General features: G+C 44.6%; 2 protein-coding genes across 3 annotated transcripts; both read left to right on the forward strand.

Moving 5' to 3' along the window:
- The first annotated feature begins 31231 nt into the window (after positions 1 to 31231).
- On the forward strand, positions 31232 to 391977 carry KIF17 (kinesin family member 17). 2 transcript variants are annotated; one of them, XM_069240033.1, is made up of 14 exons: positions 31232 to 33061; positions 79198 to 79344; positions 94504 to 94605; positions 110187 to 110376; positions 207304 to 207756; positions 232607 to 232704; positions 245473 to 245626; positions 274330 to 274427; positions 285575 to 285732; positions 294822 to 295053; positions 300997 to 301255; positions 305200 to 305270; positions 333172 to 333289; positions 390657 to 391977. In XM_069240033.1, exons 1-14 carry the CDS (start codon positions 32837 to 32839, stop codon positions 390860 to 390862), a joined length of 2511 nt encoding a protein of 836 aa, XP_069096134.1. In that variant the 5' UTR covers positions 31232 to 32836; the 3' UTR covers positions 390863 to 391977. The 2 variants fall into 2 exon arrangements, with proteins under 2 accessions (XP_069096134.1, XP_069096135.1); XM_069240034.1 differs by lacking the exon at positions 390657 to 391977 and adding an exon at positions 389658 to 389808 and having other exon boundaries at positions 32720 to 33061.
- A 90321-nt stretch (positions 391978 to 482298) lies between these two features.
- On the forward strand, positions 482299 to 507259 carry DDOST (dolichyl-diphosphooligosaccharide--protein glycosyltransferase non-catalytic subunit). Its single transcript, XM_069240035.1, has 11 exons — positions 482299 to 482507; positions 484804 to 484914; positions 488878 to 488964; positions 490613 to 490716; positions 493636 to 493730; positions 494121 to 494214; positions 496941 to 497089; positions 499073 to 499220; positions 503826 to 503946; positions 504979 to 505085; positions 505767 to 507259. The coding sequence occupies exons 1-11, from the start codon at positions 482372 to 482374 to the stop codon at positions 505914 to 505916; spliced, it is 1302 nt and encodes a 433-aa protein (XP_069096136.1). The 5' UTR covers positions 482299 to 482371; the 3' UTR covers positions 505917 to 507259.
- The last annotated feature ends 69457 nt before the right edge of the window (positions 507260 to 576716 follow it).

The following is a 576716-nucleotide window of genomic DNA, read 5'->3' on the forward strand; positions in this document are numbered from 1 at the left end:
AAATGTTGTTCATATGTTCCACTTCTGGTTCAGAATTTTCATCCAGTTCTAATGCAGCAGACAAAAGAGCACAGCATTTTGCAACTTCATCTGCAAAATTGTTTGCCGTTAAAACCATATTAACAGCACTCTTATGAGTATCTAATTTACAACAGCAGTTTTCTTTTGCATTTTTAAGGCGGTAAGCTGATCTAGAATTTGTGGTTCATTTCTATAGGGAGTTCCAGATAGGGTCATGAAACCCCTTTCTTGACACAACTGCACAAAGTCATAAACCACTTCAAAACTTTATTGGCTATTCCTGTAGATTGTAACATTCAATTCATTGACCACACAGCACCCTCTTGTAATCACAATTGATTCTGCTACTTGTGCTGAGGTCATCTTACACAAGTACAATGCCTCCACAATATGTGTCACTATGAAAACTGTGCATGCTGCTTGACGAGTTTCATGATGTTCTCTTAGACAAGAACCACCCACAAAAATAAATCAAACCAGCCAACTCAAGTGTTACATCTTAAATGTCTGGTATTGGTTTGGTGCAAGGCTCAATCACAATACAACCATGATCACCATTATCTGTTTCAACTTCCCATCCACCTTTGGTAAAGGCAAGAGTAGGGTGACTCATGGTATTCGAGTGTCAGATTGAAATAAAATATCTGCTGCCAGGATTATCCACCCATATTTGGTCAAGCAACTAGTTATGAGATTCTGAGAAGGTTGTGAGTAGCAATGTCTTTAGTGAATGTGGAACAAACACAATGAGTGTGTACACCATCACAATTGTCTCACTCACTCTTGACAACTGCCAAACAAGTCACTGCTATGTTTTTCATACAACCAAGTACAGCAGTGGCTACTGGATCCAGTGTTGCAGAAAAGTATACAAAGGGATGTTTTGCTGTCCCATGCTGCTGGGTCAAAACAGAAACTGTGCACCCTTCTCTATCATGACAGAACAAATATCTTTCTCATAATGAGGCATTACTAGAGCATTGCGTTACGCAAACTGTGTCTGAGCTCTTGGAAGGCTTGCATGCATTCATTGTCACAGGCCACTGGGTTCCTCACATCATTGTGGGTCAATCTGAAAAGTATTAGCATCCAGGGAAACATCCCTGTGTCTCTCTTGTAACTGGTGGGTTCATTCTCAAATGGTAAAAGTGCATTTTCTGGACACGTTTCTCACTCCCTTTTCAATATGGTGTCCCAAATAAATTACTTCTTTTGACAGTATTGCATATTGGCAGAGGATACTTTGTCCATTTTCAGCCAACTGATTTTATAAAACAATTGTATCAAGTCTACAGCCTTCTCTTGTTCTGGCTGCTGCCATTAGATCATCAGTGTATTATGCCAGCACTGAATCACAGGGAAAATGTAAACTTTCCGAATCATTTTTGAGAAAATCGAAGGACTCGCAGTACATCCTTAAGGGATCCTGAACGTAACAAGAACTCTATTTTGAATCTGAACACAAAAAATACTATCTGTGTGAAGAAGAATTGAGAAAATTGTTTGACACAAATTTATGATAGTAAACTACTCATCTTCTGTGACAATCTGAAATAAAATGACTGCCGGATTTGGTACCAAAGGACACACGGGATCACTGTACCACTAATGTTGCACAGGTCTTGCAAAATGCATAATTTTCTACTTGTTTTCTTTATTCCCATGATTGGAGAGTCACATGGACTGTGTAGCACTTTTTTTTAAATGCCCCTTTTAACCATTTTGCGTATGAAAAGTGAAATCTCCTCCTCTGCCTCATTAATAAGCCTGCATTGAGGAGAATTGGGATAAACTGTATTTAGCTTTACAATGATCATCATTGGCACTGGACTTTTATTCAACCCAATATATTTGTATGTAAATTCCCAAAACTCTTTACTCCCAGTAAGTCTAGCTATTTTGCATGCCAACATATCACACTTTGTCAAATATGAGCACTAATCTCTGGATGTAATCCCAACACAAATGTAGATACAAACCGTAAACTACTCCTTTTGCAGGGTCATCAACTCCACTCTTCTGTCTCTAAATCTGCCCTAATCTCTCATAATATACATGTATTCACTCATCTGGATATATAACGTTGCACTTGTGATTTGTTTGACTAATTGACTTGTTTCTCAAGGACCCTCTGTTTTCAAATGCTTGATAACCCAATTAAATTTCAGCATAACAAGTGGGTAAACATGAACCAAACGTGGAGGGTGTCCACATGATTAGCATGTGGTTGAGGGTTCTATAGGGACACATGTAGTGTGCCAGGTGAGCACTAAGGAGCAGGGCATAGTGACTGCTTGTTTTGAGAGATACCCCCCACTTTTGGTTTATGTATGTCAATTTGGGGAACCCGAGGTCCTTTCTCATAAAACTGTTCCCCTCCCCTCTCAGTGGTAACAAGTGGGTAAGGCTTATTGATAGGTATTTCCCTTTGTGGTTCTTCCTCTGGCCGTTGTACAATAGTCTTGTACTCAGTCCACAAATCTTGAGGCACAACAACTGAAAACAAAGCATTCACATCTGCCCAAACCACTTTTGAAATAGTTACAATTATTTCCACCTCTGTATACCACTTTTCAGGCTGCTCTATGGGTTTTGGGAAGTCCTTTGTAAATGTGAAAAGATCACTCATTGACCAAGGTAAATGCACAAATGCTCCTCCCTGCACTTCTCTCAATGGAAACTATTTTTCATCAACCACTTCATATTCAGAATCACTCAAACTCGTATTTTTTTAGTTTTACTCTTTTGATGTTCCACCCTTATCTGGAGCTTCTTTCCTTTATCCTCTTGTACCTTGTCACATTTTTTCATTCTTTGATCTTATCCAATAACTCACTAAGGGCCATATTTATACTTTTTGACGCACAACTGCGCCAACGCAGTTGTGCGTCAAAAATGTTAACGCCATTCCAAAGCGCCATGCGGGCGCCTTATTTATGGAATGACGTTAGCCGGCGGAGCTGACTGGTGTGCGTAAAAAAAAAAGACCCACACCAGGCAGCGCCGGCGTAGGGGAAAATGGAGCTTGGGCGTCAAAAAATGGGGCAAGTCGGTCTGAGGCAAAAAATCTGCCTCAACCCGATTAGCGCCATTTTTTTTTACTCCCACCCTCCATTGACATGACTCCTGTCTTAGCAAAGACAGGAATCATGCCCCCTTGCCCAATGGCCATGCCCAGGGGACTTCTGTCCCCTGGGCATGGTCATAGTGGCATGTAGGGGGGCACAAATCAGGCCCCCCTATGCCACATAAAAATTAAAAATAATTACTTACCTGAACTTACCTTAAGTTCCCTGGGATGGGTCCCTCCATCCTTGGGTGTCCTCCTGGGGTGGGCAAGGGTGGCAGGGGGTGTCCCTGGGGGCATGGGAGGGCGCCTCAGGGCTCCTTCCGAGCCCACAGGTCCCTTAACGCCTGCCCTGACCAGGCACTAAAAAATTACGCAAAAGCGGCTGTACGTCTTTTTTTTTTACCCGCCCACTCCCGTGCGCCATTTTTGCATGGGAGTTTAAATAAGGCGCACATGCCTTGGAGTCATTTTTTAGACAGGAACGCCTACCTTGCATATCATTAACGCAAGGTAGGTGTCCACGCTAAAAAATGACGCAAACTCCAAGATCTTTGGCGCTAGACGGGTCTAACGCCAAAGTATAAATATGGAGTTAGCTTTGCGTCGGATTTGTGCAAAAAAAAAACGACGCAATTCCGGCGCAAACAGAGTATAAATATGCCCCTAAGACTTTCCTGTAAGGTTTTAAGATCTTGTATTTGTATGTTTCTTTCTGTTGATTACATTCTAAATGTTTCACAAATTCTCCTTTTGTTCAAATTCACACTTGATTCTTTAGCCAATTGTTCAAACTTCTCAAATGCATCATATTCATACATCCATGCTTCTGCACCCAAAATGCCAAATCATATATGTTAAACATCAAAAAGGTGTCACTGTAAATTCCAGATTCTGCCATTGTTTCTAAATCACCATTAGGTTTAAAAGTATTAAACATCACCAAGTTCACCTCACTTTGTGAAGATGAACCTGCTCTTATCTCTCCCACCTACACCTGTACATGAACCTCGTTATACCTTGTTATATGGAGGTGGTCTTACTTCAGTCAACAATCTGTCCATCTGTCTATAAACCCATCCTCTTCTTTACAGTCAGTATCAATCTTATCCAATTATTTATTTTTCGATCATCAAATTGGATCCTCGAAATGGGAATGTAGATTTAATCCAAAAGTACCCACTGTTTGTAGAACTTCCTGATGTTGCACTGACATCATATCAAGATAATTGTTGGAAGCTTTTCTAAATTGTCCTTAAAGCATTCTCTTATGTGCTTTCTTGTTTGCCACATAATCCCATTCATTTAAAGCTTGAAACTGTACAGATATGGGCTACCATTTCATCTCAAACATGACATGCCTCAAATTCTTGATCTTTTCCACTTCAAATGCACCATTCACAGAAACTTACCTTTTTGTATTGCCAGAAGTTATTCTCTTCTATTCTTTAAGCCACAGGCACACGTGCAATCTTGAGGTAAGGAGCATCTCGTGGGCTGGGGGCAGAGTATCTACCCCACAGATAGGAAACTCTTACTTATTCAAAAGTGCACTGGTTGTAATCTCAACCTAGCTTCACAATGCAGGTAATACTAGTACGGCCTATCACAATGCAATTTCAAATACTGAAACGCAACATGTAATGCTAATAACCAAAACAAATAAACCTCTGTCTGCCTTCCAGGGTATGATGAGAAAATCAAAACTCACTGCAGAAAGGAATGGCACATTTCTAAGGGTTCTATCAATTATACAATGGTAGGTCTTCACCCAGTGGCAACCCATCCTTATAATCAGTTATGTAAGTTAATTTATTATTATACTAATTGTTTGGCACAAATGTCTCTGTTACTCCACCAAATCTATCAACGTTTTTAATTATTAAATGAAAAGGGTTGAGACAAAGGACCGGATCTGAGTGAGTCTCATTGTTTGCAGGCTTTGTCGCTGCCTGGAGTTCTGAAGTATTCAGCTCACTGTCTAGCTGCCAATGTTGCTCTTAAACACACCGTGAATCCAGTTCTATAAGGCCAGACTGAGGGTGTAGGAGAACATTCAGCCCACCCTCTTTTTAAATAAACAAATGCACAGCTGCTGTCTGTTAAGAAGCCTTGAAATAAATAAATGCTCAGCACTTATTGTTTGCAAACTCTTTGAAAATCACCGTAAAAAGAGATGCTTCAAAGACTGCATACAGAGGCATTATTGAGAGTATCCCTACATTTATTTTTTTCTCTCTTCTCTCTTTCTTTACTTTTCTCTTTTTCTCTTCTCCGCTACTTTCTATCTTTCTTCTTTCTCCTTTTCAGTCTTTCCCACCTGTTCTTCATTGTTTTCTTTCTCTCCTTTGTTTCTTGGTTTCTCATGTTCTTTTCTTTCTATTTTGCGGTTTTTCTTTTCTCTACTTCGTGTTTCCTGTCCTCACGTCTTTCTGTCATTCATGCCTTTTTCCTTCTCTCCTTATTTCATTCCTTTGTTAGCTCATCTTCTTTCCTCCTTCTCATCTTTGATGTTTTTTTCATTATGGGCATTCCTTCTTTTCTTTCTTTCTCTTCTCTCCTTCATTTCTTTATTTGTCCCCTCTGCCTCCGTGCTTCTCTTTTCTTCTTTTCTTTTATTAGATTGTCTCTTTATTTTCCTTTTGTACATCCTTTCCTTCTTTCTTGTTCAGTACTCTGACCACTATTTCTTTCTCTCCTTCCTTTTTATTCCTTTTCTCCTTGCTTCCTGTGTTCCCACTTTCATTTTTTCATTCCACTGTCCCCTTCTTACTCTCCTTGTTTGGTTACTTTCTCTTCTTCTTTTTCTCCTTCCCTCCTCTCCTTTTTCGTTTGCTTCTACTCTTTCTTGTTTCCTCCGTTCGTTTCTTCTTATCTTCGTTTATATACCTCTACTTAATCTACATAACAGGCAGTAGCTCAAGATGGTTTTCACTTATCAGAAGTAGGTCTCACGATTGAAATTGTTGGAGACGCATGGCCTAATGCATTTCGGAGAATTACAATCTTTTTTTACATCCACTGAATCAAAGCAAAGCCATATTTACAGGTAGGCTGGATAATTCTACCAAAGGCACAAACATGGACCAGAATTATAAATTGTACAGAGTTTACTGCATCTGCTAATTACTTGGTGTGATAAACTATGTACCCTTCGATTTTCCAGACGTACAATTCGGCAGGTCAACCCTGCCAATATTTATACCAGGAGCTTGAAAAATACGGGAAAATACAGATTTTGGTGGCGAAAACGCTGAAATCTGCATGATGTACCCATTGGGTAAAACGTTTAATGAGAATTACTGCACTAGATGACACAGCTCTCAAGTTCTGAAAATTCCTGGAAGTGAGAATCATTTAGGGCCATATTTATACTTTTTGACGCAAAACTGCATTAACGCAGTTTTGCGTCAAAAAAATTTGCGCCGGCTAACGCCATTCTGAAGCGCCATGCGGGCGCCGTATTTAATCAATGATGTTAGCCGGCGTTAGCCGCCGGCGCTGCCTGGTGTGCGTGGAAAAAAACGACGTACACCAGGCAGCGCTGGCGTAGGGGGATATGGAGCTTGGGCGTCAAAAAATGGGCCAAGTCAGGCTGAGGCAAATTTTTCGCCTCAACCTGATTTGCGCCATTTTTTTCGACTCCCAAACCCCATAGAAATGACTCCTGTCTTAGCAAAGACAGGAGTCATGCCCCCTTGCCCAATGGCCATGCCCAGGGGACTTCTGTCCCCTGGGCATGGTCTTTGGGCATAGTGGCATGTAGGGGGGCACAAATCAGGCCCCCCTATGCCACAAAAAAAAAAAAAAAATACTTACCTGAACTTACCTTAATGTCCCTGGGATGGGTCCCTCCAGCCTTGGGTGTCCTCCTGGGGTGGGCAAGGGTGACAGGGGGTGTCCCTGGGGGCATGGGAGGGCACCTCTGGGCTCCTTCCGAGCCCACAGGTCCCTTAACGCCTGCCTTTTCCAGGCGCTAAAAAACGGCGCAAAAGCGGCCGTACGTCATTTTTTTTGACCCGCCCACTCCCGGGCGTGAATTTTGTCCGGGAGTGTAAATACGGCGCACATGCCTCGGAGTCAATTTTTTAGACGGGAACGCCTACCTTGCATATCATTAACGCAAAGTAGGTGTCCACGCTAAAAAATGACGCAAACTCCATAGACTTTGGCGCTAGACGCGTCTAACGCCAAAGTATAAATATGGAGTTAGTTTTGCGTCGGAATTGCGTCAAAAAAAACGACGCAATTCCGGCGCAAACAGAGTATAAATATGCCCCTTTGTATATTGATGACATTCAAGGATGTGGTGTCACCCAAACCTTTGACACCAATAATTAAACATGAAGGGACATTATTAAAGAAACAAAATAGATGTCAAATGAAAGGAACAATGCCAAACTCTTGTTAAGTTGGGCAAATAGCTGACAAATGTAATGTGGCAGCACCATAATGTGTCCATAGCATCTCCTCTTGTCAAATAACTGGATCTCTAAGAGACTTCCCCTAAGCTAAGGTGATATTGCATACATGCCAATAGACTCGTTTTCAGGCGGGAGACTACCTATTTGTGATGGCAAAGTTAGCTTTACTTGAGCTGTCGCCCACCCTAAATTGCCTCTGCTTTAATATAAATCAATGAAGAAAATCCATTCCTGCTTTTATTTTCAGAATCTTCCACTTTCTTGTTCTTAAATGTTGCTTACATGCCAACAGACCTGATTCAAGTGGAAGACTTGATTTTTTAAGCCAAAAATTGCTTTTTTTTTTTTAGCAGTCTCCCGCCTAAAATTGCCTCTGCTTCAATAAACGCCAACAGGCAAAATAAATTCCCCCACTTTTTTATTTTAAAACTCACACTGTCCTGTTTTAAAATGTTGGCATGTATGAACGCTAGCATGTACAGTATTAATTCCAGAAGCCATTTCCTTCCAAGAGCTCCTCCGCACACAGAAGAGCTCTGAAAGAAGGCACAATTTGACTTCAGGTTCTAGACTAGTCAACCAGATGACATCTGACCTGCGGTGAAAGCTGGACCAGACATCCAAATGCGTAAATCTTACATGAAACCAGTAAAACGTAAGGTCTCTGGGATGAATTATGAACCCAGGGTATCACATTTCAGCAGGTGCAGTAATGATCTCATTCTTCTGTGCCACTCCTCACTAGGGCCCAAAATAGAGTTTGCTACCTTTCCAAACAAAAAATACCAGCCATTTCTTCAAGTTTTAAGAGTCAGCAAAGCCTTAGACGGCATTCTTAAATAGAACTTCATATAAAATGATCTATATACTTTTGTAACATGACTTTTCTGTGTCTGTTCACTACTTATAAATCAGGGATCATTAATGCAGCTCTAGAGAAAGTTTTAAGTATTTTATTCTTATATTTGCTGTTTGAAGTATGTAGCAATAAAGGGGCGAGTTAAAGTACTTTCTTATTTATGCTGTTTGAAGCATTTGGTGATAACGAGGAAAAATATCAGCTTTAGGTAATTTTCCTAATTTTAGGACAGTCTCATGTTGGTAGAAAACCAGCAAGGTGGCAACCCTAAGGGCAAAACCATTTAATACCTATCATTTGTAATGCAAAAACCCCCCAAACTGGAAAAACATGTTTATCAATGAGATGAAGGACTTAAACGCACAAATAAACTCACTTAATAATATCAAAGGAAGATTTACCTTAATTACTTTCTCCAATTGGAACGTTTATTTCATTGACTTAATCTTCATTGCAAAGTATAATAAAAAAAATATTGTTGCTTGTTTGCAGTGATTTATATGGAAATGTCAAAGTGCATGTACTCACTGGTCTGAGTACCTTTTTGCTCCTGGGAAGTTTCGATACTCTCCCATTAAGTTTATTACAGTAGTGCTGAGAATTGCAGGTACTCTCTATTCCAAGTAATAGAACTGCAGGTACTCAGTCCCGAACAGTACCTGCCCATTTAAAGCACTGCTTATTTGGCTTTACAAGTTAATGACTAGTAGCAATCTCAAGAACAAATTAAACATTTTCTAGCTATCGCGTCAAGAATTTTAGATTCTATCAAGGACACAGACGCGAGGATTATGCTTTCTCTTCACTTTACTGACAAAACAGCAGCCAATAAAATACAACAGAACTTTAAACTATAACTCCCATGAGCCCAAGTCCACCAATCATGGCTCTACACTGCCAACATAAATAGCCTGAACGTTACAGTCCGTCCTCTTTCTTTGCGAAATCCAAACGTTTAAGATGCATAAGAACTTGCAGAACCTTAGTCTATAGAAGTCTCTCCTGCAACTTGGAGCCATCTCAACCATTTCATCCGGTTACTTCGACCTGAAGAATTTCCACTTGATCCAAACGGAAAATGAAGAACTCACAAAACAGTGTCAGTCGCCCCTGTGGAAGACAAATACAGAACTAATATCTATGTATAACATTGGGTGGGTCTTATTACCTATCATCACTATGCATTTTCGAAAATACGAAACTTATTATGCAAAGCATTTATAACAAATATTTATAAAGATGTATGACGTGTGGGATAATCCTCGCCTCCGTGTCCTTAACAGAATCTAAAATTCTTGACGTGATAGCTAGAATTTTTTTTATTCTATGTTAAGACCGGAGGCTTCGGATTATGCTAGTTTAAAGTCTATTCACCACATCAGATACAACATCAACAAAAGGTTTATGATAAAATACTTTGAAAGTAGAATAATTTGACCCCTCCGCTGCTGCCATAATATCCTCTAGTCTAGCCCCAGTTGAAAAAGCTTTAGAAGCCATGGCTCCTGTAACCGAGTAAGCTCCAAATATGCTTATATCTATACCCGCCTCTGCCAATAACCATTTGACCCAACGAGCCAAAGTTGCCGCAGTGACCGTCCGAAACGGCTTCTGCAAGCAAATTAACAATTGACCAAAAACACCTTGTCTAAGTTCATGTGTACAATCTTCATAAGCCTTTATACATTGAACAACACAAAGTTTTTTATTATGCGGAAAATATGGGTAAGAAATACATTTTGAAGAAGTCTTAGTATGTCTGGTAATGGAAAAAGATACTTCTTCAGGAGTAAATACTCTACCTGATAAATCCAAGGCTTTAACATCTGAGACTCGTCTACAAGATAATAAACATAACAGGATCATCAGCTTTGCTGATAATTGCTTACGAGATAGTCCGTCATTATAAGGACAGTTACTGAGAAAACACAGAACAATATTAACATCCCATAAAGATGTATATTTTGGTTGAGGAGGTTCAACCATACGGATACCCCTAAGAATTATACAAATCTAAGGATGCTCACCAACCGGCTTACCCTGACTATGAGGATGACCAGCCGACAGAGCAGAACGACAATTATTATTTGTCCTATACGCCAAACCTTGGGAAGCCAAATCAGATAGAAAATTAGCTATGACATGAAGCTCTGACCCCACGGGATCCAAACTCCTTGCACTGCACCAACATAACCACTTTCTCTAGGCTTATTCATATCTTTTATGAGTGGAGGGAGCCCCAAACTGGGATAAGAAAAACAGTGCAGATTCCGAAACTCCTGGCACTTGCCATCGTCGCCTGAAAGTCTCCAAGCCATCAGGGACAACAATCCCTGTAGAATCAGAGGATGGAAGCTGCCTATCGGATCCGTGAGAAGATCCACGCACACTGGTAACATTAGTGGAAAGTCGCATGAAAGAATCATTGCAGGTGGGAACCAAGGTTGTGCTCTCCAGAACGGAGTCACCAATATAACCTCTGTTCGTTGGCGCTAAACTTGTGCCAGGAGGCGTGGAATCATTGCGAAAGGAGGAAATACGTAAAGTAGTTCCCCCAGCCCAGTTGAGGAAGGCATCAATCCCTATCGACTGAGGATCCGGTTTCCATCTGAAATAACACAGAACTTGATTGTTCAACCGGGAGGCAAACAAATCTATCTGACAAATACCCCACCGAAGTTGAGGAACATGGAAAATCTGCAGTTTGAGCTTCCTGTCGCTGCCATCCCAAAGGGAGCGTGAATTCCAGTCCGCCGTCGTATTGGCACGACCCGGAATGTATTCCGCTATTACCAAAATCTGCTGTTGGAGACAAAAATGGCCAAAATCCTTCGCAATCTCCGCTAATAGTCGCGATCTGGTCCCCCCTAGATGACTGATGTACCTGACCGCTGAGACATTGTCCATCCGAACAAGGATGCAACAATGGGCTTTGCGAGGGGAAAGGGATTTGATTGCGAAAGCTCCCGCTAAGAGTTCCAGACAATTGATGTGATAACTCAGTTCCCCGGGGAACCAACTACCCCCCGTTTCCACTGAGCCGCAACGAACTCCCCAGCCCCACTGGCTGGCCTCCGAATCTATTATCACATCTGGACTGGATGTGAAAATCGCTCTGCCATTCCAGGCATCCATGTGGGAGAGCCACCAAGATATCTCCATCTTGGCATCCTCCGATAGGGGAATCAACTCTGTATACTGAAGACCCTTTCGGGGATTAAGGATTTTCAACCTCTGGAGGGACCTGTATTGCAATGGCCCCGGAAAAATCACCTGAATTGACAATGCAAGAAGACCAACTAGGCGAGCTAGTGTCCTCAATGATATAGTCGGAGAGACAAAGGCTCTCCTCAACTCCTTCTTGATTGAATTCCGTTTGCTTAAAGGAAGGATAACAAAGCTTTTACCGAGTCTATCTGAAAACCTAAGAATTCAATAGTCTGAGTTGGCATTAAGCTGGATTTCTCAGAATTGATGACAAATCCGAGATCTTGTAACAATTGGATTGTCCAATTGAGATGAACTAGAATTGTATCTTTGTCCTGAGCCATAAGAAGAATGTCGTCGAGATATATAATCAGTCTCAAACCTCGTTCCCTTAAGTATTGGACTACCGGACGAAGTAGTTTGGTGAAACACCAAGGAGCTGAACACAGTCTGAAGGGAAGGGCATTGAACTCGAACCAATGGCATCCCAATTGTAATTGAGAAGATGCCTGTGGGGAGCGAAGATCGGAAATGAAAGGTACACATCTTTGAAACCCAGTCGTACCCTCCAATCTGCGTCTCTTAATATATCTCAGAGAAGATGTATCCCTTCCATCTTGAAATGGCGATATACCATCCAAGAATTGAAATGTTTGAGATTTAGAACTAAACAAGAACCGCCCCCTTTCTTTTGCACTAAGAAAATTGTGCTGACAAACCCGTGAGGGTATAGTGTGGTCTGCACCACTGCCCCTTTCTGAATGAGAGCAAAAATCTCCTCTTCGATGATAGAGCAATCTGCGAGGGAAAAAAGAAGTGGGGTAGAAAGGGCCCCTTGAACCAGGGAGGTGTAAAACTCTAACTGGAAACCCTGGACTGTTTGAAGAACCCAAGGGTCTTGAGTGATATTTTGCCATGCCGGGAGAAAATGTTGCACCATGCCCCCCAAAATTACTTCCAATAAAGGGATAATCCTAACCTGGATTGGTGTTTTTTTTATTGGAACCACCTCCATGATAGCATCTGGAGGAACGACCACGTTCTCTGGAACGAGTGGGGTAGAAAGTCTAATACTCTGTGGAACCACCTTGGTTTCTTTGAGAGGCGAATCTGAAGCCTGGAATCTACGGCCTGGTGCTTGGTCTCTGAAGCGCCCAGCCTGGGCAAAAAGAGCATTATTGAATACCTTTTTTATGTTGGATTGAGCTTTATCCAAAGCTGTGAAGGTTGCGACAAATTTGCCCAAATCCTTAACAAATTTATCACCAAAAAGCATACCATTGGCTAGAGAACCAGCCTCATTAGTTGCCAAATCAGCCAATTTGGGATCCAGCCGAATCAGAAAAGAACGCCTGCGTTCTGTCGACATGGCGCAATTGGCGTTGCCCAAAAGACATACAGCTCGCTGTACCCATTCCAGCACGACTTCTGGATCCAAAGGGGTATTGGTTTCTTTAGAATGAATATCAAGATCTAAGAGTTTTGTCAATGGGCTTGACAAGTCCAATACCTTATCTTGGCAACCACTCCAAGCATGATCTAGACCTTTTTTGGGATCTTTATTTAATTTATGCAAAAAGGTCGCCAAACTGGGATCCAACTCGGGAGTCTCCGCTACTTTGCCGAGTAAGGAAGGTCGTGGACATTCAGACCTAAGAGTATTGCGCACTTTCTTCTCAAAGCTTTTACGCAGTCTATCCTGCACGTAATGAGCTACCTCAGCTGTGGGAACCCACTCTGTGGAAGGTGGATGTATTATATCCTTAGGAGAGAATAAAAGATTCTTACCAGCCGGGGTTGTAGCTTCTGGCATGACATGACGTGCTTTACGTTGCTTTTTGCGTGGAACCAAATCTGTCTGCGAGTCATCTGACTCAGACGATGATGGTTCATGTAAACTTGCTTGAGAAAAAGAGGGCTTTGAAAAAATGCTAGATGCCTCTTGAGGGGGAAAACCCCTGTGTTCATGATCACGCAGCACCATAGCTGCCATCTGTGCCAAAATTTCCACCGAGGATGAACCCCCAGAACATTGCAGAGAGAGGCAAGACACGTCTCTAGATTCTCCAGATTGCAAGCGTGGCTGTTGACTGCCCTCGCCCAAAAACTCAGGGCCTGAATCAGAGCCCAGTTCACAGAGCCTTGCACATGATGCCCAAGTGCCTCCACAAGTCGCTCCTCCATTTGGTGCTCAATAGGCACTTCTTGCAGTTCTTGATACTGCTCTTCCTCATCGGCGTAGTACGCCATATTAAATGTTGGGAGGGATGGAGGAGTTGGCGGGGGGACCCTGAAGCAGGTGAAGTAATGGGAGATAAACAGCTATAAGCAGCTTACTCAGTAATAAATATAGTGGAGGGAGCCACCTGCTTTTTTAAAACATACAGTCTTGAAAATAAATTCAAATAAGTAAGTCTAAATAAGGAGATGCGTGTGAAGTGGGGAGGACAGGTCATAGGCACATCATACTCAGCTTTTGCAAGAGGAGTATTGATATGGAAAGCAGGAGGCGTCCCATATGTCCAAACGTCGCACAGAATAGACCAAGGGGGTAGATTTGTGGTGGTGGAAGGCCAGCTGGATGGCAGACAGCTATCGTTAATTGGCATATATGCCCCTAACAGCGGGATAACAGGGTTTTTGGCCACGCTTACGCCGGCATTACTGACAAACCCAGTGGCCCCGGCCATTTGGGGGGGGTGACTTTAATAGCACTCCGAACGCAATATTAGACAGGTCAAACACTCAATTGAAAACGATAGCAAATAGAAATGCCAAATGCCCACTGCAGACATGGGCAGGTGACATGAGACTCCATGACGTATGGCGCATGAGGCACCCACAACAGAGGGAATATTCATTCTATTCAATACCACACAAAACACACACCAGAACTGACATAATATGGGGAATCCAGGATATAGGCGCATTGGTTAATAGGACAGAATATTTAGCTAAGACACTATCGGATCACTCACTGCTGAGAATAACACTGAATTGGGGCAGGAAACGCCTAGGGATCCCCACGTGGAGATTACAGGTGGAAGCACTTCAAGATCAGGCATTTACAGAAGCACTGAGCACAACACTGAGACAGTACTGGGAAACAAATGATTTATCCACAAACTCAAGAGCTGTAGAATGGGATGCACATAAGGAAATGACCAGAGGACAATGCATCTCAGCCACATGGGGAGTAAGACGCACCCTACATGTAGGGATCAGTAAACTAGAAAAGGAACTCAGAGCAGTAGAAATTGCAGTGGCACGCAAAGAAACACCCTATACAGCGCTAAAAGAAGCGCGCACAAAATATAACGAGGCAGATATCAGACTCCGCCGACACGACCATAACTATCACTTAATGCGACTACAAACAGAGGGAGATAGGTCGGGAAGGTTGTTGGCGTGGCTCCTACGCGAGGACCGGCAGCAATCCCCCATTGGGGCTATACGGGTAGGTGCAAGCACAATGGTCACCACGCAAGACGAGATAAATGAGACGTTCAGAGAATATTACGCAAACTTATATACCAAACGCACATCATGTACAATCCAACAACTTGAGTCCTTTCTGGCAGGCTCATCCCTGTCGCAGCTCTTACAGGCAGACAAGGAGACACTTGAGGCTCCTCTGACTTTGGGAGAAATATCCTTAGCTTTAGCGCAGATGACTAGGAACAAAGCGCCAGGCACAGATGGCCTCCCGATAGAATACTACACCACTTACTCGACACGCTTAAAGCCCTATCTGCTGAAAGTATTTGAAGAGGCATGGGCCAACGAAATACTGCCTCCAACACAGAAAGAGGCAATGATAGTGGTCCTCCCTAAGCAAGGACGCGATCCTACACACGTCAAATCTTACAGACCACTTTCGCTCCTAAATTTAGATTGTAAAATACTGGGCAAAATATTGGCTAACAGGATAGCCCCCATCATGCACACCCTGATACACGATGACCAAAACGGATTCATCCCAAAACGTAGCACCTTCTTAAATATCCGTAGACTACTGAGCGTAATGGGAGAAACTTCTCCGGATGCACAAGATGATGGTACTCTCACTAGACATCGAGAAGGTATTTGACACACTAGAGTGGGACTTCCTACTCGCTACCATGCAGCGAATGGGAATTGGCCCTAATTACATACGCTGGGTACAGACATTATACACCAGGCCACAAGCCAGAGTAAAAACGGGTGGAGTTATATCTGATAGCTTCTGGATCACTAGGGGCACAAGGCAGGGCTGCCCCCTCTCCCCCCTGCTGTTCGCCATAGCAATGGAGCCATTAGCGACACGAATACGAGCCATGGAAGACAGATGGGGAATAATTAGGAACGGGCTACACCACGCTATATCACTGTATGCTGACGACGCCTTAATATATACACGGAAAGGAAGCGAGGTGATACCCTCTATAATATCACTACTGTCCGATTATGGAGGGATATCTGGCCTGGTGGTAAATTGGGAAAAATCGTGCGTGTACCCATTAACTAGATGGCCACCGTCAAGACAAGAAAATGCCACAGCACGGCGCCTGAAATGGTGTTTCGAAACATTCAAATATCTAGGGGTATAAATATATCATAAAACTGAGGACCTCAGAGATGGTAACCTGGGAAGAGCGCTGGCTTCAATGAAGGGGTCGCTGCGCTTCTGGAATAAACTACCACTATCACCACTGGGCAGGGTGGCGGTGGCGAACATGTTGATACTGCCCAGGCGGTTATATTACTTTGTGGCACTGCCACTTAATGTCCCCAAGAGTTTCTTCTGAAACCTGAATGCAATGTTGCTGCAGCTCATATGGGGAGGGGGCAGGACGCGTGTAGCACTCTCTACGCTGCAGCGCCCAATAGGCGCTGGCGGATTGGAAGCCCCCAATTTTGAACTCTATTATGCTGCTGCACAGCTACAGTGGATACTGAACTGGCTCCACAGGCCTGTGTCAGCTGAGTCCGCATGGCTGACGGCCCGGTTGCAGGGGACTCCCCTGATTACATGGCTAACAAACAAAAATCCCAAAAGTGTGTCTGATAACCCATTGATGGCAGTGGCGCATGCATGCTGGAGGAGGTATGTACAAAAGGGACGCAAGGTGCTCCCATACTCTCTGCTTATCCCCCTGGATCGTCTCGCAGGGTGGACTGAGGCTGCGACGCACACACTTATGGTGTGGATGGAAGCGGGCATACAAGTAGTGGGCGACTGCTTTGAAGATGGTAAACTAATGACATTTGAAGCTATACAGACCCTCACAGCAGTGAACCTGGGTCAATTTTTAGCTTATCATGCTATATGCCATTCAATCAAAAAAACATGGGGGGCAGGAGATTAAGAACCAGAGACTTCCCCTATAATACATCACATGCTACAATATGATGCCCAAGTAAAAGTAGTGTCGAGCCTATATAAACTCCTTAGTAAGCCCCCTGAATTTGATTTGGAGAGGGCTAGGGACAGGTGGAACACTGTTCTACCCGATCCGATTCCCCAAGAAGACTGGTTGAAAGTTCTATACCACGCCCTTGGGGTGTCAAGAAACCCTAGATTTCGCTATACACAGTTTAACTACACACATCAAACATACTTATCTCCAGCCAGGATTAAGCGAATGTTCCCTGAGACGGAATCGGCATGCCCTAGATGTAACGCTCCATTGGCACACTTTTACCACATGGTCTGGGAGTGTCCTCAGGTACAAAAGGAATGGAACGGAGTGGCAAAAGAAATCACGGACCTGACGGGGCTCGAATTAGCAGCAGATCCCAAGTCCTGTCTACTAGGGCTGAGGACAAGAGTAAAAAAACATAGACACCTACATAAGTTCGCAGATCTAGCCTATGTGACGTACAAAGATTGATAGCTATGCACTGGAAAGCACCCAATGCACCCGATCTGAAAACTTGGCACACCCTCATATTGCGCTGGTCCCGCACAGAACACCAAGTACTAAGGAAATTAGCAAGAGACGGTCAACAAAACACAGGATGTGAAGCCTGGGAAACGCTAGTAGCCAGACTAGAGGCCAAAAACGATGAGAAGCCACCATGAACAAGGGACTGTAGTAATTACAACACACTCAGACAGTATTTGCCTATTCATAACACAACTACGCAACTCTCTGTGGCGCAACACTCTAACTAGTAACAAGTATCCCTACCCTCCTGCACCGGACCACGTTTTCGCTAGCCCACGAGTGCAGGGCAAATACGCAGAGCACACACTCAATGCATTCCCAACACATTCCACTAATAAACTTACAAAACGGCGCTCCTAGCCATTATAATAAGCAGAGTTCAGCAGGGAATAGAGTACTCAAGTAACTACAGGAGGGGCTCCTCAACGTTAAAATATAAGCTCTGTCAGCCAGTTACAGCAGAAAAATATATTGGATGTTATAACCGGACCTAACATGTGTACATTTTGTGTTGTTTAGTTGTTTGAATGTAAAAGCTTTACCAGATCAACCAATTCCTGTTGATGTAATTATAAAAGTATGACATATGGATCTGTAATGAAAACTTAATAAAAATATCTTTAAAAAAATAAATAAAAAAAAGTAAGTCTAAATAAATAAAGAAACACTCCCCCAGAGCAAAGCCCAATTCGTATTTTTGCAGCCCCGTTGGGCGAATGAGGCCGATAAACTTTTCACTAACGAGCTGTGTCATGTCCGAAACGCGCGCATTAAGCAGATCGGAAGACAAACTCCGGCACGCGAAACAGATAGAGGACTACGTCCTCTTCTTGTGAGAGAGTCTCTCACTTCCCAAGTCAAAAAGGAAGATCATCCTGGTGTCATTCTGAAGTCATCTGATGTCTTCAGCTGAGCTATTCCTGCAATTGTCTGGGGAAGTCATCCGAAACCATCCTGAAGTATGTGTATAGGGCGAAATATTTAAATGAGATGACTCTAGAGTCATCCTGGAAACTACTCCAGGATTGCTTCCCGATTACTTCAGTGGAAAACATGTGATGATCTTTTACTGCTACAGGATGATCCCATGATGATTTCAGGATTAGGCTGGATTACTCCAGGATGGGTTCCTGATAACTTTACTGGAAAACATGTGATGATAATTTACTACTGTGGGATGATCCCAGGATGATTTCAAGATTAAGTTGTATTACTCCAGGATGATCCTATGAGTATTTCATGATGGGTCTGTATTATTACAGAATGATCTTCTGATGACTTCAGAATGAGGCCTTATTACTCCAGTATGATCCCAAAATATCTTCAGAATGGGACTGTACTAGTCGATGATGACTTAGTGATGGGGATGTATTACCCTTAGATGGCTTCTAGCTGTATCACTGCATGGCAGTTTCAATATGCAAATGTATAATTCTAGGATGATCTTGAGTAGCAGTGTGTAAACCTTTGACATACACAGGAAGTTAAGAAATTCACACTTTTATTAGTTTGCTGGCACAGCAGGTTACTTCAACAACAAAAAATAATTGTTTCAAGGGCGGTTTATCAGAAAAAGCGAATTCCTTGTTTGACAACAAGTAAACATCTCACTATATTACGTGAGCACAGAAAACAGAAGAGGGAACAAGAAAAGGAATACCTGTCTTGGAATTTACTTCAGCTTGCCACTGAACATGTACCCAGCCCTACCTGCAGGGGCTTCAGAAATGTTCATCTTAATCCAAGATAATTCCACTATTACTTCTTTATAGTTTTTCTACGATTGTCACTTACTACTGCAACTTAATACTGGCATATTAAACTACTGCACTAAGCAGAGAGCTGCTAATCATATTATTGTTGTTCTTTTAATTATGCCTCACCCATAGTCTTTCATTTTGATGATTGTTGTTAAAATCAAGTAATTTTGTTGACAGCAGATGTAAAACAATGACTATACATATAGAGGTTCGTATCATCGGTGCCGAACTGGTCTTGAGTGAGTCATTGTGCATGTATGAGATTGCTCAAGAACTATGTTGTGGTTGAGTGTCTGTAAGTAAGCCTTTAAGTGGTAAAATGGATGCTGGAGTTCAGTGGGGATGTGAATGAGGGTGCTATCACAGACTATGGTGAATGGCAGTGGTGGGTGGTGACTGGTCTTGTAGTTGTGAGCTGTTTAATTAGCTGATGGAGTGTGGTTTGATCACAGGAGTGGCCATGAATCTTGTGAGTGAAGAAATAAGTGTCTTGTGTGGCTCAGAGTTTCTGTGCTGGGGATAAATTATGAGTCGTGTTGTGACGTACTTTGGTAAGTAATGAGTTGTATGGATTGTAAATGATGTGAAGTGGTGAACGAGTGTTACAAGTGGTTGACTTTTGAGTGATGACAGGTTTAGATCTGAGATGTGAAAGAAAAGTTTTAGCGGCTGGGTCACGCTGTGAGGCAGAATAGGGTTACACATACCTGTGAGTGAGACGTGACTGAATGGCTCATGGGACTGATTGCATGGAGGAGTGATGTTTAAAAAGGCTGAGGTAAGTGAATGGTGCGAGTAAGCTGGACAGTGAGTGCCTGCAGCTTATTGCTGGTGTGAGTAAAAGTATGTGATCGTACCTATGGTTGAGGTGGGTGGGTGGTATGGATGCCTGGTAAAGCGAATAGTGGAGAATGAATGCTGCATGTAGCTGAAGAAGAGTGGTTAGATTAAAAGGAGTTATAAGTTTTGAGATAGTAAGCAAGTGATGAGAGTTCTTGAGGAGTGGTGTGATGACTTAGTAGTAAAGCAGCAGAGGTGAATGGCTACTGAACATGCGTGGAGTGAAAGTGGTTTTATGAATGGTCAAGGGATACACATGCCAAAGTAAGGTAGTGACTGGTGAAGTTAGAGGTTGAGATGACAGGTAGTTGTGTGGACAAGTTATTATGTTTATGGTTCGTGCTGAAAGTAGTGTTGCAACTGACTGAAGGCTAGAGAGTTGAGTGGGTGACTCATGCAGTAGATGGTGCTGTGTGTCTCATGGTGGTGTTCTGAAGGGATGACTGGTATTGCATGCAACTGAATGTGTGTTGTGAAGTGTCAGTGAATGGGTGATGAAGGCCATGGATATTGCATCTCATGTGTTTAGTGCCTCAACAGATATCATTGGATGATGGGAGTCAATGACGTAAATAATTAGTTCTGCGAGTGTTATCAGTTTTTGCTGATGCTGCTGTGTAGTACTGCAAGTGGCTGAATGGTGCTGATTTAGGGCCTGAGTAGGAGCTTGGTGGACTGGTTACTCCATTAAAAACAGGAAGGTTTACTGCCCATCTTGTTTCAAGCAGTATAGGATTTAAACACACTTGTAAAAAAGCGGACTGGAAATCCCTCATGTTTGTGATTGAGTACCGCTTATGCCAAACTCTTAATCTTACCCCTAGTTTCCAATCAACAGTTAAATTAGCCTGTTCAGCTAGAGCACAGTTGGCATCTATCACCGCCTTCTCCTAAGCCCTGTGACCAGGTAAGACAGCCATAGCATCTGGCTACTGGCACTGGTGAGTGAACACATGGAGTAGGTAACTTGCAGGAGAGCTTATTGACGTAGTCAGCAGTGGCCAAGCTACACAGCTTCTTTTTTCTAAGCTTCTGTCATGCTACACAGAATGGTCGAAAGAGATTGGTAAAATCAATAACACTTACATAGGCAAGACCTATTGGCAGGGAAGGACAAAGCAAGCAACAACTTGGAAGGGTAGCGGGAGGAACAGGGCCAGCAACAACGTGAGGATGGTGGAGGCAATAGGTGGGAAGGATGGGGCAAGCAATGACAGGTCATGCAATGACTAAGTGTAAAAAACAAGACAGCATGCATTTTACATCTATGCATCAGGATCTCTACCAACATCCCCATATCCAGCAAAACCACCCAAGTCCTGCTCTACTTCAGGAAATAACTAAAGGCTCAGCTCTTTAAGGACCTCTACCTCACATGCTCCTACCATCCACAACCCTCTAATGCAGTAATACTCACAGTACAGCTCGAAGGTCGCATGCGGGCCCCCTAGTTAACAGCTGCACTGGGCTGCTGTTTAGTCGACCCAGCACTAACATTAAAAAAAAGTTAAAAGGAAGTGACTGGGGTGTCCTGCACTGCTAAACTTTAAAAACACCTCAATTTTTAAAGATACCTTGCAGTAAAAGTATGATAAAGTCTCTTCAAAATTCACAAAGTGTATTTCATTAACATGCAAAACCGTTTCATCTTAGTACATCAGATTATATCAGTGCACTGAAAAGTTTTTTTTTTTTGAGTGACAGCATTCTTCCCTTTCACAAGAAAAGTGTCCACATATAAAGGATTTCCCTCAAAAGCCAATGACTTGTATAGAGATGTTTGCTTTTAGAAAATTATTGTTTTAGATTTATGTGGGCCTGGCTAGTTCCCTAACAAACATTTTGCAAAAAACATGAGAAAACTCAGTGACAAAGCCAAAAGGCCGGTGATCAATGCCAGACCTTTTGGCTTTGCCACTGCTTGCTTAATATTTTAAAACATTCCAACAGAGTCCTGTCACTTTGTGGCCTAGGGACTTCAAGGGAATAGCATCTTCATAAGAGTGATTCCAAGGTTTGTGACTATGCTAGCAGAGGTCTGCATTTTAGTGATCGAGTGGCCGCGGGGAAGAGGTCTGGGGTAGTGGGCCAATTTGGGGTAGCTTTCAGTTGCTATGTGAACTATGTGGAGAAGACTGCATGATGATGTTTGTCAGGAGTCTGACTGAGAATTGGGCTGGGCAATTGAGTCCCAAAAAAACTGTTTTGGTGATATCAGTACTTCACAAAATTTAGAAGTTACCCTTAAAGTGCATGAGCTATTGCTGTACTAATTAATGTACCAGGCCTAGATTACAATGTGCCAACACTTTCGAACGTGAAGGAGTAGGGAAAAAGAATGGCGAAGAGGGAAGGAAACAGACAGGTGGAAGCAATGAAAGATATTGCAAGAAAGAAAAACAAACTGGAGAGTGAAGAAGGAAGAGAGCTATGAAGGCAAAGATAGATACGTTAGAAAAGGAATTTGAAGAGAACTGGGGAAAGCAGAGACTAGGAGTGCAAGAATGGAGTGGAAGACGATGAGAATGAAAAGTGGAAAGAGGAGCGAGGCAGGAGAAGAAGAGCAGACAGAGGGGGGAACGCGTGGAAGGAGTGGAAGGGAAAGCAGGGAAGGTGAAAATGAAAAGCAGTTAGTGAGGGGAAAGCAGAGCAAAGGAGAAACGCAGACATAGGGCAGAGAGCAAAGGAAGAATGGTGAGAAGGAGAGTGACTAGGAAGCTCAATATTGAGACCGATGGAACACTTGCAGAGTGCTTAAACAAGAAGAAAAGGTAGAACCAAAAAGGCGAGCAGTGTAAGGACACAGTAATGCTTCCATGCTCCAAAGGAGGGGCATATACAAGAAGGAGAGAAAATCCATACACACAAATGAAAAAGAAGTAAGCAAATCAGAGTGACAAAGAAGCCAACCAGTGGAAAGCAATGTGTGGGCTCTAAGGCAACAGTAAGCTCACAATACGCCTCTTATGCGCTGCCTAGTAGACAAGACCTAAAAATGGAGCAAATGTGATACCCGCCATTCTGAGCTGCATGTGTAGTAGGTAATGGAACAATGGGGGATTACTCCTGCCCCCACTTGCATCAGGTCAATGAAAAGGAGGCAGATTACAAAACAATTTAAAAATTGTCTAATGCATAGAAAAATAATTTTTCTCATCTAGTATGGTTTTCATCAAGGAAAAACGCTGATATCTTTTGATTTTTTTCTGGACCAGTGAAATGTTTCACATTTTAAAAGTGGAGAATAAGTACTTACTGGTTTTCTCATGATATAAACAAGACACACAGCACTTTTTCTGTTTGGTTCATTTTTGTCCCGTGTGTGCTAGTGCAGAAACATGTTTACAATATGGACTTGAGCAAACCCCTTTTGCACAACTGCCTATTATCACATAAAAGTGAGCTAAAACATATATAAAATATAAACATTTATACACATATAAATCTGAGCAAAAACAATCCGATCCATGTTTTGCAGTAGCACAAACCAGCTCCCTAATTTCTGTAATCTATACTCAGTCAAACTCCCTACCTAGCATGCTGGTCAATGGACAGCACCTCCTGCAGCAATAAAACGTCCTCCATAAAAGTTTTCCTTGGAGCTACCTAGGCGCTATTCAAATGCCCTAAAAACTATAAAAAGGGACGAATGAGGTCACCAAAATGAAGGTGTGATTTGCTAAACCCTAGCTGCTATCCTTTCAGTGCTAGTTTAGAATCACAGAGTCCCACAGATTCATTGTGTGAGTCACAATAAGTGACAGCCACAGAAGTACAGGGTCAACAACCTAAGGATCATTAAGCAGGATCACTCCGTGGTAGTCATGAATGTGCCTCTTAATCCATCATCTGCTGCGCAATCTGCAGAGTTTAAGAAAAAAAAAATCTTGCTCAAGCTTTACTAAACATGGCAACATGTGTTCTTGTATAGTAGAAATGTTTTGCCAAAGGGTGAATGGTCATCTTTCTGTTGCTTATCGCTTTATTTAATATTTAACTGGTACTAAAGAGGTGAAATATTTGCCAAGTAAGTATTAGCATGTATAAAAACCTATAAAATAATGAAGTAATATTATCATTAAATGTGCAGCATTCCGCTGCACAATTAACTTTTTCTTGCTGCATAATTTAGTTAACCCTGTTACATAATTTGCTTCTACCCTACCCGCTAATGGCACTGGCCCTGTAGGTTGTCAAGCCCACCATGGAGGGTAGAAATGAAATCAAGAGGTAGCGATGGTATACTAACAACATGATGCAGGAGCTTCCAACATAAGCGTTGGTGCATTTATGAAACTCTCTCTTCAAACAGCATATTGCCGTGGCACTGATGGCAGATCCTGTATATGTATGTGACATATACAGAGCCACTCTAATTATGATTCTATATCTGCATTGTTTTCCACATAATCCATCATATGCTGCATAAGCTACATATTTTAACAAAAAATGTTGATTCTAACTCAAACAAATCAACAGTTACTAAAAAGGGGTTAACACGTACTGCTGCACAATGGAAAGCCTATTACAATTACTGACAGGTCACTTTTACATTGCTTACTGCTGCATTTGGGTGTTAAGTAATGAGGCAAAACATTTGCATAGGCAGTGTTAGCATGTACAGATGTCAAAATAAATAAGTAATACTATGAAAAGGATGAGCTGCATTATGCTACATAATTCTCATTTTGTGACCACATAATTTATTCAAGCGTGCCACATAATTTAAACCTTCCGTGCCGCTTCATTCCACTGGGTCTGCTTTTTTAGCATACACCACTAGAGCACCGTGGGGGCGGTTTTAGAGTAGATACAGAAGACGAGAAATAAAAGCAAATAAAAAGTACAGGCTAATGGGAACGAGCACAAAATGTGGAGAATATCCAGTTTCTTGACAGGATTAAGCCTATAAAATTGACACCGACGTGGTGTTTTTCATCTGCCTCAGTGGCAAGAATGGAAGAGAAAATGTGGGCACTGCTTCAGCGAGAAGCTGTGGAGCGAATGGAGGTGGGGTGGTATTAGAATAAGCAAAAGGCGAGTGTGTGGGGGGATACTGGGAAAAGGAGACCTTTTATGAGGCAAAAATGTGGAAACAGCGAAGTTTCAGACACTAAGAGTGGCCCATATCTCGGTGACCAATGTGAAATACACTGCACACGGCATTACCCGAATTACAACGATACTCTCTGCCTGCCGCATTATGCAGCCTTTCTTTTATTCAAATTTACGGTGATTTGCTGAACCCCAGGAAAAAGTTTCCATTTTCAAAACGTTTTATTTCTTTCACGTGAATAATCTTGCAAGGCAGCATTTTCTGTAAGAGTCTGCCAGGTGTTTAAAGTATGATGCTTTCTCTTTGGCTCCGGATGTGAACTCGTGCATTAAAGCAGCGATAAAGGAAAGGTAAATGTCTCCACACGGAAGGTCCTTTCATTGTGTTTTCACTCACGAACGACTCACAAGCACTGCAGTGGCACCATTGTTACATTGCACTAGCAGCATTTCACTAACACGTTGTGCGAACTGGCACCTTCCCTGGGCCTTGTACAGTTTCAATGGTGGGAGAGGTTTGATCTCCCGTGTACCCTCCATTCACAGCGCACACTTTACCTTACCTGAGATCTTGGCTTCTCTCACAAGCGCCGCAGTGACACAGAGAGCGTGCAAAATAAAGTCAGGAAAGCAGTACATTTCGCCAATACTACCCTAATGTATGGATTTTGGCCGTAATGTATAATTGCCCACTCTCCGTCTCACTGAAGCGCAGTGATGTTGAATGAGGGTCAGTCTCTTACATCACCTTTCTTAAATAAAGCTCCTCATTCATCGACCGACATTACCGGAGAGGCTACCCGCGTTTCAAAGAGCAGATGAGGCAGCCCAGAAGTGTGAAGAGGGAAGCCATAACACCCGATTCCATTAAAAAAATATATTGACGAGGTTCAATGCATCTCCCTTCCACTCTCCTGCAAACAGAAGACATGTCGCTTGCACGGTAGCTCGTATTCTTTGTTTCTCCTCGCTGGTCTGGCTATACAGGCCCGCTTCCGGTACTAGAGGGAAACTTCTGGTAAAACGTGAGATAGAAAAAGGACAAACGTAAGCCACATGTTAATCCGTAGCTCCAGCTTTTCTTAACGTGGTACCGCCAAATAGTGCCGTTTTCGTTGCACAAGTGGGCGATGCCACAAACATACCATTTACATTTGTGTTCAGAATTAAATGTTCTCTTTTTTGCTTGTAAACATGTTTTTAACTCTCAACTTTATACACATTTTGTATTACATATACTCAATAGTGTCAGAGACATTAACATTATGCAGGAAGGCACTCTAATTGCGTGACAGGATTGAATAAACGGTGCTGCAACGAAATAATCATCATGGCATTCTCATTCATGCCAATAAACCTGGTTGAGGCAGGAGACTCCTGATTTTTTAAACCAAAACCTGCCTTATTTTGGACGTCTCCCGCCTGAAATTGTCTCTCCTTCAACAGAAGTCTATGGGTGAACTACGTGGTCACAATTCTTTTTTTTTTTTAAATCACTGTAGGAGGCTGGCCTGGCTTGTAGTGGGTACCAGAGGTACTTACACCTTGTGCTAGGTCCAGTTATCCGTTATTAGTGTGGAAGAGGTGTTTCTAGCAGCTTAGGCTGATAGAAAAGGTAGCTATAGCAGAGCAGCTTAGGCTGAACTAGGAGACATGTAAAGCTCCTACTATACCACTGGTGTCATATGCACAATATCATAAGAAAACACAATACACAGGATTATTAAAAATAAAGGTACTTTATTTTTATGACAATATGCCAAAAGTATCTCAGTGAGTACCCTCAGTATGAGGAATAGAAATATACACAAGATATATGTACACAATACCAAAAATATGCAGTAATAGCAAAAGGAAGTAATGCAAGCAATGTAAAGTTACAGTAGATTGCAATAGGAGCACATAGGTATAGGGGCAACACAAACCATATACTCCAAAAGTGGAATGCGAACCACGAATTGACCCCATACCTATGTGAGCTTGTAGAGGGTCGCTGGGACTGTAAGAAAACAGTGAGGGTTAGAAAAATAGCCCACCCAAAGACCCTGTAAGGTAGGTGTAAAGTGCACATACAACCCCCAGAGAGCACATAAGTCGTGATAGGGGGATTCTGCAAGGAAAACCAACATCAGCAATGCAACAACAGTGGATTTCCGGACCTGAGTACCTGTAAAACAAGGGGACCAAGTCCAAGAGTCACGACAGTGTCGAGAGTGGGCAGGAGCCCAGGAAATGCCAGCTGAGGGTGCAAAGAAGCTGCCACCGGATGGAAGAAGCTTGGTGTTTTGCAAGAACAAAGAGGACTAGGAACTTCCCCTTTGGAGGATGGATGTCCCACGTCGTGAAGAAGCTTACAGAGGTGTTCCCAAGCAGAAAGGCCGCAAACAAGCCTTGCTAGCTGCAAGGGTCGCGGTTAGGGTTTTTGGATGCTGCTGTGGCCCAGGAGGGACCATGATGTCGCCACTTGGATGAGGAGAGGGGGAAGATTCCGTCGACCCACGGGAGATTTCTTCAGAGCTCCTGGTGCAGAAAGGAAGCAGGCTACCCCCAGAGCATGCACCACCAGGAAACAGTCGAGAAAGCCGGCAGGATGAAGCGATACAAGGTTGCAGTAGTCGTCTTTTCTACTTTGCTGCGGTTTTGCAGGCGTCCTGAGCAGTCAGCGGTCGATCCTTTGGCAGAAGGTGAAGAGGGAGATGCAGAGGAACTCTGGTGAGCTCTTGCATTCGGTATCTGAAGAATTCCCCAAAGCAGAGACCCTAAATAGCCAGAAAAGGAGGTTTGGCTACCTAGGAAGGAGGATTGGCTACTAAGAGAGGTAAGAGCCTATCAGAAGGAGTCTCTGACATCACCTGCTGGCACTGGCCACTCAGAGCAGTCCAATGTGCCAGCAACACCTCTGTTTCCAAGATGGCAGAGGTCTGGGGCACACTGGAGGAGCTCTGGGCACCTCCCCTGGGAGGTGCAGGTCAGGGGAATGGTCACTCCCCTTTCCTTTGTCCAGTTTCACGCCAGAGCAGGGCTGGGGGATCCCTGAACCGGTTTAGACTGGTTTATGCAGATATGGGCAGCATCTGTGCCCTTCAAATCATTTCCAGAGGCTGGGGGAGGCTACTCCTCCCCAGCCATCACACCTATTTCTAAAGGGAGAGGGTGTTACACCCTCTCTCAGAGGAAATCCTTTGTTCTGCCTTCCTGTGCCAGGGCTGCCTGGACCCCAGGGGGGCAGAAACCTGTCTGAGGGGTTGGCAGCAGCAGCAGCTGCAGTGGAGACCCCGGAAAGGCAGTTTGGCAGTACCCGGGTTCTGTGCTAGAGACCCGGGGGATCATGGAATTGTCTCCCCAATGCCAGAATGGCATTGGGGTGACAACTCCATGATCTTAGACATGTTACATGGCCATGTTCGGAGTTACCATTGTGACGCTATACATAGGTAGTGACCTGTGTATAGTGCACGCTTGTAATGGTGTCCCCGCACTCACAAAGTCCGGGGAATTTGCCCTGAACAATGTGGGGGACCTTGGCTAGTGCCAGGGTGCCCACACACTAAGTAACTTTGCACCCAACCTTCACCAGATGAAAGTTAGACATATAGGTGACTTATAAGTTACTTAAGTGCAGTGGTAAATGGCTGTGAAATAACATGGACGTTATTTCACTCAGGCTGCACTGGCAGGCCTGTGTAAGAATTGTCAGATCTCCCTATGGGTGGCAAAAGAAATGCTGCAGCCCATAGGGATCTCCTCGAACCCCAATACCCTGGGTACCTCAGTACCATATACTAGGGAATTATAAGGGTGTTCCAGTATGCCAATGTGAATTGGTGAAATTTGTCACTAGCCTGTTAGTGACAATTTGGAAAGCAGAGAGAGCATAACCACTGAGGTTCTGGTTAGCAGAGCCTCAGTGAGACAGTTAGTCATCACACAGGGAACAAATACAGGGCACATACTTATGAGCACTGGGGCCCTGCCTGGCAGGGTCCCAGTGACACATAGACTAAAACAACATATATATACAGTGAAATATGGGAGTAACACGCCAGGCAAGATGGTACTTTCCTACAATCACCGTCTTTTAAAATGTTGGCATGCATGCATTCTGTGGAATTCTTGTATAACTATTTTGACATTGTAATGGCAAATGAAACAGACAGGACCCTAATGCTTTCGAAAATACAACGTTTAAGAACAAAACACATTTAGCTGTTCTAAATAAAATGTTCTTTACCAACACATAATCCTTTGCCAGTCATAAAAGCACAGGAGCAACATTTTCCTAACAATGTATTTTACAACTTCCAAAGTAAAATAGTTGGCATAAAACAGACAATATTGTACCAATCAGAAAACAAAACTACCTACCTGTATACACTTCTTGTAATACATAATAAAAGGGATTCCTCTTTTAGTCTGTGCATTCCAAATATGAAACTACCACACCAAACCAGAAGTTGAGGTCATAATCCTATCTACAAACATTTCACTTATTTATTACCTGTTTAATGTCTGCATACACCAATAAACATTTGAAAGTTGACTAGCTAGCTTTTCCAATTTTCTTGCCATGGTATCGCATGCACCAAGACTGCAGTCTGTTTTAAGGCCCCATTGTGTAGGAAACATTGTTTTTGTTGGAATCATAATTTATGCAGCAGTTGGAGGATGGTGTGGCTAGGTATTTTCTGCTTGAACTAGTCCATAGCAGATGAAAATTACTTAAAAATGTAATAAAAATAAACATTTCAAGAAATTTGCATATCCCAATAATCAAGATTTACTAACTTGTATTACTGTTAAATGCACCTGCACAATTTATTTTTTGCCCCGGTGTACTTCAATGTAATAAAAACAGTAAAATTATTACCCTGCAAATTACGTTTGACACATTTTTCTAAAGCACACTGTTTGCTTATTTGTATGTTACCGGCAGCTCTAGTAGCTTAATAGTTTTCACTGTTCAGTGCTCAGCCAAACGGTACAGCATTCCTGATGAAAATACAACCAAAATAGTGGACAGAAACAATTTCATCTTGTTAATGCCTCTGAAGTAATCAGATAGTCATTTTTAAATCATCCCCAAATCATCAGGAACAATCTCAGTTTAAGAAGTAATCCTAAACCAATTTTCAAGTCATCCTCAGTCATCAGGAATATTCTTATCTTGTGAGGTACTCAAATGGTCATTTTCAAGTCATCCTGAAATCATCAGGCTCAAGTGTCTAAACTTTGCTGATGACTTCAAGAGCTTGATGATGTCTGATGACGTGAAAATGACTTCTGCAGTAGTTGGATGATCATCTAATGATTCTGGGATGGCTTCTAAAGTAATCCTGTTTGACCAGGGTTGTGGCCTGCTCCCGCTCCACGACGGCAAGAAGTAGAAGTAAATAAGGGATCATAGATCCCTGTACAAAAAATATAAAAACGCGACAGCGCAAGGAATAAGCATGCACGCTTGTGCACAAATGAAATACAGACAAATGCTTAACTTCCAATTACAACACAAACATAATACAAGCGCTTCACTTATCTGGCTGCTGCAGCAGCAAAGAAAGAGGAGGGACTGTAATGTTCAGGCTATTTATGTTGGCAGTGTAGAGCCATGATTGGTGGACTTGGGCTCATGGGAGTTGTAGTTTAAAGTTCTTTTGTATTTCAGTGGCTGCTGTTTTGTCAGTAAAGTGAAGAGAAAGCATAATCCGAAGCCTCCGGTCCTGACATAGACTCGATGTTTTCATCAGTCTTATCTATTCCCCCTTCCAAAATGGATGCCATCCTGACTAATTGTCCGTTCTCTGTGTCCTTGGCGGGGCATGACTCTCCCGCCTAATTCCGAAGCTCTGATTGGGCACCTTCTTTATAACCAAGTAGGCGGGTAAGGAAAAAGAACGTGCGCACTGGTGTCCCACGCGACTGACACCAAAGCAAAGTGACAAGTTTGGAGACGCCTCCTAGCGTGGCTTTGACGTCAATACGGGGGACGGCATAGCGCGGTTGCTAGGAGACCCTCAACGCTGGGGGAGGGGTGTGTGGGGGGAGATTGATACTGCGGAAAAGCCGGGTCTGAGAGAGAGAGAGAAAGAAAGAGTAGGGAAAAGGTTGAGAGAGGGGTCTGGTACGATGGTGAGAGGCTGACACAAGATACTACACAGCGTTGAAAAGAAGCGCAGGAGATCGCGATCTGTCCCGTGTTGGGAGCGGTAGATTACAGCGACCGGAGAACAGAGGCTGACAGCGTAAAGAGCACAGAAATAGTGAGGTGGGAGATAATAGAGGTGGAGCAACGGCGAATAGAAGAAGCAGGAGAGGTGAGGTGGAAGACAAGTCGTTGGAGGGGACATACCTGAGGATAGGATAATAGTGCAACTGGGAACGGAGGCCGGTAGAGGAATAAAAAGACTGCAGAGGAAGGAAGTCGTTAGAATAAAAGGGGGAGTGATAGCAAATGAAATAGTATGCAAAAAGGAAAATTAGGTGCAGATGAGGAGAAGTGGCACTAGGAGAGAGAAAGAGAGGAAGAAAAGAGAGCCGACTGAAGAGCGAAGAGACAGGAGACCTCGTGGTAAGGTTGAAACAGAAAGAAGACTGCAGACAAAACAGACAGGTCAACGGAGACGAGTCATTACAAAGGGAATACACAACGGGGAAAGCAAATAAGGACACAGTACTGATGGTGAAGAGGATACGGGGAAGTGACACTGCACGGGATAGTGTTCAGTGTAGGTGGTTGGTAGAAAGGTGCTGGGCAAATGCAGGAAAGCATATAAAGTAAAACCTGCATACGAGAGAGAGTGAAAGCAACTTGGAGAAAGGAAAACTGATACAGTGCACCTAGAAACAACTAGTTACATAGTAAAGCAAGATATTGGCTGCTGGTAAAGATGTTTGGAAAGTGACGAGACTAGACATTCAGCTGGTAAAGATAAGGCAAAAATAATGGAAGCAATAGCGAGGTAAGAGAAGCGTGGGCATAAGAGACAGTGGAGCAGAATAAGAGAAGCGAGATGAGTGAACCTCTACTATCGTTGAAGCATCTAGGACTGAACAGATAAGAAATCTGAAACGAGGCATCTTCCAGAGAAGGCACACCTATATATATTTAAAGCGACACAGTGTCCATTTGGATAGTGACAGTCTGATGGAGTGAGAGTACCACCCCTTTGTTGGAAGAGTGGCTGAGCAGACTTAACAGTATATCCACAAGAGGTGAATACTGCAAGGGGAGCAGCATATTGCCTGGAGTTATCTAAACCTTGAGAGGGCCACGCTGCCCTCTCAACTAAGCCTAGAATGGGTGGCGATTCCCCGACCCCAGTTGCCGTTACGTAAATTGGGATTCTATCAGGGTTGATTTTAGAAGTTTGTAAACTTAAGCAGGCTAGCTCACATTTTTCTTTCACATTAACGAGGAAAGAGGTCGGCTTCTATTTTCAGTACAGCTGGCACCTTAACAACAATAATCTCAGAATATAGACAGCAATTCCCTACAAACAAGAGAAGACATACATTGAACTCTTGCATAGCCCAAAAACTATCTTCTACCCTTGATGTCTAGTGGGAAGATTTGTCCTTACAGAGCACGATTGGCTTGAAAATATCACTCCATAAAAAAACTGGTTTTATATCGTTCCCTCAAAGAATGGATCTACAAAGCTGTGTTTAAAGTAATCATGGAATCAGTAAAAGTGATTGTCCGCTGCCGGCCTATGAATGACCGGGAGAAGGACCTAAAATGCAAAGAGGTGGTGAAAATTGATAGTAGCAGGGGCCAGTGCTTTCTCCAGAAGCCAGATGGAGCAGACGAGCCCCCGAAGCAGTTCACATTTGATGGTGCATACTACATGAATCAGTGTACAGAGCAGATCTATAATGAGATTGCATACCCGCTGGTGGAGGTGAGTCCAACCCACCATCTTTGTCTCCTGCCTCCACATTCACCTGAGATGCCAAAACCAAGAGATCTTTCTATTGCTTTTCTTTTAAAAAAAACAATGTAAAATTCAACACAACTGTTCAGTTTGTTATTCACCTTGTATGTGCAGAGGTGTGGGTCTTATGAGATATGATTTAACTCTTATTGCATTGTTGGTAAAGGAAGGAGTCAGCGTTGTGGCTTTTTACCTAATATCTTGACGCCGAAACAGTGTGCCATGGTACCATTTGCTTGGCTATGATTCCCATGTCTGACCTGGTTTAGGCCCCTGCAGTATATATGGCAAGTGCTCAAGGGCAGTAGTAAGGTTTGAATAGTGATTGCCTTGACAACCTTTGTAGTCTCCGAAAACGAACGGCTTTGTTTTGGATTTTATTAACTTATACACTTCTTTGGTGTCTAAGGTCCATTTTTCTGTAGAGGGTTTAGATGATAAACCACAGTTTGTGCACATCGCCTTGTGAAAGAAAGCACCTTACTCAGAGTTTCAGGAAGCATATAAATATTGGTATTGAGTAGTTTTGCCTATCCTTATGTGGATACCCTTGCCGGCCAGATTGTTAAGTCGCCATGATTCAAGGTCTGCCGTCATTGTCCTCTTTCTAGGAGGAAGTACTCCAAGATTTTTAAACATAATGCCTGAAGCTGACTGAGCTTCTACATCCAAGGCGCTAATAAGTCCTTGGTAGTAGAATGTGGTTGACATGCCAGTTGAAGGAAAGGAGAGAATGCTATCTGTAAACTTACAATGTTTTGGCCCGAGTCCAGCTAGCCAGTTACTGATCTTAAATCGTCTTTCTTTTTATTTCCTAGTGGAAAGGGTTGTTTGCTAAGTTGTTACTATGCTGGTCCAAAAAATAGTTCCACTAGCGCATCTTGCAGTTGGCTCATAAGGTAGCACAAATATGGCAGTATACTGTAATGTTTGGAACAACGGATGCCACTTCTACAGATGGATTGATAGTTATGACTAAAAAGCTAAGCCTAAGTTAATTAATTATACCCTCACCAGTGTAGTATTTTGCGGTGCTGTATTCACGTGGAAAAGGCAAAGGAAACTACTGCAAAAACAGTTGATTGATTCTAACCATCATAAGCTGTTAGCCCTGACGCACAAAGAGAAGCTGAGACATGTGAATGGTTAACGAGCATGGGCAAAATTAATCGTTTTATAGTATATCTAGAAATGCATCCCACACGGGTGCAGGGAGCATGGATACTACAAGTGCATGAAATGTAAAGAAGTCAGTGCAGAAACCTGGGTCACTAGGTGAGTAAAATATAATGGTTTCAGAAAAAGATTTCTGCTGTGATGGGAAGGCATCCATATGATTATCAGATATTAATTGTGTGTACATGAGATAGCCTTTTCCACTTTATATGAGCGCAAATACAACGTTTTCATAATTTTGCTTAAAGATGCTCTGTAACTTACTTAGTGCTGCTTTGCTTTTTTTCTTTCTGTGGGTCTCTCTTATACAGTCACTCTTGTAGGTGGTGTCTCTTTAGCCCTTTATTTTTTCTACTTTTTCTGTGTGTCTCACTTATGTCCTCTCTTTCAGTGATCCCTATCCTTCTCCGTGACTTTATTTGATGTTCATTCCTTCTGTCAGAACCTCTTTCACCCCTTTCTGTTTCAGTTGGTTATTTGATCTTTTTCGGGTCTTTTTGCCTCTTGCATCCTTTCTCTGACTCTTTAGTTCTTTCTACTGATATGGGTATTTTCCTTATCTTTCCGGAACTCTTTAATCCTTCTTGCGATGTATCGGTTTCAGTTCAAAACTTTATTCGACAAGTTTAAAAACAGCCTTAAAGTACATGCAATATAAACAACATAAAAGCAAATAGGAAATACAGTACTTAAATTTACTTAAAATATCCAATAACCGAAATTCACCCATTTAAATCATCTATCACATAATAAATTCCTTAGGTGCAGGGCCTTCATTATAAAAAGGGCAACATTAAAACACAAAAGGAAGTCACCAATTGCAAACAGATACTCCATTGCTTTATTATGATCTCTAATGTTAAAGGCAAGGAAAAAATGTTTGAGACAAAAACACCCAATGTTCTTATAAAAAAAATCACAAAAAAGCATAAAATGCAAAGTGCTTTCTTTTGACAAACCATCACATGGGCATGGCATTGTATCTGGAGGGCAGCTCTTCATTTTTAGGAAAAGCAACCAAATGGTGCACCGTGCGTGATCTGAATCTGGTCAGAACATAACATTACTGGATGTTATTGACACAAGTTAAATAATACTGACAGCCGTCCCTAGCGATAAGAGGCAAATAAAAGACAACTATCGATTTGTTTGACTCTTCTCTCATTCTACAGTCATACCTGTCTTTAGGAAAGTCACTCTTTTTGGCATGCTTACCCCCACTTTTTGCCTGCTATCAGTGTGCTTAGACTGTTTTCACTGGGATCCTGCTAACCAGGACCCAGTGATTGTTCTCTCTCCCTCTAAATTTGGTTGCGTAGGACCTTTATGCACTCCACAGTTGCCATGCTGGTGACCCCTTATAAGTCCCTAGTATATGGTACGTAGGTATCCAGAGCTTTCGGGCACCAGGGGTTCCCCATGGGTTGCAGCATGTATAGTGTGCCATGGGAGGCCATACAAAATGTGTCTGCAAGCCTGCCATTGCAGTCTGCGGAAAAAGGTGCATCCACCCTTTCACCACAGGTCACTGCCCTAGGTAGCTGTAAGTCACCCCTATGGTATGCCCTCCTAGCCCAGAGGGCAGGGTGCAGGCTCCTGTGTGTGTGAGGGCACCCACACATGAGCAGAGGGGCTTCTGTGAACTGCAGTTCCATTGCACTGGACTTTGTAAGAGCGGGGAAGCCATTTTACCTGTGTACTGGACACAGGTCCTGTACCTGTGTCCAGCTACATAATGGTAACTCCGAACCTGGGCATGTTTGGTATCAAGCATGTCAGAATCATACCCCAGTACTGATTGCCCGTATTGCCTATATGATTCCATGCACTCTGGGGACTCCTTAGCGGACCCCCCAGTGTTGCTCCTACCAGTTTTCTGGGGTTTTCCGGGCAGCCCGCGCTGCTGCCACCCCTCAGACAGTTTTTTTGCTCTCCTGCTGCTTGACTATCTCAAGCAGGGGAAGGCAGAACAAAGGATTCCCTGTGGGAGAGGGAGGCAACACCCTCTCCCTTGGAAATAGGTGTTACAAGGCTTGGGAGGGGTAGCCTCCCCAAGCCACCGTTATGCTTTGAAGGGCACATTTGGGGCCCTCCTTGCATAAACATGTTTGTTCCAGCTCAGGGCCCCGACCCCTGCTCTTGCACAAAACTGGACACAGGAAAGGGGAGTGACCACTCCCCTGTCCATCACCACTTGAGGGGTGGAGCCCAGAGCTCCTCCAGGTGGCCCCTTGATTCTGCCATCTTGAAACCAAGATGTGCAGATCCCCCTGGGAGCATCTGAGAGGCCAGGTCAGGCAGGTGAGGTTATAGACCCCTCCTGATAGGTAGTCATCTGGCTAGGTGACCATTCCCCTTTTGAGGGCTACTTAGGGACTCCTTGCAGGTGGGTCCCCAGATTTGATGTACAAGATTCCACCAGGACTCCTCTGCATCATTTACTTCGACTTCTGGCCACTGGAACAGTTACAGTCTTGTCGGTTCCTCTTCAGGAACCAACAAGACTGTAACTTCGGCGACGAATTAGCTTTGCAACATTGTTTCTCTGGCTCCTTCCAGCAACTGCAATATTTTGATGGCTGTGCATCCTCTGGAGTTAGCGAGACTTCAGCCTGCACCATCAGCAAGAAGGAATCTCCCTTTGAGTGAAGGAGTCACCCGCCTGCATCTGCAGGCACCTACAGCAACAACATCTGGCTGCGTGGATTTCCTGTCCTCTGGAACTGCATGGATCCTCTATCACAGGCAGTGGTCTGGAGTGGTCCCCTTGGTCTGCCAGCTGTCCAAATTGGTAAACGGTTAACTGTTGCCTGTCCCTTCAGGGCAGTAACCCTGTGCACTGCGACTCTTGCAGCTACCAAGTCTTGTTGTCTCCTGCTCCAAGGGATCTTAAGACTCCTAGTAGTCCTGGCCCCCAGCACTTCTTCCTCCCAAGCACAGTCTCCTCTCTGCTGCACCAGCGACAAGGGACTCCTCTTCAGGTGTGCTGAGTGGGCCTCACTGCGCCTTACTGTGCCTGCTGCCAGTGGGTTTCCTGTGGGGGCTGAGACTACTTCTGTTGGCTCTCTCAACTGCTTAGGGTCACCCTGGACTCCCCTCGAAGGGTTGAATCCCCTAGGCCTTGCTTGTCCTCTTCAGCCTTGCAACTCTTCATTTGCTCCTCTTGCATTTGATAAGGCTCATTGGTGGTTTTCCAGTACCACTGACCAACTACAACCCAACAACCGACGTAGGACGCCATGTGCACCGCTCCAAGGACTCCTCTTCAGCTCCTGGGCTCCACAGTTGGACTTCTTCTTTCCCCATCGACCTGGTTCTTCATCTACAGAAGGGTGGTAGTAGCTCCTGCCCCCACTGGACCCTCCATCGTGGACTGCACTCTGTCCCCTTCTTTTGCAGGTCCTCTTCTACCGGAATCCACCTTTGGTTTCTTCTAGTCTGGTCCTGTTCTTGTACAATCCTTTTTCCAAGTCCTCCTGTTAGACCTTGGGGAGACCAGGTACTTACCTGTGCACTTCTGGTTGCTGGGGGTCACTCAGGTACTCACTGCTTGAAGTTCCTAGTTCTTCCAGCTCCCCTCTAAAAACTCCATATAAAGGGGTGGGGGACTTCACTTCGCATTCCACTTTCTTAGCCATATGGTTTGGCCCTCCCGTAGGTCCCGTACTATTTTCACTAAGTATTGCCAATGCTTGTTGTTTCTATGCTGATTGCTACTGTGTATATAACTAGTGTGTACTTAACCCCAGTTAGGGGGGACTGCCTATAAGTAATCTAGTGTGTGTTACTATAATAAAGTACCTTTATTTTTGTAACACTGTTTGGTTCTACCATGTGTGACAAGTTACTGTGTGACTATAGTGGTATTGCATAAGCTTTGCATGTCTCCTAGATAAGTCTTTGCAGCTCATCTACAGCTACTTCTAGAGAGCCCTGGCTTCCAAGACACTGCCTACACTTCACTAATAAGAGTGCCTGGACCTGGTGTAAGGCGTCAACACCATAGGTGTCCCCCACACATCAGGCCAGGTTCCTACACTGTCTTAAAAAAAAAGTTTCCTTGATTTGTCTCTTTGTAAGAAATAAAACGTTAGATGGGCCTCGCCATACCGGATTGTTAAAAAGGGAACTAAAGATTTTATTCCAATATGAAAGCCTGGGGATAAGGGAAACATTGTCCAGGATCAGACAGTCTGAAATAATAATTTTTGTAAAATGTGTTGCTTCCTTCGACCATGTGGAGAGCCATAGTAAAGGGGTTTTATTTAAAGTAAGTCCCCCATGTACTGCAAACCAACCTCCTTATGAGCGATCAAGGATGACGCTGAGGTAGCTAAACACAGAAGACGTTTCTAAAAAATATTTTCCTCGAGTTGGAGGGGGTTATGTTGGGTATAACCCCATAGTACCACCCAGAAGGTAGCAGTAGACACTCCTCTGGCCTTGTATATCTCAACCATCTCCTTAACGGGCTGGGTAGTCAGTTTACTTAAGAACCTAAAAAACCCATGGCAGGACCTGCTCTTCCTAGATTTGGCGTTTACCATCTGCTGACCCCACATACTATTACTTGTGAATAAAACACCCAGATAACAAAAGGAGTTTATTCCAGAAATTGAGGACTCACCAATAAAAAAGGGTCTAGTTTAAAAAAAAACTTATTTCCACATATCATTGGAAATGTTTTTGATGTATTAATCACCATTTTACTATATACCACAAACTCTCCAAATGCATTTATCAGCTTCTGTAGTCCTATAGGTGTCCTAGATAACAGCACAGCGTTGTTAGCATACAACAACACCGGAATGGGACGGCCGGAGATGCTGGGAGCATTGGCCAACAGGTCCTGCAAAGTTTAATCTTCTCCATTAATAAAAAGTGAGAACAATAAGGGGGCTAAAATGCAGCCTTGTCTAATACCCCTCCCAAACCTAAAAGTGGGTGAACATTCAGCCTGGGGACCAAATCGCACTTGAGAAGATAAATTCACATGCAGGTGTGCAAGAAAACAAATGATCTCCCTCGGAGCACCAAGGGAGGTCGAAGTTGACCAAATAATAGAATGGTCAACCAAGTCGAATGCACTCAACAAAGCAGAGATAAAGGGATCGCAGCTTGGCCCTAGTATATTTTCCAATCAACAGGTCCAAGTTTACACATTGTTTGACCGTTCCAAGGCCCTTCCTAAATCTAAACTGTACGTCTGATAAAATAGTTATCCTGCACCCACTCCACAAGCCTCATTAGAAAAATCCTACCCATCAGTTTTACAGAGAAGTACAAGAGTAAAGTAGGTCAATAATACTTGGGGTCTCATTTATCACCCTTTTTGAAGATAGGCACAATTGTTGAGACAGCCCAGGATGTAGGGATCCCAATTACTGCTGCTGCATTAAAAACCCTAGTCAGATAGGGCCCCAAAGGTCCCTACCTGCTGTAAAGGCATCTACTGGCACCCCACAAGAGCCGGAAGCCCCACTGGCTGCACTAAGCTGCAAAGCAAAGAGGACCTCATCAAGGATAATATTTAAAGGAAGAGGATTCAGAAGTAAGATACCCACACATACAGTTAAACTACAAGCCTCCTGATTCCATTTAGAGATATCAGAGAAATGGGATACCCAATCTTCATAGGGGGCAAAAGAATTGAGATCTGAAATTGCATCATTTTTTAAAAAGGGGGCACTAATTGTATCCCAGAATAGCTTAGTATCCTTTGTTTCAGCAGCCTCTTTCAATTCAGCCCATGCCTCTTCCTGTAGCACCTTCTTCCTGACTGCATATAACTGGTTGTAAGATTTGCAAAGTGACCTATAAACTACAGGGTATGTAGGTGAACTATGTAAAGCTTCTTTCAAAAGGTGGGAAGCCTGGGTACATAAGTCGTCAACCCACCCCCGATTACTAGCTTGAGTAGATCTTGCGGCCTGTGTCAACAGAGAGCTGATACAACTTGTAATTTGACTAAAACTAGACAACACTTTTCCATGGTCCACCCCCCAAAAAAACAGTAGTTAAACTCTACCATATTTTTTATTAGTACTTCTCATAAAATACTGTTAGGCTCTATTCCTGGCCATTTAATCCTTATGCTATTAGGCTTAACTGGGATAATATTAGAAATAGTAGTAGGTACCTCACTATTGTTCCATAAAAAAAGAGGTAGCGTTATGATGTTATGATCACTTATTACAGTCGGGATGATACTAAGGGTGCCAACCAAATCATGGTCAGAGGCGGATACCAAAACATTGTCTATAACAGTATTGACATTTCTACCAACAAAAGATGGGATCTGCTCCCCGTTAGGACCCAGTTTAGAGTCCAACATAAGAAGATCATATTTGTACATTACCAAGTTCAATGCATTCCCATAGTAGTTGTGGCAAAAATGTGTGATACCATCCTCATCTGAGCTGCAGTAGCCACATATTTTATTCTCAGGAAGGGAACATTGCTGTATATTAAAATCTCCAGCTCATATCAATACAGAATTAGAACGGATAATGTGTAGGAAAGTTTCCAGGCCCAAATCCAGGGCTTGGACCACCTTACTATGGGAGGTATCAAATACATTATTTTAAAAGTTGACCACACCACATCAATTACCCCCTTTGTTACTAGCTATAGAAATAAGGTATGAGGTTCTTCAGAAGCAAGCTTTTTAGCAGTAGCAAATTCCGCTTGAGATTATACAGCCCCATAAAGTGTGAGGAGAAACCCTCCACATGAATTGGGTTCATACAACACATTTTCTGTATGCAGATAACATCAATACCCTCAATAATATGAGGCCAGTCTAGCGAGCACAGCTTATTCTGTAACTCACATACATTCCATGTGGCAAATGTTAAAACACCTTTATATTCCTGGCTGAGTAAGCTCCCAGAGGGTTCCACAAATGGTGGCTCATTGAAGCTGTGGTTATCTTTACTAGTGTTTACAGAAGCCCCAATTTTCCCTATCAGACATCCCTCAGGACCAGTTATAGATTTGGGTTTAAGGTTCAGCAGAACTACAGCAGGAACCATCAGAGTTACCCCGCTTCTCTCCTCACAGCGGTGGAAGGAATGGCCCCTTCTATGCACAAGTCAATCATTATCTTGCAACAAACTCAATACCTGGTACCTATTGGATGTGGCCACAGGCAAGATATGCATAAACTCGCACCTTGTCCTCTGTCGATTAGTTATTTTGCCATTGTATAACAGTTTGTTGCTTCGTAGATTTTGATTAAAGAAAGCCCAGTGGGAGTAACGCTATGTTCCTTGCAAGTGGGGTAATTACCATCGACCTTGCTAAGGTTTCCCCTGCAAAACTAGGTTGCTTAAAATTGATAATAATGCAATCCCCTGTAAAGTTTTTGCTTAGCGGGCCGATCCAGCCTACTCTTCTAGTCACCAGGATTTGATTGGCTATATTAGCTGGAAATATAGAATTCGCACTAAGCAAGTGAACAACTTTATTCTTTAGCTTCTCCAGAGATTCACTTACATGAGGGGTCAGAGGCGGGAAATTAACCAAAATTGCCACATAAGGGCAGCAATCTGGAGGCAAGTTAATGGTACCTGGAACACTAACAGTCCCTTTATTGTTGCTCCAGGACAAATTAATGATGGTATAGTCATCTGGTTGGCAGGCCAAGGTTGCTGGTCCGATTGTATACTGGCGGTGAGAATTTAACAATATTGAAGGCAGGGTACCATCTATGGTATTTGATTTAAGAATATGATAGATGCCTGATGTTGCATTGATGGCCGTAGTGCTGGCTGACTCATCTATAATGGGCCCAAAACCACCTTCGCGTGTAGAAAGGTATGGCTGTGCTTGGCCCAACACAGGCAACGACTGAGGTGGGTAGGTCTGTGGAATGCCAGAAATAATTGACCTAATACTATGCAAAAGCTCTGCAATATCTGCCAGTCTCTTTGTAATAGGTGAGAGCAAATCATGCGTTAACCCCTTAACATTTTCAAGAAGGTTATCATGAAAAACAGTCAACGACTCAGAGAATGACATATTACTTTGGCACAATAATTAACATCATCAGAGTCAAATAAAGCTGCAATGGAAACAGGCCTTCTTTTTACACCCTGGCGTCTTGTCCTTTAAGTAGGGGAGCCACCGTCAGGGGCTCTGTCTTGAGATGATGCTAATGGTTGGCTGGGGACCTCCCCCTGAGCACAGTCATGCTCAACTGGCCGAAGCAGTGTATCCAAAATGGTTTTGTGAGAATTAATGATGGGCACATTAGAGTGATGAACAATTAACTCTGGGTACAATAGTGTATTAGAAGCCAAAACGTCAGTGGCAGACAATCATCGTTCCGCAATATGTATTTCTTTGTTTAGTACTCCCGTTGCTTTTCTTATATAACCCTCTAACGTACAGTCACCACTTTTACAGAGGAGAGGACTTTCCTTTTACCCTAGTGCGTCAGAAGGTGGCCCAGCCACCCAGAGAGAATGAGAATAAAACACCAGATGCACAATACCTCATAGGCGCACCCACAAGATGAAGCCAAGGGACGTGGCCCAGCCCAGTCTTATTCGAACATGGACGGGCACAGACAGGCCCGCTCTTGGCCCTGTGTTCACCTGGGCATGTGCCCGGGCGTGTCCCACGCACATCCCGCACAGCAGGACCTGGAACTTTAATTTATATGCCTCCTGACATGGTATGAGCATTGGCGGCCCTTGATGCCGCAAGAGAGGGTGGTACATGTAGTCAAGGCCACCCGGCCACCGGAAAAAGTTCCCCCTTGCTGTGGGTCTTTTTTACTCATCCTGCATATCTTAGTTTGTCTCTTTGTGAGACTCACTTACACCTTTTCTATTTCTGCAGGTCTCTTTTTTACCCTCTATTTTTCTATATATCTCTGTATATGTGTACATAAAGGGTATTTCCTGGTAATGTTGACAGTGTTTTGACTAAGGCTTTCAGCTAAAACACGTCAACATGGACTCTGCAAAATGATGCCAGCTCCTTCCTGTTTGTCAATAATTGTTCTTTGGATTTAGGATCATAATTGCTTTGAGCATATGGGACGGTTTTCTTCAGGGGTCATTTTGGTTCAAAATTTTTTCAACCTGGTGAGAGACACACACGTGCACACACACAGGTGTGTGTATATGTTACCCAGTGGTCGCCAGTAGGTAATTATAGTTAGGTTAGCTTTTCCTTAGGAAAACCTTTTTGGTTTGTTAATAACTTTGGTGCCATTTGACGTATCTCCACAAAAGTTTCCAAAGAGATTCTCTTTTTAGGTCAGACCTGCAGGTAGCGTTCATGCTCTGTTGCTTGCCAATGACCTATTGTATCTAAAAAAAAAAAAGGCTTTCAATCCGCCCATTACTTACCATTCAATGTCATCCTTATCATTCTTCTTTGCTGCCTTGTAATCCGTCAGCACTTGCAATGCGTTGCTTACTGCCTGACTTCCTTGTGTTTGTTTGGAGCATTGACGAAGTACAGATTGATTTAACTTAATTAGTGTACGTCTGCTGCTCCGCTGTAAATTGAGGTATTTTTTATTTCCATTTTTACATTGTTCATACTCGACCTGACTGTAAAGTATTGGGCGTTTTGTATTGTGAGTGCCCCTGGTGGGCATCGGAACACCCACTTATAATGGATAAGGCCCCGAGGGATAGGGTCCTTGTAGCCTCTAAAAATCAGGGAAGAGCTACACCCCCGTCCCCTAATATTAGTCTTTGGACCAGGGGCATGGGGTCCCTGGGGTCTACTTGGGCTTGTGGAGGAAGGCCATGTGCTCACTCCCTTAAAATAAATGTTTTTGGCACCCGTAGATGGAGTCCCTCGGGCCTCTACATGCATAGGGAGAGGCATCAGATACCCCCTCAACTAATAATATATTTTTCTGTCCCTCTCCCCTTTTTCAAAACAAAGGGCCCTGGGTGGTAGGATCACCAGGGTCTATAGTGGCTTACGGAGGGAGGCCACATACCCGCTCCCCTTTTTGGAAATAAAATGTCCTTGGGATGCGGTCCACAGGGCCAAAAGTGGCTTGGGGACTCTTTTTTTAATAAAGAAGATTGTAGTAGTTTATACGCTAATAATGTAGAGACATCATTGTGTAAATTCAGTGAGATATTTATTCCATGTCTACACCTTAACAGCACCAGGTGTCAACTGCCTGTTACAACAGTCATACATTCCAAACTGGATCATGAATTTCCAAAAATATTTCTACGGTCCCCGAGCCCGCAAGTAGATCACCACAACATCTTCCCCCTTATACATTATACGTAACCCATAAACATTCTATGATACATTAAACTATGATACATCAAAATGATAATCACAAATTTCAGATCCATCCAAACCTGAACAATGATCATGTTCTATGAAGATTGGTAGTCACTGTCACTAATGTATCCTAGAACTCTTTGAACAGAACTGAACTTTACTAATTGCCCATATCATTGGATATAACATAAATTGAGTATTATATAGCATATCTTCTGACATTACATTACATGGGATACCCAGAAGTTTAGTCTGACTCAACGCTACATGTGGTACCTCATAGGTTTCCTTATGATCCTCTTTTCTCTAGTCAAATGTTGACTTTCTTCATGTTTCTCAACTGTTTTCTGTTATGATGACTTTATACTTTTTTGCCCCTTCTGTAACCAGTTGGTAGTGCTGTCTGGACCCAAACCATCATGCACAACTTCTACCACTCTGCTGAAATTCCACCATTTATGACCTTTCACCCTGACATCATTTCCTTTGACAATGTCTTTTTTAACAGGATCTCTAAACGTAGATACCCCTTTGGGTACATGACTTGGCTCCCTAATGTGGATCCAATGCCCCACCTCTATCCTGGACCTTGCTTTACTGGTACAATGTTTATTATCTAAATTCTCCTTCCCTTTTCATTTGTGATGGTTCCACCCTTTTACGAATTTCAAAATCTGTGGGACGCTCATGTTCTGACTTGGCCCTCCACCCTTTAAACCATGATGAAACCATAGTCCAAGAAGATAAGCGGCCCCTTATGATCTCGAAAGGAGTTTTCTCTGTTACCCCATATGGAGTGGTACAATGGGAAATCAACTTGCTATCCACAGATTTATGCACAATGAGCCCATTCTTGATGGCCCACTGAACACAGTCTACTAACTTCGGTTCATTTTCTCGACCAAACCATTAGCCTGTAGGTGATATAACGCCACTAGTTTGTGAGTCACATAACAAGCAGATAAAAATTCCCTCACTTCACTGGATACAAGTTGTACTCCATTATCTGACACTAGTTCCTTTGGGAACCCTTCTCGAATTAATATTTTATGTAGAAACAATATAACAGCTTTGGTGTTAGGCTCTGACACAAACTCTACCACCCACCATTTGCCGTAGTAGTCAACAACTACAACAGCATACTTTAAATTTTGAGGAAGAACCTGAATGGCCCAATGAAGTCTATGGCCATTTGTGACCATGGCCCTTCAAGTAACTCAACAGGAGGAGGTGGAGGAGCCCATAACTTTAAAGACTTTTCACTGTTGGCACATATTGAACATTCACTGACCGCCTGAACAATTCCACTATCCGTACAGGGCCATCAGTAAACTGATCTAAAAACTTTATTCAAGTCATTGTTTGGCCTAAGTGACCATCATGCCCAACATGTATGATTCTACTGTGTAACCGCCTTGGTGATAATAACTTGTCACCTCTCATGACCATATTTCCTTCTTTTACTGTCAACTGATCAGCCACTTTAAAGTATTGTTGTAAATTGGGATGTAAAGACCTCTCCTTTGGCCAACCCCCTGTTACATATTTCAGTATCAGTTTGATATCCTCATCCTCCTTCAAACACTCAAACCATTCATCTTCTTCAAACCCTCCTTCACAAAACACATTAATGGCAGCATTGAGACATTACTCATCATCCTCATTCTTTGTTAAACGTGTCATATCACACACCTACGGTGCTCTTGAATGATGGTATGCCCTTACATTTTGTCTATCTGGAATGTGTTGTACATCAAATTGGAATTGCAACAACTTAGAGCTTATCCTGGCTATTCTTTGTGTCTGGTCTTTGATTTCAATGCCACTGAAAATGTTCACTAATGGTTTGTGATCTGTCATCAATGTGAATTTACACCCCGTGCGTAACTCTTGAATCATTCATCCTTCCAGCAGCATACCAATAATTCCTTTTCATGGACAATAAACACATTTTCATTATCTCTAAATGCTCCTGAGACTAAACCAATAGTCTTTTTGCCTATAGTGTGCATCTGTTACAATGCTGCACCTAACTCACTGTTACTGGCATCCACTGTGATCAAACACTGACATTTTGGATCAAAAGGTGCAAACACCTTGGCTGAACTGCTTCAGCGATTCAAATTCTGCTTTACAACTCTCATTCCTTTCAAATACTTTGTTTTTCTTGAGAAGCAGAAATCTCTGTTTTTTTCCTGAAAAATCCCTGATGAATTTCTTATGGAACTCGCACACCCTTGAAACTTGTTCCTGGCATTCGGCAACAGGAGCCAGGGCGATAGCATCCACCAACCCTGGACGTGGTTCTACACCTTCTTCTGAAATTATATGCCCCAAATACTCCTTCCTAGACTTTGCACAAATGCATTTTTTATGTTAGCCACTATACCTGCCTTATCCAGTCTCTCTAACAGAGTCTGTAACACTCTATCATGCTCAGTGATGTCTTTCGTTGCATTCAGAATATCATCTTGGAATGTGACAACATCTTCCACCCCCTGTAAAACAGACTCCATTTCAATTTGAAAGATGGATGCGGCTGAGGCCAACCCAAACAGCAGTCTCCTAAACTTTAAAGAACTGATGGGTGACACAAAAGCCGTTAAATTTCTGCTTGATTGATCTAACCCTACCTGGTTATAGGCGGAAGCTAAATCAACCTTGCTGAACACATTTGATACAGATTTATTTTTACAATATCGTCTGTGCTCGGTAATGGATGGGAATCTACCCATATGACTTTGTTTTTAAACACCTCAGGTCCACACAAATGCATAGGTCCCCATTCTTCTTCTTTGTGATCACTAAAGGTGACAACCATAACAAGGACTCCACTGGTTCAATCACACCTTCTATAGTAATTTTCCTCAACGTCTCAGCTAATTCCTCAAATACTGACAGGAACACTTCTCATTTTATGTTTCAACGGTACTGACCCATCCTTTACTTGGTTCCTGCATTTAAACCCTTTGATCTTACCTAAACCAGTCTTAACACACCTTTACATTTCTGGACCCGCACACATCCTTCTTGACTCACACCCCTGGTCAGAGTGTTTTCTTCTTCATTTACCACTGACACTTGAATTTTCCTCCCAGGTCTAAGCATGATTTCAAATAATCCTTGGTGGTATCACCCCAGAATGTTCAACCCTTTTTTCGCAACATACACTTTTCCAATAATACTTCTCCCTTTAAACTGTAAAGTACACTCAAAATACCCTATCAGGTCAATTATTTTTTCCTTCAGACAATACCGGAGTCCTGTCAAGTGGCAATAACTTTAGAGACCTTCACTTGTTGGTAACCATTTCCTTCGTATTTTCACATAAGACATGCCACTCCTCTTCATTTTCATTCTGCGTTACAACGCCTACCTGATTTTTGCTACTTTGGCATTCTTTTGCAAAATATCCCATTTTGCCACAGATTTTACTTTCGCAATTAATTCTTTGGATGCTTTATGAAAAATGTCAATACTTTTCACAATGTCAATCGTCTCTGCTAATGACAGATTCTTTAGAGTGAGTAACTTCTCTTGGACTGTTTTATCCCAACATCTTTCAACTATCTGATCTCTAAGTAATTGAGACGTGAACTCCCCAAACTCATAGTCTGCAGCTAAAATACATAATGCTGCCACATATGTATCTATTGATGCCTCCTGGAGATGCTCCCTGGTGAAAAACCTGTGCCTATTTACTGTCAGACTTGGTTGTATGTCAAAATGCTTTTCCAAATTCCGCACCTCTTCATGGTACTCAACCAACTCATTCTCATCTTCTGAGCCATTATGCACTTCTGCAGGGAAATGTTCATATAGCGTTTGTCCCTCAAATCTCAAATTATATTCTAATAGGAACCCTTTTCTTTCCAGGCAATACCTATTTCCACTAATAGCCTCTAGGTACTTTGTAAAAGCCCTCAATCAGATTTTCGATCTGATAGGTGGTTCACCTGGCATCTGCAAAAATGGTGATGGTGCACTCACCCCTTGTATAGCTGCCATAATGCTTTCCCTTTATTTAATTACTTTGATCCTTATACAACCTGGAATAGAATACATTATCTGGCCAAATTTAAAAATGTACGCATAAACCAATGTGAAAAACCAATGCCTATAAATATACTAACAGTGCATGTCACAATTACGATTTTACAGTATTGTGCATCTCCTCATAAGCAACAATACCCAGGCAATATATATATATACACATATGCTAAACCACACTTTGTTTTTGTAGGAATTCCTGTGAGTTGTAATTATACTCCAGCAGTTCTGTGCCTGATGGTTTTTGCACACAACTGACAATAAACTGTCCTTAACCCAAAAGTATATGCATCACTGAAATGCACATCCAAAAATGAATTACCGCTTCTTTAAACATTTTGTGCCACTGTCATTAGCCTAAAAGTGTGTGCAAATTAACTGTCATTAAAACACCAGTGTGCGCGTCACTGAAATACACGCTGAGCTTCTTTAAACATTAAGGCCCGTATTTATACTCCGTTTGCGCCGAATTAGCGTCGTTTTTTTCGACGCAAATTCGGCGCAAAACTAACGCCATATTTATACTTTGGCGTTAGACGCGTCTAGCGCCAAAGTATGAAGAAAGAGCGTCATTTTTTTGCGTGAACGCCTTCCTTGCGTTAATGAGATGCAAGGAAGGCGTTCCCGTCTAAAAAAATGACGGCGACGCCAATGCGTCGTATTTATACTCCCGGGCAAAAATCACGCCCGGGAGGTGGCGGGTCAAAAAAAACCGCATTTGCGCCTGAATTTAACGCCTGGGTCAGGGTAGGCGTTAAGGGACCTGTGGGCTCAGAATGAGCCCACAGGTGCCCTCCCCTGCCCCCAGGGACCCCCCCTGCCACCCCTGCCCACCCCAGGAGGACACCCAAGGATGGAGGGACCCATCCCAGTGAAGTACAGGTAAGTTCAGGTAAGTATAATTTTTTTTATATTTTTATTTTTTTGGTGGCATAGGGGGGCCTTATTTGTGCCCCCCCTACATGCCACTATGCCCAATGACCATGCCCAGGGGACACAAGTCCCCTGGGCATGGCCATTGGGCAAGGGGGCATGACTCCTGTCTTTACTAAGACAGGAGTCATGAAATGGCGTCTGGGCGTCGAAAAAATGGCGCAAATCGGGTTAAGACGATTTTTTAGCGTCAACCTGACTTGCGCCATTTTAAGACGCCCTAACGTCATTTTTTCCCAACGCCGGAGCTGCCTGGTCTACGTGGTTTTTTTCCACGCACACCAGGCAGCGCCGGTCTGATTGCGCCGTCTAACGCCATTCCATAAATACGGCGCCCGCATGGCGCTTCAGAATGGCGTTAGACGGCGCAAAATTTTTTGACGCTAAACTGCGTTAGCGCAGTTTAGCGTCAAAAAGTATAAATATGGGCCTAAGGCCCGTATTTATACTCCGTTTGCGCCGAATTAGCGTCGTTTTTTTCGACGCAAATTCGGCGCAAAACTAACGCCATATTTATACTTTGGCGTTAGACGCGTCTAGCGCCAAAGTATGAAGAAAGAGCGTCATTTTTTAGCGTGAACGCCTTCCTTGCGTTAATGAGATGCAAGGAAGGCGTTCCCGTCTAAAAAAATGACGGCGACGCAAATGCGTCGTATTTATACTCCCGGGCAAAAATCACGCCCGGGAGGTGGCGGGTCAAAAAAAAACGCATTTGCGCCTGAATTTAACGCCTGGGTCAGGGTAGGCGTTAAGGGACCTGTGGGCTCAGAATGAGCCCACAGGTGCCCTCCCCTGCCCCCAGGGACCCCCCCTGCCACCCCTGCCCACCCCAGGAGGACACCCAAGGATGGAGGGACCCATCCCAGTGAAGTACAGGTAAGTTCAGGTAAGTATAATTTTTTTTATATTTTTATTTTTTTGGTGGCATAGGGGGGCCTTATTTGTGCCCCCCTACATGCCACTATGCCCAATGACCATGCCCAGGGGACACAAGTCCCCTGGGCATGGCCATTGGGCAAGGGGGCATGACTCCTGTCTTTACTAAGACAGGAGTCATGAAATGGCGTCTGGGCGTCGAAAAAATGGCGCAAATCGGGTTAAGACGATTTTTTAGCGTCAACCTGACTTGCGCCATTTTAAGACGCCCTAACGTCATTTTTTCCCAACGCCGGAGCTGCCTGGTCTACGTGGTTTTTTTCCACGCACACCAGGCAGCGCCGGTCTGATTGCGCCGTCTAACGCCATTCCATAAATACGGCGCCCGCATGGCGCTTCAGAATGGCGTTAGACGTCGCAAATTTTTTTTACGCTAAACTGCGTTAGCGCAGTTTAGCGTCAAAAAGTATAAATATGGGCCTAAATGCTGGTCATTTTCCAGCACTGTAATGATCTAGTGAGCACATCACTGAAACGCACACCAAAAGTGGCCTGTACTTTGTGCTGAACACGTCAAGTGCTGTTACTGTTCTAGTCCTGGGACAGTGTGCGTGTCACTGAAATGCGCACTGAGCCTCTTTATGAGTTCAAGTTACACATGTTCACCCACACTTCTGTAACACGCTTGTGCAGTGATGTGTGAGAGCCTCGTGGCCAGCTAGAATTAATTTGTACCGGTGGACTGTGCACGCGCACACACCTACCGTAAGTCTCCACAGTGTTTTTCTTTCCAAATAAACAATGCGCCAATTAGCGATCCACCAACTATATATCCACAGGCAAATTCCACCACCAGTTGTTTCCTAATGTTTCTGCTACCGATCCCAACAGTTAAACATTAACCTGTCTGCATTCCCTCTGTAAAACTGGCCACACTATGACATGCACATCGCTGATCGAACACATCAAGACCATACCTCGCATAAATGTTTTCTAGTCTGCTACAGCTTTTCCTCTCACCATCTTGGGCATATGCTATCTACTCACAACACTGTGTCAGATAGTTCCGATAGCAATCAGTGCTAGTGATGCTGATGCACTGAAATGTGGGCTCTTTCTTGTCATTCATCACCAAATTGTGGAAGTTTATTTGCTAACAATGTAGAGACACTTGTGTCGATTCAAAGAGATATTTATTCCATGTCTAAACCTTAACAGCACCAGACATCAACGTCCTGTTACAACAGTCATACATTCCAAAGTAGAACATTCCTACACTCCCTGAGCCCCCAAGTAGTTCACCACAGGGATGCACAGTCCCCTCCCCTTTATTAAAAAAAGAAGGCCAATGGGGATGGGGTTCATGGGGCCCTAATGGCTTGGGTAGGGGTGCTGTGCGTCTTGCGGGGGGTTGGTTGCCTGCAGGGGGTTGAATGCAGGCCCTTCTGTCAACCCCTCACCATGCACAGCCAAAGGCCATGAGCGGCAGCAGTGCACTTCATGTTTGGTAATAAACTATTACTTTGCTTTAAAAAAAAAACCTGGAAATTCACTGAAAAAAAACTAAAGTTAAAGTGACATTTTAGTTTGGTGAAAATTTTAGTGACAATGTAATGTTCTGAACTCAAAAAAACACAGAAATGCACCAGTTATTGTTATCTCTAGTAACTGTAACTCGTGCCCTAAGGTATCTATAACTCACACCCTCCCCTGCACAGCTAATTACCCCACATATTACATCACTCATAATATCTTCTATGATTACAAAACTGTCATCGCACAGGCTGCATCATGAAAGATACTGGCCTCTCCAGTGATGATGCAGAAAAACATCTGTTCTGCTGCATGATCCAAAAATTGTTACTTGTGGACTTTTCTTGCTTAAACACCAACTCGCTGTGGTAATTTCTGGGCATCTGGGTTGTCTTGATTCCTTGAGTCACACAGAAATCTACTCATCTGGGAATTTTAAGCTCCTATTCTTACAGGACAGATCAACTTTTGATCTTTCGCGTCACTCCAGCCTGTGTGCAATCCTTAGGAAAACAACAACCAACAAACCTTCTCCTCCTGACAATGCGTCTTCCAAACCCTGATGTGAAGAGTCTCCTCGATGTACTAGGTTGTAGGGACAATATTTATGAAACTTTTGAGGTACAGGTCAGAAGTCTAAGACAATTACAAAGCTTTCTTTTTCAAAATTCAAGATATTCTCTGAATATACAAGAAGTGCATCCTCCTCTTTTGTATCTTGATTTCACTGGCTTTTAAAGTTATGAGTCCAAAATCGGGCCACTTTGGTCAAATGGTAGAAGTGGGTTCTCTCCACACAAAACCCACCAAAAGGCTACTTTTGCTTGTCAACGTTCAGCAATGCAGGTAGATGAAGGGGAGCTAGTTCGCACAGTAGTAGAATCAATCTACATTGCAGATTCTGCTGTGAATACACAAACTGTCAGACAGTCATGTCGACTATGAATAAAGGACAACCTGCAGAATCATCATCCGATACATTTGTGCTTATGGGGTACAATTGGACCCTCATTCAGAGTCGGGGTTAACATTGAGTAATCCCACAGTCAACCGATCCTAGCTCTTTTGATTAACACAGTAAAGCATGGAGCAGCTTAAGTGGACTCCTAGATCTTTAACGTCTGTGATAAACAAGCATTTGGCGATGCTAATAGGTCTGGCTGTAAAGGAATGTTTTTTTGGAAATGTGAAGCACTACCAGTTATAGCATGGGAATGGATGTGTATTTATCTGTAAGCAAAGATTTTTTTTTTTTTTTTCATTTTTGAGGAATACAAATTCATTATCATCTTCCACCAAAACAGCGCAGAGGCAGCATAATTTCCAGTAAAAAAAAGCAAATAAATAGTACACATTGGCATAGAGGAACACAATAAATAACAGTGAATAAAACCGATAGGAAACAAAAGCATTTTCTAAGGGAAAAAACCAGGGCCCCTTGAGCCTATATACATAAGTTGCACCATCCCGTGGCGGCCAGATATATAAATTCTATAAGTGCACCCTTGACCAGTTCCCAAATTTTCCTTAGCTTGTGGCGATTCGGGTGGTTCTCACTAATTGCAAGCTCCAGTCAACCAAGGAGCATTAGATCCAGCCACCACGATAAAGAATCTGGAGATCCTTTGGCTGGCAGGAGCAAGCCATCTTGATTCATGCATAAGTAACTGCAAAGAAAAAGACCCCCGCCTTCTCCGCTGGAACGTTGGAGGCATGCCCAAACTCCACTTTCTTGGGTCAGGAGTGATATTAATTGTGTACAATTGATGTATTAATGCACATGCTTTGTGACTAAATTGCTAGATAGGATCACAGGTTACATAAATACGTACTGTATCTGTCTCTAAAGCCCCACACCTCAAAAAGCCAATGTGCTGTGCAGGCCCCGTTTGCACAGCTTAAGGGGAGTGTCATTTAGGATTTTAAAGGAGTGCGCCTTGAGTCGCGAGACGTTATGAGCAGTCTGCAACAGCTAAATAGTGTCGTATCTCAGGCACATTACATTGCAGGTGTCGTGACCATTTAGCAGCAAGCAACTCAGATCTATTATCCATGCCCCCGGGATGCCCGATAATAGAGTAGAAATTATGTATGTACCAAGTTTTTTTATTTGAATAAATGTTCTGCGTGCTGCTCGTGAGCTTCATTGGCCAGCTGCCTGACGCACTTTACTGCGACCTCTAGGTTCTCACTCAGATTCACGAACAAACTGAAGACCACATCAGTTGAATGTTTTCACCTTTTAAAAATTTAATTAATCATTATACTCAAATTTGAAACGTTGCTTAGTCCTTTTCACACGCTAATCATTTCAAGCACAATTCCTTTTGAACATTGTTAAATGATATTGCATCTTACCAGGGGCGTAGGAGACAATACATTTCTGGGGGGGACAGGGACAGCCTTGGGGACTTTCAATCAACCCTATACAAATCGCTCGTTGTTTACGAACTGCAGGCTCCGATAAATATACACAATTATATATATTGGAAGTGAAATAGGGAGAAAGGAAGGCATGTTTACACAGCCTGAAAGTATCTTTTATTGTTATCTATATTCACAAAGTAATTAGCTCAAATGTGAAAATAACATGTTGATTAACCTTGCATCTTCATGCACCAAGCGAATCAAGGTAGGAGGGTAAAAAGGAAGAACATACCCTTTGCGCCCCACACCCATCATGCCCTTCGCCTCATGCCAGTTGGAACTGCACTGGAGAGATCAAAAGCGATTAGGTACAATAGTTGTAAACTGTGCTCGGAAACCATAGTTCTAATAACACTTCTACTCCTGTGTGTGATCTTGGGAAGCTCAGCTCCACGTCAGTCATAACTAGAAGCATTTCAACTGAAGAAACTCTTGGAGTTACAGTCTATATAAACATGGATTCTCTAAACTCTGTATAAACTGCAGTCACTAAGGGGCATATTTATACTCTGTTTGCGCCGGAATTGCGTCGTTTTTTTTGGCGCAATTCCGACGCAAAACGAACTCCATATTTATACTTTGGCGTTAGACGCGTCTAGCGCCAAAGTCCATGGAGTTTACGTCATTTTTTAGCGTGGACACCTACTTTGCGTTAATGATATGCAAGGTAGGCGTTCCCGTCTAAAAAATTGACTCCGAGGCATGTGCGCCGTATTTACACTCCCGGGCAAAATTCACACCCGGGAGTGGGCGGGTCAAAAAAAATGACGTCCAGCCGCTTTTGCGCCGTTTTTTAGCGCCTGGACAAGGCAGGCGTTAAGGGACCTGTGGGCTCGGAAGGAGCCCAGAGGTGCCCTCCCATGCCCCCAGGGACACCCCCTGCCACCCTTGCCCACCCCAGGAGGACACCCAAGGATGGAGGGACCCATCCCAGGGACATTAAGGTAAGTTCAGGTAAGTTTTTCTTTTTTATTTTTTTGTGGCATAGGGGGGCCTGATTTGTGCCCCCCTACATGCCACTATGCCCAATGACCATGCCCAGGGGACAGAAGTCCCCTGGGCATGGCCATTGGGCAAGGGGGCATGACTCCTGTCTTTGCTAAGACAGGAGTCATTTCAATGGGGGTTGGGAGTCGAAAAAAATGGCGCAAATCGGGTTGAGGCGAAAATTTCGCCTCAGCCTGACTTGCCCCATTTTTTGGCGCCAAAGCTCCATATTCCCCTACGCCGGCGCTGCCTGGTGTACGTCATTTTTTTTCACGCACACCAGGCAGCGCCGGCGGCTAACGCCGGCTAACATCATTGATTAAATACGGCGCTAATTTTTTTGACGCAAAACTGTGTTAGCGCAGTTTTGCGTCAAAAAGTATAAATATGGCCCTAATTTCTTTAGAAACGGCTGTTTGTGATGCACCAAGTCACAGCTTGTAAAGAAAAGACATTCACTGATTATAAAGAAAAGACAACAGAAAATGACTATGATAGGGTTATTACAGTCGAGTTCTGACATTACAATGCCTTCTGCCAGAGCTAGCAGCCAAGGTAAAAGGCAGATCAGGTCAAGGAGCATAATTAATAAAGCTGTTTAAAGCAAAAAATTGAATGTTGCTTTTCTTTCTTCTGCTCTACTTTAATAGCTTGGAATGACAGAACCTATGCACTAAGGTTTTATGTGGTTTGTGGGAAAGTTGGTGGTGTGACCATGTATTATATGGGGTAAAATACCCCCTGTGTACATAAGGATATTGCAAGTCACCTTAAAGTTCATACCTTATAAACAAGCAGTGGCAAAGCCAATAGGTCCCGCCTATGTAAGTTCTATTGCCTTTGCCAATGTGTTTTAGCCATGCTGTACACTAGTGAGACTACTATTCAGCATGGCTCAAAGTTAATGGCATAAAGGAGAATGATGTGTCATTGACTGGTGTGGCATAGTATCATGGAGTAAGTAGAGTGTCCTAGAATGGAGCAGTAAACTTAACTTTGAAGGAACAGGGGTCCCTGGAAAAAAATGCAAATCCACTCCCATAAACAATGACATTAAAGTAGTATGCAAATGGAAAGTTTTATGCATTTATTCAATCAAAATATAAAAGATCAAATGTAGTGGGAAAACATCAACAGGGGAAATCGAGAAAGACTGGTATTCGGGCATTACACAAGTTATCTGGATGACCCAATGTCGCCAATTACAAGAACATTTTAAAAAGTAACCTATATAGTACAGTGGTTTGGAGGAGGCTGGCCTGGTTTGTAGTGGGTACCTATGGTACTTACACCTTATACCACATCCAGTTATCCCTTATTACTGAAATGTAGGCAGTGCCTAGACGCCAGGCTCTCTAGGGGTGGCTGTAGCCAAGGCTTATCTAGGAGACATGCAAAGCTCATGCAATACCACTGTAGTCACACAGTACTCACACACATGAAAGAAAATACTCAGTGTTACAAAAATAAAGGTACTTTATTTTAGTGACACAAATGCCAAAACTACCATAGAGACTATACTCCCTTAGGAGGTTAGTAATACACCAATTATATACACTAGTATGCAGCAATAGCAATAAAAACAGAAAACAGTGCAATTAGTGAAAATCACAATGGTTAGAAATGGGCCTAGGGGAAACACAAACTATGTACTAAGAAAGTGGAATGCGAATGTCGGTTTCCCACCTAGGCAAGTGTGGTGTGTAGAGGGGCGCCTGGAGTATTAGAAAATACCAAAGGTAAGTAATAGAACCCACCTCAGAGCCCAGGAAAGCAGGAGTAAATCACAGTAACTTTCCCAGAACACACAAGAACACGAGAAAGAAGATAATGCAAGAACCAGAAGATACTTCAAGACACAAAGGGTGGATTCTTGGACCTAAAGACCTGTGGAAGAATGGGACTAAGTCCAAGAAGCATAGAAGAGTCCAGGGAGGACAGGAGCCCCCGCTAACCCGAATCAAGGTGCAAAAGAAGAACCACTGGTGAAGAACAACAGTCAGTACTGCACCCAAGAAGATGGATGCGGGTTGGTGCAGATGATATCCCACACTGGATGGATGATTGCAGTCTGGTTTGCATCGCTGGATTCCACCAACAAGCCTTGGCACAGGCAAAGCTCATGGTTAGTGGAAAATGGCACTGCCCGGGACCAGGAGGGACCTGGTGGACTCTACCCAGGAGGAGGAGTCAGAGGGGGCTCTCAGCAACTCAGAGAGCCCACAGAATACCAGCCAGCACACACAGGAGTCCCCCAGCACGGGGACAAAGGAGTTGCAAAAGGAGGCACACGCAGCACAAAAACAAAGGATCCCACGCCGCCAGAGAACCACTCAGGAAGCTGTGCATCTCAGGAAGGAGTGCTGGGGGCCGGAGCTACATTGTGCACAAAGAATTTCATAGAAGGATGCCACACGCCTTGGCAACTGAAAAACACGTGGTGCACGGGGTACTGTCTTGCGTGAGAAGGCAAGCTCTTACCTCCACCAAAGATGGACAGTAGGACGTCAGGACCATCGGGACCACTTCAGTCTACCACCCGTGATGCAGGATCCATGCAACTCGTCAGGAGAGGGGACCCATGCAGATGGTCATCATTGCAGAGAGGTGCCTGCTGAAACAGGGGAGTGACTCCTTCACTCCAAGGGAGATTCGTTCATTCTTCTGGTACAGACTGAAGACAGGCTGTCCTCTGAGGATGCACGACCGGGAAACAACTGCAATTGCTGGCAGGAGCTGAAGTTACAATGTTGCAGAAGTCGTCTTTGCTTCGTTGTTGCAGTTTAGTTCCTGGAGGGTCCAGATGCAGTTTCTTCGGTGGGAAGGTGAAGTAAAGGATGCAGAGGATTCCTGCTGGAGTCTTGCAATCTGAATTTGAAGATCCTCCCAAAGGAGAGACCCTAAATAGCCCTGAAAGGGGGATTGGTCAGCTAAACAGGTAAGCACCTATCAGGGGACGGCTCTGACACCACCTGCTGGCACTGGCCACTCAGATGCTCCCAGAGTTCGCTGCCAACTTGGAATCCAAGATGGCAAAACCCAGGGACCCTCTGGAGGAGCTCTGAGCACCACACCTGGGGTGGTGATGGACAGGGGAGTGGTCACTCCCCTCTCCTTTGTCCAGTTTCCTGCCAGAGCAGGGTCTGGGGGTACCTGCACTGGTGTAGACTGGATTATGTAAGGAGGGCACCAAATGTGCCCTTTAAAGCATTTCCAGTGGCCTGGGGAAGGAAGCTACCCCTTCCAAACCTATTTCCAAAGGGAGAGGGTGTAACACCCCTCCCCCAAAGGAAATCCTTTGTTCTACCTTCCTGGGCTTGAGCTTCTCAAGCAACAGGAGGGCAGAAACCTGTCTGAGAGGTGGCAGCAGCTGGGGCTGCCTGGAAAACCTCAGAAGGCTGGAATGGCAATACTGGGGGTCCTCTAAGGAGCCCCCAGAGTGCATGAAATCATACAACCAATGCTTGCAAAAGCCTTGGGGTATGATTCCAACATGTTTGATACCAAACATACCTATGTTCGGAGTTACCATTATGTAGCTGGGAATAGGGAGTGACCTATTTCCAGTACACGTGTAAAATGGCATCCCCGCACTCCTGAAGTCTGGGAAAATGATCCTGGAGGTCGTGGGGGCACCTCTGCTAGTGCAGGGGTGCCCTCACACACAGGTACTCTGCACCCTGCCCTCAGGGCTGGAGGGCCTGCTATAGGGGTGACTTATAAGTGACCTGGTGCAGTGTAACTGGCAGTGAAAGGGTGCATGCACCTTTTCACGCAGGCTGCAATGGCAGTCCTGCAGAAGCCTTTGTATGGGCACCCTATGGCAAGAGAAATGCTGCAGCTCATAGGGATCTCCTGGAACCCCAATGCTCTGGGACTTATAAGGGGGCCAGTATGCCAATTCTGAGTGAAATACTGAGTTACCAGTATGCAACAACCATAATTTAAGGGAGAGAGCATAACTGTTGGTGCCCTGATTAGCAGGATCCCAGTAGACACACTCAAATACACTGGCAAACAGGCCAAATGTGGGGGTAACCAAGCTAGAAAGAGGCTACTTTCCTACAAGGTAAGCATCCACAATAATGATTTACAAGCTTTTATACACCCACTTTTACATGAATGACTCAAATAGTGAATCAAGAAGTCATTAGCTCATAGTACCTATGCTTATGCCAACTTATGTACAATATCACAAATTCAAGTCAAGGTACTTTGGCCGACGATATTTCGATCCCCTAGACAAGTATCAGGATCATTCTAAGCCTTCGTTAAGCTTGAGTTAAAAGGGTTACAGAGTGCTTGTAACCAAAACGGCCAAGATAAATCAGACTCGCGTCTCATATGAGTGACAAGGCAATCAATGGAGATCTGAATCTCTAATCAAGCGCCAATGCCATAAAGTAGTAGTAGAGTGGAGTAGTGTCACAGTGTAACAGAGTGTCATAGAGTGGAGTGGCAGAGTGTCGTAGAGTGGAAAGTCATAAATATGAGTGAACTGGAGTAGAGTGAAGTAAAGTAACGTGAACTTGCATAGAGAAAGTTGGGTAGAATGCTGTTGAGCATAGTACATTGTTGTATAGTGGAGTGGCATAGAGGGTTGTGCAGTGGCGTTGAGTAGAGTATCGTAGATTGAAGTGTCATAGAGTGGTGTGGAGTGGCATAGAGTGGAGTAAAGTGGAAAGGAGTGGCGTATAGGGAGTTGTGTAGGGAGTTACAGAGTGGAGAAAGTGTTAGAGTTTACTGGAATAGAGTGTCAGAGTCTAGTATCATGGAGTATAATGTCAGAGTGAAGTGTCATAGAGTGGAGTTGGGTGGTCTAGAGTGAAGTGGCATAGAGTACAGTGGTGCAAAGTAGATTGGTGTAGAGTGTGGTGGTATAGAGTGCGTTGGTTTTGAGTAAAGTGGTGTAGAGTGCATTGACGAAGACTGCACTGGTTTAGCGTACAGTGCAGTAGCGTAGAGTGGTGAAGAGCAGAGGGGAGCAGAGTGGAGTGGCACAGCATAGATTGCAGTGGTTCAGAGTGATGTGTCATAGAGTGATGCGGTGCATGGTAGAGTGGAGTGGTGCAAGGTAGAGTAGACTGGTGTAGAGTGCAGTGATGCAGAGTAGAGTGGCATAGAGTGTAGTGGCATATAGTACATTGGTGTAGAGTGCAGTAGAGTGGCATATAGTTGAGCGGTGCAGAGTAGAGTGCCGTGGTGCAGAGTAGAGAGGAGTATAGTTCAGTGGCAGAGTGCAGTGTTGCAGAGCAGAGTGTCATAAAGGGCAGTGCTGTTGAGTAGAGTGGCATAGAATGCATTGGTGTAGAGTGCAGTGATGTAGAGTAATGCAGAGTAGAGAAGAGTGGCTTAGAGTACAGTGGTGCAGAGTAGAATAGAGCTGCATAGAGTGCCGTGGCATAGAGTAGATTGCTGCAGAGTACAGTATAGTGGTGAAGAGTAGATTGTTGCAGAGTGGAGCATAGTGATGTAGAGTGCAGGAGCATAGAGCAGTGCAGAGCAGATTGGAGTGGCGCAGGGTACATTGGAGTGGTGCAGGGTAGATTAGACTGGCATAGCAAAGAGTGGAATTGCGTAGATTGCAGTGGCATAGAGGAGATGATTTCAAAGTAGAGTGAAGTGCCTACAGTGGAGTGGTGTAGAGTAGAGTAGATTAGAGTGCCGTGGTGCAGAAAAGAGTTCATTGGGACAGAGTACAGTGGCATTGAATGCAGTGGAATAGAGTGCTGTGGTGCAGAGTAGATTGGCATAGAGTGCACTGGCAGAGTGCAGGGGTGTAGTGTACAATGGTTAGAGTAGAATAGCATAGATTGCAGTGGCGTAGTGTAGAGTGCTGTAGAGTAGAGTGATGTAGAGTGGAGTGGTACAGCATAGACTGCAGTGGCGTAGAGTAGCACAGAGTGGAGAAAAGTGGTATAGGGTGCAGTGGCATAGGGTAGATTGTTTCAGAGTAGAGTGAAGAAAAGATAAAGAAAAGATAATATACTTCAATATGCTTAAGTATGTAACGATAACAACAACATAAATAATAACGCTAGGCATAACGGCCCAAAATGAAATATGGCTTCTCCCTGTTAGCCACGCTATAATCAAGCCCTTCATTACCTAGATAAAAAAGCATTAAGCATAAATCTTAGAAAAATATACCCTTCTAATACCTAAATTGTTGTGGGAAAGGGTAAAATCTGGGCCCAATTTCGACTTCACTGTTTCACCAACTGGTGTGATCTTAGGCAAATACAAATACTGTGTTTCACAGTCTCCTTTCTAGCCTGCAGGCACCAGGCTGAGTGGGACTCTGTTTCCTCTTTAGATCTTCCTCATTGTTCTGCAGCTCCTCTTAAAGGCCTCCTGCAGTGCTCCTCTTCAAGGCGGCAGCAGGTGATGCAGACAGTAATCATCCAAAACTCTTCTCCTCCTTGTGCCCTTTGTTCTTATGAGCACCCTTAATGCCCACAGCTGTGAACAGGACAAACAAAACGGCAGAGGGCCTCCTGACTCACCTTCATTCTGTTACCATCAGATTGGAGGATGGTCCCTACAGGGCTATTATAAGTAGCGCTTTTGTGCGCTAATGGCCCTCTGAATAATAGATGTAAAAGGGGAAATTATTTTGTCCCCTTGTCCCCCCAACTTCGTCCCCCGTGTCCCCCACCCTCCAAAATCTGGGGGGGATACGTCCCCTGCGTCCCCCACACTTCCTACGCCCATGCATCTTACGATCCATGTTTATCAGACCCAATGCATTTTGGGTTGACTGACCCTTCTTCAAGGGTATCTGAAAGTAGAAATGCTCAGCAGCACCTTATGGAACTCCACAAGCGTCACACGATGTCACCCAGGTGACAAACATGCAAATACTTTAATCTGTGAGTAAATAAGTAAATAAAGCCATTGAAAAAGCCTTCACCTTGGGGCATGTACAAAACAAAATCCATACGCTTGTATGTGCACCGTTATATGAAAAACCTATTAGAAGTTAAATGCGTGAATGTTATCAGTTAGAAATCAATGTCAATAATGATCAGAACCAAAAATCTGCTAACAATCTCCTCAATTCCCTAAGTGTTAGCACAGTTGTGCCCAGTTTAAAATAAGCCCCCATACTGTAGAGGATGTTAACTGGGCTCAAAATGTGCGCAAGCGACATTGTGAACATCCTCAACCGCAATAGCCGGCCGGATGCTGCAAGCCGACGCCGACCACCGTAGACACAAAGAGCCCACTGCACTATCAACACATTTCTCTTCTACTTTCGTGTGACATTACTTTTACCTTCCTGTGCTGGATGACAAAGTTTGCACAATCAACCAGCTTACTTGTGTAACAGGTGTCTTCAAATAGAATGGTAAAACTCTCAAACCGCTGTATCTGTTCCACTGCTTCATCTCCCCAAATGCCAACCGTGCTTGAAAAACTAGTAACCAAACAAAAGGCTCCGGCAAAACAAAGACTCCACTCCCTTATTGTCAATACCTCGCTGTTGAGCTCTAATGCCCATGAGCACGAGTGTAACCCATGCTGAATCCTCATGCTGTGCCCTGCTGTAATAGCCTTAAGCTCTTACATGGTTAGTAGTGATCCAAACAACATCGGACACTGTAACTTCCTCAAAATAATTTCCAGAGGAATCACAATCGTTTCAGAAAAATCACAAACCGTTGACCCCCAACTGTCACCCCATACTCAAAAAATAAATACAAATAAATATGGTATAAACAAATAAATACAGCATTTCTAAAGTGTCCATCAATTTCTTTTGCAAATATGATCTGAATTAAATGATATAAGTTATTGTAAACTGCCCACAATATGCGAAAATGTTCAGAGCATATGATAAGCTGAAATGAAGAACCCTCAAAAGAAACAGCCATATTACAGTCTGTCATTCATCCGTGCAGGTTGCATAGTGTCTAGTCGTTTAATCCAAAAACATTCAGATTTCAAGAGGTTCCTTTGATTGTCCAACCCCACCTTCCACGGTACCACTTCCAGTACTTGGAACCCTAACTGAGTAATGTTATGACCAGGTGCCATCCAATGCATGGCTCCACTCGATGATTTTAACTTGTTTGTATGTTGCTCTTATGCTCTGCAATGTGCATTTTAATTTTGTGTTCCGTTTTACCAACATATATTTTGCCACATGGACATTTTAATGCATACACCACATGCTTAGAGTTACAGTCTGCCGAATGTCTTAATTGAATCTCATAACCTGGTGTTGGATGCAACATCTTGTTAACAGTTATAACATTGTTGCAATGTATACAGTTATGGCACTTGCGAGTCCCCATAAAGTTTTTTTTTACTCCTTTTGTTAGAATTTTCTTTAAGTTTTTTGATCTGCTGTATGCGAAAAGTTGGTTCTCATGATATAATCCCAGGGTTACAAGTTACATTATAGGTAGAGGGGATAGCCAACCAGACATGATGATAGACTAATAATGTTTTGAATCGCGTGTAGCAGTATCAACAATCCCTTGCTTTGGTCTAATTCCTGTTTAAGGTATCCAGTACTCAGAGAATAGACCTGCCAGGTCCCATAGGTAAGGCCAATGACCGTGTAGAGCCGAAGCATTAACTCTGCCAAGAAATAATGCAACAGTAAAGGGAGCACGATCCCCCCCTCCGTCCTCCCCCGTCCCCCGCTTTTCCCACCCCCATAAAAGGGCAGTTGAAGGTAGTGGATAGTGCAACAAGGTTTTTTATACGTCCAGATACATTTTTACTGACTTCTTCCCACACTTTTGAAAACTCTTTTATACAAATACAAATACACAGGGATAGACCTAAAGACGCGATAACCATTTTAATAATATTAATCTTCTCAATTTGGCCCAGATGAAGCCTATCCCACTTCCTAAATAGAGAGAAAGATTCCGTAAACTGAGTTTCATAAATAATGCTTGCCGTATGGGATGGCATATGGATCCCAAGAGAATTACCGGAGATTACATGGCGGAGTCCGCTTTTTGAGATTGTTTACCGACAATAACCTCGTTTTGTCAATATTCCGTTTATATCCTGAGACCTGCTCAATGGCCCTGACAGCCGTGTTCAGTGCTATTGCATTGCTGGGGATGATGTGAGAATAGCAATGTAGCTGGCATAGGCCAAGATTTAACTCTCAAACTGGTGAAGTCTCAGTGAAGGGATTAACCTGGACCTCTTTAGCATACGAATACAGGGATCCAGATACAAGGCAGATAAGGGAGGGAAAGGGAACAGCCTTGCTTGGTTCCCTAACCAATCAGAATAGGCTCGGGAAGCGTACCCATATAAGATACCCGGGCAGTCAGCGAAGAGTATAATAGCTTATTCCTGGTGATTAAGCTAGCTCCCAGTCCCATTGCTGACATGACCGCCCACCGGGACCGTAAGACTAATGTAAAATGCACTCCTTTTGTAATTATGCAAACCTGTTTTCCTCTGATAACCTGATTATTCACGTTTATGCGCGCTGCACTGAAGTATGCTCCCTCAGGCGCGCAAAAATGAATTTGTGAACTGACCAAGGCACAGTTGTGACTTGAAAACAGTGCACGCTGCTAACTACAAACTGGATACAACATTAATGTACGTTTCAAGACAATAAATATTTCAAACACTCTATGTTTTGACAGAATAATGTCTGACAGGCCCGGTTGGCCTGCTTCTACACAATAAGCATACAACAACAACAAAAAATGATTTTGAAACTGACATAATGTATATCAAAGAATAATAGTTTACATTTCTTCCAAAAGAATATTCTTTAACAATCGTGACCTCCCAATGCATTTCGGGACCAAAGTGTAGCTTCCTCAGGGGAAGTTGAAAACAAAGCAAATAGGGCAAGGAGGCACTTTAAAATAAAGTTACTAAATGTTCATAGATACATGTGATAAGTGAAAGTACAAACACCAGTTTTCAGAGCTGTCAAGATTATGTCTGAACAGTGTGTTCCATAATGTGTCTGTCGTATACAGTCACAAACATGTATAAAGTGCGTCCTGTACAAAACAGGACCCGCTGGAGTGAAAAGGTGAACTAGAAATCAAAAAAGTTCTTGTGAAACACTAATGCCTTTAGTTCTGAAAATGCACTAACAGATCATCCCAGCAGACACGTTTAGCGCCCTTGACACATCTAGAATGATGATGGCGCAGTTGACATGAGAGGTAGTGTCCCGAAAGGGGACAAACCCATGTTGCATTGGCACTATCAAATCTGTGGTAAGATCAGCGAGGCGATTTGAAAGGACCCTAGTGTATTTTTCTTTTCATTTATATTTGTATTTACATTCATCATAAACAGTAACAGCAAGTCAAGATTGCACTGATAAAATCACAGGGCATCCCTCTTTCATTATATTTCAGTTCCAGCTTATCCCACCCCTCTCCTCCAACCTCACTCCACCTCACCTGTTCATGCTACAAACACAGATACAGCACCTACCACCAAGTGACTGGACCTATTCCCCTAAGTCTCACGTACCCCAGATCTTTTCAAATTTCTTCTCAGAACCCCCGTCTTTATAAACCCTATGTTCCACAATTTTGCATTGATTCATCACTTCCTCCCACTGCTGGAAAGACTGAGCCAACTCGCTTCCCCACTTCTGGGCAATATCTTGTTTGGCCACCCCAGGTTTACCAGTATTTTTGATATTTGGTGAAATCTGAGGACAGATATATAACCAGGACAGCCAGCCCCTGTATCAACTGTAAGGTACCTCCCACCGCTCCTTTCAGTGATTCTACCAGTCGTTCCCAGAAACAGGGTATACGTGGGTAGTGCGACCATGTGTTGTTGATGAATGTTCCACAATTTTGAAGGCATTGAGCATCTCCTGCTTTCCTAACCTTTTGCAGTATTACTCTAGAATATTATGTCCTGTGTAGGAGTTTTAGTTGAATGAGCCTAGAACTAGCCTTAATTGCTGCCTCAGCTGGAAAGCCCAGGGCATCCGGCCAATCCTCATCTATTTCTCCAATGTCTTTCTTTGAGGTGTGCCAAGACCCCCGAGTATTCCACATCAATGTTCTGTACATCAGAGAGAACACTTTATGTCCATCTAGCAGTCTGTTCTCTAACGGAGATTCTTCTCTGGTCTCTTCATCCTTAGCAATACTGCGTGTGAGTGTATGCCTTAACTACCTGTATTTTAGTCATTTTGTGGAAGGCATTCGATACTCCTCTTGCAGATAGGCAAATGGGACTACACAGTTGGCATCCCATACATCTGCCAGCGTGGGTATGCCTATACTGTCCCAACACTGGAAACCTTGCAGAGCAGTCACTTTTCGTATCCCTGTGACTTCCTAGAGTGGGGTTTTGGGCATAAGTCATGTGTCCCAATTCATCTCTCTAAGTAGTTTCTGCCAAACTGTTAGTACCACGCCTGTTACCAGACATGCTCTATTATTCAACCTGCCTCCGTACAAAACATGCCTGCAACTTTGATCGCCCATCCCCTATCTGTCTACCGATTGCCAGATCATCTGTTTCCGCGTGTACCCAGTAATTTACCACTCCAACTTGCACAGGGGATTTTATATTTTTACGAAAATAGAGATAACGTTTGCCCTCACGAGGATGGTGTTGACATAGAGAAAGCTGAAGAATGAATCATCTCTGTGAATAATCGAGTAAGAATACACTTAAACTGCTTATAGAATTCCATTGGATTTGCATCTGGCTCTGCTGCCTTGCCATTTGCCAATTGTATGAAAGCATTATCAATCTCTTCCCTGGTAATTGTACTTTCTAAGGCAGTTCTTTGTTCCTCCGTGAGCTGGCTCAGTCCCAGGGACTGCAGTTAAGAGTCCACCATATCTTGGGTGGCCAGACAATCTTCCCTGTATTAGTCCATGCAAAACCGTTGAAATATCGCCAGTATTTCATGGACACCGGCAACCACGTGCCCGGAGACATCCCTTACACCACAGATCAAATTGTTGTTATTCTTTTCCTTAAGTTGGAAGGCTAGTAACTGCCCTATCTCTTCACTGTTTTCAAAGAATTTTAAGTGCCTCATACAGTATTTGGAGCCTGCCTTCACCCATATCCTCTTCTTTAGCTGTGTCTGTACAAGTGTCAATTTTCGAAAGACCTATTGAGAGTTCTCAGGACATCTGGAAAGCTATTGACAGGATGAGTATTCCAGCTCAAGTTTTAAAAAGCTGTATCTGCAGCTGCACCTCCAGAACCCACTCCTTTTTGCCCTTACAAATAAGATAACTTGTAATCTGACCTTGGACGAATGCCTCCAAGGCGTTACAGACCACAGTATGGCTCTTGGCCCTCAAAGATGCATATATTGAACATATTGAGGGTCTAACAATCACTTGTGATCGAAAGTCCATCTATATGAAGGCGGGGGGCCAGTCGTGTAGCTAGATTTGATAAAGAGTGAAAGTGGGTTGTGATCCGACACAATCTGCAGGTTCAACAGCATTGTTGTCGAGAGCAAGAGGCTGTGACTAATGAAAAACATATGTGCCCCTAGGGCTGGGTGCCATGTAACTATAAGCAGGGACCTATAAGCCCTGGTGAGGTAAAAACAGCCAAATTCGTTTTTCCCTCATTGTAGTAAATGGCCTTCATAGGCTAGAATGGGGAGACTTTATTTTAATTTTTAAAGTCCCCTTAAATGATGGATACCAAGAGTTTGGTATCAAATTAATTGTTATAATAAATCCCACAACTCCCAGTTGTTGGATTTAATATAACTTGTTCAGGTAAAGAGTTTTAAACTTTACCTGAAAAGTTGCCCCTTTCAGCCCTGCATTGTTTTTGCTGCTGTGCTCTGATTGGCCAGCTTCTGGCAGCCTAGCCAGGCTGCCTTGATGAGGTGTGAAGTGGCCTGGCTTCACACAAAGGAATGTGCCTGTGGGAGGGAATCTCCCCTCAGCAGATGGTGAGGCAGGAAGGGGGAGGGCTGCCAAACTGGTCTTCAAAGGCAGAGAAGGACATTTGGAGCAACCATCAACACCCCCACATCCTGCAACCCCAGACAACTAGGTGCCCCCTTGATTAGATTAGGAGAGGGCGGGAGAGGGGTGTGTTTATGATTTTTAGCCACACCAGTGGGTGGGCTCAGCCAGATGTAACCTCCAAAAATCAGATTCAGCCATGATGGATTTTTGGAGAATGTTGCTCCTGGGATTGATTTTTGCCACACTTCCCAGGAAGTGGTCATCACAGGGGGAAGGACCCTGCACCTGATTGGAGAACCAGGACCCCCCTGCTTTTCACCCAGGAACAAGGATAAAACTGGCAGACCTGCACCCACACCTAAGATCCCCATCAGATTCCAACAAGGAAGAACCAAAGGAGAAGAAGGATTGCCCTGCTGGACCCCTGGCCTGACCTGGAACCTGCACTCAGAAGGACTGCACCAGCTGCACACTTGGGCTTCACCACAAGAAGGACTTTGCCTGGCTTCAACTGGTTCAAGGAGGGACTCCCTGTTTGCTACAGGTGAAAAATTGCTAACCAGAGTCCCCTGCACCAACTCCTGAAGAAATCAACCAGCTGACCACTGCCCAGTGGCCAAAAAGGAGTTTGCGCCAGGTGCATTCTGGGAGTTGTAGTCCGCACCCCCCAAGGATCATCTCAGAGCTTCTGGACCCTTGGGGCGAGCTGTGGACCCCAAAAGAACCTTAAAAGAACATCTGGGAGAAGCCCCAGAAGTTTGGAGAAGTTTTGAAAAAAAGCTCCATAGAGGGACCGACCCGTCGCGGTAACTCTAGCCGGCTTGCCTCAACCGCGACCCGGCCTGATTTGCAGGTTCGTCCCGGTAAAGAAAATCTCCAAAAAAGAGACTAAGTCCGAAGGTAAAAAGTTGACCGGGACCTCCCAGCCAGCGTATCCGAGGAGGGCTCCAGGGACGTCGGATCAAGATCCAGGTTTACCCCGGTCAAAGGATTTTCACTTCGAAAAAACGACTACGTCCGAAGGTAAAAATCTTCAGGATTCCCGCGACGCGTATCCGGCGCAGGGTTTCAGGAGGTCGGATTGGGCTGGCAGGTTCGTCCCGCTGAAGAAAATCTTCAGAAAAAAGACTAAGGTGGTCATTACAACCCTGGCGGACGGTGTTAAAGCTGCGGTAATACCGCAAAGAGGCTGGTGGAAAAAAAAGGGAATTGTGACCGTGGCGGAAACCGCCAACATAGACAGCCACTTTAACACTCCGACCGCCACGGCGGTACAGTCAAGCAGCGCGGCGGTCACCACCAACAGACAGGCGGGAGATGAAGTACCGCCCACAGTATCACAATCCGCCAATCCGCCACCTTTTCCGGGGCGGATTCACCGCGGATAAAAACACAGCGGAAACAGCTTTTGCCAAGGGAAAACGCTCACCTGAACACACTCCACAAGGAAGGAGGCCACCATGGAGCCCGAATTACAAATACTCCCTGCGCTTGTCTTTCTGCTCCTCTACGATCACCATCTACGTAGGCGCCGAAGACAACGGTGAGTACTGCACTTATGACATAGGGGAGGGGGGAGGCAAAAGTCAGGGGGACACACACGCAACACCCCCACCCCCAACCCCACCCTCACCCACTACAACACACACACCAATGCATGTCCAAACAGCACAGTAACAACCCCCAACCCCCCCCGGAAGAATGCAAAGACAAAAGGAAATCAGTTCAAACTTTGTAATGTATCAAAATACAGTAAGCTAATATATACAGATATATATACACATTCCAGAATTGATACATTACGATTAGTAGTGCAGGTATGCACATATCAATGTCCGTGCACCACTGGGCCCAAAATTCATGGGCGAGGCCCACACTAGATACCTGTCCACAAACGGAGAGAACACTGCAGGGGCATCAGATAGAAATACAACAGGCACCTCAGGGGGAAGGGAAGGGGGGGGCACCTCAGCCGGATTACAGCACCACGCCAGATCCACGACGGGGCTCCATGCACATTGATGTATCCTGGGGAGTGCAAAGCCACAGTCTCTCAAGTCTCTACAGTGGGTGGGTTGCCCACTGTTCCATCCTGGGGAGTGCAAAGCCACAGTCTCTCAAGTCTCTACAGTGGGTGGGTTGCCCACTGTACCATCCTGGGGAGTGCAAAGCCACAGTCTCTCAAGTCTCTCCAGTGGGTGGGTTGCCCACTGCTTTGTCCTGGGGAGTGCAAAGCCACAGTCTCTCAAGTCTCTACAGTGGGTGGGTTGCCCACTGTTCCATCCTGGGGAGTGCAAAGCCACAGTCTCTCAAGTCTCTCCAGTGGGTGGGTTGCCCACTGCTTTATCCTGGGGAATGCAAAGCCACAGTCTCTCAAGTCTCTACAGTGGGTGGGTTGCCCACTGTTCCATCCTGGGGAGTGCAAAGCCACAGTCTCTCAAGTCTCTCCAGTGGGTGGGTTGCCCACTGCTTTATCCAGGGGAGTGCAAAGCCACAGTCTCTCAAGTCTCTACAGTGGGTGGGTTGCCCACTGTTCCATCCTGGGGAGTGCAAAGCCACAGTCTCTCAAGTCTCTCCAGTGGGTGGGTTACCCACTGCTTTATCCTGGGGAATGCAAAGCCACAGTCTCTCAAGTCTCTACAGTGGGTGGGTTGCCCACTGTTCCATCCTGGGGAGTGCAAAGCCACAGTCTCTCAAGTCTCTACAGTGGGTGGGTTGCCCACTGTACCATCCTGGGAAGTGCAAAGCCACAGTCTCTCAAGTGGATAACAGTCTCCACTGGTTCTGGAGGGGGACTGGTGCCCAGACTGCACCAGGCTCCCTGTGACAGTTCCTGTTCCATCACTGTCCCAGCTGCAAATGGGCTAACGATGCTTGATTTGGGGGTCTTTTCCCTGTTCAGCGGTGCTTTGACATGTCGGTCTTTTCCCTGTTCAGCGATGCTTGACTTTGCAGTTTCTGACCTGTTCAGCGGTGCTTTGCCCTGTTCAGCGGTCTTCACCATGGCGGTCTTTTCCCTGTTCAGCGGTGCTTTGCAATGGCGGTCTGTGCCCTGTTCAGCGGTGCTTGACTTTGCAGTTTCTGACCTGTTCAGCGGTGCTTTGCCCTGTTCAGCGGTCTTCACCATGGTGGTCTTTTCCATGTTCAGCGGTGCTTTGCCATGGCGGTCTGTGCCCTGTTCAGCTGTGCTTGACTTTGCAGTTTCTGACCTGTTCAGCTGTGCTTTACTTTGCAGTTTCTGACCTGTGCATTGGTGTGTGGCATGACGGTCCCTCATTGCCCAGCGGGGCTGTGGCTGCCGGGGCCCTCCAGGACACTGACGCTGGCGGTGCTCTCCGGACCAGTGACGATTGTGCTGCCCTCCTGGGCAATGGCTCTGGCGGTGGTCTCCGGACCAGTGACGACAGTGCTGCCCTCCTGGGCACTGACTCTGGCGGTGGTCTCTGGACCAGTGACGATTGTGCTGCCCTCCTGGGCAATGACTCTGGCGGTGGTCTCCGGACCAGTGACGACAGTGCTGCCCTCCTGGGCACTGACTCTGGCGGTGGTCTCCGCACCAGTGACGACAGTGCTGGCGGTGGCGTCCCGGCCGCCGGTAGAGGATGGCGCCCTTGTCCGCCGTGCTGCTCTTCCCAGACTGTGCAGACTTCTTCTGGCCCTTCACCACCTATGGAGGAGTCATAGCTGACTCGGCACTCCCCCTGGGACCCTTGTGAGCAGTTTTGCCTCCAGGAGTCTTCACCCTGTCCCGTCGGCCACTTTCCAACTTTAGGTGCTTTACAGGGGGTGGACTGGCAGTGCTTTGGCTCCGTGTCACACTGGCTGCCCTGGTGGCCGGTGCACTCCACACACCTTGAACACGCACCACTGGTACTGGACTTTTTTTGGCTGAGGTGCTACTACGGGACCTATGAATTGGAGGGGTGGGGTTGGTGACAAAGAGGTCAACGTTGCTGAGGAAGAGTTGCTGATGAAGACTGGGATGGGTAGTTTGAGGGGGTCTGGGAGTGGAGGAAGAGGAGGTGGTTGTAGGAGGTGTAACTTTAGGTGATTTGGGTGCAGGTGCAGGTACTGGAGGCTGTCGTGAGGTGGATGGATGTTGGGTGTGTGGGTGCCCGCGTTTGTGTACTTTGGGAGGGGCGTCACAGACACACTGGGAGTGGACACAGGGGATGTGTAAATGGTAGTGGGGGTAGTGAGTGCAGGTGAGCGGGTGTGGTGCTGGGTGTTCTGGTGCGAGTCCTAGTGCCTGTAGATGTAGTGCATGCAGGTGAGAGTGTAGACGACACTAGGAGGGAGGAGGGAGACGACGAGGAGGGGGACACAGTGGAGGCAGTGGATTTTGTTGTGTCTGTATGTGGGTGATGCTTGTTTGAGTGCCTGTGGGTTGTGTGGTGCTTATGTTTGCCTGAGCTACTTTTGTGTGTTGAGGTGTATGCATGCTTGTCTGATGGTGTGCTTGGGATAGGCTGGGGTACTGGGTCTGGGTGGAGGGAGTTGGAGGGGGGAGGCTAGACACTGGGGCAATGGCTGCCATCAGTGCTGAGGCCAGAGATTGCAGGGTTCGATGAAGGGCAGCCTGACCAGAATGAATGCCCTCCAGGAATGCATTACTGTGTTGCAACTCCCTTTCTACACCCTGGATGGCATTCACAATGGTAGACTGCCCAACAGTGAGTGACCTGAGGAGGTCAATGGCCTCCTCACTGAGGGCAGCAGGGGTGACAGGGGCAGGGGCTGAGGTGCTTGGGGCGAAGGTGATGCCCACCCTCCTGGGTGAGCGGGCACGGAGCGAAGGCTGAGGGGCTGCTGGGAGGGCGGTGCTGGTAGGGGGGGTGGGCGGCTGTACCTGTAGAAGTGGGGGGCACAGATGGTGCCGCCACCACAAGGGAGCTCCCATCGGCGGACGAGTCCGTGTCGCTGTTTGGTGATCCGGTGACCGACATGAAGCTCCCCTCGCCCTCCGTCCCACTGGTGTATTCAGAGTCTGTGGTGTGGCCCTCCATGGCCATGTGGGATGCAGCTCCCTCGTGCTCCGGTGCCACTGTACCTCCGCCTGATGATGCTGATGCACACAAGAACAGGGAGAGCACAAAAAGGGGGGGGACGACAGAAGAAAAACAAGTTGAGTGCATGGCTTACTGCTACCGTTGGCGGACAATACAGACACAGCAGCCCCCTGCACTACGCCGTGCTCTTGGCCTCTACAGATGCAATTCCTGGGATCTGCCCTACATGGCTATGGTGGTCATCTGCACATATAGATGACACAGGGGCATGTATACCTGTACTTGGCACTCTACAGAGGTGGGGTGGAGTGCCACATGGCCTGCATTACGGAGGGGCCTAGCCTACGGAACTCGCTCTGGCCTAGGGAAACCCACAGCCCTCCTCCCCCACCCAGACCCCTCCACTGCGTGCAAAGTCCGCAGAATGAGTGTGTACTCACCCCCTTGTGTCTGCTGTGATGCCCTCAAGCGCCCATCCAACTCAGGGTAGGCCACCGCCAGGATCCGGAACATCAGAGGGGTCATGGTTCGACGGGCACCCCTCCCACGTTGGGAGGCCATCCCCAGCTGAGCCTCCGCCGTCTTCTTGCTCCAGCGGCGAATGTCCTCCCATCTTTTCCGGCAGTGGGTGCCCCATCTCTGGTGGACCCCCAGGGTCCGGACGTCCTTGGCGATGGCATGCCAAATGTCCTTCTTCTGGTGGGCGCTGACCTACATGACATGTACAGGGGAAGAAGAGAAGTCATTAACAACAGCAACGTCGAAGTGGGTGGCCCCCATCCCTACCCTTGCCATGTGGCACATGCATTCACAGTCCTTCATGTTCCCTGACCTCTGCCCCCTTCCTACTGACATCCAGCCCTCTCCACCCAGGCATAGCCCATCCAAGTTGCTCCCTGTGTACTTACCTGTTGGTCTGGAGGACCGTAGAGTAGCGTGTACTGGGGGAGGACCCCGTCCACGAGCTTCTCCAACTCCTGAGCAGTGAAGGCAGGGGCCCTTTCCCCAGACGCAGCAGCCATTGTCCCTTCCAGACCGAGGTCACAGCAGCACTTGCAGTGTAGGTCCTCTCCTGTCGTAGATCAGGTATCGAGTGACTTAACAGATAGAAAATGGCGGTCACGTCCGCGGCGGTGACGTCCGTGGCGGTGCGTCTCATCACCGCCGGCCCACTTCATCATTGGCTCCTGGGACCCATAGGGTCCAATGTTAACCAATGCAGCATTGCACCGCGGTCTACGACTGCCTACCGCGACGGTGTACAACGCCAGCGCAGATACCTCACATCCCATTGTCCCAGTTTAGAGGTCAGGCAGCCGCCATTTCAGGGGCCCACATGGCTTCATTTACTACTGCGTCACACATACCTAGGCCTACACCCAACACACATACAGGAAGAGTTTTGTATTTGGTGTCGTGTTCTGTGTAGCTGTGGGTACATACCTGGGAATTTGTTGACTCTGTGGTCGCTGTTGTCCTTCCTAGGCACCGTCACCTGGGACATGTGAGGAGATGGCAGAATCCTCCGGTGTACCGACCGCTGGTGGACCTGTTGACAATGGAGGAGCGACATTTAATCATCACCTACAGGTTTGACCGTGCCACTATCCAGGAACTGTGTACCCAGTTGGAGCCAGACCTGATCTCACCAATCCGCCATCCCAACGGAATCCCCCCTCAAGTGCAGCTGCTCTCAGTGATCCATTTCCTTGCAAGTGGGTCTTTTCAGACAACAGTGGCCATGGCATCAGGGATGTCCCAGCCTATGTTTTCCAACGTATTGTCCAGAGTGTTGTCTGCCCTGCTGAAACACGTAAGGAGCTACATTGTTTTCCCTCAGGTGGAGGATTTGGCTACAGTTAAAGGTGACTTCTATGCCCTGGGACATATCCCCAACATCATAGGTGCTATTGATGGGACCCATGTAACTCTGGTCCCCCCCCACAGGAGTGAACAGGTGTACAGGAACCGGAAGACTTATCATTCCATGAATGTACAGATGGTATGTTTGGCAGACCAGTACATCTCCCAGGTAAATGCTATGTTCCCTGGCTCAGTGCATGACGCCTATATCCTGCGGAATAGCAGTATCCCGTATGTGATGGATCAACTCCAGAGGCACGGGGTGTGGCTATTAGGGGACTCTGGTTAACCCCAACCTGTCATGGCTATTGACCCCAGTGAGGAATCCCAGGATGTGTGACATAGGTATGTTGGCATTACAATAGAAAATGCATTTTGACACTGTCATTGATAATACAAATTTACCAAATCACAGACTAACTCCAGATTGTTTTGTGCTTCAAGGGTGTTTATTTAAGTACTCAAAAAGGGAGGGGGGTTGTAAAATGGTGATGTGGGATGGTGGAGGAATGTCCATGGCAGAGTCCAGTCTATTTGTCTCACTGGTGCTTTGCCCATATGGGCATAGGAAGTGGAGCTGGGGCAGTTCCAATCTGGGCAGGGTAATAAAGTGGGACAGTGGGAGGACAATCAGGGTGGTCTCATTTCCTGGCGGGGGTCTTGCCATCTTGCTCTGTCCTGTTCCTGGATCTCAGGGACCGCTTGCGGGGTGGTTCTCCGTTTGCAGGGGGCGGGGTGCTGGTGTGGTGGTCCTGTGGCGGGTCGTCCTGTCCACTAGCGCTGGCGGAGGTGGTGTGCAGTTCATCGTCCATGCTAGTATCAGGGGCCCCTTGGAGTGCCACGGTGTCCCTCATGGTCTTTTGTATGTCCTTCAGCACCCCTACGATGGTGCCCAGGGTGGAGCTGATGGTTCTGAGCTCCTCCCTGAACCCCAAATACTGCTCCTCCTGCATGCGCTGGGTCTCTTGAAACTTGGCCAGGACCGTCGCCATCGTCTCCTGGGAGTGGTGGTATGCTCCCATGATGGAGGAGAGGGCCTCGTGGAGGGTGGGTTCCCTTGGCCTGTCCGCCCCCTGTCACACAGCAGCCCTCCCAGTTCCCCTGTGTTCTTGTGCCTCCGTCCCCTGGACCGTGTGCCCACTACCACTGCCCCCAGGTCCCTGTTGTTGTTGGGACGGTGGGTTATCCTGGGTTCCCTGTAGTGGTGGACACACAGCTGATTGACGTGTCCTGGGTACGGAGGGATGGGCCCGCTGGGTGGGTGCTGTGCTGGTGTTACCAGAGGGTGGAAGGTCAGTGTTGGGCTGTGCCTGTGCGAGGGGAACCGACTGTCCCGAGGCCCACGATGGTCCGGGCTGGTCATCTGGATCCAGTTGGCCAGAGCTGCTGTCGTCACTGTGGACCTCTTCTGTGGGTGGAGTGGAGATGTCTGGACCCTCCTGTGTGGTGACGTTCCGTAGTGGTCCTGCAGGGGTATAAGAGCATGATTATTGCATGTGTGTGTGTCATGGTGTGCAATGGGTGGGTGTGCGTGTACCCCAGTGCAAGCATTCCTGTGTGGGGGTTTGTGTCATGATGGTTAGGGGGTTGTTATGGGTATGTGCAGTGAGCATGCTTTAGTGATGGGTGACCATGCTTAGTTGTGTCATGCAGGGCTTGGTGTTGGGATGGGTGGTTTGTGTTATTAGTACATTAGTGAGGAGTTGGAGTGATGGGGAGGGGGTGAGGGTGGGGGTGTGTGATAGCATGCAGGTAGGGTGGGGGATATGATAGTGAAGATTTGACTTACCAGTGTCCATTCCTCCACCGACTCCTCCGAGGCCCTCTGGATGCATGATGGTCAAGACTTGCTCCTTCCATGTTGTTAGTTGTGGGGGAGGAGGTGGGGGTCCGCCGCCAGTCCGCTGTACCGCGATGTTGTGCCTGGAGACCACAGAACGCACCTTCCCCCGTAGGTCGTTCCACCTCTTCCTGATGTCCTCCCGATTTCTTGGATGCTGTCCCACAGCGTTGACCCTGTCCACGATTCTGCGCCATAGCTCCATCTTCCTGGCTATGGAGGTGTGCTGCACCTGTGAGCCAAATAGCTGTGGCTCTACCCGGATGATTTCCTCCACCATGACCCTGAGCTCCTCCTCGGAAAACCTGGGGTGTCTTTGGCGTGACATGGGGTGATGTGGGTGATGTGTGGGGTGGTGTATGTGTTGATGTGTGTGGTGCTGTGTAGTGGTGTGTGGTGTTTTGTGCGTGGACTGTTGTATGGGTGATGGTGTTGTGTGCCTCTGTGTGGTGGGGTTCTCAATTGCTGTGATCTCTGTCTCTCGGCTTCCTCAAAATTTCTGGTCGTAGGGGTTTGTGGGTGATGTGGGTGTGTGTTTTATATTGTGTTGGGTGTGTGGGAGTGGTGTTTGTATGTGTATCAGGTGTGTGTATTTAGAATTGTCCAATGTAACGGTGTTTTGGAGATGTGTGTGTATTTTGAGCGCGGCGGTGTGTACCGCCAATGGAATACCGCGGTTGAAAGACCGCCGCGTGGATTCGTGGGTCGTGATAGCATGGGCGTGTTTCTGTTGGCATGGCGGTGGAGGATTTGTTTTTGCCAGTTTATCACTGACCTTTGGTGTGGCGGACTTGTGTGGGTGTCTGTATTTCGGCGGATTATGAGATGTGTGTCATAATAGCTGTGGAGGAATTCCGCAGCGGTGTATTGGCGGTCTTCTGCACGGCGGTAAGCGGCTTTTACCGCCAATGTTGTAATGTCCCCCTAAGTGTGAAGGTAAACTTTTAACCAAGGCCTCCCGCGGCCTGTAGCCAAGCAGGGCTCCATTGCGGTCGGCCTTAAACTTTGACTTTGCGCCGGTCGAGGTGCAACCAGATGACCGATTGGCGCTTTTTGTTTCTAGGAGCTAAAAAAAAAATAATTCTTTAAAAATTCATATCTCTGGTTCCCCTTATCCGATTTTATTCGTTTTTGTGTCATTTTAAAGATAAAAATATAATCTATTTTTATAAATTGGTTTTGGATTTTTAAGCTGTTTCCTGTGTTTTGTGATATTTGAATGCTTTACACTCTGTCTCCTAAGTTAAGCCTTGTCGCTCGTTGCCAAGCTACTAAGGGTTGAGCTGGGTTTAATTTACTGAGACCTAACTGGACCTAAGTGGAGGTTAGTGGCCTATTGCTAATTGTAGGCACCTACCTGCCCTTACCAATAACCCATTTTCCAACACTAGGTTATAAAGACATTATTTGTAATCATATGTTAGTTAATATAGATAGATGAGTGTTGTTACTGGCTCTTAGTCAGGCCTATGTCCATTAAACAAGTGATTGTTTGCCAAAATATTTTCTCCGCAAAAATTAGTTCAAGCAACCAGTCTAGAGAATTACTGAAAGTCGTTAAAAATGTGTATGGTCCCGGCTATATAGAGTAGGATTGTCTCCAACTTGAGCTGCTTTTTGTTTTGTAATTTTTTTTCTAAAGAAAATATCAGTGTTTTGTGATTAATAAACATGAATATTCACCCACAAACTGGTTTGACCGTACTTTACTTGCTTTATGTAGTTTTCATCACTGACTCCATTAAACTAGGAGACAAATGCTTCTTTCTCCACACTTTACACTATTTGAGCTTTTGTCATAGAGGTGAACGAAAATGTCTTGTATCATTTTTTTATTTCTGGTGATTAAGAGTGCATTCAACTATGTTGCAGTGTATGAGACACAAACATATTGAGTGAGATTTGAGGTGTATGAATGAACTTTTTATGTGAAGCATCACTCTTGAGTTCAGCATCAGACATGATTTGTTCCTTGGTAAGAGGGACCCAGTGCATTGGCACTTCCAACCGCCTGCTGCAGTACAGGAACAGTTGATATGCTGATGGGTTCATTATTTAATGTTTTATTGGAAGCTGCTTCATGTGATGTTTGCCATGGGAGATGTGTGAACGTAAATATATTCTCTCTCTGGCTCACTGTTGTATAAAATAATTAGTAACTATGTTGTCCACCAATGACCTAGCACTTAATATTCCATATTTCATCCACAGGGTGTCACTGAGGGCTACAATGGCACCATCTTTGCCTATGGACAGACGGGGAGTGGGAAGTCGTTTAGCATGCAAGGGATCCCAAATCCACCGTCTCAAAGAGGCATCATTCCACGAGCCTTTGAGCACATCTTTGAAAGCATCCAGGTGAGGACTGATTGTTAGAACTAAATTATTCAGCTGTGTCGTCAGAAGCACTCTCTTTTCAGTTTCTGTCTTATATTGCCTTCAGTTCCCATCACATAGCATATCTCAGCTTCCTTAGTTATTTTTTATGTATATATTGTTTGCTGCAGTGCAAACTCCACCTATCTGGATTTCAGAGTGCTGTACTTTTTATCACAAACTTTATTGCATTTTGAAATAACAAACATTACAAGACAGTGACTTTCGAGTGGCAGACAAGTACAAATGGTAGGAGTCAATGGTATGTAGAAGGTGCCATGTATTTAGCATGCAAGTTCATTCTCGGTTAAGTCAACGTATGAAGGCAAGTAATGATTCAGGAATATATTCAATTCATGGTCCCCTCGGATTCCCCACCCCTCCCCCAAGATCCTCAACCATAACAAACAACCCCTTGATGTGTCACCTAGGATTCGCAGCTCAGAACAAGAAGGGGGAGGGGTGTATGCAAGTGTGGTGCAGTCCAGATATGGACCTGGTTTAACCGGTGGTGGCAAAGCCTCTATAGAACATTGACCCTCTTGGGTGCAGTTGGTGTGTGACCAATATGCACAATTGTGCTATGAGTCAGCGGCCTCTCAGGAAGCGGGGTCTTGTGCCTTAAAGACCTACAACAGTATATTGCATTCTTTGCAGATGGGCGATTTGCGAAGCCCCCTACATTCCTCCCGTCTGAGGGCCAAACTTTCTGCAAGACCCCAACAATGAACCTCCTCCTGCCAGTCTTCTAGCTTTGGGGTCAATGGAGGCTTCCATTGTTTAGTGAGAAGGCGCTTCGGTAGCAGTACAGCCAATCTCACGAATCATGCTCCTACTTTGGATCCTCTAGGTCTCATGGACAATCCTAGTATACAGTGTTCAATATGATCCCAGCAAGCCTGTCTCATGACTTCACCCAGTGCTCTGTCTATTCCTGGCCAGTAGTCTGAAAGCTGTGGACAGCCCACAGCATGTGGAGCAAATCTGCCCCCTCCACTCGGCAATAGGGACAAATCGAGGACATAGTGGGGTACCTCTGGTTGATTTAGAGAGCTGTACAATGAGCTGTGGAAACAGAAACAAAAGAAACATTGACTGGAGCAATTTAAACAATAATTAACATGGAGGAGGTAGTCATTTTTTGAGTAGAGCATACATTTAAAAAAGATGTATAGAAAGTTAGGATTATGAAAAACACTAAAATGAACTTACATAACAATTGCTAAATTAGTATAGGTTAACATCAAACCATAGCATATGCGAATACGTGCAGGTGCACACTGTAGTTGCTGTCTAAAGAATGAGCACTTCTTGTAATACAAGTTGGCGCTAATATTAACAATGACTAGGTGGGGTAGAATAGCAAATACATTTATGGAGTGAAGAGATAACATAATACTTTTTGTTGCATACACTGAAGACTTGTCAATGCACATCTGATAGAGAACCCAGAGCTTCTGAAAGACATTTATATAAAATAGATTAATGTCATCTAAAACTATGAGTGTTGGAGATTCATTGATATGGCCAGTCCTGAGTCAAGATTCAAACATGACAACAAGTTCATTATCTTGTATTTGGTTTCCAAATTGTGAGACAACACATTTCTTAATGATTTCAGAGATGAAGAGAGTCACAGTATAGGGGTGGTAATTCTCGACCGCTGACAGATCTGAGTTATTTTTCAAGCAGTGGTTTGATTAGGGCAGCCTTGATGCATTTTGGGAAAACAACGTTTTGGAGTGAAGAGTTACAGAGCCAACCAATGCTAGTTTAATGTTTGGGGTAGTTCTTTGACAAGAGCAGGAAGGATGGAATTGCTGGAGCATGCCAAATGCTCGGTGTCAGAGACAGAAGAGACATGAGAGAATGTCTTCAGAAATAAGAGAATTACCTTGATGGTGTGATCACTTTGGTGTATGCTTGAAGTGCAGAAGACTCTGCAGAGAAGTACACTGGTTCCTCCCTTACTTGCTAATTCTGTTTGGTTTAGAGAGTTCATGTCTGATTTGAATATTTTTGTCATACAAAAAGTAAGCAGGTTCATTGCATCGAGATGTAGCAGGTCAAGAGTTGTTAATTTATAATTTAATGATTTCCAAATATTTTGGGCGTGTTTTTAGCTGAATTGCTTTGGGATTCTAGATGGGATATTTTTGCCGAGGGAATAACTGATTTGTAGATTTTTCATTTGATTTTTAGCCAATGTTGGAAAAATAGAGTTTTTGTGAGCCTCCAGATTCTTTCAGCTTTACAAAAGGAACAAAAGGAAAGGCTGAATCTTGTAGATAATCATTTTACTGCCTTTACCATGTTCCTCAAAACAGGAGTGTAATCCTCACTTATGGCTTTGTGAAAGAACTTAGAGCCTGATTTATGAAAATTTAGCGCTGCATTTACGTTAAAAAAAATGACGCAAATGTGGCGCTAAAAAAGTATAAATCAGGCCCTTAATGTTCAGAAGAAGATTGGTGTAATTCTGCCTGAAGGTTGGTCAAGAGAGATCTTCAACGTGCTCAAGTCTTCTTTGTCTAACTCTTCTAGACTTTGATTTACTGTCCTTTTCTTTGGACATAAGGATTAACAGTTTGTGTGTAGACTGAGACTGGAATCAGAAAATTGTCGGATAATCTGAGTCAATGGGTTCAGTATTCTTATTCCACATTTTAGAACATTCATAGATAGTTGCAGATGTTAGAGTACTTCCCTTCTGTATACATTGTCCCTGAAAAATTCCCAACCCTGTGTAGGGGTAAGCTGGAGAACTTTATTATAGTAGAATGGGTGATTAACCCAGCATATGCAAGGCTGAGGAACATCCTCCAAAGCCTAGCAATGGCTGAATTATCATCAGTATTTTAGAGCGCTGTGAACAAGCCCTATCCCACTCAAAACTGTGCTGCAGGACCTTTGCTGCCTAACACATTTACTAAAAAGCATAAAAAATACAGACTGCTAGGATTTACCACAAAAAGCTAAAGAAGGACCCTTTTTGTTCAGAATTCTAAAGGTTTCCATCTCCCATGATGTCTCTGACTGTTTCCCCACAGAGTGAGTTCTTTTTGAAGAATAAGTTAAGCTGATGATGTGCCAAGGTCCCACTCGCAGTGAGGGACTGTTCTAACCTCTACTATGAAGCAGACGTAATACTGAAAGTAATTAACCATTTCTTAGGCATGTTTGTGGGAATTTTATTTGTTATAATCAGTGGTTCTTAACCTATGGCCCAAGGATCCCCAGGGTTCCATGAGGCCTACTGGGGGGGGTCTGTGACTGTGTTAGAAAATTAAACAATATTAAAATGAATACAATAACGTTTTTTTTGTTTTTAATATAATTATTACATTTTATTTATTGTTGGTTGAGGTGGCAAGAAAGAAAACACATGACTTAAAGTAACCTCACACTGTTGTAGAAGAAGGAAGTCATAGACATGCGACCAATCAGCTACCGGATACATGTACATTGGGAGTTTTTGTATCGTCATTTGGCAAACCCCACAGTCAGATGAGCCAAAATGCTCAAGCCAACTGAGGGTTTAAAACATGTTGTTTGTTTCCATGTGCTGTGCCTGTGTACTGTGTAACAGATGCCATATTTGCGTTCACATTCAGACTTGAGCTTTATCAGGTAACCAGAACAATGAAACAACCCCCCCACCTCCTCAACACCCGACCCGTGTTTGTGTAATCAATGCCCCATCGTATAGTACACCGGTTCCAGTAAATATATGAACAGTCAGTGCCATGCCTCGCCACAGATGCCAAAGTCTCCCTCACGATACCCCCAATGACATCCCAGAAACGGGTCCAACACCTTACCTTCCAGTTTACCAACCAAGGTAAGGGGCCCAGCGGAGGCTGCCAAGAAGTCATAAAACCTGCCCACACAGTATCTCCCAGAGTAAAGGTTAAGCGCTTAAGGGAAGAGGTTGTTCGCACTGGCCTCGAGTTGTTCCAGGTAGGTATCCCAACATTCCTGTAGGTCCCGTCCCTCTCCCCATGTGCGCAATTGTGTGTGCCCGGAGCATGTCAGTGTGCCAGTGTTTCAGTCGGCGCACCACGGTGGACTTCAAAGCCATAGTGATACATCATTTAGCTAAGATGAGTGCTAAATGCTGGAATCTTAACTAACCCTTGATCTTCCTGGTAATACTTCCTGATTCAAGTAGGTATCTGAGCCGGTCCAGTGGAAACAAATTATTCATCACTGCTGATACCCCATGTAACACCCATTCCCAAAAGGGGTGAATTAATGTGCAGAACCACACCATGTGGAGGAAGTCAGCATCAGGGGATCTGCACACCGGACATATGTTATAGGCACTAGGGAACATGTTGCTAATACAGTGTGGGGTGAGATATGCACGATGCAGGCAGTCAAATTGTATAACTGGAAAACTGTGTGTGTTGTCCCCTGTTTGACCGATTGCAAGCATTGGTTCCACTCTTTGTAGTATCAGTCCTAGTGCCAACTTCCAAATCCATAACCCCACATGTTCTGCAGTTGGTCTGCTTTGCAATACAGAGTATAAATGCGCAATGGCCTTCGAGTGTTCCCCCTGTTAAAGCTTCTTCGAGATGTGCCCTCGTGGGGGGCTGCTCCTGATCAGATCCCCAGGTCTTACGCATCACATCCCGCAGACCAGAGTATAGTAAGAACTGCTCTGCACCTAGTCCATGATCTAACGACATATCATCAAAGGCATAGATGCCCTCCTTGGACACCACATCCGCCCAGGTTGTAATTTCCACTGCTTCTTAATCCCGGACCTGATGCACAGCCTTCAAGCCTGCCCATTCTGGTACGGTGCACATCGGTAGACTAGGGGCATAGGGTGTATGGCGCTGCCCATCTCTGACATATCACTTCCAGACATATAGTGCTGTACATAGTATCACACTTTCTGTGTCTCGAGGAGGGGTAGTGTCAAGGAGCTTATGCAACAAAGGTCTCTCCCCTAACTCAGCAAGAATGCCGATGCATTCTAGCAAGGGTTCTCCCGCAATTCATCCCATTGGCCACTGCAGTTGTGCTGCAGCATAGTATGAGTCAGAATCCAGTGCTCTGAGGCTGCCTTCATCCGAGGAAACAAATAGTTTATGTAGAGCAATCTGTCTCCTACCATCGCCCCAAATCAATTCCATCAACACTCGTCTGAGATCTAGTGAGAAGGTCTTACGAATAGTCAATGGTAAGGCTGCAAAGAAATAGAGAAGTCGTGGTAGTACCAAAATTTTGGCAATGGCTACCTGACCAATTGGTGACAAGGGTAGTTTGGTCCAAACAGGGAGGGAGCGACAAATTGCTTCCCTAGGTTCCCCTCTAGCAAACCATGTGAGTAATAATACACCAGTACTCCCACATATTTCATGGAATCGAACTGCCAATTCAGTGCTGTGTGCCGCATAGTATCCCAACAGTCCACAGGAGTAGGCAGCAGCGGGAATTAACAGGTGTTATCCCAATTAACATGGAGGTCAGACACTTCTCCAAATGTGGTCAGCAGAGCCATGACTTCTACCAGTAATGTCGGGTCTGCTCTCAAATAAATCAACCTTTTGTCTGCATAGAGGGACACTATTTGGCAGTGTCCAAGCACCACAAGACCCCTCCATGGCGCCCAATCCAGAAGCATAGGCTAAGGGCCCAATCACCAGGGCAAACAGTAGCAGTGAGAGGGGGCAGCCATGTTGTGTACCTTTAGCCACTGGAAGAGAGGCAGATATTATGTATCCTGTGCGCACCCTAGCAGTCGGGTTAGTGTACAGTAACGCTAACCCGACTGCTATGGCCAAACCCCATGTGTGTCAGAACTGCCATCAAGTGAGGTCAACACAGGGTGTCAAATGCCTTTTCTAAGTCAAGCGAGGCGGCCAAACACTCTGTACCAGTGCGTCTTGCCAAGTCCGCACGTTAATGGAGGTGTTGCGTCCGAGTATAAAGCTGTATGATCACAATGCACTAAGGAGGGGACTACTGTAGTGAAATAGTTCCCAAGAACCTTGTAATCCAGATTCAGGAGAGACAGGGGTTGATAGGATTTCACATTTAGGGGATCTTGCCCTGGCTTGGGAAGTACTACAATCACTGCTTCCCTCGTATAACTCGGTAAGGTCCCACTGGCAAGTACACAGTCATACAGATGAAGGAGGTGTGGGGCTAGTCGGGTTCTGTAATGGGCATAAAATTCAATCGGGAACCCTTCGGTCGCTGGAACCTTCTTTCTGGAAGTCTTGGTTATCACTTCCTGTAACACTTCCAATGTTTGTGAACTATATAATTCCTGGAGCTGGAGGGGGCTGACAGAAGAAGTATGGACATGTGACAAATATGTAGTAAGTGTACCTGAATGTATCTCAGAGGGTTCTCTATATAGACCCTGGTAATAATTCTCAAGTTCCTCATTGATGCGTGTTGAGTAACCATCCTGACTGGTGTTGGATCGCTGTGATCAGAAGTCTGGGGGATTCCGATCGCAACAGTCACGCTAATAGGCAACTCACCTTATCTCCATGTTCGTGTTGTTGCGGTGTGTATACCTTAAAATCAAATTTGGACAGCCGATTGACCAGTTGCTGGTATTCCCTTCATAAGGCCCAGAGAGTCGGTACCCGGTCATGGTCCATCAGCCACGTGCGTTCCAACTCTCCAAAAATGACTCTCCATTGCAGTCACCTCTTCACTCAACCCCCTACCCACTCCATACCTTGTTTTCATACATAAGCCAGGTAACACAACCTTGAATGTATCCTATTGGACCAAAGCATTTAATGCCGTCCCCAGGTTGTCCTCGAAGTAAGCATCTATAGCCTCACCAATCTGAGAGCGAAAACGTGTCAGCCAAGGCATCAGTGTATAAGCAACAAGTGGGAATCCTGGGTCTGGATCTCCCCCACTTCAGTGAAATCTATAAGGTATTGTGGTCCAACAGGGTTTTACCCAAGTACTCTGCTCATGTGCACTGTGAAATCATTGTGAAAGGAGCGAAGACCATATCTAGTCTGGAGTGTAGCTTGTGTACCATCGAGTGATGGGTATATTCCCTGTCTTTGGGGTGCAGTAAACGCCAAATTTCCTCTACTTGTAAGTCATGAAGCCCACATGTTCAGATGTTGTTTTAACAGAGCAAGGGTGTGTCCCTGGAAGGGGGAGGGAGAGGATCTGTCCATTGCCAGGTCAAGCACCCCATTATAATCACTGGCCAAAGTGTATGCGCTGTTGAATCCTGGAGCAGGTCGGGTGTTAGGGTTGGGTAGAATGCTGATTGCCCTGCAGTTGATGCGTAACGCGCTACCAATGTTAAAGGGATTCCATCGAGCACCCCTCCCACCATGACATAATGGCCCTCAGGGGCAATCTTAGTGTGTGACGTCATGAAGGACACACCCGGGCCACCCACATCATTACACCACTTGCGTAACTAGAACATGTGGTGTGATGGACCCTACCCCGTCATTGTCTACCCAGTCTAGTGAGTTCCAGAGATGTAAGGTGCGTCTACTGGAGATAAGCAAAGTGAGCCATCCATCTCTTCAAGTAAGCGTATATCCTGTGGCGTTTTGCATAAGAACCCATCCCTCTCACATTCCAAGTAAGGAACCTGTATTTGGGTACCTTCATGACAAAGTGCAATCATGAATGTGCATGCACCCCAAAACACAAGCTGGTCAGATGAGTCTAACACCCAGCACCACACATACGCTCAGATGAGTCTAACACCCAGCACCACACATACGCATTCCTAATCCCCAACATTGTCTCAAACTCCCTTCTCTAGGCCATTGTGCAACAGTGCAGCAACAGGCAGGAAACCCCACAACCTGTGTGAACTGAATCATGAAAAAATCCAGTGGATCGTGGCGAGAAATACGTGGCCATCATGGATTGTTACTTGCAGGAAATCGCTTGTCATATCATGTAGCGCCAGAACAAGGGCAAGCCGCTTCCCACCCCGTCGGTCTCCTGCATGTAGGCTCCCCAATTTGAAAATCAGAATCACCATTGCAGCTGGCACATACCGAGATAAGAAAAGGATATGGGCACAGTAGAGTCAGCCAAAATAATCAGCAATCATTGGAGTAACCACAGGACCACCCTGTAGTGTATCCAGCAAGTCATCCAGCAATGCACCATTCATGGACAGAGAGTCTGCCGGCTCTATGTCCCCGGAACTGCCTCCCAGGCCAAGGGACCCTGCATGGACCAATGCGGCCACCACTTGTGCCCTCTTCTGTGCAGCCTGGTCCCGGGATGGGCGGGACTGGTATTTACGAGTGGGGCAACATCAATTCTGAGCGGGAAGCCAACCCTCCTTCACGTCCTGCCGATCCGAGGAAGGGTGCTCCCCTTAGGACTCCAACCAGTCCTATGCCTCACAGGCAGATTGAAAAAGAAGCACCTGGTCTCCATCCACAACTTGGCGTTTAGCAGGGAAAATGAACAAGTATTTGATCCCCATTCATCAGAGTTGAGCTTCACCGAGTAGTAGGTGGCTCTGCGCTTTTGGATGTCAGCTATGTAGTCCGGGAAGATCATAACTGTCTGATTATCCACCTGCCATGGGCCGTTGGTGGGAGCAAACAGAAGGAAGTTATTGCGGACCCGATAGTTGAACAAGCGGGCCACCACCAGACATGTGAGCGCCCCCGTGGTTGGGCCAGTTCTGGACGAGCTCACTTAACTGAAAAGAATGTAGATGTCCTGCCTCACAGGACTGTTTGTGTCAGCCATTGCTCCAGCTACAGGTCCATGCTTGGGCCTCCAATCTTCTAGGGTAGGCCCCAACCCGGATGTTGTTCCGTCTCGACCATCCCTCTGCATCTTCGGCCCTATGCTTCAATATGTTCACCTCTCGCTGCAGAGTGGCTAGTGAGGCCTGCATTTCCGATACAACTGGTGGCATCTCCTTTATGGTCACATCATGAGTGGTTAATCTGGTCTTCAGTTTATTATGTTCCTCACGCATGTGGCCCATGTCGATGATCAAGGTGTCTAGTTTAGGTTCCAATGTCGCTTTTAAGCTCTGCACAGCAGCTAACAGTTCTGCGAACTTGGCATTAGTGTCCTGTATCACCTGATCAGCACGGGGTGGTCATCCTCGGTTGAGGCAGGTGCTGCTGGGCATCCCCAAGTTTGGAACCTTTAGGGCGCACGATAATGACAGAAGAGGTGATAGCATGCACAATTGACCCCCCCCACACCATGGCAGTAGGATGAAACAGGCTTCTCAGTGATACTTTATAGAGTGCAGTTCAGTGATCACCAAGCGCACGTCCACACACAGTTCACCCAGAGAAGGAGGCCTCTCCTATGGCACACTTGGGCACAGACTTCCTATCACCTTGGGGGGGGGGGCTGGTACCTCCCTGGCCCTACAGGAGGAGATGGGCCTTTGGCAGTAATGGAGGGGGGCCCAAGTGCAGACCCAACACAAGGACTGGGCCACAGAGTCTTTTCGGCCCCCTAGCAAAAAAAAAGAGAAAAGGGGTGTGCTGACCGTTGCAAGGGTTCTTCCAAGTAGTGAGGTGGAGCAATAAAGCGTGATTAGGGCACTCATTCAAACCTGTCACAGAGCTGTGGGGGGCGGTCCCTGTCCTTCCTCTCCATTGTGCTGGTCTCCCAGGTCAGACCATTGTAGATAAAGGGGTTAAAAGGGTTGGGGCGTTGCTCACCGCACCAGAGCAGGGCCCGCTTTGCCCCTCCAGACATACAGTCAGGTCTCACAGTAAGGGGCCGGACAGCAGTACAGGCTGTCCGGTTCTTCCGGCGATTAAATGGTCTTCGCAGGCACTCACTTGTCCTCTGCAACTTGCCGGGACTGGACGGGCCCTACTGCCCCATTAAAGGCAGCGTGTGTCGGGTAAAGATCAAGGAGGGAGAAGGAAGCCAATCCTGCCCCCCACTACCCACCCCTCGATCACATTACCTTTTGTTGGAGGCGTTCTGGCCTCTTGGTCGTCCCGGGCCACAGCCCCGCGGGCCTCTCCACAGCTCCTGTCTGTTTGGGTTTTTGGTAACACGTCACGTGCTGTCCGGAAATTGCAGGCTGCGTCGTGCAGCTCAGGGTATCTGGTGTCACGACTGTCTCCCGTCTGCGGGCACCATCTCCCCCAAGGGCTCCATGCAATCCAGCAACCCCATGGCGGTCAGCAGCAGTGCGGCGGGGTGCAGGATGCTGGCTAATTCCCAGGAGAAAAATGGCGCAGGACGGAGCTCACGTTTATGCAGCCACTCCTGTCACCATTTTGGCCACGCCTCCTGAATGCAATAAAGTTGATACAGAGTATACAAATAATGAAGCACAATTGAAATTGTGAAAACGTTTTCTATATTTGATTGTGAATCAAACAAATGATTTCATTATTTGAGCATTTCTATGGTGTGTACTTATTTTTGTATATTAGTTTGAAGTTCAAATCATAGAATTTGCTTGAGCTGGGGGTTCCCAATGTCTAATAATGACTCAGTTGGGATCCCCAGATTCCAGCAATGATTCACTGGGGGTCCCTGGACTCCAGTAATGACCTAGTCGGGGTCCCCAGATTCCAGTTGTCCGCAGAAGTCCAAAGGTTAAAAACCAGTGTGTTATATTATTCCTCATAATATGTATCACAATTATACATCCATATGACTTTTCATATCTTAAGTGGTGTCATATTTCTTCTCTTTTCATCAAAGCTATCATGTAATGTGTTCTCTTCCGTTAAGCAGTGAAATGTTTCTTTAATTTTTAATGTTACCTTTTCATATTGTTCAACCTAATCACGTGTACTCTGTAATTATTTGTGATCCTTTACACTTCTTTCTTTCATTTCAGTATTTAGCTGTTGATGCAATTGCTCCCGCCCCAGAAAAATAAAACAATGATCGATTTAAAATGTTTCCCCATTTCTCCCTCAATTGTTTTGTCATAAAATGCAGCTCATATTGTTTTTTATACTGCTATTGTGTGACAGTCCTGTACAAATATCAAATACTTGTCAATTTTTGGGGAGCCCTGCTGCATGTTGGGTACATATAGAGGACCACGAGCATATTCCCTGTGCTCACACTCCACAAGGACTATGGCTGCTCCCTGTAATCACAATTTACGAGGACTATGGCTGTCTCTACCGCTCTCACAAGGGGCGTCTGGTCGATGATATTTGCTGGGTGGCCATTTAGTCATTTTTTTACATGATTGTACAGTGACAGATATGTTGCCAGAGCTCTGTCCTTGATTAGTCAAGGCTATTGAATGGCAACTGAGTTTCAAAGTAACAAGGGTTGTTGCTGTGGAACTCACTCATAAGGTGAAGAATCTGGGGGAAGAAGTATCCACCAGAAGAAATAGTTATTTGCCTTTGGTGATAATATTTCTGGTGGATACGTAGCTTTTCTGCAGATTACTCACCGCTGTCATGAGTTAGTGCCATGATTAATAAGATATGAAAAGGTATGCAAACATATCTTGCTGTTTTTTCATTGCTGTTGATGCTTTCCCAGTTCCTTTCTGAATGGCTCAATGAGATGTTGGAAAAGTACCAGGAACTTACACCAAAGTGCTGTTTGGTGCCTAATATTACCTCCGGTGGCCGTAATTGTGACTGAAGCTACAGGACACCACTTAGCGGCACTCGAGAGCTGTTAGAAAGCTTTTGCTGTGGAAAAACGTTTCAAACCAGTCTGGAACCTGGAGGATATTTATAAGGTGTGGAATCTGTGGGAAGACTTTGTATCTACCAGAAATGTCATCACTGCAGAGGTATGAACATCTGAAAGCAAACATCTATGACAGTGTTTTGAGATTTTTGTAAAGCGGCATGTTAGTGCTACGAAAAACTTTCTAAATAAAGCTGAACTAACTATGCATCCACAAATGGTGATCCTGTTGCAGCCTTTGCATAGTCTGAATTGTGGCTTCTTAGCAAATGGAAGTGGTACTCTCGTATAGGGACTTCCCACAAAAACTAGACTTGTGCAAACAACGTGGCAAAATAATTAAAATGAGCATAAATTGTTAGGCACCTATTTTATCTATTATTGGTTGTATTAGCACAGATAGGACCCAAAGGGTAGCAGAGCACTTCAGAGTTGAGAATTTGACAATATTAGTAAATACTTAGTTTCATAGCGTACAATCACATCATCAAAAGCTATACATGTTGTAGGGAAATGGCGCCCTGTTGCAGTTACCCCCCACTTTTTGCCTGATATTGATGCTGACTTGACTGAGAAGTGTGCTGGGACCCTGCTAACCAGGCCCCAGCACCAGTGTTCTTTCACTAAAAATGTACCATTGTTTCCACAATTGGCACACCCCTGGCACACAGATAAGTCCCTTGTAAAAGGTACCAGTGGTACCAAGGGGCCTGTGACCAGGGAAGGTCCCTAAGGGCTGCAGCATGTGTTGTGCCACCCTAAGGGACCCCTCGCCTAACACATGCACCTTGCCATTGCAGATTGTGTGTGTTGGTTGGGAGAAAAAGGCAAAGTCGACAAGGTATCCCCCTCAGGATGCCATGCACACAAAATACTGCCTGTGGCATAGGTAAGTCACCCCTCTAGCAGGCCTTACAGGCCTAAGGCAGGGTGCACTATACCACAGGTGAGGGCATAGCTGCATGAACAATATGCCCCTACAGTGTCTAAGTGTATTCTTAGACATTGTAAGTACAGTGTGGTCTGGGAGTTTGTCAAAACGAACTCCACAGCTCCATAATGGCTACACTGAATACTGGGAAGTTTGGTATCAAACTTCTCAGAATAAGAAACCCACACTGATGCCAGGGCTGGATTTATTTAAAAAAGCACACAGAGGGCATCTTAGAAGATGCCCCCTGTATTTTACCCAATCCTTCAGTGCAGGACTGACTGGTCTGTGCCAGCCTGCCACTGAGATGAGTTTCTGACCCCCTGGGGTGAGAGCCTTTGTGCTCTCTGAGGCTAGAAACAAAGCTTGCACTGGGTGGAGGTGCTTGACACCTCCCCCCTGCAGGAACTGTAACACCTAGTAGTGAGCTTCAAAGGCTCAGGCTTCGTGTTACAATGCCCTAGGGCACTCCATCTAGTGGCGATGCCTGCCCACTGGACACAGCCCCCACTTTTGGCGGCAAGTCCAGACGAGATAATGAGACAAAAAAGGAGGAGTCACCTACCAGTCAGGACAGCCCCTAAGGTGCCCTGAGCTGAGTTGACCCCTGCCTTTAGAAACCCTCCATCTTGGTTTTGGAGGATTCCCCTAATAGGAATAGGGCTGTGCCCCCCTCCCCTCAGGGAGGCGGCACTAAAAGGGTGTAGCCACCCTCCAGGACTCACAGAACCTGCACATTGTCGCATCCGACAGGGACCAGCGACCTCCGAGGACTCAGAAGACTGCCCTGAACCTGAAGGACCAAGAAACTCCTGACAACAGTGGCACAGTTCAAAAACTACAACAACTTTGCAACTTTAAAGCAACTTTCAAAGACCTCTCTCTTCCCGCCGGAAGCGTAAGACTTCACACTCTGCACCCACCACCCCCGGCTCGAGTTCAAGAGAACAAACACCACAGAGAGCACTCTCAGGCGACTATGATGACGTGGGTACCCTGAGTTGAACCCCCCTGCACCCTCACAGCAATGCCTGCAGAGAGGATCCAGAGGCTCCCCCTGACTGCGACTGTCTGGTAACAAGGAACCCGACGCCTGGTAGCAAGGAACTCGATGCCTGGACCAAGCACTGCACCCGCAGCCCCCAGGACCGAGAGGAACCACCTTCCAGTGCAGGAGTGACCAGCAGATGGCCCTCATCCTAGCCCAGTCATGGCTGGCCCGAGAAGCCCCCCTGTGCCCTGCCTGCATCGCCAGAGTGACCCCCGGGTCCCTCCATTGCTTTCTATAGCAAACCCAATGCCTACTTTGCACACTGCACCCGGCCGCCGCTGTGTCGCTGAAGGTGTGTTTTGTGTGCTTGTGTGTGTTTCCCCCCAGTGCTCTACAAAACCCCCCTGGTCTGCTTCCCGAGGACGCAGGTACTTACCTGCTAGCAGACTGGAACTGTAGCACCCCTGTTCTTCATAGGCGCCTATGTGTTTTGGGCCCTCCTTTGACCTCTGCACCTGACCGGCCCTGTGTTGCTGGTGCGGTAACTTTGGGGTTGCCTTGAACCCTCAACGGTGGGCTGCCTATGCCCAGGAGACTGACTGTGTAAGTGCTTTACTTACCTGAGAAACCTAACCAAACTTACCTCCCCCAGGAACTGTTGATTTTTGCACTGTGTCCACTTTCAAAATAGCTTTTTGCCATTTTAACCTAAACTGTGTGTACTACTGTTTTAAATCAAAGTTCTCTACTTACCTGTGTAAATTGCCTTGCATTTTATGTACTTAACTCAAATCTTGAATCTTGTGGTTCTAAAATAAATTAAGAAAATATATTTTTCTATATAAAAACTATTGGCCTGGAGTTAAGTCTTTGAGTGTGTGTTCCTCATTTATTGCCTGTGTGTGTACAACAAATGCGTAACACTACCCTCTGATAGGCCTACTGCTCGACCACACTACCACAAAATAGAGCATTAGTATTATCTAATTTTGCCACTATCAACCTCTAAGGGGAATCCTTGGACTCTGGACACACTATCTCTCACTTTGAGATAGTATATACTGAGCCAACTTCCTACACATGTTGAACTCTAAAATTAATAATAGAAGTAAATACAATCTTTACAGAACTAGCGGTGGTGATTCTGGCGAGAGAGGTGATTCAGTGCACTGAGTAACTAGAGTAAGCCTGTCACAGTTGGAAGTGGTGCTGAAATAGCTGGGTTTTCATTTATTTTTTTAATCATGTGACTGAGTTGTCCTGATAGCCAATAGGATCGGGTGCCCACCATAGGTGTGCTTCCAAGAAGGACTGCTTTTGTGTCTAAGACTTTTTAAAGGCTGGTATTACAAAGATAAAGATGGCTGTGTGTTAGCTACCTCAAATGGCCAGTTTCTTGGCAAGATGAGGGTTTCTGAAAATAGTGCTTTATGCATGATGGAAGCTAGTGCCTCAAAGTGGAGCCATGTCAAAGAAATCAGAATTGGCCAAAGTTGGTCAGACTTTCGATGAAGCATGGGGCAGTCCAAGTGACCAGATATCTGACTAATGAGGCTTGTATCCTATGTCTTGACAGTGCGCAGAGAACACAAAGTTCTTGGTCAGAGCCTCATACTTGGAAATCTACAATGAGGAAATTCGGGATCTGTTGGGCGAAGACACCAAACAAAAACTAGAGGTAAGACTTTGTTTGCTGAAGAGAGAAATTCAGTGGCATTTTGCCTATTGAGAAAGCCTATAGAGTAGTGATGACAGATGTGGGAAATGTGGGTTCCGCGTGCAAAACATGGATGCAGTTATTAGTGAAATTATCGCTTAATTTAAGCGGGTGATTGCTGGTCGGGTCCACAAGCATTACGTTTTTGGGATCAGGACTTATTTTTCATCATCTGAGCTTAAGTCCTCCACTGTTAGCCCGCCCCCCCTCTGTTCGAAGCCTTTTTTTTGGCTATTTGGGTAGTTCACTTTTAGACTCCCATAACTTTTTGTCCACATAAGGTAGCCACACCAAATTTGTGTCCTTTTTTCCCAACATCCTCAAGATTTTAAAGGAATGCAGGATTTGTGGATTCCCCTGGAGGTGACTGAGAGAATGGGCAAAATATAAACAACATTTTGAGTTTTTTGGGAAAAATGCGAAAAAAGTGCTGCAGAAGAAAGCATCTGTTTTTTCCATGTAAATGGCATCAACAAAGGGTTTGCAGTGACAAAAATCACCAGCTTTAAGGTTCAGACAGACTTGAATAAAAAAAACAAAATTTTCAACACAGTTTTGGCATTTTAGAGGGACATAGTTATTTTTCTTATTTTTACAAAATCACATATATCCTCTTGCTTGTCATTGGGGTGAAATGCTTTAGTCGCGGGGGGGCAGAAAGACTGGTTCCCCATTTTTGAGTGACTGGGGATGGGGGCATGGCCATTCGACCTGCTGGGTAGCCCCCTCCCCTAAAACAAAAGTAATCCCTGGTGTCTAGTGGGCTTTGTGCCCCACTAGGGAGGCATATGGGGTAACTGCCCCCATCAGCCCCCCCTTGGGGGGCAGAAAGACTGTTTCCCTTTTTGAGTGGGGGAATGGACATGCCCAAGTTGGGCAGCCCCCACCGATACAAATAAAAAAAAGTAATCCCTGGTGTCCAATGGGCTTTTTACCACCACCCCCCCCTCACCCCCCCCCACAACCCAGGACGGGGGAAGATTGGTGTTATTGGCTCCATCTGCCCCCGAGGTGGCAGAAAGACTGTTTCCCTATTTTAGGGGGAGCATGGCTATGCCCATTTGCTGGGCAGCCCCCACTGATAAAAATTAAAAAGAAATCCCTAGTGTCCAGCAGGTTTTCTAGTCCCCCCGAGGGGGGCAGATGTGAGTAATTGCCCCCATCTGGCCCCTGGGGGAAGCAGAAAGACTGTTCCTATTTGTGTCTAGGGTGGTCGGGGTATTGGCATGCCCATTGTGGGCAGTACTCTACCCCTCTGTTATTAAAAAAAAAAAAACTGGTGCCTAGTTGGCCTTCTGCCCCACCTGCGTGGCAGATCATGTGTAATAACCCGTATCACCCCCCCCAGGGGTGACAGCAAGGCTGTTCCTATTTGGGGGTGGGGGGGTGGGCATGCCCATTGTGGGCAGCTCCCACCTCTCATTTATTTAAAAAAAAAAATCACTGGTGTTTATTGGGCTTTTTACCCCCCATCCCACCCCCGGGGGGAAAATTGGGGGTAATAATCCCCATATGCCCACCAGGGGCGGGCAGAAAGACTGTTTGTGTCTGGGGAGGGTTGAGGGCATTGGCATGCCCATCTTGGTTAGCTCACACCCCTAGAAGTTAAAAGAAATCTGTGTCTAGTGGGCTTTCTGATACTCCCCCCCCCCCACCCCCCTTCAGGTGGCAGATCTGGGGTAATAACCCCCATCTGCCGGCCAGGAAGGGGCAGAAAGGCTGTTTCTATTTGTGTCTGGGAGGACCGAGGCATTAGCATGCTCATTGTGGGCAACCCCAACCCTCTTTTATATATAAAAAATCCCTGGTGTCTAGTGGTCTTTCTTTCCCCTGGTGGGAGCAGATCGGGGGTAATAACCCCTATCTGCCCCCACCCGAGGGGTGCAGAAAGACTGTAAAAAAATAATAATCCCTGGGTCTAGTGGGTTTTCTGCCCTCATTCCCCTCTCCTGTCCCCACCCAAGAGGGGGGCAGATATATGCCCCCATCTTCCCGCCAGAGGGAGCAGAAAAACTGATTATGGCACAAAATTAAGGGGGAGCAAAAGCCCTGTCCCAGGGGCTGCTTCCCCTCCCTGGTATTGGGTGGATCCCTGCTCGTCACACCTGTAATAGTATGCTTGGCCATGAATGGGAGAAGAGGGATGACTACCACTGTGGCTCTGAGCTGGTAGGCTAAGCAAATCCAGAGTCTCGCAGTTCTAAGAAAGCAAGAGTTAAACCGTATAAGATTGCGATTGGGGTTGGGGGGTTGAGATAAACCTTGTCAATTTTTGCCTTATCCTCCTTACTCACTCTTCTTTATGCTTCCTTCCCACGTTGCAACAAACGCCAAGTTCCGTTGTTTAAAATGATGTCAATTGTAGGGTATTACTTCAGAATTATTTACAATTAGAAATAAAGTTCATCCAACCCACATTACACACAGTTTCTTGCAACAACACTGTGGAACATTTTGTAGAATTGTGATACGCTTCGTCCACGATATTTGATGGCTTACTGTTAAAACGTGATTCTTCTGTCTGATAACACTGATTCTGTGAAACGTGAATCACATTGAGTTTGAGATTTTCCGCCTGATATACAAATGTCTGCCTCGTACACCGTGACTAGGACCCAGCACAAGAATCGGCGTATCTATCAGAAAGGATGACCGCCGCTCTTCATTGGGAAGGATGCTGCGCTCCAGCTCTTAGCTCATGCGATCTCGGTCTACAACCACGCCAGGGAAAAACGTTTTTTCCAAACCCTGACATAACTCGTCAGATTTGACAAGACCTGATTGCCCACGGGCTGTGTGGAGATCGCTGTGTGTAAAGTTGCTCGGCAACGCTGCTGTGCAATGTCGTAGAGCTGGGCATACGGCAGGCAGGTCAAAGTGCAAGATTTGTTGCTGTGGTTACATTCCTTTGTGCAAAGATGCGAAGAAGCACCATCTTAACTTCCAAGGCAGATTCGCTCAACTGCATTGCTGCCGGCATACATTGTGTCCATCTGAATCCCCTGACGACAAACAGATACACCGTGACACGTGAGGCATTGTGTGGAGTCATTACCAGCAGAAGGGACTCTCGGAAGCGCGCAACCGCGTACCCTCATGTACCACGTGCCCGAGTCAAATGACCAAGCCCCTGTCTCGACCTCGACTCCTCTACATCCAACCACCTAGGCTAATCATGAGCTCCCTAGCTCCCCCACTCCATTTTCAAACTCCCCCACTACATTTTCAACTAGGCTCACGGGTAAATAAATGCGTTTTTGAAGGAGAGGACGTGTCAGAGGTCTTCTTACTGCACACAGTAAAGACGTGGGCAGATGTCTGACTCCAATGGGCACTTGCCAACTTACAGTACTATTTACAAAAGTGTACCGTTATTGCAGACACCCTGCCTTGGTCTCACCCCCTCATTTTCACCCAATCGCTCTCCTTCGCACCTTTCTGTCTCCTCTTCATCAGACCTAGTCGTTTTCGTCTTCCTGTCAGCCACCTAAAATAAGCTGCTCAAGCCAATACGCTTCATCTTCGTTCTCCTTTGAAAGTGCATAGGCTTTCATTTCGTTTGTTGCTTGTCGTCGAAGGGATATACTCACACTTGTGCGCAGTGTCTCTTCAGTGGTAACACTGTCCAGTAAACCCCTTTGTTGCAAAAGGTAATCCCGATTTTCACATAGACGTTTATCAAGAAAAACATAAACATTGTAATTTGCGACAATCATAAGCAGAAACAGTTAACATGTCCGAAAAGTTAGCTCAGATTGTGTCGATCTAACAAAGACTAAGTTAACCCTCACCGTGGAGCAAATTTCACAGCTGCAGTTCACGTAGGGAACTTGATTTGTTTGATGGGTTTGAAAATGAACATTGTATGATCTCCCTGAAGCTGTTTCACAAGTAATCACAACAGACGCTGACCTGAGCAGAAATTAATCACCGAGTTTCAGCTGGGATATACCTGTTCCTCTAGCAACCAAACCCGATAGGGTAGAGCAGACCCCTGCCTTTACCGTGCTCACGAGAAGCTGAGGGTTCTCTTTCGTTTTAGCACTTTACGTTCTGTTCAAATTCCATTCCCTGACTGTTCAAATATTGTCACAGAAGGTGGCAGCCATCATTTTTTTTTAAAGCTAGTATCAGTTCTCCGAAAAGATGAAGCATATCCTGACGGAGGGATGCAAGGAGACCCCAGCTTGGGAGGGGGCTAACACCTCGACCAGTAGGGACAGAGCCCTCTTCAGAGCCCAAAGTCAAAATTGCTAGAGTGGGCCCCCATCACACAATTCTGGTGCAATTCACAGTCTGGGATATTATTGTTCTGCACAATAGGTAAGAAAGGGTACTTTTTTTTAGTGTTAAAACATTCCTTATTGAGCGCTAACATAGATCAACAGTTCTACATTAGCATGAGACTTTTCAGTATAGACCTGTCACTACATAGAAACACACCATGAGTCACTCCGAGGATCCAGAAAGCCTATCGCTACTTAAAAACCCATCATGAGTCATTCCGGTGCACCAGAACATCTAGAAATTGTGTCAGCGGGAAATAAAAGTATTACTATGGACCCTCCTAGCCTTCCTCCACTCCGAAACAATGCCAGACCAACTGGTCGAGGCTTGTATCACTTGTCATCCCCAAGGACTAGACCCAGGATGTAACCCCCCCTTTACCCCAAGTATGAAAGTTACTCTGTAGTCTTTGGCATATTATTCAAGAAAGCCCTGACTGAGTCAATCTGTGTAAAAACGTATTGTCGCTTGTGAAAATCAACCTTAAGTTTTACCAGGAGACCCACCGACACTGTGAGCTTCTGTCCCACTAATTGCGTGTTGATCTCACCCAGCTAGTGCTTACTAGCTAAAGAGGCAGGATTCAGGTCAGGTAAAAGCACTAGGTACTACCAACGTCACCGTTCTTCTGTATTGATGTATCATTGTTCTCCCAGTCTAAACATCCTTTGTGAAATTCATTTGGAAATAGCTGTATGTCTCTTTCACAAGTAAGAACACTGGCCTTACCTCTGTGTCTAATATTTTTTCAAGCACCTTGCCACCTCTCTAGGATGAAACTCCAGTGAACACTTCCAATAGCACTTACAGCACTATGATGACCACACCTCTTTGCTGGTTTCCACATCAAATTTCACAATTGCAGCAATGTAACAGTCCCTAAATACCACCAAAGTCCATTGGCGTGTATGACTTTCTATTGTTGGCACAATGCCAGCAGTCTCCCGTCTCCCTTTGTTTTTTTGCTCTACATTTCGTTCATTTGGTCGTAAGGCTTCTCAGTCTCATCTTCACATGCACCATAATTACTGCTGCAGCAAAGTTCCCCTTTTTCTTGATGAGGTATGCTGCAAGGGGTCAATAGATCTAAGAAGGCTCTGTTCCTCCAAAGTGAGCACCTATTAATCTGCTGTATCTTTAGGTGCCTTTCTCTAACCCTTTCCCGCCTGCCCCCTATGCAATTTGAAAAACTGCACTGTAACCCATCACTTTTCCACCGTGATGCACACCATTTTACAGCAGTAGCTCTTATCTGTTCACAGTGAGCAGCTAACCCTTACTGCTGGACTATGATGGCAATTCTGTGTGAGGAAAGGTCCCTGGTCACAGGCTTTATACTGTCTGGGGACAACATGTAGATGGGTGGCCACATACTGGTTGAGTCGGAGTGGCCTGCTGTGCCCCTTATGTAAGAGAAGGCCTTAGCATCTTCTAGGCATTAAGTATTCTTTATTCTCCAGCCAAACCTCTAGCGACTACAAGCCCACCACCCACCCACTGAAGAAGCACAAAAAGTACAACTGTGGCCCCAGATAAGCCATGATATGTGTCACCACTTCTGCTGCGCATCTTGCCTCCAGGTTCCCAGAAGGGTGGGGAGAGTAAATGATAATCACACTACCGGCACTGTTGAGTTCCACACCCTGAGCATGTAAGCTGGTGCAGTGGAGTATGGCTCCCTGATAATGCACCCGGCAGTGCTGGACCCTGAAATCGAAGCCATCAAAAGCGCCTCTGCTTCTCTCCCAATTATTAGTGTCATAATAGGTATTCTGCTCTTCAGGGCATTAGCAGAGACCTATCTCTAAATATACACCAATCAAACAAATGTATCTTGCCATACAAATAACAGACTTATAGGATCAAAAAAACAATAGTAAAGCATCTGAACAGTGGCGTAGTGACCCCCCACTTGCACAATTTAAACGGGGATGGTGTTGACACAATTATTTACAAGCTTGCTCTGTCTGCAGCTCTGTAGGCAGAAGCACTTAACAAAAAGTAGGGGAAAACTGTAAGAGAGTTCCTAGATGCAAAGCCAATCTGAGTCAAAAGAGGACCAATGATGAGGGAAAGAGAGGACACAAGTCTGCAGAGGTGTAGCTTCTGTAGGTACTGCAAGTGCGGCGGCACAAAGGCCCAGAGATCTAGGGGGCTCACTGAACTCCACTCCGATTTTTGCTGTATTCTGTTATTTAAATAGCAGATGGGGCCCCATATTCATCCTTGCACCAAGGCCCACAATACACTGGCTACGCTACTGAGACTGACAAGAATGAAGGCCAATAAAGATGCATGCAAAGGTGAAAGGACTGATGGATTGTTAGAAATGGGGTCTCTAGTTGCCAGTGGTTTGCACCCTGTCCAAGTAGGGACTACTCTAGTCAGGGAAAGGGAGCCACACAGCTAAGATAACCCATGCTCACCCCCCAGGTAGCATGACAGAATCAGTCAGGCTTATCTCAGAGACAGTGTGTTAAGTATTTGTACACACATGCAGTAACACAGTGAAAAAAACACAAAAGTACTCCACACCAGTTTTGGAAAATAGCCAATATTTATCTGTATAAAACAAGACAAAAACAACAAAACTCCAAAGATTAAATCTTAGTATAGCGCTTAGAAGCACAATAGCTCCAACAGTGCTACCACAGCATCTTGATGGAGTCATTCCCAACAGTCCAACACCACTCACAAGGCAGTGCAGGCCGGTCATGGAGTTGCACGGACTCCAGGTACAGTACCTTGAAAAACGATGAAACAAAGACATTGCATGGAGTTGGGGAGGTGAGGCACCACTGGAGCCAATGCAGCATTGGTTCCTTACTGCTCCCGAGGAGGTGAGTGTCGGGTCCTTACCATTAGACTAGGGAGGGGAGGCATCGGTTCCTTACGGTTGTAGGGGAGGTGATGCGGCTTCGGTGGGGAGGTGCTGGTTCCTTACAATCTGGTGGGATTGATTAATCCAGCAGGTCAAGAAACAAGAGGGCGACTTCCCAGTGTTGCAATCACACCACAGGGCCACAGATGCTGCGGCGGAATTGAGTTTCACGGACGGCGGTGACACGGCACTCGGGACACTGTGGTGGTACTTCGGAGGTGTTAAAGCAGCATCGGGCGTGCTGCGTCGGTCACTGCACTTAGCAGGGACCATGGCTCTGGTGCAAGCAGCAGCGCGTAGTTCGATAGCAGCACTGGTTCCAAAGTCGCTCGGGAGTCGATGCTCTTGTTTCTTGTTGGTTACACCAGAACTCACTCCCAAAGGTCCTGAAACTGGATTTGGCACCACTTGGCAAGTCAAAACTCTCAGCAAGAGAGCCCAGGTGCTGGCATGGCAGATGAAGACTTTGATGTCCCTGAGACTTCTTAGCAGAAGGCAAGCTCAGTCCAAACCCTTGGAGAACCTTTGGAACCAGGATGTAGAAAGCAAAGTCCAGTCCTTTCACTCACAGGACAGAAGAAGCAAGCAGCGGGCCAGCACAGCAAAACAGGTACAGTGGCAATCCCTCAATCAGCATCTAGCTCTTCTTCCTGGCAGAATACCCTCGTCCGAAACAATTCTAACTTTGTGGGGGTCAGAGGTCCAGTACTTATACCCATTTCTGTCTTTGAAGTAGGCAAACTTATAAGATAAGACTTTGTAGTGCACAGGATCCTGCCGTTCCTGCCCTGTCCCCAGACACAAGGGGTTGGAGACTGCTTTTGTAAGGACAGGCACAGCCCTATTCAGGTGCAAGTGTCAACCCCCCCGTACTCTAGCCCAGGAAGGTCCATCAGGATATGCAGGGCACACCTCTGCTCCTTTGTGTGACTGTCTAGAATAAATTCACAAACAGCCCACCTGTCATCCTGACCCAGACTTGTATCTCACAGACAGGCAGAGACACAGAATGGTTAAGCAAGAAAATGCCCACTTTCTAAAAGCGGCATTTTCAAACTTACTGTTTAAAAACCAGCTTCACCAAAGCATGTATTATTAAATTGTGAGTTCAGAGAGAGACCCCAAAATCCATAGCTCTATCTGCTCCCAATGGGAAATTACACTTAAAGATATTTCAAGGTAATTCCCATGTTATCCTATGCAGAGATAGTCCTTGTAATAGTGAAAATCGAATTAAGCAGTATTTTCATTATCAGTACATGTAAAACACACCAGTACATGTCCTACCTTTTAAATACACTGCACCCTGCCCCTGGGGCGGCTTTGGGCCTACCTTAGGGGTGACTTACATGAAGTAAAAGGGAAGTTTTGGGCCTGGCAAGTGGGTGCACTTGCCAGGTCGAAATGGCATTTTAAAACTGTCTAAACAGACACTGCACTGGTTGGTATGAGACATGTTTACAGGGCTTCTAATCTGGGTGGCACAATCAGTGCTGCAGCCCCGCTAGTAGCATTTGATTTACAGGCCCTGGGAACACCAGGTGCCCTATACTATGGACTTAATGGTAAATCAGATATGCCAATTGTGGATAACCCAATCACCAGTGCCATTTAGACAGAGAGCACTTGCACTTTAGAAATGGTTAGCAGTGGTAAAGTACCCAGAGTCCTAAAGCCAGCAAAAATGAAATTCAGCACAGGGTCGAAAACAGGAGGTCAGAAGCAAAAGTTTTGGGGATAACCATGTAAAAAGGGCCATTTCCAACACGGATGGAAGTGTAGAACAATATTTGCATGGGTGGGTGAAAGAAAGAATGGCAGAAATAATAAAAGGCTAGTTCAATGAGTGGATGGAAGAATGCAAGCCTGGATGGATGAATTGATAAAAGGAGGGTGAATAATGGATGGATGAAAAAGAATGGATGGATGGATGGGAGAAGGATGGATGGATGAATGACTGGAAGTTTGAGTGGAAGGATAGAACGATTGATGGAAGAGTGTAATGATGAAAGGGTGGATAGACAAAATAGCAAATGAAGGATGAGCGAAATTGTGAAAGGATGGATGGAAGCATGAAAGTGTTAAAGATTGGAGAGAATGATAGAAGATGTGATGAGGTGACCTCAACAATGTTGGGCAGGACTCACTTCCTTCACTCACTGGATGACATTCGAGGTAAGGATCTAAGTGGGGGGGTTTATTTTAATTTTCTGGCTACTCCCTTGCACCCAAACTAATTATATTACCTTAAAACAGATTTGTAAGACTTCAGCTAATGTTTGGTTTGACAAAGAAAATAAGTCTTCAGAATGTATTAGTTAAAAATAAACAAATAATGAAGACTGATTCTCAAAGCATTTTAATAGCCAGGAAAAATGAAACACATTTTGTTTAAGGTTTAGTAACCGTAAGAACAAACAACAATTGATGAAAGGAATGATTGACTGTCAGCAACTGGTGATGGCTTGGACCTTATTCCATCCATTGTTTTTTAGCCACTGTGCCACTCTAGGCAGAGACTATCCATATCAAAATCAATCTTGGTCCTCCTCCAGTAGCAACAGTTTAACCCAAACTGCTTTGCTTGGTCCCAGTGAGACAAGAACTCAGGCAACCTCAGACAGGGTTCAGCCTACTTGAACCACAGAGAGGTGCTGCTTGAGTCAGTAGATGTGGCATTATTATACATCATCTGACAGACAATACAATTCCTATTAATTATTTTTGTGCATGTGACACTTTAAATGTCTTCTATTTCACCAATGTTCATGTGGAAAATTCTACAATAAAGTACAAGTTAATGACCAGAAATTATCAATTCACACAGAGGATTTAATATCAAGTGTGGTAAATTACTCTAGTGAATCTGTAACTTATGTCAAATTTCAGATCTGCAAAAATATTCCAAAGTTGCTGAGAAGTGGCAATAGGCCTTCAAAACACAACTTGTGTTTAAATAACCAACCCCCAAGATTACAGCTTTTTTTCCCCATTGTTTCTAATGTTTTGGAATACCGTATGGTAGATGAAATTGGATAGGAGTCTGGAGGAAGAGGTCAGCGTACCGTAACTGATCCTCAGGATCATGTGACGTTTACATCATATACAAATATAAGATATGTGAGGAACATCGCATGTTTATGGCAGGGTTAATGGCAAAGGGAGGCTGATGAAATCTGTTGAATTTTGAATTATCTTGGGACTAAGTAAGAACATAACAATAGGTGTTTGAAAGTGTTTGAGGTTGGAATCTGTGTGATATATATGATATTGTCCTGACCTTTGTTTTGTTCAAATAATTCTTTTGTAGATAAACAGAACAATGTATTCTCCTGATGGAGGGAACAATAACCATAGAAAAACATATCAACACTGTCGCCATAGATTTGATGTTACATTGCCAACACTGTCAGCAGGCCCTCAATACAGCAGTTGATGGTACTAGCAGAAGTCTGTATAGCTGCTGTATACTTTTAGTGGAACACTAAAAGTTCTTCTCATCAAAACAGTTCCCCTTTCAATGGGACCGTAGTGGACAGTTCCTGTACCGCTCCTAAGAGGTACTATACTTTTAGATATCAGGACTAGTCTTTCTCAGCAAGGGAGTGATGCTACTAATGGGCAGTCCATTTCTCATCAGACCAACCATACTTTTAATTGGACATGACTTTAAAGGAAGTGTGATGTACTTCTGATGCCGCTGGACTGTCACATCTCTGCCGGTGGTCACACCTATATCAGTACCTATCCGGAGGCTCTAATATGTTTTAAAGGGGTCTCGCAAGACTGCCATATTTTACATGGGAATGTATCATTACATGTCTGCTGGAAGCAGATATAAAAAAAATGTGCCGGTCTATACGATATAGACATACCTTTCAAGTTTGTGCATTTATAGATATTCATAGAACATACACCTGAAAATCTATGGTATTCAGTGTTTCAGGCATACTACTTACCACTATGTACTGTTTAGCAGATTACCCCTTTTTCAGACAGTCTGATAGAGTATGCAAAGTAGAATGTGTGAAGCCACCCTTTTTGTCTTTTTCTTTTTTCTCCATAACAAACATTATTTTTCTCCTTGTGGAAAGTCATTATCTTACTGCCCCGTGACATAATATAATGCACCCTTTCCTTTTGCAGTCAGGAAAAACACTTGCTTATGCTATTTGAAGGGCATACTTTGTAGGACATATTGGCAAAGGTTTCTAAATACTCACAAACATAGGACATGGTAGAGGTTTATTAAGAATGTTTGCATAGTGATCCAATCTATCTCCCACAGAAACTACATCTATGTCATACCCAGTCACAGAATTACTGCTATAGGCCATCTGCTATAATGGCGAAATGCAAAATCCCTCACCCGCTGCCCCGCCCCCATTTTGTTCACGTTAGCAAACTTAACGGCAGCAACTCAAACAAGAACTATGCTGCCAATGTCATAAATGCTTCCAGACCCCAACCACTCATGGGCATTGGCTTTTACATTGTAGAATAATAGAAGGGCACTGTAATATTTTTCTGAGATGATCAACGTCAGTCAAGCAAAATGGATTTACCCTTAGTAAAGATGGTGTGTACATGCACTCCCTTGCAGTCACTGAGTGTGGGCGCAGAGTTCCTGTCTAGCTGTGATAGAGAATTAACTCTCAGGTTGGTGTTTTGTGGTAATCCAGCACAATGAAACACTGGTGTTATCAGGAAACCAGCTAGTGTAATAGGCTCTTTCTCACTAACTGAAATGAACCACTGGCATGTCAGTATCCCTTGATACTACTCAGACAGAAATGATGGATGGCCACCCTGCCATTGCTCCAAACTGTGTTTGTGATGGCTTTTGAATTTTCTTTGGCTATAAAGGTGTCATCTTTGGCGATTAAGGTCCACCCTCCTTGGTGGAGAGTTGGCTACAATTCCTGATGTTGACATTGATATAGTAAGGTTAAATCCATATTACATAGACTTGACACACAGTTCTTGTATAACACAAATACTCTTTAAACCCAGGGATCTCCCAGCTCTTTGTCCCAAAAATATGACCTTAATGTTGAAAACTTGAAGTTCTTGTTATCTAAACACTGGGTGATGATTGGAACTCTGTTGCTGGAATGCCTTGATGCTTTCCCTTGCTTCTTTTCTTTACAATTGTGTCAGAGAATGCACTGAACAGCCTGTCTATTCTATATGCTTCTCTGCTAAATTTTCAGTCAAGTGGTGATGCTTTGAGAGTTTCAGGGCTCTTCCAATCAGTCTCACCAGTTAGTCTGTGCAAGAAAAGGAAATGTAGTTTTGCATCATAAACATAGGTATTGCTCTGGTCCCCTGTGATTGCTTCCTGGCGAATCATTTAAACTATCCTTCTGTTAGCTAAGATTTTGTTGCTGGCTTCTGTCACACCTTTCTGCTCCTGTGGATACCATATCAAGAAACACAGCTCAAATGTGTCTTTGAAAACCAGGTTTTCCAGCAGAATGGAAAATGTTTCACCCATGTTGTTGTCATTGTGTATCATCCACAGTTATTATACACTTCTATTCCTGATCCTTACACTCACTCTTCCTTAATGTTCATCTTGGGACGTGGCACCTCATGAACTGAACTCAACATTGTTTTTCTTCAAGTAATTTGTAATGATGCTGTCTTGACCATTCTATCTAGCTGTATCAAGATTTAGGCATTTGCCTCCTGGTACTGAGTCATGTTATACAGTATTTTGTACTTTGGTTATATCGGTGATATGTTTTTGTACAGTGTACATTTCTTCTACATACTACAAAGATATGTTTTCAAAGATTTATTAACTATGGATATAGCTATCATTCCATTATGTTCATCTTGCTTTATCCATAACTTTATCCATAACTTTCCCAGTATGATTCAGAATTTAGGTAGTTATTTACTAAACGCTTAACCATTAACACCATTACAACTTTAAGGGTCTCATTTCGAGTTTGGCGGATGGAAAAGCCCAGGATTTTGTAGCCAATATTTAACATTGATAATGGACGATATGCAGACAGTACTGTTAAATCACATCCTGACTTTGGAAGGGAGCAATTATAAGACAAATCTATAAAAAGGATGATGGGAAAAGCCTGAAAACTATAGACTAATTAATCTACTTGACATAGGTGAAAAACGATTCTCCAAAATAATTTTTGGTATGGTGAAGGAATGTACAGAAACAAATATTATAACCCCCATAGAACAGGGGCATTTAAGAAAGGGCACTAAACAATAGACCATTGCTTTAGTCTATAGTCACTGGTGCAAACGTCTGTGTAGTAAAGGGGTAGTTTGTTCTGCTACTTTGTGGACTTTCAAGCGCATTTGACTTAGTGGATCGATAAGCCTTATGGGAACATTACCAAAATTACAGATCCCAGTGACTCTCCTCCTTGTTCTAATTGACTTACATTAGCAAAACTGTGCACAGGTCATTACTGATAAAGAAGGAATGCTGACCTGGGAAAAAACAGTCAATAATGGCTTGCAACAAGGCTGTATATTGGCCCACCTGGTTTTCTCCTTGTTTATAGCAAATTTACCAGATGTTTTAGCCACAGCTATGAGCTTAGGCCCTTAAATAAATGGCGCACATATTGCATGCCTCAAATATTCCAATGATCTCGTCATCATGGATATGATGATGGTAGGCCTCCAAAGGAAGTTAGACATATTTGAGGAGTTATGTAGGAAGGAAAAAATGGTAGTGAATATGGATAAGACCAGAGTATTAACATTTGGATTCAAATCAGCAAAGTATGAATGGCATCTCGAAACCAGTGAAATAGAGATTGTAAATAAATATGAAATTTAGGGTTATAGTTCATGGAGAAATTACAGTACAAGGAAAATATTGAATTGTTTCAAGGAAGAGTGTTCTCCTCGATGGGCAGTTAAAAAAAAAAAAAGTAAAGATTGTGGAAGACTGTCTTTAAGACTGCCTATAAAGCTAGGATTCAACCACAATTTCAATATGGAGTGGAATTGCTAAGGTCTAGCGGAGCACGTGATTGGGAGTATGAAGAGGGGAAATGCCTAAAAAGCCTTTTGTTGCTACAAAAGTCAACTATGGTCCAGTCTGTAAGAATGGAACCAAGTATTATAGCCTGGAGCAACTTGGCATAGGCAGAGTTGGAAAGATTTTGGCTACTTTTGGAAAGTGGGAAAGGACAAAACATGTCCACCCTCTGTAAAAAGGAGATTGTACAGAGTGAATTGAAATGGGCAAAGGAGGTCAGAAAGAACCTAGAATACATGTAAGAGACTGGGATTAAATATAGGAAGCCACAAACTACAAATATCCAACTGTGTGGCGGAACTCCTCACAGAACTCCACATAATCACTGAAGAAAGAGTCAGAGAACATGGCATGAGGTACTTAAGTTGTAAAGCATCAGCCCTATTTGTGCAACTCTCTTGGCAAAACAAGGAATGGTTCCCTTATATAAATGCTTTACTGAACCCCTCTCTCAGATATGAGCTGCTAAAATTTAGAATTGGCCTGCATCCATACTGGTGAGTCCTGATGTGAAAAAAGCTACAAAAAGTAGTTTGTAAAAAAGCACCATTAGGTTTAAGAATATGATACAATACTTAGCATTTGTGTGTGAGAACTTATAAAGTGCCTTATTATGAGTTACCTGGTGTTAACTCTTCCACCCATATTTTCTAAAGTTAAAGATACAGGGGATCCTATTAACCCTGTCATTGTTGGGATTAACCAGGCTCAACTGCGAGAACCCCCAAGAAATGAGGAACTACTGGCTAAATTCTTACTTGCAGGTTGGATTCCCCTGATAGTCCATAGTTTTCCCCAGAGAAATTTACTGCCTTTGAGAAACATGATAGGCCTGTGGCTTTTCCGTAATTCCTGATTCATCTAGGGCCACTGCAAAGAGGCTTTTAAAGATTTCTAAAAAGTGGGTGTGTATAGTCTTGCAAAATAGTTGACATCTAAAAGAATGGGAAACAATTGCCATTACATTTCATCAGTGATTTATAGCTGAGAGTGAGAGAAATTAGCAAGCCCTTTGTAAAGTTTTGTTATCCCCCAAATGTTCCTGATCTCCATTATTCCTACTCTTCCAAACTCAACTTGACCCTTCTAGCCCCTTCTCCTCATAAACAATCCGTAAGTGTCCCCTCATCCAGGAAACCCATATAGCTCTGCAAATTTTGTGAGTCTAGCCATTGGTTCCTCTTGCATTTCCAATGGGTGACTGCACCCCTCTTTCCAGACAGTTCACTATTTGCTTGCAGCACTTACTTCCGCTATGTGCCTAGGTTGCTTTTTTCCCAGAGAAGGTCACCAGCTTTGTAGGAAAAAAGTCCCCAATATTGAGTGTGTTGCGCTTTGTTGCAGTTGAAGGAGCACCCGGAGTCGGGGGTTTACGTGAAGTCACTGTCCAAGCACACCGTGCACAGTGTGGCAGAGTGTGAGCAAATCATGGAGACTGGATGGGGAAACCGTTCTGTGGGCTATACACTGATGAATAAAGACTCCTCGCGCTCTCATTCCATATTCACCATCCACATCGAAATCTGCTCTGTTGGTAAGTACAGAACAATGTCTTTTCACAGAACTCATTTAATTTGTTTTGACTTCAGTATTTATTGATATGTATGTGCATACAAGTAGGTAAATCCAGAAAGTGAGGTGTCAAGCCTTTTACGAGATCCTTGAATCTGTAGGCATCACCTAGTAGAATCACATCTATAGCCTGCATGGCTCCCCTAATGGGGAGGATATGTTATTTTATGTTGTGTTATGTTAAATATATTTGTGTAGTGCAGGTTTGCAAGCTTCATGGCACTGTGGATAAACCCATAACTAAGGGCACCTGCCGTGGGATCAGTGACTAAAAACGATTGCGAAAACAGAGATATTTTTTTAATTATAAAGTAATGTTTTAAGTGTTGTCCTAAACTGAAGCAAAAGTTGCTCTGCCTGCATGATTAGAGGGAGCAGAGTCCATGTTTGTTTGTGACAGCTCCAGAGAAAGCTTTATCACCTTATGAAGAAGTCATGGTTTCTGGACTAGATGAAGACACGGATAGGCTAATCTTGAAGTACAAAAGGGGTTGTGCCATGTAAACATAACCCCAAAATCGCTAAGTTAGCATTATTGGCCTTTTAGGCTGAAGTCATAGAAAGAATACTGTTTGGGATGAGAATCTAATACAGGGCTATGTGGACTGCTGTAATTTGGGTACAACGAGAGAGACAAAGCAGCTGATAATTCTGCCAGCAGCATTCTGGGCTAGTTGTATTTGGTGTAGTTGTTTTACAGGAGTGTTGCTATAATGCAGGATTGATTGATTCAAGATGTTTAAGGCCACATTATGGCACTGCATATCAATGTAAGTTAGCACTTGTTCCGGGGTATTTATCTGCAAGAAGTAGGTGTTCGCCATTCTGGATATCTGGGTCCTAAGGAACATGCTCGAGATACATGCCTGAACCAAGTACTGAGGTTCCTGCTCGGTGGATGGGTGAACCCTTCGGTTATGATGAGGCCCTTTTTAAGAGTTGGAAGAACATCCTGGAGTCAGGAACAACTGTTTGCATATTGGAATATTGGGCCTTCGAACCTTTGTTGACTCTCCAGTTTACTTTGGTCAGTCAGTCAACGCTTAGCTCACACATATTTATATGAAGGTTGAGCAAGATACAGCATCACATAATTATTGCACCCACAATAAGTATGATCATTGAGCCAAAGAAATTACTTGAAAAGATATCATACGTTAATAAATAAATGTAAATTATGGGACAGTACACAAGGAAAATCCATGACATTCCAAAGTCTCTAACTCTACGGAGTCATGAAATATGATCGTATATAACTCTTGAGCAGTGTTCTTCTTCCGTGGATTCCAGAACAATGCAAGTCGCCGGTGAACTTGGCTGTCCCCCTGTTACGGTTAGATAAACCTGAAAATTATGGATGTTTTAACTCTGGCTCAGTTGATGCTTGCATGCAGTCAACAGCCCTCAGTTTTAGAGATCTAGGGATAGTCCTTCTTGAAAATGGTGAGAATTTGTACTGATTCCATTCACAAACAACAAACTTGTAATCTCTGCCCAGTTTGACCATGGTTTACCCAGTGGCCTCTGTGGTTACAGTCAATGAGCTCTGGCTCCTGGATTGCAGCGGTCAGCTTTTTGCTAGACCTTTGCAAACCCTTGCAGGGTAAGTGGGGGGGGAGTATTGTAATCCAGCTCCAGTCCAAGGATGGTGGGGGACCCCTACTTGCCCTTTACTACATTGAGGCTAGAGGGCACTGGGTGTGGTGGCAAGGGGGGGGGCCTCCATAATTGTCACTTACTGGAGAGGCAGAGAGTTTGCACTTACCTGCACTTTGTAGTTACTGCTTCTGCTGTACACTGTTATTGTTGGGAGATCCCTGTAATGCTGCTACCATCTACCTGGATTTGCTGAGGCCTTTTGGGCGGTACCTCCAGGCTGTAGGCAACAGACAGGAAAAGGCACATGACCCGAATTTTAAGCTTTGTTCCAGTACGGGTGGGCAGCACTGGGCAGAGCTCCAATCTAGAAAGCACCAAGTCACTGCTAGTCTTGCTGAGATATGCTCTTCAAGTTACTACACATTGTATATTCTCAGTTTATGGTAGATTGTCTAAATTGTTTGACAATTTAGTTGCTATATTGACATTAATCATCATAGGCTTTGTCCTTCTGTTGAAGAGATTTGGGCTTGACTCAATGTGTAAAGGTGAAGCAAACAACTTATAAGGAAGTTTGTTTCCACTGTTGCACAGTAGATTTCATTTACTTGTGCGCTCATACAGTAAAACAAGAAGGGATGATTGAAGATCATTGTTAACCAAGAAATTGGATATACAGGGCTCAGACCATATCCTGCACTAAGCCAGCGCGAGGCCACCTCTGATAAAATTAAGCTTCATTTCTTCACTTAGTATAAGCTCAGCGTAAATTAATTTATGCTGAGGTTTCCACTTTATAGTGTAAAGCACTCCTCATGCCCTCATTCCTGTCCCTGTACACTTGCACAAGGTGTGTCCACATAATTATAGGTACACTTAAACTGCTTAGACATTCATTGCTACTCCTGTTTCCTGTCATCAGACTCTTTTTCCATGAATGGGGAGTACCTTGATGGAGACTCCTCCCTTCATGCACCCTCACGTTTTCTGTGCTCAAGCAGACATACTGGACCCTTATGATACTGAGGGCATTTTCCAAATGATAAGGTTGTCCCGTACTCAATTTGTAGAGCGAGCTCAGTTGGTGAGTAGAGAACTATATACACAAATGGTGTGGACCAGAAAATGTAGCTAAGTAAAATTATCTTAATTTGAGGCACTGCCCATTTCGAGTCAGAACTCATGTTATCATGGGTTGAACTTTTTTTTAAAAAGCCACCCCTACTGAGGAGAAGAATTCATTGGTTCTTTTTGAAATCTCTCTGTATCTGAGAAGGACAAGGGAAAGTTTCCTCTCTGTGTGAGTGGTTGTATGGGTCTGTGACTGGGTGTGGTAGTGCGGTGTGGGTCTGTGAGTGGGTGCGTGAGTGTTTGAATGGTTGTGAGACTGGGTGTGTGGGTGTGTAAGTGGGTGTGTTAGTGTGTGAATGGGTGTGTGAGTGTCTCTGTGACTGAGTGTGGGAGTGGTTTTGTCGGTCTGTGAGTGGGTGTGTGAGTGGGCATATTTATTTTTTATTGGGGTCTGGGTCTACAGATCCATCGCGGATTGACAAAATGGCAGCCGCAACTTTCCTCTCAGGCTGCGGCCAGCTAATAATATAGCATTGCTTTTGGTGCATATATCCACATCTCTTGAGGCACATAAATCTTTTTTCCTTAATAACTCCAAAACTCATGAACAGATTTACACCAAATAAAAAAAAAGAGATCTTTCTGCACCGAGGTCTAGCTTTCTGCCAAATGTGTTGTAATTCCATCCAGTAGTTCAGGCTGTAGTTGTGTTTAAAATCCTTATGGGAAAGTGCATGGGGAAAATGCATTTTGAGACTCACTTTTCTCAGCCCTCCTGATGAATCACCCTTAAAATTTCCAGACAGCAGCTGAATTGACTGGTACATTAGTTTTGGAAATTTTGCGAAGATTTGTCAAATGGCGCCAAGGTTATTAGGAGAACAAAAAAACACTTTTCCTGTAGAAACTAGGGGCCAGATGTAGCAAAGGGCTTTTCCCATTCTGTGTCAATGGGAAAATGTGTTCGTACATATGGCCCTAGGTCCTAACTATAACTAAGTATTGGCAGCTGTATATACACACACACATTCCAAGTTCCAAAGAAAGTGTTCTCAGGAATCTTGTTATGCATGGGAAGTTTTGGGGTGATCCGTCAAGTGGAGGCCAAGAAATAGGGGGTCAAAAAAGTTGCGTTTCCCATGTTAATGTCCTTAAGGGTTTTGGACATGACTACATCCTGAACTGCTGAACGGAATTTCACCAAATTTGGCAGAAAGGTAGATTTTGGTCCAAAAAGAAGCTTTTTACTTGTTTTGTGTAAATCCGTTCAGTAGTTGTTGAGATAGTAAAAGAAATATAGATATCTAGAGGCACAAAGGAATGGCGAATATTTTGCGAATGTGCACACGAATAGAAGCTCTGTAATTGGCTGGCTACAACCGGAACAGAAAGTTGCGGCTGCCATTTTAATATCCTGGGACATGGTCCACGGGGCTGAAAAACAAAATGAAAAGTAGCCTAATGTGTCAGGGTGGAGGTACCCTGACCCCAGGGATGTGATATAGGGGTGTTTGAGAGTCAATTTATGGGTTTAAATTATTCTTTTTCACCATGTCCAATATTCGCGAATTATTCAAGAATATTGGCGAATAATTTGCAAATATTGCGCATGGTGAAATAAAAAACAAAACAAAAAAACATTCACAGACTCTTTCATACCATAATTAATTCACTCATACATGCACCCAGAGACTCATTCTCCCACCCACACACCCACTCAGACCCACTCATAGACTCACACACCCACTTTCAGACCCACTCAGACACTAACATACCCACTCACAGATGCACTGACGGAGACAGGCCCTGTGGCCAACTCTCGCTGCGCACGCCCAAAGGCTGTGCGCATCGGTACTTGGATTAACGTATAGTAATTAAAATTACTTAACGTTAAGAAGCCATAGAAATTTACTGAAAAAAATGGGGGTTACGGGGACGTTTTAGTTGGGGTCTGAATTTACTTGTACAAAACCATAGAAATTCAGCTGTTGTAGTTAGTTATTTCAAGTAACTATAACTCACACCCTAAGGTAACTATAACTCGCCCCTTCGCCATGCACAGCTAATTACTCCACATAATATATCATTGATGACACCTTCTATAGCATCTTTGATACTATCCCTGCAACATTTGCAATAAAGTTATTGTTGAGGAAACTGTGCATGGCGAGGGTGTGAGCTATAGTTACTTGAAATAACTCTATAACTGCAAAATTTCTATGGTTTTGTACGAGTATATTCAGAAACTATAACATCCCTGTAACCTTTGATTTTTTTCAGTGTGTGTGCATATATATATATATGTTCGACGGCATGTGTAGCTGCAGATACACATGCTGTGCACATCCCGCCATCTGGTGTTGGGCTCGGAGTGTTACAAGTTGTTTTTCTTCGAAGAAGTCTTTTCGAGTCACGAGACCGAGGGACTCCTCCCATTTCGGCTCCATTGCGCATGGGCGTGGACTCCATCTTAGATTGTTTTTTTTCCGCCATCGGGTTCGGACGTGTTCCTTTTCGCTCCGTGTTTCGGGTCGGAAAGCTAGTTAGAATCTCGGAAAAATCGTCGGTATTGTTTGCGTTCGGTATCGGGTTAGTTATAACAGATCGACACCGACTTTTGAAGAGCTCCGGTGGCCCTTCGGGGTTTTTTCGATCCCCCGTCGGGGCCCGGTCGGCCCGGCCACGTGTCTCTTCAAGGCTGATGGAACGGACCCCATTCCACTTCTGCCCAAAATGCCATAACAAGTATCCATATACAGATCAGCATCTGGTCTGTAACTTGTGTTTGTCGCCGGAACACAAGGAAGATACTTGTGAAGCCTGTCGAGCGTTTCGGTCCAGGAAGACACTAAGAGACCGAAGAGCAAGGAGACTGCAAATGGCGTCGGCGCCGACAGGACAGGAGCGTTTCGAGGAGGAGGAAGAAACATTCTCCATCCAGGAATCGGACTCGGATGAGATAGATCCCGAAGAAATGCTGAAAACCGTGAGTAAGACGTCGAAACACAAAACTCACGAAAAAACCACTAAAGCCCAGGGGACGCCACCGCCAACAGGCCATGGCTTAACCCGAAAAATAGGTGACCGATCATCGGCACCGAAAAAGGGCACGCTGGTGGCGAAGTCATCCGACTCCGGTCGAGATACCGCCACACAGCAATCTCGGGCCCGAGATAGTGGCTCCGAGCAGGTTCGGCACAGAGATAGCGGCACCGAAATGGGTCGCACCGAGAGACCACAACGCCGAAAGTAAAGAAGGTTTAGTCGGAACCGAAAAAAGCAGCCGAAAAGGTTTCGATACCGAAACATCCGGCCTCGGAACCGAAAACAAGTTCCTACACTGAAGAACAAGGACTGTCCACACAAATGAAGACACATAGATTTGGACAGGAATTGGAAACAATAGAGCCAGACTATACACAAAGAAGGCTCCATATCCAAAAAGAAACAGGGAAGATCAGTACTCTCCCTCCGATTAAAATGAAACGCAAACTTGCCTTCCAAGAAAAAGACAAGCAGCCACAGGTAAAGGTGGCTAAACAAGTAACCCCGCCACCATCTCCACAATGCTCTCCACAACCATCACCGGTAGCCACTCCACCAATGATGCAATCCCCAACTCATACAGGAATGAGTCAAGATGACCCTGATGCATGGGACCTTTATGACGCACCAGTGTCAGATAATAGTCCTGAATGTTATCCAGCTAGACCGTCGCCACCAGAGGATAGTACAGCCTACGCACAGGTGGTGTCAAGAGCAGCGGCATTTCATAATGTCAGCCTGCATGCTGAGCCCATTGAAGACGACTGTCTTTTTAACACACTGTCGTCCACACACAGCCAGTATCAAAGTCTCCCTATGCTACCCGGAATGCTAAAACACTCCAAACAAGTGTTTGAAGAGCCTGTAAAAGGAAGGGCCATTACTCCAAGAGTGGAGAAAAAATATAAACCGCCACCAACAGACCCCGTGTACATCACACAACAGCTAACACCAGACTCAGTTGTTGTAGGGGCAGCGCGCAAGAGAGCGAACTCACATACTTCAGGAGATGCACCACCTCCAGATAAAGAAAGTCGAAAATTCGACGCAGCAGGCAAGAGGGTGGCGGCACAGGCAGCAAACCAGTGGCGTATTGCCAATTCACAGGCTTTGTTGGCCAGATACGATAGGGCCCATTGGGACGAAATGCAACACTTTATAGAACATTTGCCCAAGGAGTTCCAAAAGAGAGCGCAGCAAGTAGTAGAAGAAGGACAGAGTATCTCCAACAATCAGATACGGTCAGCAATGGATGCTGCAGACACAGCTGCTAGAACTGTCAACACAGCAGTAACAATAAGGAGACATGCATGGCTGCGTACATCAGGATTTAAACCAGAAATACAGCAAGCTGTGCTGAATATGCCATTCAACGGACAGCAGTTGTTTGGGCCGGAGGTGGACACTGCGATCGAAAAACTTAAGAAAGACACTGACACGGCCAAAGCCATGGGCGCACTCTACTCCCCACAGAGCAGATGCACATTTAGGAAAACACAGTTTAGAGGGGGGTTTCGAGGACAAAGCACAGAACCCACAACCTCACAAACAAGACCCACTTACCAGAGCCAGTATCAGCGGGGAAGTTTTCGGGGACAATATAGAGGGGGACAATTCCAAAAGAATAGAGGGAAGTTCCAAATTCCCAAAACTCCTCAAAACAAGCAGTGACTTCCAAGTCACAAATCCCCAACACATAACATCTGTGGGGGGGAGACTAACCAAGTTTTACAAACATTGGGAGGAAATAACAACAGACACTTGGGTCCTAGCAATTATCCAGCATGGTTATTGCATAGAATTTCTCAAATTCCCTCCAAACGTCCCACCGAAAACACACAATATGTCAAAACAACATATAGATCTTCTAGGACTAGAAGTTCAGGCATTGCTACAAAAAGAAGCAATAGAATTAGTACCAAGCCAACAGAAAGGGACAGGAGTTTACTCTCTGTACTTTCTCATACCCAAAAAAGACTGAGACCTATACTAGATCTCAGAACATTAAATACATACATCAAATCAGATCACTTTCACATGGTGACATTACAGGACGTAATCCCACTGCTCAAACAACAAGACTTCATGACAACACTAGACCTAAAGGATGCATATTTCCATATACCGATACATCCTTCACACAGAAAGTACCTAAGGTTTGTATTCCAAGGGGTACATTACCAGTTCAAGGTGTTGCCATTCGGAATAACAACTGTGCCAAGAGTTTTTACAAAATGCCTAGCAGTAGTAGCTGCACATATCAGAAGGCAGCAAATACATGTGTTCCCGTACCTAGACGATTGGTTAATCAAAACCAACACGCTAAAACGGTGTTCACAACACACGAAGTACGTCATAGAAATCCTCCACAATCTAGGTATCTCAATCAACTACACAAAGTCACACCTTCTGCCGTGTCAAACACAGCAATACTTAGGGGCAGCAATAAACACAGCAAAAGGGATTGCCACTCCAAGCCCACAAAGGGTTCAAGCATTTCACAATGTAATAAAGACCATGTATCCAAAACAAAAGATACATGTCAAAATGGTGATGAAGCTACTAGGCATGATGTCCTCATGCATAGCCATTGTCCCGAACGCAAGGTTGCACATGCGGCCCTTACAACAGTGCCTAGCATCACAATGGTCACAAGCACAGGGTCAACTTATAGATCTGGTGTTGACAGACCGCCAAACATACACCTCGCTTCAATGGTGGAACAGTATAAATTTAAACCAAGGGCGGCCTTTCCAAGACCCAGTGCCACAATATGTAATAACAACAGATGCCTCCATGATAGGGTGGGGAGCACACCTCAATCAACACAGCATCCAAGGACAATGGGACACTCAGCAAAAACAGTTTCACTTAAATCACTTAGAGCTATTGGCAGTATTTCTAGCGCTAAAAGCATTTCAACCCATAATAAGGCACAAACACATTCTTGTCAAAACAGACAACATGACAACAATGTATTACCTAAACAAACAAGGAGGGACACACTCAACACAGTTGTGTCTCCTGGCACAAAAAATATGGCATTGGGCGATTCACAACCACATTTGCCTAATAGCACAATTTATTCCAGGAATTCAGAACCAGTTAGCAGACAATCTCTCTCGGGATCACCAACAGATCCACGAATGGGAGATTCACCCCCAAATACTAAACAAATACTTCCAGAATTGGGGAACACCACAAATAGATCTATTTGCAACAAAGGAAAACGCAAAATGCCGAAACTTCGCATCCAGGTACCCACAAGATCAGTCTCAGGGCAATGCGTTATGGATGAGCTGGTCAGGGATATTTGCTTAAGCTTTTCCCCCTCTCCCACTCCTTCCATATCTGGTAAACAAATTGAGTCAAAACAAACTCAGACTCATACTGATAGCGCCAACATGGGCAAGACAACCTTGGTACACAACACTATTAGACCTCTCTGTAGTGGCTCATTTCAAACTACCAAACAGACCAGATCTGTTAACACAACACAAACAACAGATCAGACATCCAAATCCAGCATCACTGAATCTAGCAATTTGGCTCCTGAAGTCCTAGAATTTGGACACTTAGACCTTACACAGGAATGTATGGAGGTCATAAAACAAGCTAGAAAACCTACCACTAGACATTGCTATGCAAATAAGTGGAAAAGATTTGTTTATTACTGCCATAATAATAAAATTCAACCCTTACACGCATCTGCCAAAGACATCGTAACATACTTACTACATTTGCAAAAGTCAAAGCTAGCTTTCTCTTCCATAAAAATCCATCTTACCGCAATTTCAGCTTACCTGCAAATTACGCACTCAACCTCACTATTTAGGATACCAGTCATAAAAGCATTTATGGAAGGACTAAAGAGAATTATACCACCAAGAACACCACCAGTTCCTTCATGGAACCTCAACATTGTCTTAACATGACTCATGGGTCCACCTTTTGAGCCCATGCACTCGTGTGAAATGCAATACTTAACATGGAAAGTTGCATTTTTAATTGCCATCACATCTCTAAGAAGAGTGAGCGAAATTCAAGCATTTACCATACAAGAACCATTTATTCAAATACACAAGCATAAAGTAGTTCTACGGACAAATCCAAAATTTTTACTAAAAGTTATATCACCGTTCCACTTGAATCAAACAGTAGAATTACCAGTGTTCTTCCCACACCCAGGCTCTGTAGCTGAAAGAGCACTACATACATTAGACATCAAAAGAGCGTTAATGTACTACATTGACAGAACAAAACTAATTCGAAAAACAAAACAATTATTTATTGCTTTCCAAAAACCTCATACAGGTAATCCAATTTCTAAACAAGGCATTGCTAGATGGATAGTCAAGTGTATTCAAACCTGCTATCTTAAAGCAAAGAGAGAACTGCCTATTACACCAAAGGCACACTCAACCAGAAAGAAAGGTGCTACCATGGCCTTTCTAGGAAATATTCCAATGACCGAAATATGTAAGGCAGCTACATGGTCTACGCCTCATACATTTACCAAACACTACTGTGTAGATGTGTTAACAGCACAACAAGCCACAGTAGGTCAAGCAGTACTACGAACATTGTTTCAAACAACTTCAACTCCTACAGGCTGAACCACCGCTTTTGGGGAGATCAAATCAAATCAAATCATTAACATTTATAAAGCGCGCTACTCACCCGTGCGGGTCTCAAGGCGCTAGGGGGGAAAGGGGGGGTTATCGCTGCTCAAACAGCCAAGTCTTTAGGAGTCTCCGGAAAGCGGAGTGGTCCTGGGTGGTCCTGAGGCTGGTGGGGAGGGAGTTCCAGGTCTTGGCCGCCAGGAAGGAGAAAGATCTCCCACCCGCCGTGGAGCGGCGGGTGCGAGGGACGGCAGCAAGTGCGAGGCCAGCGGAGCGGAGGGGGCGGGTGGGGACGTAGAAGCTGAGGCGTCTGTTGAGGTATTCCGGTCCCTTGTTGTGGAGGGCTTTGTGTGCGTGGGTGAGAAGACGGAAGGTGATCCTTTTGCTGACTGGGAGCCAATGCAGGTGTTTCAGGTGTGCGGAGATGTGGCTGTTGCGGGGTACGTCGAGGATGAGGCGGGCCGAGGCGTTTTGGATGCGTTGCAGGCGGTTTTGGAGTTTGGCGGTGGTCCCGGCATAGAGGGTGTTGCCGTAGTCCAGGCGACTCGTGACAAGGGCGTGGGTCACGGTTTTTCTGGTGTCGGCGGGGATCCAGCGGAAGATCTTGCGGAGCATGCGGAGAGTGAGGAAGCAGGCGGAGGACACGGCGTTGACTTGCTTGGTCATGGTGAGAAGAGGGTCCAAGATGAAGCCGAGGTTGCGGGCGTGGTCTGCGGGGGTCGGTGCGGTGCCGAGGGCCGTGGGCCACCAGGAGTCGTCCCAGGCGGACGGGGTGTTGCCGAGGATGAGGACTTCCGTTTTTTCAGAGTTCAGCTTTAGGCGGCTGAGCCTCATCCAATCTGCGACGTCCTTCATACCCTCTTGTAGGTTGGTCTTGGCGCTGGCGGGGTCCTTGGTGAGGGAGAGTACAAGTTGGGTGTCGTCGGCGTAGGAGGTGATGATGATGTCGTGCTTGCGTACGATGTCGGCGAGGGGGCTCATGTAGACATTGAAGAGTGTCGGGCTGAGCGATGAGCCTTGAGGTACGCCGCAGATGATCTTGGTGGGTTCTGAGCGAAACGGAGGGAGGTAAACTCTTTGGGAGCGGTTAGCGAGGAAGGAGGCGATCCAGTCCAGGGCCTGGCCTTGGATCCCGGTGGAGCGTAGGCGGGTGATTAGGGTGCGGTGACAGACGGTGTCAAAGGCAGCCGAGAGGTCGAGGAGAATGAGGGCGACTGTTTCACCGTTGTCCATCAGGGTTCTGATGTCGTCTGTGACTGAGATGAGGGAGGTTTCCGTGCTGTGGTTGGTTCGGAATCCGGTTTGTGAAGGGTCGAGCAGGTTGTTGTCTTCCAGGAAGGTGGTCAGCTGTTTGTTGACGGTCTTTTCTATTACCTTGGCTGGGAAAGGTAGAAGAGAGATGGGGCGGAAGTTTTTCAGGTCGCTTGGGTCAGCCGTAGGTTTCTTTAGTAGGGCGTTGACTTCAGCGTGCTTCCAGCATTCGGGGAAGGTAGCAGAAGAAAAAGAAGAGTTGATGACGGTCTGGAGGTGCGGGGCGATGATGTCGTCGGCTTTGTTAAAGATGAAGTGCGGGCAGGGGTCCGAAGGGGCGCCGGAGTGGATAGAGTTCATGATGGATTTGGTTTCTTCCATGTTGATGTGGGTCCAGTTGTTGAGGGTGATGTCCGGAGAAGCGGGTTCAGTGGTGTATGGTTGGGTCTGGTGTCCGAAGCTGTCGTGGAGGTCGCTGATCTTGCGATGGAAGAAAGTGGCGAGGGATTCGCACAAATCCTGCGAGGGCATGACGGCGTTGGCGCTGGCGCTGGGGTTGGAGAACTCTTTGACGATGCTGAAGAGTTCTCTGCTGTTGTGGCTGTTTTTGTCTAGTCTGTCGGTGAAAAAGTTCCTTTTGGCAGTGCGGATCAGGTGGTGGTGTTCGCGTGTAGCGTTCTTGAGGGCGGTCATGTTGTCAGCGGTGTGGTCCTTGCGCCAGGCCTTCTCAAGGGCACGACAAGTTTTCTTTGATTCTTTGAGGGTGTCAGAGAACCAGAGAGGTTTTTTGGTGTTGGTCTGTCGATGCGTGCGTTTGAGGGGAGCAAGGTTGTCAGCGCAGTTGGAGATCCAGTTTGTGAGGTGATAACTGCTTACTAGTTTATGCACAGCATGTGTATCTGCAGCTACACATGCCATCGAACGGAAAATGTCACTTACCCAGTGTACATCTGTTCGTGGCATTAGTCGCTGCAGATTCACGTGCGCCCACCCGCCTCCCCGGGAGCCTGTAGCCGTTAAGAAGTTGATCTTGAAAATTTGTAAATTTGTAAATTTGAAAATATATTACTTTAAACTACATTATGTACATTACTCCATTGAATGGGCACTATTACTAGCATACTCAACTCCTACCTCACCCTCTGCGGGGAAAACAATCTAAGATGGAGTCCACGCCCATGCGCAATGGAGCCGAAATGGGAGGAGTCCCTCGGTCTCGTGACTCGAAAAGACTTCTTCGAAGAAAAACAACTTGTAACACTCCGAGCCCAACACCAGATGGCGGGATGTGCACAGCATGTGAATCTGCAGCGACTAATGCCACGAACAGATGTACACTGGGTAAGTGACATTTTCCATATATATATATATACATACAATATATATAGCTTCAACAAATCTGATGCCTTAGATGCCCTTCCAGCAGGTCACGGCTCGTCCAGCAGCCGTTACACCTGACAATACGTACTCTGTTCCACCCGTATCCCACAGTCCACAGGATGGAAAGATGAGCCACACCAGCGGAATTACTTTCACTAAGAGTTGCTAGAGGCGGTTAGAGAAATACAACACTTACAACTGGTCTCCGGCCTTGATCACGTGGCTGGTGGTTTAACGTACCAACTTTTCAAATGCTTCAGTACTAATGGACATAAACAACAGATTTTTTTCACCCTTGATTCAAAGAGTCACTATAAAATTCATGAAATTAAATTAAATTTGACTTCCAAGGTAAAAAGCTAGCATAAATTAGCAAATTATGCACAGCAATCTTTTCAATAACAATATGAGTTCTTGATGACAGGTAACATGAATATATGATGTGCTGCTTCAGATGTGAGTTGCTGATTCTGGTCATCCCAATCATAAGTTGTACACAATGAATGGATAAGTGCCAAGTCAAATCACACTATGGATAATCCAACAAATGTCTTCTCACAAATCCTGATAATTCAGGTTCGATAAGAGTTGTTAATGGCTTGCAGTAGCCCAACTCATTTCCTTCCAAGCATCAATAAAGTATCATAGTATAAATGTTGGGCAAATGGCTTCCCACAGCGGATCCTGAAAATTCAGGTACAAAAATTATTATGTTGATAATGGCTACCAGTAACCGAACATTATTTAACCGCCCAACAGAGGTATAACGTCGTAGTTGTAAGGATTCTGTTCCTACCAAGAGTTTCTTATGTAAGAAAAATCAAGACAAAATAACAATCCAAATACAAAATGTGTAATAAACAAAATAACATAAATCACTCATCCTACAGGCTTCCTGTAGCCAACAACATCCAGAGTTTATTCCCAGTAGTGGGATGATCAAACGTGACCCATCCAGAATTATAATGCTTCTTAACCAAGGATACAGTAGGAGTCTATCTAACCAAGGGAGTGAAAAAAATGGGGTAAACACAAAGAACCCTTCATAAACAAATTTACACTGTTACTAAACATACTTTAATAACCTGATTCTATAGTCTCTCACAGACATATGGCGAGGGACCTGGGCGATATATTACTTTCTATTACCATAGATGGACATATAACTCGTCATCAGCGTTCTTCCCCGTAGGGGTTTTGCTCCCTGCTTCCAGGCAATATCGAGACTCAAGCCTTCTAAGGGCTTCCAATCCTTTGCCACCCTTCAGGTGTTAAGCTATTGTGTCAAGTGCTACATTTCAACTTCTAGTCCCCTGCGTGTTCCTCATTGAAGTGTCTGGCTGTTCTGTAAGTAGCATCATTGTTGGTTGTTGCTCACCAGTGTTTAATAATATGCTTTTTTACGGGAAAAGTGGTGGACCCAATATACCACTTCCCACAGGAGCAAACAATAACATAAACCACAGTCAGTGTAACAAGAAATATGTATAGTAATTCTCCACTTTTTATGTGTGCATGCTCGCATAGTTTGTTGTATCTTACTGCTGTACTTACAGGCTTTGCAGTTACCACAGAATCTAAACCCCTTGGTATGCTGCAACCAGGAAACTTCCCTGGGCCTTAGAAAACTGAGTACCAACATGTCTTTGAGAGATGTATTTCTCTGATAAGTGATAGATGTGCACCAATCCAATATCTCAAAACGTGGTCTTGTGACAGGATATTGCACCTATTCTTTAAAATCTTTGCCAACTTATGTGATCCTTGTGTGATTCTAGTAATGAAACAGATAGGGTCCTGATCATGAGTGTCATTCTGTGTTTTAGGTCTAAATAGAATCTCATCTGGGCTGATATTACCTGCTCTATTGCTCACCAAGCTCGGAGTATGATGGGAGTACCCTCTTACTTTAAATCATGTATCTTTGCAAATCTCTTCCGAGCTGCAGTTACGCTTTGCTCAGAGAAATTTGCTATGGGGGAGGCTCCATCTGAAGTTGCTCTGCATTCCGTCCATCATCTGTTGTTTTTGCATTTGTTGCCCCAAGTGTGAAGGGTATGCCTAGACGTAGGTCCCATGCTTGCTATGCCACCAGATTCAAGCTAGCCTGGCTGATGAAGGGTGATACCCTGAAACCGGTCCTAGGATGCTTGTTTCTGGTCCAGGGAAGACCTGGCCCGGCAGTTCGGGCTGGACTGTTCCCATGGGAACAGGGTCAAGACTGATTTGCAAATGGCTGGGTCCAAACTGGAATGGCATGGCAAGCAAAAAAACTGATGGATTAAACCCAGATCTGTGACTGGGGGTGAATGCTTGATTTGCTCTGCATTCCGTCCATCATCTGTTGTTTTTGCATTTGTAGCCCCAAGTGGGAAGGGTATGCCTAGACGTGGGTCCCGTGCTTGCTATCCCACCAGATCCAAGCTAGCCTCACTGATGAAGGGTGATACCCTGAAACCGGTCCCAGGATGCTTGTTTCTGGTCCAGGGAAGACCTGGCAAGGCAGTTCGGGCTGGACTGTTTCCATGGGGAACAGGGTCAAGACTGATTTGCATATGGCTGGGTCCGAACTGGAATGGCATGGCAAGCAAAAAAACTGATGGATTAAACCCAGATCTGTGACTGGGGGTTAATGCTTGATTTGCTCTGCATTCCATCCATCATCTGTTATTTTTCCATCTGAAGTTGGGCAGATGCCTGCTCTGAGCATGTAAAATAGAATTACCTGCAGTGTTCTTTATCAATAATGTTGATTGCAGTAAATTCTCTGTTACATTCAGTCTGTGATCTAGGAAATCAATGGTGTCTTTGCTGTAATTCATGGTAAACTTAAATTTCAAAGTGTTCGAATTCAAAGCTACAGCAAAAATGTACAGATCGCTTTCCTGGCCATTCCAAGTACAGAAGACGTCATCAATCAATCAATCAACCAATCATGTATTTTTAGAACGCACTTCTCACCCATAGGATCTCAAGGTACTGAGGGATGTGTCCTCAGAGATCAGTTGAAGAGCCATGTCTTGAGGTCCTTCCTGATTTGAGGCAGCAATGGTGACTGTCTGAGTTGGGGAGGTAAGGTGTTCCAAACTTTTGCTGCCAGGTATGAGAAAGATCTTCCTCCAGCCGAGGACTTCTTTATGTGGGATACGCGACTGCTGAGATGAGCTGAGTGGTCTGGAAGGGGAGTACCATGTGATGCAGTTGTTGAGGTAGCTGGGTCCGCTGTCGTGGAGGGTTCTGTATGCATGTACGAGGAGTTTGAAGTCGATCCTTTTCTCGACAGTGATCCAGTGGAGGTTTTTCAGGTATTCTGTGATGTGTTCTCGGCGGGAGATGTCTAAGACGAGTCTGGTGGCGGCATTCTGAATTTGTTGCAGCTTGTTCAGCTTCTTCTTGGAAGCCGACATAGAGGGCGTTGCCTAAGTCAAGTCTGCTAGTGATTAGGGTGTGAGTCACAGTTTTCTGGCAGTCAAATGGTATCCATCTGAAGATCTTTCGCAGGAGTCGGAGTGTGTGGAATCAGGTGGAGGTGACTGAGTTGACCTGTCTGGTCATGGTGAGCATTGAGTTGAGGATGACGCTAAGGTTTCGTGCGTGGTCTGAGGAGTGGGGGGGCCGAGTCATCCCAGGCTGATGAGGAGGGTCCCAGGATGAGGATCTCAGTTTTATCAGAGTTCAGCTTAAGGCAGCTCTCCCTCATCCAGGTGGCGACTGCTTCCATCTGTCCCTGAAGTTCTTCTTGGTTGTTGAGGGGATTTCCGGCAGGGAGATGATCAGCTGGGTGTTATCAGCATAGGAAACTGTATTCATACTGTAGTTCCTGACGATGGGGGTGAGTGGGATCATGTAGATGTTGAACAGCATGGGGCTCAGCGATGATCCTTGAGGTACTCCACAGCTGATGTCAATGGGTTCTGACAGGTATGGTGGAAGCCTGACTTTCTCTGTTCAGCCTGTTAGCAAGGAGTGATCCATCGAAGGGCTTTGACGCATATATCTGCTGCGTTGAGTCTGGTGCATAGTGTGCATAAAGACACTGTATCAAAAGGGGCTGAAAGATCAAGTAGGATGAGGGCTGCTGTTTTTCCACGGTTGAGGGAGCGGATTTCATCTATGGCAGCGAGCAGGGCAGTTTTGGTACTATCGTTATTTCTGAATCCTGATTGGGAGACTTCCGGATGTTGTTGTACTGTAACTAAATCTGGTCGGTCCATTGTGAAATACCAGACTCCCAGAACACATACTCCTCCCAGTTGACCACCAAGTTGGCATAGCTAGGGGTGAAGCAGGTGGCCATCGCTGTGCCCTGGATTTTTTTGCATAGCACTTTGTCAAACATATAGATGTTTTCAGTAAGACAGATATTAATAATTTGTAACAGCTTGTGAGTATGTACCACATAGTTAATGCCCCAGGCTCACAAAAAATGTTTGCATGTCAGGAGGCCATCAGTGTGCTGAATACTTGTGTACAGGCTCTCCACATCGAAACACACCATGATGTAAGACTCTTCCCAATTTAAATTCTGGATCTCAATTATAAAATCCTTAGTGTCCCTAAAGTAGGATATTAAACTACGTACAAAGGGGAAGAGAAAGTGATTCACATAAGGAGGGGTGGCTGTCACATGAGGTTTGCTCTCCTAGACTTTAAGAGTTCATGAAAGATGACTTAGAATTGTTTCATTGATTGTTAAGCACTGGAAAGCCACTACACTGCCTGGGGCAACGTATTGGAGGAGTGTGACCGCTATGTCGGACACGACGGAGGCAGCTGCCCTGCACCACGAAGAAATACAAGGCTTGCATCAACCCTCCATAGCAGCCAAGTGGGATGCTTTACTCAGAGCCCTTCAGAACCCTCTGAGGATGATGGGAAGCCTGTTTGATCAGCTATGGCATAAATCTGCTCAACATTTGCATCTTTGAGATGGTGCGCACCCCCACCCCTTCTTGGTGGGTATGTCCTCTCTCCCAGAGACACCCCACCCTTCACACTTACCAGTGCTGCAGATAGGTTACATTCAGGGCTGTATACCGTTCCATCTGATTCTTTCCCAAAAGGGTTACAAGGCTCATGTTTGGTTGTCAGTTTTGTTCACTTTTTATACTAACATACAGTTTTGAGACCTGAACACTGTGTATAATGATGAACATTAACACGCTGTACACAATTTGTTGGAATATTGATACTGCAATGCCTACTGATTGTGCTAGTTTATGAGTAAAATCCGATAAAGATGGTTTAAAAAAATAGAATTGCTTTTGTGCTCTATGTTTCATGTTTTTTTGTTTGTCCTGATTAGAGAGGAGTGCTGACACATGGTTTTGATGCAGGCCGGCCTCGACTGGTACCATTAAGGCATGATCAAGACTGATTTACACATGGATGGGTCCAAGTTGAGGTGGCATGATGTGCAGAATAATGCGGACCTCAGTAATTGCCAGTGACTGAGATTAATTTAAGCATCCCATCCTTCACTCTTTTGTATACTGTTTTTGTTTGTCAGGCAGTGACGATCTATACCTTACAGAGTGAATACCACTGCTGCTGCCTCTGCCATGAACCATAAATCAAAAAAATATATATTCTTGCAATGGTTGTGTCATGCTGCTATTCTATGTCAATCTCCTCCCAAATGCACACTGTTTCTTTCCCACATATTCTCATATGGTTATGGCCCGTAATGTTATTGGCACATTGTAAGACTCTTTGGAGCAGCAGTTTGAAATGTTAAATTTGCTGTTCCCTTCTCCTCATACTTCTTCACAGGTTCACTTTCTTGCCCGGCTTCTTGCTCAGAGGTTTTGGAAACCTCAAGTTTTTTCCTTGGACATATTGGTGTATACTTTTTTGTTGTAGCAGTGTACTTGATCTAGTTCAAGTATTGTTTCTTAGTGCACATGGTGTGTGCTGTCAGTGGCACTTTTCTTCGGATTGGTTACACAATTGTGTGCGTCTTTGTGCTTTTCAGCATTTGTATATGCCTTTTTGACACCAGTTTCTTTTACGTCTGTGCATCGCTGCTTCTTCTTTTTTAGGAACATGTACGTGTGTGATCTCATTCTTCTACCATTGAGTTGTGACATCAAGGCAACTTGAGATTCCTGCCTATGGAGAGGACAAAACAACAAAAAACCCACTGTTTCTTGAATTTCATTGCAACAAGGATGAAATCCAGAAGAGCCATGGATTACATTCCTCTTCCTAATCTATTGCTCTTCTGGTACAACTACCAACCTAAATCAAAAATACAAGATACTCACCGGAGGGGGGGACAGTGGGGGAACATTTCATCTAAATAGCACCCTCACCATTGAATAGTTTTGATTTGTCGATGTGCCCATGCATTTTGTGTACCCCAAGCTGTTCCAAAATAATTTGTGATTGCAATTGCATTCTAAAATATGAGCTGCAATACCCTGTGGTAGATCATCTCAAGAACACCAAGCTGATGGCAGTTCTAGTGAAAAATATCATTCCTTTAATGACAAATACCTGGCTAACATGACCCCTCCGTTCCCGGTCGGTAGATTTGTAGAAGCATCACAATCCACAGACCCATATGAATTCATCTAGAACCTGCCCCAGTAAAGAAGAGGGCGTAGTTTACCCCACTGTTCTATTAGGTTTCTGCTCCCTAGGTAAGGAGAGATTTGAAAGAGCTCGCAGGAGTGGAGGGGCTTCAAACATTAGAAAATAAATATTTGAAGAGCTCCTGCCTTCTCATGTGTTTGCCACTTACAGTTATAGAGCTCAGAGTGTGTTTAGCATTTGTACACGTGCAGCTGCAGTGACAGCACAACCACAAGTCGATTGTTGAATGTTTTCAGACTACCAATATAATCAGGCAGACTTTTCTGTAATCTCAGTGACCTTAGAGACAGAAAAGCAAATGCCCAATTTGTTGAACACCCTAACCTATTTCAGTTTTTCTGTGAGGGAAATGCACCTTTTTATTGTTTTATTTTCCCTTACCACCACCTCTTGGAGTTTAAGGGCGTTTATCAACAACACCTTTTCTTTACAAAATGCTTAGAAGCCAAGTAAAAATTGTACACGGTCCTTTTCTGTGTTGATACAGCACACCCTATCTTCTTCAAACAAAGAGAGCTGAGTCCTTTCCCAGTTTTTTTTAACAATTCTTAATATTAAGTAACAGCAGTAATCGAGAAAGCAGAATTTAGCATTTCACAGTGCATTACCAAGATCGTATTTCATTTTCCCAATTTTGATGTTTTTATATAGGGAGAAAAATGTCAGTTTTGCATCCATATTGCTGACATAATATTAAATAGCATCCTTGCTGTGCTCCCCTTGGTGTTAAAATCTAATCTGTTAGGGCCCTACGCAGATCAAAACTCACTATCAGAGACGTATGGGTATGCATTAACCTGATAATTTCAACCGAACTAGGGTGCATGCCTACATTCTGAGTGACCTTTATCAACTTGGCCCTATCCATTTAATTAAAAGCATTTTTAGGTCCCAGATTCAACATGTAGTGTAACTATTTGTAGGTCACCATGTTTCAAAATCAAAATGCTAAAGCGAAGAGCCTGATCAATAGTGCACACCGCCCTTCAGACGGCAGTCAGTGCACTTGACAAAACACCTTAGCCATTCAGAGTGTGACTACATAATTGCCCTTACATTATCCAAATTACATCCATCGAGGGTTTAGGGTGGAAATTTCCAGGTTCGGATGGGGAACCCTTCTTATGGATCTATACTACTGTAGCCCTTTTCCAAGGCATGAGAAACGAACCAGTATGCAAAACATTTGCTCTATGCAGACTAAGTAACCCCTATATTGATGGTTTGTTTTTGTAGAGATTCATGGGGACACACTTAGGGTCTTTATTGGGTTTAACCTAGAGATAAGCCCTACTTTGTTTGATGTATATGTTCCACTGCTGGCAGAGATTGTGCGGGCTTGTGGCCTATCTATTGTGTCCTACGCAGATGCCACACAAATCATTATCTCCCTCCCCCTTATATAGAAAAATCTAACTAACTTAATGACTGTATAAAGCAGATAGTATGTCTGTCTGCGAGCAGCCTAAAATTAAACGAAGAAAAGACAGAAGTGTTAGCAGTTTGCAATAATCCTGCTTGCTGGTTGGAATTAAGCCGGCCGGACAATCTTGGTGCACAGCCTTCCCATAAATCAGAGGTCAAGAGCTTAGGTGTCTAGACTGACAGTAACCGTTCTATAGCAGTCCAGGTCAGGAAATTAGGATCAAACTGCTTCGGCCTACTTAGGGTACTGAGAACATTGTTAGGATGGTTACCGGAATCGTCATGTAGAGTGGTAATGCTGGGCTTAGTAATATCACAATTAGATTATGGTAACGCTTTATATCTTGGGAGTCCCAAATCCGCAGTGAAAATACTCCAGGTGATTTTAAATACCGCAGCCCACAGTCTGCTAATAATTCCTAAGCACCAGTCGGCCACATCGGCTCTGGCGGCCTTGCACTGGTTTCCAGTACACAACAGAATCCATCTTAAGTCACTCGTCTTGCTCATCGAGCAGTGCATAAAAAGGGACCATGGCTGATTCATGGATAATTTAAGCCCTACAGCTTTATGAGAACAATGCACTCCACCGCACAGAAGTTATTTACGGTCCCTAGGATTAAGAAAAGTAGAGGCGGTGGACGCTCATTTGCCTTCTTAGCAACCAAATTCTGGCATGCTCTTCTGGCAGAGATGAGAAAGATTGAATCAGAACTGAGATTTAGAAAATGCTTGAAACCTGTCCTCTATAATTAGTTCTGTGTATTCAGGGCTATGCGGCTGATAAGATGTCCCTAGCATTAGGAGGCCCATATGGGTAGCCATGAGCTTTAAAAATTCACAAGAATAGAATAGAATAGAATACATTAAAGCCATCCTGAGGAATGAAGGGTGGATTTTTAAAAATCTATTTTGGCTGACTTTTTTGACCAGGGCCCCCACTGGAGATGTAAATGCCGGAAAAGTGGCTGTATCCCTGTTTCTTAGAAACAGTAGCTGAGAGTTTGGGATGTTTCTGTCTTTCTCTTGGAGGGCTGATTGCAAATTGAATCAGTTGTGCTGATGGAACTCTGGGATTTCTTTCTATCAATGAGTTGTTTATAGTCTGACCTGAGTTTAACGAGTGAGGAATAGTAAAACATGGCAGATAGGAGGGATGCCTTTCAAAACCTGCATTCCTTATCACTTGAATGATGTTTGCCCCGCTTTAGCATTAATTTGCTTTGCCCTAGCATCCCATGCTGCAGTCCTTGAGAACATCAAAGATGCTTTTCGCATTGCAAAATCAATATTGCACAAAACTGATTTGTGTCCAGGTTATCAGACTGTGAAATCCTGACCAATGCGTTAAGTCTGGAACAAGAAAATATGGTATGGCAACATCTGGCTCTAATTTATTATATCTAATTGTTCCACTGTTAAGATTCAGTAATGAATGAAAGCAGTTAACTACTGTGTACAAATGCTTTCTTTCTAGGAGTTAGGAGCCACAGAACAAGGGGGTAGTGATCATTTTGTAGACTAATTAGCACTTTAAAGTCTTTTGCAAAGGCAGTCAGTGTTCATTGCTCACTATTAGTTAATCAATCATGGAGTACCTGGTCATTGTTATTAATGTATTCCCTGTAAGAGTGTATGAGAGGAAACAGACATTTATATTCTGTAGGATATGTGTCAAAACAGAGTGTAAAGTTTCTCTCCCTTTTTAATCTTCAATTCCAAAATTAGTGGGGCAAGTTCATTTGCACCACAAAATCTGGGTGTTTGATAGTTTGGTACCTGTAGAGCAAATCAAATCCCCAATTATAAGCATATGCCTCTTCTTGGTCTCGGTCTTCCCCTTTGTATCTGTCATTGCAAAGGGCAAGCTTTTTAACAAACTTCCATTACTGTTGACCTTAGGCCAGTTATAGTGGTTAAAAAGATAAAACTCTGATTTGCAATTTCTGTTTTCACCACCTAGCAATCTAATATCCCAAGAGGAAGTGTTATAGCATGACTAACTAAATCCACAGACACCTATATCACAAGCAGCTCCTCCAGGGATCCCAAAGGCATGATTTTCTATAATTCACAGTCCTTGAACAGGGGTGCTTTAAAATCTAAACAGGCCCTGTGGGTGGTGGGTTTATACCTTCATCCTCAGATGTGCTGCTTTCTAACCACGTGACTGTCAATTGAGCAAGAGCTTTGATTTGTGGGTGGGGCTCCTGTGTCTCTGCTCAGCAGGCCTCAGGGCAGGCCGACATTCAGGTCTTCCCCCCCATGTCTGACAACCCCATCCGTCTCCCTCTGTGATTTGCTCCTTGGATGCCAGCCAGCCCAGCTTCAGGGCCGACTACGCCTTGCGAATCCTGTGGCTTCTCCTCGGTCCACTTGGGAGGCCGCAACTCAGCCTCACCTGTCCAGGCACGCCCGATGCAGACGCTGTGGGTGCAGCTACACGCTCCTGGCCCTCAAACTCTATGGAGTCCTGCAGCAGAAGCACCAGCACAGCACTTCTGTCACGGATGTTAATGCATCCCACCTTTAATATTTTAACTTACATCGGGACTCGTTTTAGGCCAATGAACCTTTTGACCCTGATTGGAGACTCCTTAAGACGAGATATCTATTCAGCATTTCAATCAATAGATCAATAACCTCATCAATATTCCCAATAACAAATCGATCAAATTAGTTAATGACATTAATAAGAATCAAAATACGCCGTGACCTTTCAGCCATGAATAACCACACAACTTTAGTAAAGTTTAAGATATTTATTCCCTAATTGTTACACTCTTCTAGCAAGTTTATTAGTCTCAATACCAGCAAACACATCAACAATGTCACAATATGGCAACTTGAGTAAGACTTTATTAACGCAAAGATCATGAACATTAGAACAAAGCACAACGTCAACATGAATCAACTTTAGCAGAGTATCATTAGCACGTTATTCAACAAAGCAAGAATTCAGTTACTTGTCTATTTGCACCCGATATTAGTGAATTCCTTAACTAACCTCTAATTAGCATTAGGATGTTGGGCTTCATGCAAAACAATTTAGCAAAACCAATTTAGAAAACATCTAACTATGGACTCTATCAAAAGAGCAGTTGGTACCTAGAAAGAAAAGGCAAACAGACAATTACAATTTCATTAGCATATAGTTACCCTCCGTAATGGGTCAGCATACAGAGTCAGTCTTCGTCCTCAGGACATCAGTCAATTCGCCATCAGCCAGGATAAACAGCAAAAGTCCCAGAAAGATTGGGTAAGGAGGCTCTTCCCTAATAAGGAGGGGAAGTAAGTATCGGGCAAGGCAAGGAAGGTGAGGATGGTTTGAAGAATCAAACAGCAAAGTCTCAAGGCAGAATGTCAGAGTAACAGAAAGATTGTCCCTATAATGCTGATTTCTCTTTGTGACACGTCGTTATATCGAATCTGGCTAACAAGCCTCTAATTTCCAATTGGGCAATATTTGGTGCATCGTTATCTCTGTCCAATGATCCATCGCTCACCTTACTAGAATTTTCACCTAAAACAGTTCTCACATAGTTTATTGGCTCCTGTAATTGACGTCTTCAACGGGTAGAATGTCAGGCAGGAAAAGTTACACTTGTCGCTCCAGTCAGTAGTTCCATTGTCTTCTCTTAGTCCAGGCGACCTTGCACCTGTTGCGAATTACACTGTTGCATTCGGCAAGAATGTCTCCTTGAGCAAGTCGGGTCTCATGAGAAAGAATTTACTCCTGTTACACACACATCTCTAGCTTCTGGAAAAGTACAGCTTCACGTCCTTCAGGAAGACAGCACATTGCACGTTAGAAAAACACATTTAATATGAGACCAGGCAGCTAGGCCCAGACCCTTGCTAATTAAGGCCTAGTGATTAATTTAGCTAAACCTTAACATGTAACTCCTAATGGTAATACAAATCATACATTAGTACATTATTAATTCATCATTAGTCAATTCCATTAATCATCGTATACATTGGTGGCCACTCCCCGTGGGCACATTTCAAGCGCGTACATTAGTAACTCATTAATACATTTTCTGTGCAGTTTCATTATACATTATTTCGCAAGCATTTCATGTTAATAATGAGTATAAAAGCTACACTCCAACACGGACCACTCAGAGTGAATCTCATCTATTGCAGCTGTGCCTTCTGCCATGACTCGCGCCCACCATCTTGTAGCTGTGCCCGCTCCTCTGCTTCCGCTGTCTGATATTGCCAGCCTCTACTGCTGGGGGTAGTTGTGAGTATCAGCCACGCACTGTGGGGCAGTTTATATTTCAGCCTTTGGGAGGATTAATCATGATATATCAGGCCGGCACAGAGCAAACTGTTTACGTGACCGCCATCTTCCGCGTACTGGCCACACCCCAGTAAGTCACTGATAATGTCACTGATATTTCTTTATTATTCAGTTATTTAAAACTTAAAAATATAAAAAAACACAAAAATAAAAACCATTTTTTAAGAATAAAAATCAATCAGGCGTTGGGTAGCAACAATTTCAAAAAGTGCTAAGTGCAAAGGCGATTACTTTCACTTCATACGTATTATGCCAAGCCCGAACCAACTTTTAAAACAAAACAAAAATTAAAAAGTGCTAAATGTCATTAAATGCTGATCTCCTAATGATAATGTACTTGACTTGACATTAGATATATCCTCCTCGTAACTATATACCATGTTGTCACAAAGTAAGCAAGCTGGCCCTTACACAGTCACAGCATCTCCTCCTCTACACACTGCAATAATACTATATAAAATATAAATGAATTGGAAATATTCAGTTAGTCCCAGGCATTGGAAAATCAAGGAATCCTTTATATGTCATTCTTTGCTGGTTTGGACTCTGCAATTTGTATGAACTTAAGAAACTTCCCAGTAAGCAACACATCTTTTCTTTGTAGGCAGGCTACAACCGCCTGCCGACAAGTACATATGCTGTTATTAATGAAGTAAGGCTTTAGTACACCTTTCCATTCTGTCATAGGGGCAGGACAAGTACACGCAATATAGCTCATGTTCTCCTTGGGATATTTACAGAGCCGACATGTGATCTCCGTGGAGCATCACTTCCAAACCGGCAAATTAAGATGGGTTTGAAAGCCTGCCATCAGAAGAGTTTGCAATTACAGCTTAGGCTTTAGTCCAAACAGATTCTCTAAATATGACTGAGGCAGTGGGAGTCCATATGAGCCAATTACCATCCAGGCATGTGATCTTTTAGACAGCACTGCTTTATCTTCCTGTATAGAGATCATTTTCCCCAAGGAATTGATAACCCTGTTGAAAGCAAGGGGTGAAAGGGGTATGATCCAAAGCTCCTCTACCTTAAAAGCGGAGAGCGCCTGATTTAAGTAGTGGTAGTAGGCCTTGATATTGCTTGGATCATTAATAGCTTTCCACACAATACTACTGAAGTTAGGTCTGGGGTTGTTTTTTAAGCATGCAGCAAGATTTCAAAAATGCACCCAGACTACTCACATTCTGTCTCCGGAGTCCGAACTCCAGGCAAATTTGTGCTGGAGAAGCACTTGGTGACAGATTAAACACAGAACGATATGTCCTTATAACAGCTTTGTCAATTATTTTATCAGCTCCACCTCTTATCACCCCTGAATTCTATATGTAAGAGAGGGAACATGTTTTGCCATCATAACCCTCAGAAGAGGCTGAAAAGACATTCCTTTTAAGGTGTTCCTCAAGGAGTAAAAAGCTTTAGGTTAAAGTGTCATTTCTTGTTTCTATAGCACTGCATAGTTTGACTAAAGATCCTTTGGATTTAAAAATTGACTCCCACAATTTGTATTCTTGCACAGGGTCTAACGCAGAGCCATCCATATAGTAAATCGGTGATTTACATCTTCTCGTGGTTACTAACATTGTTTTTGTTTTAGATAATTTTTCTCTTAGCTCATGTTTTGCCACGTACTGAGCAGTTGCAGTGATTAAACGCTGAAGGCCAAACTTAGTGTAACTAATCAATACCACGTCATCGGCATACAGTATATGAGACGCACTAAATCCAGACACCTTAGGAGAATGTGAGTTTGTGCTGTTACACAACGTAGTCAGCTCTGCCAGGTATGAGTTGATAAGATATGGGGTCAAAACACAACCTTATTTAGGGCCATCAATTGTAGAATTGTAGGTATGTTTTTTCTACACTGTTGAACCTTTTCCCAACCTTAACATTGTCCACGTGTCAGTGTACAGCAGTTGTATAGCTCTTAACAGGGGGAGGGGAGGGATTTCCCAGCTTTGCAGTTTAGTACATAAGATGTTACACTGCACTGCGTCAAAAGCAAAGCTAAAATTGACTAAAGATAGATGTAGATTGGATGAAGGATGCCTGGCTTGTTTCATTAGTAGAGCAAGCATAGAGATGATTGTTGAGGTTCCTGTTTTCTTTATGAGTCTGATTAACTGGCACTAGAGAGCCTGCTTTGGCTCAAGCTATCAAATCAGCAAGCAAGCATTTTGCTAAATATTTCACCTCCCCATTTATTAAAGAAAACAGGCAGTAACTTGTAGGTGACGTTACATTCCCTGATTTGTAAATTTGGGGCAAAATAGAACCATGCCAACTATTCAGTATTGCTTGATTTCAAATTACATTATTATATAAGATGGTCAGTTGTTTAGCCCATCACTCGGAGTTCTGTTTGTAAATTGCTTGCGTGATTACCATTAGGGCCTGGGGCATCATCTCGGCGACTAGTTGTAATTTTTTCCACGACCCCCGTGGCCGAAGGTCTTGCAAGGCTAATTGTTTCCGCTATTGTAGATCTTCTTGATATTGCTGTGGCACTCTCAGACCCCTGTAAATTTCCTGGAGATATGTGGACCAGGTGGCTTCCAAGATGTTTGAAGAACATGCGGGCATCCTCATGCCTGTGGTGTGGTTCACCAGTTGCCAGAATCCTCTGGCACCTTTTTTTCAAGAAGCTGCAAGAAGTTTACACCAGTGCAAGCCCTTCTCTGCCTTTACCAACTCCCATCTGGCTTTTTTGTAAAGTGATTTTAACTTCATGAGAGTCACAGACCACAGGGGATGATTAGTGCCATTCCTCAGTAACCTGAGAGCTTGATTCAGTTTCTTTTTTGCTGTTATTAGTAGGGCTGAGGCTTTTTTGGGCCGGGCTACTGCTGCACCCAAGACACTAGCGGCACCGTAAGACAATTCTTGATCCTCCAAGAGTATCGCCAAGAATTGTACCCACAGCTCCAACGGGTCGCTGATCTCTTCACAGTCCCGCTCTCATATATTTCCAGCTCTTTGTTCCACTAGTTCGATGGATCCTATGGACCAGAACAGCCTTCTGTAATTGATTGTGGAGATTAAATCTATCTCCGTTTGGGCTTGATCTTGATTTGGACGATCTGCATGTAACGGTATCCTCTGCAGTTGATGATCACTTTCCAATCAGGATACCTTTTCATAGTATTTAACCATTTGTAACAGGGCTAAGAACACAAAGGTGTAGTCTAGTATTGAGCTACAGATTGCTGAATTGTAGGTAGGCTCTGCTGGAATATCAGGGCTAATGCGACCGTTAGTATCTCTCAAATCAAGGTGCTCCACTTTAGTTACAAATTGTAGCCGTCTGTGATCTTTTCTCTGCTTGGATGGGAAGTGTAGGGATATGCAAAGTCTGATCAAATATATCTAAAATGTGATCCCTTGTGTTCTGCATGAAATTCATATTGAAATCTCCTGTCATCAGTATGAGCGGAGCTGGATTTAGAGCTGCGTGGGCAGGGATAAAGGCCAGTAAGACATTGATTGTTTCTTGCTTTTACGCAGTCCAGGGGTGAATATAAACATCAAGGATCAATAGAGGTAAAACACTATGGGGGTCATTCTGACCCTGGCGGTAGACTACCGCCAGGCCAACGACCGCGGATGCACCGCCAACAGGCTGGCGGTGCATCCATGGGCATTCTGACCGCGGCGGTACCGCCGCGGTCAGAAACGGAAAACCGGCGGTGTCCCGCCGGTTTCCCGCTGCCCTGGGGAATCCTCCACGGTGGCCCCTGGGGGCCCCTGCAGTGCCCATGCCACTGGCATGGGACCTGCAGGGGCCCCCTAACAGGGCCCCACCAAGATTTTCAGTGTCTGCCAAGCAGACACTGAAAATCGCGACGGGTGCAACTGCACCCGTCTCACCCCTTCCACTCCGCCGGCTCCATTCGGAGCCGGCATCCTCATGGAAGGGGGTTTCCCGCTGGGCTGGCGGGCGGCCTTCTGGCGGTCGCCCGCCAGCCCAGCGGGAAACTCAGAATTACCGCGGCGGTCTTCTGACCGCGCAGCGGTATTCTGACGGCGGAACTTTGGCGGGCGGCCTCCGCCGCCCGCCAAAGTCAGAATGACCCCCTATGTCAGAAATCCCGAGAGTTTTAACACTTGCAAGCTAGGATGTTCTATGTTGATCTCATTTATTTGTACATTAAGTTCAGCCGCAACATAGATGGCTAAACCCCCCATGAGACGGCTGAACATCTGAGTTTTTACTGCTGGCTTACTGTTACCCAAATACGGTAGAATATTTAATGGTTCTATTCCCCATGTTTCTTGGAAAATCACCAGATTAAATGAATTTATATAAGCGATGAAGTGCTCATTGTTGAGCTTACAAGAAAGCCCCTCTATATTCCATACACATTTTGAGAAACTTTCCTTAAGGAGACCATCAGCAAGACTTTCACGCGGTCACCACTTCCAATGCCTGTGTGGGTCCGATAGGAGGGTGCCTGGAAGCCAATCCCAATCCGCTATAGAGGATTATGATGGGTGGTGTATCTCATCTACTTCTTCGCCACAGTATGTTTCAGAGCCTTGACCCCTTAGCTTTGAGACCAAAAAACTCTCTGCCCCTCTTAAGACAGATTTTGGCCTTGTTAACTTATTGGTTGCTAGCCCCCTAGTTTGCTCTTCTTGATTGGACCATATTCCAGCATGATCTTCAGAAGAGGAGGTTTTCCTAGAGTTTTGAAAAACATAAAAATTGTGGATAGGCTTCAGCCGTATCTCTGGTAATCTTAATTCCCCATTTTGCAAAATCCTGCCTCACTGCCCACACCTGTTCCACAAGCCTTTCAGTTCCGCAAGTAATAACTGTGGCTTCAATTGAGTCAATTTTTAGGGAGCTTAAAAAGGATACAGAGATATTATCGGTTGATTTAATATGCCTTAGAGTTGGTATTTCCTGCACCATGCGTAGCATCATACCTGGATTGAATATGTCATATCGAACCCTCGATTTATACTTTGGGATGAAAGTGAGTCTACTAGACTTATTTTCGTTGTCAGCCACCTTTAACATTGTATACTTTGCAAACTACCATCAGCAGGTTGTTGACCTGTATTAGCTTGTGGAGAGGATCTTACGTCATAATTGGTGATCACAAAGGGACCAATGCTGGATAAGTTGGTTGCTGACTGGGTACCTGACCTTCATTACTGTGTAACTGGGTACTATTTTAACTTGTATTAGTGACCCCTGCTGCCACCACAGTAATTGTCCGTTGCTCTAGTGGAGCTAGTTGCACAGACTGGGTGAGAGCTTCAGCTACTGCCAGTCTATTTACTTTATTACAAGAACCCTCTCTTGTTCCACCTTCATGAACTTGACTAGTCGAAGGTTGGCTATTCGAAGGTTGGTACCTTCCTGTAGACGTCGATCCTGTCATAGTCTTAGGTGGGCATTTGGAGGGTACACTTTTATTATCTCTAACTTCTTTGTCAATGTTAGCTCCTCTGGTCACCCCTTCTTACTTCCCAGTGTCACCATTGGCTTCTTGAGGTTTACTTGATGGTATAGAAATAGAGCAAACTTGTTCAGTCTGTGCCGCTGCAGAGGTGTTGACTATTTGCTTATTGTGAGATTTCCTAAGCTTCTTGGGCTGGCATGTCGTCAGTTGCATATTACCTGCAGCAGGATCTCTAATTGATTTGTGACTCAAGAGTGAAATATCAAGGGAAGAATGTTGATTAACCTGGTTTGTTGACTTGATGTTATATTCATTGCCTGCTTATGCACTGGACCAAGTGCAGTGGTTTGTTAAATTAAATACCTAACGGCTACTAGCAAGACTGTTTTAGAATTTTGTAGATACTACATTGTTGCAAGAGGTGACTCTTTGTACAACTGAAGAATCCGTTTTTAAATTAGTTTTTATATCTAATAGCATTGAGTTAAATGCGTGCGGAAAACTTGGCAACTTATCACAGGATGGTAATGACTGTACTGCATCAGCTTGTGCATGCTGGACCAATGAATTTAAAGCTCAAATTTTTTAATCAATTGCTGTAACATAAATTGCTGTGGTATTAAGGAGATCCAGCTGCAGGTCTAACTTACTTGAGTTGTATGTTAGAGCATTTACTACAGACTGGAATGCGTGGAGCAGAACGTCCCAGGTATTACTTGTCTCGCCTTCCTGCCGGGGCATAGAGAATTGGGGAAGATCTGATCTACAAATGTGGAGGGAGATATCAGAACTTGCTGACAGATGTGAACTGGTTGAAAGCCCCCTTTGAGCCATCAAAGCCATAATTTCTGCATGTGATTAAGGCTATTAATTCCAGGGAAGTTGATATACTTCTTGACCGGGCTTGAGCCACTATGTTTTGAGCCATTGACTGAGCTGTGACCTAGGAGGTTTCCTCAAATCCAAATTCACCAATGTCATGCTTGTTCAAAGGTGAAGTTAGCTGCTTCCCAAAAGGTGATTGATGCACCTCCACATTAATCTGCATAGTCTTCCAATTCTTTAAGGACACATTTACTTTAACAACCACAGTACCAGTGGGCGTCTCTATTTCAACGTTGCTCTAAACACAGACCTCCTTATCCATTGATTCTAAATGTTGCATAGCCCCTAATTCTTTAGCTTACCTTTGCCCAGATCTCCCAATGAAAAGAAGCCTTCCAATGAAAAGAAGCCTTCCATTGGTCTGTGGCACAGTTGTGTTTTTCTACTGAACTGGCATTGCGCATACTGAGCTATTGGGGCTGAATGGGCATTTGTAGACCACGCACGTCTCTGTTGTGTAAAAGCAATATGTCCGCAGTTTTTTTTTTAAAGCTAATTTATTACATGCAGCACCCTGATTGCTTGTGGGGGCAGGGGGACGAGCTGCTGTCATTGGTGGTGGAAGCTGGGACCCTGCATCCTGTTTCAGATTCCTTGTTGCCAGGCCCATCACCAGGGGCTCAGTTGTCGCACTATTATTATTATTGTTATTATTTAGAGGCAGATTAGGAGAATTAAAGCATCTCTGCTTTCGCCACCTTGTCGCCGGGGTCGCTCTTGCCTTGCCGGAACGCATATTTGTTATTGACCTTGATAAAGAATTCTGAGTTTAAGGTTGCCAACCAGATAGAACGAAAGGCAGTCTGTGAAAAGCACACCACACTACCATCCTACAGTCCTAGGCGAATGTTTCTACACGGCACTGAGGTGCTCTACGCACCCTACTACCCCTTTTTAAAAGAAGTAGGACCAGCAGCAGACAAAGACAACAAGTAAATCGGAGAACAAGAAAATTAGGAGCTTATTCAACTTGTAAGTTTGCAGCAGACAATGTGCCCCTCAGTGCACCCCGGAGCCTTCCACCAGAACATACAGCGGGAGGAGCAGGATGCAGTTCCTCTGTTGACGCAAACCGCACTGGCCAAACACCGGCCGCCTCCACCCCAAACAGAAAGAGACGCAGCCTAGAGCCTTACCTGCCCTTCACCACTGCCATCTGGAATGACAAGCTTGCATACGCCAGCTTCGCACATATTCTCAGAGCCACTCCCAGGAGGACTACAATTCACAAATAGTCCTCTGGTCTCAGACCTCTCCTTATGCCGCCGCTAGTCATCAACCAGCATCTCCAGTTGCTGCAGTGGTGTTTTTTAGGGTCGAGCCTGTGCTAGCATGCGCTTGGGCATGCGTATCGCTTGCGAGATGCTGTAGTAGTTAGAAAAGGGCTCGGAGCCCTGTCCATGTCACGTCAGTGTCTTTAATTGGTTCAAGGGCTTACCTTTTAAAATCTGCTTGCTTTCATTAGTGGAAGGCATGCATACGTCATGCCTTTTCCGGTGGTTAGCCCTCCTCGAGCGCAGCGACCAAGTACTGAAAACATACGAGGCTCGCTGTTTTCCGTCCGGTTTGTGGACTACTTTTTATCTTTTTTCGCAGCGCGATCTCGCTTGGCAGAAATCGAGCGCTTTACATGACCTCGACCCTGTTACATAGTTAATTGCACTTTTGCCAGTTACTTAGATAATTGCGCTTTTGGCGATAGGTTTCACTACGAGTGAACTGTAGCAGAGCGATTGCGCTCTTTTTTTAACCATTTAATGTGGCAAAAAAAGTCCGGTTGGGAGTTTACAACTGCTAATAGCTCTAACTCGGAGAAGTGCGAGACCCGTTGCACTGCAAATGCTTGTTTTTTTCTTTTGGCGCAGTTATTCCAGTAATTGTGTGGTCTGGCAGACGCCCAGATTCCCAGTAGCCTCCTCCTGCAGTGGGTGGTCAGGGTAAGAGTCCGTAGCGCGATCCCTTTATCAGGGTTTAAGGGGTTCACAGGTTTGAGATAAGCACTGGGAGGGCGCCTGACCCCCTACAGCATAGGCACTGCCTCCTGATTCCCCCGTGAACACTGGGAGCCGCAAACACTACTCTGTAGTGCAGGCCCATCCTGCTACCGTGCAACTCTCTCTCCCCTCCTCTGCTCTCCTCCCAAGTGTACAGACGACAGATGCAGTAAGACATATCTAATTACAAAGTGAATTGAATATTGCCGATACCCATCTTTTTTCAAAGTGACGGTTGGTGAGGTGGAGGGCATGAACTTTTGTCTCAATTGGCTTTTTATTGAACTAGGTATGTGGTGTAAGCTGCAGTATTAAAAAAATACTCAGCCTCGGATCCTCTGTGGTTTGGCGTTGCATTCCTGCTGATGGATTTGTGGTGAATTTTTGAGGCCCCGTTTAGAAGATCCTCGCCATCCTCCCATGAGCACAAAATGTGGATATTTGATTAAAATGTCCTTTTTTCAATGCTCACTGTATTGGGGTGCAGTTCTGCGGTATGGTTTGCAGCACACTGCAGCTATTCGAGCATGTACGAAAGGAAAATTACAGCCATATTTGTGTAGAATGGTGAGATGAGGTCTGGCGCCGGGGATGGAAGAGATGAGGAGAAATTGCCCTTGAATGCTGAGCGAACGATAAATGCAGCTAGAGGTAATGAGTTAATGCATATCTTTTTGTTGTTCTGAAGTGTGACGGAAACAGGGATTTTAATAGGGTCAAAACAAAGAGGGGAGCAGGCAGGAGAACTGGTTTGGGGCAGCTTCCTCTCTATGCAGTTATGTAGCCACAATCTGATCTGTGTGGAGGTGCCTCCTCAGAGCAGGGTATTCTCTAGTCTAGAGCACCCCCAACAGAGGCACAAAGATGTGTGAACTATCTAATCTGGCTATGAACAGCCACAAAGACAATGATCAGGAAAGAGACAAAAGGGTTGTTACCTAAAAGACCCTTCTCACTGTGAACAACACGCTGCAGCCCCGTCTTCTCCCTTCTGCATCTTCACACACTTCCAGTGTTTGGGAAAACAACTCAACCACCAACTCATGCATTAGGACATCCAGGATGGAACCCTCAGGCCTTCATCCCTCTGCTTTGCTTATACAATACATATGCTACAAAAGTCACATACAGAAACATGCACAACATACACTTGGATGGGATTATATGACAAAACAGGGTATAAATGTGACTGCACATTGGCGATACACTGTCAGCCAATGCCAAATAGCTCATTTTTAGTGAGTGAGTGAGTGAAAAACCTTTCATTTACAGAATTAATTATCTTTAAATGAGACCTTTTCTTTTTTTTCTTCATCAGCTACCCCTGTGCTGCGTACAAATCCTGTACCAAGGTGGTGAAACTCCAGATTATGCTTAAAGGAGCTTTCCTAGCCCTGGGACACAATAGATAGGGTCTTTAATGTTTAAATGATATGTACCCTTGGAATCAAATGTTTAAGCTGTCATCTCCAGATATGAAGCACTTTGTAATATATTGTTTCTTTCTACAGCTTACATTCTCAGACTGCTGCTCACTCAGAAAGCCTTCTCATACTGTGCTCCTAAAAACCTGCATGAAAAATTGACCTTGACATACTTATGATTGATTCCACTCCTTACTCTCCTTCCTCCACATACCTTCCATTGCTGAGAATAGCCTCCTCTCAGTCTCATGCCTGCCTACCTCAAACCTTCTTGTAGTAATTCTGCAATTGTCTGATACCTCATTTCATAGAACACAACCTTGCCTCTTTGAAACCCTATGCCTATAAGGTAACATTACCTACTCTCCACCAGCCTATCTATTTCACCAACCATTTATCTGATACCACATAGCGCCAACTAATGATCACACCTACTTGGTATTCATACATCATAAAGTAACCGGAGTAAATGTATGTAATTTTCTTTCTTGCAAGCACGTGACTAATCACAGTAACCACACTAACCAAAAATAACCACTATCCTTGGGTTCCGGATTAGTGTTCTACACTCCACAAAGCAATTCAGTGCATCGTCAGGGGTGGTAAGCGCTATATAAATGCATTTACAATAACAGTGTGTGCACTGTCTACTATGACATGATGCTTTGGACCCATCCACAGGTCACACGGAGGCCTTGTATTGTCAGAAATGGTCCTAGGGCTTCGCTTGCACCACATGGGCGAGTGCATTGAGCGCCACGGTACCCCCGTGTTGGCGAGGCTGAGCAGAGACTGTCCACTGTGGAGGACAAGACTTCCACCCTTACAAAATGTATGGAACGCATTGAACGCCTCCTCAAGACTACGATTGCGAAAAATGAGGACCTGGAAGCGCGCTCGTGCTGTAACAGCCAGCAAATTTTGGGGAATGCAGAAACCACTCAAGTTACATGCCACGACGTGTACGCTGAAAATCTTCTCATGGAACTCTTTGGTAGACAGTTCTTCACTGAGACGTTCCTGGTGGAGTAGGCACATCGCTCCTTGGCCCCTTGTCCACCTGTGAGCGCCTCTTCCCGCCTGATCATCGCGCGACTCTTCAGTTACCACGACACAGAACTGTGCGAATGAGGTCCTATTAACTGTCAAGGTGCCTTATTATCCTCCTTCCTGGACTTCATGCAGGCTGTGCAAGACGATAGGCGGAAATATGCAGATTTCAAGAACACTCTTCGCAGACAAGGCCTGAAATACAGCATCCTTTACCCTGCACGCCTTTGCCTGGATCTAGAAGACTGCCCCCAGATCTCCAGCAGCCCCGCTGAAGTAGCACAGTTCTGCAAACAACATCTGGACTCTTCTAAGCCATCCACCGATTCGTCCAACACCCCAATTGAGGATGCAACAGCTCGCTCACCCTCTCATGATCCACCGGATTGAGGTCCAGCGCACAAACTTCCTCAATCTCTGTACTTGCCCCTGTACCACTGGCTTCCGCGGGACGCTTTCCTGCATGTACAGTGCTGCTCCTGGTAGTCCATCCCTACTGGTGACTACTCCACTCCTCTGGAAAACTTCCATATCAATCGTTTCTGTTTGACCTCACTGATATAACAGAAGGCTGTGCTCCCTGGGACATTATCACCCGCAACGATGTACACTGCCTCTACAATGTTTTGTTGCTTTCTGTTCTGCTACTATTCTGGACGCACCTGATTTTGGGAGTTGGGGTGGGAGGGGGTTGGGATGGGGATTCAACATCTTACACTGTTTGTTGTGTTATATTGTTTCTCTGTTAACTGCCGTCAAATGCCTCTTACACATATGGGTTGTTGGTATCTACTTCTTGGCTATGTATTGTTCTGGCTCTTTAATCGACAGTGCATACTCAAGTGAACATTTTACCTCCTTTTCCTGGAATATCTGTGGACTCAATAATCCCCGGAAAGGACGCCTTGTCCTTTCCTACATGAACAGGCACAATGCTAAACTAGCCTTTCTCCAAGAAACTCACACACAGACATCACACACAGACTGCCCCTTTGCCTCCTCTTGGGGGTCACACTAAGGAGAGAGCGAGCAGCCTGGCCATACACTCGCCCGGCTCCCTTGCTCGAACTACCAGGCCTTCTGCATCAATAGGATAGCCACAGACTCTGGTACTACCATTACTGACAACACTTCCATAATTGAGGAGCTCCTTTCCTTTTAACGTCACCTCTGTTCCTCTTGCCTCATGGGTTCTCTGGATGCCCACCACTCCTACCTCTCCAAGGTGGCCATAGAGTGGATCACAGATAGTCAACGACAGTTTTTAGCATCTCCAATTACATCGGATGAGATTACACAAGCCATTGACGACTTTGGCGGGACCAGGGCCCCAGGCCTTGACACCTTCACCTGCAATTTTTATAAAGCTTTCCAGTAAGTGCTGATTACCCATCTTCTACATTTACGTACTGAGGCCCTCGAGGATGGCATTCTCTCTCTCTGTGCGAAGCAGTAATTACCTTGTTGCCTAAACCAGGCAAATCCTTAGACTGTTGCACGTCTTACTGCCCGTTATCACTTCTCAACCATGATAACAAAATCTTAGCCAAGGTGATTGCCACCCGCTTATCGCTATTGCTTGACCAGATTATTTCTTCTCTACAGTCGGGCTTTGTACCTTATCGCTCTACCGCCATAAATCAACATACAGTCTTCTCGGTCCTTAACCAAATCTCTCCCACTCATCCCACAGCAGTAGCCCTCTTGGACGCTAAGAAAGCATTCAACTCTCTCGAATGGCCCTTTCTGAAGGCCACCTTACTCAAACTAGAATTGCTGCGCAATTTCTGTGATCTTATTATGCCCCTATACACATCCCAGACAGCCCGTCTTCGATTCAATGGCCACTTGAATGAGGCCTTTCCCATATCCAGGGGCAAAAGACAAGGCTGCCCCCCTCTCCTCTTCTTTTTATAATTGCCTTCGACCCCCTCATCTGCCATTTTCAGGACTGACACCTTCACAAGGGTCTGCATTTTACCCAAAGGGCCTCTCTTAGCCTCTCTGTATGCTGATTATGTTTTACTTTTTGTGCGCGAACCCCAGACTCGCCTCCCCCCACTCATCTGAGAAATTATACGCTACTGTGTTTTTTTCGACCTCTCCACTAACTGGCACAAATCAGAACTCTTCCCCATGACCGACGCCACCATCCAGTGCCTGCTGGATTTTCCTCTACAATACTGCTCAGATGCACCTAAATGTCTTGGTATCTTCCTACATAGGAATAAAAAGGAGGTTGTCCCCCTTAACTATGGGCCGGCCATTGATAAACTCTCTTCTCAAATTGATAGATGGATCCTGCTCCCACTATCCATCGCGGGACGAATCGCTATCGTTAAAATTGTGGTGCTGCCTCGTTTCCTATATCTTTTTTGAGTATTCCTATTCCCCTAACTAACTCCTTCTTTTTGACACTGTTCAGTCTTATACTCTGACTGACATGAGCCAATCGCCACTCCAGAATTGGCTTGGACACTTTAACTCTCCCTTATGAGTGGGGTGGTTTTGCAGTACCTGACTTCCAGCTATTCTATTTAGTGGCCCAGTGCCATTTCTCATACTATTGGTACAACCCGGACACTCAACTCCCTACCTGAAACCGGAATCTCAAAGGGCACTTTCAACGCCGTTGGCGTCACTCCTCCCTCTGGGCCTACCCCACGAGTCCACGGATATACACAAGCTTTACACGACTTGCTGTGCTTGGCACAAACTCTGTAAGGTGCTTGGTGCCCATCTCTTATACTCTCCACACATTCCTCTTTAAAAAAAAAAATGTCTCCCACTCACTAATTAAGCAATAGTGCAGTGCATACTAACGTCTCATCACCTTCAGACCATGGCAGATTTGGTCGTTGAAGGCTGTATCAATCTCCGTCCTGCCTTCTACTCCGTTGAGGCTCCCTCAATGATTGACAAGTTTGTTTTCATGCGATTGTGTAGCACCTTACATGAGGAACTCCCTTCCTACCCTGACGCACTGACTGACTTCTTGTCTCTCTCCATGGTGATCACTTCGGCAGACAGCTCCAGGTTGGTATCTCGCCCCTATCATGCATGCCTGGCTTTAAGACCGTTTTGTTTTAAAAAATTAGGCAAAACCCAATAACCCTTGGACCTGGGTACATAAACATTAGAAATAATATATGATCAAAAAAGGAGGAAGTATACCTGGACTTCCACGGTAAAATTAATTTCTCAAGGAAGGAACTACATTTATTTCATCCAGTATCCTTAGATTAATTTATTTTTATTTTCTTTATCAAGTCAATTACTACAATCTTTTAATCTGATCACACACTTCTTATGATTATTATAAAATCCTAGGTGCTCCTAAACGTAAAAACACAGTGAAAGTGAATATCGTGGAACAAAAAGGTGTCAGTGTTATATACAATATATACAAAATATGTGGTTAAAAAATAATACGTCGTGAACTAGGTGTTTGGCGTCTTCCATTGCGCAGGATTATACTAAGAAAAGTTGGGAATTCAAAACCAGTCGCCACTTTTGCTATAATTTGAAATATACAAAGTGATGATTTGATGGAGAGATTTTAAATATGGTGAAGACTGCAAAGATATGGCATCTCTTAAAATGACTACAGTTGTAAAGAACCGCTACTATTGAAAATGACCAATAATTTTGGCAACTATTATCAAGAAACTAATACATTAAGTCTGAACTAATAAGTGCTACCAAAATAGAGAGATTTCCAGTCCTGAAGATGACCCTTTGATTTACATCTATATACAGGGTCGAAACGTCAACAAGAATTGATTGTGGATTGATGTTAAATTACTTAGTGACTTCAGGACTCCTGGATTGAAGGAGCCTTTGGAAGTTCACGACTTATTATTATTTTATTAAATGGCTTTAAGACCAGCACGTACCTCCCCAGCCCAAGTGGCCTGGGAACTGGACCTTGGCCATACCATTCCTGATAAGACTTGGACATACTGCTGCACACAAAAACACAACAAGTCTCCCCTAATAGTTGACACAAGCTCCTGCATTTTAAATTTCTACATAGGGCTTACATCACGCCTAAGGACCTGGCCCGCTATGATCCCTTTAGGCCCCACTATTGCCCTCGCTGCCAGGGCCCGGCAGGCAAACTTTGCTCATCTCACCTGGACCTGAAGTTTGGCCCATGCTTACTAGGTGGCTATCTTTACCGCACTCTCCACCATGCTCGACCTTACAGTTGATCCCCTCGTGGCCTTATTGGGCTATGTTAAGCCCCTGAGCCCTGGTGCTCACAGATATGCTGCGAAAGCTCTACTCCTTGCTAAATGTTGAATCGCCCTTCACTTGGGCAACAGCTCCCCACTTACTACAGCTGATTGGTTAACTTGCATGCAATACTGTGAAATGACACGTGAGGCTTATGCTTCCCTTCAACCCTCCACTTCTAGACTCAGACACTTGGGCTTCTTTGCATACTTACTTACAGACTCTGGATGGCACCACCACCTAATGTGCCACTGTTAGTATTTTTCGCCATGGCTGCTTCTCTTTTTCGGCCTGTGTTTATCTATAGGTCTGCAGACATGTTGCTATATTAGCTAATTACTATATATTGCTTGCCTTTATCGCCCATTGTGTATTTTTCACCCTGTCTATATCTTCACATTTTACTTGTATTGTAGTGGCATTGTTTCTTTTTTCGTTCTGCAATTAATAAAAACATTTTTTTTTAAACAAACAGGCCTAGGCCTCAGCACACACACTAGGTTAGTATGACTGCAGGGCCGTAAAAGTCAGGATACAAGAATCACATGCAGTCGAGAACTAAGTGCAAGGAAATATGTTACATACCATGCAGGGGACATTCACATCCCAACACTATCTATTGCTTATTTTGGCCATATTGCATTAATTTGTCTTAAAAAAAGCTATTTCTGATTTTAAAATGTCACAAGTTGAATAGAAGTGCCAAGAAAAACCATGAAACGATGTCCCATTGATGCCCATATGACATATAAACAAGTCATGCATTTCTGCCCTCTCTTTCAGAGCGCCTATTTTTTTTTATTAAAAAGAATTCTCCCCTAGAGGTGGACGTTGCCTTTTAGGTGGTGACAGTGGTGGTGTTTGATCTCAACTGAGTTCCAGCACTCTCCCAAATGAAGTGACTTGTTTCTCATTTGCCCTTGTATGTGACATGACATGTGACATAGCATGCGTCCTGGAAGAAGCAGTAAGGGGTCCCTGAGGGGGCTCCTGGGTTATCCCCACTATTGGGCCAATGAGTGGATCTACAGGAGAGACTAAAAGCATATATTGCTGCCTCCTTTACTCCTTAACCACACCCACTGGACATTCCAGGCAACATTTTCTTAGTTAGCGTTCTAGGATTCATGGTTACCAATTTGAGAAATGCAGCAAAATAAAAAAAATGAATGGAAATGTCCTAATTTTTCTAACATTGGAAATTTCACATGAATCGTTCCCCGTCGTCGATCTCGGAGTCCCATGATACCATTGCAACAGCAGTAGAGTCAGATTTCCTTAGAAATAAATAAAAAAAACATTTGTTTGGTAACCCCTTCATTTGATTAGAAGTGACCCAAAGTTCAAACAACAAGATGAACTTTGATCTGTTCTCCAGTGGCCATCATACTTCAGATTTTCAACCGCATGTGGATTGGTGTCCCTGTTCAGCACTCTGCCTAGGAAGGTAATCTGTCACAGATCTCAGCTATTATTGGATACATCTTTGACCTATGGCATTTGCTGTTGCAAGGTTACTCCTCCAAGGTGATAAATTGCTGGAATCATCCAGTTTTTCTCCCAGGATAGTAAAATCCAAGAAAACACTCTCTATGCTTCTTCTGGCAAAAAGAGACTTTATGCTGATGACCCTCATGAAGATAGCATGTATTGTCTGTACCCTAGACACAAGACCACAGATAGCAAGATTTGTTGTATGTTTTTCCTCAAAAACCATCAGTGACCGTACAGGTCGCCTGCTACTGTGACTCAATGTAGGACATCTTTGGAAGTTGTTAATTTAAGTGAGAAGTCTTCCTCTCAAAGAAACTTCTCACTAGCATCAGGAAATCTCTGAGGGCAAATCTGGCCTCCAAAACGTGTGACAAACAGCAGGACAAGCAATGCAAAGTGCCTTCTGAGGTTCTGTTTGCAAGGAAAGTCTTCCAAGGTTTCAGTGACAGTACCGGCAATGAAATCATTGCTACTGACCACTGCTGAGGCTCTGTTGATGACCCTATCCTCTGTTGCTGGACTGATTTGGAAACCATCATCATTAACTGTGTTGTTGACACACCTCGCTGTCAGTGCTCCACCACAGATGGCACCTCTATCTACAAACAGTCCTGATACTATGCCATTGGCGGCTACACCAGTGACAAGACCCTCGACCACGTGGACAACAACAATGATGACGACCTAGTTGATTATTGGCGACTCTTTCAATGACTCTCTTTTACCTGTGTAACTCAGCCAGGACTGTTGCTGTTTAGCCTCCTTTTTATGTTGTTTTTGTTAGAATGCAGAATATTCAATGCCATGGCTTACTATCATAGACATGCTTTTGTTTGACTTGCTGTCACGTTCCTGCGATTATTCGCAGACTTGGTCACATCAGTTGCAAAATTATATATATGATTGTCTGCACTTTGCTCCTGTGATTTGTAAATATGACGTAATTTGTATTCCATTTGTTTGCAAAAAACTAAAACTGCAAAAAAATAGTTTAAAAAAAAGACTACTTTGTCAGTGAGTGCCCCTTCATTGACACATGTAAAGAGGCGAGATACATCCCCAATGCAAGGTATCACCTTGATCAACCACAAAGCTGTACAACACTGAATGGGGGTCACAGGTTAGGAGTAGCTAGTACCTCACTTTACCTCAATGTCAAATATCAGGACAATGAAGATGATGATGAGGAGGAGCAATATGGGCAATGACCTCCTGAAGAACAGAGATAGGGAAGATATTATGAGGATGAAGGTGAAGACAAGAAACAGTGGGGATATGTTCCTTCTCATTGTGATTACTCATATGGTGAGCATTATGTGGAGGCACAATATGGCAACCAGCCTCTTGTGAAGGTCCAGACGAATCTTATGTGTGAGTTTCATCAGATGTCAGACAACTCCACCAGGTATTCACCTACTCTTGATAGTGCAGGATAACAGCACTGTCAGGATTCAGGTGGAGCATCAGGCACACTGAGCCTGGAAATGATGGGAAACGGGCCAGTCGGAACTAATAAATACTTGAATGCTAGACTGTTAACTGCAATTTAGACACTTATTACTTCAAATTCTGGGTCTGGGGTTACTTCCAGTTGTAGGGCAGTAGAGCCCTATTTAGGACTTCAACTGGGGTCAAGTCTTTGCCTGGCAGTGAGTCATTTAGTCGCATAGGCACTCCTATTTCATATCAGTTCACACCCATATTGCGTTCCCTGTGTTTATTGCTCTCCTCCCTGTTGGCCCTCACCCCGTTCCCTAGTTAGTCTAACCTTGCTTTATCATGTTGTTGTGCTGTCTGTTTTTTACCCTTGTGGCATCTAGCAGGTGTGTTTGGAGCAACATCCTGTTGCCTTCTGCTAGATTCCTAGTCAGGTCATGGTTCATCATAGAACCATCTGCTGCTGGATCCTCCAGGTCAGACATACCAACTCTTGTAAGGTCTAGACAGCACAATGCCTTCCCATGAAATAGAGGAGAGTGGGCTTCTATCTGTCGTTTTCTCTCTCACTTCCTTTCCTTGTTTTTCCATAGATCTCAGACTGTAAAAGCTGCAGACTATCTAGCTATGTTGTCCTTTTTTTTGTTTAATGTTAACTATTAAGGTTAAGGAAGCAGTTTTGTCACTTTTATTACACTTTTGAAATGTTTAAATTGGACTTAGCTTTTAAATATATATACATATTTTTCTCTCAGGGGATAAGCACTGAATAGTCCCGCCCATTTGCAGGTATCCCTGAGCACTTCCATACAGTATATCTTAAGTATAGATGTTTGTCTTACTTCAGTAAGGCCTGGAGAAGCACTTAAGATATTCATGTTTTGTAGTCTATAAAGAAGGCTATATTGGTCAATTGCTTGGATCTGCATATACAAAAGGGTAACATATATACTAACAGAATCAGGAAAATTAGCTTTTTTAAAGGCAATTGATGAAGAAGGAAGAGGACAATGTAGACTTATAGGCTGCAACTTTGCAGATATGAAGATAGTATGTGCCTTTAAGGGCTCACAGCCCACCAGTATTCCGTCATGTCCAGTAGGTGGCAGTTATTTTTTCCAGCTGCTGGTAACTGCATCTTGGAGCACAGAGCTCAGCCTTTTTGACTGTTTTTCTTAAAAAATCTCAATCAGTAATTTTTTCATAATTTCCAGTGTTTTTCTGTCAATTTCTGACAGGAAAGTTTTTTTCTTTTTGTCAAAGAAAATGCCCTCCTTATTTGACAAGTGCCCTATCTGTGTTTGAAAGAAGGCCAAATCAAATCCACATGATGTCGCTTTCATCTGCCTTCCTCACAGCCACATCCCTGACAGATGCCCACACTGCTGGACCTTCTCCAGGTGTACCCTGAGGGACAGAGAGAAGATTGGCCTTCATGGAGCAGAAGAGTGAAACAGGCAGCAGGAGGTGCAGTCTAAAGGTGGGACGTCATTGGAGTGAGGAAATGGTCAGTCGTCTACCAGTGCTCTTCCACCTTCCTCTGAGGCCTCGAGGCGAGGGAGATCTAAAAAGAGAGAGCACCTTAAAAAATGATGCAGTTCCAGGTCGCTGTCGAGGACCTTAGTGTTGAAACAAGGTACAGTGCCTATATGCTCGCCGTCCAGAGCTGGGTCTATGTTAAAAAGGAGACAATGTTTGATGTTGAGACATAGGAGGTCGAAGGATACCACGCTATTGACACACAGGAGACCTTCGACGTTGAGATGTCTGTTGATGTCGAGACATAGGAGAAAGTCAATGTTGAGAAGTCTGTTGAGACATTCCAGACCTGTAGAAAGAGTCTGAAAGTCAAGACCAAGACGTTTACCATCCACCTCTGACTCAGAATACTATAGGGCATATTCTTCATCTCATTGTCCATCCTATTTCTGGACTCTCCTACATTTCCTCCACCTCTGCCACCTCCTTCAGTGCCTGTTCCACCTACTCTGCCTTCCCCAATTCCACAGATAGAGACTCTTTTGGAAACTCCTTCTCCGACAGGACCTCTTGCTTCCCCTTGAAGACCAAGGAATCTTCAGTCTAGAGCTCACCACAGATCAGCAGCACTAGTGCCTTTGAGAAATCATCATCAATCTCAGCACTCTTCTTCACGATGCTCCTCTTCTTGCACTCATCACTTTTGTCCTAGGGGCAGATCCAAATTTAGGACACAACCAAGATGCCGATCTCTTAATTCTACCTCTTCCTCCAGTACTGGAAGATATTAACCTACTGTGACTGATTCTCCCTGGCCAAGGGTCTCTCCAGTGGATGACACAACACCTTTCAAGAGGTACTTGTGCAAGGTGCAAAAAAGCTGAACATTCCATTGCCTGCCCCTTCAACGCCAACATTGGTGATCTTTGAAAATCTTCACCAAAGTGTGGTGTCAAGACCTCTCTTACCCCTAGTTCTGGGTTTACTGGAACCAGCCATGGAGCTGTTCCTTACGCCAGATGTAGGAAAATCAGCTTAGTCTAGGCATCAGAAAAAGTATAGCCCTCCAGAGCAGGACCCGTTATTCCTATGATCAGATCTTCCCCTGGTCATCCTAGCTGCAAAGAAAGTGCATTCTACTACTCCTTTGTCCACAGTTCCACTAGACAAGTAGGGTAACATGCTGGATTCAGTAGGACACAAGATGTCTGGTACAGCTGCCACTACCATGAAAGCAGCAAGTGCATCTGCCCTGTTAAGCAGACATGACAGAGCCTTTTGGAACTCTTTGCAGCAGTTTGTTGAAGACCTCCCAAGAAACTGAAGAGAGGACTCCCTCGAAGTTGTGAATGAGAGCATGATGGTCTCGAACCAGGTGATTAGTGCTGCTGCTGATTCTTCTTTACTGGCAGCCTATGGATACTGTCACGGTTTGGCCCTAAGACAGGATTCTTCGCTTTGTCTTACAGCCTTCAAGCAAGAATCTCAAAGGAGGATTCTTAAACTTCCTTTCTTGGGTAACACTCTATTTGGTTGTCATACCGATGATGAAAAGGCTCGTATGAAGACTGAGATGGAGACCTTGAAGGCAGAAGGTCTACAGGAATGCAAGAAACAGCGAAGCACCCTTACAAATCTTATGAAAGCTGTTTATTCCCGAAGGGGCTTCAAACCATTGAATGGTTGCAAGGTCCTCACCAACAGCAGCAGCAAAGACCTTTCCAGCAGCACCATAGACATCAACCCAACGGAAGAGCTGACCAGCAACCTTCCCAAGCTTCTGATATTGAATTCTCCCAATGCGGCAGCATTGGACGGAAATTTTCTTCCTGGCTCTGCACATCGCCCGACTCCCACGCCACGCCGTCTGACGTCATCGAGGCAATAAGAGGTCCTCACCGTCGTGACGTCAGTTCCCTTTTTTCCGTGCCTTCGAGTAACGTTTTTTTATTCGAGGCTCTAGGGAGCAGCTGTATCGCTGATACTGATACTTTGTTGAATTATGTCTCTGCCACGCAAATCTGGGTTTAAGCCCTGTAGGGAGTGCGGGGGCTGTGTGTCGGTTACAGACCCGCATAATGACTGCTTGTGGTGTCTAAGCTCCGAGCATAACGTGGAGGAGTGGGGTCCATGCCAGCAAATGAACCCGAAGGTGCTGAAAGAGCGTGAGGCCAAATTGTTCTTGGCGTAATCGAAGAAGAAGGAGAAGCGTCATCATCAGAGGTCGTCTTCTAAATCTTCGAGGTCACACAAGAGGCGTCGCCATGACTCCCGGCGTCGGCATGATTCTCTGCGCCGGTTGGGGAAAGACCGGTCCCGCTCGAGGTCTCCATCGGCTCGGCGCCGTAAGTCGTGGGAGGTCAGCCCAACAGTGATGCCTCAACCGCAGACTCCTCAGACGTCTCCGGCGCCATCGGTCTATGAGGTCGAACCTCACCAGAGTCCAGACTTCTCGCCGGCGCAATCGCAGGTGCCCAATCCGACGCCTGCTCCACAGGAGTTCACAGCACCTTAAGCGCCGCCGCCGCAGGGGTATCCAGTGTTCCCGGCGCCAGTTGTGGATCCGCCCGCATTTTTTAATGCAATGTTTCACATCTTCGCCTCCATGGCTCCTGGTGGTGCACTGGCTGGTCCCTCAGGTTCCTTGGCCTTTGATTTGGGTGTTCCGGCTCCACGCAGACCAACGCCCTCCATGCCCTTCTGTCCTGTGGAAGGTGCTGGTTCGGCGCCGATGCCGTTGGCGTCGCCAAGAAGGCCTGTGACGCCGCCAGCTTCTGCTGCCCCGGCGCCGTTGACTTCGCCACAGCTCCAGTCGACACCGGAGAAGAGGGTCTGCCATTCCATGGCGCCGATGGATCCGGTGTCAGGCGAATCCGAAGATCTGTGTCCACCAAGGTGGTGAAGAGGGCAGCAGACTTTCTAGACCTTCTGCTTCCCGCTGCTGAAGTCAAGACCAACATCCTCACTGAAATGTTGCACCCTACTTCGGCTGTGGCAGAGTCGCTCCTCCCCTCTAATGAGGCGCTCATGGATCCGATCATGGAAGTGTGGAGGAAACCTCTTTCTTCTTCAGCCGTCAACAGATCTGTGGCAAGGAGATACCGAGTGGCTCCTGGGGATCTAGGATTCCTTTCAAGACACCCGACTGTGGAGAGTCTGGTAGTGCAGGCCTCGTGTTCCTCTCGTGCAGCTCCCGGGTCCTTTCCTGGGGTACCGTCAGACAGAGAGTCCAAAACAATGGAGCAATCTGCAAAGAAAACTTTTTCATATGGCAGTATGGCCCTGAAGTCGACCAACGCAACCTGTGTCTTGGACATGTACATCTATGCCTTGATGGACGCAGCCAAGACTGCGCAGCCTGATTTGTCTCAGGATGTTCTGGGCCTTTTGACTGATGCACAGGCAGCGGCAACCCAGGTCATTCACTCAGGGCTAGATACTTCTGATTCGGTGGCCAGGGCGATGGGCACGTCCATAGCAACCAGGAGGCATGCGTGGTTGAGGTTATCTGGATTCTCATCTGATGTACAATCAACCTTTCTAGACTTACCTTTTGATGGGGACAAACTATTTGGTACTAAGGCTGACTCTGCCTTGGATCGGTTCAAGGAGAGCAGGGCTACAGCTAAACCTCTGGGCATGCAGGCTACTACCACCACCCCTTTTCGTTCATTCAGGAGGTTCAGGGGATTTGGGCGTGGCTCTTCCTTTAGGGGAAGATTCCAGCAAGCAGGCCAACAACCTACTACTACTCTCCCTTATAGGTCATATAGGGGGCGGGGTAGGGTTAGGACGAGAGGAGCCGCCCAGCAGCAGGGGTACAGCAGGGAAAGCAGCCTTAGTCCTCCATCTATGCCATCCCATACTTCTCCTGTAGGGGGAAGCCTATTGCATTTTCTCCGAATGTGGGAGTCGATCACATCGGACTCCTGGGTCACCAATATTGTGGGGAAAGGCTATGCCCTTCCTTTTCAGGAGTTTCACCCTCCCATCCCTCCCCGTCCATCCTTCTGCACGGAACATCATCTCCTGTTATTGCAGCAGGAGGTTCTAGTCCTTTTGTCAAAAGGTGCAGTGGAGTTGGTTCCAGAGCAGGAAAGGGGTCAGGGTTGTTATTCGAGATATTTCCTGATCCCCAAGAAGGATGGTCGGTTGCGGCCTATCCTGGACCTGAGGGTGTTGAATTTGTTCCTAAAACAGGAGAAATTCAAAATGCTGACCCTAGCGCAGGTGCTTTTGCCGTTGAACAAAGGGGATTGGATGGTGTCTGTTGACTTGCAAGATGCTTACTTTCATATTCCCATTTTCAAGTCGCACAGGAAGTATCTCCGGTTTGTGGTGGGGTCGCAACACTACCAGTTTGCGGTCCTTCCTTGTGGTCTTACTTCCGCACCTCGAGTCTTCACGAAGGTGATGGCGGTGGTTGCAGCAAGTCTCAGAAGGAAGGGAATAGCGGTATTCTCTTACCTGGACGTTTGGTTGATCAAAGCCAAGTCTCCAGAGCTCGTGCTGCATCACCTGCGGATGACAACCCAGTTGTTGTTCGACCTGGGCTTTTCTGTAAATTTGCCCAAATCTCACCTGGAGCCTTCTCAACGCCTCCTGTTCATAGGGGCAGTACTGGACACAACATTGAGTCGGGCCTTTCCTCTGCCTCAGCGGATTCAGGACATTCAGGCGTTGATTCCAATGTTTCAAAGTGGAGCGGTCATTCCAGTCCTCAAGGTCCTTCGTCTACTCGGTCTGTTTGCTTCTTGCATTCTGTTGGTCACTCATGCACGCTGGCATATGAGGGCTCTTCAGTGGTGCCTCCGCAAGCAGTTGTTTCAGCACAGAGGGGATCTCGAGGAATCGATAAAGATCTCCAGCGACACTGCAGTGGATCTACAATGGTGGGCTGTGGACGGCAACCTTTCCCAAGGAAGGCCGTTTTCGATGCCACCTTCAGTGACCACGGTGATAATGGATGCTTCCACTCTAGGGTGGTTGAGCTCATCTGGGGGACCTGGAGATCAAAGGTCATTGGTCTCCAGTGGAGCAGATGTTTCATATCAATCTGTTGGAATTGCGGGCGATACGTTTAGCACTCAAGGCCTTCCTCCCTTCCCTTCGCGGTCAGTCGGTTCAGGTCCTAACGGACAACACTACAGCGATGTAGGGGTAGCAAGGAGGGGTAGGAGGGGTAGGGTCATACCTTCTCTGCAGAGAGGCTCTACGGCTCTGGTCCTGGGCACGGGGCCATCAGATTTGCTTAGTAGCAACCCATCTGGCTGGGGTTCTAAACGTACGTGCGGACAGTCTCAGTCGGCAATTCTTGGCCGATCGCGAGTGGCATCTCCATCCAGACCTGATCCTTTACATCTTCCGGATGTGGGGGTTTCCTCAGGTAGACCTCTTTGCCACTTGGGAGAACGTGCACTGTCCGTCGTTCTGCAGCCTCCAGTATCCGGTGCAAGGAGCATTGGGGGACGCGTTTCAGATGTCCTGGTACGGCAAGTTGCTTTACGCGTTTCCTCCCATACCCTTGATCCCTCGGGTTCTGAGGAAGATTTGCCAGGACCGGGCCCAAGTTATCTTGATAGCTCCGGATTGGCCAAGAAGGGTGTGGTACACAGATCTTATCCAACTCTCTCTGTGCCCTCTGCTCCGCCTCCCTCACAGGGCAGACCTCCTCTCGCAGTTGCACAGGCAGGTTCTACAGCCCCACCTCCAGAGCCTGCACCTTCATGCCTGGAGATTGAACGGGGCAATCCGAGTTCCTTTTCTCTCCCATCAGAGGTGGTGGATGTTATTCTATCGGCCAGGTGACACTCCACCAAATCTATCTATGCTGGAAGATGGGCAAAATTTGTGGTTTGGTGTGGAGCGAGACAAATTGATCCATTACGTGCCCATTTGTCGGACATTTTATCATTTGCATTATCCTTGGTGCACCTTTAACTGTTGCAACTGCACAAATGTGCAGTTGCGACAGTTCAAGGTTATTTGTCAGCACTGTCGTGCCTTTCTGTGTATTCCTGATCAACCCTCTTTATTTAAGTCCCCTATAATTTTAAGGTTCTTACAGGGCCTTACTAATAGGTTTCCTCCCACTCCTTTTGTTATGCTTCAGTAGGATTTAAATTTAGTATTAACATTCCTGATGGGTTTACCGTTTGAACCCTTGCATTCATGTCCTTTAAGGTTTTTGGTTTTGAAAACAGTTTTTCTTATAGCCATCACATCGGCTAGGCGTGTGAGTGAGCTTCAGGCGCTTAGCGTTAAACCCCCTTTTACTTCCTTTCATGTGGACAAGGTGGTGTTGAGGACCAAGGCGGCTTTCCTACTGAAGGTTGTTACACCCTTTCATTTAGGGCAGTCTATAACACTCTTGTCCTTCTATCCTCCTCTCCATCCATCAAAGGACGAGGAGAGACTGCATCGGTTGGATTCAAAATGGGCGTTGAGTTTTTACATCGACAGGACAAGAGAGTTCCGAGTGGAGGATCAGCTCTTCGCCGGTTATGTGGGAAAGAGGAAAGGCAAGGCTGTCCACAAGAGAACACTATCCAGGTGGGTGATTCTTTGCATCAAGTGTGTTATTCCTTGGCAAAGAAGGTTCCTCCTGTGGGAATTAGAGCCCATTCCACCAGGGCTAAGTCGGCCTCTTCGGCCTTGGCTAGAGGTGTTCCTGTGGCTGACATTTGTAAGGCCGCGACTTGGGCATCCCTCCATACTTTTGCAAAGCATTATTGTTTGGATTCGGAGGTTAGGAGGGATGGCCATTTTGCGCGGTCCATGCTGCAGGATTTCTTGGTTTGACCATTCAGGCACCCACCACAGAGTGCGGTACTGCTTTTGGACTCTATTCATTAGGTGAGTAATCCACAGGTAGTTGTATCCATCAGAAGAACAAGTTGCTTACCTTCGGTAACGCCTTTTCTGGTGGATACACTAGCTACCTGTGGATTCCTCACGGTTCCACCCGCTTCCCCGTTGCCTGAGTGGTCTTACCGGGATAACCTGGGGTGCATTTGTATATAATGATATGTATATTGGCTGGATGGTATGTGTATATATTTGAACACATATGAGTTTATATATATATATATTTATATATATATATATATGTATATTTTTGATATTTTGCAATTTCCTCTTTGATTAAATATTGTGTTCTGGAATTGATTGGTGTATTCATGTCAAGTTTGTGTTGTCGGTAGTCACCTGTTCGCCTCAAAGGCACGTAAAAAATTGTGAAAACTGACATCAGCACGACGGCCAGGACCTCTTATTGCCTCGATGACGTCAGACAGCGTCGCGTGGGAGTCGGGCAATTGTGACGTCCTCGTCGACGTGCAGAGCTAGGAAGAAAATTTCCGTCGAATGCTGGCGCATTCGGAGAATTCATTAGGTGAGGAATCATTAGGTGAGGAATCCACAGGTAGCTAGTGTATCCACCAGAAAAGTCGTTACCAAAGGTAAGTAACTTGTTCTTCTCCTTCTTCCGTTATCCACTCCGGTAGGGGGAAGCATCTCACAATATCTGACAGAGTGGAAACCAATCACAAAAGATGCCTGGGTTCTAAATATTTTACATTATGGTTATTGTCTCAGATTCACTAGCCCTTCACCAAATATCCCATCAAAACCATCCAATAAACATCTACAAATGCTGAGATCAGAAGTGAACATCCTTTTGCAGAAGCATGCAGTGACATTGTTCCTCCCAACCAACGAGGCACAGGGATTTATTTCTGTTATTTTTTGGTGAAAAAGAAGGCCCCAAAAACGAACTTTGATCCATACTCAATCTGAAAGTTGCAAACAAATGGTTATGGAGAGAAAAGTTAAGCATGCTAGCACTGCATCATATTCATCCCCAAATCCATCAGGGAGACTGGCTTTGTTTAACAGATCTTCAGGATGCATACTTTCATGTTCTGATAGTCAGAAAACACCACAAATTCCTGAGATTTGTAGTAGGCCAAGATAACTAAGGGCCATATGTATGAACACATGTTCCCATAGACACAGAATGGGCAAAACCCTTTGATACATCTGGCCCTAAGAGTACAAAGTACTTCCCTTTGATCTCCAATCAGCCCTGAGAACCTTTTCGAAGTGCATGGCAGTGGTTGCGTACATCTCAGGAAACTCATAATGGTCTACCTATACCTAAATGACTGGCTTATTGAAGTGTCAATGCAGAATCAAGCACAGCTCCATTATCGTATAACATTCAATACTCACAACCGATTAGGTCTGCATGTCAATCACAACAAATTAACTTCCTCTTTATTCCAGTCTCTGCATTATCTTGGTGCGATCATCAACACCTTAAAATCAAAAGTGTATCCTTCGAAGTAGAGATTATTGTCTATCTGTCTGAAATGTCAATTTCTCATAAAACTGTCTCATCCCATAGTGAAAAAAGTGTAATCTCTCCTTGGCTCGATGGCATCATGCACATTTCTGACTCCAAACGCCCGTCTCCACATGAGACCACTACGAGAAAATTTCAGGGGGACCAGTGGAATCAATACTCAAGCAACTAGGATGAAAGATCACACTTTCCCTCACAGCAAGACAGACCCTCAAATGGTGGTACACAATAAAAAATGTCCTTCGGGGATGCTTTTTCAGCAGGATGTTCACTCCCATAAAATACTGACAGATGCCTCTCGATAGGTTGGGGAGCGCATATGGATCACCTTTGAATCCAGGGAACCTAGTCTCCGAAGGAAATGACTTACCACATCAACCTTCTCTTGCTACAAGCTGTTTTATCTAGCATTGAAGGCTTTTCTACCATCCTTCAAAACGAAATCCCTTCTTGTTCAGACAGACAACACAACAACAATGTACTGTCTGAACAGGCAAGATGGAACAAGGTCCAGAGTCTTGTCTCAGGAATCCCAGACAATATGGAATTGGTTGCTAGCCAGAGACCTGAAAATCACTGCAACCCAACGTCCAGGGGTTCCGGGGGCTCAGAATCTTCAAGCAGACTCCCTAAGCATGTTTCCTCAAGATAATCACAAGTGGGTTCAAAACATCTTCTGCCTGTGGGTTTTCCCTCAAATATTTATTTGCGACAGCAGAAAAAAAATGCCCAAACTTCAACTTGAGGTATTACCAACCAGGGGCATTGGAGAATGCCCTACTAATCGACTGGTCCTGCAGATTTCTCTATGCTTTTCCTCTGATTCCATCAGTAATCATCAAGCTGCCTTACTCGAAGGCCAGAATGATTTTGAGAGCTCCAGAGTGGCCCCAACAATAGAGGTTCAGAGACCTTCTCCACATGTCCGAGTGTCCACACATGAAGTTGCCATGAGGACTGGACCTTCTCGTGAAGTTCGGAGGTCTGATGGTTCATCCCAGTCTCTATTCTTTGAGTTTGGCACCTTTTCTCCTGAGCTTGTACAATATGGACAATCAATAAACATTCTCAAAGAGGGTAACCAACCATCAATGTGTTCATCTTATTCTTTCAAATGGAAGAGATTTTGTATCTGGTGTTTTAACAAGAATCTTAACTCAACGAAATGCCAAGAAGAAGCTACACTTCCATATGTGCTTTATCTGGCCAAATCAGGTTTACAATTCTCTTCCATTAAAGTTTATTTGGCAGCAATTATTGCCCATTGAAAATGTCCTTCACAAACCATTTTTTTTTCAAAATTCCTGTTAAGAATTCTTAGATGGTTTGAAAAAGGTTTTCCCTCCAATATATCGCCCCTTCCCTCCCTGGAATTTGAATGTGGTACTTTCGCACTTTATGCCGGCTCTTTTTGTGCCCATACAAATCTCCTCATTGCAACACCTTTCTTGAAAGGCTGCTTTCCTCATAGCTATTATAGCAATACGTAGGGTTAGTGAGATTCAGGATTTATACTCTCACAAATCATATACAGTTTTCCATAGCAGTAAGGTGGTTATTAGGGCTCATCTGAAATTCTTACCCAAAGTTGTTTCGGATTTTCACATTAACCAGGCCATTACTTTTCCTACTTTCTTTCAGCACCGTTTTACTCCTGCAGAAAGAACTCTGTATGCTTTAGATGTCACGAGAGTCTTAAAATTTTATCTAAACAAAACAAAAGACATGCACAAGTCTATTCAATTATTTGTAAACTATGGACCTGTTTGTATATGTTTAGCCACGTCCAAACAATCTAAATCCAGGTAGATAGTGTTGTGCAACTTATTATGCTACCAGAAAGCAAATACAGTTCTGTCCGGTAAGCCTAAAGCTTATTCCACTTGGGGGGAAAGTGGTTACAGCTACGTTAATGTGTAATATACCCATTACTGAAATATGTATATCTGCTCACACTTTCAACAAACACTATTCTTTGGACTCAAAGGCGAGAACAGATGTTCGAGTAGTACAGGCTTCTTTGAGTAATATATTTGCTTAATTTTATCTGTGTGTCGTCTTTCTTCTTTTCCACAGTTTATATGGATGGACTTGCTATTCTATTCAGTGCCTATGATTATCAATCGAGATCCCATGATAGAGAAGTAATGGTTTCTTACCTGTAATCCCAGCTCTCCCAGGGGAATCTGTTGAAATCATAAACAACTTGCCCTCAGGCAACTAGTGAATAATCAGTTTCCCCAGCTATTACTGCCACTGCCTCAGTAAAAAGATAAATGAGGTAACTGCCACCTACTGGGCATGATGGGATACTGGTGAGGTGTGAGCCCTTAAAGGCACAGATTTTTATCTCATATCTGCAGAGCTGCAGCCTTTACGTCTACAATGTTCTCTTCCTTCCTCATTGCTTTCCTTTAAAGAAGGTTTGTGAATGAGATTTTAACAACGCAGTTCCAGCGAGTTTTCCTGGTTCTTTAAGTATATATTACCATTTTTAAATGCAAATTCAATCAATTGGCCAAAATAGCCTTTTTTATAGACTGCAAAACAATAATTTGTAAGTGTTTCTCCAGGCCTTACTGAAGAAAGGCGAACATCTACACTTAAGAAAGTATATTGTAAAGAAGTGCTCAAGGCTCCCGGTACGTGGGCGGGACTATTCAGTGCTTATGATTTCATTGGAGATTCCCCTGAGAGAGAACTATGAATAAAGGTAAGAAACCATTAAATTTTTTAAAAATAAATATAGCCTACAGAGAGACAACTGCAATAATATTTTTGTGTGGCATTTCTACCTAAATGTTTAAATTATATATTTTATGAAAATGCGATCAGGGACCCCGTATGGGACTACTCAATGCCCATTACTCAATGGAGATTCTCCTAAAGAAGATCTAGGATTATAGGCAAGTAACATCCTGTTTTGGATTACCAGCTTGACTCAGAAAATTCCCATGAGAAGGTGTCCTTGCTGACCCCTCGTGTGTGATCTGGGCATTGTTTCCTCTCTCCTAAGACTTCGTCATCTCTTCCAAAAAAGACAGAGTAGGTTCTGCTTGTGTGAACACATGTGCACACTGGTGCACTTAAACCCATATCAGCAGACTATCTGCATCTTGTTGTACAGAGACTCACAATGCTGTCCTTGTACTGTTCCGTGCACTTTTGACTGTTTCTAGCTGTGCCTCCATTATTAAGGTGCGGATAATGCAACTCTGGAACTTTTGCGGACTTTCACTAGAGGAGACTGAGTGGGAGCTCTCAATGCCCCAGGTTGTTTCTCTGTTATCTGCAATGACTGATCCACAAAAAGTACTGCCTCCATCTTTGCTTTTACAGTCTTTTTTATATTCAGTATTCTTGGTCTTTGTATTCATGTCAGCATGCATTGAGGTGATGCAGAGCATAACTATATTTTCCAATTGAAGCAGTTTCTGTTCCCCTGGGGAGATAACAGACCCCAAGCTTCTCAGATTTTCATTTTGAATAGTATGTCACAGTTTTAAAAAGGAATGTGGCCCATCCCCTTTTTTTAGGTCGAGCCTGAAAGCGCTTTCACCTTTTGTAAGTATTGTGGGCTTTTAACCACGCCCACGCCACACCCATCACTTTCACTCATTTGTGGGCTTGCCTTTCAAAAATCCCTTGATCTCATTGGTAATTACTTTGCGTTTGTTCCGCCTTGGGGCGGTTTAGATACCGCCCTGCAGACTAACCCTCATACATGGATAATTGAACAATTGGCGATATACTTCAGCGTGGGTGAACCATTTTTTTCTTTTGTCTTTCCCCTTCATGCTCCATGGCAGCAATGGCCCTCACAGCACCAACAGTGCAAACTCCATCAGCAGTATTGGAGCACTGGACACATTGTTCCCAATGTTACCTAATTTGAGTAATTTCTTTTGGCTCTCCTCTTCACACTCCATAACTTTCCCAAAAACACTCATAATTGATAAATGCTTATCTAAAAAGCACAGAAATCCGCAACTCAGCTCTCCCAGCACAGCAGGAGAGCTAATACTACAATATTCACTGCACTTGGGAAAAGTCGCCCCATAATGCTTTGCAAGCATTCTTTTTCAAAACATTTTTGCCCATAACTCAGCCTGTGGTTGTCCTAGGACAATGGGACGACCGCCAAGATGTTATGTTCAGCATGGTGCACACTTTCTGTTTAGATCATCTGGGTCTCCACACTAGGTTAGTGGGGACCTCAAAATAATAACCTCTCCCACCATTAAGTCCCTTTTTAAGCTCTTTTATGGGTGGAACTTTTGTTTTACTGATTTGAGTAATTTCTGGTCTAAGGTATTGCAGTAAGTGTGCTAGGCCTGAAAATGCATAAGGCACTGCACCTTCTAGAGGCTAAGTATATGGTGGCATTGCATTATATTGTGGCATTCAAATTTCATGTTGTTATGCCCTATAGGAACTACTTGTATGGTTACATGACCATGGGTCCGATGTATCAAGAAAGGCCTTTGCGAATCGCAAATAGCGATTTTTAAGAAATCGCTGTTTTCGAGTCGCAATTCGCGATGTAAAATATTTGCAATTCAGAATTAGCGATTTCTTAAAAATCGCTATTTGTGGTTTGCGAGGCCCAAATACCGAATCGCAATTCGCGAGAACGCAATTTGCGATTTGGTAATTGAAAATCGCAAATTGCGAGAAAGCACACCTGGCAGAGCCTGATGACATCACAAGCAGGAAGTAAGTAATCCCAGGCAGTTTGCAGGTGCCACACCCAAAGGAGCACTGAGAGAGACACAGCCCAGCCACAGTGAGCAAGTCTGGAACAAGGCAGGACTGCACAACCACCATGGACACCTCTGCACAGGGAAAGGAGAAGAGAGAAAGGAAAAGGAAACTCAAGTTTAGTGAGCAGGAACTGGAGGTGCTCACTGAGGAGGTGGTGAGGAGCCATGACCGTTTGTTTGGGAAAAGCTCACTCCAGGTCCCTGAGAGCGAAAAAGCGCAGACTCTGGGCAGACATTCAGACAAAAATCTGTGCTGTAGGAGTTGCGCAGGGCTCTGTGGAGGAGAAAAAGAAGAGGTGGTACGACCTGCGTTCCCGTGCCAAGGAGAAGGTGGCAAGACGACTGCAGGAGGCAAGGAGCACAGGAGGCGGCCCACCCACAGAGACACCCTCCCCCCCGATGGAAGACCTGGTGGATTCGACACTCCTCCCAGAAGCTGTCAGTGAGGTCACTGACATCGACACATCCGGCATACCAAGCACCAGTAAAGGTAAGTGCAATATTGAAATGTAACCCTATATGTGTATGTAGAAATGCCCCTTAGGAATTAGCAAGTAGTGCAAAGCATTGTGAGAAGTAGTCCATTCCACATCTTAGAAGCGGCACAACAATGCCTTATGGGAGTGGTAGTCCACAATCCAGAGCTGAAAGTAGCACATAGAATGTAAATATGCCGAGCGACACCCAGAAGAACAGAACACCCACAACATTGTGATAAGAAGTAAACTGTACGTTTATTACCATTGTGTGACCTTTGGTGATACATACATAACTGACATGCTGCACATTGTCGTTGCAGGTGGCCCAGGCCCAGCAGCTTCTGCAAGTGCCGTTGCGGGGGATACTGAAACCCACCCTGCATCTGACTCAAACACCAGTGGGTCACAGAAGATAGCGCCCATCAGACACAGGGCTACGGCTGTACCGCTACCCGAATTGAGCCAGGACTCTCAAGACATGCGGGATGACGGCCACACACCTTCCCCAGATGGCGGATGCACTGGTATGCAGGAGTCCCAGCCCCAGCGTAGCACAACACCCCGCAGGAGGCCTACGTATGCAGGCGCACAGCATATTGAAGCAGGAGAGGGACCATCAGTCTTCGGTGGCCTGGAATCTGCTATGTTGAAGCAGCAGCGCCTGCAAAACAAGAAAATCTGTTGTTTACCAAGGCAGATGCAGGCACACAATTCAAACATGGGGGGGCTGCATCGGCAGTTGGAGTGCCTCAATTCCAACCTCACTAAACTGCATGAGGGACAGATCCAAGCCTCTGAGAACACCAGGGATCTGACAAGTGCAGTGAGGGAACTGTGTCATGAGCTGCACCACGACAGAGTCAGCCACCGCCGGCAGGAGAGGGGATGTTTGGTGTTTTTTGCCGCTCAGTCAATCGCCTTGCAAATTCAACAGCCCTCATATCGCGGTGTGCTGTGGCCACACAGATGGAGGCAGCGCACAGCAGTAGGGATGTGGCACAGGGACTGGTGCAGATCACAAATGTGCTTGACAATATGCTGGGTAACCGCTCCGCCACACCCAGTGAACTGGGACTGGGGGACACTGAGGACACATCTGGCCTCAGCAGCGTAGCAGTGCCCACAACTGATGCTAGGCGTCGCAGTGCCAGGCACAGCACTGCCACTGAGGCAGAAAACAGAGGTGCCAGTGAGGCCACTGCGCACTCGAGTGGCTTGCGTGGCCGTAGAAAGTGACAGTAATGTCCACAGGGGACTGTTTATCTTTGTGTCATACAGTAAACTATGATTGAATAGTGAGATACTGTTATCTGCTTTTGTTTTAAGTTACATAATCTTATTTTTGCTGCTAGTGAAACTGATGTTACCGGACATTAAGGTAATAAATTTACTAACTACAAGTACAAATGTCAGTGGAGTTGTGTTGTTCTTACTTACATCTGAAATGGTTGTGCGTGATGTCAGCACGCCTTTGCCTGCCCTCTGCTGCACTGGTCCTGTCTGCTGGCTGCAGGGGTGGTATGGGATCATCATCCTCATCAGAGTCAGAATCAGATATTTCCACAGGTATGCACCTGGTGGTAGCTATATTGTGCAAGATTGCACAAGTAGCCACTATTCTACATGTCGTCTCCGGGCTGTACTGTAGTGCCCCTCCACTTTTGTGGAGGCACCGGAAGCGACTCTTCAGCAGCCCAAAGGTGCGCTCCACCACATTGCGGGTTGCCCTGTGTGCTGCATTGTATCTCCGTTCAGCAGGTGTTGTAGGATTGAGGTAGGGCGTCATCATGTAGGTGCGCACTGCGTAAGCACTGTCTCCTGGAAGGAACAGAGGGTATGATGAGTAAGTGAGCCATCTGATGTCACCACGCCATCAATGCGCCACTGTACAGAGGGTCAATACCTAGTAGATATCCTTCTCCAAACTCCCCAGCTAGCAGTCTTGTGTGAATCCCTCTGTGGCGAAAGATGTATGAATCATGTGTGCTCCCTGGGTACCTGGCCACGAGATCAGTTATGATGTAGGAGGCATTGCATATCACCTGTATATTCATGGAATGTTGGTATTTACGGTTGCGGTACACATACTCTGTGGCTGATGGTGGACAGATTGCAACATGTGTCCCATCTATGGCACCTAGGACGTGGGGGAACTGTGCTATCTGGTAGAAATCAATTATTTCTGCTGCATTTCTTGTGGGGTGTGGGGGAATCGGATGTACTGGTGTATTCTGCTCAGCATGGCGTTGATAAATGCATTGAAAAATCTAGAGAGGGCACTCTGTGATACCCCCCCAGCTGCTGCTATGACCCCTTGATAGCTCCCTGAGGCAAGTAGGTGGAGGGAGCATAATACCTGCACATGGGTTGGTATGCTATTAGTCCTGTGTGTTGTGCGCTGCAGTATGGGTTGTAGCTCAGCATCAAGTCAAGTATCATGGCTGAGTTCAACCTGTACTTCTCAAATATTTCCTCCTCAGTCTGGTCAAAAAGGGTAATGCGCACTTTGAAAATGCGCACCTGTCTCCTCCTCCCTCTCCTCAAACCTGCCAAGATCCTCATTCTCCTCGCCATGACGTAGAGTGCAGCCATTGTGGAAAAGAGTCTGAAGCATTCTGGGCCTCTTTATATAGGTTGCACCTGGTTACCACCTGCTTTCACTCAGTGGTATTTTGCATGTGCAAAAGGGCATTCTGCGAAAAATTGCAATTTGCGATTTTTTGGGTACATCGAATTGCGACTTGGTTTTGCGTGTCGCATTTTGCGTCTCGCAATTTCCGACTTGAAATAGCGAATCGCTAATTGCGATTCGGTATTTCATGTTGCAATTTGCGAGACGCAAAATGCGACACCCAGGTTGCAACACAAAAAATCGCTATTTTTGCGATTTCTTTTTTTTGGTCTGCGAATGCCTTTCATGCATCGCAGACCACGTTTTTGCATTCACAAATGGCCAAATTTAGCACCGTTTGCGAGTGCAGTTCGGTTTGATACATCTGGCCCCATGTTTCTTACAAATTATATTTTTTATTGTGTTGTTCTCTAGGGGTTGTTCTGAGCATTACATTAAACATACTACAATATTTGTTACACTTGGCCATCCCATAATACTTTACAGGGCGTTCTTTCACAAAATATTTTGCTCATAACTCAGCTTGTGGTGGTCCTAGGACAATGGGACACCTTCAAAACGTTCACTACAATCTGCTCTTTCTCTCTAGACCATCTTTTGGTTCCCACACCTTTAGTGGGGGCCCCAAAATAATGATCGATCCCTCCATTCATTGTTTTTTTTAACCTCTCTCCTGGCTGGAAGTTTTGTTTTACAGCTGAGAGAAATTTGTTTTAAGGGTCATGTTTGTAATATCATTGCAATAGGCCTTTTATCCCTGAAAATGTGTAATGCACTATGCTCTCTAGGGGCTAAATATTTGGTTACACTGCAATACTTTCAGTAATTTTCTTTTCACGTGGTTATGTCCTCTAGGGGCTTACTATATGGTAACATGACCATGATTCTTACAAATGCTAGTTTCATTGTGCTGTCCTCTAGGGGCTGTTCTGGGCATTACAGTCTAATGCCAAATGTATATTTCTAATAAAGGTTTTTATTTAGTTTATATGATAATTGTGTATGTTTTATTAATCTCTCCTTATTGCAATTATGACCATGATTCAGGCCAACTTAACATCCTTATTACCCTATGACTGTTTGAACACTTGATATGTTTGGGTGACCCTTCTAGTTTATTTCTCTTGTTACTCCTCCGTGGCTGTCTTAATTTGGGAATTAGCATGACAGATTTAAATTAGGATGCTAAATGGCAACATTTCCATTTTGGCTGCAGATAGAGAAAGAAGGTAAATGGAAGTGATTTAGTTGTATGCAGGGCCACTGGAATTATGTGGCAGGAAAAGACCAAATTATGAGGCAGGGTTGATCAATTGATGTGGCAAGAAAAGTCCAGTTATGAATTTACAACACCAATAGCTCTAACTCAAGAAAATACGAGACCCATTGCATTGCATTGCAAATGCTTGTCTTCTGTTTATGCACTGTTTCTGGTGGCCCTGCACTGAATGGCTCAGCGGCTTCTCCTCTGCCCTCCAAGCACTTCCCCAGTGCCATTGGTGCACTAGTTCAGGCATGCTGGTTGAGGCTTCAGAGATCCAACATTGCCATCATGGCAGCTCCATGAGGTCATTGGGGGAGGAAATGCGTGACCTGCTATCTGGCTGACAAAGGTTTACTGCATTGCCTAGTTCTAACACTCAAATCTCCTCAGCTTCTGCCTTTACACCAAAACCCCCAGCTGAATCGGGCACCTGGAAAGGTTGGACAGCTCAACGGGTGAGAACAGTCTGGATGGTCAAAAAAGAGAAGCCACTGTCCGCTTGTCCAGCCCTGCACTATTAATCCTAACTCTTGATTCTGCACTTTGTTTTAAGGACAATTCTAACATTTACTCTTGAATATTTGTGACTCTTGGAAATGCTTTGATCAAGTGAACCTTAAGACCAGGTTCAGATTGAGTGATCATGTTAGAGGTGCTAGGAGCTGTAGGCCTGTCTGGTATCAGCACTGTACCTCTTTCATTTTCTCCTCTTCCTCCTCCTTTTTTTGTGCCTTTTGTGTTGTCCTGAGTGCACCTCCTCTTTGTTGATGGGTGGGTCTGAACTTTTTCCCTTATGTTCATTGTAGGTAGGTGTTAATACACCTGAGGATCTCTGTTTTTATTCCCCGAGAGTCATTGAAATCTGTCAGGATATAATGTATACAGAACTACTTCCACCTTTAATCTGCTTCTATCTAGATGTTCTTCTTCCCTAAGATAAAACTCCTACAAAGTGTTTCTAGTCTTCCTGGAAACTGCCACCCCAACGGGAGGCTGAAGAACAATTGTGAGGTTTGAGACTCAATGATAATTTTACTGCTTTTGACCCAGCTGAGGTCCGTTTTGTCCCATCTCTATGACTGCTATCTTCAGTTTATGAATCACCCCAAAATAAATGCAGTAGTTATAGTCAAGATTGTGTTTGCACCAAGGAACATGGAGGCTAATTCCCTGGCTATGGCAAGACTAATTAAAAATACCAACAACCCTATGTGTTTGAGAAGCAGGATGTGAAACCATGCACAAGGAATGCATTCAAATAATGTTCTTGATTACAACAAGCATTTTGGAAGTTTAGTGATCCTTTGTGGATTGAGCTTGTGCAAGTCACATAAGTCCTGTTTATTTACACTCACTTTTGGTTTTCTGACTAGAGTTAAAACGTTTCTCAGATTTTAAAACAATTTAAAAACAATTTAAAAACAATCTCCAATATTTAATATCAGGAAGAAATGTGTGCAGTATGGTAAAATCATATTAAAAAGGTTATTGGGCCACCTTTATTTTCACTGCCAGTGGCAGTTAAGTGACACCTAGTGCAGGTACATCAGGTTTTATGATTCAGTATGGGTTAGTGTAAAGTTAAAAGAGGGGTCAACATATTTAGGTATACTTATAACCTTTGCACTATTTGATTGATCTGCACAAAATGTATCAGACACTTAACATGTTTTAGTATTTTTATGTTTGTACAGAGCCTTTAAAGAGGACCCGAGTTAAAAAGTTTTGGGGGCGAAAACACTCATTTGCAAACCGCATTAGCACTGTGCGACAAATCTGCAAAAAAATGGCAGAAGAATGGAACGATTTCTTTTTAATGGGTATTTCAAGTTTTGTGCCAATCCATTGGGGGTCAGAATTAAACGGGGCAATAAAATAATAACATTTCAGTTGTCTATAACTTTCGCATTGTATGATGGATCTGCAATAAATGTGGCAAGCCGATAAAAAGTTTCACGCAGTGCAAGTATTTAAGATGCCATGCAGATCTGATGGAGGCGGAGCTAGGTGGTAAACTATTTTTCTTTTAATAATCACTTTAGTTTCATGGATTTACAAGAAATGTGGCAGAAACGTAGCATTTTTAACCAACTCTTGGTTTTCATGCAGGTTCAACAGTAGGGGACAGATTTCAAGAAGGGGTCAAAGAAGAGTTCATTTGCGACTAAGTTTTGCACTATTTAATGAATCCAGGCAGAATTTGCCAGATATTTAGCAGTCGTAGTTATCAACAGACCTGCTGGTGGGTTGGGAACAAAGATAAATGGGGATCAGTTAAAATTTCATTCACTAATACGTTGGCGCTGGTAGATGGATCTGATTGAAATTTGGCAGATAGAAAATTAAGCCCAGTGCAATGTCAGATTAGTCTTGCAACAGACTCCAACTACACACGACTGAAAGGAGAGGTGAGCAGGGCCTGGCAAAAGACCCTGTGGAGCATAAAATATGTACGTGGCAGGTAAAGCAGTACATCTTAAAAGAACGTAAAATTCACCGAAAAACACAGATGACTGTCAGTTACGGTTTAGCGAACACAAAAGCGAAGAGGCCCTAAAATTCACCAGTTATCATGAGTAATGCTCAATGCACATCGCAACCCATGCCACTGCCTTGTTTTAATGTTTCTTGACAGCCTATTTCTTTTTTTTACATGCCATCAGCTAAGGGGTGCATCGAGCATGGTGGGGTCATGACCTGACTTATGATGCACATTGTATGTACACAACAGAACTGGTGATTTTCAAAGTTTTTTCTGCCTGTGTTTGCTTAACCATAACTGACCTTTCACTGTGATGTTTAAAATATATATATAGTGTGTAACGCACAATGCACATCATAACCAATGCCCCAGCCTTGTTTTAAAGTTTGTTGAAAGCCTTTTTTATATGTGTATGCCATCAGCTAAGGTGTGTACCGAAGTGTGGTGGGGTCCTGACCTGATTTAGGATGTGCATTGTATGTTGCACAACATAACTGGTGAGTTACAAAGCCTTCGGTCTGTGTTTGCTTAATCATAACTGACCTTTTGCTGTGTTCGCCAGTAGGTAGTTATAGTTATGACCATTTTTTCCACAGACAGAGCGTTTTGTGTTTTACCAATAACTTTGGGGCCGTTTACAAATCTTTACGAAAGTTTCAAAACTTATGCTTCAGTCGGTTTAGCTGCTGTGTTGAAAGTTTTGGGGCAATCCATCAAGCGGGAGCCTGCAAAAAGGAGGGTCCCAAAATAAATTTCCCCATTCTACGTCAGTGCGATTTTCCAAATGTTTTAACACAATTACAGCCTAAACCAATGAAGGGAATTACACTAAATTTGACTGAAAGCTAGCTCTTGAGCCAGAAAGAGTGCTTCTTGTGAAGTAGTGTAAATCTGTTCAGTAGATTCTAAGATATTAAAGGTAAAAAAGTGTAGATATCTAAGGACGCTTTTCCAACTGTCCCTATGCGGATATCTGATTGGCTGTCAGCACTTCAACAAGGAAGTGTTGGCAGCCATCTTGGGTCTCTGCTTCAGCTGAGTCTCAGAAAAGAATGAAAAAAAGAAGAGGGTTCAGGGTAGAGTCACCCTGATCCCCTAGCCTTGGTCGAGGGGTCCCTGAAAAATGCTTTTTTTTTTTAAATGTTTTTTCACAACATTTTTATTTTTATTTTAAAAAAGGGCAGCCTCCCTCTTTTTTTATTTTTTTTATTTTGCCCCTGGGTGAGCCAGGTCCCGGGGGTATTGGGGTATTGAAAGAGGAGCAGGGCACATGGGTCCCCCCCTTCTAGAGCTTGTATTAGCCCCATGGACCACCACAGAGAAATATGTGTGTGTGGGGGTGGGGGGTGCGCAGCCCCCACGACCCGAAGACCACCACCTCCCTGGGGCAAAACATTAATTTCAAATGGCAGAGGCTTGTACAGCCTCCCCTAAAGCCCCAGGGACCTCCATCTCCCCAGGACTAACTGTAAAATGAATTGGGGGTGGGGGCATGCGGTCCCTCGCAGCCCTGGGGACCGCCACCTCCCCAGGGCAATATAATCAATTAAGAGGGGGCTGCACCCCTACCCGGCAGCCCCGGAGACCCCCCCCCTCGCTGGGGCTGAAATGAAATAATGAAGGGAGTCTGCTGCGGACCCCTGGTCCCGGGGACCACCACCTCCCAGGGGCTATTTAAATGCTGGAGGGGGGCTGCATGCCCCCCGTGGAGCCAGTAATGGCCCTTGGGACCACTCCCCCTCCCCCTAACCCCCAGGGCCGGATCCTGCTACGTCCTGGTGTGCCCACACCCAGGACATAGCTGTTTGCTCTGACTGGGCAATAGCTTTGACAGCTCCCACCAAGTCAGAGCAAACACTCTATTTCCAGTGGGCTAGAGCTGTCAAAAAGCTATGTGCAGACAGGGAGTTGCATGTTTAGCAGCTCCCTGTGTGCAAAAGCAATGCCGGCTCCTGCAGGAGGCGGGTAGCCGTCTGGGACCAAAGGCTGTCCCATTGCACACTAGGTGCCCTGTGGGGCACCCAGGACAGATGGCCGGGCCCTGTGAAATGCAGTCCCCGGGGCCAAATCAGCCCAGGGAGTGGCCCCTCCCCCATTGAATAATGATGGTCCCCCTGCAGATGGGGTCCCCGGGGCTGAAATAGGCCAGTGGAGGGGGCGTGCAGCCCCTCTGCCCCATTGAATAGTGTTGGGCCCTGGCAATGGGATTCTGTGCGGTCCGAAATCGGCCAGGGAAGGGGGGCCCTGCGAGCTCCCTCTCCCATGGTTCTCCCTTTAAATTGGTAAGAGTACCAAAATGTATAAATCACTTGGAAGCTGCACCCGCTTGACCACGCACAGTCTACCTGAGTAGTATGCATAGATCTTCCCCTCTTTTGCCAGGATGATGGACAGCTTCCCAACGGGCCCTCCAGGATGTTTTCCGACATTTTGATGGTGCATTCTTGATGCCGGGGAATACGAGGACATCTCCACAAAACATAGAAGCACTTAGTTCAAATAAATAAGAGGAAGGATCCTGGTTTGGTGGAGATTTACATTTACAGTTTTGTTGGACTCTCTTTAGGAGGATTTATGTTATCACAGATTCTCCAGTATTGGATCTTTCATAGATTCACATGCTTGAATCATTCCCCGTCATAGAGATGGGAGCCCCCGGTAACTTAATAAAGCAGTATATATCATTATTATAGACTATAATGAAAAGGTCAGTTTAAAAGCCTATCCATGTCCTTTTTCTAAAAAGGACCAGACGTGAACTATAACCAATCAGGCAACAGCACCCTCTAGAACACTCCCAACAGAGGCTGAGTCCCTCAGATTTTCTACTGCACGTCGTGTGAAGGGAGTCTTCCTGAGCTCTGCTCGGTTCTTCAGCTTTTACTTCTTTTTGGATCATCCAAGATTATATTTCCTGTTTCATTTCTCTAACCCTGGCACTAATATGTCAGAGTAGCAGAAAAAAAGGTAAAAGACTACATAAATATGTCTAACCTTTTCCTCAAAAACTCTTACGTTTTGAGAGATGAGGCTATTACTGGCTGGGATTACAAAATCTTAAATCTATCACTAATAATGAGGACAGTGAGGATTCCTTCACCTCACAGGAGAGGTCAGAGGGAAACTTTGCGCCAGGCTGTCCAGAAGGCACGCAGAAAAGCCATAAAAAGATGTACCATGAGTCTTCATAAGGCACTTCTCACAGAGAGAAAGAAAACAAAATGGAAAAAGACCCTCAACTCCCTCTTCAACTCTGACAATACATCAGAGAGACCCTCATAACCTTACAATAGGGTGCCTGAAAACCGCCTGTAAAATCATCATTCACAGGAATTACTTTGAGGTGGTTGATGACAATGTTGACTATTATTACCTCGTCTACGATGGCTTCATCTACGATGGTCACTTATGACGGCCTCATCTATGATGGTCGTCTACGACAGTCATCTACAGTGATCGTCTACAACAGTCATCTACAGTAGTCTATGATGGCCTCATCTAAGAAGGGCCTCATCTACGGTAGTCATCTACTATGGTCTTATCTATGATGGTCATTGTTGGACCTGGCCCTTTTACAGGGTCATTCCCCAGACTTTTTGCCTTTTACCTCCTTATTTTTCTGACCTTTGTTGGCTGACGTTATGACTCTGAGCACTTTTTCACTGCTAATCAGTGCTAAAGTGCTGGTGCTCTCCCTTGTTGAATTGGTATGATTGGCTTATACCTAATAGGCAGATTTAATTGACCTATAAGTCCCTTGTAAAGTGGTATCCCTCTACCCAGGGCCTGTAAATGAAATGCTACTAGTGGGCCTGCAGCGCTGCTTGTGTCACCCACTGAAGTAGCCTTTCAAACCTGTTTCAGGCCTGCTAGCGCAGGGCCTGTGTACGCAGTTTTGTGCCACAGGGACCTATCATCTAAATTGACTTGCCAGGCCCAGAACTCCCCTTTTACTACATTTAAGTCACCCCTAAGGTACGCCCTCACTAGCCCTAAGGGGAGGGTGCCATGTATGTAGAAGGCAGGACATGTGCCAGGTTGCGTGGCCTGTCCTGATAGTGACAAACAGCCTAACTTGGTGTCTCACTGCTGTGAGTGCTGCCTTCTCATAGGATTGCATTAGAAATGCCCTGCCTTATGTGTAAGGGGTATTGTCTGATTTATGAGGGGTAGCGTAGGCATGTTTGGTATGGTTGTAATGGTGGTAAGAAATGCTGCTTACTGGTGTAGGTGTATTTTTTTATTACTATTACAGAAATGCCACTTCTAGAAAGTGAGCATTTCTCTGTGCTTATGACACTGGTGTTTTGCAGCCTGAATCCAATCCACGTCTGGGCAGAGTGACAGTTGGGGCTTTGTGCATACTTTTCAGACAGCCTGTACACAGGGAGGGTGGAGGTGTCACAGAGGTGCATCTACATATTGTATGGTCTTCCTGGGCTGAGAGAAGGGAGAGGCGGGGCACACCTGCATTTGTAAAGGCTGTGCCCTGGCCTCGCACAATAGGGTTGTTTACCCCCACTGATGTTTGGAGCCTGTGCTGAAGGAGAGAAGGGGCAGCTATAACTGGTTGGAACCCCCTCTCCTCCTCATTGTAAGAGACACTGCAAACTGGGTATAAGTACAGGGGAATTTTCCCCACAGTTTAGACATTCTTGGGACTCCAGAAAACTTACTTGAGACTGGACACCGGACGCTGCTGATTGGACTCATTAGGACCACCTTGGACTGCTGCTGCTGTGCTGACCTGTGACCTTCCTGGTCACTAGGAGGAACTGCCATCACCTGCACCCCTTGTGCTGGCCTGTTGTTGGGCCTGCAGCCCTGTGCTTCCCCTCCCTCTCTTGTCTCCAGGGGCAGGGTGCCGTGGCCCCTGACCCCTGCAATGAACCCAGGCTGAGGAGGGCTGCTTTTTCCTATATAGCACCGGGTGAGAGCTACTCCTTTGTGCTCCCCCTGTGCCTCTAGGCCCGTTGGCCGTAAGGAAGCTTCACCGCCGCAACCCGAGCTCCCAGAAGTGGCCTCCAGCACTCGTAAGCGCTTCTCCACATGTCAATATCACCACCGCAGCCCGGGCATAGCGCATTGAAGCGCGCTCTCTGTGGGGCCCTTGAACGCTCCATAGGTGCTTTTCTGAAAGACTTCACCGCCATGACCCGGGCTCCTAAATCACTGCAGCAACCCGGCTTTTGTGTATTTCAGTGTGCCGGAGTTGCGCTGTCCTCGGTGCCCCCGGGGCACCTCAAAGTGAAGGAATAGGAGCGAGCGCGTTCTTATCGTGCCTCCGGGGCGAGCTCGCTCCCAGGAGCGCCCCTGGGGCCCAAGCAGACACCTGCTTTGGTGCCTGCACGCTGCAGTGTGCTGGACCGGCTCACTGTTAAACTTCTGAGCCGGGCGAGGGGACGGAATCCCCATCAGAGGCTCCCCCGCCTGGCCCGACTCTCAAGGAAGGGCCGGTTGAGGCCCAGGGGGAGGCCCCCACAGAGGACACGGCCCCCAGAAAGGCCAACACCTAAGTTGAAAAAGTGGGCGGGTGGAAGCCTCATCGGAGGCTCCCTGCGCCGCAGGGAAACTTACTTTGGGCATTATTTGGTGCCCCCCCCGGTGGTAGGGCCAGTGGAAGCCCGGGGGGGTCTCCCTGCCCCCCAGAGATCGTGGGCCCCAGGAGGGGCCCGTTAAATGCATCGGAGAGGGTGCCAACTGCCCCTCTCCCCTAGGAGCCAAGCGTGGCCCCAGTTGAGCGCATAGGAGCACTGGGGGCCCCTACATCGATCTTCCAGGCACTAGAAGTGCCTTGTTCTACAGAATAAGGTTCTTTTGGGGACACTGGGAGGGTGGTATGCTCCAGGTTTATGTTTCTAAGGATATATATTTGCTACACGTTCCTGCTATGGGCATGATAGACTGATGTATGTTTTCTTTTTCATGACTTGCCATATAATTTTATAATGTTCCTGATATAGGCCTTTATGATATTTTCTATGACAAGTGCATTTATTTACTGTGGTTCCTGACTACTGCTTGTGTTGCAGAATCCTGAGTACTTACGTGTTCTAATGTGACAACTGCTTATTCTTGCAGAGTATTAGTAACTTGTGTAACATTCTGACAACTGCTAAGGTAGCAGGGTATTTTACTGATGTGTAAAGTTTGGTCTAATTATGTTTTGTGCAATACAGTTTATTTTTACATAGCTCAGTGTTGTATTTACTTTGTGGTGTACATCTTGTGTCACGTGTGTTGTGTGTGTTGTGCAAACGCTTTACACATTGCCTCTGGGTTTGGCCTGACTGCTTGTGCCAAGCTACCAAGTGGGTGAGCAGGGGTTATCTTGGACGTGCAACTCCCTTGCCCTGACTAGAGTGGGTGGGTTCTGCCTGGCTTAGGTGCATACCCTAGCCAACCAGAAACCCAATTTCTAACAGTTATCTATGACAGTCATCTACAGTGGTTGTCTACGACAGTCATCTACAGTGGTCTATGATGGCCTCATCTACGAAGGGCCTCATCTACGGTGGCATCATCTATGATGGTCATCTATGACAGTCATCTACAGTGGTTGTCTACGACGCTCATCTACAGTGGTTGTCTATGATGCTCATCTACAGTGGTTGTCTATGACACTCATCTACAGTGGTTGTCTACAACACTCATCTACAGTGGTTGTCGACGACGCTCATCTATGGTGGCTGTTGACGACGCTCGTCTATGGTGGTCGTCGACGGCGCTCGTCTACCATGGTCGTCGACGATGGTAGTCTATGGTGGTCATCGACGGTCGTCTATGGTGGTCATTGATGACGATCATCTACGGTGGTCGTCGATGACGGTCGTGTATGTTGGTCGTAGGCGATGGTCGTCTACGGTGGTCGCCGACGACGGTCGCATCTACGATGGTCACTTCCGACGGCCTCCTCTACGATGGTTTCTTGCGACAGCCTCATCTACGATGGTCGTTTACGACAGCCTCATCTATAATGCTCATCTACGACAGTCAAACACGACAGCCTCATCTATGATGGCTGTCTGTGACACTCTCATGATGGTTGTCTATGATGCTCATCTACGGTGGTCGTCGATGATGCTCGCCTACGGTGGTTGATGACGTCGCTTGTCTACGGTGGTTGACGATGATGCTCGTCTATGGTGCGGAGCGACCCTTGACCTGTTTTTGAGGTCGGATTGCTCCCCACGCCGCGCAGCTCCACCTGCACCTCATCCCTGGTGGCCAGTGGTGAGCCTGTAAGTATTTTTGTGTCTGCTGTTGTCTTTTTCAGCCTTCTTAACTGTTTTCTGCTTTTGCCTTTCACGGTTTCTGCTTCTCTGTCTGTGTCTCCTTTTGCCTTCCCCTGCCTTTCGCCAGCCCCCCCTTCGTTTTTCTCGCCGCTGCGTCCCTGCCCCCCTCGCTTGCTCAGTCGCGCTTCGCTCCCGCCTCCCAGCTGCTTCTCCCTCCCACCTCCCCTGCTTAATGGCGGCCGCTGTGCGGGTGCACCGCTGGGGCGCCAGAGGCACGCCAGAGGCAAGCTCGTCTGCACCCGTCCGCGCCTGGACCGCACCCTGCGCCAGATCCCCTGGCTCCTGTGACCGCCGCTTCGCCCGACGCTGCAATGACGCCAACACCCTCCACGCCCTCAACGCCGGCCGATCAGCCACCTGCTTCCAGGCTCATCCACAGACCCTTCTCCTGCCGGAGCTGCAGCTTCTCCAGCCCCCGAGCCGCCGCATCGCCCGCCAGAGCTAGACACAACCACCTCAGATGCATCCTTCTCAACACCCACTCCGTCCACAAGCACGCCATCGAACTCTGGGAACTATTCGACTCATCCTTTCCGGATGTTGCCTTCCTGACGGAGACCTGGATGAACCCCTCCTCGGCATCTGACATCGCCGTAGCCATCCCGGACGGCTACAAGATCACCCGCAGAGACCGCACCAACAGACCGGGAGGAGGGATCGCCATCGTCCACAGGAACACCATCAGAATCTCGACCAACACCGAATACACCCTCACCACCGCCGAACACCTGCACTTCCAGATCTACATCGATCCCAAGACCACCCTCAGAGGAACCCTCGTCTACAGACCACCCCGATCCCCGGCCGCCATTCAGTAACTTCATCGCCGACGTCGTCAGCACGCATGCCCTTGCTTCTACAGACTACATCCTCCTCAGAGACCTGAACTTCCACCTTGAGAACACCAATGACAGCAACTCCACCGCCCTGCTTGACAACCTCGCCAACCTTGGACTCAAGCAGCTCGTCCCAACACCCACCCACTCCACCGGACACACTCTTGACCCCATCTTCTCTGCCAGCACCCACGTCACCTTCAGCCACACCACCAAACTCCACTGGACCGACCACCGCTGCATCCACTTCACCTTCGAGAAACCCACCACGCACCATCACCCGCAATGAATCCCCCGCCGCAGCTGTAACAAGGTCACCGAAGACCAGCTGATCTCCGCCCTCACCTGAGCCCCACCAGCCGACACCGCTGACACATCTGTCCGCAACCTCAGGCAATGGATCAACGACTGCGCCAGCACTCTCGCCCTGATCAAGAAACCCTCCAACAACCGCACCAACAGAAAGGCCATCTGGTTCACCACCGACCTCCAGGCTTCCAAACAGACGTGCCGAAAACTCGAGAAGAAGTGGCACCACTGACAGACACTGTCACCCACATGGCCCTCAAGAACGCCATCCTCAGGCACCACCAGTTCATCCGGACCGCCAAGAGATCCTTCTTCAAGGAACTCATCGACAACAAAGCACACATCAGCAAAGAGCTCTTCAACATCGTGAAGGAACTCTCCAACCCTAGCTCCAGCTCCAACAACATCCCACCTTCGCAAGACCTCTGCAACTCCCTAGCCACCTTTTTCACCGCAAGATCGCAGACATCCACGACAGCTTTAACACCAAGACCCCCCCGACAGTCGCCAACACCTAGTCTCACTGCCTCCCAGCCACACCAACCTCCTGCTCTCCTGGGCCCACGTCAACGAGTCATGAACACCATTCACTCCGATTCACCATCCGATCCCTGCCCTCATCACGTCTTCAACAAAGCGAGCTCCATCATCACCCCCAACTCCGGATGATTGTCAACAGCTCCTTCGAGACCGCCACCTTCCCGGAAAGCTGGAAGCACACCAAGATCAATGCCTTACTCAAGAAACCCAAGGCAAACACAAAGGACCTCAAAAACTACTGGCTCATCTCCCTGCTCCCGTTCCCGGCGAAGCTCATCGAGAAGATCATCAACAGGCAACTGACCCACTTCCTTGAGGAAAACAACACTCTGGTCCCGTCCCGATCCAGTTTCCACAGCAACCACAGCACTGAGACCGCCCTCATCGTCCCACCGACGACATCAGGACCCTGCTGGACAAAGGTGAAACTGTGCGCTCATCCTCCTGGACCTCTTGGCCGCCTTCGACACCGTCTGCCACTGCACACTACGCACATGCCTCCACAGCGCAGGGATCCGCGACAAAGCCCTGGACAGGATCACCTCCTTACTTACCGGCAGAACCCAGAGAGTCCGCCTCCCTCCTTTCCGATCTGAAGCCATCAAGACCATCTGCAGCCCGACCCTCTTCAACGTCTACATGGCACCGTTCACCAACATCGTCCGATCTCACAACCTCAACATCGTCTCATACGCCGACGACACCCAGCTGATCCTTTCCCTCACCAAGGACCCCGCCACCGCCAAAATCAACCTACACGAGGGAATGAAGGCCGTCGCCGACTGGATGGAGAACAGTCGCCTGAAACTGAACTTGGACAAGATGGAGGTCCTCATCCTCGGCTCCACTCCCTCCACCTGGGACGACTCCTGGTGGCCGGCCACACTGGGAACCGCACCAACGCCTACTGACCAAGCACGTGACCTGGGGTTCATCCTGGACTCATCGCTCTCCATGACCCAGCAAGTCAACGCCGTCTCATCCTCCTGCTTCAACACCCTCTGCATGCTCTGAAAGATCTACAGGTAAATCCCCACTGAAACCAGAAGTATGGTCACCCAGGCCCTCGTCAGCAGCAGACTGGACTACAGCAATGCTCTCTACGCGGGAGCCACGTTCAATCTCCAGAAAAGACTGCAACGCAGACAGAACGCCTCCGCATGCCTCATCCTCGACATCCCCCGCCGCAGCCACATCACAGTCCACCAGAGAGACCTGCACTTGCTCCCCGTCAACAAGATGATCATCTTCAAGCTCCTCACCCACGCTCACAAAGCACTCCACAACGTCAGACCAGCATACCTCAACGAACGACTCACCTTCTACACCCCGAACCGTCAGCTCTGCTCCGCCAACCTCGCCCTAGCCACCGTTCCACGCATCCACAGGACAACAGCCGGCGGCAGATCATTCTCCCACCTCGCCGCCAAGACCTGGAACACCCTCCCCATCCACCTGCGGCAGACCCAGGACCTGCTGACCTTCAGGAGACACCTCAAAACCTGGCTGTTCGAACAGTAGCAGCTCAGCTCCCCCCCTCAGTGCCTTGAAACCCTCACGGGTGAGTAGCGCGCTTTACAAATTATTGATTGATTGATTGACATCCTCATGTATGATGGTTCTATATGCCAGTCTCATCTATGATGGCCGACTACAACAGCCTCATATATGATGGCAGTATCATCTACGACGGTCGTCTACGGCGTCCTCATCTATGTTGCTAGTCTATGACAACCTCATCTACGATGGTCGTCTATGACAGCCTCATCTACGATGATCGTCTACGACGGTCATATACGACGGCCTCTTCTATGATAGTCATCTGTGACAGTCTCATCTACGATGTTCATCTGCGACAGCCTCTTCTGATGGCTGTCTACTAGTATGGCCTTGCCTACCATGACCTAGTCTACGGAACCAGGTTTATGATGGCCTTGTCTCTATATGCTTTGTCGACGACGGCCTTGTCTATGACTGCATTCTCTACGAAGGCCGTGTCTCCAGCGAAGGCCTCGTCAACAACAAACATTGTCTACATGAGCCTAGTCGTTTACATCTGCCTTGTTGAACTTGATCACAATACAGATTAAGACAAAAACATGTAATTGTCAACAAGAGCAAAACACACATCATCCAGAATAATTTACTGTCAAGCATTGATGTACCAATATGAGCATGTCTTCAACAGACAATATATTGAGGGGCAATATATGGAGCAATTACACCACTCCGCCTCCAACTGCAGAGCATGGGTCAGGTCCATGTATCTCATACTAGAGCTTCAGAGCATATTACAGCCACAACTGGTGGATTTCCCCACCAGATGTATTTTGGGGGTTTCCATAAAATTCGGAGCGAGCAACCAAATACTTCCAGTTTCCTATAGCAAACAAGAAATGAGTTTGTTTTTTCTTAATTAATTTAAATAGGAAAGCTGTAAAACCTATTCCAATTGCTCATATCTACAGGAGGAATTACAATCATGGGAAACCCTACCATTCATAATTCCGTCTAACCAGCAAGGACAAGTTCTCATCTAGGTCCAGGCTACTGTACGGGCTGCCAATTCACTGGTAATACAGGGCAGGTATAGCCACCAGATGTGGTCAGACATGGCCACATAAAAAAAATGTTTGTCGGAAGTTGGAAAAAAAAAATGCTGCTGTAGTGGAGTGAGATGTCAGCATAGACAGTGCTATAGATAAAGCTTCAATAGTATTCCCACAGCTGGCAGGGTGAGTGGTCTTTGGATAGTACGGATCAAGGCCACAACATTTAAACATTTGAGGTACAAATATATCTAATATTTTATAGTACCATGCCGACGCTCTGTATGCCATGCATGTTGACAACTACTTGCAAGCAGTCAGTCAACGGTGACTCTTGACACTGCATGATCTTTTGGGGCAGACTCAGTAGCACTTAGGCTAGCTTACCTACAGTGACAACGTTCTGGTGCTGATTACACCATCCAGTAGAAAACACTGTTCCAAAAATGTTGTCATTTATGGCAGAAAATAGCTTCGGACAAATAAGTCCTGGATCTCGTCACATATAGATATATGTTGCAGTTCACCCAGATTCCGCCATCTACCTTCAGAAGGAAATGCTAGCTACTCTGACCAAAGGGTCCATAGAGAGAAACCCACATTCTCAGCGAGAAAGAGGCTTCTGTTCTTGGTTTTGCCTCATAAACCAGAAAACAGAGGAGTGTCTATCCATCATACACCTCCAGAAATTAACAAGTATTTCCGGAAACAATCCTTTTATATGGTTACCTTCAGCACAGGATATATATTTTTGTTTTTGCATTCCCACTCATCAGAGTTCTTCCATTTGGCTTTAGATCAGCTTTTTCAGGAAGGGTTTCCCCAACTTCGACAACTCATTGATAAAAGCACCAACGGCATTTCAAGAGTCTATGGCCACAGAGGCTTGCCTAAAGTTGTTTCACAGGATGTCTCCGTGTGAATTGTCAGAGATAATCAACTCCTCCATCAAAGAAGATACTTTCTGTTCAGTTAGCTTTTGGACGTCAGGTCCTAAGCGATCAATAGGATCCCTCTTGTACGTCTGAAAATGAATACCTTACAGGAGCAGCTACAAAAACAATAGATTCAATCAAACAAATCATTTCAGGGCCTGATGAATTTTCACATAGGTGATGGAAGCTCTAGTCTGGTAGTCTCAGACTACAAATACTTCCCTGGAAAGCTGGGGCAGTCATCTACAGAACCTCTAATTCGAGGAAAGTGGTCTCTGCTCCAGAAGACCATACATTTCACTCACATAGATCTCAAAGCAAGCTGTTCGGTCTCTAAATTTTCCTGCCAATGTAGCAGAGTCTTTGGTGTTAGTTCGCAAGGACAGTACTACCAGCATGCAATACGTGAATAAACGAAGCAGCACAAGATCCTTGGTGCTGTACAAGAAAGACCAGGAAATTTGGTGTCAGCTAATGACACACAGGATAACTCTTCAGGCTGAACGTAGTCCCTGGACTAGAAATCTCATATCAGTTATGCCAAACAAAACTGGAAACAGCCTTCAAGAAGGAAAATTTGATCATTCGGCTCTAAGCATGATCTTCTTGTTCTGGGCAAACTGGCTCTACATCCCCTTTGCAACAAACAAAACCGGCAAAGGCCAGTTCTATACAAGTTGGCATCCACATCCAGGATCTTGGTGGAATGCCTTTCGACAGGTGCTCCAGGATCTATATCTACCTTTTTCCCCAATACCTTTAATACCAAAGATTCTCACCAAGAGGAAGGCAAAGCAGTGTTCTCTTGTCCTGATAGTCCCCAGGTGGCTAGTTCAGAATTGGTTCACTGAGCTTCTCCTGCTATCAGAATACAACCACATTCACCTACCAACATTCTGTAAACCTTTGATGATAAACTAAGGCCAGGCCCTTCATCCTGACCTGACTTCTCTCCTCTTAGGTGCACAGCTCATAAATTCCATCAATCCAAAGATCTCAATATTCCTCAGGACTGCAGGTGTATTCTCTCCAAGTCAAGGAGGAGGCCACAATAAGGATACGTGAACGTTAATGGTAAAGTTTCTGCCTGTGGCGTCAGAAAATCAAATCTACATCCTCTACTAGCATAATCGGGCAAATAACTATCCTATCACTAGCTTAGTCACAGTTGGTACATGCGTCTGTTAAGGCACAGCTTACAGCATTCTCACGATATAGCTGTTCACCTCATTTTTACTTTCTACTCTTGCAGAATCATCAAACAATTCATAAAAGATTTATTCAGTGTTTTCCTACTGAAAGGGCTGCTTCCTCGGACTGGCACCTGAACATACTTCTGTTTCAACTCATGTAGAGTTAATTCAAACCAATTCTCAGAGCACACCTCATATTTCTCGCATGGAAGGTCGTCTTGTTACTAGCACCCAACTCGAAAAGTAGGGTCTAAAGATACAGGCTTTCTCAACACAAGAGCCTTCTTGCGTCTCACAGGCAATTTAGTTCTTCTCTGAACCAATCCACAGATTTATTCCCATGGTTCCTTCAGATTTTGCCTCAATGAGCCTATGATATTTCAGACTTTTCTCCTGAATTCAACAGCACCAGCAGAGAGGTCTATTCATACTCTAGGTATCAAGTGATATCTAAGATTTCTACTTACATCGCACTAAACAACTCGTGTGAACTGACCAACTGTTGGACTCAGATAATCACACTCGTAAAGGTGCTCCAGTTACAATGGCAACCATCGCTGAATAAATTTCAGCTGCAATCCAGCTCTGCCACTCAGACTAGCAATCCCCTCACAGAGAAAAGTAGGGTGCATTCAACTGGGGCAGTTCCACTTCAACTACTTTGTTTGTGTAAGTCCCTCTGGAGAAAATGTGACGTGATGCGATTGGAAAAGTGTGCATATTATTCATGTAGTATTATTACCTGGAATCGGTGCAGCACAATCATACAGCGGTTGGATTTGTTTACTATACCACTTATTTCATTAAGGGGAGCCTCTTTTGGTTCCATGTGTTTATGTATTCATGCAGATTTTAATGTAGGATGTGTATATATGGATAGATATGTAGGATGTCTATATATATATTTATATATACTGTATATACATATATGTGTATATATATATATATGTATATATATATATATATACATATATGTGTATATATATATAGATGTATAAATGTATTATATTGTATATGAATGTTATGTATATGTTTTCAACCAACCATCCACTATTTGCGCTAATACTATAAGATATACAAATACAGTAACTGCTTGCTATTCTGATTCAAGCATGTGAATCTATGAAAGATCCTATACTGGAGAAGAAAATAAGTTATTTACCTGTAACTGCAGTTCTCCAGTATTGGTATCTTTCATAGATTCACATGCGACCCACCCCCCTCCCCAGAGAGGCTCCCTTATAGCTCGGGTTTATCTATTCCCACTTGTGCTTGAAAATCTGAGGGACTCAGCCTCTGTTGGGAGTGTTCTAGAGGGTGCTGTCGCCTGATTGGTTATAGTTCAATTTTTTCGAAAAAGTACATGGATAGGCTATTAAACTGACCTTTTCATTATAGCCTATGATAGTGATATATATACGCCTTTATTAAGTTACTGGGAACTCCCATCTCGACGACGGGGAATGATTCAAGCATGTGAATCTATGAAAGATACCAATACTGGAGAACTGCTGTTACAGGTAAGTAACTTTTTTTTCTTTCTGGAGAAAGATGCATGAGGAACAAACACATTGCCAAACGTACACGTGGTCACTGGTGACATTTCCTTGTGCTACATTATGCAGCTTTAGTATAGAATACATAATACACATTTAGCCAAGGAGGCAGAAAGAACTCCACTTGGGTAGATATTTTATGCAAAGCTGTGGACTCTTGTTGGATAAAAGGGCAGGTGAGGTTCCTTTGTGGGAGGGTCACGCACACAACTATTGACACACCTACACAGACACTCACAGACCCACTCAGAGACTCATGCACCCACTCACAGACACGCTAAGGGACTCACACACCCACTCACAGACCCACTCAGACACTCACGCACCTGCTCACAGACCCACTCAGACACTCATGCACCCACTCACAGACCCAGTCAGACTCACATACTCACTCACAGACTCACTTATACACTCATGCACCCTCTCAGAGACCCACTCAGACATTCACACACCCACTCACAGAACCACTCAGACTCTCACACATACACTGACAGACCCTCACAGACACTCACACACCCACTCACAGAGACACTCTCACACCTACTGTCATACCCAGAGACACCCTCTTACACATACTCTCACACCAGACAGACACTCTCACACCCACTCTGACATCCACATAGACCCTCTCACATCCACTCTCATACCCAGACAAACACTCTAGCACCCATTTTCACACCCAGATTCACCCCCTCACACCTATTCTCACACCCAGCAAGACAGGCTCTGCAGCCAACTCCCGCCACACACAGCCAAATGCAGCCAACCCCGCCGCACTCGGCCAAAGGCTGTGCACAGGGTTGGGTGGTTATAGGGGGTTGGCTGAAGGGCCTGGCCTGTGGCATCCAACCCCCACCGCGCACGGCCAATTGCTGTCAAATTATTGAAGAAAAATATGGCTGGTGGGGGTGAGTTATAGTTACTTGAAATATCTAACTGCTGAGTTTCTCTGGTTTTGTGTGAGTAAATTTAGACACCGTTTGCCGAATCACCACAAAACTTTCTTTTTTTGCCTAGTTGGTGCATGGAAAGTGTCTATCAAGCCAGGGCTGAGAAAAAAAGTGGAGTCCCACAACACAAAATCCCTGTGCATTTTCCATGGACTTCTTTAGGCAGGGCTGCAGCAAAAACGGCTGAATGGAATTACACCAAATTTGGCAGGAAGCTAGATCCTGATCCGCAGATTGAGCTTTTCTTGTGATTTGGTGTAAATCCGATCAGTAGTTTTTGAGAAATTAATGTTAAAAAATACTTGTATATCTGGACAGTTCAACTCGAGGGCTGCCAGCAATGTTAGAAAAATGTTGCTGGTAACTATTACAGGTCTCCTGTCCTGAAGTAAATAAAAACAAATGATCAAAGGGGGATAACCTGCTCCAATAGGCCCCAAGATGTAGATAGATGGACATCCCACCCTGGGCCAAAATAAAAAAATAAAAAAACAGCAATTTTTCCAGCGATCCTGCCAGACTCCTGTGGGATCAGAGAAAGTTAAATGGCCACCGTTGCTTAATTAAGGAGAGGGCACACGCGCCCCCCACATGAGCCATTGTAGGCAATAACCCACCCCAGCCGAGCCATTATGGGCCCTGGGGAGCCTAACTTCAGGGATGAAATGCCAAAGAAAGGGGTGGGGGCTGCGCAGACACCCTTCCCGAGCATCTAAAAGTCCCTGGTGGGCACCATGGCGCCCACACATATTAAAGGCAGGCCCCAGGGGAAGGGGTCCCCAGGCCCACAAATAGGCTCGGGTAGGTGGGGTCGCACACCCCACCCCCCTTTTGAAAAATACACTACCCTGGGGTTGGGGTCCCCAGGGCCTTTTTAAGGATAGGGGAGGGGAACCACACAGCCTTCTTCCTCTTTTTTATTAGTTTAGACCCCAGGGCCTATATGAGCTGGGAGACAGTTTACCAAAATGCCAGAGGTAGTGGAAGTGACATCACACACCATTTGACCTTAACTTACACATATACACACATTCACACATACACACTTTTTCACATAAGTACACTCTCACCTGCAAACACATACATTTAAAAGCATTTTATTTTTTACTTACCTCAGCTGCCAGGTCCTATTCCACCTAATTATACTCCATTTTTATTAAGATAATAGAGATACAAATAATATTCTTCACCATTAGTGTAACAAAAACGTGATAGAAAGCAAGGAGAATGGCATCCCTACAGACTTCCTCAAGGACGAGCTACCACTGTATTCCAGGTGCTGATCTTGCCTCCCTGAGGCCAGGGGTCACAAAAGCAGTGCCAGTGGTCGCCAGGGGCAAGCTAGGGGACATAGCTGCGACCTCTAAATGACATTCATGGCGGCCACCCTCCTCTTTAAAAAAAACACAGCTCTGGGGCAACAAGGGCTTTTTTAAGGCTAGGGGAGCGGTGCCACATGGCCCCCTTCCCCTTTCTTGTAAGTTTCGACCCCAGGGCCTATAATAGCTCCGGAAGAGGGCCCTGCAGCTGAAGGCCCTGATTCCCTCATCCCTCACTGCCACTCCTTTAAATAAAGGGGAGGAGGGTGAGTGTGGCCCCCCTCCACAACCGATTTCAGCCTGGGGACCTCACTTTCCCGGGGCCTGGCATGATTTTAAGGGGGAGGGGGACACATGCCTACTTCCACACCGAGCTGTTATTCGCTCCAGGGGCCCCATACCCTGGGGCCCAGCATAATTGTTTAGGGGGAGAAGGGCATGCTCCTCCCCCTGGGCCGATTTCGGCCCCTGGGAATCCCATTTCTGTGCCTGGTGTGATTATGAGGAGGAGGGAAGCATGTGCCCCGCTTCCTCAGGCCAATTTTGGCCCCGCGGACCCCATCTCCTGGGGCTTAGCACTGTGAAATGTGGGTGCCCTGGTGTCCAGCTTCAGCACCCACCATAGTCTATTTGGGGGCTGCAGGGGGAACCCCAAGGCCATCCCAGTCCCAGCCAGCTCCCCTCATACAGCAGAAGCCGACATTTGTCCAAACCACAGGGAGCAGCTACTCATTGTGCTCCTTGTGGGTGTGAGCAAAATTTTGATCTGTTTCCCTGACCTCTTCAGTGTGGGCAGAAAAACAGATCAAATGCGCACTCCCAGTTTGTGGGAGCATTCTCAAAGCCTCCCTGGGGACTCTGATGGCTGAAGGAGGAGGGCTGCAGGTCTCCTCTCCCCATAAACAGGGTGTGGAATTTAATAAAATATATGCTTGTCCATGGTGCAGGTTGCTTCCTAAATCTACTTGTCCTGTAAAAAAAATGACTTGTCCCTTTAGTGCCATGTAGTGCGGCGACAAATTAAAGCAGCAGTCTCACAATATAAGAGCTCTGATAATAGCCTCTGATTAAGCCTGGGCTAATATTATAGTAGGGCTTGAACACTAGCAGTTTCCTTATTATGCCACCTTTCTGCAGATCTATACTACTATAGGATCTATATACTGGGGCTGGAGGAAGCAGTAAGCAATGGTTCCAGCATTGGAATGCCTTTGAGTCTGTGTAAACCTCCTAACTTGCAAGTTTTGAGAATTTTCACCAGCTTTTCTCTAATCTTTTCTCATACTGAGAAAAGCGGGAAATTTACTCCTGACAAGGACAGAAGTAGAAGTTCTACCAGGATTGGGGAAAAAGTGGTTGGAGGGACAATTAACTTGTAAACGATCAATAGATTTTTGCATGAGCAAAACTACACATGCACATTTGCTCATGCTAAAATACAGTTCACAAGTATTTTCTAGGAGCATGATTTCCTGATTCTCTTCGGTAAATTCTTGTGAATTCATGAAAGCCTTATTTCTGCACGAATGCAAAGACATATACCATGGGTGCACTTTCATAATTTTCTTTAAGAATTGGGCCTCTAATTAGGTCTGGCATTAACCAAGACATTTTGTTTTTATTAAAATTCTGTTTCTTTATCTATCTATCATCTGGCTTTACTGTGAGTGATAGATAATATTCCGGTCTTTCACAAAAAGCATATTAGCACACAAAGTAGTTTTTTTCAGTGCCTTGAACTAATGTGGTAATGTGTAGTTTTTGAAAAAAAGCAACACATTTTTTTGGCTTTTGCCAATGCTTGTTACAATGGCAAGTGCCAAGCAGCTCCCGCAGCAAAGTTTTACAAAAGCCATGTCAAAACAAAACATGCATTGACAAAACCAAAAGACTGACCACCAATGTTGAATCGTTTGGCTTTGCCAAAGCTCGTTTGTTTTCATGTTTCCCATAATCTTGTTGAAACTAGTTACACTGGTTTTCCATTATGATTTTTTTGGAGTAATTTAGCAAACCGTTTTTTTTTCTAGTTGCAATCTTTATCTTAACATTTTATTTCAAAAGCAAATAATCATCATTCCTGATTACAAGCTTCTGCAAACATTTGCATCTACTCAGAGAGCATTCTGGGAGCATTATATGTATCCTCATATTGTTAAAAGTTTCAAACTTGTGTGTACATTATTACTGGAACCACTGTCAATTGTGCTGTCTCAGCTTACCACTTTTATTTAAAGCGCTCACCCTAATAAAGGCTTTGTATTAATGACCCATAAATACAGGTTCAAACAGCATTAACGCATAGACATAAATATTACCTCAACTGCAGACAATTCCCTACCCTTTAAACTGGCAGCCAAAGGGTTTGTTCTGCAGGAGGTTGGGCCTACCTGTCCCAAGGACAAAATAAATATGAAAACTTGTCCTTGACCCTGAACAATATGTCATGGATGTCGAGATATAGGAATGCTACACCCCTTATAAACATTGTTTTCAGCCCGGGGTTGGGCCTCTGGGGCCATTGGAGGCTCGGAGAGGGGGCTATGTATCCTCCCTCCCTTTTATTCATTTTTTTGCCCTATGTGGCTGATTGGGACCATGGCCTTTTATGAATACAACCCCAGGGCTGGGCACCCCTGGTCGTATAGTAAATAAATATGACCTGGCTGCCATTTTGTGTGTTTTTTTTTTTCAAGCTCTTGAATGATCGCTGCATTTTTTCCCCAGTCTTTTTTCTTCTTTTTGACCCTTTTTTTCTCCTGTTGCTGGCAGCCAATCAGTGCACTTCCTCACGCTGGAGTCTGACTCCCCCAGTCACAACATGGCCCTAGGGAAATAAAGCTCCCTGGGCCAATCAGAAAGCTCTATTTATAAATTGACTCTCCTGCAAGAGTCTCCCAAGACTCTCACAAGCCCAGCTGTCCAGATACACAATTATTTTTTTGACTTTTAATGTTTCAAACACTACTGGACGGATTTACATCAAATCATGGATCAAGATCTAGCTTTGTGCCGAATTTGATGTAATCCTGTTCAGCATTTTTTTTTATACCCATCTTAAAGAAGTCTATGGAAAATGCATGTGGATTTTGCGATTTGGGACCCCCTTTTTTCCTCACCCCCGCTTGACAGATCACTCCAAAACTTTCCATGCACAAACTGGTCAAAAAGTAGCACATTGTTTGAAAGTTTCATGGAGATTTGTAAAACAGTGCTAAAGTTATTAGCAACACAAAAAAGCTTTTCTTATGGAAGAACAGACCTAACTATATTATGTATGAGTGTATATATATATATATATATATATATATATGTATATGTATATATATATAAATATATATATATCCTAGTGTAATGGCCACTCTATAGTTATGACCTAGTTTCTATTTAAAAAGTTGTTTTTTTTACTTGCCTATGTCTTTGGCGATGCTTAACGAATCTTCATTAAACTTTCCAAACAGTCTTGTCAGCTGCTGCCTTGAAAGTTTCGGGATGATCCGTTCAGGGGAGGTGTGGGGGGGGAGGGGAGGCTGAGAAAAAGCAGGGTTCCCAAAATGTTTTCCTCATTGATTTTTTCCATAGGGATTTTGAACAGCAATAGCGCAAAAACTATTGTACAGAATTACACCAAATTTGGCAGGAAGGTAGGTCCTGGTCCAGAAAGGGACCTTTTGTGTTTTGGTGTAATTTTTGTTCAGCAGTTTTTGAGAAACTAAGGGGAAAACAAATTTGTATATCAAGGGATGCAAAGGATTTGCGACCTCTCCTGATCTTGTGTAGAGATCTGATTGGCTTATAACACTTCAACAACAGAAGTCATTGAATTGTTGTCAGCCATCTTGGGCTGAAGCCAAGTCCTCAAAAAACAGTAAAAAAAAAAAAGAAAAGGGGCCAGGGTATGAACACCCTGACTCCTTAGCTCTGGTCGTGGGGAGGTCACAAAGGGACCCCTCAGGGCAAAATTTTGTTTTGTTTTTATGAACAGAGCCACAGATTCACCATAAAATAAAATTTAAAAAAACAAAGCACGGTCTCCTGCTTTATTATAAAGTCCTCGGGTGGGCCAAGTCCCGGGGCTCATGTGTATAAAAGCAGGGGGAGTCCTGGCCCTACTGCTGCCTTGAGGACCGCCACCTCCCCAGGGCTTATTATTTGTTTGCAGGGGTCTGGGTTAATATGCAGGGACATTCAGGTAATAATGCAGTTTAATTGCGGGGGGCCATGCCCCCGCTGTCCTGGGACCACCTGGGACCACACTGTATATGGAACGGGGGCACGTGTCCCCCCAGTCCCTGGGGACCAATGCTCCCCCAGGGCAAGCCTTTGTGGAACCCCCAAACCTCAGGGACCACCCCCCCCAGGGGCTATGCCTACACTGGAGCGGGGCCTTGCATCCCCCCTCGAGGAGACACAGTTGGCCCTGGAGACCTCCACCCCCCAGGGCCAGCTCCTGCTATGTCCCAGGGTACCCACCCCCGAAACATAGCTGTTTGCTATTGGGTTTTGACAGTGGGACCTGTAAAGCAGGTCCGCTGTCAAAATCTGAAGCTTTCCATCTCTGTTCCCTGCACTTGTGCAGGGGACAGAGATGAAATGCTTTAGCAAGCACGGAGCTGCTGTCAAGGCAGCTCTGTGCTTGCTGAAGCAATGGCACTGCGGGAGAAGTCTTAAGGCTTCCCCCGCAGTTTAAGGTAGCTGGTAAGGGCTTTTGATTATTATTATTATCTTTTTAAATATATAAAATATATAAATAAATAAAAAAATATATAGGGACTGCTCCCTTATGGTCCCAGTCAGCCCACATAGGGCAAAAAAATGAATAAATAAATAAACCCCCATAGCTCAGCGTGAAGGTTGCAGCTCTTCACAGTGAGCTTTAGGGGTTTGAGTCCAGCTGGACTGATTTCTCTCTCTCTCTTTTTTTTTAAATAAAAAAAATATTATAGTTTAAAAAAAATATATATTATTTTAAATTGAACACACTTATCTCATTTTAAGTATATGAGCTAATAAGGCCTAAAAAGTGTCTCTTTCTCTCACTTCTCTCTCACTTTCTTTCTCTGTTTCTGTTTCTCTTTCAATCAATTTCTCCCACTCACACACCCACTGAGACCCTTACACACCCACTCACAGACCCACTCAGACACTGAAGGCCCTAAGGTAACTATAACTTGCGCCCTCGCAATGCACTGCTGATTACCCCACAAATTATGGCACTCATGACATCTTTGATAACATCACTGATAATATCAATGTAATGTTTGGCGTAACATTTTTGACAAAAAAACTGTGCATGACGGGGCCCGTAAGTTATTTTTTCCTCAGGGCACAAGTTATAATTACTTGAGGTAATTCGAACTATAACTGGTGAACTTCTGTGGTTTGGTACGTTTAAAATTTGAGCCTAACTATAATGTCTCTGAAACCTTTGTTTTTTTGTTGTTTTAAGTGAATATATATATATATATATATATATATATATATATATATATATATATATATATATATATATATATATATATATATATATATATATATATATATATATATATAGGATTCCTCACCTTATGAATTCTCCCAGTGCACCAGCATTCAACAATTTCTTTTTCCTAGCTCTCCACGTCGACGAGGACGTCACAATTGTACGGCTTCGCATGCGACTCCATCTTAAGTCATCGGAGCCATAAGAAGTCCTCGCCGGCGTGCTGACGTCAGTTCCCTTTTTTCGCGCCTTCGACGTTAATGTTTTTTTCTACCTCTCTGTTGTTTCTCAACTGTATCGAGGGAATTGTTTCATAGCGCTACTATGTCTCCACCGAAGAAATCCGGCTTTAAACCGTTTAGCGAGTGCGGAGGCCACATGTCCGTGACAGATCTGCACGAGAATTGCCTCTGGTGTCTGAGCTCTGATCACAACGTGGCAGGTTGCTCGTCCTCCCAACGTATGAACCCAAAAGCTCTGAAGGAAAGAGAGGCTAAGCTTTTCCTATCAAAAGCTAAGAAGAAGAAAAGAGGTTGGCAAAGTGACGTGGGAGGTCAGCCCCACCGTGACTCCTCAGCCACAGTCCCGGAGGCATCTCTGGCGCCGACTTTGCTCAAGATCTCGGAGTCGCCCGCAAGTCCAACAGCTCATTTTTCTCCTGCATCCTCTCACGGTCAGGAGTTTGGAGATCAATCGACTGATCCAGTGCAGCCACCGCAAGGGGACCAGAGTATCCTGCGTTTCTGCCTCTGGGAGCGGATCTGTCTTTATTCCTCAATGCTATATTTAGCATTTTTAGTAGGGCGATGGTCCTCTCTGGTGCACCTGCTGGTCCCACGGGTCCGTTGGCTTTCACGCTGGGGTTGCCGGACCAGTATAAGCAGGCCCCATTTATGCCCTTTGTACCAGCAACTCCTTGCGAAAATACTAGCTCGGCAGCAAGATGTCACCACCTCGACCCCGGATGACGGTGCCAGCAGTGCTGACGGAGTCAATACCGGTGCCGAATGGATCCAGACGCTCTGCTTCGGCGCTGAGTTTGGATTCGCCTCCCTCCCCTCCTCAGCCGGTGTTACCTTCTCCTTCGAAGCCTGCATCTTTGACGACGATTAACTCTATTGATGCTGCGTTTGGAGTCCAAGCTGAGGTCGAGAAGGAGGGCCTTGAAACTTCTGGAGGATCAACAGTATCAAGAACTACAACAATTGGAGGAAGGAGAAATCCTGGGGCCTTCAGGTGATTTCCAGGGCTTAGACTCTGCTAGTGGGTTAGATACGTCCACTGAGTGGGAGCTTTTATCCCCTGGAGGTGAACTCACAGCAGAAGCGATTACATACCCTGGGGTGATAAGGAATGCAGCAGAATTTTTGGAATTGCCACTTCCTGCGTTGGAGTTAAAGACCAATATTTTGACTGAGGTTTTGCATCCATCGACTTCCTCTTCTGAGCTCCTGCTCCCGTTCAATGATGCCCTGACAGAGCCCATATTAGACATATGGAAAAAAAACGGTTATGACACCTGTGGTTTCTAAGACTGTAGCCAGAAGGTACAAGGTTGCTCCAGGTGATCCACAGTTTCTGTCCCAACACCCAACACCAGAGAGTTTGGTGGTGCAAGCTTCTTGTTCTTCAAGGTCGGCTCCGGGATCGTTCCCTACAACACCATCTGATAGGGAGTTGAAGCGCATGGAGCAGTCTGCTAAGAAATGCTTCTCCTCAGGAACATGGCCTTAAAATCTCTGAATGCAACATAGGTACTGGGGAGATATATCTATGCTCTAATAGATACAGCAAAGGAAGTTGTCCCAAAATTGCTGCCGGAGGTTCAGGGGCATTTTAGTGAACTGTTGCAGGACAGTCAGTCGGCAGCAAAACAAGTGATTCAGTCAGGTCTGGACACCGCAGACTCAGTTGCTAGAGCCATGGGGTCTTCCGTTGCGACAAGAAGGCGTGCTTGGCTCAGAGGTTCTGTTTTTTCCTCTGATGTACAAGCTACGTTGATGGACCTCCCGTTTGATGGTGCAAGACTGTTTGGGGCAAAGCCGGACTCAGCCCTGGAAAGATTTAAGGATAGCAGGGCCACTGCAAACTCTTTGGGCCTTCAGGCTTCTTCTTCTGTGTCCTTCAGATCTTTCCAAAGATTTAGAGGGTTTGGCCATGGGTCATCCTTTCGTGGGGTGCAACAGTCCCATTTCCAGCAGCCTGTCAACCCCCTCTACAGGTCCCAGAGGGGCTGTGGGAGACTTAGAATGTGAGGAGCCGCACAGCAGCCTTCCGCCTCATCCTCATCCTCTGGGGGAATCAAGCCATGGAAGCAGCCCTGGTTCTCACTCCATTCACCAGCATGTTCTACCTGTACGAGGAGACTGTTACATTTTCTCCACAAGTGGGAGTTAATTACATCAGACTCTTGGGTGCTGAGGATAGTAAGAAAAGGTTATGCCCTTCCCTTTCAGGAGTTTCCTCCCCCCTTCCCTCACCATCATTCATTTTACACAGAAGAGCATCTCTTGTTGCATCAGCAGGAGGTGCATACCCTTTTGTTAAAAGGTGCAGTGGAGTTGGTTCCAGAGCAGGAAAGGGGTCAGGGATGTTATTCAAGGTATTTCCTGATTACCAAGAAGGATGGTCATTTGAGGCCTATCCTTGATCTGAGGATTTTGAATTGGTTCCTCAAGCAGGAAAAGTTCAAATTACTGACCCTATCACAGGTGCTTCTTCTGTTGAACAAGTAAGACTGGATGACGTCTATTGAGTTACAGGGTGCTTATTTTCATATCCGTATTCTGAAGTCGCACAGGAAGTATCTCTGGTTTATGGTAGGGTCACAACACTACCAGTTTGCGGGCAGTGGTTGCAGCGGACCTCAGAAGGAAGGGAATATCTGTATTCCCTTACCTGGATGTTTGGCTGATCAAAGCCGGGTCCCCAGGGCTTGTGCTGCACCATTTGCAGGTGACAACCCAGTTGTTGTTCAACCTGGGCTTTACGGTAAATGTGCCCAAGTCTCCCTGGAGCCCTCTCAGCGCCACCTGTTCATAGGGGCAGTACTGGACATGACATTGAATCAAGCCTACCCTCCTCTACAAAGGATCCAGGACATTCAGGGGATGATTAATCCAATGTTTAGAAAGGTAGCAGCTGTTCTAGTCCTCAAGGTCCTACGTCTGCTTGGTCTGTTCGCTTCCTGCGTTCTGTTGGTCACTCATGCACACAAAGGGGATCTCGAAGAGCTGATAACGATCTCAAGAGACACTGCAGTGGATCTGCAATTGTGGACTGTGAACTGCAACCTTTCTCAAGGAAGGCCGTTTTGTCTTCCACCTCCGGTGACCACAGTCATAACAGAAGCTTCCACTCTGGGATGTGGAGCTCTTCTGGGGGACCTGGAGATCAAGGGCCTTTGCTCTCCAATAGAACATATGTTTCACATCAATCTGTTAGAACTGCAGGCGATACGTCTGGCTTTCAAGGCCTTCCTCCCATCCATTCATGGTCAGTCGATACAAGTCTTAACAGACAACACTGCTGCAATGTGGTACATCAACAAGAAGGGAGGATTAGGGTCGTACCTTCAGAGAGGCTGTGCGGCTCTGGTCCTGGGCGCAGGACCATCGGATTTGCATAGCAGCAAAACATCTTGTGGGAGTTCTCAACATGCATGCGGACAGTCTCAGTCAGCAATTCTTGACCGATCACGAGTGGCGTCTCCACCCGGACATAGTTGTTCACATCTTCCGGATGTGGGGAGCTCCTCAGACAGATCTGTTTGCGACTCGTGAGAACGCACACTGCCCGTCGTTCTGAAGCCTCCAGTATCAGATGCAGGGAGCGTTGGGGGACGCGTTTCAGCTGTCCTAGAGTGACCATCTGCTTTACGCGTTTCCTCCCATACCCTTGATTCCTCGAGTTCTGAGGAAGATTCGCCAAGAACGGTCCCAAGTCTTATTAATAACCCCAGATTGGCCAAGAAGAGTGTGGTACACAGACCTTCTTCAACTCTCACTGCGCCCTTCGGTCCGTCTCCCTCACAGGGTAGACCTCCTCTCGCAGTTGCAGGTGCAGGTTCTACCCCCCGCCTCAAGATCCTGCCCCTACATGCCTTGAGATTGAATGGGGCAATCTGAGTTATTTTGCTGTCCCTCCAGAAGTGGTGGATGTTATCTTATCGGTCAGGCGACACTCCACCAAGACTGCCTATGCTGGTAGATGGGCGAATGTGGTGTGGAGAGAGACAAATTGATCCCTTAAAGGCCCATTTATCTAATATTTTGCAGTTTACACTTTCCTTGGCACAGAAAGATGGTGAAATTTTCAACAGTGAAAGACTATTTATCGTCACTATTGGCTTTCCTTTGCCTTCCTGATCAGCCTTCTTTATTTAAGTCCCCTTTAGTTCTTAGGTTCCTTAAAGGGATAACTACCAAGTTTCCTCCTACTCCATTTGTAATGCCTCAGTGGGATTTGAATTTAGTTTTGACTTTTTTGAGGGGTTCACCCTTTGAGCATATGCATACTTGCCCGTTGAGGCTTTTTGTTTTTAAGGCAGTTTTTCTAACAGCCATCACGTCGGCTAGACATGTGAGTGAGCTTGAGGCTCTTAGCGTGAAACCACCTTTTACTACCTTTCATGCTGACAAGGTGGTGCTGAGAATTAGGGCGGCTTTCCTTCCTAAGGTAATCATTCTCTTTCATCTGGGACAATCTATAACTCTACTGTCCTTTTACCCTCCTCCCCATCCATCAAAGGAGGAGGAAAGCCTGCATCGCTTGGATCCGAGAAGGGCCCTGAGCTTCACATAGAAAGGACGAGAGACTTCAGAATTGATGATCAGCTCTTCATTGCATATGTGGGCAAAATGAAGGGCAAAGCTATCCACAAGAGGACTCTTTCAAGGTGGACCATTCTGTGCATAAAGATTTGTGATTCGCTAGCAAAAAAGGTTCCCCCTGAGGGCATTAGGGCCCATTCCACCGGGCTAAGTCTGCCACTTCTGCTTTGGCTAGAGGTGTGCATGTTGCTGATATTTGTAAGGCAGCAACTTGGGCTTCGCTCCACACTTTCTCAAAGCATTATTGTTCAGACTCGGAAGATAGGAGGGATGGCCATTTTGGCTGTTCTATTTTGCAGGACTTCTTGGTTTGACCAGTCAGGCACCCACCTCAGAGAGCGGGACTGCTTTGGGATCTATTCATAAGGTGAGGAATTCACAGGTAGTTGTGCTTTTGAAGTCGGTATTCACCTGTTCGCCTCAAAGGCGCAGTAAAAAATGGTGAAACTGACATCAGCACGCCGGCAAGGACTTCTTATGGCTCTGATGACATCAGACAGAGTCATGTGTGGAGCCGTGCAATTGTGACGTCCTCGTCTACGTGGAGAGCTAGGAAAAAAGTTCTGTTGAATGCTGGCACATTGGGAGAATTCATACAGTGCGGAATCCGCAGCTAGCTACTGTAACCACCAGAAAAAGCATTACCGAAGGTAAGTAACTTGTTCATAAAGCTACACTTCCATTTTCACCGATGTGCTCCAAATCGAAGGGGTTATCGGCATTAAATGGAGCCAGTGACCTCCTGAAAGACTGCAGAAATCCTTTCTCTCATTCAAAAAAGGCTGCCAGCACTCAAGTTGTGCCGTACTGTGGGGGTGATTCTTACTTTGGCGGGCGGCGGAGGCCACCCGCCAAAGTAACCCCGTCAGAACACCGCACCGCGGTCGAAAGACCGCTGCAGTGATTCTGAGATTTGCCCTGGGCTGTCGGGCGGCCGCCAAAAGGCCGCCCGCCAGCCCAGGGCAAATCAACCTTCCCACTAGGATGCCGGCTCCGAATTGAACCGGCGGAGTGGGAAGGTGCGACGGGTGCAGTTGCACCCGTCGCGTATTTCAGTGTCTGCAAAGCAGACACTGAAATACTTTGCGGGGCCCTCTTACGGGGGCCCCTGCAGTGCCCATGCCATTGGCATGGGCACTGCAGGGGCCCCCAGGGGCCCCGCGGCACCCCCTACCGCCATCCTGTTCATGGCGGGATTCCCGCCATGAACAGGATGGCGGTAGGGGGTGTCTGAATCCCCATGGCGGCGGAGCGCGCTCCGCCGCCATGGAGGATTCAATGGGGCAGCGGTAAACCGGCGGGAGACCGCCGGTTTACCCTTTCTGACCGCAGCTGAACCGCCGCGGTCAGAATGCCCTCGGGAGCACCGCCAGCCTGTTGGCGGTGCTCCCGTGGTCGGTGACCCTGGCGGTCACCGGCCGCCAGGGTCAGAATGACCCCCTGTGTGTTTATTCTGTGCTTCCAATTTACTGCCTTGACGTGCTTGGCTGTTGTCACAGCCTTGTTCACAATACAGAGCGCCATATTGAAAGTACATTTTTAAAGTGCTTTAGTTCTCAAACCACCTTTCTAACATGATAGACACAAAAAACATACTATCATTAATGCAATAGTATTTCTCTTTCACCAATTATTCATCAACAAAAACATCTCAAATCATTATGCTGCCTAACTTCCAATTATTTATACATCAATTTTCTGGCAACCTTATTCTTATATAATCTCACTCTAGTGAGCACTTCATAAACAAATTATTACATCATTAAATGATTACAAATATTTATACTAGCTATCATTTACAATTCATAATACAAAATTGATTTTGGAAATTTTGTCACTTCACGGTCCTGCCCTAGTGGGCATTATCAGCTTGTGAAAATACTCATCTTTTAGTGTTTCTACATCATGTAATTGTGTTTAAGTGTTTTGGTGCACACTCATTTAGTATCACTCTTGCAGGTACTTCAGGCATGTGAAGAATATGTCATGAATGCCTCTTCATAGGTAGATGTATACTATAACATATGCCCTAAAGTAACTATAACTTGCTGTCCGGCCATACCAGTGTTGTCATCAGTGATGTAATTTCAGATGTTTAAGCCAGAAGAACACTGAAATTCATCAGTTATAGTTAAATGAAGTAACTGTAACTTGATCCCTGAAGTAACTATAACTTGCACCCTCACCATGCACTCCTTGTATCCTCATATATTACATCACTCATGACACGTTCAACCGCATTAATAACATCACAGATGACATCTGAAATGACATAATTGATGACAACACTGTGAATGGTGAGAGCTCGAGTTCTGATCACTTGCCAATCTCTGTGTTTTTTTGTTTAAAATGTTATGTTGCAACTGAACTTTTTACCTAACTATAGCATCACTTTAACCTTTTTTTTTTTTAGTTAGTTAGTTGGTTAGATAGATAGATAGATAGATAGATAGATAGATAGATAGATAGATAGATAGATAGATAGATAGATAGATAGATAGATAGATAGATAGATAGATAGATAGATATGGTTTCCCTCTTTGGGGTAAAAGAAAGAGACTTGGTTATGAAGCCTACCAGATAGACTGGCATGTGACATAGAACAAGACTCATTGTGATGCTGCAACATGACATAAAACCAGACAAACCACAGCCTGAACGGATTCAAGCTGCAGCCCTCATCAAGAGACCTTGAGGGCAGAGGGTGAGGATTGGAAATGAAATATAAGAGGATTTGAGAGATGAAGATAATTTGTTGGAGGAAACATGGGAAATAGAAGCATTTTTGAACAAGGGTGTCTTCCTTCAAAAAAGGGAGGGTTGACAAGTATGCCCAGGGAAGCACTGTAACATTGTCTACCACTATCACTCTCTAGCCTCCTTTACAGACAACTCTCTTGCTTTCAGTGTCCAAATGTCTCTTTTTACCCCATGCGTTCTCTTGCTTCCACACCCCAATGTGTTGTGCCTTATGCAGAACATTCATCTCCTGATGATATTCAGGTAGTTTCCATGCATGTCACTGATTTGCCCAGGGAAGGAGTGCTCTGTGAGCAGGTGTGTACTGAAGTGCTGTGTGTGCAGAGGACACCAGCCGCCTCCAGCCTTCCCTGACTTGCCTCAGGTGGCCAAATAGGTTAGGCTGCAGAGACCTTTTCTTGGCCTGGTTGAGATGAGATTAGTGTCAGGGAATGTTTAGATGATATCATGGCTTGGGCCACATCCCCAGAATCTGCCCCAATGTCTGTTGACTCGTAAAGTGACAGATATACCACCAGCTGTATTACGAGTTCCATAGGATATAATGGACTCGTAATACGGCTGGTGGTATATCCGTTGCTTTACCGTCACTTTTGGGACGGATTAACACCTCCTACAAAGTTATAATAACCCCCACTGTTTATGTGAATAGTGAACAAGTGGTAGACATAAAACATCTGCAGTATTTAGGTAATCATATAATAGCCAGGTGTGGGAGTGCCTAGTGTAGGAGACACTTATCTCCCAAGGACAAAGAGGACTGAAATTAAAAATATATCTGTGTTTTTGGTTGTTTAATACGCTTACTTAAAAATACTTGAGGGACTGGTCCTCATAGAGCCATGGTCCTCACGGTGATGTATTTGTGTGACTTTGTCAGAGTTTAGCAACACCAAGGGGACTGGTCTTGTCTGCCCAGTGTGGGTTAAACACAACTCCCCCCTCCCCCCCCCCCCCCCCACACACACACACCCCCACACACTTAAAATTTCAGGCACACAACTTGATCCTCACTTCTTCATGGTCAGAACCCTTTCTACTTCCACCAGTTCCCTATTGTGCCAAACCACCTTATAGTAGGGCACATTTTTTGTGGTAGATCTGCAACTCGGGCAGTGTGACTGAGAGAAGCAGGTTTTCTATGGGGTAGATGTGCCAGAAAAGATAGTGAACCATAATGGTGGGGTCTAGTGCAGAGCTGATTTGTCTGTGTCTTGATATGGAGATATCCTGATAAGGCTTAAGGAAACAGACCATCAGAAATGTGAGAAGCTAGGATAAGACAAGGGATTACAGGTACTAAAGGGAAAATATTGGAGGGGTTAATATGTACATTATGTACTGCTGGGTGGGAAAGTATTATACCACAACCCCAAGGTTGGGGTTACTTGTGGGGGCTGTGTGATAGCATGCTTTAACTTTGAATGTAATGAGAGCCAGTTGGCGCTTTGTGAGAGAGTGTTGAAAAATATGTGGATAGCTTTTGAAAGTCCTATGAATGGGTGATTGAAAACTATGTTAGGTTTGTTTAGCTATGCAAGTGTGATTAGGGCTATGTGATGGTCTGATAAATGTTATCTGAGGGCCTTTTGTAAGTTGTGCATAATGATTCTTTTCAACACCATTCCTTTTGTAGATGACAAGGGAAAGGACTCGCTGCGAGCTGGCAAACTGAACTTGGTGGACTTAGCTGGTAGCGAAAGGCAGTCAAAAACTGGTGCAACCGGGGAACGTTTGAAAGAAGCCACAAAAATAAACTTGTCCCTTTCTGCCTTGGGCAATGTCATCTCTGCCCTTGTGGACGGTAAATGCAAACACATTCCTTACAGGGACTCAAAGCTTACCCGCCTGCTGCAGGACTCACTTGGTGGCAACACAAAAACACTTATGGTGGCCTGTTTGTCCCCTGCCGACAACAATTATGATGAGACTTTGAGCACCTTACGCTATGCCAACCGAGCTAAGAACATCAAAAACAAACCGTGCATTAATGAGGACCCTAAAGACGCACTTTTGCGTGAATACCAGCAGGAGATCAAGAAGCTGAAAGAACTGTTAGCTAAACAGGCTACTGGAGTTAATTTGGAAGGTAAGTTTCACCAAGCTTGCAACATTTGTCTTTCACTCTGCAGTTCATGGATTGAATTTAGAGGGGCTAATGCTTTGGAAAGAGCATTTCATCTTTCAGCATTATCCAAGGTAGAAATGGTTGTGGGATTTTAAGAGGTCTTACTGATGCCTTAGCCTCAAAACTCTTAAAAAGCACCTCAAAGCTTTCACAACAGCAGTCTTGGCTTTATTAACACTGCATCCTTGACGAGTCCACTTCTACTCATTAACTATTTATTTCCCAATAAACTTAGTTCCTCTCCTGATCCTTCTTTGCTTTAATTATTGAATCTTGTTAAGCAAACTCCTTAAGCCTGCTTTGTTAGTGCACTTGCCTGGTTCATATTGCCTCAACCATTTGTGCCCCACTTTTACAAACTCCCAAGCATTGCCATAATTTCCTGGTTAACCATATTACAGATCATTGGGTTTCCCTTTCACAAATTCCATGAGCGGGAGTGAATTAAAAATGATAACCAGCAAGGGCAGCAAATCCTACATCTAACAGCACATATATTAAACAAAAAAATCACATCTCTAAAACTCTGCCTAAAATATACAGGAGGGGTGACAGAAATACATGTGTAGTAGCCCCCATCCATCATAAGGTCCTTCTAAGTTTAATGGACTGTCAGGTAAAATTTGGTACCGTCAGGCAAATGAAGACAGATGGAGGAAGTTGTAGAATGAACATTGCAGGTCTGTGCTTGTCTGATCTTGGCCGATCTCAGGATGGGTTTCTGGAGAAGCTATACATTTTACAAAAGAGCAAAAAGTACAGAGTAGTCTTGGATGATGTGGAATCACAAGGGAGGAGAGGAAGCTTACTCTTGATAAAACCTGGCTCAAGATGGGCAACCAAGGGTGTACAGAGATAAGCAGATAATGTGTAAGGAAGTTCCTGTGCTGTGAATTAACAACCATTTGAGATATGGTTCCATCATTAGAGTTGTTATTACTGGTAAATATGCCCGTAACGTGTCTATGCCCATATTGTGTCTATGGGCAGTTCTATGCGTTCTCTGAATCTGTTACATATATCAGGAGAGCAGGCCTTAACAACAGCCTTTCAGGACGCTGACATGCCTTCTGGATTGCTATACAATTCTGGCATGCATAGGCTAGTGCATAGCACTTTCCTATAGACTAGCCATAGGATCTTGACAACCTTCTGTAGTTCAAGGCAATCAGGACCAGACAGTTAAAGCTGTTTTCCTGGTTGGTCTATAATAAAAGCCCCAGTATCAAAGAACACAGTTTGGCAAAGTCCGAGATGTCATCAATACCAAACTCGACATGGCACAGATAGGTAAAGGAACTGGATGGAATTGCCAAGAGCCTGCTAAGAAATGCATTCTCTATTTTTTGCATGCCAGATTGGTCGGTAAAGCCCGAAAGACCTGCACCATTGTTGGCATTCAGGGTACATTTGGTCTTATAGAGAGATATCATTTCCTTTAAGGGTTTTGCCCTTGATTTGGGTGAAAATCGGAACAAAGGTCTAACACTCCTTGCAAATTCAGCTGTACTAGCCTTCTTTAGAAGCTGCCTGCTGTAAGGATCATCAAATAGGACCCCAAGGTATGGAAGGGTGGAAACTGTCTCGATCTTCTTGGCATTAATTTATTATACATGTCACTAAACGCTCTTGGGACCTTAAAACATTACATGAATGGAATGGTTGATAGATGGAGCTAGGCCATAAAGCTGGTAAACAGATCCAGCAATTTCTGTAAGCCAGTGGGGGCCTTGCTATCAACACCGCATAATCAGCATAATGCTGAAATTAGATGGACACGTACTTGGGGCATTACTGGAGTCTGTCAGATGTTTTTCTGGTTCGATAATGAAGCACATGCATAAGATTGGAGCATGCATACAACCCTGGTACACACACCTTTTGAAGCCTGAAAGGCGATGTCGTCTCACCATTATGGCCGTATCCCACACTAGCAGTAACATTTAATACTACTGTGTCAGGATACTCATTATAAAGAAGATAAGTCCCCACAACAAAAGCCACAATTTAAAAAGAAAATGGTGGCAGCACTGCCAATTAAAAATGCCAGTACACTTGAGAACATTGCTGAAGAACAAGACTTAGGCAGTGACACTGCTAGACAGCACAGCAGAAGTCACAATATGTCGCCAGAGACAGAAAGATCATCTGGATGTAACAGCAACTAGCGACTTTTTTGCAGTTGAGACTGCGGACGGGTGCGTTCTCCTACCCAACACGGTTTATGATTTAAATATCCAGACTGATGGAGACATAGAGCGCACTGTTAGTTTGATATTCTGGGATGAACTTAGCTGTGATATCCTGCTGACAGAGATGAAAGACACTACACCCAATTCGGTCATGATGTTCCATAATTTTGATGATGTTCCATAATTTTGATCGGTTGACACGATCAAAAGCTGAGCTAAGATTCATAAAGGCCAAATAAAAATAAGCTCTCTTCTAACTAGTTCTGCAACAACGCACGTTGACCATGCTCCTAGTAACACACTATACGGCAGACATGAGATCATGATATACATACAAGCAGCTTAAATCAAACCATCTAGCAACTTTCCTTGTGCAACGTCGCTTGAAGACAGTCAAGAGTTATTTCATCATCCCACACAGAGCACCATAGCAACTTGACAACCCCGTTCTTAGCATCCGAATCCAGAGTATCACGACCAGAGACATTTTAAGGCATGAGCAAAGTGAACAGTTGTCTTGAGCCATCACCTTCCAAGGGCCCCCCTAAGAAAGTGAATTTTCTGTCTCACTTATGTGTATATTTGTATCCTAAACTTCAACATATACTTCAAAATTGAGCTTCAATGAGCAAAAAATGGGAGTTATAACATATAAAGTGGTTCCAAACAGGGGACCTATACATATATTTTGCCCTGCCCCCAAAATCTTGAAGATGACACTGATCAAGACAGCATTGTTTCTTGACAATTAACTATACAATGTGACTAATCAACAGTATTTGATTTGTTTAACCGCTACAGAAACGGTTAGCTGGTGTAGGAATAGAGGAAAGCCCCTGACCAAATGAAATTGAGAGGAGGCTATTATCGCTGAACACAGACTCATGTACTGTGTAATACGAAATAGACCAATTAAGTTCACATGAGAACAATAATGCTGTAGTGCCCCCTGCAGTGAGAGTGCAGATTAGAGAATGTCTGAAGCAAATTCCAGGTTGTACTTGGCCACAAGTAAGTTCAAGGCGACACCATAAGCAGAATGAGAGTAATGTGTCTAGAAAATTAACGAAACCACAGGATGTGACTGATAGAAAACTGACAAAGTTGAATCCCCACTCAAATTATAGGGACATCAGTTTTTTTTACTATGAATGAAATTTTCAATCACCAAACTCAGCGAGGTGATCACATCTGTATCACGAGGGTCAAAATTGTTGATAAATTATTGATCAGTTTATCAATAAAAATCTGTGGATTTTGACATGGATCCATACATTGATGATCCTTCACTACAGAAGGTACCGGAAGAGGAGTACACGTCTAAAGACAGGTCTTTGCACATGATTTTAGAAAACATGAATGTTGGGATGGCCAAGAGGCACTGGTGGCTGGATAAGTGGTATTATTCCTTGCTTCTCAACCCTCTGGGAGATCAAACATTCTGAGGGAGACTGGCCTAATATAGGCCACCTTGGAAATCTATGTTCATTGATAATCTAGACACTTAACAGCAAATATAATTGTTTGTGGTACCAGAACATTAAGTAACAGGAGAAACTACGCTTAATTCACAGCTTCTCCAATAGACAGAGGTTCCCCTTTTACATATATTCTGGCAACAATCCTATCCTCCATGAGTTAAAGTGGATCGTCTTACAAATGCAGTGCTACATAATTAGTATCTGAGATTGGTTCTGGAATTATTAAATCAAGTGAAAGTTGGAGAAAACCAAGGTAACACTAATTGATGGCACGCTGGTGCCTCATTGTCATCAGTTACCACATTTGGACCTCTTGAGGTGGCTTACGGCCACATTCATGAATATAGTGGCTCATGAACTCCGTTTGGTACCACTGGTTGTTGCTTTGATGTCTTCCTGTTTTCATCAATTCCCACTCCCAAAAAGATTATTTATTACCCTGCTTTGTTTCCTTGCAGATTGTCTGCAGTAAGAGCACTTGCAGGAAGATCCAAGGTGGATTACAGTAATGGCTTTCATTTCAGACTTTCTAAATCCCTCCTTTACCATTCTCAGATCATATCGAATGTGGCTAACCACCAGATGTGTGTTGCTCTATAATACAACAGTATGACTCTTGATTTGAGGATGTTGTGTTGATCTCATCGCCACCTCAATATCAAGATGTTGCACTTTCCTTATCGTTCAGGGAGGGTGAACTAATTCCTTATATCACTTTATGATTAGACCAACTTTATTACTTGACAGTACAGACATCAAAAGGTCTGGCTGTGGCAGCTCATTTATTTAACTCTGCCGTCTTGAATGCTTTGCCACTAGACCTTTCCTTGATCACATCTCATGCTCTTTTTTTGTAAACATCTGAAACCTTTTTTTTAGATTTATCTTAATAGGCTGTGATTCATTTGAGGCTGTACTGTTTTGCTTTGGTTTTGGGATTCTCTTATATAACTGCAAGGAAGCCCCATGCATTTATGAGCGCAATAAAAGCAGTTCTGCTACATAAATACTGTCTATTGAAGATCCCATATTGGGGGACTAAATGTCACTTATCTAGACAAGATATGTCCAGCTTTGGTATCATCCATAACATTCACAGATTACAGCTGTTCTTCACCCTGACACCGTCAGTGTCATGCCCACCACATTCTTGTTCCGAAAAGAAAACTTATGGCAGAGAGAGGTGTACTTCATATCCTTTGTGACATTACCGGGTGGCAAGGTCATTTGACCCCAGTTACTTAGCAAAGCAGGTTAAACTATGTAATAAATCAAATGTGTCAAGAACACAGAAAACATGTTGCAAGTAGCTTTTACAAATGAGAACCTTTTGACCACACAGGAATTTAAAATGTGCACTCTTTGACAAAGTGAAGCTTTACAGAGTTGAGACAGGTTGGGCGTGCGTGATATCTCAAAACAAGCCTTTGGTTTTCTCCAACAATTTTTTATTTCCAACACCCACCAGCGGTTCCCGAGATCCTGCCCAGAAAGAAGTAGCTGTTTTCTCTGAGTTAGCACACCTTGTGTGGTACCTGTAGATGAAAACAGTCATATTGGTGGAATAACTAAAGAAGTATTTTTGTATGATCTAAAATATAATCCATAAGAGTATTGGTGGGACAGAAGAGGCCATATATTCCCGGAGTGGTGTAACTCAATTCATCTATGTATTTTCCTCGATTACTACTTGCAAGTTGAGTTGTCCTGAAGCTAAAGATGCAAGAGCGAGTCATGGGGGTCTGGATTAAAAGCCAAAATGCAGTTCTGGGAATAAATGACATAACTATAAATGGAATTTAGTATGTGAAAATGCTGATTTGACTGCATCTTCTTTAATGTATTCATTACTTTGTTCATATCATATCTAGTTAGAAGTTCATAATCCACTCTAAACTTCATACCTCTAATCTTCCAGACCCATGTGTAGTGTGTGTACTTCATCCAACTTCCTCATGCACTATTAAGAGGGGGCTGAGCGCAAATTAAAGATCTACTATTACACTTAATCACACCATCCCTGCATCATGAATAGATTTATTCATGGTATAGTTTCCTGGAGAAACAGGTTTCTGTATGCTAATTTGTCCGAGGAGGTTGTGTGTGAAGAAGGACACTGAAATACCTAATGTGAGAAAATCTTAAAGATGTACAGGAAGCATAATGTTCTTAGATGAGAATGAGAGATATTTTATAGAATAATTACTATCAGTGAGAAGCTGTACACTGTCTTGTGCACTGTTAAGGAGGTGACGCACGCTTCATTTGTCAGTTTCCATGGCCTACAGGAAGATACTCAATACTAAGATCTGTGTAAGCAGAATTTATAACTGAAAAGTTTCCGACAAACTAAAAAAAAACAGCATTACTTAAAATCAATAAGCACCAGAGTGCAAATAAAATGTTGTTTCAACAAAGCTTATGAAGACGTTTTGAGTCCGTGCACAATAGTTATTTTTGAATTTTTTTAAATGTAAAGTTTGTTTTATGCCGTATGCTTAAACCTCAGAAATATGCTACATTTGTGTTTTGCCAGTTGAACAGCTTTGTTCTGTATATTGCCATTATAATGTTGTATAGTGTAGCCCTCATTTTGAATGGTTATCTTTTTCTCTTGGTTGATCATGTTGGCAAAACAGGATTTGATATTTTATGTCAAAACTGAGAGCAAGCAGTGGCTACATGTTGTTGAATCTAAAACGATCCAGGTTGGAAACGATGAGGATCTTAATGGTCTACGTTTAAGGCCACATCACCTCCATCTGGGCGTTGGACTGGCTTGAAATGGCACTGAGGTTTTGTGGTGGGCTGCCTGTATTGCTCCTCCATTCCTTTGAATACATGCTCACCATTACCTACAAAGAGCTGTAAAGTCTGATATCTTTCCTAAAAGAGTCCCATTTACCAACAAAGCCTTATATTTTCTCTGAAAGACCAAAACTAACTATCAAACAACTAGTCAAACTACACAGTATCCCACCAGCCTCAATGACATTAATGCAACATACTAAATTCTCTGTGACACCACCAAGCAACATCACCTTGAATGCTGGGATTTTTTAGCCATATTTTCAATTTCAAAGCAAATTGAAAGTTCCTAAAGTCCAAGTTGTTAACTTTAAAGCTGGGGCCGTCTGAAAATGTAACACATAACCTAAGCCCACTTTTTAAGTGTGCAGACCCCTGTACCGGCCTCCGCAGCTTTACACAGCCCCACATCCCTAAACAAGTTGCTCATTACTCAGAAGGAGTTTTCTAATTCTGTTGATTTGTACAGTTATTTTTCTAGAGCAACTGTTTTAACTTTATAGCATTCCACTTGACGTACGAATAGAAGAGGGTTGACCCTGTAGAGTTTTTTGTTATGTTTTGTACCACAAGGATCTGCCATACAGCTATACCTGCCAGTCTCTCCTAAGATGTTTAGGAAAAAGTGAGACAAAACCCAGTAACTCCAGGACTCAGGTATATAAATATAAAGTTTTAAGGCCCCGAGGGGGAAGTGTAGCCCTTAACTTCCATGGCAAGAGTTTGTGATCCTGGTATACAAACAAGGTTAGCCTAACTTTTATTCAAACATTTCATCATGAGTAAAATCGTGAATAAATCTATTAAGGTGGTGTTAAGATAACAGAGCAGTGAACATGATTAATGTGACAAAACGGTGCCAGGTGTTATATACAATATATACAAAATTGTGGTTAAAAATGTAGAGATCTTCAAAAAGACCCCTTCAATCCAGGTGTCCAGAAGTCACTTATCACATCACAATATTCCACAATAAATGATGTCGACGTTTAAACCCCACATATAAGAACCAATCATTTGAGGGTCATCATCAGGACAGAAGTCATATTTTTTATGTAGCACCTAAAAGGAACCGAAAAAACGTTTATCAGCCTTCTCACTTGTACGAACAATATTTCGGTAAACAGTAAACGGATAACTCTCCAGTTCTTGACCACTTGCCCTCAAAACAGAGGATATGGAGACTTTTAATGTGACTTTCTTTTTGCTGTATCCTATTCACAGTAAATATTTCCCCTAATCGAAAAAATATAACAATAGGGCCTTTTAGTATCTACAAAGGTCAAATCTTTCCATAGACACCAAAACAGACGGACCAGGGTTAGAAAATAAAACTTTTCATAAAGACTCACCCTAAATCCAAAATCATGTCCACTCTTATTTTAATGGCAAATGCTGAGTCTCCCTGATGCGGATTTTCCTTTTCACATCCATGAGGAATTGCTTCTCTAATGCAGAATTAATCATGCAGCAAATCTGAAAACACAAGTCAAGAAACGTTTTATAAGTTACAAATGACCTAGCGCTGCTTACAACCAAATACCGAATGTAAAAAGGTCACAAAACCTAATTGCCGCCTTTATGATCTTCCTGGCCACAAATATCCAATAGACCACTGTGGCCCTACTGTCGAAAACTTCATACCTAGGATAAGAAGGACATAAACTACCCTCTTTCACACTTAACTAAACAGGCAAATATCACTCTGTTACTCCATTGTAACTATCAGTGCAAACAAAGGCATACAGATTACCAGCACTCAATCAATCTGAGTGAAAAACGCAGCCATGCGCACCTCTCGGAGGCATTCCAGAAAAACACCACATCAGAAATATATAGCAAGCACAGTGTCCACCTATCTCCATCAGCGTAAGATTACTTATAGTGGTATCGACCCTGTTTGAAAAACCTTGTAATGGCAACACTTAAATATAATGTCATTAACTTACACTGAGAACAGAATACTGCCAGCCATTCTTTCTTAACACCAAAGTTTAACCATTTTGGCACATCAAGGGCAATAAATCTCATTGAAGCTCAAGTACTCGTTTTATGCATCATTAAAAAATCCCAGTTTGTCTCTCTAGTTTACAAAATGCAACACTGCCAACGGTAGTTAATAGATCGTATCCATAAAACAAAAACAAAACCACAACCAGAACTTAATCACCGGAGAGGGACGCAACTCGCATCTTTCCAGCCTCACCGAAACAACCTACCAATATAGATTTGGAGGCACGTAACATTCAGGAGATGGTAGGGAGCGCCCTCTGCTGTCCATAAAAAATCATCAAAAGTCAAGACGAACGAAAAACAGAAAAACAAACCTTTCAATAGAAGATCACACCGTTAAATAAATCTCTTAACAACAAACACATTTTTCCAACGCAAAAGTTATGTTTTTGGTTACTGATTCATGTGAGAAATGCCTTTCAAAATGAGAAACACACGTTTTGTCATGAATAAACCTTTCCTCATATGGACTCCAATAGAAATATGTATGACTTATCAGCACGATATAGAATTAAGTTTTGTTGTAGTTAGACAAACCTACCAGTTTGAAAAAATTAGTTTGAAAAAAATTAAATGAAACATTGCATATTTACCACAGAAGGAAAATGAATAAAGTGTGTAGGGCAATTAATAAATGGACCGTAAATAGACCATAAATACATATATCAAAAACTGTAAAGTTCTTCCTCAGTTTCTCATATAAGAGTATAAACTGTTAGGTTTGTGCAGTTTATATTTCTAAAATTTCATTAGCAAGAGATTTCGCAAACATGAATGCTCTGTTAATAATTGATAGTTCAAAAATGTGAACCAATGACTCACAGCTTGTGAGCTGTAAAGCAGTGACATGGCACCAACCGTTTTACAGTCCATTCACACACCTGTCATACGTGACACATACAAGACAAGTCATGCTGCCAGTTGCGGGCCCTGCACATTACAACACTCACATCAACAGACAGCGCCATTTAAGGGCCCATCACTTTCATATGGGTGACGGAGTGTGTGGTCTGCACACATCAACAGACAGTGCCTTTTACGGGCCCATCACTTTCATACAGCTGACAGAGTGTGTGGACTGACATTTGGTTAGCAGTGTGTGCTGTGATCAGCAGCAAATCACTACCTACACAATGCCGGCCAAGCACCGATCCATGCACACCACTAACAACTGCCAGTCCACGCACACCACCAAACAAAATAGAAAACACAAACCAATTGTAAGTAAATACAAAACTACAAACACAACAGCCCTAACTAAATGCATCACACTAATGGCAACCGTGAAACAGAATGAAAAATACAAAACGATACAGACCAAGCAGTTCACGTTTACACTCACTGTTGCTCCCAAAAACTCTTTTCCATGTGGTACTGTCTAAAACATGGGGGCCCACACAGCCCAGGTTTAGAAGAAATAGTACATACGAGTCTATTTCCGAATATCTCTTCACATACAGAATGTACATTTCCTACTGGGAAAGTCTTTCTTCGGCATGGGAGGAATGTGATCAGCAAAGTGACAGTCTTTCAATCTAACCACATCCTCCTTCTCTCCATCTCTAGTAACACTTGCCTGTTCCACTGCAACAGTGATGCCTATCACAGACTCCTGAGACTGAACAAATGTCTTCTTTGACTCTGGAGAACAATCCTTGATCACCAAAGAAGCATTAAATGTTGCTAAGTGGAAAAGATGGATAGCCAACTTCTTATACCAAATGTAAACCTGTCAGAGTCACCAGATCCTCGGGGTCTGTGCATGTTCCCAACACTTCCACCACAAGACAGTTCCAATACTCTGATTAGATTTATCACAGAGTCTAAGAGAGTCCAAGTGGGGAAAAGGGGATTAGGATGGGAACAGCTGGGAAGGAGACCTGTAGGAAGCAAAAGGTTAAAACACAACATCAAAATTACATCTCATGAAATCAGTACCATGCTACAACTCTAAGCTTCGTCTTTTCCGAAAAACATGAACAACCCTAGAATAGTCCTAAAACTGACTAGGCTTTAGATGACCGAATACCTGAGGAGGAAACAGGAAAAGTTAAATAGGACTTTCAGATTCGAGTACTTTCTTTAGCATGAGAATCAGGAAACACTCTGTGCAATTTCTAAACAACCATATGAATCTCCTTTTAAGAATGCATATCAGGAACACATAGCATTACATCTAGAACTCTGGTATTGTTGTGTTCATCTCAGAAAAAACATTGGGAAGTGAATTGCGCACATTGCAGATTTTTATATGAGTATTAAACACCATAAAGGATTGTGCACCATGAAATCACACAACGTAGATTCAAGGAATAAATCACGCAACGTGTCAACTTGAAATGCTACCAAGAAAATGTCTTAGAATAGTAGCGCACAGTAATTTACATTATTTATACACGAGGAAAGAATTGCACGTCTTGCCGATTCAAATGCCACCATACAAATGCCAAGAAATGGTAGCGCACAATGAACAACATGAAAAGCACTCAGGGAAAGAATTGCGCGTCTTGTCGATTCAAATGCCACCATGCAAACGGCAAGAAATGGTAGCGCACAATGAATAACATGAAAAAAACACTCAAGGAAAGAATCGCGCGTGTTGCCGATTCGAATGCCACCATGTAAATGCCAGAAAATGGTAGCGCACAATGAACAGCATGAATTACACACGAGAAGTGAATCGCACGTTTCGCCGATTCGAATGCCACCATGGAAATGTCAAGAAAAGGTAGTGCGCAATGAACAACAAAGTTAAATGCTCATGAAACGAGTTGCACGTCTTGCCAACTCGTAAACATCATGTAAATGTCAAGAAATATCAGCGCGCAATATACAACAATGTAATAACAAAGTCAAATCTTTATGGAATAAATTGCGCGTCCTCCCTATTTGCAAACCACCATACAAACGTCAAAAAATGGCAGCGCACAAGTAATCTGTTATTCATTTAAGAATTAAAATCAAGAATATGAAAATTCTCAATTACGGTGTTGGAAAAATGTCCAAACACCGTCTTTCCGCCTGTAAACAGTGATCACCAATGAGAGATAAGTGCAGAAGACTGGAAAATCCAAATAGGCAGCCGGGACAGGAGCTCAGGAAGAAGCTGCTGCTCTGCACCGGGACCTCTGAATAGTGAGCACTGAAAGTTGGGCTGACTCTCTTTTATAGAGTCTTGGCCCAGCCTAGAACCACGCCCAGGCATGTTGCAGGGAAAGTCTCTAGAAGGCCCTGGAAAGGGACCACACCCTAACACACTCTGAATGTCTGCAGCAATACATTGCAAATGTACAGTATTTATAAGCACCTTAAAAATGAACCTTTTGGATGGAATTCTGCAATGCAAAAGGTTAAACAATAACATATCATCACAATGCATGAATTACATTATCTTGCAAGTGTTGGGTTTTTGCATTCTAGATGCCCGTAGAGCGCGCACTGTCCTGGTGTTGACAGTACTCCCCTCTCCCAGGCGCGCTCTAGGGCCTGGTTTATCTGGATTGAGACGATGAAAGCGTCTCACAAGTACTGGAGCATGAACATCAGATGCGGAAACCCATGAATTACTTTCAGGGCCATAACCTTTCCATGAGATTAAGTACCATAGGTTACGCCCTCTCAGTTTAGAGTCCAACACTTTCTTGACTTCATATTCTTCTTCCCCCTGTACTAGAACAGGAGCTGGATGAGGGTGGACCTTTTGTACTGCCTTTTTTAAGAGGGAAGTATGGAACACTGGATGAATCCGTAATGATTTTGGCAATTGTAGTTTATAGGTCACAGGATTGATTTGCTGAAGAACAGTGTAAGGACCTATAAATTTGGGGTTGAACATGTGCTTCTTCTTGAAGTCTATATGTTTTGTGGAAAGCCACACTTTGTCACCAGGTTGATACTGCGGTCCCTCACAATGTTTCTTGTCATAATGCTTTTTGTATTTTTTTTTGGCTTTTTCTAAATGTTGTTGAATCGATTTCTGAGTTTGATGCAAATGTTGAATGATTTCTGACACAGCTGGAGTGAGAGAACTTTCTTGAGGAATTGTGATGGGCAAGGTGTCAGGATGATAGCCAAACAAACCAAAGAAGGGTGTAACACCAGTAGAAGTGTGGAATGAGTTGTTGTAGGCTAACTCAGCTAACCAGAGCATTGATGTCCATGAATTAAGTGATTTTTCAGCGTAAGCACGTAGGTATTGCTTCAAAGTCTGATTTAGTCTCCCCGTTTGACCATCTGTTTGAGGATGGTGGCTAGTACATAGGGTAGATGTCACTTGGAGTGTTTTACACCATGTCTTCCAGAAGTTGGAGGCAAATTGCGATCCCCAATCGGAGAGGATCACTTTTGGCAGTCCATGATAACGAACCACTCTATTCAGTAAGATAGTTGCCAGTTCACTAGAGGTGGGTAATTTCTTACAGGCAATGAAATGTCCATATTTCGTGAGACTATCTACTACCACCAGAATTACTTAATGCTGTTGAACCACTGGCAGACCTGTAATAAAGTCTAAAGAGATGTGTTCCCACGGACGACTTGGAGTTGGGAGTGGGTGTAACAACCCTTTCGGTTTTGAATGACCTTTTTTTTAGTGCGAGCACAGACTTCGCAGTTGTTTACCATTGTTTTTACATCCTTTGTTAAGGTAGGCCATCAAATATAGCGTTGGATTAATTCAAGAGTTTTAGGAGTACCAGGGTGACCTGCTGTAGGTATAACATGCAACCAAAGAAACACTATCTTGCGAAGTTTGGTAGTGGGCACGAACAAACGAGCATCGTGAAAGGGTAATCCTTGCTTGATTGATCTTTTCGGATCTGCTTGGGCCCACGCCTGCCATTTTTCAACAGTGAATGAATTGCGGATGTCTTCAAAGAAATCTTCTGTTTTTATGATACATAGGACCTTGTCAGGAGCAATGATAGCTCTGGAGGTTTGAACTGCAGGCAATGTGGTAGACTCTCGGCGGGACAAGGCGTCTGCTTTGCGATTATCTTTACCAGGCCGGAAGGTTACCACAAAATCAAACTCGGCAAAAAACAGCATCCAGCGTAATTGCCGAGGAGTCAAAAGTCTGGCAGAACTCATGAATTGAATATTGCGATGATCAGTATATACTGTGACAGTATATTTAGCTCCCAACAAATGATGTCTCCATTCTTTAAAGGCGTCACGAATCGCCAGAAGCTCTTTTTCAGCAATGACATAGTTCTATTCGGCTTCGTTCAACTTCCGAGACATGTAAGCTACAGGATGAAGCTGACCAGTATCTTTGTTTCGTTGTGACAAGACTGCTCTTATCGCCACATCTGAAGCATCAGCTTTCACTATGAAAGGTCGATCCGCATCTGGATGAGTCAAGACTGGGGCAGTGGAGAAAGCTTCTTTCAAAGTTGAAAAGGCTTGGTCTGCTTCTGGGGACCATACACATTTTTCTTTCTTTCTTAATAACTTAGTAATTGAAACCACTGTCTGGGAGAAATGATTGATGAACCTCTGGTAAAAATTTGCAAAGCCCAGGAAACATTGTACATCACGAACAGTCTTTGGGATGGGCCATTCAGATACAGCTTTTACTTTCCTTTCTGACATCACCATACCTTGAGGGGTAAGGATAACCCCTAAAAACTCAACTGTGGTAACATGAAACTCACACTTGGTTAGCTTGCAATATAAATGGTGTTTACGAAGGGTTGCCAAAATTTTCTTGACATGTTGAACATGTTCATTCTCATTGTCTGAGTAGATCAAAATGTCATCAATGTAAACTATGGCAAAGATATCGAGGTACTCTCTAAGAACATCATTTAAGAAAAATTGAAGTGCTGCTGGAGCATTGCACAGACCAAAAGGCATGACGGTGTATTAAAAAAGGCCATATCTTGTTTTGAATGCCGTTTTCCATTCGTCACCCTCTCTCATTCTGACCAAATGGTAAGCACCTCGAAGATCAAGCTTCGTGTAGATTTTTGCTTTCTTTACTTGTTCCAGTAAGACCGGAATTAGAGGCAAAGGATATTTGTTCTTGATGGTGATTTTATTCAAGCCCCTATAGTCGATACAAGTTCGAAGCTCTCCGTTCGCTTTTGGAACAAAAAACAAAGGAGAAGCTGTGGGAGACTTAGAGGGGCGGATGAAACCATTCTCTAAGAATTGATCCAAGTATTTTCGTAAATGTTGATTTTCATGTTCTGACAGGGCATACACACGACAGTTGGGAAGTATCCCCCCTGGGACTAGATCAATTTGACAGTCATAAGATCTATGAGGAGGTAAGTTCTCTGCTTCCTTCTCATCAAATACATCTTCATAAGACGAATACTGTCTGGGCAACTGAAATTCTTTCTCTGCGGCGGTAGCTATGTAACAATGGCAAACTTCCGATTCTTGAGTCCTTTGGAGACAATGGGGGTTATTACAACTTTGGAGGAGGTGTTAATCCGTCCCAAATGTGATGGATATACCACCAGCCGTATTACGAGTTCCATAGGATATAATTGACTCGTAAGACGGCTGGTAATATATCCGTCACTTTACCGTCACTTTTGGGACGGATTAACGCCTCCTCCAAAGTTGTAATAACCCCCAATGTTCTTTACATAGCACTGATGAGAACACAATCTTTCGTTCTGCCCAATTAATCTCTGGATTGTGATGAGTTAACCATGGCAAGCCAAGGATGATCCCATACTGGGGAGCATGGATCACGTCAAGGATGAGTTACTCTTTATGTTTCTTTCTTTGATTTTTACCTTCACAAATTATTGTCAAGGTGACAGTCTGAAGAGTTATCGGACCTCCAGTCAAGAGTTTTCCATCAACTGCCTGGATGGTTTCTGGGGTCTTCTTTTCAATACATGGGATCCCCCATGCACGAACCAATTGGGTGTCAACAAAGTTTCCGGTAGCTCCAGAGTCGACTAGAGCCTTCTTGAAATAGGTCTTTTTCTTGACCTGAACTCTTATTCCCAATTTTAGATGTTTGGATTGTGAAGGATCCACGGTGACACCCAAGAACAACCCTTCTCTGCAACTTGGGTGCTTTAGATTTTCCGACTCGACTAATGCATTGGTTGCAACTTTCTGAACTGGGCCTCGCTTGCTCTTTGTTTTGATTGGACAATCTTTGGCGAAATTACCTTTCCGCCCACAATAGAGACATTGCCCATTTTTTCTGCGTAGGTCCTTTTCATCTTTGGTCAAAGGTCTCCTGCTGGTTCCAATTTCCATTGGTTCCGGCGTTCTTTCTCTCGGAGTTCTTGAGTCTTTGTTATCATGAGCATGCGAAGAATGTTTTTCAGTCTTTTTACGCGTTCCTTTTCGTTCATTAAAACGATGAACAAGCCTCAAGACAAGGTTTATTAAATCTTGACAGTTTGCAGGTTGTGGGTCGATTTGCGCTAAGATGTCTTTTAGCTCCTCTTTGAGTCCCCTGTAAAACAAGGCCGCTTGTTTTTCTTCAGTCCAGGATGTCTCAGCGACCAGCCGATTAAAGTTGGCTAAATATGACACTAAGTCCTGATTCCCTTGGCGTAAGCCTAATAATTCACGATCTGCTGACTGTGTTACAGTTCTACGATCGAAAACTCTCTCAAATTCACGAACAACATTTTTCCAGTTGTACAACAGGGGACTATTTTTACGCACAAGAGGAATAGCCCAGGTAGCTGCATCTCCAGACAGATATGACAACAAGAAAGCTACTTTAGACTGGGCATCGGGGAAAGTATGTGGTCTGCAGGTGAAGTGAAGTTCCACTTGAACCAGAAAAGATTGCGCTTTCAAGGGATCACCTGAGAAGCGTTCTGGGGGAGCTAAAGGAATGGCTGAAGGAACATTGAGGGAAATGTTAGTCGGATTACCTCCAGAAGTCTGAGAAGAAGTACCTGGCCAAGACACACCTGTGGGACTTTGTTCTTTCTTCTCAACCTTATTCTGTAACTGACTCACCCTCTCAGCTAGGCTATTTGTCAAATCCTTTGATGATACCACTTCTGACTGGAGCTGGGTGATAGCCCTGACTAGCTCGTCCAGTGTGGCCATGCTGAGAACATACACAAACCAGGAAGATAATAATTTGTGGGCTCACTATTCTGTCAGAGTCACCAGATCCTCGGGATCTGTACACGTTCCCAACACTTCCACCACAAGACAGCTCCAATACTCTGATTAGATTTATCACAGAGTCTAAGAGAGTCCAAGTGGGGAAAAGGGGATTAGGACGGGAACAGCTGGGAAGGAGACCTGTAGGAAGCAAAAGGTTAAAACACAACATCAAAATTACATCTCATGAAATCAGTACCATGCTACAACTCTAAGCTTCGTCTTTTCCGAAAAACATGAACAACCCTAGAATAGTCCTAAAACTTACTAGGCTTTAGATGACCGAATACCTGAGGAGGAAACAGGAAAAGTTAAATAGGACTTTCAGATTCGAGTACTTTCTTTAGCATGAGAATCAGGAAACACTCTGTGCAATTTCTAAACAACCATATGAATCTCCTTTTAAGAATACATATCAGGAACACACAGCATTACATCTAGAACTCTGGTATTGTTGTGTTCATCTCAGAAAAAACATTGAGAAGTGAATTGTGCACATTGCAGATTTTTATATGAGTATTAAACACCATAAAGGATTGTGAACCATGAAATCACACAACGTAGATTCAAGGAATAAATCACCCAACGTGTCAACTTGAAATGCTACCAAGAAAATGTCTTAGAATAGTAGCGCACAGTAATTTACATTATTTATACACGAGGAAAGAATTGCGCGTCTTGCCGATTCAAATGCCACCATACAAATGCCAAGAAATGGTAGCGCACAATGAACAACATGAAAAGCACTCAGGGAAAGAATCGCGCGTCTTGTCGATTCAAATGCCACCATGCAAACGCCAAGAAATGGTAGCACACAATGAATATCCTGAAAAAAACACTCAAGGAAAGAATCGCGCGTGTTGCCGATTCGAATGCCACCATGTAAATGCCAGAAAATGGTAGCGCACAATGAACAGCATGAATTACACACAAGAAGTGAATCGCGCGTTTCGCCGATTCGAATGCCACCATGTAAATATCAAGAAAAGGTAGCACGCAATGAACAACAAAGTTAAATGCTCATGAAACAAGTTGCACGTCTTGCCAACTCGTAAAACATCATGTAAATGTCAAGAAATATCAGCGCGTAATGAACAACAATGTAATAACGAAGTCAAATCTTTATGGAATAAATTGCGCGTCCTCCCTATTTGCAAACCACCATACAAATGTCAAAAAATGGCAGCGCACAAGTAATCTGTTATTCATTTAAGAATTAAAATCAAGAATATGAAAATTCTCAATTACGGTGTTGGGAAATGTCCAAACACCGTCTTACCGCCTGGAAACAGTGATCACCAATGAGAGATGAGTGCAGAAGACTGGAAAATCCAAATAGGCCGCCGGGACAGGAGCTCAGGAAGAAGCTGCTGCTCTGCACCGGGACCTCTGAATAGTGAGCACTGGAAGTTGGGCTGACTCTCTTTTATAGAGTCTTGGCCCAGCCTAGAACCACGCCCAGGCATGTTGCAGGGAAAGTCTCTAGAAGGCCCTGGAAAGGGACCACACCCTAACACACTCTGAATGTCTGCAGCAATACATTGCCAATGTACAGTATTTATAAGAACCTTAAAAATGAATCTTTTTGATGGAATTCTGCAATGCAAAAGGTTAAACAATAACATATCATCACAATGCATAAATTACATTATCTTGCGAGTGTTGGGTTTTTGCATTCTAGATGCCCGTAGAGCGCGCACTGTCCTGGTGTTGACAACCTTACAAACAGCAGTGTAAAGTTCCAACCTTTGATCTTCTTGGCAACACCACCCTTGTGCTTATTATAATCTAAAATGCATACAGGTTTGCACACTTCATCAGCTTGACCCCAAACAGTCACAGGTGAAGTACTTTCATCATGGATGGTAGTCAGCATATAGACATATCTCCTGTCTGCAAATTTCACAGCTAGAAGTTCATCACCACGCAAGGCACTGCACTGTCGTTTCTCAAGTTTTTTACAAACAAGATCTTTTGGGTAACCTCTACATTTAGAGCAGATTGTGCCACAAGCAACAGTGTCCACTTTGACCAATTCCCTGAACAATTGCACACCATTGTAGAACTTATCTACATACAAATGGTTACCTTTGTTAACAAGTCCTCTACCAAGTTCCCACACAACTTTCTCACTAACTCTGAAAGTAGACGGACAACCAGGGGAGTCAATACCGGAATCCCTACTAATGTACACTATGAAGTTATAGACATATCCAGGCCTACTCCTTGACAGCATGTGCATCTTAAGCCCATAATGTGCCCTCTTGCTAGATATGTACTGCCTAAAAATTAAACAGCCCTTGAACACGACCAAAAACTCGCCCACAGCTATTTTTGTCCCTGGAACATAGATCTCTGAAAACTGATCTACAAAGTGATCAAGGACAGGCTGAATCTTGAAAAGATGGTCACAATCAGTGTGATCTCATGGCAACGCTGAATCATTATCAACAAAATGCAGCATCCAAAGCAGAAGCAAACACCGATCATGAGTCAAGGTGCAGGAAATATAACCGTTGCCATCAAGGGGCCAGAAGACTAATATGTAGACAGCAATGGCTTTCTTATCAAGCCCATCAAAAAAGTTAAACCTAAGAACTTCTTCAACTCATCAAAATTTGTTAGAGTCCACCAGCTAGCTCTAGAGTGGGGCTTAAGTTTGGCACTGTTGTCCTTCAAATACATACAAATTAGTCGCTCAACAATCGTACCCAAAAATAAATCATTCATGAACAACTGAAAGAAATTTATAGGCAAAACGTTTTCAGTATTCACTCTACACCCTGCAACACCAGTAAAGGCAGGTAACGCTGGCTGCACCATGTTTGGGGCAACCCAGAGTTTATCTTGTCCAATGGGAAGTCTTACAGCCCCAGGCTGCAATCCAGATGCCCCTTGCTGCACTATTGGCACATCAATGTCCTCCTCTAAAAGGGGCACTTCCTCCACACTGAGAGTGGCTTCATTATCAGGTGATTCCTCTCAGACAGAAAATTCACTGCCAGAATTTTGCACTTCCTCCTGTGCTTCTGAGGCAGTTTCATAAGCATGGTCAGAGGAAGATTTGAAAAGCATACTAACAACCTGCTGAGCTGTAATCCTGTGGCTCGTCATAATCCTTACTAATAAAAGTAACTTGACAAATAAGTCAACAATAACCAACATAGTGTAAAATAGGTAATAAACAAAGTATGGCTTTATCACAAAGACCTAATTACTCAAAAACAGTATCACTCACTTGCTACAGACAGATAGACTCGCCAGCACCTGCTCTGCACAGACACAGCAAGCACCAATGATATCCCAATAGAAAGGGGGAAAATATACTCACAAGATAACAAAAAACAAATTGTGCACAAATGCAAGGAGAATTTCACACACAAAACTAGAGCTAAACATGCTACTATTATTACATCACGGGGAAATGACACTCATTTAGAGTAAACAGTACAAAAACGTTTTCTCATCAAACACACGCAACTACAAAAACTGCAGATCAACCGCAAGCAGGAGTCGCAGGAAAACAAAAAGCTTTGCACTACAGTAAAAAGGATAAAAAAGCATTACAATCACAAATGCAAATGCTGGCAATAAATAAAATGGTTCACATGATAAAACACTACCCAGCACCACCCAAATGCCAGTACACACACAGTGAGCCAAAGGCTGGTACATACAGACCATAACTTTCCCTGGTGTCTCGTGGCTTTCTGCCCCTCCCCCCCCCCCCATTAGGAGCACACTAACCTAAAAGTAGGGGTGGGGGGACAGAAAACAGCCAAAATTATACCAATCAATTTCACGACTAAGGGCCCCATGGAGCCACCCCCTACTGACATATCAAAGAAATTCCTGGTGGCCTAGTGGGTATGGATCCCCCCAGGGAGAAGACTGGCCAAAAATCAAAACACAGTTGATCTACCCCTGGGGGGATGAAACATGAAGATACATTCCCCCCTGGGGAACAACCCTTGCCTAAGGGGTTGCTTCCTAACATACACCCAATAAAAACCCAGGTAGCCTAGTGGACTAATTCCTGCCCCGCGATCATGGGGCTCACCCGCAATCGCGGAGCAGGAATCTGTTCAAAACAGGCACAGGGGGAAAGGAACAACTCTTTCCTTTCCCCGTGTCTGTTTTGAAAAAAGAAATCCTCCTCCCAGATGAGCACTTACTGTGCTTCTCTAGATGGCGCTGAAAGCAGAAATGGCTTCCAGTGAAGGTCATGCATGCCCGATGTAATCAAATCACCAATGGGGGAATGCGCCGGAAGCGCTTCAGTTGCTATCTGTGGTGGTGGGGGTGGAAATAGGCAACACCGCTTCCCCTGTGGGTGGCTGCCAGAATGGAACTGTTCTGTCCTCAGCACTCCCACTGCTGCCAAGGATGGAACTGTTCCATCATCAGCATGCAAGGGTTTAAAAGACTATTGACCTTATCAATGATCCTACCATAAAGAAGTCAAGACTTTGTTGTAAGTTTTCATAATCAACATATAAGACCTATGTTATCTGATATAACCTTTCTAGATAAACCAATCAGGTCTATAGCCTGTATCATTTGCTCATCGTCACTACCAGCTTGGACCTACAGTATTGACCTATTGGCCATACATTTTCTCACAAGGCAGCCATTTGGCAAGGAGCCAGCTAAATGACACATACTTATAACATTTCAGTTCTGTAACAAAATACCAGTCTGCAACTTTAAACACAATGTAATAACAATTCACTCTAAAAGGCTTATCAGCTGTAATAAATACAATTCACAGTACGTCAGGCCTACTACTTTTGACTTTACTTTTCATAATAAACAGATCAGACCTATAGCATCTGGCATACTTTTCCCAATGAACCAGTCAAGCCTGTGGTATGTATCATTGGTTTAGCAACAAGCTATATAAAATAACAGTTGGCAAAATAATATACAACTTCTCTGAAAAGGTCAGGGATTAACACAGTGCAGGTCTTCAACTCAGAGTGTTTGTCAGGGGGGCGGGGTCACCAACACAAACGTCCTTGCTTAATACAGTAGCCTGTGAGATTCCCTGTAACCAAAATCCTTTCTAAAGCCTTTTATACAGTGTAATGGCAATCCACACTTAAGGACCTGTTGGCCTTAAGCAATACTTTTCACAATAAATTGGATTGGGCTTTGTTGTAGCTTTTCATAAACATATCAGACCTATGGTATCTGACATAAATGTTCCCAATGAACTTATCAGGCCTGTAGACCTCATCATCGGATTGGCTTGTGATCATAACCAACTACGTCCTGCTAAACTCTGCACAAGCTTTTACACAAGGCAACCTTCAGGTAGACAATTTTAGAAATATATGAAATTACAGTTGGCAAAACAATATTCCACCTTTCCAAAAATGGCATTGCAAAGACTCTGCAGCGCTTCTACCCGCAAGGTTTGTCATTCGGAAAACCAACACAAAATAATTGCCTAAACTATGAGAATTAGGGGCATATTTATATTCCGTTTGCGCCGAATTAGCGTCGTTTTTTTCGACGCAAATTCGGCGCAAAACTAACGCCATATTTATACTTTGGCGTTAGACGCGTCTAGCGCCAAAGTATGGGCAAATAGCGTCATTTTTTTGCGTGAACGCCTTCCTTGCGTTAATGAGATGCAAGGAAGGCGTTCCCGTCTAAAAAAATGACGGCGACGCAAATGCGTCGTATTTATACTCCCGGGCAAAAATCACGCCCGGGAGTGGTCGGGTCAAAAAACCCCGCATTTGCGCCACTTTTTAACGCCTGGGTCAGGGTAGGCGTTAAGGGGCCTGTGGGCTCAAAATGAGCCCACAGGTGCCCTCCCCTGCCCCCAGGGACCCCCCCTGCCACCCTTGCCCACCCCAGGAGGACACCCAAGGATGGAGGGACCCATCCCAGGGACATTCAGGTAAGTTCAGGTAAGTATACATTTTTTTTTTTTTTGGGTGGCATAGGGGGGCCTTATTTGTGCCCCCCTACATGCCACTATGCCCAATGACCATGCCCAGGGGACATAAGTCCCCTGGGCATGGCCATTGGGCAAGGGGGCATGACTCCTGTCTTTACTAAGACAGGAGTCATGTAAATGGCGTCTGGGCGTCGTTAAAAATGGCGCAAATCGGGTTAAGACGATTTTTTAGCGTCAACCTGACTTGCGCCATTTTAAGACGCCCTAACGCCATTTTTCCCAACGCCGGCGCTGCCTGGTGTACGTGTTTTTTTTCCACGCACACCAGGCAGCGCCGGTCTGCTTGCGCCGGCTAACGCCATTCAATAAATACGGCGCCCGCATGGCGCTTCAGAATGACGTTAGCCGGCGCAAAATTTTTTGCCGCTAAACTGCGTTAGCGCAGTTTAGCGTCAAAAAGTATAAATACGGGCCTTAATCTATTATGATGTCTTTCTAGAGGTATTAACACGGAGTAATAACAATCCTGCATTAAAGGCATATTGCTTTAATGAATGTTTTTCACTAAAAAATAAGTCAGGCCTACTGTGTTTGTCATAAGTTTCATAATAAAAAGATTAGCTCCCGAGTCTTTCACATAATATTTTCAAATGAAACAATCAGGCCTAGAACTTGGTTTGTTAACATCACCAACTCAAGCCTGCTGTATTACACATAAGCTTTCTCACATCACAACTATCTGTCTACAGCCACAAAATTACAGTTGACAAAACGATATACAACTAACACTAAAATGGAATAACAAGGATTGTAAAAGTTCAAATCTTCTACTCAGGGGTTGTCACAGGGGTAGCCAACACAAAACCCCTTGCCTACTGTGGGAACCTGTGATATTCCATCTGCAAGCTTTAATATAGAGTAATGACAACTCACTCCTAAAGGTGTATTATTTTAACATTCGCTTTTCACAAACATATGTCAGGCCTATTGCCTTTGTTGTAGCTTTTCATAATAAACAGAACCAGTTGTAAGCCTTGGTTAATGGCTTGACACTGTAACCAACTCAGTCCTGCTGTATTCCAGCAAGGCTCTTTTTCTATTGATCACACAAGACTGCGGCCAGCTATGCTGTCAGTTGAGATCTAAACATGATTTTTTATTAAAGACTTCCAACTTATCACATCATTTCTCTACGTCTCTTCCCCTTAACCCACTAACTGCTTGATTTTTATATTTTGCCCATTGAGCAATCTAACAGTCTTTGTCAGATGTTAATTCTTCACAAATAAATAAATAATGATCTGTATAGTGTAACCTTCTTTTTTTTAAAAAAAAAAGGAGCAACAGAGTGTGTTGTGGGTCAGTATTTGCCATGTTTTCTCGAAGTTGCTGGGCAGTGTATCACACAATTATCAGTCAATACTGATAGTAAACAGTGATGTGCCATAGAATAAACATATCTTTAAAGCTTTACATTTCAGGATTTTAAACATTCCTGATAGAAAGCACCAGTAGTTATTTAAATATGAATCACTTGCCATCACCTTCCTTCAAAATAGTTTACTTACAATACACCTAGCAGACTCAGAGCACAGCTTATCTGAACTTGAAAAGCAGTTTGTAGACTGCAAAAATTAAAAAAATTCTGAAACTGAATTCAATGTTCCTTGTAGCATATCTCTTCTTGTACACTCCACTATTGTATTGACAAGCAGGCAGTGCTTAGTTTGCAGAACAAAATTAGTGCCAGGGCCCTCGTCAGGAGGCCACTGCAGCTTCACCACTCGTTTCCCCGCCAGAGCTGCCAATGACAGGACCATCCCACTACTAATCATTTCACTCTTAAAAGTGTGACCATTTCAGCCCCCCAATTAGTCATTTTTATTCTGTGTATTGAATTAATAAACAGCGGTTGTGCTCATCTCTACATTCACCTTACAGCGCCATCATGTGGCAGACTGTCATAAGCACTGGTGTTGACAGTTAGGTGCTGAGTATCGGAAACCACTTGCTCAAATTAAGCACTGCAACCAAGCCTCCATGCAGTATGTATTAGAGAGTTTGCTTTGTGCTCACTAGCTAAAAGATGCAGTTTTTCGATTCATAAGTTACTGAAGTGTATAATCACGTTCCTTCTCTCATGGCATTTTCTGCTTGACTTCATGAGTCTAGTTCTGAAGCCATTGGGGTCTACAGAGAAAAGTGGCATTGCTTTTCCATGTGTCTAATAGATGTTCTGTAACTGTTCAGATCTTTTTGTTGTAATGGAGATGTTTAGAAAAAATCCTTTTGTTACCCCGAAGCAATGCTGTTTGACCGGAGATCCATGTCGACTGCTATTGCCGAAATGAAGATTGCACTTCCTGCTGACTCAGAGGCAGAAAAGCAGATGATTCGTCTGGTAAGTTTTAATACAAATCCACACTTCTGCAACCATTTACAACACGTACAGGAAACACCAGCACCATGTATAGTAAAACAACAAAATTAAGATGCACAACCACCACCAAGTCAATCCACACCAAAAGGCATAGCACCACTGCTTGCTGACAACCACAAAAAATGTTGTGCCATTGCTTAGTGTGACTCAGTTGACAGTGGCAATAGAGACATAGGCCAATGATGAAATACGTACGTATTGTTATTATGTGCATGCAAAGCTGTCCCTGAGAGCAGTCCTCAACACTTGCCTCTGCTCAGACTAATCTCAGCAATTCAGTAGTGCAGGGCCAGGGAGTGGATCCTCCTTACGCGAGACTGACCAATGTGCTGTACAGTCTTTCAAAACTGACTACAATTCTTACTGAATCCTTTTCCATTTTGCATATTGCTGAGGTACTGTTATGCTTTAACTGAGCTCTCCCTCCTCTTTATGTACTGTATATGTATTTATCCATGTAGTGCCTGGTGAGGAGTGAAACTTCTTGTGCTCACCAGGTTTACGAGCGTCAGTATGCTAAAATAATGCCAAATGGTTGTGTTCTCCAACTTGAATGCAAATACTGGGGGACCAGTCATGATTCTGTCCAGTCTACTTCACTGTAACTCACATGCCACCTCAGGGATTAAGCTAACAGGTCACATTTGGGAGACACGTGTGCAATAAAGTAGAACCAAAGATCCAGGCATTGAGAAAGAGGGTTGGAGCCACGCAAATGATGGCCATGGGAATCCTCTGGTGCACAGTCATCGGTACTGGTTTGAAGTGTCAGAAAGTTCCACCAGAGTGGGATATAATAATGAGAAAACGAGTTGAGATCCTATGCAGTACAGGTGGAGGATTAGTGATGCTAAGTAAATGAGGAGCTACTTGGCCTAGTAGAAGGGGAATGGTCATTAGTGTCTTCCAGTTCAGGAGAAGATGATATGTATACCTATGGAAGAGGATGTCAGGCATGCAACTAAAGGGTTGTCATGATTCCTGGTGCACCTGCCTGTGGAACGGCAACCACAACATGGCTTTACCAGGATGCCCAAAAGCGGAAAGTCGCCAGGCCTGGGACATCTTGTTTGGGGTCAAGGGCAACAAGTTTTTATGTTTACTTTGTCCTTGGGACAAATAGGCCCAACCCACTGCAGCACAAACCCTTTGGCTGCCTGTTTACAGAGAGTGGAACTCTCTACAGTTGAGGTAATGTGTTTCCGAAAGATAATGCTGTTCGAACTTGTATTTATGGTTCATTATTTGAAAACCTTCATTATTAGGGTGAGTGCTGTAAATAAATGTTTTATGGTCACACTTCACTACTGACGTTGGTTCCAGTACAAATAAAAAAAACGTGTATACACATGTTTGAAAAGTTTAGGCTATGAGGCTAAGTATAATGCCCCCAGAATGCTCTCTGATTAGATGCAAATGAGGTGTCATTTAGTAAAATGTTTTGATGCATGCTAGTATTTCCCAAAAATATTTCTAATGGAAAATCAGTGTAACCATTTTCAACACGATTATGGGAAGCATGAAAATAAACAAACACTGACAAAGCCAACTGATCTGACATATTTTTATAAGTCTTTTAGTTTCATCAATGCGTGTCTTGTTTTGACATGGCTTTTGTAACACTTTATTGTTGTGGGAGCTACCAGGCCCTCAACATTGTAACAAACACTGGCAAAAAAAACCCAAAACATTTTTGAACTCTAAAAGCACACGTTGCCACCAGTGGCATAACAAAGGCCCCGCAGCCGCCCTCCAGGGGGCCCCTTCAGCACAGCACCTGCCCTGAGTGAGTCTGGAGAGGGGGCTCCTCCATGTTCTTTGCAAAGGGGCACCCTCCAGTTTCGTTACGTCACTGATTGCCACTGTAGTTCCTGACACTGAACAAAACTACTTTGTGTGCCAATATGCTCCTTGTGGAAGAGAAGAATGCGATCACTCACAGTAAAGCCAGCCGAAAGAGAGAGAAATAGAAGTTTAATAAAAACAAAATATCTTTAACACCAGACCTAATTAGGGACCAAGACCCACATGTAGGTAGCTTTTTGCATGTCGCAAACAGCGACTTTCGCTGTTTCCGACGTGCAAAAAGCACATTGCGATGCACAAACCCAGTTTTGCGATTCAGTAACCTGGTTACCGAATCGCAAAACGGGTTTGCGACTCGCAATTAGGAAGGGGTGTTCCCTTCCTAATTGCGACTCGCAGTGCAATGTAGGATTGTTTTGCGAACGCGGGCGCAAACCAATCGCAGTTTGCACCCATTTCAAATGGGTGCTAACACTTTCACAAAAGGGAAGGGGTCCCCTTGGGACTCCTTCCCCATTGTGAATGTCACTGTAAACATTTTTTCAGAGCAGGCAGTGGTCTGCAGGACCACTGCCTGCTCTGAAAAAATGAAACTAAAACGTTTAATTTTTCGTTTTTGTAATGCATCTTGTTTTCCTTTAAGGAAAACGGGCTGCATTACAAAAAAAAAAAAAACTGCTTTATTGAAAAGCAGTCACAGACATGGTGGTCTGCTATCTCCAGCAGGCCACCATCCCTGTGAGGCCGCCATTCGCAAGGGGGTCGCAAATTGCGACCCACCTCATGATTATTCATGAGGTGTGCATTTGCGAAGCCCTTGCGAATCACAGATTGTGTCAGGGACACCATCCTACATTCGGATTTGCGACTCGCAATTTGCGGGTCGCAAATCTGAACCTACCTACATGTGGCCCCAAATTCTTTAAAAAAGTCACAAAAGTGCACCCATGGTATATGTCGTACCCCTATAAAATATTTGTGAACTGTATTTTAGCATGGGTAAATACGCATGTGTAGATTTGCTCATGTGAAAAAAAATCTATTGAGCATTTGCAAGTTCATTTTCCCTCCAGCCACTTTCTTCCCAACCCTGGAAGAAGTTCTAATTCTGCCATTGTCAGGAGTAAATGTCCAACCTTTCTTATTATGGGAAAATATTAGAGAGAAGCTGGTGAAGATCTTAAAAACATGCAGGTTAGTAGGTTTGCAGACTCAAAGGCATTCCAGCCCTGGAACTATTGCTTACTGCTTCCTCCAGCCCCAGTATGCAGATCTGTACAAAGGTGGAAAAATAAGGAAATTGCTACAGTAGGGATTGAAACTGCAAGTATTCAAGCCCTACTATGGTAGTAGCCCTGGCATAATCAGAGAGGCTATTATCAGAGCTCTTACATAATGAGATTGCTGCCATAATTTGGCGCCACACTACATGGCACCAAAGGGACAAGTAGATCTTTTTACAGGACAAGTAGATTTGAGAAGCAACCTGTCCCGTGGACAAGTAGATATTTTAATAAATTCCACACCCCTGGGGTGAAGAGACAAGTACTAAATTACAAAATGTGGAGAAGAATCTGTTGACTCTTGTTGTGGTTTCTGCCTGATGTCACTCATCCTATGGAGCACTGCAAGATGGCTGAGCCATATTATGTACAACCACCAATGCATATGCCTTTAGCCTGCCAAGCGAAAATTATCCTTGTTACTCTATTCGGAATAGGTTGGCTATGCACGTACAAATAAGCAAGTTGTGCCAGCTGGTAGCCATTGTTCAAAATATGGATCACCTCATTTGTGAACGTGTTCACTGAGTGGAATTAGAAATTAGTGTGAATAAGGTGGTATTGGAAGGTACATAGAAAAAGAAGTGAGCAAGCCATCTCACCCCATTAGGCACCCAGAGATGACCCTCTGAGAGCAGTAAGCAGGCACCTCATGAGCCGGAACATTAAACCAGTTGTGTATCCCCCCACCACCATCCCATAATCCCCTAGCCCTCTCAATGGAAGAATTTTCACACACACCATCATAAGAAAACAACATCAACATCCTTTAGTCCAGCTGCCCTACATATAGAGGCACATCACTACCACTTACAAGTTCTTCTCTTGTGCTTCTATTTCCGATTTTCTTCTGCTTTCCATTGTTCTTCTTTTATGTTGATGTTTTCATTTTTGAGACTTTCTGCTTTTCTTTTGTCCTTCAATCAGCACTTCTTTTCCTTGTTTGTTGAATACTATTTCACATGAAAAGTAGGCTTACTTTGCTCCTCTTTATTTTCCCAAAAATATTTATCGATTAATATTTACAACAGTGACCAGAGATAATCATTAAGTATGTCATGTATGCCAAATAGATTAAGGTTTCCATATTTCTGACAAGTAAATATTCAAAGTCAGAAGGCCAACGTAGATGTTGGAACACAAGTAGAGTGCATGGAAATATTTGAAGCTGTCTATATAAACCACTTACAAATAACCCAGAAATAGTTCCAGATGTCTCATTGTCAGATTCTCATATATTAGTTTAGAGTATACGCCCTCAGTGTTAGTGCACACAACCATGACATTGAATCAGACAGATGAAAAGATGTCAACTTAGCTATTGAGTGTATAATGATTTCTCCACAGAGCAGACAAGTTGCCAACTGAACAAAGTGCTCCTTTGTGATAAGTTATTGAGCCTGTACACTGAGCAGACAATCTGAGACCTATGTTCTCCCTCCAGAACGCTTCTTGTAGAAAACCTATCCATAAAACGTAACTCATTGACAAGGCAGAATCATGTGTAGAAAATGTGACCTCTCTTCTTTACCTCTCGAATAGTAAGCAAAACGTTTCTCATTGGCTCTTTAAAATCTTTATAGTTGTTTGACAAAATATTTGGATATGCTTAAAAAGTATTTATTTGTTTCTGTAGTTATGTAGATTTATGCATGAAGGTGCATACTTATCTACCACACAGTATGATCTTTCAAACAGCTCAGATGACTTCTATAACGCAGCACCAACACTTGCAGTGACTGTAGGGTACAAAGATATTTCTGGAAGTTTAGATCCTGGCAGCAGAGACTGAGACAAATACAAATAGAAAAAGCATTTTCTTGTTGCATCAATGTGTTTATATTGTAGTATAGAGTTAAGCCTCTTGTAAGGACTATGGGCCTCATTATGACCCTGGTGGCCGGCAGTAAGCTGGCGGTAACACCGCCAACAGGCTGGTGGTGTTCCGCCAGATATTATGACCGTGGCGCAATACCCACGGCCATACCGCTGGCCCCTCCAAGCACCGCTGCCCTGGGGATTATGAGTCCCGGACCGCCAGCCTGGCCACGGTGGTAAACACTGCCATGGAAAGTCTGGCGGTAAGGGGGACTTGGGCTGCCCCTGGGGGCCCCTGCACTGCCCATGCACTTGGCACTTGGCATGGGCAGTGCAGGGGCCCCCAGGCATAGCCCAGTCGCGCATTTCACTGGCCAAACAGTAAATACAATCTGTTTGGAAAGTACCTTTCTGCTGTCATTTTCGCAGTGCTTCTGTTGACACTGCATCTGTCAGTTGTCTTAACTTTATGAAATGGGATGATTGGCCATCAATCTGTAGTGGAAAAATTAAAAATAGTAAAATGCTTTTATCCCTTAATCCACGATTTTCAGGACTGACTGGGTAATTATTTTCACTAGTCTTTCCCCATGTAACACATTTTCACTAAATTATGACCTTTGGTAGAAATGATTCAAACATTACACATCCATTTTTTGAAATGCCAGTCTGTTCCTAGAATGCTTAATACATGTAATATAAAATTAGCATATAAAGAAACTCTTTATGGGGGTGCCTGAAGTCAAGATGATTGCCACTCTGTGAGGCTCTGCCAGCCAGAGAAGCTTCCTTTTCAATTATCCTTATTATTGGAGGTAAACGGTGCCCGCTTGGAGGCGGTAAACCTACCACGCTCTCCTAACTACAGGGACATGCAATTATTTTTTGATTTTCAGGTCTCCGCCACCTGTGACTGCATTTTTGTTCTGGAGGTGCCACTCTGAAGAACACTGCAGCCTACTCGTAGAGGCGGCCATGTGCTGTGATGAGCGCTGCCTGGTTGGGGAGTGCAGGGGGAGCTCCCGGGCTCTCCTGCACTGCTCCACTAGATGCCTGACCCCATGTAGATCTGACCACTGCACCTCCACTGAAAAGGAGCAGTGCCGCAGTACTGCCGACATGTACCCGGATGGGTGGAGCCCCTGGATACAGATATTACTGGCTGACTCGTGGGCCACTGCCTGTTAACCCGGCTCCAGCTGTGCGACCACCCGAAGACGAGAGCCACATGACACAGGTACAGCAGACAAGAGCCACACGACACAGGTACAGCTATTGGATATTGTTGGTGGTCCCTCTCTGAGGGGGAGCTGCCACGCAAAAAGGGTGAGCCCTAGAAAGGCGACCTTGTTGGGGTGGCTCGCAGAGCCAGGGTGCCTCCTGATAGATAACTTCTCCAAGATTTCTGCCCTCCTGATGATCCTGGCGGTTTGCAGGGGCCTTGTCTTTCAATCTCTGACTGTGCCAGAGCCCCAACAGCTGCAGGGCAGATTTAGGCGAATGTCCATGCCCCCTGCCTGCTCCCTCATTGGGCCCAGTTGCACGCCAGTGGCCAGGGGCCTCGTGGACCCACAGATTCCGAATCTTCTATGTTGGGCCCCTTGTTGAGAGTGACTGGAGTCTACTGCATGCCAGCAATTGACTTTGTCCAGTGGTCCTTTTGGTGAGTGCCCACAACTACCTACATTGAGCTAGTCGATGACCTTGCGATCGCTATCTCTTTGACCTCCTGGGTTGCTGTTGGTCATATGTTGTCCAGCTGCCCTTAGAGGTGGACACACTTTAGAGTGGGCCTGTGCGACGGACTCTTAACTACCAAGCTAATTGGTGCCTTCTTTTCCCCTGATGAATGGCCTGGTCATGACCCTCATGGCTGCATGACAAGTCTGTTTGTGACCGAGGGCTGGCGTGGATGGCAGGGTGTTACGTTGGGTATGCTTTATTGTTCTTTATGTTGTTTGTTCTACCAGATTATCACCTTCTCCCAGTGCCTCTTCTCTGGCTTCATATGCTCTATCTGCACCTCAGATACCTGGGCCTCGCGCTTGCAACAGTGACACTACCTCCGACCCCAGGATGTGTGACACCACCTGTTTTACATGGAACATTAGGGGCCTAAATGATGTGCGCAAGACCCGATAGGTTGTTACTCATTACAATGCCATGGCATGGATATATGTATGGTCCAGGAATTACATCTTAATGAAGCCATCAGGTCGTGCGTGCACGCAGGTTGGATTGGCGAGTGTCACACTGCGCTCTATACCAACTATGCTCGAGGAGTGGCAATCATTTTTCAGAAGTGTCTCCCTTGATGCACCCACCAGGTGCTTCGCGACACTCATGGTCGGTATGTGATCTTAGCTGGCACTTTATGTGACCGACCCATTCACCTCCCCTCAGTGTATAGCCGCATTGTTGACTCTTCCACATTTCTTGCTGAAATCTGGTGCTTGACTGGAACACTAGGCCCCGGGGCGCTCCTCTGGGGTGGGTATTTCAATGCTGTGCTGGACTCTGGCATTGGTCACAATGGTGCTGCTCGCTTAGCACATCCTGGCGCTGTTGCCCGGCTGCATTCGTTTATGGTAGATAATAATCTGATCAATTTCTGGTGTGTATGTCACCTGCATCACAGCTGCCCATAACACCTGGTCTTGTTTTGATTTTTAGTTAGCCACTCGAGATGTTGACCTGGGCCCATGGAGTAGAGCACTACCTGTGCACGCTCTCTGATCATGCTCCTGTCTCTTTGGAATTACACCTCCTGGATGAGGTACCGCACACGTTCCCCTAGCTGCTCCCTTCTGGGGCCCTCAGAGATCAAGTTTTCCAGGAGGAAGTGAGAGAAGCTATAGTTGGCTTCTTAGAGCGTAATAAGACATCTGTCCCATCCCCTTCCGCCCCCTGGGAGGTGTTTAAAGTGGAACTTAGGGGGGGGTTGCATTGCGAAGCAGTCGGGGATATTGTGAACGCTCCGTAGGGATCTGTCTGCTCTTGAAGCTCAAATTCGTGATTATGAACAGTAATACTTTGCCCACTGTGATCTAACTACCCTCGGAACAACCGGACCCAAACTCAGTCAGTTTGAGGAAGTAGCGCAATGAGATGTCTGTTATCTTAGGCACGAAGGCGGTGCCCTGAGACATGGCGAAGATGACTGGGCAGGCAAGACAGTAGCTGGTATCCTGTGCAAGCCTGGGGCCAGCGACCATGTGGTGGAACTTGAGGATCATCAGGTGAACTTTTGTGTGGGGGCAGATGCAGTTCAGCAGGTAATGATGTTGTTCTGTGCCACACTTTATTCTTTAATGCGATTTTCTGACACCCTTACGGCCATTTTAGATTCACTACAACTATTATGGCTCGAGCACAGTCATAGGCAATTTCTAGACTCAACATTTACGGCAGAGGATATTATCCAGGTTATCAAAGAAATGCCGGGAGATAAGGTGCCAGGATTAGAAGGCTTCCCCGCCGCCTTCTATAACAAGCTTACCCTGCTTCTAGCTCATCATTTATTAGAAATGTATGCTGAATCTTTGGGTACGGGTAACCTTCACCCTTCCGTGCTTGAGGCACTCATTGTGACTATTCTGAAACCGAACAAGGACCCACGCAAATGTAAATCCTATTGGCCACTCCATGATAGCAGATAATAAAATACTACCCAAATTGATTGCCTCCCGCCTACTTTTGCTCTTGCCACTTATCACCCACCCGGACCAATCTGGGTTTGTGCCTGGCAGATCCACTGCACATAATCTGCCTACCTATTTTGCTGTTGCCCAGACGATTGACTCAACCTCTAGAGCCACTGCAGTATTCCTTGATGCCACTAAGGCGTTCGATTTGTTGGAATGGCCTTATCTTTTTGCCCTCCTTGGCCGTCTTAGCCTTAGCTCCAGATTTCTTCACCTGGTTCAGCTGCTCTATGAGAAGCCAACTGCCCGATTGCACTTGAATAACATGGTGTCTGCCTAATTTTCAGTTACAAGAAGCACATGCAAAGGTTGTCCCATATTGCCTATTTTATTTGCCATAGCCATGGAGCCGCTCGCAGGACAATTAAAACAGGATCATACACATCCCGGATCTGGGGCACGTGACAGTGCTGAGTAGCCCTTGCAAAACTGCACCTCCCTGTGAGCTGGGGAGGCCGGGGAAACCCCACCATTGAGGCCTATTTTCAAGGGGCCCAATTATAATGGCTGTCTCTCTGGATGGCCAGACGCTACATGGAAGAAGCTACAAACTCAAGTGGCCCTCTGGACATGATTACGGTGCGCAGTCTCCTATTCCCCAGGCTGCCACATGCCTCCCAATGGTCATTACAGGTGGGGATCGTATGAACTTACATTCTTGTAATAGATCGCCTCTTGAGAGGCAGACCCTGGTATGGTCCTAACAATCCACTGACAGGTCTCCCCCGTTTACGTGCCACCACACAACGCACGCACTGACAACCTGGACAGCCAACGCCCTCTGCACTGTAGGGGACCTCTAGGTAGACAGCCAACTCCTCACATTTGATCAGTTAACCATAGATCACAATCTTCCACCTGCACAATTTATCACATATCAGCAACTGCGCAACTCAATGTGCAAATTATGGGGGCCTATTGCCATATAGACAATGGACGCTGGGTGATACCTCATAACCGGGCTCTAGTGAGCAATAAGAGAGCTCTTGGAAGCCCCGCTCACCTCACCCCCGACCCGTTGTGAGGCAGAAATAGGCAAGGAACTATGAGACAAGGAGTGGGAATTAGCTCTGTCATACCCTAAGAGAGTTGCCCTAATTCACAGTTTAAGAACGTTCAATTTTATATATCCTCCACTGGGCATATCTCACCCCAGCCTTCTTAAATAGGTATTATCCCACAGCTTACCTTACATGCCCGTGCTGCCCCCAGCTTGGCGCAGATCTCTGCAATATGCTGTGGACTTGCCCAGCGCTACACCACTTTTGAGCCATGGTTCCCAACACTGAGGGAAGTGACAGAGCTACCGGACTTACAACCATAGGAGGCCTGTGCCTTAGGCATCTACAAGTGTAAAAAAAAACACACAAGGTACACTCTTGGTTCGCAGCATTGGCACTCTTGTTAGCAATCCACACAATCACCCTACACTGGCAAGTGGGCACTCCGCCATCCGTGGAGGCTTGGAGAGGGGCATTGAATAAATGGGGGGCGGTGGAGGAAGAGGCGCTACCCAGCAAAGAACTGCGTGGCCTCCGCGGCCAACCCATCTCTAACTATTGGGCAGTGATCTTGGTACACTTTCATCAGCACACTCAAGATGCCACTTTGCTACCTTGATCCTAAAGCACCTACTACATACAGGCACCACGACGGCCACCAACATTAGCTGACACAACTGCTATAAGTCTTAGTTGGAAAAGCTCGACTCAAGCCCTCGTAGGTGAGTCGTTGTCCCGATAGTGGGACACCCACCAGTCAGGTGCCTCCCTCTTTCACAATAACAATTACTAGCAGTTACCCTAAGCCATTCACCCTGGAACAAGCTACTGTGGATATAATCCTCAGCCAGCTACACTACCTGCACCCAGGTTTACTGAGTTTTGTTCTTACTAAAGTAGGCAACACACTGCCACACTGATAACACCATCAACGTCATAACCCTGATAGACTTGCAGAGCCTCATCCTGGAGCAGTATTGCCGCAAGCTTGATTCTAACATTGTTGTCAATGCTGCACAATGCTTTTGATCCTTCTGTTTATATGAATGATAATGTGCATACTATGCCAACGTTGTATGCTTGTTAACTTGTCTCATGTTTGTCCTAATTCAGGAATTTGTTCACTTCAGATCCTTTCTGGCATCACTATCAACTGGGCACAATCTAATATCTTTCCTTTTGACAGTTTTAACCACCAAATTTGCATCTGACTTCCCACTCTGCTGGGCCTGGGGTCCGGTGTGTATTTGGGTGTATGGCTGAGTAGGAACTTAAATGAACTATGGCTTGAGAATTATGTACGGGCATTCGCCTGGTTGGAGGAGCGTCTTGTGAGATGGCTGCTCTCTGCTGCTCTCTTTGATGGGTAGGTTGGCCATTACCAAGGTGGTGGTTCTTCTCAAGTTCCTGTATCTGTTCCTCAACTTACCTTTTCCTCTTCCGCACTCTTTCTGCAACAGCCTGTGATCTTATTTAATTTTGCTCATTTGGGCTGGTCACCAGCCCAGAGCAGCCTGGAAACTACTCATGCTTCCATTTGAACAGGGAGGGTTAGCGCCCCAAACCTGGACCTCTACTATAGCCTGCACAAGTGAACTTTATGCACTTTTGGGTTCACCCCATAATGTACCAACCACACACTGCCCCTGAACATGATCATGTACTTCAGTGTCATCTGAATATGGCATTATACCTGCCCCCTCAACGTCCGAGGGCTCAAATCAATTCTGTTGCTTGTGCAAGACGGGCATGGGACAAGCCCCGGTTCAGGGCTCACACTGAACATCTGTTTGCATCATTCTTTTGGCTTCTAAAAAAAAAAACCCTCTCGGCCTGTCACTGAAGATGCAGGCACCTGCACCCAGATCCAAGACCTCAATCTAACCAATATGGGAGCGGTGTACCCGGACGGAGCTTTCATAAATCTGGAACAGGCACTTGAGAATCATACCAACTCGCTTCTGCATAGACTAACCTATTACCAATTGCGCGCCACTATCCGTTCAACTCCTAGTTCTTTCCCGAACGCTCCTGAGACTTTTCATGCTCTTTGAACTGCTCTTGAATACTCCCTCTCCTTGTCAATTAATCACAAAATTATGCACTTGGTGTAGGGAGCGATGCAGATGGATGGCTTTGGTCAGAGCTTTTTGATGTATTTGACAATATGATAGCCCATACTATTCAAGGATCACTTGCGGCCTAAGGTAACTATAATTCGCACCCTCGCCATGCACTTATTACCCCAGGTATTACAGCACTCATGACAGCTTTTGGAACGTCAATAAAAATGTAAATGAAAAATTAGAAGACAAATTATTGATGAAAAAACTGTGCTTGGTGGGGGCTGCGAGTTCTAGTTACCCTAGGCCGTGAGGTATAGTTACTTAAAATACCTCTAACTGTAACCGCTGAGTTTCTCTGAGTTTGTGTGAGTAACTTCAGAACCTAACTATAACGTCCATGTAACTATATATATATATATATATATATATATATATATATATATACAGTTATAAATACTTTATTGGGATATATGTATTCATTACATCTTACAATCCTTAGATTGGTATCTGATGGCATCCTGAGTAAATTCCTCTTATTTTTAGCTTTGTTCACCAGGGCACAATTTGTAGAATATAACTCTCTTTAAATTATTTTAGGTCGCACGTTGCTATGAAAAACAACACACTGGCCATTGATTACGACATCTTGCTATCTTGATGTTCATAGTTGTCGACCTTCTCTGTAGGCCTCACCTATGAGCACACATGAAATCTGACCAGGTATTTGTTAGGGAGCCAAGCTACAAGCAGGGGGTATAAGCTTGGGACACTCAGATGCCACAATAAATACAGGGAACTTTATAGCGCACCTTCTTTCTCTTACTTTCACTTTTCAGGTGTTTCACTTTAACTGCGCATCACAACCAGTCAACCTGTGCATGACATTTTCCCACAGCAGCTTTAGCAATTACTGTTCACAAAATTACACTTGCTAGTGTAGAGGCATTTTAAAAAACTTCACCAGTCAGGGAATATCTCGCTTTTATCTTCGTTTGTATTTTTAATGGCCAGGAATTTTAGTTCTGTGCACTAAATTTGCCTTTTCATACAGGAGTATGAGGAGAAGTATGCAAAACTAAAAGCGGACTTTGAAGCAGAACAGAAATCACGTGCACGCCTAGAAGAAGATATTAATTTTCTGCGGAGCTCCTACGACCAGCAACTAGCCAGTCTGGAAGAAGGTCTGAAGCAGAGAGCAGGTGCAGGTATGTACTACGAAGAATGCCAGATCAGGTTACAATCTCAGTGTGCAACTAGACAGTTACAGAGAGGACCCGGAGCATGGCCACATATAGAGGCAAAGGTTAGCACTGCATCTGAGCAGGTGATAGCACAAATCAAAATATGTTTATTCATTCTCTTTCCAGTGTGTTTTTTAACATGATGTGGAATTAAGCAATGGTAGTTGATCTCATGGTGTAATTTTTTGACATAAAGTTAGAGTGGCTTAAATCTCTAGGCCACTAAATGAAATAAATAAGTAGTACCACTTACACAGCACTTTGTGTAGCCATGTCGTCACAAGGTGCTTTTATTACTGTTGCTTAGAACCCACCTCGCACACAACCAAAACTGGTATGATGTGAGAAGTGATCTAATATTGGCTAGGAAGGTAGATGCATGCTGAGGACTCTTTAAAGACTAACACACTTTTCAGAGAAATGGTAACCACCCCTTATGGAAAGCGTGAATGGCTTTTTGTATTGTATTGTAATAGTATTTATATAGCGCTTACTACCCCCGACGAGGCGTTGAAGCGCTTTTCGGCGAGTAGCATGCTACTCCGGGACCCAAAAGGAATTAGTGGTGGATTAGTATAGGGAAATAAGAGTACAGTTTTACTATTATTATGAGTTAATTTGCTATACTGTGGGAAAAAATAGGTGACAATATCAGTGCCTGCTCTATTCTGGATTCAAGCCTTCCTCTTTAATTGCAGCTACATAAAAAACACAGATCGTAACCGCGGAACAATCCACACGCCCTGTATCCCACAAAGATCATCCCTATCCTGCCTCATTTACATATTTTCTCCACACAGCTTTGAAAGTCGTTTGGAGTAAAGTTTCAGATATATGAAGGAAACACAAATAAATTCTGAGCTAGAAAACAACCCAGGCTACACCACAAAAATCTCTTTACGTTCGGACCATGTTCTCTAATCGATGAAGGAGACTTTCTGGTGCATGAACAGAATCAAGACTAAAATCATCTTAATGATAAAAGTGGGCCTACCTCCCTGTAATTCATGCTGCCCATTTCTTCTGTCCTGTCCCTTAATCATTCCAGATTTAAGGAACCTGAGTATATTCTTCGAATCAGTAATGTTGTCTGGATTCAAGTCAATTCAGACAGATCGATCTCCAGCTTCCTTTACTTCATAAGATCCTCCCATTACTCCCAACCGACCATGAGGTGAAGTTGAATGCAATCCTTGTCATGACCTTATTGTCACGTCATTATATTGGCCTCCCCACTAAACTGATTGCCAAAGTTCATAATGTGCCCTAATGTCTGTAAACCAGACCACATTGTCTGATCTGTAAGCTGTTGACTTGCTATCAGTCAGTCAGTGGCATACAATTAAGGTTCTCTGCACTGTTCACTTTTTAAAAAGGCCTAAAAAAACACTCCAGGAATTTGGCTTCATGCTATAACCCAAACAGAAACCTTGATTTAGCAGCATCTATTCAAGTGGATCAAACACAGAGGCAAATCTGTGGCAGTACAAGGCCCAAAACCTTGGAAGGCCCTCAGCCCTTTCTTATGACCTAAACTGAACCATATGTGTGCAAAGAAACTCCTTACAACTATTCTTGCACACTTTCTAACTGGCATTCTGAATTGTCCCTGACCACAATCATAGAATATCTGCTATGGCTGTTGACACTATCTGATTGGCTTTGTTCCTCCCCTTCATTGATTTTTCTCCTTTGGATTGCTCATTGTTCTCCTTCTAACCAAAGACTCTGAAGTAACTGAAAGGACAGACACAACACATTAGAAATCTACCTAATAAATAAATTAAGGTAGTCCTCTGAAAATTAAAGCCTCTTTAAGGTTTCACATCCCACTCAATTGTAGTATGCCCCTTCCAAATAGACAGACCCACCCAAAATTTATAAAGGCTCCCCAGAATGTCTGTGAAATCCTCTCTAAGAATTCTTCCACTCCCTACCATATGAATGCCCATCTGTAGTGTACAATAATCCTATATAAAGCCCCTTCCCAAGCACTTCAAGATGAAAGCCTATACACACCAATTTTGTAAGAAGCCTGCCGAAATTCATAAAAATGTAAACCACTCTCGACTCCACAAAGACCATGCTCAAGACCCTCTTACAATAAATAAAAACTCTTCACTGGGCAGCTCTTGCCATCACTGCAGCAGACATCTTATCCTGGGCCTCAGTTGCATCGCTCTTTCTCAGGCTGTGAACAACAGTAGAATTTGTAGGTCAGCCCATTTGGAGGTCTGCTCAAGTGGCAGAAACTAAGGTGCAACATTATTCTCAGGGTTGGCACGCAGAATGGCCCACTGGGACCGGTAGACAATAGGAATTGTGTCTCTCCCTCCATCCAGAGGTGTGTGTATGCCTATTTGTTTGTCTCCTTTCAATATGAAACTTCTGCTGCACTGGGGAAAGGGGCTTCTCCTCAGTTGATGAGCGTACACGCCTGGGTGTTGCCCTAACAGTGAAAATTTCATGATGAGTATGGTCAGTGAGGGTAAATACTGTGATCCCTAGGCAAACCAGAACATTTGGGGAAGGACTCTGCATCCTGTTCACTGTCACATGAGAGAGAGAGACTGTACTATTTCAGCCCAAAGAAGGAAGCTGATGACCGTTGGTGCTGATGAAATAGACCAAGAGAGTAGAAGTAAGGTACACAGTACCGAGGGGGGGGGGGGAAGGTATTGTTTGAAGGCTCATATGTGTAACAACCATCCAAGGGCTTCCTCTCTGTTTATCACTGATGATAAATCCACATTTGAGATTGATTTCTCATTTTTCAGTTATGTAGGTTGATTTGGATTTTTCTCTTCTTTGGAAGAGAATTTTCTGAAGGGAGAGTTGTTGCATCCAAGAGAAAGGAGATATATTTACACATTATGCTATATATTATATTGGAGTTGAATCTCGGTATGCAGGTTTCCTGACTACTTCTAGTTCTTCCTCACCACTTAATTCTTAGCTTTCGGCAAAAGCCAGTGTTTTACTGCAGACTTCAAAGTACCTTATTAAGTCAAAGTTCCTTTAATTTGCTGTCAATTAAGCAAAAGTTATGAAGTGCTTAACTGAATAATCCCCTTCCTCTCCTTGTTGGCTCATAGTTACACCGTTTGCTCTAGCATTTGTCATTTTGTTAGTCTAGCGGTCAATGACAATATCTGGACTTTTTGTAGCTAACCCTTTCGCTGATAGTGGTTTCTATGCAACAACATTCTATTTTGTTAAATTTCAGCATCATAAGGGGGGGTGAAAGGGTAGAAATGTAGAGCTTAATTAATGGTCATGGTGGTTCTACTTTCCAGTTGACTGTATTTTTGTGCACAGATTGGTTCTTTTTAATTGTATATACTGGATTAAAGATTCAAATGATGTAATCCAAATAATTGTATTTGGGCAGATTTACCTACAGTAGATTTTTCAGCTTTCAGACATAGAAAGTGTACAAACATGTGAGGTTCAAATGTATTTTCTCAGAGTTACGCCAAACACTTTTTTAAAGGTTTGTATTGTACCATTGTTTGCAATAAAAATCTTGTCACCCTACGATTTGCACTGAATGTACAGTATTAATACTGTTGCTAAACGTACAAAGGGTTAGTAGGAAACATGTTGGGAAATCCAATTTTCATTGACTGCTTTTAGTAGTAGCATTTTTCTGCCTGGGCTCTCATGACAGTTGGCACTGCTTTGGACCCCTGGTCCTCCCTCTCACAGGTTAGGCATCTGTACCATTACTTTAGTAAGAGATGTGCCAAAAGCACAAAGAAAGGTGTTTGACCTGTCTTTTTCAAATACTTCCTAATTCAAAGAGCACATTGTTTTTTATTCTCTTGAGGACTGGCCTAACTATGAACTTCAACGTAATACAGACAACCATCTACATGCATGGGGTGCTTCAAGGCCACTACTTCACTTGCTACCCTGCTCCAGAACACTCAAGAAAGACAAGTTTACACATTGGTGTATTCATTACTTTACTTCTAAGGCACTACCTGTTGATTTTAATTCCTAGGAGATGTCGGACTTTGTAGGTCCATCATTATTCAGGGTGATTATTTAGTAAGATCTCTGATAATTGTCATATTTCTGAACATATGCAAAAAGTCATATTTGTTGATAACTACTTCATCTTTTTGGCTTTTATCATTTTTTCAGTCTTCACTTCATCTGGAAAAATTTTCATAACCTCATTTAGAAATTCTCCCTAATGGCATATCTGATGTTCAGAACGCTTATTTTATTTCCTTGTTAGTGTTTTTCATTTGTGTTTGTGGCTCTCTCAACATAATTTCTGCATTTGTAATCTAAAGCTTTATTGCTGATTGTTGTAGGTTACATTTCCATTCTTAAGTTATCTTCTTGTCGTCATTCAAGTTTGAAAAATAATTTATATATTCTAGGAATATTCTGCTTTCGGAAAAATACTCTTTCAACATTGGTGAGTCCCACCTCACTGCCATCTCTCCTTTAAAAATTCTCTCTAGTTTTATAAATAAATGTTTAGACACATAGGCCCTCATTATGACCCTGGCGGACGGCGGTATTTTGGAGAAGAGTACTGCCAACAGGCTGGCGGTACTCTTCCCCAAAAGATGACATTGGCGGTAAACAGTCAATGTACCAGTCCGTCCGCCAGGGCGGTAACAGCCGCCAGGCTGGAGACTTCAGTCTCCAGCCAGGCGGCTGTCACTGTCTCACCTGCTAGATTATGACCCCGCCTACTGCTATGGTTTTCGTGGCTTCCTTACCACCACAAAAACCATGGCAGTAGGCACTATCAGTGACAAGGAATCCCTTCCCTGTCACTGATAGGGGTCTCCTCCGCCTCCTCCCCCTCCTCAGAGTCCTCCCCCACAGTCTCCCTCCCACTCCAGACCCCCGACAGAAACGCACATTCATGCACCAACATACACACGCATACGCACACACATACCCACATTCACTCACGCATGCATACATCCATTCACACACACACTTGCATACATACAAGCACCCACACATTCACACAACACAACATACACGCACACTCACAACCATGCATGCACACACTCATTCCACACGCCACACACCCACATGCACTCACACACAAACATACACCCACACACACAACACCCCCCACTCCTCTCCCCTGTCGGAGCACCCGACTTATCTGATTGCCGGGGGTTCCTCCGGCAGGAGACGGGAAGGGGCGTTGCTGCCAGCAGCAGCGTCCGCCAGCAGAACACCACCAGGCCGTATCATGTGTTATGATACTGTCTGCGGCAGTCTACTGGCGTGGCGCTGCTGCTAGCAGCAGCGCCACCTTGCCGGCGTCCGCCGCCATGGCCGCAGCCGGAATTCTGCTGGAATTCTGGCTACGGTCATAATATGACGGATGGTAGGTAGCCGCGGCCACGGTGTTTGGCGGCCGTCACCGCAGCAGTAGGTAGTCAATACCGGCGTTGACATAATGAGGGCCATAATCTGCTTAGTGTTTTTGTTTTTTAGTATAATCTGAAAAGTTAGAGCTTTATCTTCAATAGATTTTTATTATTATTTTCAAAGATTAAAGAGAATAATATAGACCATTCGCTAATTCCACCCTTTTCACACCACACTCAACCTGTTGACCCCCTCACAGTCACAATGTTTCCCAGTGTTCCTTTCTGTTCGTTCTGTGCAGAGACTTAAGAAGGCCCAAAAGTCCTGTTTGAAAACACAAAATATATTCCTTGTTAATTTTCTGTGCTCCCTTTAGATTTTATAGCTTTTCCTCCATCTCAATAAGGTATCCGTCTAGTGTTCTTGGGGTCTTATTCGATCCCGACTTGTTCAACATCTTTTTCACCACTAATAGTAGATGGTCTCTCATTTTGCCTGTTCCTGACTTAGCTATTTGTGCACTAGATCCGCAGATTACTGTTTACATTGCTGCAGTCACTTTTGTGCCCATTACTTGTTCAATATTGGTTATTAGATGGGCCAAAAAATCGCTCCATATATATTCAGTGCCACAGGGTGTGTGTGGGTAAGTGTGATGCGTTCGTTGGGCTCCCTCAAACACAGGTGCAATCTAGTACGATCTATTTCATGTAATCTAACTGGAGTAGCATACCACCTGTACTGGATATTGAAAATAGAATCTTTACTTTGCATATGTTTAGCAAAACCATTTTCTCTCATCAGTTTATCCTTCCATTTGTCATACCCTAGAGAACTCCCTTACCTCCTTTTCAGGTCTCCTCCAATCACAACTTTTTCATGCCTGTTGGCATCTTGCAGGATACTATACATAGGTGAAACTGAGTGGGCTTGTTCTTCTATCCCTTCTGGCAGCTTCTCAAAAGTAATCAGTGGTCTAGTAAGTAGCCCCTTCTTTGATCAACAGGTATAAAACCTAGTGTTAAACCTGTGCCCATCTGAATATATTGTCTACATGTAAGCCAACGTCCTCTCATCTGCTCAAACTATTTTATTTATTCCTTCTGAAAAAGGTCCCTCCCTTATACACACCATCCCTCCTTCCATCTTTGGAAAGCCCTTTAACCTAAGCCCGCCTGGAAGTCTTCATTGCCAAGGAGTGTTGCGAACAAAGCCTACTTCATCTCAGATCTTCAAGTTGGTAACCTCCAAAAAGTACAACTTATAACTTGCAATTCCTTCCACAACCATGGAACTTTGGCAAGTAGTATGATCAATAAAACATCTGCATTGTATTTTTTTTTAGAATCCTTAGATCACACTAAGACATTTTTCAGCTATATTGCTTGATAGCTGTTTTAAAGTCCACTATCTCTCAGCTGTTATTTATGGTTTGCTAGTCGGTCTGTAACTGTTTGAACACCTGTATGGAGAGATTAATGGAACATGTCTGAAAAACGTACAGACAATGTAGTAACACAGACATTCTGGTTATAGCCACCCTCCCCAGCAACAATATTGACATAATATGCTGCTGTTGCAGTTTAAGAGCGATATCTCTAAGCAATTGTAGGCAGTTTGCTCTGAAAATCCTCTCCTAGATCGCATGTCAAGTAAACCGCAGGATATTTTATCAATGATGAACGCCTACATAAATGGAGTAGAAACCGTCACCTATGAAGTGTTCCCTGGCATGTAGTCAAGTTTATCTTTTCCGATTTAGAGACATTAATCTTTAATCCAGAGACCCTAAGGAACTGGTCATTTTTCAAGGGCTTGCAGGAGTCCCAGGGGATCAGAAAGTAAGATCTTAATATTATCCTTGTGCATATGTAATCTGAATGTATCTTTCTCTAACCCAATGCCTTTAACTGCATTATGAGCTTCAATTAGTTGTCCTAGGAGTTTTAAGGAGAGGTCAAACAACAGTGGTGTTAGTGTGCCCGCCACACTCTATACAGATATTTGTAAGCTGACCATTCACTCAGACTCAGGCCAAAACTGCTGTCAAGCTCATCAGAAGAATTGGGCTGAACTGTTATAAAAGACAGGTGTCAAGCCGTCTGGGCCCTGGGCATTTTGCTTCTAAAGGCCTTTTACAGCAAAGAGGACTTGCTGTTTCATAATCATCGAGTTTTAGGGCATAGTTTGCTTCACCAAGACTATCTCTAATATTGCCCCATGTAATCATAATTTCACCTTCTCTGGGTATACCTTATATGTATGACCCTTCTCGTATAAGGATTGCTAGAAGAAGTAAACCTGTTTCCTCCTAGCTTTTTCTGCTTCATGAACTTTGCTTGCTTCATCCTTAATAGCCTGTACATAACAGCGTGTCCGGTGGGCCCTCAGCTTCGCTGCTAGTAAATGTCCTCCTTCCTGCTCCCCTATCAACTTTTAACCAGCTCTAGCTGCGACATAATCCACTTTATTAAGGGAAAGGTTAACCTGAGTGTCCTAACCACTTGTGGGAGCAGAAGGGGAGCGGAACAAAAAAGTGTAGGGAATGGAAACTGTGCAAACTATTCGACTTGAATAGAGAAACCACCAACAGCTGTTGTCACGCAAAGTGAAATACTATGAGAGTACCTCCAGAGTTGTGGAGTCTTAAGAAGACCCAGGTGCACTAGGAAATCCATGAAATATACCACCATGACTGCAGGGGCACTGCCTGCCTTTTCCGCCTTTCACCAATCAACTTTTGACTTGATCCAGCATGTGAATCAATCCAACCAAATCACCTCCCACTTCTGTGTACTACCCTCTCAAAGCTCTTTCTAAATGTGAAAAGTTGCGAACTTATGCCCTTAGTCACCCAGATGTTGGGTTTTCCCCACTTCAGGCTGTACATAGACCAGTAAAGGCCCTTCAGGTCCCTTCCCACCCCAGGCTGCTGAAGCATTGCCAGTCTTATTCTTTTCCCACGAAGAGCAAAAGAATACATCCATTCTGACCTAGACAGCTTTCAGTGACAGCAAAGTCTGTTGCACATGAGGTAGAAGGCGTGGCACATTTCTGAGGCACCATTGTTTGATGTAGCTCACCAGGCTGGTGTGCAGGCTAAGTTGACCTTTGATGACTAACTCGTTGTAGTTGCTGCATTGATGCTTTCCTCCCATTTTCCATGGTTGTTGCATTGGTCTTAGCACTCCTTCTCTTCAGGGATATCCTTCACCATGCTTCCACTAAAGCTGTCTAAGCTGATGCTGTTCTTCCACTGTTCTCCCTTACACCATCTTCACCAATGTGGAGAACATTCCTTGTTTTCATAGTAGAGTTCACGGTAATCTCCAGGCCTTGCAATTAGATTACGAAAGGGTGCCCCCATCTGCATGGCATTTTGGATCTCTGGAAGTTGATGACTGTAAGGAAGCCTTTTTTAATAGAAAGTGATAATAGATGAATCCTGAAAGAGCATTAACTTCTGACTCACAAATATGAATTCAGCTTTGCCCCTAACCTCCCCCATATGTTTTTTCCTTCAGCTTGATGTTTTGTATGCATGTCAGAATGTATGAAAGACCGTATCATACAGTCCTGTAGGTTCTATCCAGTTTTAGTGATGTGGAGTCATACAGGTACAAGAGGTACAAGAGCACAAGGAACATCCTCCGTGGGTATGCTTTTATGGTACCTTCTATGCATTTTTGGGCCTCTTATTTGTTTATCATTGGTTCTGGGATGGCTCTCCTGCATTTCCTGAAGAATCACATTCTGTGTCTCGGGGATAAATGTCTAGGACACAGTTCTGAGGAGCAGAAAGATCTGTTACATATAAACTCCTCCAGAAAATGTACCCTTAACCCTAAATCATTCATATTTCTGGACACCTCCCTTAGCTTACTTTTGAGGCATATTTTCAGCAATTTGGTCCCCTTCTTTGACCCGTGAAAGAGTAATTGCATGGAGATTCTGGTCAATTCTCCATTTCTTTGACATTATCCCTAAGGTGCAGTGTTATGTATGACATGTATCCTTCCAATACTCACATTTAGAGAGCTACTTTCTTTTTTCCTTTACCTTTAGAACTTCAGGTGAGTGTAGGTCTTTTCATCCTCTTGTCCCTGGATGCTGCTTTTCTCAGACTGACAGAACTACGGTTCTGGAGCTGTATTGGTATTGTTTGCAACGCTCAGACGTGACCATTAAATGGACAGCAGGATGCCATGAACACACAGCTTTAGACAGATGAAAACAATTTGCACAAATGATACTGTATGAAATAGTTTTGAGAATAATTGGAATAGAGAATGAAAATAAAATATTTACTCCAGTATTGGAACTTTCATAGATTCATATGCTTGAATCATTCCCCGTCATCGAGATGGGAGTCCCCAGTACCTTAGAAAAGACAATGCCACAAAAGACATAATAGTAATAACTTACAGCTCTACTTTAAAGTAATCTATCCAAGTCCTTATGTAAAAAAAGACCAAACTCCAGCATCAACCAATCAGATAATCCCACCCTCTGGAACCCTCCTGAGAGAAGCTCCAGGACCTCAGATTTTCTACTTCACATTGTGATAGGGAGTCTCCACGGAGCTCTGCTCATTTTTTTCCTGTTGGAATAGACGTTACCACTACATCTGGAATTATTCTCTATTCTAGAGCGTTTTGTGTTCACACTCGGAATATCTGGGGCCTGACATTATCAGCATAATGTCTGACAGAGAGGGGAAAAGTCTCTTCAGAGCCTGCAGTACATGTGGAAAGAAAAGACTCCACTCTGAGAAGCCACATAGAGACTGCATATATTGCCTCTATCCTGAACATTCTGCTTCTGAATTAAGGTATGTAGTACCTAAAGGATAGAGAGAGAAGACTGCTCATATCGCTCCAAAAGCTTAAAACAAGGAAAAACCCTGTCTAAGATTCTGACAGTTAGGAATCTTCCTGGTCTTCCAAAAATTCCCAAAAGAGACAAAGATCACCTCACTTTGAAAAGGGTTCAGGGCAACCCTCCAAAGCTTTTAAAAAGTACTCACAGAGGTCTGGTGAAGGCCACAGTCTATCAACATCACCTCATGAAAGAAAATCTTCTTCATCAAAATCTAAACATCGGCCTTCAACTTCAAAGGAGGTTTCTAAACCTTCTTCAGAGCCATCCACACCTCCACCGAAGATCATTACTACCTTTAGAAAGCCTTCTTCAGCCCCAGATAACAGACCGTCGACAACGACCCCACCGTCAACAAAGTCATTGTCGTCGACACCATCGTCGACGAGAATATCCACGGTTACCAGCCTATCTACTATTACTTCCTGCTCGTCAACGACGTCTACGTTGACGGTATCTAAGTCCAGACCGTCGATGATAAAGATGTCATCCATGACAGTGTCAGCGACGCCATCATTGTCAACGAACATTCCGGTGACACCGGCATCATCAACGACACCGTCAACGGCGACCAGAAGTGGACCCTCGCAGGTGGAGACGACTTCGTTGATGGCACCGTCGACGAGGAGAAAAATTCTGGTCTTGACTTGAAAAGGAGACATAACACTGCATGCCACGTCTCCAAGTAAGGTCACACCTTTACTTCCGGCCCATCTACTGGAGGAAGATTCGGATGATGATGGGCCATTTGGGGAGGCTCATAGTCCTTCTCAGCTCCACGTCAAGTGTCAAGATGATGAAGAAGAATATCACCAGCAGTATTATTCTCCTCAGAGAGACCGACAAGGTGTGCCAGATTATATGGTCTGTATCCCAAGTTCTCTTATCTCTGATCTCCAACTTATGTTGACAGACTACAAAAAGAGGTTTCCATCAGCACCACAGTCAGAGAAAATACCAACAGAACCCCCACCATCAATACCTTCCACCCCAGTACCACAACCAAAGTTGTAGCCTAAATCGGCGAGGAGTACCCCGCAGAGAACCTTTATACAAGTTACAGACTCCTCAGATGAGAAGAGAGAGGAAGGTGAGCTGCAGGACACGCAGTCTGATTGGGACAACTATATATGACCAACCCAACATCTCCATCGCCTACTGCGGTGGATTCACCCCCAGACGACATTCGAGGTTTCCATGATCTGCTTGAAAGAGCAGCGAAGAGATTTGCGCTGCCCATGCCATCTAAACAAATGGACTACTTCCTATACGATTTTAAGGAGCCCTTTCAAAAGAGTATACGCTCCATACCCACAGTGAGTTACATCTAGGAGGAAGGTCTGAAGGTAATGAAAAACCCAGCTACTGTGGCGGCGGTCTTACCAAGGTTAGGCAAAATGTATAAGGCTTTAGAAGACGCTCCAACATGTCTCATTGGCCATCCGAAGCCAGACTCAGTAATAATCCAGGCAGCGCAGAGGCGTTCAAAGACTCTGTCAACGCCAATTTCAGCACCTCCAGACAAGGAAGGTAGAAGGCTGGACAACATTGGGAAGCGTTTTTTCTCTATGTCAGAGCTTATAGTGAGAGCAGCAAACTCTTTGGCAATTGTGGGCAGATACGACAAGCAATTATTGGCGGATATCGCTCAGTATCTGGACCAGCTTCAGGAGGATTCAAAGGTGGAAGTAAAGAAGATCCTGTTGGAGAAGGAGCGCACCTCAGCTGAGGTTATTGATTGCGCAATGGATATTGCTACCACTGCTTTTAGACAACTAGCAGGGGGGGGCGGTGCTCCGAAGACAAGGCTGGCTTAGGGTAACTACCTTTCGACTGGAAGTACAGAAAAAGGTATTGGACCTTCCATTTGATGGGGAGGCTCTTTTTGGCAAAGACGTAGATGAAGCCTTACAAGCGATAAAAACTGACACGGACACCGCCAGGTCATTGGGTACCCTACAGTTTAAGAAGTTGCCTTTTCATGCCTCCAGAGGGCGAGGAATCCCATCATATAGAGAGAGTTTTCAAAACCTTTGTTATCCTCTCCTGTGCGACTCTGCTGTTTTGAACACAATACCCACAAAGGCAACCACCCCAGGCGTCCTATTCTAGACCTCCTCCTAGGGGTAGAGCACGTCAGGGCAAAGAGACAGTTCGTCCCATTGACAGCTTTCAGGCTCCGGCTACCTCCCGCCACCAATTCACAGAATAGGGGGAAGAATATCCCACTTTTTTCAAAAATGGCAAGAAATAACGTTGGACCAGTGGGTATTAGTAATAGTTCAATTAGGCCACACCTTGGAGTTCATCCAAATCCCACCATCACACCCTCCACATACTTTCCTTCAAAAGCATCTAAAACAACTCTGGGAGGAAGGGAGCAATAGAGAGAGTTCCTTCTTCAGAAAAGGGCCAAGGTTTTTACTCCTGTTCTCGGCCTCCGGGACTTAAACAAATACCTCAAACGTTAAACCTTTTGCATGGTCACGTTGCAGGACATTCTCCTCTGCATGAACTGCTGAGACTTTATGGCAACCCTGGATCTACAGGATGCATACTTTCATATCCCAATCTCACCTGCCCACAGAAAATTAATTTGTTTCACAGTAGCCGGCAGCCATTCCCAGTTCAGAGTTCTTCCATTTGGCCTGAAATCTGTCCCCAGAATATTCACAAAGTGTCTGGCTCTGGTAGCAGCTTGGCTGAGAGGAAAAAAACACCAGATTTTTCCGTATTTAGACAATTGGCTAATAAAAGCGTGGTCGTATCCAAGAGGCTCACGACTCAACAAAGGCTTGCATGGAATTATTCAACGAACTGGGTCTCACCCTGAATTGGAACCAATCAAAGATCTTGCCAGCGAGAGTAACAACTTTTTTTCAGGGGCGACAATAGACACCGTCAGAAACAAGGCCTTCTCTACATTCGAGAGACAAACCAAACTCTTGTCCCTAGCAAACAGAGTTCAAAGAAGAAAGTCTCTTTCAGTACGCAATTACAAATCTGTACTGGGGGTGATGTTATCTTGCATTCAGCTAATTCCTGTTACTGACTAAGAATGCACCCCCTACAAGAAGAATTGGATCTTCAATGGGTTCAAAAAGAGGGCTCATTCAATGTACTCGGTCACAGTGACTCCGCGCATGATCGAAGCGTTCCACTGGTGGTCAGAACAATTGCACATTGCAATAGGTCTTCATTTCTGCCCCATTGACCCCATTGGTCATTACCACGGACGCCTCTCAGGAGGGATGGCGGCTTACCTTCAAGATCTACAGGTCAGCAGAAGGTGGAACAGCTCTTTTAAAAAATATCATGTCAGTTTCCTAGAGCTAAGAGCAGTTTTTCTGGCTCTACAGGCTTTCCTCCACAGAATAAAACAATCTGCTGTTCTTATAAGAACAGACAATACAACAACGATGCATTACCTGAACAAGCAGGGAAGAACAAAGTCTCTTCTCCTATCTCGAGAATCTCAAAATATCTGGAATGGGCTATTCAAAATAGGGTCAGTTTAAGAGCAGAAAACCTGCCAGGAAAACCGAAGGAGACAACAGACACCCTCAGCAGACTAACATCCTCCTGTCACAAATGGGAGTTGAACCCAGAAGCTCTCGACCAGGTCTTCAAGGAATTGGGAAAGCCCAACCTAGATCTCTTGCATCCATTAGAGTACACCACCGGCGGCCATATCTTGTTTTAGACTTTCCTCGACATCTCCGTCTCACCTTTTTACTTTTCACAATCAACTTTTAGGATACCCATTAGTGCTTAGAAAATCTGAGATACTGGAGCTTCTCTCAGGAGGGTCCTGGAGGGTGGGATTATCTGATTGGTTGATGCTGGGGTTTGTCCTTTTTTACATAATGACTTGGATAGATTACTTAAAAGTAGAGCTGTAAGTTATTACTATTATGTTTTTGGGGACATTATCTTTTCTAAGGTACCGGGGACTCCCATCTCGGCGACGGGAAATGATTCAAACATGTGAATCTGTGAAAGATTCCAGTACTGGAGGACTATAGTTCCAGGTAAGTAACTTATTTCCTTCACCAGCCTCTGTACAATGGCATATGCTAATGAGCTCCAAGGCCGACCAGGATACTCAGAGACTGAAATACTTATGGGCCCTCATTAAGGCATTGGCGGTAAGTGCCGCCTACTGCCGTGGCGATGGGCGACAAATGACCGTCGCTGCGGCTAACAGCCGTCCACCAAATAATGACCACAGCCGGATTTCCACCACAAGAAGGGCGCAAATCAGGCTGTGGCCATGCTGGTGGACGGTGTTAAGGTGACACTGCTACCACCACCAGCGCCACGCCAGTAGAACGCCGCCAGCCATATTATGACAAATAATACGGCCTGGCGGTGTTCTGCTAGTGGCCTCTGCTGGTGGTAGCAGTGCCCTGTCCCGTCCCCTGCCGGAAGACCCCCTGGATCCAGGTAAGTTGGGTTTCCGACAGGGGAGGGGTGTGGGGGATGTTCTGAGTGTGTGGGGGTGTGTGTGCATGAATGTGTGAGTGTGTGCATGAATGCAAATGTATGTGTAGTGTTGTTTGTGTGCGTGTATGCATGTGTGAGAATGCGTGTATGAATGGATATGTGAATGCGTGTCTGCGTGTCAGTGTGAATGTGGTACGGATATATGCATGAATGAATGGATACATGCGTATATGAATGAATGTGTGCCTGAGTGAGTGTGTGTATGCGTGGTGCGTGTCTGCATGTATGTGTGTGTGTGTGTGTGCAGACACGCACATACATGCAGGCGTTACGAACGCCACGAAAACCATGGCGGTAGGCACAGTCAAAATGCCTGAGGCGGTACAATAGCGGCAGCCGGGTTGGATATTCTGATATCCAGCCCAGCAGCTGCTACCGCCATGGCGGTTGGAGTGGTACATTGGCGGGTTGGCTTCAGCCAACCTGCCAATGTCATAATGTGGAGGTATGTACTGCCAGCATGTTTGCGGTACCACCGCCACATTACCACCGACCGCTGGGGTCAAAATGACCCCCATAATGTAGCAGGCAAGCGAGGATTCCACACAAGGTAGTACAGTACAGGCAGTGTGACTTACTGGGGAACTAGAAACCTAGGGAACTGAGGGGAAGGAAAACAACAAAGGTGCAGGAACACAGATGCAGGTTACAAACTATGCAGGAGTGAAATACTCAGTGCAACTCCTTTCGGGTTTTCATCTAAAGATGTACTTTGTGAACTTCCCTTATTTCCTCACTCTGACTACTTCACCCAGTAAGTGAGACATACTGACCCCCAACTAATGTCCTGCTCTAAGTACTGTTATGGGCCAGCCGTCCAAGCCCATTCTCCACAGTCTCTATCCTGCAGTTTTGTTGATCTTAAAGGTTATTCTCGTTATTCTGGTACATCGTGATGTTGTGGTGCTGAGTGGATTGCTTAGGAAGTGCACTGGACCTTGTGGTGCTTAAGCAGTTGAGTCTACAATTTCCCAATTCAGGTCTTACATGGGACCTGACAGATTTTCCCTCACATTCCACTGTGTTGTAGTAACCCCCTTGACCCAGCTCCGCTTACTCTCTAAGTGTGTCTGTTACTTCTCTTCCAGGGGATCCTCATCAATAGTCATAAACATTGAATATTCCCGCCCTTGTGCGGGGACCCCGGAGCATATATATAAAATACATACATATTATCATGTGTAAAACAGCAATGCAGGCTATAATCATAAATAGGCTAAAATGCTTTATTTCTATGCAAGTTTTTTTTTTTTTTTTTTTATATTATAAAATCACAATAGATCATAAATATCTACCTAAGCCCCCAAAAACTGGACTTAGGGAAGTAAACAGCAGTAAATAGCAGAGAAAAATAGAAAAAAACTACATTGAAAAACAATGAAGCATTCTTAGCCAATAGGCTGCATGCAGGTTAACACAGGAGAACCATAAAAACTTTGGCACCGTGCCTTTAAGACCCTGAGCACCTCCAGTATCCCACCATGCCTCAGGGGTGAAGGGAAGGTGACAGTTGGTTCACAGTTAGGTCAGTTCTTTTTTCCGGCTTCTTCTGAGAGGATCCTGGAGCATTGAGCTCTCAGTTTTTCTGAGTTTTTCTTCAGAAAAATCCTTAAAAATAGTGTTTTTCCTGTTTACTCGACAGATAACATCTTTTGTCTGAGTTTGGAAGTCTTTTTTGACAGAAAATGCCATCTCTTTTTGTAAAATGTCCTTCTTGTGGGAAGAAGAAAGCCCAGTCAGACCCACACTCTCTGTGTATTGTCTGCCTGCCACAGAGTCACTGTCCTGACACCTGCAAGTATTGTAAGAACATGTCAAGGAGGACTCTCAAAGACAGAGAGAAGATCAGGCTACATGGGCTTCAGGAGAGGAAAAAGTCAACATCCTCTTCACTTCCCAGACCTACAGCAGAAGGAATGGCCCGATCGACGTCGACAGGTAGGATTGTGCCTGTTTGTTCTCCATCGACGTCATCGGCACCACCGTCTCACCGGCATAGATCGCCGTCGACGGCGACCAGACCGACGTCGAGGGACAAAACGTCGAAGCATGGACACAGGGGTACATCTCCGTCGACGGCAGGCCGCCGTTCGGCGTCGAGCCATCTCCGGCGCTCCCGTTCGCCGTCGAGAACGTCTCACCCCTTGGCGTCGAAGGACACGACACCAAAAACACCTCGACGGCATGAACATCCGCCGTCGACCACTCGCCACTCAACGTCGAGACACACGACGGCGAGTAGGTCCAGGTCCCGCGATAGGCGATCGGCGTCAAGACACTCGACGGCAAGACCTCCGACGTCAAGACCTTCGACGTCGAGAACAGATCAGCCATCGCAACCTTCGACGTCGAGGATGCAATCGACGTCGACACAACCTTCAGCTGTGTCACAGGCAGTAGAGCCAGCGGACAAAGCTCCCTCACCGGTGGTCTCTATAAGGAGTGCATCATCCCATTCCAGAGCATCGGGGCATGTTTCTCCCATCACTCTATCACCCAGATGGTTAGAGAGCCTGAATAGACCGGCAGCATCCCCGGATTCACAATACTCTAGGATGTATTCTCCTACTGCCTCATTACCGAGAACGCCATCGCCTACAGCTAGAGCAGGACGGGCTCGTTCTGCTTCTCGTCAGCCGACCACAAGACCTGCACACTCTGCTACAGCCTCTCGGAGCAGGTCCCGTTCCCGAAGGAGAACCAGGTCACGAACACCACGCAGAAGATCACCTTCTTGGTCTTCTTCAGGATCGTCTGTTGGGCGCTACTCCCCCACACTGACAGATTCTCCACCTGCTAGGATTTCCCCGGTGGATGATATCACCACTTTTAATGAGGTTCTTCTAAGGGGAGCGCAGAAGCTAAATATTGAGGTACCGCAGCCGGCCACCTCATCCTCAGTTATCTTTGAGACCCTACAACACAGATCAGTCTCGAGAAAACTGCTGCCACTAGTACCGGGTTTGCTGCAACCGACTATGGACACTTTTCTGTCTCCAGCCACTCTCAAGTCTGCCCCGGCTAGGATTCAAAAGAAATACAAAGCTCCGGAACAAGATCCTTTATTCCTGCGGAAGGATCCGCCACCGGACTCTGTGATCTTAGCCGCAGCCAGAAAAACACACTCTGTGGCATCATCTTCCACAGTCCCCCCGGATAAGGAGAGCAGACACCTAGACTCTCTGGGGAGAAAGATGTGCGGTACGGCGGCATCTGCTATGAAGGTCTCCAGCGCCTCAGCACTTCTGGGCAGATATGACCGCTCTCTGTGGGACTCACTCCACAGATTTACAGAAAAGTTGCCCAGGGAAGATAGACAGGACTTCCAGGAAATCTTGCAGGAAGGGGGCCTAGTATCTAACCAGGTCATCAGCGCGGCGGCGGATGGGGCGGATTTGGCTGCGCATGGGTATGCGCACGGAATCTGCGCTAGGAGGTCTTCCTGGCTACGGCTCACGGGTCTGAAACAGGAAGCACAGCAGCGCATTTTGAACCTCCCATTCAGCGGGAGTTCGTTGTTCGGTACCCACGCGGATGAAGAGATGGCCCGAATGAAAACGGAAGTCGACACGATGAGGGCAGTGGGCCTGGAACGTAAAAAAGACTTCAGGCGGAGGTACAAGCCGTATGACAGACGACCATTCCAGCAGAGGGTTCAAACCCCTCACTGGTCTCAGAGGCCACAACAACGACAGGGACGTCCCCTGTTTCAGGCACGTAGACCCACAAGAGACCGAGGGTCAAGTAGACCTCAACAGTCTACAGCAAAGACACCATCAAAGCAATGAGGCATTGCTTCCCTCAGCACTGTGCACCACTCCGGTGGGGGGAAGTGTTACGCATCATCTTCGCGAGTGGCACTCCATCACAAAAGACAAATGGGTGCTCAATATTGTCGAACATGGCTATTCTCTCCTTTTCAAAAAACCTCCTCCACACTTGCCGCCAGCAAGGTGTTTTCCTTCTCATCTCAGCCTGCTACGCAAGGAAGTTCTCGCACTCCTACAAAAGAAAGCTGTAGAAAAGGTTCCTCCGGCACAAAAAGGAAAAGGGGTGTACTCCCGTTACTTTCTGGTGGCGAAAAAAGGTCAACAGGGCCTCTTCAGGCCAATTCTGGACTTACGGCTCCTGAACAAGTACATAAGAAAACAAAAGTTCAGGATGCTAGCCCTTCACCAGATTGTCCCGCAACTGCATCAGGGAGACTGGATGTGCTCCATCGACCTACAGGATGCATATTTTCACATCCCAATAGCACCCAAACATCGGAAATTTTTACGTTTCCAGATAGCGTCACAGCACTACCAATTCAGAGTCCTTCCATTCGGCCTGAAGTCTGCACCCCGAGTCTTTTCAAAATGTGTAGCAGTGGTAGCGGCACACCTTCGAAGACAAAAAATATTCGTCTACCCCTACCTGGACGACTGGCTAGTGAAGGCCTCATCTCCGGATCAGGCGAGAAAACATCGAGATATCGTTCTAAGAACTTTCGAGTCTCTAGGTCTTCAAATCAACCACGACAAGTCAACCTTGATTCCAACACAAAACCTCCACTACCTGGGAGCGATACTAAACACAGAGCTCCAAAGAGTGTATCCTTCGGAGGAACGACTTTTATCAATCCACAGGAAGTGTCAACAACTATTAACAGCCGATGCACCTACAGCTCGTCAGGTGACATCGCTTCTGGGCTCCATGGCTTCATGCATCTTCATTGTCCCGAATGCCAGGCTACGCATGAGGCCCCTTCAGGAGGCATTAGAGAACAATTGGAGCCAAAAGACTGGTCACTGGGAGGACAGAGTTCGACTACCAGCAGTGGCTTTTCAATCACTACAATGGTGGATGCACAGACCTCACCTGTCGATAGGTTCTCCGTTTCACCAGACAATTCCAGTCGACACTCTGGTAACGGATGCGTCTCTTCAGGGTTGGGGTGCTCATCTGGGTTCCTTCCAAGCTCAGGGTCTGTGGTCCGACAAGGAAAAGAACTATCACATAAATCTACTGGAGCTCAGAGCAGTCCATCTGGCTCTCAAATCTTTCTCTCCATTGGTTCAGGGGAAATCTATCCTAATTCAGACAGACAATACAACCACAATGTATTACCTGAACAAACAGGGGGGAACAAGATCACTACCTCTGTCTCGAGAATCCCAAACGATATGGCATTGGCTCCTGGCCAGGGGAATGTCTATCACAGCGGTACACCTGCCAGGTCAGCAAAACGTAGAGGCAGATTTCCTGAGCAGACATCTGGAAGACGCGCACGACTGGGTCCTACACGACGAAGTCGTCGAGGACATCTTCGGTCAATGGGGTCGACCCCAGTTGGATCTCTTTGCAGACGAAACAAACAAGAAATGCCCAGACTTCGCATCCAGGTTCTGCCGTCCGGGATCTCAAGGGAATGCCTGGTTGATCAACTGGTCAGGGACATTTCTCTACGCCTTTCCACCGATTCCCCTCATACCGGCAGTAATCAACAAATTTTACAACTCCAGAACCAGAATGATTCTGATAGCGCCACAATGGCCCCGCCAATTCTGGTACACGGACCTACTCAACTTATCGGAAAGACCTCACAGGAGGTTGCCGTGCAGACCGGATCTCCTGAGCAGAATGGAAGGCAGAATCCTACATCCCAACCTTCCCTCTCTGAGCTTGACAGCATGGCTCCTGAATTCCTACAGTATGGGCACCTAGGGCTCTCACAGGAGTGCATGAGCATCTTGAAAGAGTCAAAACGACCTTCCACGCGGCGTTCTTACGCTTTTAAGTGGAAGAGATTTTACATCTGGTGCTCTCAACAAGGTATAAATCCCATACGAGCTCAGGAGGACGTCATACTGTCCTATTTACTTCATCTGGCGAAGTCTGGTCTGCAGGTATCTTCTATTAAGGTTCATTTGTCTGCAATTACAGCGTATCGTAAGTCGCCTTCTCAGGAATCCTTCTTTACGATACCTGTAGTCAAGGATTTTTTAGAAGGCTTGAAAAAGGTTTTTCCTCCCATTCGGAGACCTTCTCCTCCATGGGAACTGAATGTAGTCCTGTCAAAACTTATGGGCCCTCCTTTTGAACCTATCCACAAGGCCTCTTTACAGCACCTTACGTGGAAGGCGGCTTTTTTGGTGGCCATTACTTCAGCGAGGAGGGTCAGCGAAATTCAGGCTCTGTCTTGCAGAGAACCGTACACGGTTTTTCACGATAATAGAGTGGTTCTGCGAACTCACCCATCTTTCCTTCCGAAGGTGGTGTCAGAATTCCATATCAATCAGACTATATCTTTACCGACTTTCTTTCCCAATCCGGAGACTCCGGCTGAGAAAGCATTGCACTCTTTAGACTTGAAAAGAGTGCTGAAATTCTATTTGGACAAAACAAAACCGATTAGACATTCTAACCATTTGTTTCTAAATTATGGTCATTTAAGAACAGGAGAGGCAGCGTCTAAACGAACGATATCAAGATGGATTGTGTCTTGTATTGTTAACTCTTACCAACTGGCTAATAAGAGATTACTGGCTAGGCCAAAAGCGCATTCCACAAGGGGAAAAGCGGCTACTGCTGCCCTCCTTAACAATGTACCAATTTCCGAGATTTGTAAGGCTGCTACATGGAAGTCTGTGCATACCTTTACTAAGCATTACTGTTTAGACTCGGATGCAAGAGCGGATGCCCAGGTGGGGCAGGCCTCTCTTAGAAATCTATTTGCATGAATATATATATTTTCCTGCACTTCTTTCAGACAGTCCGCAGAGTTTAGGGATGGGCTTGCTAATCTATTCAATGTTTATGACTATTGATGAGGATCCCCTGGAAGAGAAGGATAAGTTACTTACCTGTAAATCCTAGTTCTCTTCCAGGGGTATCCTCATCAAAGTCATAAACAACCCACCCTCCTCCCCGGACTCAAGTCTCCTGGAAGTGCAGGACAGATTATCTTTCTGATCAGTTACACAGATTGTCACCGTAAAAAAGTACTGACCTAACTGTGAACCAACTGTCACCTTCCCTTCACCCCTGAGGCATGGTGGGATACTGGAGGTGCTCAGGGTCTTAAAGGCACGGTGCCAAAGTTTTTATGGTTCTCCTGTGTTAACCTGCATGCAGCCTATTGGCTAAGAATGCTTCATTGTTTTTCAATGTAGTTTTTTTCTATTTTTCTCTGCTATTTACTGCTGTTTACTTCCCTAAGTCCAGTTTTTGGGGGCTTAGGTAGATATTTATGATCTATTGTGATTTTATAATATAAAAAAAAAAAAAAAAAACTTGCATAGAAATAAAGCATTTTAGCCTATTTATGATTATAGCCTGCATTGCTGTTTTACACATGATAATATGTATGTATTTTATATATATGCTCCGGGGTCCCCGCACAAGGGCGGGAATATTCAATGTTTATGACTTTGATGAGGATACCCCTGGAAGAGAACTAGGATTTACAGGTAAGTAACTTATCCTTCCCTTCTCATTCTGTTTACTTTTTGTAAAAAAAAAACAAATATATATATATATATATATATATATATATATATATATATATATTGTAGGAAGCTGTCCTGGCGTATTGAGTTTACCTAAGGTACTTACACCCTATTCCAGGTATTCCCTGGCAGTGTCTAGAAGCCAGGCTCTCTAGAGGTAGTTGTGGATGAGCAGCCAAGGCTTATCTAGGAGACATGCAGAGCTCATGCAATACCACTGTAGTCACACAGCACTTACACACATGAAAGAATACACTCAATGTTACAAAAATAAAGGCACTTTATTATGGTAACACAGCACAAAAAATACTAGGTGGCAAAGTCCATGCCCCCATCAGAGACTAAAACAGCCTCAGTGATTTCCCTAACTAAACCAGCCCCCACTACACTTCCCAGAGTTAGCCCTTCTACACCATTGGATTGGTTATTATTGTTATTATTCCCACTACCACTGCTTTTGCTAGGGACACTAGAGGTAGGAGTGGTGGCTTGGTGTTTTTCCTAGTGTAGGAGCTGTCTCCTGGCATATGGCCTTTGTTCTTGTACTTGTAACACCAATGCTTTTTCACCTGTTTGTAGTGGAAGAAGTTTTAGACCCACCTCCAGAAGAGTTTTGTGGGCCTGATGAAGACTTCTTTTTATCTTTGTCCCCACCTTTGCCCTGAGACTTAGCTGCTTCCCTTTTCTTGTCCTTGCCATCTGTTGTGTCAGCGTCAATTCATTCAGGAGTGGTGTTGTGGTCATTTTGAATATGGAGAAAGTAATCTGCATCAAAGTCGACACTCCCCCCGGTCTGATATTACTCCTTTTTGTGATGTTCCTGCCACAGCGCATCAGACCACGGGGGAGTGTCGACTTTGATGGAGATGACTTTCTACCTATTCAAAACTACCACAGCACTATTCCTGAATGAATAGACACCGACACAACAGATGAGTTGGCGTCTGTTCATTTAGGAGCAGTGTTGTGGAAATATATATATATATATATATATATATATATATATATATATATATATATATATATATATATGTATATATATATATATATATATATATATATATATATATACCGTCATCAAGTAAATTGAACCTTATAAGATTCTGCACGTCATGCTGACCATCTTTAAATGCTCAAAAGATCTTCCCTTTCATGTTGAAGTCCTCCTCAATGACATAAAGAAAGTTGCCTCTAACCAGATTCTATCTGAAAGTTTAGAAATTAACTTGTAACAGTAATGAAGTGCCCCCATCGTGAGACAAAAAAATCCAGACACTTTAAAATACCCTCCCTAAATCGTTGTTGGCACTCTTCAAATCTATAATCCCTTTTGTGAGTTTATGAAACCACCCCAAGCATATAAAGACAATCAACAGACCATAAAGTCTGTCTCTATACCCGTGATCTTTAACCTCTGTAGTGCTAAGGACAAGATGGTCTGGCTGTGCTGAGGACGAGGCCATTTCGTCCTTAGCACCTAAGTGGCTTCCACTGTAGATATAGGTCTTGAAAAGGCCAACACTTCTTCCACAGTGCCTTTGTCCTACTTTAATGTGGTTCAAACTGGGCATAGATTGGTCCATCACTACAATGTTAGCATTCTTCCATCTTCGTTACCTGATTGGAACCAGTCTTATGAATTATAACCCAGCTGGACCAAGGAGTTCTTTAAACAGGAGCAATCTTAGCTAATGGAAAGCACATTTGCACCCCTTGCCAATTTTTTTAATTGTTTTAAATGATATTCATCAGTTTTAGATTTCTGGTTTAATGCAATGGATATTAGACCTACATCTTCATTTCATTCTTCATAGCTGGCTGTCTCATAGTTCTAAGAAGTGTGTATTTATCTCTAAGAATACGTCATATCCTGCCTTTGAGTCCAGCATCTCTGAATTTGGTATTTAGTATTCCTTATATTGAATGACTACAAAATGAACGCCTGGGATTTTATTTGGATTGCACAGAAGTACTGGTCAGATGTCCCTTTCAAATATATAGTGCACAATATTATGTATTTAGCAGGGATGGTCCCTTCTTTTGAGTGCTACTGAGAAGGACCTTGGCCATTTTTATTTTTTTCAATTGTAGTTGTTATGTAGAGGTCCACTTGAAAGTGGATCCTCTGATGCATACTTTTAACCTGTGGTAATCCTGCCTTTAAAATAATCCCTGGCACTAGACTGGATCTAGAATTTCAACAGCAGTTGAGTCCATTCGCTGGTAAGTGACACAGCTGGGCTTTACCATAGCCTGGCACCGTCCCAGAAGTGACGACGAGCAGCTACATATAGGCGCCACCTCTGCAAGCTGAATGCACTTCCTTTTATTTACACACCCTTCAGTGCTAATCTGGATATCAGATCCCAGCTTTGTCGGTTCTACCAACACCTTCATTTGACATAGCTAGTGTGGCAGGGAAAATGCCTCATCCCAAAGCAGCAGTTTTTAAAGTGTTGCATCTGCAGAGAGCATGTTTTAGTCAGAGACCCGCAGGCTGTTTGCATGTGGTGCCTGGGTTCCACTCATGACTCAGTCATGCTACAAATGCTTGTTGATGCCCCTGAAGGCAATCAGTGAGTGGGAAGCTAAACACTTGAGGAGGCACTGCCAAATAAATGTTAAGGGACTGTCTTGACATAACATACAGTGAGAGCGATGTCATGGACACCAGTGTTGTGCTCAGATGTCATGTCTATTTGTGAACTACTGGGTTTTCTAGGGACACCCAGGCATCCTTACTGGCCATTCCTTTTGCTGGACCAAGACACTTTTCAGAAAAGGTCAACTCAGCGCTAGAACACTTCAATGACAGCCTGCTTCCTAGCCTTGCTCTCACAGGCGCACATCTTTCATCAGCAGTACAGAAAATTAAGAAGGGTATGTGCAGGGTCTGGACTGAGGTAGTTTTTCCCTTCTACGTAGGTCAGTCCATTGTCTTTCCTGCTTTTTTCTCAATGCTACATAACTTGAAAAAGGAGGATAGCCCTTGTTTTTTAATTGAACCCACAAAGGTATTCTGTGTAGACAACCAGCCCTTTGTGGGCTTTGCTGGTGCCAAGAAGGGAAAGGCTGTCGAAAAATGGACCTTGTCCAGTAAATCGCCCAGTGCATAAAGACATTCTATGCTGTGGCCAAGGAGAAACCCCCTGATGGCCTACCAGCTCATTCTATACATCCCAATACAGCATCTTCGGTAGGAGTAGTTCCCTGTCCTAGTCACCAGCCATGCTGCTGTATGGACATTTGTGTTTCCATTTCCATGCACTGCTTTTTAGTTTGAGTTAACTTTTCACAACATTGACCTTAAGAAGATACTGCTTGGTTGTCTATTCTAAAGAAGATTGATTAACAAGAGCAGGCAGGCAGGGGCTCCAGGCCCAAATGGGATCCCACATGCTATTTACAAAACCTGGGTTTTTGGGCAGAAGGCTGGTTGTGTTTTTTAATAAATCTTTAGAGCTCAAAGCCATCCCAAGCTCTTGCCCGGAGAACTACCATTTAATTACTCTAACAGAATCTGAGGCAAAATATTATGCAGGTTTACTTTTAGAGGACCTTTATAGCTGGTGAACTGAAAATATTATCCCGGCCAATCAGTCAGATTTCATTAAAGGACCCGGAATGACAGTTGATATCCTATCCCTTCCCATTACCATAGACAAATGTAAGCAAAGAAGTCAACCTCTGTATTTGTGTTTTGTGGATTTTAAATCTGCTTTCAACCTGGTACAGCGTAGTCATTTATGGGAAAAGTTAGCCTCATGGGGTATTCCTGCACGGTTACTAAAAGCTATACAGATGTTATATACGGACACATGCGTCAGAATGAAGGTAGGGGATGGCTCCTTTCTGTCAAGGAAATTTGAGACAAAACAAAGATTCAAGGAGGGCTGCATGCTTGAGCTATATCTTTTAAATCTTTTTTTATCTGATCTGACTGTTAAGCTAAACAAGGTGAATACACATCCTCCAAAGATCGAAGACATGTTTATCTCGAACCTACTTTATGCAAATGACGTAATCCTTTTAAACCAAACCAAAGTAGGATTATGGCGATTCATCGCTATACCAGCTGAATTTGCAGAGGTGAATGTAATGATAATTAATGAGAAAAAAACTAAAGTTTTGGAAGTAAGCAATAAAATACATAAAATGTGCAAGTGGCACCTACAAGGGCAAGAATTAGAACAAGTTAAATATTATAGATATTTGGGCATATTATTTGATAAGAGTGGATCCTTTAATCCCCAAAAACTGGATTTACAGCGGAAAGGAAATGTGCTGCTGCTTGCTTTCCGTACTCTGCAAAGATCGCTAGATGTCCCTAGTTATCAACATCTGTTACAAGTAATTGCCGCTAAATCAACGGCAGGCATTAGTTACGGAAAGTGAAGCTCTGCGAGGAAGAGATGCTGGTACTCTGAACGGGATAGTTGGAAAAGTGTTCAGGTTCCTGTTCCACCTTCCAGGGAACTCCTCTCAGGCTCAGATCAGGCTAGAGTTCGGATACTTGAACCAAATCATAGCAAGGAAGGGTAACTATATTAAGATTTGGGAAAATTTACAACAAACAAAGGGGCATCAACTGTGTCAGGCACTTTGGAAGGGGATGAGTTTGAATTCTTCAGCTCCATCCCGGCAATATTTGGATCAGGCCCTAGATGATTTGGGAGTTCGGTCATTGTAGGATAAAAGTCTCCCTTATGATGCATTTAAAAAAATCATAAACCGCACAGTGAAGAGTAAATTTTTAATTACGGATAAGGGTCTTTTCACGGACAGATCTCATTCATGGATGATAATAAATGAGTATAAAATCCAAAAATGTCAGTTATATCTAGAGTCGGCCAAAAAAAGATAAAGATTTACTTATTAAATGTCGTTTTGGCCTTCTCCCAGGTGGTGTCAACACAGTCCCTTGGGAGCGATCTGGTTTAAACTCTCCATGTATCCTGTGTGGTTGTGGGGTGGAGGACTTTAACCATTTGGTTTGTCTGTGTAGGGGGTTATTAAATGAACGTAGAAGATTTTGAAGGTTGCCTTTTATCAGAGAGGTGTACAAAAGTGCAGTCAACGTGTGATCGGCTGTGTTCTGAATGCGAGATTAACAAAATGTTATGCTTGACATAAAAAAAAATTGTACGCACAAAGCAAGATTAATTTAAACGATGCAGCTGAATGAGGCCTTTTAAGGTTTGATAAAAAAAATTTAAAAGGGTTTTAAATTACTTTTTTTTATCTTTTTTCTAAATTTTGTAGGCGGTGGATATGGCTGTTGACATGTGACAAATACACAGCATTTTTTAGGTTAATACCTTACTCAGCACTTTATTGCTATATTGGTGGATTGATAGGGAAATGCCCAATGGATAATTAGGGTGTTCAATCCCTGGAAACTGAAGTATATATGGACCACAGTCTAAACACTGGTGCACTTTAAAACCACTTACCTTGTTTGTTATAGGCTATATGGTTTTAGGAGAAAGCATCTTGTTGTTATATATGCTTTTGTTGTACTTAGTTTGTATGTAGTGTATTGATTTTTTTTAATGATTTTATAGGTCTATAGTAAAAATGTATTTAAGAGTATCGCATCTTTTTATTTGTATGGTGTATTGCTTTGATTAACTATGCACTTTAATAAAATAAACTCTAGACTCAAACTCAAACTCTAAAGAAGAGGAATCTGTAGTTAAAAGTATCCATAAGATGGACAAGTTACTTATCTTCAGTAACACTCTTTCGGGTGGGTACTCTGTTTGCCGTAGATTCCTCATTACCCTACCTCCTCCCCAAGCTGTTGAGTGAGCTACTATATGTGCTAGAAAGATCATCAGTTATTTACAACACACTGTCACCTCCAATTTGTCATGATTAATCCGTGTCTGAGGCAGAAGAGGGCAAGAGAAAAAGTGACATCAGCACACAGGGGTGGCATCTCATACCTGTCTTATTCAATGTAAATGGGCGAAACAATGAAAGCCCTTTTGGATCTTTTCTCTGCTCTCTAGCCCACCATTTATTGATAAAGGGTCCATATCATTGTGTGCCAGCCCAACTTATTTTCTGTTTCATATGTTTTTGAACAGTTGAGGATCACCTTCAACTCTGCAGCTGAGTCTGCAAATGCCAGCATTTCTAGAGCCATGCTGTGCAATGGATCCAGTGTGGAAAACCATCAAATTTTATTGGTGGAGTATTTTAAAGGATTCTTACAGAATTAACATTTATGATTGTAACATATTGGAATTATATGTTCTTTTGAGTCTGAATGTACTAGGAAACTTTTAGTCATATGTGCACCTACAACGCTATTATAAACTGACATGACAACTAGCAACTTTATGCTGAATTTTAATGTCTGCGGGAAGAAAACATTGGTAAAGGCGTTGCTCCTCTTCTCGTAAAGTGATGATGATTTCCTTGTTGTTGCAGATGCCTCCATGGGTGCTCTTCCATTAGAGGATAGAATCCAGATTACCTCACAGAAGACAGGCCCCTCTGTGCCTCCTGAAGTATCTCAAACTGACCAGGTATCAGCCCATGTCAACGGAAAAGCTACTGCCATATACTGGTTATGGGTGGATAAGACGTTGAAGGATCTAGGTTTTTTCAGTGACTTGACAGAATGGTGGAGTGCTATCTTGCAGAAGTGTTCATGCCCTGTCATTTAGCATAATAATGACTTGGGACCATTATTTAGTTTGGCAGAGCTGGACATAAGCCAAAAAGTTACAGATGTCCTGTGTGCCTCGATTTGAGCCTCGTTGACATCAGTATCCCACAGTCCCTAACTCTAAAATGTTTTTGATTGCCTTCAGAGACTACTTTCCTATAATGTGGTGGGTGACACCAAGTTGAGGCTACTTCATAAAGGCATTTTCTAGCAAAATATAAGCATAGAGGCTACCAAACAATCAAGAGTTTCTGAGTGATTTTCTCCTGTACCATTGTATAAGTGTTCCTACTAGCAGCATGTGATCATTTGACTTGCCAAGGATGGTCTAACCAGGTTGAGTGCACCTACAGTAGAATTTAAGCATAGTAGTTGCGGGGGTGAATGTGTACCTCTATCTGTCAATTACTGGTGCAGAGTGTGTTCAAACAAATATGTCCTTCACAACACAATATGTTACTTCACGCAGTGTATGACCTACAGTTTTTTCTTCTTTGAATATCCCACGCTGTAAGTGTAAGACTCTCTGAAGACTTGGGTAAATATTTGTCAATTGACACCATTATCTTTTACGTCAGCTCAATAGGGTAATTAGAAACTCTTGTTTGTTCTACTTTTAATTTTTAAGAATACTATCTTTTGGAAATGTTATAATCCTTTGTCACCTACATTCCGGTTGCTTTATCTTGTTCTTTTGACTGTACACTGTTGACAGTTTTTGCCTTTCTAGTTTCTGGCAGATACTCTCTTTATTTTATGCTTTTCTTTTTAAATTGGACTGACTAATCCTTGTGATGTTTAAAAGCTGAAGTTTTCCTTGGAGAAATTTGAGGCTTCCCGTTTAATGATTTGCCTTAAATGTCGCTGAACAAGGTATTTTTCACTTTGGGATGAGGACAGTATATTATATAACCTTAAGGGGTCTTAGTGCAAATGTCGTACTTTTTTAATCCTAAAATGGAAAGAAAAAGAGAAAGAGAAACCAATATGACTATAAGACTTAATAAATGTATGCATTTGTAGGCCTTTCTATATGATTTTAAACACTTGTCACAAACATTCGGGAAATTACATCTCATGTATTACTAATGAAACAGTCACATTCCATAATTTACATATCAGTTTTCATAATACCCCCCTTCCACACTCTACTGACTATATAAGCCCTTATTTTCCATATGTAACTCTGCTTCCTAACTGCACATATAGGTCTGTATGGTTGCCAGAAGTCTCTTGGGTGTGCCTTGATATGTACTATTGACAATATTTATCCATCTTTGTGCTACAATATGCCATTTCTCTAAGCCACACTTTGATTGTGGGGGCCATAGGGCCATCCACTGTGTTGCATCCCTCCTCTTGTCCAACAGTAATACCAAGGCGCTCAGTCTGCTGATCACCTTTAGGATATTTTCCATAAGTAATACAAAAAGGGCTCCAACACTCCTAGTCATCCTCTTATCATGGGCCTCGTGAGTACTGACCATTTGAAGTAGGGTTGGGCAGCCCCCAGACCAGTAACTGCTGGAGATGCTGGAAAAACTCTTTCACTATGGTATAGGAATGTTAACAAACAGATATAACAGGTTTGGTAATAACACCATCATGATTATTGACATTCGAGACAGTTTTGATAAGTGGTGTCTTATCTAAGGGTCAGCTTGTAATATAGCCTCTTCTGAAGCCCCCTCAAAGTTTTCCTCATCAAGTCTAAAATTTCCTCGGTGGCATATAGTTTGAGATAATTTACACCGTCAGGGCTCCATCTGAGATAGTACTTTCCCTCCCTGTACTTCACTGTATCAGCCAGTGGGAACTCCTGAGATTTATCCCAGTTGATTGGTAATCCATAATAAACTCCAATCCGGGTAGCATCTCAGATTATAGGTCCATATTTTTTGCAGGGTCTTGTATATACTAAATAATGCCATTGACATGTAACTACACTAGGGATCTGGACTAACGTTTGTCCCTCTACAGACATGGTTGTAGCTTAGCCAGCAGTCCATTGGTTTGATGAATAGGGCGAAAATAAAGGGAAACAGTGACATGTGCCACTGCCAATGAAGAACACGATGAATTGCACTCCATTCATCTTGACCATAGCACATGGGTTTGTATAGAGAGGTTGACTGAACTCAAACAATTCCTCCTTGACCCATGCGTCTTAATACTTCCTGCATTTATGTCCATTCTAAAGCATCAAATGCGTTCTCCACATGGAGCTCTACAGCCCATAATTCCAGATCTACTATATGAAGCACTGTCATCAGCATGCAACGGTTAAGTGCCGTCGACTGCTAGGGTATGAAGCGGGATTGCTCCGGGAGTTCCAACTTTAGCATAATTGTTTGAAGCAGTATTGGACTTTATTGTGTTGCCCGAATACGGCGAGAATATCAGCCATTGCCAGTGTAATTTTCCCACCGCCATTCATTATAATGGTAAGCTGTGCAGTTTCACCCCGCTTTCACATCGCTTTTAATACCAAGATGAGTGTTCTTCTGGGTCTGTCCCCCTCAGCATGCCCAGTCTCACACCTGCTTCCCCAATCACAACACTTCCCTGCCTGCTGTCTTTCTGAATTTTCCCAGGTTTTCTTGTAACTTGGCCAATATTGACAGCTCTTTATGTTTTCCATATTCTAACTCTTGCTGCTTAGATTCTTGCCCTAGTTTTTCGTCTGTCTATTGGCCACTGATGATCTATCTAGTGACAGTGAGAGGATCAAATTAACCCCCCCATCCCACAGAATAGAAATCACCCCATATTTGTAGAATTGTAGTTTAAGCTCTTCAAATAACTCTGGAATGTCTACATTTGAGCCATATATGAACTGCATCATTGGTGTATCATTTAGCCATCCCATGATTAATACCTAGAGGCCCTGTGTATCTCCCTTCCACTCTTGTAATGTAAATTTCATCATTTTCTTTATTATTATTATCACTCTCCTGGAGTAAGAAGAGTATGACGAAAAGTAACATTGTCACCCTCTCAGGGTTATATGCCTTCTCTAAACAACTATCTTGAAGCAACCAGTAAAATTTGCTGAAGTTGAAACGTAGCAAATATAAACTGGAAATGTATTTCATGAGGTGGGGTGACTCATTGCAAAAGACTGGCTCATTGCAAAAGATCGGCTTCCTAGTGTACAACCATACAATTGTAGTATTCCTAGGGGTAATCTTTATGATAAAAATGTTTCCAGGGGCTGTGGGAAGTGGTCAGTATTTTAGGTATAACAGGGTAAGCCCATGTCAGAAACTTGAAAATCAACAGACTTTTATACATGTCACATTGTTTAAATACATGTTAATCATGGTGTAGCACATGTTTAAATTGCTAGCTGAAAGTCTTCTTGTCCAGTAAAGTGTTTGATGAGTGGAGAACAAAAAGTAAAAACAAAAACTCTAGCTCACGAGATTTTACTTCAGCACACAGATGTTTATCCAGAATGGCTCCAACATTTTTGCTAAGTATGTAGCATAATAGTATTATTTTGTAATCCAATATGATCTTATTTCTTTTTTTGTTTTACGTCTGTGCATTTTGGTTGTGTGAGAGGAAAACATAGGGATAAGAGGTCTGTATGTTTAAAGTCTGGATTCCCTTGCTTGATAGTTGTTGTGCCTTCACTGCTCATGAGATTTCCATGTAGCTTATTTCAAAACAGAGGAATTCAAAAATGATAAGTCTTGGATATGCATGGATCGACCTCTTTTTCACTTGTTAATATCTTCTTGGAAAACTGAATAGTTTTTGGAGGTCATCCTTAACTAAGCATCCAGTAGGTTGCCAGTGTCGGAACAATTCTCATAGGTAGTCTAGCATAATTGAGTATAGGCCATGTGCTATTCAAGGTAATATATTTCACAGTTTCTGAGCTGGTGGGGATGGGTAGATTTTGTACAGAATATATAACAGGGACGTCTCTGGCACAAACTTAGTGGTTATGTTGGTGTCTGAGAATAGCTGTGTTTGTGGCTGTCCTCAGTTGGTGAATGCTATTGGACAGGGAAGATTAAAACCAGTTCAGCACTTGCCGGTCTTCAGGCGTGGCTTCCAAAAGAGGGTGCAGTAAGCTTCTACTGTTGAAAGTGTTGAACGCTACAGAGAGGTTAGGAAATATCAGTGAGCACGGAAGTTCCTGGTCCCAAGTGGGTGAGCTTTCCTTACTCTGCTACTAGTGGTCTTGGTGCTATCACAAACAATAAACTAATTGGCACTGAGCTCACAATTCAGCTTTAGGATGGTGAAAGTTCCTCAGACTACAATTATAAGACCTTGGCTAGGCATGGCAGTTTAAAACTGTGATATATGTGACAGCAGTCTTTGGGCTGGTTTTCAGAATCTGTTTTCCTTTAGTAAACAGTAACCTGTTCTGTCAACCACTGCAGTAATACTTCAGCGATCATCTTGTTGGGAGTATCCTTGATAGTTAAATGTCCCCTGCATAAGCATGATAGCCCACTCCTGGTGTTCTCAGTAACTCACACTGAGATCGTGCATAAACACTGAACAATGCATATGATGAAGCAGATCCCCATACTCCCACACAGAGCAGGAGATTCCCTATTGTTTTGTACACTTGTCACTCTTCACCCAAAGCAACTTGCCTGAAATAACCTTTCTCTGCATCGTAGGATCTTTAGTGATAGTCAAAAACGCTGAATAATTTTCTGCTGCAAGCTCAGACTTCTGAACACTTTCTTAAATATTTACTTGAACTTAGGGAAATGAGATTGAAGAATGCTCATCACTGAAAACTGTGTTCCTTAAATCCTCAATGTAGGTTGTCATATGTATTTGCCTTCTGAATGCTGTAGAAGAAAGGATGAAAGAACTGTAACAGAGACTTTTTAACTTGCTCTTTTTGTCATGGAAACAAGGTCTGCAATGCACCAGCTGCATGAAGAGAAAATGCAGCCTGATGGGCTACCACTGATAGAACTTATAAAGAGGCCTGTACCTTTAAGAGCCTCAGAAGGACAATATTCCACACTATAGTGTAGTGGCAGTTTGCCTGTGAGTATCAGTTATTTGTTCTGACTCCTTCAGGCAGGATCTCTGAAAAACTATGGTGTCTTCACACCTTTGAATAATTGTTTATTTTTCCATTTAGCCTTTTAAAAGGCAAGTTACTTGACAAATTAACATCTTTTTTGTTGAGAACAGACATTTTTTCTTGTTTCTGACTGAATGTTTTAGTCAGAAATTGTTTTTTATTCACCAAATGTCCAACCTGTGGAAGAAAGAAGGCGAGGTCTGATGATGATAAAGTCTGTGTGATGCTTCTTTCACCTTCGCACCAAACAAAAGCATGTGATATTTGCCAAAGAAATTCAAAAAGGATGCGTAAGGACAGAGAGGACATCAGACTGCATGGTTTGATGCAAGAAATAAAAGAACAGCAGGAGAGTCAGAAAAGGAGAAGAATGGAAAGATCTTCCTCTGAGCCTGTGGCAGAAAAGCGTGAAAAATCAGGTAAAGACTCCCAGAAAAGAAGATCCAAGGACAAATAATCTCCTTCTCGACATCACCATCGATATCGCACTCATTGACTTCATTCATTGACATCAAGAACATTGACTTTACCATTGAGAGGTTTGGCCCCATCTTTTTCTTCCAGAGAGGTGTTAACGTTGGAGCTACCCCATCACTGCTCAACGTCCAAGTCAGCGGCAACATTGCCATTGCTGTCATCGATGCTGAAGACTACGACAGCGCCACCTTTACCACCACCATATTCTTGTTCTATGTCAAGTCACCAATTGATGTCAAGAAGTCACTGTTCAACATCGAAGTCCCATCACACAACGTTGAAGTCAAAACCTTATTCAGTGTCAAAAAGGCATTTTTCACATTCTGCGATGCCGTTTCCACCAAAAAAGTCATGTCTACGTCTCTCGACACTGAGGATGCCTCAAGTGAGTCTTTCCAGACCTATTGACTCATCCAGGTCACCTTCATCACATTCCTCCATCTCTCAGCAGTCTGAGACCCCCAGAGGCCCAAATGGATATGACCCTTCCACCTATTAGGCCCAAAATACCAGCTGATGACCAGCTATAGGTCCCACTACACCCTTTGAACCTGTCTCTTGTGAAGAGGTTTTCAGGAGCCACTTCCATGTCATCAGTATGGAAAGCTCCAGTTAAAACTCCACCACTAAGGTCACCTTCCGACAGAGCCTCAATCATCCCCTCATGGTCCAGATGAAGATTGCCTTATTCAACGTCAACTCATTCTTCATATACCCCGACTTCACCTCCTCAATCACATGCTAGAATTTCCACTGAGGGTGACATTATGACTTTTCAGGACGCGTTAGGGTGCCACCAACCTAAACATAAGTGTAGATGCACCACAGCCTACAGTATTGGTGATCCTGGAAACACTGCAGCCAAGATATGCACCAAGACCTCTCTTTCCCCTTCTTCCTGGTGTAATCAGCATAGCTGAGGAAACGATCCTTAGGCCAGCTACAGTGAAATCTGCCACGCCAAGGGGCCTGAAAAAGTACAGACACGCCTTACCACATCAACTTGTTTGAATTCAAAGCAGTACATATGGCTCTCAAAGCCTTTCTTTCATCTCTCACTTCAAAGTCCTCATGATTCAAACAGACAATATCATTGCAATGTATTATATGAACAAATAGGATGGAACAAGACCAAGACAATTATCATTCCAAGCTCAGACAATCTGGCATTGGTCACTGGCAAGCCAAAATTTGCTAACAGCCTTTTACATTCCAGGAATCCAAAATGTAGAAGCAGACTTCCTCATTCGTTTTCAGAAAGACAATCACAAGTGGGTAGTAAGTGACATCTTCAAGGAATGGGGTACTCCAATGTTAGATTTATTCACCACAGCACAGAACAAAAATGCTGAGACTTCGCCTTAAGGGCTCCAGAACCACAGTCTCTGGGAAATGCCCTTTCTATCAGTTGCTCGGCTCCATTTGTCTGTACCTTTACACCGATTCCACACACACCGCGTGTAATCCAGAAACTGCAGAAGTCAAACATCAGAAAGATTCTAATTGCACTGTATTGGCCAAGACAACGGAGGTACACGGATCTCCTGCAATTTTCCATAGTACGTAACAGGCGCCTTCCACTCTGGCTGGATCTCCTATCCAGGCTTCAGGGCAAAATTCAGCATCCCACTATCCAGTTCTTTAATTTGGCAGCATGGCTCCTGAAATCACTCAATATGTTTAACTAAATCTTCCTGACAATTGTATTAACATTCTTAAAGAATCAAAGAGACCGTTAGCACCGTTAGCACAGTCAGGTTATGCCCTCAAATGGAAACGTTTCTAATACCATATCAATGCACATTACCCTATTGCAGTACAAGAGAATGTTATTCTCCTGTCCTTGGTTTATCTGGCCAGGTTATGTCTGCAGTTCTCCTCCATCAAGGTCCACTTAGCAGCAGCTACTGCATTTTTTAGAAGGACTAAAGAAAGTGTTTCTTCTAGTCAGAAGACCTTTTCCTCCTTGGGAGTTGCAAAGCTGATAGGCCTACCATCAAACTCATGTATAGATCAACTCAGCAACATTTATCATGAAAAACTGCTTTTTTGATCCCCATAACCTCTGCACGTAAAGTTAGTGAGTTGCACGCTTTGTCATCCTCAGAACCTTTCACAGTTTTCTCTCATAGCAGAGAGGTTTTGCATATCCTTCATTTCTACCTAACGTCGTTTAAGATTTTCATATTAACCAATCTATCACACTCCATACTTTTTTCCCTAACCCTACCACAGCAGCCGAAAGAACTCTACATTCTCTTGATGTTAAGTCAGGTGCTGCAATTCTCTTTGGACACGTCAAAGGGTATTAGGAAATTGAACCACCTTTTTATAAATTACAGTCCTTTGCAAGAAGGTTTGGCGGCTTAGAAATAATCCATATCAAGGTGGATATTTTCATGTGTTTTTTTCTGCTACCAAAGTGCTAACAAACAAAGTTGCCAGGTAAACCCAAAGTACACAAAAGCAAAGGCAGCTACTATAGCTTGGTCCAGACAAGTCCCCATCATAGATATCTGTAAGGCAACCACTTTAAGGCCTGTATGTACTTTTTCAAGACATTGTTGTCTAGACACAGACACTCAGCCTTCTGCAAAGTTCGGACAGGAAACTTTGCAGAATCTGTTTAAATAACTCCATATTAATTTTTTGTGGGGCTTGAGAATTGCTGATTGCAGGGTATGGAACAGTTAGCATATGTAAAAAAACACACACACATAAATCTAACAGCCACTGTGGATTTTTTTTTTTCTTTAGCTTGCTACTCTATTCAGCATTTGACTATCAGTGAAGATCCTACAATGCAGAAGGAAAAGTTATATACCTGTAATACTAGTTCTGCATCATAGATATCTTCATTGAAGTCATAAACGATCCTCCCTCCTCCCCAGCCGCCAGGGCAAGTCTGCTTTTAACTTTACGTAAATAAGACCTGACACTTGCATGCAAACTGCCACTACAGTGCATTGTGGAATAGGGTCTTTCTGGGGTTCTTTTAAAAAAAAGAAATTTATTAGAGAATTGCAATAGTTCAAAAACTGTACAGATTTAGAACAGATTAGAATACACCACGGCGTTTTTAGTGAATGATAAATGCAATCAGTAACTTTTTAAACCATTGTGGAGAGGCGGTTATTGGGAAAGGGAAATAAGAAAAAGAAAAGAGAGAGAGAAAGAAAGAGGGGTGAGGGAGCAGAGGTTGAATAATCTTGAAATTAGGTAGCTGCGCATCGCAGCTGGTGGGTAGCATCCTAGATACTATCTTGCCGGAGGGTTCTGGATAGTCCTTATGAAATATTGCCCTTCATAACAACCGAGCAGTATATCTGTGGATCTATAGTCAATGTGTAGGCTGGATTATCTGTCTTTTGGGTCAATGCTAGATGCTGAAGGCCATGAGCCATAATGGGAGAGGACTGAGGAGGGCTATAGATGAGTGTTTTATTTTTTCTGGCATAGTTGAGTCTGGGAAGAGTGCAGATAATGCGGGGAATAACAACCATCGCCGGGGTGTTTATCGGGTCATTACTTCTCGTTTGCAGCACAGGTGACCCGCATCAGAGCTGATAGAGGGCACTTGGTATGGAGGGAGGAGATGAAGGAAAGAAGAAAAAAAGAAGCAGGAGGAGAAAGAAAAAGGGGGAGGGAAAGGGGCAGAGAAACTGACGTAAGGGAGTTGTTGACAGTTAGGGAAGAGAACGCATTCGGGGGGTAGCGGGCTATAGAAGGGTAGTATACTGTTGTCCAAGTGATGGTAAGCGTAATGAAGCTGAAGCTCTGTATTTCGCTACATTGGAAGGATATAGGGGATATGGTGGGTGCAGGGTAGAATAGTCCGTTTTGCTGAAGAGGGGTAGCTTGGAGAAGAGGGGACTGGGTGGTGAGGGAGGGAATGGCTTAATGAGGGGGGTTACAGATGCAAATATTAGGTTTCAGGGAAGAAGGAGATCACAGAGAGAAGAGGTGTAATTTGAAGAGTGACAAATACATGGTGGGGGGGGATAGAGGTGAATGGGGAGTACAATGACAATGATCCAGGGCTGGAGGGCACCTAACGCGCTGTCTGTTCTGTCTGAATGAAGGGGATTTGGGGTGGTAAGAGGGAGATGTGAGGGGGAGGAAGGAGTGGAATGGGTGGAAGACGGGGAGGAAGAGGCTGTGGAGGGGGGCTGATGTCACAGCTATGGCAACAGTGACGGATAGGGACGAAGAGTGAGGGTGGTCGTTAGTGAGTGGTCCATGGTGCCCCTGTGAGGAAGGGAGTCCATACCTGATTAAATAGGGCTGCCTGGTCCTGTAAGTTATAAATGACACATTCGTATGGGGCTACCCAAACCATTGCCGCAATCCACTCTTCCAGGGCAGGGGAAACAGTCAACCTCCAGTTGCGGAGGAGGCCTATCTTTGCTGTTGCTAGCGCCGTAAGGAGTATCCTCTGTTGCTGTCGTGACAGGGCGGGGAGAGGTCCTGTATCGTGTAGGAGTATGAGAGAGGGGAGAGCAGTGACCGGAGCAGTAAAGAACCATCTACGGTGTAACCCACCACTTCCCACAAGGGCTGGACCGATGGACAGTCACATATGACGTGGAGCAAGTCGCATCGGGTCTCTGAGCAGCGCCAGCAGTGCGCATGTGGTAGAAGTCCTGCTCTGTGTAATTTTGCAGGGGTCCAGTACCAGTCATGGATTATCTCAAAGAGACAGAATTTCATTTGGGCTTCTCGAGTACCCCTGCCCAGGACGTCTGTTACGTCTGACCAGTCTTCCATGTCATAATCTTTCTGTATGCGAGTCTGCCATTTAGAACGTAGCGTTTCAAGGATAGGTTGTGAGTATAGATGTTGCGTAATTACCTCCTAGAGGCCTTCCATTACACCTTTCTGGTGACCCCATGTCTTAAGATAGGCAAAAACTGACGAGGTCTGAATCAACCAAGGGGCGGCTCCCATACATAATATATCTGTTGGAGGAAGTGTCCAAGTTGTAGATAGCGCCACTCTTGCCATGGGTGGAGATTGTACTCCTTCTGAGGTTCTTATTGGTACAAGCCTCTTTTTAAGTTCCTATAAGTGGTAGCCTACCAGACTGCATTTGCACTTCATGCTGTTGGTGCACAGGCAAACCTTTTTACTTGAGAAAGGATGCAAGTTTAAAACTCTCTGCTACAGTTCTTTCATCCATTTTACTACAGCATTCAGAAAGAAAATACTTCTCTGACAGCCACCACTGACGATTTTTGGAAAATAGTTTTCAGTGATGAGCATTCTTCGATCTCATTTCAAAAAGTTTAAGTCTATACTTAAGAAGGTTTTCCGTGGTTCACACTGGCAATAGGGAATTATTGAGAGTTTGACTTTAATGAAGATATTTTCAGTGCAGAACTAGGAGGTATGTAACTTTTCCTTACACAATTTTACCAGCCTTCAGTAATTTATTTTATAAGTTCTGGTATGTTTCTCAGCAGCTGGACCCAGCCCATCATCAAGTACCCCAGCATATAAGAACTATGAAGAGGGAGACATCAGAAAACGAGCAGGCAGTACTGTCTATTACATCTCGTGATACCCCTACTGCAGCCACAGATTCCCATGGTCTTGATCAGGAGCTGGTACTTGCTAGGTAAGTAGCTTACAGGTGGTACGGGCCACCTTATGTAGAGCTTGTGATTGTAGACAAGTGTAGAAAATATTTATATAATCTCTTGACTGTTCCCTAGTTCCTTAACACATTCTGAAAATTCACTTGGTAGCAAAACACCAGGGGCATTTGGTTGGTTTGTTGTTTCGACACACAAATGGTGATGGGAGGAATGCTTGTATATAGTCTAAACCATTACAAAACTTCTGACAATCACTCTGAGAAGCATTTCAACCCATTATTTATGTCCACTGTGCCACTTTAGACACACACCTGCCATAGGCCTCTGCATATATGGGCACAATGGAAAGAAAATGGTGGGTTGGAATGCTACCCAGAGTACTTGTCTGTGGTTTAGGCTATTTGCAAGTGTTCTTCCTATCAGATTTTGTGTGTTTGGTTTGTTGTTTGGCTCAAAGTTGCAATGCTTTCTTTTCTGGTTCAATAGTGAAGTATTAGTGTGCCATTTTGATTTAAATTGGAGATTAGTGTCTTATAAGTAGACCACCTACCGTCCAATAGAGCTTATTGATTTAGACACAAAAATGTTTACAAGGGTTTTTGCAAATACATTAAATAGAGTACCTTCCCTACTAAATGAACTCCATGCCAGCCTTGGAGTAAGTCTTGCACCACACTGACATTGGAATAATGGAGACATGGTCTTAATATAAAACCTCATAGGAAACAATATAAAAAATATTTAATTGCTTTGACTTTTAAATTATGTGTGTGTGTCTGTGTGTGTGTGTGTGTGTGTGTGTGTGTCTGTGGGAATATACAAGTGCATATATGTATAGTGTTACAAATTATGCAAAATTAATAATTAAACATTTTGTTTTAAAATTAATAATTAACATAAACTTTAAACTTTTATTGAAATTAAAAAAAGACTTTTAACTACATTTACTATATAGTAATTAGAATTGCTGGATAGGATGTTTTTATTTTATTTTGCTTAAAAAATAATATTTATAAAATAAATGATTGCACTTATTATTTAGTAGATACTTAATATGAAGAGGCAGTAGTGTGCTGTAACTAACTTTTTATTTTAATCAGTTTTATGGTAAACATAATTATTTTGATCTATTTTACATTTATTTATATTTTACAATAGAATAAATATATTTTAGTTAAAAAAAAATGAATAAACCTTAATCAGTGTCCCTGTTCTTTCTAATAGGGTTATATCCACCACGGTGAAGGCGCTTCACAGTGTTGGCGCTTTCTGCCATGGGGGCGGAGATCTCCTTGACAGTGGCAGACATCGCCAACACTGTGGCAGCGATCTCCACCTACATTTAAAGATCTACTAATAGCAACAGTACACTTGTAATTTTGGCTTCACCCCTGGTCTCGGGGTTGGGGATATTTAAGTTACAGTTTAGAGTACATTTACTCTCAGAAATGGTGATTAGCCAAAGGTATTCCCTTCTGCCATTTATGACCAACCTTCTTGAAATTTAGAGTGTGTATTTTCAAAATAACCCAATAAATCTGATCTTTTCAGTTTATCAATCAGACCAGAATGGAAGGCCCTTTTAAAAGTACGAACTCCATTTGAAATGAGCACAGAAATTAATTAAATATCCGGGGATCTATTTAGTAAAACTGACGAGTACACTTCATGGGGTTAAATGCCCATAAATAGGGGCAGAAATCTGTGGGGACATGAGGAAATGGAAAACACATCACATCTCTTAACATAATCAATATCCAAAAATGAAAGGGATACTAACCTAGTTAAACTGTTGGGATTGGGCTGAATTACACGTGAGAAAGGCAAATGGTCCCCAAGGAATGGTATGAATTCTGCAGTAACTTTATGCCTAAACACAATATGAGTAGAACATTGACTAGATCCGTTGGCAACACCATGCTATCCTTTATACATTTTAAACATTTTTATATCAAAGCCCATGATTTTCAGACTAATGTTCTAATGATTCAAAGTGCTGCAATATAATCTAGAGAAATATTTTAAAGAGCATCCGTACCACAAGAAGATTTGATTTCAAATTGGTTCACACATTCAACATTAGACACAAATAAATAGGTCTACATACTTTAAACTATGGTTATGCACCTTCACCAATTACTGTAAACACTCATGTCCTGTTGCAAGAACATTTGTTCAGCCAAAAGTAAATTTTTCTACCTATCCGCATATTGACACACATGAGTTACATCAATAAATTAAGGTAGTTTACTCCTGAGGACTGCGCTGCCCCTGTGTCTTTTATATTGGTTTCTTATGTCTTCAGTTGCTTTTGTATTGTTTCCAGGACAAATTGCAAGAGACCCTGTTGTTTGACCTATTATAAAGAGTGTATTAGCCAGTAAGCTGGTTCAGTTGACTCGGCATTCACTGCAAAACACCTTTCTTGCCTGAAAATAAATATCTTTGTGTTGGGTAGAAAATCATATTTTACCTCTGTTTTAATTAAACTGTTTTATTATAAAAAAAAATTTTAAACTTCTTTTCATTGAACCAAGGCGGTACAAAACCATGGCACCACAGTACACTGCATTCCGTACAATGTCTCCCCACAATACCAGTAAACGGAGATAAATAATCTCACCAGTCAACAACCGTAGCGTTTGTACGACCAAAACATTGTACCTGAGGCACCCAGGCCCCTCTCCCCGCCATCCCCCTTCACCTTATCCCCCCCATGTACCATGATCCATGCCTGTGTGTGCCATCCACGCCCCCATACCATCTACCACTTTTTTGTGCATCCCCTACCTTTATAAATCACTCTCTCCGCTCCTTGGCACCAGTCTAGATCCCATTCCCTTTCAGTCAATCTAGGTGCCTCTTGTTGGCCGCACGTTTTTGCTATATTTTGCTTTGCGATGCCAATTGCTAGTTTCAGCCATTTTATTATAATTATGTATTGTTTAAAATATTATAATAAATATATTATTATATTGTAATTAATTATCTTGGCATGCACGCTAGTTTGGTGAAAATGATCAAGATAATACATACTCAGACATCTGTGAGTGTGCGTTTTGATCTGCATGGGGACCTAACAGATGAGATTTTAACACCAATATGTGTGGATATTCTAAATATTATGTGTGTGTGTGTGTATATATATATATATATATGTATATATATATATATATATATATATATATATATATATATATATATAAAACTATATATAAATGTAGTATAGTTATATTCTACTATATATTTTATATATCATATTATGTATAGTATGCTATGAATGCTATGAATTATCATAATATATATCATAGTAGTAATATTGTTTTTATTATAACTGTGTACTGTTTTTTATAACTATGAATTATACTCACCACCTCCTGTTGTGCATAGGAATGGGGATAAGTTACCTACGAATCACGGTGTAGGAAAAGCAGTTATTACTTATAATATAGACACACAGTTAAGCATGCCGGCTTTAGATTCCTTGCTGCTTACATAGCGAGAATACATACAACTAGTGTGTGAGTCCCAAAAACTCCTACTGCTGAGAATATGACCATAGCTACGTGAGCAAAGGGTTGCCATAATCCTTAGCCCTTAACAAATTTTTATGTCTGCTATTTTTATACTGCTAAACTGTATGAACTGAACTAGGAATTGAAAAGTGAGTGTAGGGACTCCAGTAAGCTCGTAAGTATCACAAAACCAGTAAAAGTCTTGAGGCAAATCAGGATAATTATTAGTATCTGTTTTATTTGAAAGAATCTCCACCCAAATCAATGCTTCCTGCCTCCCAGCTTCATTCTTTGATCTCTCTCCCCACCAGTTCCATCCTAGAATAATTACTGCAAACATTACAACCATGCCTGAAGGAGAAGGGAAGCAAGGAACATACCATATGATATACTATTTTACAAGAATGAAAATTACACCAGAAAGGGAATAACTTACAGAAATATCAATACTACACCACCCCCTAAACTAAAAGAAAGATAAACAAACACAAAAAAATACAAAACTTATAAGAAACTATACTGCCTCAATTTAACTTCACAACTCTGTTCATATTCCAAATACAACCATCATCAACTTTGATAGCCCCTTTGAAAACTGTAATCACTTTCTATAATTTACTGAAATGATAATGTTCGTTGCTAATTTTATTTTGACCATATCTTCCATATTCACTTCTTCCCTTTTAACTGATTTACGTAAATCATATATACGTTTTATTCATTCTTGAAGTGCAATTTTTTGGCAATTTCTTTCTTTTCATCAATATAATTATATTCTCCAACACACATTTTAACCAAAGGCGGACTTACCTTAGTATAGGGTATGCGGTTCCTAAACAACACAAATGGAGATTGTCCAGTGGTCGAATAAGGGGTATCTCTATATTCTTCTATTTTGGATTTGATCATTTCTGTCCAATTCACTCTCATCTGTTTTGCCATCCGAATAGTTTCTTTCAGAGTTCTATTAAATCGTTCAACCTTTGATTCCGGATGATAAACAGCACATTTCTTATGTATTGTACCTCTATATTCCAGAAAATCTTAGATGCCAATTGAACACCATTATCTGTCAGTAATTATTTAGGATTCCCTTCTCTTGCGAATACATCAGTTAGGAACTTCACTATAGTCATTGATGTTACCTCTGAGGTCACCATGACTTCTGGCCAACGAGATAAAGCATCCATCAACTCTACCATACATGTCAAATGTAGATCCACAATTTAATGGACTCATTAAGTCTAACGTCACTTCATCCCATATCTCTGTAGGAATTTCTCTTATCGCCGTGGATTAGTTCTAACCTTTAATGTTTTGTCAGCCACTTTACATTCTTGACAGTCTCTGACTTTCCTTTCCACTACCAAATCCATCCGAGGCCACAAATGTGTGGTCCTTATGTTTTCTTTCCTTTTTACATGTCCCATGATGTCCAGAATGTGCCAGATTTATTAAACGTTCCCGCAAGCTAACAGGAGGAATTCACCTACATTCCCCTCAAAATTAAACATCTCTTGACAGAATGTTCATGTATCATCTTCTCATACTTCATTAATTATTGTCCTGCTTCACCAAAGTACCACCTGATGCAACCAAAGCTATGATCTTCAACAATTCTTCATCTTTATTCAATTCCTCAATCCACTCCTTTTGTGAAATGGAAACATCAGTTATCCCACCTTTATTTCATCATCAACCCACCAAGATGTCTCATCATCTTCAACTACTAGACTTTCACTCCTCATCCTGGACCAGCAATTGTCTGTTTTATTTTCACATCCAGGAATATATATTTGACTACAAATTGAAAATCTTCCAGTCCTACTATCTACTTGCATATACATGATGAAATAGAATCCAACCCATTCTTCCCAAATACTTCTTGCAAAGGTTTAAGATCTGACTGTACAACATAATGAACATTCCACAAAAACTGTTTGAATTTTTTGATGGCCCAGTAAACAGTTAAGGCTTCTTTTTCTTTAGTGATATACCTCACTTGAGCCCCTCTGAGTGTCCATGAAGCAAAAGCTATGGTGATTTCTTTACCATCATAGATTTTTTTAAGGACACACCCCAAACCTTTGTCACTCACATCAGTTATAATACAGTAGGGTAATCCCGGTTGAAAACTCTTAAGTGATTGAGCAAATGATAAAGCATGTTTAATATAATCAAATTCAACCTGACACTCTTCTGACCAATGAAACTCCGCACCCTTTTTGACTATCTCTCTGATGGAACATGACCTTTTGGCAAAATTCGGTACATATCTGGAATAAAACTCTGCCATACCTAAGAAAGCCTGAACTTCTTTCTTTTGAGGGCTAGTAAGATTAACTATGGACTTCACTGAGTCACACCATCGGCCAAAATTATGTGAGCCAAGTTAGTTATGTCAGATTTAACAAATTTAACAAATGTACACTTTTCACTTTTTAAGGTAATCCCTTTCAAAAGGAAAACATGTAACACTTCTATGACCTTCAAAATATGTTTTTCTATTATATCTGTGAAAATCAGCACATCATCTCGAAAAAACTTTACTTCATTAATCTCACCAAGTATTTCATTTGTCATTCTTTGGACAACTGATCCTGCAGAGCAAAAACCAAAAGGCATTCTTGAACTTGTAGACTCCAAAAGGAGTCACAGAAGCAGCCAACATTTTAGATTCTTCACACAGCTGCACCTGATGATACGCTGAACTTAGATCCAATGTAGTAACAAATGTATGATTACCTAGCAAACTAACCATTTCTGTGATGTTGGGAAGTGGAAATTTATCTTCCACTACTGTCTTATTCAGATGCCTAAGATCAACACAAATCCTCATATCACCAGAAACTTTTGTAGCCACTACAATGGGAACAATCCATTGTGCAACTTCCACAGCTGCAATGATGCCGTCTGATTGTAACCTTTTAAGTTCCAGTTTAACATTCTCTTTTTTCAAACAAATACGGTGTTTGTATCCTTTAATACACCCAACGTTTGAGTTAAAAACATCAGAAAACCTTCACTTTTTTATATTTTCAACTTTCTGAACCTGCACTTGAGGTACTGAATTGGGATTTAAGATAGTTCCCAGTAACTTGTGAGGAGACAAACTTAAGATGGTATCACCAATCATAGGTACATACAACTTTCCCAAAATTGTGTTTCCTTTGAATACAATTCTCATGTCAAAATATCCTTTTAAATCTATTGGCTTTCCCCCATAATTGTAATGCGTAACATCAGGATCATGTAGTTCAACATTTCCCTCAAAATGTTTAAGATAATCTGTCTAAAATACCAACAAAGATTTTGCCCCTGAGTCCATCATCATTGGAATGCTAATCCCATTTATTTCAACAATGTCTGCAGGGTACTCACAATGAATGCTGCAACATACAGTTGACATCATTCACAACTTGGAGGATAAATTTAAGATCCTCTTCACAGTCTATTTAATTAATCCTAGTTTTAGATTTTAAAAAGGATTTACAGCAGAATGTCCCTTTTTACCACAACGATTACATGCAATTTAAACAGCAGGACACTCTTTAAAATTAGCCAAATGAGAAGAAGGTGCACGCCTATAGCAAGATAATTTTGCCTTTGGAATTATCTGATTGTTACTTTTATACTTTACATCCAGAGCCTGAACATTGGAATAATTATCTTTCTATTTTTTTCAATTCTTTAATGCATGTCATAGAATGCTCTCCTTGTTTTTCTATTACTAAAACTTCATCTAATTTTGGATCACTTTTAGACTAAAGTTCTTCTCTGATTTTATCACACCAGAATTCTAGCATGAATTGATCACAAATACTTTCATCCACACTCTCACCAAAAGTACTTAATGAGGCTAATTTTCATAGAGCTGTAACAAAATCTTCGATTGATTCATCATCAATCTGTTTACGTTTACCAAAGTAATATCTTTGTAGAATGATAGAAATCTTTGGTAAATAATGTTTGTCTAGTTTTAGTAAGGAACTTTCAAATTCATTTCAAGGTGTGTCTCCTCCTTCTTCAGTAATAGATGGTAAAGTTTTTAAAATCTCTTGAGAAGAATCTTGTGAAGCGTTGCTTCGCATCATGAAATACGTTGCTTGTTTCAATGTTTTAAAAAAAACGTGGGCAGCTTCTGATGGGGAAAATGCAGCTATCAATTAAAGATTTGTAGACTCATGATTTACTGTTTAAATACAACTTGAATCGTCGTGTCAGGAAATACATTGCGTGTCTAAATATTTTAAGAAACAAATTGCAGCTGACATCCAGAGTCAAAAGATTTGCAGATAGGTGTTTTAATGTTTACATACAACTCAGCTCCTTTCAGGTATTCAATTGTAAGAATGCTAGTCCATCCGTGAAACAGCGTGTGAATGAAGCATGATAACAGAGAAGCGCATGAAAAGAATGAGCATTTTCAAGTATAATAAAATACTGCAGAAGTACAGCAAACAAATTATTCAATAATTAAAATAATACAGCTGCAAGTAATATCACAACCATCCACAGAATCACTTGTTTCAATCAGTGGTGCGATAAAATAAATTAGTCTTGAAATTCTTACAAATCCTTAAAGTCTTACGTGTGTTGAACCAGCTCGTCGCCAGATTATAGTGACTCCAGTAAGCTCATAAGTATCACAAAACCAGGAAAGGTCTTGAGGCAATTCAGGATAAATATTAGGATCCGTTTTATTTAAAAGAAACTCCAGCCACATCAGTGCATTCTGTCTCTCAGCTTTATTCCTTGATCTCTCTTCCCACCTGTTCCATTCTAGAATCATTACTACGAACATTACAGCAGTGCAGATGGAAATGGGAGGCAAGAAACATACCATATAACATACTATTTTACAAAAATGAAAATTACAACAGAAAGAAAATAACGTACTTAAATATCAATACAACAGTGAGCCAAAAACGTATTCACGACTCAGGCAACAATTAGTGAATCCGCAGTATACCTTTCTGTTTTATACCAAGTGGTTAAAAACTTGTGATATTTCTCACTTATATAAAAACTGATTTGATGGTCTTGTTATTGTGAAATAAATATTTTTTTTTAAAATGATATTTGTTTACCAAAGCTTTTGTGAGTGAAACTTAAGTGTTTGTTGACGATCATCCATATTTTGCCTTCCTTAAAGATTAATTGGTACTACATACAGTTATATATCCTCTCCTTAAACAGTTGTTCAAGTCAGCTTCCACCTACCTTTTAGTTTCCCGATGTTCCTCCTTAGATTTCCCATGTCCATTACAGAAATACTTCACTGGATTTGGAATGTTCTCTACCTTACATTTTGGAAAATGTATAGAGCACTTTCTTAAACTGATTCATGTTTTTTCCAATGTGTACAGTAAACTCATGCAGCACAGTATAGAAGGTGTGCTACATTATGTTTTGCTGTATGTTTGCTGTGAGCCTGCCTTAGCCTTGACTCACCCTTTCGGTGGCACTCTTCTAAGCCAGCCTGTCTCGCCTTGTTCTACCCTAATGCCATTGTTCCTTATTTCTCTGTCTAAACGCTTAACACAACATTCAATCCCAGTTGTATTAACCGCTGCACCACAATTATGTTTTAGGTTAGCACTGCTGGAGCAACAGGTTGTGGGAGGCGAGCAGGCTAAAAACAAGGACTTGCAAGAGAAGCTTAAGCAAAGAAAGAGGTATGCAGATGAGCGTAAGAATGAACTGGTGGCTGCCATGAAGAACATGGATGAAGAAAGTAGTGATCAGGTTCTGCTGAATGTGTACGAGTCCATCCAAGAGGAACTTCAGGCAAAAAGCGTGCTGCTGGAAAAGATGAAGAGAAGGGTAAACATGGGACCACCTCTATTTACTTCTGACGTGGTGCCCCTGCAACCCTATTTCTGTTTATTTCACTCTCCGGTCTTATCCACCTATCTTGTTATATAATCACCTTTATTTCTTTAACAAAAATTTTCACTTGCCATATTCACCCCTTCATTCTTTTAACTACCTGTCTCCATTCACGCTTTCACTGCTCTCTGTTTACCTCTTTTTGTGACTTATTTTCTCCTTTCTTCCATTGTCATCGCTGCACCCACTCACATTCTTTTCCCTATCCAACCACATTCCTTACCACTTTTTTTCAGATTCACTCATCTCCTTCATCTTCTTTGGGCTCACTTACTCCTCTGCCCTTTCTCCTTCTCCTTCTACCGTTGTCCTTGCCCTCCCCCTTTCTTGCTCCACTTTTTACTGTTGGTTTCCCTCTGCTCTAATCTCTACCCTCTCATCCTGTCTGCCCCTCTCTTCACACGTCTAATGGCCCATCTTGCCTGTCAACCTTTCTCACATCTCTCTCTCTTCCCGTTGGTTTACCTCTATCTGACATCACATCAGACTCCTTTCTCTCACCTCCTGTCTCCTTTCGTCCTTCCACTTCATCACAATCCTCCTCTTTCACTATTTCTGTTCTCTATCTGTTTTTCATTTTCTCAAACTTTCTCATTCCGTCTTTCTCCCCTTTGTATCCTCTCTCAACATTATTTCTCCATCTTATGTTTTTGTTTGTTATAATCCCACTTTACCCAGTTCTCTTCTCTGTGCCTCCACTCCCCTTTGTGCTGTATTTCCAGTTCTACATCTCTGTCTCTCTCTTTGCATCATCACATGAGCTGTCGATCTAGTCAGCAACATTGAATCCCACCCTTTTCCACTATTACTAATTTTAAATTATTCCTTCCCATTTATCACCCTTATAGTTTTCATCACTGCTGTTATCCCAATATCTGCCCGCAGTTCTTAATTCTTCACTGCTGTCAATCTCTTCTATATATTATTTAAAATTAATCTTTTTATATTTCTCTTTCTTTGTGAGGTTTTGTTCTGTTGTTTTTTGTGGTGTATTTTTTTATTAATGTGTGCTATTTTTTATTCTCAGTTTGTCTTGTGTTTTCTTTCCTTCATCTCATCTTTCAACACTGTCCAGCTCTTGGCATTGTAAGTCTAATTTTGTATTTGTATTTATGCAGTACACTCGTGCCTCTCCATGTTTCTAAATCTGTTTAAAATAAACAACCAAACTCACCTTTGCTTTTTTTTCTTGCCAATCTCTGTTGCTTTCTCTCTGCATATACTCCCATGCAGTTCTTATTCATTGAGTCTGATCTCATGGCTCCCCCCTCCCCCCCCATCGCACACAGCACATGTACTTGCAGTTTTCTTCTTACCGTTTTAACCATTAAATTAGCCTAGTCCAGGAGACTGGATTAAAAAAAACCTACACACCCAATATGGTTACCCCAAGCAACTTTATGGCTACTCCTTTCCCTTTTGCCATAAGTAGAGACTACACCAACCTTACATCCTGGTTTTACCTGTCTTGTAACCAAGACTGGTTCCTTCCTAATTATTTCTTTTAATCTATACTTAAATATGTCTGCTATACTTTAGTGTTTTGCATGTCTTTGTATTTTTTGTTTTTGTTTTGCAGCAGGCCATGTGCTTTAACCAGCACAGGTTGTTGTGATTGCTTTGCTAAAGGCAGGTGTCCTACAGTAACACCCTGCCATTCCTTAGCAAATGACTTGCTCCCCCACCTTGTCAACAAGTAATTTGAATAGGGACCAAGTGAAGGTAGTGGGCAGATATTAGGGTAGGTGCTGTTTGCACAGAGTTGTCGCTTGATTGTCTTGCTGGCCTTGGTATTTCCTCCTCTGCAGTTTGGCCCTTTAACAACATTCATTCCAGTTCATCCATTATGCTTGGGCTATCCTCCAGAGTTGCATCAGGCCATAGAGAGCCTCTGTCACAGGGTTTATACACTGAATGAACAAGACTACATACTGAGAAATGATCTGATGGGTTCAGCGCTCTTCTACCTTATAGGTCTGTGCCAGGCATTTGATGTAGTATGAGGTTTGGTCCATTTTAGTTACTCAGATTTTTTATAGAACCGATTGTTGTTTCATTTGGCAGTATTCACCCTTTGTAGTCTGTGGACAGCCATTAAGGATGGTTCAGTTTGCAACCCTTGGAAAACAAACTCCCTTTGAGTGTCTGGTGGTTTGTTTTCCTCTACCTTTGTGGAATGTGCCCCAGGTACTATGCACAATCCAGTCTTCTTCTTTTAATCCACTAGAAACATTTCATATGAAATGTCTTTGATTAGAAATATGTTTTAGCCAAAGTTAGAGTTTTTGGTGGTCATAATTTTTGGTCACATTTTTGGGGAGATAGGTCTTTCTACAGAGTAGGGCTCTTTATTTATTAAATCCTTAGTTTTCTAACCAAGATGGTTTCTCCTACATCGCACAAATAATTTGGTACTATTAATTTACAATTAAATTGTGCTGATTAGTTTTCTGTATTCTGCATTTTAATAGTGTAAATTTTACTCTGTTACATTTCATTTTGTATATTACAAAAGTGTTCTGCGAACCAGCACACAAGTGGGAATATTCTACTCTTTGACTTTCTTGTAGTCTGGAATATCGGGTAGCGAATAGTGATACGTACCCAAAATATTAAGAAGCCAAATATAAAAAGGTAAATGCACACATAGAGTATAGATTTACTAATTTGAACTTCTCATCTATGTACCTATATGTTATAGACTGTCAAAGTACATATATTTGGAGTTGGGTATTTAAAAATGATACTTACCAGTCAATATTTTTGTCCTCTATGTAGTGACTATGGGCCACATGTACAAAGATTCGGTTTTGCGATTCGCAAAACCGGATGTACAACAGTGTACTTAACACTGTTTGCGATTCCCAATGGGGTCGCAAATTACCTACCTTGTGAATATTCATGAGGTAGGTCGCAATTTGTGACCCCATTGGGAATGGCCGCCCTCACAGGGATGGTGGCCTGCTGGAGACTGCAGATCACCATGTCTGTGACTGCCTTTAAATAAAGCAGTTTTTGTTTTTTGAAATGCAGCCCATTTTCCCAAAAGGAAAACGAGATGCATTTCAAAATCAAAAATGAAACGTTTCCTTTTCATTTTTTCAGAGCAGGCAGTGGTCCGCGGGATTCTGCGAATCTGCCCCTTTGCGACTTGAAAAATGCTTCGTACATCTGGCCCTATGTTATTAAGCTATAACAAAATTCTCTACTTGATATTCAGGACCCACACCTTTGATTTCAATTAAAGGGTCCTACAATGTAGATCAAGGGCTACAAGTAAGCATATGTCTTTCTCTTTCTTTCTGTTAGAAAGGGGGTCTCTGGTTGGCAGTCAGTTTGCACTCTGTCCAAGCAGGGACCCTCACTCTAGTCAGGGCAATGGAGATACACACTTAGATAACCCCTGCTCACCCCCTTGGTAGCTTGGCACAAGCAGTCAGGCTTATCTCAAAGGCAATGTGTAAAGTATTTGTACCAACACACACAGTAATACAGTGAAAACACTACAAAATGGACACTACACCAGTTTAGAAAAATAGGTAATATTTATTTAAATCAAACAAGACCAAATTGACAAAAATCCATCATACACAAGTCAAGATATGAATTTTCAAAGTAAAAAGAGTCGTAGTCCTTAGAAAACAATGGAAATGTTGATTTTACACAAAGTACCTGGTTTGCGTAAAATATAAAGCCACACGGGTGAGCTTACGTCTGAAAAGTCAGCAATGCATCAATTCCTTACTCACAAATGAGGCTGTGCATAGTTTCTTCTCCGGTCGGGTAGGCAATGTGTAATTTTTCTCCCTCGCAAGAGAGCGATGTGTCGATTTCTGGACAGGACACCTTGGATCCACGCAGGTTCACTTAACTTTGCCCAGCGACGATGCATTAGAAATCCGGTCACATGGTGTTAGAAAACCACTCTGTATGGGGTTTGGGTGGTTACCAGCAGCTGCAAGAGGGTGTTGCATCATTTCTCCAGCCGCAATGTGTCGATCTCCCGGCTGCGATGCAGGTGGAGCTTCAATTTTAGCTGCAAAGAGAGTGGCACATTGTTTTTCAGCTGCGTTGTAGGTGCAGGGTCGAAAATTTCCCAGATTTCGATCCTTGTTCTGCCATCTTTACCTTCCAAGGACCCAGCGACTGGATGGGGCACCACTTGGCAGGAGTCTCAGCAGAGAGTCCAGGTGCTGGCAGAGGAAGTTTTTGATGGTCCTGAGACTTTGAAACAGGAGGCAAGCTCAGTTCAAGCCCTTGGAGACTCTTCTCAAGCAGGAAAGCACAGCAAAGTCCACCCTTTGTCCCCTTTCACAGGCAGAAGCAACAACTGCAGGATAGCCCAACAAAGCACAGTCACAAGCAGGGACAGCACAGCTCTTCAGGTTTTCTCCTTGGCAGAGGTTCCTCTTGAATCCAGAAGCGATCTAAAAATCTGGGGTTTTGGGTCCACTACTTATACCCCTTTCTGCCTTTGAAGTAGGCAAACTTCAAAGGAAAGTCTCTGTTGTTTACAGGATCCTGCCTTGGCCAGGCCTCAGACACACACCAGGTGATTGGAGACTGCATTGTGTAAGGGCAGGCACAGCCCATTCAAGTGCGAGTGACCACTCCTCCCTCCACTCTAGCCCAGATGGCTCATCGGGATATGCAGACTACACCTGAGCTCCCTTTATGTCACTGTCTAGAGGGGATTCACAACCAGCTAAACTGTCAGTCTGACCCAGACAGGTAATACACAAGCAGGCAGAGTCACAGAATGGTTTAAGCAAGAAAATGCCTACTTTCTAAAAGTGCCATTTTCAAACACACTATCTAAAAACCAACTTCACTAACAGATGTATTTTTAAATTGTGAGTTCAGAGACCCCAAACTCCATATTTCTATCTGCTCTCAAAGAGAAACTGCACTTTAAGGATATTTAAAGGCAGCCCCCATGTTAACCTATGAGAGAGATAGGCCTTGCAACAGTGAAAAACAAATTTGGCAGGATTTCATTGTTAGGACATGTAAAACCGCACAAGTACATGTCTTACCTTTAACATACACTGCACACTGCCCATGGGGCTACCTAGGGCCTACCTTAGGGGTGCCTTATATGTACAAAAAGGGAAGGTTTGGGCCTGGCAAGTGGGTGCACTTGCCAGGTCGAATTTGGCAGTTTAAAACTGCACACACAGACTCTGCAGTGGCAGGTCTGAGCCATGTCTACAGGGCTACTCATGTGGGTGGCACAATCAGTGCTACTGACCCACTAGTAGCATTTGATTTACAGGCCCTAGGCACCTCTAGTGCACTTTACTAGGGACTTACTAGTAAATCAAAAAGGCCAATTATGGAAAAGCCAATTACACATATAATTTCACATAGGAAGCACCTGCACTTTAGCACTGGTCAGCAGTGGTAAAGTGCCCAGAGTAACAAAAACAGCAAAAGCAGAGTCCAGCCCACAGCACCAACCTGGGAAGCAGAGGCAAAAGGTTAGGGGCGATCACACCAAGGATACCAGGTCTAACACTTTCTCTCTCTGTTCTCCTTTTCCATCTTACATTTCACCAGCTCTGTTTTTGCATTCTCTTCCTGTCTTTTACACCTTCCATCTCCTTTTTACACCACTTGTTCTAGGGCTTGCTCCATCCCCAAACTCTTCGTGCTTACTGAGAGACTGCTTAGACTTTTCCCCTTAGACCAGGACCTAGGCTCATTAGCATATGGTTGTTGCCTTTACAGAGTGGCGCAATGTACAAACAAAACAGTGGTCTGCAAAGCGTCAATATTAATTACCAGAATCTGAGAATAACTGAAGCATTTTATCACTCAATTTTACTTTCTCTCACTGTGAAATCTAACACATTGTGTTCCTTTTCATTGTCTAAGTTAAAAGCTGCTGAAGTGGAGATCAACGACCTTCATAGCGAGTTTGAGCATGAAAGGATTGACTATCTGGGCACAATACGGAAACTGGAGCAAGAGTCCTTGCTCTTTCGGCAGGTTCTTGAGCAGGTCCAGCCACTGATTCGTCGAGACTGTAACTACTGTAACCTGGACAAGATCAAAAGGGAAGCCTTCTTTGATGAGGAGCTTGGCTGCTGGACAATTCCTGATGTTATTATTACGAAAACGAGCTTCCCTTTGGGTAAGTGATACAGCACCTCCTTTCAAAGTGTTCTCTTGTCTTTCTCAACATCTGGGATATATCTGGGATCTTGCTTGTGCTTTGATGTTTGGGATAATTCCGGAATGTACTTCTGTGAGAATGAACTTGTGATATTATTAGACATTTAACAAAGGATACTAAAAAGTGTGCTTTCAGACTAAGGAAAATGTGAAAGGGTAATGATAACTTGCCTTTACGTTGTCTTTTTTCATTTTTACGTAAAATCACTAGGATCCTGTAACACGTCTTTAAAAACCCCAAGTTTCACATCAATCAGTTAATAAAAATGTTACAGGTTAAAACAAGTTAACCATAGAAGCATAAAATCACAAAACATTAATTACAGATGATGATTGTTGCAGTCATCAGCCAGGTATAATAAAATAAACAGAGACGATATAATGATTAAAACAGCAAAGAATTACGAAGCCATACAGCAGATTTAAAAAAAAGATCATACAGCAAAACAAACGTCACTACCCAATAGACTTGGTATGTAAATTAAGTCTACACCTGTTAAACTCGTGCGTTTGTAAAAGCAGCATTGGATATATATAAAAGGAAAAAAATACAATGTACAAAAGAAGACAAAATGCAAAGGGGTCTCAGGGGACTGTCTGCTTATCCCATGGGTCAACAACAAATCGAAACTGCTTTGCCCTTCATAACTGCCTCTCTTAGACTGCACATATACTTGGAAAAACCTTCTTCAACCAGTTTGTCAGAGTTTACAATATGACCAGGGTGAGAGAATAAAGAGGGTCTACCTATCTCAGTTGAGATAGAAAGTAATTCAGTTATGTAAAAAAAAACAGCGTTGATTGCTCTTACATCCCAATGCCTGCGCTATAGCTGTGGGCTCTGGGCTCTTTCTGAGTTGAACTATGAATATTTTTTTTGTTTTGTTAATGTCACATTAAATGGCCTGTGGAAGACTGCCTCTAGTAAAGACCATCATAGTGCAGACAGTATGTTGGGATGATTCTTTAATATACATTCATTTTTAAAACTATATGTATAATAATATAATAGCTAAAACATATAATAACCCCCTTTATGAAAATGACAGGGAACAATGTGCAAGGCATTATTTTGATGGTAGCCTCACTACCCTGAACTCCTCTGGGACCTCAAGGTATCAGAAATACCCAGGGTTGGTAGAGCTTCTTAGGTGCTGGCTGATCTCAGACCCTAATACTTCCATCATCTATCATGGAAATTCGAATTTGAGTATAGAATTGATATATGGTGTGGCACAGAGCAGTAGACTTCCTATTTCACCTGCTGGAAGAAGGGGTAGGGATGGGCAAAATGATTGTCTTACCTGGGGGTAAGGGCGTAGGCCAATGCCAGGATAGATCAGTCACCCATCCGATTCCTATTCTGTGTCCAGGGAGCAGAAAGAGCGTCTTTAGCCCAGGGTTATAGTAGTGTGGCCCGAAGCCATGGTGGATCGCACCCAACCCCATTCCTTTTATGTGGACATCAATTCTAGGTGTACACTGGTCTATTTCACTATCACAAGTTAGGCAGACAAAGGGAAAAAAACTAATCTGCCAATCCCAAGAGGGAATAAAGTATTTGTGATTTCTGTGGCTGAGGGAGTGTAGTTCGGACTGTCCAGCCTCCCACCCCATTGACATAAAAAATCCTTGGTGTCTAATGCTCTTTCTGCTCCCTTTTTGTGGGCAGATATGGATAAACCCACCAATATGTCCTCCAGATGGTAAAGCGTTTTCTGATGCATGCAGCCAATATGAGTCGGCACCTCACCCCATTGACACAAAAAACTAATTCTTGTGGCTGGGGGACTTTCTATCCTCATGGGGGGGCAGTTTCGGAGGGGGCGGAGTAAACCCTAGTCTTCTTCACCAAAAGTGGACAGAAAGACTGTTTGGTGCCCATGGTGAGGCTCAGTGCCAAGGCAGACTGTCACACCACCCCATTCCTTTCTTGGACACAAATGTCTAGTGCCTGGTGAGCTTTCTGCTCCCTTGGTGATCAGAACTTATTCAGTACTTTTCATGAATAGAGCAACTGCAGCTAGATTTAGTGGCAGTGGTTCCAGTGGTACCTAATTATGCCATGCAAGCTTTGTTGGAATCTAGTAGTCGTAGCAGTTGCCCATTACCTCTCTTAAAGTGGATTCCCCTACCACTCCATCTGCAATCTGTCTGGCAAGGCTTAAACCAGAAGCACCATGAAAATGTAGAGTTTTCCATTTTTTACACTGTTCTGAGCTCTGGCCAAATAGGACATTACCAGAATGAAGACAGAATCAGGCACACTGAGGACAGCAGAGCTGGAAGGAAACCAACCTCCCACCCAGACCAGACCTTCCTTAAGATTAGTATTAGAAACAGGCTAACAGCAAGTGGTTCTAGCCCCAAAGTATTCATATCGGAGGTGTTGTCAGATGCAAGAGATCCACCTGGATGAGGAACGGGATCAGTTTTCTCCACTCTGAAAGCCACCATCCTAACCACACAAAATACAATAACTTCTCCCCATTAGAATCCATGGAGACGTTGGTGTGCTTGAGTTCACCCAAACTTGAGGTAATATGATCTCAGATTCTTGACTTAAATATATTTAAAAACGGATGCACCCTTTAGTTCAGCTTATGACACTGCACGGACATCGAATTCTCCCGCTTTTTGAGAATGGGCCTGATTTAGATTTTGGCAGTTATTCTATCTACCCTACTGCAAGTGACATAGGATATAATGCACGTGTACTAAGGCAGACTATCCATCACATTTGTTGCAGAGTAACCCATCCACCAAACTCTAAATCAGGCCCTATCAGATCTACTTTACGCATTGCACTTGAAAATTTAACAAACAAACATCAGAAGCAGATATGTTTCATCAAAGTACTTCTTAGGTGAGAAAAACCACTGGCCTGAATGGTCAGAACCTTGCCACCTTTATCATCTAAAGCATTTTTGACTGATGGGAAGTCGGCCCTTTTCCACTACCAGAAGCCATGCTTACCATCACATTAAAACTGAACAGCTGCCTTCTTCCGCATAATATGTACAAATGCCACACCCTCAAACAACAGTTACTTCAAAAGAAAGGGGGACAAGGTGTTGGCAGGTAGGTAGTTTGCCTCAATTCAGTCAGGATCCAGTGGTCTTGCAGAGATGAATCGTATGCCCCTGGTGGAGCTAGAGGACCCCATATAATGCTGCCTAATAACAAGAATAGCAATAGGGCTGTACCCCCACTGAACCCCGATCTAGATACACCTGCTGTCCTAAAATACCTTATTCCTGCACACTTTTCAATAATAAAATGCCCTGTGTCACCGCTGCTCTGCTCAGCTCTCAAATATAAATATCTGCTTCCTTTCTATCATACTTATTTCCGTGGCCTCTCATTTTCATATACCTGATCCCTCCTGCAATTTTTTTGTCATTTAATGTTTCTGACTCAGACTTCAACGCTTCAAGTTTCAACCGAAGCGGTCTCTCCTGCAGCTTTATTCTTATTCAAATAACTTTGGTCTTTCATTCCATTAATTTCCATATCTGTTTTGTTTTGATCCATCATCTCTCTGACTCACCTTTTCTCTATCCCTGCCCTGTCTCCTTTGTATTCCTGTTCTGTACTTCCTTTCTTTTCTTCGTTTTTTTCCCTCTACTCTTCTTAGTTGAAGTTGCGTATTTTATGCTGATCCTATTGTGAGATGATTCTCTTTCTGTCCGTCCTCTCATTTTCTCTTTGGTCTCACTCTCCCTGTAATTCTATTGTAATTGTTACCTCTCATAATAACTATGGTCTCACTTAAGCATGTTGTTATGTTGTGTGATGTTGGTTTTTATGTTTGTTAGAGGTAAGGTCATGTTGATACTTAATTCTACCTTCACTGATTCTGATGGCCCTTGAGTAACATGCTTAATGTTACTTGTATTTTAGCTGGACAGTCACTTTCACAGTCCAAGGTGGGCAGGAGGGTGCCCTCGGCAGAGAATGGAGAGAACATGGAGGTAAAATCCCATGCTGGTAAACCTAAGTTATTAGTGGTTATTAAGCTTCACTATAAGAGTATGGGAGATGGATTGGATCATCACAGTTTTTCAGGATGCTAGTTGTTCTGCCTCACCATTCTAATCACTACCTTTGGGGAGAAATGGCACACTGTCGGGTTAGTTATTGGGGGCATAGTACATTTCCCTGTGGTTGTATGACCTTTCCTCTTCGTCCTGAGGTAGTCAGTAGGTACTTCCTGAGTGTAATGTGGGTGATCTAGCACTGATACTCCAGGGTTCAGGTCTGTTTCTTTCACCAAGGACAATGTTTTGTATTAACTGTGTACCAGACAGAATTTGACAAATGTATTACTTGTTCTATGATATATCTGCTGTTTGTTGAAGGTAACCAGCAGCCAGTGGTTCCAGGAAAGACTGCTCATTGGGTTTGAGCTGTGAGGTCTAAAAACACACTGAAATGCATTACAAACTCACCACCTCAAGATACCAAACTTTAGATACCTCTTGTCACACAAGTGGCTGGCTGTAGCCGTACTTTTTAAGTGGATGTACATCTGCTCAACGCAACATCTACCTATTTGCAAATGGGAACTCTGGAAATGATGGATTTGTTGCTGTCACATCTTGACACCAAAATATCTCCAGAAGTGTATGTCATGAACAGATAGCTCAACATGTTTGATAACCTGCTTCACCCAGTTGGACCACTCCAAGAACCTGTGATGAAAGGGAAACTATCATGTGTCGCTATCAGGCTGGAAAGAAGATGTGGGATCATGGGTTAGGGGGTTACTGTGGGCTCACCAATATTTACTGTCTTTTGATGATCCCCAGCATATATGTAAATCTAAGGTAAAGCAGGTCATATGGATCTCGATAATGGTTAGCTCCCTACAACCTCTTGTGGCTCCACAGTTTACACAGTTCCTCCAAAAATCCTTGCAATCTTCCCAGCAGGGTACAGCGGCAAGGTTTCTCTGATGTCCTAGCCTTGACCTCAGTCTTGGGACAACAGCAACCTCCAAGCAGCAACATCCAACTTTGTTCTGTACCGAGTCATATGTTTTCTTCAACGGATGCTGCAGAGTGTCTCTAAATGTCCACAAGAATACAAGGAACTAATTGACTCTGGAAGCCTGTTTCTTATGCAGTTGAGGGGCCACCTTAGGGAAGTAGGCATTGGGCAGTAAATAAGGGTACCATGTCCAAATCCATACCTTTAGTTAAACTAGTGGGGGGTACATCTTCCAAGACTTTTTTCAATTTGGATATAAGGGAGAAAAGTACCACATGGTCAAGAAAGGTATGCTACCAGGAGATGGGGAGACATGTCAAACCCTCCTAAGAAGGGATAGGTTGTTGGCAGGTACCTCCTAGTCTCCCCATCACTGGAGATAGTCAGGTAGCCACCATCCACTATGGGTGGGGTATACTTTGGATGACCCTTCTTTGCAGCAAAACCTTGCTTGATACAACATTGAGTTTGATCTTTCACAAGAGTATGCAGAGTTCCACTTCCGTCTAGGGAGCTCATCTAGCGGCCGGGATTGACATAACTTTTTACATATGGTAACAATCATCTAAGACCTGGTGTTAAACCGCAGTTAGTATACCATTTTGCATGTACATTGGATAAAGCTCAATTCAGAAAGACCATTGAGGTTGACTTTCACATATCTGTTCTGAGTCTTTTTCTACAGTATTGTCATGAACACTGTGACAGGTCCTTTTGAGACCTTTTCTAATTTTGTTATTCGCCTACTAGCAGATTAGTTTATATTTTTCAGTAGAAAGTGTGACACTTTAGACACACACAGAAGTGTTAGTATCATGTCTACTTTCTGTCAAGGCTCACATATTTTTGTTGTTTTTGTTATGGTCACTACCATAACATTATGGATGCTTACAGTGAAAGCTGACATGTTTCTATTGTTTTAGTTGTAGGTGCAAATCATCTATATGTAAGTCGAGATGATTCATTTATCGCCATGTATGTTCTGTCTTGCTGAGATATTAGTGTCTCCAAATGATGTTTTCTCCAACATTTCATAGTTTCATATGCTTAAAACATTCCAAGTCGTCAAATTGGAAGTCCCAAGGTACAATAAAAAGCAGTATTGAAAACCTACATTGAACTCAGTGTTACGTTAAAAGACATACATGTTAACAGCTAATTCACATCATTTTAAAAGACCCAAAGTCCAGCCAATCAGGCGACAGCAGTCTTTAGAACCTTCATCACAGAGGCTCCAGTCCCTCAGATTTTCTACCTCACATCATGTGAAGGGAGTCTCCCTAAGCTCTGCTCAGTTTATTTCAAACCAGTTTCTGGAAAATACTACTACTTCTACCATGTCTGAGACATCGGCATAAGGACTGTTCAGGCCCTGCAAGACATGTGGAAAGAAAAGGCTTCATGTGGATGATCCCCACAAAGAACGTCTGTACTGCCTCTACCCTCAGCACAAGGTAAAAGACGGTAAAGTTTGTCATACTTTTTCCACCAAAACCTTGAAGAGTATGGAGGGGAGGCTTCTTCTGTGGCTTCAGAAAGTCAAGACGCAGGAATCTCCATCATCTGAGGAGGATAGTGATACCTTTTCCACATCTCAGAAGACATCTCATAAAAGGGAAAGATCCCCTGACCAGGGGACGTCAGAGGAAGGCAGAAAGACCCTTAGGCATCCCACCATGGGTCTGCTAAGGACAGCTCAAAAAAGCAGAAGAAAAGACAAATCTCCTTAGAAAACGCCACATCTGAGCCCAGTACTCCCATCTGTTAAATCTGGAGCTCATCCTCTAACATCCTTTTCAGATCTGTTGATGAAGAAGCATAAAATTGCTCTAAAACTCCTGTGGACCCATAATCTCACAGTTGACAACAATATTGATGCAACAGTTACCACAGTCTTGACGACGACATCGACAACCCCTTCCATCTCCGAGTCAGCGTCAGTTTCGTTGATGAAGATATCACTGTCAGTGAAGGCTCCATCATCAGCCAAGCCAATGCTACCGTCTACGACAGCTTCATCAACGATAGCCCCGCCAACAAGAATAGCAGTGACAACGCTGAAAGTCACTCGGCAACCCCAGCTGTTGCTCACCTTCTTCCATCGGCTTGATGGTAATGTTGCCAATGACACCGTCGACGACACTAACAGTTACAGAGTCTTTTCTTTTACCTGAACTTACCTCACAGAGCAAGGTATCTCCTCTTCCCCCAAGCCATCTTCTGGACGTGGAGAAGGTGGAGGATGACAGCCTTTTCGGAACAGTCCATAGCCCATCCGAACTCCCTGTATAATACCAGGATGAAGAGGGTGAGGAAGAGGATCAATATTATGGACAGTATTATAACACACAGGCGTGACATCCTGGCAAGCCTAGACATTATGTGGGACAGTACCAGCATTATGGTGAATCGCACTGAGAGAGTGCAGCTCAAGTGCCTATGGGCCTGATTACAACTTTGGAGGAGGTGTTAATCCGTCCCAAAAGTGACGGTAAAGTGACGGATATACCACCAGCCGTATTACGAGCCATTATATCCTATGGAACTCGTAATACGGCTGGTGGTATATCCGTCACATTTGGGACGGATTAACACCTCCTCCAAAGTTGTAAACAGGCCCTATGTCTGTTTCAAGACCTGCAAGCAGTGCTGAAGGACTACCATGAAAGTTTTCCTCATCCTCAACAAGAACAGCCCACGGCTCCACCTCCGCCTTCCAGCACTCCAAGGCCTATCCCTCCACTTCTAACGCCCAGGATGACGCCTGCACCAAACATAGCAGTGCCCCCTAGGAATGATCCATCATCATCAGATGATGACAGGGAGGAGGGAGAAGTTCCGGACAACCTGCCCATGATGAATGGAATGATTAACTAATCCCCATTCCATCACCTCCTACATCCAAGCCTGTGGACTCAACTTCCACAGGACATAGGAGGATTTTACAATTTGATGGAGAGGGCTACAACAAGATTCCAATTGCAGATACCAGTCAAGCAGTCCGTCTGCTTTCTCTATGATTTTAAAGAGCAAACAAAGAAATGGATACAAGACATCCCCATTGTAGACTATATATGGGAAGAGGGCACAAAAATAATGAGAAACCCGGCAACTGTAGCAGCGGTAATAAGAAAGACAATGCCCTGGAAGACTCTCCTTCTTCCCTCATAGGGCACCCCAAGCTAGACTCTGTCATTTCACAAGTGGCTCAATGCCCTTCTAAGAACCCCTACTCTCTTTTGCACCAGACAAGGGGGTAGGTGCTTAGACACTATAGGGAATAGATTCTCCACCATGTCAGCAATCATGGTTTGTGCGGCCAACTCCCTGGCCATCCTAGTGCACTATGATAGACCAATATGGTCTGACATCAGCGCCCTCATTGAACTGGTGCCAAAGGACAGAAAATCAAATACGAGAAAGACCTTGCAGGAAGATGAGCACACATCATCAATGGACATAGCCTCCACTGTCTTTCCGCAGCTGGCGGGAACAGCTTTCCTACCAGAATCCAAATTCTTAGATATGCTTACGATGGTGAAGCCCTTTTTGACAAACACATTGATGTTGCTCTGTTAGCCATCAGAACAGAAACAGGCACAACTAAATCTCAAGGCACTTTAAAGTTTCCAACGCTGCCCTTTCATGAAGCTTGTGTAAGAGGCTTCGCAACATACTTCGGAGGAAACCAGCGCCTCCAACAGTACCAGTCCTTCCAGTCACAATATAGGTCCTCTTACCAACAACAGCCCTATCACCAGCCACCCATGGCGGCATAAAACAAACAAGGGCCTAGAAGGAAGCAGACCCTGCAGGGTTGAGACACCAGCCACAGTGACTTCAACCAGGTGCCACTACTCCCAACCCATCACAACATTTGGGTGTTAAGATTACCAACTACCTCCAGTAATAGGGGCAAATAACATCAGACAGATGGGTATTAGATCTTGTCACCTACGGGCATACCCTGGAGTTCGCTGAGAGGCCGTCTACCACTCAACCAAAGGGAGCGCCCCACCTCGTCTTCACTTACTCAGAAAATAAGCCCTCTCCATGCTAGCCAAAGGAGCAATAGAAAATGTGGGGGTTCCCTATCTCCAAAAGGGCATGGGTTTCTACTACTTTTTTTTCTGATCAAATAGAAAACAAAGGAATGGTGAGCCATCCTAGACCTCCGAAAATTAAACAAATATCCGCAGAAACAGTCCTTTTGCACATGGTCACCGTCTCCAGTTTCATGCATCTCTTAAACCACGGAAGTTACATGACAACTCTGGATTTACAGGATGCATACTCCCACATCTCCATACATCCCAAACATCGCAAATACCTACGCTCCACTGTAGCCGACACCCATTACCAATTCAAAGTCTTCCCATTTGCCCTCAAATCAGCTCTCCACATTTTTTACCAAATGCCTAGCCCGTGTAGCAGCCTCTCGGGAAGGAGTCATCAGGTATTCCCTACTTTAATGATTGGGTAATAAAAGCACTAACGGCATCTCAAGCGTCCAATGCTACAGAGGCTTGCCTAAAGTTGTTTCACTAACTAGGTCTCACAGTAAATTACAATAAATTATCAAGTACTCCATCCAAGAGGATGATGTTCCTGGGCGCAGCCTCAGATACTGTCCAAGACAAAGCCATTCCATCCCGGGACAGGAAACGAAGGCTCAAGGATTACCTTCCAAACTGTCCACAAAAAAAGTCTGTTTCAGTGCCTCTGTTCAAATTGCTTCTGGGCATGATGTCCTCAGTGATCAATCTGCTCCCTCTTGCATGCCTGAAAAGGGGACCCTTACAGGACGAGGTACAAAAACAATGGAATCAAACTTAAGGATGGTTCGAGGACCTTGTGAACATCACACAAGGAATGATGAGAGCCTAGTGGCCTCAGACCTCCCACCTGTCAGAGGGCCACACGTTTATGCCTCAGAATAGCTATGGATGCCTCCCTAGAGGGCTCGGGCGGTCATTGCAAGACCTACAAATTAAAGGAGAGTGGTTGCCGCTCGAGAAGAGCATGCGTATCAATCACTTGGAGCTCAAAGCAGTCTTTCTCAGTCTCCATGCTTTCCTTCCAAGGATTACAGGATCTTCAGTGCTGGTTCATACAGACAATACCAGCAGCATGCATAATGTGAAGAAGCAAGGGGGTACAAGATCACTGATGCTTTCCAAGGAAGCTCAAGAACTATGGAGCACGCTGACAACTCACAAGATAACTCTGCTGGCGGAACATGTTCCTGGAGCAAACAAGCTTTTAGCAGACATGGCCAGCAGAACCAATGACAGCTGCCAGAAGTGGGAACTTGTTCAGTCGGCACTGGACATTATCTTTTTTTTCTGGGGTAAACCATCTTTGGATCTCTTTGTAACAAGCGAGAACAGCAAATGCCAGTTCTATGCAAGTCAGTGTCCGCACATAGGGTCGTGGGAGGAGTGCCTTTTCGATCAGATGGTCCAGGATCTATGCATATGCTTCTCCAGTATTCATAGATTCACATGCTTGAATCATTCACCGTCATCAAAGTGGGAGTCCCATGGTACATAGACAGCAGTAAATTAAAATTCAACATTAAAGTTAATGGAAAATTACATTCACTTTAATAGCTTATCAGTGTTATTAGAAATGACCCAAAGTCCAGCCAATCAGGCGAGAGAACCCTTTAGAACCCTCACCACAGAGGCTTCAGTCTCTCACATTTTCTACCATAGGTTGTGTGAAGGGAGTCTCCATGAGCTCTGCTCAGTTTACCTTTTCCTGACAGGAATTCTTATGAATACTGTTTTTCTATTTCTACAGCTGTGACTTACACATCATGTCTACATCCAAGAAAGGGCTATTTCGACCCTGAAACACCTGTGGGAAGCTAAGACTTCACTGTGAGGATCCTCACAAGGATTGCACCTACTGTCTCCACCCAGAGCACAAGGTGAAAGATTGTAAAATTTGTAGAACCTTTCCTCACAAAATGTTGAGAGACGGCCAGGCTCCTGCTTTGGCTTCAAAAGCTTAAATCCAAGAAAAACCTCTCTGAAGATGATGACAATAACACCTCAGTGGCATCCAGAAAGAGCAAAAGATCTGTGGAGAGTTCATCTCCATAAAGAAGTAAGGCAGCCAAGAAAATGCAGTTTCTGTAGGAAAAAACGCAGGATGTTCCTTCCACTTCAAGGTAATATAGTGAGAAAGGTAATTTCGAACCTTCCACTCCAGCTGCCACTTCAATCAAAATTTAAAAAACAGCCTGTTCTCTGCACCACTGACATAAAAAATGTCAGTCTCATCGACAAGGCTATTGTCGAGCGCATCGTCGACGACAGGTTTGATACCCTCTGCTACCACAGCGACGGCAACGTTTACAGCTCCAACATTGCCCGTGATAATAACGTTGTTGGCGTTATCATTGATGACAATAACATTGGTGAGCATTAAGTATGGGCCTTCTTTACCGTCCACCCAGGGTAAGAAATTATTGAAGAAATCAACCTCTGGAGAACCATAGTCTAAAAGGTTTCACTCCTCAACATCAGCTCCATCGTCAACAGGTAAGAGATCAAATGCCACTACATCGTCAACGCAGATACCATTGACAGCTCCGTCGACATACGAATTAGAAATTATGGCTCCTTCGACAACAACCCCATTGACGGCAACTCCAACGACACGGCTCCATCAACGACAGCTTTGGCGACTGCAACTTCAATAATGACAACACTATTGAAGGGGGCTCCGACGACAAGGGCACCGTCGACGGAACATCAACGGGAGCACCATCGACGATAATATCATTGACGGCCCATTTCTTGCCTGCAAACTCACTGACAACACATATACCGTCGAGGACAGTGGATTCAGAAAAATCTTCCTTTTTGCCCTCAAGAATGATAACAATAAAACGTAAATCCGCGCAAGAGACATTGATGCCTTCACATACCTCACCCAGTAAGGTGTCACATGTACCTCCAGAACATCTTGATGAGGATGAAGAGGAATATGGAGATGAGTACTCCAATGATGGCCTGTTTCCAGTGGCACGTAGTCCTTCAGACCTACGAATTAAATGCCAGGAAGAGGATGAGGAACAGTATGAAGGGTTATATATTCAGCAATTGTTTCACGATCTACAACACACATGTTTGCAAGAACAACAGCACAAACCAACAGTGCAGATGCCAGTGTCACTAATTGCCAATATGCAGCATATGATGCAAGATTATTACAGTAGATTCCCAACAGCAGGAATCAACAACTCCACTGCAGCATCCACAACTACCGTTAAGTCCTTCTTCCAGAAACTGATCCTTAGTTTCAAGTACCTACAGTACCGTTACCACCTCCATCTTCACTTCCCGAAAATGGTCCACCTTCCTCGGAAGAGGCTCAAGGAGGAGAAATCCAGGTCACTGCCTCACTCCCCAATGAATGGGATGATTACACAAACGCCGCCCCCCTCTACTCCACCACCAGTAGATTCTCCGCCACAAGATATTGGGGGAGTTCCATAGTGTAATGGAAAGAGCAGCAAAGAGGTTCCTGCTTCCCATCGTGACAAAGTAGTCCGACTGCTTCCTTTATGACTTTAAGGAAGATACCAGAAAATCAGTTTGTGTGATCCCGATTGTAGACTTCATCTGGGAAGAGGGCCTTAAAGTAATGCAGACCACACCCTCCATACCAGCGGTACTTCCTAGGGTGGACAAAAATTACAAAGCGCCAGAAAATTCGCCAGCTTGTCTGATTGGTCATCCCAAACCTGACTCCGTATTAACTCAGGCAGTCCAGGGCGGGTCCAGAAATCTATCCTCTCTGCTTTCCGCACCCCCGGATAGGGAAGGACGGCGCTTAGATACAATAGGAAAGAAGTTCTCCACAATGGAGGCTACATTGGTCAGGGCAGCAAACTCGATGGCAATTCTAGGCAGATACGACTGCCAGATGTGGTCGGACATCTCCCAATACATTGGTCTCCTTCCCGAGGATGCTTGGGCTGAAGCACGAAAGAAATTGCAATAGGGAGAAAATAGGGAGAAAAGATCTCTGCCGAAATCATAGACTGTGCAATAGGTGTGTCGTCCACAGGTTTTGGCCAGCTAGCTGGAGCGGCAGTACTAAGACATCAGGATTGGCTTAAAAGCCACTTGCTTCCACCCGGAGGTTCAGATGAAAGTTCTTGACATGCCATATGATGGGGAACTACTGTTTGGCAAGCATGTTGATGACTCGCTAAAATCAATAAAAACAGACACGGACACAGCTAGATCATTGGGCACTCTCCAAATAGTTCAAAAGGCAACACTTTCGAGGGGCAAGAAGCAGAGGACTTTATTCCTACAGAGGTGGCCTGCACTAGTATAGACAGTACCAACTTTACCAGTGCCAGTTTCGTTCAGCCACCAACCAACAACAGCAACAATCCTATAGGCAACTACCATCTGCAGCCTACAGACATACCACAAGAGGAAAGTCCACTTATAGGGGCAAGGACACAAACAGAAAACACTGACCTCCACCAGGTGCCTGACTCCAACCCCTATTCCAACTCCCAGATAGGGGGCAGAATTTCCAGCTTCTCTTGCCAGTGGTCCCAGATCACCTCAGACCGTTGGGTTGTCGATATTATCACCAGAGGGCATACCCTGGAATTTCAGCAACCAGCATGAGAACCCCCACCTGCCTACTTAAAAGAGCTCCTTTTACACATTTCCACAATGATAGACAAGGGAGCAATAGAGATTGTACCGAAGTCTCAGAGAGGAACCGGCTTCTACTCTTGCTTCTTCCACATCTGGAAAAAGACAGGAGACTGGCACCCCATCTTAGATGTTTAAACAAATTCCTGAAAAAAACATCATTTCAGATGATCACTCCTCAGGATGTATTACAATTGCTCAACCAGGGGGCTCACATGATGGCCTTAGATCTCCAAGACGCCAATTTTCATATCCCGATTCACTCCTGCCACAGGAAAGTCTTACGCTTCAAGGTAGCAAGCACCTACTACCAATTCAGAGTGTTACTCTGATTCGGTCTGAGATCGGCTCCTTGAGTGTTCACCAAGGTCTTAGCCCCTGGGGCAGCGTGCCTCAGACAAAAAGGAGTTCAAGTGTTTCTGTACTTGGACAATTGGCTGATAAAAACAAGAACAGCATCCAAGGCAGTCAGAGACACAGCAACATACCTGTCCCTCTTCCATAGATTAGGCCTCTCAGTCAACTACCAAAAATCACACCTAACGCTGTCAAAAACACATCACCTTTCTAAGAGCTGTATTAGATGTGGAACAAGCAAAAGCTTTTGCCTCGCAAGACAGACAGAAGAGGATTCGAAGTCTAGCGCTTCACCTCAGCAAAAGAAAGTCCACTTCTGTCCAGTTTTTCAAATCTTCTGGGAATGCTCTCCTCTTGCATTCCATTGATACCAAACTGCCATCTCCACACGAAAACACTTTAGCAGAAGTTAGACAGCCAGCGGAAACAAATAAACGGATCTTTTGACTGTATCGTCCGAATAACCCCACCAATGAAACAGACAATGGAATGGTGGTCAAAGACCCCCCCATATCTCCGAAGGTCTCTCATTTCTGAATCAAAACCTGGAACATGTTCTGACCACAGACGCGTCTCTGAAGGCATGGGGTGCGCACCTCGAAGACCTGACAGTGAGAAGAAAATGGACCTCCCAGGAAACATGCTCCAAATCAACTTGTTAAAATTAAAAGCTGTCTTCCTGGTGCTCAAGACCTTCCTGACCAGGATCAGGGGCTCATCGGTTTTGGTCCGAACCGACTATACCATAAGCATGCATTACCTCAACAAGCAGGGTGGTACAAAATCGCCAGCGCTGTCTCTTCAGGTGCAAGAGATTTGGAATTGGGCACTTCGACATCACATAACTCTCAGAGCAGAACACATTGCTGGAGTATCAAACACCCTGGCCGACTCATTAAGCAGGGCCTCAACAACCTGCCACAAGTAGGAGCTCAACTAGGAAACTCTCAATCATCTTTTTCTTCGCTGGGGCAAGCCCAGTTTGGATCTCTTTGCGACAAAGGAAAACAAGAAATGCCGGTACTACGCAAGCTGGCAACCGCAGAGAGTCGATGGGAATGCATTTTTGATCAAATGGTCAGGAATCTATGTTTACGCTTTTCCCCTGCTTCCGCTAATCCAGAGAATTCTAAAGAAGATGAAAAGAAAACCTTGCTGGTTATTACTGATAGCTCCTTGATGGCCACAACAGTTTTGGTTCACAGAGTTCCTGCTCCTCTCGGAACAACCTCACACTCTGTTGGAACCAATACCAAATTTGCTAATGATGAATCGGGACCAGGTCCGTCATTCCAACCCCACTTCTCTTCGGTTATCGGCCTGCCTCCTGAATTCAGTGAATTTGCTGACAAACATTCCAACAGATTGTCGTGAAGTGCTCGCAAATGCTAGAGCCCAGGCTACAAAAAAAAACAGACAACTCAAATGGAAAACATTCTGTATATGGTGTAAGGATTCCAATGTCCAGAACAGATACTTCTGTATCTTCTTAATTTGGCAAAATCAGGTCTCTCTCACTCATCCATCAGGGTTCACCTGGCAGCCATTTCTAAATTTCGACGTGCCGTTAGTTCACCATCTTTATGGTCCTCCAGAATAGTGAAACAATTCCTAAAGGGGCTATTCAGATTGTTTCCTCCTATTAAAATCCCTCCTCCTCCCTGGCACTTCAATATTGTACTTCCGCAAATGATGAAGCATCCCTTTGAGCCTATACACAGAGCTGAATTGAAATACATTTCCTGGAAGACAGCACTTCTCCTAGCTCTTACTTCGGCAAAGAGGGTCAGTGACATTCAGGTATTTACAATCTCTCAACCTTTTCTTCAATTTAAGTCTGACATTGTCATCCTTAGAACTAATCCTAAATTTATCCTCAAGGTTACCTCGAACTTTCATTTGAATGAACCAGTGGTATTGAAGACTTTCTTCCCAAACGCTCAAACCCCAGCAGAAAGAGCGCTACACTCCTTAGATATCAAGAGATGTCTCAAATTCTACATCCAAAAGACTAGCAGCTTTCACAAAGCTAATCAATTGTTTGTAGGCTATTGAAAACTAAGAAAGGAGTATCCTGTTACCAAACAGACTATAGCTCGGTGGATCGCCACTGCCATACAATTTTGTCACTAGTTAGCAGGAAAACCACTGACAGCCAACGCCAAGGCCCACTCCACCAGAGCTGTCTCTACCTCCGCAGTTCTCTTCGCAGGGGTGCCGTTACAGCAAATATGCAGAGTGGAAACGTGGTCTAGCAGCCACACCTTCACTCATCACTACTGCCTAGATGCCGCAGACAGGATGGACGCAGCAGTAGGACAGGCAGTTCTCCAAAAGTTATTTTCATAAGGTGAGACAATAATTCTTTACCCACCGTCCACTATATATATATATATATATATGTATATATATATATATATATATATATATGTAAAAAGAAGAAATGTCCTGACAAGCGTGTTGTGGCGCACTTATTTCTCCGGTGGTGCTGGTTGAAGGCAGGACGTCCGTATTTCAAAAGAAGGGATTTCTCTTTCTGCTTTGTCAAGAGAAAAAAACGCACTCCGTTGTTGTGCAAATAATAATTGAACTTTTATTCCATCAGTGAGATTACAAACAAACAAGACAGGAATCCCCTGACGCGTTTCGGTCACACCGGACCTTGTTCACATATATATATATATATATGTATGGATATCTTATATTTACTGCTAATTATTCTGATTCAAGAATGTGAATCTATGAAACATACCCCAATACTGGAGAACAAAATAAGTTACTTACCTGTAACTGTGGTTCTCCAGTATCGGTATCTTTATAGATTCACATGCAACCCAAGCCTCCTCCCCATAAAGGCTCACCTCATGTCTTGTTCCTTTATACATTACTTGTGCTAGAAAATCTGAGAGACTGGAGTCTCTGTGGTGAGGGTTCTAAAGGGTGTTCTCGCCTGATTGGCTGGACTTTGGGTCATTTCTAATAACACTGATAAGCTATTAAAGTGAATGTAATTTTCCAATAACTTCAATGTTAAATTTTTATTTACTGCTTTCTATGTACCTTAGGACTCCCACTTTGACGACGGGGAATGATTCAAGCTTGTGAATCTATGAAAGATACCAATAGTGGAGAAATACAGTTACAGGTAAGTAACTTATTTTCTTTTCCACCATATTTTTCATATTGAAGGTTGTCAGCAAAATAAAAGCAGAGTGCTGTCGCCTTCTGCTGGCCATGGTGGCCGAGATAGCATTGGTTCATGGAGCTCCTCCTACTATCGCAGTCCAACCACATTTGTCTACAAATATCCCAAACACTTTTAGAAAATGAGCCAAGGCCAGGTCTTTCATCCAGACCTGACTTCTCTCCACTTATGCTCAAGGCTTCTGAATTCCTATAATTTAGAGATCTGAATATTCCTCAGGATTGCAGGGACAACCTCTCAACGGCAAGGGCAGAAGCCCCAATAATAACATATTTGCTGAAATGGAAAAGTTTCTGCTTATGGTGCCGGAAATCAAACCTGCACCCTTTACAGGCATCACCTGAGCAGATACTCACCTATCTCCTCTCGCTAGCTCAGTCAGGGTTGGTGCATGCGTCGATTAAGGTACACCTTGCTGCAATATCAAGATACAGATGCTCTTCACATTCACTCTTTATTCCCGAGCAGAGTCATCAGTTCATGAAATGACTGTTCAGAGTTTTTCCTCCAGTAAGAGCCCCTCCCCTGGACTGACACCTGAACATAGTTCTATCTTGACTCATGAAGACTCCATTCTAACCCATACACTTGGCAGACCTCATTTTTCTCACATGAAAGGTTGCATTGTTGCTAGCTCTGACTTTGTTCACAAGGGTACAGGCTTTCACAACTCAACAACCCTTGTTGCGCTTCACGGATGATTCTATAATGCTCAGAACTAATCCATAATTCATACCCAGGTCCCTTCGAATTTTCACCTCAATGAACATATATTATTACTGACTTTCTTCCGGAATCCACCTTTGCCAACGGAAAGGTCTCTTCATACTCTAGATTTCCAAAGATGTCTAAAATTATACTTACATCACTCTGTACAGCTTAGAAGAACTGACGAACTGTTGGTCTCATATTGACGCACTCAAAATGGTGCTCCAGTCACAAAAGCAACCATTGCTCGATGGATCTCAGCCGTAATCCAGTTTTGCCACTTAAAGGCTGGCAAGCCACTCACAGCAAGAACAAGGATGCACTCAACCAGGGCAGTTTTCACCTCAACTGCTTTGCTTGCTGAGATGTCTTTGGAGAAAATATGTTGTGCTGTGACTCGGAAAAGTGTGCATACATTCAAGCAGCATTTTTGTCTGCAAACGGCGAAGTGATGCATCCGTTGGACAGGCCGTACTACACCATTTACTTCAATAAGGTAAGCCTCTTTTAGTTTCACATATTTGCTTATGTATCTCTACATATTTTACATGCATAGCATGTCTATTTAATTGCATATGGGTATTTTCCATACAGATTTTGTTACCCACCATCCGCAACTTGTGCTCATGCTATAAAACGTATATAAATACAGTTACTGCTTGCTATTCTGATTCAAGCATGTGAATCTATGAAAGAACCAATGATGGAGAAGAAAATGAGTTCTCCAGTATTGGGGTATCTTTCATAGATTCACATGCTTGAATCATTCCCCGTCGTCGAAGTGGGAGTCCCACGGTAATTAGAAAGCAATAAATAGAGAAACATTTTTTTTTTTTTTTTTTTTTTCATTGAAGTCAATAGGAAAAAACACATTCAATTGTAGAACTATCAGCCTCATTAGAAAAAGCCCAAACTTCAGCCAATCAGGCGAGACCACCCCTTTAGAATCCTCAGCACAGAGGCTCAGTCTCTCAGATTTTCTACCGCACGTCGTGTGTAAGGGAGTCTCCCTGAGCTCTGCTCAGTTTTCTTTCTCTTCAAGAGATATTCTTCAATTTTCACTTTTATTCTTTCTGTAGTATTTTTCCATCATGTCTACAGCAAGAAAAGGTTTGTTTAGACCTTGTGGGACCTGTGGAAAGTTAAGGCTTCACTGTGAGGACCCTCACAAGGAATGCATATACTGTCTCCATCCAGAGCATAAGGTCAAAGACTGTAAGATCTGCAGGACCTTTCCCAACAGAGGCAGAGAAGCCAGGCTCTTAGTTTGGCTTCAGAAAAGAAAGGCCAGAGAAGCTCTTTCTGAGGAGTAGGACAGCGACACATCAGTGGCCTCAAAGAAGAGGAAGAGGTCTGTGGAGAGCTTCTCCCCCAAGAGCAGTAAGTCAGCCAAGAAGCTGCATGCATTTAAGGACAGGCCGGAGGAACAAGCTTCAACATCCAGAGAAATGGGTGGTAAGGTTCGCTCAGAGCCATCTACACCTGCTTCCTCCTCAAAGAAGCTCAAAAGACCTTCGAGTTCCCTGCCAGCGTTGACATCCAGGAGATCCACACCGTCGACGACACCGTCGACGAGCGCATCGTCGACGGCAGGCCTTCCTTCATCGACGACAACAGCGACAGCCACGTTTACAGCTCCATCGTCGCCAGTGATCGTGACCTCGTCTCCACTGTCATCTACGACTAGAACGTCGGTGAGCTTGAAATACGGTCCATCGTCGGCTCACACCTTGAAGATTACAAAGAAACCGTCAACGGGTAAGAAGATGAAATCTCTACCGTCGACGCACTCATCAACGGGTAAATTCAGAGTTTCTTCGTCGACGGTCTCACCGACGGAAGCAGTGACGGCAACACACCCGTCGACGGCAACCCCGTCGGCGGCAGCCCCGTCGACATTGGCACCGTCGACGGCAACTTCGTCGACGCTCACATCACCGATAACGGCTCCACTGACGACGGCTCCGTCGACGCCTACACCGTCGATGAGAACACCATCGACGAACGCTCCGTCGACGGCTCAATACCCTGATCCGATACCCAAGCATTTTGGAGCATCTCCTTACCTGCCTCAGATAATTCTACCAATAAGGAGCAAGTCTTCTCTCCTACTTCCATCACATACATCACCCAGTAAAGTCACACCAGTTCCCCCGCAACATCTCTTTGCGGGCGAGCAGGAAGAAGATGATGTATATTCTGATGATGGTTTCTTCCCGGTGGCACGTACCCCTCTGAACTACAGATTAAGTGTCAGGAGGAGGATGAAGAAGAAGATGACCAGCCCTATTCGGATCAGCAGACAGAGTCACCTGCAACCTCAAGAGCAGCAGGAGCAGACAGTTCAGATGCCTGTCTCGTTGATAGCTAACCTACAGCAGATGATGCAGGACTATTATTCTAGATTTCCTCCACCTGGCTCCTCTACCCCGGTGCAACCTCTGCATACACCAGTGTCCACCCCTGCTAGACCATCTGAATTTCCTGATCCTACCACAGCTCCTTCATCTGGACAGGATATTGCTCCACCTTCATCTGAGGACGAGCAGGAAGAAGGTGAAATTCAGGACACTGACTCAATCATTCCAGAATGGGATGAATATCAAATTCAAACACCATCTCCTTCTACGCCTCCACCAGTAGACTCTCCACCGCAGGATATTGGTGGTTTTCATAGTGTGATGGAAAGAGCTGCAAAAAGATTCCAACTGCCAATAACATCAAATCAGTCAGACTGTTTTCTTTATGACTCCAAGGAGGATACTAGGAAGTCAGTAAGGGCTATACCCATTGTTGACTTCATTTGGGAGGAGGGCCTTAAGGTCATGCAGACTCCATCCTCCATACCCGCAGTCTTACCGAGACTTGAGAAAAAATATAAAGCACCAGACAATTCTCCAGCATGTCTGGTTAGTCACCCTAAACCAGACTCGGTCATATCGCAGGCGGCTCAGAGAAGGTCCAGAAATCCATCTACATCTCTGACTGCCCCCCCAGACAAAGAAGGACGTCGGTTGGATTCGATTGGTTCTCAACGATGGCAGCCACTACAATTAGAGCAGCAAATTCCCTAGCAATCCTAGGAAGGTACGACCGCCAGATGTGGTCCGATATGTCGCAGTTTATAGACATGTTACCTGAAGATAGTAGAGCAGAAGCGCGCAAGATTCTACAGGAGGGTGAAAAGATCTCGGCTGAGATCATAGACTGCGCCATAGACGTCTCGTCTACAGGTTTCCGCCAGTTAGCCGGAGCGGCCGTACTTAGGCGTCAAGGGTGGCTGAAAGCTACTTCGTTTAGACCAGAAGTACAATTAAAGATCCTGGACATGCCGTATGATGGCGAACTCTTGTTTGGCAAGCATGTGGATGATGCGTTGCAATCCATTAAAGCAGACACTGAGACAGCCAGATCTCTGGCAACATTGCAATACAAAAGACAGCCCTTTCGGGGAGCGAGAGGGAGAGGGACCTTTTCTTATAGAGGCGGCGCACATCAGTCAATACTCCTCTTACCAGGGACAGTTTCGTTCCACCTTTGGCCAGCAACAACCACATTCCTTTCGACAACAGTCATCCACGCATTTCAGACAACAAGCAAGAGGAAAGTCGACTTACAAAACCAAAGAGACGGCAAGAAAGCACTGACCTTCATCGGATGCCTGCACCCAGCCCCTAAATCAGCACTCTAATAGGGGGCAGAATTTCCAAGTTTCTCCACCAGTGGTCCAAAATTACTTCAGACAAATGGGTACTCGATATTGTCAACCGAGGACATACACTAGAATTTAACCAGCCTCCCCCTCATGTACCACCAAGAGGTCCCACGCCAGCCCATCACAACGAACTTCTGGCGCATATTACTATCTTAATGAAGAAGGGAGCAATAGAGATCGTACCAAGGAGCCAGAGGGGAACAGGTTTTTACTCCCGCTTCTTCCTTATACGGAAAAAGACAGGAGACTGGAGACCTATTTTAGATCTTCGTTCTCTCAGCAAATACCTCAAGAAACAATCTTTTCGCATGATCTCCCTTCAAGACGTCCTGCGCCTACTCAACTGAGGGGACTTTATGACATCCTTAGATCTCCAGGACGCATATTTCCACATCCCCATTCGCCCCAGTCATCGGAAATTCTTACGTTTCAGGGTTGCAGGCACTCACTACCAGTTCAGAGTGTTGCCCTTTGGCCTCAGGTCGGCCCCAAGAGTATTCACCAAAGTTTTAGCACCGGTTGCAGCCCACCTCAGGCAACTAGGAATATAGGTGTTTCCGTATTTAGACGACTGGCTAATAAAGGCACGAACAACGTCAAAAGCTGCCAGGGACACGAAGACATGTCTATCTCTTTTCGGAACACTTGGCTTGACAGTCAATTACCCCAAGTCTCATCTAGATCCTTCCCAGAACATCACCTTTCTAGGAGCCGTCTTGGACACAGTCCAAGCAAAAGCCTTTGCTTCACACGAAAGACGAAAGAGACTTCGAGATTTAGCAGCACGTCTCAGCAAAAGAAGGTCCGCTTCTGTTCGGACTTACAAGTCTTTTCTGGGGATGCTTTCGTCTTGCATTCCATTGATAGAAAACTGTCGTCTGCACATGAGAACACTTCAGCAGCAGTTAGACAAACAATGGAAACAAATAGAAGGTTCTTTTGACGATGTAATTCGGAAAACCCCATCAGCAAGACAAGCTCTCAAATGGTGGAAGGATACACCCCTCATCTCAGAAGGTCTTTCATTCCTGAAGGACAAGCCAGTGCACATTATAACAACAGATGCATCCTTAGAGGGATGGGGCGCACATTTGCAGGATCTTTCAGTGAGAGGGAAATGGTCCACTCAGGAGTCGACTCTTCACATAAACTTATTGGAGTTAAGGGCAGTTTCCTTGGCACTCAAGTCCTTCCTCACAAACATCAGGGGTTCTTAAGTCTTGATAAGAACAGACAATACCACAGTCATGCATTACTCAACAAACAGGGGGGCACAAGATCGCAGGCGTTATCACTAGAAACGCAGAAGCTGTGGCATTGGATGATTCAACATCGGATATTCATCAGAGCAGAGCATCTCCCGGGATCACCAACACCTGGGCAGATGCCTTAAGCAGGACTCGAACCAGCTGCCACGAGTGGGAACTCAATCAGTCAGTTCTCGACCGCCTCTTTCGTTGTTGGGGCAAACCCAGTCTGGATCTGTTCGCGACCAGAGACAACAGGAAATGCCAACAGTTCGCAAGCTGGCGACCGCAGAAGGGATCAAAGGGGAATGCGTTTTTGATCAGATGGTCAGGGATTTATGCATACGCTTTTCCCCCGCTTCCACTCATCCCGAGACTTCTGCAGAAAATGAAGAGGGAGCCATGCAGACTTCTATTAATTGCTCCCAAATGGCCACGCCAGTTCTGGTTCACAGAACTTCTATTACTCTCGGAGCAGCCTCACATTCGACTGAGAACACTACTGGATTTGTTAACAACGAATCAGGGTCAGGTCTGTCATCCCAACCCGACGTCTCTTCGTTTATCAGCCTGGCTCCTGAATTCTATGAATTCGACAGCCTAGATATTCCTCCAGATTGCAGGGAGGTACTTGCCTGTGCCAGGGCTCAGTCTACAAACAGGACATATAAGTTCAAGTGGAAGAGATTTTGCATATGGTGTTCAACTTCCAACGTTCATCCTCTAAAGTCCTCTCCTGAACAGATTCTGCCATATCTGTTGCATTTAGCTATATCAGGCCTTTCGCATTCGTCTATTAGAGTACACCTTGCTGCTAAATCCCGTTTCCGACGAACATCTCAGTCACCTTCTTTATGGTCTTCCAGAATAATAAAACAATTTCTTAAGGGCTTGTTCAGGATGTTTCTGCCGATTCACTGTCCTCCACCTCCGTGGCATTTGAATATTTACTCTCCCAGTTAATGAAGCACCCGTTTGAACCCATTCATAAGGTAGAACTCAAATTCATTTCTTTCAAAACAGCCCTCCTTCTGTCCTTGACATCAGCGAAGAGGGTTAGCAATATCCAGGCCTTCACAATCTCACCACCTTTCCTCCAATTCAAATCAGAGGTGGTCATTTTGAGAACTAATCCAAAATTTATACCTAAGGTTCAATCATCTTTTCATCTAAATGAGCCGGTGGTTATGAGAACATTTTGTCCAAATCCGCAAACTGCAGCGGAGCGCGCATTACATTCTCTGGACATTAAACAATGTTTAAAATTCTATATACAAAGGACTAGCAATTTCCGTAAATCTGAGCAACTATTTATTAGTTATGGACGGATCAATAAAGGCAAGGCCGTTACTAAGCAGACCATAGCGCGCTGGATCTCTTCTGCCATACAGCTATGCCACCAGTTAGCAGGGAAACCGTTATCATCCAGTGTCAGAGCGCACTCCACTAGAGCGGTATCCACTTCGGCAGCTCTATTCGCAGGAGTCCCTCTGAGCCAGATCTGCAGAGCGGTAATGTGGACACGTGCTCACACCTTTACCCAGCACTACTGCCTGGAAGCTACTGACAGAATGGATGCCGCGGTAGGACAAGCAGTGTTACGTAATTTATTTGCATAAGGTGAGCCGATAACCTTTTTTTTTACCCTCCATCCTCTACGTATTGCCCGACTGATATTTTTCATGTAAATATATCTATGTGTAGATGTATATATTCTTGTATATAATCTTTTAGAAGGTTGATTTGCAAATGTTAATTACCTATATGAGTCCATATAGGATGAATTATGCGCAGGCATGCTTCTGGTGTTTCAGAACTCAACCATCTTTCTTACTGCTGACTACTCTGATTCAAGCATGTGAATCTATGAAAGATACCCCAATACTGGAGAAGAAAATAAGTTACTTACCTGTAACTGTGGTTCTCCAGTATTGGTATCTTTCATAGATTCACATGTGACCCACCCTCCTCCCCATAGGGGCTCACCTCTTTTACTTTCCTGTAATCACTAGTGCGGAGAAATCTGAGAGACTGAGCCTCTGTGCTGAGGATTCTAAAGGGGTGGTCTCGCCTGATTGGCTGAAGTTTGGGCTTTTTCTAATGAGGCTGATAGTTCTACAATTGAATGTGTTTTTTCCTATTGACTTCAATGAAAAAAAAATATATTCTCTATTTATTGCTTTCTAATTACCGTGGGACTCCCACTTCGACGACGGGGAATGATTCAAGCATGTGAATCTATGAAAGATACCAATACTGGAGAACCACAGTTACAGGTAAGTAACTTATTTTATTACTTACCGTGAACTGCAGTTCTGTATTTGCTATCTTTCATAGATTCACATGTGGGCCACACTCCTCCCCTTAGAGGCTTCCTTATGTCTGTTTGGTATTATATCACACTTCTGCTGGAAAATCTGAGGGACGGGAGCCTCTCTAATGAGGGTTCTAAAGGGTTCTGTCTCCTGATTGGCTGGACTTTTGGTCTTTTCAAATGATGTGAGTAAGCTGTTAAAGTGAATGTCCTTTAACATTGACATCTATGTAGGTTTTCAGTACTGCTTTTTATTGTACTGTGGGACTCCCACTTCGGTTAATGGGAATGAGTCAAGCATGTGAACCTAAGAAAGACACCAATACTGGAGAACTGCAGTTACAGGTAATTCATTTCCTTACTTTATAAACACAAGTTAAAATCGGCTATCAGCTTTTATAAAAACCCAGGTATCTGACTATAATACATGGATTTGGAAATCCCTGTATAAAAGCCTATCTCTAATTTCTTTAATGTTCATGGGATTCTGCAGTCTCTGAATAAATACCTGTCTCAAAATTCTTTATAATAAGTGACATGTGGCACAACTAGTCACTGATTATAAAGAAAATACGTCAGAACTCATCTGCACTAAGTTACTGCAGTTTAGTTTTAACATCACTGTAGCAAAGCCTGCAGCCAACGTGAAAGCAGGTCAGGTCACAGAAGCATCTGTTTAAAGCAATGAAAAAGAAATGTTGCTTTTCTTTCTTCTGGTCTATTTTTCTAGCTCACAGTGACAAGCAGAAAGAACATGTTTTTTTTTTTTTTTGCACCACTTAGATACTTAAATAATGTTTTTAAAGTTTGAATCTGTGTGCATGTTTATACACATTTGTAACTACTGCAGTTTAAAAAAAAAACAACTTGACTGGTATTGAATTGTCCCTATATTTTTTTAAAATAAATATCTACCAGGTTTTTGCTGTGTTTAATTTTGCGCTAGAGGTTCTATTTTTATCTTCATGTTTGCAAATATGCTTGCTTTGTAATATGAAAGAGATAAGCTTCAATGTTTTAAGTGGTAAAGGTGATGGTGTGACGATGTATTATACGGGATAATGTACCCCCTGCAGCACGTGACAAGGATATTGCAAGTCAGCACGACCTTCTTCCTGTATATGTTTATGGAAATCCATGGTGACAGGTAATATCCTTATAATCCATGGCAGGTGGTACTTTATCCCTTAATTTGGGGGGCTTTGCCAATCAAGTACCAAGCCAGCAGCACACTGCATTGCAGCCATAATCAGCCTTGGGCAAAGGCGTGAGCGGTGCAGAGAAGTGGACTTCTGCCATTCACTGCTTATCATTCCCAGGCAAGGGGTGTGATAGAGAGTAGCTAAACAGATATTTTCTACTGAGAGAAGGTATGTGATATGATCCATCTTAAGTAACTTGATTTATAGCATGCTATTTTCTGCTTGTAATTAGCATAGTGCTTAGAAGTAGTGATAGGGTGTTATGATGCTAGGAACTAATCATGCTAGGTACTAATCATATTAGGAAAATTAATTTTGTTTTCTCTGGCCATGTTGTGCACTGTGCGGTTGCTGTTCATATTTTATGCACTATACTTGGGTTTTTCTTAGCTCTATTTTGAGTGTGTTGTTCATTTACCAAAAAGGGTTTTTAGTTCCACTGTGTCTCTGAATTCATCTAGTGGGACTAATCATGACCAGAAAAAAAACGCCTTCACAGTATTGGTCGGTGCAGTGTGTATAGGTTGCAGTCAAAATGGATTTTTAATTTGTATTGGTGCATTGAACTGAGTCCTTGCACCAGAAGGTTAGAGATCTGACCGCTGCAGCTCTGGGAGTGAGGGTCAGACTGTGCCAGTATGAGATACTTTACTGATTAGCGAAAAAAGCCCAGTGACCAGATATTACATATCGACTACTCATATTTGAGATCAGTAAATTAACTTAATCCTAGATTAAAGTTAGACTCAACTGCGTCTCAGTATTTTATAGCTATAACTCAACCCACGAGCTCCCTATCTAACTGAGTTGATTCTTGTAAGAGCCAATCCTTGTTTAGTTTATCCCCGAGTCACTGCTAGTGGTAATTTGTTTATGCCGCACACCTCATTTACTACCTGTGATAAGAACCCATTTGTGTGTGCACAATGTCTTGTTAGTTATTGGGGGAGCCCATTGCTGTCTGTCATGTCTCTGATAGTCTCCCTGTGGTCAGAGTTAATGTACCACATACCAGATTCCTTACTCACTGCAAGGGTCAGAGGCAAATGCTGGGTGCACACTACAATGATATTGAGAGTGAAAGGCCAATGGGGGGTGACCTTGAGAGCCTATTTTTTTCTACCTTGTCCATGCCTTTCCAATTGTGGTGAGAACTCCTTGACTTGCAGGACCTTGTTAGGCCCTATTTCTACGTGCCCCTGTATGTGTCCCGTATGACAAACTAGGGTCCATTGCAGTGGACCCTGTTCCAGATTCCCTTTGGTGAAATGCCCATTGCTGTGCATTGATTATTTGATTATTCTGATTATTTGAACAAATGGTTGTGTTCCTTTCTTCCTCTCTGCCTGCTTTTGATAATTGCCTATTTCGATATATCCTACCCCTGACCCAGTAAGGACAATTGGTCTGATGCATGTCTTTTACATGCTACCACTTTCCCCCTTTCTTGTTTTGGTGAAGGCCTTTGTGTCGACTCCTTGGTTGTGAGAGCTCGCTGGTGTGTGCCTTGGCCGTGGCTTACTGTCTTTCATAGACCATTGTTCTGCACCCTCTCCTTCACACTCTGCCTTTGAGAACCATTTGGCATGTGGCTTTTCTCTGAAAGTCTATTGGTTTGAATCATCTCTCATCTACTAAAGTACATATGAAGTGACCCCTCTAGTTGTTTCCTTTTTGTGATTTACTGCCTGTAGGAGACCATTGGTAACCGCTATGTCCATGACTAAGGGTCTGATTAAAGATTTGGCGTACAGGTACTCTGGCACAATGGTGACGGATATTCCATCCCCCAAAATATAAATCCCATAGGAAATAATGTGATTTATATTTCGACGGACAAGATGTCTGTCACCCTTGTGACAGAGTAATTCATCTGCCAAAATCTAAATTAGGCCCAAAGTTAATTTAGTAAGAACACCTTCATATTTAACCTGTGAATTACCCTGTAATGAAAGCCTATTGTTTAGGAAGGGACAACACAACAGATATTTTTTTAACATTTGTACTTATATGAAAGAATAGTCCACAAAGAAAAAACTCATGTTTTCCATTTAGAAGAAGCAACCTCCCTTTCTACTCAATAATAACCCTTTCAAGACTAGGGGAAAATACGATGGAAGTAGACGGGAGGTGGGGAAAGGAGAAGAAGGAAGACAAGAAGATAAAAATGAAAGTGCCAAAAACATAATAAAAATGTTGCAATTTAAAACATAGGGCCTGATTTAGAGTTTGGCGGAGGGGGTTACTTGGTCACAACGTGACGGATATCCTGTCCACCATATTACGATCACATTTTAGCTTATAGAGACTGTAATACTGTGGACGGGATATCCGTTGCGTTTGTGACGGAATAACCTGTCCGTCAAACCCTAAATCAGGCCCAAAGTCACTCTCTCATACTGTATGCTGTGTAAAGCATAATCAAGCAGCTTCATTTCGGCATTCTGGAGAGAACTTTTAAAGCAGTCATTACCCAGTGACTCTTTCCAGGTTGTATCAGTAACACTGTTCAGATAGGATTTAGTAGCCTTCACATTAGTGGAAATCAACTGTTTTTGGCCATTTGTAATTCTATCACTGGGCTCTACGCTAAAGTTGACAAGCCTATGGCAACAAATTCATGTTAAACTTCTGAGGGCTTCTGCCTCTTAGATTGTGGTGGAGAAAAACATCTGCTTGCCCCCTAGGTATACTCTAAGTAGTCTTACAGAGAAGCTGACTGCTTCACGATGGATCACATAGTAAAGAATAACTTTGTGTCTCCGTAATAGGCCTCATATTGAGATTCTGATCAAAAGACCCCCTAATCAGTGTGGACACGGACAATCTCTTAATTGCAAATGTGTGGCAGAGTATCTTTGTATTTACATTTCAATATGTTTCTCAATAAGAGTTGAGACAAAACCTAAAACCCTTAAGTATGTTGCTCTTCTTTACATGTCCAGCACACCAATTATGTGCTCTATTTGAAGTATCCTTCCAGTCAATATATGCCCAAAGTTCACTAATCCTCAGTTCTCCATGCCAGGTTCTTTTGAACTGAACTTCACTTTGCACATCCTGATTTGCAGCACCTCCACAGTTGCCTCCATGCCTGACATTCTTAACTTCAACTTTTCCATCCTATCCATGATTGCTGTGACAGCTTGCTCCTCCTTCCCGAGTTGTCAGTTAATGCCACCAAGGACTGACAGTATCTCTTCCTGGCCTTTAAGCAGTTCAGATGTTGCCACATTATTTCCGCACCCCGTTCATTGATCCTGCTTAGAATGAGGGGTGAAAAAAGTGTCCCGTTCTCATGTTTAGATTGTATTCCTGCCATTCTCCTTGAGTCACTGACATTCGCCTACGCTCAGCAAACCTCCTCCACAACCCCCTCCGTAGGACTTGCAGTGGTGGGCCCCGTTGCCTTGTAAGTATGCTATTTGAACTCACCTCTTCCTCCTGATACCCGCGAACCAAAGGCCAGTGAAATCCAGGGAGGCTCCATTCATACAAGTTCACTCCTCGAATACCATCAAGAAACACTGTGGGGGTGATTCTAACTTCGGCGGGCGGCGGAGGCCGCCCGCCGAAGTTCCCCCACCAAAATACCGCTCCGCGGTCGAAAGACCGCTGAGGGTATTTTGGGATTTGCCCTGGGCTGGCGGGCGGCCGCCAAAAGGCCGCCCGCCAGCCCAGGACAAATCAACCTTCCCACTAAGATGCCGGCTCAGAATTGAGCCGGCGGAGTGGGAAGGTGCGACGGGTGCAGTTGCACCCGTCGCGTATTTCAGTGTCTGCTAGGCAGACACTGAAATACTTTGTGGGGCCCTCTTACGGGGGCCCCTGCCGTGCCCATGCCATTGGCATGGGCATGGCAGGGGCCCCCAGGGGCCCCGCGGCACCCCCTACCGCCATCCTGTTCCTGGTGGGCGAACCGCCAGGAACAGGATGGCGGTAGGGGGTGTCAGAATCCCCCATGGCGGCGCAGCAAGCTGCGCCGCCATGGGGGATTCTAAGGGCAGCGGTAAACCGGCGGGAGACCGCCGGTTTACCCTTTCTGACCGCGGCCAAACCGCCGCGGTCAGAATGCCCTGCGGGGCACCGCCGGTCTGTCGGCGGTGCTCCCGCCGACCGCCGGGGTTAGAATGAGGGCCTGTATCTTTTATGTTTAGCTGAAGCCTAACCCGTGCTGTTTTACGCAAGTGAATTTGACTCACATTGTAAGACTAGATGTGCAAAGCAAATGAACCAGAAATGGCCATCCACTCCGTCCAATAAAGACCCCTCAAAAACCCAAGAAGGTGGTCAAAGAGTGTCTATGCAAATATGTGCATGTCAGTTCCTCTTTGCCTTCAGTGGATAATCTCATTGTTATTTTTCGAGCTAACAATGTTCTATAGCATGTACTAGTGTTAATAGCTGTGGATTACAGTGTGTTCATTTGTGCCTTTATTCTATTCCTGGAAATCCATACCAATGTGTGTTTGATTTTCTGGAACTACACCATGTACATCTTCGCTCACTGCTGTAAATTAGCTTTTCTTTTACCAACGAAGGGAGTCCTGGACTATTCATCCAATAAGCATTAACTCACTTTTTATGGCCCTCTTAAGAAAAGCGTTTAGGCCCATGCTTACCAAAGTTTGGTGCAAGGGTGTCACAAAACCTAAATGAGATTTATCAAGCTACACAAGGCCACCTTGTGGGACCCTTAGAGGCTTAATAGATCTAGATTAATGCAAGGCAGCGCAAATCGTTGCCTTGCATTACTCTTTGGCAGGGAGGCATGCCATGGGTGGAGCATTGGTGTTCCCAGATCTACCCATGGATTCTGACACATTCCCAGATTTACCAACATTGGTACACCCTGTGTAATAAGGTAAAATATCTTTAATTCTCCTCGTTGTTTCCACTTTCTAAGTATGCTGCAATCTGCAGCACACTTAGAGGAAAATGCATCGATGAGGTTTGTTTTTGTGCAGAACGGTGCCCTTCCTACCCAAAAACAATCCTGCCTACAAGGGAGACACCCTTGCACAACAGTGCAAGGGTCCCTGCATTGGCGCTAGGCAGCTAAAAGTGTACCAGTGCTAGGAAAGGACAGAAATGTATCACGTAATGGTAAATACAGTGCATTTCTGCCCTATCACGCAGTTCAGCGCAGCAGTGTAGCTTGCTGTGTTGTGTTGCATGATTTTTTTATAAATATGGGCCTTAGCATGTATCCATGGCCCATGATGAGGTCACTGATGCCTTTCACAATACCACATTTTTAGGTCAATGGTATGTACCCTGCTCCTAGGTTTTACGTTTTAATCAGGTTATTTATGTGTACTGTACAGTCCCAAGGCAGCCAAAGATGTCCTGTAGTTGTCATATATGCTAAATACTTTTGGTTTTGAACAAGCCAGTGTTGGAAGAGAACTACAAACTGACAGTATTCTGTGATCCTAGGAAGAGGACCGATACAGGCAGATGCTAAGTCGAAGTGACAGTGAGAACATTGCCAGCAACTACTTCAAACCCAAAAGAGCGAGCCAGATTCTCAGCGCCGACCATATGAGGAAATCTGGTAAGATTATTCAGTGGGTTAATTTATCTGCTAGAGTGAGATTTTTGCAAGTGGCAGGTCACAGAAACACATCTTGTCAGTTTGTCTGAGCCTTACAATTTCCATGGTTGACAAAATAATAGTATTACAGTTGGCAATAATAATGTCTGTTGATTTAAGCACTACTGAAATGTGGTAACCAGCATGTATAAAAATAAGGGATATAGGAATTTCCAACATATTGTAGGAAAGATAATCAACTTGCAGGGGCATGACAGGAAACAGAAAGGTTTTGCACTTACAACAATCCCAGTGTCATTTAGTAGACCTACAATTAAGGTTACAGAGTCATTACAGGAAGTGGGAGGTAAAGGTGAAGAAATTACAAAATTTGTTACACATCTAAAAAAAATATATAGACCTGTCAAACTGCATAATTTCTTGTTGAGCATGCTCACCAGAATGCTTTGTGTAATTACATCAAAACAACTGTGTAGCAGTAGTCAGTAATTATGAATAGACTATGGTGGCTTCATAAAATATAAATTAGTTTGAGTTTGGAATCTAGGACAGTGGTTTCCAACCTTTTGACTTCTGTGGGCCCCCACTTTATCAGTACTGGAACTCGGGGACCCCTACTGAATGATTAATGTTAATGTTATTACAATTTCTAAGCAGTCACAAACCCCCTGAGGAGGCTTTGCGGACCCCCAGGAGTCCCCGGGCCACAGGTTGGGAACCACTGGTCTAGGATATATCCTCCAGTGTGATCTATGCAGCCCTGTGTGCTGTAATCAAATAGTTTGTCTTTAGTGCTGTTTTGAATGTGTGTAGTGAGGAACAGGTGAGGTGGTTTATAGCTGTACCTAGTGTGGTGTGATGAGAATGTTCAATCTGAAAAAGGCACCAGGACATTAGGAAGAAAGGCCCATCGGGATTGGGAAGAGAGGGTGCTTTCAGAATTAGCAGGATACAGTTTGAGCAAGGTATATAGACGCCACACTATAGACTCATGTGGGCGCTAAGATAGGAAACCTTTACAGGCACATGTTCTGAACCTAAAATCAGTCAGTTGAATGTTTGAAGTTTGAGATGATGGGTTTACAGTAGAGAGAAAGTAAACTATATCATCATAAAGTTAGATCTAATAATTAGGAAAAACAAAGAAAGGAACTCTGAAATGTTCTCATATGTATCGTTTAGAATTTAAGGAAAGTGGGGAAAGAGGCTGTTGCAGTAGTCCAGATTGCCCAGGACGATAACAGTGATCAAGGTTTTTATTGTCTGAAATGTGAAATGAGTATGGATTTAACAGCTGTTAATAAAGTGAAAATGTCCAACAGTAGCGGCTGTGATAACTGAGATGGAAATATGCTTGTGCACGTCAAAGTGCAAAAACAAGGTTTCTGGTCACATGTGCAGAGAATATACTGTCAAGAGTGAAACAGTGCAGTGGATGAAGGGAAGCCCAAGACCTATGCTTTAGCAGTGTTCATCATGAAGTAGTTTATAGCCATCAGATGGCAGTGAGGCCATCAGTGTAATTTGCTGGTGGTCGTGTCGAATTGTGGTTTTCAAGGAGATGATTTTAGTGTCATCAAGCAAACAAGAGAAGATGACTATCATGGTCTATAATGATACACGGATTATGGGAGAAGAAATTTCTCTTTTCTTTTCTTTGGAGAAGGCCTCTTTAAGGAAAGTCTGCATGCCAGTAATTTCAATACAAACTTGCATCACCTCTACTTGTTTGTTAGCAAGTCACTGCAATGCTGTCAGGTGCATAATCGCATGACCTCGATTTGCGGTAAGAAGGGATTACTGGAGGCATATTGCATATTCAGGCATTTGCACGGAAGGAAGCACAATGGATCCGTGGTGTGCACGCTTGTAGGATGAGAAGAGAATCGTTGTTTATGCCTTACACAAGGCCATTATAAGCATTAGAATAAGACTACTGGAAGAAAGGAGGGGGAGCCAAGCAAAGTCTCACTCAAGGAGTAACTCTGTGGCCTAGCAGAGATGGGGTCGGTCACTTACGTTCCAATAAAGAAACAAGCTTTGCCCAATTTCTTTTCAGACCAAATTCAGGGATGAGAGATCACAGGGCTCAGAGTGTAGAAAGAAGAACTCTGTCAGTACAGTAGAGCTCGTGAGGAGAAACTCTAGTGGGTATATTTGAATCTTCCCAGGTGTCTGTAGAAAACAAGACAGCTGAGCCTACGCACCTGAGAACTATCAAGACATAAAGAAAAGGACTTATCCTACAAGATATTTCACACAAGCAGTGAACCGTACAACTACAGCACATTAGTCAACTTGGGGTGATCTGTCCATCAATGCTCTAGAATTCAAGCAGATCATAAAAATGGCCTACTCTTTGGAAGACAGGTGGGTTGTGTACACTTCTTTGCAGAACGCATATCGCCTGAGATGAGAAAGACTTCGAACCCAAGGATAGAATTGTGATTAAACAGAGGAAGTAGACACCCAGCTACTATGACAGAAATGCAACTACTTGGAATACATTGATGAAGGCTTTGGATTGGTGCGAAGCAAGTATTAACAACTGTAGTACGCTTATCAGCAAGTACAGCGTGAGGACTGTACAGACCATCTTACCGGTATCCCTACTTTCAAATAAGGAAATATTTTATGTGACACCTGATCACCACAGATCACTCAACTCGTTTTGACAGGTACTTTATCCTACTCAGATTCACGTTGGAGATTGACACTAAGGTGTGGAAAAAACACAGACAATTTGTCAAAGCAGTTTCATAGGGCAACTGTTTGTGCGCATATTACAAAATATTGTCAACAATATTTCACATGTCAGCTTAAGAACAGAGGCAAAGTAATACAATGTCCCTTTACAATTGAGCCTACCGACTGCCCACCATTCCATTCGTCAGGGTGGGTATTAAAGGACCACCCTGGCCTTCTGATAGATGCTTCAAGTACATAATGCTCATTGGAGAATATGCCCACAGAAACTTGTAGTTTTTCACACAAAGGGGGTCATTCTGAACATGGAGGAAACAACCGCTGTGTTCATGCTGGCGGTCAGAACACTGACCGCCAGCGACCCCGGAACCCTGCCAGCCACATTATGAACTTTTCTCACAGGAAGGCTCAGCCGGGACATTGACAGCGGCTCGCCTCTGTGCGGCAGGTGCAGTTGCACCTGTCGCGCAGATCACTGCCTGAAAATCGGGCAATGACCTGCACGACAGGGCTCTGCACCGGGGCCCCTGCACTGCCCATGCAAAGAGCAGTGCAGGGGCACTCCCTCCGCCAGCCTTTTCCTGGCGGGATATCCCCCCGGTAAAAGGCTGGCGGGAAATGAAAAATTATCCGCAGGGTAGTGCCGCTACCCTGGCGGATGGTGTTTCATCCCGCCGCCAGGCTGCCTGATGGCGGGAGCCTGGCGGTGGGTGACGGCTGCCGCTGGCGGCCTCCTCCATGTTTATTATATGGCGGGCCGAACCGTCATGATCATAATGAGGGCCAAAGTTCCCCTACAAATCTGACCTTTTGTACCCCGTTTTTGTGGAGTTGGAGTACCAAAGCAGATTATCTGCAACCAAACGATGAATCTTATATCTAAACATTTGCATTAAGTATGATACCCTTTGCAGTTTCGTGTTTATACCCACATTTCTGTATGCAGTGCTGTTGTCTGGATTGCTAAGAGTGAATGATGTAATAGAATATTGGTGTGCGGTGTGGACTGGCGCTAGCAGATAGAGACAGTTGGAAGTGGGCTGGAGCCCTTACAGGACCTACCTGCTGTAGCTGTAACCTAAGGGCCTAACATGAAACTTCCTACCTAAGGCTCCAGACTCTTGTATGAAGACCCTGCCACACCTTTCTACAAACTAAACAGTGGAAAATGTCTGTGTAATATTAACAAATGTATGGAAACTATCAAACAAATGCTTAGAAAAAGACGATTGTCCACAAGGTAAAGACTGTTGCTAGGTACTACCCTCAATCATCCACTGGATTCAGTCCTTTAGAGCTGATGGCACGACTTCTTTGCACTCTTTCTGAGGCACACCAAGTGCAAATGCTGATACAGTCACTGAAGTCCAATACTGGTGCAAACATTGAGGGATCAGATGCGATTGAGCCCCACTCAGTCTAAATCAGACATATAGTCAGAATAATTCCAGAATAATGTTCCCTCAGTAAGCTAAGTTGATAACAATTAAAGTTCATTTATTCCATGAGGTGATTTCATCCATGTAAAAGTATCCAGTCGAGATGCCATTCAAGTTTGAAAATATATTCTTCCTGTCCTGAAAATCTTATTATTCCAAGAGATCACAATCCATTAAATGATTTATTAAACAGCCAACACGTTTCAACGCTGTTGGGTCTTTTTTCAAACAGTAAGCATACATATATCTCCACTTGAGAAAACTAAGGTTACAGGGACGTTATAGTTAGGTTCTGATTTTACTCATACAAAACCTTAGAAATTCAACAGTTGGAGTTACTTGAAGTAACTATAGCTTGTTCCCTAAGGTAACTATAACGCACCCCCCCATGCAAAAAATAATTCTTCATTAATTTGACTGCTGATGCTTCATTGATATTTTTAATGACGTTAAAAAAGTTGCCATGATTGCTGTAATATCTGGGGTAATTAGCAGTGGCAAGGGCTCAAGTTATACTTACTTTAGGGCGCGAGTTATAGTTACTTGAAATAACTTTAACTATAACTGCTGAATATCTAAGGTTTTATACAAGTAAATTCAGAACCTATAACATCCCTGTAACCTTTGTTTTTTTCAGTGAAATTCTTTTTTTTTTTTTTACGTAAAGTAATTTTAATTACTATAGAATAATTCAACCACCGCTGCGCACAGCCTTTGGCTGTGCACGGTGGGGATTGCCAGCAGGGCGGGGCCCAGAAGCCAACCTCTTATAACCACCCACCCTTGCTGCACATGGCCTGCAGCCAGGCCCTGCCACCAACCCCCTAAAATCACCCAACTCCACGCGCAGCTGAAGCGTTTGTGTCTCTGGGTGTGTGAATAGGTGTGAAAGGGCGTCTCCAGGTGTGAGAGTGTCTGTCTGGATGTCAGAGTGGGTGTGTAAGGGTCTGAGGTGTTCTGTGAGTGAACGTGTGATGGTCTGAGTGGGTGTGACTGGGTGCGCCAGTGTTTGAGTGGGTCTGTGAGTTGCTGCATAAGGGTCTGTGTGGTTGTGAGTGGGAGAAAGAAACTGAAAGAGAGAAATTGAGAGAGACAGAAAGAGACTGAGCGGGAGGCTTTGGTGAATGATATAATTTTAATGAGATATTTGTGGACAAACAAAAGAAAAATGTATTTGTCAATTGAAAAGAGTGAGATCACCTTTCAGTACGCACCTTAAAAATAACCACAGACTCACCTTGACAGGAACTCTCGACCTCCAGTGTGAGGGTCTGAGACCTTAACCACTAGATTAGAAGTGACTGCTTATTGTGCTTTCTCCAGACCTACCTATGATATTCAACCAACAGATTTTGATGAGAAAAAGACTTCAATGTTCCATTACTCGAACTGTTTAACAGTCAAAACACTCGAAAATAAACAGACATGGTTCATGAGATACCAGGATTTGAACCTTTAGTCTACTGAGTGACAGTCCAAGAGCTTTACCAGTAGTCCAGAAGTGACTCTGTTTGGCTGTGTATTGAAACTTTAACCATAACATTCAAATCAAAAATCATGCTAGTGTGACACTTTCAAGTCTTTGTATGGAGATACCATTTCAATAACAATCTCTCTCTCTCTCTCTCTCTAAGTGTGTCCTGCTGAGGTTTAATTTCTGTGAAATGAGCCTCTTGGTCAGAATGGAAGCTCACCTGCTCCTTTATCCAACAAGAGTCCACAGTTTGCACAAAATATCTACCCCGCTGGAGCACTTTCTACTGGTTAGTTAAAAAGTGCTACCTTGACCTCCCTTGGGAAAAACAATGTTTTAATGTGTGGGAGGCCCTTCGGCCTCCCCAAGACCCCCGGGGACCACCACCTCCCCAGGGCATAGAGAGAACTGTATGCGGGGCCACATGGTCCACCGCAGCACCTGGGACTACCACTTCCACTGAGGCTAAAATAAAAGAATGAAGGTGGTCTGTTGACGTCCCCCGGCCCCACGGACCGCCACTTCCCCAGGGTAAATGCAGCATTGAAGGGGGGGGCTCTCAGCCCCCCTCATGAAGCTATACATGGCCCTGGGGACTGCCACCCCGAGGGCTGGCTCCTGTTACGTCCTGTGGTGCCCAGCTCCCAGGACATAGCTGTTTGCTTTTGCTTGGTGGGAGCTGACAGCTCCCACCAAGCAAAAGCAAACATATCTGTTTCCCTGAATGGTATGTGTGCAGGAACAAAGATGAAAACATTGCTCCCGCAAGCAGGAGCTGCTCTTTCAAGCAGCTCCCTGATTGCGGGAGCAATGCTGACTCTTGCGGGATGTGGGGAGCTGGCTAGGACTGCAGGGGCTCTCAGGCTCCCCCGCGGCCCTGTTACTCTCTCTCTGGGATGGGAGCATGAGTTATAGTTCCCTTAGGCCGCAAGTTATAGTTACTTGAAATACATCTAACTATAGCTGCTGAATTTCTGTGGTTTTGTGCGAATAAATTTAGAACCTAACTATAACATCCCTGTAACCTTTGTTTTTTTGAGTGAATATATATATTGCCAGTCGAAGGCTCCGGCCGAAACACGTTTCGATTTTGTCTGGAGAGCACTTTGCACTTTGTACTTCACATGAAATAAGAAAATAAGAAAATAAATTACCTTTCGAGTTGATGGGTGGTGCCTACGTCATTCCTGCTTTGAAAAGCTGGTAAATATTACCTCTTGGATGCTGTGTAATGATTTATGTTTAAGTATATGGGGGTCATTACAACATTCGCGGTAAAAGCCGCTTACCGCCGTGCAGAAGACCGCCAACACACTGCCGCGGAATTCCACCACAGCTATTATGACCCACATATCGGAATCCGCCGAAATTCAGACACCCACACAACTCCGCCACACCAAAGGTCAGTGATAAACTGGCGAAAACAAAACCTCCACCATCACGCCAACAGACACATGCCCATGCTATCACGACCCACGAATCCACACGGCGGTCTTTCAACCGCGGTATTCCATTGGCGGTACACACCGCCGCGCTCAAAATACACACTCATCTCCAAAACACCGCCACATTGGACAATTCAAAATACACACACCTGATACACATACAAACACCACTCCCACACACCCAATACAATATAAAACACACACCCACATCACCCACAAACCACTACGACCAAAAAATCTGAAAGAAGGCCAGAGAGAGACAACAGCAATAGACAACCCCACCACACAGAGGCACACAACACTATCACCCATACAACATCCACTCTCAAAACACCCCACACCACCACACTCATCAACACATACACCACCCCACACATCACCTACACCACCCCATGTCACGCAAAAGACACCCCCGGTTTTCTGAGGAGGAGCTCAGGGTTATGGTGGAGGAAATCCTACGGGTAGAGCCACAGCTATTTGGAGCACAGGTGCAGCACACCTCCATAGCCAGGAAGATGGAGCTATGGCGAAGAATCGTCGACATGGTCAACGCTGTGGGACAGCATCCAAGAAATCGGGAGGACATCCGGAAGAGGTGGAACGACCTACGGGGGAAGGTGCGTTCCGTGATATCCAGGCACAACATCGCAATTCAGCGGACTGGCGGCGGACCCCCACCTCCTTCCCCACAACTAACAACATGGGAGGAGCAGGTCTTGACCATCATACATCCTGAGGGCCTCGGAGGAGTCGGTGGAGGAATGGACACTGGTAAGTCAAATCTTAACTATCATATCCCCCACCCTACCTGCATGCTATCTCACACCCCCACCCTTACCCCCTCCCCTATCATGCCAAATCTTCACTAATGTACTCATAACACAAACCACACATCCCAACACCAAGCCCTGCATGCAACACCAAAGCATGGTCACCCCTCACTAAAGCATGCCCACAGCACATACCCTTAACACCCCCCCCAACCATCATCACACAAGCCCCCACACTGGAATTCTAGCACTGGGGTACACACTCACTCACCCACCCATTGCACACCATGACACACACACATGCAATAATCATGCTTTTATACCCCTGCAGGACCACTATCCAACGTCACCAGACAGGAGGGTCCAGACCTCTCTACCCCACCCACAGAAGAGGCCCACAGTGATGACAGCAGCTCTGGCCAACTGGATCCAGATGACCAGCCCGGACCATCGTGGGCCTCGGGACAGTCGGTTCACTGACCTTCCACCCTCTGGTAACACCAGCACAGCACCCACCCAGCGAGCCCATACCTCCGTACCCAGGACACGTCAATCAGAGGTGTGTCCACCACTACAGGGAACCCAGGTTAACCCACCACCCCAACAACAACAGGGACCTGGGGGCAGTGGTAGTGGGCACACGGTCCAGGGGACGGAGGCACAGGAACACAGGGGAACTGGGAGGCCTGCTGTGCGACAGGGGGCGGACAGGCCAAGGGAACCCACTCTCCACGAGGCCCTCTCCTCCATCATGGGAGCATACCACCACTCCCAGGAGACGATGGCGACGGTCCTGGCCAAGTTTCAGGAGACCCAGCGCCTGCAGGATGAACAGTATTTGGGGTTCAGGGAGGAGCTTAGAACCATCAGCTCCGCCCTGGGCACCATCGTAGGGGTGCTGAAGGACATACAAAAGACCATGAGGGACACCATGGCACTCCAAGGGGCCCCTGACACTAGCATGGACGATGAACTGCCCACCAACTCCGCCGGCGCTAGTGGATAGGACGCCCCACCACAGGACCACCACACCAGCACCCCACCCCCTGCAGATGGAGAACCAGCCCGCAAGCGGTCCCTGAGATCCAGGAACAGGACAGAGCAAGATGACAAGACCCCCGCCAGGAAATGAGACCACCCTGATTGTCCTCACACTGTCCCACTTTGTTACCCTGTCCAGATTGGAACTGCCCCAGCTCCACTTCCTATGCCCATATGGGCAATGCACCTGTGTGACTAATAGACTGGACTCTGCCATGGACATTCCTCCACCATCACCCATCACCATTTTGCCACCCCCTCCAATAATTAGCACTTCATTAAACACCCTTGAACCACAAAACAATCTGGAGTCAGTCTGTGATTATGAAAATATGTATTAACTATGACAATGGCAAAATCCGTTCGAAAATGTAATGTCAACATACCTATGTCACACATCACAAGTCCATGAAGGATACAAGCAGATGACACACGTTGGTAACCACACCTGTGAAACAGTAATGGAAATGTACAACTCAGTTACCATATACTGCTACTAATTGACAGACAGGATAGAGGTAGAAGTGTGAAAGCGAATGTGATAGTTAAAAAATTGTTCTCACCTGTGTGCCACTGGAAATATTGCTGTATGACTGAATACCTGTTGTCTATGTCTTCTTCCTCAGCTTCATCCTCATCACTGTCCATAGGCTCCACAGCTGCCACAACAGCGTTATCTGGACCATCCTCCTGCAGAAAAGGCACCTGGCGTCGCAAAGCAAGATTGTGAAGCATGGAGCAGGCGATGATGATCTGGCACACCTTCCTTGGTGAGTAGAATAGGGAACCACCTGTCATATGGAGGCACCTGAACCTGGCCTACAGGAGGCCGTAGGTGCGTTTGATCACCCTCCTAGTCCGCCCATGGGCCTCATTGTAGCGTTCCTCTGCCCTGGTCCTGGGATTCCTCACTGGGGTCAATAGCCAGGACAGGTTGGGGTAACCAGAGTCCCCTAATAGCCACACACGGTGCCTCTGGAGTTGACCCATCACATACGGGATGCTGCTATTCCGCAGGATGTAGGCGTCATGCACTGAGCCAGGGAACATAGTATTCACCTGGGAGATGTACTGGTCTGCCAAACATACCATCTGTACATTCATGGAATGATAACTCTTCTGGTTCCTCTACACCTGTTCACTCCTGCGTGGGGGGACCAGAGCTACATGGGTGCCATCAACAGCACCTATGATGTTGGGGATATGTCCCAGGGCATAGAAGTCACCCTTCACTGTAGCCAAATCCTCCACCTGAGGGAAAACGATGTAGCTCCTTACGTGTTTCAGCAGGGCAGATAACACTCTGGACAGCACGTTGGAAAACATAGGCTGGGACATCCCTGATGCCATGGCCACTGTTGTTTGAAATGATCCACTTGCAAGGAAATGGAGCACTGATAGCACCTGCACGTCAGGGGGTATTCCTGTGGGATGGCAGATTGGTGAGATCAGGTCTGGCTCCAGCTGGGTACACAGTTCCTGGATTGTGGCACGGTCAAACCTGTAGGTGATGATCAAATGTCGCTCCTCCATTGTTAACAGGTCCACCAGCGGTCGGTACACCGGAGGATTCCGCCATCTCCTCAAATGTCCCAGCTGACGGTGCCTAAGAAGACAACAGCGACCACAGAGTCAACAAAATCCCAGGTATGTACCCACAGCTACACAGAACACGACACCAAATACAAAACTCATCCTGTATGTGTGTTGAGTGTAGGCCTAGGTATGTGTGACGCAGTAGTAAATGAAGCCATGTGGGCCCCTGAAATGGCGGCTGACTGACCTCTAAAGTGGGACAATGTGGTGTGAGGTATCTGCACTGGCGTTGTACACAGTCGCGGTAGGCGGTCGTAGACCGCGGCGCAATGCTGCATTGGTTAACATTGGACCCTATGGGTCCCAGGAGCCAATGAGAAAGTGCGCCGGCGGTGATGATACGCACCGCCGCGGACGTGACTGCCATTTTCTATCTGTTCAATCACTCGATACCTGATCTTCGACAGGAGAGGACCTACACTGCAAGTGCTGCTGTGACCTCGGTCTGGAAGAGACAATGGCTGCTGCGTCTGGGGAAAGGGCCCCTGCCTTCACTGCTCAGGAGTTGGAGAAGCTAGTCGACGGGGTCCTCCCCCAGTACACGCTACTCTACGGTCCTCCAGACAAACAGGTAAGTACACAGGGAGCACGTTGTATGGGCTATGCTGGGTGGAGAGGGCTGGATGTCAGTAGCAAGGGGGCAGAGTTAAGCGATCATGAAGGACTGTGAATGCATGTGCCACATGACAAGGGTAAGGATGGGGGCCACTCACTTCGACGGTGCACTTGTTAATGACTTCTCTTCTTCCCCTGTACATGTCATGTAGGTCAGCGCCCACCAGAAGAAGTACATTTGGCATGCCATCGCCAAGGACGTCCGGACCCTGGGGGTCCACCAGAGACGGGGCACCCACTGCCGTAAAAGATGTGAGGACATTCGCCGCTGGAGCAAGAAGACGGTGGAGGCTCAGCTTGGAATGGCCTCCCAACGTGGTAGGGGTGCCCGTCGCACCATGAGCCCCCTGATGTTCCGGATCCTGGCGGTGGCCTACCCTGAGTTGTATGGGCGCTTGAGGGCATCACAGCAGACACAAGGGGGTGAGTACAACATCATTCAGCGGACTTTGCGCACAGTGGAGGGGTCTGGGTGGGGGAGGAGGGCTGTGGGTTCCCCTAGGCCAGGGCGAGTTAGGTAGGCTAGGCCCTTCCGTAATGCATGCCATGTGGCACTCCACCCCACCTCTGTAGAGTGCCAAGTACAGGTATACATGCCCCTGTGTCATCTATGTGTGCAGATGTCCACTATAGCCATGTAGGCCAGAAACCAGGAATTGCATCTCTAGAGGCCAAGAGCACGGCATAGAGCAGGGGGCTGCTGTGTCTGTATTGTCCGCCAACGGTAGCGGTAAGCCATGCACTCAACCTGTCTTTCTTCTGTCGTCTCCCCCCCCCCCCCCTTTTTGTGCTCTCCCTGTTCTTTTGTGCATCAGCATCATCAGGCGGAGGTACAGTAGCACCGGAGCACGAGGGAGCTGCATCCCACATGGCCATGGAGGGCCACACCACAGACTCTGAATACACCAGTGGGACGGAGGGCGAGGGGAGCTTCACGTCGGTCACCGGATCACCAAGCTGCGACATGGACTCGTCTGCTGATGGGAGCTCCCTTGTGGTGGCGGCACCATCTGTGCCCCCCACTTCTACAGGTACAGCCGCCACCCCCCCTACCAGCACCGCCCTCCCAGCAGCCCCTCAGCCTTCGCTCCGTGCCCGCACACCCAGGAGAGTGGGCATCACCTTCGCCCCAGGCACCTCAGGCCCTGCCCCAGTCACCCCTGCTGCCCTCATTGAGGAGGCCATTGACCTCCTCAGGTCATTCACTGTTGGGCAGTCTACCATTGTGAATGCCATCCAGGGTGTAGAAAGGGAGTTGCAACACGGTAATGCATTCCTGGAGGGCATTCATTCTGGTCAGGCTGCCCTTCATCGAACCCTGCAATCTCTGGCCTCAGCACTGATGCCATCCATTGTCCCTGTGTCTAGCATCCCCCCTCCAACTTCCTCCACCCAGACCCAATCCCCTGTACCCCAGCCTATCCCAAGCACACCATCAGACAAGCATGCACACACCCCAACACACAAAAGTAGCTCAGGCAAACATAAGCACCACACATCCCACAGGCACTCACACAAGCATCACCCACATACAGACACAGCAACATCCACTGCCTCCACTGTGTCCCCCTCCTCATCGTCTCCCTCCTCCCTCCCAGTGTCGTCTACACTCTCACCTGCATGCACTACATCTACAGGCACTAGGACTCGCACCAGAACACCCAGCACCACACCCCGCTCACCTGCACTCACCACCCCCACTACCATTTACACGCCCCCTGTGTCCACTCCCAGTGTGTGTGTGACGCCCCCTCCCAAAGTACACAAACGCGGGCACCCACACACCCAACATCCATCCACCTCACGACAGCCTCCAGTACCTGCACCCAAATCACCTAAAGTTACACCTCCTACAACCACCTCCTCTTCCTCCACTCCCAGATCCCCTCCAGCTACCCATCCCAGTGTTCGTCAGAAACTCTTCCTCCGCGACGTTGACCTCTTTCCCACCACCCCCACCCTTCCAATTCATAGGTCCTGTAGTAGCACCTCAGCCAAAAAAATTCTGGTACCAGTGGTGCGTGTTAAAGGTGTGTGGAGTGCACCGGCCACCAGGGCAGCCAGTGTGACACGGAGCCAAAGCACTGCCAGTCCACCCCCTGTAAAGCACCTTAAGTTGGAAAGTGGCCAACGGGAGAGGGTGAAGGCTCCTGGCGGAAAAACAGCTCACAAGGATCCCGGGGAGAGTGCTGAGTCTGCTGTGACTCCTCCCAAGGTGTTGAAGGGGCAGAAGAAGTCTCCAAAGTCTGGGAAGAGCAGCACGGCGGAGAAGGCCGCCATCCTCCCCGCCGGCCGGGACGCCACTGCCAGCAGTATCGTCACAGGTCCGGAGACCACCGCCGGAGTCAGTGCCCTGAAGGGAAACAGTATCGTCACAGGTTCGGTAGACCACCGCCGGAGTCAGTGCCCTGGAGGGCACCAGTATCGTCACAGGTCAGGAGACCACCGCCGGAGTCAGTGCCCTGGAGGGCCCCGGCAGCCACAGCCCCGCTGGGCACTGAGGGACCGTAATGCCACACACCGCTGCACAGGTCAGAGACAGCAAAGGCAAGCACCGCTGAACAGGCCAAAGACCGACATGGTGAAGACCGCTGAACAGGGCAAAGCACCGCCATGGCAAAGCACCTCTGAACAGGCCAAAGACCGACATGGTGAAGACCGCTGAACAGGGCAAAGCACCACTGAACAGGCCAAAGACCGACATGGTGAAGACCGCTGAACAGGGCAAAGACCGCCATGGTGAAGACCGCTGAACATGGCAAAGACCGCCATGGTAAAGACCGCCATGGTGAAGACCGCTGAACAGGGCAAAGACCACCATGGTGAAGACCGCTGAACAGGGTAAAGCACCACCATGGCAAAGCACCGCTGAACAGGCCAAAGACCGACATGGTGAAGACCGCTGAACAGGGCAAAGCACCGCCATGGCAAAGCACCGCTGAACAGGCCAAAGACTGACATGGTGAAGACTGCTGAACAGGGCAAAGACCGCCATGGTGAAGACCGCTAAACAGGGCAAAGACCGCCATGGTGAAGACTGCTGAACAGGGCAAAGACCGCCATGGTGAAGACCGCTGAACAGGGCAAAGCACAGCTGAACAGGCCAAAGGCCGACATGGTGAAGACCGTTGAACAGGGCAAAGACCGCCATGGTGAAGACCGCTGAACAGGGCAAAGACCGCCATGGTGAAGACCGATGAACAGGGCAAAGACCGCCATGGTGAAGACCACTGAACAGGGCAAAGCACTGCCAAATCAAGCATCGTTAGCCCATGTGCAGCTGGGACAGTGACGGAACAGGGACCGTCACGGGGAGCGTGATGCACTCCGGGCACCAGTCCCGCTCCAGAACCAGCGGAGACCTGCATCCACTCTGTCTGTCCTTCACAGGATGAAGCACTCTGGGCACCAGTCCCCCTCCACAATCAGTGGAGACTGTTATCCACTTGAGAGACTGTGGCTTTGCACTCCCCAGGATGGTACAGTGGGCAACCCACCCACGTGTGAGACTTGAGAGACTGTGGCTTTGCACTCCCCAGGATGGTACAGTGGGCAACCCACCCACTGTAGAGACTTGAGAGACTGTGGCTTTGCACTCCCCAGAATACATCAATGGGCATGGAGCCCCGTCGTGGATCTGGCGTGGTGCTGTAATCCGGCTGAGGTGCCCCCCCTTCCCTTCCCCCTGAGGTGCCTGTTGTATTTCTATCTGATGCCCCTGCAGTGTTCTCTCCGTTTGTGGACAGGTATCTAGTGTGGGCCTCGCCCATGCATTTTGGGCCCAGTGGTCCACGGACATTGAAATGTGCATACCTGCACTACTAATCGTGATTTATATATTTGGAAAGTGTATATCTATCTGTATATAGTAGGTTACTGTATTTTGATACATTACAATGTTTGAACTGATTTCGTTTTGTCCTTGCATTCTTCCGGGGGGTTGGGGGTTGTTACTGTGCTGTTTGGAACTGCATTGGTGTGTGTGTGTTGTAGTGTGCGAGGGTCGGGTTGGGGGTGAGGGTGTTGCGTGTGTGTCCCCCTGACTTTTGCCTCCCCCTCCCCTATGTCGTAGGTGCAGTACTCACCGTTGTCTTCGGCGCCTACGTTGCTGGTGATCGTAGATGAGCAGGAAGACAAGCGCAGGGAGTATTTGTAGTTCGGGCTCCATGGTAGCCTCCTTCCTCGTGGAGTGTGTTCAGGTGAGCGTTTTCCCATTGCAAAAGCTGTTTCTGCCGTGTTTTTATCCATGGTGAATCCGTCCCGAAAAAGATGGCGGATTGGCGGGTTGTGATACTGTGGGCGGTACTTTGTCTTCCGTCTGTCTGTTGGCGGTGACCGCCGCGCTGCTTGTCTGTACCGCCGTGGCGGTCGGAGTGTTAAAGTGGCTGTCTATGTTGGCGGTTTCCGCCACGGTCATAATTCCCTTTTTTTGTCCGCCGGCCTGTTTGCGGTTTTACCGCAGCTTTAACACCGTCCGCCAGGGTAATGACCACCTCTATATATATATATATATATATATATATATACATACATACATAAACACACGCATAGAATAGATTAAAAACATTTTAAACTACAGAGAATATACAGGAGAGATGTGTGGTTTAGAATTAGGAACCATCCAGCATGGACTGTGATGAGCAGTGCTTATTATTCCCACACCCGTTTGTTTTGGATTGATTTTTGAAAAGTCAGTAAAATATCATATTTTGATTCATACCCGTTTCTAGTAGCACTTGTCTTTATTGAGCAGCTTGGTAAAGGCTGGTAAATTAGAACTTTAGGTTAACTAAATTGGTTTTATTAAATCTGTTTCCAAAGGAAAATCAGTCCCCAACCCTGTTTTGTGTCTTACAGAGGTGGGTATCAAACTAATGTCCTATGCACTGAGTCACGTGGGGCTCTCATGATATTCAAGTGGTTAATTATCCATCTCCTGTGGGTACATCTGAAATATGTATCTGTATATCCAGATGGTATTGTGATATTTGGCTCAGCTTTTATCACCCACCTTACATCTATGACACATTCTTCACCTCCCACAGGTACTGCAGATCTCATGGCCAACCCGAAAGAGTCTCCATTGATGAATGTTCAAATCTGACACATTCAAGAGAGTACATTTCTTCAACCTCAAGTGAAATAAATAAAAGTACTAACAGAAATGACACACTCTTGCAACCAAAGATAGAAGATTAGACAGTTCTGTAATTTATTGTTAACTCAAGAAAGCCCATCCCCAGTTTCTCTAACGTGTTGGGCCTGTGATGGTTTATCTAACCTCTCCATTTAAAGCCAATTAGAGTAGTGACATGTAAGCAGGCTAATTTCTTGTCTGAAAAAAAAGGCGGAACCTTCTCCTCTTTGGCACCGCATGTGATATCTTGTGATGCCACTGGACCCATAAAGCACCTCAGTGGGCGTGTGGAAGTCAGTTCCTTTTTTCCACACCATTAATTCGTTCTGGCACTCTCAGTTCTTCTAAAGAGTAGTTGAAGTTATTTAACAATTTCTATTTTCCTAAAACATTTAAGTGCAGTTTTCTTTCACCATGTCACCACTCAAAGCATTCTAGTTTCAAGCCCCCTTGAGACTGTGGGATCAGATGTCCATCACGAACCCTCATTGCATTTGTCTCTGGTGTCTTGGATCCGATCAGGACATCGACACCTGTGAATCCTATCAGAAAATGCATCATGAAGTGCTTAAAGAGGCCAAAATGTTTATGGCTCAAGGGCAAGATGAATGGTGTGGCATCAAAAGTCCCCACCGATGTTGAAGTCTCCATCTCCACCATCTTCAAGGTCTTAAAGAAAGAACCACAGGAAGAAGAGGAGGCACAAATCCCGACAACATTCCTCCAGAAGTATGTCACCAAGACTTTTCACCCGACCTCAACCAGTGTCGAACCTGGAACATCGACATAAGATTCCTTGGAGGACCCAACACCTGCGACTTCATCTGACCTGGCGCCTGCAGCTCCGTCCAACCTGGCACTTGCTACAGACACTTTGTCATCTGTGACGCTGACATTAAGGCTCCAGCTTGGACAACCGTACCCAGAGTTTCCAAAACCTGGGACATATCCATCCGTGTTCCTGATGATCAGTATGTTAATTCGAGCCATGATCCCCTCTGGTGTGCCGGCTGACCTCATGAGCCTGATGGCCTATTTGATAGGAGTAATTCAAACCCCCTACTTACCGGTGCTCTTCCCTTCATCTCTCCATCTTCTGCAAGTGGCTTTGTGGAATTCCAATCTGATTCCTGCATCCACAGAATCGATGCAGAGAATGATACTGCGCATCCCAGAGTTCTTCACCTTCTGCACTGGAATGAAACATCAATCCAGGGCTGCATTTGACTCCTCTGGAGCCACAGCTGACTCAATCAGCACTGCAGCCCTTATTACCATAATTGCATCTGTTATCTACAATCCCATTAAATCCTAATCATCATGTGACTCTGCCACTGATGCCCCACCATTCCAGAGACTTACTAAAGAGGGTAGATATTTTTTGGGGGATACAGATCCTCAGGAAGATCCTAGTGTGGATGAGGGTGTTGAACAAATCATATATGATCTGGACTTTGCAGGCTTAAAAGATGCCAGCAGACTTGCCAATTCCCTAGAAAGGGAGCTCTTGCCCCACACTGGTATTCCTCCATCTGAAGTGACCTCATATCACAGTGTAATAAGGAGAGCAGCAGACACGCTTGACCTGTAGCTACCATCTACTGAAATTAAGTTGAATATTCTAACCCAGGTCCTGTATTCCTCCTCCACACGGCAGAACCTCTTCTAGCATTTATAGATGCTCTGAGCCCGTACTGGCTCTATGGGAAAAGCCAAACACTTGTACTGCGGTCTGGAGAACAGTTACAGACTAGCTCCTGGAGACCTTAAATTCTTCTCATCACTGCTGTCTCAATACAGATTAGTGCTACAGGCTTCCTGTTCTTCAAAACTGACTCCAGGATCCTTTCCATCTACTCCATAAGGTCGAGGGTCAAAGAAAATGTAGCAGTTTGCCAAAAAGATGTCCTCAGCAGGGATTACAGCTTTCAAGTCAATCAGTGCCACTTGCTTAATTTGCAGATATGTATATGCTTTACTAGACTGCACAATCAGCCATCCCTACTTTGGCTGAAAACCTTAAAACCCATTTCAAAGAGCTAATTTGGGATGGTCAGTTGGTGACACAATAGGTTATTTAATCTGGCCTGAATACTACAGATTCAGTGTTAAGAGCCATGGGAACATCCATCTTTCTAAGCCACCATGCATAGTTGCAAAACTCGGGGCATTTGCTGGTTGTTGAGGTCACGCTATTCAACCTTCCATTTGATGGATCTCAACTCTTTGGTGCTGAAGCAGACTCTGCACTAGAGAGAATTAAGGACAGTTATGCTACTGCCAGTTCCCTGGGTCTTCAAACCCAGACCAGGGATTATAGACAATTCCATAGGTTTTGAGACTTTAGCCTAGGCTTTTCCTTTCAAGGCTGTCAACAAAACCAGCAACAACAGGTGACATGGAACCTCCTCTGCAAACAATATAAGGGACAAGATAAAGAAAGACAGCAGTATCCTACCTCTTACTCCCTCCACTTCCTTCTCTTCCCCCTCCTTCTTCTCTTCCTCCTCTTTCTCCTCTTCAGCCACTGCAGGGAAGAGGTCCTAGTTGTGTCCTACCTGAACAATCTCAATCCATTGGATGATCTGTATCCTCCTTTCAATGAAACAAGGAGTACCCTTACAACAGACCTTTGGGTCATGCAAATTGTGGTGTGGTGTAGCCTCCTGAGAAACACTACCTCCAAACGCTGCCCTGTCAGATGTCGTTCCACAAGGCCATCTGCAAATCCTTCAACAGGAACTTCAATCCTGACTCCTAAAGGGCGCAATGGAGTAACAGGGTTAGAGATGCTACTCTTGGCACTTACTAATGCCCACAGAGGATGGCAGTCTTCATCCAATCCTAGACCTCGGGGTTTCAAACTCGTTCTTCAACAAGAAAAGGTTTGAATTGCTGTTCCTTGCTCAGATTCTGCTTGTGATGAAAGTAGAGGACTGGATGGTATCTGTTGACCTGCAGAATGCCTACTTACATATCCCTGTATTGCAGTCACACAAAAGTATCTTTGTTTCACAGTGAGGTTGCATTCCTTCTGTTTGACCTTGGTTCTGTTCCTCAAGTCTTCACAAAGGTGATGCCAGTGGTTGTGGCCCATCTCAGACGGGTAGGAATTCAGGTGTACCCTCCCCAGACAAATGGCTCACCAAAGCCAGACCCCCAGAGATGGTGTCTCACCGCTTGCAAACAAAAACCAGCCAGTTGTTGTTCTACCTGGGTTTTTTGATAATCAAGACCAAATGTCATGTGGTGCCCTCTCAGCACATCCTGTTTATTGGGGCAGTACTGGACCCACATCGAGTCAAGCCTTCACTCCTGCTCAGAAGGTTCAAGATATTCAGGCTATGATTCTGATGCTTCAGAATGGGGCGATCATTCTGGTCATGACAGTTTTGTGCCTGCTTGGTCTGATAGCCTCCTGCATTCTGTTGATCACACGTGCACCAATGAGGGTCCTCCAGTGTTCCCTCAGCTGTCAGTGGTTCCAACACAACGGAGTTCTCTAAGCCTGTATCAAAATCTCCAGGGACATACAGCAGACCTGCAATGAGGGAGTGTGAACAACAGATTTTCCCACAGGAGAAGTTTTACCTTTTTTCTCAGGTGGTAACAGTAGTCACGGATGCCTTCACTCTAGGGTGGGAAGCTGATCTAAAGTAGCTGGAAATCAGGGGGTACCCTCTCAGAAATACTTATTTGCTACTCAAGAGAACAGTAACTGCCCTACATTCTGTGCCAGTCGGTATCGGATGCAGGGAGCATTTGGGAACACATCTGATAGATACTTCTAGCTGAAAATTCCTTACCTTAGAATTATATCCCAACATCGGATTGGATCTGGAAATTTTGAGCAGTATCCCTGTGCGCTGGTAGATGGCATCGTTCAGCTCTGCTTCGTCCGTGCCAAGTGATGTACATGATACCTAGGTAAACGACACCTCAGCGTGCTGATGTTAGTTATTTCCTTCCTGCACCAGGTAGTGCAGATCGGTGAAGAGCTACCCCTTAGTCACTTTTTGACTGCCTTTTTTTTACTATTTGGCGAACACTTTTTTGAGAAATTCTTTCTCCTGGTGTGACAGGATGTCCCCCCAGAAACCGATGTTTCAAACTCTGTCCAAATTCTCAGATGAGACGAGGGAGCATCAGCACTCCAGGCCATCTGCCTCTGCAGAGCCCCCACCATGTTCGACTCTGCGTTTCCTCAGTTTTTCTGGAGCGATCCCACCCAACTAAGAGAGTTCTATGAGGCCTTGCACCATATTTTTGGGTGGCCGGACCCCTATGGAGCACCTCACAAATGTTTCAGCCTCTATCGTGGGTTTGGGGCAGACCTCACTCATTTCTCCCTGTGCCCTCCACTCCATCTCCCTCATGAGGTAGACCTATTTTCATCTTTTCACAGTTGCTGGGCAGGTTTTGCAGCCCAACCTCCACAGCCTCCACCTACATGCCAGGAGATTGAGCGAGGCAGAATGAGTTTTTTTCTTTTCTCCCTGAAGTGGTAGAATTTATTTTATGTTCATGAAGACACTGAACCAAAACTATTTATTCTGGCAGATGGGTCACATTTGTTAAGTGTTACAGAGACAAAGCCATAGCTCCTCTACAAGCTAACCTCTACGCAATTCCCCATTTGCCGCTGCAGTGGTTGCTGTTAAAGGATATTGTTCAGCCATAGCAGCTTCCCTGTGCTTACCCGACCAACCATTCCTCTTTTAAATCTCTCATTGTTATGGGATTCCTGAAAGGCCTCACAAAGAAATACCTTCCTATTTCCGTTATTATGCTACAATGACATCTCACTTTAGTTCTTACTTTCCTAGTGCATTCCCATTTTGAACCACTACACAATTGTCCTCTATGTTTACTTATATTTAAGACGATTTTCTAATCACTATCACGACAGCAAGGCGGGTAAGCAAATTACAACCATGAAGTGTACCACCCTCCTTAAGCACTTTCTTCTCAGACAAGCTGTTGTTATGAACCAAAGCTACTTTCCCACATACAGTGGTTACCACCTTCCATTTAGGCCAGTCCGTTACCCCAGCCATGCTCTATCCCCCTCCACCTTCGAGTAAAGAAAAGGAAACACTTAATTTTCTTGAAGCCAAGAGAGCTGTCAGTTTATTCGTTGACAGAGCATGCCACATCAGAATGGATGATCAACTTTTTGTGGGAGATGTTGGAAAAGTGAAAGGCAAGGCAGTCCACAAACTTATATAAAGGTGGATAATGGTATGCATTAAGCTCTGCTACACCAGGGGGTGCAAAGAGCCCCCAGAAGGTACTATAACTAATTTGACCAGATTCATGTCTGCTACTTCAGCACTAGCAAGGGAAGTGCCTGTAGCAAATATCTGGAGAGTAGCAACTTGGTCATCGCTCCACACTTCTGGGAAAAACACTATTGTTTAGAGTCTGAGCTGAGAAGGGACGTTCACTTCACTTGTCCAGTTATTCAGCATTTCTTGGTATAGCTAGCAATGCGCCCACCTCGGCGTGTGGGTCTGCTTCTGGAATCTATTCAAAAGGTGAGGAATCTGCAGGTGGAAGTATCAATCAAAAGAACGTTACTTACCTTCAGTAATGCTTTTTCTAGGGGATGCTGTATCTATCAGTAGATTCCACACTGCATGGCTGTCTATACCAATAGTCTTATTAATGTGTTCTCTTCCTATGACTAAAACCTGCACCTATTTTATTGATGTTGGTGTCATCCATTTGCTCGAAAGTGTGCTGAAACATCATGGTAACTGATGTCAGCAAGCCAGCGAGGACATTTATGGCTCCAGTGATTAGGGGGAATACCGCTATACAGCAGCACCACCTACAGGTTTGGAACCGCTTTTGGAACGTTTCCAGATCTAGACTGGCACCTGGGATATTCAAAAGGTGAGGAATCTGCAGGTAGATACAGTATCCACCAGAAAAGCTTTATCAAAAGTAAGTAACTTGCTCTTTTGAATGTTTTCGGGCTCAGTACCATTTTTCCTTTTTATTTCACTACGTGGCAGTTGCGCAGCAATATAGATTGTGTTTCGGGGACGGTCTTTTCTCCCTGACCAACCTAAGGGCATATGGGTCAGGGTACGAAAGAATGCAAGAGTCTATGAGGCCACCCTTCAAAATCTATTGGTGATTACAACAGGGATTGCACCCAATGGAGGGACGTCCTTGTGGGAAAAGGAGTTCAGTGTTATAACAAACTGAAAAATATAGACTCAGAGTCATATAATTAAAAATATAAACTGTACATACATACCCTCCTCCAATCCAGCCAAACTTAATTTCCGCCTTTTGTAGGACTGGGTTAATTTGCTATTCCAGCGCCAGTTCAAACATTTTTGGTGCTTAATAGTAGGTTGATAGGTGCATGTTGATTTTTTTGTTAGGGTGATATTTACTAATAGCAGCCAATATTTGTAATTGTATGTTTTCTTTGTTATCTATTTTTCAGTTGTACAGGGAAAAGGCTCAGACCCACCAACAGCGCTGTAACCTGCTGTTTTGCATGTCTCTGGTCTGGTAGCAAACAACAATATATGCTTCCAGTTGGGGCAGCATTAGCAGTCACTGAGTCAGTGACCAGGGGAATAAAATAATCTGGTGGGAGTTGGGGATGGATGCATTCACTCTTCTTCAATGCACTGCTCATGGGTTCAGAGAACCGGGTGTTAAAGAGGGGGGAGTATAGACTTCAGCCTCTTTTGTGGGGCTAAAGCACCATATAGCCCATGGCAGTCATCAGGACACCGGCAGTACAGGGGAGAAAAAAAGTAGTGCCAGGCAGTGGAACAAAGAGGGTAGGGACAGTCAGGGGAAAACTAGGGTGATGCAAGGGCAACATCAAGATGTTCCCATACAAAGAGCAGACACCAATGGAAAATATGTAATCCTCTTCAATCCAGAAGTAAGAGGAACCAAAGAACGAGAGGCTTTGACGTAGAAGATTCACCCTAACATCCCATACTTTTTTCTCTTTTCAGACTAATGGGAAGAAGGGAGGTGGATCCCAGAAAAATGGAGTTAAAAAGGGGGGTAAAGTAGGCAGCTGAGTAAAATAGACCGGTGACAACCCCTCCCTTTTCTCTTTTCAGGAGGACTCTTGCCAGGAAAATCCTCAGTGCACTTACTAGATTCCTTCCTGGTACCTTTAAACAAAAGAGACAACTGAGACCAGAATCAAAGTTGAGGAATATACCACATAAAATATATGTGCCTGAGAATCATCAGGGCATAATGATGTCAAGAACTGATATCACAAGAAGTTCCATGCAGCAATAAAGAGTTCACCTTAAGCATTTGAATCAGCTCAGAGTTGTCTGTCCAGCCGATTTAGATACTTACTGAAAGAGGGAGGGGCTCGGGAGGTTGATGATTTTTTTTTTTAAATGAGTAAGAGTGATCAGCCAGGTAAGAAGCAAACCGTGGAGTAATGTCTGTAATGCCCAGGCGGGAGTCTGATAAAATTGTGACAAAGTGACTCGGTGTGTGATAGTGGCTGTTGTGGGTTAAGGGTGAAAGCAACTTGACTGGATAGTGTCATAGATGGAGGAGAAAGACCAATGTTTTTAGAAGAAGAATGATAACTTCAGTTGTGAGGCAGGTTAAATGGATTGGGACTCCGTACACAGTGAGATATTTGAAAACTAACTGAAATGATAAATAGCATTAGGGATAGAACTCTGATATGTGCAAAATGTGTTGGATAGTGTACAAGAAAGGTAAGTTAAATATAGAGAAAGGTTTATTGCTGGAGGTGTGTAAGAGTCCAGGAAATGAGGAAGTATGTACAAGGAAGAAAGGGTGAAAGTTGTTTGGGGGCAAGTTGTAGACTAAGCAGAGTGGGAAGGAATGTGCTGCTTATTCATCAAGGCATTTGGTACTCTGATTCATCATTCAAGAAATACCACCTTGACCAAGATGGATCTCTGTAAAGCTTTTTAAACTTCAAGTACCAACTCTATTAAGTCACAAAAATGTCCAAGGAGAAGGGAGATCATTTCAAACAGTTAGCAGAGCTGCCAAAAATTACATTTCATAGATAGCTCTTCTGCTAAAATAGGGGAAAGATTATACTGAAAGCACATCACTAATGTACGTTAAGGGATTTCATGGCACAAGAAAGGCAGTCCCAATTTTTTTTTTTTTTTATAAATAATTTTTTATTGGTTTTGCAATAGAGTAAGGTAATACAAAACAATTATATACATAAATAACAAGGCGCCAATGGGCACCAAACAGTGGTCAAATCCAATGCCCCAGACAACACCCTGAATGAATAGATTGTACACGTCAATGTCGGTGTGTCCCGTAAGTGCCTCATTTCCCTCCAGAGGAGTTGGAGGAATGTGTATGGATTCTTCCTCTCATTGTGTCGGTCTGTGGCATAGGGGGTTAAGTTGTCGTGCCCTCCCACTTCCCCCAGATCTTGTTATATTTATTCGGGCACCCTCTAGCCTCATATACAAGTTTTTCACATTGGGCACACCAATCCATCCCCCCCCCTCCATTTGGTCAGGGCCGGTGCCTTAGTGGCTTTCCAGTCCGCCACGATATCTCTTTTGGCCACTAGGCATGCCACCCCTAGTAAGGTTCGTTCTGCTCTGCGTAATCCCGAATCTCCCATAACCCCTAATAGGGATGTCAATGGTGTCAGCTCCATGTCCACTTGCAGGGTCAACGAGATCTCTCGCGAGATCATCTTCCAATAAGTATTAATAATCGAGCATGACCACACCATGTGGAAAAAATCAGCGTCTGGTCTCATACATCGGGGACAGTCAGCTGTAGGTCGGAGCCCCGCCCTGTGCATTTTGGAGGGTGTAAGGTAGGCAGTATGGAGATAATAAGTCTGTATTAGTCGGAGACGTGTCGCCATGGTCAGGGCGTGGGGAGCTGCCAATGCCTCAGTCCAGTCCTCCTCTTCCACAGGGCCCACCCATCCCTCCCATTTCCGACGAAGTTCCTCTAGGGAACAGGCAGTGGTAGTGATTAATGTGCGATATATCTGGGAAACGCCTCCCCTACCCAGATTCCCCATCAGAGCCCTCCTCTCCATAGGGCTGCTTTCGTGTATGCTGTCCCCTGTTTGGACCTGCGTCAGTAGGGCATGTCGTACTTGGAGATACTTGTGGAATTGTGTCTTATTTAGTGCAAAGGTTTCTTGGAGATCCTCGAAGGAACGCATATGCGTGCCCTCCCATACATCACCCAGTGTAGAGATACCTATATTATCCCATTTCTGGAATCCCTCAAGACCCGCCACCTCTCCCAAGCATGTCCTGTGCCACAGTGGGGTCTGCTGAGTAGGGCGCCCCCACCATCCTGAAATCTTTTGAGCCGTCCGCCATCCCTGCAGCACCACCCCTGTCACCCCGGGAGTCCCACGTGTGATTGGGCCGCCATACAGGGCGTCGAAAATCTTGGGGTAGCTCAGTGTCTGGAGTTCCAGTCGGTACGCCGGGTCTGTCCATCCCCCCCCCCAACACGTCGTTGATCACAAGTAGTTGCATCGCCAGGTGGTAGTAAAGGACGTTAGACATTCCAAGGCCCCCTCCGTAGACGTCTCTCTGGCAGGTTTTAAGCGCTAGCCGGGGACGGGTGCCACCCCACAGAAATTGGCGTGCTAGCGAGTTCATTTCTCTAAACCATTTCATGGGGATAGGGTTTGGATAATTTTGAAGGAGGTAGAGAAGCCTGGGAAGGACCATCATCTTATAGAGTGCGATTCTTCCAAGCAAGTTAAGGGGGCGGTCCTTCCACCGTTGAAGATCGTCCTTGATTCTTCTGGTTAAAGGCGTGATGTTGAGCTCCCATGTTAATTCAGGGAGCGTTGCGACATGCACCCCCAGGTATTTAAAGCTATTCCTCCGCACTGGTATGCTTTGTTGCCAATCTATACAGTCTCTAGATTGATGGAGCGGAACCAACAGGGATTTTTTGGGGTTTAGGGCGAGACCCGAAGCCTCCGAGAAGATGTCTAGAATTTGCATGATACGGGGGCCGCTCCTGGCCGGGTTAGCTATGTATAGTAGGACATCGTCCGCGTATAGTGCCACACGGTCTTCTGGACACACGGGCCAAGACCAGCCCTCCATCAGAGGGTCCTCTCGAAATAACTTCGCCAGGGGTTCTATTATTAATGCAAAGAGTAAGGGGGATAGCGGGCATCCTTGTCGGGTGCCACGACCAATCGGGAACACACCCGAGACCACTCTGTTTACTTGGACCTGAGCCGTTGGATTAGAGTAGAGTAGTCCCACAAGGCCTCGGAACTTGGGTCCAAGTCCGTTTTTTTTTAATACTTGTTCAAGATAGGACCAATCCACTGTGTCAAAGGCCTTCTCAAAATCAAGTAAGAGCAGCGCCAGGTGGGTGTGTGACAGGATTTTATGGTGTGCTAAGGCGAGATGCAGTCGCCTAATGCAGTGCCTGGTGCTCCGCGTAGGGATGAAGCCGCATTGGTCAGGGTGCACCAAGGCGGGCATTGCCTCTTTTAATCTAGTGGCGAGGATTGAAGCTAACACCTTGATCTCAGTGTTGAAGAGGGAGATAGGTCAGTAAGCCGAGCGGTTTGGCGATGGGGGTTGGGTCTTCGGGGTTACTACTATTGTAGCTAGGTCAATCCCTGAAGGGAAGTGACCTTTCTGTTCAGCTTCTTTATACATCTCAAGTAAGTGCGGGCCAAAATGTCACTACATTTCCTATACAATTCCGCAGGAAACCCATCTGGTCCTGGTGTCTTGCCTGAAGCCAGACTGGCGATCGCATTCGTTACTTCTGTGATATCAAGTGCCTCGTCTAGCCTGTCCTTGGTCGCCTGAGAAACTCTGGCGAGTGTTATGTCATTCAAGAGGGGGGATGCTTTTTCAACAGTAGGCCGGGGGTGCTCTGCATACAGGTGTACATAATAGGAAGCAAAACTCTGTGCAATCTCGATGGGTGTCTTAAGAAGGGTGCCTGTATCATCTCTAATTTCGGGAATTATTCTGTTAACTAAGGGCCGGGTGGCCAACCAGTGTAAGAGCTTCCCATTTTTATCCCCCCAGCCATATATTCGGGCGGACGATGCCCTCCACATATGCTTCGCTGACTCAAGTGCTAAGTGTTTGATTTCTTCTCGGACCCTGGTGAGCTGCCTTAATGCGGAGGCTTCGGATAAGGCCGTTTGTTGGCGTTCCAATTTTAACGCTTCAGCTTCTAACTCGGACACTCGTGAGTCACGGGTGCGTTCACGTGCGCGTAGGAGGCACTTAGCATGTCCTCTTAAGGTAGCCTTGTAGGCAGCCCATAGTGTGCCTGACGACTGGACCGTTCCCACGTTCAGTTCAAAGTACTGCGTGAGACGATCCCTAATCTCGAGGGTATAATCATCATCCTGTAAGAGCCATGCATTCAGGCGCCATACCGGGCGTCTAGTGAGATCTACTCTGCCCAGCCGGACTCGCACCGGTGTGTGGTCCGACACCCCTCGGGCAGTATCTCTGCCCCCGTGACACCGGTGAAGTCCATGGCCGGCATAAATACTAGGTCAATTCTAGAGTGTGTCCGGTGGGCAGCAGACGTGTGCGTATATTGACGCCCCATAGGGTGCCAGGTTCTCCATACTTCACATAGGCCTAGGCTATCAGCCCAGCCCTTGAGGCCTGCGGCTCGGGTGGACCTGCCCGCAGTGACATCCCCTGACACATCTAATCTGGGGTCTAGAACCGCGTTGAAGTCCCCTCCTACTATTGTGATTCCTTGGGGGAGTCCCGCTACCATCTGCCGAAGTGAAAGTAGAAAGGCGTCAAATCCCGCTGGGGGGGCATACACGCACACAAGATGCAGTGTCGCGCCTCGGAGTAACCCTGAGACTACTACAAATCTGCCTTGCGGATCGGATCTCGTAGATGTAACCACCATGGGTAGTGAGCGGTGGAGCAGGATAGCTACCCCCCTGGATCCCCTAGAGAAGCCTGCGTGGTAGACCCTATCAAATCCTCCTCGAGCCAGCATAGGGCATTTAGTTCCCAGAAGGTGGGTTTCCTGCAGTAGGGCCACCAAGGGGGAATATCTACGGAGAGTGCTAATTACTGCGGATCTTTTGATCTTATCCAGCAGCCCGTTAGATTCCATGAGATGATTTGTGTCAATGGGGACCAGGCGTGAGCTGCGTAGGAGTCTTATAGTGTCGGGTGTCAGTCAGTGGACAAAGGAATGACCAGTTAAAACTTAACAGTGCAATACTCAAAATATATCTATCTAACCCTAACTTAACCTTCTTCCCCCAAAACCGCCCCCCTCCCCATATTCCCAACCAGGAAGCATCTGTCGCCCTAACAATCAACCAGAACAAAACAGCCAAAGGGGCTGCCATAGGAGTGGAGTGGTGGACCCCTCCATTAGGTCGGATCATTTACAACTGTTCACAAAAAGTCAAGCCATACTTTACAAGTCTTAGGGCGAGCCCATGTCCCCGATGCAGCCCAACACGGATTTCCTCGAGATGGACCGGGCTCTCCGGCCCTTCCCACGCGTTCCGTTCGGGGCTCCGTGTAGCATGTCAGCCAAGCGCCGGGGACTGACTCAGGCGGTCATCGTCTCCGGTCTGCGTCTGGATCCGCCCCTCTGGAGACTCAACGGGCGACCCTCCTTTCTGTGAGCCAGCCTCTCCCACCGTCTCTCCACCCATGGGAGCATCCGAGTTTCTTCGTCTTCCTCTCCGAGATCTAGTGCGTTTACGGCCCCTCCAGGATCCCCCAGCGCGGGGGATCCGCCCGGGAGGGCTCCCCCCACCGTGCCGCGGGCCCTTTTCGAGCCCCGATGCCCTCCTCAGTTAGCCAGTCCCATGCCTCTTCCGGGGAATCGAAGAAGTACGCCTTGCCCGCCATAATGACTTTAAGTCTCGCAGGAAAGAGGAGCATGTACGAAAGTTGCATAGCCCTAAGTTTTTGTTTAACTTGCTCATATGAGCGGCGACGGGCCTGGACCTCCCGGGTGTAGTCTGGGAATACTAAGATTTTGTGATTTTCCCACTGAAGATTTTCAGAGCGCCTTGCCTCTTTGAGGATATTGTCACGGTCTCTAAAGTTGAGAATTCGGGCAATCATCGGGCGTTTTGGACCGCCCGGAGGGGGGCGCAGGGCAAGGGCCCTGTGAGCACGTTCCACTGCAAACCAGGGTGAAAGAGTTTGGTCTGGCATCCAAGTTTTGATCCACTGCTCCAAGAATTCTGTGGCTTTATCTTCCTCAGAGCCTTCCGGGAATCCTACAAAACGTAGGTTGTTTCGTCTCGATCGGTTTTCTGCATCTTCCGCCCGGCGGTGTAGTTCGGATGTTCGAGTCTGTAACTGGGCCACCTTGGTCCTAAGGTCAGCTAGTTCGTCCTCGTTGTGGGAGACTCGGCCCTCCACTTCCGTGATACGATTCACCGCGTTTCTGAGGTCCTGCCTGATGAGGCCCATGTCCTCACGCACTTCCCCGATTTTAGTCTCCACAGCTGCTTGCGATGACTGAATTGCCAGGAGGATGGCATTCACTCCGTCTGATGCGGGGCCCCCCCGCGGCTGTCTCTCCATCTCCTCTAGGGCCTGTTGATGTTGTAAATTGATCAATCTTTTGTTGAGAGGGTGGGGGATGTTTACTCGCTCTATCCTTCCCCATTTTGTCTCGGGGGGATGGGGTGTCTTTTTCGAATTATGCAGCCCTTCCGTCTAAATTCAACACCCTAGGCGCACCCACAGGGAAGGTCCCAGAGGAGGACCATCAGTAGGGTCTCATCAGGTCGCGTCGGCGCTAGATGTCGCAGTCCCTTCCCCGGGACTCGGTGGCCACCGGTCAGCCACGTGTTGCTGGTCTGCCAAGTGGCTGGTTTCTCCCCGTTCCAGGTCCTGTCAGACGACTTTGAGAAGTCGCGAAGCGCTTTGATCCTCTGGAGGCTTCAGCACATCTTTAGTAGGTTCCCATCACCGGGGTCTGTTGGCGTGCGTTATCAGCGTTATGGCTGTGGGATGGGAACAGGTCTCCGGGGAGTCTCTTCAAAATTGAAGATTGGGGATCGCGGGGGCACAGCCCTGTCGCCCAAATCTGCTGCGCCCTTTTGGGCTCCTATTGCGTTGTTTATTTGGGGGGGGGGGCCGGGTCTCTCTTCTCCCTTCCTCCTCTCTCTCTCTTTCTTCCAGGAGGCGGCAGCTTAGTTCTTGGGCGGCCGGACCCGGGGGCCGAGGGCCACTCACCTCACCCCCGTCGTCCGGGATCAGCGGACAGGAGTGCAGTCGCACCGCTCAGCTGCGCCCTACCCGGCTCAAGCGAGGTAGCCCCCACCGTAAGGCTCACCTCTTCGGCGCCAGCATCGTTACGTTCATTTCGCCGGGGCGGGGTACACCGAGCCAGTCACGTCGCCTCTTCTCCTGCAGGGGGCTCCAGATTACAGGGCCAAGTCCAGGCGCCCCCTGTATCACGCGCGGCTCGCTCGCCCACAGCGGTCTTCTTAGCAGGCCCCTGTGCCGGGGCTCGGCCGCACCTGTCCGAATCAGGCGGGGGAGCCCCCGTCCCAGGGCTCACCCTCTCCGGGCTTCTCCTCTGTCCCCCGAGCCCGGCGCCACGGAGCCAGAGTCTCCGAGGACCAACGAAGCTGGCCGTGTCGCTCCTCTACCCGCTGGGGGACCCAGGTCACAGCCCGCTCCAGGCACTTCACGCGCCGCACACGGCACTCGCATCGGAGGCGGCCTCGTCAGCGGGCAGGCCCCGATCCCCGGGCTCGCCGAGACGCCGCTAGCCCGGCCGCCATCTTTGGAAACCTATCGATCTGGTTGCGGCCAGCGTTCACGGCTCGGGCTGTGTCGACACCGGTACCGGAGGTATCTCCGAGGTCCAGGAGCTCGCTGGAACGGCTAGGGCAGCATAGTAGACTTCCTGGTAGCAGCTTCTTAGGGCGGATGACGGAGGGGTCCAGAGCACTCTCAGAGTGCGACCGCCATCTTGACGCCCGAAGCCACGCCCCTCGGCAGTCCCAAATTTAAGCCCTCATTATGATCATGGTGGTTCGGCCCGCAATGCCGACAGTGGCAGCTGACGCCACCAGCCGGCATGGCGGGCCGAACTGCTATATAATAAACATGGTGATGGCCGACAGGGGCACCCGTGACCCACCGCCAGGCTCCCGCCGTCAGGCAGCATGGCGGCGGGATGAAACACCATCCGCCAGGGTAGCGGCGCTACCCTACGGATAATGTTTCATTTCCCGCCAGCCTTTTCCTTGCGAGGCTGGCGGAGGGGGTGCCCCTGCACTGCCCATGCACTTTGCATGGGCAGTGCAGGGGCCCCGGTGCAGAGCCACGATGCGCAGGTCACTGCCCGATTTTCAGGCAATGATCTGCACGATGGGTGCAACTGCACCTGCCGCACAGAGGCATTGACGGCGGCTCCATGTGGATGTCAATGTCCTGGCCGAGCCTTTTGTGAGCCGGCGGGCAGAAACAAGGTTTCCGCCAGCCGGCTCACAGAAAAGTTCATAATGTGGCCGGTGGGGTTCCGGGGTCGCTGGGAGTCAGTGTTTTGACCGCCAGCATGAACACGGCGGTTGTTTCCACCGTGTTCATGATGACCCCCTTAATATGTTCCACTGCAGCATGCCTTTTTTGCAAGCTTCTTGGTGTTTAGCAACTTCACACGCCATGTATACTACTCCTCAGCCACCAGCCAAGATGTTGTTTGGTGCCTTGGAACCCTGGAGGAAGAGAATGAAGAAAAAAAAACAATGTTAAATTAAATAGCTGTAGGTGACACTGAGAACCGAATGCACTGTGACATGGATGGACAAATCCTCAGTGGCAAACAGGCCATCAACACAATAAGAAGGACTAAGCAGCTACAAAGATGGTTTCTTTATGCAAAGGACACATTAAATGTTAACAAAGAAACAAAGGAGAATTTAATTGTAGTTACATCTGACTTCCATACCTGCGTTACAGCTGCCAGAGAACACCCTATCTCCTTGGACACCATCTTTTCAGGTTTGGTCTCTCGTTTAACTACCTAATACATTCTGGTAGTCATCTTGGTTCACTTCAGTTGAAATAGAGATTTGGTTTACATTGGTTGTAAAAGTAAAACCTAGGGCTTTAACCATTGTGTCCATGGGTGAATCATCTGGTAACCCTAGCCTAAGTTTGAAGTACAGAGGTGCAAATTGTTTTCAAGGGCACATGGCACCAAGCAACGTGGAGAATGCATTACATATTTTCACCTCTCTGTGGTCGTTTTAGAGCTATGAGCCTTCAATCTGCTTCCAACTTCTTAGCTGGTAGTGCTCTTTGGTATGCACTAACAAAATGCTCACAAATCTAATTTCTCAATTACTTCTTATCACCAAAATCAGGGTGACCATTTGGAATTTAGGATTTCCTGAGGTCTTCTCAAACAAGATTCCAGAACACACACTATTAAAAGTATTGCATTATTTGAAACTGTCCCCATGAAATAGTAATTGCACAGAATTACTGTTGCATCATCCCTTTCGAAAATAATATAAGACAGCCTAAGTCTCCCACTATTCAACAGAGTGCTCTCTATTTATTAACAGTTTCAAAAATGCTTTTTGGTACTTTGTTTAATGGGCATTGATCTTCATTTAACACTAAATTATTAATTGCCTCAAGAAATGGCTCAAAAGTAGCACATGTCCTTGAAAAAGATAATATTTCCCTTTGTTGCATTTATAAATTTCAAATTTGTTGAAGGAGCAAGGGAGTATTCTGCATACTAAAAGCATACAAAGGCAAGGTTGATGACCAGTTTGCTTCATGTACTATCAAAAGGTGTAGCACTAGGTTCATTTCTAGACAAGGTGTTCTTGAAAAAAATAATTCCAGCACTTTTCAGAAGAGGGAGAAATAAAGGCTAACTGAAACTGTGCAGGGATGTTGTTCCCGATCGTAGGAGTATAGTGTGAAAAGCCATGCCTGTTCCCTTTTATTTTGCACTCCTAATTTGCAGTGTGGTGGATATCAAGACTTTGGGCCTAATTTAAATTTCAATGGAGGGGTTACTCTGTCACAACGGTGACGTATATCCTGTCTATTGAAGACTAAATCCCGTTGAAAACGGGATTTAGATTTTGGTGAGCGGGATATCTGTCACCGTTGTGACGGACTACCCCTTTGCCGAAATCTAAATCAGGCCGTTTGTGTGTTGTACCAATCACAGGAAATGTTGATTGTTTCTACTAGCTATGCAAGGGCATTGAAGACTAACCTTGTAGATAGCACAACTGATCTTGAATGCTATGCAGGCTAAGATGGGAAAGCCATTGAAGATATCATGGGGGAGAAGAAATTGGACAAGGCAATACTATTTCTTGAGTTCTTTAATGAGTCTGGCTCGTCTGTGTTTGCTATTGTTCAGTTGGACTAAATAGGAGTAATGGGCTTGTTCGTGAGGAGCATATGATCGCTTTCCAGCCAGGTGGATGAGAATAGGGCCTAAATTCTGCTTCAAGAAAGTACAGCTTGTTTTTGGGAAGTTGAGATAGTGGATACCAAGTTGCCTGGTTCTTTGTTGCAGTGTGCGTTTTTGAGAATAGGTTGTTGGTGGTGGAGGAACCATGTGATATGATGTGGCCCGTTGATTCTGGAATAAAGCCCTGCAAGTCCATGCTGTTGAGCCACTCCTGAAGCTGGGCTTCAATGAAGCGGTTGGAAAAAATATGAGTTTTTTGTTAGGAAGATTCCATATGTAATGGACAATTAACATCCGAACAAGGATTAGCATCAGTCAGACTTTGAAACAGCTAATATTGTTATTAGTTGTGATTTTTATGTCAAGTTGGGTGTGATTGTTATGATCTAAAGAAGTTCATTTTCTGACTGAGGCTTCCACCCATATCAATAGCAAAATCAGTCTTGTTGATTAAGCCAGCAAGAACTCTGTTCTGTACAGCATGACATAGACAAACCTGCTGTCTGAGAAAGAAGAGGGCATATAGATTAATTAAAAGATGTTTGACAATATTCAGGTATCAAAGCAGGGACATCAGTACTACAGGGTGATACTTCAGACACATGCCAGACCTCAAAGTGAATAAAAAAAAAAATTGTACACAGTTCTTCAGCATTTAATCTTTCAAAGTTTCACTTGCTTAAATCATTCCATGTCATCAAGCTTGGAAACCCCGGTATATTTTCATAGCAATAAACTGTATCAACATGCCCATAGGCAAAGCAGTTGTGTTTGTTTAGTAGCACATTCACTTCATTTGAATCTTCCCAAACTCTAGCCAGTTAGGCAAATGTGTGGTCAATCAACTACTTCTAAAGGCACTCATACTTCAAATTCCTCTTCCAGGGTATCTTCATCAATAGTAGTAAGCACAGAATATTCCTGCCTATGTGCGGGGACCCTGGAAAGCACATTATGTAGATATTTCTTAAACTCACACAGTCAAGCAGCTGCTCCTCTTTCTGGCAGTTGCAGCATTATGTGGGGACGAACCTGTGTTAAACCATCACTTTACTCCAAGAATGCACACTCATGGGGGCTAAAGTCCTTAACATGAATTTATTCTCACCCAGCTACAGCAATAAAACTTGGAAGGTGTTTTTCGGCTACGCATCTTCCTCAGTTTCAAGACTGGCCACAAATAGCCATACTTTAACTCTTTCCACCACAGTTCTTCGCATAACACTGCAAGATAATAAACATAAATGATGCACACCAATAGCTCTCGCTAGGTGGTGGCCATCTTTGAACATGCATAGACACCAAAAATATAAACACAAAATTTAGACGCCATATTAAATAATGGCTCATAAATCATTGTTACCTAGTTTCATCACATAACTAAGACCACTTAATTCATAATTGTCTTTCAGTCCAATCTCTTTAGAATACGGGGATTTATACCACTGTAACTATTAAAGCAATCAATAAAGGTATCAAAAAATAAATCAAGTTTGTTATCTAAATGTTGGTGAGCCCCATACACTTGACCACCCAACTGTTTTTGCTGCCAAGGTCATCGTAAGATGCGCTTTATTCCTTGAAGTTTCATAAGGTGCTGACAAAATATGGGTATCCAGTTAATTATCCCCATGTGGAGAAAGTGTAAGGTATCTTTCCATAATATAGCCCTGAATGGGCAAATCTGAATGATATATTTTACATACTAACTTTCAGCTGCCTCCTTCTCCTGAAGGCATAACTCCACTCATTTCCAGTTTACCCAATGTGTGTCCATAATTCTTCGTCACTAGTTAGGCCCCTAGGGACCTTTGTCTGCATCTTAATTATATACTGAGATTCTAAAAGTCTCAGTTTTATTCACCCTATCTCCCCCTCTCTCCTCAATAGGCCCCTGGTCTATACAAAAATACCTCAATAGGCTACTGCTTCCACAGTGCTCACTATTAAACTGTCATGCCACTGGGTACTATGTGTCAGCCTTACGTATTGCTGGCATGTGCTCCAGTATCCTTTTTTTGCTACATGTATTGTACTGCCCACATACATTTTACTACATGGGCAAATCGACAATATACCACAGAACTAGAATTACAGTTTAGCAGTTTTGTGATCAACCTCCTACCTCACCTATCTGTAGTCTATTATTCCTTCACTACAGTGCTGTGCTTGCATGCCATGCATTGTAGGCAGGGAAAATTCCAAGGGTTGCTTTTAAATCCTTCAGTTCCTCAACAAAATGGCTGTGGAGCAAATGGTCCTTGATAGAGGGATCTTCCTGTATGTAACTTGTTGTACTGATGGCAATCTAGACTCTAAGACTTGATCAGTCAATAATATATGCCAATTCTTTTTTCAAAATCTTCACTAGTGCGGCTGCATCTTTCGAGAACCCAGTGGCAAGTCTGATCATCCCCTGATGCTCATCAGTTCTGTCTGTTCGTTGCACCAGCAGTTGCTGTCTGTCAACACATGTCACCTTCTGTTTCCATTATCAACATTTTTGTGTAATAGCCACTCTGTGTGAAACTACAGATTGCCTCATCTTTAGCTTCTGCAAAATCAGAGTGTATAGAACAAATGTGTTTTAAACACAGCATTTCGTCAGAAGGTATGCTCTTAACCAAACTCCGCGGATGCTGACTTCGCATGCAGAATGGATTTTCCTGATGTAGGTTTCCTATATAGCTTGCTATGTAACTGTCTTCCTTGTACAAACACCTGTAAGTCCAAAAAGGAAACTGACGTTTTGCTAAAATGTCTAGTGAAATGCAAATTCAAACTATTCTGATTCCATGCATTAATATACACATTAGCCGACTGTTGGGTGCCATTCCACACAATGAATAGATCATCAGTGTACTGCACCAATGGTACAATACATTCTGTTCCAAGATCATTCTCCTTGGCCCAGGGCACGCACCTCTCCCACCAGCCAACGATATATATATATATATGTGTGTGTGTGTATAGCATAAAAAATGCATGTAGTACTTTAATATATATATATATATATATATATATATTATATTATATATATACATACATATACATATATCTATGCAGCCTATATGAAGGGCTAAAAATGCCCTCTGTAAATCAGAAAGAAAAAGCATAAAGTGCACAACACAGCCTTATTGAATAAAAAACTGCAAGTGAATGCAAAGGCATTGTTAGATAATAGACTGCAATAAAAGCATAACAAGTGAAAGATGGCACCGCGCCTTTAAGGTCTCCACGACCTCCTGTGTCCCATAATGCCCCAAAGGTGGCAGGTCAGTTCTTTTTTCCAGCTCCTTCAGTGAGGATCCTAGAGCTCTGAGTTCTCTCAGTTTTTGACTTTTTGTCAAATATCACTTTACAAAAATGTTTCTCTGCTTCGCCCTGTAGGAAGCTGGCCTGGAGTGTGGTGGGCACCTATAGTGTTGTCACCTTATGCCAGGTATCCCCTATTAATGAGGTGAAGGCAGTGTCTAGGTAACCAGGGCTCTCTAGGGGTAGCTGTGGATGAGCAGCCAAGACTTATCTAGGAGACATGAAAAGCTTATACAATACAACTATAGTCGCACAGCACTTAGACACATGAAAGAACCACACACAGATACAAAAATAAAGGTACTTTATTAGGGTAACATAAATACTAGAATACTGAATAGGCAGTCCCCCAACTGAAGGTAAGTAAACACACTATTATATACACATTAGCAATCAGCAAATAGCATAGAAAGCAATAAGCATTGGTAAAAGGAATAGCAAATAGTGAGGACCCTAGGGGAGGGCCAAACCATGTACTGCAGAAGTGGAATGTGAAAGGCAATTCCCCCACCCAAGGAAGTGGAATCAGTAGAGGTGAGCTGGAGGAACTAGGAACCCCAAGAGGTGAGTACCAGAGTGACCCCCAGCGGCCAGGAGAGCAGAGGTAAGTACCTGGTTTTCCCCAAAACAAAAAGGGGGACTTTAGGAAAGGATTATGCAATGCCCAACCAATACTGGAAGAACACAAATGCGGATCTTGACAGAAGAGGACCTGCAAAGGAAGGGAACCAAGTCCAGTTTGTGATGGAGTGTCCGGTTGTGGCAGAATCCACAACTCGCCCTTCTGTGGATGCAGGACCAGGACGACAGTGGACGAGGAAGGCTTGCAGTGCAACACCAGAGATGAAGAGGAGTCCCAGGAGTGATTCAAGTGATGTCCCACGTCGGCAGTTGAGATGCAGTTGGTTAGTGGTGCTGGAAAACTACAAACAAACCTTGGTAAATGTAAGAGACTGAGAAGGTTTGCAAGGGTGAAGAGGACCAGCAAGGTCCAGGGGACTCGACCCAAGGATGTCATGGTCTGCACGTCTCTTACCGTTGAAGGCTGCAGTACTTGGAGGGACGCCTGGTTTCTTACTAGTTCTGGACTGGCCATGATGAGGGCGTCCCCTTCTAGTAACCAAGGTGCTGCTGACTAGAAACAACGCTAAGGCAGACTGTACCCTACAGAAGGAGTCCCAGAGGAAAAATCCAAGTAATGGTAAAAAAAACCTTTATCACATAAACTCCTGAAAAAGAGGAAAAAACTATGAAAAAGGCAAAAAAGTCAATTCCGCAGGGAAAAAGCAGGAGCGAGTAGAAAACTGGAAACAGGAGTGAGGATCACCACCAAGACGGAAGTGTTTGCAACGCAAGGAAGGAGGAAACTGCAGTGCTTATGGACCATGAAACAGGAAGTGACAAAACAGGAAGAACGTACGACACCATCTTGAATTGGGAAAGGCCACATAGAAATGAATGAGAAAAAAGACCAAGTAGAAAAGGAACAAGGCATGCTGGGAAGAAATTGCTCATGCAGAGGTGCCCTCTCACATAGGTACCTACACCCTCTCCTCTTGGCTACAAAGGCCTGCCATAGGGGTGACCTACAGTGACCTGGTGTAGTGAAAGGGTGCAGGCACCTTTTCACGCAGGCTGCAATGATAGGCCCGCAGACACAGTTTGCATGGGCTCCCATGGGTGGCCAATACATGCTGAAGCCCTTGGGGAACCCCTGGTGCCCCAGTGCCCTTGGTACCTAAGTACCATGTAGTAGAGACTTACATGAGGCACCAGTATGCCAATTGTGTGGTGTGCAAAGTACTAAACAACCCAATTTAGAGGGAGAGAGCACAATCACTGAGGTCCTGGTTAGCAGGCTCCCAGTGAAAACAGTCCAAACACACTGACAGCAGGCAAAATGTGGGAGTAACCATGCCAAAAAGAGGGTACTTTTCAACATACCTGACGTTTTTTTCCATCCAGAATGAGGAACAATAATTTTCTGACAGGAATGTATATTTTTTCCAATAAAAAAGCCATCTTTTTTGTCAAGTGTCCTACCTGTGGCAGAAAGAAGGCACAGACTGACCCCCCCACTCAGAATACATAGTAGGTCTATTTGATACTCATTTACATGAGTCTTGCCGGCATTGCCAAAAACTCTCTTAAAGAACTGTAAAAGATAGAGAGAAAATACGTCTACATGGTCTTCAAGAGAGAGAAAAACAAGGACCTCCTCTATCTTCCTCCAACAAAACTATCTCCGATCACAAGGCTCCTCCCAGAGGCAGATCTCCTGGCAGGCGAGAAAAAACAAAAATAAAAACAACATCCTTGGGTAAGAAAATACCTATATGTTCCCTGTCTGGATCAACGTCAAAGGTACCCTCAACCACGAGGCTCCCTTCGTCTGCAGGATCCCCGTCAGTGGGGAAATTATGACAACAACAGACGTCGAGAGAGTCTCTTCACTTGAGTCTTCATCAACGGCAAAGCGATATCCCAAGCCGTCGGAGCCTGAGTCGTCGAGGGCAGTCCACTCGTTGTCTCACTATCACTCACTGTCAATGCAAAAGTCTCTGTCAATGCCTGGTCCTCACCAGTTGACGCTGAGGCAAGAAAAAACTCCTTTGATGGTGTCTTATCGCTGCTCACCCTTGAGACACTCTTCACCGAGGCGGTCTCCTTCAACAGAAACTAGGCACCGTTTGACATTGAGGCACACATCTCCGTCAACAGCAATCAGGCGTTGTTTGATGTCAAGGCATGTGTCTTGTCATGCGGCAACCAGACACCATTAGATGTTGAGGCAAACACTTGCATCTGCAGCAACCAGGCACTGTCCGACATGGAGGCAGACTTTTCCGTTGACGCCAGCCAGGCACCATTTGATGTTAAGACACACTTCTCTGTCAGTAGCAACCAGGCACTAATCGATGTTGAGGCAGACGCCTAATAGACAGTCTCCATTAACGGCACTGAGACACCGTTCAGTGTCGAGACCTCACTTACCCTCTAAAAGTCAAGACCACCATCGTCAACAGCACCTACTCGCTCAATGTTGAGGCAGCATTCGTCCATGGACAAGCCTATGGAGCATCATTTTTCTTGATCTTCAGCTACTTTTTCAGGAGCTTCTTCACACTCTTCTGCAGGGCAAAGATTTCTCTGTGAGTCAGAGTCTCCTCAGACACCACAATCACTAGTTTGCAACTGGTCCGTCCCATAGAGTCCGGGCTCATAATACTCAAAGACATACTCACCTTCAAGGTCTCCTCCACAGACACCATCTCCAAAACCAACTTTGTGAAACATGACGCCTCTAGGCTGCCTGGCAGAGGTCAGCTCTCAGAGGTCCCCAAGAAGATCCAGGGTTCATATGGCTCTCACTCCTCGGCACAGAACTAGGTCACGGACAAGGACTAGATCTCGACCCAGGGCCAGAACAAGATTCTTTACGCCTGCCCGAAGATCTCAGAGGTCTCGATCATGCCACTCTGCACAAAGATCCCCTGCGTGGTCGACTTCCACAAGATCATCAAAGAGGGATTACTCACCAACATTTACAGACACTCCACCAACAAGAGTATCCCCAGTAGATGACCAAAATACATTGAATAACGTGTTGGTGCGAGGAGCTACTAAGCTGAACATTGATATTCCACCACCCGCTACAACCTCATTGGTCATCTTCAAGACCTTACATCATAGGTCTTCCTCAAGACCATTGCTGCCTTTGGTCCCAGGCCTTCTCGAACCTGTGATGGACATTTTTTTTTTTACTCCATCATCCCTTCAAGGCGGTCCAGCGAGAATTCTAAAGAAATATAAGGCTTCGGATCAAGATCCTTTAGTTCGAAGAACCGACCCTCCACCAGATTCGGTCATTATAGTAGCTGCTAAGAAGACGTACTCCATTGCAGCTTCATCATCCGTGCTGCCGGACAAGGAAAGTAAACAAATAGATTCCTTGGGCAGAAAAATGTGTGGTGCATCGGCCTCGTTTATGAAGGTGTCTAATGCAACAACATTATTGGGCCGATACAATGGCTCTCTACGAGATTCACTGGCCAATTTGCAGAAAAGCTACCCGGAGAAGACAGACAGGACTTTGATGAAATACTACAAGGACGTTTTGGTCGCTAACCAAATAATTAGCACAGTTGCAGATGGCTCTTGCCTGGCGGCGCAAGGATATTCACATGCTATATATGCCAGACGCTCATCATAACTTCGCCTCACAGGTCTTAAGACAGAGCTCAAAAGCGCATCCTGAACCTTCCTTTCAATAGCAACTCATTGTTCGGGTCTCACATGGATGGCAAAATGGCAAAGATGAAAAACAAGTTTGACACACTTAAGGCTGTCGGCCTTTAGAAACGGAAAGAAGTCAGCAGAAAGTACAGTCCATATGACAAGCACCCATGCCATCAGAGGGTTCAAACCCCTCACTGGTTTTTCCAGCACCAGCATCAAGAACGAGACAGATCTCAGTACCAGCCCCGCAGATCTTTGCGTGGACAAGAAGCTAATCAAACACCAACAGCTTCCTCCAAGACACCAGGCAAACTATGAGTTGTCACTTCCCCAATCACCGTTACCCAATCTGGTGGGGGGAGATATTATCAAACATCTAAACGAGCAGCACAACATCACCAGCGACAACGGGGTCTTACAAATTGTAGAGAATGGGAACTCAGTTAGCTTCAAGCCCCCTCCTTCAGCTGCTCCGCCATCAAAAGCCTCTTGCCACCAACAGAAGTTGCTGCAAAACAAAGCCTCTACTCTTCTCTGCAAAGTGGCAATAGAGGAGGTTCCATTCTCTCAAAGAGGAATAGGAGTATACTCACTGCACTTTCTAATAAAGAAAAAATGGCCAAAGATAGAATTCAGGCCCATTCTGGACTTGCGTCTGCTAAACAAATATATACGCAAGGAGAAGTTCAGGATGCTTGCTCTCCAACAGATATACCCCCAGCTTCATCGGGTAGATTGGATGTGTTCCATCGATCTACAGGTTACCTACTTCCACATCCCAATTGCCAGGAAGCATCGGAAGTTCCTTCAGTTAACAGTGGCATCCAAACAATATCAGTACAAAGTGCTACCGTTCGGCCTGAAATCAGCACCTACACATTCTCAAAGTGCATGGCTGTCATAGCAGCTGCCAAAGGAAAATAATATTTGTCTACCCATACTTTGAAGACTGGGTGGTAAAAAAAAACTCCTCTCTAGTTCAGATGAGAAAACACCACCAAATCTGTGTTGGCACCCTTCAGTCTTTAGGTCTACAGACCAATGTCAAAAAATCAATCTAGATTCCAACTCAAAGTCTATACTATCTGGTTGTGACTCTGGACACAAACATCACAAAAGTCTTTCCTTCAGAGGAGAGACTATCCTCAGTCACTCGGAAGTGTGCCAACCTCCCCCACATCCATCAGCCAGGCTTGGGATCAATGGCTTCATGCATCTACCCTATTCCCAATGCCAGACCACACATGAAGCCATTGCAGCAGAATCTGGAGGATCAGTGGAATCAGTTCACAGACCATTGGGACAACAAGCTCACCCTGTCTTAGGCTGCAAAAGCTTCAATACCGTGGTGGTCTCAATGACAAAACCTTATGATCGGCTCCCCCTTTCACAAAGACACTGCTACACAAATGCTCAATACAGATGTGTCTCCCCAGGGCTGGGGTGCTCACATGGGGTCCCTACAGATGCAGGGCCTGCAGTCAGCCAAGGAAAAAGATACCATATAAACTAAGAGCGGCCCATCTAGCTCTCAAGTCGTTTGATCAATCCTTTCAAACCAGCTCACTCCTGGTCCAAACAGACAATACGACCACAATGCACTATATAAACAAACAAGAGAGCAGATGCTCCGCCTTCTATCCCTGGAAGTGCAGTCCATCTGGCACTGGTTCCTAGTGAGGAAGTTGATAATCTCAGCAATTCACCTGCCAGGAATCCAGAACACACAAGCAGACTCTAAGTTGACACTTCACAGTAACGCATGACTGGATTCTGCATGATGGCGTCATGCAAGACATTTTCAGAAAATTGGGGCACCTGCAAATAGACCTGTTCGCAGTCGAAAGCAACAAGAAATGCCCAGACTTCGCATCCAGGTTCTACCGACCAGGGGTAAAGGGAAATGTCCTTTTGATGGACTGGCCCAGGAAATTTCTTTATGCATTTCCCCCCATTCCGTTGATCTCAACAGTCATCAACAAACTGTACAGAACCAGGACCAGGATGAACTTGATAGCCCTGAAATGACCCCGCCACTGGTGGTACCCAAATCTCCTACACCTGTCAGAAAGACCACACAGGAGGCTACCTTGCAGACCAGATCTGCTCTACAAGTTCGGAGGGAAGATTTACCTCCCCAACTTTCCCTCGCTGGGCTTCACAGCATGGCTCCTGAATTCCTCCAGTATGGACATTTGGGTCTCTGGCAGAGTGCATGAACATTCTTAGGGAGTCCAGACGACCATCGACCAGCCGTTCTTACGCTTTTATTTGGAAAATATTTTACATGTGTGTACAGAATGACTTTCATCCAATTTTGGGTCAGGGCGAGGTGATATTACTTTATATCCTCCATTTAGCAAAATCTAGTCTACAATTCACTTCTATTAGAGTACACCTTGCAGCTATTACTGCGTACAGGAAATCCCTTACACAGAGGTCATTTTTTCAAATACCTGTAGTAAAGGATTTTTTTAGAGGGACTAAAGAAGGTGTTCCCAACTGTCCGCAACCCCTCCCCTCCTTGGGAATTGATTGTGGTGCTTTCAAAACTCATGAGTCCCCCTTTCGAACCTATACACAAAGCATCTTTGCAACACCTTACCTGGAAAACATCCTTTCTGGTAGCTATTCCTTTGGCACGCAGAATCAGGGAGATTCAATCTCTTTGTGCCAAAGAGCCTTATACGGTATTCCATTACAACAGGTGTTGAGAACTAATCCAAGTTTGTTTCCCAAGGTAGTGTCTGATTTCCGCATTAACCATACAGTTTCACTCCCTACGTTCTTGCCTTATCCCTCCACACCGGCATAAAGAGTGTTACACTCTTGATATTAAGAGAGTGCTGAAATTCTATTTGGACAAGACCAAGGCTATCATACAATCTGACTGTTTGTTTGTTAACTTTGGACGTATGAGGACAGGCATTGCTTCCTCCAAGCAGACCATTTCTAGATGGGTAGTTCCTTGTGTTCTATTCACGTACCAGTTAGCCAACAAACAGTTATCTGCCAGACCCAAAGCCCACTCTACCAGGGGCAGGATGGCAACTGCAGCCCTACCCAAGAATGTTCCTATCTTTGAAATCTGCAAAGCTACTACTTGGAGATCAGTGCATACTTTCAGAAGGCAATATTGTCTAGATTCAGACACTAAGGCAGACTCCCATGTAGGGCAAGCCTCCTTAAGAAATCTATTTTGATGATCATGACAAATGTTTGTGCTTGCTCTTGATTTGTCTGCAGGGGTGTAGGATGGGCTTACTACTCTATTCCATGCTTATGACTATTGATGAGGATCCCCTAGAAGAGAAAGATACATTACTTACCTGTAATCCTAGGTCTCTTCCAGGGGAATCCTCATGAAATTCATAAGCAACCTGCCCACTTCCCCGACAAATCTTGCATGCACAAGTCCTTACATGTCTATGTTTTATTCTAGATGTCACCGTAAAAAAGTACTGACCTAACAGTCACCTTTCGGGCATGATGGGTTACAGGAGGTCCTGGAGACCTTAAAGGCACAGTGACAATTTTCACTTGTTATGTTGTTAATGCAGCCTATTGTCTATAGTCTATAATGCCTTTAGATTCCTTTGCAGTTTATTATTCACTAAAAGCTGTGTTGTGCACTTTATGCTCTCTCTTTCTTATTTTTAGAAATTCTTGAGTCTGGTAAGCAGAAAAACTCAATGCAAATTGGGCATTTTAGCCCTTAGTATAGGATGCCTAGATATGTAAATATTTTTATATTTATGTCTATTAAAGTACTCCATACATTTTTTATGCTATATATATATATATATATATATATATATATATATATATATATATGTGCTCCGGGGTCCCCACAGGTAGGCAGGAATATTCAGTGCTTACGACTTTGATGAGGATTTCCCTGGCAGAAAACTAGGATTACAAGTAAGTAATGTATCCTTCTAAAGCACATTGGGTGTGAGGGAGTCACTGGACAGAGCTCTATTCTTTTGCCATATTACCAATAGCTTCACCTCAGGATCATTTCCGTCAAGGTCATCTTCATCTTCCACATTGTAGTGAGGGCATTCTTCTTTTTTCAATGATCCAGGGGATCTCAAAGACAAAGATCCCTCATCGAGGCATGTTCTACGTGCTCTCAAAAGAAGATCTTCATGGATGAGCCACACAACAGTTGCCTTTACTGTCTGTATGCTAATCATACAGTATTAAAATGTAACATTTTCGAGACATTTCAATCTAAAAGTCTATGTATGACAAAAGGATGTTTCGTCTTTTCTTAAAAAAGATCATCTGTCCCCTCTCCAGGAGATTATTTTCTGTGAAGTGCCCCTCCTACCGCTTCCATACAGAAAAGAGGAAACCAGAAGAATCAGGAAATGCCTTGATTGGATTTTCCAAAGAGGTGTCTACATCTATCTTTCTAGGCAAAATAGATATGTCTGCAGAGGCTAAATCATTGAAAAAACTTCAGAACAGACCGCGCAAATGAGGAAGACATTTTCCTTTGACAATTCTCAGGCTAATTTCTTGCCTAAAGACCTGACATCAGCAGAGGTTCCTTCCACTTTGAAAAAAGAACGAGCTGTCTATAAGCAAAGGTGCATCTTCATTATTGTCAGCAGGGACAAAGACACCCTAGTCAACAATCCATTTTCACACTCTTCTCCACACCTGCGTTGGCACTATTCTTGTCAGCACTGCCCTTGTCATTAGTGGTGCTGGCAGCTGTAGACCTTTCACTGACAGCTCTCCAACTGATAACCCCACAAGTAGTGTTGATGATCTCCTCATCAGCAGGACCTTCACTGTCAGTTGTCCTACACACTTGAATAGATCTCTCATTGACAGTCCTGCCAGGAGTTGTTCTGCTTTAACACTCATCGATGACCACCGTGTTAACTGTACCATCAACGACAGATAGAGCACAATTTGAACAAGTCAGTTTAGAGATCCTAGTACCATCCTCTCTAGTGGTCCAGAGGTCCAATACGCCAGTCCACACCATATACTCTGAAGATCATAATGTAGACCCAGCCTAACTGCTAAATATAGAAGAAGAGGTAGAGGGCAGCAGCTATGAGCAACAGTTGGTAATGGCCTCCGGTGGAGAATAACTGAATTAAGAATATCTTAGTGTGATCGTAATGAGGAGAGCCAAACAGGAAGCACCCCAGCAAGATATGGTTCCTGTGGATATATATAGAGTGGATTACCAAACATTCACTAAAATAAGGAGATACCACAGAGGCCATTCTGTGGTGCAGATAGATAGATTCCTGTGTACTTTCTGCAGTCTTATTCTCTGCTGCACATGATGGAGACCTTTTATCTGGGTGTCACATCCTCACCACTTCAGCCACAAGTACTACTTCAACCACCGCTTTGCCTCCTTCACCGTCGCCTCCACCACTGACTCACCAGTGACCCCGGCTGCCTCTTCTCCATCAGCAGATGTTTCCAATACTTAGGGACATGTGAGGAAAGGAGGAAAATTAAGTTAAGGAAGAAAAGCATGTGGGAGATATTAAGCATGGTGAAGTTTTGGGAGGGGAAAGAAAGAGACATAAAAATTAAGGAGCATATTTACAAGCCCCTTGCACCACCATAGCGTCATTTTTTTTACGCTAAGGCGGCTTTTCCCTGTGCCGTATTTCAAAGTGGTGCAATGCTTGCATCGCACCACTTTGCAACCTGTTGGGCCACATTATGCTTGCGTCAGGCATAATGTATACAAAGGGGGCTTACCGACACGGGGAGGCTCAACAAACAAAATCACTGCATAGGGCATAAATAGTCATTTATGCTCAGAGCAGGCGTTAAAAGGATGCGCCATTATCAATGGGACGCCCTGTGCTTTGCTGCACTAGTGTCAACGTTTTTTAAACTAGTGCAGCAAAGTCCCACAATAGCATCAAAAATGTTGACGCTATTGTCCTAGCGACCGCCATGGTGTGCCATATTGTAAATGCAACACAACCATCGTGTCATTAGCTTGGGCAGGGGTAACGTAAGAAAATTGCAGCATCAGGTCCGATGCACCACTTTCTTGTAAATATGTCCCTAAATGAGTTGCAAGATTATATACATGCAATAGAATGCCAAAACAAACACCACTACAAACCCTCTATCCCACTGACAATATTGCGCACTTTCATTTTTTGATAGAGAGGGCCTTTCTCTAGGTCTTTAGAAACAGCTCCAGAAGTCTGACAAGATTGTACCAATCCAACATCATGTATGGAGTACATGGTTGTAGCTAACACAAGCATCACTGACTGTCTAATTTGTGGTTCCCCATCCAGAGGAAAAAATGCAGTGCTAGAGCTCCAACATGCCTCCAGGGTTATCTAAAGAAAGCATGAATAAGAGGCTACTCTCTAAACATAGGAACCTGGATAATATACTACCATGAAAGAAAGACCACAATATTATGAGTGTGGCGGGTTGGCCTCTGCCAACCTGCCACATCTCCACTCAGACGAACAGGGCGGTTGGACCCGCCGGGCCAGAGATGAGCATCTCTGACCCGGCGGGCCAATGAAGACTGCCGGCCCTATTATGAGCTGGCTTTCCTGGCAGAAAGGCTACTGGTGACATGGGATTTCACCAGGCACACGACTCCCAAACCCTCCTCCCCCCTCCTGCAAGCACAATACCCTTACCAGAAGCCCCTCTTCAGGTACAGCACCCACCTCCCCTGAGCCCGCACCCCCCCTCCCCGCACACATGCACATGCACACAGACACCCACACGCACCCTGCACTCATTCACCAACACTGACATACACGCATTCACTCACATGCATCCATACATGCATCCACTTCAAGTATTACTTCAAGTCTTAAGGGCCATAAAACATGGTAGAAAAGTAATAAAAAAATCCTATTCAGCTGGGATATACCCTTGAAGAGTAGCTTTATATAATGACATATAAATATTGGTAAAGTGGTATATACAAACGATTTTGTAAAGACATAATGCAGTGCTCAGAGTATCAGCAGTGTCTTCAATAAAAAGAACTCAAAAGAACGCAAAGGGCAACTGACAATAGCATTTTTTTATGGGCCAGGACCAATGGTGTTTTAAAACACTGTGAGAAAGTGATTCAAATCTACACTAAAAAAATAAAGGTCTGCAGTCCAAGTGTTTTTGAAGAAATACTGAAGTTTTGACCCAGTTTCAGTATACATGAGATCTTCATTAAAAGACATCTGGGCACAACAATTGAGTAGCACCCTTACCCAATAATTAATAAAAAGGAAGTGGAGTACTAGAATTTGGAATGGGTGTGAATTCTTCTGTAGTAACATATTTAAAAGATAAAAGTATGCATTGTAGGAAAGTGCCATCTTTCTTGCATAGTTACCCCCACTTTTGGCCTGATACCAGTATGTTTGACTGTAGTTCACTGGGACCCTGCTAATCATAACCCCAGTGAATGTGCCCTCTCCTCTTAATGTTGTTGCTGGTAAACTTTTTGTACCCACAATCGGCACACTGGTGCACCCATGTAAGTCCCTAGTATATGTTACTCAGGGCATTGGTACACCAGGGGTCTCCCCTGGGCTGCAGCATAATTCTGCCACACATAGAAGCCTATGCAAGCTGTGTCTGCAGGCCCGCCATTGCAGGCTGCCTGAAAGGGTGCATGCACCCTTTCACCACTAAACCTGGTCACTGCACTTAGACACTATGGCCAATATTTATACTTTTTTAGCGCCGCATTTGCGCCGCTTTTTGATGCAAAATCGGCGCAAACTTACAAAATACAATGGTATTTTGTAAGTTTGTGCCGATTTTGCGTCAAAAAGCGGCGCAAATGTGGCGCTAAAAAAGTATAAATATGGGCCTATAAGTCACCCCTCTGGTAGGCTCTTCAGCCCAAAAGCAAGGTGCATGTCCCTAAGAGTGAGGGTATCCCTGCATGAGCAGGGTGCCCCTACAGACCCCAGGGCGCTTCCTGGACTCTGTAAGTGCAGGGAAGCCATCTTAAGGTATGTAGTGGACACTGGTCAACACTAGTGGTCAACGACATAATGGCTCCTCCGAACCTAGGCATGTTTGGTATGAAACATGTTGGAATCATGCAACTACACCGATTCCAGTGTTAGTTTCATGATACCATGTACTCAGGGGGCTCCTTAGAGGATCCTGCAGTTCTGCCTGAGCAGCGTTATGGGGTCCAGCTGCCAGCCCACGCTGCTGCTGACCCCAGACACTGTTTTGCCCTCCTGTTGGCGAGCCTGGCTCAGGCCAGGGAGGTAGAACATAGGATTTCCTGCAAAGGAGAGGTGTGACCACCTCCACCTGTGTATTAGGTTTATAAGGACTGCGGTGGCATGGCCTCTGAGTGCCACCAGACTGCTTTGAAAGGCACATTTGGTGCCCTCCTTGCGTAATCTGGTTTCCACCAGTTCAGGAACTGCCGGTTCCCGCTCTGGCGCAAAACTGCACAAAGAACAGGAGAGCGACCACTCCCCTGTCCAGCTCCTCCCTTAGGGAGGTGCATAGAGCTCTGCCAGGCAGCCACTTGATTCTGCCATCTTGAAAATAAGATGTGCAAAGGCACCTGGGAGCATTTAACTGGTTAGTCCAGGGAGATGATGTCCCTGACCCCCTCTGATAGGTGGGTCATGTCAGAGTGACCAACCCCCTTTTAGGGTTACTTAAGGGCTCCCCTAGGATGGGTCCTCAGATTCGTTGAGTAAGACTCTCCAAGGAACACTCTGAAAGACATCTTCTGCTCCTGGCCTCTGGAACCACTGCAGGTCTGCTTTGGAACTGAAATACACCTGCATCTGGTGGGAAGGCTCCCATTGCAGCATTGTTTCTCCGGATCCTGCAAGATTCGGCAACATCCAAGGCTGTGCATCTTCCAGGGTCACAAGGACTCTGTTTGCACCTGAAAGCACAAAGGAATCTCCCTAGGAATGAAGGAATGACTCCCCTACTACTGCAGGCACTTCAAGCCTGTAGAGTGCCTCGAGGAGTTTTACCTAATGTCTATTGACGGTGGCAGCTCTCTTAGAAATTAGAGTCACCAGGTGTGCCTATACCAGGTCTGGAGGACTGGCTTTTGACAACTCCATTGGTGCAAAGGTCCACAGTATCAAGAGATGCTTGCCTAACTCTGTTTCAGCCTCTAGGTCACATCTTGAATGAGCACAAGTCCAATCTTCTGCATTCCAGGAATCTCTTCTTCTTAAACACTGTTCTGGACACAACACTTGGAAAGTTGCTCGTCTATATTCATATGCGCCATGGCTCAGGAAAGAGTGTGCAAGTCCTTCTTCCATCGCAGAATGCGACATGTCCAGCAGGAAAAGGAACAGCAGTGGCAATGAGCCTAAAGGACATGAGAGTATATAGCGAGGATTACCTGTCATTTTAAGCAGGCACTTCTCAAGTGGAGACTTCCTGAGAATTTGTTGGTCAGCTTATCTTTTCAGCAGCCATGTCCCACCCTCATTATGATTATGAATACTTTGAAAGAGTGCTGAGGGGCTCACATGCAGCAACTTTGCACTAGAAGTCTTTGGATAGAGCAGGACAAAAAATGTCCTGTCATTGTCCTGCACTTGCATGCAATACGGCTTGGCATCAAAGTTTTCCTGCCAAGTTTATTGTGCTCATAGGTCAAGACAACACAATCTACTTGTGTTACATTATCAGACACGAAGGCACAAGTTCTAACATCCTGTGTGAGGAGGTGCAAGAACTATGGGACATTATGATTATCAACAATGTGCGCATCTCAGCGGAATATTTCCCAGGGCTCAGTAACTTCCAAATGGATACTCTAAGTTGTTCTCCATCAGACTTCCACGCATGGGAGCTATACCAACATTACTTTCAGATGATCTCCGAGTACTGTGGTCAGCACTCTCCTGAACAAAAAATGCTGCTTCTTTGTCAGTAGTTACTGGAAAACTAGTGTCCAAACAAGAAGTGTTTGCTAAGATCTGATTAACATCTTTGCCTATGCTTATCTTCTTTTTCCCCTGTCTCCATGGTCCTCAGCAAAACCAAGAAGGAACCATCGCTAAGACAATATTTATTCACCAATCTGTGCATCTGTCTGGTTTCCAACCAATCATTATTAGGAGTTTCCTCACTCTTTAATGAGACAGCAAAGGCAAATATTATACAACAAACTCCTGTCCCTGAACCAGAGAGCCTGGCTCCTGCTCACTTAGATTTGGGTTATCTGGACATTATTTCTGAATGTAGACTGGTCCTAGCACAGGCCCATGATTCTTTCATCGCTGAAATATATTACGCTAAATTGAAACTGTTTCGCATCTGGTGGTAAGGAAAGGGCCTGCTTTCGCTTTTGTTACAGACCCACCAACTCCTATATCTTCATCCTGATAAAGAATTGCTTAAATATGCTTCGAGTACATTTCAACAGTCACTTTTCAGTGCACGAGATCTCTGCTATCAGCCACTCTGTTGTCACAAAGAGTCATTAAGGAGTTCATGAAATGTTATTTCAGGACATTCCCGCAAGTCTACCCTCCACCTGTGCCTTGGGAGTTGACCATTGTAACATTGTGCAGTCAACTTAGGCCTGTTTGAATGAATCACAAGTTACAGTTGAAAGACGTCTCTTGAAAAAAGGTAGTTCTATCCTTGACGTCTGCAAGACACACTGGCAAAATGTAGGTGTCTACAATCAAAAAGCAATTCCAGCACTAGGGAAAATACATAGTTATGTTGTGAACACATCCTAAGTGCATGCCTAGTGATTTGGATTTTAACCTAAAAAAAAAAGTCAGTGGTGTGCGATACTTTCTTCTCCAATGCACCTGCATTCCCTGTTGTTTGAAGGTTCTGAATGTTCTACATCATTTCCACTTAAGACATAAGAACATCAAACATCTTCAACCATCAAATCAGTTGTTCAACATCAAATCACCTTCTTCAGATACCCGGGAAGAGACCATCCACCTCACAAAGCAAGGCATAGCAAGTGTGGATCTCTGCCTGCCTAGTCTTTTGACATAAGAAAGCAAATAATCTACTCAGCGAAGGTGTAACGTTTTACTCCACGAGAAACCAGTCATCTACTGCAGTGCTGTATGCAGGGGTACTACACGATGACATCTGTTGTGCTACAAAGCGAAAAAACAGATGTCTATATAAGAGTAGAGATCACAAAGGCAGATAGTAAGGGATCATTTATTGCTCCGTGAAGCCTTAGTATACCAAGAAAAAAAGAAAAACAAATATATACAATAACCTTCTTGCCTGAAAGCACTTGTCTGGAATGACTAAGATCTTCTGGGTCAGAAGGAGAGGATCTTCCCAACACTGTAAGCCAACCAAGGTTGCCATGTACAGTGCCTTAAAAATAAAGCAAGCAAAAGATCAGATCTAGGGAAGCAGGGATCCGTCTGACATGAGAATGAAAGATCTTAACCCTTGTCACTGTGACAAGAATAGGTCACAGTGGTTCCTTCATGGCATCTTCCTCCATATTGGTGAATAACACTTCTGATTCCCTTGTGCCACTGATACAGACATTTATACTTTAACGCACAGTGTTGTTATGCCTCATTTCAGGAAGAACCCGTTCACGCTAGTGATCCTAGCTCCTTCGAAGTACTTGCTTTTGGCCATGGTTCATGCCTCGGACAATCCCAGTGGGGGGTACAGCTCTAACTCACCCTGGCAACTGGGTTCCGGCGTGTTATCATATGAGTTGTCTTCCATCTGCCAGGTCTCTGATGGCTGTCTCTCCTCTGTTTCTCCCTTTCTAAGGAATCAACGTCCTTCTCTGGAATCCAGTTTTCCTGTGTTTCTCCTCTTGGTGTTTCTCACCTTTTCCTCCCTCTTAGGTTTGCGCCATGATGGTTCTTCCTATGGCTTATCAAGTTTGCTTGTTCTAATGAACCATCTTCCTGGGACTTACTTCAGCATGATCTCGCTTTTTCTGGGACATGAAGTAGGGGATCGTTCAGTAATGCTTGACTTGCATCCGCTACTTGATTTTGCCCTTGCCTCTACTAGAACTGGTGAGAGGTAAGGGAAATAGCTATTATGGTCTGCGTCAGTCGGCATCCTGCACACAGCCCTCATGAGAGCTTTGCTCTGTTGATAAGTCAGTAACTCCCTAATGAAGCCCTTGAGATTATTCCGAGCCGCCTGCATCCTCAGACCCAACATTGCACTCTCTCAGTTCTCATTTTCTGGTGACTGTTTTGGGTGTAGTCCACCTTCTTCCTCCTTGCTGAGTGTGAATATTGTACCAATAGGGATTGGTACTTCCCGGACACTCAGGCTAATACTTCTGTTTTCCACAATGTATGCTGCTTATGCAATGTTCTTTTCGATGTCTCCTGCAAGACAATAACCTTCAACCCCAAAAATCGGCTTTCCATTTTTTTGATTTCTGGCTACTGCAGCACCTTGAATTCGCAGATCTAAGAACCACCCTCTTTGAGTCCAGTCTAAAGTGTTTCTCTGCAGTCCCATTCCTTGCCTCCTTCCTCCTGGGTTTCCAGCATGTCCATACTCCTGTCTTTTTGCTTACAGAAAGCTTGTGTAGTCTGAATACCCAGCTGCATGTTTGAGGTCCACACTCGCCAACATCTCAATCTGCAGACCAGACAGATCGGGCAGCTCCTGCATCAACCACTGTGTTATGACCAAATAAGCCCTCTGTAGTGCCTCTGCTCTCCTAATATCTGTCCCAGCCTTACCTCAAGACAGTCTAACAGATGGCCATGTCAGCAGAGCATCCATTGCCATCCAAAAGTCCAGTGAAGCTTACCAGTAACTTTAAGTACCGTGCACAGCACTTGCTCCATGAGACTAACGCGTAATGCTCTGGAGCGGACAGCATTTCATTTTTTTCACTACATGCGACTAGTGTGCTTCTGACCAAGTTTTTATTTTGAATCAATAGGTTCCAAAACATGCTCCAAATGTTCACGGAGGATTCACTGAAATATCCTCTGGGTAAAGTGAGTCATTGGTCTTCTCGAAGAGAGTGGAACTGAACTGGCATAAGTAGAACACCAAGAAGGAGCTATTAATATGGCATCCTCCATCACCATGATCCCGCTGGTCGATTTTACCATTGGCACAACAGTGGTTCATTTTGGTTACTTTAAACCATATTTTAAAATAGTACGTTCACTGCTTAGGAGACTGGAAATAACTTAGATTTCAAAATTTAGCAGCATTTATATTTTCTTGGCTGTATTTTCGCCCCTAGCAAACCTAGTTCTATCACACAATTGTCTAATGGGGGAGTTTGAAGTCACCTGTTGCAAATAATATGTTTGCTGGGGAGGTTTACCACCCAATGTCGCCCTGGCCTCTAAATGAGATCGTGGTCTTGCTAGCTCAGTGTCTGACTGGGATAGAAAAAAATCCACTCCACTCTACGTTTTGCCTTAAGTTGTGTATTTTTCTAAGATCTCTTCCTGTGTCGTCGACAATTATTACATGCAGAGCAAGCATTGGCAATGCCAATAGGTTTCGCCTATGTGCGAGCTTTTGACTTTGGCAATGTTTACGCAGGCAGTCTCAGTATTGTGATGTGTTGTCTGGTGACTGTGATGACGTCACAGGAAGCCCAGTCTAGTCACCGGACGTAGGTAACTACTATGACATATATTCCACGTGGACATGGAAAGGACAGGCAATCTGCTGGGAGCTATGATTGACAACATACAGCCCGAGCACAGACTTGTGCACATGGCCTGTGAGATGTGCTTTGGGAACTGGATAGCTGTAGTAATTATAGGTCAAAAGTTACACCATGTGAGGCCAGTCCTGTTTTGCCTAACAACAATTTGCAACGTGAAATATGTAGTTTTGAGTGTTCCATAACAATCGGGTGCCAAGAAATACAAGCATGCCAAGTTTTATGTGCTAAGTAAAAGCTCAAGACTCTTACAGGTGTGAGAGAAACATCACAGGCTGTTTCTTGACTTGGGTACAGTGTGGTAGGCGTGCAGGAATGAAGATGCTTCTAGAATGCTTGTGGTAATGTCTATGTGTATTGCATTATAGTGCACTCCTCTAGGATCACTGGGGTGACGTCGTATAAGCAGCAGCGGGTTGTGATGTCATCAGTCCCCTCTTGACAGACTGGTGTCCTGCCTGAGATAAACAGGACTTTTCATATGGCTCTGCTAACTTCTGCCGAGCCGAGAACCCACTGCATCTCAGCGCTATGCGACAACAAACAAATTTGAGCTTGAGGTGCAATTTATCAAACATAAAAGGTGATTACATTTCGATTGCTAATAAGTGTCAACGGGATCTGCCTTCTAGTTATGTGATATAATGGGCAGAGTGGAATATTTCACAGTCTTTTACATTGCCCTGCTGTCTGTATCGAGAAGAACGCCTCGGAAACACACAATTTATTAATGTGCTAGTGCTCAGCACCTTCGTGACTTTGGCTGAAATATATCGAAAATGAAGCCCATGCCCAGGGTGTGGAATGCGGCACGGGGAAGGTTGACAAGCTTGTGCTTTTTCCGCATCACCACCTGAGCGTGTTATGAAATATTGTGGGGGTGGGGGCGGTTTAGGAACGCTCGCCAGGATGCGGGTATGCAAGAGCAATGACCTCAGCATCAGAACAGCAGGGCATAGCTGAGGCGCGTTCACTGAACATGCAGTTTTGGTTTTAGTTTAGTCTGAACCCAAACTAACTCCCAATTACACACCATTTACCCCATGTTAATTTTAATGAAAACGACACAAGAGCCGTGCAGTCACATTTCACACTAAAGGTTGTGACCCCACTCATATGATACCGTTATGGTTCTCAGGCGCTTCCCCATTCAGCCCACGTGCCACCCTCCTCTCCAATGCATAGAGCTGTATAGACGGGGATGCTAGTAGGGCTTGGGCAGATGGTGACAGGTCAGCTATTTTTACAATCGCCCGATCCACCTTGAGAGGCAAACAATAGGTAGTAGCAATGAGTGGCAGTCACTGCAGAGCCAAACAGGAGGTCAGCACTCGTGAGGGCCTCGATGAGCGCGAGGACAAATGACAACGTTGCAGGCGCACTGATGGCTGGGAAGAAAGTAAAAAAGAAGTACCTTAGAACCCTGCGGCATGTGGAAGGACACTAGCCGCCTGTCACTTATCGCAGTACTTTGTCCGACCCCCAGAGAACAGCCGAAGCCTAAAGGAGTACGGAGGAAGTACACCCTGGTGACGTGAGGATTCCTGCTGACCAGTGAGTAGCAAAGAAAGGACAGAGACCGGAGAAGCCAACCAGTAGTAAGTAATGGGAAGGCTATGAGTGGGATGTAAGGCTGTGGACGGACAGCAAGTCCCTTTTCAGATTTTTTTTCAATGTATAAAGATTTCGCAACAGCGCAAGAGCTGTGCAGGTGAAACCAAAAAATGAGCACTTCTTGAAGGTTCTCTGGCTCCTCAAATAATTTTGCTTGTCCTGGCCTTTCAGTAATTTATTTTTTTAAACTCTTTATCTTCCCTTAACCAACGTTTTCATGAATTCCATTCTTTAGAATTCGACATTTTTCTTTCTAAAATATGGTTTACATTTCCAGCGTTTTAATGGGAAAGGGTGGTATGATTCAGTGCATTTTCATGTCTGTTTATGCCACATTTCACGAGAACACAAATACTGTAAGGTTCATTTATCCCAAAAAACATTGCAACCTTGGAAAAGCTAGCTATTGCATGGGTGCCTTAGGGTTGCTATCTAGCTGGAAACTCCTCTCCTGGAGGTCTGGGTGGTGAGCAGTGAAAAAACAGGCTACACCTCAACGTACAGTACGATTTCGGGAAGCTTGGACAAAAACGTAAAATAAGGGAACTGGGTAGCTTGAATGGGCCCTGGAGGTCTCAAATAATTTAAAATTAAATACATATTAGCACACAGCTTCACCCTACCTGTGTTCTATAAGCTGTGCTTTAGTCAGTGACTTTATTTATCTGCCAAAGAAGCATTATTGAAGTACATTACAGAGTTCCGTGTCAGGATACCCTTGCAGGAGATAGTGATCTTCACAGATACACATAACAGCTGTATTCATCATTATCAAAGCTGATAGAAATGTATCTGATATGTACCCACTTCAGAAGATCTTCATGTGCCTTACTTTCTGTAACAATCTGTTTGCTGTCCTTCTCTTTTGCAGCTCTACACAACACTCCGCCAGTATTCACAGCACCTCTGAATAACACTTCCACCATGATGACTTCCAACATGTCGTCTGTGTCTCCTGTTGGACTGGACATGCCTCATCCCCGCCCTTACCGCCTGGAGTCGCTGGAGTATATTGCACCATCCACCAAAAATAAGCGGAAAAAAAATAAAGCCCCAACAAACTTGGAGCCCTTCTGATCGTCCTCTGTATCGGGAGCAGTAATGGGGTCCTACTGCCAGGAGGTCAGATGATGTTTTCAGCAACCATGGTTCCAGAGTGGCAGCAGCAAATTAGTCACATTAGACACATTCTATTCTGCCTCCTCTCTCTGACTAGCCAGCATTATATCATGAAATCACAGAGCACAACCTGTATGGAGCACAATAGGTTGTGAGTCCGTCTTCCCTTTATTGCCTCATTCCTGCCAAATCACAGCCAGTCCGGGCATCAAATGATGTATCCAGTCTGAGAGCGCATTCTATCTGAAAGCACATGGGCACTTCCACAGCCTTTTCGTCAGACACTTTCAGCTACCTGATTAGTCTGATTAGCATGAATGGCATCAGGACTGTTGTTACAAATGTGAATCCAATCTAATATTAGAAACTGCTGGGTAATAATTCTTATGGTCAAAGATGTCTCAAGGAATTTGGTGTTCACGTGTGGTCTTGTAAGCTCTTGAGCAGGATTGACCATCATAGCTGCCTTTCATTTGGTCTTTTCGTGAGTATGGCGCTCCAAAAGGTTTGCTCGCTACTGCAGTCCCCTTAAATTTTACTTTTGATTCCATTAGGCCAAGGTGAAAGTTCACTTAAGTGGAATGGTGTCTGCCCAAGTGCCTAAAAATAATAGGTTTAGGCATCTCATCCTCATCAGCACCAGTTGGACAAATTTAGGGTTTACCTCACTTTTCATCACTGCACTCTGTCTGACCTGTGTCTTAAGTCTCACTGGATATGTATGAGTTCTTCATTAATGAGACTGCCCTCCCTAAGGGCAGAGATATAAGCCAGAATACATAGCATGGACTCTCCTTGCATGAGCAATTGTCTTCTGATCAGCAATACAAAGCCCCTCGCCAGGCTGGCCCTCTCCTTCTGTGAAGGCTTTCTAAGTACATGGAAAGCAGCACTGCATGATTTAGAACAAATAGGTGTACACAGGACTCGCTTCTATGGCGACCTTCTCCAAGGTCACTGCCCACATCCACTTACACTGTATGTTAAACTGTTTTGTAAATGTAGTTGTTCTCTTTGGTGTCAATTTTTCAAATGATACAAGCCTAATAAACTAAATTTTGAGATACGATTTTAGCTGGTACCTCTCTAAGAGTGAAACACGTTCTTGATTGTTATACATTTATATACAAATACAAATGTAAAAGTTTGTAAGACTACTTTGAGAGAACAAGAAAGAAATATGCCAGGCACATCTTTCCATACTGATAATGCTGTTACAGAACTATGAGTTAATATAACTAATTCAGGAGGCATGTGATATATCTATTTTGACTGTGAGCACATGCCTCCTTTGGGGAAAAAGGGAATTTAGTCATATAAAATAAGTGGGTCAGGGCAATTTCACTATTTGTTTTGAATAATTTTTATTAGGTTTTGTAGAAATAACAACAAATACAATCAGCAATATTTGGCTGTTTGAACATACATATTCATACACGTTTTGCGACATTGAACACAAGAAGACTGCAAGTATGTCTGCAGGGAAAATATGTAGCAGACATGGATGTGGTCAATGTATGTGTTAGAAAGGTAAGGGCATGTTGCCATAACAATGGAAATTGGGGTCTGCTTTGCAAACTGGGGTATAAATGGGGAGAGGAAGCAGGGCGGGATATGGCCTTAAAAGGTCAAGACATGCGAGGCTGGGGTCTGCTGGGGGAGGAAACAAGGTGAGATATGTTGAGAGCATAGTGAGAGGGAGATTTGTTGTGGAAGTAGCATCAGATAACTGTTTGTTGTGGGCCGGCTGCAGGAGAGATCATCGTTCCTAGTACATTACAGAAACTGCGAGAGGAGGGTAGCCCAGTGAGAGGAACTGGCACGTTTGTGCAAATTATGCACTTCCTCATACTGGACGGCGTCCTCTTTGGCTGTTCCCCCATTTACGTACTGCCCCGTACAAAGCTGCTAGCAATGGGGTTGTTGGGGAGCGGCAGTGCAGGGTAAGAAAGAGTTTGTTTGGCAAGGAGGAGTACTAGGAAAACTAAGCAAGCGCAAACTTTATTTTGTTTGCGTAACTTGAAAATGCCTAGTGAGCATGCTTTCTGTAACCTCCCGCAGGGTATCATGTACCTCTTCCTAGAAGTGATGAAGGGCAGAACAGGACCAGAGCATGTGTGCTAGGTCCATGTTCCGGACCTGGCAGCATAGACAACATGCACGCCCTTGAGGGAAGTAATGGTTTATTTGGCCCGGGGTGAGATATGCTCTGCGTAGTATGAAGAGTTGCACTTTCTTAAAGCAGGAGTTTTGGGGTACCTGCTGAGGGGACTTTAAGGCCATTGTCACGTCTTTATGGTGCAATATTCACCCAAATTTGTCTTCCCAGTTGTGTCGGAGCGTGTCTAGAGGAGCCATCGTCAGGTCGCAGATGGCTTTGTACAGCCAGGTGATGAGGTGATTGCCATTGCCCATTGTGAGTATGGTCTGCAGTACTAGGTGTGTCACGGGTTCTGTCTCTGTGGTGTTACACAGGGTTTGGAACATGTTGGTGAGCTGTCGGTGTAGGAGAAATTGCCCCGGTGGCAGGTCGTAGTCTGCTACTAATCCTTAAAAGGAGAGGAGTTGGACGTCTAGAAAAGGTCACCTATTGTGTGGATAGAGAGTTCTGTCTGGGGGGCCAGGTCACGGCGTGTATTGAAATCAGAGGAAATGGGGCGAGAACCAAAGCCAGTGTGGGAGCTTAGGCCAGTGATCTCTGTAACGGGGGATGTATTTGTGTCATGTATGTCCGGGCTACTGCTACCTGAGGAGGCCACGGAGAGGGGTGTATGACTCTCAGAAGCAGGTGACTGCAGATCCTTGGAATGGGGAGGGTGCCTCCCTTGCTGCAGGTCTCTCCCAAGTATTTCCCAGCCATCCAGCATAATAGTCACTGTAACTGGGCTGCCAGATAATATGCCTGGAAAGATGGGGCACCTTGCCCTCCTCGATCTAATTGAAGCTGCATTTTCCAGAGGGCAACACAGTGCCGCTTATTGCCCCTGATGAGACTGCCTAATAAGGAGTCGAGTTCCCTAAAGAAAGAGCGTGGCAGAATTAGTGGGAGATTTGTAGCGTTGTAGAGGAATTGTGGTAGTATAATCATCTTTGCTAGTGCTATCTTGCCTATTGGTGTGAGAGTCAATGACCACCAGAATTGCATTTGCGCCTTGATACCTCTCAATGCCACATGAAGGTTCCTATCGTATATGTCCGATGGGGTGTGATAAAAGCGAATCCCTAAGTAGCCAGTAGCTGCTCCTTGGCAGCGGAGTGGGGTTTCACCCAGGTGTATGAGTTGTGGTGGTTGGTCAGGATTGACCGGGTGTATAACCAACTTTTCCCAAATCACACAGAGCCCAGCGGATGCTGCAAATGTAGCTAGCATGTCTCATAGCAGGTAGAGGTCTGTTGTGATGTCTTTTAAGTATAACTAGAGGTCTTCAGCGAATAGGGACACCGCATGTGTCCTGTCCTCCAGGGGTATTCCCCACTCGCAGCCTTCCTCCCGCAGACATATGGCCAGTGTTTCCATTGCAGGCATGACAATTAGTGGCAAGAGTGGACACCCCTACCTAGTTCCTCTACTCATCAAGAAGGGGCGGAGATGGGACGGCCAAGGCATATCTGAGAGGTCCGTTTGGTTATAGGAGCTGGGTGTATGCAAGAAGCCGTGGTCCAACTTCAATACGAGTTAGAACCTGGAAAAGGTTATGCCACATCAATATGTCAAATGCCTTCTCCAGGTCTAATACTAGGCAGGCCGTCCGTGGGTATCGTCCCTTAACACAATACTGTATGTGAAATAAACAGTGGATGTTTTGGGAAGTGCTGCTCCTGGGGACGAATCCATTCTGGTCTATGTGGATGAGTTCTGGGAGGACCCAGGCTTAGTGATCTGCCAGCATTTTACTCAATATTATGAAATCCGTGTAGGAAACTGGCCCCTTGTTTGCAGTGCCCCCCTCCCCACACACTCACTTTTTGCCTGATGCTGTCTTGACTGAGAATGTGCTGGGATCCTGCTAACCAGGCCCCAGCACCACTGTTCTTTCCCAAAATCATACCATTGTTTCCACAATTGGCACACCCCGTCACACAGCTAAGCCCCTTGTAAAAGGTACTAGTTGTAACAAGGGCGCTGTGGCCAGGGAGGGTCTGTAAGGGCTGCAGCATGTATTGTGCCACCCTAGGGGACCCCTCACCAAACACATGCACACTGCCACTGCAGATTGTGTGTGCTGGTGGGGAGAAAAACGTTAAGTCGACATGGCATCCCTCTCAGGGTGCCCTGCCTGTGGCATAGGTAAGTCACCCCTCTAGCAGGCCTTTCAGGCCTAAGTCAGGGTGCACTATACCACAGGTAAGGGCACAGCTGCATGAGTATTTTCCCCCCTACAGTGTCAAAGTCCATTAGACATTGTAAGTGCAGTGTGGCCATATTGAGTATATGGGCTTGGAGTTTATCATTACGAACGCCACAGCTCCATGATGGCTTCACTGAAGACTGGGAAGTTTGATATCAAACTTCTCAGCACAATAAACCCACACTGATGCCAGTGTTAGATTTATTGTAAGATTCACCCAGATGGCATGTTAGAGATGACCCCTGTATTTTACCCAGCCGTTTAGTGCAGGAATTACTAGTCTGTGGCAGCCTGCCACTAACAGACAAGTTTCTGACCCCATGGGGTGAGAGCCTTTGTGCTCTCTGGGGTCAGAAACAAAGCCTGCTCTGGGTGGAGGTGCTTCACACCTCCTCCTTGCAGGAACTGTAACACTTGGGGGTGAGCCTCAAGGGCTCAGGTCTCTTGTTACAGTGCTACAGAGCTCTCCAGCAAGGAGGAGTGACCACTTCAGCTGGGACCACCCCTAAGGTTCCCAGAGCCAAAGTGACTCCCTCCTTGCAGAATCATCCACCTTGTTTTGGAGGAGAGGGACCAATAGGGTTAGCAATGTGCCTCCCTCCCTAAAGGGAGTGAGCACAGGAAGGGTATAGCGACCCTCAGGGACAATAGCTATTGGCTACTGCTTTCTGACCCCAGCAACGCCCCTAAATCTAGTATTTAGGGGCTCCCTGAACCTTACTCACCTGATTCCTGGCGGCCTCAAAAAGAAAGAGTAAGGACTGCTAAACCGACCCCAGCAGTGAAGACTCCAGACAACAACGGATTTGGCCCCAGCCCACTGGCATGTCTGCAGCATCAAAGGTCCTTGCTCCAAGAAGGTGATGCATCCTGCAGGACCAACAACCTCTCCAAACCCCCAGAAGACTTCCTGCCCAGCAGAGGACCAAGAACTCCAGTGTACAGCGGCCCTGTCCAGAAGAAATCACCAAAAGGACTCCAGAACCGCCCCGGATCCGCAAGTCCTGTCAACTCTGCACCCAACGCCCACGGCCCGAGTCCAGGTGTCCCACTGGTCCAGAGGAGGTCCCGAAGCGATTCCGACCTCAAATCCACCCTGGGTTGACCCCTCCTGGCCAACACGACGACGCCTGGAGCTTGAACCCAAAAGCCCCCCGACCGCAACCGGATCCGACAAAGATACCCGACGCCCAAGGATACTCCTGCATCCCAACCCCCTGGCCTTGGGGAATCCCACCGACAGTCCAGCAATGTCCAGTGGGCGCCTCTCCTGCTTGTCCAGCCTTTGGTTTCCCGGAACGGACCCCCTGCACCGAGCCTGCCGCCTCTTTTGTGACCCCTGGGGCCCCCCTATTAAAATGCATTGGGCCGCCCAGCTCTGTGTTTGTACCCTGCACCCAGCCACCCCTGTGCCTCTGAGGGTGTGTGTTTGGTGTGATCCTGTGCCCCCCTCCCCCCAGTGCTGATCTAAACCCAGAGGCCTGTTTCCTAGAGCAGCGGGTACTTACCTGCAATCTGCTTTCTACCAAGCACCCCCAGTCCTCATAGGATTCCATTGCAAACCCAACGCCACCTTTGACCTCTGCACCCAGCTGGCCCGTGTTGCTGGTGTTGCACTTTTGGGGTCAGCCTAAACTTTGACCTATGGACATCCTAAAACCCAAAGACTGGAATCGTAAGTTGTGTATTTGCCTGTTTTCTGGGCTAACACCCCCGACCCACCCCCTGGGACTCTATGGACTCCTATGGGAAATAGCACTGTGTCAACGTCTGAAATAGAAAATTGCTACTTAATTGTAACCTGCTTTGTTAACAAAAACCAAACAAAGTAGATTTGATACTTATGCTTGATACCCATTGACAACTGTACTCACCTGCAACAACGTTCTTCTGGTCCTAGTAATAAAGTAACAAAATATGTTTTTGTTAAATAAAAACAATTGGCCTGGAGTTAGTCAATAAGTGTGTGCCTCATGTCTTGACTGTGTGTGTACAACAAATGCTTTGCACTACCCTCTGATAAGCCTAACTGCTCAACCACACTACCACAAAAAAGAACAATAGTATTATCTACTTTAGCCTCTGTTAAGCCTCTGAGGAACTCCTGGACTCTGTACACACTATACCTAATTTTGGTATAGTATATACAGAGCCAGCTTCCTACATTCCGTTCCTAATATTGTATTAGGCTGATATGATGACTAATGTGTTGGGTTTCTACCCCGTTTAGAGGTTGATACCAGGAGTGATTCTCAAAGTGACTGGAGAAGCTTGCCAGCGCTCAGTGCCTCTTCATACAGGTCTGCTAATGGGGGTGTCAAGAGTGTGAAGAAGGTACTGTAGTACTTGAGTGGCAAGCCTTTGAGCCCTGTTGTTTTATTGCAGACCAGGTTCGGAATTGCCTAGGTTATGTCCTCTGTTGTTATTTGAGTATCTCGGGCATGTCTAGTGGGGGTGGGGATGAGGGGGTAAAGCTATTCCCACTAGGAACGTGCAGGATGGCTTCTCTGAGGAGTCAGATGGGGCGCTGTATACTGAGGCGTAGTGAGTGTGAAATACTTGCAGTATTTTCTCCTGTGTATGAACGTTGATGCCTGTGGGCGCGATCAGTTCTGTGATGGGGGTTGTTACGTGCTCATGTCGGATTAGCCAGACTAACAGAGGGCCGGATTTGTCCCCTTCCCAATGAACCTTTGCTGCATTGACTGTGAAGTTAAAACGGTGGAGGCGCTTTAAGAGCGATGCACATGATGTTTTCGAAGCTGTGAATTGTAGGAACCTTTGTGGGGTCGTGGTCTGCCATCATTGCCAATTCCGTGAGACGTTTCTTGATGCCTACTATTTCTCTAGCCTTTTGCAGACACCTACTATCTGTGGTATGCAGAGGCCATGCATCATTACTTTAAATGGGTCCCATTGCAGCATTCTAGTGGAGGCTGTGCTATTATTCACAGCAAAGTAATGTCAGATGTGGTTTCCCTGCTCTTCCTGGAAACTGTGCCATCTAAGCAGTCACATTGGATTCACCAAGTTGGGGTCGGTGGCTTGGGGCTATTATTCACAGCAAAGTAATGTCAGATGGGGTTTCCCTGCTCTTCCTGGAAACTGGGCCATCTAAGCAGTCACATTGGAGTCACCAAGTTGGGGTCGGTGGCTTGGGGCTACCCATTGTAAGTCCACATGGTGGGCATTGTGATCAGAGACAACGCTGCCTCAGTAGTCTGAATATCTATCAGGGGTGCTGAGCATAGGAAGCAATCGAGGCACACGTAGAGTTTGTGGGGGTTCTGAATAGGATGAGTATAGTTTGCTAGTGGGGTTGTGAGACCACCAGGCTCTATCAGGGACCATTGGTGTACCCAGCTTCGGACGCATGTAGTTTGCGTGTACGGGGAGAGCGCTGGGGGTGACGGAATGAGACCTGTCAGGGTGGAGGTCTAGGACTCAATTATAATCTCCACCAAGTATCGAGGGGAACATATTTTTTTGGGCCAGTGCAGTGAAAAGGGTGTCCCAGAAGGTTCCCTGGTCAGAGTTTTGAGCGTAAATGCTCCCAAGGAGTAGAGGATGACCATCAAGGCATCCCTCCAATAGAACATAGCAGCCTTCTTTGTCCATGATGGTGTCAACTACCTGAAAGGTGAGGTTGGGTTGGACCCAGATTAAGGTGCCACATGCATTAATCTGCTGAGTAAGTGGTTACATACAGAAAACCTCTGGGGCGTTTACGCAGGCGCTCTAACTCTTCTGTCATCGTGTGTGTCACTTGTAAGAATACTATCTGCGCACCCTGGTGCTTTATGTAAAAGCATACTGAGTACCGCTTTCGGAAAGTGTGCATGCATCGCAAGTTCAGTGTAAAAAATTGAATTGTGTGATTTGTGGGCTGCATGATGAATAGTGGTGGTGGGGAGTGTGAGAGGGGAAGGGTTCTCATTATACCTTCCAGTCTATCGGCCCAGCCGTCTCTTATGGTTTGGGTCGTGTGTCTGTGGCCTGCCATGCCATGAGTGGAAGATGGGAGTAATGTTGGGAGTAGAACCATCTGAAATGTGTTGGGTGTAACAGGGGGAGCCTACTTCACCGGCAGTATGCCCAAACAACAAATAGTGGTGAGAGCTTTAGAGTAGTGCAGGGGTAACCAAGAACTGGAGTGTGGTGGCATGGTTCTCTTGCCCTGATGTATCTGGCAGATGGAGATTGCCTCCACCATTTTTGCAGACTTGGCCACCCAAGCCAATTTCACTATTACCAGTGCCTATCTACTTTGATTTCCTACCATTCTGTGTATGTTCCCACACAGACAGCCCAGCCTATGTATCGTTGTGAATCAGGTTGGCCTATCCTGTGCTGTTAAACAACTATATATATATATATATATATTATTTCTTCAACAGATGGACTGATAGCCATCTGACGGCTGCACCGATCCCATCACGTATCTCCCAAGTGTCGAGGTCAATTGAGTCCAAAGCGCTCGTATTTAGTTGATAAATTTATTTATTTAGCTTATATAGGTAATTCAGAGTCCCGAATGAGATGTCTGTCATATATATATATATCAAGGTTACCTTTTGTGCTTCAGTCCATTTCTCCCTAATTTGCTGAAAATCTAGACACATTAGGGCAGTGGTCCTTACCCTTTTGGCTTCTATTGATATCCACTTAATCATTACTGGAAATCGGTGATCCCCATTGAGCCATTATTGGATTCTCGGGACCCAAGCCTAAGCAATTTTTTAACGATTTAAACCACAAAACAATATACAAAAATACCGAAACAAGAATTAATCAAACAAATAATGAATATTTAATTCACAAATAAATTTAAAAAGCTGAATTTTCATTTTAGTGGGATGGTTGGAGCTTTTCTAAATTCAATTGAGGCCACCCACTGTCCATTCTATATTCTGTTCGATATACTTGCACTGCTCCCACCAATCAGTCTGAGGATACCAATTTAATTTTTAGCCTCAAATTTTAAATTTCTTCACATTTACAGAACATTATAAAATTTTCGATTTCACACTTTGCTTCTTTATTTGCATACCCTTTATTAAGCTGTTAATATTATTTAATTTTCTAAGTATTTGCGGACCCCCTGAAAGGGCGTTACTGACCCCCCCCCCCCCAGAGGTCCTCAGACCACAGGTTAAGAACCACTTGAATTAGGGCATTCACCTTTTACAACAAAGGTATTGTACCCACTCCACCTACACCTAGCAAACATGACCACAAATGCTTCCTTGAAGGGATTGTCCAAACATAAAAACACATCAAGATTTATGAAAATAATGTCAACACTACACTCACCAACACAGCACGAAGATCATTAGGTGGATACCTGCGAAATGGGGAAATGCTTTTTTCTGAAAATATTCACATTCATTAATTGTGGTCACTGTTTTCAGTTCTTTGACTTTCATCTATCTTTCTCCATTATCTTAACAATTGCCTGTGTAAAATGTGTTATCGTCTTCTGTAACTTAATAAAATGTGTGTGTATATATATATATAAATATATATATATATATATATATACACACATATATATATATATATATATATGTTACCTGCTGGCGGTCGCCAGTAGGTAGTTATTGTTATGACCATTTTTTACATAGAGTGTTTTTTGTTTTGCCAATAACATTGGCGCTGTTTGACGAATCTTCACGAAATCCTCAAAACGTAAACTTTGGTCAGTTCAGCTGCTTTTCTCCATTTTACGTCAATGGAATTTTTCACATTTTTGAACACAACTACAGCCTGAACCACTGAACGGTATCACAGTAAATTTGGCAGAAATCTAGGTCTTGGTCCACAAAGCGTGCATTGTTGTGATTTGGTGTAAATCCCTTTAGTAGTTTAGGAGGTATAGATATCTAGGGACACGAATCCTCCGTGGATCCAACTGGCCCGTGCTGATATCTGATTGACTGCCAACACTTCAACAAGGAAGTGTTGGCAGCCATCTTGAGAACTATAACTCGCGCCCTTGTCATGCACTGATTAATTACCCACAAATTATGGCACTTATGACATCTTTGATTACATCGTTGATAATATCAATGTAATATCTCCAGTAAAAGTTTTGACAAAAAAAACTGTGCATGGTTGTGGTGCGAATTATAGTTACCTTAGGGCACGATTTATTGTTAATTGGGATAACTGTAACAATAACTGGCAAATTTCTAAGGTGTTGTACGTTGAAAGTGTGAGCCTAACTATAACGTTCCTGTAACCTTTGGCTGATCATCCCCTTGCTGTCTCTGATGCCTTCCTTAAATCACTAGCAGAAGAAAGGGCACCTACTGTGGGATGGAGAAAACCCAGTGCCTTCCAACTTCAGGAGTTAAATCACCATATACACCTGCTGCTTACAGAACCACCAGTCAAGCAATTTAGACTATCACAGGGAGAAAACCCATACTCAGAATATATTTGGGGGGTTTGAGTGGAGCTGCCAATTTCGAGGATCAGAGCATGAAGGGTGGCCACATGGGGGCGAAGCACAAAAGAAAAGGGTAACAAAAAAAAACTCTGTTACAGAATGGGACACTCCTGCAAGAGACAGCAAGATTTAATTGATTCCAAAAAAGGAACTTTATCGGTATCTACAAACTCTGGTACTTATCAACACTTAGGGAAATCGAAATGTTAGCTCACTTGAGGGAAGAGTACGAACTGGTGCATACGATAGAATTTCGAGATGTACAACATCATCATGCCTTTACCGCACACATCGACTGGGTACATCTACCTGAGGCTATACATATTGAAAGAAGATTCTTTTTAAGTAGAGTGCCATAGGGAGCTTTATCTTCCACTTATAAGACACTGGTAAACAATATACCTGACTGTTTGACAAGCCTTAGAGGTCAGTGGGAGAGTGGTGTGGGTCATCTGAAGGACATTGTTGGATCTCTGAGCATGCCAAGGATATTGAAAACCTATTCTCCAGCTCAGCTGGCAGTATCACTAAACAAGCCGGTCCAGGTCCTCAGAGAAGGCAAGGTGAGAAGCAGACGGTTTTGATGGTGGGCAGCTTGGCAGTGGAAGGCTCAGCAATCAGCTAGCCTGGAGGCTGTGCCTATTGTGGGGGATTCATGGAGTCAAGTGTTAGAGCGCTGCCTCTAAGAACAAGGTAGTTGGGTCCGCTGTGACCACACAGCTGTGTCATTCAAACAGCAATCTTGGCACTAAGGCCCATATTTATACTTTTTTTGCGCCACATTTGCGTCACTTTTTGACGCAAAAGCGGTGCAAACTTAAATACAATTGTATTTTGTAAGTTAGTGCAGATTGTGTGTCAAAAAATTACGCAAATGCTGAGCAAAAAAAGTATAAATATGGGCCTAAGCCTGCCCCAACCACTGAATAGCTATGGCCTGTCCATCATGTCTCTAAGCAATCAGAGAGAATATAGGATAGACAGGAGGAAGGATCATCAGACTGCCAAAGAAGGACCTATAAAGGGCAACCTCAGAAAAGGAAACGCAGCTTTGCAACTTCCTTCCTTCCTGTTTGGACCTTTGGAGGGCCTTTGCTACTTCTTGATAAGAGTGACCAACGCTAATCTTGCCTTCAGAAAGTTGGCTGTTTTGCTGACCAGCTAGTACATATTTAGGTATTTACATGGGTCTTCCTGTCTTCACCGTCATGTGCCTAACTACTGTATGATATGGTTGTCTTTGAGTATGTAATACCACTCATGCTAACAAGGCTCTGACAGCACTTTGATTTCCTGCTGTTTTCCTTCATTCTGGTGTTCCTTATTTCCAAGTTCCTGGTTTCTTCAAATTATTATTAGAAGTTTGCATCTGGGAATTCAAAACTGTAGCAGCAGTAACATCTCCATCTGATGGAGACTTCTAGCTGCAGATTCCTCAGTTCAGAATATCTCCCAGACACCAGACTGGATCTGGACAATCTTTAGCAACACCCCTGTATTTTCCAGTAGATGGTGTGGGACTACTTTGCGTTGTAGGCATCGTCTGCACCAGTTGTGACATGAGTGGTATCTATAAAGGCGCCAGCCCAATGTAATCACTTCAGTTGCTTTCTTTCCCCATCAACAGAATGGATCTGGAAGGACTACCCTGGTCCATTTTTGTTAATGTTTTTGAGCATTCTGCTAGAGATACCTCTAAGAAGTCAGAAGGTTTGAAACCCTGCAGGGCGTGTCACAGACGAATGTCTATGATGGGCTCCCATCTGATTTTTCTGTGGTGTCGGGAGTCAGACAAGGATTGCTGGAACTGTCCTGACTGCTACAACATGAATCTGAAGGTGAGAAGGAGGGGAAGCTCCCTGTAGTCTGACTTCCACACCGCTGCTCCCGCAGCCTACAAGCCCATTCTCATTCCTGACTCTGATATGGAGCGAGATCAGTGTCGCTCGACCAAGACGCCAGCACTAACCACACCACAACAACTGACAGGGTTGGAGACAGTTCCTCTATTCTTTGACAGGCCCTGAGGGGATGTTAGCTGGGGTGGAACTGAGGATCCTTACATCTACTCTGTCCCCCATGAATACTCTTTGGTCCAGGTGGATGATGACAACTGGTATGAGTAGCTGGTGGAAGCCAGTGGCTTACACACCTCGTTATACACTGGCCTGGTCTTGCATCCTAATGTAGCTTCGGAAGAAGGGGCATCCTTAGTTGTGGTGTTGAGGAGGGCTGCTGAGGTCTTTGACCTCCAGCTATCCACTATGGAAATCATGACCAACGTCTTGATGAAGGTGCTTCAGCTAGGGGTATCCCACACAGAATGCCTACTGCCCTTTAATAAAGCCATCACTGATGTCCTGCTCTAAACCAGAGTCAAGCTCTGCACGGGCAGCCCCATGCATAGTACGATTGCACGTGGCCATAGCCCCGCTCCTGGGGATCCAGGTTTCCTCACCCAGAACTTCAAAAGTAAATCCTGGCGCATTCTCCTCCACTCCACTAGACAGAGAATCCAAAAGGCTGGGTACCTTCAAGAAGAGGATTTTCTCTTCCGCCAGGGTTCTGCTCTGGTCAGTGAACACTGCATGCCTCTTTGGCCAATAAAGCCACACTGTTTAAAGAGACTCGGTTGCGCAAGTGCTGCCTATGGTGTTACAGGAGGCCCAAGCTATCCTGAACCAGGCTATTCCCGATGGCAGAGATGCAGCAAAGTTTGCCATCAAATGCAGCAGACACGCTGGGCAGGGCCATTGCTTCATCAGTGGCACTCCACCGCCATGCCTTGCGTAGGTCAACTCACTTTTTAGGGGTTGTCCAGGCATCTTTAATGGACATGCTTTTCAGTGGCACGTGTCTGTTCAGTGACAAAGCAGGCTAGCAGATGAGTGCTTTAAGGAGAACTGGTCACCTCCCATTCGTTGGCGGTCACCATGGCTCCTCTCTCCACAATCTTCCTTTTGTTCCTTCTGTGGATACGGTAGGGGCTACCAGCCACATCCTTCCCAGCGGAGCCACCACAGCTAATAGACTTTCCAAACTTGTTTCGGAGCTGCAGATACAGCTCCCACAAGTCCTATGGGAACCAATGCAAGAATTCTCCCTAGTCTGCCACTGCAGTCCCCAGCAGCCACAACTACAGAACCCCTTTAATATGCCATTACAACAACATGGGCACCCTGTTGGAGGCAGGATCAAGTTGTTCCTGTCCAATTGCAAGCCATAAATTCGGACAGTGGGTGCTCCAAATTGTTCGGCAGGGTTACGCCCTTCCACTCCTAGAGGCCCTGCTGCCCCTGCCACCGTCATCAGGTCAGCTGGCAGAAGACTACCTCTCCTTGTTGCACCAGAAAGTGCAGGGTCTTTTAGTCAAAGAGGCAATTGAGAGGGTACCAACATAAAAAGTAGGTTGTGGTTACTATTCCTGCTACTTTCTGGTGCCATAGAAGGACTGAGGCCTCCACCCTATCTTAGATCTGCACTCTCTAAATGCCTCTTCAGGAAGGAGAAATTAAAGTTGCTAACACTTGCTCAGGTCCTGTCTGTGCTAGACTCTGGAGACTGGATGATAGTGTTAGACCTGCAGGATGCCTGTTTTCATATCCCCATCCTGCAAGCCCATCAGCACTACCTGTGGTTCGCTGCAGGACAGGAGCATTTCCAGTTCGCTGTGCTCACATTTGAGATTACCAGTGCCCCTCTGGTGTTCACAAAGGTGATGGCAGTTTCTGCTGCACATCTTTGGAGGTCAGGAGCATCAGTCTTTTCATACCTCGATGACTGGCTGCTGAAGGTGATCTCACCACAGGCAGTTGTCACCACTTCCAGACTCCTGCATTCACTGAGGTTCACTACCACCATGCCAAAGTCACACTTGACGCCTTCTCAGATGCTCCCTCTCATCTGAGCATTTTGGACATGGCACAATTCTGTACCTATTCTCCAGAGCAGAAAATCCAGGACATTCAGGCTATGATCCTGATGTTTTGTCTTTGGTCCTCGATTTTGGTGAGAGTGACTCGGACTGCTGGGTCTGATAGCCTCCTACATCCTATTGGTGAAGCATGCTTGATGGCATATGCAGGCTCCTCAGTGGGAACTGAAGTCCCAGTGGGCACAGCACCCTGGGAATCTCTCCGACTTGGTCCAGATTTCGAAGGAGACTGTAGAAGATCTGCAGTGCTGGCTCAGGGATCTCGAATGGGTCAGCAGCAGATCCCTTTCCCTTCCCCACCCTCAGCTGACAGTGGTGAATTAAGCATTGCTTCTGGGTTGGGGTGGTCATTTGGCATAAGTGGCGATCAGAGGCCTCCGGCGGGTACTCAACTTCACATCACTCTTCTGCAGCTGAGATTCACTGAGCATTGAAAGCTTTCCTGCCCTCCATCAAAGGGAAGCTGGTCCAGTTGTTCATGGACAACACTACCATCATGTAGTATTGCAACAAGGAGGGCGGAGTAGGGCCATGGACCCTGTACCGGGGGCTCTGCACCTCTGGATGTGGCTGGAAAGTAAGGGCATTTTACCGGTTGTGCAGCACCTGGCGAGATCTCTAAACACCAGGGCAGATGAACTCAGCCGTCCATGCTTCACGGACCTCGAATGGCATATGCATCTGGAAGTAGTTCAAGGTCTTTTTCAGGACTGGGGAGCACCTCGGCTAGATCTATGAGCCACCTCTGAGAAAAAAACATTCCAACTGGAGTGGAATATGGGACTCCAATACACCTTCCCGCGCTACTTCTTCTCTCCTAAGTTCTGAAAACCATAATAAATGACTGGGACAAAGTTATGCTGGTGGCACTGGATTGATCAAGGAGAGTATGGTATCCAGAACTTGGGAGCATGTACCTCTGTTCTCTGATCAGGCTGCCCCTTTTGGAGGATTTCCTGTCACAACAGCAAGGGAGGGTTCTGCACCCTAACCTGCATACTCTCCACGTTCATGCTTGGGAGAAGGTGGAGAGTATGCAGGTTGAGTGGTGACAGTTGATGGTCTTTCATCTTTCTCCCGAAATCTGTGAGGTCATCCTAACAGCAAGGTGTTCATCAACAAAAAATGTACATGCCTGCCTTTGTGACACATTTGTGGCTTGGTGCACTGAGAAACAAGTTGACCCACTTTCTGCACACTTGTCCGAAGTGCTGTTATTTTTTTTTAACTCTGGGCACAGTTAAGGGGTTTCTTTCGACCATCTTGGGTTTTTTGCAGTTGCTGGATCAACCCTCCCTGTTTAAGTCACCCATTTTGACATGTTTTCTGAAAGGTCTTCGGCACGTTTCCTCCGAACTTTTGTTCTGCTCCAATCGAATGTTAATTTGATTTTAACCTATTTGATGTGTTGTCCCTCTGAACCCATACATAGCTGCCCTTTAAGACTTCTTAAAATCAATACGGTCTTCTTCGTGAGCATCACATTGGCCTAGAGGGGCAGCAAACTACAGGCTCTTTCCTTTCACCCTCCATACACCAGCTTCTTACCAGACAAATTGGTTCTCTGAATTTGTGCCTCTTTTTTGCTAAAAGTGGTGACACCTTTCCACATCAGCCAAAACATCACGCTGCTGACTTTCTGCGCTCCGCCTCACTCATCCAAGGACTTGGGCTTTTGCACTGAGGTGGTGCCTACATAGGTACCGTACAAGCCATATCCGGCGCAGACGATGCCTACTACACAAAGCTGTACGATGTCACCTCCCAGCATGCAGGGCTACTGTTTCAAGATTTTCAGGATCCAGTCTAACACCTGGGGAATATTTGGAGGTAAGAATTCTGCAGCTAGATAAAGTCTCCACCAGATAATTATCATCAGGTGTTGCCAGCCCGCTGGGTGTGTGAATCTGATGGAGCCAATATTGGAAGAACTATTATCAAAGCATAAATTGAATATTAGCAACAGCCAGATGGTTAGAACATCCTCCAGGTCCTACAATACAACGCAGCCAGAGCTGTGGCAAATATACCAAAGTTGAGTCAGCCTACGCTGAGGTCAGTATATTGGATACCAGTTGACAAAAAGGTCAAGTTAAAGATCGTAACTCTGCTACATAAAGCCCTCTTTGGACTTGCTCTGAAATGTTCAAAAAACAGATTATTCCTTTATAATCTAAGCCAATCCCATAGGTCTTTAAATAAACACATGTTCTCATCGGCTGAGTTCAAACGGAGCAGAACTGGAGGGCTTGTGTTTTTTTCTTGTAACGTTCCAGCACTGTGGAGAAGGCTCCTAAGCCATAATCGAAAGACAGAACATCAAATGCCATACTTGGAAGTTTTAAGGAACTGACAATTCTAGCTACCTCTCTGTCTGGGATTTTTTCTTTCAATTCTTAAAACTGTTGGATTTACAGTGCTATGTAAAACTTAGTTATTAAGAAAGTGCTAACTGTCTTGCCCATAGTGGTTATAGGAAAAGCCAAAACACATGGTCAGGCTGGGCTCATCTTAGACATATCTGTCTGTTGGGCCACATAGGCCGTCTGTCTGTTGGGCCGCATCACACTCAAGCTAGATGAAATTATGTCTGGTCTGAATGGAGCCTGGTCAGAGATGGATCTCAAGGAGAACATCAGCTCTAGTCATCCTAAGATTCAAGGCATATCACTGCCTTCTCAATGTTTATTGGACTTAGAAGGTAGCAGTAGCTCAGCTTGGGTGTGACATCAGCCACACACTAATTCAAATAATCAAGATTATAGTTTAATTATGTTTTCCACATTGAAAGAAATTGGATTATTATTTGGGCTAGTTAACCCCAACAAGGAATAATCAGAACCCTTGTCATGGAGAACCCTCAAATCAGTTTTTAATTTAGAAAAACATAAACGCCAGGGCCCTTCTCAAGATGCCACTGCAGCTTGCACCACTCATTGCTCCTGCCAGCGCTGCCAGTACCAAAACATCTACTAGCCATAACACTTCTACAAGTATGAGAATTCTGATTAATCTAGACCACACGAAGCTTTAAGAATGGGCTGGACGGTTTGTATCATTATTAGGGGCGAGCGCAAAGCGCTCCATCCCTCTTCTAATCTCTCTTTAGGGGGATTATAACCACCACCATGTGACATCATTCACTTTCATTGGTTTGTGGGCTTGCCTTTTAAAATCTGCTTTATTTTCATTCGTGAAAGGCAAAAGCAAAAAAGAGCCCACCTCCTATAGAGGGTCCATCAGGAATCCTGAAAAAGATAATCAACATTGAGCATAAAATATGCACACATATATACAAACTAAACTATTTCACATAATATATAGAATGATTGTTATTATAAATAACTAATCACTAATATATGATTATACAGAAGTGCTCTAAGGACAAAATAAAGAACTCTCTCTCTACCATCATACATTCCCACATATACCACATACACACATCACTAAAAAATAAATAGCATAGAAAAAATTATTTTACTTAATCAATACTTATATCATTGAAATATTGCACTAGAGAGGGCACTATAGTCCATCATGACTATGTGTATATGATGAATTGAATATAACCAAATGTCCTCCAATGACCAGAATGTATCTCCAGTTCTAACTAGTCCTTGAGGAATTCTTTTATAATTTCCTCTTTGTATAATCCTTTACTATATAAATTGTAGACATCTCATATATCAAGTTCACAATCCCGGAACTTCCAAGCACCTCCTAGTGAAATAACGTGCCGACGTACGTTTTGGTGTAATGTGGCCAACAGGTCACACACCTTCAGGGCACAAATATAAAGTCCAACGCTTGTTAAAATATACAGAAAGAGAGGTCCTGTCCAAAGAGTCAAAATCTAGATAAATTATTAAAAGAAAAAATTAATGAACTGCTCAATCCCAAATCTGATATATGTAAATACATCACACACCCCGTGTGAAGGTTAAACCACCAAATTAAAATAAACCATCTATCATCTATGTTGTTAGTTGATAATACATGTGCCCTATAAAGATATACATGCAACACCCTACAGTGAATCTCCTACTCAGACAATTAAATAGAGCTAATGACAAGACAGATGAGGAAGCCAAACGAGTCCCATCTAAGTTCAAATAGTACTAAAAAATTAGAATAAAAATTAAAATAAGCATAAGAAAGCACCAGCAAGGAAGACTATGAAAACTCACTTACTAATATCAATCCATCTCCTACTTATTATGCAGAACAAGGCACAGCACATGGCCTAAACCCATTGTACTATTTGTACAAGAAACATCAAGAGAGGTATAGACTCTAAAAGAAACTAAATCAGACAGGATAAACTTTAGACAAGGGGCTTTTTAATTTGTTGTCTCTATTGATTTGAAAATCTGTTGCTAAACAATTTTCTATACCTAATAATACCCATAAATACTGGGAAGCAGACAGCCAATAAATATAAGATTAGCATGCCAAGAGATGCCCAGGATGTACACTTTCAATATTGCCTAACTAAGTGAAGTATAAAAACTGTATATATTTATAATAGAGCGTCTATGGTCTCTCGAAAAAATGTATCCGCACTGTGTTTCTACTCGTCCGACTGTGTTTTTACAAGTTGTACTCACCGTTACTACACGTGCCGCAAGCACTGAAGATCGCATAACTGGTTACGGCGGTCGCCCCTTATGTAAGTAGATAACCAATGGTCTCTTGTAAGGAAAACACACCGTCCCAGATCACCCACAACCTCCAACTAAGGTTGCAAACAAGTTTTTGCTGCACCCGGATCACGTAAATACGTGCGTCCGGTCAGCAACATCAAAAGTGGACTATTACATGAGGACAAAGAAACGCGTCCAAATACTGATGCCATATTGCAAATATACGTGGTCCCAGTTCTATCTATATCGCTATAAGCAAAAGGGATTTATAAGATCTTAAGCCTCAAGGTAATTATAATTTACACAAAGAAGGTTTTAAAAAAATATATAGTACAAATCTACTACTCCAAAAATATTGAAATAGTTATAAAAATGAAAAGTCGGTTTAGTAACATACCTACTTACATCAAAAACCTAATACCTGAGAATTATAAGTACAATGATATATGTATATATACCAGCTCTACCAACATCCAAAAATAACCTGTCTGAAGAGACAGCCATGGAAAGGTACTCATGAAGTATCTGGGTAAAAATAGGGTTGAAGAGACAAAGGGTAACTCACTCACCCAAACAAGGATGTTATTGTATGTTGCCACTGCCTAAAATAGAGCTAGTGAGTAGAATAGAAATAATAACACACACAGCTCATTCGTGAAAGGCATGCATACATCATGCCATTTCCGGTGTTTAGCCCTCCTCGAGAGCACTGGTAAACTACTTATAAACATTTTTCTGTATGGTTTCTGGACTACTTTTTCTCTTTATTTCACAGTGCAATCGCGCTGTGTAAAACACAGCACAATTGCACTCGTATTTCTTTTCTTAATTTAAGGTGGCAATAAAAGTCCGGTTAGGAGTTTACAACGCTAATAGCTCTAACTCGACGTAATGCGAGACCCATTGCATTACAAATGCTTGTTTTTTTAATTTATATTGAATTATTGAACACACTGTGTTAACTCACCAAAAAAAAATTGAAATAATGTTTCCGCCCGCCGGCCCACAGAAAGGATCATTATTTGGCCGGCGGGGATCCGGGGTCGCTGGTGGTCACCTAAGTGCCATCCCAACACCGGCAAACACAAGCTCAAGCCAAACACTGCCTCAAAGTTATTAAATTAACCTTACCTCAACCATCTAGTAGCTATGCCACGGAGCAGATAGGCTTAATTTAGGGAAAAGTGTAAGTATTTCTGCACTAACAAAACAGTAATAAGGTTGAAATACACAACAATAAAAACCCCAAAATGAATTAGAAAAATAGAGTAACATTTATTAAACAAAAAGACACCAAAATGACAAAAACAAATGAATAAAGAGGACTCAATACATGTTTTTTTAAAGTTGTAAGTAGGAACAGCACCAAAAAACACAAATGATATTTAATGGTTGCGGTAGACTGGAGCCTAAGTGTAGTATGTCGCTGAGCATTATTGAGTGTGGGTTGCACATACCTATCAGACTCGTCCTGGTCAAATAATTTACCTTCTAACTTAAGTCCTTTAAGTTCCAATCCACTGCAGAAGGACACTTCTAAAGCCCCACAAGACCTACAAGGAGGAACTTAGAGACTCAAGCAGAGGCTGACAACAGATCCAGTTGCCAATGGTCAGATGGGCAGTTGCAGGAAACATCATCTTGTAGCTTGTTGTGTCCCTGTAGCTTTGACAGGAGGCAGCCTTGTGACCCTTGGAGGCTACTTTTTCCTTGGTACATGAGGGAGAAGGTACAGTCTTTCAGGGCTTTTATCAGGTCACGGGCAGCAGGTCCAGTCCTCTTCTGTTCTTCCTGAAGTCCACAAGCATTCTGAAGTGGGTGCCTGAAAACGCCACTGTATGCCTGGCATGAGCTAGTGGATGGAAAGGACTACTGGGCACACCCTAGCCAATGGGGTAAAAGTTTCCAGGGCCAAACCAATCTACTTTGGACATTTTCGAAATGTCAAAACTCTTCGGTCACACTCAACTTGGGCTCTGTGGGCTAGCAGCATGTGTGTGTAGACTGCACTACTTTGAAGTGCACCCCAACGTGTTATGTCTACACCCAACAGACCTGTTAAACAGGATTGACATTCAAACTGGGTTTGTTACTGTAATGTCAAAAAGGATGCTCACAGTCCACAACCTGCATACTGTGGGAGGTTCAGAGGAGTCACCTCCCCTAATCAGGTGAGCCAACTGTTTGATCGTAGGAAACATTTCACACCTATTCAAATGCTAATCCCAGTCGGGGAAGTTTAAGAGCAAATGCAAACTAGCCTCCAAGAACTTCAAACAGAGAAAAGGTATCTTACCAAAAAAGATGTTTCCTTAATATTTATTAAAAATCCAACATCATCATTGAATTTGATTTTAATAACAATTACAAATAGTTGTTTAGTTATTTTTTTTAGCAAGTCCCATTCTTGAGATACAGCATTGGGATTTTTAATCTGTACTCTTGTTTTCTACATAAGAAAGCTAGGCCTGCCATAGAGAAAATTGTTTTAGGGTGCTAGTGACTGTAAAGGCATGTTAACATTAAACATCTTCATGCGCTACTTTTAAATACATGCACCCTGCATTGTGAGAAATAAGGCCTGCAAAGGGGTAACTTATTTAAGAGGAAGACTTTGACTTGTCAAATGTCACCAACTATTGTTACTGTCGTACCTGAAATCCCCTGCAGGGGTATCATGTGATGCCGAAGAATAGTCACACCTTACCCCACTGAATCTCAGCCTCTAATAAATATGTTAGGGTGCAGAACCTCCGGGAGAAGGGTCAAAAGGACTGGGAAGACAGCAGCCTATAATGGATTCAATGGTTAAAATCTAAATGAGACTATAAAACATTCATTACTACTTCTATGTGTCTTTAATGGTCATATACACCTAGAATGAAACCCGCCTATTGGTCAACAAACACTTTTTTGGCTGTCTGCCTCTCTGTAAAGATGTGTATATCCATGTATGTACTAGAAAAACAAAATACATATTAGGAGTCATAAAATGTAGAACATAAGGGCGGTATTTATGTAGTAATTCCCAGCATGTGGACCAATTATTCTTCAGTAAGATTGCTTGGTGATTAGGATACAGATTATCTAAGCCCATTACATTTCTTTCATGCAAAAAGTAATTGCAGAACTGTTACATCACACTCTGCTTATAGTCTCTTCATTCAAACAAATGAGATCCAATGTTCACTTTTAAGTTCAATTAATTAATTGCTAAAAAGCTCTGCATTTGGTTACTAGATTGCAAAGTTGATCCTTCATTAAACACCATAGAACTACTTGTGTTGGAAATATTTATATATTCCAGTCTCTTTAAATCAAACAATATAAACACAAATGATATGGCTTCTTCAGCAATCCTTTAAAGTAAGTATCAGAGAAAGTAAAACATGTAGGCCCATATTTAAAAGAAAATGACGGAGCGCAATGCTGCGCCAAAATTGGCAGCACTGCACTTTATCATTTTCACAATGCAGGGATGTGCCATATTTAATTGAATATGGCGCACCCCTGTATTGTCACATTTGTTGGTGCTAAATTGAGCTGCCTAGCTCCAACACAGGCATCCTTGCAGCACCGTGCAAGAATGTATGCGTTGAGGGGTTTGATTGTTTATGTGTGGGAAGGTGTCCCTTCCTGCACATAAACAATCACTAATGGCGATTTGGCACTTGAGTATGTGCTGCAGAATGCAGCACACACAGAAGTGCCAAAGCGTCATTTTGAAATGATTGTTTATGTGCAGGAAGGGACACCTTCCTGCACATAAACAATCTTGTCTGGCATTTGGCTCTTTCTATGCGTGCTGCAGAAGGCAGCACGCATAGAAAAAGCACAAAATGAGGAATAAAAGTATTCCTATTCATTGCGCCTTACTAACTCCATCCCTGGGTTGGTGTTAGATGTTTGTGCTTCCTCAGGTTTACGAAATCCTGTAAATCTGAGGCAGCGTCACAATGCAATAGGTGTTGCAGTGGAACACCCACAGCAACACCCAATGCACTCCCCTTCCACGCAAAGGGCTACGTGTGAAGGGGCTGTATTTATAAAGTGGTGTCAAGCCACATAAAAGGGGCTTTACGCCACCTTGTAAATACGATGCAGGGCATAGCGCCATTGGATCGTCACTAAAAGTGATGCTCCGGTGGCGCTAGGTGCTCTTTAATATGACCTGTATTCTTCTAGACCAGCAGTCAAAAGTTCTTGAAACATGTTTTCATGAAAGACAGAGATTATGGCATCCTCCTTCAGCAGCTACCACAGCAACAACAGTTGGGAAGCACAGATCTTTGCTTGGAGTCCGCTTAAATAGTCACCACAATGTTGCATGTGACTGCAGCCTGAACCACTAGTCTGCAGATCTAAAAGTGCACACAATAGGTTTAGCAAGCATGTGTAGAATGTCAATTATGATGACTCATTTCTTGTTTCTTTAAGGTGTACTGCTGTCTCTGATTGTAAGTAAGAGTATGCTTTACATATAGTCACACATTGTTCTTTCCAAGTCCTGACATAAAAAGGGTTTATTTTGACAGGTCCAATTTCGTTTTTACACTACTACAGTCAGGCTACACTGGTAGGCCTAAAGCCATGTTTGCACTACCACTGTAGCAGATGGCATAATAGGTGCCTCAGTCCACTAGGGCCATTTAACTTCCAGGTCCGCATACACTTTGTAGCATATATTAGGGATTTACATGTAAATTAAATATGCCAGTGAACTGTATAACAATTTCATCATTTTGAAAGGGGGAGAACACGCATCTCTGGTTAGCAGGGGTAAAGCACACCAAGTTCAACACCCAGCAAAACATTTTAGGCAAAAATGTGGGGATGTACGAACCAAAAGGTGGTAATTTCCCACACAGGTCCCCCAGCAGAAGGATGTGTGAACTACCCACACCCCCATGGAAGTTCCTGATCGGTAAATGGGAAAAATCTGGAAAGACCATCAGCAATTACGTGGTTAGTCCCAGGGCAATATTCCACTGTTTAGTCCATACCCTGTAGGGAGATGGACCACCTCAGTAGATTAGGTTTATCACCCTGCATTGCCATCTACCATTTGAGGGGCCTGTGGTCGGTATGAACCTGGAAATGAGTCCCAAATAGGTACGGTCTCAGCTACTTCAGTGTGCAGACCACTCAAATTGTTCCCTTTCAATTGCACTCCACATTTGCTCGCTGGGTAGTAGCCATCTACAGATAAAGGTTACAGGTTGATCCAGGCCCTCATCCTTCAATTGTGACTGCATGGCCCCAATCCCATGCTCCAATGCACCTGTCTGCACAAGGAATTCTTTACTGAAGTCAGGTGACTTGAGTACTGGTGCTGAAGACATGGCTTTTGACACACCTCTATCCAGATCACCTTCTTTGGATGCTTCTTGGAAGTCACCTCAGACAGCAGAACAACAATGGTGGTATACCCCTTTACAAATCTCCTGTAATAGAAAGTGAAACCTAAAAAAAGCCCTTACCCGGGGGTGTGTCTTGGGAGGTTCCAAGCTATAGTTGTATGTATTTTGGGTTGAAGAGACTGTACCTGGCAGCTGCCCACTTGGTGGCCAACAGAAACCTGCCCTATCTGGCACTTCCTGGCATTAATCAGTCTTGCCTGTTGTAGGGCCTGAAGCACATCCCCTAGGTGATTCAGGTGGTCTTCCTAGCTGGAGCCAAAGACTGCAATGTCATCCAGAAAGGTGACAATGAAGTTCTCCATAGCAACCAAGGGGCATAATCCTGAACTGCAAGTGCCCTTATGGTGTGGAGAATGCTGACGTTTCCTTGACCCTCTGAGTTAGGACAATCTGCCATACCAGGTCAAAGGTACTGAGGAGTTAGGCAACCCCTAATCTGTCAATGAGCTCATCAGCCTTAGGGATAGGGTAAGCCTTAGTTTTGTGTGACGGAAATGAGGCCCCCTGTAATCTACATAGTACTTTGGTTCTGGGGTGCTGCTACCCAGTGGGTCAGCCTTTGGTGCCAGCCCCACCAGGCTGGACCAGGGAATACAAGAGGACTCAATCACCCCCTGTTCCAGCATCTTGGAAGCCTCATCATTGATACTGGCTCTCACCTTTTGTCACTCAGCTTGTAAATGTTATTTGTGACAGGTTTGCTGTCCACTGTATCAATATCATGGGTATACCAATTAGCAAGCTCTGGGATCAGTGAGTGGAGAACTGCCCCAGTAAAGGGGGCAGTCCCTCTTTTGACTTTCCGTTAGTGTGAGGTAGCGCATTACCACCTCTACAGACCCATCTTGCTCCTTGTATTACATGACATCTGTGAGGAGCTCACTCTCCTCCTCCTCACCACCATCTGTCATGGTAAGCCTTGTCACTTCAGACCTCTGAATGTATGGTTTGAGTTGGTTGATATGCAGGACCTTATGGAATTTCTGGATAACTGGAGATCAACAATGTAGATGACCTCAACCTCCCTCTCTTTGATCTCAAACCACCAGTCCTGGATAACCCAGGGCTCTATGAACCACTCTGTTTAGCTGATTTAGTACTCCACCAGAGTGACCTTCTGGTCATGCCTCTTTTGTGTAGTGCACCATCTTGGCTCCAAAGGATAGCATGTAACTGACAGCATCTTGTGAGGGCTTTTTGGCAGCTTGCTCCCAACCCCTCCCTCGCAATACTGAGATATCCTCTAACAGAGTGCCCAAACAGAAGCATAAAGGGGCCAAATTCCACTCCCTTCTGAGGTAGCTCCCTGTATGTTAACAGAAGGCATGACAACAGGGTGTCCCACTCATATATCATGGACTCAGATAGTCACATGATCATCATGCCGTTCAAGATCCTGTTGAATCTCTTATAAAACCCATCAGTCTGAGGCAGTATAGAGTAGAGAACTTGTATGTAAGTCTACACTACACTTATCCAAGATGGACTTCATGTAAGCACACATGAAATTGGTGACCCAGTTAGACACTACCTCCTTGAGAAAACCTACTCGGTAAAGATTCCTATCAGTGCCTGGTTACCACGAGCACAGTCACTGTTCTCATGGGTTTGGCTTCAGGTGACCAGGTGGCTTGGTCCACCAAGACCAGGATAAACCAGTTCCCTAGGGTTGTCTTGCGGCCCAAATGCCCAACAATATCTACGCCCACCCTCTCAAAGGGTTCCCACTATGGAAAAAGGCAGGAGTGGAGCCTTGCACTTCACTCCTGACTTGCCACTGGCCTGGCAAGTCACACAGGACCTGCAGAATGCATCTAACTTGTTCCTCATTTGGGACCAAGAAAAGTGGTAGACCAGCCAGTCAAAGGTTTTGGCCTGCCCTAGATGTCCTGCCACAGGAACATCATGAGCCAGCTACAGTAGAGCACTGGGGGACCACAAACACTCTTGTTGACCCAGGCTTACATACCTTAGGCTCACTATACAGGAGACCATTCTCCCAGTAGATAACGTGATCACCGGAGATGTGGCCATTTTTTTAGCCTCGCTCTGTTGCCACAGGCCCACAAGAGTGGAGCCCTCTTTTTGCAGCTGGCAGAATTCTGCGTATGGTGGTCCTCCTGCAGCTTGCCAACTGGCAAGCTCAAGCAGGTCTACCGGGGCAGAAATGTATTCATCTGTAGGTACTGGGGCCTCCCCCTCAGGATCAGACTCCTGTCGGACCACGAGAACTTCTGGGGCTGGATTCCCACACCCTCTACCCCTTTTCTTTCTGGCAGGCACCTGGGCTGCTATTTCAGGCTGCAGGACCCTATGTCTCCCCTGACTGGCTGCCATGGGTTATGTGGTTATGGGCACCCACTTAGACAATTCCAACATTTCCAAATGAATTCTGAGCTCCACCTCTTTCCAGAGGGTATGCTCAGAGTCATTCCCCAAGAGACAGTCTAAAGGCACAACTGGACTCACAACTACCCTCAGAAAATCTGAGACCCCACCCACTCCACATGATAGTGCATCACCTGGTTGTCAGCTATCACACCCGGTGGACTACATCAGGGATCAGCTGCTCTGAAGACATGAGATGACTCTTCACAGTAGTCATACTGGCTACTTTGTCTCTGACAGCCCCTATCCTCTGCCCATTGATGGTAAAGACTGCATGTACTTTTTAGTGTTATCAGGCATGTAAGGTTTGGGTACTATCTTTTTATCACGCAGAGACATGAGGTTTAATCTCTACAATGGTCCCAAAACAAACTGGGACAATCTCCTCCACCGGCACTACACTGGAAATATCTTATGTGGGCCCTCCAGCGGGGGGCTGCTTCTTCTTGCGGCAGATTGCATTTCCCTTCTTATGTCTTGACTAAAGACATTTTAAGCACTTGGGATCATAAGGCCCCAGGTTTTTCTTCCCACTGTCATAGAGTCAGTCTTCCCTGGTAACTCTTTTGAGGATCTTTAGGGAACGTTTTGTTTTCTTTTCTACAACCCTCCATTTGCTGGTGGAGATCCGGTCCACCTTTCTTGTGGTCCCCCTGCCAGGGTACCTTCATGGACACTCTGGTACTGATGCAGAGGTCAGCTTCCTTCCCAAGCTTTCTGGTCAGAGTGCGCCTGGTGTCTATCAGGTGCTGGCACAACTCAGTAATAGAATTACTTAAAATGTGCTCTTTCATCATCAGTTTGTACACCCCATCATAATCATTTACTTTGCAGTCCTTTACCCAGCCATCCAGTGACTTGCTGGAAGAATCAACAAAATTCACCTATGACTGGTGTGACTGCTTCTGGCTATTCCTGAACCTCAAGCAATACTTCTCAGGGGTCCTACCAGCCTTTGTGATAAGGGCTTCATTCATGGGGGTATACTTCATCTGATCAGCTACTTCAATGGCCAATAAGGTATCCCTTCCCTCAATGGGTATGTGCTTCCACAGACAGGCCCTCAGTCCCTCTCTGGGACTCTGTACATATGTAGGGCTGCCTAATATGTTGCAGACCACTTATCTGTGTCATCCTCCACCCCATAAATAGGTCCCAGGTCTTTAGGGATGTGGACTCTTAACTGCCCTTGGTACTTTATTACCACTGCCACTATCTCACTGGACACAGAGGGCTTCTGGGAAGTTAAGTCCATCTTGAGCTTAATGAGACAGCCATGCTGCTCAGATCCACTTCCATTCTGTACAAAATCCCATGTGCAAAAAATTGAGAGAAGGAGTGAATTTAGGAACAATAAAAACAATAGAAAATGACCAATTAAAATAAAAGCTAAATTTCAAAATCACAACTTGTTTTATATATCATTTTAAAAAGGAATTTTTGATTTTAACTTAAATCACTGAGTGGTACTGCTAAACAAAAGTCCTTGACCTCACCACTGCCACCAATCTAGAACATTTGAGTAATATTTGGAGTGGGTGACTACTCCCTGTATGGAATAATCTCATCTTCTGTCAAGATGAACCCACAAAGTCACTAAATTAACCTGAGATTGACTACCTCGTAGCTATGACACTGAGCAGACAGGTTTACATTAGGGCAAGATGTAAAGTATGTAGTACCAAAACACTAATAAAATCGAAATTAAAACAATAAACGGTTCCGAACCAAACTGGAGCAATAGAGTAAAATTTAATAAACAAAATAACAAAAATCCAAAAGGGGAACCACAGTTGTAAGTTTTAGGTAGGGATAGAGCCAAGAAACATAAAGTTCCAATGACAGTCGAAGGTCGCGGTACCCTGGGATTTAGTCGCAATTTGACACTAACCATGATAGAGCACGGATTGGATACACCAACCAGATTCACCGAGGTCAAATATGTTTCCTTCTGACTTTAGTCTTTTAAGTCCAGATGCACTTCTAAAGCCCCCATCTCCTCAGGGGAGGCACTTAGAGACTCACAGGGTGTTAGGCAGAGGCCAATATCAGTGTCGAGTCCAGGTTCAGTTGCTACTGGTCAGCTGGGCAGGTGCCAGAAACGGGCTCTTGTTGTGTCCCGGTAACGCTAACAGGAGATCAGCCTTATGAACTTTGGAGTCCACTTTATTGTCCTGGAAACAAGGGTGTGCATGCCTAGTCCTTTGGGGCTCCTCTCAGGTCCAGTCCTCTTCTGTTTTTTCTCAGGTCCAGGCATGTTCTGAGGTTTGAGCCTGGCAGGAGCTAGTGGGTGGGAATGACTCTTGGTCACACCGTAACCAATCGGATAAAGGTGAATCAATCAATATCTTTATTCAGCTTTATATAAAAACCATAAAGGCACATAAATACAATATAAGACTATATTTACATTTTGACATTTAAAGAGAAAGTATAAAATCACAAATTTAAAAAGGTAAAAAGAGCCTGCATACATCAATGAGTTACCATGTTTAAAAAACCTAGGAAAATCCAATAAAATGACTGCAATTTTCATAGTGCATATTAGAGTGCAAATAAGACTACAAGGACAGCTATACAATCAATTTCATTAACTTGGTACATTTAAAAAGTGGGATCTCCAGGACGAGAAGTGCAAATCCCAGCACTACAATTCATATAAAAAATTGAGCAGGTTGTCCAAGTGTATCAATATCACCCCATTAAGATGCTCTTTCAGTTATCGTGAGACGACATATGCTTGCACCTGAGTCGCCATGCATAAAACAAATATCTGGATAGGGCAAAAATCAGCAAAGGAAAAGTATCACTTCTAAAAATTCGAATGGTAGGCCTCATATTTCTAACCGACGGGGTATGACAAGTCGGAATAAGCCATGCTCTCCAGAACACAACTTATCTAGGGCAAAAAAATAGAAAGGTCTCTTCTGTTTCAGGACAGTCTTGGCAGAATGGACAAGAGGACAAAGGGCCTGATTCTGACCCTGGCGGCCGGTGACCGCCAGGGTCACCGGCCACGGGAGCACCGCCGACAGACCGGCGGTGCTCCGAAGGGCATTCTGACCGCGGTGGTTCAGCCGCGGTCAGAAAGGGTAAACCGGCGGTCACCCGCCGGTTTACCGCTGCCCTTCTGAATCCTCGGGATTCAGACACCTCCTACCGCCATGAACAGGATGGCGGTAGGGGGTGCCGCGGGGCCCCCGTAAGAGGGCCCCGCAAAGTATTTCAGTGTCTGCTATGCAGACACTGAAATACGCGACGAGTGCCACTGCACCCGTCGCACCTTCCCACTACGCCGGCTCAATTCTGAGCCGGCGTCCTCGTGGGAAGGTTGATTTGCCCTGGGCTGGCGGGCGGCCTTTTGGCGGCCGCCCGCCAGCCCAGGGCAAATCTCAGAATCACTACAGCGGTCTTTCGATCGCGGTGCGGTGTTCTGACGGGGTTACTTTGGCGGGCGGCCTCCGCCGCCCGCCAAAGTAAGAATGACCCCCAAAATGTTTAAACCATTCCATTTGCAGAGAAAACTTTTAAGCCGCAAGATACCATATCTAAATTGTAGGTATAAGCATTTTGCCTGAGGAGGTTTATCTAATTCAAGAACTCCTCACAGTGTAAATTATCTTTGAAATCCAAAAACCTACCAGTTAAGTCCCCCACAGTACCCAGATTCAGCCATGAACCACAAATATGGAGGCAGTGGCTCTTCTTGAGGGACACCAGAGTGTTTTTAATAATACTCTGGGGATTGGTCCACAATTCACAAATACCAAGATTGGTTAGCCACGTTTAGACGTATCTTAGCCAATGAATACTCCCTTTGCTATCAAGTGCTATTATCTCGGTTAGTGACTCTCTCATGGAAAGAGACTAAGTTATTATGCCAGAATCATGTCGAAAAAGCTAAAGGTCTAAAAGCTGCCACAATTACAATGTTTTAAAGACCAAGATCCAACTGTATTGGAGTTAGGGGTGCATTACAAGGTAACCCCAGGATCGATCTCATAAAATCATTCTCTGTTTTTTCTAGCACTCCTAAATTTTGGGAACTCCGTATCTCACCACCATATAGTGCAGTGCCTACCTCCTTTGCCCGATAGATATCTATAACAGGGACGGCTGGCTTATATGTACATGCTTTCAACCTTTTGAGCAGAGCAAAAGTGACATGCTGTAGAGTAAGCTGACAATTAGTAAGGTGTGGGGTCCAAACTAATGTATTAGTAATCCTTACACCTAGATAAACGAAATTCTCCACTTGTGCTAAGCAGGAATCACCTAGCTTCACTTTACCTCTAAATGTTTTGTGTGGGTTAACCGCCATAAGTTTAGTCTTATTGATGTTTACTTCAAGACGAAGTTTGTCACATGGTACTGAGAATCTATCCAATAGAGTTTGGAGCCCCATCGGAGTTCTAGATGCAAGCAGTGTATCATCCGCAACCATCAAGGATGCAATGGTTACTAGCGATCTTTGGAGGGTCCCGTTGCTATCCTGCAAGGACTCCATTAAACCATTCATCTATAAAGTGAACAGAGAAGGGGCTAAGACACACCTTTGCCTCACCCCTCTGACCACCTTAACACGTTCTGTAAGCTCCCCCTTATGTCCCCATCTTATCACAGCATAATTTCCCTGGTGGAGCCTAATGATCATTTGAAGAAGATAGTTTGGAACGCCTAACTGTTCAAGCACTGCCCACATTTTCCCACTGATGCTAAAGGTCAAGAACAGCTTGAAAATCTACAAAAATAACATAAACATGTTCTTTTTCAATCGTCACATATTTTCATAAAATTATTAAAAACCGAAATATCTGATCAATTGTGCCTGTATTTTCTCTAACCCCAGCATCGAGAAGCGAGAAGATCTCATACTCCTTAATCCAGCCCTCTAACCTTCCCTACAAATGCCTGAAGAACAGTTTTTGTGGTATATCTGTATGGCTAATAAGCCTGTAATGTGCAGGATCACTTTTATCCCCTTTTTTATATACTGGGACCACCTCCGCCCCAGCCAGGAATCAGGAATCTGTGCTCCTTTTAGGATAGCATAAAAGCAAATATTAATGATAATACTCCAGACTTCCACTTCAGATAGGTAAATATCACCCGAAATTTTGTGTAGTCCTTGCGCCTTCCCTCTTGGTAATAGAGAGAGGGCTAGCTTTTTTTCCTCTAAGCTAAAATCAATTGGATCAGACCTCCCAAGGTTCCTTAGTAATAGCTACACATGAGAGGTTATCTGTCCCCGATACCATAGAATTTTGACCAGCATAGATTATACTAAAATGATTTACCCATGTCTGAGGTTTAATATGGCAGTCTTCTTCTATTATCTGTCTCTTGGTACCCTTAGCCACAGTGTGCCAAAACTGCTTACTATCCTTTTGGCCGCAATAGATAGGTCTCTCTACTGACATTCTTCCTAATCTTTTTTAGCTTCTTTTTCAACCTTAGTATATTGCTTCCTTTTGAGGGCTACTATATTTTTACATCCTGATTTCATGGCTCCCAATCAAATCTTTTCTTGCTGCCTTACAGGATGCATTAAACCAAATGGCCTTCTTGTTATGTTTTGCAGTACCCTTCACATTTTTATGAAAGAAGATATTAACCTTTTCCATTAGCTTGGAGTAAATGTTTATGAAAAATTGTGCCTCACCAGAATGGTTTCTCAGATCTATAAGAGCTTGTGCTGCTATTTCATATATCTGAGTGGTAATGTCTTGGTTTCCCTCCATCTTGGGCCATTTGACCCTTCTACTGTTATTGTTAGTGGCAATTGGATAAGCCTACTCACCAACAAGATTGCCTTCTGAGTCAATAAATATATAGGCCCTCATTATGACATTGGCGGTAAGTGCCGCTTACCGCCATGCTGACTGCTGCCAACATACCGTGACCGCAGCAGTATACCACTACGCGTATTATGACCCACACATAGAAGTCAGCCACTATACAGACATACACACAAGTCCGCCACACCAAAGGTCAGTGATAAACTGGCGGTACCAAAACCCACACCGTTACGCCAACAGAAATACGCCCACAGCATTATGACCCACGAATCACCACGGCGGACATTCATCCGCGGTAAACCATTGGCGGTACATACCGCCGCTCTCAAAATACACACACACATACAAAACTACACCACATTGGACAATTCAAACTACACACACCTGACACACATACACACACCACACCCACAACACTATAAAACACACAGCCACATTACCCCCAAGCCTTTACCACTACAAACAAGTTACAACAGAGAGAGAGACATGCCAGGAGCACCCACAGAATCAGAGCCACAGAACACCATCACCCATACACCATCCACGCACCTCACAGCATACACCCCAACACATCACCCCACACACACTCACACACACCATTCACATTACACCCATGGCACCACAAAGACACCCCAGGTTCTCAGAGGAGGAGCTAAGGGTCATGGTGGAGTAAATCATCCGTGTAGAGCCACTGCTATTCGGATCACAGGTGCAGCAGACGTCCATTGCTAGGAAGATGGAGCTATGGCGGAGAGTCATGGACAGGGTCAATGCCGTGGGACAGCACTCCAGAACAAGGGATGACATCAGGAATAGATGGAACGGCCTACGGGGAAGGTGCGTTCCGTGGTAGCAAGACACCAGATAGCTGTACAGAGGACTGGCTGTGGACCCCCACGTCCTCCCCCACAACTAACAACATGGGAGGAGCAAGTCTTGGCGATCATGCATCCTGAGGGCCTGGCAGGAGTGGCAGGAGGACTGGACTCTGGTAAGTCAAATCTTTACTACTTTCACCCCCCCTACCTGCATGCCATCACAAACTCCCACCCCTACCCTCACCCCATCACTCCACCACTTCACATATACCCCACCATCACAACCCACCCATCCCAATACAAAGCCCTGCATGCAACACCAATGCATGGTCCCCCAACCAGACCGACATGGACCCCATCACCACAGCATGCACACTAGTGACAATCACTTAGCTAACCAAATCACAACTCACACAAGCCGAAGCTGCCTTGGTAATAACAACCTTAGAGGGGAACATACCCATGCACAAGATGCCACACGAAGTAACAATAACACTGCATTTACATCCCCACAGGACCCCCACACAACGTCACCGAAGAGGAGGTGCCAGCAACATCCAGTCCCCCCCCGAAGAGGCCCACAGTGATGACAGCAGCTCTGCACACCTGGATCAGGATGGCCAACCTGGTCCATCTGGGAAATACCACCACAGAGCCTCCCCCCTCAGGAAACACCACCACAGCACCCACCCAGCGGGTCCATCCCTCTGTCCCCAGGACACGTCAATCATCAGGGACCCCAGGCAACCCCACAAACACAGTACGATCAGGGTCCTGGGGTCAGTGGCAGTGGGCACACGGTTCAGGGGACAGAGGCACAGGATAACAGGGAAGCTTGGAGGACTGCTGTGCGACAGGGGGAAGACAGGCCCAGGGAACCGATTCTCCACGAGGCACACACCAACATCCTGGGAGCATACCACCATTCCCAGGAGACGATGGGCCAGATACTGGCCAAGTTGAAGGAGACCCAGCGGCTGCAGGAGGGATAGTACCTGGGGATCAGGGAGGACCTGAGGAACATCCACACCACCATTGCAGGAGTGCTGGTAGACACTGCCAATCCTATGAGGAAGGCAGTGTCACACCAACGGGCCCTGACGCTAGCCACACCGATGAACAGCCCTCCACCTCCGCTGACACTAGTGGCCAGGAGGTCTCACCACAGGAAGAACAGGACACTAGCACCCCTCCCCCTGCAGAAGGAGAACCACCACGCAAAAGGTCCCTGCGATCCAGGCAGAAGACAGAGAACATTGCCAAGACCCCAGCCAGGAAATAAGACTCCCCTGAATGTCACCCTTCTTTCCCACTCTGTCACCCCGTCCACCTTGAACTGCCATTGCCCCACTCCCTATGCCCCCTTGGACAATGCATCTGTGATACCAATAGACTGGACTCCATCCTGGACATTCCTCTCATCAACCCAGCCCATTTCAATACCCCTACACTGATTATCATATAAATAAACACCCTTGGAACTAATACAAGTGTGGGGTCTGTCAATTGATTGAAATATGTATTAGTTTAACAAGCTGTAAACATTGCAATTCAAATGTACAGTTATATATACATAGGTATGACCTGTAGTGGGCAGCAGTAAACACAACAGGAGCCAGAGTGGGGCACAGATATCTGAAAATAGAGATGCCAAAGGGTACAGTAAGTGGCCATAGAATTTGGAAAATCAGGCTGCCATGTACAATGTCCAACATAAAACTGCAATGAAAGGTGAAGTTAGTGTCTTACCTGTGTGCCACTGGAAGTACTATTGAATTATAGTTGTTCTGTTGTCCACATCCTCTTCCTCTGCCTCCTGTTCATCACTGTCCACAGGCTCCACCGCTGCCACATGACCATCTCCAGCCTCATCCTCCTGCAGAAAAGGCATCTGGCGTCTCAAGGCCAGGTTATGCAACATGCAGCAATGATCTGGCACACCTTCTTGGGTGAGTAGCACAGGGATCCACCTGTCAGATGGAGGCACCGGAATCTGGCCTTCAGGAGACTAAAGGTGCGCTCAATGATCCTCCTTGTTCGCCCATGTGCCTCATTGTAATGTTCCTCTGCTCTTGTCCTGGCATTCCTCACTGGGGTCAGTAGCCATGAGAGGTTGGGGTAACCAGAGTCACCTGTAAATATCGAGGGATACCTGTTAGCCAGACACTCATCCTTAGGGCCAACCCCACACCCATATACCAACAGACACTGGGTGGGGACCATGGGCTCACCTATTAGCCACACCCTGTGCCTCTGGAGTTGAGACATCACATATGGAATGCTGCTATTCCTCAAAATAAAGGCATCATGCGCAGTGCCAGGATACTTTGCATTGACATGGGAGATGTACTGGTCCGCCAGGCACACTATCTGCACATTCAGAGAGTGAAAGCTCTTTCGATTTCTGAACACCTGTTCATTTCTCCAGGTTGGGGGGGGGGGGAACAAAGGCAATATGTGTACCATCAATAGCACCAATGATGTTGGGGATATGTCCCAGTGCATAGAAGTCAGCCTTCACTGTGGCCAAATCCTCCACCTGGGGGAATTCGATGTAGCTGTGCATGTGTTTCATCTGGGCAGACAACACTCTGGTCAGCCCGTTTGAGAACATAGGCTGTGACATCCCTGCTGACATGACCACTGTCGCTTGGAAGGACCCACTTGCCAAGAAATGGAGCACTGACAGGACCTGCACAAGAGGGGGGATACCAGTGGGGTGGCGGATAGCTGAGATCAGGTCTGGCTCCAATTGTGCACACAGCTCATGGATTGTTGCCCTATCAAGTCAGTAGGTTTGGATATTTTGCCTGTCCTCCAGTGCCGCCAGGTCCACCAGGGGTCTGTACACGGGGTATGTCTCCATCTCCAATTCATCCTCACCGGTTGAACTCTAGGATGAAAAACGTTGAGCAGATGGTCATATTCAAACATATAATCAGATTAATATGCCTTGCATTTTTTTACAGAAACAGTATGTGAACGTGTAGGTCCGTTGATGTGCCTATGTCTGCTGTGACGCAGTTAGGTGCCATGGCCTGTTCCCCCCCTGAAATGGCGACCGCCTGACCTGTGAGGAGGGACAAGTGGAAATGAGGTAATTCCGCTGACGTTGTGTGCCATTGCGGGAGGCGGTCCACGACCGCCGTGCAACACATCATTGGTTATCATTGGGGCCTAAGGGTTCCAGGAGCCAACGGTGATGTACGCCGGTGGTGACGGTACGCACCGCCACGGACGTGACCGCCATTTTCTATCTGTTCACTCACTTGCTACCTGACCTTCAACAGGAGAGGACCTACACTGCAAGTGCTGCTGTGACCTGTGTCTGAAAGCGACCATGGCTCAAGTGTCTGGGGAAAGGGCCCCTGCCTTCACTTCCAAGGAGTTGAAGAGACTAGTGGATGGGGTCAAACCCCAGTACCCTTTACTTTATGGTCCTCCAGGCAAACAGGTGAGTACTCTGTGAGCACGAAGCTTGGGGCATAAATGTATGGAGTGCTGTGCGTGTAAGCCTCGAGTGGGGGGGGCTGAGGGGTCCTGGGCAGAGTGCTGCATGTTTGGTGGGCAATGGCTGTGTGTAAGGGGATGGGAGGGATATGGTGGGCCATGAGTGTAAGAATCCGGTTGGTATGACTAATACCTTTTCTTAACTATCTTTTTCTGCAGGTCAGCGCCCATCAGAAAAAGGGTATTTGGCGTGCCATCACCAAGGAGGTACGGACCCTGGGGGTCTTTGACAGGCGGAGCACCCACTGTCGAAAACAGTGGGAGGACCTGCGCCGCTGGGCAAGGAAGATGGGTGAGGCCCAGCTGAGGATGGCCTCCCAACGAGAAAGGGGAGCCCGTCGTACCCTGACCCCCCCTGATGTTGCGCATCCTGGTGGTGGCCTATCCGGAGTTGGATGGGCGCTTGAAGGCATAACAGCAGCCACAAGTGGGTGAGTACAGAATCAGAATCATGAAGTTGTGCACGTTGAGGTGTTACCTGGGTGGGGGATGTGGGTCTGTGGGTGCCCCTTGGCCAGGAGTAACATGGCAGAGTAGGTTCCGTGATGGGCAAGCTCAGATTCACTCCAACCCCAATAATGCTAGTGGGCATCTACTACTGGGGAGGGTCCTGGGGGTTTCAGGTGTGCAGCTAATGGTGTTAGGCATTGTACCCAAGGCCTGCTGATTAGCATTGTAACTGGTATTGCATGGCCTAGTGGCTGTTTCCTGTGAGTTGTGTATGCCAACGGTAGTGTTGTTGCTGGCATTGACCAAGTGTATCCTCTGTCTCTTCCCCCCCCCTTTATGTTTTGTCACCCCCTCCTTGTGTGCATTAGCATCATCTGGCGGAGGAGCAGAGGCACCGGCAATGGAGGGAGCTGCATCCCACATGGGCCTGGAGGCCGAATCCACTGACAGTGAGGGCACCAGTGGGACGGAGGGCGAGGGGAGCACCACGACGGAGACAGGAGGGGACAGTTCTGAGAGCGAAACCTTCTCCGATGGAAGCTCCCTGGTGGTGGCGGACACCTCTGTGCCCACCACAACTACAGGTAGAGCCACCACCCTCATACCAGCACCGCCCTCCCAGCAGCCCCTCAGCGAGTTTCCCGTGCCCACTCACCCAGGAGGGTGGGCATCTCCTTCGCCCCAGGCACCTCAGGCCCTGCTCCAGTTAGCCCGGCTTCCCTGAGTGAGGAGGCTATTGACCTCCTGAGATCTCTCTCTGTTGGGCAGTCAGCCGTACTGAATGCCACCCAGGGTCTAGCAGGGCATTTGCAAAAAACAAATGAATTCCTGGAGGGCATTCACTCTGGTGTGGCGGCCCAACAGAGTTCATTCCAGGCTCTGGCCAACTCACTGATGGCAGCCATTGTCCCTGTCTCTAGCCTCCCACCTCCAACTCCCTCTACCCAGTCCCATTCCCCACAACCACAGCCTATCTCAAGCACACCTTCAGACCTGGATGCACCCAAATCAATTCACAGAAGTGGCTCAGGCAAACACAAGCACCATTCTTCATCCCACAGGCACTCACACAAGCACCATCCAGATGCAGACACACCATCATCCATTGCCTCCACTGTGTCCCCCTCCTCCTCCTCCTCCTCATCCACCTCCCTCCCAGTAGCATCTCCACTCACACCTGCATGCACTATATCCTCATCCACTTCCTCCATCACCAGCACGCCTATCACTACACACCCTTCACTGGCAGTCACCACCCCCACATCCATGCACACATCCCCGGTGTCCTCTCCCACTGTGTCTGTGTCCCCTCCCCCCAAAGTACACAAACGCAAGCACTCAGAACCCAACAGCCATCCACCTCACGACAGCATCCAGCCCATGCACCTGCACCCAAACACAGCAGACATACACCTCCTACAACCACTCCCTCTTCCTCCACTCCCAAACTTCACCTTCTTCCAGCCCTAGTGTCCCTAAAAGGCTTTTCCTTTCCACCCTTGACATAATCCCTGCCCATGCCCCCCGTCCTTCACTTCGGGCCAGGGTGGGCAGAACCTAGCCCAGCACCTCAGCCACCCAGTCCACGGCCACTGTAGTTTCTACAGCTACTGCATGTGTGAGAGGCTCCAAGGAGGCACCCATCAGCACTGCCAGTGTGCCTGCACCACCTGCCAAGGGCAAGAAGGGGCCGCCAGCTAGCAAGGGCAGGAAGGGAACACCAGCCAGCAAGGGGAAGGATGCACCACCAGCCAGCAAGGGCAAGGAGGCACCACCAGCTAGCAAGGGCAAGGAGGCACCACCAGCTGGCAGCAGCAAGGAGGCACCACCAGCTAGCAAGGGCAAGAAGGGAACACCAGCTGGCAGAAGCAAGGAGGCACCACCAGCTGCCAAGGGCAGGAAGGGAACAACAGCTGCCAAGGCCAATGTAAAAGGAACAGGCGCCGCAGGCAGGAAGGATCTGGTGTCTGGGGTTGGAGCAGCATCTGGGCAAACAACACCAGCCATGGCACTTCAGCCGTCTGAGGCTGCAGGGGAAGGGCTGGAGCCTCCCCCCACCACTGCCAGCACCGCCACCTGCACCGCCACCTGCATTGCCACCCGCACCACAGCCAGCAGCAGCAGCCCCAGTGGGCAGCCGTCCGAGGCTGCAGGGGAAGGTCTGGAGCCTCCCCCCACCACTGACAGCACCGCTGCCAGCCCCGCAACTGCCACCACTGAGCAGCGGTCACCGCCGGCGAGCAGTGTGTAGTCGTGTCTACATGGGCTGTAGTGCGTCCTGGCCCCTGCATCAACTGTAGGTGTGGCACCCAGATGAGAGACTGTGACCTTGCATCACAGGGCACAAGGACCCCTCCAGAACAACCAGTGGAAGAAGGCATCCTCTTACCCCCTCCTTGCCAGGATGAAGCACACTGGGCACAAGGCCCCCTCCAGAACAAGTGGAAGAAGGCATCCACTCACCCCTTTCTTTCCAGGATGAAGCACACTGGGCACAAGGCCCCCTCCAGAACCAGTGGAAGAAGGCATCCACTTGAGAGACTGTGGCCTTGCACTCCCCAGGACCAAACAGTGGGCAAACCACCCACTAGAGAGACTGTGGCTTTGCACTCCCCAGGAGCAAGCAGTGGGTTAACCACCCACTTGAGAGACTGTAGCTTTGCACTCCCCAGGACCAAACAGTGGGCAAACCACCCACTAGAGAGACTGTGGCCTTGCACTCCCCAGGACCAAACAGTAGGCAAACCACCCAGTAGAGAGACTGTGGCCTTGCACTCCCCAGGACCAAGCAGTGGCAAACCACCCACTTGAGAAACTGTGGCTTTGCACTCCCCAGGACATCGCAGAGGGCATGTAGCCCCCTCCTGGAGCAGTGGCGTTGTACCATCTTCTGGCTGAGGTGCTCCCCGTTCCCCTTCCCCCTGAGGTGCCTGTGTATCTTCGACCTGATGCCCCAGCAGTGTTCTCTCCGTTTTGAGACAGGAGTCAAGTGTGGCCTTGGCCTATGTGTTATGGCCCTGTGGGCCACGGACATTTTAGAGTGGGAATTTTCCCTCCATTTGTATATATTGTACATACTGTTTTGTGCTTTAAGGACGTATTTATCTAAATTTTTAATATTACACTCACTTTAATCAATTCCTTTTGTTCTTGCGTTGTTCCTGAGGATTATGGGGTGGATATGTAATCTTGTTGCATCTGTTGGTGTGTATGGTGTTGGGGGTGGGGGTGGGAGTGGGGGTGAAGCATGTTGCGTATGTGTGTCACTCTCTTTTTCCCCGCCCCCACCTTGTGTGCTAGGTGCGGTACTCACTGTAGTCGTCTTTGCCTCCGTTCTTGTTCCTGGTGTAGGAGGAGGTAGACCAGCATCGGAAATATGTGCAACTCTGGCTCTATGGCGTCGTGGTTCTTCCTCGAGTGTCGAGAGTTGAGTCCTTTCCCTTCTGTGTACTGTTTCCGCTGTGCTTTTGATGGCGTTGGTACCACCCCGGAAAAGGTGCCGGATTGGCCTCTCATAATACAGTGGGTGGTACATTGTCTTCCGCCTGGCTGTTGGCGGTTACCGCAGCGGTGCTTGTTGCTAACACCGTGGCAGTCGGAGTGTTAAAGTGTCTGTCTGTGTTGGCGGTTTCCGCCATGGTCAAAATTCCATTTTTTTTTACCGCCGGCCTGTTGGTGGTATTACCGCCACTTTATCACTGACTGCCAGGGTTGTAATGAGGGCCATAGTCTAAGTCTAGTGCTTAAGAGTTGTGATCACTGTCATCCTTGTCAATAATCTTCATCTCTCTCAAGTATCACCAGGCCGGTAGATCTAGTACAATATAATCAATTCTCGAGCGACAATTAGCCCCCTTAAATGTGTATTTTAACTCCTTATTTGAGTTTGAGCATCTATTACAAGTGCGTAAACTATGCTAAAGCGCAAATGAGGCAATCTGCAAAGAAACTTCTGTGTTCCTAGATAGGGACGTCTGGCACAAACCAGGAATTCCCTCTCCTCATCCTCCTCCTCCTCTATAACATTTGCCAACAGCTCTGAGGGTTCATATGTTGTATTTCAATCTCCTGCCAGCAATAAAAAATCGTGATCCTCTACCCTATCAAGAAAATTATCCAGGATAGTCACAGTGGGTGCATCTTGATGCTGCAAAGGAAATCTGTTATATATATATTAACTACAATGGCCGATGTCTTCTCTGTAGTCCTTACCAGTTTAACAACCAGTAAGTCTCTAGCGTTAACAACCATCTTTTTAATGATACAATGTAAATTGATGTTGACCCAGATGATAAGATTCCCTTCTGGTTGCCCCCTAGGTGAGGGAGACGCTTCTATACTAAAATTAGTAAACCTCACCCTATGGACCACTTTTGTTGCCCAGGTCTCTTGAAAAAGGCAAACATCGAAACCATCTATAAAATTCCCCCAGTCTTTACAATTAAGCTTAGTCTTGATACCAGCTAACTTCCAAGAAAGAATCTTTAGTTTCTCAGTAACGTCAGGCGAGTGGCGCTGTTTAATTTCTCTAGGTTGACTCCTCATTCCAACACACGGAGATTGCCCTCCTGCTACACGACTGTTGTTAGTATGAGAAACTATTATTTTAGAAGTTTAGGGCATTTATCTTCTCCCATCCTAATACCCAAATATTGCCTCAATAGCCCCTGACCCTACAACGATTTGTTAACTGCAGTGATGTCAATTCAAATCTTCCAGGGTACCTAGAGGTTCAAAAGGGTTGTTTGTTGGAACAGCAATCATTTAATTATTCCCATTATGCTGGGTTTTACATGTTATCAAATTTACAGCTGGTAACACTAAGGGCCTATGAAAATAGCACAGTAGAACTGCCTGAATACAACTCATAGGATGATGGGACGAGTATGACGTAAGGGAATTAAGGAGGAATTTCACTAATGCAGGAGATTTAAAACTTATAACCACACAGTCACCAGATATCTCTTTTGGTCCCCGGCCAATACAAGGGATTCTCCTGACCATTTTTATTTCTGACTGGAGGTCCAGACGTTCCCTCATTCAAGATGTCAACCAGTTCATTAGTTTGTTCTTTAAGCTGCAGAAGTCCTCTACTTTACTTGTAGCAAGTTGAAGACATTATTTAGTACCAAAACGTATGGGGCACACTCAGAAGGAAGTTGTGAGTAAGGGAAAGACTTTGCACTGTAGTATCTCCCAACAATTTGCCTTTCCCTTTGTCGTTGGGCAATCCAACTTCCTTAACAGCTTGGTCTATCTCCTCAATGATAGTGACTGGCCCAAAGGTATTTGATGAAGAGGTTTGCTCAGTAACTGGGGGGGGGGTGAGACCCCCTAAGGTGGTGGATACTCTACTTAAGCTATTAATCGTGATATTGGGAAGGACTGTTTTAGATGGAAGACCTGAGCAAGAACCATCTTGTGCAGGTGTAGCTGGATTGTGTGCAGGATGAAGCATTCCCAAACAATTTAACTTGGCTGCTATTATCTCTAAATGGGCAAAAATAGAATCAAACTTATTCTCAAGAAAAGTCTTAAGCTCACTGCCAAACGTTTTTAATTGTGTCAAGAGGAAATCCCCAGTAGTCGTATCTTTGTCAGACTGCAGGGCAGACTGTGTGACCAGATTTAGTATACATTGCCACCTGGACTAAGACCCAGGAGCAACCTACTTCTTTTTCCCCACCAGTCCTCTGGTTTTGTGACGCTGTTGCATTGAGGTGTGGTCAGATCTGCTGTTAATGCAACAGGTGGAATATTAGCACTTGTTGGGTCAGAAGATTCAGTACCACTTAATCCCTGCTCAGTGGTGGTGAGTGTTGGTTGGACATTAAAACTTGAATTTACATTCTTTGTTCCAAGTAAATTGGGGCTTGGAAGAGGTAGTGGGATAGAGGAGAGTGACAGATGGCACTCAGTGCGCTGAATTCCTTTGTCAATAGCCCCAACTGAAACCCATCAAGTGTAGACCCTGAACCCCCTGCAGGTACCACTGAAATTTTACACTTTCCCATGTCAGCAAAATGTTAAGATGGATTGAAGTACCTTAAGTCCAATGAAAGGGGGTGGCCCAGCCTCCTCTAGGCTCTGCCGGGCATGGATGGACCCGCCCTTGGTAAGTGTTGTGAATTTATGTGCCCACTGGCGCGCTAGTCATGTGATGCACGGCTCCTGCCGCTAGGTAGCTTGGCACCCATAGTCCTGGGCCTGCAAAAGATGTCTGGCGCAGTGGGGTAAGTGCTGTGAATTTATGTGTTCACTGGTGCTGGTCATGTGACGCGCAACCCTACAGATTTTGGGAATTTTCAAGATGGCAAAAGTCTTCTGCCACACTCAGCTTGGGCTCTGATGGATGGGTGTGTGTATGGAGAGTGTACTATGGTTTTGTAAAATAGAAGTAGGGTTTTCCAGCAACCAGACCGTGGATGCACAAACATTTTTTGGCATCCTGTCTCCCTTCCTTTCAAGTGCACCCAAAGTGTTATATGTAAACCCAGAATACCTGTCAATCAGGATCTGACACTATTGCCAAACACAGTGCTCACAGCCCCCACTCTTCAGATCCATGAAGATTCAGAGCTGTCGTCTCTGCCCATTCAGGTCAACCAATTCAGGGCCTGAAAAAATAATCTCCATTGGCTATCCTTGCTCTGTCTGTCTGTACCATTGTCAGGCCAGCAAGGGGAGCCAATAAAGTTCCATTGGCTCCACGTGGAACATGACTTTATTGTCTATGGCTCCATGCACTCCTCAAGCTTCAATCTCAAAGTATTATAGGCACCAATGAAGAGAGCAGCTGAGAGCAACATGATAAAGACAAAATGGCATATGGAGCACTGAGGGTTTGAGCAACTGCAGCAGTAATAAAGACTTCCACAGCAAAGCCTTGGGGGATGAGAATGGGTGACTGGTGGGGATACTCTTTTGCCTGAAACTGCATCGTTGCTCAATGTCTATGACAAAGACAATGCTGCTAATGTTGCGAATTTTTCCAGGGAACATCCATGTGGCTGAAATCTTCAAACACCTAATGATGAACACTTTGCAGTGTGAATAAATCACTTGCAATTTAGATGACAAAGGGAAAATGATCCAAGACTGAATTATCTCTCCCTGTTCCAAAACAAGACAGCTATATATCAAGGCTGAATGATGAGCCAGTGCTAGCGAATATTGACACTGTGGGCCTGATTTATATTTTAGCGCTGCATTTGTGTCATTTTTTGACGCAAAAGCGGTGCAAACTTACTAAATATAATTTAATTTTGGAAGTTTCCGCCGCTTTTGCGTAAACAAATGACACAAAGGCGGCATTAAAAATAATAAATCAGGCTCTATGTATGTGCTTGGCCCTGGGCAGTTTCTACCCAGCCCCTTTGGGTGTATGGGTTACCCTATGTGGTTTATAAGTGGCCCTGGGCAGGGTCAAAGGGTAAGTAACTGGCATACAGGTATCCCAACCTCTGACTTTCTCCACCACGAGTGCCGCATATGGGATGAGGATGACTTGAAGAATTTCAATGCACAAATATAAGGTACGGCAATGCACTTCCGAAATCATCAGCACAAATTAAGATCTCACCTAAGAAGATGTCCTGAAAACTTGGAAACTTTTGCCGTTAATGAAACAAAGTTACAGATTTTTTTGTTTTTCATCTCTACAGGAAAATAAAAAAATTTGACTGAAATAAACCACTTATACTCGAGTATGCTCAGCTGCATGACTCAAAAGGGACTTTGGACAGCGGGATACAGAACAGCGTAGACTAAAAAAAATTTTTTTTCAGTTTCTCATTATACTTAATTAGGCTGATTTTGTTTCTGCTGTAACTTCTGATCCTTATATCAGTTTTTGTGTTTTGCTCATTAAATACGTCAACTCTTATTTTCAAACTGTATTATTTTTTGCAGTTGTTGCACAAGTAACAAGTGCGCTTTTCTATGGAAAGCCGTGCAGCTTGAGCCAAGCTATCAAGGTGAGCTAGCTATTTCACACAGAAAACATTTTACCTTCGATGGTTTACGGGACATGACTTAGAGCTCAGGCAAGATGGTGGCTTCCATGTGAGCTTTGATGAGCCTTTATCTCTCCTGCATTGATTCTCCTCATGAAAGCGGCTAAAGACTAAATTAAACATGGAGCGGAGTGAATAGCAGTAATACTGTAACATATACTGGACCAGCGAACCTCTCCAACGATGGGATTCTCCTGATAACGTAACTTCGGTGTGGTAAGGAAGATGGCGCCACGTGGCTTCGGACCCGCTCTCCCCCTAGGTTAGTGCTAATCAGTAGATGGCATGTTGCTGCTTAGGTTGCTCTCCACTCTCACCCATAACCTCTTCAATAATTTATTGAGCTTTTCACTGCTCTTGGCACTCTTGTTCTCACCTTTAAGAATCTGTGGCTGGGTCACCCAGCGGACGATGGAGATCACAATGGGGACTTGGGGGGAGCAAAGGGCTTGCCTTGTCTCCCCCCGGGTTTAACGGGCTGTCGTGGAATGATCCACGAGCCCGAACGGGGATTGGTTTAGGGGACAGTATAGGGCAGTGACATGGCAGGGGGATAAAAGGTAGGGGCTGGGTGTGGGCGGCCTCTTTGGCCGTTGTCACACCCAGTGGGCGTTTTGTCTTCGTGTGCTTCAGTCAGGAGTGGCTTGTGAGGCAAGTTTTAGGGAGGTGTATACTGTTGTGGGCGGAGTTTTTTGTTTCGGTAGCTAGTGGAAATAAGGGTGATTATTATTATGGAGGCGAGTAAGGTCGTTCAGGCATTAAAAGTTTTGCAGGATGAAGGGCAGGAGGATCTGATTAGAGAAGGTGTGCTTGAACAGGCTTGGGTGGGATTGAGGAGGCCAAAGCGGCTTTCAGCCGAAGGAGTGTCTGCTGCTTTTGCAGCATGTACGTCTCCGGTTAAGTCAGGGAAACAGTTCTGATGTAAAAGCGCCACTGGTAGAAAGGTTGCGCGCTCACCTGTTGAAGCCGAGGATTTAAATGAGGTTGTTGCTGTGCAGTCTCCGGGCGGGGTGAAGCGTCGGGGGATTAGCAGCCTGTCCAGGAGGCAAGGCTCGTCGTTGGTTCAGCGGGTATCAGCGGGGGGCAGAGGCTCCATTTGCCGACCTGCGGTGACAGTAGGCGGCCGCATGGGGTCTCAGGCTCGTGTCGCACATGCGCGGATCTGGTCTGAAAAACAAGCTCGACCCCCTTTAGAAAGAGGCATCGAGTGCGTTGAGCGTCCTTTAAAGGAAAGGGCGTTGGCAAGCGCGTCCAAGATGGCGGCGCCCAGTGCCGATCATCGGCATACTTCAGTTCGGGAAGGCAGGTTGTTGGGTGCACCTGGGAGATTGGCCGCGCCCACGCGCAGCATGGAGAGTGAGGTGGTAGTCATTTCAGACGATGAGGATGAGGATGAGGTTCAGGTAAGTCAGGATAGCTTTTTAATTCAGAGGGATGTAGGGGATTTTGGTTCAGTTATTCGGAAGAGTGGTAGGCTGATGCAGAGTATCCCGAGAGTGGTCAGTCCTATATTGAACAAGGTGCAGTCTTGGGAATTAAGTAATCAGGCTGTTTTACAGTTAGGTGAACAGATTGAGTAGTGGGGCTGTGTTTAAGGGTACTGTGTGTGGTGAGGCAAGCAGTGCTGGTTCCATGGGTAGGGCATTTGTGAGTTTAGATTTTTGGCAGCAAGACAGTGGTGAGGGGCCCTCTGGGTGTGACACGTCTCATGCTTATAGCGGGCATGGGGTGCAGGTGAGGCACCGGCGGTCTGGGCGGATTGTCGGTGATCAGAGCCTGCCGGTGAACGTTCGGGCGCCTTCAGAACACCGGCCTGAAGGGAGGGTGCGATCCGGAGCGATCCACCCGACTTCGGGGTAGAGCATTAGAGCTGCTGATGCACAGCCATCCACTAGCCAGGGCGCTGGTGCTGGTTGGGCATATGATGACGAGGAGCTACTTGATTACGAGGATGAATTGTTGGAGCCGGTTTCGTCAATACAGCGGGTTGTGGTGGCAGAAGAAGCGCCTGGTGTGGCATAGGGCGGCCACATTCCAGTTCAGCGGCAGGAGTTGTCCGCTGGCAATTTACCTAGAGGTGAGGATGGCTTTGTGGGGGCTTTGAGAACGCATCAAGGTGCAGGATAATTCTGGGGATTTAAGTCGGGCAAGGGCTTCGAAGGTTATGGGTGGTTCGGGGGATTCAAGAAGCAAGGTGGATGCACCGATTCAAGTGAGTGCGGTCACTGTGGAGGGTAAGTCGGAGGTAAGTGGTGGTAATGGCGATGGGTCCTTAACAAAGGCTGAATCAGGTGATGGTGGCAAGACGGGATCGGATGTTAATGCTGGTAACGAGGTAGTAGTGGGGGCTATCAAGTCAAAGAAGTTACCTTACATGGGAGTGTAGATGCCTTTGGGGGCGCATCTCACTCTGAATTTGAAGAAGATTTGGAAAGGGGAGTTCATTGATGTTTTTAAATTGCTTTACAGGGAGGTTCAGGCCGAAGAAGGTTCAAAAGAAGAAGAATGGGAATTAGCTAGGAGGCCTAGAGTACCAACCATGATAGAGAATTGGACTTCGGCTTTTTTGATTTATGCGAGTGTTTATTGCGAAAAACATCAAGATTCTTGTGTTGCTTTGCTAAAATACATGGATGTGGTTCGTAGAGCTCAAATGGATTTCGGCAGTTTTGGTTGGTTCAGGTATGATGAGGAATTCAGGGCGAGGAAGGCAAAGGATTTGTCTAAGATGTGGGGAGAAATCGATAACGAACTATGGATGCAATGGTTACGCACTGCGAGGAATGCGCCCACAACGCATACGGCGAGTGGTTTGCCGGTTCAATATAAGCCCTTTCAGGGGCGTCCCACCCAATTTGGGATGGGTTTCGGGCACAGAGGACAATTCCAAGCAAATGGGGCGTGCTGGTCATACAACAGCGGACTTTGTAATAGACAGCAATGTAAATTTAGACATGATTGTGCCAATTGCGGGGGAAAGCACCCAGTGTATCAATGCTTCGGCGGGCTTCAATGGTCTTGGCATGGGCCACAGGCAAGAGGTGGAGACAGAGGTAGAGGTTTTACGCAGCAAGTTGCAGGAAAAGGGCCCTACACCTATTAAATTGGAGGTCGTTGCTTATTGGTTGCAGTTTTACGTATATGGGGAGGAGTCTAAAGTTTTGTTTAGTGGTTTTTCTGAAGGTTTTCGTTTGTGTTACCAAGGCCCGACGTTGAGGAGATGGGCCAATAATTTGAAGTCAGCAAGAGAACATCCTGAAGTGGTGAGGGCTAAGCTGAAGAAAGAAGTGGACTTGGGTAGGATTGTAGGGACTTTTTTAGAGTGGCCATTGTCGAATTTGACCATTTCCCCTTTGGGTGTGGTCCTGAAAAAACAGGTGGGTGAGTTTCATTTGATAGATCACTTGTCCTGGCCTGCGGGGGCCTCAGTAAATGATTTTATTGCAGCGGAAGATTCAATGGTACATTATGCATCGGTGGATGAGGCTATTGCGTTGGATCGGAAGTGTGGAAGAGGTGCGGAGATGGCTAAATCAGATGTTGAGTCAGCTTTTAGATTGATGCCGGTACACCCGGATAATTTTTCATTATTGGGCATGCAATTTGAAGAGGCCATATATGTGGACAGGATGTTGCCTATGGGGTGTTCAGTTTCATGTGGTTTGTTTGAGATGTTTAGCTCATTTTTGGAATGGTGTTTTTTGTTTCAAGGTGGTGGTGGGTTGGTGACTCATTATTTAGATGATTTTTTCTTTGTGGAGAGAGCCAGGTCGGGTGATTGTGGCAGAGCATTGAAGGATTTTGAGCATCTGATGTCTCTTTTTGGAGTCCCCTTGACGAGGGAAAAGACTGAAGGGCCTGCCGCATGTCTCAATTTTTGGGGTATAGAGTTTGACTCCGACAAAATGGAAGTGAGGTTGCCTAGGAACAAGGTACAGCAATTGGTTTCTATGTTGGAAGAAGCTGTTAAAAAAACAAAATTGGAGTTGCGCCAGGCGCAATCGTTGCTTGGACATTTTAATTTTGCATGTAAAGTGGTTAGGGTTGGCAGGGCGTTTTGCCGCAGGCTCGGTTTTGCGATGCAGGGTGCCGTTTTGCCACATCACCATATTCGCCTTCGGGCATCTGTTAAGGAAGATTTGAGGATGTGGATCGAGTTTCTGAAGGATTTTAACGGGGTGACGATGTTGGTGGAGGATGAGGACTGGTTTTGGCACGTTCAGATTTTTTCGGATGCTTCTGGTGCTCATGGATTTGGTTTGTTCTGGGATGGTCATTGGGCAGCAGAGTCTTGACCAGTGAAATGGAAACGAGCGAAGTTTAGCATTGCATTTTTGGAATTTTTTCCTTTGGTGGTTGCTTTGGCCATTTGGGGTAGGTTCTTGGCCAACAGGAATGTCGTTTTCAACCTGGACAATCAGTCTGTGGTGCATTTAGTAAATTCACAGAGGGCAAAGGACGAACAGGTACTTAAGTTGTTGAGGATTTTCTTGTTGAATTGTTTGAAGTTCAATATTTTGTTCAAGGCTCGACATGTGCCTGGCATTAATAATGACATAGCTGATGCCCTATCTCGTTTTCAGTGGCAGAGAGTCCGTGGTTTGGCGCCGGGAGCAGACGTAATGAAGACGGTCATACCTGGGGAGTTATGGGCAATAGGAAATTGAGGATGTTGGAGCTAGTTCAACAGTCCGTAGCTCCGTCAACTAGGAGGACTTATTTTCAGGCATGGTTGGAGTTTCTGGATTCAGGTGCAGTAAGAAGATCGGGTGGGTTTGATGCAATATCTAGGAGGCAGGATGATGCTGTTCGTTTTGTTATGCTACAGATTGAGGCTGGTTTGGCAGCGGTTACTATATCGGGTAAGTTATCTGGAGTTTCTTTTTATGGTAAGTATTTTTGGGGTTATGATCCTGTGGAGGGGGAAGTATGTAGAAGGATTTTAGCTGGTTGGGCTAGGTCGGGTGGTGTGAGGTTTGATCGGAGGCGCCCTATCACGCTTAATCTTCTCAAGGCTTTGTTGGGGATTTTGGGTGACGTGTGTTTTTCGGAGTGGTAGGTATGTTTAATTTCTCTCTGCATGTCATGGATGTTTCATGGGGCTTTTCATATTTCCGAGCTTTTGGGTGTGAAAGGGAGGGATGGTCTCATTCAGGAGAATGTTCATGTAGGAGCTCAAGGCGTCTATGTATGGTTACCTTTTTCTAAAGGGGATCAGTTGGGGATGGGTCAGGAAGTGTTATTGAAAGCAGTACAATCTGGTGATTGCCCGGTGCGTTGTTGGTTCTCTTTTACAGCACTGCGGTCACATGTTTCGAGGTTTATATTTGTTCATCAGGATGGGACTCATTTATTAGCATCACAGTTCTTAGCAGTACTGAGGACAGCGGTCCGGAGATTGGGTTTGGAGCGTGGTAAGTACGGTACACACTCTTTTAGGATTGGGGCTGCGACGGAAGCGAGAAGACAAGGTAAATCAGATCAGTCGATTAAGCAATTAGGCCGGTGGAGGTGGGGATGTTTTCAGAGGTACGTGCGCTCTTTTAAGCAGTAGGATTTTCTTTTTTTTTTTTTTTCTGCTTCTGGCAGTTTTCTGTCTGCGCTCTTATCTGCTTTACTTTACCTTAATTCTCTGCCCTTTACTCTTTCGTTTTCTTTTTCAGTTTTTGTTGTGCTACTTAACATATTTTTTCTTGTAGGTTGTGTCGGGGGTCCTGACAAGGTGTGTGCCGTGTGGATTGTGGGACACTCCTTAGTTCGCTGGGCAGAGAAGCAAGCGGCATCGCTGCATTTTGGGAGGCAACTGGGGCTCGATGGGACGAGGATAAAAATTAGTTGGGTAGGGAAGAGTGGGATGAGATGGGGTGAGTTGCTTTTGGTGTTGGCTAAGAGGATGGAACGGGGGGTTTGTCCAGATCTACTGGTCTTACATTTGGGAGAAAATGATTTGGTAGCATTGTCAGGTATTGGTTTGCTGAAGGTCATGAAGCTGGATTTATGCAGGATTAAAGAGCGTTGGTCGGGTACACACATTGTGTGGACGTGTTTGGTGCCGAGAAGGGTCTGGAGGGGTGCCAATTCATTTAAAGGTATAGAGAAGCAGCGTAAAAAGATTAACAGGGAAATTAGGAGTTTTTGTAAATCTCAAGGTTTTTCGGTTCTGTCACATGAGAATATTGTGGTTTCGGATGTTGAATTGTTTCGGCAGGATGGTGTACAACTGTCGTTTTTGGGTAACGAGCATTATTTGTTGGAGCTTAGGCTGCTGATTGCTGAGTTAATGGGTGAACGTTTATGGGATAGATAGATAGGTTTGGGTGGGGCAGGAAAACGCCTATTTGGGTTTTCCTGTGTGGCCTTTCGGGGGGAAGCGGTAGATCAGAAAGATGAGAGGGCAGGGAATTTGCACAGACAAGGCTAACTGGAGAAGGTGACTGCAGGACAGATGGGTTAATGGGTTGGTCGGGTCAAGGTGGGGATGGGACAAGGGGTAGTGCGGTGTGGTCAGTTTAGAGGGAGGGGGAGGGGTTAGGTGATGATTTTGTATTAGTGAGGTTGGGTAGTTTTGTGAGGCTATTATGCCAAGGTTGTAATTTGCCAGACCTGTTCTATTAAAGCGGCCTTTTACCCCTTTTAAGTGAGTGTCATGGTCATTTCACTTTTCAGCCTGATGGGGACTTGGGGGGAGCAAAGGGCTTGCCCTGTCTCCCCCCCGGGTTTATCGGGCTATCGTGGAATGATCCACGAGCCCGAACGGGGATTGATTTAGGGGACAGGATAGGGCGGTGACATGGCAGGGGGATAAAAGGTAGGGGCTGGGTGTGGGTGGCCTCTGTGGCCGTTGTCACACCCAGTGGGCATTTTGTCTTCTTGCCCTCCCGAGAATTTTTTCAATTTTTTATGGTTTTTCATTGGGGGGGAGGTTTTTGGTTGAGTTTTTTCTTATTTTTCTTGCCCCCATATTTCATGGTCAGTTTTTAGCTGTTTTTAAGTTTTAACAGGGCAGGTCTATTCTGTTGTTTGTTTATGTTTTTGTGGGTGGTTTAAGGGACAATTTTAGTCTAAGGGGAGGTGGGGGGGTAGAGTGTGTTTTTTGTTTTGTTTTGCCGCTGATAGTCAGATCTGGTATGGATGGGTAGTTTATATTTTTTCCTGTGTGGCCTTTCGGGTGGGAAGGGGTAGATCAGAAAGATGAGAGGGCAGGGAATTTGCACAGACAAGGGTAACTGGAGAAGGTGACTGCAGGACAGATGGGTTAATGGGTTGGTCGGGTCAAGGTGGGGATGGGACAAGGGGTAGTGCGGTGGGGTCAGTTTAGAGGGAGGGGGAGGGGTTAGGTGATGATTTTGTATTAGTGCGGTTGGGTAGTTTTGTGAGGCTATTATGCAAGGTTGTAATTTGCCAGACCTGTTCTATTAAAGCGGCCTTTTACCCCTTTTAAGTGAGTGTCGTGGTCATTTCACTTTTCAGCCCGATTGGCCTTGCAATCCGACAATCTCACTACCCCTGGATCATCCTCTTGATGGATTGTGGGCAGGGCCGGCTTTAGGACTGGTGGCGCCCTGTGCGACAATTTATTGTGGTGCCCCTCACCCCATGACCTCCTCCTCGGTTTTACTCACTACCACCCAGCAAATGTGCCCCTCATTTCTCCATCGCTCCCCTTTCACATACATTCATGTGTTTTAAAGTAATTGTAAAGGCTGGCTTTACTAATCCAGTCAGGTAGCTACATTAAATATAGGGGCATATTTAAGAGCCCCTAGCGCCATTCTAACACCACATTAGTGTCATTTTTTTATGCTAATGTTGCGTTAGAAGGCCAAAAAGGCCATGCAATATTTACAAAGTGGCGCAATGCATGCATTGCGCCCCTTTGTATCCCTTTGCGCTACATTATTTCTGCACCAGGCATAATGTATGCAAAGGTGGCATTCCCCCGTTAGGGAGAACCAAAAAATGGCACAAACAAATCTGACAGATTTCTTTGCGTCATTTTTTTCCGGAACTTTTAACGCCTGATCAGAGGGTGCACTGTGTGCAGCTCCACGTTTCTTAAATATGCCCCATAGTTCTGTTTTTTGCAGCAGGCATATTAACCCTCTATGCTACTTTATGTTGAGTAAAGCTGCCACTAGTAAAACTCCCATCTCTCTCTCCCTAGCAGAAACATTAATCACAAGAGGTATCTTGACATTTTAATTGTTTCTTGAAGGCTACACGCGCAAGGAATTTTTCAGCAGGCGCTTTTAAGGTTTGAAAGCTATTGCTAAACACAGCACCCCCCTGAGCTCAGCGCCCGGTGCGGTCGCACCGACCAAAAGCCAGCCCTGACTGTGGGCTTGCACCAGCACTGCTGCCCTTTAAGAGAAAGCTAAGTCTCTTTGGCTACTTAGGAGCATATTTAAGAGCCCCTATTGCCTCCTTGCGCCACATCAGCATAATTTTTTACGCTAATGTGGCCCAATGATGCCAAAATCCCAGCGCCATATTTACAAAATGGCGCAATGCATGCATTGCTCCATTTTGTAACCATTTGGGCTACATTATGCCTGCACCAGGGGGTGGTCCCCACTGGGGGGGAAGGCGAAAAAATGGTGCAAACAAATCTAGCAGATTTCTTTGTGTCATTTTTTTCTGCACTTTTGGTAGCCTCCTCGGAGCGGGCGTTAAAAGGAGGCACAGCATTGATTACACTTTTTCTTAAATCTGCCCCAAAATTAACTACCAGCAGTGGTGCGACAAGCTGTTTGAAGTGGGACTTAGGAGGTGTGCGAGCGAGCATCAGCTTTTCTCCCCATGGGGTGTCATTTTAAAACCTGGCAAGCTCAGCTTTGAGTTAAATAGCAAAGCATCAAATCTCCTGCTCCAGCGCAATGCAGCGGGTGACTTCTGTATATGTGACTGTACCAAACACTGTGAAAGGAAGCCCATAGCAATATATATGTATATACTTTAGTTAGTCCTGAACAATTTATGAATATCTTTGCTCACTTTTTATTAACTACATCAGGGAAAATGCTACAAACTATCTGCTATGCATGCATTGCTCAAGGTGTACTTGACGTGTGCGCATTAGGTCCCAAAGGCTCCAAGGTGTTACTTAGTGTTAAAACCCACATGCCTACATCAGGTTAGCCTGAGAACTATTGAAAATTGATGCTAACAGTGGGTCGTGTAATCTGAATACTGTCACCACGAAAATGAACACCAAGTAATTCTACCAGTTCGCCTGGGTAAATTTTTATAATAAATAGCCACACTGACCCCTCACTGGAGGGTTCCACATGCAGCAAGATAGCAGACACAAAAGATCACAAGGAGGAAAAAAACAAGGCTAACTTGAAAAGAATGACACAAGATGTTCGAATTCCAGAATCCCCAGTCAAGGATGCACCAGATAACACATACACTATTTACACTATACTAAAGTAGTTGAATTTGGTGAACAATATGGCATAGAGCACCAAAACTAGCACGGGCCTTCTTCAAGTGAAAGTAGCTGCAATTAAGAAAGACTTAAAAGACTTGAACATCAGTCTAAGAAACGTGGAATTTAGAATCCGCTCCTTGGAAGACAACAACAACTTCTAAGTCAAACAAGTTCAGGATGCTGGAAAATGGATCACCAATCTCAAGCTCGACATTACTGGCATAGAAGACTGCAATAGAAGTAACTTTTGCATCTTTGGCCCACCAGCAGGGTTTGAATACTCAGTCCACTCAGCCATCAGGTTTTTGGAAACCTGGATAGCTGCAACATTAAAGATCATATTCCACAGAGACTTTGAGATAGAACGTGATTATCACGTTGCAACTTTTAAACCCAAAAATGCTACTACACATAGATCATTGATTTTATTTTCCATACAGACCAGGCCTCTTTATGCCCTAAGGTGAAAGCTGGCACTAAGGTTAAATCTGGCTCACCGGTGGATGTAATTACTCCCACCATTCTGGAGTAGGGCTGCAAGGTTATCCAACCTGTTGGTAGGGAAGTGATTTATCTCTCCCTGTTCTCTGACCAAGTCCCACAACTATGGAAACAAACTATGGTGATTCCTGTACTAAAGAACCCAATGCTAGATCCATCCAAGCCAGAAAACTAGCAGCCTATCTCCTTGATACTTCTGTTCGGCAAATTAGCAGAAAAGCACATGAACAAACAGCTTTCCAACTTTTTGGAAGATAATGCTCTGCTATGGTTAACCTTTCTGCAGGAGCACACTTTTCAGATGACTTAAAAGCCTTTTCACTCATCAATTCATTCCATGTAGCAAGGAGTACCCCAGGGCTCTTTGCTGAGCCCGACATTCTCTAATGTCTAAGTCAATCCTTTGGTGGATGCCATTGAGTGGCATGGCTTTAAGGTAATCTCGTACACAGATGACACTCAGCTTATTATATTGTCCCATAGCAGTGATTATATGGCATCCTTCCTTCATGCGTGCCTATCAGAGGTTGCCTCCTGGATGTAACAAAATTGTCTAAAATTGAGTACGGAAAAAACTGATGTTCTAGTACTAGGTAAACATCATAATCTTTGGTCCAATGCCTGGTGGCTGGATAATTTTGGCCCTTTGCCCTCATGTAAGTCTATGGTGAAGAATTTGGGCATTTGGTTTGATGACAGACTTTCTTTTGGTGCTTAAATCATCACTGTGGCAGGAAAGTGCTTTGGGCTGCTGAGGTCCCTGAAAAAAGTCTTCTAACTCTTACCAGAGCCTGCCAAGAAAATGGTCCTTCAGGCCTTAGTGATATCTCGTCTGGACTACTGTGATGTTCTCTACTTGGGCGTTACCCAAACGTGAAGGAACAGGCTCCAGCATGTGCAGAATGCGAGGTTCAGATGTTACTTAGTCTTTCGAGAAGTGCTTCCATTAGGCTCACCCTGAAGAAAATACTATGGCTGCAGGTGAAACAGAATTACCTTCAAGGCCCTCTGTTACTGCTACAAGGCACTGGCTAGTCAAGGCTTGACTTATTTGAAAAACATGATCACCCTCTGTTCCCCGAAATGGATCTGAGATCAACGGCTGCGAAACCGGCTGTGGTACCAAATATTAAAAAAGCCAGCGCAGGGGGTTGTGCTTTTAACCATTTGGGCCCTAAAGCCTGGAATTGATTACCCATGGAACTACGGTGAGCCTCTTCTGAATCCATTTTTAGAAAGAAACTAAAAACATGGTTGTTTGGATTTAATTAAATCCTTCTGTTATGTGTAACAGTTTCACCTGCAACTAGTTCTCTAGCGCTGAGACACTTCATTTAGAAGTAGCCATGATCCCTATAAATGGTATTATTATTATTACAATTATTATTATTATTATTATTGAGACATCAACACTCAGAATTTATACTCGCTCAATATGGGGTTAAACAAAGCCATATTATGGAATGGAACAAGCTTTCCATTTCACAGGATTTTGCAGGTGACACCGTAAACTTTTATTCAAGTGCCAGAAAATGGAATTTTAAGAACTTACTGAACTAGATTTTTTTATTAAGACCAAATCCAAGTTTGTAATGAAATTCTGATCTATAATTACAAGTGCTGCAATATAAGTATGTGGTTGACCTCTAACACAATAATTCTGCACATTTGCACAGCCAGCCACTCTTACAGTCACCAGATCTCGTTCTGCAAGCAGTCATATTTGACCTATGCATCCACCTTTAATTCACATTATGGTCCCTGCCACGCCACACACCCCCTTATAGTGCACCTGCCCACCAAGTACACATACAGCTACCTTAACACACACTGGCCCATATTTTAAAAAAAAGTGGGGGATCAGAACTGATGAGCCACTTTTTATGCGGCCCTGCTACGGCACCTAACAACACCATGGATGCGCGTATTTATGATATGACGCACCATGACAGTCGTTAGCACACTAGCGTCAAAACTGTTGACGCTATTATGGTGTTTTGCTACACTAGCGTCAAATGTTTTGACACTAGGGTAGCAAAGTGCAAGGAGGCATTTTAATGCCTGCTCTGAGCAGGTGATTAAAGTGACGCCAAAAATGGTGCAGTGAAATCTGTTAAGTTTCACTACACCATTTTTGAGGGCCTTCTAGCGCTGGAATGCCCCCCTTGCAAACAATATGGCTGATGCAGGCATATTGTGGCGGAAGGGTTTACAAAGTGGCGCAATGCATGCATTGCACCACTTTGTAAATATGGCACATGGAAAAAGACACTTAAGGGCCGCCTTAGCGTAAACAAAGGGCACAATGGCAGCGCTAAGGTGGCACTAGAGTCTCTTAAATATGCCCCCACAGAACTCTTCTCCACACAGTACAGGAAGTAACAAACGCCTACCACGTCCAAGCAGCTGATGACAGCCACTGACCAACATCCATTATCACTTCTATTTCTTTCTTCATAAGACTGGGCAGGACACACGTCCATGTGCACACACAATGGTTTCTCGTTATGATGAGGTAAGATGAGACCATTAAGTATATTCACTGCAACCTACATGATGTAACTCAACTACTATATTACAAACATTACCTGTTGGTATATATGAAAACGTGATTCAATTGTTGGTCATCATTACTAATTTCAAAGTGGCCATGATTTCATGTTCTCAATGTTGTGTATAACAATATGTTCTCTCAGTCTCAATGCAATGTTTCTCTGATGCTTTCGGAAATACTGTATTTTAAGCTGTTCCTACTCTTTATTCGATGTTTAAAAGGGAGCAGAGATGTTCCTCTTGCTAAAGTCTCCTCCAGTGCTCCCTCACTTAGACCTTATCTCTCGGAGACTGCCCCTAATGGGTTGAGGGTGAGCAAGTATGTGGGATTTATTTGCAGTTTTCTGTATTATTTTTCCTTTCTCTCTCTATAAAATGTATGCAATTTACATCTCTCTTTCTGTTTTCAACTATCCACTCTTACCCTCCCCTTGTCACCCCTTATACTCTATTGTTGATTAGCTAGTCTACGTCCTTACATAGACAAATCCCAAGAGCCCTCACATTTCTATCCAACATCATGTCACACTCCCCATTTCTAATGATGCCCCATGCCAACGATTAAGGTGCTATCCCTCAACACTAAAGGCCTGAATCCTCTGATTAAGAGAGGGAAGATCAGGTAATATTGTAATCATCTGATTAAGAGAAGGGAGATATAGGCCCTCATTATGAGTTTGCCGGTCAGCGTACAGCCGTGGTGGAGATGGCGACTGCACCGCCGCAGGCCCAGCGGTGAAGACCACCATATTACAAGACCTGGAAAGATACCTGCAGAACACAGCCAAGTCACCATTCGGGCCACCACAGCGGAAGGCCTTGGAAGTGGAAGTGTGGCCTTGGCTTAGAAAGAGGAGGGAGTGGGCTTTGGATTGGGTTTGGCAGCAGGGGCAGTGGTCTTGACAGGGGCGGAGGGGCATGGGCAGGGGCAGTGGCAGACTGAGATGCGGAAGGATGGGGCAGAGGAAGGGAGCAGGGAAAACTGACAGAGGAAACCATTTTTGGGAACACATTGGAGGTCACAGGCAAGACATTTGGGAGTGGAGGGAGTGGGCATGGTTGTGAGCTGTGTACATGGATGTGCCATGGGTGCAGGTGTATGGGTGGATGAACTGTGTGTGCTGGGGGACTGTTGGGTGGGTGAGTGTGTGCATTTAGATGTACTGGGAGGAGGTGGGGAGGAGATGCAGGGAGATGGCAGCGGAGAAGTGTGAGTGTATGTTGGGGTGGTGTCTGCAGGTAGGGTGGATGCGCTGCATGTGGGTGTGTTGATAGTTGTGGTGTCTGCACCAGTGGTGTATGCGGTGTATGAATGAGGGTCAGAAGATGTATTGACGGTGGCAGTGAGGGCACATGTGGCAGGAACAGTGACTGATGTGATGCTGACTGCAGTTGTGAGTGTTGTGTCAACTGTGAGGGGGAAGGAAGTTGGGGAGTCGGGTCAGGGTGTGGATGTTGACATGTCTGCATGTGTGTGTTGAGTGTGTGCATGGCAGTGGTGTCGTCTGTGGTGCCTATGTTTGTCCTTGCGTACCGTCTCTGTTGATGTGGATGCATTTGGGTCAGTAGGTATGCCTTGGATGGGTGAAGGGAGAGGGATTGGGAACAGGTAGCTGGAGGGGGGACGGAAGAAGAAGGGACACTGGCTGCCGTCAAGGAGGAAGCCAGAGCCGGAAACGATCTCTGTAGCCCAGACAAGACACAGTGAATGCCTTCCAGGAACGCATTGCACTGTTGCATCTGGGATACCAGTACCTGATGGCATTCACGATAGTTTGCTGCCCCACAGAGATGGACCTCAGGAGGTCAATAGCCTCCTCATTGAGGGCAGCAGGGCTGACTGGGGCCGGGGCAGAGGTGCCTTCGGCAAAAGAGATGCGCACCCTCTTGGGTGAGCGGGCACGGGCAGCTTGGTGGAGAGCTACAGAGTTGGCGGTGCTGTTAAGGCGGTGCTGGGGTGGTCCCAAATGGGTCCGCCACGGCCAGGGAGCTGCCATCGGAGGAGCAATCTGAAGATTTAGTAGTCATTCTGGTCTACCCCGTGGCACTCCCCTCACCCTCCATCCCACTGATCCCCTCAGCTCCATTGGTGTCAGCCTCCTGGGTCCCGTGGGCTGCAGCTTCCCCACTCACTGGTGCCCCTTCTCCTCTGCCAGATAATGCTGATGCACACAAAGACAGAGGAGGACAGGGAGGGAGAGAGCGAGAGAGATAGGGTGCAATCGGTCAATGCCAGCAGAATAGTCACAAAGGGTAGAACAGCTTCTTTTGATGCCATTCCATGCTACCTTATGGCCACCTCTGAACATCCTACAACTTGGGAACACCATGGGGGAAACTGCAACAATGCACGTCAACCGCTGATGGTCTCACTGATTCAAACGTCTACATGAGGAATGTCATACCCGCCACACCTGTCCAGTACCTGTCCACTACCCATAGCCATTGAGACAAGCATGCAAAGGACTGGACACCCAAGAGGATTCTGCACAGCTAGTTGGCAGGCCCCCTTGGCTATTGTCAAGGAGCACTGTCACCACTTGGTGCACCCACCATACATGTAGTGCCTGCCAGCTGATTGAGGTAATGGATACACCCCTGGCACAGTGATTGGCCCGGACCAATCACAATGCCCTGACACCCCAGCTCTGAACATCCAGTTGCCATGTGCTGGTAAGCAGATCTAGCAAGTAGGTGGTCACACAATTCTTCATTGAAGGAGTCTGCTCCGCTACCACTGACTGCATGGCATTATTTCCACCTGTGATGTCAATTTTGCCCAGATGGACGCAGCCCATAATGGACATCAGTGTACCTAGCATCCACGCTACAGCTACCGAATTGTGCCCACCCAGAGCCACGATGTCAACACATGTCACAAGTGAGAGTGAGTACTTACCGCCATGTGGCTGCTGTGCTGCCCTCAAGCGCCCATCCACTTCAGCGTAGGCCACCGCCAATGTGCCGGCCATTAGGGGGGTCAGGGTCCGACGGGCACCCTTCCCTCATTGGGCGGATGTCCCCAGCTGGGCCTCCGCGGTCTTCCAGGCCCAGCGGCTCAGGTCCTCCCACCGCATTCTGCAGGGGGTGCTCTGCCGGGCATGGACCCCCAGGGTCCTCACTTGCTTGGCAATAGCACGCCAAATCCCCTTCTTCTGATGGGCGCTGACCTGCATGGGTGACACAGACAGAAGAACACAGTCATGTAGGGTGACATTCCTGGGATAGTAGTGGACAGCACACATCACACTTCCACACCCACATGTAGTCAGCCAACGTAGCCCTCGGCCCCCCACCCATGTCCATGCTCCATTCACACTGACGCCTACCAACGCCCCCATCCCCATGCGCACAACTCACATACAGGACAATAACAATAGACTCACCTGCTATTCTGGTGCCCCATACAACTGTCCATACAGGGGCAGGTCTCTGTCCACAAGCTGCACCAACTCTTCCTGGGTGAAGGCTGGGACCCTGTCTCCTGCAGGACGTGGCATCTTGGCTACCAGAGTCAGTTCACAGCAGCATATGCAGTGGAGGTCTTCGGTCCATAAGATTCAGGAGTCATGTGAGAATGAGCAAATCAAATGGCGGTCACGGCCAGCACGGACATCACTGTCATGGCGATCACCGTTGGCTACTGCCTCCCATTGGCAACAGTGTGAGCCAATGGTGAGTAGCATGGTGGTCGTGACCGCCTACCGCCATGACGTGTTACGCCACAGGATTATCTCACTTCCACCTGTCCCATGCATGCAGACAGGCGGCAACCATTTTACATTTGGAATGTGTGATGTGTGTGTGAAATTTAGTGCGTCATACGTCTATGCTGCACAACATGTTACCACCTCTCACCTGTTCCCAAAGACTATGCACGATTGAGGATGAGGAATGCACCGGTGTACAGGCCTCTAGTAGACCTTGCCACCCTGGAGGAGCGTCACATCATCCAGACCTATCACCTGAACCCTGGGACCATAATGGAACTAGTGGCCCAGTTGGAGCCGGATCTGTTGCTTGCCGTTCGCGATCCCAATGCCATCCCTCTCACAGTGCAAGTGTTGTCATTCTTCCACTACCTTGCCTCAGGCTCCCTCCAGGTCACAGTGGGCCTCGCAAGTGGGATGTCGCAGGCCATGTTCAGCAGCGTCCTGAGGGATGTACTGTGTGCCCTGATTAAAACATATGGCCAGCTACATCCGATTCCCCCAACGTGCAGATCTGCCCACTGTCAAGGCTGCGTTCTACGCTGTGGCACACATCCTACATGTCATTGGGGCCATTGATGGCACACACATTGCCCCGGTGCCACCCAGGAGGAATGAACAGGTGTACAGAAACCGCAAAAACTTTCATTCAGTCAATATGCAGATGGTTTGTCTCACGGACCAGTACATCTCCCAGGTGACGGCCAAATACCCAGGCTCTGTGCATGATTCCTACATCCTGCGTAACAGCAGTGTCCCACACATGATGGCACCACTCCAGAGGGACCTGGCCTGGCTCATCGGTATGTACCCCTGCATATGTGTGCCCCTCAGCTCACTGCACCCTTATGTCCCTACCCTATTGCCCTCCCGGTCTTGACATGCCTCTTCCCTCTGTGCACACAGGTGACTCTGGCTATCCCAACCAGCCCTGGCTCCTGACACCTGTGAGGCGTCCAATCTCAGCTGCAGAGGACCATTACAACGAGGCCCACGGTCGTACCAGGGTCAGTGGTAGATGCTTCGGCCTGCTGAAGGCCAGGTTCCGGTGTTTGCATGTCTCCGGGGGTGCCCTGCTCTACAACCCACAGAAGGTGTGCCAGATCATTGTGGCCTGCTGCATGCTGCACAATCTTGCCCTGAGGCATCACATCCCATTGCTGGATGCAGAGAAGGGGGTAGCTGTGCCAGTGGCTGATAAAGGGGACATGGGAAGTGATGAAGAGGAGGATGATGAGGATGCAGCTGACTCCAGGGCAGAGCTGATTCAACATTACTTCAGCTGAGATGCAGATATGTACAGACTGTGTGGTATGTGTCCTCTACAACTGTCTGCCTTGTCCCTGATGCCACCTGACGGTATTGGTTGCAGCTCTGAATCTGGGTGGGTGTCACATGGGCCCATGGCTGAGGTAGTCACAGTGTACAGGTCAGGCCTATGGTCAGGAAGGTGTTGTCCTGGTGCACTGGTGCCATCAATGTGTATGTGGAATGCTCCCTGAGTTGCCAGTTCAAGTGCTATGTATGTGCCACACAGGGTTGTTGCATCTGTGCAGCATCCATTCTGGGAGTCGACATTGGGTGGCAGTGCAACATTGTTGTTGGTGGCAGTAGTTATGGGGCCAGTTCTGGCGCTGGACGATGTGTGGGTGGGACCATTGGGTTGGTATGTGTTGTGTATGTGTGTTTGTACTGGCCATATGGTTATGGACCTGACTGGCATATCTGCCCTGGATACCTGTCCCTACAGTGCTTTTGTGTGGAGTTGGCATCTGTGACTCCTACAGTGATTGTTGCCCCTGTCTTGCTCTCCTTTCAGAACAATATTGTGGGTGTTCTGTGCTCCCTGCCTGGGCAGTTGCCTTCATTGACACATATGTCCAGCCACTGCCTGCTCCACGATCAACCGTCGGGCATTTTGCTCCCCCCCGCTGTCACCCTCCCATGAATCTGCTGGGCGATGGGTTGCCACTCGTACACGTATTGGCAGTTCCATACATACTCATGGCAAATAAACATGTATACATGGACTGTCCTCAGTTGTCGTTTATTTGTGATATACAAGTGTATGGGGTGATGAGTGGGGTCATGGCGGCCGATATCATCAGAATGTAGGTAGTCCAGGTACAGTCTTCTGGCCATGAGTAGATGGAGATATGGGAATGGACAGTCATCAGGGTGTCACACACAAAGGAAAATATTCAGGAGAGGGTCACTTCCTGGCGGTGGTCGTGGTCTGGGTATCATGTCCAGTTGGATGTCTGCTTGGACGTCCTCACTTGCATGAGGGTTCCTCAGCTACGGGGGTAGGGGTGTTGGTGTCCTGCAAGACCTATGGCAGGGCCTCCATGCCATTGGCTGCTGCTGACATGGAGGGCTGTGATGAGATGTGATCAGTGGTAGGGGCCTGCTGGTGGGTGGTGGACTCACGTATGACAGTGGTCAGGTCCTTGAGCACCCCTACTATGGAGGCCATGGTGATATTGTGGGCCTGTTACTGTTGCATGGCCTCCTGATTGTATTGCCCCAGCAGCCACTGGGTCTCCTGCACGGTGACGAGGATCTGGGCCACTGAGTCCTGAATGTGCTGGTATATACCCAGGACTTGGTTGAGGCCCTCCTGGGCAGTCAGTTGCTGTGGCTGTCCCGACCCTTGGGTCACAGTTCTTCTCCCATTACCCCTGGCCCCCTGTGCCCCTGGCACAGTGTGCCCACTCCCAGTAGCAGCAGGGCCATCATTGTCTGGAGTGGGTGTCCTTGACTCTGGCCGCTGTACTACGGGGCACATATCTGATTGATGGGTCCCTTGGGCACAGGTTTGGGGTTCAGGGTCCGGCTGTGATGCTGTTGCCACATGGGTAGGGTCTTCTGGTGTGTTCAGGGTGGGTGTGCCTTTGATGGACTGCCCTGTGGTCCCAGATGGCCCAGGCAAGTCTTCCTCATCCAGACATCCAGTGGGGCCTTCATCCTAGGGAGGGCTGTCCTGATCCTGGAATCGTCTGCAGGGTGTCAGTGGCAGAGGTACCTTTGGATGGATACAGTAGATGTTAGTTGTGTGACTGTTGTTGTTGTGTCCCAGTTGTGATGCATGCAGTGGCTCGACTTGCTTCCCAGTGATAGCAATGACAGCTGCTGCACTGCAGACATTGGTTTGGATTAGATTGTGGGAGCTGTGGTTCTTCACATTGTGGTTGACATCCGTGCATTCAGGGTGTGTGAGTAGGGATGGTGGGAGTGGGGTGGTGGGCATGCAGAGGAGGGGTGTGGGGTGTTTGGGACGGGTTAGTGGGGTTGATTGCAGTGAGTTGGAGAGTGGTGGGGAGGCATGCTGGGCATGGGTGGTTGGTGCTTGGGGGATATTGCTGACTTTCCAGTGTCGAGCCCTCCGCTGATGCCAGTCAGGCCCTCGGGATGCATGATGTCCAGGACCTTCTCCTACCAGGTTGGCAGCTGGAGAGGAGGAGGTGGGGGCCCACTGCTGGTCTTGTTACTGGCTATCCTCTGCCTGGACGCCATGGAATGGACCTTCCCCTTGAGGTCGTTCCACCTCTTTCTGATGCCCTCCCTTGTGCGTGGGTATGTGCCGACTGCGTTGATACTAATGACGATCCTCTGCCATAACTCCGTCTTTTTGGCTATTGATATTAGTTGTACCTTGACTCCCATGAGCTGTGGCTCGACTCTGATGATCTCGTCCACCATGACCTGCAAATCATTGTCGTTGAACCGTGGATGCTTCTGTTCTGACATGTTGTGAGGTGGATATGTGTTGTGCATGTCGGGTGAAGTACAAGGTGTGTGGTGACATGGGGGTGTTTGGCTGTGCGCTGGTGAGCTGTGGTGTTGATTTGTGCAATGTGTGCTGTGTGATGTTTGTTTCCTGTGTTTGGGGTGTGCTTAGACTCGGGTTTGGCTGAGCCTGCTCGTATTTGTCGCAAAGGCTTGTTGGGAAGGGTTACATGGTGGCGTGGTCAGGTGTGCGTGGTGTGTGTATGGTTATCAGGTGTGGGATATTTAAACTAGCCAATCTGGTGTTAGCCACTTTCCGCAGTGCCTTTTTGTTCCACCGCGGTGCGAACCGCCTACGGTGTCTGCCGTGCATGTTCCGATGTGCTGGAGGTTGATTCATAATATGACGGTCGGAATGGTGTCGGCGTGGCGGACCCGGCGATTGATCAGTCACTTCTTCACCGAGGGTTGGCCTGGTTGTGTTGGTTTTGCGTCTGCTCCCCGAGGACACAGGTACTTACCTGCTAGCAGACTGGAACCGGAGCACCCTTGTTCTCTATAGGCGCCTATGTTATTTGGGCCCTCCTTTGACCTCTGCACCTGACCGGCCCTGTGTTTTGCGTGTGCGGTGGCTTTGGGGTTGCCTTGAACCCCCAACAGTGGTCCGCCTATGCCCAGAAGACTGAACTTGTAAGTTCTTTACTAACCTGAGAAGCCAATTATTACTTACCTCCCCAGGAACTGTTGATTTTTGCACTGTGTCCACTTTTAAAATAGCTATTTGCCATTTTTACCAAGTCTGTGTTTACTACTGTTTTAAATCAAAGTTTTATACTTACCTTTGTGAAGTACCTTATAATTTATGTAATTACCTAGAATTTGAATCATGTGGTTCTAAAATAAATTAAGAAAAGAATAGTTTTCCATATAAAAGCCTATTGGCCTGGAGTTAAGTCTTTGAGTGTGTGTTCTCATTTATTGCCTGTGTGTGTACAACAAATGCTTATCACTACCCTCTGATAAGCCTACTGCCCGACCACACTACCACAAAATAGAGCTTTAGTATTATCTAATTTTGCCACTATCAACCTCTAAGGGGAACCCTTGGACTCTGTGCACACTATCTCTCACTTTGAGATAGTATATACTAAGCCACCTTCCTACACCAAGTAACAAGGCCCCTATCTCAGATGGGCTCTAGATTAATGTTTTTTTAAATTTCATTACGTACAATTTTTATCCCACTTTAAGTCCCTCTCAATTATTTTGCCAATACTGGTATGATCTCTGGCTCTGCAGCCCAGACAATAATGGTAGTCATCCCAAAGGAGGGTAAAGGCCACTCAGATTCAAGAAACTAGAGACCTGTCTCTCTAATCAACATGTAAAAATCCTGGCTTAGAGACTGGAACATGTCATCACCATGCTGGTCCATAAATTTAAATTTGTGTTTTTTAAACAGAAGACTTGGCAGTGATAACACTCAAACCTTTTGCAATAACATTGAAAAAGCTTTCCTCAATAATTCTCCTCCCTAGACGCAGAAAAGGTATTTGATAAAGTGACCTGGCCTGATCTAGAATCTGTTTTACATCTTCATAAACTAGGGCTACATTTCACAAAGTTCTTAATGGCTTTGTATGTTAACCCGATAACTAGACTAAGAATCAATGCGTCACTATCAGATGCCCTTGCTCTCTGACAAGGCACTCAACAGGATTGCCCAGTTTCCCCTCTGCTATTTCCACTTGCAATAGATCCCTTATAACTTAACAACTCCACTGACATACAAAGTTTTCAGCTTTAACGTAATCCATCTTAAAACTGTGGTTTACGCTGACGATACACTGAGATTCTCTGAGATTGGTGATACAGTTTTTCCTGCAATTTTAGAAATCATACATTGCTCCAAGTCTATAGTCTGAAAAGAGACAAAACTGAGGTTCTATCTTTAAAAATACAGTCTTTCCTCATGTACTGACAATTCGGGCCTTCCCAGAACCAGAACCCAACTTCAACAAATATCCTGGCATTTGGTTTACCAGTGATCTCCTACCCTCAGTCAGACACAATGAAAAAACAGCCCTGGAAAAAATTAAAGACGTACTACACTCTTCATCTCCCAAACAAATTTATTTGTGGGGCGGAGTACAGACAATAAAAATTATGATAGCTCCCCTAATCACCTTCCTTCCAAGTATGTTACATCTCCACCTGTCTAACAACTTTTTCTCCTTGGTTGACAATATACTTTCATTATTTTCAAGGAACAAGAATAACCTCAGAATCTCTTATAAGAAATTAACATTGAACTATGGTGATGGCGGATGCAAACACCCCAACTTGTTTAACTACCAAACCACCTTCCTTGCTTTACAATGTGCATGGTGGATTTCAGATAAATCTGCTCTCCATCCCTATTGGTATAATATTGAGCAAGAACTCACTTTACCCTCATCTCAATCATTACAAAGCCTTGTTAGGAGCCTTTACATTAAAAGAAACTCCTTACCATTACTACCAAGATGATTCTAATCATAAACAGGGAACCCTCTTCACATATCTCAAAATCCAATCCCCTATCTCTCTGGAATCGTAAAAAAAAATTGAAACTACCCTGCTTAAGGATCTCACATGTGTGCAAAAGGGTGTATCAATACTCAGCGATCTTTATTCTGTATCAAGACCATTATTGTTTGCCAAACTTCAACAATCCAATAACCAATCTAATCGGGATATTTTTCACTTCTTCAGAACTAAAAGACAAAGATATAAAATATCAGCCCAAGATCGCTTCCTTGTTCATGAACTATGTATCATTAGGTCATACTGCCTCAAAGATCTTATAAGTTAATACATTTTCATGAAAACAAATGTCTTGCTCCACTTCCAACCAAATGGGACAGATACTTTGTAAATCGTGGCAGAACACCTCCAGATGAGAACCCTGAACAAACATCATCTAATGCTTTACAAAACACAATTGTGCCTTCACTTGCTCAATCACAATTCTTCACAACGCATTTATTGTACTGGTTACCATGTGGAATGGCCAAGACTAATATTATTGAAACTAGTGCATGTTGTAAATGTAAAGATGAACCTGGGGATTCTAAACACGTTTTGTAGTTGTAGGTTGCTAAAAGTCTTACTGTGACAAAGTTGAGGAGTAACTATGTAGCATTGGTATGCAACATATTTTATTAAACGTTTCCACTGTGACACTAAGCCCATTAGCATTTTTACCCCACCCTATCCTTATCCAAAAATAATATGCTCTTCATGATCTCATTCTAACTATTCTGGTCAAACAGATTCTAATAGTTTGGAAGTCAGCCACCCACATCTCATTCCATACTTAGTGAGCATGGATCATTTTTATTTATATTACCCATAACTCAAAATGCTCCCTGCAGTCTTCCATACTTTGACTACCAGCATATATGGGATCTGTTAGACACATTAAATGAAGAAGTAGCTTCCATATAGATGCTCACAATTTTGATTATCTTAACTTGGATGTGAGGCCTGAAGGGACTCGTACCATGAATAGACTGGTTCACATGAAAATGTTCCCTTCACTCCTCCTTCCGATTCAACCTCCCTTCTCTACTCTTCTAACCTACATTTTTTTGATTTTGCTTTTTCTGTATTCCTCTTCTCTTCAAGTGAGCTAACAGATCAACATGATATTAAACTGTTTCCTAATTTTTCAGTGTAACTTCTTCTTGCTTGCATTTCTCAGACCCCAATGATTTTCAATATCACTTTATTCCACATATTGTGATGTAGTAGGTATATATCATAAGGTTTACAGAGCTATAAACTGTTAATTATTGTAAGCAAGAAGTTCTTGTCTTGCTTTATCGTGCAATAACCCTTTTTCTATATGTTATGTTGTATGCCTTGCTTTCTGGGAATCTTAATAAAAACATTCTGAAATGAAGAAGAAGAGGTCTAAAGGTTTGTGCTTTGTGTGTGCTTCCTTCTATAGCTTTACAATCAGATTTAATTCAGATTCCTACAATAAGGAATGGATTTATTAGCAAAAGAGTTTCAGATCAATGGCCCACAGGCACAGATCCTGGTTGCACAAGTATTAAACAAGCACTGGCAAAGTAAAAAAAAAACCTCACCTTTAAAAGGCAAGTGATGTTGAATTGGATTTCCCAGTGCTTGTATGTTTTGGCAATAGTGTCCCATCAAAATGGCCACCAGTGCATCAAAATACATGTGCATGGACTGCAGCCGTATGGAAACATTTTCCTTTCTGAGAAGAGCCCGTCTAAGATGGCTGTTAATATTTTTCGAATGGTATGGTAAATTAATAATAAAGTGTGCAGAAGCACCAAAAAGAAGCAAGCCAGGCTTTAGCACTTTGCCAAATGAAAAGTGGCCTAGTGGGTGGTGGGAGAAAACCATGAAGCAATACACTAATGTGGGTGTGTGAGAGAATGCACGGGCTGAGGCCTATAAGAAAAAAAGAAATTACAATTTGAAAAAAAATAATCAAAATGGACAGCGGGAAAGACAAGCACAGTGAATATGAATTGGTGTGTAGTGGTACACAATAAAAAATCATTGTAGGATGCAGGTCACTTGTTGGCTCTGGCTATTGCGTGTCTTTGGATAACCTGCAAAGCCTATCTCTTGCACCGACCAGAAGGAACTATCAGACATAACTCTATATTGCTTTTGTAAACTGGCCTTTGTGACAAAAAATTTACAGATGAAAACGTCACAAATGGCTGTTTTTTCCTACTCATTTTCCTACTTTTTTTTTAATTCAGCAGTTAGGGCCTGATTTATACATTTTTAGCGCCGCATTTGTGTAATTTTTTATGCAAAAGCGGCTCAAACTTACACAATATGATTGAATTTTGTAAGTTTGTGCCGATTTTTAGTTAAAAAATTACGCACATGCGGCGCAAAAAAGTGTAAATATGGGCCTTAGTTTCTTTAGAAAAACCTCGAGTGTTCTACTCAAATTACCCCTTGCTGATCAAATCACATATCAATCTAGACATTTACCAGAATTGTTACCTCTATCGGAAACACAAGATAAGCAAGACAAGCAAACGACCCAAACTCCCAACTTTATGCACAGCAATCGCTTTGTGCCAGTGTTCGATCTTAGTAATGGTCTACCCCCACCTTCTACTCCAGACCAGCAATTATCCTCAAATTGCACCCAGAATATACTTGTGCTCATCGATACCCTAAGGAAGAAAATCACAGGTCTAAAAGCCATTGTGCAGATAACCAACCAGAAAGTATGTGATCTCTGTAAGCTGAACTTAGACCATTAGAGAGAACGTGCAAATCAACCAACGGGAATATCTGAGGCTTGCCAGTGAATCCAAGGTTGTCGGCCCCACATCGAGAAGACGGGGGAGTCACCACTAGGGATCAGGCTAACACCAATCCATCTGAGGTCCCCAGCCAGTCAATGTGCCAGATTGAGCAACCGATTTTGCTATTGATTTAGTGCATCGTTCTGATAGAAATGGACCAGAGTTTCATAAGTTCTTTATTACACCACGAGACCAAGAATGAGCAAACGCTCTTTCTTCCACGCCAGGTACTCATGATCTCTGAACTCCAAATACTTTGGCTAACATTCTCTATGGTACACAAAATAAACTGTATGGAAGGAACAGGAACAGTGTTCTAATTGGTTGGCTCCAAGTATGGGCAGACTCAATAGCTAATGTTCTGTATATATGACTAATGGCCTGAGACTCAAATCAAATAGAACCTACATACCCTTTGGTGAATAAGGTAATACATTGGATCAGAGCACAAAGGAAGTGTCTCCCGATTGTGCACTCAGTCATTGTCTATGCCCAACCCATATCTAACGCCAAAGACTTTCAGGACACAATGAAGCGTCAGTTGAGGAACACTTCAATAGTTAATAGTTTATTAGCCTTGGAGGCTCGTTCGTGTCCTCCAGCAGGTTCTATGATCCTTCTTAATAGTTGTGTAGGCAATCCATCAAACACACCCTGCTGTTTTTCTTCTTTGCATGTCTTGTAAACATTGGATCAAGGTGGGAAGGGAAGAGCCAGAGTCTGTCTTAGGAAAGGTAACTACTCCAAGTGGCTCTGACACATCCCCGCTGAGAATGGTCAACTGACTAAAAAGCCCCCTACTAACCACTAACTTTACTAATTCGAGTATTCCCTCATTTCAGTGGCCTGCAGTGATGTACATGTTTCATCTACCTATGAGAACGCTGCAAGAAACGTAGATGAGCTTGCTCCAGCACCAGCAGCCTACTGGAGTAATGGGGTCACCTGCTTACCAAACAACTGCTGATGCACACTCAAGAGAAATTGTTGGGTCAAGTTGTGGCCAAGTTATTACTTATCCACCTCTCTGCCATGACGAAAGCAGCACAAAACCTTTCACAGTTCTGTCATGAAACGTTTCAGGCCTATGTGGGAAACTTGGAGACCCTGATTGGGTTCTTTTTGTTAGTAAATTTGACGTGGTTTTATTAAAAGAGACAGGGGCCCTAGAAAAACTCTTAATACAGGGGTTTACTAATTATAGCTTCGAGGCAGTACCATCAGAGGCGGGACCACCGTCAGGAGGGCAGTTGATCTGGGTAAAAAATGTGCCCAATATTACAATAAAACGCTTAGAACTTAGAAGCAATTATATACTGGGCCTGATCATTAGTGAGAAAAAACGGGTGCAGGGTTGAAGTGTATAACATGTATAGCCGCACTACACCCAGGAATATTGACTCACCAGCGTTAAACCTGCTAGGCAAATATTTCTCAGAATGCTCAGATAAATCACCTATTATACTCGCTGGTGATTTCAATGCCGCATACGAGCCCCTAGATGGGTTTCCTTTCATCACCAAGGGGAAGGATGAGGCAAAGGGCATCATGAGGGTGGAGGCAAAACCACTTAAAAACGAGTTAGCCTCTGCCCTTCAGTTACTGTCCTTTACCCTAACTTTTCGCCTGCGTGCACATAATGGTAGACTTAGGTTTGACTATCAACTCGCGTCAACATTCATAAGAGGAGACAGTAAGAGCTGAATTGAATATCATTTTTTAGACACTGCCCTCTGGCACAATGTCCTAGATTTTTAAATTGTAACCCGCACAGACAGCGATCATAATACCCTAAGACTGACACTGAAATATAACTTGTCTACGACTGACATGAATTTAGGGCCAGATTTATGAAAAGTGGCGCTACATTACATGTAGCGCTACTTTTCTTGTGGTCCCTTGCCCCACCTACCGCCCCCATGGGTGCGCCGTATTTAATATACGGTACACCATGGCGCAGGGTAGGGGGCAATAGCGTCAGAATTTCTGACACTATTGATGTACTGCTTAGGGTTGGCGCTAACTCCGAACAGTACATATGGCCCATTGTAAATAATGATGTACCCCCTTTTAACGCCTACTCTGAGCAGGCGTTAAAAGTGCCAGAAAAAATGACATAAACAAAACTCTTAGATTTCTTTGTGCCATTTTTGTGCCCCCCCCCCCCAACGGGGAACGCCCCCTTTGCATGCTTTATGGATGGTGCATGCATAATGTAGTGCAAAGGGTCACAAAGTGGAGCAATGCATGCAGGGAAAAGGCCACCTTAGCATCGCCTTAGTGTAAAAAAAAATGACTCTAAGACAGGGCTAAAGTGGCCATCTTAAATCTGGGCCTTAGTTTCTCAATCAGAAGCATCACTATTACTCTCCAACAATAGACAGGCTGTCAAATGGGCGGAGCTAAGTCTTAGCTGTAACACGTTAACACGGATATACGATACGTTCAATAGGGTACTGGGGCCATACCAAACACTAACAATTAAGGAAACTCCACTAGGCAAGTTACTAAGAAGCAGGAGTGGATTGACTCAAATGGGTTAGCCTTAATTGATGCAACCAAAAGGACGGATCAGAAGTCCTTCTGTCATAACCTTTCGCATGGTGATTTACAAACTCAAAGTGCTATAGGATTTGCAGCTTAACCCCAGCAATGGGTAGATTACTTTACAAATATGTATGCCACTCCTCTTAAGACAGCGCTCCCTATAGTAGAGCAAAATCCTTCCCAACAGTATCGGAAAGTGCTATAAAATGTAGTTTCGCCCCATTCCCAATAGAAGAAACATGCAAAACCATTCACTCACTCCACCGTGGCAAAGATCTGGGCCCGGATAAACCCTGGGGACCTCTTCTGGTCAGAACCCGAGGTATTGGGTCCATATATAAATGCGTTATCTAATGCAATTCTAGCAGGTGGTAATACACCTTTGTCTTGGTAATGCACTGAAATAATTCCCATCTATAAAAAAAAAAAAAGATGACAGGATCCTTCCTAGCAATTATAGGTCAATCTGCTTGATTAACAACTTGGAGAAAGTAGTCAGGCAACAAGTGCTTGACTGCTTACAGGACTGGATGGAAGAACATTAGGTCCTCTCCCCACCCCAAGCATGGTTTTCGTTCCAAACCAAGCACAATTGCTGAAATTTGATTGTCTGGAAATACCTGGGGCTTTCTTCAGATTACCTTCATATAGCATTTGTTCACTTGAGGGCCGCCTTCGACCTGGTCCCAAGAAACAATGAGGGCAGCCATGGAAAAAATCGGAGTCAACCCTACTCTACTGGACCTCCTTATTAGACTTTGTGAGCGCGTCAGAGCCTAGATAAGTAAACTTACCAGGAGACGTGTTTAGGCCGACACACCTTTGGACCACGTTTGGAGACTTCCCAGTACGAAATATTTCCTTGTCATCACCAATCAATAGATCAATAATCAATCAATAACAACAATCACTAGTCAATAAACATTTAATAAAATTCATTATTGAACACACCATTGACTTCTCAGTCACAAATAACCACACCAGTTTAGTCAAAGTTAAGATATTTATTTCCCTATTGGTTACAATCTGATATCATGTCTGTTAGTCTTATTAGTAATAAACCCACGCCAAAACAATCCAATCAATAATCAAAACGCAATTTTAATCAATACATCTACTAATTTCATTTAGCATCTAGGCACATCATTATAGGAATCGACTTAGCAGAGTCTCATTAGTACATGAATCAACAAAGCAAGAACTCAGTCATTTGTCTATTTGCGCAAAATATTAGTGAACGCCTTAACTAACCTCAAATTAGCATTAGCATGTTGGGCTTCATGCAAAACATTTAGTGAACACGAATTTAGAAAACATCTAAATTAAGGCCTCTATCAAAATAGCAGTTAGTACCTAGAAAGAAAAGGCAAACAGACAATTACAATTTGCATCAGATAGTTACCAATCCAACCGATCAGCAAACGTCAGTCTTCGTCTTCAGGACATCAGTCGATTCACCATCAGCAGAGATAGGACGGGGCAGAGTCTCAATATAGCACAGCTACAGAATGGATTACTTCCGTCAGATAGAGGAGAAGTTAGCATCAAGGAAAGAATGGGCAAAGGATGGATTAAGGTGACTGGACACCTAAACTAAATTATGGCAACTGGCAAAAGTTCTCTAGCAAAAGTCTCATAGCAAAGGAATGGCAAATGGCAAGGGTAAGAGTCCCCGTTAAAGTAGAAGAAGAAGTGTCCCCCGTTTTCTTCAGGTTACGCCGTTAAATCAAAACTATCTAACTATTCCCTAATTCCTCATTGGATGAAGTTTGGTGTATTATTATCTCTATCCAATAATTCGGTACACACCTTACTAGAACTTTCCACAATTTGCAGTTCCCATGTTGCGGATTGGTCCAAGTTATTGACGTTTTCAACAGTTGGAATGTCAGGTAGAGAATGTTATACTTTGCGCTCCAGTCAGTGTCTTCATTGTCTTCTCCTAGTACGGTTAACCTTGCACCTGTAACAAATTACACTGTTGCATCTAGCAAGAACATCGCCTTGAGCAAGCCGGTTCTCATGAGAAATAATTTACTACGGCTACACACACATAACTCCTGAAAAAATACAGGACACACATGTTAGAAAATACAATTCAACATGAGGCCAGGCAGCTAGGCCCAGACCCTCGCTAAGCTAAGGCCCTCTGATTTAATAAAGCAAACTCTTAACACACAACTCTAACTATGATATACTAATATAAATTCAAACATTATTGCATATTAATTTCAGAATTAATAAGTGTTTTTATTAGTCTTCGTATACATTGGTAGCCACTCCCCGTGGGCACATTTCAACGCGTGCATTATTTTCTATGTTAACACATTTTCTATGGGGCTTCATCACACAATATATTGCAAGCTTTTCATATTAATATTGATTAAAAAAAAACCACACTCCAACAACTTCATGAAAGAAACTAAGCCCAAGTAGGATTCGGGGCTGGGGGAGGCTCACAGAGTGCATTCCACTCACTCGTGGGGTGCGACAGGGGTGTGTTCTTGCCCCAACTCTCTTTTCCCTTTATATAAATGACATGGTTGACTATTTATCATCCTGTACGCATGACGGCCCTTACTTGTGGGGAATTGACCGTTCCCCCAATACTATTTGTGGACGAGACAGTGCTACTCTTGCATACTCCATTGGGGTTGCAGAATCTACTAAACAGTTTTACTGATTACTGTGTCTCCCGTGTACTGGAAGTTAACTCCTCTAAAAACAAGGTAATGATTCTAAAAGCCCATAAATCATTCAAAAGGGGGTTCTGCATGTGAAAGTTCAAACTCCAACAGGTAGACCACTTTGACTATTTGGGAGGAAGGATAGATAAATCTGCAAAATGGAAAGCTCATATTCTAAAATCAGAACTATCTCTTCTTCATGATGTGTCTACAGTTGCTAAGCACTATAAACCCACCACTCCAAAATCTGCATTTCCATCCATCGGGATCTATAGGACCAAGGTGCAATCTGCCTCCTTGTGCGGAGCAGATGTATGGGGGATATGAAATGTGTGTAGGCTGGCCTCTAGAGAGAACAGTTTAATCAAATCTCTATTTAAATTTCCAACAAGCACCCCAGCCGTCTCACTGTTCTTTGCCACTGGCATTAAGAGGATTGGTGATTTGGCTATATTGAAGCCACAACGATTCTGGATAAGATAGTCTACCCAGGAACTGGCCTGTTATAGAACAGCACTAGCAGAGGTAATTAGCTTAAGGAATAGAAGCTCAATTCCCTGGCCTGGTTTTATTACATTAAACAACAACTGGGAGCCTTGGGTTGGGCATGTATTGGTCCAACACATCCCTAATAAGAAATACTTGGCCTTCACACACAACTCATACCACCTACATGTAAAGGCAGGAGGAATGGTTGACGAGTTTTTATTCTTTAAACCTATTCCAAAGCTTGAAATAGACATGGATGCGTATATACCCCCCTTAGCACGCACATTGGCCCATCTTTATACTTTTTTTGCACCCCATTTGCGTAATTTTTCTATGCGAAAGCTGCGCAAGCTTACAAAATACAATTATGGCCCATATTTATACTTTTTAAAATTCAACAGTTAGGTCCTGATTTATACTTTTTTAGTGCCGCATTTGCGCCTCTTTTTGACGCACAAACGGCGCAAACTTACAAAATACAATTGTATTTTGCAAGTGTGCGCCATTTGTGCGTCAAAAAACGACGCAAATGTGGCGCTAAAAAAGTATAAATATGGGCCTATATTTTGTAAGTTTGCACCGTTTTTGCATCAAAAAATGACGCAATTGCGACGCAAAGAAAGTATAAATATGGGCCATTGTTTGTAAAGCTTTGAGTGGGCATGCTGTTGGCAAACAGCTTTACCTCTAAATGGGATCCCAGCCCTTCCAAAACACAAAGCTGCCCCATTTCGTCTCATGAGGTAGAAGATGTATGTCATATATTATATTTTTGCCCAGCTTACAACAGACCCAGGAGGTCTTGCATTTGACCCATTCACACTAGGTGGGGTATAAATAACTACAAAGAGGCATATCATATCCTAAGGGCAGACTGTGGTATTGGCATTGGGTTGTGGTCGGGAAATGAACATAACACAAGGTAAGTGGCAAACAAGACTTTAATAGCTGGAATCCAATACAACAAAGTGCCACCTCTTCACTCGTCCTGACGCCTCTAGCCAACCAGTTCGAACGCCGGCACAAGTCAGAGGTGGAATCCCCAACATTATATTCAGAACATCACACATTGGCCTAGGTCTTGGAAGTGTTGCGGTTTTCAGACGCGACGCGCCCCCAGTCTGCTCTGTACCTTACGAGGCCCCAAATTGGGCATGGGGCCTCGTTCTTTTTTAGCGCACCGCGTGTCTAGGCAGGTCTGACCCCACCACTAACCTGTTCTTTTCTTTTCTTCTTTTCTCTGGGCATCTGGTTGTGCCTTCTTTTATGTTTTTTCCCCCTTCCCATATTACCCTTCTCTTCCCAGCATTCCTTGTTCCCTACTCTCTATGGTTCCTAGTCCATTCTGTTCTATGTGCTTTTCCCTAGCTAAGATGGTGTCCTTTTACTTCCTGTTGGTCGTTTCCTGTTTGTTGGTATTTAAGGGCTGTGATTCTTTCTCTCCTTGCGCTACAACACTTTCTGTTTGAATGGTGTCTTCGCTCCTGCTTCCTTGCATTCCTGTGCTGGTTCTCGTCGGTTCCAGTGTATTTTCCTGTATTTGCTCCTGCTGTTACCTCTTCTTTTTGTTCCCGTTACAGGAACCTATCTTTTTGGAGGTTTTTTCCCCTTTCAGGGTTTTTTTCCCTCTGGCACTACTTCTGAGGGACACGGCCTGCTCTTGGCATACCCATTGCCTGCAGCACCGTGGCTACCAGAAAGAGTTGCCCCTACTTGGGCCAAGGCCGAACATTCAAGAACAGGATCCACGCCACTCGCTCTGCGGCCTCCAGGGTAAAGCAGAACGTAAGTCGTGACGGATTGCAGAGCCAAATACTCCTGACATCGTCTAACATCATGGATGATACAGTGGCGGCTGCTGCAGATCTTGATCATCTCTTCTGGCAACCATTCAGCAACAGGCTCAGGAACTGCAAAAATTACGCAATGAGAATGCTGCTTTACGACAAGCTTTGGCCTTTCGCAGTGCGGATGTTCCAGCCGTCTCCACCTCTACTCCTTGTTTCTCAGGTGAACCAACTAAGCTGCAAGAGTTCCTCGATGCATTAACTGTGTATTTCGCCTTCCGACCTACCCAATTCTCCCACGACAAGACAAAGGTGGGATATCTTATCAGTGAGTTATCCGGTCCTGCCTTGGCCTGGGCAACCCCAATGGTATCCTACAATGACCCAGTATTATCGGACTATCCCGCCTTCGTGAATCGGTTTAAACAGATGTTCAGTCATCCAGGATTGGAGGCCTCTGCGGAAGAAGCCTTATGTGACATTCAACGAGGCTCACAAGATGTCCTCCAATATATTACCCGCTTTCGACAGCTAGCGGCTGAGACCACTTGGGTGGAACGAACTCTGGTGACTTTATTCCGTAGAGGACTTAAAGAAGAAATTAAAGACGAGTTAGTACACTCCACCCGAGTTGAAGATCTTCGTGGTCTGATGGATCAGGCTGTTTCCATCGAATACCGTCTCCAAGAACGACGTATGGAGAAGAGAAAGAGTAGAGGATCTTCTCAGCCAAGCACTTCACGTGTCTTTATGCATCGTCCCGAGGCACCTTGTCCTCCCGCCAGAGGCACCGAAGGCGAACCTCGGCAGGTGGATACCACTCGAGGCCCACTTTCCGTTAGCGAGTGGCAAGACAGACGTAGGAGAGGATTTTGCCTGTATTGTGGGGCTGCCGGCCACATGCTTCGTACCTGCCCCGTTCGTCCTCAAAAGCCATCGGGAAACGCCACTTCCCGTCCTCTTTAAGAAGGGAGGGGACGGGATCATCAGCTATACCTTCCATCAGTTCATTCAAGGACAATGCCACGACTTTGTTTATGTTACCTGTGACGTTACATTTACCGGACGGCCATCAAGAGAGAACAATGGCTTTACTTGATTGTGGTGCCAGTGGCATATATATGGACAAGACTTGGGCCACGACTCAACAAATACCAACACGACCCAAAGAAATCCCAGAACAAGTTCACACAGTGGATGGGTCCTTAATATCATCTGGTCCAGTTGATACCACCACCATGACACTGAGTTTACAATTCGGAAACCACCAAGAACACATCTCCTTTGATCTAATATCATCCCCCAATCATACTATCATTTTGGGAATTCCGAGGTTCATAAGACAAAACCCTTATGTAAATTGGAAAACCCGGACTATTTCCTTGTCCTTACAGTTTTGTCATGAGAACTGCTTTGCTTCAGACACTTATTGGTCACCCAAGAGGTTGATGCCTACTGAAATTATTACTGGATGTTCCATCAATACAGTTCAAGGAGTCCCCGATCACTATCTAGAATTTCAAGATGTGTTCCAAAAACCAACTAGACCTGTGTTACCCCCACATCGAGATTACGATTGTGCTATTCCCTTGGAACCCGGAGCTATTGTTCCCTTTGGGAGGATGTATTCACTCACAGAACCTGAAAGAGAAGTTCTAAAGGAATATCTGCAAGAAAACGTACATAGCGATCTTATTGTACCATCGTCTTCTCCGGCAGGGGCTCCTCTCTTTTTTGTACCCTAGAAGACGAAGGATCTTCGTCCCTGCCTGGATTTTCGCGGTCTAAATAAAATAACTATAAAAGACCGTTATCCTTTGCCCCTCATCAAGGATATAGAGGCAGTCAGAGGGGCTCAACGATTTACCAAACTGGATCTTCGTGGAGCATACCACCTTTTGCGAATTAAAGAAGGAGACGAGTGGAAGGCTGCTTTCCGGACCCCATTTGGTCATTATGAGTACAGAGTTATGCCTTTTGGACTCACTAATGCCCCCTCCATTTTCCAAAGATTTATGGACTCTGTATTCTCTGATCTCTTGAACCATTCGGTCGTCATCTATTTAGACGATATGCTTATTTATTCTAGACGTCCTGAACTTCATTCCTCTCACGTTAAACAAGTCCTCCAAAGACTCCTGGAACATCAACTGTCCTGTAAACCGGAAAAGTGTGAGTTTGACAAGACCGAAGTCAAATATTTGGGATATCACCTTAGTCCCACTGGAATAGCAATGGAGCAGGAAAAGGTACAAGCCATCCTAGACTGGCCTTCCCCTTCCTCTATTAAGGAAACGCAATGTTTTCTAGGATTGTCTAATTTTTATCGGCAGTTCATTTTAGACTTTGCAGAACAAACCAGCCACATTACTCAAACATTAAAAAAGGAAAATTTAAAGAAAGGCTTTGTCTGGACTAGGGCGGCTGAACAAGCTTTTCAGAGTCTAAAAAAGGCCTTCACTCAAGCACCGATATTGAGACACCCAGATGCCAACAAACAATTAATTGTTGTTACTGATGCTTCCAAAAGAGCCATCGGAGCTGCCTTACTCCAACAACAAGAAGATGACGGTCTTGAACATCCTGTGTTCTATTTGTCCCATGTACTCTCTGCGTTGGAACAACATTACTCAGTACTTGAAAGGGAGTTGTTAGCCCTGAAAACAGCCTGCCTAGAGTAGAGACAGTTTCTTATGGGTTCCAAAGAGCCCTTCGAGGTGAGAACAGACCATCGTAATCTACAATGTTTACGTAATTTTTTATGCCAGAACAGTCGTCAGGCTCGTTGGGCCTTTTTCTTCAGTCAGTATGACTTTTATGTCACCTATATTCCTGGATCCCAAAACATTCTGGCTGATGCTCTGTCTCGCCGTTATCCAGATTGTACTTCTACCCCATCACAATATCTACTTGAGCCCAGTAAAATCATCGGAGTAGCTCAGTCTTTCCTGGATGAGGTACCACTGGAATATTCCAACCTGACTGATCAAGAAGTAAAGAAACTGAACATATGTAAAATGCAAGGGTATTATTATTATAAGAACTTGTTGTTTCTCCCTACTAAAGGAGTCAGAGAAAAGGCACTACAAATGTGCCATGATTTGCCGGTCGCTGGTCTTAGAGGCATTAAGGCCACACAAGAACTACTTTTGCGATCTTTCTGGTGGCCTACCTTGAAATCGGATGTCGAAAGATACGTTCAGGCTTGTCCCATATGTACTCAAGTAAAGATCCCCTGTACCAGACCTGCAGGATTACTACAACCATTACCTGTTCCACTGGCTCCCTAGCACACCATTTCTACTGATTTTATGTGTTCATTACCTCCATCAGCAGGAAACCAGGTTATCATGGCCACCATAGATTCCTTTACTAAGATGGCTCACTTCACTGCCCTGAAAAAACTACCTGATTCCCAAGAACTAAGTCAGATATTTATCCATCATATTTTCCGTCTCCATGGACTTCCACACAGCATTGTATCTGACAGGGGACCTCAGTACATCTCCCGGTTTTGGAAACATTTTTGTAGAACACTGAATATCTACATAGCACTATCATCAGATTCCATCCTCAAACCACTGGACAGACTGAGCGTCTCAACCAAGGATTGGAGCAGTACCTTCGCTGCTTTTGTAATTCTACTCAGAGCAACTGGAACACTTACCTCCCTATCGCTGAATTCTCTTACAATAACACTGTCCATAGTGCCTCCAAGGTCACTCCTTTTTTCTGTTCTTATGGCTATCATCCTACCTCTTTTCCTACTACTCCTCAGTCTACCTCTTCTCTTCCTGCTGTTACTTCATTCTCCAGATGACTTTTACAGATCTATAGATTGATTAGAGCTAACTTGTTGAACACCAAGAGATACATGAAGAGAATAGCAGACAAGAAGCGGAGGGATGCTCCAGAATATCACCTTCAGGATAAAGTCTGACGTTCCGTCAAAATTTTTACCTTTACGCCTTTCTCAGAATAAGTTAACACCTCATTACTATGGTCCTTTCCGTATCCTTCAGCTGATTAATCTTGTCACTGTCCGTCTTCACTTGCCTCGTACCTGGAGGATTCACCCGGTCTTTCATGTTTCTCAGCTCAAACCCTATGTACCTGATCCTTACTCTCGTCAGTTTCCCTGTCCTCCTCCTGTGTTAGTGGATGATGTCAAGAAACAAAAGAAGGGGGACCGGGAGGTTAGTGGTCCAGTGTACAGTCTCCCATACAAAGTTGATAGAAATTAAAGGTATACTGTTCCAATAATTAGGGCAGCGGAGGACCTAATATCAACAGGAGCAAGAGCCCTCAAGCATCACATTGGATGACTGGCTTCATCATCGGGACAGCTCCTCGTTAGGCCGGTGCTGCAATGCCTAACGGGCTCCCCGAAGGGGGCTCTTAACCGTATTGTTCAAAGCGGTGAAGTTTCAAACAATAAAGGAGAGTATAGAAATATTAAAATTGGTTATCCATCAAGAGATATTAATTATAAATTTTAATAAGATTGGTAAGATGGAGACCAAGATTAAAAACCGAAATGGGAGTCTAAAACTGAGTTGTAATGCTCACATACTCCCAACAATAACGCAAGAGGATAGAACCTTTTATGGTGCCTCTGGTCAGGTCTACATGTTTCGCGTCTAGTGGTCCAGCCGGATCCAGCGACGCTTCATCAGGACCAACAAGAATTATAACTTCTCCAAAAGTAATTTTAACTATGAGCCCAACTAGGGGAAGAAATGCAAAAACAGTCACTTACTTTTTGTATGTTTATGCTAAGTCAAAAAAGGTCGCCCTAAAAATTAAAAATCAAAGTGCAAGTAAAGTGCGTGTATTCCAATTGTAGCAAACAATTGCAATAATGCTGTGCGCAATTTTGCGAAGCAATATATACAAGTTAAGCTTACCACCCCCGGTAATAGGATACGGCTCCTTGGAATCACCTGTCAGGGACTGGAACTGACAATCTAGTATTATGGTAGTCATAAAAAACACAATGTGTGACAATAGTATTATTGTGAAAAGAACTCTAAACAAGTGAGACTCTGATAGACTAGTGTCTCTCCAGTAATTAAAGTCCACAATAATGGAAATTATGTAACAATGTAGAGAAGAACAACGTCATAGTGGATATCTCTAGTTATAAAACATTGTATTTACTGGATTAGTAAAAAGTGCCAAGTGAAAAAAGAACAGGAATAATTATAAAACTTGAAATAGGTGCTCAATGCGGTGTGGTTATCACAAACGTGGTTTAAAAGATGTTAAAACTACGTTAGCACCCCATTCCTAAAGAGTCGACATTTCTTAATTCACAATGCGACTAAGCTTTCCAATATCGGTTCAGTAGACCCATAAAATCGACAGCACTCGTGTCGGGTAAAAATTAGGTCCAACCGCGGGGATACGCGGTCAAAAATGAAGAGGTTTCACTTACTTGTATTATGCCGTTCGTAGGTTAAATTACCTACCCACCTGGATGATGTACCTGAATATGAGGTACAGGAGATTTGTGACTCTTGTATCTTTCACAAACGTCTTCAGTATTTCATTCATTGGAAGGGTTATCCTCTCAGTGAATGCTTTTTGGAAGATGCATCTTCTGTTCACGCACCTCTTCTGATTCGTCATTTTCACCGCTTGTTTCCGCACAAACCTGGGCCTTCGGCGGGGGACCTACTGTCGCGCCGCTGCACGCGGCACGAGCCAAACATTCGGCTCAGGCCACAGGACACGGTTTTCAGACGTGCCGTGCCCCCAGCCTGCTCTGTACCTTACGAGACCCCAAATTGGGCATGGGGCCTCGTTCTTTTTTAGCGCACTGCGTGTCTAGGCAGGCCTGACCCCCCACTCACCTGTTCTTTTCTTCTTTTCTCTGGACATCTGGTTGTGCCTTCTTTTATGTTTTTTCCCCCTTCCCATATTACCCTTCTCTTCCCAGCATTCCTTGTTCCCTACTCTCTATGGTTCCTAGTCCATTCTGTTCTATGTGCTTTTCCCTAGCTAAGATGGTGTCCTTTTACTTCCTGTTGGTCGTTTCCTGTTTGTTGGTATTTAAGGGCTGTGATTCTTTCTCTCCTTGCGCTGCAACACTTTCTGTTTGGATGGTGTCTTCGCTCCTGCTTCCTTGTATTCCTGTGCTGGTTCTCGTCGGTTCCAGTGTATTTTCCTGTATTTGCTCCTGCTGTTACCTCTTCTTTTTGTTCCTGTTGCAGGAACCTATCTTTTTGGAGGTTTTTTCCCCTTTCAGGGTTTTTTTCCCTCTGGCACTACTTCTGAGGGACACGGTCTGCTCTTGGCGTACCCATTGCCTGCAGCACCGTGGCTACCAGAAAGAGTCGTCCCTTCTTGCGCCAAGGCTGAACATTCGAGAACAGGATCCATGCCACTCGCTCTGCGGCCTCCAGGGTAAACCAGCACGTAAGTCGTGACAGGCAGTTATTTACAAGCTGTTTGGAATATATGAAAAGAAGCGGCCCACATTTTTAGTACTACGGTCACTTACACTTTGTTCTTGTACACTGTTTTTATGCAATATTCTGAATGTACCTTTTGCCATGTTTTATATCGAGCATGCTGACGTAAAGCTCTTTCTATGGTGTAATATATTTGATGCTCTTTTTTATGTTGTGATATGATATGTTTTATGGGCTTACGTCCGAAATAAACATTATTGACTTGAATTGACCCCTTGCTGAATTCAGGATTTCATTTACTTTCGGAAAATATATCAGTAGTTTATGCCATTTGTAGAATAAAAACATATACTTTCTTGCACAGCACTTGTTTGCCATTTTCCAACAAAAAAAAATATAGTTTGTTTTAACTTTTTTCTTGGTTCCCTTCAGGGGAATGCCCTGGTTACTTACCAGCATTATTCATTACCCTTGGTCCATCTCGTCCTCTTTAAGTCATAACAAAGTGAGGTTATATTACCTCACAACAGGAGCAAAAAACAGGAGGATCCATAACTGCTAGCTCCACCCACTCACCTGGGTTCCATAAAGGGTGCTGGCACTCCTGGTTCCTCCCGTAAATATCCAAGCCGTTGTCAAAGGGCTAACAGGAAGTGCGGTGGGTGGGATGTAATGACTACTGACGACGAAATAGGCTAAGAGTAATGAAGATAGCCAGTAAGTAACCAGGGTATTACACTTAGGTCTCATGTCCTCGTCCCAGTCATTACAAAGTGAGGCATACCATAGCTAACGTGCTTTTACAATTATAAGCTCAAAGAAAACAAGGGAACATCTTTTAAAATACCATAATCCAAAATTTGCTGAATTCTAAACACCAAACACAGTGCTACAACCAACCAATTATATTGCAGAATTCAAACCACCTTGTTGTGAATCGCAAATGAGCATCAGAGATATTGTTGAGACGGTAATCCTTAACAAAGGAATGCTCAGAAGACCAAGCCACTGCCCTACAAATCTCCTGATTTGATACTCCGTAAAACTCCTCAAAGGAAGCATCCACTCCTTGAGTAGATTTCCCTGGGACTGGAAGATACTCAGGAGTGTCCTTGAAGCCAGCAAAATGGTAGACTTAATCCGTCTACTGAGAGTTGAAGTAGTCACCTTATTTTTCCATCCTGCCTGTGGGAATGTCACAAACAAGGAATCAGACTTCCTGTACTGTTTGGACCTGTTAACATAAATGAAAAGGGTTCTCTTAAGATCCAGCGTGCTCAAAAATTGTTTGGTTTTAGCACTGTGTTTGGTGTTTAGAATTCAGCAAATTTTGGATTATGGCATTTTAAAAGGTGCAATATAATTGTTCTTCTGCATTAGAAGGCTAAGGATAAAAAGATGGAAAATTGGCTCTTAAGATCTATGAAAAACAGATCTACTGAAAACAGAATTAACATTATGAATAAAAGTAGGATCAGGTTGCAGACAACCCCATTTTCCATACATGCAATAAATGGAGGATTACACCTTTAAGCTTCCAGTTCACCAATCCTCCTGGCTGAAGTGAGAGCCAACAGAAAACAAGCATTTACAATGCAATGGGTCTCGCATTACGTCGAGCTAGAGCTATTAGCGTTGTAAATTCCTAACCAGACTTTTCTTGCCACATTAAATGAAAAAAATACCGAGCAACATTGCACTTTGTAAAACATCAGTGCAATCGCGCTGCGAAATAAAGAGAAAAAGTAGTCCAGAAACCATACGGAAAACATGGAGCCTCGTATGTTTCCAGTAGTTTACCGGTGGTCTGGAGGAGGGATAAACACCGGAAAATGCATGACGTAAGCATGCCTTTCACAAATGAAAACAAGCGGATTTTAAAAGGCAAGCCCACGAGCCAATGAAAGTGACTGACGTAACATGGGTGTGGTTAAAATCCCCCTAAAGAGATTAGAAGAGGGACGGAGCGCTTTGCGCTCAACCCCAAAAAGACCTTAAAGTAAAGGAATTTAAAATCAACTCCCCCCAAGAGCTCAAAAGGATGATACTGTCAGGGTATGAGAACCAAAAGAAGATCCCAAGCTGGACAGACAGAATTTTTACTGCCCTTGACACAGAGTCCAGAAATTAAATAATCCACCAATTTAGAGGGTTCAGACAATTGTCTGAAAGCTTTAATAGCGAACCATTGGGACCTCAGTGTCGAGAGAGAGAGAGGTTCAAATGAAAGCCATCCAAGAAAACAGAAAACATCAAAGAATCTACAAATAGTTGCAGAAAGATTGTGAGAAGAACACTAAGGGCCTGATTTAGAGTTTAGCAGATGGATTACTCTGTTACAAATGTGACGGATATCCTGTCTGCCGTTTTACAATCCCCCTAAAATATTATGGGATTGTAATACAGTGGCTGGGATATCCTTCACATATCTGATAAAGTATTCCCCTCTACCAAACTCTAAATCAGGCCCTATGTGTCAAAAGACCTCTGGTGTTTTGAGTATGACTTCATTGTGTAAGATCATTGAGTTCTGAATTACCTCCACCAAAGGAGAATATAGACCCTTGCTAAGAGAATAGACTTCTTGACCTCCAAACCGACAGAGTGAGCTGGAGTTGTAGGGACAGGGAAGACAGTTTGAGAGGAGATGAAGACTTTGGAAGTACCCAAGGTGGAAGAAGAGCCAGGGATTTCAGCACAGAAAACAATGATCTCTATGGCCAATAAGGTACCATAAGAATAGGGTCTCCCTTCGCGAACCTGCAATTTTAAGAGAGCCTTCTGAATTAACAGGAAGGCAGGAAAAGCACACAGTGGACGATTTGGCTATTTCAAGACCAATGCATCGACTCCCCAGGCTCCCTCTTCTATAAACCTGGAGCAGAATCTGTAATGCTGAGCATTGGTCTTGGTCACAAATAGATCCAGATATGAAATGCCAAACCGCTTCCATATCATTTAAAATGTCATTCTGGACAATTTCAACTCATGTGAAAATAGAAACTACCCTCCACCTGACATAAACATCGGACTGGTTTGAGAAGCTCTGTCCTGCCCAAGAGCCCAACTGAACTACAACCTAGTTGTGAGTATTGGAATGAGTGCCCCCGTGGTGATATATACAGAGGACACTGCCAGTATGCTGTCTACCTTCATCAGGACCTTCTTCCCCAAAATCACCATTAGCTCCATCCAGTTCAATAACTTATGACTCTCCAGAAAAGACTCCTTGGAATGACATGTCTTCTTCTGCAAAGTAGTACCCCAACCCAGACTGCTTGCATCCATAATCTATATAACATGCGAGAGTGCCTACAAGGGATATTGTTTAAGAAAAAACAATTAAATGGGTTCAACAGAGTAGGGTGATATCATCCAATGATATCCTGTTTCTATTAAATATGATTGAAATAAAACTCAGTTATTTTAGAATCCACAGAATTGCATCACAGTGAAATGACAGAAATAAATCTCATGAGGCAGGTGTATCTTAGGCAATCATGTATTCAAAATTGAACAGTAAAACACAGAACATACCAACTCAGGGGTTATGATTGTTGTTTCTAGTACATCAGCATTGTCTATTATAATTCAGTGATGTATAATTCCTGCACACCATTCAAGACAAATGGCAATATACTAAATGCCCACTTTCCAGATTTCACAATAGTGTACATCAAAAATGCCATAACATCAATAGTGAAAGCGACAATTTCCAGAGAAAGGTAGGTCAAGCATCGACGTTTCGGTCTCACATTGCGATCCTCCAAGAGACCATCTTCAGGATGAAAGTGTTTGCATGAAAACATGAAGACCTCATGGGTAGGTGGAGTGAAAATATCTTAACCTTTCAAAGATTTTGGAAAGAGGGATTCTTTGCTCATGAATCTAAAATGTTAGTGATTTTGATCTTGTTGAGATGGAAATCTTTTCCAATCTGAGAGGTTTTAAATTGTTTTGAATGGGGTCATCTATCAGTTTGGCTCTGTTTTATTATTATGTTTATACTGTTGTTATACTATATGTTTATTATATTACTGTTATATTTATTAGCGTCGCTAGCCTGCATATCTGACATCCTCAGGCCCTGATTCCTCCCTATGAAGAAAAGGTGAATGTTTATTAGGTCACAGACTACCAGACAACAGAGCAGTCTGGTTTGCTAAAGGCATCTTGGGGACATCCATAAAGTTGACCTAGGAATGCCTTTTGCTGGTTGCTTGCCATCGGCTTTGAGGTTTCTAACTCAAATTTTTCTGCTTTTTATTTGCTGGCTTTATCTGTTTTAGGCTGTCCAGCTTGAGTTCAGTCCTTCCCTTGCCAAAACCTTAGTTACAGAATCCTTCCGACTGCTCCCTTTCTTTGAACAGGCCTGTAAATCTTGTTCTTATCTAGTCACATTTGCTCTGCATTAAAAGACTGAGGTCAAATGCCAGGCGCTATCTTCCGAGGGCCCTTGTTTACTTTTTGTTCTCAGACTTCAAAGTGAGAGGATTTATGTGACTGTTTTGCTGGATAGTGGGGGTAGGAGTTTTTCCTAGCACATGACAACATTTAAATGAACTGTGTAAATATTTCATAATATATTAGAATTATGAATGCACAAATGAAGCACATTTTTTGTTATTTCTGAAGTGGGTTGGAAACAAATACTTTAATATTATCAAAACAAATCATTACTCAAACACTTTAATATAATCAAAACATATCATTAAATAGGTGAAGCAATTTCTACACATTTTCATCTGTATACTGTATAGCTTTATTAGTAAAACTGTATGTCTGGGCAAATGTAATGGTCATTTCAATTCAAAATGTGTTTCCTGTAATGGCAGTGTGCTACCACACCATGAGTACTTCACTCTACGCCACTTTATTCTACTCTGCACCACTCCACACCATTGCACTCTATTCCACACCACTGCACTCTGCAACACTCCACTCTACGTCACTTCACACAATGCTTCTCTACTCTATCCTGTACCACTCTACTCTATGGCAATACACTCTTCACCACTCTACTCTGAACTACTGGGTTTTTTGCCACTGCACTCTACAGCACTCTAGCCTAGGCCACACCAATCCACTCTGCACAACACCATTCTATGCTGCTGTACTCTATGATATTCTGCAACACTGTACTCTATGCCAATACACTTTACGCTGATGCACTTTTTCTGTAAAACTCAATTCTATGCCCCTCCAATCTACCCCAATCCACTGTATGTCAATCTAATCTGCATCACTGCACTTTACATCATTTTACTCTACACCATTACACTGTATGCCACTCTATGTAACCGCACCCTACCCTGTACCACTCCACTCTACGCCACTTTACTCTACTATGAAACAATCTTCTTTGTGCCACTGCACTCTGTCACTCTACTCCACTCTGTATCACTCCACTCTATGCCACTGCACTCTACGCTACTCTGCTCTTAACCACTGGACTCTCTACCACTGCACTCTCCACAAATGCACTCTACTCTGCATCACTGTAGTTGATGCCTCTGCTCTCTTTGCCACTCAACTACACTGCACTCTGACATTCTACTCTGCAACACTGCACTTTCTGCCACTCAATTCAACACCACTCTACTCTGTGATACTCCACTCTACGCCACTGCACTATACTCTACACCACTCTATGCTAGTCTTCTCTGCACCACTCTATGCCATTGAACTCTATTCTAGACTCTACACTACTGCACTCTTCCATTTGACTCTACACCACTGCCCTTTGCATCACTCAACTCCACTCTGCACCACTCTGTGCCATAGCACTCTATGCCACACTACTGTGGACCACTCTAATCTGTGCCATGCCACTCCACGATGCTGCATTGTATGCCGCTGAATTCAATACTGCTGCACTCTACGCCACTATACTCTGCAACACTCTATGGCATTCCACTCTACTGCACTTCACTCCACTTTTAGACATACTGGACAGACGCCAGAGCCTGGTGCCCAACATGGGTAAAACACATTGGCAAAGCCAAAAGCTCACAAGTATCCCAACCTATCGGCTTTGCTAATGCTTGTGTTTTTTTTTAACTGTATTTGCTTCACTGGGCATGGTCGTGAACTACAGCGATGATTGGTCCCATCAATCGCGGTTACGTTAAAGAAATGATTGGCTGCTGCTGCATGTCATGCGTTTTCTTCCTGGCGTGCCGAGCCCTGATTTGCTGTTATTTTTTATTACCGAAATGCACTGCTTCAGCGAGTAGTGATTGGAAGACGAATTAACTCTAACTGCCCGCTCTAGTGTCATCGCTTAGCATGCGACGTCTCCTGCTGACGTCTGGCAAGTTGGTAGAGTTGATTGGGTGGCAGGGTTTGCTTCCTCGTGACAGGAGTGGTTACTGATAATTGGACATGCCCCACTTCCGCCGGTCTGTAGGCTGTGATTGGATCGTCGCTGTTTCTGATCCTGCTTCCTGTTCCCGGAGCAGTGACGAGTCTCTGCCCTGCTGGAAATGGAGCTGCTTGGCCGGTTGTGGGTGCTGCTGCTGTGCTCGCTCAGCGGAGCCTTGGCTGGAGGCCGGACCCTGGTGCTGCTGGAGAGCGGGGGTCTACGAGACTCGCACTCACTCTTCTTCAGGAGCCTGCAGGGTGAGGGGGTGGGGCTACTATGTTAGAAGGTACCATTGAGGTGGGCAGAGGTGTGGGAGCACTCACTGTCAGGTTCCAGTCTAAAGTGGCTCTGTGAAAGAAGCAGCGAGTCGCCTTTTGATAGCCTTCTAGGTTGGTTACAATAGTGCAGTCAGTGTGTCATGGCCCCATGTACTATTTAAGGAAATGGTTGCCTTGGCCGTTGTTTGAACTGTGAAATACAGCAGTAATCAGGGTCCACTGGGCCCCGCTGCACTGCCCGCAGCACCAATGGAAGCTGCGCACCTGGTTGGGTATGCGTGCTCTGCAATATCGGTCTCTTTCTTTACTAGAAGGTAAGGATCCATTGGATAGACTTGTCTCAAACTGCTGTGGGATTTCACTAGAAAATCAAGTGAGTCACTATCGAATCGCGACTCGAGGAAAGTTTACTCTGGGGAGCCTCTTGCTGCATCGAGTACGGTAGGACTATACTTGCCCTAAAACTAACTCTTGGTCCCGCTGTCCTAGCTGACTGAGTACGCGTCTCATCTGATATCGTTTTCAGTAATTTAAGCCTTGAAGGAAGATCTGCTAATTCATGGAGGTTTGTTACTTAGTGTTTTTTTGGGGGGCTGGGATAGTGGGGCTTTGTCACTGGCTGCATATATTGCCGCATTTCATTGCCTCAGTAAACTGCCGAACAGGTTCTTGCTACTTCTGATGCGCGTGATATCTGACATTGATCCTCGGTTTCCCTGATCTTAAGGCGAATACAGAAAATGCAGGTGTTCACTGTCGAACTTCTAAGCGTCTGTTCTAGAAAAGTAATGCTTTGCAGCTTGTTTTTGGATTTCAAAGCCCGACGTGTTGAATCGAGTGTGGTCTTGAAGTTATATTGGTGGCTTTCGAAATATCACTTGAAGATGTGAAGCTAGAGTCTTTTTTTTCCTTTCTTTAAGACTGCAGGTTGGTTAGAACAGTCGGAAGATGATAGTGATGGTGCCAACACTTTGAAAATCGCGCCGCTCCATGTTGTCATTGAGGTTGGGTTGAAGTGTTTGCATAGAGCTCGCCGGTATGGTTGAGGATACAGGAAGGAATTAAATGTCTCAAATATGCATCGTGGTGCAGTTCCTGGTAATCCTTTCAGGCAACCAAGCACGCAGTCAACCAGACATGCTAGAACCAGGGCACTGGTGAGGGCTTAATTGCTCAGCTGCATAAAAATGAGAGGTGGGTGAGGCAACTCTGCACGGTATCAAGAATTGGGAGCAAAGCTATTGATGTCTGATCTGCAACCAATCCCCTCAACGTAACACCCACTCTTGATTTCCACTTTCTGGTAAGAATCGCGGACTTAGCGGACGTCTTAAGCTTAGTAAATGGGATAGTATCGAGGAGAGGGCCTTGTAATTATGACAGACAAATGGATTGTGGACGGGCCTACACTGATAAGTCTATTACTTTCCCAGATCTTTGGCCAGTTAGTAAGTTGTATCACTAAACTGATATCTGACCATTGGGCATTAAGTTTGCTTGGATGGCTAGCTAACCTGTCTCTGGAACTTGAAGAGTTTGTTCCAGGAAGTCTGTCACTAAATTTAGTTGGCTTCCGTCTTCTATGAAAGGGTCTTTTTGTTCTAAGCTAAATCCTGCGTGGAATTTCTTACTTACGAATGCTTTGTCTGACTGGAGTCTTATCAGGCTCTGTTGAAATTTTCATCTGTGTTGTTTGAGACTTTCCAAGACTGATACCTTGGGTTGTATTGATCTTACGCAAAGGAATATTTATTTTCCACTGTTATTTTAGGAAGAAATTTAGTTTGGTTCATTGGAGCTGTTGTCATTTGAGTGTCGTTCTGTGACAGTCGAGTTTGGTTTTTGAGAGCGCCCTTGAAAATGCAGTGGCTTATTTTAGGTTTCTCTAGTTCTTATTGTACGGGGGCGCACTGTCTCCAGGGAATAACGTAGGAGTTTACACTGGAAATGTAGTTTACTTCTATTGAATAAGGAGGACACCATTGCTCTATTTGTCTTGCAGAATGATATCTAAATCAGACTTCAGTTTGGTGCCTGTTCATTCCAGCCCATAGATTGCCCGCGAAGTAGCAATGTAGCATGGTAAATGATGGATTGATTTGCGTAAGGGATTGATAGTTCAGAAATCAAATTGTAAGGAAGCAGTTTGCAATCTAAACAGAAGGGTTAAGTAAGTGTTTTAGATGCATAAGTCCCTATTAAGAATGATGAACCTCTGTGTATAAGATTTACGCTGCACACTGGTCACGCGTTCATTGTCTTTTGTTCTTTGTAGATCGAGGATTCGACCTTTCCTTCAAGACAGCTGACGACCCCGGCCTGACGCTAATTAAATATGGCGAATTTCTATACGACAACCTCATCATCTTCTCGCCCTCCGTGGAAGGTATGCGTTGAAAGTGAGATTGTTTCACGCACTAACATTTAACACGAAGTTTGTAGGTAGTCTGGCTGCTTTTACAGGGGTTGGTTCTCACCGCTGTCGGCTCTGCCATTGACAAGTACGAGCACAAGTTAAAGTTGCGCACAAACAAGATTAAGATTTTTTTAAAGCTAATTTGCTATGTATGACATTGTATCAATAAAAAATGAATGTCAAAATGTAAATGGCTGTTTTGGTGTGTTGGTGGTAGCAGGTGTTCGTTTTCATCGGTTTAGAGCAGTGGTCTTCAAACTTTTTAATGCTGCGCCACCCCCAGTTGAAAAATAAAAATCATTGGGCCCCCCTCAGAATTTTTCAAAATTATTTTAGAAAGATGGCAATGTTTAAATATGTCTAAACCTATTTTAACATTGCAGTTAAGTACTGTTACCTTTTTAAAACTGCAATAACATGCTTCTGCTTAAAACAAAGGCATGCTATCTGTATAACATTTCTTTTGGCCAGAGTTTGGCGCCCCCTCTAGGATCACTTAAGGCCCCCTACGTGGGGCCCGCCCCCCCCCGGTTTGAAGACCTCTGGTTTAGAGGTCAATTATTGTTGAAGGTCAGGTAATCGACCTAATGACATCCCCTTAGAATTACTCAAATAAAGTAAGTCAGCTTTATTCCTGTCAGAACCAAAAATTATTGTAATTCGCAGGGCTAGTGGTTGACTCCATGGCTGCCTGAGCTATCCTCTGTAGCATTGTTCTTTTGATCCTTATGTGCCCAACTCGAAGCTCTTAAAAACAAAAATATAACTGGAACTAAAATAGTTGATCCTTGGGTGTATAAGAAAAGCGACCTTCCAGTTATGTGCAGAGAGACAGAGTTGGTTATCTAGCTAAAATATTCAGTTGTGCTTGCCCTGTATTGTCTGTACACTTATTTCTGAGCGTGAAATGGAACACCACCTCTGCCTTTTACTGTCTTTGGGCACTACAGGCGTTAGCCACATTGCTTTGTCATCGTTTGAAAGAGCTTATTTTCTGTGAATGTGTGATTACTTGTCCACGCTGACTTGTTCCATACAACGAGGCAGTGTGCAGTGCTAAAATGAGCTGCTTTCGAACATTTCAGCCATTGCGATACTGCTGTGATTACCAACTGGCTTAATACATAAAGTGACTTCCGTGACCTCAGTAAATCGCCTTATAAATCGTATTGCTTTTAAGCGAAACTCTGTTAAAATGTGCTTAAAATGCTCAATTGGCCTTTTATTTTTCAAAATGGTTTCTTTGGGAGTATGCCCCCCACAAACCCTTCTCATGTCAGTTGACTCCACTCGCTAAGTCAAACTCAACACTAGCTCTTACTCCCAAAGACTTTCAAAAGTCACCAGCTACCACTACATACGGACAAGATGAACAAACAGTCGTTGGGAATTTTGGTAGAGAACCCTAGTGAAATCACTTAAGACTGCAGGCTCCTAGACAACAGGAACTCAAAAGTGCTTAACTCAATGGAATGTGCTCTGAACCTCTCTGACTCACTCCTGTAGGATGTGTAACATATATCCCCACGTTCACCTCTTTAATGAGCAGAGGAGATAGTTCCCTCAAGGATCACTTCCTGCTGGCCTAGTGAGTAAAAATACTATACCTTTATCATCTCGAAATAATCCACTCGCGCACAAAGGGGCAGCTCTGTAGATCAGTCATTTTGTTCTTCGATCTCCTGTCCTTTCCTGCATGGGAGACGTTTAACCACATCTGGAGGTGGACCTCGTCTCCAGAAAGAAGTGATGACAAATGAACATCTCTGCTCAACAGATCATTTGAATGGTCTGAACAGTTACGCCTTTGAATGTTCTTTCGTAAATCTAAGTGCTTGAACATGGCAGGATGTATTTAACAAGAGCCTGTTATAAACGCAAGTTGCCCTCATGTGGGTTTCTCGGGACCTAGAAGGCACCCTAACCCCTTTTCAATGATGATTGGATCGATAATCATTACTTTATGAGACGTGAATTTCGTTTGATACATGCAAAGTGCTATGTTCATGGTGGGGGGTCTACAAGGAAGGTAGTCTAGAGTATAATTGTTTTTTGATCGATTGCCATACTATAGAATGCTGGTTCTGAACATTGTCTTGGCTGTTCTGGTGACGGCTGCATCCATTTGTACTAGTGCAGCTGCTGTTCTAGAACTGGAGGCATGAAGGTAGGCATTTTGTGACTGCTTGCACTAGCTATCACTTCAGCGTGTCATGGCAGTGAGCATCATACCGAACCCTCCTCCAAGCAAAACGTGTGTTTTTTTTGTTTGCTTTTCATACAAGAGCACGCAAGCTGTAGCCCACCCTTCATTGACTTCCATGCAAGTAGTTAGATTGCACTGTCAGCATCTGTCACAATTAATGATGTCAAAGCGCTCCTAAAGTTTCTATCACACCTACTAATGGCATTAACATAGCTTTCACGTGTTTCGCTACAAAGGATGTACTTTGCACCCATGTGCTACAAATTGCTTATGTTCGAAGGTGCCCCCTTCCTGCAACACATGGATGTCCTACACTAGGGCAGAATGTGTGCCTTTTTGGTCATGTATAAATGTCATTGATATGGAAGGGAGCTCGGTCTTTCTCTAAACATCTCTCCTAAATTAATAGTGCCTAGTGTTTGGCAATGACACTAGAATGCTTATCAAGTGTTTAGGAAAAACATGAGAAAAACATACGCACAGGGAATTAAAACGAGAACCAGTTAAGTCACCAGTAGTCATCATGTTAATCTAGCATGGACTGGATTCCCGTGAACCCCGGAGACTATAGATAATGGTGCAAGAATGTTTACTGAGGCGAAGCTCTCTAAAATGGACAGTTTGCTTAGTTGAATTTTGAACGGTGTCTTCATAGGACGTAATTCCTTTGGATTACAAATTGAGACTATGAGCCTGCTGTTAACAAAATAAATAATACATAAATAAGTAAAAAACACTTGCCTGTCAGAGTGTTTACTGGAATAATCTTAGTTTTAAGTTCCTCCTGTACCAACAGACCCCACAGCTATCTCTTACCTACAATTGAATGTGGGTGTATTGGAAGTGAAGGTGGTGTCGCCTCCTCTATATTCCTAAAATCATGAATTGAAAATTGAGATGGACTTAAAACTAGCAACCATTCTCTGTACTTCCTTTCTATCGATTTTTCGCTTTATTTACTCGCCCTCCTCTGCATGCCTTACTCTCTCTAATTGTAGCCTACTCTAAACCACTTGCCCGTCTGCCCAGTCTTTTACTGCATTTCTGCAAATTAACCAGACCTCGGCTCCTAGACCACATCGTCCTTTTTTGAAACCATATTTTTGAAATCTTATCCCTGTAACCTAATAATACCTAATCTCCTCTCCCATATTCAGTCATCCCACGAACTGTTTCCATGACCTCACATACCATCTACTGTTGAGCACTTGTACTAATCTACTACAAAAAACAGGAGTAAATTAATGGAATGAGTTCCTAAGACATAAGACTGATCCTAATAACCAACCAATAAGCACTGAATTAAGCACTAACTTTCAATTACAGAGTAGCGTCCTACTTGCCCAAATTGCTTCAGTGCCTTACCAGGGGTAGTAAGTGCTATTTAAATGCTATTACAGTACAACAAAATAGACTAGTAGATTCCTCTCTACACGCAGCCTCTTCCCAGTATTTCTGAAGAAAGTTGTTTAGTTAACGTTTATCCATTTACTTACTCTGTTAATTAACACAGTTTTGACAACGAACCAGAGCAAGGGTTAGGGAGCTAACCGTCTATTTGGACTATGCTTTCAGAATATTAATTATGATATTTATTAGTTAAAAAGTGAAGGATATACCAAAAAAGCCTCTCACTGTCTCCAAAGCCCATATGAGTGGTGCTACTTTATTATTCTTGTCTGATTTATCGGAGCTGCTTTACATAAGTTGTCCAATGTCCTCTTCAGATTTCGGCGGGAACATCAACACTGAGACAATCACTGCCTTCATAGATGGCGGAGGAAGCGTTTTGGTGGCTGCCGGTTCAGATATTGGTGAGTAATATAATCAAGGTGGCATTTGAAGTGAAGTTCCACTGTATAGGCTTGGCAATGTGTGGGTGAAGCTGGCATGCATTGACATTAGAAATGGCACATTATCTTTGTGTTTATGCAAAAATATGGGAGTTCATCATTAGTGCTCTGTATTCGACCACTGAGAACATTTATTATGCCTCTTGATTATTTTCCTCAAAAAGTCCCGTTTGCTGAAACCATTTTTTCTCCGGTGCCAAACTGTAATTGTAAAACGAAGAGTTCTGTAGTATTCTATTTCCTGAAAAGGCCCATAGTAGTATGTCTTTGTTTTACCTTTTGTTGGCATAGGCTTTTTAGCGTTGATATGGCTGAGCCTTTAACCACTGTGGTGGGTGAAATTAAGGCAGTCATCTGTGGAGTGGATTGTCAGACATGAGATTTCAAATCCCTTGTGCTCAAATGTAGTGTTACAGCCAAACAATTTGTTGGCATCTGAAGCAGTTCTCTAGATATCCGCTTCATACCTGGCGCGTCAGTAGTGGATTGCAAAAGTCAGAATGTAGATGATTATGCAAATGCAATTCAGGAGCGCCTGGTTTGCACATACTTACTCTTACCGAATGTTTCACACATTCAACTTGAAAATGTAAACTTGTAGAGGTGGAATTGGGAAATAGGTATTACAGAAGTGGAAAGGAGGTAAAGCAGTGTCTGCTAATTGAGAAAATATAAATCGCTAGAGTAAAAATCTGGGGCATATTTGGATCAAAGGTAAGCAATAATTAATTGATTTAATCAATAGGACTACCAAAGGCTGGGTCTATTTTAATTTTTTCCACTTATGTGTTTGTGTCCCAAAATTAGTAGTTAGGGGATCGAGTGTAGTTCCTTCTGAGTGCTGTTTGTTCACCAATAAGTGAGATCTAATGAGTGCAGGATTTCATTTTGAAACATCAGAGTTGGATTTTGGAACATAATGGTGCATAAGTCTGCTTTTTTAAAAAATTTATGTAGGATTTTTGTGATTTGCTAAAGGAATGTTTCGCTTCTGGTTGTCTAGGAGGTTGATAATTCATAGTGCTTCCTTTTGGCAAACAGTGCTTGTAAGTACTCCTAGTTTGCCAGTAAGAAGACAAAGGCTCAGTGGAAGCTTTGGCAAAGAGTGTGCGATGCTTGAGTCAAAGGATTGGACTCCAGGGCTGCTCTTTTTAAATTATGAGATTGGCAGTGCCCTCTATTATGAGGTCTCGACTTGAAAAATAACAGTGATAGTTTGAGTTGCAAACTGTGACCACCTTTTTTTCTTTTTCTATCTTTAACTAGTTGCTGTGTTTTTCCCGTGGTGTTATTCAAATGTAGTTCAGGAACTGCACGGGCCTGTCTGGATTTCTAACCACATTTATGAGGGTGCACAGGCCAGAGCTTCTCTTGCCTAAGTTTCAGTAATACCGCGTTCTGAGGAGGTAGTAGACAAATGTGAATGATATTCATTGGCTTTGGCTCAATCGGCGACTCACCTAAGAAGTACATTGGAATACTGAAGTGTAATGTCTTCGTCATGCTTGTGATATTTCAAGTCTCCTAACCCCATGACTTGAGTCCAGTTCACTATACATGCTGAAAATACATCTTAAACACTGTCTCTTTTAATACCACCCCACCCCAGGTGACCCCCTGCGAGAACTGGGCAGTGAGTGTGGCATAGAGTTTGACGAGGAGAAGACAGCAGTTATTGACCATCACAACTATGACATTTCTGATCCAGGCCAGGTAAGATCCTCTCACTCCTAGTTCTGGCATCGACCTGTGTTGGACTAGGATGCAGCATGCATGGTACCATTAGTCTACATTGTATGTAGTTCATAATCCTGTCATAGCCGGGGGGGGGGGGTGTTGAATGAAGGACCAGTTAACGGCAGGTTACCGTTATTAAGACTGAGAGCACAACAGCACATGATCAACATTTGGTAGATAGGCACACAGAACTATAGAGCTTCTGAAGGCGTCACACAGCATGACTAAGCTTTGAGAGGGACACTGATCAATCTTTGTAAGACAGTTTGATCGAGCTTTGGGTTATTGATTGACCTTTACGCTGTGGAAAGGGTAGTAAACTGCATGCTCATTAAGCTTTTGGGGTGGGAAACAATTTGGTCAAGCTGTTGTAGAGACAGAAGGCTTGAAACAATTGTGGAGAAGTAGTGCAAGGCAGGATGGGATACAGCACTGTGTTTGAGCTAGAATGGAGAACAAGGGCATTATTTATAATGCTTTGGGCTTGCAGTAGGCCCTAGGAACCAGAGCAGCAGTTAATTAAACGTTTACCATATTTTTTGTTTTTAACATATATTTTTTTAAAGAACGTAATTTATGCAATAATAGATTTTAATAATAAACATGAGTACACATTGTCTGCAGCATCACGGCATAAGAGATCTAATACGTGGTTGCAACGTCGTAGTTCACTAATCATAATTTTATGACTGTACAAGTAAGATGTAATACATGTTTAAATCGAACTGTAGACTGCTTTTAGGTGAAAGTGCTTTTTAGGGGAAAAAGAAACCTGTGGAGAGGTTATTCAGGTCTTTAATTTAATTCTAACCTAGGCATTGTCTGGTATTCTAACTATACATTTCTGCAGGTGGAAAGAGGCTTGATGTCATTGGAGTTAAATTAGTACTTCTAGCCAAGTAAGACCTTATGGGGCCCCATATATTCTTTGGAATACTTTTGATTGGTAGCATGGATGAAATTGTACCCGTCAGCTCTTTGCAGTAAGTTGCATTATTTAACCAGGCCTTTTACTGTCATTCCTCGGTGCAAGGCAATGGCTATTCTGCATTTAGTGTGCCTGTTAATTTTCTTATGCAAATAAAAGCTTCTGCAACATATTCCAATAATGCCACGAGAAAAACATTTGTGTGATTTATCTGTAAGACTTAAGTTCGCCATAATTAACACAACCTGTTGGGGTCATGTCAAAATGGTTGTAGAACTGAGATTCTTTCATCTTGGTTGCTAGTATAGTATTTCTGTTCTTGGGCCATTTCAGAGTGCTGAGTGGGAACATAAGAGACAACAGGGAAGTCTGATGGATGAGGAAACCATGTTACTGGTTCCTTGCATCATGTTCCATGAAGTGCTAAAGCAAGAGGATGCCCCGCTGCTTGCTTAGGATGTAAAGGGCAGCCTGGAAGCATTCTTCAGTATTGTCATGCCTTCGCCATATGTTAAGGCCAATCGAGCAATTTGTCCTATGTTGATCAGAGTATATATTCGCATTTCTCAGGAGCTATCATGACGTTTGGAGCTGAGCTCAGAATCTGTTACGTGTACCCAGTATCAGCCCAACACAATCTAATTTGGAGCTAGACTTTGCTTGTACTTCGGTAGGCATCAGCAGAAAGCTGTGAAGGCTAGAGGAAAAAAATAAGTAAGCAGGCTATGTGTCTGTCTGTCTCACGTGCCCCCCCATACAGAAAATGCTCTTTGGTGACCAGCCATACAGACTGGCACACGTTATCTCGGTGTCCTGAGAGATGAGAGCAAAACCAAGGATCCGGAACATGAAGGAGAGGGTAGAAGATTTGAACGAACAAAGGGACAGACTGAATGTTGAAGCAACATGATGTGGCCATTGCAGATGTGTGGCTGTTGTCATAATAAACACATTGCCAGGCATGTTTTGGTGAGCGTCCTGCACAGGTGACAGAAGCATTGATGAGGGAGTGGAAATAATGGGTTTGGAGTAGATTGGGCGTTAATATGTACACTCGGGTATGCAAGAAGACTAGAAAGAGCTGCCAGCTAGTTGAATGTCTATTGGGAGCTATTTGTATGGGCCTGCCATGTTGAGGGGCTGATTTGGTATTATGGAAATGGGGAGGGTAATCTACATTGTTCCGAGCTGGTTAGTTGTTGAAGGCTTCCGCGTTGTAAGGAGACGAGAAAGGTGTTAGTGGAGCCCTGAGGGTAGGAGTCTGTTGAAACACGGGAAGGAGGGCGGTTGAAGGATAAATGAGAAGGACAGTGATTTTAGGTTTATGTGGTTGCTTGTGCAGTGCTTATGATGCCATTAGCTAACTTCAAAGCTGTCGTAGAATGAGCACCGACCTTAAATAAAAGCTTATCCAAAACATTCAAAGCCGAGTGTTCAAAGTATCCTACTTAATGCTCTTTAGTTGGTGTCAGGTCGTTTGACGAGTACAGACCCTTATACGGAAATAAGCCAGTTGTGTCCTTTTTCTTTTTTAATGGTGTGACCTATGCACTGGCTGCCGCGCCCAGGCGGCTGAGGGAGGAGCATTTGGGAGAGTAAAGACGAATTGTTTTGTACAGTGGATTTCACAATGCTGATATCTGTAGCATTGTGAAATCCACTTAAAATATCTATAGTAGTTAAGCATATTTTGCAAATACTGGAGGTTCATTAATTTAGAGGAGCGAGGCGGGGCTAATTTAATGAAAGCTAACTTTACTGGATAATGTTTAGTGCTGAATTGTATATAGCAGTTGCATATGATCCTTTATCTGACAGCTGTATCAAGACATCCCTAATGCAAAAAATTTAAAACATAATGGGCCATTGCTTGGTCTATTCTGTCAGAATTTTACTTTGCATTTTAATTTTGAAATGTAATAATCTTCCCTTAGTTCTGAATTTTATCTGCTTTCCCCTCCTTTTAGCATACGCTCATTGTGGCTGATCCGGAGAATCTGCTGAAGGCTCCCACTATTGTTGGCAAATCCCCTGTGAACCCCTTACTCTTCAAGGGAGTTGGGTAAGTCCTCACTTGCAGAGTTTTTATGCACGCTTGTACTACTTTATGACGCTTGGAGGGTGGGCTGCATGTGCTGTCTGAGGTGAAGGAAGCTCGCTTTGAATGATGGGAAAGTCTTATTCTCTGACGGGGCGGTGTACTGCAAGACCGACTTGTATGCAGTTCTACAAGATTGTGGCGCAAGTAGTTGTTATGTAGGGGGCAGTGTGCTAAGGGTCGAGCATGCAGCAGGAGACGAGTGTTTCAGGTGCCTGTTGTAATGAGACACCTGCTATTGGAGCTGAGAGTGCCTATGGTGAAGTGGAGCTCTGTTGACTGGCACCTTGAAAGGTAAATGGCCACGTAAAAGGATGTTCAATACACGTATCACCTTCATGTTTTTTTGTATAGCATGGTGGCTGATCCAGATAATCCCTTGGTGCTTGACATTCTAACTGGCTCCTCTACCTCCTACTCCTTCTTCCCAGACAAACCTATCACACAGGTATGTATATCAAACGCTTATGCTTGCATGCACATGTTTGACAAGACGAGAGCTTAATCTGAATGGGACGATTCGTCCCTTTTGGTGTAGGGAACTGATAGTCCAGAGCCATCTCTCAGGTTTGTGCCTTGAATGAGGTTGTGGATTGTCCTGGTCCAATAAGAGTTTAAAGCAATGTCCTGGGCAGGGATTGTACATAGTATCCTGCACTGTAATTACCAAGACACCGTTGTTTGTAAGTTTAACGTACATACAGGAATTACATAATTGTAACGCATGTAGGGCCGTGTCTCTTGTTTCATGAGGTGAAGAAGCATTTGGGCATGAGTGTTAAGATGAAGACTGGGGCATGATGTGTAACTGCCCCAAAAATCTATGTAGTGTTTCTGGATTTCTATTGCGCCCAGTACTTCTTTCCAGTGCACAAAATGTGTATATTTATCAACACATGGCAAACTTAACTGCACGGTTATCAAGACACAATATGAAGACGTGGTATGTATTGATTTTTACTTGCCACGTTTCCGTATTTTTATTAAGTTACTTTGAGTAAGCTGTTTAGCATCTGTTGGTTCCTCCGGCAAGTTACTTATGTGTATACGTTCTAATTATTTTTTTATTATTATTTTATTATAATTATTATTATTTTGGTTAAGGGGCAGTGTTTCCAATATAAGGTCAGGTTACATTAGTTTTCATTTAAGAAAATGCTTTATTTTCCACCTTCCAAGACTTGGTGAAGTTTTTGTCCCCGTGCCTCACCGTTATTGCCTCTTGCTATGAAAAGGCTACCTATACGTTCACACTTATGAATGATTAAGTAGTGCTACCTTTCAGAAGTTGTTCATTCATGTTTGTGTTTCATTAAACCATTGCTTTGCCCCTTGTCAATATAGCACGTATTGTCAAGTCAGTGACTCATGAAATCCATTTGGCTATTCACAGTGAATAGGTTTACTTGTAAAAAGTTCCAGTTTGACACTGCGTATTTCCTGAAAACTGTGGAGAGCTGTGGCTCCTGCGGCATTGCCAAAGGATCATGCAATGTTTGGGGGGTGGTGATGGAGATCTGCGTGTATTTTTGTGGTAGCCTAGCGAGCTGATTCATAAACTTAAAGTAATGTGAGATTTTGTGACAGTGGGATGTTATTGATCTTTTTCCTCAATCACAGATGTAATCCCCCCTTTTACAGCCAATTTAGGCATATCTCTCCTCCAATACTAGCTTTGATCATCTCCTGTTCAATGGAGTGAAAAATCTAATCACTCCCAACTTAATTTGTTTTGTAATGTAGCCCTTAGGCCTCAATGTCTCCCTTCAAAACGTGCTCTTCCACACACTCCTATTTCAGCTACAAGGGGACCCTGCAAGTCACTTTGACCAGCTAGCAATGGTGTGGAACTGTGGGTGGCAACATGGAGAAGAACCGGTGTGGAGACTTAGAAGCAGTGAAAAGGAAAAAGAATTATGCCTAGGGAGTGGAGTAGAGTAGATAGGGAGAGATGCATTGTGAGGTAATTGAAAAGTGACTGACAGAGAGTCAGATGTATAGGGACAAAATAGGGGGAGAGAGATTGTGTTAGTGATGGAAAAGTAAAAAAAAGATCTGAAAGATTAAAAACGTGAAGAAGAGAAGAAGACTTGACAGTAGAGAAACTATATAGGTTGCGGAGGTTTTGGAGCGGAAGTGGGAGGATCAGAAAGGTTGACCAGGGGAAAAACAGACCTTGAGTGGAGGAGTTGGAAATATGCAGCATAGCGATACATAGGGGAAAATTGAAGCGGTGCTATAGAAGGTTCTAAGACATTTCACCATGGGAAAGCCACCAAAAATGCTCCAGGTTGTTGATTGTCCTTCATTGAATTCTCAAACCTGGCAGGGTTGTTTTCCTCCCCTCCTCCCGTGTACCTGGTTTTAACTTTGCCACCCATTTCTGGTACTCTCTAGTGCTCCCTGGAAGTCTGTGTTTTTATTTGGGAGGGAGTGGTGGAGCGGTTTGATTAGGAAAAGGATTTGCCCATGCACCAACCACTTGCCTTTGCTTATTACTAGGGGTCTCCCTGTTCTCCCTCATGTTCTTTTGAAAAACCTGGTGCTCATCCATACGCTTCACCCCCTTCATTTCATAATCCTTGTACCATCTGATCCTCCCTTAATTTTCGTTTGTCGACTCCTTTCCTACGTTCTATTACTGTGGTGGGTGGTGAAATCAAGTATGGAGTTATTGGGGAGATGCGTGCGGAGTAATCAAACTGGTTAAGAAAAAGCAGAGCAACTTGCTGTGACGGAGGGAAAACAGATAACGAATTGTCGGGTTGGGAAGAGACATGGAGGGGAAGAGTGGAAGTCAATAGAAAAAATAGTCGGAAGGCGGGTAAAGTGATGTGGGACTTGGTGGGATGGGGATCAGAGGCTGCTTTACCAATGCACATATGGATGTAGTGGTCACGATAATGGCCAACCTACAGGGAGGAAAACAAATCCTCTCTAGTCGTAAAACCAATCGGATTCTCTCATTCCAGCATAGGTTGCGTGTCTGCATTAAGTAAGGGCATCACTCAGCTTCATGTTAGTTTTCATGTTTGCCCTTCCCAAGTACCAGTGTTTTTTTTTTTTTTTTTTTTTTTTTTACAGCACTGGACTAGAAACTGATTTGCATTATAACTTTATTTTTTATTTCTTACTCTCCCATCCACCGCTGCTACCCCTTCCTTGTCTCTTCAGTACCCTCATGCTGTTGGAAAGAACACTCTTCTGATAGCTGGTCTCCAAGCGAGGAATAATGCCAGAGTGGTCTTCAGTGGCTCCCTGGACTTCTTCAGCGATGCTTTCTTCAACTCTCCTGTGCAGAAGGTTGCACCTGGCTCTACAAGGTGCGCACCAATCTGGGTTTAGTAGTGATTGATCTGGAATCTGTTTGCAAAACCTATGGATCTGAATTCTATGCCCAGTTGTGAAAGTGGGTTTCTTTAGTGGCGGAAGGCATACTCTTGGCTATTGATCTATCTGTATAATTATATTGAGAATGTGTGTGTTCTGGTCAGGTCTTGTTCTCCTGTGCACATTTCTAGTGAGGTGCTTGCTTTTTGTGATTATGATGTTTGCATTGCAGTTGACCTTGTGATCTACAGGCGGGAGTAATGATGATGTCTGTGATCAGCCCCAGAGAGCTTCTGGTGACATTTTACTGTTTAGATAAAAGTATGTTTAATTACATGGTTGCACCCTACAACATATTACTGTTCTTCTAGTCTGAAAAAGACATTAAACAGTCACCCACAGAAGGCGTCCTGCTTCATAATTGGACTGCTCATTGCTAATATTCTGGCTAGCCCAGATGATTCTCTGATCTGGGAAGAAAAGTCACGAGAACTGTTAAAACTGTGTAGTGGTAGTCCGTTGTAATGCCGTCACATCTCCGGCACAATATTAAAAACAAAAGTGTGGCCTGGCCCCTCATCGCTTGATACTAGCTGACACATTTCTGCCCTTGAAGTACTTCATCTGGTGTGGGGCTTTCTTCGGGACTACGCACCTCTAAGCCCCTTTCCTCACCCCTTTTCTGTCGGTAGTGTCTTGTGCGTCAAATGCGAGAGAAATTAATGAAATACAAGTCACCAGTTATACACATGTATCTTAAGTTTGATTCATGCCCAGAGCCTAACAAAGTGAGAGGCCACATGAATAAGGTGGGGTGATATGTCACAAAAAGTGACAGTTGCTTTAATCTGCTGATCTGTACTCCCTGGCAGGAAACACATTTGACATCACTGATGTGAAAAGAGTTCTGCAGCATTAACTAGACAATACAAAAACAATAGAAAATGTAAACTTGGCTTAGTGACTTATTGCCTTGTTTGTATAGGGATGGTGGCATCCAGGTACAGTGGATTGTTGTGCATCATCAGTTGCTACAATGGAAAAAAAAAAAAACTCCCTATAGGAACGCGTTGGGATTAGTCTCGGAGCGAAAACTAACCATTGCCACACTTCTCCGAATCTGCCGAGCAGCTCCCTGGAGACTTACTGAGTGATGGCAGCGCTCATAAGTAAAGTATTCTTCCTAATTAGCAGGGAGAGTTGACCAATTTTATGAGCCTGTCAAATCCCTTTAGTTCAGCAGAAGAAACCTATTTCACTAATGTACATAATTGTTTTAAAATTGCCGCCGAAAAGAAAGAGTACTGCAACAAGTTCATACTCAGTCCTAAAAAGCTGGCTATGAAATGTATTTTCTGGCATGACCGTAGAGACCACAAAGAAATGTCAGGAGCTTAAACAGCTCCTTGCTCGGTTTAGGTTCGCTGGAATCGAGGCGTCCCTTTCTCAACGGCCTAAGAATAAAGATGGTTGCCAATTGAAAGGATAACATTATTGCAGAACTGGCTAAAGGAAATCCTGAATGAATATGAACATTCGAAAACAAAGCTAGCTTAAACACTAGCTCAGCTCTTAATATGGAAACTGCTGATTGAAGGTACATTATCATAATGACAAAAGCAAAGAGTGCCCCAGTGCTCCCCAGCTAGGTGTGCCCTATACAAATACAATTAGAAATATACAAAATTGTTCGGAAATAAAGTCTGTTTGAGAGTCAATGAAATAACTATTACCTGGCATTAGATTTTTTTTTTATAGTTTTATGGCTATTTTTATGAAAATGTATTCCTTGGCTGCATATTACCTATTTTATCTTGTCACATTTTTTATTTCTTCTGCCATTCCGTCAAAGTGTAAATCAAGTAAGACATTATTTCTGAGCAGGTGGATGTTGAAGTTAGGCTTTTGAAAGGCTAATCCAGGAGAGTATTTTGTTTGTTTACTACAATAATGATGCCTTCCCTCTTGAATTTCAGATACGATCGGACCGGAAACCAGGATCTGGCTTTAGCCATTTCTCGCTGGGTGTTTAAAGAGGAAGGGGTGCTGCGAGTAGGGGCAGTGTCCCACCATCGCGTAGGGGAGAAAGCCCCACCCAATGCCTATACAGTCACTGACCTTGTGGTAAGATTTACATAACATTTGACTCTAAAATTTGGGTGTTGGAGGGAGCAGTGCCAAGGTTGTTCTGAGAGTCCCTATACCTTTTAATAGGGTGACAGATTACTGGAGACAAAGTAGTGCAAGAAGCGAAAGGGCTCCTAAAATGAGAAGTGTAAATCAGTGTTTATGTATTTTCTTTTATTCCTAGACCTGTACACAGAGTAATGCAGTTTTCTTTGCAAGCAAGTGAAGCCTCCACGGAGAGGTTCTTGTTCCTCGCGTTTTATTTTGCCTTATTTTAAACCAAATGTATCAAATGCGTCTGCAGATAGTTTATCTCTACAGGTAAAATTGTATTGAATTATGTAATAATATTCTGTGGCTGTAAGGCTGAACCAGTGCTGGAGGATTATTCATGGAACCTGGGTGTCACTGACAATTCTTGTTGTCCTAATCTTTATTAAAACCCAATGTTTGCCATTGAGACCAAAGTTAATTGAAGTATGTTTACTGGTTACTGGAATAAGTTGAGGAAGTTTTATTGCCAAAATGCTCTGCTGTTATTCTCAATGCTGCTACGGGAGACCTTTTACTCCTAGATGAATGTGCCTTACCCTCTTGTCATCGCTCCTCTTCCATTCTACTCACACTTTGGAAAGGTTCACTGTAAAGAAATGGCTCCCTGTTGCAGTTACCCCCAACTTTTTGCCTGATACTGATACTGACTTGACTGAAGTGTGCTGGGACCCTGCTAACCAGGCCCCAGCACCAGTGTTCTTTCACCTAAAATGTACTGTTGTCTCCACAATAGGCCCAACCCTGGCATCCAGGTAAGTCCCTTGTAACTGGTACCAAGGGCCCTGATGCCAGGGAAGGTCTCTAAGGGCTGCAGCATGTCTTATGCCACCCAACGACCCCTCACTCAGCACAGACACACTGCTTGCCAGCTTTTGTGTGCTGGTGGGGAGAAAATGACTAAGTCGACATGGCACTCCCCTCAGGGTGCCATGCCAACCTCACACTGCCTGTGGCATAGGTAAGTCACCCCTCTAGCAGACCTTACAGCCCTAAGGCAGGGTGCACTATACCACAGGTGAGGGCATAGGTGCATGAGCACTATGCCCCTACAGTGTCTAAACAAAACCTTAGACATTGTAAGTGCAGGGTAGCCATAAGAGGATATGGTCTGGGAGTCTGTCAAAAACGAACTCCACATCTCCATAATGGCTACTTTGAATACTGGGAAGTTTGGTATCAAACCTCTCAGAATAATAAACCCACCCTAAAGGACAGTAGCCATTGGCTACTGCCCTCCCAGACCTAAACACACCCCTAAATTCAGTATTTAGGGGCTCCCCAGAACCTAGGAACTCAAATTCCTGCAACCTAAGAAGAAGAGGACTGCTAAGCTGAAAAACCCTGCAGAGAAGACGGAGACACCAACTGCTTTGGCCCCAGCTCTAGCGGCCTGTCTCCCCACTTCTAAAGACACTGCTCCAGCGATTCTCTCCCGAGGGACCAGCGACTTCTGAAGCCTCAGAGGACTTCCCTGCATCTAGAAGGACCAAGAACTCCCGAGGACGGCGGCTCTGTTCACCAAAGACTGCAACTTTGTAACAAAGGAGCAACTTTAAAACAACTCGTGTTTCCCGCCGGAAGCGTGAGACTTGACACTCTGCACCCGACACCCCCGGCTTGACTTGTGGAGAACAGACACTTCAAGGAGGACTCCCCGGCGACTGCGAGACCGTGAGTAGCCAGAGTTGTCCCCCCTGAGCCCCCACAGCGACGCCTGCAGAGGGAATCCCGAGGCTCCCCCTGACCGCGACTGCCTGCTAAGAACCCGACGCCTGGTAGGGACACTGCACCCGCAGCCCCCAGGGCCTGAAGGATCCGAACTCCAGTGCAGGAGTGACCCCCAGGAGGCCCGCTCCCTTGCCCAGGTGGTGGCTACCCCGAGGAGCCCCCCTTGCTTGCCTGCATCGCTGAAGAGACCCCTTGGTCTCCCATTGCTTTCTATTACAAACCCGACGCTTGTTTGCACACTGCACCCGGCCGCCCCCGTCCCGCTGAGGGTGTACTTTCTGTGTGGACTTGTTTCCCCCCCCCCCCCCTTGGTGCCCTACAAAACCCCACTGGTCTGCCCTCCGAAGACGCAGGTACTTACCTGCTGGAAGACTGGAACCGGGGCACCCCCTTCTCCATTGAAGCCTATGTGTTTTGGGCACCACTTTGACCTCTGCACCTGACCGGCCCTGAGCTGCTGGTGTGGTAACTTTGTGGTTGCTCTGAACCCCCAGTGGTGGGCTACCTTGGACCCAAAGTTGAACCACGTAGGTGGTTTACTTACCTGCAAAAACTAACCAACTCTTACTCCCCCCAGGAACTGTTGAAAATTGCACTGTCTAGTTTTAAAGTAGCTATATGTGATTTATGTGAAAACTGTATACGCTATTTTGCTAATTCAAAGTTCCTAAAGTACCTACCTGCAATACCTTTCATTTGAAGTATTACATGTAAATCTTGAACCTGTGGTTCTTAAAATAAACTAAGAAAATATATTTTTCTATACAAAAACCTATTGGCCTGGAATTGTCTGAGTGTGTGTTCCTCATTTATTGCTTGTGTATGTACAACAAATGCTTAACACTACTCCTTTGATAAGCCTACTGCTCGACCACAATACCACAAAATAGAGCATTAGTATTATCTCTTTTTGCCACTATCTTACCTCTAAGGGGAACCCTTGGACTCTGTGCATACTATTCCTTACTTTGAAATAGTGCATACAGAGCAAACTTCCTACATTCACTTTGCTGTTTGATAAGTATGCCTGTTGAGCAGAACAAGATGATGCTCTGAACATTTTTAAGACTGAATCCTCGCTTGTACTCTTCCCATAAAGCTTCAAAAGCGGTATATTTGCATGGAAGCTGCTCAGCCCCAATCAGTCTAAAAACATTGAAAATTTAGCATTTTAAAGAGCCACGTGTGATTATTTCTGCCATCACGCACTTATTAGCAACCAGTATGTGGTTGTGTAGAAATCTTGTATGTCTATAAAAAGGTTCTTCACTCCTAGTTTGTTTGATCCCACTGCATGAATACTTAGTCTTCATTGGATGTCAAATAGCAGCACAAATGAAACAGTTCTGTTGGAGTACACATTACACCACTGGTAAATGTAGCATGTTGGGACAGACACTTCGTTTAAAAAATAATAATAATAATAAGTATTTTAGTGGGGTTTATTTTCCTTACTACTGTCTTCATTAGAATATTTCCGCAGCGCTACAGTGCTGTAGCAGAATGGCTTGAGACAACCTAAGGGAAGGCGGCAAATGTAAATGGTATTACATTTTGAAGATTGAGAGCGTTCCATCAATATGTCAGTCGCATCGTCTAGCTTCCATCCCTGAAGTAAGAATAGAGTTAACTGACCTCAAAAAGGTGTCTACTTTCTTAATCATAGGCTCGTCTTCTCCAAGCATTGTTTTTACCTGCATTTTCAAGGTGGCATACGAAGATTTAAATGAAACAGGAGCCTTGTAGCACCATTATCTTATAGAGTATCATAGAAGCATGGATGATCCAACCATTACAATGCCAAATGTAGTTTATTGGCATCGTAAAACATCGTACCGTGCTTCTGAACTTTCCTCAGCATTGAATGGAAGTTGAAATGCACTTATAACTCGTTTTGCACGTGTAGCAGAAAATGTGACCTCGAGGTAAATCACTGACTTAATTACTAAAATGCTTCTGCTCCTGTTTTATGTTGTATGTCCATTTATATAGCTGTTCGTGCCTCTGAAAAGGTGCTAAAGCACATTATTGGATGGATAAATGCACTGCATCATGCTAGGTTGGATGAATTTGAATTAGTGTGGCCTAGGTGGGAAATAGGTTGGTGTTGTGTGAGGACTGTAGTTGTGCTCGACCTACTGCAACAAAGGTCGCTGCACTTACGTCAACTAGGAGTATGAAATGATGCGTTTGTAAATGATCATTCTTGATTTTGACGATGCCATTGCAACTAGAAATTCCGAGGCCTAATTCTTGCTTTTTCGTGCATTTGGCTCCTTGGTATTGTCTTTTATCTAACCGTGTAATCATCCCAAAGGGTATTGTACAGCTGACATTTTCTCTATTCGGGCTTAAATCGCAGTTATAAAACCATTGTAGTCTATCCACTCTCATTGGCACACCATGAAGGCCTACATTCCAGCAGCCTTAATTCGACATTCATATAATTCTTAAAGCTTTCAATTTATTGATTACACAAACGTACTCGTGCCTGCCCTTTGCGGTGCTCATGCAACTCTGGGATTGCACCTAAATCCGGACCAACCGTTTCCTTTACCATCTTGGTTCCAAATCATTGTGATTTTTGCATTTTTATCCTAGTTATATTTGGAGTCTATATTTGTTTCAGCTTTAAATGTCAGAGTTCAAATTTCAAAGATTTGAATGATTGTTTTGTATTTTGGGAAGATTTCTAATTTTCTTGCTCGTTATAATCTTATTTGCCTCGTTTTGTCACTTGAAACAAATCTAGTTATTATCGGTGTATTGATTTGGCCAGTATTTCGATGATTTGTACTTTTATCGTACTTCCTCTTGCAGGAGTACAGCATTGTGATTGAAAAGCTCTCCAATGGCAAATGGATTCCCTTTGATGGCGATGATATTCAACTGGAATTTGTCCGCATCGATCCCTTTGTTAGAACCTTCTTGAAGAAAAATGGTAGGTCTGCATGCTTCGAAGTTCCCTGCATCTGAGCACCTAATTTGACCTCCCTCCCCTCAAATCACAGTCCTAAAGTTCCAGTTGGCTGACCATCACCACCTGCAGGTTCCCGTTCACGAGGGCATTTTGAACATAGTATGCCGAAGCATTCAGTTTCTGTAATATGTAAAATCCTTTTAATGTTTGTAGCATTTACAGTATATGCAGGGGTAATAGATTAACCCCATTCTCTTACCCCACCCACCCCCTTTTTAGAAAAAGTACTTTCAAGCAGGGACGGCTCCTCCGGATTGGTGGAGGAGCATCGTCCCAATGGCCAAGAGCCAGTAGCTGAAAAATAAAACTATATTTGAATATCGTTTTATTTTTCTGCTGCTGGCTCAGCCAGCAGGTGTGGGGAGGGGCGGGGCTGGGCCTCGAAGTGGGGGCGGGGGGGGGGGGCTTATGAGGACTTGTTTGCACTAAGTGTGCATGTGTGTTTGGACGGCCAAAGACGGCTGTCGAAACACACATGTGCACTTACGTTTCTCCAGCCCAGCTGTGTACATAGCCGGACTGAAAAAAAGCGCCCAGGCCCCAGGGTTGCTGCTCAGACCAATCCTGGCGCTGCTTACATGCTATGTTTAGCGTGTAAGCAGTGCCAGGATTGGTCTGAGCAGCCTCTTGTGGTGTCCCAGCGATTGCTGGGGAGCCTCTTCTGGTGTGTCGCCGTCCTGTTTGACTTTGGTAGTGTCAACCTAGTAATTGAAGCCCAGAAGACTTAAATATTAGTCCAAGCGTCCTCATGTAACATTACCAGATTGCATTTCGGCTGCAAGAATGTCACGACCTGCGACTTACAGCTCTCTGTCTGCAAGATATGCTCTTTCTAGTAGTTTGTTGACGAGTACTTAGTAGCTAAATGCTCAATTCAAAGGAGGTTTAGCAGTGTCCAAAAGGCGTTCTTTAAAGGAAGATTATTGTGTTTTGTAGTGGAGCTTCACTATCACTATTCGTCTTTTTCATTGTAACAAACATCTTCTCTTATAGGGGGCAAATACAGCGTCCAGTTCACCCTGCCTGATGTGTATGGTGTGTTCCAATTTAAGGTGGATTACAACAGACTGGGATACACACATCTGTACTCTTCCACACAGGTAATGCAATTGTTGTATTTGTGTATGTGTGAGTTACTTCCTCTGTTTGTTTCCTTTACACATAGGACCATACGTTTAATTTGTTTGCACTGTTTCGCTTCTTCCCCTAGTAGTGCTGTTTTCAGTACTTAACTGCCATTCATGCTCTCCTGTTAAATCAAGATTCATTTGCTACACACACTGCATCATCAGAGCATCTTCTAGAGTGCGGGTAGTTATCCGTGCAGGCCATAATGTATTCACAAAGAAGTGCTAAGAGGTGATACATTTTTCTGAGTAACTGGTTTCAGGTGTTTGTGGAGATCAGATTCCTGCTAAAATAAGCCAGTAGGGAATTCCAAAGACTGGCCCCTGCACCCTCCTAATCTCCATGTACTGATACTGCGGGAGAAGAGCGTGACGTTTGCCACTAATCTCATCACCCACTCTTTTTAGTTATTTTTAAGCTGCTCTGGACACATGTCCTGAAGGGCCAAGGGTCTGACATTTTATTCCCTAAATTTTGGCCAATGATTTGTGCATTCCGCTTAAGTGTGTTTTTACCCCCCACACTGTTTAAGTAGCCCATACTCCTTTTATTTTTTTTTTTTTTTTTTTTTTTTTTTTTTTTTCTTCTCGCATCTTCCTTTAACGAAGCATTTGTTAATGTTTGTAAATCTATGATTTTGTCTCCTCTCCCAGGTGTCAGTCCGTCCACTGCAGCACACCCAGTATGAACGCTTCATCCCGTCTGCCTTCCCTTACTATGCCAGTGCCTTCTCCATGATGTTCGGCCTTTTCCTTTTCAGCGTTGTTTTCCTGCACATGAAGGAAAAGGAGAAATCTGACTGAGTGATTCATGTAACAAAGTCACCCCTGTGGGGTGAGGAAGGGCAGCACCCACGACCGATGAAATATAGTCCACCTGGCACAGAAGATAGTTTGTGGTCACATTCACTTTTGCTCATGAGATCAAGGAGGACTTGGGGGCCAGGTTGAAATTGTGTTTTTTTTTTTTTTTTTTTTTTTTTTCTTTCCTACAGAGACAAGAAACAACAAAATTAAAATTGATGCAATCTGTGGTTGGGGAATGTGGGATTATATTTGGGGTGGGGGGGGGGGGCAATTGGATACCATTGACGTTTTTTTTTTTGAGACAGTACATAAGTAATTTCTTGTTCATTTTGATGTTTGAATGAGGCTGTTCAGGAAAGTTTAAGCTTCTGTCTCAGTCATCTCGAGTAAATCCTGGACTGGGAATCAACCCAGTCTTTCTTATAGGTGGTGCTCATCTGACTTGTTTACTGAACGCTAGAATGATAGTTTGAAGACCCTGAACAAAATCAGATGGTAAAGTTTCACCATGAGCATGTTTGATACAATACTCTGCACACTCTTTATCGGGGGCCCTGACCACAGTGGACGGATACACTTGTTAACTCGGGGTTTTTGTTTTCTTGGTGTGGGCATATGGAATCCTCGAATCAGAGTTTTGCAACTACCAAGTACATTTCTTGACTCGTTGCCTACCCTGTCGCGGTCTGCCCACAACATTTGTTAACACTGACCGGGCTTAGTACATTCTTCATTAACCACAGACCTTCATTAGTTCGGCTGTCTCCTCTGATGTGTTTTTTCAGGCTGGTAGACCAGTCTGATAGTAAACTGTGCTAAGACGGACGAAGCAGTCATGTCTGTGCTTTTGGGCCAGTTCTATAAGTCAAAATGTTAATTAAGTTCAAAACGCTTCCGATACTATTGCATTCTGTGTCAACGACTATTGGCACAATGATTACGTTATTTCATTGAGCCAGGAGGGGTTCTAGGGCAGTGAACATTTGTGAAGCCAAACTCTTCTTTTGATTAGACGTTCATTGTGGGTAAGACGTCGTCGGAACCACTGACTTCACCTGCACAATTTGGTCCCTAGTTAATACTCTGATTATGACGTTGCTTCTCCACTGATGTCCATACATTTTTGTACATTTTTAGTTACTGTGATTTGAACTTTCTGTTCACACCAAAGATCTTTTTTTCTTTCTTATACCATATTAAAAAGAGAGAACACCCAGCCCACAATACTCCCAACTCCATTTTGCCGTATGTTCTACACGTTTTTTTCCCAAAACAGAGTTAAGTATCAGACATGTTTCAAACAATGGTTTTCATAACAATAAAAACATTAAAAAAAGGCACCTATTGTTTCTATTGTGATCTTCCAGTGGTGTTTGTAGGTCCTTTTTTAGCAAGCACCAGTTTGGAACTCCTTTATTTCTAAACGGCATGCTTGAAGTAAAAACAGTCGATGAAAGGAGCATGTGGCCAACAAGATGGCCGTTAACGACTATACACGTGAGCTCCGGAGCCGGGTAAAAAATCTCACGGTAATCATGTTTATCTAATGCCATGGTGAACTCTGAGCGCTATTTCCTTATGGCTGAAGTGAATCCTATTTGTCAACTGCCTTGTGAGCCCTCTAAATTCCTTTGACACCCTGAGATTGGACTAGCTTTGTGAGACCTCAGTCGTGGACTTGGATCCCCAAGATTGCAGCTTCTGCCTAATTGCAGATGCAGATCTGGTGCTGAGCAAAGTTTAAGGGTCCCAGAGGTAGCAGGGAGTAAGGCAGGTGAGTTAAGCCCACAGAGCAGTGCAGAGGGCCCGCTGAGGCATGAATAAGCAACGGTGCTCACTGCGACCTGGCTGGATGGGTGTGGTAGAAAGTAGCGTGGCCCCTACTTACGTGGACTTTACCCATGGGATTTCACTGCCACCCAAAAATACAAGAAGGCATGTGGTGTGTTGAGGCTACTGTGTGAGCTTTGGGCGCCTGTGAGCGGCGGTTCGGACAAATGTGAAGTTGGTCCTCTCTGGTGGATGGTAATTTCCCTTTTGCTTGCAGCAAGGATTTTGGAAAAACAACATTGCTGAACCTGGTTGGGAAGGGGGATGTCAGACGAAGGTAATTAGTAGTTTGGGAACTGCCCCCAATCCAGCTTGGTAGGGGGCTGGCCTGTGAGGATAGTGACATAGACCATAGGACCTCTTCTGTCTTGTGTGACTCGTGGTCCCATGGAGTCATTTCAGAATATGGACCTTTTTTTGATCCCGGCCTGGTGAGCTCATGGGGTAAAAAGTATGCTGAATAATGCACTGCACCAAAAGTATTGAACTCTTCCTGTAGAGCATCAGTAGTGCACATACACCACATCCAGCAGACATTTTTTATTAATTGTTTTCGATCACAAACCTCCCAACCATGCAAGGGTTTCAGAAAGCTTGACATAAGGAGATGCTCTATACTGGGAACTAGTGAGGTGCATATAGAAGGTCAAAAATGATGTTCAGCATCTACATATGTAGTTCGGACCAAATTAATGCACGCCTTAAAAAGTCAGCAAGTTTCTAGATGAAGCACATTAACAACCAGACAAAAGTGCTTACCTTTTAACGAGCAGTGTAACACAGATACCGTTACAATCACAAAATCCTTTTTTCTTCATTTATATTTTAGGCACACTTCAAAAGTGGTCGGTTTATAGGAGTATGAGCAAGAACCATGTTTGAACATCAAGACTGAGAAGTTTGTTTTAAAAAAAAAAAAAAAAAAGTTTTATATCCACATGAAAGTATAATGAAACTTGGGAATGTTTACATTTACAATCCCACTGTCATCAATGAGTGTTTTGATGTGTACAACGACTATATAAGCTACACAATAGGGAAACAACATTTGAGCACTTATGATTGGTTCATTATGATCGCTAACCTTTAACACCCTCGCCTACACGAGTACCTCCTCCACCCATGATCATGTGAATTAAAGCTTCCCTAGTTAAGTAAGTAATATGTGTGAAGGTAAGTGTTGTCACCTTATTCACATGTACAATGCTCTTACTGTCTTGCAGTGTCATCCTCTACTGTCAGTGAAATCCCACAACACCCTTTTTCAATGCATCATATGAATAGTACATGCATGCACTATATATATACTCGGAGTGTTACCAGTTGTTTTTCTTCGAAGTAGTGTTTTTGAGTCACAGGATCGAGTGACTCCTCCTCTTCGGCTCCATTGCACATGGGCATCGACTCCATGTTAGATTGTTTTCTTTCGCCATCGGGTTTGGATGTGTTTCCTTTCGCTCTGATAGTTTGATTTGGAAAACCTTGAAAACGCTTAATTTCTCGTCCGTATTGTTTCAATCGCGTTACACCTTCTAACGACACTTGTGTCCCGTCAGAACAAACATCTCTACTTGTCCTTCGGGGCGCGCGTGCCCAAATCGGGCTGACCGCGTGGAAGCCTCATGGATTGGACTCCATTCCGATTCTGTCCTCGGTGCCACGCTAAATTCCCTTATACAGACTAATACTTCGTCTGTAATCTCTGCCTTTCCCTGGACCATCAGGAAGAAAATTGCGAGGCCTGCAGATCCTTCCGGTCAAAAACGACACTTCGGGACAGAAGAGCATGAAGGCTCGAGATGGCGTCAAAAAGCTCCGAACATCTCGACATCGAAGAGGAAGAGATCATGCAGACCGCAGCCTCCGTTCGAGGATCCGATTCTGACCAGAATTCTGAGGAGGACAGACCGGTCACGTCAGGACAGCACGCGAGTATGCCTGCCCTGTACCATCTAAGCCGAAAAATAGGGCTTTCAGGATGCCACTTCCGGAAGGTCATGGCTCGACCCGAAAGAAGACACTCTGTGACCAACCCACCAGTTTGGCACTGAAAAAGGCCACTCCTCCGAAGCCATCAGAGCCGACTCGAAGCTCTGTCTCCAAACTGAGCAAACAGTGCTCTTCGGAGTCCAAATCTCAAATATTTTTCGGAGCAGAGACCATCCTCAACCCCATCTTTTTCGATACTGAAAAAGCCAGCTTTGGAGCCGAAAAGACCTGGTTATACTGAGGAGCATGGACTTTCAAAAACACTTAGAGAAAGCCATAAAACTACTGAGGAGGACCCACAAATACAGCCAATCATGGAAGTAATGGATGAAAGGCAAGCCAGGATTCATATCCATAAAGAAACTGGCAGAATTTTAACAGCACCTCCTCTAAAACCAAAGAGGAAATTACCTTTTCAGGAGGAATTGGACACTACACAGCCTCCAAACTAAAGTGCCAAAAACAAAGAAGAGACCTCCACCTCCTCAGTTTTCTCTTCCTCAGTCTCCTCCACACCTACATATCTCTCCTACCAGTCCTACACCTATGCAGTCACCATCACATCCATTTGACTCGCAGCAGGACAATGTGGATCCATGGGATCTGTATGATCCAGATCCCATTCCCGACAATAACACTGATTGCTATCCCTCTAAGCCTTCACCACTAGAGGATAGTACAGGTTACAATCAAGTGCTAGCTAGGGCGGCAGCATACTATAGTGTCACCATGCACACTGAACCATTGGAGGACGATTGTTTGTTTAATACACTCTCCTCCACGCATGCAACATATCAGTCCCTCCCTATGCTTCCCGGCATGCTAAAACATGCTAATCAAATATTTAGCGAGCCTGTAAAAGCAAGAATAATTACTCCTAGAGTAGAAAAGAAATATAAGCCATCTCCTTCTAATCCTGCCTATATCACTCAGCAGCTCCCTCCAGACTCGGTAGTGGTAAGCACTGCCAGGAAGAGGGCAAACTCGCAGTCATCAGGTGATGCACCCCCACCAGACAAAGAGAGTAGGAAGTTTGATGCTGCAGGGAAGAGGGTGGGATCTCAGGCAGCCAACCAATGGAGAATAGCCAACTCACAGGCGTTGTTGGCTAGATATGACTGGGCCCATTGGGACAAGATGAAAGATATAATCCAGCGTCTCCCCAAAGAACAGCAAAAGAGGGCACAGCAGATAGTGGAGGAAGGGCAAGCCATCACCAACAATCAGATTAGGTCTGCCCTAGACTCAGCAGATACAGGGGCCAGAAGCATCAACACTGCTGTAACCATAAGGAGGCATGCATGGCTTAGGTCCTCAGGATTCAAACCCGAAATCCAACATGCAGTGTTGAATATGCCATTCAACAAGAAACAGCTTTTCGGCCCAGAGGTTGACACTGCTATAGAAAAAATACGTAAGGATTCAGACAACGCAAAAGCGATGGGTGCACTATACACCTCACAATCCAGGGGATCCTTTTGAAAACACCAGTTTAGAGGTGGATTTAGGGCTCAAACTACGGAAGCATCCACATCACCGCCAAAGCCGGCCTACCAACCTCAATACCAACGAGGTGGTTTTAAAAGCTCATATAGAGGCCAGTACCCCAGAGGCAGGGGAAAATATCAAACACCTAAACAAGCCTCACAACAAAGTAAACAGTGACTTGTGCCCTTCCAATTCACACCTCCCCTATGGGAGGAAGACTGCAAAAGTTCCACAACAATTGGCTAAACATTACCACAGACAACTGGGTATTATCAATTATCCGCAACGGCTATTGCCTAGAATTGATACAAAGTCCACCAAACATTCTACCAAAACCACACAGACTATCCAAAGAGCACATCACTCTGTTACAGGAAGAAGTCAAATCTCTATTACTCAAACAAGCAATAGAAGCCGTGCCACAAAATCAAGTAGGGACGGGAGTTTACTCCCTGTATTTCCTCATTCCCAAAAAGGATGCCACCCTAAGGCCAATATTAGATCTCAGGACCCTCAGTCTTTACACCCTGTCAGAACACTTTCACATGGTTACTCCACAGGATGTTATCCCACTACTTAAAAAACACAATTTCATTGCAACATTAGACCTCAAAGATGTGTATTTTCATATACCCATCCATCCTGGGCGCAGAAAATATCTCAGGTTTGTCATTCAAGGAAAGCACTATCAGTTCAAGGTGTTACCCTTTGGAATAACCACAGCTCCAAGGGTATTCACAAAGTGCCTAGCGGTAGTCGCAGCCTACCTAAGAAGACAACACATACATGTCTTCCCATATCTAGACAATTGGCTGATAAAATCTGTCATTCGCAGTGTCAAAACCATGCGCATTATGTAATACAAACCCTGCACAAGCTAGGGTTCTCAATAAATTACCAAAAGTCACAACTACAGCCTGCGCAAATACAACAGTAATTAGGGGCAATACTAAATACTCAGAAAGCGCTCGCAAGTCCAAATATGCAGAGAATACAAGCATTCCAGAATATAATAGCACAACTACAGACGGGTCAACAGTACAATGTCAAATTTGTCACGAAAATATTAGGGATGATGGCATCATGTATTGCAATTGTTCTACATGCAAGACTAAACATGCGGCCCTTGCAACAGTGCCTTGCACAGCAATGGTCCCAAGTACAGAGTCAACTTCAAGATCTAGTGTTGTTAGACAGCCAAACATACATGTCCCTTCAGTGGTGGAATTCCACAAATCTAAACAAAGGGTGGCCATTTCAAGACCCTGTGCCTCAGACCATAATTACAACAGATGCATCAATGATTGGCTGGGGAGCTCACCTCAACAATCACAACATCCAAGGACAAAAGAATGCCCAACACAAACAGCTACACAAAAATCACTTAGAGTTCTTAGATTTCTTCCTAGCACTCAAAGCTTTTCAGCCTATTCTCATTCACAAGAATGTCCTGATCAAAACCGACAACATGACCACCATGTATTAGCTAAACAAACAGGGAGGGACACAGTTGTCTCAACTCTCCCTCCTATCTCAAGAAAATTGGAAATGGGCAATACACAACCAAATTCACCTTGTAGCACAATACATTCCAGGGATACAGAACCAATTGGCAGCTGTTCTCAGCAGAAATCATCAACAAACACATGAGTGGGAGATTCACCCTCAAGTCCTTCAAAAATACTTTCAACAATGGGGAACACCAGACATAGATCTGTTCACCACCAGCGAAAATGCCAAAACTTTGCATCCAGATACCCACATCCCCTATCCAAGGGCAATGCTCTATGGATCAATTGGTCAGGGATATTTGCTTATGCTTTTGCCCCTTTCCCACTCATTCCATTTCTAATCAACAAATTGCATCAAAACACACTCATTATGATAACTCATAGCACCAATGTGGGCACGTCAACCGTGCTACACAACACTATTTGACCTGTCAGTAGTACCACACTCCAAGCTCCCAAACAGAGCAGACCCGTTAACACAAAACCAAGGGTAGATGAGGCACCCAAATCCCAACACACTTAATCTAGCGATTTGGCTCCCTAGGTCATAGAATTTGGGTATTTACAACTACCATCAGAATGTATGGAAGTAATTAAGCAAGCAAGAAAACCCACTACTAGACAGTGCTATGCGAACAAATGGAAAAGATTTGTATATTACTGTCAATCTAAACAAATTGCCCCTCTTACAGCATCAATACAATATAATGTATGCTATTTGCTTCATTTGCAAAAATCAAATTTAGCATTCTCTTCCATAAAAATACATCTCACTGCAATTTCCGCCTATTTGCAAAATGTATAGCACAGCTCTTTATTTAGAGTTCCTGTTATCAAAGCCTTCATGGAAGGCTTAAAACACATCATTCCACCCATAACACCTCCAGTTCCTTTGTAGAATTTAAACATAGTGCTTACGCAACTTATGGGCCCACCACTTGAACATATGCACTCATGTCAAATACAATTCTTAACATGGAAGGTTGCCTACCTAATCGCAGTTACATCATTGCGAAGAGTTAGCGAAATTCAAGCTTTCACTATTGAGGAACCGTTCATACAAGTACACAAACATAAAGTTGTACTACAAACTAACCCTAAATTTCTTCCTAAAGTAGTATCACCTTTTCATATCAATCAAACAGTGGAACTACCAGTCTTCTTCCCTCAGCCAGATTCTGTGGCAGAAAGAGCTCTACATACATTAGACATTTAAAAGAGCACCAATGTACTATATATATATATATAACAAAACCATTCAGAAAAAATAAACAGCTATTTGTAGCTTTTCAAAAACCTCATACTGGTAACCCCATTTCAAAACAAGGTTTAGCAAGATGGATAGTAAGATGCATCCAAACATGTTACGTTAAAGCCAAATGACAACTCTTAGTTACTCCTAAAGTACATTCCACAAGGAAGAAAGGTGCTACAATGGCTTTTTAAGGAAACATACCAATGGCTGAAATATGTAAAGCAGCTACTTGGTCAACACCACATACATTTACTAAACACTATTGTGTAGATGTTTTAGCAGCACAGGAAGCCACAGTAGGTCAAGCTGTACTAAGAACATTATTTCAAACAACTTCAGCTCCTACAGGCTAACCACCGCTTTTATGGAAAGACTAACTGCTTTGTAGTCTATGCACAGCATGTGTATCTGCAGCTACACATGCCATCGAACAGAAAATGTCACCCAGTGTACATCTGTTTGAGGCATGTTCCGCTGCAGATTCATATACACCCTCCCACCTCCCCGGCAGCCTGTAGTCGTTTAAGTTAACAACACTTGTACATATGTAGATATATATATATTTATTTAACATTCCATTAGCATGCACATCTCTTTTCTTTATACTCTATCACTCCTACCTTACCCTCTGCGGGAAAATAATCTAACATGGAGTCGATGCCCATGCGCAATGGAGCCGAAGAGGAGGAGTCACTAGATCCCGTGACTCAAAAACACTTCTTCGAAGAAAAACAACTTGTAACACTCCGAGCCCAACACTAGATGGCAGAAGTATGCACAGCACGTGAATCTGCAGCGGAACATGCCATGAACAGATGTACACTGGGTAAGTGACATTTTCCATATATATATATATATATATATATATATATATATATATATAATCACACTTGAATTTGGCAATTCCCTCGCTGCTCCTGACTGCCAATGGTGCCTGGTGGACGCCCGCCAGCACGTCTGAAATACAAACGCTCCCTTATGCATAAATAAGGCAACCAGCACTCCGTGAAAGCATAAATGCGATTTAATTCAATCCACACAGGAACGCGTTTCGGCGTCTCCGCCTTTCTCAACCTGTGGGGCCGCCATTTTGGCCCCCCTTATATATCATGTTTGACACGTGACACATACTTCATTTAAAGCAACACGGTAGATTGAATATAATACATATACTTATAATTGTGCAAAATATATAAGACCCCAAACTAATAAATCATGAATCACAAGTCTACTAACATTTTGGTCGTCTATTGCAAAAACCCACTTTCAGAATGCGAAAAACTAACAGAATGCGAAAAACTAACAATAACAAGTGACTGTGAAAAATAATTATGATAAATATCAACAATTAAATGATAAATAAAATAACTGGATAATAAATAGTAATGCCAAAAAATCATTGAGCTACAAAAAACAAAGGAACTAATCTTGAATTTCAAGGTATAAATTTAAACATGTTAATGATTCCAAATAAGAGCACCATATCATGGAGTATATCCACATCCCCCCACTCAATAAACAAATATAATGTTTTTATACAGTTATATCTACAACGTCTCATGGGTGAAAAAACTCATTAAATGCATTATAGTGTTGTGTATACATTTTTTTTTGGGGGGGGGGGAGGTAACTCAATTGGGAGAAAAGATGATATTACCTCAGATGAATATATAATTCCTCACTGGAGTTCAATCCCGCTGGTTCTCTTGAATCTAGTGTAAGGATATATCTGGACTCTAACTTTCAAGTTTTTCTCCCTATCCCCTCCACGGACATTTTATCTTACCCCATCAATTACGCTGTATTTGACATCTTCTATTCTGCCACTATGGACCTCATGTACATGTCTAGCGACTGGGTAAGAATTGTCTTAATTGGTTATAGCTCTAAAATGTTGGAGAATTCTTTTATGTACCTGTAGTTTAGTGCTCCCTACGTATATATTAGGACAGCTGCATTTTAAAATGTAGATGACATATTCACTTTTGAAGTCATATCTGCCTTTTATTGTATGTATCGTTCTGTCCCCTTGTCTGATGGTTTTAATATTCTCCCCATTTTTGCAAGCTTTGCATTTGGCACATTTGAAAAATCCATTTAAAGATCTAAGCCTATTGCTTTGGGAAATGTTTTGGGAAATTTTATCTTGCCGTACACACTTCTCATGGATATCCCTTTTCTATATGTTATCATGGGTCTTTTTTTCAGATTCATGCCAATCACAGGATCACTTTTTAACATGTGCCAATGTTTCTGTAACATCTTTCTGATGGATTCATGTGCCGTGTTAAAAGTAGTTATATATCTCACATTGGCTGTATCCTTATGGGTATCACTATTCTTATTCAAGTCATTACCCCTTTGTCCTGAAGTGAAAAGCACCTTGTCCCTAGAGCGGGATTTAGCTCTCACAGCACTTTGTTGTAATGTGTCGCTGGTATATCCTCTCTGTTTTAATCTCAATCATGTCTGCTTGGACATTTAGATAATCATCCTCTTTAATGCAAATCCTTTTTGCTCTCAAGAACTCTCCCAACGGAATGTTATTTATCAAAGGTTGGGGGTGATAACTTTTGGCATGAAGAATGCTATTCCCTGCTGTGACTTTTCTAAACAATGTAGTCTCTATTTTATTATTTTAAATACGTACTTTAATGTCGAGAAATTCAACTTCTGACTTATCGATTTTACCAGGGAACCTCGGGTTGCATTCATTCATGTTTATCTCTTTGATGAAATTACTGGCAGAACTATAATCACCTTTCCAAATTACAAAAATATCATCAATTTATCTGAGCCACAGGATGATGTTATTGCTCCATTTTTCTAAGGGGACTTTACTTAATATCTGTTCTTCCCACCAACCCATAAATAGGTTTGCATAGCTTGAAGCAAAGCAGGTTCCCATCGCTGTACCGCATACCTGCTCGAATATCTCGCTATTGAAAAAGAACATGTTATGTTGTAAACACCATCATATCATCTGGCTCAGCATTTTACTATGTTGGTAAAAATTGATGGATCTCATTTTTAGAAAATACTCTACCGCCTGAATCCCCAATTCATGTGGTATACTTGTGTACAATGCTGTTACATCCAGCCTCATTAAGAGAAAATCACTTTCCCAGCCTACATCGAAGATCCTTCTTAAGAAATCACCACTGTCTTGCAAATAAGAAGATAAATTCCTGACTAGCGGCTGTAAAAACTTGTCTATGTATTGTGATACAAATTCAAACAAACTGCCTTGAATAGACACTATAGGTCTCCCGGGAGGTTTATGTACATCCTTATGAATCTTTGGTATCAAGTAAAACACAGGTAATTTGGGAAAATCTACTTTCAGAAAGCTGTACTCTTGTTGGCTAATAAGGCCTCTTTCACTCCATTGTATCAAATTTAAATCAAATTGTTTTTTGATATTCTCAACATACTCTAAATCAATTCTTTGGTAACATTTTGTGTCATTCAACTGTTTGTACGCCTCTCCATGTACTGCTTAGTTGACCAAATTACAATATTGCCTCCTTTGTCAGAGCCTCTCACTACAATTTCTGGATTCTTAGAAAGTTTGTCCAATGTTTTGTAATATCCACTGTTCTTATTCTTCAGTTTTTGTAACGAGTAGGCTCTCAGGATTTTTAATTCTTTAATCAAGGTTTCAGATAATTGATCGATCATATCTCCACTAGGTGAAGGGACAGTTCTGGATTTAGGTTTAAGGCCAGCTGCCCCTTCCTTGTCTACACACACACCTTCCGACTCTAGTCTTCCAATAAGTTGTTCTTCATTGATTTCCTCCATTGAACTATCTTCAAGTTCCCATAGGTCTCTCATCAACGCGACATCTTCAACTAATAAATTATGACAGGTAGCTCTCTCTATATTGGTACAAGTTCCTTCTGCTGGTTCCCCTATTTTTGCTGTCCTTTTACTTTTGGCTGTATGTATTTTTAACAGTTTTAATTTGCGTACAAATAGAAATAAATCTATACGACTTTGCACATAATCAAAATCACTGGGTTGACATTACGAGAGGCCTAGCGATAAGTTGGCTTTGTCCTCCTCATCTAGTGAAATATCTGACAAGTTAACCACCGTTTTTTCATCAATTAGTACAGTTTGTTGCTTTGAGTCATCTTGTTTCCTTCGTTGGTGTGGGTTGTTTTTACCTACTCTTCTTTTCTGTCTCTGCCTCTTCCTCTTATTCGGGTTCCTCCCCTCCAAGGTCTGTGATTTGTTCTCCGATCCTTCCTTAAAAAAAATCAAACTCTTCTTGTAGTGTAGTGTGGGACCTTGTTCTTGATGATTCCTCAAAATCAGTATCAGAGCTCTCACTCATCCCTACGTTGGATGTCCTTCTCACAATATTTGGAATTTGACTCGCTGATTCCTTCATTTTTAATTGCCTCCAATAATCAAATTTCCTAGCAAATTTATATATTTGGCCCGTCTTGTAATCAAATGTATCTGTTAAATTTCCGTGATTTCTTTGAAATGATTTCTTCCTCAACTTTGGTCAATCGTTCTTCCATAGTATTGCTCAATGACTCAACTAACTTTCTATCAGAGACCGCTTCTATTTGTTTGGTGACTTCATCAATTTTTTCTAATACTTTCTCTCTCTCAATTTGGGCGTACTTGATCAATATTCTCATCATTCCTGCGGAACTAGCTGCATTATGTGCTACCCATTATTTTAAAAGTTCAGGATTGGGGTCGTCGTAAGTAGGCATAATAAAAATCCTTAAACCCCTAGGTACTCTGTCTACTTCCAAACATTTGTTGAGTTATTCACACTCCCACCATTTATTAAGTTCTTTCTTTTTTAATCTTTCTAATTCTCTAAATAAGCCATAAATGTCGGTACTTCCTACTGGGGATTCCCCCCTGGTTGTTTGCTCTTTTTCATTCATAGTACATTTGGCAAAAGCTAATTCTGCTCTTAGTTTTCTGTTTTCATAGACATTTGTATTTTTATTAGCCATTTTCTATATAAAACATATACGTGTTAAGTTTGCCCCATCCTCATATATCTGGACAACTTTGCACTTAAGGCTAGTTCTGAATGTTTCCTTTAAATCATTCCATAGTTCATAAATCGACGTCCTTATACATTTCTCTGATAGTCATTAAGTTTACTTGAATCATTTGCTGAAACTTTTCATTGATAAAACTGCGGGGAAAACTCCTAAACTGTAATGGATTTCTTGTTAGTACGTTGTTATAAATTTCCCATAAATAAAAGAGACAAACGATCTTAGTCAGACCTTCACTTTCTCCTGTCCACGTTATTTACATTGCTTGCAGCTTCTCAGATTTTATGGAATAGTTTCACTGTGTGTTCTCTGTGTTGAATGGTAGCCACATCCCGGCTCCGTATGTCCGGTTGCTCGTTTTCCACTTAATTGTTTTATTTACTTTGTTAATCATCTTTCTTACAACCTTATTATGACCACCTTTGGAGTTATGATGAAATTGCGGAGAATGTAATATGTACGGTTTCCCACAAAAAAGATTTAAAAAAATGTAAAGAGTTCTCTTTCTCGTAATTTTCTACCCCCGGGTTTCTTACGACTTCTCAAATCTCAAGTAGTCTGTTTTCCGTGTGAATCTCCTGAATACAATGTTGCCAATAACTTGTCAAACATTCGTCAAACACTTGTGATTGTATTACTCCTTTTAAACGATCACGCGCTGTGTACAAAAACAAACAGTTTCAGTTTCTACACGGCGCTTGGCTCCGATTCGGCAAAATGTGATGTAAACAAACGAGCACTCGTCCTGCTTACCGTTCAGGCCGACCGTCGACTCCGGTGTCCTCCGACTCCATGTGGACTGTCTCCCGAAAACGGTGCAGCAGTCTCGTGGATAGAATGTCCGTTACGGGGGTAGCGAGGTAAATATCATCACACTTGAATTTGGCAAATGTGAATTTGGTATGTTTAAATTTATACCTTGAAATTCAAGATTAGTTCCTTTGTTTTTTGTAGCTCAATGATTTTTTGGCATTACTATTTATTATCCAGTTATTTTATTTATCATTTCATTGTTGATATTTATCATAATTATTTTTCACAGTCACTTGTTATTGTTAGTTTTTTGCATTGTTAGTTTTTCGCATTCTGAAAGTGGGTTTTTGCAATAGACGACCAAAATGTTAGTAGACTTGTGATTCATGATTTATTAGTTTGGGGTCTTATTTATTTTGCACAATTATAAGTATATGTATTATATTCAATCTACCGTGTTGCTTTAAATGAAGTATGTGTCACATGTCAAACATGATATATAAAGGGGGCCAAAATGGCGGCCCCACAGGTTGAGAAAGGCGGAGACGCTGAAACGCGTTCCTGTGTGGATTGAATTAAATCCCATTTATGCTTTCACGGAGTGCCGGTTGCCTTATTTATGCATATATATATATATATATATATATATATATATATATATATATATATAAAATTTTAATTCACATTCACTAAAAAACCAAAGGTTGAAGGGCCATTATAGTTAGGTGAAAATAACAGTTGAAACATAAAATTTGTAACTAACGAAACCACTGAAATTCATCATTTCTAGTTGTCTCAAGTAACTAAAACTCCTGCCCTTAAGTAACTCTAACTTGCACCATCACCATGCACAGTTATCAATTATGTAATTTTAGATGTCATTATGGGTGTTATCAGTGTAATCAATGCAACCAATGAACAGCTCGAGTGATGTAATATGTGAGAGTACGAGCAGTGCTGGGGGAGGGGACTGAATTATAATTACTTCATATAACACTGGTGAATTTAAGTGGTTATGTTAATTTAAAATGTTCTGTTTAAACTGACCTTTTCACCTAACATCCTTTTTTTCTCAATGTATTTCTAAGACTTTTTTGTGTAAAGTAAGATATTGTTACAGTTCTTCATTTTAATCTTCTTTTTTTAATTAAGTGAATTTTTATGCATTTTTAACGTAAAGTAAGATGTCCATCACCACACACAGCACGGTGTTATCTTCAGAGTCTGCTGCACCCAACTGCTCGCTGCGTACAGCCAAAGACTGTGCAGTGTCGGGTTGAAGCCTGGCGTGGCCTATGGCCAAGCCCTGCACCCAACCACCCGGCCCCTTTTTTTTTTGTTGCTCTGCGGATCTGCCGTCTCTCCACAGATTTTTAGTTTGGCCCTAGGGTGATGGCCCACTGGAACACCATCCCCCCCCGCCCCCCCCCCCCCCTCACCCACCCCTAATGCTAGGTTTTATTTTTAAAGATGCATGGTCCAAGTCCCCAAGGAGAAGATTGAGTGTGGCTGGCAACCACCTGAAGGAAAAACTTCAATCACAGCACATACTTGAATGCTTGGATCCACTGCGGCTTAATTTCTCCAAAACTACAGAACAAATTTACACCAGGTCACAAAAAGCATGCTTTCTGCTAAACTTGGTGCTATTCCTTTTAGCCATTTGATACAGAAAATTGCACAGGGGAATTTGCTTTGGGGCCTCCCTTTTTAGGTTGCAGCTGTCTGGTTTACTAAAGACAACTTGGGTACTTTCAGAAAGTTGGCCTAGGAATGCGTTCCTCTTGTTGATTACCATTGGCTTTGTGATTTGTAACTCACACTTTCCGGCTTTCAATTTGCTGGCTTTATGTACTTTAAGCTCTCCAGGTTCAGTTAATCTCTGCTGTTGCCTTAACCGTGTTTTCTGTATCCTCCCATGAACTTGGCTTCTGTTAACAGGCCTTTAAATCTTGTCCTTATCTTGTCACATTTACTGTACATTCAAGACCGAGGTCAAATGTGAGGTGTCGTCTTCCAAGGGCTCTTGTTTAGTTTTCTTTCTCTGACTTCTGGGTGAGAGGATTTATGTGACAATCTTGCTGGGAATTGGGGGTAGGAAGGAGAGTTGTATTTATTTATTTCTCCTTCACATGACAATGCTTAAGTGAACTGTTTAAGTATTTCAGAATATAGCAGAATTATGAACGCACAAATGAAGCACATTTTTCCTTATTTCTGAAGTGTGTTGGAAACAGATACTTTTAATGTGATCAAAACAAATCCTTAAACTAGGTGATGTAATTGCCACAATTTTCCGGTGCACTGTAGAGGCTTATTAACACTGTATGCCTGTGCAGATGTAATGGGCATTTCAGTTGAAAGTGTGTTGTCTGTAATGCCATTGTGCTACCACACCATGAATACTCTGCTTCACGCCACTGCATGCCACTTCGCACTATGTACCACTCTACTCTATGCTGATGCTCTCTTTGCCACTCTACACCACTCCATTTTAGGCCACACCAATCCACTCTGCAGTATTCCACTCTACGCCACTGTGCTCTAAGCCACTCTGCAACACTGCTGTATACGCCAATCCACTCTATGCTTCTCTGATCGACCCTGCCCCAATGTGTGCTTTTTGAGACTAAAAATATTTTTGCATTTAGCCGACAATGTTTGATTGATGTTGTAGGAAGTTGGCTCTGTATGTGCTATTTCAAAGTAAGGAATAGCATGCACAGAGTCCAAGGGTTCCCCTTAGAGGTAAAATAGTGGTAAAAAGAGATAATACTAATGCTCTATTTTGTGGTAGTGTGGTCGAGCAGTAGGCTTATCCAAGGAGTAGTGTTAAGCATTTGTTGTACATACACATAGACAATAAATGAGGTACACACACTCAGAGACAAATCCAGCCAATAGGTTTTGTATAGAAAAATATATTTTCTTAGTTTATTTTAAGAACCACATGTTCAAATCTAACATGTAATATCTTGTTTGAAAGGTATTGCAGGTAAGTACATTAGGAGCTTTGAATCATTTCAATTGCATGTATACTTTTCAAGTTATTCACAAATAGCTATTTTAAAAGTGGACACTGCAATTTTCACAGTTCCTGGGGGAGGTAAGTTTTTGTTAGTTTTACCAGGTAAGTACGACACTTACAGGGTTCAGTTCTTGGTCCAAGGTAGCCCACCGTTGGGGGTTCAGAGCAACCCCAAAGTTACCACACCAGCAGCTCAGGGCCGGTCAGGTGCAGAGTTCAAAGTGGTGCCCAAAACGCATAGGCTCCAATGGAGAGAAGCGGGTGCCCCGGTTCCAGTCTGCCAGCAGGTAAGTACCCGCGTCTTCGGAGGGCAGACCAGGGGGGTTTTGTAGGGCACCGGGGGGGACACAAGCCCTCACAGAAATTTCACCCTCAGCGGCGCGGGGGCGGCCGGGTGCAGTGTTAGAACAAGCGTCGGGTTCGCAATGGAAGTCAATGAGAGATCAAGGGATCTCTTCAGCGCTGCAGGCAGGCAAGGGGGGGCTTCCTCGGGGAAACCTCCACTTGGGCAAGGGAGAGGGACTCCTGGGGGTCACTTCTGCAGTGAAAGTCCGGTCCTTCAGGTCCTGGGGGCTGCGGGTGCAGGGTCTTTTCCAGGCGTCGGGACTTAGGTTTCAGAGAGTCGCGGTCAGGGGAAGCCTCGGGATTCCCTCTGCAGGCGGCGCTGTGGGGGCTCAGGGGGGACAGGTTTTGGTACTCACAGTCTTAGAGTAGTCCGGGGGTCCTCCCTGAGGTGTTGGTTCTCCACCAGCCGAGTCGGGGTCGCCGGGTGCAGTGTTGCAAGTCTCACGCTTCTTGCGGGGAGATTGCAGGGTTCTTTAAAGCTGCTCCTTTGGATAAAGTTGCAGTCTTTTTGGAGCAGGTCCGCTGTCCTCGGGAGTTTCTTGTCGTCGTCGAAGCAGGGCAGTCCTCAGAGGATTCAGAGGTCGCTGGTCCCTTTGGAAGGCGTCGCTGGAGCAGAGTTCTTTGGAAGGCAGGAGACAGGCCGGTGAGTTTCTGGAGCCAAGGCAGTTGTTGTCTTCTGGTCTTCCTCTGCAGGGGTTTTCAGCTAGGCAGTCCTTCTTCTTGTAGTTGCAGGAATCTAGTTTCTAGGTTCAGGGAGAGCCCTTAAATACTAAATTTAAGGGCGTGTTTAGGTCTGGGGGGTTAGTAGCCAATGGCTACTAGCCCTGAGGGTGGGTACACCCTCTTTGTGCCACCTCCCAAGGGGAGGGGGTCACATTCCTATCCCTATTGGGGGAATCCTCCTTCTACAAGATGGAGGATTTCTAAAAGTCAGAGTCACCTCAGCTCAGGACACCTTAGGGGCTGTCCTGACTGGCCAGTGACTCCTCCTTGTTTTTCTCATTATCTCTCCTGGACTTGCTGCCAAAAGTGGGGGCTGGGTCCAGGAGGCGGGCATCTCCACTAGCTGGAGTGCCCTGGGGCATTGTAACACGAAGCTTGAGCCTTTGAAGCTCACTGCTAGGTGTTACAGTTCCTGCAGGGGGGAGGTGTGAAGCACCTCCACCCAGAGCAGGCTTTGTTTCTGTCCTCAGAGAGCACAAAGGCTCTCACCGCATGAGGACAGACACTCGTCTCTCAGCAGCAGGCTGGCACAGACCAGTCAGTCCTGCACTGAACAATTGGGTAAAATACAGGGGGTATCTCTAAGATGCCCACTGTGTGCATTTTTTAATAAATCCAACACTGGCATCAGTGTGGGTTTATTATTCTGAGAAGTTTGATACTAAACTTCCCAGTATTCAGTGTAGCCATTATGGAGCTGTGGAGTTCGTTTTTGACAGACAACCAGCCCATATACTCTTATGGCTACCCTGCACTTACAATGTCTAAGGTTTTGCTTAGACACTGTAGGGGCATAGTGCTCATGCACATATGCCCTCACCTGTGGTATAGTGCACCCTGCCTTAGGGCTGTAAGGCCTACTAGAGGGGTGACTTACCTATGCCACAGGCAGTGGGAGGTTGGCATGGCACCCTGAGGGGAGTGCCATGTCGACTTAGTCATTTTCTCCCCATCAGCACACACCAGCTGGCAAGCAGTGTGTCTGTGCTGAGTGAGGGGGTCCCTAGGGTGGCATAAGACACGCTGCAGCCCTTAGAGACCTTCCCTGGCATCAGGGCCCTTGGTACCAGGGGTACCAGTTACAAGGGACTTACCTAGGTGCCAGGGTTGTGCCAATTGTGGAAACAATGGTACATTTTAGGTGAAAGAACACTGGTGCTGGGGCCTGGTTAGCAGGGTCCCAGCACACTTCTCAGTCAAGTCAGCATCAGTATCAGGCAAAAAGTGGGGGGTAACTGCAACAGGGAGCCATTTCTTTACACAAGCCCCCACCAGCCCACAGGCCAGGAGACTCAGCCAAAGCTGGGAGAGTCTTCCTAGTCTGTCAGGCGAGGAAGAGTAGAGGAAATAGGCTGGTTTGTTGCAGGGCCTACTCTGCCTTACATCCTCCTGTTCAGGTCATTCCCTCTGGGGAACTGACCCACTTCCACAGTGATAGGACCTAGTCTGAACTGCCTCTTGTCTGTGCTTTTTATGTCTTCACCCATTCTCTCTATTTTGGGGTTAGAGGTATCCACCTCTGCTAATCTTATCTTAGCCAGGGTCACCCCTAGCTTACCCAAAGAGGTTAGCCAGAGCTGGAGTAACCCCACCATGACCAACAGGGTCAGGGGGCCTAACTTGCTATTTGGCATGGGGTCAGACCACCATGCCAAGGATAGTGCAGCCATAAAGGCTAACACCCAGCAGAGGCCACTGACAGCTATCAGTGCCCAGAACCACACCTTTAGCTCTTCACCTACAAGGGAAGGGGCTAAGTTACAGGCTTCTTTGGGTTCAGGGTGCCTGTCTGCTGTATTAGAGTGGGGGGTTACCACATCTTGTAGTAAACACCCTTCTTCCACTCTTTCTTCTGTTAGCTGAGGAGCCACCCACTCAGGCTTAACAGTTGCCTGACTAGCCAGGACTTCTTGTGGGTCAGGTTGGACTTTATCAGAGCCACTTTTGGAGTTCTCCCCTACTGGAGCAGAATCTCATTGGCTTGCTGGAACCTTGGCTAAAGGTTGTCCACCTTTCCTACTCTGTTTCCTTTTCTTTTTCTTCTGGGGCCTACTTGCATTTACTGCAGAGGCAGGCACTCCAGAATCCTTGGGAGAGGACTGGCACTGGACCAGTTCCTCTCTTGGGCTCTGACTAACCTCTGGGTAGTCATTTCCAAGGAGACAATCAAGGGGGAGGTCTGTACTGACTACCACCCTTCTCCAGCTAAAAGTCCCACCCACTTCTATGGGCACAAAAGCCACAGGCCTATCAGTGACCCTGTCTGGGCTAACTCTTACTCTGGCCATCTCACCTGGGATGTACTGGTTTGAGAACACCAGCCTGTCATGCACAATAGTGTGACTGGCACAAGTGTCTCTCAGGGCAGTGGCTGGGATTCCATTCACCAGTAGGTGGTGGAAGTGTCTACTTCCCTCTGGAATCTCCAACTCACCTGTTGGGCCCTTTTTCCAGTTGAAGGCTATGAAGACCTCCTCATCTGAGGAGTCATCCCCAATGGCTACACTGGTCACCCCTGGGATTTTACTAGGTGGTTTGTTTTTGGGACAAGAAGTGTCCTTGGTGTGGTGCCCTGTCTGTTTACAGTTATGGCACCATGCCTTAGTGGCATCCCAGCTCTTACCCTGGTACCCACCTTTGTTTTGGGTTGTGTCTCTGGGCCCACCCACCTGGTCTGGTTTTTTTGGGGCCTACAGGGGACTCTTTTTCTTTGTTTCTAGTGTCACCCACTTTCTCCTGGGGAGGCTTTGTAACCCCTTTCTTTTGGTCACCCCCAGTGGAAGTTTTGGTTACCCTAGTCTTGACCCAGTGGTCTGCCTTCTTTCCCAATTCTTGGGGAGAAATTGGACCTAGGTCTACCAGATACTGATGCAACTTTTCATTGAAGCAGTTACTTAAAATGTGTTCTTTCATAAACAAATTATAAAGCCCAACATAGTCATACACTTCATTTCCAGTTACCCAACCATCCAGTGTTTTCACTGAGTAGTCAACATAATCAACCCAGGTCTGGCTCGAGGATTTTTGAGCCCCCCTGAATCTAATTCTATACTCCTCAGTGGAGAATCCAAAGCCCTCAATCAGGGTACCCTTCATGAGGTCATAAGATTCTGCATCTTTTCCAGAGAGTGTGAGGAGTCTATCCCTACACTTTCCTGTGAACATTTCCCAAAGGAGAGCACCCCAGTGAGATTTGTTCACTTTTCTGGTTACACAAGCCCTCTCAAAAGCTGTGAACCATTTGGTGATGTCATCACCATCTTCATATTTAGTTACAATCCCTTTAGGGATTTTCAACATGTCAGGAGAATCTCTGACCCTATTTATGTTGCTGCCACCATTGATGGGTCCTAGGCCCATCTCTTGTCTTTCCCTTTCTATGGCTAGGATCTGTCTTTCCAAAGCCAATCTTTTGGCCATCCTGGCTAACTGGATGTCCTCTTCACTGGAGTTATCCTCAGTGATTTCAGAGAGGTTGGTCCCTCCTGTGAGGGAACCAGCATCTCTGACTATGATTTGTGGAGTCAGGGCTTGAGAGGCCCTGTTCTCCCTAGATAGGACTGGTGGGGGGGAATCACCCTCCAAGTCACTATACTCATCCTCTGTGTTGCCATCCTCAGAGGGGTTGGCTCTTTCAAACTCTGCCAACAGCTCCTGGAGCTGTAGATTGGAAGGTCTGGAGCCCATTGCTATTTTCTTTAGTTTACAGAGTGACCTTAGCTCTCTCATCTGTAGATATAGGTAAGGTGTGGTGTCGAGTTCCACCACATTCACATCTGTATTAGACATTATGCTTCTAAAAGTTGGAATACTTTTTAAGAAACTAAAACTAGTTCTAGAATCTAATTCAAACTTTTACCAAACTTTTAAACTCTAAAAGGAAATGCTAACAGGGACTAACACAAGGCCCTAGCAGGACTTTTAAGAATTTAGAAAACTTTTCAAATTGCAAAAATCAATTTCTAATGACAATTTTGGAATTTGTCGTGTGATCAGGTATTGGCTGAGTAGTCCAGCAAATGCAAAGTCTTGTACCCCACCGCTGATCCACCAATGTAGGAAGTTGGCTCTGTATGTGCTATTTCAAAGTAAGGAATAGCATGCACAGAGTCCAAGGGTTCCCCTTAGAGGTAAAATAGTGGTAAAAAGAGATAATACTAATGCTCTATTTTGTGGTAGTGTGGTCGAGCAGTAGGCTTATCCAAGGAGTAGTGTTAAGCATTTGTTGTACATACACATAGACAATAAATGAGGTACACACACTCAGAGACAAATCCAGCCAATAGGTTTTGTATAGAAAAATATATTTTCTTAGTTTATTTTAAGAACCACAGGTTCAAATTTAACATGTAATATCTTGTTTGAAAGGTATTGCAGGTAAGTACATTAGGAGCTTTGAATCATTTCAATTGCATGTATACTTTTCAAGTTATTCACAAATAGCTATTTTAAAAGTGGACACAGTGCAATTTTCACAGTTCCTGGGGGAGGTAAGTTTTTGTTAGTTTTACCAGGTAAGTACGACACTTACAGGGTTCAGTTCTTGGTCCAAGGTAGCCCACCGTTGGGGGTTCAGAGCAACCCCAAAGTTACCACACCAGCAGCTCAGGGCCGGTCAGGTGCAGAGTTCAAAGTGGTGCCCAAAACGCATAGGCTCCAATGGAGAGAAGGGGGTGCCCCGGTTCCAGTCTGCCAGCAGGTAAGTACCCGCGTCTTCGGAGGGCAGACCAGGGGGGTTTTGTAGGGCACCGGGGGGGACACAAGCCCTCACAGAAATTTCACCCTCAGCGGCGCGGGGGCGGCCGGGTGCAGTGTTAGAACAAGCGTCGGGTTCGCAATGGAAGTCAATGAGAGATCAAGGGATCTCTTCAGCGCTGCAGGCAGGCAAGGGGGGGCTTCCTCGGGGAAACCTCCACGCGGGCAAGGGAGAGGGACTCCTGGGGGTCACTTCTGCAGTGAAAGTCCGGTCCTTCAGGTCCTGGGGGCTGCGGGTGCAGGGTCTTTTCCAGGCGTCGGACTTAGGTTTCAGAGAGTCGCGGTCAGGGGAAGCCTCGGGATTTCCTCTGCAGGCGGCGCTGTGGGGGCTCAGGGGGGACAGGTTTTGGTACTCACAGTCGTAGAGTAGTCCGGGGGTCCTCCCTGAGGTGTTGGTTCTCCACCAGCCGAGTCGGGGTCGCCGGGTGCAGTGTTGCAAGTCTCACGCTTCTTGCGGGGAGATTGCAGGGTTCTTTAAAGCTGCTCCTTTGGATAAAGTTGCAGTCTTTTTGGAGCAGGTCCGCTGTCCTCGGGAGTTTCTTGTCGTCGTCGAAGCAGGGGAGTCCTCAGAGGATTCAGAGGTCGCTGGTCCCTTTGGAAGGCGTCGCTGGAGCAGAGTTCTTTGGAAGGCAGGAGACAGGCCGGTGAGTTTCTGGAGCCAAGGCAGTTGTTGTCTTCTGGTCTTCCTCTGCAGGGGTTTTCAGCTAGGCAGTCCTTCTTCTTGTAGTTGCAGGAATCTAGTTTCTAGGTTCAGGGAGAGCCCTTAAATACTAAATTTAAGGGCGTGTTTAGGTCTGGGGGGTTAGTAGCCAATGGCTACTAGCCCTGAGGGTGGGTACACCCTCTTTGTGCCTCCTCCCAAGGGGAGGGGGTCACATTCCTATCCCTATTGGGGGAATCCTCCTACAAGATGGAGGATTTCTAAAAGTCAGAGTCACCTCAGCTCAGGACACCTTAGGGGCTGTCCTGACTGGCCAGTGACTCCTCCTTGTTTTTCTCATTATCTCTCCTGGACTTGCCGCCAAAAGTGGGGGCTGGGTCCAGGAGGCGGGCATCTCCACTAGCTGGAGTGCCCTGGGGCATTGTAACACGAAGCTTGAGCCTTTGAAGCTCACTGCTAGGTGTTACAGTTCCTGCAGGGGGGAGGTGTGAAGCACCTCCACCCAGAGCAGGCTTTGTTTCTGTCCTCAGAGAGCACAAAGGCTCTCACCGCATGAGGTCAGACACTCGTCTCTCAGCAGCAGGCTGGCACAGACCAGTCAGTCCTGCACTGAACAATTGGGTAAAATACAGGGGGTATCTCTAAGATGCCCTCTGTGTGCATTTTTTAATAAATCCAACACTGGCATCAGTGTGGGTTTATTATTCTGAGAAGTTTGATACTAAACTTCCCAGTATTCAGTGTAGCCATTATGGAGCTGTGGAGTTCGTTTTTGACAGACTCCCAGCCCATATACTCTTATGGCTACCCTGCACTTACAATGTCTAAGGTTTTGCTTAGACACTGTAGGGGCATAGTGCTCATGCACATATGCCCTCACCTGTGGTATAGTGCACCCTGCCTTAGGGCTGTAAGGCCTACTAGAGGGGTGACTTACCTATGCCACAGGCAGTGGGAGGTTGGCATGGCACCCTGAGGGGAGTGCCATGTCGACTTAGTCATTTTCTCCCCATCAGCACACACCAGCTGGCAAGCAGTGTGTCTGTGCTGAGTGAGGGGGTCCCTAGGGTGGCATAAGACACGCTGCAGCCCTTAGAGACCTTCCCTGGCATCAGGGCCCTTGGTACCAGGGGTACCAGTTACAAGGGACTTACCTAGGTGCCAGGGTTGTGCCAATTGTGGAAACAATGGTACATTTTAGGTGAAAGAACACTGGTGCTGGGGCCTGGTTAGCAGGGTCCCAGCACACTTCTCAGTCAAGTCCGCATCAGTATCAGGCAAAAAGTGGGGGGTAACTGCAACAGGGAGCCATTTCTTTACAGATGTGACCTGACAACTTCCTCAACAATACTGTTTTGCTAAAACCACGACATAAAACAAGCAGTGACAAAGCTCAGCGGCTAGTTAGTGGGTGACACCAGACGTGTTGACTGTGCCAATGGTTGTTGTAGTTGATGTTATAAAGTGCTTAAGTGACATTGTAACATTATAGCTGCCTGCAGTATGAGCGCTTTTTAACTCATGATTTAATTTTGTCTTCTTCAAAACCATACTAATATTAAAATTTCTGGTGTAACTCTACCTTTTTCTTTTCACGGAACTAGTAAAACCTACAAATAGTGAGTGTTTTTGAATGTGAAATGTTATTGCAAGCATATGACAATCACTTGTAGGTGGTGGCATATTTTGTTCAATACATTTTTGTGGCCTAGGCTTGAAATAATTTTTTTTGTGTACTTTAGTTTGTTACCCTAAGTATGATGGATTTGCCCCGATGTGGGTCCTGTGCACACTGTTTCACTGGAACCAAGCTATACCTCGCTGATAAGCCTTAACTGGGATGAAACTGGTCCTCGGTTGCCTGTGTTCTGTATCAGGGAGAACATGGCCTTCCAGTCCAGGCTGGACTGTTCCCATTGGAGCAGGGTCAGGAATTATTTTCTTATGGCTAAATCCAAGCTAAGGTGGCATAGAGTGCAAAATAACAATGTACTGGGATGCGGCCTGAGTGATTACCAGTGGCTGAGATTAATTCAAGAATTCCACCACTTTTTGATATACTTTAATTATGTAATAAAAACATATTAAAAACCCACAATTGAGAAACTGGAAGATAACTTAAGAGCCCTGCTTGACAATGAGATGGGGAGGGAGCAGACAGTTAACAACTGAGTCCACCTAGTCCTGTAATAATATAAAACTGTGGTAAGATAAACTTGTGAAACTTGACAGATCTTGCACTCTGCACCCCCTTGTGAGTGTGTCTCTTGGGGGAGGTTAATCCTTGGACAATCTGATACAAACCTGTATGTAAAACCAACCTGAGCATGTTTCTTATTTATGGCTTGTTTTTGTGACAACAATAAATTGCAATCAACCAGAAAATACATGAAAAGAAGATTAAGGTGTAGGTGAATGAGCTAAGTCTGCAGTCACCTACAATATGGCTCCAGAATCATGCAACTGTTGCTCTCCAAGCATTGTATTTCTAGCATGTGTGGTTATAGATGCACATGATTTGCATACTCCTGCCATCTAGTTTCGGGCCACCATATTCGCACCTTGGTTTTGTGTGAAGTTAGTCACAAGACCTGTTGTGACTCCTTTCCTAGTCCACAATGTGTGAAGTGATGGGCTTCACTGCCGCCATCTGGTTAAGATGTTTAGAGTAAAATGTCCAATACCAAAGTGATCTTGCAAATGTTTTAGGAATAGGTGTTTTTTTTGTTTTTTGGGGAAATCTTTTTATTGTATTCAAAACAAATAAAACCATCAAGACAGTGGACAAAGCACAATTTAGCCCAGAGTTACACCAGGGAAGTATCTGGGTCACTATTATAAAAGATAGAATCTGTTCTCTTCCCCCCCCCCACCCCCCCCTCCTATATTCACACAAACCTTCTCTGCCAATATGCACCAGTCAATGTCACATTTCCAGTCTTGAAGCTGATGTGCTTAACTAAATATTCCCTCTTGCCTGCATCCTCTGACAGAGTGCTGAAAGCACCCTTCCTCCCCTCCCCACCCCCCCCCCAATCATAAAGATAGTGGAGCAGGCAAAGAAACTCCTGTGCAGGACTTTTAGTTGAACTAGGCGAAAACAAGATCTGATTGCCACCTCGATGGGGGATGCTAGGGCCTTAGGCCATTCATCATCTTCTATACCTTCAATATCTTTGTCCCACTGCGTACGGAGCTTGGAAAGGGCATCTGGGAAATAAAGTTTTTCTTTTTTTTTTTTCTTCCTTTCTTTCTCTAGATGAGGGAGATTGCCTTACGGGGCATATATTCATCAAGGAGTCTGTCCTCTGAGGGCATTAATTGGGGGATCTTCTCCCCTCAACAGCACCTTCAGCAGTGCATTTTAAATTTGTAGGTAGCTATAGGCTTCAGTGTCTGCCAGCTGATTTTCTGGTTGGAGAATGGATCACCGCCCCTGGGACCATAGACCTCCCACCCTAGATAGTCTAATGAGTTCCCACTTATGGAAGCCCAACTGTGTCCTCCGTATACCCAGCTGTGCAGTGTCCCTCAGTGGGGTATCCTGTGTAATTTTGTCACACCAGCCCAGTGCGGAAAGTGTTTTATGCCAAAAGATGAAAGTCATTGATGTTGGACTCTGGAGGGAAGTATGTTGTCGCCCACCATAGATAGTCCTAAGAGGCCTCCCCCGGTTCATGCTATACTTGTCCATACAGTAAGCGGGTTCATCTGGAAGCAGACGGTTCGTGTGATAGATGACTGTGAGCTGCACCGTCCAATACTATTTGCATATATCTGGCAGCACAAATCCCCCATCTACCCACCTCTATTAAATTTTTGAAGAGCAATATGTGCAGCTCTGCCATTCCAGGGAAGACTACGTGTATGGCCTGGAAATAAGCGGATGGAATTGGGCAGGAAATTGTTTTGAAGCGTGTATAAAAAGCAGGGTAGTGCCATCATTTTAAAGAGTGCAGCTTTTCAAAAGGTGATAACGGGAGGCCTTTCCAGTGTTGTAGGTCTTGTTGCAGCCAAGATAGTGGGGATTCTAGGTTGCGGCTATAGCACCTTTCTGAGTCTGTGGTGATCTGGATACTGAGGTAGCGAAATCCCTCTATAAAGACACAAACTGCACAACCGTGAAAGAGTTGCGGTGCTTCCCCATGGAGGACATATATGAGAGATTTATCCCAGTTAATTGTATATCCTGAATATTGATGGTATTGGGTAAGAATGTGCATGACTGTCTAGTGTAAAGGTGTCTGATACATAGAGAAAAACATAATCTGTGGAAAGGGTGATACTATCTTCCCAATCAGCCGTCCATCGCAGACCCCGTACCAAGAGGGTCTTGTCTGATCCAGACTGTCAGGGGCTCCAGGATCAGAGCAAATATTAAAGGAGAAAGTGGGCATCCACGCTTAGTGTCCATTGAAACTGGAACACTCTAGATCTACCACCATTTACCGCCACTTGTAAAGAAGATAGATTCATGCAAAGAAGCATGGGCCAAATCCAATCTTGGTCAGTACTGCAAACATAAATGGCTGATCAACTGTGTCAAACGCCAGTCACGTGTCACGTGTCACGTGTCACGTGTCACGTGTCAAGTGTCAAGTGACAGAACCAGGGCATTCCCACAGAGTCTTACTGCACGTCCCAAAACATCATATAGGTGATGCAAATTCTGAGCCATATTTAGTTTCTACATAAATCCTGACTGATATAGGTGGATTAAGGATTTAATGATTCGGATTAAGTGGGAAACAAGCAATTTTCCTAATACTTTAACCTCTACATTAGGCAGAGAAATGGGCCTAAATGAGGAACAGTCATCTGGTGGTTTGCCTTCTTTATGAATAACTACAATATTTGGGAGCCTTTGATCTCGGGGCAAACAGCCCACCCCACGGCTTTCTTCAAACATTTGCAATATGTGGGTAGTGACTTTGGAGGCTGTGAGCTTGTATAGCTTGATGGGTAGCCCATTCAGACCTACTGCTTTGCCCAAAATGAAGGCCTGTGTCACCTCTTCTCAGTGGGGTCCTGATCGAGGAGTGTCCTCTCAGGTATTTTGAGCCTTGGAAGATGTACATCCTCCAACAGTTCCTGGGAGTTCTCCGCCATAGCAGCCGGGGCACAGGCATGTATGTGTTCATAATACTCAATGAAGGTGGTTGCTGCTCATTGCCCATCTTTCACCTTCGTTCCTTTGCTTGTCAGAATCTCCAACACCCAATGATTCCCCTATCTTTCTTATTCACTCAGACCAGTAATTTACCTGCTCTATCACCCACCTCATACAGTTGCCTATGAGTGTCACAGTAGCTCGCGCTCACTGCCTCCGATGGAACATTTCGGTATTCCCTCTGTTTAAGAGACAGGGATGTTGCAACTCTCTCTTGTCCGAGTCTGCAAGTCTGGCCTCAAGGCCGATTACCTCCTGCTCTAACTTGTCTAATCGCACTTCTTTCTATGACCCGCTATCAGGGAATGCCTTGGCCTCGAATAACCGCTTTATAGGCCTCCCATAAAGTCTGAGCTGAGTAGCCCTCCTGCTCCATAAAATAGTTTTCCATATCACGACGAATTCCCTCTTAGAAATTGGGCACCTTGAGGTACCAGGGATTGAGCATAGGAGGGCAGCTCGGGAACAGGTCTTTGAGATTTCAGAACGATGTCTTTTAACATAACATAACATAACATAACTTGAAGACCTTCTCCCGCTGCCCATCCGTTTCCTCAACACCTTGGGGCTGATGGCTCTCAACACCCCAAAGGTCGCATCTTTGGAAAACACCTAGTGGAAGGAGAAGTGCTGTGGAAGTCACACCCACCTAAGTACCTGTGGTCAGACCAGTACACTGTATCAACCTTTGTATCTTTCACCAGCAATACAAATTCATCCTGTGGCTTCTGTCTCACCTTTTGGCACAAAAAGAGACTCGGGTACTGTACAGCTAGATGATGGATGTTTCATAAGATGCAGTGACATCCCTCGCCTGAGGCCCCCAATGTGAGAACCAATAAAGCAGGGTCTTTGGGGCCTCTGGTGGTGCAGGCACCCCCAGGCTGAGCTAGTGTTCACCAACGCTGCATCCCCCAACCTAGTGTGGCGACCCAGAGATGCTCAAGACAGAAAGGGTGTGTTGTGCTGAACATTTTGATGGTGGTCCCATTGTCCTAGGCCCACCACACAGTGAGTTATATTCATCAATGTTTTAAGAAAGAAATACCCAGCAAAACATTATGGGGCAAATTTCCAAGTGCAGCAAATATTGTAGTATCTTGATTGGAAATGAAAACAGAATGACAAAAAGTAATGCAGTGTAACCATATATGTAGACCCTAGAGGGCATAGTGCCTTACCCATTTTCAGGCCTACTGCAATACTATTACAAACAAGGTCCTTAAAACACAAAGGCCCATATTTATACTTTTTTACAGCCGCATTTGCGTCATTTTTTGACGCAAAAGCAGCGTAAACTTGCAAAATACAATTGTATTTTGTAAGTTTGCGCCACTTTTGCATCAAAAAGCGGCACAAATGCGGCGCTAAAAAAGTATAAATATGGGCCAAAGTACTCCCAGCTGTAAAACAAAAGTTACAGCCATGAGACAGCTTAAAAAGACAGTGGCCCAGATTTAAGAGGGCCCAGCGCCTCCTTGTGCCACATTAGCGTAATCTTTTATTACGCTAATGTGGCCCAGCAAGGCCAAATTCGCTGCACCATATTTACAAAGTGGCGCAATGCATGCATTGCACCACTTTGTAACCCCTTGCGCAATACTATGCCTGCGCCAGGAATAATGTATGCAAGGAGAGCATTCCCCCATTAGGGGGACCGCAAAAATGGTGCAGTGGAATCTAACATTTTGGCGCTAATCCTGCACAGTACATCAATAGCATCAAAAATGCTGATGCTATTGCCCCTACCCTGTGCCATGATGCGCCGTATATTAAATACAGCGCATACATGGTGGTGGTAAGGGGCCCTGAGGGGGCGCAAGAAAAGTGGCGCTGCATTGGATAAAGTGCCACTTTTCTTAAATTCGGGCCATTGAACGGTAGGAGAAATGACTATTTTGGGGCCCCCGTAACCTAATGTGGGGACCCAGAGATGACCTAAATAGAAAGAGCATGAGGTGCTGAACGTTTTCATAGTGGTCCCATTGTCCTAGGACCACCACATGGTAAGTTGGGGCAAAAATGCAAAGCATCATGGGGCAAGTTTCTGAGTGCAGTGAATATTGTAGTACTTTGATTGTAATACTCAGAATAGCCCGTAGAGGGCACTATAGAAAAAAATAGTATATATAATGAACATGGGTATGTAACCATATAGTCAGCCCCTAGAGGGCATAATGACATGGAAACAGAATGGCAAAAAGTAATGCAGTGTAATCATATAGAGGGCGTAGTGCCTTATACATTTTCAGGGCTAGCAGCCTTACTACAATACTATTGCAAACAAGGCCCTTCAAACACAAACTACTCCTAGGTGTAAAACAAAAGTTTCAGCCATGAGAAAGCTTAAATAAATTGAATGGTGGGAGAGGATACTATTTTGGGGTCCCCCCAACCTAGCATGGGGACCCAGAGATGGCCTAGACAGAAAGAGTGCATCATGCTGAATGGTTTGGTGGTTGTCCCATTGTTGTAGGATCACCACATGCTGAGTTATGGCCAAACATGTTTTTTAAAAGAAATGCCCGCAAAGCAATATGGGGCGAGTTTCCCAAGTGTAGTGAATATTGTACTGTCTGCTTTCCTTCTGTGCCAGAAGAGCTGCTTTGAGGATTCCTGTGTTTTTTTCTGTGTTAAATGTTCCAGTTTGTATATTTTTTAACTGCTAAATTTGTTAAGTGGTACTCATTTAAAGCGCTCCCCAGATAGTGCATAGCGGGAAGCAAACACCACATGTACTGATGCAGGAAGATGGCACCTAGATAGAGGAAACAGTTGATGCAACTAGCAGTGAACTAGCAGTGAACAGGAAATGCAGTTGAGGGACACAAACTTAGGTGAAGATGACAATACGATTGCATGAAACCTTAAGCTACATCTCACTTACAGGGCAAACATAATAATAAGAAAACAGGAATATGGATTGTTCACATAAAATGAGAATGGACAATCAATGGTATTTATTAAAGTTGATTTATTCATATTAGCATTTTACAACTGGTAAGTTACATTCAGGTCACTGTTGTAAAAAATCAGGTTTTTGATTGGCTAACTCTTACTCTGGCCATCTCACCTGGGATGTACTGGTTTGAGAACACCAGCCTGTCATGCACAATAGTGTGACTGGCACAAGTGTCTCTCAGGGCAGTGGCTGGGATTCCATTCACCAGTAGGTGGTGGAAGTGTCTACTTCCCTCTGGAATCTCCAACTCACCTGTTGGGCCCTTTTTCCAGTTGAAGGCTATGAAGACCTCCTCATCTGAGGAGTCATCCCCAATGGCTACACTGGTCACCCCTGGGATTTTACTAGGGGGTTTGTTTTTGGGACAAGAAGTGTCCTTGGTGTGGTGCCCTGTCTGTTTACAGTTATGGCACCATGCCTTAGTGGCATCCCAGCTCTTACCCTGGTACCCACCTTTGTTTTGGGTTGTGTCTCTGGGCCCACCCACCTGGTCTGGTTTTTTTGGGGCCTACAGGGGACTCTTTTTCTTTGTTTCTAGTGTCACCCACTTTCTCCTGGGGAGGCTTTGTAACCCCTTTCTTTTGGTCACCCCCAGTGGAAGTTTTGGTTACCCTAGTCTTGACCCAGTGGTCTGCCTTCTTTCCCAATTCTTGGGGAGAAATTGGACCTAGGTCTACCAGATACTGATGCAACTTTTCATTGAAGCAGTTACTTAAAATGTGTTCTTTCATAAACAAATTATAAAGCCCAACATAGTCATACACTTCATTTCCAGTTACCCAACCATCCAGTGTTTTCACTGAGTAGTCAACATAATCAACCCAGGTCTGGCTCGAGGATTTTTGAGCCCCCCTGAATCTAATTCTATACTCCTCAGTGGAGAATCCAAAGCCCTCAATCAGGGTACCCTTCATGAGGTCATAAGATTCTGCATCTTTTCCAGAGAGTGTGAGGAGTCTATCCCTACACTTTCCTGTGAACATTTCCCAAAGGAGAGCACCCCAGTGAGATTTGTTCACTTTTCTGGTTACACAAGCCCTCTCAAAAGCTGTGAACCATTTGGTGATGTCATCACCATCTTCATATTTAGTTACAATCCCTTTAGGGATTTTCAACATGTCAGGAGAATCTCTGACCCTATTTATGTTGCTGCCACCATTGATGGGTCCTAGGCCCATCTCTTGTCTTTCCCTTTCTATGGCTAGGATCTGTCTTTCCAAAGCCAATCTTTTGGCCATCCTGGCTAACTGGATGTCCTCTTCACTGGAGTTATCCTCAGTGATTTCAGAGAGGTTGGTCCCTCCTGTGAGGGAACCAGCATCTCTGACTATGATTTGTGGAGTCAGGGCTTGAGAGGCCCTGTTCTCCCTAGATAGGACTGGTGGGGGGGAATCACCCTCCAAGTCACTATACTCATCCTCTGTGTTGCCATCCTCAGAGGGGTTGGCTCTTTCAAACTCTGCCAACAGCTCCTGGAGCTGTAGATTGGAAGGTCTGGAGCCCATTGCTATTTTCTTTAGTTTACAGAGTGACCTTAGCTCTCTCATCTGTAGATATAGGTAAGGTGTGGCGTCGAGTTCCACCACATTCACATCTGTATTAGACATTATGCTTCTAAAAGTTGGAATACTTTTTAAGAAACTAAAACTAGTTCTAGAATCTAATTCAAACTTTTACCAAACTTTTAAACTCTAAAAGGAAATGCTAACAGGGACTAACACAAGGCCCTAGCAGGACTTTTAAGAATTTAGAAAACTTTTCAAATTGCAAAAATCAATTTCTAATGACAATTTTGGAATTTGTCGTGTGATCAGGTATTGGCTGAGTAGTCCAGCAAATGCAAAGTCTTGTACCCCACCGCTGATCCACCAATGTAGGAAGTTGGCTCTGTATGTGCTATTTCAAAGTAAGGAATAGCATGCACAGAGTCCAAGGGTTCCCCTTAGAGGTAAAATAGTGGTAAAAAGAGATAATACTAATGCTCTATTTTGTGGTAGTGTGGTCGAGCAGTAGGCTTATCCAAGGAGTAGTGTTAAGCATTTGTTGTACATACACATAGACAATAAATGAGGTACACACACTCAGAGACAAATCCAGCCAATAGGTTTTGTATAGAAAAATATATTTTCTTAGTTTATTTAAGAACCACAGGTTCAAATTTAACATGTAATATCTTGTTTGAAAGGTATTGCAGGTAAGTACATTAGGAGCTTTGAATCATTTCAATTGCATGTATACTTTTCAAGTTATTCACAAATAGCTATTTTAAAAGTGGACACAGTGCAATTTTCACAGTTCCTGGGGGAGGTAAGTTTTTGTTAGTTTTACCAGGTAAGTACGACACTTACAGGGTTCAGTTCTTGGTCCAAGGTAGCCCACCGTTGGGGGTTCAGAGCAACCCCAAAGTTACCACACCAGCAGCTCAGGGCCGGTCAGGTGCAGAGTTCAAAGTGGTGCCCAAAACGCATAGGCTCCAATGGAGAGAAGGGGGTGCCCCGGTTCCAGTCTGCCAGCAGGTAAGTACCCGCGTCTTCGGAGGGCAGACCAGGGGGGTTTTGTAGGGCACCGGGGGGGACACAAGCCCTCACAGAAATTTCACCCTCAGCGGCGCGGGGGCGGCCGGGTGCAGTGTTAGAACAAGCGTCGGGTTCGCAATGGAAGTCAATGAGAGATCAAGGGATCTCTACAGCGCTGCAGGCAGGCAAGGGGGGGCTTCCTCGGGGAAACCTCCACGTGGGCAAGGGAGAGGGACTCCTGGGGGTCACTTCTGCAGTGAAAGTCCGGTCCTTCAGGTCCTGGGGGCTGCGGGTGCAGGGTCTTTTCCAGGCGTCGGGACTTAGGTTTCAGAGAGTCGCGGTCAGGGGAAGCCTCGGGATTTCCTCTGCAGGCGGCGCTGTGGGGGCTCAGGGGGGACAGGTTTTGGTACTCACAGTCGTAGAGTAGTCCGGGGGTCCTCCCTGAGGTGTTGGTTCTCCACCAGCCGAGTCGGGGTCGCCGGGTGCAGTGTTGCAAGTCTCACGCTTCTTGCGGGGAGATTGCAGGGTTCTTTAAAGCTGCTCCTTTGGATAACGTTGCAGTCTTTTTGGAGCAGGTCCGCTGTCCTCGGGAGTTTCTTGTTGTCGTCGAAGCAGGGGAGTCCTCAGAGGATTCAGAGGTCGCTGGTCCCTTTGGAAGGCGTCGCTGGAGCAGAGTTCTTTGGAAGGCAGGAGACAGGCCGGTGAGTTTCTGGAGCCAAGGCAGTTGTTGTCTTCTGGTCTTCCTCTGCAGGGGTTTTCAGCTAGGCAGTCCTTCTTCTTGTAGTTGCAGGAATCTAGTTTCTAGGTTCAGGGAGAGCCCTTAAATACTAAATTTAAGGGCGTGTTTAGGTCTGGGGGGTTAGTAGCCAATGGCTACTAGCCCTGAGGGTGGGTACACCCTCTTTGTGCCTCCTCCCAAGGGGAGGGGGTCACATTCCTATCCCTATTGGGGGAATCCTCCTACAAGATGGAGGATTTCTAAAAGTCAGAGTCACCTCAGCTCAGGACACCTTAGGGGCTGTCCTGACTGGCCAGTGACTCCTCCTTGTTTTTCTCATTATCTCTCCTGGACTTGCCGCCAAAAGTGGGGGCTGGGTCCAGGAGGCGGGCATCACCACTAGCTGGAGTGCCCTGGGGCATTGTAACACGAAGCTTGAGCCTTTGAAGCTCACTGCTAGGTGTTACAGTTCCTGCAGGGGGGAGGTGTGAAGCACCTCCACCCAGAGCAGGCTTTGTTTCTGTCCTCAGAGAGCACAAAGGCTCTCACCGCATGAGGTCAGACACTCGTCTCTCAGCAGCAGGCTGGCACAGACCAGTCAGTCCTGCACTGAACAATTGGGTAAAATACAGGGGGTATCTCTAAGATGCCCTCTGTGTGCATTTTTTAATAAATCCAACACTGGCATCAGTGTGGGTTTATTATTCTGAGAAGTTTGATACTAAACTTCCCAGTATTCAGTGTAGCCATTATGGAGCTGTGGAGTTCGTTTTTGACAGACTCCCAGCCCATATACTCTTATGGCTACCCTGCACTTACAATGTCTAAGGTTTTGCTTAGACACTGTAGGGGCATAGTGCTCATGCACATATGCCCTCACCTGTGGTATAGTGCACCCTGCCTTAGGGCTGTAAGGCCTACTAGAGGGGTGACTTACCTATGCCACAGGCAGTGGGAGGTTGGCATGGCACCCTGAGGGGAGTGCCATGTCGACTTAGTCATTTTCTCCCCATCAGCACACACCAGCTGGCAAGCAGTGTGTCTGTGCTGAGTGAGGGGGTCCCTAGGGTGGCATAAGACACGCTGCAGCCCTTAGAGACCTTCCCTGGCATCAGGGCCCTTGGTACCAGGGGTACCAGTTACAAGGGACTTACCTAGGTGCCAGGGTTGTGCCAATTGTGGAAACAATGGTACATTTTAGGTGAAAGAACACTGGTGCTGGGGCCTGGTTAGCAGGGTCCCAGCACACTTCTCAGTCAAGTCAGCATCAGTATCAGGCAAAAAGTGGGGGGTAACTGCAACAGGGAGCCATTTCTTTACAGATGTGACCTGACAACTTCCTCAACAATACTGTTTTGCTAAAACCACGACATAAAACAAGCAGTGACAAAGCTCAGCGGCTAGTTAGTGGGTGACACCAGACGTGTTGACTGTGCCAATGGTTGTTGTAGTTGATGTTATAAAGTGCTTAAGTGACATTGTAACATTATAGCTGCCTGCAGTATGAGCGCTTTTTAACTCATGATTTAATTTTGTCTTCTTCAAAACCATACTAATATTAAAATTTCTGGTGTAACTCTACCTTTTTCTTTTCACGGAACTAGTAAAACCTACAAATAGTGAGTGTTTTTGAATGTGAAATGTTATTGCAAGCATATGACAATCACTTGTAGGTGGTGGCATATTTTGTTCAATACATTTTTGTGGCCTAGGCTTGAAATAATTTTTTTTGTGTACTTTAGTTTGTTACCCTAAGTATGATGGATTTGCCCCGATGTGGGTCCTGTGCACACTGTTTCACTGGAACCAAGCTATACCTCGCTGATAAGCCTTAACTGGGATGAAACTGGTCCTCGGTTGCCTGTGTTCTGTATCAGGGAGAACATGGCCTTCCAGTCCAGGCTGGACTGTTCCCATTGGAGCAGGGTCAGGAATTATTTTCTTATGGCTAAATCCAAGCTAAGGTGGCATAGAGTGCAAAATAACAATGTACTGGGATGCGGCCTGAGTGATTACCAGTGGCTGAGATTAATTCAAGAATTCCACCACTTTTTGATATACTTTAATTATGTAATAAAAACATATTAAAAACCCACAATTGAGAAACTGGAAGATAACTTAAGAGCCCTGCTTGACAATGAGATGGGGAGGGAGCAGACAGTTAACAACTGAGTCCACCTAGTCCTGTAATAATATAAAACTGTGGTAAGATAAACTTGTGAAACTTGACAGATCTTGCACTCTGCACCCCCTTGTGAGTGTGTCTCTTGGGGGAGGTTAATCCTTGGACAATCTGATACAAACCTGTATGTAAAACCAACCTGAGCATGTTTCTTATTTATGGCTTGTTTTTGTGACAACAATAAATTGCAATCAACCAGAAAATACATGAAAAGAAGATTAAGGTGTAGGTGAATGAGCTAAGTCTGCAGTCACCTACAATATGGCTCCAGAATCATGCAACTGTTGCTCTCCAAGCATTGTATTTCTAGCATGTGTGGTTATAGATGCACATGATTTGCATACTCCTGCCATCTAGTTTCGGGCCACCATATTCGCACCTTGGTTTTGTGTGAAGTTAGTCACAAGACCTGTTGTGACTCCTTTCCTAGTCCACAATGTGTGAAGTGATGGGCTTCACTGCCGCCATCTGGTTAAGATGTTTAGAGTAAAATGTCCAATACCAAAGTGATCTTGCAAATGTTTTAGGAATAGGTGTTTTTTTTGTTTTTTGGGGAAATCTTTTTATTGTATTCAAAACAAATAAAACCATCAAGACAGTGGACAAAGCACAATTTAGCCCAGAGTTACACCAGGGAAGTATCTGGGTCACTATTATAAAAGATAGAATCTGTTCTCTTTTCCCCCCCCACCCCCCCCTCCTATATTCACACAAACCTTCTCTGCCAATATGCACCAGTCAATGTCACATTTCCAGTCTTGAAGCTGATGTGCTTAACTAAATATTCCCTCTTGCCTGCATCCTCTGACAGAGTGCTGAAAGCACCCTTCCTCCCCTTCCCCCCCCCCCCCCAATCATAAAGATAGTGGAGCAGGCAAAGAAACTCCTGTGCAGGACTTTTAGTTGAACTAGGCGAAAACAAGATCTGATTGCCACCTCGATGGGGGATGCTAGGGCCTTAGGCCATTCATCATCTTCTATACCTTCAATATCTTTGTCCCACTGCGTACGGAGCTTGGAAAGGGCATCTGGGAAATAAAGTTTTTCTTTTTTTTTTTTCTTCCTTTCTTTCTCTAGATGAGGGAGATTGCCTTACGGGGCATATATTCATCAAGGAGTCTGTCCTCTGAGGGCATTAATTGGGGGATCTTCTCCCCTCAACAGCACCTTCAGCAGTGCATTTTAAATTTGTAGGTAGCTATAGGCTTCAGTGTCTGCCAGCTGATTTTCTGGTTGGAGAATGGATCACCGCCCCTGGGACCATAGACCTCCCACCCTAGATAGTCTAATGAGTTCCCACTTATGGAAGCCCAACTGTGTCCTCCGTATACCCAGCTGTGCAGTGTCCCTCAGTGGGGTATCCTGTGTAATTTTGTCACACCAGCCCAGTGCGGAAAGTGTTTTATGCCAAAAGATGAAAGTCATTGATGTTGGACTCTGGAGGGAAGTATGTTGTCGCCCACCATAGATAGTCCTAAGAGGCCTCCCCCGGTTCATGCTATACTTGTCCATACAGTAAGCGGGTTCATCTGGAAGCAGACGGTTCGTGTGATAGATGACTGTGAGCTGCACCGTCCAATACTATTTGCATATATCTGGCAGCACAAATCCCCCATCTACCCACCTCTATTAAATTTTTGAAGAGCAATATGTGCAGCTCTGCCATTCCAGGGAAGACTACGTGTATGGCCTGGAAATAAGCGGATGGAATTGGGCAGGAAATTGTTTTGAAGCGTGTATAAAAAGCAGGGTAGTGCCATCATTTTAAAGAGTGCAGCTTTGCCAAAAGGTGATAACGGGAGGCCTTTCCAGTGTTGTAGGTCTTGTTGCAGCCAAGATAGTGGGGATTCTAGGTTGCGGCTATAGCACCTTTCTGAGTCTGTGGTGATCTGGATACTGAGGTAGCGAAATCCCTCTATAAAGACACAAACTGCACAACCGTGAAAGAGTTGCGGTGCTTCCCCATGGAGGACATATATGAGAGATTTATCCCAGTTAATTGTATATCCTGAATATTGATGGTATTGGGTAAGAATGTGCATGACTGTCTAGTGTAAAGGTGTCTGATACATAGAGAAAAACATAATCTGCGGAAAGGGTGATACTATCTTCCCAATCAGCCGTCCATCGCAGACCCCGTACCAAGAGGGTCTTGTCTGATCCAGACTGTCAGGGGCTCCAGGATCAGAGCAAATATTAAAGGAGAAAGTGGGCATCCACGCTTAGTGTCCATTGAAACTGGAACACTCTAGATGTACCACCATTTACCGCCACTTGTAAAGAAGATAGATTCATGCAAAGAAGCATGGGCCAAATCCAATCTTGGTCAGTACTGCAAACATAAATGGCTGATCAACTGTGTCAAACGCCAGTCACGTGTCACGTGTCAAGTGTCAAGTGACAGAACCAGGGCATTCCCACAGAGTCTTACTGCACGTCCCAAAACATCATATAGGTGATGCAAATTCTGAGCCATATTTAGTTTCTACATAAATCCTGACTGATATAGGTGGATTAAGGATTTAATGATTCGGATTAAGTGGGAAACAAGCAATTTTCCTAATACTTTAACCTCTACATTAGGCAGAGAAATGGGCCTAAATGAGGAACAGTCATCTGGTGGTTTGCCTTCTTTATGAATAACTACAATATTTGGGAGCCTTTGATCTCGGGGCAAACAGCCCACCCCACGGCTTTCTTCAAACATTTGCAATATGTGGGTAGTGACTTTGGAGGCTGTGAGCTTGTATAGCTTGATGGGTAGCCCATTCAGACCTACTGCTTTGCCCAAAATGAAGGCCTGTGTCACCTCTTCTCAGTGGGGTCCTGATCGAGGAGTGTCCTCTCAGGTATTTTGAGCCTTGGAAGATGTACATCCTCCAACAGTTCCTGGGAGTTCTCCGCCATAGCAGCCGGGGCACAGGCATGTATGTGTTCATAATACTCAATGAAGGTGGTTGCTGCTCATTGCCCATCTTTCACCTTCGTTCCTTTGCTTGTCAGAATCTCCAACACCCAATGATTCCCCTATCTTTCTTATTCACTCAGACCAGTAATTTACCTGCTCTATCACCCACCTCATACAGTTGCCTATGAGTGTCACAGTAGCTCGCGCTCACTGCCTCCGATGGAACATTTCGGTATTCCCTCTGTTTAAGAGACAGGGATGTTGCAACTCTCTCTTGTCCGAGTCTGCAAGTCTGGCCTCAAGGCCGATTACCTCCTGCTCTAACTTGTCTAATCGCACTTCTTTCTATGACCCGCTATCAGGGAATGCCTTGGCCTCGAATAACCGCTTTATAGGCCTCCCATAAAGTCTGAGCTGAGTAGCCCTCCTGCTCCATAAAATAGTTTTCCATATCACGACGAATTCCCTCTTAGAAATTGGGCACCTTGAGGTACCAGGGATTGAGCATAGGAGGGCAGCTCGGGAACAGGTCTTTGAGATTTCAGAACGATGTCTTTTAACATAACATAACATAACATAACTTGAAGACCTTCTCCCGCTGCCCATCCGTTTCCTCAACACCTTGGGGCTGATGGCTCTCAACACCCCAAAGGTCGCATCTTTGGAAAACACCTAGTGGAAGGAGAAGTGCTGTGGAAGTCACACCCACCTAAGTACCTGTGGTCAGACCAGTACACTGTATCAACCTTTGTATCTTTCACCAGCAATACAAATTCATCCTGTGGCTTCTGTCTCACCTTTTGGCACAAAAAGAGACTCGGGTACTGTACAGCTAGATGATGGATGTTTCATAAGATGCAGTGACATCCCTCGCCTGAGGCCCCCAATGTGAGAACCGATAAAGCAGGGTCTTTGGGGCCTCTGGTGGTGCAGGCACCCCCAGGCTGAGCTAGTGTTCACCAACGCTGCCCAGGATAAGGCAGAGAAGTCTCCTGACTGAGTCTGGCATCAAGCTCTTAGCCAAGCTATAAGAGTATATGACCTTTAGGTGTAGCTCCAGTCGACCCAGACACCAGTATGGATTATGCATAAGGCACTAAGGAACACACCTGGTGTGCCGAATGAAACGTAAATCGTCCTGTTAAACCTGATACGTGCTATAGCATAAGTGTATAATAAATCTACAGTCAAGCCATTGATGCCTGGGTGATTTCCATATTCCTACCTAATTAGTTGCACACACTATTTCCTACAGAGATGATAGCTAATTCAAACTGCTACTTTATAGGCATGACTCAGACAATCTGCCTCCAACACAGGATCCTCTAGCTGACCCTCATTTTGGTAAGTGGTGATGCGCATTATTAAGTGCCAGAATTTTAAAAGAGCGAGGGTAACCAACCAAGATGGATGACTAGATGCATTTTGCTGGAGCTCCGTGTTCCCCACCAGCAGTAATGCAACATGCTGACCCTGGCGTTTTGTGAAAACGAAAGCTGTGGCCTGTCCTTTGGGGCTGAGGGGCCACGCCCCCTCACCTTTTGCCCCTCAAGAAGAGTGTCTTGCAGACTGAGCAAAGGTCAGCCTGACAGGCACACTTAATTTTCAGGTCAGGAGCTAGACATGCTCTATTTGCGCACTCTCCTTTGCTCTGCTGAGGAGGTCACAGATCCCGTGGGTGTGACCTTCTCAGCCCAGTAAAGATCCTCGAGGCCCTCCCCCTCAGTGACAAGAGGTAGTGTCACTCATTGACTCCGACATGGATGCTTCACTTTTAGTGAGTGCCAATCTTGATATTTCGTACAGGGTGGAGTCAGCAGTCTTACTGACCCCATCCGACTCTGTGACGAGCTTGGGACTGTTGCCTTCCCTCATTAGCTGACCTAAGTCCCAACTGTCCATGGAACTCAAGTGTGTGTGTATTTGTAAATGACTGGTGTGGGTGTGTGTGTGGGTGTGTTGTTTTGTTTTACATATTTGGTAATGTGTTCGTGATTACGGGCTGCCACTGGAAAACGAGAAACATTTGCCAAACAGAATAAATGCCATAATGGAAGAAAATGAGGAATGTAACGATTGCAGCCAACTGATTGTATCGATGCACAAACTGTCCTGCGGACTGAGTTGAGAAGGGTAAACACGCTGATCATGTCACTAGTGCAATGGTCCTGGGTACTGGCACACAGAGGTGTGACTTAAGCCAGACTGCAATCGGACTGCTGTATTTGCCCTGAACATGTCTCTCTGTGGAACTGTGGGCCCTCGAAGTGATACCAGTAGCTTCCAATACACTGCAAGATGATGGACTCACAAGGCTAGAATTGAGGGATCTTGTCCAGGTTGCTGGGCCCTGCTGGGTTTGGTGACACTATGAAATGCAGTTTCCTGCTGGATGGCTGCGTTAGCCCACCATCCCCCTATCATCTTCACAGCCCCGGCTGCTACAGCATGGAATGACACAAATCTCCCAGTACTGTGGGCTGCTGCTACCAGGCCTCAATTCGAAGGGCTTTGCCGGCCTTTCAAAAGCCATGGCTTATGACTTGTTTTGTTACTTGCTGGCGGTGCCCGTTGCAGTTTTCACTCTCGCTACCTATTTAGGGGCCTATTTATACTCTGTTTGCGCCGAATTTACGTAATTCTTTTTACGCAAATTTGGCGCAAACTTAACTCCATATTTATACTTTGGCGATAGACCCGTCTAGCGCCGAATAAATGGAGTGAGAGTCATTTTTTGTACCGTGGAAACCTACCTTGGGTTAATGACATGCAAGGTAGGCGTTCCCGGGCAAAAAATGACTCAATGGCATTTGCGCCTTGTTTATACTCCTGTTCAAAAATGACGCACAGGAGGGGGAGGGCCTTAAAAAATGGCTCTAAACCGGTTTAGCGCCATGTTTTATCGCTTGGGTCAGGGCATGCGTTAAGGGACCTGTGGGCTCATTTCCATGGTGGGAGACCATGGAAGCAGTCCACAGGTGCCTTCCCTGCCCCCAGGGACACCCCCTGCCACCCTCGCCTACCCCTGGAGGACACCCATGGATGGGGGGACCCATCTACAGTAAGTAGGGGTAAGTAGAAGTAAGTAATTTTTTTTAACGTAGAAGTGGCATAGGGGAGCCTAACTTGCCCAATGGCCAGAAGTCCCCTGGGCATGGCCATTGGGCAGGGGGCATGACTCCTGTCTTTGCTAAGACAGGAGTCATTTCCAAGGGGGTTGTACGTCAAAACATGGCGCTAGTCAGGGTAGAGCAAATATTTTTGACTCTAACCTGACTTGCACCATTCTTTGGCGCACAACCCCCAGTCTTCCCTTCGCCTATGCTGCTCGGTTACCGTAATTTCTTTTGACACAAACCAGGCCACAGCGCTGGCTACCGTCATTCCATAAATTAGGTGCCCGGCTGGCGCTTTGGAATGGCAGTAGTCGGCGTTAAACTTTTTGATGCAAATCTGATCTAGCGCAGATTTGCATCAAAAAGTATAAATATGGGCCTTATTCTCCTCTTACGGGAACCACCAAGGCTACTTGAAGTGCCTGGGGAAAGAACAGCAGGGGTTATAGCCCCTCTTAGCACTTCTCCCCAAATCTACAAATACATAGTAGGGGTCCCTGCCACACTCTACAGCAAGAGGGAGAGAATGCAAAATGTCACCATAATGTAATCAAGACCAATCCAGATTTACTAGTGTGTGTAAACCCTGGTATGTACCAAAATGTTGCAGCTATCCTAGGTTGTTCTAATGAGGAGAAATATCTTTATTTCGCCTTATTAATTCCTTGTTGCATGTGTGCCTCATTTCGCAGCACACGTGCAAAGAGAAATAAGCCTCTAAGAATTGTTTTTTTTTCTTTCAGGAAGATATCCTTTGCTGACCAAAACCCATGCACCCTTGCATTGTGACACACAGGTGCCTGCGTTGATACTAGGCTTCCACCAGTGCACCAGCAAGAGGAGAGATCAGAAGAGCGCCCTATGTTATAAAATCTGACACATTTCCGCTCTCTCCCTTTCATGCAACACAGCACAGCATGTTCCTTTGCTGCTTTGCACGAAGGTTTAGTAAATGTGGGCCATAGTGTTGTACACTGGAAGAGTATCCTTTCAGTACAAACCTATGCTAGGCTGACACATACACCTTTGCACTATGGTGCAAAGGTGTGCCTGTGTGTGCCACTTGGAAGCTGATTGTGCACCAGCACTTGGACACTTGGAAAGAGATCAGCAATGCCATATCTTTGCATCTATGGTGCTGTCCTGCTCTCGCCCTTTCATGCAATGCAGCAACTTTGATTGCTGCATTGCGTGAAATAGGCAATGTGTCCCTAGATTTATTGATGATTCTAAGAAATGCTGCATTATACTCTGAGTGCTCACCTCACCACAGGTAAATGCTGGCTTAAGGAATATGTGCTTTGTGGGTGCTGTTGTCCTGTTGTACTGTGCCATGCATATGTTTTTTTACTTTTACAGTACCTGTTTGAGGTTGATTGGGTGAACTCCCTGGCCTTGTACCTGCCTGCATTGCTAGCTTTTAATTTATTATACCTACCCACCTTTTCTCTACTCCATCCTTTGTTTCTCCTGTGTGCTATCTTCAGATCAGCCTTCCAAGGAGTTATAGTTGGTTACTTGCAATCTCCCAGATCATCTTCTCCACGGAACTCCAGTGAGGGCACAAGCAATGTGCATTATGAGTGCTGTGTACAACCATAGTTTATCCCCACACTACTCCTCTCTTGAAATTCAGCACCCTGCCTTTCTAAACATGCTCTCACCAATACTTTATCTGATAAACAGCAAAGGAAGGTTTTTAATGAGCAGGATGGATGTAGTTCAGGGGCATCAAATATAGGTCAGCAGGTGAGACCCAGGGCTGAAGTTCCTCCACCCTTGTTTTCCAAACCTATACAATGTTGCAGTCAGCAATTCAGAAATGTCTATGTACACACAAATCAGAATTTTAAGGCACTGTGATACCATGCAAATGGTGCAACTATACACTGCAAATGTTGGTAACATACCTAGGCCCATATTTATACTTTTTTAGCGCCGCATTTGCGTAGTTTTTTGACGCAAATGCAGTGTAAACTTACAAAATACAATAGTATAAATATGGGCCCTAACATCTAACAGGTGTTAGGTTTCCCTCTTTTATTCTGGCAATTCCAGCTATTTGTCCACACCTGGCAAATTTGTTTCTGATATGTAGCTGCCACTCACCACCGTGTGGCAGCCAAATAATATGCACTTTGTTGGCTAGAAGACATTTTAACATTAATCAGGAATAAGAACACCACAAACTGTCAGACAGCATTCTGGAAATTGTACTTGTTATGTCATGCAAACAGAAATGTTGAGTCAGACCAATCCAAGTTGCATAGATTTTAATCTGGTGTACATGGGAATTGTTTTAACATTTGCACATATCAGTATATTATGGCAGATTACCAGTAATCTTTATTACCCCTAACCCTACTGAGTCTTGTCACAGTCATCTATTGTTTTTGTAAGACAGGAAGACCTCAGGAGCATACTGAAAGACCATGAACGCACTACTGGGTGCCACAAAGGGCATAGCTTCCTTGCATAAGTCCTGGCCTATAGCTAACTCAAAAGCTGAAGCCATGGAATGGTGGCCTTCTTATAATGTCTGTGATGAGGATGATAAGTATTAGGAGTAATAAAGAGTACTGGTAAGTAATCAAAATATCACCTCTACATCCCTCATCTTGGGCAGTACAAGAAGTAAATCTGAACCAAAAACCAAGATTCAACCTAAAAAATATGCACAGAGTACGTCACTTAATAATGCAACATCCAGTGAATAATGTATTGATTCCATAAAATTTAAGGCATGCAAGAACTAAATACACTCAGTCCAAAACAACAGTCAGACTATAGATTTTGTAGCCTGTTCTCTTGTACAAACGTGTGGGAAGAGACCAAAGTAGCTGCTCTTCAAATTTCAGATTAAGAAAAACCCAATAGTTCCACCCAGGAGGTAGCCACACCCCTCGTGTATCTATCCTCGAGACGCTCAGGAAAATGAAGCACAAAGGAGTGGGATAAAGCAATTGTGGAACAAATACAAGGACAAATGGCTAATGAAGGATTCTTTCACCGCTTCACAGTGCCTATAAAAGTTGCAAAAAGAGGATCAGACCAACAAACGCCTTTAGAACTTTTAAAATAAATTAAAACTGCACACTTTACATTAGTTGAATTGAAGGATTCTCCATCCAAGGAAGATGGGAAAGGGAAAAAGACGGAAAAAACAATTTTCTTATCATATGAGATAAGGTTGCCATCTTGGGAAGAACTTCAAGATCTGGACAAAACACAATACCATAGTCAAAGATTTTCAGGAAGGGTGTTCTGCACAATAAAAAGCTGACACAATTGAAATTCAGGAAAAACAAACTTAATTGTCAGAAACTTAAAATGACCTAGAGAAAGAAAGAGCACATCGTGCGCTGAGTTATGAGCAAAAATGTTTTGTAAAAGGAATGCCCCACAAAGCATTATGGGGCAAGTTTCTGAGTGCAACGAATATTGTAGTATCTGGACTGTAATCCTCAGAACAACCTCTAGAGGGCACCACCATTAGAATAACATCTATAAGAAACATGGTCATGTAACCATATAGTCAGCCCCAAGTGAGCATAACCTCATGAAAACAGAATGGCAGAACGTAATGCAGTGTAACCATATATTCAGCCCCTAGAAGGCGTACTGCATTATGCATTTTCAGGCCTAGCAGGCCAACTAGAATAATATTACAAATAAGGCCCTTAAAACACAAACTACTCCAAGCTGTAAAACAAAAGTTCCAACCATGAGAAAACTTAAAAAGACACTGGTGAGAGAGGTTATTATTTGCGTTCCCCCAACCTAGTGTGGCGACCCAGAGATGCTCAAGACAGAAAGGGTGTGTTGTGCTGAACATTTTGATGGTGGTCCCATTGTCCTAGGCCCACCACACAGTGAGTTATATTCATCAATGTTTTAAGAAAGAAATACCCAGCAAAACATTATGGGGCAAATTTCCAAGTGCAGCAAATATTGTAGTATCTTGATTGGAAATGAAAACAGAATGACAAAAAGTAATGCAGTGTAACCATATATGTAGACCCTAGAGGGCATAGTGCCTTACCCATTTTCAGGCCTACTGCAATACTATTACAAACAAGGTCCTTAAAACACAAAGGCCCATATTTATACTTTTTTACAGCCGCATTTGCGTCATTTTTTGACGCAAAAGCAGCGTAAACTTGCAAAATACAATTGTATTTTGTAAGTTTGCGCCACTTTTGCATCAAAAAGCGGCACAAATGCGGCGCTAAAAAAGTATAAATATGGGCCAAAGTACTCCCAGCTGTAAAACAAAAGTTACAGCCATGAGACAGCTTAAAAAGACAGTGGCCCAGATTTAAGAGGGCCCAGCGCCTCCTTGTGCCACATTAGCGTAATCTTTTATTACGCTAATGTGGCCCAGCAAGGCCAAATTCGCTGCACCATATTTACAAAGTGGCGCAATGCATGCATTGCACCACTTTGTAACCCCTTGCGCAATACTATGCCTGCGCCAGGAATAATGTATGCAAGGAGAGCATTCCCCCATTAGGGGGACCGCAAAAATGGTGCAGTGGAATCTAACATTTTGGCGCTAATCCTGCACAGTACATCAATAGCATCAAAAATGCTGATGCTATTGCCCCTACCCTGTGCCATGATGCGCCGTATATTAAATACAGCGCATACATGGTGGTGGTAAGGGGCCCTGAGGGGGCGCAAGAAAAGTGGCGCTGCATTGGATAAAGTGCCACTTTTCTTAAATTCGGGCCATTGAACGGTAGGAGAAATGACTATTTTGGGGCCCCCGTAACCTAATGTGGGGACCCAGAGATGACCTAAATAGAAAGAGCATGAGGTGCTGCACGTTTTCATAGTGGTCCCATTGTCCTAGGACCACCACATGGTAAGTTGGGGCAAAAATGCAAAGCATCATGGGGCAAGTTTCTGAGTGCAGTGAATATTGTAGTACTTTGATTGTAATACTCAGAATAGCCCGTAGAGGGCACTATAGAAAAAAATAGTATATATAATGAACATGGGTATGTAACCATATAGTCAGCCCCTAGAGGGCATAATGACATGGAAACAGAATGGCAAAAAGTAATGCAGTGTAATCATATAGAGGGCGTAGTGCCTTATACATTTTCAGGGCTAGCAGCCTTACTACAATACTATTGCAAACAAGGCCCTTCAAACACAAACTACTCCTAGGTGTAAAACAAAAGTTTCAGCCATGAGAAAGCTTAAATAAATTGAATGGTGGGAGAGGATACTATTTTGGGGTCCCCCCAACCTAGCATGGGGACCCAGAGATGGCCTAGACAGAAAGAGTGCATCATGCTGAATGGTTTGGTGGTTGTCCCATTGTTGTAGGATCACCACATGCTGAGTTATGGCCAAACATGTTTTTTAAAAGAAATGCCCGCAAAGCAATATGGGGCGAGTTTCCCAAGTGTAGTGAATATTGTACTGTCTGCTTTCCTTCTGTGCCAGAAGAGCTGCTTTGAGGATTCCTGTGTTTTTTTCTGTGTTAAATGTTCCAGTTTGTATATTTTTTAACTGCTAAATTTGTTAAGTGGTACTCATTTAAAGCGCTCCCCAGATAGTGCATAGCGGGAAGCAAACACCACATGTACTGATGCAGGAAGATGGCACCTAGATAGAGGAAACAGTTGATGCAACTAGCAGTGAACAGGAAATGCAGTTGAGGGACACAAACTTAGGTGAAGATGACAATACGATTGCATGAAACCTTAAGCTACATCTCACTTACAGGGCAAACATAATAATAAGAAAACAGGAATATGGATTGTTCACATAAAATGAGAATGGACAATCAATGGTATTTATTAAAGTTGATTTATTCATATTAGCATTTTACAACTGGTAAGTTACATTCAGGTCACTGTTGTAAAAAATCAGGTTTTTGATTGAGTGGGGCGAAAACTTTACTCAAGCAACAACCACAATCCTTGTCAGGGTGAACCACAAATGTCACTAAATTAACCTGTGCTTAACCCTCTGGTAGCTTGGCACAAAAGCAGTGAGGCTTAAATTAGAGGCACTGGGTTAAGTATTTATGAAGCATACAAACAGTGATGAAGTGAAAACAGAACACAGAAAATCCCAAACCAATTTAGGAAAAAAGTATACATTAAAATAAAAAATAGATCAAAACAACAAACATCCAGTCAGTAGAACCAGCGAAGTGCAGTATTAAAGGTTTAAGTAAAAATAGCACCAAGAATCAGAAAGAGCTAACTGGTCACGCTAGACTGGGACAAAGTCACAAGTTCAGGCCGACTGCGATGGAGTGTTGTCTGGATACAGGGATCAGGTTAGACTGGCTGAAAAAGTTACTGTCTCAAAGACCATTGCACAGAGTTCAAAACTTCGGAATTTCACAGAGGAAGAGTTCAACTGATGCGAGCCAGTGGTCCAGGACCTGCAGAGTCATCTCTTGGGGGTCAGGAACTCACTTCAGCAGTGGCCAGCGGGGCACAGGCATGTCCAGTTGCAGATCCAGTTTCAGGTCCAAGCTGGGCTTGATGCAGCAGGCCAGCTGGTCAGTTGCAGGGAGGGCTCTGGAGCTTGTTGTGTCCCTTTAGTTCGAACAGAAGGTCAGTCAACTAACCACTGGAGTCACTCTGGTGGTCCTGGGATCAAGCAGCAAGTCAGGCTTCAAGCAGCAGGACCATCCTCTGAGGTTAAAAGGCAGGCTTCAAGAAACAGGGAAGTACTTTGGTAGCAATACAGGGAGTGCAGAATTATTAGGCAAATGAGTATTTTGACCACATCATCCTCTTTATGCATGTTGTCTTACTCCAAGCTGTATAGGCTCGAAAGCCTACTACCAATTAAGCATATTAGGTGATGTGCATCTCTGTAATGAGAAGGGGTGTGGTCTAATGACATCAACACCCTATATCAGGTGTGCATAATTATTAGGCAACTTCCTTTCCTCTGGCAAAATGGGTCAAAAGAAGGACTTGACAGGCTCCGAAAAGTCAAAAATAGTGAGATATCTTGCAGAGGGATGCAGCACTCTTAAAATTGCAAAGCTTCTGAAGCGTGATCATCGAACAATCAAGCGTTTCATTCAAAATAGTCAACAGGGTTGCAAGAAGCGTGTGGAAAAACCAAGGCGCAAAATAACTGCCCATGAACTGAGAAAAGTCAAGCGTGCAGCTGCCACGATGCCACTTGCCACCAGTTTGGCCATATTTCAGAGCTGCAACATCACTGGAGTGCCCAAAAGCACAAGGTGTGCAATACTCAGAGACATGGCCAAGGTAAGAAAGGCTGAAAGACGACCACCACTGAACAAGACACACAAGCTGAAACATCAAGACTGGGCCAATAAATATCTCAAGACTGATTTTTCTAAGGTTTTATGGACTGATGAAATGAGAGTGAGTCTTGATGGGCCAGATGGATGGGCCCGTGGCTGGATTGGTAAAGGGCAGAGAGCTCCAGTCCGACTCAGACGCCAGCAAGGTGAAGGTGGAGTACTGGTTTGGGCTGGTATCATCAAAGATGAGCTTGTGGGGCCTTTTCGGGTTGAGGATGGAGTCAAGCTCAACTCCCAGTCCTACTGCCAGTTCCTGGAAGACACCTTCTTCAAGCAGTGGTACAGGAAGAAGTCTGCATCCTTCAAGAAAAACATGATTTTCATGCAGGACAATGCTCCATCACACGCGTCCAAGTACTCCACAGCGTGGCTGGCAAGGAAGGGTATAAAAGAAGGAAATCTAATGACATGGCCTCCTTGTTCACCTGATCTGAACCCCATTGAGAACCTGTGGTCCATCATCAAATGTGAGATTTACAAGGAGGGAAAACAGTACATCTCTCTGAACAGTGTCTGGGAGGCTGTGGTTGCTGCTGCACGCAATGTTGATGGTGAACAGATCAAAACACTGACAGAATCCATGGATGGCAGGCTTTTGAGTGTCCTTGCAAAGAAAGGTGGCTATATTGGTCACTGATTTGTTTTTGTTTTGTTTTTGAATGTCAGAAATGTATATTTGTGAATGTTGAGATGTTATATTGGTTTCACTGGTAATAATAAATAATTGAAATGGGTATTTTTTTTTGTTTTGTTAAGTTGCCTAATAATTATGCACAGTAATAGTCACCTGCACACACAGATATCCCCCTAACATAGCTAAAACTAAAAACAAACTAAAAACTACTTCCAAAAATATTCAGCTTTGATATTAATGAGTTTTTTGGGTTCATTGAGAACATGGTTGTTGTTCAATAATAAAATTAATCCTCAAAAATACAACTTGCCTAATAATTCTGCACTCCCTGTAGGGCAGTCCTATGAGGTGTAAAGCAGATATCAAGCAGCAGAGCAGTTTTATGAAGTACAAGGCAGTCCATCTGGGAGCCCCCCGCAGGTCCAGAGGTGAACTGATGAGTGACTCAGAAGGTCCAATATGTTGCAAGTAGGGAACACTTCTAGTCCAAACCCACATCTGGTTCTGGAAAGTTCCTTTGTATCTCTTTCGATCCTTGCCCAGGCTCCAAGAGGTCCAGTGTAGGGAAAGGCTGGTGTCAAGTTCCTTTTTGAGTGTGCTGAAGGCAGCCCCTTGAAATATAAGTGGGGCAGGGAATAATTCCCTTGCCCTCTCCCATTCTTGCAAGATGGCCCTCTCCCAGCTACACCCAGATCCTACTGTTCACTATCTGAGCCCAATATGCATTTCTGAGAGGGGAGCAATTAACAGACTCGGGCAGCTGGAGATTCCTAGAATGCCTCAGAACGTTTAGGGTAGGAAATGCCAACTTTCTAAAAGTGGCATTTTCAAAATTGTAATCTAAAATTCAACTTGACCATTAAAGAGGATTTTAAATTACAATTCATTTGAGTCCAAAACATGCTATTTCCAACTGAAGGCAACCTAATGTTTTCCTATGGGAGAGGTAGACCATACAGTACTGAAAAACTAAATTAAGGGTTTTTCACTACAGGATACGTAAAATGTAATAACCCATGTCCTACTTTATAAAGTTGATCGATGAGGAAGGGCTTGGGGACTCTTCACTGGCTCCCTGTGAGGAAGCGATTCAGCTTTAAGGCCTTATGCTTGGTGTTCAAGGCCTTCCATCAGCTGGGCACGCACTACTTTAGGTCCACCCTTACATGGTATGTCCCTAGCAAGTCGTTGAGATCTACAGGCCAGAGAAAGGTCAATGTTCCCAGATTTCAGAAAACGAGAAGGGGGAAAGAGCCTTTACAGTGGTTGCTGCAAGGCTGTGGAACAATCTGCCTGATTTCATCAGCGGAACAGACTCATATATGATTTTTCGGAAGGTGGCGAAAACCTGGCTGTTTTCGGCAGCATAATGGTTGGTTTGGCTTGCCAGGTTTCCCTGCGCCTTTCTGCTTTTGCCTTTTCTCCTGCTAACCTGGTTTCTAGCTCTTTGATGCCTTTCTGGTTTAACACACTTTACAAATGCAAATACAAATAAAGAGAATTCACCCTGGGCTGTTTACGGCCTACTTTAGGGGTGGATTGTATGTATTGTATTGAAAAGGAAGGATTAGGCCTGGCAAAAGATGTAATCGAACTGGCAGTTTAAAACTGCATTACAGTGTGTAACAACAGGCCTGGGACATGTTTTAAAAGGCTACTTTTAGTGGATGGCACAATGAGCGCTGCTGACTAGTACCATTTAATTGACGGGCCCTTGGTACCCGTGGTATCATATACGAGGGACTTACAAGTAAATTAAATGTGTCAATCAGGTGTAAGCCAATTGTACCATGTTGTAAAGGGTAATCACAAATACTTTAGCACTGGCTAGCAGTGGTAAAGTGCACAGAGTCCTAAAACAGTCTACATTTTGATAACACAATATCAAGATTGGACAAGATATGATTTCTACACTTGCTGGTTGTTACCATTTTCCAGTCTGGATGGGCCTGACTATTCCAAGCTGAGATGCTAGGAGCCCTAACTGTTGCCTGGTTTCAGACATATGAAATACAACTCATTAAACAAGTTAGTTGGGGAGTTAGATAAGGGTGTCAAAGTCTTTGCTAGTTATTGAACAGTTACCCGTAAACTAGTGTCTAGGTACTAAAATTGTTTTCAGGTGGCTTGAGTCACCGGACTGAGAAAGAGAAATTTTGCACTTCGGTCTGCTCTAGGTTAATTGTAATATGTTGGACTTTGCAAGATGTACAAATATGGACAGAGGTGGAAAGTTGGGGGTTGAATGAATATGCTAAGAGGTACCGCATTTTTGCGCACAGTGCAGCAAGCCATCTTAACAGCATTATTGCAAGAAACACATTTAATGGGAGATGAGAGACCAACACTGCACAAAAATGGTGGGGGACCTCCGTATGCCAATAGCTATTCTAGATATTCAAGGGTCGTTCTAATGTGGGTAGCAGCTGCTACACCCTTTCAATCTTTAGATATCATCCCACATCAGGTGGGCAGATATTTCGTAATCACAGGGGTGCCGGATAGAACAGTGGTTTGCCTGGTGAACGTAAACACCCTTAATGTGGACTTTAATAAAAATATGCTGACAGTGTTGTTGTTATGCATGAACACAATGATTGATTAAGGTGAAGACCTTAATTGTGTTCTAAAGGGAAACATTGACAGGTATCACCAAAAACGTGCTACTAAGCTTAATATGGCTAAAGCTTTACAATAAAATGAACGGACAGCTGACTTAACAAATTTGTGGCGAATATAACAGATGCTAGATACAGTGTACTTCTCTGCTTCTCGTTTTCTCCAACTATAAATGGGACTAGATTATATTTCTGTTCAAAAGGAAGCTATGCGAAATTGTGTAGGTTCATGATACCTTACCAGACCCCTGTCGGATCATTCCCAGTTGGAGATGGAAATGCTGTTCAAGAGACCATGAGCTGAGAGGAGATCCCAACCTAGGGGCTCAGGGTGGTAGACTGGATTGATGCACTTCTGGTAGGCAATTTCCTTGAACAGGAATGACAGACAGCTGGTAGTACAGGTATTGAATTTGAAGCTCTGAAGGTTGCCTTTAGGGGGAAAACTATCTTGGATATATGGAGTTAAGATGCAATCGCAGCGTACACTGAAAAGAACAAATATAATATTACAAAAACTTGTGCAAGACAGTCTGCTAGACTCACATAAATAGGAGCCATAGACAGGTCTACAAGCAGATTTAGGAGATCTGGGTAGTATTAGACAAATAGTTTCATTCGCTAAATAGAAACTTCGATTGGAAGAAAACAAAACTTGTTGTATGCTTTTTTGGTTCTTAAGAAAGAGCAACCTTATACATATATTCTAGCATTGCAGTTGCCCGCAGGCACTGTGGGGACTACTCAGGAAGGAATTCATGTTTTCCTTAATGATTAAGGAATCTTTAAAAGTTGGTCGAAAAGGGTCTACAGGCAAACACAAAATATTGATCTGCAAAAAAACAAAGTTTACAGGGACATGTTACTTTTGTCAAGAACAACTGCAGGTCAGAAAGAGTGCCCCATGTTCCCCGTTATTTGGCAGACATTGAAAAATGCGTTGTGAGATATGATGAGAGGAAAAATACCCAGGAGGACAGTTTCTCATGTGACCTCTGCACAATAATGGTGGGAGAAAAGAAAGATTAACTATTGGAAGTAGTTGGATCTCGATGTCTGCCACTTATAATGAGCGAGGATGACTAATATAGTAAAATCAGATAGGGACAAAGAGGAGATAAAAACATAAGGACCATTATCAATTTTTAATTTGATATAAATATATTGAGTAAGATTCTGTTAAAGAGAATCACTGGAATGATAAACGAGTGGGCACATGCTAATCAGTCAAGCATTGTACCGAGCAGGAGCACCATCCATAATTTGAGAAGGCAGAATTATGTGATACTCTTGTAAAAAAATATCGATGCTCCTGTCACTCTGGTGATTCTTGATACCGAGTGAATGTTCGATACAATAAAGTTGGATTACATATGACAAGGTTTGCAACAGATGGACTTTGGTCCAGGGTACATAAGAGGGGTAGTACTCTTGTGCATGTGCTCTACCAAGACAGACCGCACCTCTGGTTCAGTCACTAATAGCCGTGAATGAGTGCGAGGAACGCCTGAGGCTGTCCCTTGTTGCCATTATTATGTATTTTGGCACTTGCACTATCAGTGAATTAATACAACGAATGGCGGCAATTGCTGGAGTGACCGGGGGTGGGGGGGGGAGGGGGAGGAAACAATGCACCCAGAATCTCTGTAGCAGATGATATGCCACTCTATCCTTGAGACTCGGAAGGAGCGACCCCGAAGCTGATGGAAATATTGGAAAATAATGGCGATATCCTTGGTTTATGTATTAACGAGACAAAAACACAATGTTTCCTCTATGGAACCAGTTAGAGTGAAATAAATAAGTTTTTTGTAGAAACTGAGTATAGGGTGGGAGTTAAAAAGCTTCTGTTACCTGGTTTTACAAATCTCACATAATAACAGTCGATTGGAGGGGAAAAATAGTGAAAGTAGTGGTTAATCTTTGAAACAGTGTGCAGTCTAGCTACACAGAACCACTGCCAATTATGGGGCGAATATCCCCGGCTAAGATTGTCTCCTTCCACAGATGTTTATACATGCTTTAAAATTCGAAGTGTTCCATCACAAAGGGAATATTTAAGGAGCCTGACACACTTATGGAAAAAACTGGTATGAGCCGGGGAAGAGTAGAGTCAGACTGACTATACTAAGGGGAATATTTATACTTGTTTTGTGCCGAATTTGCGCAGTTTATTTATGCAAATTTGGTCCAAAACAAACTCCAGATTTATACTTTGGCGCTAAACCTGTCTAGCGCCAAAGTTATGGACTCAAAGTCTTTTTTTGGACGTGGAAACCTACCTTGCGTCAAGAGATCCAAGGTAGGCGTTCCTGTGCAAAAAATGACTATATGGCCTTAGCTCCATATTTATCCATGTCGCGTAGGCTCTCATTATCCTAATGAGACTACTGGATTTTGAGCGGCAAGATCGTTCACAGCGTGGGGAACTAAGTCTGACCCACGGTGGAGGACCTTTGTCACTCTAAATCCGGGTTTTGCTCCGGCTAACTAGCAGTGCCTCATCTCTCCCAAATGGGAGAGACAATTGGGCAGCCGAGCGCGTGACATCTTAGTACTCCCCAGGGAAGTCGTGGTCACTCAGGTCACAACCGGTTCTCTCATACACAGTACGGTCTCATATATAAATGACAAAGGCAGTTTAAGTTTTAAAGATTGGTTTAATAAAACAACTGCATTTTAGATAGCAAAGTGTAAGCTGCAATAACCAGAACTGCACAACACAGTAGGATTAAAATAGTAACGAAGAAAGTTAAGCACAAGAATAAGGCTATCATAGTGCCGCTAGATTATTTTCTCTCTAAGTTATATTTCGAGCACAGCAAGTGAAGCTCTAAGCCTGCCTTTCAGGTTCCCCCGGGAGGACATCAACCCTCATACCTGAGCAAAGGCCTGTAATCTGCATTAGCATCTGCAACAGGGCATTCAGCATCTAGTTGTTGGTTCCTGGCCGGAATCTCCCTCTTGACGTGTACTAGGACTAGGAAGTGTTTTTATAACTAACACGCAGATGTTCTAAGAAAATGTCCCTACGTAAGGATGTGTATTTTCGACGAATACTGGAGACTAAACTTCTACCACGTTTACCGGCAATGTACCAGACTGTAGCCTTGACTGAAGCACAGGGCGATCAATAATGCATTATTTGAGAACACAGTGCTGAACTAAGCTAAACAGTGTGATAGAATAAATTAAAACAAGACCATAAAACTGGTTATTGTAAAATAACAGTGCGAAGTTGCATAAAATATATCTAGGGCAAAGTGCACAGCGGCCTAGTATGCTAAACTAACGTGCATGAAGCCATTTTAAAAATGGCTACACTACACCCTACCCTTGTCGGTAGAAAGTGGTTTAAGCCTAAGCTAAAATGCCCTAAGCTAAAATATATTTAAAACCCTACTTAATTTTAACAAGTTAAGAGAACACACAAGCATACTATTTAGCAAATTTAAAAATGAGCATGCAGCCAAAAGCCGAATTCAAAAGAAAATGTCAATTTAGGACAGTTCCAAATCAAGCATCAGTCATGGAAAGCAGGAGATTCTCCACCTCGCCAGATGACAAAACCGGTAAATCCACGCCAAAAACTACCAACGAGAAGGTTTGTTCCAGAGCCCCAGCGTCAACCAAGGAGGCATCCCGTGCAGTGCCTATAAACAAGTTAATCGTAACTTCCTCCAGGAAGGGTAGCTCGTAATCAGCCTCTCTGAGCAAACGCAGCTGCAGCGCGCATATCTGGTAATGAATCCTCAACGAGAACATCAACAGATCAGTATCAATCACTGAGGGGAGTTGATGTGAGAGACAAACTTCCAGTGCATGTTCAAAAGAGCACCAACGGCACCGAAATACGGGCTGCACACAATCCAAAACCGGTCTGAATGACAGAGACCAGTCACACCCCAAATGTTCCAGGAGTGTTGCTCCAAAGTGCTGCATCATGCGTTCACGACACAGCTGCGCTGATGGGAATGCCCTCCTTTGTCCTTGTTGCGGCGGGACAGCCATTGCGGAAAAACAACAGCAACAGAAAAATTCCGGCTAATAAAGCCAAAGTTATCGGAAATCCCCCAAAAATGCTTCCGAAAATTGAATGAATAGCCGAAGGCATTAAACCGAATATGGAGGAAAAGGTGTGAACAAAAGCAATACCAACAGCTTTGAAAAAATGTGCTCATCCAGCCGTGCTGGACGCATTAAATATACGTCCCACGAGTTCACCAAAGTGTCTTGGAAAGTTTGTATTTAACAGGGACTGTATTTCTGCCGATGACCTTGCCACCTGAAGTGCGTAGGTCTTGCGTGCAGATGTAAGGGCCACATGCTTCTGAAACAATAAAGCCTTCAGTCTACTTAACTTGTCAAAATTCACCTTGGAAGTAGCAATATGAGGCCAAATATCTGCTACCTCCCTAATTTTAGTGGGGGGAAACAACACGTTCCCGCAGCATGTAACGACCTTAGTGACCGAAACAACGTAAACTATTCCGGCCTGAATGCCACAACAGTCTTCACTATTGAGGAGGACGTAGCTGCCGTTTGAAAGCACCTGGAACGTGCGTTTAATCAAGGGGACCGGAACTCCCTTCAGATAGCAAGCCAAGTTCGCAACCGAGGCATTACACACCCCATGCAAGGACAGCTGCTTACAAATCATCGAATGGCTGACTGAAGTCTCACATTTACTGCCCCTAAGAAAGACCTCTTTCATGCCATTGAGGCATTTGTACGAGAAGGGAAGCTCCCACACCTCATGGATGTAACTATCTCCCAACTTTTCATATTTGCCAACCAGAACATGTTTCAAACAAGAAGTGAATTGTAATGTAGAAATAGGCAGATTAATAACCCCGTGTATCAACCACTCTGCTGAGGGAATCCCGGCCACGGTAAAAGGCAATCTTTCTATCTTTTCAATGTTGAGCATGACGTAAGTCGCCTCCTTTTTAGCCATTAGTTGTTGTTGTCGCGCTAAATTAAAGGAAAAATATATTTCCCTGGCACTGATGTGCTGCCACGGAAAGCGACCTGCCTTCAATGTCTGAAGCGTCCAACTCAACTGCATAATGGACCTGGTCTGACTCTGTCCATGATATAAAGAAGACATATCAGATCGTATAATGTCTATAGCAGAAGAAACAATGTTGTTAGTTGTATATATCCGGTCGGACAAGGTGTGAATCCCATTATCCACAACAGCTAATGCTTTTTTCAGATTTTCCTGATCTATCTGCCTTAACCGGGCTGCAGCCTCTTGTTGGGAAAGTTTCAATTTTTCATTGTATACCTCATACAAGAAACACTTCCTACGTGGTATCTTTGGGCCTGACAAAAAATCTTGTAAGTCAGTGTCATTAGACAGGAGACTGAGGTGTGTCTTAACCGCATCTAGTGAGGATGATTTTAGCCACTGTTGGCACAATTGTCCTACACTATGGGGGTCATTACAACCCTGGCGGACGGTGTTAAAGTGGCGGTAAGACCGCCAACAGGCTGGCGGTCTTTTTTTTGGAATTATGACAATGGCGGTTACCGACATGGTCATCCGCCGCTTCTCCGTTCCGCCCGCTGGGCTGGAGACCTGGGTCTCCAGTCCGGCGGCCGTGACAATACTGCCGCGGTATTTTGACCCGGTTTACCGCCGTGGATTTCCAGCTGTAGGAACCGCCATGAAATCCATGGCGTTAAGCACTATCAGTGCCAGGGAATCCCTTCCCTGGCACTGATAGGGGTCACCCCCACCCCCACCCGACTCCCTCCCCTACACCCCCCACCACCCCTGCCACCCCCCAAAGGTGGCAGGACCCCCCTCTCCACCCCTACCCCGACATTACCTTACACATACACATGGATGAGAAGTAGGGATGATGGATGAGAAGTAGGGATGATGGATGAGAAGTAGGGATGATGTATGATGGATGAGAAGTAGGGATGATGGATGAGAAGTAGGGATGATATATGATGGATGAGAAGTAGGGACGATGGATGAGAAGTAGGGATGATGGATGAGGAGTAGGGATGATGGCTGAGGCATGAGAAGTAGGAATGATGGATGAGAAGTAGGGATGAGAAGCAGGGATGAGGGATGAGAAGTAGGGATGATGGAAGAGAAGCAGGGATGATGGATGAGAAGCAGGGATGATGGATGAGAAGCAGGGATGATGGATGAGAAGTAGGGATGATGGATGAGAAGTAGGGATGATGTATGATGGATGAGAAGTAGGGATGATGGATGAGAAGTGAGAAGTAGGGATGATGTATGATGGATGAGAAGCAGGGATGAGGAGTAGGGATGATGGATGAGAAGCAGGGATGATGGATGAGAAGTAGGGATGATGGATGAGAAGTAGGGGTGATGGATGAGAAGTAGGGGTGATGGATGAGAAGTAGGGATGATGTATGATGGATGAGAAGTAGGGATGATGGATGAGAAGTAGGGATGATATATGATGGATGAGAAGTAGGGATGATGGATGAGAAGTAGGGATGATGGAAGAGAAACAGGGATGATGGAAGAGAAGCAGGGATGATGGATGAGAAGTAGGGATGATGGATAAGAAGCAGGGATGAGACACAGGGATGAGAATTAGGGATGATGGAAGAGAAGTAGGGAAGATGGATGAGGAGTAGGGATAAAATTTGATGGATGAGAAGTAGGGATGATGGATGAGAAGCAGGGATGAGAAGTAGGGATGACGAGTGAGGAATGAGGATGTCCTAAAATGGATGCTGTACACCTGACAGGTCAGCAGTCGAAGAGGCAAACGAGTCCGATTGACCGTCGTTGTAGTCGGCAAAATAACCAGAGGCAGTTCGTGCAAAAGGCGTTGCCGTAGTCAATGGAGGAGTTGGTGTTTCCTGTGGTGGTACACAGTAGACAGCACCATCCGGCTCGTTTGTAGTCATAGTGAGTTAATCAAATGTTTCTAAGTTGCTTGTTGTTAGTGGAACCAATGAAAGACCATCATCATCCACCCTCCCCAAGCTCGGAGAGGCATCAATGTTGGTATAGACAACTTGAAGCGGAACTTCTTCTCCAGTAGTGAGAGGGATTCAGGAACTACTGGACGTTCCTCTTGGTCGGCTGTGTAGAATCGGCCACATGTAACTTGGCATTGTCAATAGAAACAAAGCGGTTTTCTTTGGCACCTGGCAACGGTGGTAGAATAACAGTTCTGGTACCGTTTATCCCCAACACAGGGACTCGTGCTCGATAAGAAGGGCCTAATTCTTTTTTCACTGCAACCTTTTCATGCACAAGATCCCCCACTCTGGGAATCCAGCCGGTAGGTGTTACTAGCATATCCTTAATTCCTGTGGAGGCAGCACTTTTAGAAGAGTTATCTTCACAGAACTGCTGTAATTCCTGTAAAACAGTGACACGATCATTTATGTCAAAAGGTGTTTCCGCCGCCTCCACACCAGGACCATCAAGATCCGGAACAAACATTTGTGTTTCGAACAGGCACTCATATGAAGTACGGCCCCCCCAGAGACCTTCTAGGCAGGTTATTTAGTGCTCTCTGAACTCCATACTGGTGGGTTAGCCAACTACGACCCATACCTAAGTCTCTGGCTGTTAAGGATTGCTTTAAATCTCGGTTTAATCGCTCCACAACAGAATTTCCCTCGGGATGAAATGGAGACGAGTACTGGAGCTGGATCCCCAATGAAGCCATGGTGTCCCTGAATGCCCTTGAGGCAAAAGCAGGGCCCTGGTCCGAATGGAATGCCGCAACTGCATATGTACTGGCAAAGACTCACAAATCTTTAATAACAGTCCGAGCGTCAGCCGAGCGAGCGTTGTGGCCACACCCACACAAATCTGGAGCGACTAGTATATATTTGTATGCACTATCAGGTGTTAATGGACCGCAATGATCCAAATACACACATTGTAATGGTCTATTTGAGATTAACAGGGGTGTCTGTGGTGGACGCTTAGCTGTGGAAACTTTAATTTGTTGACAGGTGTCACAACAAAGGACATAGGGCCAGATGTAGCAAAGTTTTGCGTGTCGCAAATGGGCTGATTCGCAATTTGCGACACCGCAAAATCGGAAATGGGATGCAAAAATCCCATTTCCGAAGTACAAATTGCAATGCGAGCCATTACCAACTCGCAAAAATAGCGACCTGATTTTGCGATCCGCAAAGAGGAAGTCGCAATTTGCGAGTGGCAAACCTTATGAAAAAGCCACTCGCAAATTGTGACTAGTCGCAAAAAGCCCATTTTGCACACCCAAATTACCACTAAGTCAGAGCAGGTGGTAACCAGAACCAAAGTATAAAAGGAGACCCAGAAGGCATTTGGGTTACTCAAAATGGCTGAACTGCATGTGATAGCAAGGAGGAGGAGAGTCCACGCCGCCCAGCAGAGGAGGAGGAGGAGCCAGGGACAGGAGAGAATATATAGAACTAGGCAGACACTTTTCCCACAAACTGAGGAGGAGATTTATGACAAATACAGACTCAGCAGTGCAGCAATATGAGAATTAATTGAACTACTCAATCCGCAGCTTCAATGCCAGACAATGCGCGGCAGCGCCATCCCCACACATGTGCAAGTGCTTTGCTCACTGCACCTCTTGGCCTCGGGTAGCTATCAGGGGGTGATAGCAGTGGCAGGTGGGGTATCCCAAAGTGCACTCTCACGATTCCTCAGATGTTTCCTAGATGCCATACTCACACACATGTCCAGATACATATACCTACCCAGGAATGAGGCAGAAATTAACAGCACCAAGTTGGACTTCTACTGAATTGCCAACTTCCCTCATGTAATAGGGTGTGGGGACGGGACACATATACAAATCTGCCCTCCTGCAAATCTGGAATATGTGTTCCGCAATAGGAAATGTACCCACTCACTGAACATCCAGGTGGTATGCGACGCCCATAAAGTCATCACTGACATTGTAGCCAAATTTCCAGGGAGTACACATCACTCATACATTCTCAGGCACAGTGGGATACACCAACGCCTATAACGTGGGGAGTTTGGAGACGGATATCTATTAGGTATTGCTGACTACACCCTGAAGCCATGCACACAGGTCACTGTAGAAACCATCCATGCCCTGCTAACATTGCTTATTTTTGCCAAACAGGTGACAGTGCATATGCGCTAAGATCATGGATACTTAACCCGTACCTAACACCTGGCAATGAGAATGAGAGGTGATATAACAGTGCCCATCGGCGGACCAGAACTGTCATCGAGAGGACTTTTGGACTGTTAAAGGCAGGATTCCAATGCCTCCACAGAAGTGGAGGTGCGCTCCAGTATGCCCCAGTAACAGCATTCAAGATCGTTTGCACCTGCACGATCCTACACAACATTGCCACCAGACGTGGCTACATCTCACCCCTGAAGACACAGATTCGGAGGATGAGGAGCAAGAGTTACCACATCACCAGCCTGGGGATAGAAGCATTGCAAATCAAGGCAGACAGAGACGGGACCACTTTGCAACCCAATACTTTGGCAGGTACGTGGCAACTGTCACCACACTCACTGATGTCACACAAACAGAGCCCAGTTGTGTAGTACAGCAAACAAAACCTTTTTATTTGTGAACTAAATGTTGAAAGAAAAATTCTGTCCGTAAGGGGCTGCACATGTCCAATTTTTATGAGGAAACATTGACTTCATGTGCCTCATGAGTCATGCTGTCTTATGGCCTACACCCTCCTCCTTGTAAGCCCAGCATGGTTCATCCCAGGTGGGTCTGCTGACCCCTGACGTGCACTTCCACTCCTCAGCACATGTGAGTCAGTTGCAGACACACTGCTGATTGTGGACCCCTCCTCACTGTCCTGAGGGGTCTCACCTGTGCCCCTTGCCACCTGCCTGGCTTCCAACATGTCCACTGCGTGGCTGATGCGGCCTAGTCCCTGTGCTACATCCCCAGCAAAGTGGCCAAGTTCAACCTGCAGACTCACGGTCCGTCTTGACAGGCCAGTAGTGTTCGTAGCAAGACGCCCAATGGACGCTGCCATGCGGTCAAAGCGTGTGACTAGGTGCCGCTCCCTGCGCCTTGCACTGCATCTATCAGCCACCAGTTCCGTCACTAGTTGGCAGATGGACTGGGTGAGTTCGTTCACGTTGTCATTGAGTCTTGTGAACTGTGAGTTCACATCAGCCAGGCCATGGGTCATGTTGTTTTCAAGTCTGTGCAAAGCACCTGATATTAACCACAATTGTCTTGTTTGCAGGCGCTGACCGGTAAGGAGGGATGCCTCTACTACAGACATTGCTGCCTCCCCTATCTCCTCCTGGGGCACCGCCTGAACTTGGCCTCTGCGTCTGCGACATGGTTGTGCTGCTGGCTCTGGACGTCTTACTGTGGGGCTGGGGCCAGGGGTCGTGTGTGCTTCCTCCATGTCCTGCACTTGTTCCGGAGGGGACTGTGGTGGTGTCGTGCTGGGCCCTGGAATATCTGCTGCAGCCTCCTGCACTGCCTCTGGCCTGTTGTCTCCTCCCTGGATGGTGTGGCTGCTGGGGGTGTTGTGTGGGAGAACTGTGGGACATAGGGAACACACTGTCAGTCTCTCACATCTGTTGTATGTCTCAATAATAAACATTTGCCTATATGCTGACTACTGTTCTACATTGCCCATAATGCACCATTCTAGTGGTTGCTAGTCTGGAATGGAGCTAGTCTGGTTGTGCCTGCTGCTGTGTACTGGGAGAGTGTGGATACTGCATTTGTAGGTGTGAATGCATATTTCATGGTACTCACTTTTGGATGTCCCTTGCGCAGAACTGTCGAATGCTCCCATTCCTGACACGGCCTCAGGCTCCAGGGTCTGCTCCACCAATTCTTTCATGGCTGTCGGTGGTGGGACGGTGGATGGGCCTCCTCCTGTGCCCCTCATTTCCCTGAGCCGTTCTGCCACCCTCTCCTTTGTTCTGGAGCGCAGGTCGTACCACCTTTTTTTCATTTCATCCAGGGTTCGGTGGCTCACCCCAATGGCATTGATCCGGTCCTGGATTTGCAGCCAGATCCTCTTTTTCTCAGTGTCTGGAACACTCAGAGCTGCCTTGCCAAAAAGTTGGTAATGGTGCTGGCAGCATTCCTCAGTTAGCACCTCAAGTTCTTTCTCAGAGAACTTGAGTTTTCTTTTCCTCCCTGCACTGCCAGTGTCCTCCATGGTAGCAGCAGCTCCTCTCTCCTGGGTGTTGCACAGCAGTTTGAAAAGGGTGTGGTCATCCCTCCTCCCAGGTGTATTTGATGACTTCCTGGTTCTGATGTCATCAGCAAGAGCCAGGAAGTGTATTTTCCAACTGTTCTGCTGCACCTGCATGCAATTTGCGGGCCAGTCGCAATTTGCGACACCCGACTCGCAAATTGCGAATTCGCTTTTAGCAAGGTCGCAAAAAGTGACCTCGCTAAAAGCGAACTCACAAACTGCGGTGCGACATCATTTGCGAGTCGCAAATTGGTGTCGCTTTTTTTTCTTGGATCCCATTTTGCGAGTCGGAAATTGCGATTCGCATTGAATTGCAATTTGAGACTCGCAAATTTTTTCCTACCTACATCTGGCCCATACTGCTTAGTCTCTTTATAGAGACCAGGCCACCAATAACGGACCTGCAAAAGTGAAATTGTAGCAGCCACGCCAGCATGTGCAGATGCCACCCCCTCATGCGCTGCTTTAATCAATTGTGGTCTTACATCTTTATTGGGGATGTCGCGTATGCCTACGCCTGGAATTTTAACTTCAGCATTCAGCATACTTCCCATCAAGTATTGATATTTATTAGGAAATCCTTTAGGATTATGTGTACCATCAACCGTAGCTTTTCTGGCAGCCGTAATGTCTGTGTCTCTGGTTTGGAACTCGAACGAGTCACTGCAGCTACAGTGGCAACTGCCACTGCCGACTTTGCAGCTTCATCAGCCAAAGTATTTCCAGCAACGTGTATCCCAACGCACTGGTGTCCAAGTGTATGCACAACATGGACTTTGGGTTGAGTCTCTCTCAGGTCTGCTACCTTCCCCCACAGTAGTCTGTGTTTTATGGTGTTGTCTTTCGAATCTCTGCACCCATTCAAGCGTCAGTAATGCAGGTATTCGTTAAAAGACTGGACGCAATAATATGAATCACAAACAATCAGTGTGAACTGTGTCGGATCTGTATGTTCTAGTGCCATTAGTAGAGCTTTTAGCTCAGCCATTTGTGCTGTACAATCCCCTAAGGTCTGTGTATAGGTATGTTGGGGACAGAATTTCTCCCCCTCCATATAGCCACTCACGACCGCACATGCAGCAGAATATTGATGTTTGGTTCCAATCGCTGGTTGTGCAGAGCCATCGGTGTACATGAGTACATTATATTGATCAATAGGCAAGGTGTCAGCGGGAACTGGATATTCAACTTCATATTGTAGAAATTCTTGAGTTTGTAACTTTGGGTCAAAAATATAGCCTACATCAGTGGCTGTTAAAGACGTAGCCCATTGTATCCATCGTGGATGAAGCGCTTTTGCGTTTGGGATGCTAGCTTTTGTAACAGCCTCAAGGGCCGGAATAGGAGAAACAACATTGATGCGTTTTCCTTGGGCAAGAGGTCTTTCTTTAATAACTGCATCTGCACAGCAGTGAGAATTTTCTCTGTGGGTGCAAAGCGTTGTTCAGCAGCGGAATACAAGTGTGATTTGTATGCAATCGGGACTGTCTCACCTTCATTAAATGTGACATAAGTAAAACCAATGGCCCCAGCTATCGCCCTGATGACCAAATGTGTCTTATTGTCCCATGTGTGTAAATGTTTTGCTGCTACCATATCTGCCTGTAACTCTCGAAGAGTATGTGTATGTTCAATTGTCCAGAATTTGCTTGAAAAATCAGGACGTATTAATTCATATAAAGGTTTTATGCGTGTAGCATAGTCAGGAATGTATGTTCTGCCAAAATTTAGAAAGCCCAACAATGATTGTAGTTTTTTAATCGTATTTGGTGGTTGCAATTGCGCACATTTCTCTAAAAATTGTGGCACTAGGCTCTTCCCTTCATTTAGCAGCTCATATGCCAGGAACAGGACGCTGAGGAAGGCAATTTCTGATTTTTTGAAGTTAAATTTGTAGCCAAGTTCGGCAAACCCTACAACAATGCGGGCTACCCGTCTTAAATGTTGTAGTAACTCGTCATCCGTGAGATATATATCGTCCACATATGACAATGCTCCAGGGTCTATCTTGTGTAAAATTGCAGTCACACGAGCTGCAAACAGTCCTGGGCTGTTCTTATAGCCTTGAGGCAAATGACAGAATTTTTTCTGGGAGCCTAGTGCGCTAAAGCTTGTTAAATCTTTGCTTTCAGGTGCTATATTCTGGCAGAAGAATCCATTCAAGATATCCAAAGTCGTTTTTTGTTTTTTTTCGCACAATGTTGCTCATTAGTGCAGTGCTATGCGAATTTTGTATAGCATATGTACATGTATGTCAGTTTAAATGTCTGTAGTCTAAGACTATTCTGTATGAATGGTCCGGTTTAGCTACAGGAAATAAGGGATTATTAATCGTTGAGACACAGGGTTCAATCACCCCCTGGCATTCTAATTGCGTAAGTATTTCTCTCACCGGTGCCCTTGCTTCGTGTTTTATGGGATACTGCGGTTGTGGCTGAGGTTCACCTTTAATGGGAATTACATGATATGGAGAATCTCTGTCCCACCCTACGTGATTTCTATATAACGCAGGTGCTTGAGCGAGAGCTCATTCTATAGAATAGGACTCAGCGAGTTCCTGTGGAACAAGGGGCGAGAAGGAAGGTTTAATAACCTCCTCCCCAGCTGGGCAGGTGTGGACAAAATCATGCGGCCAATCTTGTTCGGCCAACAAAATGTCATATATTTTAACTACACGATCCCAGAAGATTGCGTGTATGGTGCGTTCAATGTCTCCTTCTAATTGTAGAGTTACTCTATACACCTGAGAGAGCGTAGTTTAAATAATACATATATTAACGTGAAATGCTTATATCAATGCTTAATAATGCTGCATAGAAAATTATAATGATAGCGATTTTGCTTAAACGTGCATTTGAATTATGATTATAATGTGTGCAGTTATCAATGGATATGCGAACTAATAACTCATTAATAGAACCATTAATGCTATGGTTAATCAATTTTATATTGAAAATCTCATAGGCCTTAAGTTAGCGTGAGCTGTGGGTTTTAGCTGCCTGACTCTCATATTAAAAGCATTTTTCTGTTTTCAGTGGGCTGACTCGCAAAGGGCCATGACCCTGCAAATGTTCCTTTTCTTCATTTCAATGTATCAGTATGAATTCTGTTCTCATCCGCATGCTTGCTGCTTTAGTATGAGTTTATATACAAAGTTGAAACAAAAGTAGATTAATGTAATGTACAAGGACGTTTAAACCATGGACAAAGGAACTCATGACCCGAGAAGACGTGCCAAACGGTGAAGTAACTCCCGGATGTGCCACCTCCGAAGGCGTCAATTATGAAGACCAATCAAAATGTTATGAATTATCGTGGGGTGACAATTAGAATTACCTAATGTATAATTTGATAGGTTAAAGATAGTGGGGTATAGTAAATGTCTTAATAGAATTTTGGGGGAAGGTATTACGAAAAAGGGATAAAAACCCATGTCACAGAAGGGTCACGGGGAACTAGGTAGGGAATGCTATTGATTTTATCGAGACACTCTGTCACTCTGTTTGGTGACTTTGAGACTTTTTGAAACCATCCTTGCCCATAGACTGTCCTATACACTTCTCCTCCTTATGAAGGAAGTGTCCCCTGTCCTTTAGATGAGATTAGACTGATAGCATTTTGACTGATGTCCTGAAGACGAAGACTGATCCTGTGTGCTGACCTAATCCTTGGAGGGTAATCATGACAATGCAATTTTTAATTTGTCTGTTTGCTTTTCCTTTCTAGGTACCAACTGCTCATTTTGATAGAGACCATAGTTAGATGTTTTCTAAATTGGTGTTCTAAATTGTTTTTGCATGAAGCCCAACATGCTGATGCTAATTAGTGGTTAGGATAGGAGTTCACTCTGACTAACGCAAATAGACAGATGACTGACGTTGCGCTATGCTGAACTGAGACATATATGATATTCACTGTATTCTGATCTATGTTCACGCCATGCTATGGTCTTATGTTTGTGATTCTTGCATTAATGAAATCTTATCAAAGTTGCCATATCGTGACTATGCTCTTATGCTTCTTGGTATTGAGATTAACACTTTTGCTCGTAGATTGTAATTAATAGGGAATAAAATTCTATCAAATGAGTGGTTATTCATGGCTGAAATGTCATGGTTGCGTCGACAATTTGATTAATGTCTTTATCCAAAGTGAAGTACATTGTGGTGGTAAATATTGATGACATTATTGATATATTACTTGACATATTGATCAGTTATCTCGTCCTACGGTGTCTCTCCACTGGGTCACAAGATTCATTGGCCTAAAACGAGTCCTAATGTGTAATAAACTGACATAAAAGGACGCGTTAGCAGTTCTGGTAGCAGAGGATGGTTTGGCCATTTGGGGCCCTAGGACGGAGAATCATTGTTTAGTTTATTTTTCTGTGTTATGCAAATTGGAGGTATGATGGGTTTCTAAGTTCACCATGACTTTCCCGGGATCTCGGAGCCTGCCTAAGTGAGTTGGGGATGTTCTCGGCACCATAATGTGTGTGGTTTAGGGTTTTGCGCTTGCTAGCTTATGCCTATTGCAGGTGATTGTGAGATTTGTGTGTATTTAGGCCAAGTATGTGTTGTTTAGTAGGAGTAGGCGTACTCCGCAGAATGAGAGTAGGGAAGTCGGCGTCCTTCATATGAGTGTGGTGCTTGGTGCTCAAAATTATCCACGTGGTTGGTTGTTTATGTATGGACTCGTCGTGGTCTAAGACTCCGGAGTATGTTGAAAGTGTAGGAGACATTTGGGTTTATGTTGTAATCTGTACGGTTTAATAGGTCGATCGGGCGTGGTTGACAAGTCAAGTTTGAGTTGAAACGTATGTGTGAAACCTTCGATGGAGATTTGGCAAGTTCTAAAGTGCACTAGGACGATCCATTGACAAGTCGAGAGTAGAATTTGCGGGTCAAATTCTGCTTGCGTATGCGGGAACTGATAAGGAGAAAGTAGCGGCTGAGGCTTCAAGTGAAATCTCTGTAAAGTTCTGAAGTGAATGAGTTACCCTTCCTGTAGTAAACCGGCAAATTTGTGTTGTCATTTAAGGTGCTCGCAATAATTTGCATTAGTTTGTATGGATTCAGTGAGGAGCGGACGAGCCGCAAGACTTTGTCAGCTTCAGTGTGTGTGTGTGGGTGGGTGTGACGTCAGTGGTGCCACGCTGAGATAGGCCAGATGTCGAGAGGGGTCGCGCACAGATTGGCTGCCGTCCGTGAGAGGCGATAGATTGAGAAAGGTGGGTGAAGAGTTTCCTGGGAACTAAGTCACTTCTGATTAAAATACAAAACAAGGGAAAATCGCAAAAATTAATTTTGTTAAAGCATTTACGAGTGCTCTGAAAGGAGACACATATATTGTAGCAACTGATGGGGAACCTACACCACCTGAGGGTACTCCAGCTTATATAGTTATGGAAGAGAAAGGTGTTGCGCCTTGTCTATGGATGAAACAGTGGCGCAAATTAGTGTTTAGCATTCCCAGAACATGGGACGTTCAATACGAGGGTGCTAGAGAATTTGAGATGGATGTTAAGTACACAGAAACCACCTCCGAGGCCAGCTCAGTATGAAGCTTTAGCGGTTTGGGATCTAATGGCTCTTAATCAAAGGCAAGAAAAGTTTCAGAGAAGACTGAGAAGGACAGATTATTACATGATCCCCCGCCACCTTATGCGGTGAGCGACAGTGTTCCGAGTACTAGCATAGACCCTGGGAACCAGAAGCAGGAAAAGGGAGTTGCTGATACGGTACAGACTAGTGATACGGCTTCAATACAGAATGGTGTCAGTGTACCCACTGCACCAGACATACCAATACAGTTGCAATCTCCACCGCAGATACAGAGAATCTACCCAGACGTCCCAGTGTTTGAGACTACTGCAAATCTGATAGTGCCGCCAGACCCGATATACACAAAATCAAAATTAGTGCAGATTGAGTCAACTCCAAAACTATTGTCCCAACCGCAGCCACAGCTGATACCAGGCTACAACCCAGCAGCTGGTCCACCAATAGTACCCGCCCCAGGTACTTTGGAACAGACTTATGGAGTTACTGCTCCACGGAGTCTGGGACTGGGTCAGACACCT

This window comes from Pleurodeles waltl, chromosome 6, assembly GCF_031143425.1.
Source record: "Pleurodeles waltl isolate 20211129_DDA chromosome 6, aPleWal1.hap1.20221129, whole genome shotgun sequence".
NCBI lineage: Eukaryota > Metazoa > Chordata > Amphibia > Caudata > Salamandridae > Pleurodeles > Pleurodeles waltl.

What these genes read in the sequence shown, in the direction of transcription:
- KIF17 (XM_069240033.1), top strand. Translation starts at nt 32,837, where the DNA reads ATGGAATCAGTAAAAGTGATTGTCCGCTGCCGGCCTATGAATGACCGG. An exon ending in GAAAACGAGCTTCCCTTTGG is followed by an intron (nt 301,256 to 305,199) that starts GTAAGTGATACA and finishes CTTGTATTTTAG; the next exon opens with CTGGACAGTCACTTTCACAG. An exon ending in CGACCATATGAGGAAATCTG is followed by an intron (nt 333,290 to 390,656) that starts GTAAGATTATTC and finishes TCTCTTTTGCAG; the next exon opens with CTCTACACAACACTCCGCCA.
- DDOST (XM_069240035.1), top strand. Translation starts at nt 482,372, where the DNA reads ATGGAGCTGCTTGGCCGGTTGTGGGTGCTGCTGCTGTGCTCGCTCAGC. An exon ending in CTTCTTCAGGAGCCTGCAGG is followed by an intron (nt 482,508 to 484,803) that starts GTGAGGGGGTGG and finishes TGTTCTTTGTAG; the next exon opens with ATCGAGGATTCGACCTTTCC. An exon ending in CAGACAAACCTATCACACAG is followed by an intron (nt 494,215 to 496,940) that starts GTATGTATATCA and finishes TTGTCTCTTCAG; the next exon opens with TACCCTCATGCTGTTGGAAA.